Source organism: Lineus longissimus, chromosome 10, assembly GCF_910592395.1.
Source record: "Lineus longissimus chromosome 10, tnLinLong1.2, whole genome shotgun sequence".
NCBI lineage: Eukaryota > Metazoa > Nemertea > Pilidiophora > Heteronemertea > Lineidae > Lineus > Lineus longissimus.
Window position 1 is genome coordinate 2,536,778 of NC_088317.1, and position 538,986 is coordinate 3,075,763.

The 538,986-nt window shown below is 41.2% G+C and overlaps 40 protein-coding genes and 2 long non-coding RNA genes across 96 annotated transcripts; 16 read left to right on the plus strand and 26 right to left on the minus strand.

Moving 5' to 3' along the window:
* Nucleotides 1-23,356: 23,356 nt before the first annotated feature.
* On the minus strand, nt 23,357-50,703 carry LOC135494772 (peroxisomal ATPase PEX1-like). 2 transcript variants are annotated; one of them, XM_064783035.1, is made up of 17 exons: nt 50,610-50,703; nt 49,857-50,051; nt 49,349-49,570; nt 49,141-49,255; nt 47,671-48,843; nt 47,218-47,425; nt 46,605-46,837; nt 46,254-46,424; nt 45,835-45,989; nt 44,281-44,637; nt 43,839-44,038; nt 43,387-43,529; nt 42,404-42,675; nt 42,084-42,236; nt 41,780-41,961; nt 41,497-41,583; nt 23,357-25,000 (listed from the first exon to the last, which is right to left on the minus strand). In XM_064783035.1, exons 2-16 carry the CDS (start codon nt 49,965-49,967, stop codon nt 41,502-41,504), a joined length of 3,777 nt encoding a protein of 1,258 aa, XP_064639105.1. In that variant the 5' UTR covers nt 49,968-50,051; nt 50,610-50,703; the 3' UTR covers nt 23,357-25,000; nt 41,497-41,501. The 2 variants fall into 2 exon arrangements, with proteins under 2 accessions (XP_064639105.1, XP_064639106.1); XM_064783036.1 differs by lacking the exon at nt 23,357-25,000 and adding an exon at nt 35,159-35,227.
* Nucleotides 50,704-55,244: 4,541 nt separating this feature from the next.
* Nucleotides 55,245-91,567, minus strand: LOC135494857 (filamin-A-like). Of its 5 annotated transcripts, none has more exons than XM_064783158.1 (22): nt 91,061-91,567; nt 80,142-80,331; nt 75,095-75,374; nt 74,880-74,991; nt 74,442-74,629; nt 73,685-73,840; nt 73,080-73,208; nt 72,365-72,494; nt 71,175-71,318; nt 68,437-68,613; nt 68,064-68,294; nt 67,671-67,805; nt 67,073-67,246; nt 66,587-66,733; nt 62,244-62,387; nt 60,744-60,887; nt 60,119-60,397; nt 59,768-59,872; nt 59,256-59,432; nt 58,762-58,911; nt 58,429-58,596; nt 55,245-58,211 (listed from the first exon to the last, which is right to left on the minus strand). In XM_064783158.1, the coding sequence occupies exons 1-22, from the start codon at nt 91,386-91,388 to the stop codon at nt 57,973-57,975; spliced, it is 3,927 nt and encodes a 1,308-aa protein (XP_064639228.1). In that variant the 5' UTR covers nt 91,389-91,567; the 3' UTR covers nt 55,245-57,972. The 5 variants fall into 5 exon arrangements, with proteins under 5 accessions (XP_064639228.1, XP_064639227.1, XP_064639229.1 ...); XM_064783157.1 differs by lacking the exon at nt 80,142-80,331 and adding an exon at nt 84,339-84,528; XM_064783159.1 differs by lacking the exons at nt 62,244-62,387; nt 80,142-80,331 and adding exons at nt 63,424-63,549; nt 84,339-84,528.
* A 3,376-nt stretch (nt 91,568-94,943) lies between these two features.
* On the plus strand, nt 94,944-112,309 carry LOC135494856 (uncharacterized). 7 transcript variants are annotated; one of them, XM_064783153.1, is made up of 18 exons: nt 94,944-95,031; nt 101,487-102,990; nt 103,156-103,267; nt 104,247-104,373; nt 104,513-104,774; nt 104,961-105,077; nt 105,391-105,489; nt 106,270-106,518; nt 106,674-106,883; nt 107,051-107,247; nt 107,383-107,448; nt 107,647-107,691; nt 108,474-108,576; nt 108,842-109,010; nt 109,497-110,288; nt 110,615-110,793; nt 110,919-111,098; nt 111,310-112,309. In XM_064783153.1, the coding sequence occupies exons 2-18, from the start codon at nt 101,488-101,490 to the stop codon at nt 111,388-111,390; spliced, it is 4,491 nt and encodes a 1,496-aa protein (XP_064639223.1). In that variant the 5' UTR covers nt 94,944-95,031; nt 101,487; the 3' UTR covers nt 111,391-112,309. The 7 variants fall into 7 exon arrangements, with proteins under 7 accessions (XP_064639223.1, XP_064639224.1, XP_064639222.1 ...); XM_064783154.1 differs by lacking the exon at nt 94,944-95,031 and adding an exon at nt 97,820-97,918; XM_064783152.1 differs by lacking the exon at nt 94,944-95,031 and adding an exon at nt 97,967-98,172.
* A 486-nt stretch (nt 112,310-112,795) lies between these two features.
* Nucleotides 112,796-116,827, minus strand: LOC135494642 (trimethyllysine dioxygenase, mitochondrial-like). 3 transcript variants are annotated; one of them, XM_064782794.1, is made up of 8 exons: nt 116,716-116,827; nt 116,204-116,268; nt 115,561-115,757; nt 115,224-115,427; nt 114,672-114,892; nt 114,339-114,514; nt 113,870-114,100; nt 112,796-113,588 (listed from the first exon to the last, which is right to left on the minus strand). In XM_064782794.1, the coding sequence occupies exons 3-8, from the start codon at nt 115,727-115,729 to the stop codon at nt 113,321-113,323; spliced, it is 1,269 nt and encodes a 422-aa protein (XP_064638864.1). In that variant the 5' UTR covers nt 115,730-115,757; nt 116,204-116,268; nt 116,716-116,827; the 3' UTR covers nt 112,796-113,320. The 3 variants fall into 3 exon arrangements, with proteins under 3 accessions (XP_064638864.1, XP_064638866.1, XP_064638865.1); XM_064782796.1 differs by lacking the exon at nt 116,204-116,268; XM_064782795.1 differs by lacking the exons at nt 116,204-116,268; nt 116,716-116,827 and adding an exon at nt 115,908-116,036.
* Nucleotides 116,828-116,964: 137 nt separating this feature from the next.
* Nucleotides 116,965-129,769, plus strand: LOC135494617 (zinc finger CCCH domain-containing protein 13-like). Of its 5 annotated transcripts, XM_064782752.1 has the most exons (14): nt 116,965-117,023; nt 117,597-117,753; nt 118,034-118,152; nt 121,352-121,428; nt 121,910-122,032; nt 122,283-122,367; nt 122,633-122,762; nt 123,098-123,241; nt 123,549-123,620; nt 123,816-123,935; nt 124,215-124,470; nt 124,667-124,806; nt 125,011-126,585; nt 126,658-129,769. In XM_064782752.1, coding segments are annotated over exons 1-14 (5,127 nt in total). In that variant the 5' UTR covers nt 116,965-117,022; the 3' UTR covers nt 128,786-129,769. The 5 variants fall into 5 exon arrangements, with proteins under 5 accessions (XP_064638822.1, XP_064638820.1, XP_064638821.1 ...); XM_064782750.1 differs by having other exon boundaries at nt 125,011-129,769; XM_064782751.1 differs by having other exon boundaries at nt 117,001-117,138; nt 125,011-129,769.
* A 3,282-nt stretch (nt 129,770-133,051) lies between these two features.
* Nucleotides 133,052-137,112, minus strand: LOC135494619 (uncharacterized). Of its 2 annotated transcripts, XM_064782756.1 has the most exons (7): nt 136,162-137,110; nt 135,532-135,702; nt 134,978-135,012; nt 134,679-134,724; nt 134,412-134,462; nt 133,931-134,058; nt 133,052-133,760 (listed from the first exon to the last, which is right to left on the minus strand). In XM_064782756.1, the coding sequence occupies exons 1-7, from the start codon at nt 136,634-136,636 to the stop codon at nt 133,470-133,472; spliced, it is 1,197 nt and encodes a 398-aa protein (XP_064638826.1). In that variant the 5' UTR covers nt 136,637-137,110; the 3' UTR covers nt 133,052-133,469. The 2 variants fall into 2 exon arrangements, with proteins under 2 accessions (XP_064638826.1, XP_064638827.1); XM_064782757.1 differs by lacking the exon at nt 134,412-134,462 and having other exon boundaries at nt 136,162-137,112.
* A 4,838-nt stretch (nt 137,113-141,950) lies between these two features.
* LOC135495033 (uncharacterized) lies at nt 141,951-142,280 on the plus strand. The gene has a single exon (XM_064783431.1). It carries the CDS (start codon nt 141,951-141,953, stop codon nt 142,278-142,280), a length of 330 nt encoding a protein of 109 aa, XP_064639501.1.
* Nucleotides 142,281-144,060: 1,780 nt separating this feature from the next.
* On the minus strand, nt 144,061-148,559 carry LOC135494620 (holothin acyltransferase-like). Its single transcript, XM_064782758.1, has 4 exons — nt 148,347-148,559; nt 146,841-147,013; nt 145,771-145,857; nt 144,061-145,567 (listed from the first exon to the last, which is right to left on the minus strand). The coding sequence occupies exons 1-4, from the start codon at nt 148,364-148,366 to the stop codon at nt 144,948-144,950; spliced, it is 900 nt and encodes a 299-aa protein (XP_064638828.1). The 5' UTR covers nt 148,367-148,559; the 3' UTR covers nt 144,061-144,947.
* An 810-nt stretch (nt 148,560-149,369) lies between these two features.
* On the minus strand, nt 149,370-156,754 carry LOC135494716 (uncharacterized). Of its 2 annotated transcripts, XM_064782957.1 has the most exons (14): nt 156,509-156,754; nt 155,657-156,141; nt 154,916-155,027; nt 154,342-154,516; nt 154,067-154,130; nt 153,541-153,676; nt 153,089-153,277; nt 152,777-152,887; nt 152,480-152,553; nt 151,815-152,097; nt 151,307-151,440; nt 150,805-150,975; nt 150,309-150,437; nt 149,370-149,967 (listed from the first exon to the last, which is right to left on the minus strand). In XM_064782957.1, the coding sequence occupies exons 1-14, from the start codon at nt 156,654-156,656 to the stop codon at nt 149,854-149,856; spliced, it is 2,325 nt and encodes a 774-aa protein (XP_064639027.1). In that variant the 5' UTR covers nt 156,657-156,754; the 3' UTR covers nt 149,370-149,853. The 2 variants fall into 2 exon arrangements, with proteins under 2 accessions (XP_064639027.1, XP_064639028.1); XM_064782958.1 differs by lacking the exon at nt 152,777-152,887.
* A 548-nt stretch (nt 156,755-157,302) lies between these two features.
* LOC135494621 (LHFPL tetraspan subfamily member 6 protein-like) lies at nt 157,303-169,675 on the minus strand. The gene is made up of 3 exons (XM_064782759.1): nt 168,561-169,675; nt 158,797-158,895; nt 157,303-158,024 (listed from the first exon to the last, which is right to left on the minus strand). The coding sequence occupies exons 1-3, from the start codon at nt 168,958-168,960 to the stop codon at nt 157,882-157,884; spliced, it is 642 nt and encodes a 213-aa protein (XP_064638829.1). The 5' UTR covers nt 168,961-169,675; the 3' UTR covers nt 157,303-157,881.
* Nucleotides 169,676-172,851: 3,176 nt separating this feature from the next.
* On the minus strand, nt 172,852-223,319 carry LOC135495063 (fibronectin type-III domain-containing protein 3a-like). 3 transcript variants are annotated; one of them, XM_064783476.1, is made up of 25 exons: nt 223,302-223,319; nt 220,857-221,267; nt 215,937-215,969; nt 199,738-199,922; nt 196,269-196,485; nt 191,347-191,496; nt 190,290-190,408; nt 189,925-190,073; nt 189,728-189,787; nt 189,202-189,340; nt 188,814-189,001; nt 188,267-188,426; nt 187,952-188,038; nt 187,503-187,641; nt 187,232-187,297; nt 186,358-186,470; nt 186,031-186,136; nt 185,533-185,705; nt 185,181-185,372; nt 184,956-185,030; nt 184,522-184,772; nt 184,077-184,277; nt 183,613-183,779; nt 182,913-183,040; nt 172,852-182,595 (listed from the first exon to the last, which is right to left on the minus strand). In XM_064783476.1, the coding sequence occupies exons 2-25, from the start codon at nt 221,251-221,253 to the stop codon at nt 182,266-182,268; spliced, it is 3,825 nt and encodes a 1,274-aa protein (XP_064639546.1). In that variant the 5' UTR covers nt 221,254-221,267; nt 223,302-223,319; the 3' UTR covers nt 172,852-182,265. The 3 variants fall into 3 exon arrangements, with proteins under 3 accessions (XP_064639546.1, XP_064639547.1, XP_064639548.1); XM_064783477.1 differs by lacking the exon at nt 215,937-215,969; XM_064783478.1 differs by lacking the exons at nt 215,937-215,969; nt 220,857-221,267; nt 223,302-223,319 and adding an exon at nt 211,316-211,483.
* Nucleotides 223,320-224,762: 1,443 nt separating this feature from the next.
* LOC135494400 (histone deacetylase complex subunit SAP130-like) lies at nt 224,763-232,752 on the minus strand. Its single transcript, XM_064782331.1, has 15 exons — nt 232,663-232,752; nt 231,494-231,809; nt 231,154-231,265; nt 230,607-231,015; nt 230,173-230,420; nt 229,737-229,992; nt 229,331-229,503; nt 228,951-229,115; nt 228,516-228,696; nt 228,222-228,329; nt 227,751-227,984; nt 227,291-227,529; nt 226,446-226,549; nt 225,957-226,076; nt 224,763-225,747 (listed from the first exon to the last, which is right to left on the minus strand). The coding sequence occupies exons 2-15, from the start codon at nt 231,797-231,799 to the stop codon at nt 225,598-225,600; spliced, it is 2,805 nt and encodes a 934-aa protein (XP_064638401.1). The 5' UTR covers nt 231,800-231,809; nt 232,663-232,752; the 3' UTR covers nt 224,763-225,597.
* A 3,281-nt stretch (nt 232,753-236,033) lies between these two features.
* On the minus strand, nt 236,034-282,948 carry LOC135494412 (beta-arrestin-1-like). Of its 13 annotated transcripts, none has more exons than XM_064782348.1 (17): nt 282,799-282,948; nt 281,114-281,348; nt 278,407-278,460; nt 269,017-269,047; nt 264,235-264,295; nt 254,103-254,344; nt 251,686-251,745; nt 251,073-251,140; nt 250,608-250,743; nt 249,799-249,883; nt 248,288-248,360; nt 245,539-245,553; nt 242,730-242,876; nt 241,128-241,214; nt 240,858-240,998; nt 240,421-240,468; nt 236,034-239,831 (listed from the first exon to the last, which is right to left on the minus strand). In XM_064782348.1, the coding sequence occupies exons 2-17, from the start codon at nt 281,191-281,193 to the stop codon at nt 239,735-239,737; spliced, it is 1,425 nt and encodes a 474-aa protein (XP_064638418.1). In that variant the 5' UTR covers nt 281,194-281,348; nt 282,799-282,948; the 3' UTR covers nt 236,034-239,734. The 13 variants fall into 13 exon arrangements, with proteins under 13 accessions (XP_064638418.1, XP_064638420.1, XP_064638422.1 ...); XM_064782350.1 differs by having other exon boundaries at nt 281,114-281,395; XM_064782352.1 differs by having other exon boundaries at nt 281,114-281,436.
* A 2,593-nt stretch (nt 282,949-285,541) lies between these two features.
* Nucleotides 285,542-295,793, plus strand: LOC135494409 (H/ACA ribonucleoprotein complex subunit DKC1-like). 2 transcript variants are annotated; one of them, XM_064782344.1, is made up of 15 exons: nt 285,542-285,633; nt 287,509-287,552; nt 287,806-287,892; nt 288,076-288,167; nt 288,413-288,662; nt 289,087-289,213; nt 289,883-290,013; nt 290,280-290,423; nt 290,814-290,934; nt 291,148-291,266; nt 292,682-292,785; nt 293,084-293,150; nt 293,398-293,529; nt 293,829-293,978; nt 294,115-295,793. In XM_064782344.1, exons 1-15 carry the CDS (start codon nt 285,588-285,590, stop codon nt 294,193-294,195), a joined length of 1,695 nt encoding a protein of 564 aa, XP_064638414.1. In that variant the 5' UTR covers nt 285,542-285,587; the 3' UTR covers nt 294,196-295,793. The 2 variants fall into 2 exon arrangements, with proteins under 2 accessions (XP_064638414.1, XP_064638415.1); XM_064782345.1 differs by lacking the exon at nt 285,542-285,633 and adding an exon at nt 286,855-286,879.
* A 2,970-nt stretch (nt 295,794-298,763) lies between these two features.
* Nucleotides 298,764-304,661, minus strand: LOC135494416 (ankyrin-1-like). Of its 2 annotated transcripts, none has more exons than XM_064782365.1 (5): nt 304,585-304,661; nt 300,808-301,695; nt 300,375-300,535; nt 299,920-300,062; nt 298,764-299,653 (listed from the first exon to the last, which is right to left on the minus strand). In XM_064782365.1, exons 2-5 carry the CDS (start codon nt 301,360-301,362, stop codon nt 299,208-299,210), a joined length of 1,305 nt encoding a protein of 434 aa, XP_064638435.1. In that variant the 5' UTR covers nt 301,363-301,695; nt 304,585-304,661; the 3' UTR covers nt 298,764-299,207. The 2 variants fall into 2 exon arrangements, with proteins under 2 accessions (XP_064638435.1, XP_064638434.1); XM_064782364.1 differs by having other exon boundaries at nt 304,505-304,639.
* LOC135494415 (ankyrin repeat, PH and SEC7 domain containing protein secG-like) lies at nt 301,956-304,511 on the minus strand. Its single transcript, XM_064782363.1, has 3 exons — nt 303,439-304,511; nt 302,716-303,019; nt 301,956-302,388 (listed from the first exon to the last, which is right to left on the minus strand). Exons 1-3 carry the CDS (start codon nt 304,027-304,029, stop codon nt 301,958-301,960), a joined length of 1,326 nt encoding a protein of 441 aa, XP_064638433.1. The 5' UTR covers nt 304,030-304,511; the 3' UTR covers nt 301,956-301,957.
* A 40-nt stretch (nt 304,662-304,701) lies between the features above and the next one.
* On the plus strand, nt 304,702-306,071 carry LOC135494426 (peptidyl-prolyl cis-trans isomerase NIMA-interacting 4-like). The gene is made up of 3 exons (XM_064782378.1): nt 304,702-304,924; nt 305,209-305,328; nt 305,654-306,071. The coding sequence occupies exons 1-3, from the start codon at nt 304,787-304,789 to the stop codon at nt 305,810-305,812; spliced, it is 417 nt and encodes a 138-aa protein (XP_064638448.1). The 5' UTR covers nt 304,702-304,786; the 3' UTR covers nt 305,813-306,071.
* Nucleotides 306,072-306,232: 161 nt separating this feature from the next.
* On the minus strand, nt 306,233-324,950 carry LOC135494411 (transcription factor Dp-1-like). Its single transcript, XM_064782347.1, has 12 exons — nt 324,571-324,950; nt 323,683-323,804; nt 320,156-320,225; nt 316,469-316,575; nt 316,026-316,195; nt 314,228-314,390; nt 312,788-312,931; nt 312,426-312,494; nt 312,123-312,271; nt 311,765-311,931; nt 311,308-311,395; nt 306,233-311,159 (listed from the first exon to the last, which is right to left on the minus strand). Exons 1-12 carry the CDS (start codon nt 324,614-324,616, stop codon nt 310,946-310,948), a joined length of 1,509 nt encoding a protein of 502 aa, XP_064638417.1. The 5' UTR covers nt 324,617-324,950; the 3' UTR covers nt 306,233-310,945.
* Nucleotides 324,951-325,595: 645 nt separating this feature from the next.
* LOC135494399 (centrosomal protein of 63 kDa-like) lies at nt 325,596-334,477 on the minus strand. The gene is made up of 15 exons (XM_064782330.1): nt 334,401-334,477; nt 333,602-333,794; nt 332,934-333,173; nt 332,208-332,321; nt 331,915-332,049; nt 331,495-331,614; nt 331,207-331,352; nt 330,886-330,972; nt 330,546-330,720; nt 330,208-330,405; nt 329,776-329,931; nt 329,021-329,163; nt 328,570-328,730; nt 327,569-328,335; nt 325,596-327,302 (listed from the first exon to the last, which is right to left on the minus strand). The coding sequence occupies exons 1-15, from the start codon at nt 334,448-334,450 to the stop codon at nt 327,159-327,161; spliced, it is 2,829 nt and encodes a 942-aa protein (XP_064638400.1). The 5' UTR covers nt 334,451-334,477; the 3' UTR covers nt 325,596-327,158.
* A 4,420-nt stretch (nt 334,478-338,897) lies between these two features.
* LOC135494420 (COMM domain-containing protein 2-like) lies at nt 338,898-341,126 on the plus strand. Its single transcript, XM_064782370.1, has 5 exons — nt 338,898-339,043; nt 339,434-339,511; nt 339,754-339,836; nt 340,062-340,235; nt 340,501-341,126. The coding sequence occupies exons 1-5, from the start codon at nt 338,977-338,979 to the stop codon at nt 340,696-340,698; spliced, it is 600 nt and encodes a 199-aa protein (XP_064638440.1). The 5' UTR covers nt 338,898-338,976; the 3' UTR covers nt 340,699-341,126.
* Nucleotides 341,127-341,979: 853 nt separating this feature from the next.
* Nucleotides 341,980-345,513, minus strand: LOC135494428 (uncharacterized). The gene is made up of 2 exons (XR_010448384.1): nt 345,120-345,513; nt 341,980-343,193 (listed from the first exon to the last, which is right to left on the minus strand). It is a non-coding gene; the product is annotated as an uncharacterized LOC135494428 (long non-coding RNA).
* LOC135494427 (uncharacterized) lies at nt 345,325-355,498 on the plus strand. Of its 9 annotated transcripts, XR_010448376.1 has the most exons (9): nt 346,844-346,987; nt 348,227-348,301; nt 348,540-348,594; nt 348,820-348,879; nt 349,621-350,307; nt 350,875-350,960; nt 351,375-351,499; nt 351,785-352,157; nt 353,593-355,498. It is a non-coding gene; the product is annotated as an uncharacterized LOC135494427 (long non-coding RNA). The 9 variants fall into 9 exon arrangements; XR_010448379.1 differs by lacking the exons at nt 346,844-346,987; nt 348,227-348,301 and adding an exon at nt 345,325-345,342; XR_010448380.1 differs by lacking the exons at nt 346,844-346,987; nt 348,227-348,301 and adding an exon at nt 345,338-345,355.
* Nucleotides 355,499-359,404: 3,906 nt separating this feature from the next.
* Nucleotides 359,405-367,495, plus strand: LOC135494396 (alanine--tRNA ligase, cytoplasmic-like). Of its 2 annotated transcripts, XM_064782326.1 has the most exons (21): nt 359,405-359,522; nt 359,883-359,993; nt 360,266-360,463; nt 360,725-360,913; nt 361,233-361,378; nt 361,548-361,739; nt 361,925-362,069; nt 362,337-362,482; nt 362,779-362,887; nt 363,130-363,168; nt 363,254-363,365; nt 363,509-363,642; nt 364,069-364,210; nt 364,410-364,570; nt 364,843-364,959; nt 365,040-365,177; nt 365,456-365,703; nt 365,891-365,999; nt 366,287-366,517; nt 366,725-366,796; nt 367,027-367,495. In XM_064782326.1, the coding sequence occupies exons 2-21, from the start codon at nt 359,907-359,909 to the stop codon at nt 367,312-367,314; spliced, it is 3,003 nt and encodes a 1,000-aa protein (XP_064638396.1). In that variant the 5' UTR covers nt 359,405-359,522; nt 359,883-359,906; the 3' UTR covers nt 367,315-367,495. The 2 variants fall into 2 exon arrangements, with proteins under 2 accessions (XP_064638396.1, XP_064638394.1); XM_064782324.1 differs by lacking the exon at nt 359,405-359,522 and having other exon boundaries at nt 359,612-359,993.
* A 1,140-nt stretch (nt 367,496-368,635) lies between these two features.
* LOC135495034 (plasminogen-like) lies at nt 368,636-372,244 on the plus strand. The gene is made up of 5 exons (XM_064783432.1): nt 368,636-368,702; nt 369,024-369,632; nt 370,095-370,319; nt 371,171-371,440; nt 371,952-372,244. The coding sequence occupies exons 1-5, from the start codon at nt 368,636-368,638 to the stop codon at nt 372,242-372,244; spliced, it is 1,464 nt and encodes a 487-aa protein (XP_064639502.1).
* Nucleotides 372,245-373,358: 1,114 nt separating this feature from the next.
* Nucleotides 373,359-376,372, minus strand: LOC135494421 (uncharacterized). Its single transcript, XM_064782371.1, has 2 exons — nt 376,212-376,372; nt 373,359-375,718 (listed from the first exon to the last, which is right to left on the minus strand). The coding sequence occupies exon 2, from the start codon at nt 375,693-375,695 to the stop codon at nt 374,742-374,744; it is 954 nt and encodes a 317-aa protein (XP_064638441.1). The 5' UTR covers nt 375,696-375,718; nt 376,212-376,372; the 3' UTR covers nt 373,359-374,741.
* A 50-nt stretch (nt 376,373-376,422) lies between these two features.
* LOC135494408 (zinc finger protein 658B-like) lies at nt 376,423-382,363 on the plus strand. 2 transcript variants are annotated; one of them, XM_064782342.1, is made up of 2 exons: nt 376,423-376,559; nt 376,743-382,363. In XM_064782342.1, the coding sequence occupies exon 2, from the start codon at nt 376,779-376,781 to the stop codon at nt 378,555-378,557; it is 1,779 nt and encodes a 592-aa protein (XP_064638412.1). In that variant the 5' UTR covers nt 376,423-376,559; nt 376,743-376,778; the 3' UTR covers nt 378,558-382,363. The 2 variants fall into 2 exon arrangements, with proteins under 2 accessions (XP_064638412.1, XP_064638413.1); XM_064782343.1 differs by having other exon boundaries at nt 376,429-376,522.
* Nucleotides 382,364-383,505: 1,142 nt separating this feature from the next.
* Nucleotides 383,506-385,393, minus strand: LOC135494425 (replication protein A 14 kDa subunit-like). 3 transcript variants are annotated; one of them, XM_064782376.1, is made up of 4 exons: nt 385,317-385,393; nt 384,652-384,726; nt 384,196-384,304; nt 383,506-383,857 (listed from the first exon to the last, which is right to left on the minus strand). In XM_064782376.1, exons 2-4 carry the CDS (start codon nt 384,709-384,711, stop codon nt 383,790-383,792), a joined length of 237 nt encoding a protein of 78 aa, XP_064638446.1. In that variant the 5' UTR covers nt 384,712-384,726; nt 385,317-385,393; the 3' UTR covers nt 383,506-383,789. The 3 variants fall into 3 exon arrangements, with proteins under 3 accessions (XP_064638446.1, XP_064638445.1, XP_064638444.1); XM_064782375.1 differs by lacking the exon at nt 385,317-385,393 and adding an exon at nt 385,033-385,261 and having other exon boundaries at nt 384,652-384,722; XM_064782374.1 differs by lacking the exon at nt 385,317-385,393 and adding an exon at nt 385,033-385,256.
* On the plus strand, nt 385,333-386,982 carry LOC135494418 (uncharacterized). Its single transcript, XM_064782368.1, has 3 exons — nt 385,333-385,499; nt 385,903-386,082; nt 386,277-386,982. The coding sequence occupies exons 1-3, from the start codon at nt 385,350-385,352 to the stop codon at nt 386,784-386,786; spliced, it is 840 nt and encodes a 279-aa protein (XP_064638438.1). The 5' UTR covers nt 385,333-385,349; the 3' UTR covers nt 386,787-386,982.
* Nucleotides 386,983-388,794: 1,812 nt separating this feature from the next.
* Nucleotides 388,795-400,277, minus strand: LOC135494395 (fibroin heavy chain-like). 5 transcript variants are annotated; one of them, XM_064782323.1, is made up of 19 exons: nt 400,237-400,277; nt 398,624-398,869; nt 398,026-398,250; nt 397,647-397,667; nt 397,026-397,253; nt 396,523-396,747; nt 396,202-396,216; nt 395,797-396,024; nt 395,355-395,579; nt 394,987-395,001; nt 394,507-394,731; nt 393,957-394,181; nt 391,389-393,527; nt 391,146-391,232; nt 390,878-390,970; nt 390,370-390,489; nt 389,790-389,816; nt 389,479-389,565; nt 388,795-389,277 (listed from the first exon to the last, which is right to left on the minus strand). In XM_064782323.1, exons 2-19 carry the CDS (start codon nt 398,658-398,660, stop codon nt 389,072-389,074), a joined length of 4,428 nt encoding a protein of 1,475 aa, XP_064638393.1. In that variant the 5' UTR covers nt 398,661-398,869; nt 400,237-400,277; the 3' UTR covers nt 388,795-389,071. The 5 variants fall into 5 exon arrangements, with proteins under 5 accessions (XP_064638393.1, XP_064638392.1, XP_064638391.1 ...); XM_064782322.1 differs by lacking the exon at nt 400,237-400,277 and having other exon boundaries at nt 391,389-392,420; nt 392,526-393,527; nt 398,624-399,459; XM_064782321.1 differs by lacking the exon at nt 400,237-400,277 and having other exon boundaries at nt 391,389-392,483; nt 392,526-393,527; nt 398,624-399,459.
* A 2,521-nt stretch (nt 400,278-402,798) lies between these two features.
* On the minus strand, nt 402,799-409,299 carry LOC135494405 (uncharacterized). The gene is made up of 14 exons (XM_064782338.1): nt 408,919-409,299; nt 408,569-408,722; nt 408,354-408,415; nt 408,037-408,051; nt 407,560-407,583; nt 406,903-406,953; nt 405,967-406,599; nt 404,962-405,549; nt 404,618-404,707; nt 404,406-404,498; nt 404,111-404,230; nt 403,825-403,851; nt 403,403-403,489; nt 402,799-403,107 (listed from the first exon to the last, which is right to left on the minus strand). The coding sequence occupies exons 1-14, from the start codon at nt 409,001-409,003 to the stop codon at nt 402,947-402,949; spliced, it is 2,190 nt and encodes a 729-aa protein (XP_064638408.1). The 5' UTR covers nt 409,004-409,299; the 3' UTR covers nt 402,799-402,946.
* A 37-nt stretch (nt 409,300-409,336) lies between these two features.
* On the minus strand, nt 409,337-412,869 carry LOC135495035 (uncharacterized). The gene is made up of 9 exons (XM_064783433.1): nt 412,748-412,869; nt 412,398-412,551; nt 412,183-412,244; nt 411,867-411,881; nt 411,390-411,413; nt 410,733-410,783; nt 410,017-410,167; nt 409,678-409,739; nt 409,337-409,371 (listed from the first exon to the last, which is right to left on the minus strand). Exons 1-9 carry the CDS (start codon nt 412,830-412,832, stop codon nt 409,337-409,339), a joined length of 639 nt encoding a protein of 212 aa, XP_064639503.1. The 5' UTR covers nt 412,833-412,869.
* A 213-nt stretch (nt 412,870-413,082) lies between these two features.
* LOC135495036 (fucolectin-1-like) lies at nt 413,083-416,377 on the minus strand. The gene is made up of 7 exons (XM_064783434.1): nt 416,374-416,377; nt 415,979-416,209; nt 415,458-415,682; nt 414,953-414,970; nt 413,771-413,921; nt 413,431-413,492; nt 413,083-413,117 (listed from the first exon to the last, which is right to left on the minus strand). The coding sequence occupies exons 1-7, from the start codon at nt 416,375-416,377 to the stop codon at nt 413,083-413,085; spliced, it is 726 nt and encodes a 241-aa protein (XP_064639504.1).
* An 18,056-nt stretch (nt 416,378-434,433) lies between these two features.
* Nucleotides 434,434-435,961, plus strand: LOC135494419 (uncharacterized). The gene is made up of 4 exons (XM_064782369.1): nt 434,434-434,572; nt 434,761-435,030; nt 435,332-435,576; nt 435,715-435,961. Exons 2-4 carry the CDS (start codon nt 434,762-434,764, stop codon nt 435,906-435,908), a joined length of 708 nt encoding a protein of 235 aa, XP_064638439.1. The 5' UTR covers nt 434,434-434,572; nt 434,761; the 3' UTR covers nt 435,909-435,961.
* A 2,488-nt stretch (nt 435,962-438,449) lies between these two features.
* LOC135494423 (uncharacterized) lies at nt 438,450-442,435 on the plus strand. Its single transcript, XM_064782373.1, has 7 exons — nt 438,450-438,487; nt 440,209-440,298; nt 440,710-440,799; nt 441,092-441,121; nt 441,270-441,359; nt 441,678-441,788; nt 442,226-442,435. Exons 2-7 carry the CDS (start codon nt 440,211-440,213, stop codon nt 442,267-442,269), a joined length of 453 nt encoding a protein of 150 aa, XP_064638443.1. The 5' UTR covers nt 438,450-438,487; nt 440,209-440,210; the 3' UTR covers nt 442,270-442,435.
* LOC135494422 (uncharacterized) lies at nt 442,369-444,887 on the minus strand. Its single transcript, XM_064782372.1, has 3 exons — nt 444,717-444,887; nt 443,946-444,130; nt 442,369-443,459 (listed from the first exon to the last, which is right to left on the minus strand). Exons 1-3 carry the CDS (start codon nt 444,769-444,771, stop codon nt 443,244-443,246), a joined length of 456 nt encoding a protein of 151 aa, XP_064638442.1. The 5' UTR covers nt 444,772-444,887; the 3' UTR covers nt 442,369-443,243.
* Nucleotides 444,888-447,709: 2,822 nt separating this feature from the next.
* LOC135494401 (transmembrane and coiled-coil domain-containing protein 3-like) lies at nt 447,710-458,811 on the minus strand. 3 transcript variants are annotated; one of them, XM_064782332.1, is made up of 14 exons: nt 458,772-458,811; nt 455,645-456,957; nt 454,683-454,823; nt 454,229-454,540; nt 453,926-454,018; nt 453,363-453,549; nt 452,927-453,142; nt 452,531-452,667; nt 452,096-452,246; nt 451,797-451,876; nt 451,491-451,640; nt 451,229-451,335; nt 450,631-450,684; nt 447,710-449,576 (listed from the first exon to the last, which is right to left on the minus strand). In XM_064782332.1, the coding sequence occupies exons 2-14, from the start codon at nt 456,299-456,301 to the stop codon at nt 449,411-449,413; spliced, it is 2,451 nt and encodes an 816-aa protein (XP_064638402.1). In that variant the 5' UTR covers nt 456,302-456,957; nt 458,772-458,811; the 3' UTR covers nt 447,710-449,410. The 3 variants fall into 3 exon arrangements, with proteins under 3 accessions (XP_064638402.1, XP_064638403.1, XP_064638404.1); XM_064782333.1 differs by lacking the exon at nt 458,772-458,811 and adding an exon at nt 457,308-457,385; XM_064782334.1 differs by lacking the exon at nt 450,631-450,684.
* Nucleotides 458,812-459,137: 326 nt separating this feature from the next.
* On the plus strand, nt 459,138-465,415 carry LOC135494397 (uncharacterized). Its single transcript, XM_064782327.1, has 4 exons — nt 459,138-459,486; nt 459,775-459,854; nt 460,040-460,213; nt 460,373-465,415. The coding sequence occupies exons 1-4, from the start codon at nt 459,219-459,221 to the stop codon at nt 462,947-462,949; spliced, it is 3,099 nt and encodes a 1,032-aa protein (XP_064638397.1). The 5' UTR covers nt 459,138-459,218; the 3' UTR covers nt 462,950-465,415.
* A 4,347-nt stretch (nt 465,416-469,762) lies between these two features.
* LOC135494403 (serine/arginine repetitive matrix protein 1-like) lies at nt 469,763-496,124 on the minus strand. The gene is made up of 19 exons (XM_064782335.1): nt 495,950-496,124; nt 492,528-492,672; nt 488,487-488,616; nt 487,717-487,822; nt 486,606-486,742; nt 485,736-485,869; nt 485,246-485,357; nt 482,894-483,583; nt 480,843-481,129; nt 480,163-480,210; nt 479,257-479,337; nt 478,858-479,016; nt 478,151-478,220; nt 477,699-477,839; nt 477,418-477,514; nt 477,071-477,183; nt 476,492-476,629; nt 476,321-476,398; nt 469,763-473,254 (listed from the first exon to the last, which is right to left on the minus strand). The coding sequence occupies exons 1-19, from the start codon at nt 496,122-496,124 to the stop codon at nt 473,072-473,074; spliced, it is 3,024 nt and encodes a 1,007-aa protein (XP_064638405.1). The 3' UTR covers nt 469,763-473,071.
* A 53-nt stretch (nt 496,125-496,177) lies between these two features.
* LOC135494404 (proline-, glutamic acid- and leucine-rich protein 1-like) lies at nt 496,178-504,455 on the plus strand. Its single transcript, XM_064782336.1, has 14 exons — nt 496,178-496,319; nt 496,504-496,568; nt 496,823-497,078; nt 497,368-497,439; nt 497,572-497,785; nt 498,087-498,216; nt 498,518-498,605; nt 498,902-498,996; nt 499,086-499,320; nt 502,365-502,518; nt 502,805-503,061; nt 503,427-503,954; nt 504,082-504,195; nt 504,392-504,455. Exons 1-14 carry the CDS (start codon nt 496,200-496,202, stop codon nt 504,440-504,442), a joined length of 2,379 nt encoding a protein of 792 aa, XP_064638406.1. The 5' UTR covers nt 496,178-496,199; the 3' UTR covers nt 504,443-504,455.
* An 871-nt stretch (nt 504,456-505,326) lies between these two features.
* Nucleotides 505,327-507,041, minus strand: LOC135494417 (histone-lysine N-methyltransferase PRDM16-like). Its single transcript, XM_064782367.1, has 2 exons — nt 506,921-507,041; nt 505,327-506,637 (listed from the first exon to the last, which is right to left on the minus strand). The coding sequence occupies exon 2, from the start codon at nt 506,628-506,630 to the stop codon at nt 505,635-505,637; it is 996 nt and encodes a 331-aa protein (XP_064638437.1). The 5' UTR covers nt 506,631-506,637; nt 506,921-507,041; the 3' UTR covers nt 505,327-505,634.
* A 4,739-nt stretch (nt 507,042-511,780) lies between these two features.
* Nucleotides 511,781-521,195, minus strand: LOC135494398 (uncharacterized). Of its 2 annotated transcripts, XM_064782329.1 has the most exons (16): nt 521,029-521,195; nt 520,591-520,755; nt 520,199-520,432; nt 519,806-519,898; nt 518,254-519,454; nt 517,956-517,985; nt 517,722-517,745; nt 517,001-517,138; nt 516,467-516,585; nt 516,087-516,294; nt 515,371-515,517; nt 514,973-515,093; nt 514,713-514,825; nt 514,279-514,373; nt 513,862-513,880; nt 513,305-513,391 (listed from the first exon to the last, which is right to left on the minus strand). In XM_064782329.1, the coding sequence occupies exons 1-15, from the start codon at nt 521,082-521,084 to the stop codon at nt 513,868-513,870; spliced, it is 2,757 nt and encodes a 918-aa protein (XP_064638399.1). In that variant the 5' UTR covers nt 521,085-521,195; the 3' UTR covers nt 513,305-513,391; nt 513,862-513,867. The 2 variants fall into 2 exon arrangements, with proteins under 2 accessions (XP_064638398.1, XP_064638399.1); XM_064782328.1 differs by lacking the exon at nt 513,862-513,880 and having other exon boundaries at nt 511,781-513,391.
* A 50-nt stretch (nt 521,196-521,245) lies between these two features.
* Nucleotides 521,246-529,022, plus strand: LOC135494407 (uncharacterized). The gene is made up of 15 exons (XM_064782341.1): nt 521,246-521,375; nt 522,285-522,326; nt 522,678-522,751; nt 523,153-523,218; nt 523,556-523,640; nt 523,807-523,939; nt 524,250-524,315; nt 524,546-524,669; nt 525,169-525,392; nt 525,774-525,917; nt 526,174-526,331; nt 526,564-526,669; nt 526,852-526,921; nt 527,507-527,610; nt 527,878-529,022. Exons 1-15 carry the CDS (start codon nt 521,252-521,254, stop codon nt 528,254-528,256), a joined length of 1,899 nt encoding a protein of 632 aa, XP_064638411.1. The 5' UTR covers nt 521,246-521,251; the 3' UTR covers nt 528,257-529,022.
* The last annotated feature ends 9,964 nt before the right edge of the window (nt 529,023-538,986 follow it).

The window sequence follows — 538,986 nt, forward strand, 5'->3', positions numbered from 1 at the left end:
TTTGTCCGACATTGCCTGTAATTCAGCGATGGGGAAATAGAGGGCAGCAGCTGCAGTGACGTCATCTTCGCGGAATGCTATTGGCCTATTTGTACAGGCGTTGTTCCTTGGCCCGCGTCAACTCATCGTCAGAGAAGTGGAAGTTGAAGTTACATGTAGATCAGATATCAAACTTTCATTATTTCCATCACGGATGATGGAGAAATAGAAATATTTCGAAACTAATGCAGGTATACTTTTATAAATTTCTTGTGGAAGCGTGTATTGACATGGCCTGGTTTAAGTGTCACGATATTATTGACCAATACATTTCAAGATCATTTTATAACAGTTTAAAGTTTAGGTTAAATGTTTGCAGACATTTCGTATTCATTTTGTCACAAACTCTGAAAGAAATACCAATGTTATGGTTGTTGGAATTTGAAGTTTGTGTCTCTTGGCGAGTGTTGACATTATATTTCGATGTCAATGGGAAACATCCGGTGTAAACACTTTCTAAAATTTGTCAAGCCTCAGAACGATCATACGCATGATGCAAGATTACTATCAGTCATAAGGTCCAAAAAATACTGTTTTGACAGTTTCGCATCCAGAACCTCATTGTCTATAATCCCCGTAGGTGATTGATAAGATACAACAACCTTGCTGGTCAAGATGACTCTTTTGCGGCCACCGGAATTACCGCGCTGATCTAGTAGGCATGCAGGTTTCAACGGTTCGACAGAGCAGAGGAAAGGCCGCAGTAACATTTCGGGTAGCTTGAGCACTACGGCAGTACGCCGTGACCCATCCCGCCACTCCACCATTTACAAGCAGTGTACCCAATGTCATGCCGTCCTCAAGGCCCAGTTTAATTGTAACGTCATTCTGTATCAATGCATGCACCTACAATGTACATTGCACTGTGTTTTAGGGTCAGACAGCTGTGGTTTTTGTTTCTTTGGCCTTGACAAACCAATTTGATTGCAGCCGATATTCTAAATCTAGCAATGATATGGCCGACAAATGGGAAGGCTGTAATATAAATAATCCTGCGGAAAAAGCGATTTTCCCCTGAAAGGCCCAAAAGCAAGAACTTCAACATTTGGCGTTTGTAACCATGAAAACGTATTCAAATCTCAGCATATTAGCGTGTGAACTTATCCCCGTATTCTGCTTGTGACTTTTTCCCTAAAACACGACCAATTCATAATGGAAATTTCAATTTTTACACCAAGTACATAATCTCTTTCCATGCAACTCATTAATGATAAGGATGACTTGTTATGTTTTTCCATAAAAACGGTGATTTTTGTGTTCAGCTAGGAACGGAAAGCAGCTTAGTACATTTTACAGTCAACAAAACGCACTTTTACGGAATATTGGGGAACAAAAAAGCAGTCCACATATCGATCAGATTTCACGCAGATGTAATTGCTGTGCCTTTTTGTCCAATGTGTTACATGGTCTCTAATTTCCTAACGTTTTGAAATATGAAAAGTTATCATGCAATTATCTCTTTAACAAAAGGCATGCCCTTTTTCTATTGTTGGAGGTATCGTATTGACAAAATGTTATAAACAACCATACTACTGATAAAAGTTGTTTTTGTGTCTTGATTACCGCCGTGTTCGTCCAATTGCCTCAAGGGAAACATCCACATTGCCAATTTGTAACACGATACCTGATTTGCTGGACTGTTATGCTTTCTGGCGATCGGCAACCGAAACATTCAGGCACACCAGGGGGGACTTGACAGTTCCTATTGAACTAACCGAACTTCTCGAAAGAGAGACACTTTGTAAGAGGAAGGTTATACTTAATATTCTGCGCAGAATTTCTAAACAGGGTTAAATATTACCGGACCTGACCTCATCAAAATGAAGCGCCGCTCTGCAGCAAAACCCACACTCAAGTCTACACCAAGCCTCTTCTCTAAGTTTGCTCATCTTACAAATCACTCTAAAATTATCGTTTCTCACACTTATCTTTTTTGAATAACAAATCTTTCAAAGGGAACGGCGGTGTAAAACCAATTTTTAAAAACCGGGCACCCCCCTCAACCGTAATTTGACCTGAATCTCAGCGAAATGTATCTTGTCATGGGCACATTTTGGTACTCATGGTACTCCCTTGGCCCCAAAAATCATAAAGAGGCACTTTGTTCGAGTTGGGAAGGTTACTTAATATTCTACGCATGATTTCTACACAGAGTTTGACACTTTCGACCTATTGCTTGTCACCCCTCAGTGCAAGGCGACACGAAGCGCAAGCAACCAGCTCAAAAAAAATGATTCAAATAATTATTCGTCCACCCATCATTTTACAAATCACTTAAACTCTTTCGAAAATAAACATGATCAACAAGTCTTTGAAAGAGAACGACGGTAATCATCTTTAAAAAACACATCAGACACTCCTCAACCGTACTTTGACCCGCATTGCGGCGGAAATTATTCATATCCATTACGTTTTTTTTTGACAAAAAACTCGCGCCAAAAATGTAAGTTAAGAGGTACTCTGGGGCCACGGTTACACAAACTTTTGAAAAAAGAACAATCTCGTGACTATGACCTGCTGCTGACGTTTTTGTCATCAAGAAGTATATATATATTACGTTTTTAAAGTTTCTTGACTGGGCCAATGAGATTACTTTTTCATATACAGTGTACACTGTCCATGGCTAGGATTTTTTCCAACAAACTCTTTTTTCTAAATTTCTTCATCGAGCAAGCAGATTATCAATTTTAACATGATTCATAATCGTCGTCATCATTATCATCGATTTGGCGCTATAACTGTCACCAATTAATTCAAAACACACGGGCCCTGATCAACGCATGATATCAAAATTAGCAACATGCGTACAAAAAAGATGCTTCTTACTCACAAAAATCCCAACCCTAAATCTACCAGAGCCCAACCGAAAATTATTTTCAAAATCTTGAGAAACATCTCGAGATTAATTTTTGCGCTCGAAACCGAAATTCGCACATCAGTTTTTGCACCCGTTTCATCCATCGAACAAAGTAAGTCGAGTGAAAATATACATCTTCAAAAAGTATCACTGCTTATTTTAAATACTATCCAGTCCTAATTTCTTCGGTAGGATTTTTGCACCCGTTTTCTTCTTGGGAATCGTGGGAAAACGACTCCCGTCGAAATGGAGTGATTTCTCCGTATCTCGTTCATATTCAAGTACACTAATTCCTCTTCACTTCTATTTAATAATCATTCATCGCCGGTTTCACATCTGCGCTTTTGTCCAAGGGGGAGAAAATTCGCGTGTGTGCCGCGAAAAGGCGAAGTACTTGGAGCTAAATTGATGTCTAATTCGGTTTTAAATAGGTGTTGAACATGTTTTGATTATTCACCCCATGGCGTTTTCAAGTGGGCTCTCTAACCACCTATGCAGGTATCCCGTTCCCGCAAGGACGTTTTACTTCAATACATTCGTGAAAATTTCAAATTTCAATTAATTGGCGTGATTTTTCGTGAGAAATTGTACTTTTCAGACAGGTTGGTTGTACTTTATAGTGAGCCAGCATTTCTACGGCTGGGGAATTCAATTTCGCTTCCCTTTAAAATAAGACACAGCCATTTTTAAAGTATATAATTTTTATTGATACACTCTGACTGGGCATGAATAAGTCCCCAGTTCTCTCTGACGGGATTGCCATATTGCCTTTGTATTTGGAATTTCAGATCTACATGCAAACGAGGTATCATTTCGTTCATCCTATTAATAACATCAGACTCAGTTGAATTTGAATTCTGTGGGGCATCTAGAGTGCATGCACGAAAATCTGATGATCTTTTGCGTCCACTTGAACCAAAAGTAACAGCGAGTCCTGTCTGAATGATTTGGTCAGAAAGAGCAACGTTGTCCAAATCGAGTACGAAGGTTAAGGGTCGTACGAGAGGAGCGAACATCCGTTATGGATGACCATAGACTGTCATCTTGAGACCACCAGCCATCGCCCCAATCGCGGTTTCAAGGATGCCCGGCATGCCGCGGTGTAAATCAACCTAACGAACAGCTCATCGCCTGGCCATGGCCATTGTCTGCAAGTCTGTCAAGGACACTGCGACTTGGCAGTTTGAAGTCGAGATAAATTTGAGGAATCATGTCGGTCACTCGTCTCTGAAGAATTTTAAAATCTGCTATAAAGCGTAAATCGGAAGGTCCATGATTTCGAAACCAACAAAATGAGAGAAAAAATACCCAATGGCGATAGGTCCATCACAATTTCAACGGTTCAAGGCCCAGCGTCTATCCGGGCCGGGATGGACCACTTTCCTGGAGGGCATGACGGTTCGATTCATGTTCACGCTGGTGATTTGTTGACAGATTAAACCAGTTATAGTTTGACTTATTCCCCAATACACAAGATGGCTATCGACCGTTAACACTGATAAACTGAGTCGTAATTAGGGGGGGGGGGAGAGGGCAACTGGGGCTATATACCTGTCCACCAAACATATCCCCAAAAATTTGTTTTTCATGCAGTTTGGGGATGAAAAGTGGCCTACTGCAAAGTGCCCCCCTCCGCCCCATGCTCAAGTAGTTACGGCCCTGATTCTAACTGCAGATACCACCCACTCCCTCCATTTAGAACAACTTTCTAAAGACCCTGGTAACTGAAAAGCGCGAAATATCAAACCCATATCGGAATCTGGCGGAAACTTGATCAAACTTATCATAAAATGAATAAATACAGCGAGCACTTGTCCGAGTTTAACCTCATTTCAACACAAAATCGGTCACAACAAGTAAACGGTAGAAGAAAGGCTGCAACCTTAAGATGTTCATTTCATGTTTGCGATAGGTAAACATTGAATTGTTCCGCGCGAAAGTTGTTGACCTTTTTACGGCAGCATAGGCCTCAAGTAGGACCAACTGTGATTCACATTGTTGGAAAATTGTTCTAGAATGTATTCAGGAGAGAAAAGATAGATTTCAAAGCACAATTGAACATTTTTCGCACCACTCTAACGTTTATTTTGAATTGGCAGCGGAACACTACCTATTTTGTTGACGACAAAGGCCTAAAACTTTGTAAATACTTAAACTTTGAGTTGAGAACTCGACTATTTTCAAAGTCTACATGACTCAACTTTGACGGAATGTTTCTCGCTAGGTCGCTTTACACAGACTTCCCGCCAATCGCTATTAAAAACTAGACGTGGACTTATAAGCTCTTTTTAAATAGAAGGAGCCTGCAATCCAGATAATTACCAGTACTCCGCGCCAGTACCTTACTGTAGTAATATTGTATGCTTTCAGTCATCCAGGCGGTTTTCAATAATATATTACAAAGTAAAATGTGTTTACTCGATTCGAATATGCTGGAGATTGTCTACACTTTACCAATTCCAAAATGGCTTTTTCAGGACTGACGTTGTTCTCGTCCGATTTCCCAACTCCCATCAACAGATCAGACACTGTGGCTTGTCCGATTTCCCATCTCCCATCAACAGATCAGACACTGTGGCGTGTCCGATTTCCCGACTCCCATCAACAGATCAGACACTGTGGCTTGTCCGATTTCCCAACTCCCATCAACATATCAGACACTGTGGCCTGTCCGATTTCCCAACTCCATCAACAGATCAGAAACTGTGGCGTGTCCGATTTCCCAACTCCCATCAACAGATCAGACACTGTGGCTTGTCCGATTTCCCAACTCCCATCAACAGATCAGACACTGTGGCTTGTCCGATTTCCCAACTCCCATCAACAGATCAGACACTGTGGCTTGTCCGATTTCCCAACTCCCATCAACAGATCAGACACTGTGGCGTGTCCGATTTCCCAACTCCCATCAACAGATCAGACACTGTGGCTTGTCCGATTTCCCAACTCCCATCGAACAGATCAGACACTGTGGCGTGTCCGATTTCCCAACTCCCATCAACAGATCAGACACTGTGGCGTGTCCGATTTCCCAACTTCCATCAACAGATCAGACACTGTGGCTTGTCCGATTTCCCAACTCCCATCAACAGATCAGAAACTGTGGCTTGTCCGATTTCCCAACTCCCATCAACAGATCAGACACTGTGGCCTGTCCGATTTCCCAACTCCCATCAACAGATCAGAAACTGTGGCTTGTCCGATTTCTCAACTCCTATCAACAGATCAGACACTGTGGCCTGTCCGATTTCCCAACTCCCATCAACAGATCAGACACTGTGGCCTGTCCGATTTCCCAACTCCCATCAACAGATCAGAAACTGTGGCTTGTCCGATTTCTCAACTCCTATCAACAGATCAGACACTGTGGCCTGTCCGATTTCCCAACTCTCATCAACAGATCAGAAACTGTGGCTTGTCCGATTTCCCAACTTCCATCAACAGATCAGACACTGTGGCGTGTCCGATTTCCCAACTCCCATCAACAGATCAGACACTGTGGCTTGTCCGATTTCCCAACTCCCATCAACTGATCAGACACTGTGGCTTGTCCGATTTCCCCACTCCCGTCAACAGATCAGACACAGTGGCTTGTCCGAATTCCCAACTCCCATCAACTGATCAGACACTGTGGCTTGCAATTACTTGTGGTGCACGTGGTACACCGGGCCGTGAAAGCAATGCCATCCGTATCCTCAAGGGAAGTTGCGAGATCGGACGAGAAAAACGTCAGTCCTGATGAAGCCATTGTCGAAAACGGTGAAACTGCAGGCAAAAATGGTAGTCATAGAACCTTTTAAACATGACTGTACAGGGATTAAAACACTGGGCTTATTCGCAATTGCATATGTCACTCCAGCTTTACAACGGTCCACCATCAGGTTTCAGCCCCAGTTGTCTTTAGTTTCCTGAAGACAAAGGCCTCAAATCCGGCCCGATAAACCTATTGAGATCCTATTGTGATTGGTAATGATATCGCTGATGCAGCTGCAAGTTGACCATAACTCTATCAAAAGGCTTTATTTAGCTATTGAATTAAAATATTGGGAAAAAACACGGTCGTTTTGTCGATTATTATTCTTGAACTGGTGTAAATCTGTCAGGTTAGGCGACAGCTTTCCAGGATTGTCACTTTCAAAGTTTGAACGGAGTGCATCAGGCCTGCTTGTAGAATGTGTTTTGCGGGGGATCCAGTACAATTCTAAGTCTTGTTATCACAAAGGGCGGAAATGACACGCTCTTTTGGCAGCACTTAGCATCCAAAGTGCTTTTCAGTATAGAGGCCATACTCCCACAGGATTCTTCACATAATACACTCAAGCTCTGTGTGAGTGTACAAATTATCATTGGCCTGAAATGGGAGGATATACATTTGTATAAGGTACACCTCCGTGGATTGATTTCAAGCATAACTGCATTGCTATGGCTTTTTTTACTTAAACAACACTTGCAACACTATGGCTTTGCCATATGAACACCTAATGGTTATTCTATTTTGATAATTCATTATATTCCATAGTTGCACTAATTCGATGTAATTAACCGGGCGTTAGTATCGATGTGATGAATATGAAATATTGGTGACATCAATGGGTCGCCGCCAGTTGGCTATTTAGCAATTACAAAATTTATAGAACATGTGATGATATTTGCTTGAATGTGAAATAGATGCCTCACTTATTCATCATGTCATAAGCTCCGATCGCCATCCTCATATTCAGAGTTAAGTTGAGTTGGGGTAGCTGTTAAAAAGCCATTCATGTGTGTGTACACATTTTAGCTAATGACAAGCACAAAGAGTGTTTGATATCATCAAAACAGCTTCATGATAGGATGCAGCATTTGTCATGTCAGAACCTTTATTTTCCATGGCACACTCTTCATTCTTCTGTCCCAGTTATTACATTTAAATTCCCGATTGAAAGTCCTAAATTCCGGCTTGAGGAAAGAGACGACTGGTATGCCTTTCGTATTCAAAAACGAAAACCACACGAGTTTTGAAAAACTTTTCGAGGTAACACTGTCATTGCAGGGTATCCTCTGTGACGTCACACCGACGAACAGATCCAAGGATCGCAAGACCGATTTCAATTTTCACCAGACAATGGGCTATGAATAGCAAATATTTTTTTCCAGCGCAGTCCTATCAATTTTAATGTGCGCTGTTGGAGACACCAGCTAGTGATGACTGTTTTACATTTTGTATTACTCGAGCAATGCACTTCATTAAACAACAATTCGATAGAGTACTATATGCTGTTGTGATAAGTTTTTCCCTCGTACTGCTGAAAAAACTGCCCAAGAGACAAATCCCGAGCTTGCTCTGCCAAAAAATGAAAACGACTCCATGTGATCCTTTTGATGACGTCATCGATTTTGTGGACCACGTGTGCAGGTTTCGTAATGGCGGATCAGAGGGGTTTCTGGTTTCAAAATGGGCTGCTGGGTCATACAAATGTGTGAAGAAGTGGTGAATTATTGAAGTCGGATGTAATTTCCACCCAATGAGCCATGAAGCATCTGAATACCCGGCCGTGAAATTGATTTATCTGGCGAGGTCTGCCCCCTTGCCGCAAGAGAGGTCTTCCTAACGCCCCTCATTCTGGTAGTTTTAATATTCCTTTATGAAATATTAAAATGCGGAAAATTCGGTTTTGTCATCTCGCATTGGGTCTCGTCTCTCGTTTTAGTAGGCGATAGGTTAATTCACGGTGCTGTAGCCGCATTCACGCCTGACATGCTTAGGTTATCCACCATGAGATATTGCTATCTAGAAGTCTATGTTTTGTCTTAAGAGTTGGTCGCACGCATTAAATGTTTGAATAGGGTGCGAGGGGTGATCACATGGTGGAGTAGCTTCAGCGAATATGCCGTAAGTTTCCCGCCTGTTTCTCATTTATCGCTTCTTGTCCCGTTTATTACAGGTCTTTCAGCAGAATCAGCGGACACACAATGGCACTGGTTAACTGGATGTCTGGAGTCAATGCGGGTCCTATTTACTGCTATTCACCGCAGAATAGCGTATTTCAAACGCAATAGCTTCGACTATACAAACCTATTCACGGTTGTGTTGGCTCTCAATAGCGTCGAATGATTTTCAATTTTCTTGCGAACAATGGCCAAATCGCGGTGAATGCGGCCTGTGTTGATTTCATTACGGAGTTAAATAGAAAACATCGATATCTGGTGAATAGCCACTATTTGTAGTCCGGCGGTCATTATAGTGGTTACAATGAAGCAGCTTTCATAGGCTATTCTTTGCAATACACAAGACTCCTCGAGCGGCTTTTGTGCCATCACTATTTGTGCTTCCCCCTCACATACGCAGCCATTGTGAGCGCATTATGAGCCTCTTGTCGTCACAAATTATCAAAACAGCTGCCAAATCAGTCATATTCAAACCGAAGATTTCATTTCCTCGCAGAAGTTCCGACAGTTTCTAACAATTTCTTCACTTTGTCCCGCATTGACAGAGCCAAGGAGGGCACCGGAAGAGCGTCGCATCTGCGTGCCTGTTCTATGCTTGTTATGCACTTGTTATGGACTTCGCTAATGTCAATGTCTCTTTATCTGAGTCTTCAATTACAAAAGCAGCACAATGTTTACTATTGCTGCAATTGCGGGTTAAATTACAAGGTCCTGGAAATGACCTCGAGAAGGACTATGAGTCGAGGGACTATCTTTCCGTTTACACCACCACCCATGTGCAGCTGATGTACGCTGGGGTGTTTGTAGTGCGGCTTGGAGATATAAGCTTAGTACTACAACGCTGAACCCTGTGAGAAAACACCAAATAAATCATGCTTTTACGTCACATCTTTTCAAACCCGTTAAGTCGTTTCTTTCTGAAACTCTACCTGGGCTCCCAGAGCGATAACAGATAAAGAAACCTATATCTCATGAATAGTCCTCCGCTCCATCAAGGGGTCCCATAGCTCAGGGCTGACATGTGCATATCGTAGATAGAGAAATTTTCTACCCTACCCCGCCTTTCCTTTGTGGCCTATTCAAGTAATCTTGAATTTAAAACTTATAGAACAACATCTGAATGCCCGCATTCAAAACAGGCAATGGTGTTCCCTCAATAGGTCCATCAGTTAACTACAGGCTGTATTATGTTACTAACCCATGTCGCATCCTCCCCGTTGTGCGGGACCATATGGTATACGCACGACAATGGTAAGATAAACTCCTCTTTCAGCGATTAAAGCTGTTACAATTGACCGGGTACATGAGGTATCTATATGTTTGCGAGGAGAATGCAACTTTTGTTCCTATTTTAATACCGTCTTTGAGCTGCCTTGAATAAAGCTCCAACACATTGTCAACCGGCTATTGTACGCTCTCTAATACGCCAACTATAGTATGATTTATTTCATACGTCTGTAAGCCGTAACATAAGTTCTGATATTACCTTTGTTAAATTCAAATTGACAAGAGTTACCAACACAATTAACGACGACCGGATAGAAATAAATGCAGATAGCATATGCTATGCTATTCGACGCATGATGCTAAAGGGGCTGTAGCAACAACAACCATACTTTAAGCTATGTAAAGTGTTGTTACCATAGAATATTCTATGCCATACGACACATGATGCTAAAGGGGCTGTAGCAACAACCATACCCTACTTTAAGCTATTGCAAGAAATGTCACCAGAATCATCACTTCATTCACATCCGTGCTTCAATGGAACATGAGTTATTTTCAAATCGACACTGGGAGTCACGGTTTTGTTACTTCCATTTCCCCAATGGAAACAAACGACGCTCGCTGCAGTAAGGTGTAAACAATCATTCGCGTGCCAATCACTGTTTTAATTAAAGGGACAGCACCGGCCAGGCCCGAGGTTGTCCTTAATAGTGAAATTCTACTGTACAGTATGTTCCGACATCGTTTGAGAGAGGTCGGTGCAGACAGTCATTGGGTGATATGAATAAAGACTACCGAATGCTTTCAATTTCAATTTTGTACAGAAAGGCCTAGTATAAATGTACATGGAGTTTTAGACAATAGCATTTGCTACGGTTTATTCATGTCACCCATTGACGATACTGTCACTGCCCGGGAGTGGGATGATCTGTTCTTTTGAAATAATAATCGGGCAGATGCAGAAGGCTTACAATGGTCGCCATTGTGATCAAACAAAAATGTGTTAATGTCTTTGTTGGTGAATTGCCACATATGGTGATCACCATTGTTCATGATATTTATTTCTGCGTGTGACAGTGATATTGCGATTCTGAGGTCAATAGAGTCATGACATAAAATGATGAGGAAAATGGAAAGATAGCAGCACAAAGTTGGAATTTGATAACAATTTTTAGTCATCGGTCGAGTCATCTTACTTGCACCGGTATAACTCTAGTAAGCATTGTCATTGTGATGCGAAATGAGCTAGCATTTCTCAGGTAAAGCAGTCACAAAACCTCACTCGGGGCATTTCACCCGATCACGAACTGACAACGATTCATGTTCGGACCGATGAGGTCGGTATTTTGCTTGGAAGCCCTTCCACGTAACGCAATAGCGACTACGATTTGATGAAGTGGTGAAAGCTCCATCCACGACCAGTCCATGCACTCCAGACGCAGTGGACCGGCCTCGTCATGTTGCCATAGAGGGATGACGATCAGGATGACGAAAATGACTGCAGTCCTCCACTCCATCTCGAACTATGTCGGCGCGATCACTTTTAAGTACGATTAGGCGCGCAACCTGACCACCTAATGTGTGAAAATACACCTCAAGGGTCTCTTAATTAGTTATAATCAACACAAGAGCACAAACACATGAATAGTACGCACTTGCTATTTTCATAACCCTTCATTGAATCTATAAAACATATTTATTCTGTACATAATGAATCAACTACACATGCATTGATCTTCTGGTAACGGTGTTACGATCACATGTAGTAAGACCAATGGAATCGCGTTGGAGAATCTGAACCAGAACAACGTCCAAGAATTCGCCAATGGTACAATCTTCCCCAAAATTAAATAAGTGTCCAGCAGTTACTATCATTCCGGGGGAAACGACAGGTACTTCTCGGACCAATTCATTTAATGTACATTTCAAGGAAACTGCACAAAGTGCCGAGTTGTTTGAATATTGATGTTGCTCCCGCGTAAACATTTGGTGCTTAGCACACAATGACGAGGGTTGGCTATTTAACAATAGGTTCAGTCACCCGGAAGGTATTTAGCTTATGATATCATAACTTATCGATGGATAAAGTGCGTATCGAGAGAGTATGACTGTTTGACGAGAATCCTTGAGGACTCAATCAAGACGTCTGAGCTAAGAATTGCGCCCTTTGGATGTGTTCATTAGGATCGTCTGGCCCCAGTCTAAAGGTGTTGAAGTATTGACCTAGAATTTTCTCTTTGTGTGAAAGTAAAGTGTAGCCTATAAGAAGCAGTAATTCTGAAACATTACTGAAACCATGGTTGAATACCACACTTGTGGTGTATGGTACTATAATACTGGAAGATGCTTCACAAATTTTATAAATCGTCATCTACATATGTATATGAGAGATTCAACTGCGGGTAAACTGAGGGATAATAACCGTGGGCATAATATTCCGATTAAGATAGCCTGATTTGAATGAAATAGAAATTCATTTCAATTAAAATGATAAATTATCTCTGTTGGTGAATTATACTATTTTCGAAACCACCTGTTTGAAGGAATATCTATTTGCATCTTGCTGAACGTGTTATTGTCGTCAATAATGTTGGCAGCTTTGTAATGAAGCTGGCGAAAAAGTTTGAAATGTCCCAAGAAAGAATGTCCGGAGAGCGAATGCTTCTACGCTTTTATTTCTGAGCTATTAACAGCCATGGCCTCTATAGAACCTGAGCATATTACATCAGAACACGATAGGGCCGGACGTATTTTTCAGGGGGGAATGTTCTCCTTCTTCATTGGCTTCTGGGCGATGATACGTTGTTTGGATAACAGAGAATATGTCCATTAGGGGATATGGACAATTTTATAGTTGGTCTTCAGAATTTATGCATTGCATTCATTTTCGTTGTTCACCAAGTTTTAGACTCTGGTTTATCAGTATCTCTTCAACGTTCAATGGTCAGATATTGATCTGCCAACCCAGCTACCTATCTTCGATACCAGACCGAGGGGCATTGTCCCAGACGATACCAGCTTCAGGTGCCTACGTCAATAACCCCTAAGAGTCAATCACTAGCATCAAAGAGCAGCCTCTCCTACAAAAGCAGTCATTCTATTGCATGAAAAAAGACATAATAAGGGTCTGCAAGAAACTGTGCCATTGTTTATCAACAAAGAAATGACTAAAGCATCGTTTTTTCAACATTATACGATTTGTATTAGTTTCTCAAATAGCAATCATAGCTTACTGAGTCTTTTCTTTGACAATCCCACTCAAAGTTGAACCAAATCCGCAGTGCAGAATCCCAATGCATTGCACGTGTACATTTGGTATGCTTACATTGAATTAAATCCTACCGTCTGCTCAGCTTTCGACACGGTATAACGTATCTGTACTATTTAAATAATAACCTTTATTCTTTCCTTTGACTCAGTAAACAATGGAGATTTTGTTGTTCATTATGTCATCGCCTGTTTTATATTTGATGTTCGTGAAGTGCCTAAAGGTCATACAAGACATGAATGAGACGAGACGCGTGACTCTTCCTTCTTTTTTCTCCACAAAAGCCATAGTTTTTCTCGACAAAAGGTCTTGGATTCTTCTTGTATTTGTCAGAGTTATCTTACACTTTGTGTTGGTTTTTCTTAGATGCGCTATGGATAGATTCTCTCTCTTGATACTGAGTCAACCTACCACGTTCTATTACTGACTTGTGAGAAATACTGGCACCAAATACGGCAAGAAGTAGAGTTTTGTTTGATGTAATAATTGTGTCTGCGTAATATCTTTCATTGAGTTCCCACCAATTTCAATTCCCTTTACCAGCAAAAGTTTGAGACTTCCTGTCATGTGACGGTTTTGACCAGTCAGAAACGCTGTATACTCCCCATAGCCAAGCATGGCTGGGCCGAAGACGTATGATAGGTGTCTTCTGACTGGCCAATACCTTCCCGGAAGTTCTAAATGAAGTCCAACTCGTTCATCGCGCTTTGATCTGCGCACACACTCAACTTCACGCTTCCCCAGAATAAACAGATGGATATCTGGTTTGTCACTGACCGGGTCGAAGCAAATTATATCATTTACCCAGTATTAATTGAAGAGAAACTCGAGTCTCACGAGTTTATCAACCCAATAAAACAGAATAGTAAATTTTCCAACAGAGTGCCCGACTTTGCATAATCAAATCACAACATAATTGCTATCACTTTTCCATCAATTAGCAACGAACCATTTCTTAAATAAACAGCCAATCAGCGCGCAGCATCGCCTGCCTCTGCGGGATTAATCTACGTCTGCCACACTTCATTTTCTTCTTTAGATTTGTTAGAAAATAAGATAAACAGTTTACCAAGACAAAGAGTCCTCGATTTGACGCGATTAGCTGGTTCTAGTTTGACATATCGCCCAATTATCATCTATCGTCTGCTTGCGTCAATATTTTCCCGCCAAATTTCGGCGAGTTATAGCGCCATGTGCTCGGCCTGTGGGTGAATTACCGAGGTGTTCAAGCGTAAAACGCGGCAGACGAGATATCAATTGGTTCATCACGCTGCGGCGAATTCGCGAAAATACGAAAGTCTTCATGCTGTGTTTTCTTTCAAAGTTTGAACAAATGAGAGGCTGTGCATTTGCTGTTGGGCAGCAAAACGTAAAAAGGCCATTTACTTAAAGCGCATGCAGTAAGACAATTAGCCTAATTTCATTTTGAAGAGGGTGTTATGTTTGAACCGATTCCCACGAAGACGACTGGCACTGCTTCCAACGTGCTTCATCTTGTTCATGGTCACCATGTTTGTAATACATCCGTGTAGACATCCATACAGACGCTGAATGCTAGGCAGTTTTCGCACCCCCGTTGTACCCCCCGACTTGGGGTACGACGGGGGTGAGATTGGTCAAAACCTGTCATCTGACTGAGAATGGCCGGGAGACCGACTCCTTAGCTCTGTGTTTAGTCAGCATACGTACCGATGAGTGCTTTATATGATCGATTTGCTCCGACAGAGAGCAACTGCAAACTGTCATAAACCTGCAATTACACTTCATAACGGGCCAGCCTCCGATGAGGCCAAGATGCTCCAGGTCCACGACCCATTATCTTAAAGTCCCAGTGGGCTCTTTCGCAGGACACGTGCAACTGACAAAAGGTGCATTGACAAAATAAACCAATTTGTAGTCGGTCTTTGTTTCGTGGCCAATGTCATTAGCCATCATGGCGGGGTCCTTTTCGGGCGGACGTTGCCACGGAGCGCGAGACGAGTCCCGCAGCAAAGCCCAGCAGGGGCAGCAAAAGGCTGATAAAGATTCAAACAGGGCAAACAATGGCAGGAACAATGTCCTTTCCTTTGTTAATTACAGATACTGTTGTAGGGATCAAATAGGTGGCAAGATTGTAGTGGTGATGACAATGATTTGCTTCCCTCTATTATTGTCTAAATGGTCTTGTCAGATCAAGGCGTTGAATGTGTTGGTTTTGTTGAAAAAAGTGCAGCAAAATACCCCGTTAATGGCGTTCAGGGCTGCGATATTTCCATAGGACACAATATCTTGCCATAATTGGGCTGTAGTCTTTGAGAACAAAGTAACAGACGGTACTGTACTGTACCATAGAATCATGACCAGTTTAAGTTGCCTTGTATGCCGATACTTTGCGTAATGTCAGGTTCCATTTTCAGCAGTGACCATAAACAGATAAACAAAAAGGGATCACTTAAGAACGAACTGATACTCAAATGATAAGTTACCTCATTCGCTTCCAGGTGGCACTTTTCACCTGAAGTCATTTACGCATGTACTTACATTACACAGGAACTACTGGATGGACTGGCGCAAAATTCGCATCATCAATGAAGGAGGCCATCAGCTATCATATGACACGGGCTTGGAGGCAATCTTCGGAGGATTTCCAAGAGAAATGCTTCCAAGGCAAAGACTATTAAATGATGCCAGATGAAAAGACCACCATCATTCTGTAACACCAAAACATGGAACTTAGTCATGTTTGTGAAGGCAAAACAAACAGATCTTTCTACTGAAGTAACCAGTTCTCTTGCGTTTGTTGTGACTTTTTCTCTGAATCATTCCATCCAGATTGCCCTTTATCCAAGTGAATAGCGCATCCAAAGCAGCGACCACCGAGGTCGCGCCAAGACAATATTCAAACCCCGGATGGCGGTATCACGTTTCGCGACGCATAATGAAAATTGATAAAAAGAAATTCACAAATCTATAAAGCCACTTGACACTTTATTGATTTAAGTAGATTTTGTAGAATAGCGAGTCAGGAATCCAAAACGAGTCTCTCGCGAATTCTCGTTCCCACGAGAGTTGGCGCGGCCGCCATTGCGCGCGGATTGAATTTCATAAACCCCATCTGTGTTGGTTAATTCGATTCGATAATTTAGTTTGCCAGAGTCTATGAATTTCATGTCTTGCGATTTGATTAGGCATTTACGGGCCGGCCGGTATTGTGGGCTAATTCATAATACACCATTGTTGTAATGAGAATAACAAACAGTTATCGCCCATAATGAATTGCTCAGAAGTGTGCGTGTCAGTTTTGCTTCGCGTTGAGTCCCGTATCTGATGAGCATTTTATTATATCAGCTTCGATCGGTTTGACTTCAAGTGGCTTTTCGATTCAGCGAGGCAGTGCGGATATTCTCGCGGTGCCAGGCCACCAATGGTGATTTGCTGTTAGATGACAAGAATGCGCTGTCTTGGCTTTCGAATATCGTAGGCAGAAAGGTTGCAGGAAACACTGTTATACGCCGGGTTTGACAACGTCTCGCTTCTGCACAGATCACGGAAACAAAATGTACAGTACATCTTGGAAAAGAGCCAATCATACAGTGGTATTTTGTGATGACTTCCGGTCAATGAAGATGACTTCACTGGAAGAGGTTAAGCCTCGTTCCCGTCATAGCACCAGCACATCTCAGCATATACGAATTTCAGCTCCGTCTGCGATCGACCACCCAAACGTCACGAGATCTAGATCTCGCAGTGAATCGGTACATTCCGGTGCGTCGATATACACCTTCCGCGGTGGCCCAAATCGACGGCTACTCGGGAAGCAGACGACAAACAGAGAAATTACCCGGATCTAATAAACCGTAAACTGTATGAGATTGCGATTATCAACCCATTTATTAGCCGAGATCGTTTGTGCGTTAGCATCATAAAAACAATTGCGCGCAAACCTAACCTCATTTATCCTAGCCCGGCTTGTTAGGCTAGCTGGCTAAGCCAATAGGCAACCAATTTATTCGCGATTAAGAGGTTTAATGGGGAGAAGACTAGCCTTATTGGGTTGGATGGGACCTTTCTGCGGAGGATGACACCAGTGCTGTATCTCATTAGGGCGACTTTCCGGCGAGGATGCCCCTTTGTGTAGCATCGAATTATTCTGTTAGGTGTTGTCTTGTGCAGAAAGGTTTTATTCTAGGGAGGTAAGATCAACAAAGACACCACGATACCATGTTGTTCACACAAGGCTCCTGCAATGTTCACGATTTCAAACTCATTCGTCTTTTTCATAGCTTTCAACTTTTGCATCACAAACTTGAACAGGATACACTTTGTTATTTGTTTCTCTTTTATCAGAGCGAAAATGATATTTGCCAAAGAACCTTTGAAGTTATTCTTTTTCATGAACAAATAGCGCGAGTGTTCATCCAAGATGGCGGCTGTGGACGCCATTTTGGAATTCGCAAGATACACGTGAGCATTTCAGACGTTTACTTACCTTTAGTATGAATGTTCGCAGTGGGCAAGATGGTTTAAGCAATGAGATCAACAGACCCCTAAAACACAACTAACTGCATACTGTTCAGACTCTTCAGAACAGCTTTCTACACAATGTGCCTCCACCAATGTTGCTCCATGCTACTTCGAAAGGGAAACACAAATTCCATGATTGCCACTTAGATGCAACCTTGATACAATTGAGGCTGATGCAGTAAACGCCGGTGACTCAAAACCAGCCGCAAAGGGAGGAAATTGAAGAAACCAGTTACGCTGTGTTGGTTTATCAGCATAGAGGTTAAATAACGAGGGGAAGAAAGAACGTAACCAGAAGAATTGATCGGTGGAACTCAATTCTGCTCGGCACGAGCAGAGCCGTGCTGGCGTGGAAGCTTGTAGAGGTCGCGGTGGTGTATGATGGCGAAACAGTCCCTCTTGGTATCCTGATGAGGAGTAAAGGGGAGACGCGAGCGTTACAGGGTCAGTGAAACACGCGGTGCATGGCGTTCTGAACTATCAGGGGTGTATATACTCAGTCCGTACCCTCGGATTGGCGAAGTGGAGTCTAAAGCTTTAGGGTCAAGATGGCGTAGTGGCGTTGCTGGCAACCTAAGGAATCCTTATGAAGCCGAAAGCGGCAACACAAAGCGTCAGGGGATGTCAACTGAAACGAAAGGGCTGAAACATCAATTTAATCAAGAGGCCTTCCTGAAGGCCATTCCTACCAGGAGCCAAGCCATTTAACAGAACGAATCATTCTCGCAAAGCTTGATGCTGAAATATTCGCAGTGGAACATCGTAGTAACCGAATGAGCGACGAGCACAAACTGTACCGGTACCTGGATGCGAGGCCGACAATGTCACGCATGACTCCCCCGATTCGTATTTATACGAATTGTCCGCATTAGCTGCTCATCAGCAGATGATACTCCTATTTCGCGCCAAATTTCCCCCATCATAAGTACACAAATTGAACAAATTGAATCAGAACTAACCAAGACATAAGGGACAGGACAAGAATTCATTGGGGTCTAAAATTCAATTCTGTGAATGCGGGAAGAGTCCCCCGGCTCACCAGGCACTATATAGACCCTATCACGAAATCGCTGACTGGGCTTTTTGATTGAAACATTGGTGTTTATGGAGAGTGCTGTCGGTGGGAAGGTTTGGTGACAAAATGGACGCTGTGAGGGGAAGAGGTTGAAAACACGAGAGGATGAGTTTGCATGTTAACGAGTTCAGACCAGGACTTTAGATTGGACGATAAACCGTAAATCTGACAAATTTCGGTTTCCTGAATGAGGGTTTCCATGACCACATGGCAGTGGAACATCCACCTGCAAATTTCTTATGAAAGGGGAGCAAAACTAACCAATTTCTCAGGATGTTCAGCGAGATGTAGCTCACTGATGGTGAACTTTGAACCACGGCAGACGAAGGAACGCCAATCCCCTTTTGCCCCTGCAGGAGATGCAGAAAATGCATGCATCATTGGTTGACTCAATAGCCGGGCTCTTCCCTGCACGCTACCACAAATGCGATTGATGATTTGATGCATCAGATCACCAAGCCAATGTCCATGGGTCTGCTGGTTCATAATCTAATTCTCCCCGCCATAGAAACATCCGATTAACCAGGAGTATAGCAGATATGAATTCGCAAATCAAACGGCCAATGTTGTGGCTTTTGCCTTGGATGGTCTTTTAACGAAGCAGAGTGTTCCTTTCTTTCATACACCATACCAAAACTTACTTTTTCAAAAGCTAAAAAACTTCCTTTTGAAAAGTGTAGAAGGCCTCGGACTCCAAATCCTTCAGATGTATGCTTCTAATCGCCATCTATAAAGGATACTAATAGTTTCTCCAGCTAATACTATTAAATTAGCTGACTATCAGAAACTGCTAGCACCAAAATACGCTGAACGAACATCTTTAACATTTACCATAAATTATTTCTTTGTCGAATACCTTTCACTATTCGTTTCATCTAAAGTCTGTTTGATCTCAAAAACCTGCTTTCCGGAAATGAAAAGCTTGTCCATATTGCTCTCCCCGCCTTAATAATATAATTTTGCTATCATTTCATCTCGAAGTCATGATCCTACCCTTGTCCACCAAATCAAAACGTCAAACCTTAATAGAAAACTTTCACTTCCCAATGTTACTTTCAACCAAAGTTCAGACACATTCATTGAACTTGGTTTGTCAAATAAGATTGATCACATCCAATTGAAGTATTCAAGTAATAATTCCCTTCGTTTCATCAAAGTGTGCGCCGAGACAGCTTTTAGATCCCACCGCATAATACCTATTCTTGTGATTCTCCCTCTCGCCTGTCACTTGCTCGCCACTCGGCGGAATTTTATTTGCCGCCAATTTTGTACTTTCAATTTGTACAAAACCACGGAAATTTGCCATGAATAGCGGCAATTACACGGCAGCTAGGAGGAAGAGTTGCTGGTTCGCGCTGATTCAGGGAAGGATCAGGGGACAATGAGGCAATAAGAAGGGATATGAGGAAAACACGGAACCCTCACCACGTCTGTTAGCCGCTGACAATGGCCATATTAGTGCCATTCCTGCTAACAACTATCCATTTCACGCTATCGGTTTGTTAAAGATGTGCTGCACTCTCCTCTTCAAGCCGTTCTGAGATGAAAACAGAAAATGGTTTGATGACAACTCTTGTCTAGCTGCAATGAAGGGAAAGTGGTAGAACCAAAACCAAGGGAGTGGGATCAATATTTATATCGAACTAAATGAGTACACAATCAATATCAAGAACCAAAGAAGAAGAACCATACGCCCAAAAAGAGGTATAAGCATATTCGAGTTTCAAAGAGAGCAACGCCAACAACTCAAGAGGATTGTTCACACCATTTTGCTAGCATGGTCAAATTGTGCCCAATCATCAAGAAACAAATATGTTGCAACTGTTCCATCAGCCTTCGAATGAACGGCTCACAGAGACACCAACACAAACCCTACAACCAGAAAGCAAAAGAATAAACTTTGAGAGAGATTGTGATAGTTTCAGCTCTCCAACTGAGTTGCCAACACCAATTCGTTACATGGTCAAGATGTGCCCTAATGAGCTGGACGCCCGGTGTCTCTCAGATGGGACCACTTGAGTGTTTCCCCAGCAAAATGACGAATCTCATCCCAAGAAAGGTTGGAGTGTCTGTGGAGATAATTTGGTTACCGGGTGTATACAATCTGTTCAGAGGGTAACAATGCTCAACAACCCTCCTCAGCAAGACTAACTGACAGATATTGTGTTAGATCCGGAGCTAACACAAGTGAGAGGTTGATACTGCTATTGCTTGCACCCCCTGCTGTCCTGTCTTCTGTAGGACGAACATCAAGATTCTATGGACTCTAGAATAGTTCCACAGATGAAAGCCCAGAATTAGCACTTTTCCATGAAATATTTACAGTATAGTTCTGATGGAATTTGCCAGGGCTCCTCACATTAGAACTAAATCTTCCTTCAAAAAGGCAGAAAAGTTCCTTTAAAAGGAGTGCGCCCACAACCAGTAAGAGCCGCGCTTCTATCCCTGCCACTTACTCCGGTATTCTTGCCTCATTCGCTGTGTACTTGTCACCAATGAGCGGGAGATGCTGACAAATTAGCCTACTCCTCTTGGGTTGGTTGTCTAAAGCAAGAGGATGAATAATCCAGATGGAACCGAAGATGTACGGAATGAACCATAAAATACAAAAGAGTAGATGATCACCCGCGTATTGGTCACATTCGTCAGCGGGGAAGAAACTTTAGGTGACCGATGATCAGAGCCAGGAATTCGCCATGGTAGCTGGCTGGAGGTTCAAGCAACTAAGAATAATTTGGAGCTCACTTCTGTCGGCAGTTGTGAGTGATGAATACGGGACAGAAAACCGTTGCGTGAAACTATGAAATCCAAAGAGAAGTAAAGAAATAACAAAGATGGTGCCAAGGCAGAAGCTGTTGTAATTGACAAAGGCCATAGCAGCGAAACCTGCAGAGCTAAGCAAAAGCAACAAAAGCAACAAAGAAAGGAAAAAGGAAAACTGAAGCGAGAGACGAAGAGAAGCAAATGGGCTAACATCAAGGTTTGAAATCATTTTGACTTGTGCAAAATCCCAACGACAGCAAATGTGCTGAAAAGGCTTGAACGACACCCCCAACTTCAGCACTTCTTAGGGAAACTTCACGACCTAATCATATTTGCATTCTTCTCCTTGGCTTGTGCATTTGTCCGGCTCATTACCTTTCATCCCCGGTTTGGTGTCGCCTGTTTTCTGCTTGTTACCTCATTAACCAGATGAGGGCGCTAACAATTACATTAGAGACACGGGGAAACAGGAGCCCAGGGCATCACAATTTGTCATGGAGATAAAAGCAGAATTACATCAAATCTACCTGGTGATGTTGTGTAACTAACCATTGTTTTAGGACAATTTGATTCCAAAGGTAGTGCTCCATGTGGCACGTCTCTCCAAACGTTGACCGAGAAAGATGAAATGTATAAGCTTATATTGTGTCTTTGCACATATTGATTAAGTTTGAAGAGATAAGTTATTCATATTGAAGGGGGTACTAGATTGTTTTTCCAGGCCACTGGCAATGGATTAGGATATGATCTGGACACTGCTTCGGAAATAAAAGCAAGATTACCATCAAGTTCTGTCATGTTACATCTCTTAGGTAATGTTGTGCAACTAACGTTTGTCTTTGCACCAGTCTGTGCATTTGGAAAAGGTAAGAAATATGTCTCCAAGCCAATGTTATAACAGAAGATGTATTGCTTAGGGGATAAACGGGATTGCCCCTCTTCATCATCTTAGCTCATGCCATTTAATTCACTTTTGTCTTTCACATAATGCCATTTATTTGGAAAGGATACGTCTATTCATTTTGAACAAGCACGTCTCTCAAAGCCGATGCTAGAACAAAACGATTAGATAGAACATTGTATTGAACAGAAAAGCTACATTATAGTCAATTTCCATTGGCTTAGCAAACTTTGCGATGTCTTTGCACAGAGTTCTTTTGTGTCGAAAAGGTAGCTTTCGGATATAGCACTACAAGAAGTGTTGGTACACCTACTCATCATTTGTTTTTGTGATATCTTTTTTTAATGAAAAAGGAAGTTAGAAAACAATAAGGCGATGGCGAAGTGTGTTTGTCATGAGATTTTGTGCCATTTGCACAAGTGGCACCCGGAGGATACTCCCAGCACCAGATACAACCGAGCCTAAGTCGTGTGTGCAGGTAAACACTCTGAGCACTGAATCTTGAGATGTGAATCATTTCATCTCGGGGAAAAAAACACAGATGAGGGAGAGAATTGGGGGGTCCGTTTGTTTATTTGCCTGCATGTTGCAGCATTTTTTGCATATTGTGGAGAAGGTGGGGGGGGGGGGGCTTGAAAATCATTAAAAGAGTAAAAGTATGGCCCAATACACAAAAGTATAAACCAACTACATGTACTTCAAAGTAATTGAACTAACTGGTTTATGACTATAGGAAGACGGAATTTATAATGAACCTGATACGTTTCACTGACAAAATCAAGGAAGACATTGGTATATTTCAACAAATCATTTATTCATATTTTTTCTTCAAAATCAACAAGCTAATCATGTCTTACAAAGTACATGAAGGATATAAATCAACAATATGATAAATCTACAAGTGATTGGACAGGGTGTAGCAGAAGGAATGCAGGTTCAAGATCATTGTAGCTAACACAAACATGTCAGCGATGCAATGCACAACCTCCAAGCATGGGTAGTGGAGATTGTCACTTTATACACAGAAGATGCATAACTGCAGCAGCCTAGGTGAACTAATAATCAGTATGCTTGAAGTTTTAAAAACGACTTAAAATTTTACATGAAACCTTCACCAAAGTCTTAACATTGTATTTTTCCATAAGAACAAATTTGTATTTTCAATGGGGTTCAACAACAAAATGACCTTTCAACCAATAGTGAAAAGCCAAGGAAGGCTCGTCTTTCTCTACATGGGAAGGCAGGTGAAAGGGAAAATGTGCCTTAAGGAAATACAGCCCAGACTAATTGAAAAAGAAGATATTACAAAAGTTCCAAAACTCTTACGAATATTACAACATTAGTCCCAAAAGTTCTCCAAAGCCCCACAGAATTATGAATTATCCCAACAGACAATTTACTAGAACACCCTCATTCATCACAGGATGACCTGCACAATGATTGCGGTTGCACAGTTCGCCAATTGGCCTCTAACCGGTTTGACAATCAGTTGGTCCTCCTAACCAGATCTCTGATTGATACCAATTCTCCCACGAGTGACACATCTGACACTTTTGTCCTTTACATTCATCACCTTAACAGGTGGAGAAAACGCGCTGCCAAAAAACTCACAATTGTGGTTCTCGACCCAAAGTGCTTCTTTGCATGTCGAGTTGATTAGATTTCCACAAATTACATTTTATACGTTTGTGGGCCATGCTGCTAATCTTCTTTACCCATCTTTCCATTTTGGGCAAAACTATCATAACTAATAGAATATGGGTTCTGTCAACTGGCTGATGTTCTTTTTGATGATGCCTATGGGCTTCTTTTAGCATATTACGACATCCTTAATAAACCTACTCTAAGTCATTGTTATGTTTTGATATATCACATTAATCATAGTTTTGGACACTTTTTCATTTGTTTGATCAGATTATACCTTATGGGTGCATTTTGGGACACTATTATCATTTAAGAACACTAAGGGAAGATAGATTAGTGGGCTCTTGTAGATGCCTTGGGATACTAGTTTTTTCAAAGAAATATTATCCCATTCCTTGCAAAAGTAAGGAAAAGCCATTACGGTATAATTTAGCACGCAAATCATTTATGTTTACGATTTAATCAATGATACCATAATTGGCTAATCATACAAAACATTTTGTCTCTTTTTATACCTAAAACAGTTAGCAAGATTTCATTTCTACTTACTATCTAGGAGAATCACTAGAGACATCCCTGGACTTTGAACAATTGCAGCTTTACTATCAATAACAGTATCATATGGCAGTATTTTCAGTCTGATTAGTACATGTAATTAGATTATTTGATTAGAAAACCAGGAATAATTAACGCTCCATCACCATTAGTTATTTGGTTATTTGGCGGTTAGAAACCCTTGAATAATTTACCCTCCATTACCAAGTGCCAAAGGATCTTGATATACCTTCATTCATTCTGAAAAGATTAAAACAGGCAAAGATTGTAGACCTTAATGTAAAATGAGTTACAAATCTGAGTCTGGAAAAAAAAGTAAGTAAGGCTGCTTGACTGATTGATAACAACATTGTGGTGTTTGACCTGTTTGGAGAGCATACACTGAAAAAACTTGAGTGTCTCTGCGAGGGCGGGTAAAAGATCCCACACAGGTGGACAGTAGCCTTGCGAGGGCTCCATCCATTCCTCTGGCAAAAATCCAATAAAGTTACGATGACTGTAATGATGATGTTGCACCACTGCAATATCAGACAGAAACTCCGTGAAACTCCCCAATCCAGCTCCTTGCATACCCAGCAGTCGATTCAGAAGGTTTTGCGGGGTTGTCACCCGAAATTGGTGACAACTCGTCGTTCAGGAATCCTAGGCAAGGTTATGCAAATATCATTGGAAACTTTAAGGGATTCACGGAAATGTCGAGCATACACTTTACATCAGACTCTGCTGAGGGTGTAGGCCTACTCGCAGAGTCTTTCTAAATAATCTGTTTCATACAAAAACAGGAAGTGAGCAGTTGGGACAACCATATTCCTTTCATATACTGGCATCACCGTCCTGAGGTCCAACTACAAACAATGGGTGAAATTTCTAGTTTTCCCTTGTCAAGTGCTCCATTTCCTTCAAAATTATACAACACAATGACAAGATGTAGATGTAGGATTATTGAAGCAATCAGCAAATGGGCTCAAAATGAAGCTTGAAAGGCAATTTCATTGTTTGTATAACAATGCACAACAATATATGTTTCACTTGTAATTGTATATTATCAACATGCTTTAAGGCTCTTTATATCTAGTGCATTCAGTACATAAGCAATGAGGGGGCAGGCATTTGAGAAGTTTTGGCCAATTTGTTGTAAGACCGTAATCATCAGAAACTTTTTATCGTTGTACATCTACAAACATGTCACTTTTAAGACTTTTAAAACTACCACATTAACAAAAATGAGGCCAAAAGGATAACATGTATTGATTTCAAATGATTACACCATTCACTTGCAAAAGAGGGATTATAGTCACATGCAATTCAAACCATAGGTCTCAGTAATCAAAATCACTCGTTTACAGGGTGCTTTTCCAATATTTTGATGCACAACTGACATCTCTGCTACAATCATACAGCGCTACCTTTCAATAAAACCCCTTTGAATGTATTAAATCACCAAACAACCTAAAGTCACATGAGAAGCGACACTGAAGACCCTTCTGCATGAGAGGGATAAGGGTTCCTGCTACTTGAGAACCTACCCTCAAACTAGTGTTGATATTGTAGCCGATGATATTTCCAACAGAGAAGACAAGAAAGGAGTAAATGATCCTTCACAAGGAAGCACAATGCGGATCTCTAAAGCATTGTCACGGAAACAGTTCCTGGCCACAGGCGAATACGACCAAATGCCTAAACATAAAGGAAATGGAAACCAAAATGGCCTCTGCAGGGTAAGATATCGAAGATGATCCCGGCACAAATGTGAAAAGTGTCACCCCCTGTTTGAATCTTTTGTGTAATATTTGATTCTATTCTCATCACTTCTTGACTATAAAGCTCATTGTCACCTTTGAAATGCGTTGGTTGGCGAACTATAGCTGGAGAGGGTCTGGCTGCATCAGTCTTACATGTTACACACTGGGAAAACCCTGTGAGTCACTGGGTCACAATAATCCCTGAATGGAGTGGAGGAGTTGTGATGTTCCTGACAATGGTTTGGATGACTATGAAGCAGGAGCTTTTATATGCAGAGAATGAGCTTTTGAGATTCTGAGTGTTGGAAGTCGGATAGTCTTGAAAGGCTATTATTCTTTCATGAATGAGGCATCTTTAGATGGACAACCTGCAGAGATATTGTTATAGAAAGCATTGATGAACAGAAAGTAACCTACCATACATTTACAGGTGAACTGAGAGTAACCTGCAATGGAGAATGTAAACCTGCCGTTGGTGTATACAATACTGCCATGGGTAACATAAGGGCCTGCCATGGGACACATAATAGCCTGCCAAATGTAACGTAATAGCCTGCCAAAGGTAACGTAATAGCCTGCCAAAGGTAATGTAATAGCTTGCCAAAGGTAACGTAATAGCCTGCCAAAGGTAACGAAATAGCCTGCCAAAGGTAACGTAATAGCCTGCCAAAATTAACGTAATAGCCTGCCAAAATTAACATGATAGCCTGCCATGGGTAAATAATAGCCTGCAATGAGATTAATAATAGCATGCCAAGTGTAACATCATATCCTGCAAGGGTTTAGGTAACCTACAATGGGCAAACATTGACCTGCAATGAAGCAATGGATTAACCTGCTATGGCGAATATCAACCTGCACAAGAGTCTGCCATGGGTAGCAGAATTGTTACCAATGTGAATAACTTGCCATGATGAGAAAGATACACGCCTGATTATTCCCTGGTTGTATGACATATCTTTCGAAGGACACCATGCAACTGTTATTGACACATCGGTTAAAAACCTACCATCCAAAATTAAATTGTTGAACGACAGCTCCAGATCAAATCCAAGTTTTCTCTTTCAATCTGTTAATAACAATATCTCTACTATGCCAACAATAGCCAGCTGCCTCTGGTGGGAGTCTGCTTCAAAAGCAGGACACTGAGGCTACCCAGGAGGCTGTCTACCCATTTAATGAAGTCGTCATAACTTCATAACTTTTACAAAAGCACCCACTGGACCCTAACGGTAACATCATTCCTCCCTATCCATTATCTGAAGCCAATGGCGATATAACTCTTCTGAATAAGCAGCCTGGAATCACTTGAATAAAGTACGAGAATCAAGCATTAAAGACCGGGATAATTGCGAAGGAAACAAACCCACATTTCAGTGCCGATTTCCCCTTTTTGTCTATCAACACTGGTTCCTTTTGTGGCTATTGACAATGGCTACGGCTGCTTCCGAAATGTTTGAATTCAAATTTCACCTGCGGCTCATAACGAACCTCAATTACAAGTAGAATTACGCCAGATAGGAATGCACGCAACTAAAAAGGATGTCATGTTTGTATTAATTCAACAACTTTCTTCCCAAGGCGTTCTGCTTTACGATCAAAATGAATGTCAAATTAATGATATAGATGGATATCAAATATAATTACATTGTGTTTGTGGTGGGATGCTTTGCCATAGGAATAGCCTACAGACGAATATCTCATCACGATTGTCGAGGAAATTTATCAGTTTAGCGGCCTTTTGTACATAACAACGCATTTCAACTCATGAATACTTCTCACCATGAAGATAAGACTCTTGAACTTATGGACAAGTTATGTGGAATAGGAGAGCTTTGTGCATTTCATTTAAAGATTCCACAAAACAATTTCGAGAACAATTCATCATCTTCCAGCAGAAGTTTGCAAGTGGAGGTTTTCTTCTGGCCGTTTCTTAATTTACAAAGGTTCAGTAGAGTTGTTGAAGTAAAAGTTTGTATCTGTGATGTATCGAGAAACCAAAGCCATGTGATTTTTATTGCAGCGACCTCCAATACTTTTCAAGTTTCAAAATTCACACAATGCAGGATTTGACAAATGCCTGATGGAAACCTTTTGATACTAATCAAAGGAATCAACATACCAAACTTATTCCAAATTCTATAGGAACTTGAATAAAAACAAAAACAAATGTCAGAACTAACATATACTCTCTAATTGAACTCAAGAAAAGCGGGCTTATGCCAGAATATATTTAGTCATGGTATTGATGAATTTTGTTGGATCTGTTTTGATGTCACCTACCCCGTCTTAAAAATCAGAGTACCCTATTCAAATCGAATTCCTTAGAAATGTATAGAAACTTGAATAAAAGGAAGAAACAAATGTCGAAACAACCTTTGCATTACCCCAGACGTTGAGAATCTTTTGTGTAACCTCTCGTGTTAAGAAAAGCAAATAATATTGAAAGGATTTTTATCACCAGTGCCAAACGGACAAATGGATGGGATGAAAGCGTCACAGATTACGACAAGAAAACTTTGTTCCCCCAGATAATAATTTCTTACAGCGAAGATTCCGTGTGACTTTTGAGTGAAGCGTTTGATATGAGAGAAACCTGCAATATTTGCAACTTCGAATGTTGCATTGCCAGTTCAATTGTTGCTTTCTGTGCAAGTGTCTTCCTTTGGCATCAACATCAGGATCACCGACCTTCTGCTGAATTCCACTTCATTGTAAAAAGAATAAAAGCCATATTATATGTTCTGTACATACAATTCAGAGGTACAGAAATAAAGTAACGGGCTTTTCTGCCTCTTTCTGAATCATACTTTGTGTGAATTGAAAGTTCAAACCAGAAAATATCTTCAGGGGCAGCACAAGTTGCGAATTCTCGAACAATTACGCTAAAGTTTGAGATGTTTTAGAATAGAAATTGTCTCCTCCCGCTTGGTATTGGTTGTTCTTTCACCAAACCCCTCTCAGGTGAGCTGTCATTTCAACACATCTCTACCTGCCCTGTGTTTGGTAATACAACCAATACCGACAGTGAGGTATCAATTCCTCAAACACAATTCCAACAAAAGCACCAGATATTGTATTCAAAAGTCCGACTCTGAAAGCGCGATTTTCACTATCGCTGGAAGACACCTTGTTCGATTGATCCGAGACAGATGGACACAAAACCCGGCTCTCATCGCTTTGTCACACGCCAGATAAAAGCGGTACGGATTCTCATAATATGGGTTGTGACCCTTCAATTCTATTGCTTATTGCAATTGAGAAATGATATCGGATGAATGATGTTGTCATTGGGACGTCAGGCCATGGACCAATATTACACCAATACCAGGATAAAGATCAAATCCTTTTACTCAGGAGATGACAGATATAAAGATGACATCCTTTCATGTTTTAGCCTTTGCTGTGGCTGACATTGGTATTTATTCGACTCGAAATTCAATTTGATAAAGTTCTCATGAAAAAATTGAAAATAGCAGGACAAAACAACATAAACTTGCATAATTTGAAAATGACGTGACCATGATGATAACTCTATTTCATTTTTCTCTTTTTACGACCATCCCAATCAACCAATATGATGAATTTTCCGAGACAGCAAAAGTTTAATTGTCTTCATCAAACTTATATTGAAATGGCAACACTTTCCTTTAAAATCAACGACAGAGAAAATTATTTTTTTCTATTTTTGGGCCATTATTCATTCATTATTACATTTGGTCAAAGAAGGATAATTCAATATTGGATTTCACAATTACCTAATTTTGATTCAAAATGGAAATAGTTAACTCCAGGAAATATGACATTACAGTCAATGTCACCATGATCAATCTTGTAGTGCTGAGCACAACAGAACATCCCCACACTTCTGTTGCAATAAATTATTTCAATTTGAAATTTATGGCACTTTTTGGTATCACTTGGCTTTCTTGTGTATAACTTCTATTACGTTTTTTTCTGACCCACAATTAAATTCAAACGGGTACCCCTAAAAAGCACCCACAACAACCAGAAAGAGTGCACCCTCACAATCACAAAGAGATACCAAACACATTAATAAAACCACGAAAGCCGAAGAAAATCTCAGCAATAAATAACACCAAACATTGAAAGAGCCAAATGAGGCATTTTTCAAAAGACGTCAGCACAATGGTGGGAGTTCCATGACTTTACATCTTTTACACACTCGATTAATGACGAGATTTGTTCAAATAAAACCCTACGCCACCACTCTCTATTTCTAATTTCCTGAATCCTACGAACATTAACTCCACGCCATTCTGTTCCATTCTGCACCATTCTCTCCGACATGGAATACGATTGTCCTAACGATATTTTAATAGCGGCATTATACATAAGTGAATGGGCTTGTTGTCTCCCCCAATAACCGCATAATAATCAGCTAATAAATACCGCAAGGAAAACGCGGACAGAGAAGCTAGCAAATGAACCAAAGTATAATCAATGGGAGAAATTTCCGTTCTATTATCAGGAGGCTCTTGAGTTGAGTGTATGGGTCATTGAAGCGATATGTAATCAAGAATGAACAGACAGCATGTCCTAAACCGGTCTGCCTCAATCGCACTCTGTCAGTGTAATACCCATTCAGACTGTCTATATAATCGCGAGAGTGGATTTCGTAAATATGAAAAAACGCAATATAAAATCTCCCTCAGTGACATTTTACGGACACAAACACCGGTATTGTTTTGAACGTCTAAATCGAGGAGTTCTGCGGATATTAACGATGCTGTTAATTAAACGTTGACCGCAGTTAGCCAATATGGTTTTCCTGCCCGATTGTCCGCGCCTGGTAAAGCAAACCACAACCTGCCCATGCACCATGTCCCTAACAGTGGCTATTTTATAGCACTTGTGTTGAAAATGCCCAACACAAAGTAGGCACACAAACCAAACCTGTTTGCGCCAATTTACTTCTATGATATTACCAGCACATTCTAAAGCTTGATTATTGAAGAGATTGAGAGGAAACAGGCAGGGAGACAAAACTCTATAGAGCTACTAAAATGAGCGTTACAAAGTCCGCAATAGCTTTTCAGTGATCTTCAATAGGCCTTTAGATATCATAAAACCACATGACCAAATCAAGGGACAGGGGAAAAAACGTCACGAAGGGATATTTGACCAAAGTCCGCAATAGCTTTTCAGTGATCTTCAATGGGCCTTTAGATATCATAAAACCGCATCACCAAATCAAGGGACAGGGGAAAAAACGTCACGAAGGGATATTTGAAAATTCAAATTCTAACAACAAAACCTGCTAATGAATGAACTAGAACTTTAAGAAATATCACTGTTTCAAAGACAAGGTATTAACGAGTGAGTTTAAAAGATCAGAGAATGGAGGTCGAACTTCTACTGATTCATTCACTTTTGAGATAATAGTCACACAAAAGGTGATTATCGTATAGGCAGCTTCAAAGAAAGGGATCACCTACTATAAGGGCCAGCTTTACAATAAACTCAATGGAGTTTTGTTAACCTGAGGGATGGAGGAGTAGAAGAGTTCAGATGAATCAAAGTTTTTTCCCCAGGATTCATCGCGAGGTACGTGACACTTCAAGGGTAATATTATACGCTATTCGACACCAGGCCCGTCAGTTTTTACCTTTTTAATTATCGTGGGTTCTAATGGACTTTTTAGAAAAACAGCTGTTTCAAGTTTGTAATAACGATTGGCTGGATTTGGGGCTGAATTGGAGGAGTATGGGTGGATTGCACTGAGAGAAGGGACAGCCTAGTCCACTATACTCCAGTCGTTGATTAACAAGCTATTTCAGTCTTCAGCAAGTTTTTGAAGGAAAACTGCCTTGATGATGGAACACAAATTGAGCACAGGGAAAAAGCTCGAGATTCCCTTAGACCAATATATCAAAAACCTAATTCTGAAATGGAATAACTATACTGCAATTGACACTGCCACCGGTGCCAGAAAAATTGAGCATTCATCCCATAAAATTACATCACAATGTCAAACAATATAAAATATTACATGTAACACACACCTTAGTCGCAAACAGAAAAAAGCCTGGAGCTGATCCAAAACTTTCAGGGGCAAACAATGGTGTTTCACCCCTCATGCTCTCTTGGAGAAAACTTTGAAAACAAATCCACATTGCGATTTTCAAATCGGTAAATTCAATGACCAGAATGCATCATGACACCACCACCACAGACAACGTTTTTATCCCGCTTTGAAAACGTTTCGGATTTTTCAGTATCCATTTCCCACTTTTGTACTTTTGTACTGCTAACTTTTGGAACAGTGGGATCTGTATGCATTTCGTTTGCTTTTTATCTGTTGGATTACAAACCCTTTGTTGAACTGTATCTATTTCATTAGGCTTTGTGTTAAAGAGTCAGGCTTTTGAAACATTATACACAGACTATGGTAGGTTGGCAATGGTATTGAAATTCTAAAGAAACGAAGTCTGAAGATCATTTGGTGAAATTTCAAGGTACTTTCCTCCTGAAAGGCATGCTGCTTTTGATTCGATCATATGGGTGGTGAAGTGTCAAGACATTTTCAACGTTTAGCCTGTCTGCCACTGTGAACAAGTGGTGTTCTTCTTAAAACAGGTAGGAAGGAGTGGTGACTGATATTGATTACAGCAAACTTCTTCCTCATCTGTGTTCAGAAGTTTCGAGATGGACACAGTAAGCCTGTCATCAATAATGAAGTTAAGATGGTTCTCCCCGCCGGTCTCTTCAATGTTTCCTGATTAGTCCGCTCGTTAGTCTCAAGCAATGTTCTAATTAGTCTCAAGCACTGTGCTAATCAGTTTAAAGTGAGTCTCCGTTTGACACGAACGCCCTGTCACCGTTTGTGACAACAATGATCGAGTGCAGGTGCCTTTATTAAATTGCTGCCCTCCATAACTGAAGATTCTGAACGTCATGTCATCTTCATGACATTTTGAATTAAAATGACAAATCTTCCTATCTCTCTGCCTATTTAGCACCATTATTTAACTTTAATGCCCTTTTCAAGTTTGCGATAAAAGTAATTTTGATTTAATTCTTCTTCATCATCTTGCCGTCTCTCTCGATCTAATCGCAACTCTTTCTCGGCATTAGCTGTATTTCTCACCTAGCATTGATCTCAAGAATTTTAAATAATTTTGAAGGGATTTTGTCAAGAGTTCCCTTTAATTGTCTTCCTCATAATATTTTAGCACCTGGGTTTGGCCTACCCTGCCACGTTTGGGGAGACAACTAATACACTGTTCAAACCTCTCTATAAGGACACCCTGGGGGACTGGAAAATGTTGTCCTTAAAAGAAAGGTGTCCTGATTACAGAGATCAAATTGAGTAGAAATGACCTACATGGGACCAAAATGACCATCCCTAATAGAAAGGGTTTCCTGCTAACAGAGGTATCCTCCAAGGGAGACTCCACTGTATTTCTATTTCTATTAACTTGCTTATATCAGTTTTTCACTGAATTCAAAGAAACCTGGTTTCAAACCTGAAGAAATCGTCATTGAAATGCAAATTTCGCCTGAAGATTCTTGGGAGAATCTGATAGCGTTATTAAATCAGATACGGCACACCAGGGGGACATTGTGAAGGGCTAGGCATTTCAGATATTGAACAATTCCCAGTTCAGCTTATTCAATGAAGGTAACCGAATATAATATTGAAACATGTTCTGAATTAAACTTAATATAATGTGACAACAAAGTGGAGAGGAGAAAGAATTTGAATTTCTAATTCCTAATTCAGTTACATGACTGAAAAGTTTTTGGAAAGACTTTCAAATTTATTTTGTTGTGTTTCTTGTGTATTGGAACTTTTCGCAGCTTTGTGGTGAAGAGTAGGAGTATCATTGAAAATGATACTCAAGGGATTGGAACTGTAGTCTTCCTAACCTTGACCTCAAGGTTGTTTTTTTGGCGCATGCTTTGACTTGATGGTTTCGAATGCGGCCTGTTCCATACTGAATGAGAGAAACTCACAGGATATTGAACTAGACAATGACGAAATCAAATGATAACACTTCCGATAAATGTAATCAATAAGTTTTGTTTATCGCGAGCTCGAACAAGAACCTCTTGGAGATATCAAGAACGTCTCTGCGCTCTTCAGAAATAATGACACGCAACGAAATTGAATTACTCGCAAATAAGACTTGGCGGATCATGGGCAACACGCTATCAGGAGGACAACTAAACAGATTACGATGCGACAATTATCATGTTTATACGCGCAGTCATTTAATTAGGAAACGGGATGAGAAATTTGTACTGTTTTCTTGGTTCAAAGGCTCAGCCAATCACGAGTGAAAATGCGACGTTGTACCGGTATTGCCGCGGCCGATTGATTGCCCCGAAACCTGATGGTGTCATAACTAGGTACGATAATGGAGGTTTTCCGCTAAGCTTTGTGCCGGATTCAAATGAAATTTACCAAATTTGACTCATCTCTCGGCGATAATAGCACAATTTCTAAGGTATCTTTGATAGAGTGAGAGCGCTTTATGCATACTGATGTAGGCTATGTGGACGATGAATACCTCCACACAATTGATATTCTACGCTAGCTCAAAGTGCGGTAATTACCGACTGTCGTCGCAAAAGGCAGATAAAAATAGCAATCGCCCGAACTGACACTGACATGGACGAGTGAATTGTTGGCCATCTGATGTAACAATTGGTGTTCTCATCGCCACGAAGGATGGTGAATACACAAAGTCAAAGTTGGCTGCGGGAAGAAAAGATGGGGAGAATAAAGATGCAAGAAGAATAAACAAAATCAATGGTGTGAGAATCAAATTCCCTGGTAGGAATGCTAAGGGTTAGAGGAACTTTTATTGTGGTGGAACATCTTGAAGTTGATTACAGAATAAAATGAACAGAGCACTTTATTTTGTCTTGATGCTCAGCGCCACACATCATAAACACCATATTTTGGCAATTTTATTGAGTATTGAGAGTTTTGAGATCTTGTTTAACTCGAGCCTCTTGTTGCTATAAAGTTAATAATCTAAGTCAAACACCAATAGAAATCCATAAAAAAGTGATTTTCTTCGAATAAAGACAATCAATTTCGGCTTGGAATTTTAGCCAACAAGAGGTTTGCAGCTTTTTTTCTCTCTTGGCCTCTTGTGGTTAATTTATCACAAAAACGGTTAGCGATCTACAGAAATGTGATTCTCTCATGATAAAAGGTACTATCAGACATCATGACAGGTTTTGTAGTTTTAAAATGGAAAATTGGTAAAAACATAAAGCAATTGGAATCCTTTTAAAGCATAAAGCACTTGCTATAAATCTTTCTCTGGGGTCTCATTCTTTCCAAACAGTTTTCATAACGAGTCAAGGAATAACAGACATATATTACACATTCACTATTACATATCCTGCCACTTTCTCTAGGGTGGGTCATTCATTCTGCTTCACTGAATTGCGATCTAATTCGATATTAATATTCGCATTCTCACAATGTCCATATAAAACTGGGCGTCTTTGTCGAGAATAATTCCCCATTATACAAAAGTATCATGAGACCCAACTGAAGAATGCCATCATGAAAGAGAACAACAGTATATCTCTCTCTTGACAAAGCGGCCTGACAATCCATTCATCTTAACCACAAAACCTATGGTCCTGATAACATAAGCCTTACAAATATCCACAAATGTCCATAAACAAGAAACTAGAGTATTATGATATCTTTCACAAAGCGTGACATTCACAGCATTATTACGGTTGATTTCTTTTATGTTGCTGCTGTTAAGCGGCAAAGAAAAATGGCGTGAGTACAATATCATTATTTCATATGACATGTTTGAATGGTGAAAGAGAATTCTTCGATCGAATGGGGTGGGAGCCTCTCATAAGTTAAGCGCCGACAAGAGTGGTTCGAACTTCTGCCTGCTGCGGTTTAAATTGCATGCTAGAAACATTGCTTGTTTGCAGTTGTAAATGCAGATACCTGCAACAAGAACCGGTGATCACCGTGACCTACAATCAATATAGCCCGGGAATTGCCGGTTTTACCTACAGGTGAGATATCGTTTTGTTGCACATAGCAGCGACTGTCACTATTTCAAAATCCGAATTTTCCAAATCCAATACAAAATCATCTCTTTGATATCCAACAAATGCAAATACAGACAGATAATGAAGGCCTTAACTACAAGCATCAAGTTAACACTGCAAATGTTAGCATATCTTTAAGACGTACACCGTCACAACAAAAAGGATTATTAATCAGACGAGTTACGACTTTGAAGTTCAGAAGGGAAAAAACATTGCAAACTTTGCATGCGCATCTGAGTGAAGATCCTTTAGTATTCCATAACACAAGCTGAATAGAACCGGGCCTGTATTATTCCTTCTTGACATTTACTGACAATTGAGCCACCTTTAGCACGGAGACTTTTAGCTATCAAAGACATATATGGTCTTTGTTTGTCCTGTTAGTCTTCACGAAATGAAAAGGGGACAAAAGTGAATGGCATTAGCCTTTCTAGTGCTATTATCTCCAGATATCATACCAGCGACGCAATGTTCAGTGAGAGGTCAGAAAGGAAAACGTGTTACATTTCGAGAGCGGCATTTAAAAATAGAATCACATTGTAAACCATCACAACACAGAATGAGGTGTGCAGCGAAATTATGATTCCGGGACAAAAGAATTTTTGAATCGTGAATACTCATAAATGACTATTAGTCACAAAAAGACTTTTGAGCCGTCAAAGTATAGGAGCTTGTCATTTTGGCGAGGTGAGTGGGATCATCGGTTTTCTTTTTCACGCTCAAATAATACCCACCTTTCTCGAAATTCTAACGTCATGAGTTGCCTTTCACGACTTTACAATTGACATGTTATGCCTTTGATGCGTGCATGCAAAATGGTATTATCTCCAACAGATTACCAATGTCGTAAACGAATATCTCAACATGGAAACACAAAAGATCTTTAGGTTCACACTCTATAAGTCATTTCATGTCAGTTAGGATTTCGTACGGTGACAACAATATTGCGCACAATAACGATTCAAAACTATCATTTTCATCATTGTGATCGGGCCGTATGCTTCAAAGTCGGGTCATGCAGAACCTAGATTATGCAGCGAGAGAACATGAGAATTGCTGCAAGTTGGCGAAGCGATCAGAGCTTGAATATCACAGGGGGCATCTCGGAGATGACGAAAAGTAACATTTGATGAAACGCCCAAAGCAACGATAGGTCTGTGGGTTCATAGTGTGTCCGATTACTGGCCCATCAAAAGATTTCTATTGAAAACACCAGAACACGGATCAGCCATCGCTGACTTGCGATAAGAATCAAACCATCAACTACCTTTTTTTCCCACAGAAAGTGATATTTTATTTAGTCATGGCAAAAATGATAATTTTTGCAGGTCCCAGTTATTTTTATTGCTTGTTTGGGGAGGGGGGGGGGCACTTTCAAAAAAAAAGTTCAAACCCATAGACTAATAAACAGCAGCGTGCAGTGACCTTTTTTCTAAAAGGTGCATCAGAAAAATCACGTGAAGCACTCAAATTCCAAAAGTTTGAAAAAATATCAAAACTTTTCTCAACAAAAAATACCAAAAATAATCCAATAAATGGCCAGAAGGTAATAGATTTCTAAATGTCTTGTTCAATTACTGCCAAAGTTGGCCACACTTGCGACATGTATGAGAGTAAATGGCACTCATTCCTAGACAATACCTGTTTTTACCACAACAAGCCATCGCATGCAAGACCAAAAAAATCCAAACGGAGACAATTTCACCAAAAGCTGACAACTTCTGTGTCGATTTCTGAATAGAGTTGTGTTTGAAATGTACGCGGATTCGAGGTAAACTTGAGTTGAAGTGATCTGTAGTAGCTAATGATGGTTTGAATACGCAGAGGAAGGAGTTAGCCCCGACATGCAATAGCATAATAAGAACACAATAGTGCCAAGATGGAGCGCTCTGTCAGGCTAAACACAACGTAATGAATTTTCTGTCTCCGACTGTTACTGGATAATGAACATTTCGTGCCGCGGCAGCCACCCTCGTTGCCAGATTCAAGCCACGACAAAGCCCCGCTTGACGGCAAAGAAGAAATCTCCGTCAGCTGAGCATGATGAAAGAATAAGACAAGTCATGTCTTCGTGGCGTAATTGCTATCAGGGGTTCCTCGCGAAGAATGACGAGGTTTCCGTGGACAATGAAAGTGACACCGTTTCAATAAAGGGCTGCACGATACTGCTTATTATTGCTGTAATAAAATCACCTTCAGCGCACGGAACATTGCCACAATGGCCTCTGTTTCATATTAAAACTGATTATCGCGCGTCACCTGTAACCCCGAGAAAAATGACGCAATGGGCTCGTGTCACTTTAACTTAAAAGGTGAGAGGTGTATTGTTGTGCCAATACTTTTAATGCAAGCAATTATAAGATGAGGATGAAATGATGAGCTTTTTCAACTGAAAGTGCATGCTGAGGATTTGAGGAAAGTCCCCCTCTTTGACCCCTGAGGAGGTTATGGGTTTGAAAGAGCTAAAATGTCACGTAACAGCAACAATGAACCTGGACAAGTTTTTCATGACGAATCCCAAAATGTCTGATGTTTTAGCGCGGCTGCTACCATTATCAATGCTAAGGTGTTTGAAAACAGTAAGAGCCACTGGTGGTGAATGTCTGAATGTGTTATCAGCAGAGGACAAAAATCTCAACAATTGAATGGCCCTAGTCGCTGGGCCATGTCCTGAGGCTGGAAACTGTAGTACCAGTATCACAATATTGCCTGAGAGTATTCATTTCAGAAAAAGCGATCACACCATCAAACCAAAAACCAATAATCCTACAAAATAGCAATGAGAATAGCTCATAACGAAGACAAGATTTAATCAGTAGTTTGAATCGAACATATAATTTCAATGCAGAATCCCTTTCTCAACATGCAATGGGAAATAAGGAAGGAAATTTGTGAGATAAAACTCTTTTCTGATCGACTCCTCATTCAATGGAAATCAGAAAAATACATTTTCTCACAAATTTGCAAACCAAAGTTCAAAGATTTGTAATCAATGAAATCATTTTGCAGAATGGTTTCAATAAGTGAGCATGGCGTGCTCCGAACCTGACAAATTTAAGTGATATCTCGCATTCTTCTTGCAGAATGGTAATGTGTGTGTGGATTTAAACTAATCTGAATCTACTCGCAGATTTAGAAAACATACTGGCAGATTTTGAAAATTCTACTCGAAATTCATTTGTCGAACACTCAGTCAGATGAAATGAAATGAAATTTGATACTGTATGAGTAAAAATCTGAACTACAATACAGCAGAACAGATAAGAATTAGAAGTCTATTGAATTGAAATTCATTTCACATCTTGTCACGAATCAGTTAAACTTCTTACAAGCTCATTTTACTGCTAATTTCACCCCAATAACTTATCTCATCCATCGTGAATTATTTCAAGCGAGTTTTCAAAAGTCATTTCGAACACGCCCAGGATTGTCACACAACAACATTTGGAATGGATTACTCACGTTAATTTGATCACGATGCGACAAACACAAACAAAACACAATCAGATTGATCCGGGTTCACGACACAACCAAATTAGTCAATTCACATCAAAGGCGATTAACGAGGCACGCCACTCCAAACGGCGCTGATTTAATAACGATATCTCATAAACAAACGCAAATACGTTTACGAGCAATCGTATTTATTTATCACAGCGACATCGCACCAGCATACCACAAGTGACAAATTTTAACGAGGGTGATCAAAATTCTCAGCAGCACTTTAATTAGTGACACAGCCTCTTTTGTGGTTTGAACAGTGCTCGTGGAATTTCAGAAGAAAAATCCCAAATTTCTGTCAGTAATTAAGTCACCCCAGGGAGTTTAACAATTAGCCCACGTATGTGGCATATTATTGCTATTATCTGTGAATCTGTCCCAACGCTGCAGAAACGTTCCGAAATCTGCATGACTTTGTAATTAGTTAACGGGGTACACATCTCCTGGTGGTATAAATGAATTAGACTGCTTGAAATGACATACAAGTGATGAATTTCAATGGCGACCCGTGGGTAAAGGCGCGTATTCATACCATTGTGACCACCTAGAGTCATGTCTCCAAAACAATTTTGACAAAAGGCGATTCATTTGTAAACATTCTACGCAATACTTCGTAGATTCGCCTCAAACGAAATCTAGCTTCACGTATAACAAATTTAGATTTTTAAATGCGAGATATGAATTTGAAAACTAGATTTCTTTGAATTCAATTATAAGCCATATTGAATTGAAAAATCTCAAATTTTAATCGAAACCAAAACTGAAGAGACCACCATTTGTTTTGGTCTTTCGTCCCAGATTTATAAGACAGAACACAGTTTCCAAATGCTTCTAGACTTGTAAGACAGAACACAGTTTCCAAATGCTTCTAGACTTGACAATGCTAGTGCAGGGAGGCCAAGTGACAATTTTCCATTTCGAGAAAATGGGCAATCCCACAATGCGGCCAATGGGAAATATTTCTGGATAGCCAAATTCAAGATATAGTGAACTGCAGTTTCACTAGGTGGCAGCATAAGACTTTGTGCAGCCAAAGCTACTTCGATCATATTGCAAAGCTACGGAAATTGAACCGTGCAATGAACAGCCCTAGTGCTGCTACCTGGTAAAAGAAGGACAAATCACACATAGGTGACAGCAATAAGACCACGTGGAAGTTCCTTTCATGTTATTTTTCGATTTTCAATTGCTCTTTCCCGATCCTCGCATGGCACTGGTTTGGGTTGACATTGCTCATCTCTCCAATTAACAACAATCTATAGTCCTTACCTTGGATTACTGACCTGGCACTCACATTGAGAAGATGGAAGAAATACCTTGAGTTGAGAATCTTAGATAAGGGACCGGGTCAGGGAATAAGAGGCCAACTTCCAGCTTGTCAAAATGAGAGGAAATGAGGTGAGATACTCACCCTGCTGAGATACTCACCATGCTTAGGATAGAGTGGCTCTTTGACCCCCAGGGGGCGCCTGCGAGCCAAATATTCCGCCCCGAGATGACACAAAACTTTCATATCTGAAAGTAAGAATAAACTGGGTACCAATAGACTGTATTCCTTTTTACAGGTACCAGAAGAAAATTCACAATCCACCAAAATGAAAATAATAAAAGGATTATTTTTTCAGAAATTTTTGTGATTTGCAAAAGTAAAGACACACAAAATTGTTGCAGATTCCAGAATCTCGGAGGACTTATTTTTGCTTATACTCACATTTTCTCAAACCTCCACCTCTCAGTTGCCGACACCGAGGGCTGCAGCTCTAGGGCCACCTTCATGAGGTGATCCTGGGTGACTGTGATGGCCCTCGACGCAGACAGCGTCCTGGAGAGCTTCTTTTTTCGATGACGTGCAGATGTTGTCGGCTCTTGGAATGGCTCAAGGAGGTTTGCAATCTACAGAGAATAAATCGATCTTTTAGAGAAGAACATTATGTGTAAGATAGAAATAGAAGAGATAGAGGCAACTTCTGAACCACAAACAGCTTAGAGAATTAATCACAGAATTTTCCATTTACCTGTTCCTCCAGCCTGTTCTCCAGATCAGGGGCAAGCTCAACTACCCCTTCCTCGAGGCTCGGCATATAGGTAATCCGATCCCTAGGCTTCTCAATGACTTTCTGGACCTGTGGTTCAACTCTCTTAGCCAAGACAGATGATTTCTCTAAAATCTGCAAATCGAGATCATAATATTACACATGAGAAAGCTTCATCTTTGAATCTTTTACATAAAGACAGGATCGGACCCTAAACTAACGTTGTGACAGTCAGGCCTCTCCCGACCCTGGCATGATCAACATCATATCACCCAGTCACAACCATCCCACTTGTCTCTCACCTTGCTATCAAACTGTCCATGGATGGCCTCTAACTGAGCACTGTAGAGCAGACCCTTAAAGTCAGCCCCAGTGAAGTGCTCACAGACCTTGGCCACAGCAGCGAGATCAACATCATCAGCGAGAATCATCTTCCTCGTCAATGCTTCCAGGATTTCTAACCTCTCGTTCTCGTTTGGCATTGGACACAGAACAGACTTGTCCAATCTGCCCGGACGGAGGAGGGCCGGGTCTATCAGGTCTGGACGGCTCGAGGCAGCAAGGACATAGACGCCTTGAAATGATAAATTCCAGTGATAAGATGAATACCAGGATCTTTCCAGCTAGTATAGCTGATATTTTTCGGTCTTCTTCTTCTGCTCACAGAAACTTAAGCATTTTTTTCACTCCACAAGTTTGCCCTCTCTTCATACACATCAATGCACTACAAAATGTACAGGGGGAACTTAATTGTGAAGTGGAACGCACTTTCTCCTCATACACATCAATGCACTATACAATGTACAGGGGGAACTTGTGAAGTGGAACGACCTCTCTTCATACACATCAATGCACTACACCATGTACAGGGGGAACTTGTGAAGTGGAACGCACTCTCTTTATACACATCAATGCACTAAACAATGTACAGGGGGAACTTGTGAAGTGGAACGCACTCTCTTCATACACATCAATGCACTACACAATGTACAGGGGGAACTTGTGAAGTGGAACGCCCTCTCTTCATACACATCAATGCACTACACAATGTACAGGGGGGACTTTGAAGTGGAACGCCCTCTCTTCATACACATCAATGCACTACGCAATGTACAGGGGGAACTTGTGAAGTGGAACGCCCTCTCTTCATACACATCAATGCACTACACAATGTACAGGGGGAACTTGTGAAGTGGAACGCACTCTCTTCATACACATCAATGCAATACATAATGTACAGGGGAACTTTGAAGTGGAAGTTTCCTTAAAGTATAGCCAGACGTACCCTCCAAAGCTTCCACTCCATCAAGTTGAGTGAGCAGTTGATTGACGACCCTGTCAGTCACACCAGTGCTGTCGTGGCCTCGCCTTGGAGCAATCGATTCAAACTCATCAAAAAATAGGATACAAGGCTTGGCACTCTGGGCTCTGGAAGAGAGATTATTGTGAGAAATATTCTATCAACTAACACCACAATCCCTGGCTAAAGCTCACACAAATGCAGCACATACTTATTTCTATTCCAGCATCGATCCAGGCAATGTGTTTGCAAGCCTACAACAATGGAATTCACCGAAAATGAGGCCAAGTTGAAAAAAACATGACAAATCAAGATGGCACCTAGGATTTTTGCAAAGTCAAAACAAAGAATTTAATGCCTTTACATCTTGAAGAACCACCTAGAGGACTTCCCAGTCCATACAGAAACAGAAAATATCGCAAAAGATACCTACTCACCTCGTAAATGTGTCCCTCACAGCTTGTTCACTAGCACCAATATACTTGCTGAGGAGTTCGGGGCCCTTGATACTAATGAAGTTCAGTCCACACTCTTTGGAAACTACCCCAGCGAGGAGAGTCTTACCTGTACCGGGGGGCCCATAGAGGAGGATCCCTGATCGAAGTCGCAGGGGGCACTGGGAAAATAGCTTCGGATACTGAAAAGGATGTGTAGAAATCTACCAGTGAAAAATGAAGATGTTCAGTCCACACTCCTTGGAAACTACCCCAGCAAGGATGGTATTTCCTAGACCAGAGAGGGGGTCCTCCCAGGAGAATGCCCGATCAGAGTTTCACTGAGAGGGTAATGGTAGGTACATTCTAATACACTAGCAAGCCAGCTTTAATCAGAAGATAAAAAAATGCATTTGATCAACAGACCCCTCTTCATATAACATACCTTGGCTGGTAGAAGAAAGGTCTCCTCCAAAATCCCTTTGATGTTTTTCAACCCTCCGACATCCTCCCAACCAAGATTCCCCGCAACTTGCAGAGAGACATGATGTAGAGCAGACGGAGTGAAATCTTCCAAACTTGCTTCAAAATCGTCCATCTCCAGAGTGCATTCCTTTTTACTGGAATGAGGATTTTGCGACAAGCTTGCATGGAAGGCGCGATCAACGACCTTCGAAAGGTCGCGCGCAATGAAACCTTCTGTTCTTCCAGAGATCGTGATGAAGTCCAGTTGGTCAGTTGTTTCAGGGCTGATCACAGGATGGGACTTGATCAGGTTGACGAGAATATCATGTCTTTGGACCTGAAATTGAAACTACAAATTCAAGCATATTTCTTTTGAAGTTGAGATTTTACCGTGATGGAGGTAACAGTATAGACAATGTCAACATAACTCTAACACTTGTAGAACAAGAGGCAATATGGGGTATGGTTGATGGTTTGGGTTGCAACACAAGCGCCAAAGCCTACTACGTTGACCAACCAATAAGCCTAAAACACACCATGTCACATACAGCATAGTAGGCCTACACTGGCCTGATGAAACATGTTCATCAGAAGCAACTGCCAGGCTATACAATGTACAACAATGTACATGCACAAATGCACTGAGTTTGAATGGTTCAGATGTTTCAGCGATATGAGTGCATATCTGGTTGCGCAATCCTCATTTGGATTTTTCATACTGCACATTCCACATTAGGATTTCCTATACTTCACATGCCACATTCTGAACTATTAACATAGACCTATATTAACATAGGCCTACTTAGGTCCAGCAAGTTCATTGACCTGAGATGGGGACAGCAAAGACAAGGCAAAGTCTTTGAAGTGCTGTCACGATAATCTGCAGTAATTGTACAAAAGAGAGAAAGCATGTTATGATAGAGAAAAACATGTGATACAGTTAACTGAAAGAGAGAGAGCATGTTATGATAGAGAAAAACATGTGATACAGTTAACTGAAAGAGAGAGAGCATGTTATGATAAACAAGACATATGATACAATAAACTGAAAGAGAGAGCTTATTATGATAGACAAGACATATGATACAATAAACTGAAATAGAGAGCTTGTTTTGATAGAGAAGACATATGATACAATAAACTGAAATAGAGAGCTTGTTTTGATAGAGAAGACATATGATACAATAAACTGAAATAGAGAGCTTGTTTTGATAGAGAAGACATATGATACAATAAACTGAAATAGAGAGCTTGTTATGATAGAGAAGACATATGATACAATAAACTGAAATAGAGAGCTTGTTTTGATAGAGAAGACATATGATACAATAAACTGAAATAGAGAGCATGTTATGATAGAGAAATACTACTATGATGCCATAAACTGAAGAAGTGCAGACTTAGAATCCAAAGAATGGATAGTGGACAGAATTTTGCCAAATAATACTTACAATTAAACCAAATTCTGGCCACATTTACGTTTTTTTTGTCAGACAAATGACAATCACACATTCAAGAAGCTAGTGAAACATACCTGGTTTGGAGGCTTTATTTCAATGACCTCTTGGAAGTAATGTATCCCACGCGACATGATCAGGCTCTGGTGGATGGACGACATCGAACGGACAGTTGCAATGACAGCAACCCTCGACCTCTTTTCAACATGCTCTTGTAGCAAAGCTTTTATCACTGAAAAGAAGAAGAACATTGGAAAAGCTTATGGAATGAGCATCGCTTTAAACAGTTCAGCTAATCCAACACCCTCTGAACCAATATCTGTTTGGCCATAAGGTCCTTTCTTCGAGTAATGCACACAGAAACTTGATCTGCCAGAAACTACATGTTTGTTTAAATCTCATTTGAGTGTTGGGGCCATGGCCATAGTTATCACAGTTGTTATAAGTTTAGACAAAATCAGCATACAGGTAGGTGGCTGAAACTATGAAACCTTACCCTCTGCAATGTACATGTAATACAATGCTTCTGTACCAATCATGGTCTCAGGGCCAGAGGGTTGGCTACAGACGTGATCGAGGTCATCCAGGACGACCAAGGATGGCTGGCGCCATTCCGCCTCACACAAAGCCTGCGAGAGAATCTTCTGAATTGTATCGGGTCTTTTACCTTGAGAAGAAAAAAAAATGAATGAGAGAGTTGGTGAGACTATCAGGTCCTTACTGGAAGAAGAGTAATTTGGACAAAATGGTCACCAAGTCTGACCGGAACAGTTGAGGCCCCAAGCTTGAAAGAGAATCAGCCTTCCTCAGGCTGCGAGAGAATTTTCTAGATTACAAAATTACCCACCTCTCAGTGTCATGCACTTTACTACATTTACATATGCCAGATGAGGAGGCTTGGAGAACCTCTCACAGATCTCGCTGCAGAAGAGACTCTTGCCAGCTCCCTTTGGCCCACAGATGAGTAAACATCCACTCTGGACTCCAGGCTGGTCGCTGAATAACTCCCGAGCTAATGGTTTCACTGCGAGCAAAGTGTCGAGGAAGATTGTTGCACTTTTTAATAGTTGGTCAACGCCTCTGCAAAAAGGTTGGTTCATGAGATAAGATTGAAAACAGGCCAGACGGATTAAGGAAATAAAACACTAAATGAAAAAGGAAATTTAAACATGGTATCCTTAAATGCCGACATGACTTGCTTTTAATCCTGCATAACAAAGGCTGAAGTTTGTGAGGGCGTCCCACCCTTCCTTGGCAGCATATCACCCTAGCTTGGAGCAGCCCGCCGACGTTGCTAAATGTTTCTATAGGTAGACCACCAGGCCACCCTACCTCGTGTTGCACACTGGCAAAACTTCTTGAATAACAAGGTTACCACCCTACCTTGGGAAAACCTGTGGAGAATTTGACTTCAGAGTTCAGGGTTCAAATTGCTAGAGATAGAAAATGAACTTAATTACCCAAGCGAGATCACCGATTTGGGTACCTCTGGGTCGATATCCCTGAGACCTCGAGTTGGCAGCATCAAATCTTGAGCTTCAAACGCCACTGACCCACACATGACTAAGATGTCGAGTTTATCAACAACGTGGGGGTAGATCAGGATGTAACATTGACATGGCGTCGTTTCCTCTGACGCCAAGGAGACAAGATACTTCACTTGGAATTCTGAAAATGAGAATCGTGTTTGTAATCATTTTTATAAATTCTGATCAAATTAATATTACCATTCCACAGTGGTCTTGATTGGGTGGCAAGGACCGCCAGCTTGGTATAAATTCCTTAACCATAGCCCCTAAATCACAAAACCAATGCACTTCTGCAATACCACAAAGGAAATTATAACACAAATTTTTTGTGACAATGATCAGAATAAGTCCAGAGATCAAACTTGGGCTGGATTTCATACTTACTAGAATCAAGTCTGAATGACACTGTCGTATTGTTATTCAGCACCATCGGACATGAGTACGACGTTGTCTGCCGAAGCCAGGTCATGAACGCTATTTTTATCATCTCTTTTGTGTAAAAAGAGGACACCTTGGAAACTGGGTACAACGTCAACTTAGTAATGTCCTTTGGTTCAGTTTTCAGTGCTTCGATGATAACCCGACCGGTTGCTTCAAAACTGTACAACTGCCGCAGATGATCTGGCACAGTCACGTGATCAAGACAACTACCGTATCCTTGCTTCTCAGGTGAATCCGTCACGACCACACGGACAAATCCACACATTTCATCCCGCAATTCAGGACCCCCACGTTGCTGTGATTTTGTCTTCCCTAGATTGTACTTCCTATGTTCCTCTTTCTCATCCGGGGACAAAACTTTTATAATTTTTGCCAGGAAGTGTCTTGGGATAACTTTTCCCGGTGTCCACCACTTCTGCACTGTGTGCAAATCGACAAAAACAGACATGGGTTGTTCGTACTCTAAACTTCTAATTCTGCTCTCATTTTTGGACTGTTCAGGATCAAGAGGGTTCCCCCTTACATTAGGGGAAACATCTTGCCATTGCAAGGAATCCTCACATGATGATGCATCAGCTTGACTAAAGTCACCACCACAAGAGTCACTAACTTTGTCACACATTTTTTCCTTATCACCCTTGGATTTTGCTTTCGACCTGTGCTTGACCCTCAAAAAGGGCTGAACACGCAACAACATCTCAAATTCAAAATCTAACATGTCAGGTTGGCATGATCTGTCCTCCACCACCTCTTCCTTCACTTCAACCTTTGGTATGTTAGGTGCAGCCGGACCAGGAACAGCCCACAAATTTCTAAACATACTCATGATGCCCCTTGTTGAGTCTGCACCTCCTTCCATTGCAACACGGCCATCGGACGACACCTTTTGATCAGACTTGACACCAGAAGTCGTCTGGTCCGTCTGAGTCATTCTACTCAACGTGTCGTCTGCCTTTTTTATGTTCTGTTTACCACCAGGAGCAACGGGATGAGATTTTGATGGAGATTTGCCTTGGCCTAGGTCTGTTTTCCTTGCATCTCGTCTGTCCTTTGGAGCAACTATGACTTCAGTGTTGGTTTGGAGGACGGCAAACTCACATGCTGGTTTCAATTTTCCTGAAAATATGGAAGGAAACCGACATATATGACTTGTGACACCAATATGCCAACACAGCACGCTGAAGTACTACATCTGTGTAATGGTTAGATCTGAAAGCTTAAGCCCTGACAGCATGAGGCTACTAGTTCTTAACTACCCCAGCAACATCTATTTGTCAAACACTGAGAGTGCCAATAACAGGCAAACACCTCCAATAGCAAGACCTAGTGGCCCCGAGTTGTAGTTTTGGCCGACAACTTGGTACCGGGGGGACCAAAAATGAGTATATCCCTCCCTGTTTGCTGGCGACTTACCAATGTCCACAAATATACAGATGTTGCCGCTGACCCATATTGGCAGGATCTGACCTTCCCATACCACTCGCACTTGATTCAGCAGGTTACCCTCAACAAAGTTAGCATGCAGCTCCTGAAAATAATTGAAGGCATGATTATTCAGCTACCAGCTTTTCCCACTTGAAAATAATAACCAATACTCAAGAAATTTACCCATCAAACTTACCAAGATCTCCCAGTCATTCACTGAAAGAGGTTCCACAAAGACCTGATCACACAGACAGCCTGTCACACAGTTCACAATAACCTGGTCACCGTGTTTGATTCCAAGTTTGGTTGCATATAAACCATTGATTTCAAGTGTGTTTGGTTCCGATGCCCTGTCTCGGCCAACACCCAAGAAAACGGTCTTATCCTCCGTTTCTGTTTGAACCTTCAAGACTGTGCACTGAAAAATTACCAGTTTGGTTATTAAGACACAGAGAAACACTTAAGGGACAGAAATATGTTTACAATAGAAAGTCAAATATTGAATCAAATCTGCAATCATTTCAAATCAAAATGTTCTCCGAAGATCTTGATTTTGGCCCTCCATGCAGGCCTTATCCTAATCCAAAGAAGCATTCAGGTCATATTTTCTCATCAATTTTAACTTGAAGATTAACAACCTGGAGCACCAGTGATGCCTAATGGTGTGCTCAACTGGACATAAGCGAGTCTTCTGACCAACATACCTGCATAGTTTCATTCGAGACATTCAACAATTTGGCATCCAACTGCCTGGGGATGGCTACAAAACAGTCCTTCCTCGGACTGTAATGGACTTTCAGGACTGTCTTCTCCATGATGTCAGAAGGTTTTGATTAAGAATATTGCAGAGACTTGCTTTAAATCGTGAACCAGAACATTTCCACATTAGATCGTCTTAGCTAAAAAGAAATAAGGTCAATAAAAGAAGGCACCATTACATTATGTAATCAAACTGTCATCCTGTCAAAACAACACCACCTCAATGTAACTTTTGCCAGTGTAAAGAAGATTCTTGCTGCCATCCTCAAAGCCACTGTTCAAGTGGGTTTTGGCGCCAAGTTATCATATCTTGACCCTCGGCCAAGGGGCGGATTAGGACACATTGCATCTTCTTTATGTTCACACTGGCCCTTCTCCAGACATACGGTAGAGAGCACAAATGAAAAGAGATTTTCATTCTGCGGGACAAGTGGTCCCCGGCCAGCACATGCCACACATTGCCACTGGCACTGGCGGCCACTAAGGGCTTTTGAAGTTTTGGCTTGCATGCTTTGCTTTACTCAACTCAAGTAAGTAGAGACTTTTTTAGTTATCAATTGTTCGTCATCTCATCTCATCATGCTCATACTCATAGTCACCACTCCCAGCCTCGCTTGATATGGTATTTTTCTTATTGGCTATTTATGTATTGCAACAAGCTTTGAATAAGTCTTATATACTGTTAATTCCTTTCCTACCTCACACTTCAGTAAAAGGTTCAAAAACACCTTTTTTGTTACATGGAACGAAATCAGCGCCTCTAGTGTCAAGATTGACATGAACTGTGGGCTCGTTAGGTCTCGTTAGGGAGTTTTTCCCAAATGTACGCGATGATGACGTGCCCCATTAACAGGACGTAACATCTATTTTAAAATGCGTTTCCAAAGTGAATGCATGAGGACAACCCATTTGTGTCGTATATCACTGGAAACGCCCGATTCCCCTGATTCTGCAGGATGTTAAATCAGGCATTTTATTTCTTTAAATAAAGCATAAGCGTCGCATTTGCTCCTAGCTCTGTTCACCATCCCAGGCAAATGGCAATATTGCCAATTGGGCCGGACAATCACGAAAAACCCCAAATATTATACATTTCTTCCTGAATAATTCTTACAGTGACCATTCTCCCATGAAAGACAGTTGCTTACGCTACACAAAAATAAAAAAAAAATCGAGGGTCATCCATTGAACTTTTGAGATATGTTAAATTTTGCACAAATCAGCGAAAAACGCACCAACTGCAGGCAATGGACGGCATTTCAACACGGGGCCGACGCACATCCCAAGTTCAGTGTACACATACGTCGGCAACAACAGTAAAATGCGTAGTTTCTTGTTAAGCCCCCCTCTTAGGAGGGGCTCTTAAGATACACGTGTGTGCGGGAGTATATAGTGAATGATTAGAAATAAAGAGAGTAACAATTGTAAATCCTACAAACAATTTTTTTTGGTATTTTTCTGAATTAACTCCGTTGAGTTTACCGATTTCTCCGCGATCTTCCGGTGGTGGTTGCTATCCCATTGGTTGAAATTAAGTTAAATTAAATTTAAATCTTCATGGGAATTCGCTACATCATATGCCTAAGAAATTGGCCAATTATATTAATATTTTTATTAGAGAAATATCCGTCCTAAATAATGACAGAAAAGGGTGGTTTATTTCAATTTTGTGTCGACATGGTCGAGGTCACGTGACATAAAAACAAAACAATCGCACACACCCGTCCAAAAAAGGCACTTTAAGAAAAATAAATACGTTTTTCCAGCTTAAAACCACACTGACGACTAAGTTATATTGGTCTACTGCCCAAATCTGAAGTATCAAAATGAATCACAAACTAGAACTAGCTCTATTTAGCTATAGTTGCGTGAAAATTTCGGGTGAGCGACATACATTCTGTACCCTAGCGGCCAATAAATAAACTACTTTCAGCCGTCTGCTCCGGTCTCGTTAGGGAGTTTTTCCCAAATGTACGCGATGATGACGTGCCCCATTAACAGGACGTGACATCTATTTTAAAATGCGTTTCCAAAGTGAATGCATGAGGACAATCCATTTAAGTGTCGTATATCACTGGAAACGCCCGATTCCCGTGAATAAGGACAATCACAATGTATTACATTACCAAAACAAAAATGTGTCGGAAGGAACTATATGGATGGTCCCATCGCACCCCCCCCCTCCAGCAGTATGACACAGAAGGGCTAGTTGACTGTCCACCGGGGGGGGGGGGGTTTGGGGGGAGCTTCCCCCCAACGCACTGGTAAAAACCTATGTCGACGGAGGGGGGTTTGGGGGTGTCCCCCCATTGTAACAGCTGTAGTTGTTAGAGCTTGCACTTAACATATGCTCGTAGGGGGGTTCGGGGGAGCTCCCCCGACCTAAAGGGGGGCTCACTAAGTCCTTGACTTTACATATTAGCCGCCTATTGAGTAGCGCTCTAGGTTTCAGAAACTCCAGAAAAACATGTCTTTGCCAAAACAAGTGCTGAATCAACACTGACATACTGTGAGGACCGAGAGATCAATGATTTTATAAGCCCCCCTCTTAGGAGGGGCTCTTAAGATACACGTGTGTGCGGGAGTATATAATGTAAATGAAGTGAAATAAAGAGAGTAACTATATTGTATATCCAACAAACAATTTTTTTTGGTATTTTTCTGAATTAACTCCGTTGAGTTTACCGATTTCTCCGCGATCTTCCGGTGGTGGTTGCTATCCCATTGCTTGAAATTAATTTAAATTAATTTAAATCTTCATGGGAATTCGCTACATCATATGCCTAAGAAATTGGCCAATTATATTAATATTTTTATCAGAGAAATATCCGTCCTAAATAATGACAGAAAAGGGTGGTTTATTTCAATTTTGTGTCGACATGATCGAGGTCACGTGACATAAAAACAAAACAATCGCACACACCCGTCCAAAAAAGGCACTTTAAGAAAAACAAATACGTTTTTCCAGCTTAAAACCACACAGACGACTAAGTTATATTGGTCTACTGCCCAAATCTGAAGTATCAAATTGAATCACAAACTAGAACTAGCTCTATTTAGCTATAGTTGCGTGAAAAATTCGGGTGAGCGACGTACATTCTGTACCCTAGCGGCCAATAAATAAACTACTTTCAGCCGTCTGCTCCGGTCTCGTTAGGGAGTTTTTCCCAAATGTACGCGATGATGACGTGCCCCATTAACAGGACGTAACATCTATTTTAAAATGCGTTTCGAAAGTGAATGCATGAGGACAACCCATTTGTGTCGTATATCACTGGAACGCCCGATTCCCGTGAATAAGGTCAATCACAATGTATTACATTACCGAAACAAAAATGTGTCGGAAGGAACTATATGGATGGTCCCATCGCACCCCCCCTCCAGCAGTATGACACAGAAGGGCTAGTTGACTGTCCACCGGGGGGGTTGGGGGGAGCTTCCCCCCAACGCACTGGTAAAAACCTATGTCGACGGAGGGGGGTTTGGGGGGTGTCCCCCCATTGTAACAGCTGTAGTTGTTAGAGCTTGCACTTAACATATGCTCGTAGGGGGGTTCGGGGGAGCTCCCCCGACCTAAAGGGGGGCTCACTAAGTTCTTGACTTTACATATTAAGACCCCCTTTAGGAGGGGCTCTTAAGATACACGTGTGTGCGGGAGTATATAATGTAAATGAAGTGAAATAAAGAGAGTAAATATTGTATATCCAACAAACAATTTTTTTTGGTATTTTTCTGAATTAACTCCGTTGAGTTTACCGATTTCTCCGCGATCTTCCGGTGGTGGTTGCTATCCCATTGGTTGAAATTAATTTAAATCTTCATGGGAATTCGCTACATCATATGCCTAAGAAATTGGCCAATTATATTAATATTTTTATCAGAGAAATATCCGTCCTAAATAATGACAGAAAAGGGTGGTTTATTTCAATTTTGTGTCGACATGATCGAGGTCACGTGACATAAAAACAAAACAATCGCACACACCCGTCCAAAAAAGGCACTTTAAGAAAAACAAATACGTTTTTCCAGCTTAAAACCACACTGACGACTAAGTTATATTGGTCTACTGCCCAAATCTGAAGTATCAAATTGAATCACAAACTAGAACTAGCTCTATTTAGCTATAGTTGCGTGAAAAATTCGGGTGAGCGACGTACATTCTGTACCCTAGCGGCCAATAAATAAACTACTTTCAGCCGTCTGCTCCGGTCTCGTTAGGGAGTTTTTCCCAAATGTACGCGATGATGACGTGCCCCATTAACAGGACGTAACATCTATTTTAAAATGCGTTTCGAAAGTGAATGCATGAGGACAACCCATTTGTGTCGTATATCACTGGAAACGCCCGATTCCCGTGAATAAGGTCAATCACAATGTATTACATTACCAAAACAAAAATGTGTCGGAAGGAACTATATGGATGGTCCCATCGCACCCCCCCCCTCCAGCAGTATGACACAGAAGGGCTAGTTGACTGTCCACCGGGGGGGTTTGGGGGGAGCTTCCCCCCCAACGCACTGGTAAAAACCTATGTCGACGGAGGGGGTTTGGGGGGTGTCCCCCCATTGTAACAGCTGTAGTTGTTAGAGCTTGCACTTAACATATGCTCGTAGGGGGGTTCGGGGGAGCTCCCCCGACCTAAAGGGGGGCTCACTAAGTTCTTGACTTTACATATTAGGAACGTACATTTGGGAAATACTCCCTAACGAGACCTGTGCAAGCACGTGTGAAATGTACTACGTCGTTGTTGTCGCTGGGTTGAATTCGACGAGTTCCTCTTTAACCGTTGAATCAATCAATAATGAGAGAGACAGTTTTGGAGGGTGTGGTGTCGTCGTGTCCGCATTAGGGACGTATGCGTAGACATTCAACAGCCAGGGATGGTATACACAATGCCATTAAAAGCAATTTCTCTTGAGAGGTGCCACAGGCCACTTTGACAAACACTCAAACAGTGTTACCAATTGATATTAAGCCTTGAATGGGATGTCCATTTTTGCAAGATCTGACAAGTGTGTCCACAAAGTACCTAAAATCCTGTCATCAGATGTTTCATAGGTCACCTTCTGTCACAGTCAGAATCTGAATTCCAATCCATCATCTCCAGCCCACAACCGTCAACATGATATCGGCCTCAACAACACTCACTGTCTCCGATTGTCTTAGCAGAAGAGGACAACTGGGGGGTCTTGTGGAGGTTGTGGAGATGGCAGACTTGTGGAGGATTTCAAGATGGCAGACTGTCCTTCACTGCCTTCTGTCGTCTAGCAATAGCACCTAATGCTAGTAGATGTGGAGAGCAAAGAAGGATGCGGATGATTTGAGAGATAACGAATAACTATTACAAGACATTGACTTCATTCAGCCACCTGAACTTTATTCCGATTGTGAATTTTAGATACAATTCCGATAAAATGTCAATTATGTCTAGAAATATAATTCAATGATATGTGTAAAACAGTATGCAAAATTATTCATACTGGAACCAGGCACAACAAAGTTCCTCTGGGGAAAACTCATGGTGATTCTGATGTCCTACATGGACGAGTTTAATCTTGTTACACTTGCTGTGACACTGATGTTGCTTAAACTGGTTGTCTCAGTACCATATCAATGGCAGTCTTGGGACTGCTGGAATGATTTGGACACTGAGACAACCCAAACCATTCTTGCCTTCATTCAGTTTCCTGAGGAAAAGATGCAAATTGACAATTTTCAGAATTTCCATCAGTCTTCCCGGAGTTTTAAGTACAAAAATAGTCCTTATAACCTGCTAAACTAAGGATACCCCTCCTAAGCATTAAACAGAGATTAACAATGAAAACTATTTGCATGTTTGTACATGTTCGTATACGAGATGGGGTCTGAGGTTTTCAATCTATTTGATGATATAGATAAAATAGGTTTTCGTCTAGAATTCGCTTCACAATACAAACTAGTTCATTCAGAAATAACATTCTTTGCTACATGCAACATCTGCACTAACCTTTGCTCTAGAAATATTATGTCAAAATACCTGTCATATTGCATTTGTGTATATATTCTTGATGCACACCACTGGTACAATATAAACACTTACTACCTTGCCAAATGAGGAATGTTAAATTCTATTTTCCTGTCGTCTGCCGACATCTAGATGCAAACGTCACATTTTTTACTCGTCTCAGCAGTTTAGTCATACAGGGTGACCCAAAATCTAAAGTTTGGGTCGCATAATGTTTTTGACTGAGTTAGGATGGATACGACAATGCATAGATGGGAATTACATCGACTTTTTACAGAAAGCTAGGTTCATTCATTTCCTTTACTCAGATGGAACTAGTTCGATTTCTGACTCAGTTATGAATTTCATTAGAAACAACAAGCTCACTATTAGTTCCCGATTTTATTAACCAGTAACTTTTCTACACGCAGACTCCCCCTGAAGTTCATATAAGATTTGCTCTGCGCACACTGATCAGTTCACTGAATTTTTTGTCAGGAATGTTTCACCGGCAAAAATAAACTTTGGAATTGCCAATCTGGAATGGCTAAGTACTCAACCTTTGTTGATTCTACAACCAGGCAGGTTATAAATTTTCGAATTTATTCTAAATAATTCGCTTCTAGACCAAACTATTTCCATGGCAACCAATAAACTAATTAGCTAGTTTTTCTATAAACAACCTATTTACATTTGCATCAACCTGTATACAATACGAAGAATAAAATTTGAAAATTCAAAATCCAAAAAGCTGCTATTTACAATGACAACAAAATATGAATAAACAAACAACTTTTCAAAAAGTTGCCCCAAAAACACCTTTGAATGTTATTAACTTATCATCTATCTATCACTACATTTTTTGTATATACAAAGCATCTTTTTCCTTTAATTGTTCTCAAAAAAAGGTCTTACATAAAATTTTAAAATTAGCATAGAACTTTTCATACTTGTACCATCCCCTACCCATAAACTGAGATGAAAATTGAGAAAACACACTCACCCATTAGTATTATGCTCGAAGTAAAAGAGAGAAGAATAAATAAAGAGTAAAGAATATATTTTTATTGCCCAGACAGTACACATAGGAACACACGAAATGTAGTTAAGTTGCAACTTGGAACGCACCTGTGTTTCCATAGTAAAGCTGTGTAAGGTTTTTTTTGTAAATAATTTTGGAGTGACTGGAATGCAAAGCGAAATATGCGAAATGAAAACATATTTGAACATCAGATGTTAACTCCTAAACATAACAGACAACACCAAAAAGAAACAACAACGTTTTTTCTACAAATATTGGAATGTATACAGAAAACTATATCACATTGTTCTAGTAAATAAGATACGTAGGCCTAATATAACTTAATATACTTGAGACTTTATAACAACAGACCAACAAGACAGGGATACGATTGCTACATTCACGCGATGTAGTACATGTACCCATTGGTACATGTATCAAACATACTTGAAAAGCTTGGAATGAAATTCATGGACATCCTCAACTGTTTACATAACACTACTCCAAAACTCTTTTTGAAAAAATAAACCAACTTGCATGAACATTGATTGCACTTGTCCATCACCCGAACATGAGATTCCTGTCTATCTGCAAAAAATATGAGATTTTTTCCTCAATGGAACCCAACTCATGGGACCAAACCAAGATTTAGGTACCCAGATTCACTCCCCCAACTGGGCTGACCCAATCTGTGTGCTATAGCGCAGACTTCAAGCCTTACAAGCCTCCAATACCTGCTGCAGCATATTTAAGTACATATACTTTACGAACAAAAGTTAGCCTGAGAAATTCAGCAAGATTCTAAAAAGATTCCACCAGCTGAGGGTCCAATTTACATTCGAAATTAACCTGAAAATGTCTACAATGAAATTGCGAACAAAACAACACCGTGTTCCTATACCAAAAGATAACTATTTACAAAAGTTCGACTTATCGTCATTTTCACATCCTATATCTTGTGCTGGGACTCCTTGGTAAAAATTCAAATATCTTGGACCACAGTTTTTGTAACATTTGTACTTAAAAAATCACGTTTACAGTCCTGAATTTTTATTGTTTATATCTCTGCATTCCAAGCCCTTGAATTATAACTTTGCTGAACGTCACCGTGTTCTGCCAAGTATCGTTCTAGTTCTTCTTGCGTGTCGAAAATGTGAATGTGGAATGGACTGCCTGGGACGTGGTCACCTGACCATTTGACGTGGATGATGTAATCGCCGCATTCTGTTGGGTCGTACCGGCACAAGATCGTGCGATCTTTCTGGCTCTCTCGTTGCATTTCGACTCTAAAAGCACCTAAAAATGAGACAATAACATTTTAAGATGTTTATCATCAAGACGAGGCACTGCTTTACATGTCCAATACTTTTAAAACAAGGGGGATTGTTCTTCCGCATTTATCATTATCAAATCAATGCTGCTGTAAAGGGCTTGGTATATGGAACATAACAGCAGTGTCTCCTCAGAGCGCACTGAGCAAAATTGTGCAAAACACAATAGACCCGGGACTAACCTTTTGGTCCTCGGATTCTGACCGTAAGTTGTCCAGCACCAGCTCCCCGCGTCTCACAAATGAAGCGACTCCTGAAGTTGGCCAATATGCCAGACTCGACACCAGGGCCAGTCACGCGCACCTTGCTGGCATCAGGGGCACCAGAGACTTTAAGTACGAATGGACTCCCTAGAAGTAAAAATGAAAACTTCCTGATGATTTTACAACATTTTCTTCATTAATTTTCATCTGAGCATCACCTCCTTTCTTAAAACTTGATGTGACCTTATGAAACTAACAGTGAGGCCTGCACTGCAACAAATGTTTTTCTAATTTTTGAAAATTTCTTTATACCTGGGACGTGTTCTCCGCCATATTTGACCTGCAGCACGTGGCGTCCTAGCTCCTGCGGTTTCACGTTCAGCGTAAACGTTCCATCGCGATGGTCAAATAACTCACAGTAGCCAACTTTATGCGGCCCCATGCAATGAGCAGTTAGTTCACCTGAAAAGGAAGGGAAATTTGAATTTCCATCAAGAAACTGATATCAAACTGGGGGTACTGGCTGTCTTACCAACATCATGTTGATGGAGATAAGCGCAGGCCAAAACCAAGGCACCTTGCTGTGGTTTTGGGCATAGTGACAGCTCCAAACAACTTGATTTCCTTCCCAACGATGCCCATCTTGAGGTCTCATCCAGAACAAATCGCCTCGGCATCATCATCCCATCTTGAGGCCATCTCTGGAACAAATCACCTTGGCTACATCAGGCCCCCTCCCAAACCACCCTCCACCGTCATGACTGATCTCTCGAAACAGGGCAGTATGAGGGTTTCAATTCACTTACCAGGCCCAGCTCGCCTCGTGTCAATCACAGATTTGATCTCCTTGCTGATGATGCCCATCTTGAGGCCTTCCCCGGTACAGATCACCTTGGCCGCGTCGCTCATTGTACCGACAGTGACCTTGAAAGGTGACCCTCGAACTTGCCGTTCTGACCAATGTATGTTCAACAAATAAGCACCTGAAATGTTGATTGGGATATTGAGGGACAAAGAAGGGACAAAAATGACTTCATGTCAGAATATCATAAACATCAACACATCTGCAGACACCAGTGCACATCCCTCATGCACGAGACTGTCCCCTGCACTAGGATATCTTAAACAATTCTGGCCTGCAGAAAATGATGTTGAGGAAAACCTCTGGGGGAAACAGGAAGACCTCGACGGGCAAGCCATTCATCTCTACCACAAGACTGAAGATATAGTACAGGCAGGCTGAATGCAGAAGAAGGAGAAGGTTCGCTAGCTTGAAATTTAGGACTCCAGAGGAAGATCACCTCTTTGAATGACTTACCAGGTATTAATGGAACGTAAGTGCATTTATATTGATCGTTGCCTAGAGATGTCATTTTGACCTCCACGTCTGCCTTCACACCGGTCATGTGCACATGGGGTTTACCTAGAGGAGAAAGGAATGTAGAATGGTTGACCCAATGTCTGTTCTGAATTTCGAAAATTGGGATTGAGGTTATCAGAAAGTTGATGCAACATAATTTTGACCGAAATGCATTGTTACGCAACATCGAGCAGACGAATCCTCTAATGAGAGTGCTTCTGGCGCAAATATTTTTCATTACCACAAATAGTGTCCAATTCTATAACATCCTTGGGATGGCCTTTCATATGAAGTCTTACAGCATCTTACCTGGACCTGCCTGTGACCCATCGATAGTGAATTGACTCTCCTCGCGCACTCGTGCCTCCTTCAATCCCTGTCCAATCAGAATCACCTTGCTATGATCGACGGGCAAACTCTGATGCACGGCGAGCCCGATGATCGGCATACGGGGCAGGCGGTGATTATCATAGTAGATGTCTATCTCGTGTTGACCCTCGGTGCGGGGCGTGAAGACGAGATAGTTGTTTTCTACCCGACTTTGGATGACCACACCGTTTGGATCAACAACCTTACTTGACAGGGTACCTGAAATATTCAAAAGTATGAGGTGTCTGTCTGTTTTCATTCCAACCTTGGTCATCATTAGTAAAGCGCCCCACCAACGAGTGACTTTACTCACTGTGACCTGTGATCATGATCAAAAATCTCTTGCTTGCAGTGCTCAGAAGGAGAGCAGCAACATCTTCCACCTCAGAATCGGACATCTCCTACGCAGCCGGCTCTATCACATCAGGATACCCCACACTGCCCATGTGGGCTCCAGCAACAGACTCTTGGGGAATAAGTGTAAACCTGTATCAACCTTTGACTTTCTAAACCAGCCAGGACTACGTATTTCTTTGACCTGCAGTCGAACGTTAAGAAGTTTTACCTGGTCCAGCATTCTTCGTGTCGAAATGTATCCTCTTCTCCTCATCGACAATCAGGGGGAGTCGATTCTGACCATCAATCATAGTTGCCCAGCCAGTGATGGACACCTTGTGGATGTCGATCACATTCGACTGATACGGGCTTCCTGAAATATCAAAATAGATTTTATTCATCGTTCAATGCCCCTTGATTTTCGCGAGTCTGATATTTCCACGATTTTCCCCAGGGAGTACCCATTTGAATAACATCATCATATTTACATTCCGTATACATCATTTATCTCTTGCTGATAACAAACCAATACATATTTGGATGGAGTCACCTCCAGAGCAATTTAAGGGCCAAAATGACTTCAAGCAAGGACGCTCCAACAAGATTCAACTTTGGCCAACCTCAAGCTGATTCAAAATGCCGACACTATACAAGCTGTTTTAACGGTATTTTGGATCAACTTGATGTTGGTTGGAAGATAGCTAACAACAGTAACTAAGCAGAAGAACATTCACATAAGTAAACATGCTGTTATCAAAGCGGTCGGCATGCTATTATCAAATTCATTTGTGTCCAGTTGGTACTAAGGATGTCTTCTTCTTATAAATATCTAATGGGATGGTACAAACCAGTGCAGGTCAGTGCATGTTACCCCAACCACCTCAAATTCATCAGACGCACTCCTATAGAATAGTCATATCTAAAATTCATTGAAACAACACCTTTTGACAACATAGGCTTGAAATTTGCCAGGTACAAGCTCTGCAGCTCTTTTGGTCAAGTCATATGAGGCATCAATAGGTGAAAGCTAAGGCTTACATAGAGTTCCCATTTTCACTCTTAATGTGTCCCTTCACATGCCACACGTGACATGATGAATGAACAAGACATTTGTGACAAGAAGAATGAACAAGAGGTGAAAGCTAAGGCTTACATAGAGTTCCCATTTTCACTCTTAATGTGTCCCTTCACATGCCACACGTGACATGATGAATGAACAAGACATTTGTGACAAGAAGAATGAACAAGAGGTGAAAGCTAAGGCTTACATAGAGTTCCCATTTTCACTCTTAATGTGTCCCTTCACATGCCACACGTGACATGATGAATGAACAAGACATTTGCGACAAGAAGAATGAACAAGATATTTCCAAGTGCAACAGAGGCATTCACATCTATCTTCCATCCACATGTCACTTCAAGTCTGTGCTAATGAATGAACATCATCAAGACAAGTGACAGGTGACATTGTGAATCATATGTAAACACAGCCATTGCATATCCTATGTAAGCTTCTATCTACAGTAAAGTCACAAGCAAAACAACTAAAGGTTCTCCACAGCTTCAAAATTTAACACTTAGAAAAACACTCTTAGTCCTACATTGCTAGAAGGTGTCACAAATTGTTAGCCATGTACAATGCAAAAGTTCTATTCTATAGCCATGCGATTATGTTAGACAGTCGAAGTACTGCATTAGCATCGCAATATTGAAAACGTTCGAACCCTACTTTGTTTGTTAACGACACTGTAGATGTCGTGGTCATTTGACTGACTCGACTCGGACTGTAAATACTCGGTTGTGGTAACGGTCTTAGTCACCGTGTTACGACTTTCATAATCAACCTCGTCATACAGACCAGAACTGCGCGATTCTGAAATTTTAAAGTTTATTAGGACATTTCATCTAATGGGTGTAAACTCGCAGATTGAAATATGGAGAAAATACCAAACTTTAGAAGGTACATTAAAATGAAATGATCAAGTAAGACAGGGTGTGTGGTGCCCTGTTGGTGGAGTAGAAATTTTGATTAGAGGTGGAACCTAATGTCCGGCCAGGTCATACCATTTTTAAAGTTATCCATATACGTAAACATTCAAGTTTTCTGCTTGTCGCCATAATGGTTCAAAAGTGATAAAAGAAACACACAAGGTGGCTTCAATTCGAATTAAATGACCTCTTTATTCAAGGAAAATATAAGCCTTGCATTACGCACCGATGTTTCAACATGAAGTTCCACACAATCAAAATGGTGCTGAAATCTAAAGAGGAAATACAACGCCAATCAAAACTACAACATGGAAAATACATGCATAAATGAATTGATAAATATCAAAATATTGAAGTGAACACCAAAACAGACATGCGACAAGTAACAGTAAGACAGAGTTGCGGCAATCGGAATGTGAAGCAACGTCAAACATGAGTTCATTCGACCCCAAGTTGAACAAAGGCAACTGTAGTTTAAAATGTCTAACCCATTGTGATTATGCAGGTGCCTCCTTTTAACTTAGGGTGGAATGAACTGGCGAACACGTGCCCATGTGTATGGCACAACAGCCAGAGATGGAAAGCTCACTTGGTGCTCTCTAGTGCTGGCTTTTAGGATGCGCATGGGACCATACCACATGTTGGCATTGGAAGAGGAGGGAGGTCAAGAATTTGTGGGCTATTGAATTTGCCTGAACATTCGTACCACTTTTTGCCTATGGGGTTGCCCACTTCTGTGTGCCACAAGGTTCACTTTTGGTACTTGCTTTTGGTCCATGCAAAATGGCTTATCTTGTTTCTACATTTTCAATGATTCCTTCAAAGAATCTCTTTTTCAAGAGAATTTTCAGCAGGGTACACCACTTCACTGAGTCGCCAGCACGAGAGAGAAACCGCCTGCTGTTCATTTCCAAGGTTACCTGGGATATTTTTGCCATTCCATTTGATATGAATACAATAGACCCCCACCTCCACTGGGATATAGGCAACGCGAAACTTGCCCTCTCCCAGTGGCCTGACGGTGTGTTTGGCTATTGAGTTGGGTCCTGTCAATGAGGGAATAAGGCATGCAAAGGTTAGTAAGGCAAATACAGGGATATGAAATACACAACATCACCTCATCATTTCAACTAGTGTTCCCAACAGAGGAAAAGACTGAAAGATTTCTCATGCAAACCATAAAGAATCACTTTCCACCCAGCACCAGAACTCCTCGAAATATTAAGCCTCGGTATCAAGACAGACACGCACGAACCAAAATGTGACAGAAAGGAGGGAAAGAAGATTTAAAAAGAAGATTCAAGGGATGAAGGACTCACCACCATCTTCATGACAATAACGGGTCATCGTGACTTCACGCACGCCATCAATATAGCAAGGAGATGGTGGGCGGTCGAAGCATAGTGGGGAGGGTTGGCGTGTGTGGTGTTCTACGATTGTATCGTGGTGTTCGACAACAATGCGGGGCGACGGTTGTCGTTCATGGTGTTCTACTACGATGCGTGGAGACCCCAGTGGCTCACATGGAGTGACATGACGAACGGGACTTATTGAACGCTGTTGGTGGGAGATAGACTCGCTCGAAATATGGTGTCCACTGTCGCGGTACTCGACGTAGTGTACGACGTCTTCGTGGCGTTCTGGGGTCCTCCTCTCGGGGTAAAGTGTGCAAGGCCTCGGTGGAGCGGATGCGTACCACGGAGACCTTGGGCGCTCTTCGTTTTTTGGAGGTGATGGGCTCCTTCTGGTGACCACTGCGTATTCAACATCATCATGATGTTCAGTTACATCAATATGCTCAATGATGTCACGATGTTCAACAACATCTTCATGTATAACTTCATCGATGTGTTCTGTGACATTGACATGTTCCACAACTTCAGGTTTTACAACTTCATGATGCTCTACGACTTCATGGTGTTCAATAACATCAATATGGGGAGGGGGTGGAGGAAGCTCGTGATGGGTGACCACTTCATGATGTAACTCCTCAATATGCCTCCAACTTGGAGAAACCGGACGCCCGTGATATTCCACTGGCTCAACTTTAATCCACTCATGCGTTGCAGCATGAGGATCAGGGATTCCTACACCAGCAAGATGGTGTGCCTCCTCACGCTTTGGCTCGTAATCCCGGATTGGTGCATTGCGGAAGGGAACAGGGTGCTGAACGGCAGCAGGGTGCTTATGATCAGGGAAGGTTGGCCCATCCACTTGTACCCACGTCTCCGGGTGGTGAGGATCATGATGCACCTTGACCCAGTTATGAGATGACTCGTGCGATTCATTGTTATCTGTCGGAACATACTCCTTGACTGGAGGGTTACGGAACGGCGATACAGGTCTCTCCTGACTAGGAGAAGAGGGGCGTCCAACATCCAAGTACGTCGCAGACACCGACTGGCTCACCTGAACCCACGCTTCGTTACATTTCACCCAGCGGGACTGGGATGGCAAAGGATCAGGACAAATGATCGCTGTTTCTGGTTTTTGTTCGGGGACATATTCATGTACAGTTTGGTTACGGAACGGAGACACTGGGCGATGGTGGGGATCCTCAACACACAGAGCTCCAGCCAAATCAGCACTCACGATAGGGTATTCTGGTTTACATTCTGGGACATACGGGTGCACAGCCTGGCTACGGAAAGGCGATGCAGGACGAATGTAGGTTTCCTCTGTGACATTCAGATTCAGATGCCCCGTCCCAGAACCCGGGGGCTGGGGCTGGATATGAACAATACGGTGCTCCTCTGCATCGACATGGTCTTCGATCGCATGGTGATCTAGAACTTCATGTTCGACCAGATGAAGACTTGCGGAGGAAGCCTTCCTCGGCTCAGGACGGTGGATCGCGTGCGGTGCCACATGGTGCACTGGTGGAGGGGAGTGGTGGGCTACCCTCTCAACATGGGCTACCCTCGGCGAGGGAGACCTAGAATGGGTCTTGACTACAATATTTTTTTCCGGTGACCTAGAGCGCCTTGGCGATGGGGACCTAGATTGAGGCTTTGCCACTAGGTGGTGCGCTGGTGGAGGAGAATGGTGGCTCACAGCGGGACTTTTTGATCTGGACCGGTGGTGTTCAGTTGTCACCTCATGGTGTACGACATGACCATGGTGCGGTGGCATCTCATGCACGAGATACCGTGTCAGTTCAGGAGGAGATCTTTTCTCCACTTGAGGCTTTTTGTTACGCCTGAAGCTGAGACTTCCAAGGGGGTGGAATTTGGGTTTGGGTTCTGCTTTGAGATGGTGAGGTTCCTGATGGTGTAGTTTAGAGTGGTGGGGAAGGGACTGATATCCTGTAGGGCACAGAAGGGAGAAGATGAAGAATAGAGTTAGGCAGAGAGATTAGGCTGAGAGGAGAAATAGATATGAGAAATGATGATAGAGTTCAAAGGTTCGTATTGATGTTTTGGAATAGCAAAGCATATGCAGTTCGTTCAAGAGCTCAAGATCAGATGCAGCTCAATCAATCAGGAAGACAGATATTCTGGAAAGGAACTCTTTCACAACAGCAAAGAGTCAATGACCATCCAACGACTCTTGTATGAAGAAGAGAGAACTGACCATGGCTTGAAGTACCAGTCAACTCGGAAAATTTTCCTCACACAACAGGATAATAATCATATTACTCAACCTTTAATCTAAACTACTACTTTTCATCTCAAGTCAAGGTCTGAGTAGGTCTCTATATACTTCTTACACATTTGCTCTCTAAAGAGAACCATGTCTACCAAGGCATAGATGACCTGCTCAAATCTTGACTGAGATGAGCTATACACAAGACCATACCCAGACTAATTCATGCAGACCAAGACAAGACAAGGGTTCCTAGACACACCTCACAACACAGGGGTATCTAAACCATCGCACCATCTCAATTCTGGCAACTACTCTATTTATCAAATGTGTTGAACCTAGCTAACCTTCGTTTGATTTTAAAGTACAGAACTCACACAAGCCAAGTTTAACCGAATTTTACAGAAAGGTCCATTCTTTGGTGGACCAATGCTAGTTTTCCCCAAAACCTGGAACTACTGGACCTTCTGCATGGACACTACTAGACTACATACGTACCATCAACTTGCACAAGCATGTCTCCCCGTGCCTGATGTGTGTCTACAACAAAGGTGGATTCCGTCTTCTCGACAGCATGATGCAGCCCGACACCTTCAGCATGGATCTTCTCCTCTCCACCCTGGACAATGTGGACGATCGGCATACCTGGAGACGAAAATTCGTAGTGTAGAACTAAACTTTACAAATTCAACCAGGTTTTAAACACTTTACTATGAGATGTTTGGCAACGTTATTTGGGTGACAATGGCTTTCTACAGCATTCGCTACAATGACATAGGACGGGCACTGTTCAATGGTCATAGCTCACTATGTCATCAGACTGGCTTTGCGGTCTTCTGAAGCATGCGTCATTTGATCAGAACACCAATATTTTACCAGTTTGAGAACTGCTAAACCCAACTGACATTGGAAAGCTCTTGATGAACTGTTTGATGCCTATTGATTTCAATTACTCGTCAATCTAAATGCTGTCTCAAAACTAACCATCGAGGGCAACTCCACCATACGTGATGAAGATCTGGTATTTGCCTGGTTCCTGCGGAACGTAAGAGACATGGAACTTGTCTCCTACACGCTCTACGTGGGGTTGGACGGGATGGCCAGTTGGACCAGCAATCTTCACGTCCATGTCAGCAAAGCCAGCCTTGGAGCAGTCAACTGAAATAACGATCACCAGAGTTGGGTATGAGTGAGGCATTCGAAGCATTTATTATCAAGAGTCAAATCCTTTGATGGTACTCTCACTGAAGAGGGACAAGATGTCCAGATGGTAGGAAGTCACTAGTGCTGTTCAGGCTCGTGTACCAAGATCTTTCAGTTTCAATGGCATGAACAGGGATGAATTTCGGGCCTATACTCGTCCGTCGGTAAAGACTCCAGTTGAATACACATTGAATGATTGAGGAGGTCAAGTCATCAATGCAGGGAAACACCTGTCATCACATGCAACACCCCCTCAGTTTGACCATAACACATGAATGTTTAATCCCACCAGATGCCAGTTCAGAACTCTAACAAAATTTCACCTTCAAGATAACAGTATCCACTAAAAGAAGACAGTGGCTCCAACCTCAGAACTTACCCTCAATTCTGGCCGTCTCCTTGATGATCGTCGACTCTGACCTCACAACAGCAGAGTACTTGGGGTCGCACACATCAACATAATAGGTATCGCCAATCCTTATCGACCCAACCAACACATCGATCTTATAGCGACCTAGGAACAAAACAAACATCTTTGAGAGACTAAAATACTTGTATGAAGATCTTGTTCAGGACTTCATGCACATCCATAGATTATTTAAAGCCTCTTATGGCAGGCAGGCACCGTCAGATTCAAATTGTGGAATATTGGCTGAGAATCTCACATAATACAGGAACTGAGGAAAAGTAACTTTCGACTGGACAACACTCGCCAACACACAATTCCGACCTCGCCCACTATAGCATGCCGAAAACCTGCCGAAGGACTCACCTGCTACTGTTGGTTTGTACTCCACTTTATACAGTCCATTTGACTCATGGTGGATATGAGAGGTGACTTGGCCTCCTGTGGGCGATGTGACGATGACCTTCAGGGCGTGGGGGTCGGCGCCGCTTGCATGGATGTTGAAGAAGCTATTCTGCAGACATATGGCACGATGGAGGCCGCGGCCTTCGACACGCATGGACGAGGGATCAGCTATTTCCATGCTGAACGGAGATCCTGAAAACATAATGGTGGTAAATATGTGGTCCCAAGTGTAAGGTAGTCTGCAGCTACTCTCGTCACAGTTTCGTCTTCAAAGTGCCAAGAAATTGCAAGATTAACGCCGAAACATTTCAAGAAACTTCGGAGGAAAACTCACCTTTAACCTCGATACCATTGAAATAAACTTTGACAAGGTATCTTCCCGGTCCGTCAGGGGTAAAGTGGATCTTGTAGATACCAGACGCGACCTCTCGTTCGACATTTGCTTGGATTTGTTGACGGTTGTGCTGAATTTCGACCCTGAGTTCGCCATAACCAGCACTGCTGCAGTCGGCTGTAAGATAGAAGGGACAAACCTGAGAATGGAACTTCACCAACTCTAACTCTTCACCACTTGAACCTCATGTTCCTTCATTATGTTTTTTTCATATATCATTTTGCACGATGTCTGACTAGCAAGACCTGGACACCTTGGGGAAGCTGCAGGAGGGGAAGACCTAATCAAACCTGGAGACGATCCAATGAACAGACACTCAAAGAGAAGGACCATACATAGGAATCAACCAACCACTGAACGGACAACTGGGCAGGGCCAAGGAGGAAGAAACCACATCTGCTTGGTAAGGCGCTATAAGTCAGAGAAGTAGTAAAATATCAACATGATCCACAGACCGACTCACCAAAGAGGACATATTTTTCATCAGGTGCCTCCGTTGGATCACGATCCGCAAAATACATGACAGCCGGATGAGATTGAAGAATGATCGGCATATTCTGCATAGCCATATTATCCACCCTCTTATCCTCGACAAGGTAAACATGCCGTGTTCTCATGTTGATAATCCTATCCTCCTGTTCCGCCTTTCCCAACGGTATTACCGCGTCAGATTCCGGTATCGGACCATTTTGATAAGCAATCAGATTTTTATCCTTTTTTGGATTTTTTTCCCAGATCGTCGATTCAGATATATGCATAGTGTGCCCGTGATTTGGACGTTTGGTGTTACTGGGGTCATAAGGTGCGTCGGTAAAGTCGTTGCCGCTGACTGCGTACTTCGCCCCTTCCTCCTCGTCATCCTTCGGCCGCGGCGGAAGCAAAAGGGTCAAATCTTCATCCGGGTACTTCTCATTATCAACGATAATCACCTTGATGTCGATTTGTTCTTCCTCAGGTTCCGTCTGCTTCACAATGCTGTTGTAATCGCCCGTCTTGCCCCCCTTCCCATCTTGCCCCACTTTTCCTTCACTGCTTCCTTTAGGTTCATAGCTATTCCTCAAAATGCTAGATTCCTTTACAGTCTTCAAACTCTCATCCTGGGATTCCTCGGCAAGCTTCTGTGTGAATTTAGTTATAGTATCCGGATATATAGAGGGGGTCACAGGTAAACTAGGCCAGTACATTTTCGAATTTGAGAGTCTCCAATGTCCAAAGTTAGTTAGAGCAAAACATTTACTCAGAGACCTAGAACTTATCCAATTGGGACCGGCGATTTCCTCACCAGTTACGACAACAGGTGGGAACAGCACTCGAAACAGACAACCTACTCGAGCATCTATCAACATCAGATGTTATTCTAATTAAAGAATATCAATCAATACAGTCAAACCTCTCTATCAAGGACTGACAATTGGGACTGATAAATGCTGTCCTTAATAGGGAGGTGTCCTGATTAGAGAGGTGTCCATATGTGCTCTGCTTGAACCACAGAGTAGAAAGACTTTGCTGGAGGATCAAGATGACACCACCCAAACTAAGCATTTGATGCAGCTGAAGATAGCTAAGAAGAAGAATGCGTCTATAATTTGTTTTTGAACTGTGGTTAATATGTGATACCTTTCCCATCTCTTGTCGAAAGACAAACAATTCGAAGCCTCTCATTGTGAAAATCGTATTTTAGTATCTTTTACTTCTTATAGTGGCAGGCAAAAGAACCTGCCATTCGTGTGGGCAATCACTTACAGAACTTGTGTTGAAAACTACAACAGACACACCTTTGAAAGTGATAGCATATTCAGGACGGCGTACATGTAAAGCTCCAACCAATGTACAGAATCACACTATCGATCAATGTTTGAAATATCGATCAGTCATTGCCAAGCCGAATACTGATTAAGGGCTGGTGGAAATTCCTCACTCAAACCTGAAGTACTTTTCAAGTGATTCACCCTTCGAACCTGTTCCAAGCTCAATAAAAGAGGGTAGATCTGGAATTCATCAGGAGACGTACACAAACATTTTACCAACTGATCGTGGACACTTTCAGACCCGTAGCTATTCATTTGTGACGACCATCAAAAAAGAGGGGTCAGATTGTGATCCAAGATGGAGAAATGTTGGATAATGTGGGATAATGCAGGCTCAAGGCATATCACAGTGGGCTCTCACTGACTTGAAAGAGAAAAAGCTGTCTCTGCTCCGAAGTGCATAGGCCTAATCTTTGATTCTGATTTGCCTCCTTTATTCTCATGTCTGCTTTCAGCAAAATATTCCCAATTTGATGAGCACAGCAAATGACAACAACACCTGACAATCCAGATCAATAAATAGTACCACTAGTTCAATGACTGAACTACAGATGGCAGCACTAGATACAAACTGAAGAATGAAGAGAAGGGCATGCAGTCTCCACTAAAATGCCCAGCTTTCTGTCATCACCAGTGAGTTGGTGCTTTGGGCAAGGTGCTTCCACGGAGAAGGGCTCAGTACATGTGACATTGGTTGATTGATCAACTGATGACCAGGCAAGAAATGGCCTTGAGAGGCACAATGGCTGATACCCTTTAAGCCTCTCAAGCTCCAAACGACTGCACAGATAATTCAATCCCCATTTTTTAGTATTCTACACCTTTCCCTTTGAATTTTTTGAACGGCTTAGACTACATCTCGATACTTACCTCGGAATGCGAAAGATTTGCCCACAAAGCTATTGGCCTGTTCCAATCCAAACACCTCTACTCTCATCGGATCAAACACACGCACAACCATCGGGCTGCCGGGGATGTGCTGCCCTTCGTATTTCATGCCCAGCTCCCAGTCGCCTGAAGGAGAAGATGAGAGTAGTTATAGCTTGAGAGAATACATCATAGTTGAATATTAGGTGCAGTTGCTATCTCAGCCTGTAGCCTGATGTTACTCTGAGCTGTGTTCCTGAAGGACCTGTCTTGTCGACTTTATTCATTTACCCAGTACAGGAGGCCTGGTGGAAATATACATCTATAGTATAGTTACTGAAATACCCAATCCGATAAAAGTCGATATTTGGTTACATCTCTCTAGATAATACTTCAACAGCATCAACTGGGCTGCTTTTTTAATAGTTTTCCAAAATGTACCATCTGCAAACGCACTACCGCTCAGTTGGCAGTTGATAAACTAAAAAGAAGCAAATACAGAGCCATTGTGAAAGTGGCACATGATTTTTGAGATGAAAATCATGCAGTGAGCACACCTTGTAATGAAAGATTTCAAAATGCAGCACGCGTAAATCTTAAACATGGAAAATGAAATGAAACATGACAGAATGTCCATTCCCCCCTTAAAAAAAGCACATTTTTCAGATGGTAGATGCATATTCAGGCAAAGAAATCGCATATAAGCTAGTTATGAAATGGAACCCCAATTGTCTGGTCAAGAGCTATAGCTTAATGAAGAAGTTCATGCAATGATTATCAACTGACTATAAAATATTTTTCTAAAATGCAAGGCATAAAGGTTTGGTTCCATGTTTGCATGAAGCACAGTCATTCAAGCCAAAAAGAACTGGTATTTCCAAAGTTGAGGATGCGTAAATGCAAAAATGAAAATAGTTATCACTTTCCTCCGATAACAAAATTCAAACTTACCTCTTTTTGCTAGATGACAGACAAACGTGATTTATCATTAGGGTGCAAGATAAAAATCGGGAGAATTAAATTGTTGTTTCAAACAGGGTCTTCACTAGTCCAAGTCTATACTGGGTAGCCAAGAGGCAAACAAAGCCCTCGGAAAATGTCACTAAAAAGCTGCAACGTTGGTCACGTTTCACAATGATTTTCACAAAACATTACACCATTTCTAGTACCTGGTTGCCCGACTTCATACTGACCTATTTCCGTTGGCGTAAATCGTATCACATAGACGCCATTCTCGTAAGACACAGGAAGGTCGATGATGCGTCCACTAGGTGCTTTGGCTTCAAAACATACATCGGACTGACTTGTTCCCTGGGCATCAATCTGAAAGAAGGGGTATTTTCATAATCTCATTTTTCTCATCAGGACATATCAGCAGTGTACGATCGGTCATACACTGCTGGACATATCAATAGATAATTTGTTGTTTCATTTTCAATGTAAATGGCTTCTATCAGCCAAGTTCCTTAGTTACCCTTTAAAATGCATCACAAGGCCCTAATAGCATCACATTAAAATCTTGTCAGGCATTGGAGATGTTCTCTAACTATAGTATTATGGGCAACAATTATTCTACATGTGTGTTGTCAATATTTTTGTTGAAATCATTTCATGGAGAGGCACTGTATTTGGAGAAAGGGGCTTGAATTCCTACGTTATGACTAAGTTTCAACCAACACCAAACAGCCACATATCATGCATATTCCAGTCACACTTGACTTGGGAAGGCATATTTATCCCCTCAAGAGTCTGCAGTTATGAAACACCTGCCACTTAAGTCGGGGTGTACATCTATACCTAAGAATATGAACTGAAATCCAGGCATAGTCATCTCTCCTTACATATCAACCTGAGCGCCATTTTATGGGTGTGTAATGGAATCCTAGGTGGGATTGGGAGAAGACTTACCCTGATTTCATTAACGTGTCCAATGACACAGGGCCCAAGTCCTGGCATTGAGAATTTGCTCCGGTCAGCAGCTACTTTGAAGGTGATAGGACTTCCGTTGACATTCTCGCCATGAAGACTGGCATGGATCTACAAATCATGCCAAAGATTAAGAAAATGAATACAATATATATATGTTTATTCGTACTACTTTCCGTTGTACAGATAACAAAAAAACAAAAAAAAACAAAAAAAAAACAATACATCACCACCACAAACCAACCATACATGAATTATTTTGGGAAACTCTAATTGACTTCTAACACAGGAATTTTCAGACTATGGGCACCCTTGATGCCAAAAAATCATTAACCCAGTCATGAAAATCAAAATGCCATCGGTTCACAAAATTGAATTCAGGGTTGAGTAAAGAATGTAGAAATTCTCATAAGCTGCAATCAACAGAGATAGATGACTCTTTCTAGATAGCTTTTAGCACCTGTAGAAGTGTAATTTTTTCTGTCCACCTTTATGATACCAAAGTGAAACAGCTATTAAGCAATAAAAATGATTAACCTTTTGCTAAATCATGTTACTCAAACATTTAAAACACAAAATGGTCTTACGTGATGGACGCCCGTTTCTGTCGGTTGGAATTGAATTTCAGCATAATTGCCGTGCCAGTGTGGAGAGAGGCCTTTGGACTGAGTGGGGGTCACAACCATGAACTTTATTTGGCCCTTATTAACGTCATTCTCGAGGATGTCCAGTTTGCACAGTTTCTAGAGGAGATGGAAGTGGTTAAAGCAGTGTACCGCAGTACCGCCAATGAAGACCTGAATATTTTCATTCCCCATAAAATTTCATGAGGTTTTTTCATATAATCTATTTCGCAGATGGCTGCCTTTAAAATCAAAAATATTCAGGTCTACAGAATGTCTTTCAATAAAGAAGTAGGCAGCATATAACAAGCGAGATATGGATACAATACTTGAAGAAGCAAAGAATGATCAGCGTTTTTTTAGCCAAACAATTGTCAACTTCTATCAAGTCTTTCTTGCACAGCACTCTCAGCTAATACATTCAAGATGCTAGACCGAAGCACAGAGCACCATACTACATGTATTTAAGCAAAACATCCTGGATAAGCTTTGACCAAAGATTTGCAGAGCAACAGCATTTCATATCATAGCTTCATAACAATGGTCTATGCACAGAAAACAATGGTTAATGCACAGCAGCGCCCTCTTTACTTTCCATCTGAAGCTAAGCAGATATTTAGCTATATTTTCTTCTTCTTCTGCGCTCGGAATATTCGAGATGCACACTAGACAAGCTATAGCTATAGACAACCAAAAACGTATATTGTAAGAGTTTACTTACTCCCTGGCCCACATGTATCGTTTCTGGGTCGCCCACCAGGTGGCACTTGTCAACCACCGCCGTGGGTTTGTGGAAATTCTTGAAGTATGCACAGTACGCCATCGGACCTATGTGGTCCACTTCGGGGTCGGCGAGTTCTTTAGCGGACAGGACAGGTTCCACTCCGAGGCTGCGACCAGCGTCCAGAGCTATAGTAGTAAATACGAATTGGAAATCAAATCATGAATCTACATGTGCATCTAAACTGTATGATTAAGCAATGGGATATCACAGATACCAAGAATGAGTTACCACCAAGACTGAGCGATTGCAACCTGAAGATTGTCAAATTCCTAAGCAATGTTTTGCTATTTGGTGTGTACAGTGCCGTCTCGCATGAAATCAACTATAAGCAGGAGAAACTATCGCTGCTAGCACCCTGCATTCAAGGCCACTTACCTTTTTTTAAATTCTCCAAAGCATCATGGGGGTCAAGATGGGGGTATCCGGGGATGGTTGCCCCGAGGTTATGACACAAATGGCACAGGAGAGTACCATCATTCCAATCAGTCTGAAATCACAAAGCGAATGGTTTAACACTTTTGCTGAGGATGACGTACGTGGCATGTGCTCAGTTTGGTTGGTTATGGACAAAAAGGCCTGCGTAGTCTTACCTGGAAGTTGTTAATCTTGTGGTGTGGCAGCATGGACTGGGTCAACCGCATCGTGGCATTGTAACCAGGAGAATCATGTTTCATGAAGTATGACAAATACGTCATACCGGACAACTCGTCAAGATCGGGACTGGACATATCCTCTGGACGACATACGAGGGGGATGGCAAATTCTTCTTTGGCGCACATCATGGCATTGCGACAGTTCTGCAGGCGCTGGCTGCGGTCCAGTTTCCTCCAGTCGGGCGCCAGACCAGGACGACAGTATTCAAGCAGGGCACTAAAAGATAACAAACAAGAAAAAAGGTAAAATAAGGACAATTTTTATCAGTTTGGGATGGGTAGGAGCTGGTTGCAAATACAAATGTACATGGAATGTATATGGAGTGAATTTAATGTTTGAAATTATTTTGATATTTTCAATAAATCAACAAGAGATTGTAAAGCACCTGAACTTTCGGCACTCTGGAAAAGGCAGCGATATTTATATACATGAACAGCAAAAATATCCATCTACATGCGAATTTAAGAAATATTGAAGCAACTACCCTACAGCAACTAACAAAAGAGTTAAAAGTCATTTGCCATTTGTAAACAAACATCAACTGACTGTAAATATAGAGACTGATAGCTGCTCCGCTGAAAACTTATTACTGTCAGGGAATTTCAAAATCCCTCACATCCTTGGCACTGTTTCACAAAAGGTGGCAGCACGGAGAAGGTAATGGACCACACTGTTGAAGGTCATCGCACGTATCTCACAATGGGCGTATTAAGGCAATAAACCTCTTCAGGAATGCATCTCACATTTCAAGTCATTACGGAAATCAATGAACCGAGCTGATAGGTGCACGGCGTTAATGCCGTACATAAAGCATTCCCCGTGGCCTCGGCTAGTGCAATACAGGACACTGCGATACAGATGTATCGAAATAATGGTTGTTTATCGTGAAAATAATCAACGGAGGACATTTGAGGACATGCATTCTCATAGAAAGCAAATGGGCGTAGATTCTTTATTGATCAGAAATCTTCATCACAGAAACTACCATGACATTTACAAAATCCAGATATCACAGTTTGATATATCATAGGAGGGCCATTTCATTTTTGTTGGATAGATTGAGTCATATTTCCAATGATTGATCATCATTCGGCATGGTCAGTGTTATTGAAGATGACATACAAAGGGTGTGCTAAACTTATTCTAAAATAACTTCCCAAATGTCAGCAGAATTAACACTTGGAATTTCCAAATGCTGTTAGCACACAATGTATAAAACAATAAGTACAGCTATTGAAGAAGTCACATCATGCATTGTGTCATGCATGGCACTTGGCAGATGTATTGTGTAATGACATCATAGACAGTACACACCATGGCGTCAATTTCTAGGGATCATGTCATCAATCCTATAAAATCATTGTTAAAATGGTTTTGCCCAAATGTGACTCGCTCTACCAAAACTAGGCGCTTGTCGCATCTGAACTCGACAGGTTGATACGGACTTGTTGTTCATTTCCCTATTGTAGACCTTTTGTGAAATCTATTACAAACTGATTTGGTCACATTTCACAAAAGGTCTACAATAGGGAAATGAACAACAAGTCCGTATGAACCTGTCGAGTTTAGATGCGACAAGCGCCTAGTTTTGGTAGAGCGAGTCACAAATGGCTAAATGGCTAAACAAGTAAAGTTTGTGGCATAGCATTGATACTATTAAGCCACAGAGAGTTAAGAAGTGGATTAGTCCAAGGATCGAATCCACAATTTTCAAATCATAAAACCAAGATCAAATTCTATCAAACTTTCAAGAAAGTACTTTGCTCTCTGACAAATTGAACAAAGCTATGATCTCATGGCCCCAAATTTCAGTAACCGAATCAGGTCTTCATTACCGTCTTCCAATAATTTCATCGAGATTACAATTCTCCAGTGTGAGTGTAAATATCTCGAGAGTTTTTAGATGATTACTTCGAAATATAATCCTCCCAAATAATTCCTTTTGTGGCCCTGAATAGCAACTTGTGCCATGGAGCGAAGATATTTGATATACATAAGGGTTATATTCTACAGGTCTCCATCTAGCTCTTGCTGTGAAAGCCGGATGTCAAATGCACAGGCAGAGCACAGCATCCAAGCACTTGATACGAAGTGCTTGCAGACAACTTGGGATCTCCTCCGTACGTTGAAAGTAACAGTCAGTCCCACAAGACGAGGAGACGATAAGTGGAATGCAGGAGATACTCCTACCACCCTGAACAGACAGGAGCTAAACTGACATAGACGCTGACACGACACGCTTGCAAAGACCATCTTGCATGGCATCACTGGAGGGAGGATGCGAGGAATACTGAGGAAAACACTGATTGACAACAACAAAGCTTGGACCGGCCTCACAACACCTCAACTCATCTGGAAGGCTAAAAACCGGTCGCCTGGGGCGTGCATCACTGCTGATATCCATCTATTCTCCAGGGAAAATCACTCTCTCTTTCTTGTCTTTGACACTCTCCATGCTCATCGTTCATTCAGTCCATATCACACGATCAGACCTGCTCCCTACTCCCTGTTCGACTGATATATTTGATTAGATTCATTGTATGATTGACACGGCTGGAACAAAACCGATGAGGCTAATGATCGATGGATAAGAGGGTAGAGAATGTCAACACAAGCTATTGGTCAACATTTGAGGGCCTTTGAGAACAACAGAATAAGACACTGCGGATCAACATGTCGAATATCTCAATTGATCTCAGCCTCATCAGTGCCTTGATATTGTAATTTGATCAACCTGATCTAATCAACTAAGTAAGCAAACTAACCATGGAGGATTTTATCATCTTGATGGTGCCACTGCAGATGTGTCCTGTCGTCCAAATAGGCTATTGAGACACTTGAAATTGACTTCATATCACAAGACCCTAGGCAACCTTTACTCTCCTAATCAATAGCAGTGAATGATTTATGAGCAATATCATAAGAATATTGCCTATTGATAATTACTTAGGTTGATCGATGTCTTAATGTCCAGTTCCATACGGAAGAAATTACGACACACGTCCACAAATGGAAGATTAGGGACCAAGAAGGTCAAATGCTTCGACTACCAGGACATGGATAATCTCAAGGAACGAAGCTACAGGTCTAAATCTACAGCTTAGCTCCTTCCCTTCTACTTATGTACCAGCTTAATTCTCAGCCTTCTATCCTACCCTGCCTACTTTGAGGAAGCCGACAACTGACATCGTCACAATCCCTTACGCAAGTAATGACATAGTAGCTGGCTTTGTCCAATCCGTGTCCTCAAGATAGGATTGTTGTAAGTCAGCATCAGGCAGGCTTTAGCTCAGGCCATCCCACCAGCTTGGATTGCCCACTCATGTAAATCAACTACACATCTGGTTGTTTCTCAGCTCATAGATTGCTGTCTTCGAAAAGAATTCACTGCCGTCTTTTCTCAAGACTGGAATTCCGAAACTACTTCCATGACTCTACTTCTTGCCATCTTTCAAGTTGTTTTCTCTCAAATAATCATTCCATAAACCATAACTAATGGTCCTCTAACAGTTTTTCGGATGTCTTTGCCTGTCATCTGTCACAGATAATGACAGTTAAAGAACACACGGTACATTTCCTGTAATTCTTGAACCAATTATCGCTCCACTATCCAACAAGATAATCCAGGTGAAATTTTTTTCTATTCGCTCTGCAAGAGCTTATATCAGACTGGAAGGTTCCTCTTTCCAGTAAGACAAAAATCGGGCAATCTTCAAAAAAGACTCACTGAAGATGCTGCAGACAGATTGGCATTATCTATGCCAGCAAACCAGCTAGCAGATGCAGACTGATTGGCAATCCATTGCCATCAACCCAGCAGATGCAGATTAACTGGCATTTCCATTGCCAGCACTCATCAAACACCACCCTCAGCTGCAGACCCTGGAGCATCCATAGCATTGTCACTTATTTACTTTATCAATAAGTGATGCAAATTGAAAGTGGAAACAGAAGAATGCATTAGGTTGAAGGAGCTCACATTGTATGTATGAATGTTGTCGGGCTTTCAGAGCAAGGCAGTGGACTGTCATAGTGGTATATCGATATCCGCACTGGGCCTGTAATTCATTTCCCAATGGAGTTACTGTCCAAATGTCCAGGCTTTCACAGCCGAGGTTGAGTAAGCAGTGCAGCAATAGACCATTTCACAAGAAAACAACATTCTCAGTTTTGGTGATCACACAGAAAACTCAAAACTTACTTCTTTGCAAAGCTCACTGCAGTAACTTGGTTTATACACAATAAAGGAAAGAATGTTTTCACCAAGCAGCATGACTGTATTAAAAGACTAGAGAAGAAACAAACAGCTCATTCTGCAGAATGGCGAGCAACTGGTTCTTTAAGTGAAACACAGCTACAAAGGTAAACACATTAATTTGAAGCAAAACAATTGTTTCTTTCCTCAAGGCATACAAACACAAATAGCATGTCAACAATGGGTGTTTATTGCTCCCAACACGGATACAACAAAGACCTGTACATATGCCACAGCGATAAAGGATTTTTCGCACAGCAAGCAGCCTTAAAGATGCTCCTCTGAGGAAGCGATAAATTGTCTATTTAGTACCCTGGGTCGCAACAGCAGGCCATGGAAGCTATGGAGATGCAGCCATAAAGATCACTTTATCACGTGGAAGGAAATTCAACCATTTGTATTTATCATCAGAGCAATATGGGATGCGGTTGGCGAAATTTGTCTCTTAAATAGTACCCTGGGTCGATTGGCTGATATCAGTAGGCCAGAGCTTCACACAGCAATGGGGCAGGAGAGATGCAGCTAAATAGCACCAGATGAAGAAAGTTTCACAGAGAGTTCTGTAATCAACCAAGTGGTGTAACCACAAACATTTTCGCCAATGGTGATCAAGGAACTTCATCTGTTCAAAGTTTGCCAACAAAAGACTGAGAACAATAACAACTTAGATAAATGAAACGAAAGTGACAACAAGAACCAGAAACGTGGAACACTGCTCCAATACTCACTGTAGCGCCACACCATCATTCCAATCCGTCGTAAAATTCCTTATCTTACAATCCGGAATGGCCGCCCTGAGGAACGCGAGCATCAATTTCTTGGGCGGCGCTTTCGATTTGCCAATCTGGTACCTCAGGATCATGTGCCACATGAGCCCGAGGATGAGTTTGGAATTCCCGCCCAGGACATCTTCACTACCTGAAGTTAGAGAAGCGGTGAGCGCGGGTTAGAAAGCAAAACCTAGACTACACTAATAAAGCAAGGATAAAAGGTTAAAATCATTAATCAAGCAAGGCATAATAGCTAGGTTAAACCTATAATCAGCAAATGCAAGATGGTATTGAATCTGGAGATATCCCGCAGGGCAGCTCCACTACCTGAAGATAAAAAACTATACTAATTATTAAAGCAATCTAATGAAAGCACTTTTTACAAATAAGAATATGCTCATTTATGTGCAATTAGTGTCCAGAACGGAATACTGTGAGTGCCTATGTGACTTCTTAAAGTAAAGGTTTCTTGTGCAATTGCCCTTAGTTAAGCTGTGTCTGTTCGCAGGTGTGGAAATTCAAAGGGCAGGGACTTCACTCCAGCGTCAGATGGGCTTCACCGCTTTGCAAATCTACTTGAAGTTCACAGGAAATCTCCATCAATTTGAGAAAATGAACAACTTTCCATCAAAATCAATATCAGAAAAGAACATCCAGAGCTGTCAAGTACCGCTGACATTGCCTGACGCGTAATCAATTGTGGAGATTTACACGGTGGTTTTAACAGCAATTATACCAGAACATCAAAGCCCAAAATGAAGGAACTCTTCAAACTTTGAGTGAAAAATCTAAAAGCTGAAATCGCTTGCTGTGCATGTCAGCAGCCTCTTGAAAGAAATGAAATGAATTTCAGGTGTCACACTTTGAGACCCGACACTGTTATTGAAAATTTGCTCGCAGCTATTTCCTTCTTCAAACATTTGACTCATTGAAGGTAAGTCTTAAAGCATGAAATATAGCTTGTTGTTTTGACTGACAGACTTTATCTACCAAATGGACCTGCAAGGAACTACTCCATGCACATGTGAACCTATCAATCATCTCATTTAGTCATGCAGGGTTTGGTCCACCTCATACTTCTTTAGCACAATGCCACAAGGTCAAAGCAGCCAAGTCTAAAGATAAGGGGGTGACCAGGCCAAATCCTTGGCAGTCAAATCTTGGCTGTTCTGCCCTCTACTCAAACATACACCCCTTGTACTAGCTTTCCATGGCTTCTCAACAAGGGCCTCCACACATGGCTTCAATAGGCTAAACTGACAATCAAAAGGAAGTCAAACCAAACCAAACAAGCTAATTTGTTTGTTTACTCGCTATTGCACAAAATTCCTAGAGGCCAAAACCAGCTTAAGTGCAAACAATAATCTACTAACACAGGAACAGTCCACACACTGCCAATGCCCTTGGCCAACCAATAGGCCTCTAGTTGGTGGAACTGGAAAGTGTCAAAACATGTTGGACAGATGGACCAGCTGCAAAAAAGACTGCATGGTCACTACCACATGTTCTGTAGTTTGTTGTCCTTATATGTAGGTTCGTTTTGGCCAGGAACGACCAACTGGACTAATAATGTCTATCATATGGTCAAAATATCATCTTCAGGCTGCTTGAATACTAACGAAATACATGACCAGCAGATTTTAAATACGATGAGAACCCAACTCTGTTGCTTCGCTGAACTGCAAGCAAAAATCACGACAGTGGATTCCCTGTTTAACATGCACTCGAACACATGCTAATCCGACCCGTCCGTTGGAACTCAACATGACATCAGCCGATGGAGCCATGACAATACACTTATGCAGGTATTGCACAGTCATGAATCATTGACAAGCAGACGCATTAACCGGGCTGTAGCACGATACCAGATCAATTCGTACTAAACCTCAGCTGCATGTTAAACACTCGCTTCATCAATATCATCAGAGAAATTCATCCCCCTCGTACCGTGTCGCGCTGAATTAGGTTCAGAATTAATGTTAAGAATGTTTCATTTATCGTTGAAGATATTGAGCCCTGAATGAGACAAACAGCGGTATATCCAAGTCAGTTTTATCGCTAGAGTATCCGCGTATCGATTTTTGATCAGCTGCGGCAGGAAACATGTTCTCAGTTGATTCGTTTCAAGGTTCGATGAAGGGTGAACCGCGAACCAGGATCTGGGATACGTCGAACAAGATCAACTCACATGTCACGCGGTTTCTATCAACTTTTAGTGGAAATCGATCAGGACAGTAATCAATTCTTTCTGATTTCTGCAACTTATCGTTATTTATGACCTTTGTGTATGTTGAGTTGATTGAAGATTCATTTGGGCGTAAACCATAACCTTTTCAGGAAATGAAGCCACACTTTGCTTCAATTCCAATTCTCGTCGCCTGCAGCCAGGGTGCAGCACCCTCTTTTTAGATGGGAATGCTTTTTGAAACAATTGTGAAAATGGCAGGTCTAGAAGAGAAAATTCCAGTGATCAAGCCGAATCCAACACATTTTTCAAGCTAATGATTTCAAATCTTACATAATACGTCTAACGTCAAATAAAATCTTTTCACCGTTGGCAACGTGATCAATCAGATTCAAACAGTTCTTATCAATCATCCTTTGACCGCACCAAGATATCAATCTCCACCATTCACCATTTCCTCCCGAGCTGAACGGAGCTGTTGTTGCAAACCTCATTAGCTCACTTGATACTGATCAATCTCTTAACGAGGCAGAATTCCCCACGTTCATATTCTTGCGAGGTCATTATTTCATCATGAGAAGAGGCAAGCAAGTGTCAAGAGGGTTCTTGTGCCACTGATGCTGCTAACAGTATTTTTCAAGTTGTTTGGCATTCTGGACAGGAATATGGAGCCATGGGAATGGTTCTTTTACCATTGTTGGGATGAATGCACCACAAATGTGACCCGCTCTACCAAAACTAGGCGCTTGTCGCATATGAACTTGACAGGTTGATACGGACTTGTTGTTCATTTCCCTAGATTTCCCAAATGTCTACAATAGGGAAATGAACAACAAGTCCGTATCAACCTGTCAAGTTGAGATGCGACAAGCGCCTAGTTTTGGTAGAGCGAGTCACAAATATGGAGTGCTCAAGTATTAGCAATGAAACATTTCAATGCTCCTTTTTCACTAACCATGATAATCATCAATCTCTATTGCGTCGCACAACATGATAAAGCTACATGGAAAACAAGATGAAAAACATCGTCAAAGGGTTGGTAGCCTTTGTGATATAAGATGGCATAAAAAAATGGACAGAGGTTTATTCAGATTATCTGAGGAAGGCCCATTGTGACAAGCAACATTTTTCCAAAAAACATCACTAATGATGCGCAGTATACCAAAATACATTTGAGGATGTACAAATGTGTTCCGCATTGTTGCAGATAAGGTTCAAAAGCATAGAACTGGGGACAAAGTAGCCCAAGTTCGTGACATCACTGCCTGTCCACGCCCCAAACATGATGAAATTCCCAAACCAAAACTAATGCATTGTGACGTACATGGTACATATACAGACGAAGCGAAGTCATCCCTACACTTATCATAACATACACTCTCCAAAGCTATCGAGAACCAATGAAGGGCCAGCTGAAGGGAAGAGATGTAAATTTGAAGGAAAATACCTCACCCAAATCAATGCTCAACGAATATTCATCATCATGAACTGAATAGAAAACTCTACAGTTCCCCACATGTATATACCAGCTTCTGTAGATGCAATATTGATCTATACTGTAAGCAATGCACAAATGCCCCCCACCTCCCCCATCATGTGCTCCCATGTGAGACACATTCTCTCCTATCAAAACCCTTGACATCAAGAGGCGACCCCTTATGACCGTTTTGGATCCACTCCGCCCACCCTGACTCCGCTAGAGGGGAGGTAACAAAGGCATCGGCAGCTGCAGTTTACACATCACTCACAAGAAGGAGACACCATCATCAATCTACTTTGAAAGCATTCATTTTGGAGCAAAAGCAGCCTGTTATATCATAATGTAACTGTATCATCATGCAGTCCAGCCTAAAGTTGAATTCACTCATCACTCGCTTATCTCTACAAAGCTAAATTTGTACACAAGCAACTGGTTGTTTTAAAGTTCTACAGCTCCGCTACTTAAAAACTTTAGTTTACACTTCACTCACTGGAGGGCGACACCGTCATTCCAATCTTTGGTGAAATTCTTCACCTTACATTCGGGACAGACGGCCTGAAGCCATGCGAGCATGACTCGTCGATTCTGCCGACCGCTGCGTCCAACTTGATAACGCAGGATGAGCATCCATATCAGGCCCAAAATAAGACGCTGGTTAGCGCTGTGGATGTCTTCAGCTCCTGCAATTAAGCACAAGTATTAACATATGAATCATTCAAGAACTGTCCATTAAAGTTCCTAATCATTCCCTTAAAGGAAGACATAAAGTTTATCATCCTTTCCGACATCAACAAAATATCTGTAAAAGACCAAAACTAGACCGATTCAACATGTCTGACATCTCAGTCAAGTCCGAATTCATGATCTTTCCCATCCTTGAACAAGACCCTATGGCAAAATGGGTTGTAATTTATTGATAAGACCATGTAAGGCAACATTTCAATCTACTATGCTACGAACCAACTTGAGCAGTTCTCAAGAAGCCTCCAGACAGGTCAAACACACTTCAAACCTCTCAATGACGTGAAAATGAACAGAACTTCCAAACATATTTCGTTGACATGAATGAGATCAATGACGAGATTGGGAAAGGCTCATCACACCGAATTCCGTACAAGTATTTTCAGAGTGAAGTGCCTATCCAACATATAAACAAGGCGTAGAACAAATTAACAAGTCAAAGACAACAATCAATGCTGCAAAAGGATTTTTATGACTATTCTTTAGTAGTCAACAAAGACTGGATTAACATTAGAATCACCAGATAGAGTGACTGCTTTGATATTCGGAGAGTTGATCTCAGCCGGATCAAGTCTCAAGTGATCATGAAAGGTTAACGAGTCAAGACATTTGATAATCCGTTTTTCAATAATAAGAGTATCAGACTGGGCTGAATCGGATCAACTTGGAAAGAGTTATTTGGTTCCAACTATGATGAAATGAACAAGTTTTGATTTGAGATGACTGACTGACATTGACTGATTGAGTCACTCCTGATTACATGATATAGCAACGATTCAGTTCTCTGGCCTATCTTCAATTCAATATACTCTAGTTTCACCATATAACGGTAAAATTGACACAAAGGCCGAGCCGGAATCTGAGGTCATGACAAAAGAATCGAGAAAGGAAACCCACTGTTTTCTGATGCCATACAATATCTCGCTTGAGCAAAGGTTGACCTTTCCAGAAATATCGAAATTGACATTAAGCCAAACCAGCGATTAGCAATTAGTTTCCACAGGAATAAACAAAGTCAGAAAGCTCTTTCTAAATAATAGACCACCCAGCGTCTCGGTGAGACAACATTTGTCAACGTTGCTAAAGGCCCAAGTGCACAAGGCCATGATGGTTCTTCAGACTCATGAATTCTTCATTCCACTGATTGTCGTATAATGGACTCCTACAATTGTTCTGCAATCGTTCGCCTGTAGGCCCCAAAGGCAAAGCAACCCACCACCTCCAATTCTTATAGCGCAGAGCTGGAAAGAAATATCGACCATGCCTTTTACTGACTACATAAGCAAACATAGAAGAAATTGTTTCTTCCTGCTCACCAAAGGAAGACACATGGAAAGAAGATGACGGAGTCTTCAGATTTGCGGTGACAAACTTTATTTATCTCTTATCTTTAGGAAACCGATTGCCTTGATTCTCATATAAGGTTGTCAGAATGGTAAGACATCAAAAATATGTTTTGCAGACTATACCGCATCCAAACTCCACAGCCAGGAAACGCTTCTGTCATTATCACTTCCTCTTCTTGGTATTGTGGTTTCTGATGCTGCAATGTTGATTAGCTCTTTCATATTCTTATACTGTTGAAACAGAATGGTGTCGAGATAACGACAAAGTCTACCAGAGACACGCCACATGTTTGTCATTGTCAGTTCCTTTCATGTCATCGTGGATTCCGATGCCAAGATGATCAGTACTTTTCTATTTCCGATACTGTCGAGTTGCAATGGTGGGATATCGACATTGCCAGCTCTGCTGACAGAATACATAGAGATCATGGTGTCTTCCCAATAACCACCACAAGGAAACAATTTGGTTATTGTCACCATAATTTCTTCTCATCGTTTTTTCTTATCATCATTATTACTGTTGACTAGGAATTGGATGCAAAGACAATTTATTCTTTCAGGTTTGCATTGTGTCGCATTCAGACAATGGGTGATATGAATAAAGACTAGCAAATGCTTTTACTCCGGTTTTGTACAGGAAGGCCTAGTGTAAATGTACATGGAGATTTAGATAAAAGCATTTGCTAGTCTTTATTCATATCACCCATTGTTTCAAGACACCAGCACCTTTTTACAGGCACAGTGGGTGCTACACCGTGACCAATCCTCATTTTAGCTCTAGAGGGCAGATTAACTCACTCACATAGATTAACAGCATTTCGAGACATACATCGGTGATGAAGATGGAGTGAAATGTCAATGACACATTGAGGTTCAACGTCTGCTGCCCACTCACTCACTGCCTACAATAATCATTATTGTTTGGAAAGTGCAAAAGTCACGGAATTCTCCCCCCTCCCAATTTGATCCACACCGTGTTGAAATGTCAATGATATTGAACCGTACGACATTTTCAGTAATGCGCACAAATTTCTTTTCTTTTGCGGCCATATATTTTAGTGATAATCTGTAAACACGAAAATAAAAGGCACTGAATATCTCGGCAGTATTATGAAGAACTTCTGGAACCTCATTGCAAATGAACGATGACAGCAGTTAATTCATGCTGTCATTGGATTGGATGCAAAGAATTTTGCTGCAATCCAAAGGTTTTGTCAGAGACACCAATTTTATCAGTTCCAAAACAGATCAGTTGTAATTCCAATTCCTCGATAATACAAATATATTATGGATTCAATAGGACCCCACTGATCTGACATAATGATGAAGAATTCAATGGACCAAAATCACAATGCCATGAACTACACGAGTGGGTCTAAAGTTTCCAATCAATTCTAGTGCTTGTCAATTGAAGTCGTGAACCTCTTGGACTGTTTATAAAATACAAACTAAACAGCCAATTAATTGATTAACGAACCTTAATCTACCATCTGGTTTTCAATGCCGTGATTGATGGACGTGGGTGACCTAAGTCCAGTCATGGACTGCGGCCTGGATAAAGCTTTCCAATCATGTCCTGGGCCAATACAGGATTGAGACAGAGCCAGGTCCAGATCATTGCAATCGATTTCTGATGGAACAACCACGTTTAGTTCAAAACTGCTGCAGACAAGTGATTATGGGTAGCCGGTCAAAATCAAGATCTAACTGCTTAACTAATATGAACATGGGCACCAAATATTTATTTCATCATTTGGGCACATCCAGCGTTAGATGCAAAGCATACCATAGACTTCGCTAACATGTAATTCAAACCCCTGAAACTGGGCCTTTTTTAATATAAATCTGTTCACGTTAACAACATGTACCACTAGCAGTTGACTTCACAACTGCTTGAACATGCAGTTCAATAACATTCACATTGTGATACTAAATAAACATAGAATGATTGATATTGATATCACGCCCACTCACTTCATAGACACCAACACCTTTAGCAACTTCTACATGCACTAAGCTAAAAAAACCTTGAAAAGATATAATTGGAAGGAACGACCTTGAACTTTGAAGCTGAGCTCGTTTTTATCAAGGGTAATCAATTTATGTTCATATACTTTTCCCAGGAATCATGCATGTATACCGATCTGCCCGAAATCACAGCAGCTATCAATTTAAAATTAATTTCCACCATTTCATCAACATCAATCATGAAAAGCAATACCTCATCAGGTTTTCAATCCACCGTGACGAAAGCGCTCCCATGTTGGACGCAATAAACACGAATACTTGATGACATTTCAAATTAGTTCTGCACACATGATATGATATGACATGCTTTTTATGCAGGCTTTCATCCAACTTTCATTTCAGTTTTATGACACCAAGGACTGATGAGGATATCAAATCATCGGCAATGATCTACAAACTGCATTTAGGATTCAGGATACATGTACAACACCCTTCATGCCCTTATTTTTAGGAGATTTAGGATCAGCAGTGGATTGGGGTGGGATTCTGCTAAAATTGCTTTATTCATACAGAGCCATTTTTATAACCCGTAACCAGACGTTTTTGAACTATGGGGTAATTATGCTGTCATGTCAGGAATACAATACTCCACACTGCAGTGAACACCACATCAGAGTGGCTAAATTGATTATCGTAGTACACTAATATTCTCTTAATGCGTAATAGCAAATTAGGTAATCTATCCTTCCTTGGATGGCAAAGCCAATATTATGTTCCGGATTGATTTTAATAGCCAGCTTTCTCATAATAAGATATTGTAGGAAAGCTTTCCAATGCAGTGTGAAGCATTGGTTTTGCAAGACATTTTGTCACTAGAATGAACATAATCAGCTCAACACAGGGAACCAGTGACCCACTGGATTGGGTGGGATTTTTCTTGGCCTTGCTTTCAGGACAAAATGTTTTTATGCACAATTTACAATCACCGATCAATAATCCATGATGCATTATTTCCATAAATACCTTTCTAATTTAGTATAATTTATTATCACAGACTAATATTATTGTCACGCAAGGTCAATAATGCCAAGCTGTGCCTGGAGCTCCAGTGGCAGAAAACGATCCAAATAAAAACATTTGTCATAGTATTTGCAATAGAAAATAGTACATGAACCTGTCGCCTCCCGTGCCTTATTCACTGAGGAACTGCTGTGGAATAGTGGCACCGACTTCCAGCTAGCAGTCAAGAGGTGTCTGCAATCAAACCTCAGAGTCCACACATGAGATTCTTTTCACTTTACTCTAAACCAATGTAATGCTGCGTACATCAGATGAATGTCTACCCGACTAGAGGCGATTAAACTAACAACACCCTAATGAATTAGGCTCATAAACATGATCCTGGATCAGCACGTCAGCGTCAATTTGCAAGAGGGGAACTTATTTATTGCTTGTAGCTTTACTCCCTTCAACTTCAGTTAAATGTGTTTAAAACTTTGTTGTAAACCTTTGACCTTCCTAAACCACAAAAAAATGTGTTGGCTATAAACAACCAATTTCAGAGGAAAGCATCGACTGTTTTTTTATAACTTTCTACTACTGTCTTCATGTCTATGAATGAATTTCAAACCAAAGTAGTCTTCATTAAAATTCTTGATAGTAATAGCGAACAGACTTAAAAGAAAAGAATAGATCCCAAAATCTATAGAAAATAAACTTTCCAAGCGTGACAGGCATGACATCATATACTGAACAGGATGAATTATGACTGAAGAATCATTATGAATGGCGTGAATACCATTCCGATTCATTGTGTATTACTACTAAATACTACTTGCATGACCTGCTTTTATACAATTGTGTCCATGAAGTTCTTGACAAATAAGACACCACGGCATGAAGGAATGGGACTCATGCTTGGAATTTACACTCATCCATTGGCATAACATTTATGAATGGTCTACAAGTCAACACCCAACACCACACCCTCATAGTACCCATCCTGACGAAACCAGTGATTTTCAATATACTCCCCTCTCGATATTTGTATACGAGGTAGGAGTATAGCAAACACCTGAATTCAACATGCTAACCACCCCACCCAACCCTACACCAGCCCCACCTAATTTCACATACTGGTGTATGGGTGGTGCATACCATAGGCTATATTGCTCTTCAGGAGTTTGTCTTACGTGAAAGTGACTGATAGTGATCAGGAAAGATGAAACTAGGTCTAATATTTGGCAATTCAGAAGCACTGAGAAACAAACCCAACAAGTCAATGAATGTAGAAGGACTTGTTGGGTTTTGTTCTCATGCTTCAAATATGATTATCAATGGTAACAAAATGTCCGTCCCTCACATATCAAAACCAAAAAATTGGAGGTTTTCAAAATTGCTGTCAAACAAGTGTTTTGAATTCTGTGAAATATTTGCAATAGTTATAGTACAACTACAAATTGACTGGCAACAGATGTACTATACTATTGTTTCATACATGTAGAAATGTTTGAAGCAAAATCAATCAGAATGCTTGCAGAACACAACGAACAACGCATAACAGGGCAAACTGAACAGAGCCCTCTGTTTTGTGAATTAAAATGTCACCAAATGAAACTCAGATTCAGAACAGATCAATGGGTCATCCTAAACAGCGGAGGACAACAAGGTTTAAAGTCAAGTGCGAGGTCATCGAAATAACTTTTTGATTTGCAATTAAAAACTATAAAATAAGCAGGCCAATGCATAAGATGAGAGAGCTGCTGTTTGAAATGTCCACCACCCCAGCTGGTAGCCATAGACAACAGATTGCAGAGGCCTGACTTTGGTCATTGTTCAGATTCAGAATTCTGTGTCGGAAATCTTGCAATTTTCATTAATTTCAATCATCATCAGTATCACCTGAAAAAACTAGAGAAATGTAATTGCTAGAATATCAATTAGGCCATAACGATTATGGTGCCTAGAGGAATTGAAGACCATGCAATACATGTAACGTGGCACGATATTGTATCGCCCCATCATGAGAAGATTCTGTGTTAAGAAGTGAATTTCGTCAAACACTTAGTAGTAAAACTTCACGGTCATGCATTGGCCCTTACCATGCCTACCCTCAGGGTCCATCAGCATCTGATTGAGAGTCTGTCACAATACTTACCAATATTAATGAGTTTAATCTTATCATCCTCAAGAGCCTTGAGAGCTACTGAAACATTCCCAAGTTGCTGATGCGGGTTTTTTGGCTCCTTCACGATTCGGCCCAGCGACTTCTGCTGGAGACATTCCACAAGTGCCACTAACTTCACTCCGTCACAAAGATCCAACAGAATATCCTTCACACAAAGATCTCGTGATGCTAGCTGTTCATTTACCCAATTTGTAAAAGTGTTTTTCTGAATTTCTATCCATCTATCAGCACTCCCTACACCCATGGACATGGCAGCATGACCCTGCCTGGAGAGGACCTTATCACCAACATCAACCATGTTTACAACACTCCTCGGTCTCTGATTTTACTATAAATGGTATGAAACGAACCCTTAGGTTCAAAGGATTCAACTGAACTGATCCTAGATGAGTAAGTGGTGGCTGAGCAGAGTATTTTGCACAAATCTCTACTGTTTATATCGGGTGTTGTCAAACTGGAGCGTCCACCATAATTCGCTCTCCACGAATGCAAATGCATGAAGGTAGGAAAATTATTTGACCTAGAAAATCAAACCGGTTTTGAATAGACCAATACTTGGATTACTTCGTCCCCAAAAGGGGACGAAGGGGTAGGGGGATGTCTACTGTCAGGCAGGCCAGGTGTCAACATTGTCTCTGTGGCAGCAAGGCTGTGAAATGTCTTCTCTGTGGTCACGTCGAGGTGTCTCACCCTCAGGTAGACCAGGTTGTCACCTAATTGTCACAATGATAGTCAGGCTACAGCACAATAATATCGGGAAGGTGGGAGACAGTTGCCAATAAACACAAGAATCTTTAAAACACTCCACAACACAAGACTCAATCTGCATGAAGATCGAAGACATACATCAATTATAACTGTCTTAGCAGGGTCGAGCTGTTGTGTCTGATCTACATTGCACGATTCTAGGATGAGATGGAGAATTCGATCGACCATGTTCTTATATTGAGTGTTGACTGGTTCAATAGGCCTATATCATATCCTACTTGCTGACTTTGAGCTGGTGATCTGTGAGTTAGTCTCCGGTCATGTATGATGAAACAAAATACAATTTGTAGTGTCTCCTCCTGGGTTGTGACTGTCTTCGGAGAGTATGTGACTTACAGACATAAGTTGGTCAATTTGACAAATATACAAATCTCTCCGATTTTCATGTTCAAGACCCCAGCAGCGTTTCCCCCCCCCCCCCCCGCCTGATGAGATGCAAAAGTACTTAAGTTATGACCCAATTCAGTATTAGTGTCTCATTGACAGAAGTTATTTCTGAAGAATACGCCGGTACGTCCTCCAGGCTGATATATCCGCCAAGGGACGATGTCACAACCTACTCAACACAAGCCTGAGCATAGGCTAACCACCGGTTGTGACATTGTCCCTATCAACCAGTTTGCAGCATGGTGAACAGAGAGGGCTACTTATTTAGTATGTGCATTCCGGGGGTGGGGAGCAAGATTGAATTTCATCTTGGACATCGTCAGACGGCCGGGCCATAATCACCGGTTGCGAAGTTGTCCCACTTTACGCGACAGTAGCGCTGTCTCGCGGCAAAAAATTGAACTGAAATCTTCGTCCAAAACTCTCACTTCCAATTTTTACCGCTAGGTAACATCACTGTCGCCTAAGTCACTTTCCTATATTTGAGGCCTTTTGCATGCATGCATGCATTGCCAGTGACATAAGACACAGGGTGGGGCCTTTAGCTTTATTTGCATGTACTAGTCTTGCAAAAAACCTAGACAGATCTACCATTTTTATTCATTTTCAACACTTGTCAGTCCCAAGAGTGTCCTTGATTCCATTGCTGTACTTTGCCACTCCAGAGCCAAACAAGGCTAGGGACTCGAATACAGTCCCGTTCGTCATCCTGATTGTCCTTCCTCATTGTACCAGGCGATAAGAAAAGGTCTGTCCATTGCATCTGGCGTGTAAATGGGGCATCTGAAGCTTATAATTAGAAATAAGCACTCCAAACAAATGGATTTACTAGCTCTTCTACTGTATTATAGGGGGTTGAGGGCTTCACTTCCCTCAAAGGGACGATGTCACAACCTACTCAACACCAGCTTGAGCATGGGCTAGCCACAGGTTGTGACATTGTCCCTATCAACCAGTTTGCATCATGGTGAACAGAGAGGGCTACTTATTTAGTATGTGGATTCCGGGGGTTGGGGGGAGGGGGATCAAGATTGAATTTCACCTTGGACATCGTCAGACGGCCAGGCCATAATCACCGGTTGCGAACAAGGGTTGCGAATTTGTCCCACAGTATGAAATAGTGGCGCTGTTACGCGGCAAAAAATGAAACTGAAATCTTCGTCCAAAACTCTCAGTTCCACTTTCTACCGCTAGGTTACATCACTGTCGCCTAAGTCACTTTCCTATGAATTTTAGGCCTTTTGCATGTTTGCATGCATTGCCAGTGACATAAGTCACAGGGTCGGGCCTTTAGCTGTATTTGCATGTACTAGTCTTGCAAAAAACCTAGACAGATCTACCATTTTTATTCATTTTCAACACTTGTCAGTCCCAAGAGTGTCCTTGATTCCATTGCTGTACTTGCCACACTCCAGAGCCAAACAAGGCTGGGGACTCGAATACAGTCCCGTTCGTCATTCTGATTGTCCTTCCTCTATGTACCAGGCGATAAGAAAAGGCCTGTCCATTGCGTCTGGAGTGTAAATGAGTGAGTTTACCACTGGTGAGAATTGGGGAACCGAGGAAGAGGGAAATTCGATAAACATAATCGGGATGTCTACTTTCAGTCAGACCAGGTGTCAACATTGTCTCTGTGACAGCATTGCTGTGAACTGTCTTCTCTGTGGTCACGTCGAGGTGTCTCACCCTCAGGTAGACCAGGTTGTCACCTAATTGTCACTCATTATGATTGTCAGCAGGCTACAGCACAATAATATATCGGGAAGGTTGGAGACAGTTTCCAATAAACACAAGAATCTTTCAAACACACAAGACTCAATCTGACATCAATTATAACTGTCTTCTCTGTAGCAGGATCGAGCTGTTGTGTCAGATCTACATTGCACGATTCTAAGAAGAGATGGAGAATTCGATCGACCATGTTCTTATATTGAGTGTTGACTGGTTCAATATATCATACCCTACTTGCTGACTTTGAGCTGGTGATCTGTGAGTCAGTCTCCGGTCATGTAATGATGAAACAAAATACAATTTGTAGTGTGTCTCCTCCAGGGTTGTGACTGTCTTCAGAGAGTGTGTGACTTACAGACATAAGTTGGTCAATTTGACACATACAAATCTCTCCGATTTTCATGATCAAGACCCCAGCAGCGTTGCCCCCCCCCCCCCGCCTGATGAGTTGCAAAAGTACTTAAGTTATGACCCAATTCAGTATCAGTGTCTCATTGACAGAAGTCATTTCTGAAGGACACGCCGGTACGTCCTCCAAGCTGATATATCCGTACGACACTCATCTTCTCTACTGCTGCCATCTGAGCTAAGAAATAAAACTAGGCAATAACCAAAAACTAAAAATCTCGCCCGTTTTTAGGGCGGGGGACGATTTACAGCTGGAACCCCCGAACCAACTCCCTCAGATCCGTCATTCATCAAGTCAAAGCAAGCATGAACCTGGTTTAATCTGTGGTTTATCTTATCAATAGACTATCTAGCAAGACCCTTAAATACTGTGCAAATTCTCTCGGCATTACATCCATTGTGTAAACTCCACTTACGTAGCAGTTGCGTTGCGGGTCAATTGTCTATGCTGCCACCTCTTAGTGAGGAGAATAACTAGTAGTCCCGGCAAATGTGGAAAATATTGACGCTGTTTACTTCTTCGTACATTTTGTACGCGTTGTAGTGAGTTTGCCACTGATGAGAATTTGGCAACCGAGGAAGAGGGAAATTCGATAAAAATAATCAACTAAAAACGCTTTTCTGGACAGCTTCTACCAAGCAATTAGGTAATTGTCATTTTTTTCCCACATTCATCAATCTTGCTTTTCATGTGTATTGTGTTTTTATTTACATCTACTGTATAGAAATGAATGTTTGCACTATCTCCACTTCGTTGATCGTTTTGTAAAATTTTGTTGATGACTTCATACACATCCGTTACATTATCATCTATTGCCGGATGATCAATTGTGATCGATTATCGGACACGTGATATTTTATTTTTCTCCAGTTACTGATACTCTATTACTGATGGCACGCATTCATGTTCTTATTGATAATCCACTTCTTTGAAATTGTGTAAGTTTGCTTGCTGTAACATTCCCCCTTGCCATGGATCCCTTCACACCAAGTTTGTTTTGGCTTTCTACAGCTACGTCACCTGGTCTTTTGTTCGAACTGTGTGTGCAGTTGTCTATGCTTACCCTGTCCCTTGTGCCTTTATTTGGTTTGGGGGCTGGCTGGCGCAGCTTGGCCTGCCTGCCCTTTCAATTCAGATCGCCACACAGAGTCACAGTAATGTCAGTATGATGACTGATGTCGATGACCCAACGATATATCATGTACCAGCACTTGCTAAATAAAAAAATTCTGATTGTTGGACATGATGATAATTTACTATAATTGCCATACAGCTGTCAGCTGTTCATTGTCCATGTAACTCGAGGAGAACCCTTGTCGGCACAAGTCTTTACATTAGCTGGTTAGAACATCAATAACTTACAAGTAGGCTAGGCCTACAGCACTGGGTCCTCTACCATAAGTCAAATCTTTACACAATAAAAGTGGGCTAGTAAAAACTTCTCAATCAATTAGAATTCTGGAAAATTTATTCATATCGGGAAGGGGATATCATTTTGCGAATATGACTATTTCAAATTGCCAGAAATGATTTCAAAGTCCAGTGTAGATCAAGTCTGCTCAAGTTTGCTATTACTTCTCATGCAGTATTTCAACAAATCCATGCCCCATGTACAGTGTCAACCCATACAGCTGCCTGTATTTAGTTTATCCATCTCAAGTGTTCAGATATTTATTCACATCATGCACTACAGAAAGTACAGTAAGCTTAATCAAAGTTGTCTTGAAACAGACGTCTCACTAAACTGATAACAATAGACAGAAATAATCTTTCTACTGCACATTACAATAACTTAGAGTAAATTCAATCAGTGGACAGTTAAAGCCTCTTATTCTCTAATCATTCATGATGAGGTTAAATAGGATTAACCGGATTGACAGATTTATGAACCAGCCAGCTAATGGAGGCCAAACAAGAGATCCGTACTTCGAGCTCTCCATGGCATAGCATAAAAGCGTCCTTCGCTAGCTGATCAGGATGGCAGCACAGTTTGTTCACAGGCATGTGAAAGAATAGCTCAATAGTCCCCCCTTCGTCTGACAACCCCCCCCCCCCCCCCCCCCCCCCCCAATGTCAACATACATAAAAGAATTTTTTGCTTTTTTATGAGAATAAAATGCAACCCAATGGCCATGACCAACTGTCATTAAAAGGTTATTTTTAAAATGATATATGATTTAAAATTATGCATCAATTTGCCCATAATATTCGTTTCCACACATGTAACAGCAGAAAAAATATGTATTTATCATCATTCGTGCAAACAACTGATTTTGCTATGGAAACAAAAAGCATGGGCTGTTGGTGTTAGTCAATATGGACTGGATGGCTTCATATCATTTGTTTTGCCAGTGAATATACTGGTCTACCTAGTTCTCGGTTGCTGTGGTTTCCAGCCTTCAAGGTAGCAGACTTTCATGACTCTCTGTAGATGGAGTGGCAAGACGTGTATCTGTTCAAGGCACATGCGAACACCCCAACGACAATGATTAAAAAAATTTCTTTTCAATATCCACAAGTGTTCACCCATTGAATTTATTGCAAATTTCATGATATCCATTCCATATTGAGATGTAAATTATCGTTTATGGCGCCTCTGGAACAGACAGTTTTCCCACTTGGTTGGTTCGGAAGTCCATAACTTTCTAACTTCTCTTTTGATGTCATACAGCTTACTATCCTATTTGCTCACAAGTGGAACATCAATAATGGTTTCTTATAAGGTGTCTCACATTAAATTGGTTGGGATTATGGCTGTCGTATACAAGTATGATAAATTACTCTGCAAGGAACCTTTGGTTCATAGCTGTCACAGTCCTTTGATGTCATGTGATAAACTTCAGTGAGCGGTATACATATGTAGTTAAACCTCTCTACATGGTGGCCCAGAAAACTTTTCCATCACACAATGGATACACAATAGAATTCTACTGTACTTTAGCAAGATTTCCTGTTTTCACTATTGAATTAAATGAAAATGACCAATTTTAAACCAAAACAAGTGTCCCAAATAGAGAGGGGACCTGCCAGAGGTGTCCTCTATGGGGGTTCCACTGCATCATACAATCAGTCGACTTCGTCAAAATGTATCTGTCCAGGCACCTTCTACACAACATTGTGGCTCTTTATCGGACATCACATTCTGTTCTTCCTGCCTTATTTCATGCCTGATCTGCCTGAGTGGTTCAGCCCAGCGTGAGATCTCCTATCAGAATAGATACTGAGATCTAATAGAAAATGGGTTATGGATTGTCCCTATTGGTTTGAGCTGTTCTGGTTGAATTCTTCCCTCCTGTCGCCTGGTCGGTTCTGCTTTAGCCAGTGCTGGTGACTCATCTAATAGGTCCACCTGCATACAAAACAACATTCGACTTTCTTTTTGACAGTACAGGTCCACTGGACTCCTCAGTCAACTCAGTAAGGGGACTGTTTCAGCATGTTTCATGTCAAGTCTGATCCGATATCATTATCGGGGTGTAAGCCAATGTTGCAACAGCCCTAATTGACTCAATAGTATCGTGTAAATAATTAGAGTATGTATACTTATGTGGTCTTATTCTTTGGCTTTAGATAGCAGACTTAAAGGCTTTATGACATTCTAAGCCAACTCGGCTGATTATGCCCACAAGGCCTGCGGGATCTCGCTTGACTTAAACACTTGCTTCATGGGAAGGAAGAAAGTCATGCTTGCTCCTGGGATGTTTTATTATTCATTTGTATCCTTGCAGTTGGAATTTTATTTCAAATTTTTGGATATTAGTGCTCTTCATTTGGTTTGATGCTTCTGGTAAGTTATTTCTTTAGGATTAGTAATTGTAACTATTATTTGTTGTCATCAAGACAATTTTTTTTTCAGCTCTGCTGAATCCGATGCCCGTTACCATCGAACCTGTATACTTGGTCAAAGCTACTTGTATGTTACAGCTTTGGCCAGAGTTGAGGGTTTCACTAGATAGGTCATACAGCGAGCACATTTGCCGTCGTCTTTGAGGCTGTGAATGTGAGGACAGAACTCGTTCCAACAAACATTCTGTCATGGATGACATCCTGATATCATTGCATAATGGGTCACTTTGATGAAAACTGCAACAGTTTGGGCAAGTTTTTTATCACATGATGATGTCGATGGTCCATAGGCCTTAGCTAGACCTATACAATTTCACTTTTGAATCCTCCCCCCCGCACACCCAGGCAGGTGATTGCCTCATGCAGTGTCAGTGTTTTGATTTGGGGGAGGGGGGAACAAATACTTTTGAATTCTTTCGTTTATGTTGGGTTCATCGTGAGTGTCAGCATGTTGATTCGGGGACAAGAGGCTTTTGAATGATGTTTCTGAGTGATATTATTGAGTTGACTGGGAGCAGTGCACTTGGCAAATATTAGTTCGTAACAATTCTAATAAAAATTGAAACTGAACAAAAATCGAGCTGTTAAAAGTATTTAAAAACTTTTTTTGTAAAGCATGTGTACCTAGCTTTCATATCAATGACTACGGATATTTCCTACGCAAAAGAAAATGTGCCTACATATAATAATGCTATGTCAATATATTTACAGAGGAGTCACTTATCTAGGGATCAGTGTCTATGATATATTGGAAGTTTGTATCTAGGCCTACTGTGATGATTGAAAGAAAACCTGAATCGTCAAAAGATTTCAATAGACGCGGAGAAAGTAACTGTTGGTTAGGTTTCATTCATTTCGTCATGCATAGGTAGCGGGTCTAATTGTCATTTTGTATAAATATTGTGTCAATATTAGGTATAATTTACCGATAGGTATTAATAGGAGATTTATTCTCTCCTTGGAGCGAATGTTCTGTTTGGGCAGATCATTCAGGCCAGGTAATTTTATTGCCACAGCTATAAACATGACATGACTGTAAAATACGTCAAAGTACATTGTAACTGATATCTGAAAGTGAATCATAAAATTTTCAGTAATACCAAGTTTAGATTAGAGATAGGCCTGCGTGTGCATGTGCTAATGTATTCAATCAGTACATTTATCACCAAGTTGGAGCGTGCATTAAAATCACGTTCAAATTATGAAACTGCCTGAAGCACTCACTATAGGAAGGATTTCATTAATTTTGATAAGGTGCATCTCTATAAAAGCTGACAAATAACACTATTCATGCACGCAGGTCAAGAGCTATGCGCAATATTGAACAAATTACCCCCCATAGATCAGAGTGAAAGGTACCCCTCGAGACCTGTGCTTCTTTTCAAAACATGTCCTTTTCTCAAACTGCATCGTCGCCCTGGACAGCTACGAAAGGCAACCATATAATTAGCTTAGATAGAATTTGGAGGCGTGGAGATATCTGTCCGTGATTTCAATACCGAAATCATTCCAGAACGGCGGTATACTTTGTCGGACTTTATTTACTCAAATTTACAACACCTCTTGACGAATCTATGCCAATGTTCGGAATTTCGATCTGGCTATTAAAATTTTTGTTTTGTGAATGGATAATTGGTCTGATCACTGAAATATGTTAGATTTCAATTTGTATCGGTTCAGCTAGGCCCGCCTGGGCTAGGGCACAGGTGATGAGATTTCAAAATTTCTGCCTGGGCAGGAATCATGAAAGCGTATTGTTAAAACAGATTCTTGGACTTAAAGGAGGTGTATCTCGCCGATGTTCCATAAGTTTTTCATGAATTGATTTTGATAATTCGTTTCTAATCAATCATCTGATGACGGTGCTGTCAGTCATAAAGGTTCTTGAGAATGAAGTAGGTATAGTTTAGAAAGTCAAGGTTCAGCTCTTGCTTTCTGAATGATTATGAGGGTAGTTTACTTGTCATAAAAGCGAGATTAGAAATGATCGACTGACGGCTCCACGTTAAGGTACTTTGATATGCCACCAAGCCATCTGTCATATGATTTTGTCATAGAATCTCATCTATCACTTCATCCTGTCATGTCAAGAATGGAGTTCAAAACTGTTTTCTTCAGGTATCAGTCTTCCTGGTCAGTTGGGAACATGTCTAAATTTCTGTCGGATTATCGGACTTTAGGTGGGTGGTTGTGCTTCACATCGCTCTTCTTCTTTCCGTTTGCCTGGTACATTCTAGCTTTCAAAGCTTTCAAATGTTACAAAGCTTTCTCTGTATTCTGGTGATCTATTTTCCGGCTTTTAATTGTTGTGTTTCCATTGTAGCATGAATAATGCAAAAAAATTCAAATTGTTGCTAAATCTTCACCACTTTCTCTTCATATGTTTGTTTTGCATGATGGACAGCCTGGGGTTTGTTTCTCATTCTCGGCTAAGAAAACATAAACTCATCACAGCCCTGTTGTTACAGTTCTGTTGGATGTCTCATATTGTCTGGATGGTTGAAACATTCTTTTTTTTGTGTGAATGAGCATCTTATTGGAAGGTGAAGGTGGTTTTGAATATAACATATCAAAGCATGAAAGAGCCCCACTGCCGATGAGCTGGCTTTTCAGAATTGTCTTCTACTTGCTCGGACATTTTTTGCTCAAATTGTGTCAATTCTGTCTGTAAATGGGTCAGGGTGTATTGGACTTGCGTGAACTATGGCAAGTGGCCAATAACTGCTCCAGTACCAACTACTTGTAAATCACTCGTCCCTACTGACATTTGATACAGCATACTAAAAAGCTTGCATAAAATACGGCATCAAAATGGCTGTTGCTTTGACAGTGCTTGTTCATCCAGTAACAAGTGACAACATTTTTTGTCAAAATGCACCCTCTCTTATTTATGTTCCTCATATTTCTTGCATGAATACATTCAGGTAATGAAAAATTGATAATCTTCATGATTTAGTATTTGTTCATGGCAGTAACTTATTGCCTTTGTGAAATTGATTGTCAACGTTAATTTGGGTAATAGAGCCAGACATGCCAGATGTGGTAGGACGCATTTGCTTTAGCGCTTGGTTGATGTGATGTAGCACTACACTGATGATGTGACCGAGATGATCAGTTGTCCAGAGTCACACTCACTCTACTCTGCCTCTTGAGCTATTGCCTTCGTCTGCCTCAAAACAGCCTCTAACCTTCCCCCCTCTCAGCCTCTGGTCTTACCCCAATATTTTCTAACCAAAGCATTTCCTATATTTTCAGAATGGAAGAAGGGAACCTCTCAGACGCCGACACAGATGAGCTCCTTGGATTAAGCGGAATCGAACCTTTTGCAAGTGGTGCGAGTGTCTACCTGACCCCATCCAAGTCCCCTCCAGGGTCACCTAGCGACCTCCTGGCAAGTAGCCCGAAGCGGCGACCAGCTGTAAACACTGCATCAAGCCGGTCTCCTGCTAATGTGAAAGTCTCCCCCGGTCGTGGGGCATCTGGACACTCTTCCCCATCAAGATCAGCGAATAGTTCCAAGTCCCCGAAACGTGCCGTGAAAAAATTTGTGGACTCGCCAGGGAAACTTAAGATTGGTGATTTGAAAGGGAATGATGAGGGGATAAGACTAATTTCGAGCCAGGAGCGATTGGTGCAGGTGCGTCGTTACCTTGCGAATCAGGATATAGTTCAGGAGGGTCTGAAAGTAGACTCGCAAAATAAGGAAAATCTATCAAATTCTGTTGGTGTGGTCAATAACGCTTTTACAAAAATAAACAGTGCTCCGGCGTCAGGTGTGAAATCGTCACAAGAAATTGGTGGCATTGGTGGCAAGTCTTTGCCAAGTTCTCCGTATAAAGTTCAAAACGTGGTTGTGACCCGCCATCATAAGCTGCAGGCGCCGCCTAGTGGGATAAGCTGGTCTGATCCTGACGCACCTGTGAGTCGACCGCCGGCAAAACCAGTGGACCCTATATTTACCTACAAGAGGAAGTTGTTTCAAGAGGATGCTAACGGCGAAGCAAATGAGAAGTTGAAAAATAAAGCTGTTTCAGAAAAGAACAAAAAAGGTCAGGCTGTGAAGGATAAGTCCAATAAAAGAAAAACACCAAATAAATCATCCCCGAAGGAATGTGTTGTGCATTCAGGGTCTCCAACGCAGCAGACACATTCGGCTAGTAAATATAGAGTGTCTCCTCGTTCAGGGGAAGGTGACGCTACTGCTAAGTCACCAGGAAAGCAACAGCGGGCTTCGAGATCGTTGGATAATTCGCCAGATAAGAGGCCTTCTTCGATCATGAAAGGAGGTGGGTCAGTTTCTCCAGGCCGGCGCCCCGGGCCTGTGACTTTCCGCCAAAGTCCTAACGGTAGTAACTCTTCTCCAAAGTCTGTGTCGCCACCGAAATATGTGAAATCGTCACCGGACAGAGTTTCAAATTTGCCGAGGCATAAATATACGGAACAATCTAGTGCTTATTCAAAAACAGGACACGTTTCAGCAGAACCCAAGTCGCAATCAGGGATGCAGCATTCACCAGAAAAGTATGAGCAAAGTTTTGAGAACACTCCGGCCACCTCTGGTTACTACTCGGGGAAGTCTGCATTCACCCAAGAAGGATATTCAAATCCTCTGGATGATTTCTTGCAGCAGTATCCCCTGTCCCCTCTGCGGGGAGATACGGACATGTCGCTACCGGGCTCGTTACCAGATTCGCCTGGGATGAAAGCTGCTGCTGAGACGGTACCAACTGCTGAGGACTATGACGATATGCCAAGGGAGGTAGGTAGTCAAAAGTTCTGAATATCAAGAGATAGTGAGAAAAGCTATGGGGAACAGAGGCAGATTTGCGTTACACTGCCACGCTTTTCGGGACCAACAATGCAAAAGTTTGACCAGTCGAAGGCAAAGTTTCAAACTTCCTAAAAACTGTCCTCGTGTTTTCAGGTATACGCTGATGTGACAAGTTTTGATATCGAGGAGATGGAGGGGGCTAGGGACAGTCTGCGCACCATGCTGAAATTATCAACAAAGAAATCAGAAACACACTTAAATTTAGGTAAGATATTGCTGTTGTCTTAATATGTCCATGATATCTGGGAATATCTGGCATTACAAGTCTAGGCAGCACAAGACTGGCATAAACACACAAAGGCCTAGTCTTAATATTTTTCGTATATGTTTCAATCAATCTTGAAATATGGGCCCCTAAGCAAATTTCAATATTGTCGCTGTTAACAAAATGGTTGATAAAATGTTTGCCGAGTACACAGTGCCTTTGCTATGAATGTGTACCATACACTCCAGTTTGAAAATATGTGTATTTGGTTTTCCAATTTATTCTGTTAATAGTCACTCCGTGGTGAACTAATGTGTTCTTGCTGTTTGGGGCATGCTGCCGGTTTGATACATCTCGTCTTCAGTGTGAAAAATTGGCTGAAGACGAAATTCTAAACCATATCAGTCTGTGTCAGAGATGTTGAGTGGTACAACCTCCACGGATTTTAGCCACGAGGCTTTGCTGCAATATTTACACCAGACCAGTGGTCATAAATAAACGGCAAACCAACTGCTATGAAATGATTTTAAGGCCGGGATTTATTTATTTTCCGTGTTTTAATTCGCTGATTAATGGTAATCCGTTATTAGGCCAGTTATTTAAACAGTTTTATGCTCCCATATACCACTTCATGTTTGGGTTTTACAGTAAAGAAATAAATGTTTTAAATAAAATCACCTCGCATGGCGCAATTCTTCTTCTATTATAATCTGTTACTTTTATATTCTTGATTTATTAATGTAAGTAAGATTTACGGATTATTTCTGTCAGAATGTCTCGAGTGCTTTTCATGTTCAGCCCATACTTGCCAAAGACAGACATAACTGCTTGATGTCCATAATGTTCTTTGCTGACTTGGCTTGTATTGGGGACAAAGGTAGTGAAAGTATATGCTGGGCTCCCGTGGAGTAGGCCTACCCATCCTGACTTGTAAAGCAGAGACATAAAACCTGATGCATTATCTTCTGGACAATTTCAGGAGGCAATAACGTACACGACGAAAGTATTTCGTCGTTCAGAAGTTACCCTGAGGAGGGGTACCATGATGAGATCGTAACGCAGCAAAATGATTCATTTGAAGAGGTTGCAACTAAAGCACTTATGGGGTAGGTATATCCATGATTATGAAAGCTTTGTGATACAGGGTATCAGTTTACACAACAGCAGTGTTGAAATTAATATTCAGTAAGTATTTATGCAATTGGAACTTTTCAAATTCAACTACAAATCTCTTTTCCTATGCAGAAGCCAGAATGAAATAGACTACAACCAGGCACTCCAACTCACATCACAACTTCTGGGTCGAGAGAAAGACGTGCCAGCCTCAGCGCTGGAGATGGAGAACCAAGTCCTCCTCGATAATATGGAGCGCGAAAAGTTCCGACGGCAACACTGCGAGAAGCAGATTGGGAATCTTCAGTCACGGCTGTTGGAAACTCAAGAACAGCTAGCAGTTGCCACCTCCACTGAGAAGAAGAAGGATATCATGATTGAACAACTTGACAAGGTTGGCATTCTGTAAACTGTATTTTGACTTTAACTTTTTTATCATGATCTAAGAGCCTCTATACTTGATTGTCAATGTCTGGCACGCTAGAAATCCCACAAAGCCATTTATCATTATTATCATAATGCAGAAGAAGACATTTGGCCACGAAGATCCTTTTTGAAACTTGTACCGTCTTTCTTTTAGACTCTCTCGCGTGTTGTGGAAGGATGGAAGAAGCGAGAGGCTGAGAAGAAGGAATACATTGAAGTGCTGAAGGGAGAGAAGGAAGAGTTGGAATCAAGATATCACAGCCAGAAAGATGTGAGTGACGTCAAGGTTCCCCCGTCACAAATGGATGCTACCCCCAATGCTGGATGCCCTCTTTGCTTTCATCCTTGAAAACCGACAGAGATTGTCTTTATCATGTTGCTACTGAAACACTTGCTTGACTGGCGAGTAAGATCACTGGATGTTTATTGGGCTTATTGCTGCGTGGCACAATATTGAAGATTGTCTGAGATCTGGGTAACCCGTGATTGTGACATCACGAGTGTGAGCCGCTATTACACAATGAGACAGAATGAAATTTTGTTGGTGGGGCCGACTTATTTTGTCTTTTTCTGTTTCACTTCAGATGCTTGAGAAATTTGATGAACGGTTACAAAAGGCTTCTAAGGATTTAGAATCTGAACAGAGGAGGGTTGCTGAACTCGAGGAGAGCAAGCTGGTTAAGGTATAGCAGACCCTCGTGTGGTTCCAACCTGTTGTGTGTCCTTTATCCTCTTGTGTGTTCTCTCTGTAATGCAGATGTCAGTTTAAACCCGGTCTAGAAAACATATTGGTTGAACTTTAAGACATTTCCCTTTTCAAACTGTGCTGCTCTCTACCAATGTATTTGTCATTTTCTAACATTTCTTCTTATTCAAATCCAATATCTGTTGACCTCCCACTCTGTGGTGAGCATGTTAAAATCATCAGGATAGTGTGAAGACAACTTGCAAACCTTCATGCATGCACTTCATTCCTTCATTTAGGATCCTGGTATAAGGGACTGCACTGTTCAACCACCCCACTTGGCATCATTCAAATTCACTTCCCTGCAGTTGTTGATCTATGTAACTAACACCTTTCACCCTTTCACTGCCTTTTCATCACATATTCACTCCCATTTCCCTGTATAGACTTATCCAGGTAATGCATTAGAGGAGGTCATGATGTAAAGAATATCACGTCTAATTAGTGGTAGTTGTCACAACAAGTTGGTGACGAAACCTTTTACATTACAGTATCAACAAAACGATTTAGGCCAGCTCAAGTCCAAGTTTTTCTGTGTAAATTCGTATGTTCTTTGACGAGAGAACTTGGTCAGCACGAGACTTTACTTATGACCATATATTTATATATACATACACATGTACCATTTGCTAGCTTTTACCTCACTGCTTCATAATCTTGTCACCATTGCTGCTGCGTCACCTTTCCCAAAGTCTTCATACTATAATGGTGTTTTTAGCTTGAACAGCATGAGGAGGAGCGCCAGCAGTGGGCCGAGGCCATCGACAAGGAACGGTCGCAGAGGGAACAGGTGGAGGACGACCACGATCGAACGAAGGAGGGGTTAGAACATGTCCAAGGGCAGTTGGATAATCTTCAAGAGACGTTGAATCAGGAGCGTAGTGACTGGTCAGAAACCGAGAGAAACTTGAGAAAAAAGTTGGCCGACTTGGAGGTGACATACAAGAGGGACATGGAAAATGAAAAGGTAATTGATCTTGTAAAATGTAATTGGTGTCAGTGTACATGATATAATCATCATCATCATCATCATCATTATTTGGTAACTATGGTGACTATGGTGGACAGTGATTGGACACCCTATCAATTGGCCAATGCTAACAGTCCCTTCCTTTTCTTCAGAGACAGGTTGAAGACCAGACGCAACTTGCCCAGGAGACACGAGAGCAACTGAACACGACCAACATCGACCTCCACAAGACGAGGCTCGACCTTGAGACAGCGCTGCGGGAGAGAGACAGCCTGAAGATGGAGATGAGTCTGCTTGAAGCCAGGATGGAGAGCAGCAAGAGGCAGTTGGAGGCTGATCTCACCTCTGAGTTTGAAAAAGCTGTAAGTTTTAGACTTCAACTTTGAATGAGACGTAAAACTGAGGTTCCTTGTGTCTAGTGCCGTGCCAAGGAAAGCAGATCTGTTTAAGATGCATCAGCATAGACAGTGGTATCTAAAATATACAATGGTTGCATTTAAACTGATGACACCTGGTTTTTGCTTTGCAGCTGTCTGAGAAAATGAATGAAGCACATGACAGGCTCGTGAGCACCGAGACGGACCTCCGTGAAAGTCATCGCAAACAGATTCAGGAGTTGAATCAGAGCCATAGGGAGGACATGGAGGAGCAGATGGACACCATGACGGAGGACTTCAAGAAGAAAGAGACGTATCTCAAGGAGCAGTCAAAGACTTACGAAGAAAGGTACCATAAGCATCGAATTTGTAGTCGCCAGGCTCTCAAAAGTAACAAGCTACAGACAGAATGTTGTGTTCATGAATGAAAGAGAAGGATCAAGTGAATATTCAAGAAAGTGACGTATGAATTTCTGTTTTTCAGGCTCGAGGAGGCCCAGGAAGAGATCAGAGAGCTGAAGGCTAATAAGCACAAAATGGAGCTACAGAGGTGAGACTGTGATTGAATTGAATTGTGATTTCTTCAGAAAGAATTTGTTTTTGTTGGGTTTTGAATTGGAATTTGGAGACCTACTGTAAGTATGAGTGCTTCTTGAATTAGTAGCCTGTTTCAAAATGGTTCAATAGCAACCATTTTGAATCCATACCTCTTCATTGCAGTAATTTGTGACCTACATCTTTGTTTTAGGGAGAGGGAGGACTATCATGACCGTTACGCCTCAGGGGAGAGAAAGTGGGCTTGAGTTTTCTTTCTAGATCTTTTAGTAACCCTAGCGAACCATTCTAGTACTATCGAAAATGGCTTCAAAGTTGAGAATTTAACTGAAATTGCATTGGACATTGTTGATAATTGCAGAGTGAACGATATCCTTGTACGTACAGTACTGGAATGGTCAGCCATTTATAACTTGTAGAAAAACTTCTACCACATTTCCCCTAATCTGGTTGAAAATATCTTCAGCAGTTCCTATTCTTACTGTCCCAGAGTTTTTTTCCAGTTGTAGGTTACTGTACATGCAGTAGTGTATTATTGTATATGCAGTAGTGTATTACTGTACATGCAGTAGTGTAATTCCCATTTAAACTATAATAACTGCAGACTGCTTCTTCATCATGTTGAGAAATATATCACCGTAGTTAGCAACACTTGAGTAACTAAATGCCTGTAGATGATAGACCAGTGATTTCCTAGTAATAACATGAAAGAAATTAACTTGCTATTGCGATTAAACTTATTCTGTACTGAAAAAAACCACCATACCTTTAGCATTTCACTTCCATCCAAGGAATGTAAGCACATTCCTCTTCTGGCATGGTTATATGAAGTTTTGAATGGATTAAAACTAGGTGACTTTATATCAATATTCATTTGAAGTAGGTGTCATGAATATAAAGAGGCAATTGAAGAAATAAGAAGAATATGACCTAACCATATGGTCAAAATATTTGCGGAGTATGTCATCTTGTTCCTGGATTTCAAGCGATGTGTTTAATGACCTTGATTTGACCTTTCAGGATCGAGATGGCCAATCGTATGCAGAGTATGATGCAGACTCATTGTACCGAAGCGTTGACGTTGTTAAACGATCCAAGTCACTCGCCGAAAAAATCGTACCAGGTAAGTGGTCAGTCATGTACGATTGTTGTACCTATATTTGGTTGTTGGTATTGTTCAGAGTGTAAGAGTACAGTGACTAAGTTCCCCTTGTGAAAGCAGAATGTAGTCAGTTGTCATTGTCACTGTTTGTTGTCCTTTAGTTTAAATGTTAGTCTGGATCTTGCATGTGTAACAGAGCAGTTGGTGATCAGATGCAGTGTGCCTCATTTCATTTTGTTCCTGGTGTATTGAACTTTATTTGCCTCATGTCTGTGCTCTGTTTTAGCATGATTCCGTGTTGTCCCATATTCCTTCCTTGGCCAACGAGACCAAATCGTCACCTGGTGCTGGGGCTGACCAACACCCAAATGGTATCTCGGATGAAGGTGGGAAAGTCTCAACCAAGCTCCCATTAGATGGCGCTGTAGTAGTTACAAGACCTAATCGTGTGCACCGTAAGCTTAGCTTTCCGTAGAACTTTTCCTTTAGAAACCTGACCTACTTTTTTATAGTTGAAATGTACATGGTAATTTTCTTTTGAAACCTTTACTGATGGACCTTCCTTAGAGTGTGAATGTATAGAAAATAGAGTAGAAAAATTTAGATCTTTATAATTTTTATCCAATTTTGTGTCTTTAACAGTAGATCCTAGACATTTTATCATTTTGTAAGAAGCATTTTCTGTAGCTTAGACTCACACTAATGCTTTAGTTATGCTATTGAGTTTATACATCAAGTTTATTCTGGTTTATTTGTTAGTAAATCAGAAGTCGACTGAAAAGCAAATAGCTCAGTTTTGACTTTCATGTCAAGAGATTTGTTATACTTAATGTGGTTGACCTATAAATTTGAATGACCTATTCTAATCCTTTGCCAAAAAATAAGTCTAACTTGGTTATTTGTTATGTGACACTTAAGGATTTGTTCCGTCTGAATTCCAGATGACGACGGTGCTATATCAGATGTCTTGAGTACAGAAGGGGACAGTGCCATGCCGACGTACACAACTTCACAGCTAATAGGTGGCGTTCAAAGCACATACATCCCACCAATAAGTTTGGCCCATCTACCTCAGCAACCTATCAGCGATGTAACATGTTTGGATTCAAATCGCTCGTCCAATTTTGGCTCTGCCAGCCAAGTGACATCACATTATCCATATGGTTCTGCATCTTACCAAGCTCATCTGCCCGTCTCCTCGTACCAGCCATCATATACGTATTCATCCAATTATGAGCCAAACGGTCAACCTCATGCTGTGCCTTATGGGAATGGACCAATCAGAAGTGCCTTTACAATGACACAGCCTCCACATCAGCCAATTAGGAACAACTATACACATCCAGCAGCAAACATTTACTCAAACGCACCAATAGGAAGCAGCTATACCAGCCAACCAATCAACAGCTATCATAATCCACAAATGAATACGAGCTACACAAATCCACCAATCGGCAGCCAAATAAACCACCCAATGAAAACTCATTACCTACCTGGGCAACCTTACAGCACCCAATCAAATTACAACACGTCATCGCAGCGCCCTCCAGTGTTGATGGAAGATGTTACGAAAGCAGATTACAGCCATCTTTATAATGGCAACGGAATTGCCTCAGAGCCGTCTGCTCCAAGCTTGTCCTCAGGATATTCCAGTATGGCCAATCACTCCAGTCGCTTTGGCGATCCGATGAGGAATGGTGAATCTCAGCTGGATTCTGGCAAGGATGAATCCAGTGAGTGCTTGTTTCTTGGTTTTGTCATGAGATAGTGGCTTATTGAATCAGCTAGGGGCGCAGTCATTTGTGTCTCTTTCAGGGCTCATGAGGAGGTAGTTTTAAACCAGAATAACAACAAATTAGATGAAATGACCACAACGAAACTGATCACATTTGATAACTGATAACTAGTCATAGAGTGACTTTGAAGAGTGGGGTAACTCTGACCACGGAATATTTCTCATCACAACAATGTTTTGTGGGGTGTGTTCAAAGTTACCCCACTGTCCGAAGTCACCCCATTCGACGGTAATTGAAATATCATAACGTCTGTTCCTCTTCAGCTGACATGGTTAGCCTGCTAAATGGTTCCACAGCGACCCACAACGATACATGCGTTAGCGACATCTCGACGCGTATGGAACAACACAACCAGCGGCAGCAAGAACTTGAACACTATGTGCGTATGTTGTTAGGGAAAGAGCCGGGAATCCCTGCTAATAATGGAGACACGAAAAATATGGTGAGTGTTAGATTACCGAAGGAAGGTAAATCTTCATCATTCATCAAGAAACTGGGTATCAGTGTCTCTGGCGGGCTAGAAACCTCAATGCATTCACGACTATTCCATCTCTCTCTCATCTCCAGGTGGCGCACAGCCCTCCACAAAAGCTTGAACCAGACTCAAAGCAGACAAGTAACCCTCGACCTGGCAGTGGGCAAGAGGACAGTAGATTGGTGTCGACCGCTCATGCCCCCAAGTATGGCTCCGTGATGGGTCTCGCTAGGGAGAAACTACACATGAAGAAGAAGGGCCAAGAGGACCAAGTATGTTTGTTTGAAAATGTTTTAGTAAATGATTAGATATCAAAAGGCCTACTCCATTCATTCAGATATTTGAAAATTGAAGTTGAATTTTAAAATTACCGATACTTTAAATTCATGTTCCAAGTTTTGGTGACTTTGTATGCATAACTGCAGTTAGAATTCATTAAAAAAACATTTTTTTGTCTCACACTATCATAATTTGCTTTTTCAGCCTGCTGAGCGTAAATCTTCTGTGAGGAAATCAAGAGATGGACCGATTGGAAAATCAACGACAGCCAAACCTTGGCGGTAGTTTGGATTACGTATAATCAAAGAATACTGTGCTGAATTTGGCCAGCAATGGACTTTTATGGCAGCAAATTTTATATAAATACATACATGAAACAACTTTGGATGCTGTGCATTTTAAGGCCTACAGACTTGTTGAAATGGTTGCGTCCTTTACGAGTCTTTTTGCAAAAGCTTTCGTTTTTCGAATTTTCGTGTTTTATTGCAAGAAGAGGAGGCAGCCTAGGCGATTTGATAGGCATGGCATTTCAGCAAGATTGTGGTGCAGCACGAAGAGATTTTTGATACCTTCTCTAATCAAATGAATATTATTGGGCAAAGATATAGAATGATTTAAAATAGTTTGCCGTGTACCGTCCACATCATCATGAGGATCATTAGAAGTATTCTAATTAATGGACCTTTCATTGGTTCAGGAAACAAGCTGTAAATATTTGAATTACATTTCAACATTCCGTTCTTTCATTGTATATTTTTCCTTGTATAAATCCACAGGGCAAAGTAGGCACTGGCCTGTTTCAGATTCATCTCTGGAGGTTGGTTTTGAAGGGACAATAGACTTGTATAAGCTTTCAGTAGTACATTGTGTTAATGCTAAAGATGTAGTGTAGTATAATATAAAAATGAGATTTAGTTGGAACCCTGGAAATCTTCATAGAAGTTCTCAGCAGCAGGCTTCAAGTATTCATGGCCTTCCCCTATAGGTTTCTTTCCGTTTGCTCTGAGATGGGTCAGAATTCTCTACAACGTCGCATCCAGTGCTGGCTACTGGACTCCGAGAATGTAGACTTCTTTTATTTGAGATTTATTTGTTTTATTGAATGTCAGTTGATTGTGATTAGATAATTTGTGTAAGATATGACATCTTAGTTGTTACAGACTCCCTATTCTACTGAATATACATTCATCTATTATTGTGGTAAGCCAGACTTCGTTATTTATTGGTTCCTTCATGTCCTTCTGCATTCACCCTTCCCGGGAGGAACCGTTCTAAAAAGACTTGCACCATCAGGAGTTGAGAATATGTGTGCCACAGATCGGTATGAACTAGCCTAGTCTACTATTAAGGACTTGGACCAGACTTGGTTATGCATCTGTTCCTTGATGTCCTGCATTCACTCTTCCCGGGACCAACAACTTGCATCATCAGGACAGGAGTATATTTATATGTGCCAGGAAGGAAGTCTCTTCGGAAGAACTACTATCGCCAGTGCATCGTCGCATAATTCATAAGTAGTTGGCAATTGAGGGATTATGAAGTGCACATGTACCTCCCTGTCAAAAACTTTACAGGCCTCTCCACTGATGTCTCATTTGAAGGACTAAAATCACAGGAATATGGTCTTCAAAGATTTTGACCAGGCAGAAATCGCCACAAAAAGCCAATAAACATATCAAGTTGGTAAACATTCATCATAATTTGACTTTATTTTCAAACCAAACCACTGTTGAACAGTGTGTACAGTTTAATCGCCACCAGTGTAATACATTACAAAGCAAAAGCTTTAAATTTCTGCAGTGTACACCCTTTAAAGGAGGACTACATACAGGAGCTTTGGGCCAAACTACTGATCACAAGGGTATTATTTTATCCCACTAATACATGTATGTACATCTGCAGTTTTGGTTTGGAGATCAAATCTTTCCATGCACAGAAGCATGAATAGCACCGATGTACTCATGGACATGTTTAGACTTCCTTTCACCAAAAACGGCACTGCATGCAAAAACACCTAAAATGCCTGGAGAAAGTTGTCAGTATTTAAGTTCAAATGGCTTGGTCATGGTCATGCTTGGTCCAATCCTGGCAAAGCAAGTTTTTTTAGATACTTTGGACTTCAAAGTTTCTGATAGAATATCACATTTTCTTAAGATTAGCACTTTCTGCGTAAAAATCACCAGAAATCAAAGTGCCAGTTTTTCTTGAAACAGACTTATATAACACCAAGAGCTCGTGCTCGACTGGTCCAAGTATCCCTTCCCAAGTAATTTCCACCAACGATCCGTTTACCAGTGAACGCCTTCCTTCCATGCATCACACGCCAGTTGTCCAGAAAAATCACTGAACCCGGCCACAATTTCTCATAATGCACGTTTGTGTCATCCTCAACAATATCGGATAGCGCCTTGACGGAATGATAGAATTTCATTATCTGGTCGTGAGGGATTGTGTTGACGGTCAATCGATCATAGTTATTGTATCTGAAAAGAAGAACAATTTGCGCATGTCAAGCCAAAGAAAATCAGTCAAGACGGCACCTGCGTGACAAAATACTTCCAATCCTAACTTCATTCCTCAGTTCATCAAAGTGCAAACCTTCATGAATGCACTTCATCAGCACCAAGACTAGTCCCCCCATCCAAGGACGCTTCTTTGATGATGTCACTGATCTAATAATTTAATTTTTTGGGGGCTGAGTTCAAGTTGGCCGAGCCATGACAAAGCCCCAACAAACTTTAATAAAACTCCAACTTCAACCAACCTGCACTGCTCAATCTCTTTTGTTAGTGGATGGTGTTGAATGATGGTCGCTAAACTTTGCGAGTGCTGCCCGTGGCTTGGTTCAATGTAGTCATGACGGACGTACGTGTTGGCTAACACATCATAGGCCTCTGGGTTGGACTCCTTGAGTTTTGTTGCACAGTAGAAGGCGTCTTCCATCAATGTTTCACCTCCTTTACCATCATGGTAAAGACAATGGAAAACTTGGATGCTGAAAACAATGTAGTTCTTCTTGTGATTTCTGTGATAAATGCAGCTTCAGGAACGACAACATGAAACCTATTCTGTGATGGCATGACTGGGGCAGTGTAGAAGTGTGCACTGAAGTTCATGGACACAAATGAATGAAAAGCGCTTTGAGACAGTACAATTGCACAGTGGTATAAAGAGTCCTACAAGAACTTACAATTAATGATGATGATGTTCAATGGTGATGCTACATAACCTACCCCGCAGTGTGTTGATAGTAAGTCATGTCTGTGTGAGCCCCTAAGGCGATGTTCGTGTATGCCGTATCAGCTCTTGAACCATCGGCCTCAAAACTCCACGTTTTGCCAAACAATGTGTCCTGAATGGGACCGACTCGCTCAGAAACTTTCTGGGTGTGTTCAAGGTCGGCTGGCACCTACAAAGAGGCATTGGGGGACTATTTCATGCATTCATGTCATTACATGCAGTGTGTCTGTCATTAAAAACACATACTGGCATCCCTTTTCGCGGCCCAAGACAATTTTAGGTCATGATGTTACAATTTAAAACAACAATCATCATCTGCCACTCACCTCATCCACAAAAGCAAATCCATACATTGCTAAATTTTTCAAGAAAATCTTCATACTTTCTTCTTCATTCATAAAGTCATTGTATTTGACTCTCTCGATCTTCAAGCTACTGTAGCTTTCCCCGTTCCAAAGGATCTTCTTGACTTTCGAGACGAGGGAGCGCTTGGGATCATTCTCAAAGAGCCACGGAAGTGAATAGGAAGAGTTATGACCATCAGGCCCTAGAAATAAACACAGTATGGTTATGTGTGAAGTTTCAAAACTGTCATCAAGAACAGAACTAAGGTAGAGACAAGTTGTACATGTATTGGCATTGGAAAAATCCTTATTTTGCAGTGGTCAATGTAAAGCCAAAAGAGTCATGTCATGGTCGTCTGAGTACCACTGATCGCCAAAGACTCCAACATTCTGGAAATGACTGTAACACTTGAGTACTCCTCCCCAAGTGTGAATGAATGGTATCTGCATGTGAAAACATGTGAGCATTACACCTGGCGAGTATAAAGAATAAGTAACACAATTATAAAACTTTGAATGGGATGAACATCTTACAAACGACATTTAGACTCTCTCCTTCAATAAGGAACTTGGCTGGTGAAATATTTGGATTGATGTCTTGAAACCGAACATTCTTCTGCAATGTCTTGGCATTCCAGCAGGATGGGCATCGGCAATGGTCGCGAAGCCAGAAGAAATTGAGCATGGTTGACTCTCCTTCATGGGCCAACTCAAGGTGATTGGAATGTCGAGAAATCACTGGAAATTAAAAAAGAGTCCTGTGATGACAATAAACAAGTATGTATCAATATATGCTTTGACATTTCAGGATTACCGTCATTTTAAAACAGCTAAATTAGGTATGACAAAGCATTCTAGTATAAATACATACCATCACTACTTCTGCTATTCCCTTGATGTGAATGGGTGAACCTCGAGCATGCAGGAGCTGACAGGCCAATAGAGTGGCCATGGGAATTCCTGAATCCCTGGCAAAGGATCTGTCCACATGGTCTGTTCAAATAGACCGAAGTACATCCTAGTATTGCTTTTCGCATCATTCAGGATTGATATTGTGTCTTGTTATTCCTGAAATTACAACACATGAAATACAGAGTACCATGCCTGCAGTTGCACACCCTGATTACTAACTGGTATAATTCATAACAGCGAGAAAGTTGCTTTGGAATACAATAATATATGAATAATCAGGAATAAATAATCATGCACTGCACACACCTTTGACACACAGGACAATTAGCAATTTTTCATCATATCACAGGTGAATAACATAATTATGTTATCATATCACAGCTGAATAATCAATTGCATAAAAATCATGTAGGCCTAATTCAAGTGTATTTGATGACGGTATACTAGGCCTATAAAGCATTACATATGTTGTTCTGTACATGCAAGATCCAAGCTAAGAACTTCTTGGCATTATGACTAAAGACTAGTAAATTCTTTTACTTTCATTTTGTACAGAAAGGCCTAGTGTAAATGTACATGAAATTTTCAGTAAAAGCATTTACTGTATATAGTCTTTTATTCATATCACCCATTGACTTGACTTCTTGGTAATCTTGAGCACTGTTGTCTGTTGAGGAAGAAAGAAAAATGGAAATAAAAACATTGGTGAAATCAACACTTAGTGTGTCTCATTTTCACCATGGTAAACTGACAGCACTTCACCATGGTGAATTGGTACGTGAGCATGAAACTCTGATTTGAATGCTGAATTTACCATGGCAACTCCGATTTTACCATGGTGAATCCGAGATCTTTTTTTGTCTCTTAATAAGTTAAGGGACGTACAGTCCACTGAATCAAGTCGTCAGTAACAAGTAAGGGGTTAAATCATTGTAAAAAGGGTTCAGCCTATAGTTTAAAGGGACAATATAGCCCTATAGGCAGCCGCTGGCTGACAGGGAATATTTAGTGCTGAATCTGACATGACCCAGTCTACAGTTCCCCTTTAATAAGGTGAAATTAAAAACTACTCCATAAATGGCATAATTGTCAACAAATCAAAACAACAGCTAACCTTAAAAGGTAGATGCTTTATTACTTCAGTGAAATAAAGGAAATAATCCAGTTGACATTACTTATTTTACTGAGAAACAGTAATTTGATTAGTGTAAAAACAACCGGATGACCACGCCCACCAACAATCTCCCGGTCTTCGGCCCGTGATGTCGAATTCTACATCTACCCGTTGAAATTCTTACATAGTCAGTTGGTCGAGTGATACTTCGCGACGATGTACACCGTTGACGACGCTTGGAGAATGGCCCACCGATTGGAACTCTCCTTTTCTGCGAGCGTTGGGAGACGCGAAAGAACATTGAAAAAGTTAAAATTTACGATTTTCCTCCTTAAAAACATGATAATCTCGACAAAAGCATGAAGAGTTGGTGAAAGTTATCAACTCAATCGTTTAGGAAAACTTATACATACATCTGTTGATGTAAATGCCATGAGTATAATCCAAATGAAAATCAAAGAAAATCTTGAAAATATGGGACAAATCAGACTGTGTCTGGACTCTGCACTGCAATCGATGCACACGATTATATAACCATGCATGCATATGTACCGTGTATGCATACCATTTGCTCCAGACGTTGTTGTGCATGACGACTGGTGTGTGCAGGCACTGTGCTGCCTCGTTGCGGTTGTGTTGTGAACACACCGGTACGGGTAGTGGACGAGGGGCCGGCCAGCCTCAACCCAAGTTTAACTTGGTAGGCCTGCCACTTTTACGTAGGGATAGATTCAGTTGCCTATTTTACACAAAAAAAGCTAGGTCTTTGTTGGGAAAAACAGGGAAAGGCTTTCAGTCCGACTCTAGTAACATACTTGGCCGAGTGGGCGAGTTAATGAAATTTTTTTATTTCATTCAATCTGTCTCCATTTCCACTCCAGTGAATTATCTGAATACAATGGAAGAATATCATTATGATCTATTGGAGAATGCTGTCTCCCACCACGGCTTAGAGTTGTTGGAGATTATCCATCGGGAACAGAAGAGTCAGTCTTTACCGAGTAGGATTGGAACTCAAGGAGTCTTGACAGGGAACAAGTGAGTTAGATTATTATCCGAGTTAGAGAATGCCGTCTCCTACCATGGGCACAGCTTAGAATTGTTATAGAGGTAATCAGTGGAGAACAGAACAGTAAGTGTTTTCAAAGTAGGATTGAAACAAGTTAGTCAAGTGTGTTTAGCCTTTTGCACTTGCAGAGGGTTCAATTATAAATATACTTGGAGGCCTGCAAGAGACTGTTTATGGAAGGCTCCTCCTTCGATACTATTCAAATAGTTTGAAGTCTAAAAGCTACTGAATTGTAATTGTTAATTGCAGGGAAGATGACTACCGTAAGAAACTTCACCAGTTTATTGGGCGTAACGCTGATGTGCTATTCAAGCTTGGAGATGGAGAGGCAAGATCCAAAGCAGAAAAGTGTGATCGATACGAAGCAGGTGAGACAGTCTATTTTATCCCTGAGATTGTGTTGTTTGAGGCAGAATAGGTGCCCAATCTGAAATCATGTCTTTGTCTTGTTTTGTTCAGCTACAGGATGACAGGTATTGCAACAGATGGTGATCCTGTTGATTCTAAAGTGTGCTTGAAGACTATCTAATTCTAGAATAGGCGGAGTGTAAACACGATGTAGAAGAATGACTGTCATTGACCATCAGTGGTTGTGTTCATTATAAAGGGTGATGCCAGGGCTCCCCTTGAGTAGCAGTAGCTGCTAATAGTGATAACTTTGAGTTGACTCGATTGGTTTTGTGGCGTCACAAAGTTTGATGGTTGACCGGTGAAGTTTTGTTTCTCAACTCTGTGCATGGCTGCCGAGTTGCAGAATAATTTTCAAAAAGCTGTTCTTGCCAGGTAAGTAATATCATGTTATTTTCAAAGGTAAGAGTATGATGTTGATACTATTCATTTTCCGCAATTTCTGCTGAAGTGTGTTATTTATAAAGGCCTACTATTTCCTTTTCATCAAGTTGGCAGTTTTGACCTTGGAATCCTTTCCAATCCTGGTAATGTTATGTACCGTAATGTTAGAAAGAGTAGAATCCACACTAGTTAATTTGGTTAAAACCAGTACTGTATGCAGAGCAATTAGTGGCGTCAGTACCACTGCCAAACAACTTTTAATTGGAATAGGCATTATCTACTTGCCAGCGGTACAGCATCTGAGGATGTACGAAAGGTGTCAAATTTAGGTTAAGAAAAACATCAGTTACAAAAGTAGGGATATCACTATCAGTCAGTTAGTTTAGTTTGAGAAAGTCAATCTCTAACCAGTCGATTTCTCATGGTGCCTTAGTCACACCATAAACGTTGAATGCATCAATTCAAAATCGGATATTTTACTAGTAGCCTCGCAGTGACCTGTATCCTTCCACGGAACATCTATACATGTAGTTCCAATTGATCTGAACATTCAGCTTTCCTTTTCGATTGGCCATGGAAGCTTGATTGTACATAGCAGGTCGTCACTTTTTCCCTAGATGAGTAGAAATGTGTATTCTTGATGTACAGGTTTTTCGAACAGATACAGGTGAGTGAAAGTATGGCTTTATCAAAGCTGACTTACAGGTATAAAGGGTAAGTGACTTGTTTTGATCATTATTGTGGTGTATGTTAATTGCTGGTTGTATAGTGCTACATGTAAATTAGAATTTCCCTACGTGTAGGATGTACTCTATATGAGATGTTATTTTGAAAATCAGGATTCAGAATAAAAGCAGCATTGGCTGTTTCTGAATAAAAATGGTAGGATCGCCCCCAAACTTGCCAAAGATGAGTTGTGCATGATTTTTTCTCTTGTTTGGGTGATGCCGTAGGCCCGTTGACTGTCCTAGTTTCATCTAATTTCGATGGGACGATGCATAAATTGCACTGTACTCGGGTTAAAAACCCACTGCTGCCAGTTTCAGGCTTGTTGCTCCCCTTGACTAATCAGTTGTACAATATCATATGCAGTATAATTATTGGCTATTGAAGGGACAACTTGGGCATGAGATAGTTTAGTTTTTCATGCGAAAATAGTTTCCAGCAGGCCTGTGACTTCTCCATGCAAGAACATTGAAAAAACACTAAACTGTTAGAAACAGAGGAGGTCTTAGTATGTCTTATGTGCAATTTTGGGTCAATTTCTTAATATTTCCTTTCAGGTTCAAAGAAGAACCCCGAGTGTTTGAAAACACCCAAGCTGTTGCCAGCATTGAAGAATTCATGAGTCATCATTGAACAGTCGGAATTTAGTTTTGTCGCTGGGTGTTTTTACAGAGCTCCTGAGATGCAAGCCTATTGGTCAACGAGATGATTGCAAGAAGATTTAGGCTTGAATGGCAGTTGATGACCACCTCTGCTGACTGAAAAAACACACTTGCTGAAGTAATGATCAAGTTGTCACCTCAAGATAACTATGGAAGGATATACGCTAGCCAAAACCAATAACATCACAGAAAGAAATTCAGAAGTTATTGGCTAACGTGTTGATGTCTATGGAAACATTCCGAACTATCAACAGAATTACACATGAAGATGGTAAACTCATAGATGCACAGATAATACACAGCAGATGATGATTATGTGGAGCTCAAGGCGTCAGTGCTGGTAGAAGAAAATAAGACATGTTGGTCGCTGCTTTACATGCTAAAGAAGAAGAGATTCAGACTGCAAATAAATGGTCGATCAGCAGACGCTGGATGGATGTGATAAAGTGTGAGCCCTGTCCCACTTGAGCTGCCTTATTTCGAAGGAGTGTGCATTTGCGTCATTGGTGATGAAGCAGTTGTCAGGACAACTCCTTAGTGTTTGTTTACAGGTTTAAGAGGTGCAGCGGAAATTGATACAGGTGATAATCTGCTGCCATTAGTGGAACATCGAGGAAGTAACATGACCTGTGACAAAGTGCTGTCCATTGCAAGGCTGCGTATAAATAATGTTCAGTTTTAGAATGTGAGTACAGTTGGCAATATTGATGCTGATATGAGCTGTAATGTTGCTGTAATGGTCCCATTTCGAAGTGAAACTTTTTGTGATCAATGATTTTATAAAGAATTGATGTTATCTGTTTGTCCATGATCATTTCTCACTATTTGATGCTGCATCTTTAAATTGTTTTGTGATGATTGACCGAGGTTTTGTTTTTTTTAACCATCTGGAGAACGGCAGCACGACCACGTTTATTTTACGGAAATTTTCAAGTTAGAATAAGATGATTAGTGCCCTGCCCTCTACACCAAAACATGAATTATAGTCACAGCATTCAGTATTTCGTCTGCCTTTAAGCTCTTGAATGACCGATATTGAAATGACATGTTGATTTGATTCATTCAATATCCATGCAATTAATGATAATGGAGAGATAAGCAAAAACTAAGAGAAGAGGTGATGTCACAAAGGATGCCGTCTGTGACATCACTAACCGCAGACCTCTTTCCATTTCTGGCCTGTATCTAATACTATTTGTTGCATAAGCATAAAACTTAACATTTTTGTCATCAAAACTTATCTGAACAGTTTCTTGAATTTATCTGACAGAAAATTGTCCTGTACTGTCCCCTTTTATTTTGGTCATTCGCAATAACAACTCAAACCTCAGGATTTGTTCTTCTGTGTCGCTCGTCATTCATTTTCCAATATTCTAACTCTTTCCAGATTTGTATGCAGTCATGCCGCCGCTTGAAGCATTCATGGACGTTCAAGGTGCAGCGCGCCGTCGTCATTTCTACAAGGTATGTTCATCCTATTTCATAGTTCTCAATTATTATTTTTTATATTGCTTCTGTGCAGATTGATACATTTTTCCTCTCTCTCTTCAGAATCGAGCTAACTCATTGGTTACTTGTCCTTGGCAACTCTCTCTTAACTTGAGAGTGTCTCGCTAGGTAACATGATGTCTATTGCATCAATTTTGATAGTGCAAGGGGCAGGTAGTCCTTCGCAAGGTTGGTAAGATAGCATGAAGATGCGGACTGACTTGTTTGAAGTTTTTCATGATGAAATCCCTCGGTGAAACTGATTTGCTCTTACCTCTTGTGGTACTGCTTGTTATCACATGCTTTGTGCTCCAATATGAATTACAGATGGGCAATAAAGGATTGTTTTGCTCCAACTGTAAAGTGAAAATAAGTGGAGGGGATAAGGGAGACTGTTTCTAAGCACCATTAGTAATCGATATGATGAGTTTGTTTATTCATTGATGTTTCATTGCAGAGTGTTGCCAAAGGTGACACGGTCATCGCGACAGTCGCGTCGGTGCAGGAGAGCGGTGTGATGCTGATGCTAATGTGTCTTGACTACGGAAATGCAAGACATCTATCAAGCCTGAGGATAACTGTAAGCTGCAGACCAATGAATGTTTTCCTGATTTCCATATTTGCCGTTATCTTTGAGGATTAAGTAACTGTATCGAGCTCAGAGTATTTGTTGTCTCACGAGGTGCCACGGGTGTGTAGAGCTGAAATGTTGCCAAAATGTTGGCTTGGATGAAGGGACAGGTTCACTTGCGCAGTGTTTGGTGAGACAACCATGACATACACTTGTTTGCACAAACAAAATGTCAGCACATTTCATACCACTTTTTCAGGCATTCTGTCCGTTGAAAGAGTTGCCACGTAAGCGTGCACATGAAGACCCATTGGATAATCTGAAAATTAAAGACAAAGTGAGAGGTAAGGTTCATGAAAATGTGTAAAATGCGTGCTTGCTTTTCAATTTTGTATTCACCGTCTATTGACTGGCGTCTGGTTCTGACATTATCCTCAAATACTTGGCCAGCAGATGCACAGGACTTTAGTGCATTAGATTCCTGGCATCAGAACTCATGCCTTGGAAAACATGCCCAGTACAGCTTTACAATACAATTTCACTTTCAGTTTCACGCTTTCCTACATTCACCTTCTGTTCATTTCATTAACTTTTGCCTCTTTATTGTAGCCGTGATCACTTCAGTAAATGTCGAGGGTGAGAAATTGACAGCCTCAATGCTACCTTGGGCCGTGCCAGAAGATATTGAGGACATCAGGCTTGGTCCCATTACTGATGAAGAGATGCCTATCAATTATGTGTAAGGACGGCAGTCATGTTTCAAACAAATGAAGGAAGAATCCTACAGAATAATTAGGATGTCATGCTTGTCAACTGTGTGCCTGCGTGAAATGTGTAGATGACCACAGTCTCAGAATTCTACTTTGTACATGCTTGTTTATATGTTTTCACTTTTAATGGTCCCTGGTTTGGGGTTCCGCCCAGTAATCCAAGGTCTAGTTTTTGCTTTCTGACCTCAACTGTAATGCTATATGAGGATATTTGAGACAGGTCCCGTCAGTGAAAGAACAGCTCTGTAAAAAGCCACAAATATTATCATCTGTTATCAAGAGAAACATTGTGATGTATTTATAGGAAGGCGAAAGAAATTGATGGCCAGACTTACGCGATGATGATGGAGACTAACGCAGCCTTTCAAAATAGCAACATGGAGAGTTTGATGAGCAAGTTCCTCATTGAAGACGAGTGTCCACCGTCATTTATGATTAGCCTCAAGAAGTAGGTGGTGTTGTCTGCAGTTTGATTTTGAAAACGATGACTAAAACGATTCTATTGCTTCATAGTCTGTTATGATTGACAATGTATTGGAGGTTCTTGTGGTTGAATATATGAAATGTTGAATGTCATGAATGTTTCATAGGTGATAGGTTGCGTGTCATATCAATCCAGTAGATTCTAGCTTGGAAAGAACTTGTAAAAAAACCTTTCAAGCAGCACCAACTTGGGTCTCTTATTAAGGTCAATTACACTACAGAGAAGGACTTAGCCCAAGTTGGGCTTCATGTTAAACCTTTGTGTATTTCAGCCTCCATATTCCAAAGCATGAATATGCTGAAGAATTGAGAAAGATGCAGTCATACAAATGGTCTCTGAGAAGGTAATCCATTAAATCCAGTTTTTGAGTTTTGAGTTGAAATAGCCTGGCATTGGTCTTTGGAATTTGGTTGATTAAAAAGAATTCTTTCTAGAAATGACACAGATTTGATGCCCCTTAGCTCCCCCTTTTTGTCCCCTTTAAGATCGATACAATTTTGACTCGATGTTTTTTTATCACGTGCGTCTGTTTCTTCAGTGTTGCAGAAGGTGTATCGCATTTCAAAGCTGGCCGTTTCACAGAGGCAATGCAACATTTGAACAAGGCTCTACAGATCGATCCTGAGAATGTTGAGGCTCTGGTTGCAAGGGGTGCACTGTAAGTAGTGAATACAATCGCTTTACACCCTCTGAACTGAGCTGGAATATTGGATTTCAAGTACCCATAGCCAACTGTGATTTCACAGAGATAACATAAGAATCATGGCTGGTATCGAAAGTTTTTGAACTCCAGTCTTTTCAGCAGGGAGCCGTAGATGACCTCACTTATGGCCATTAAGTGCGTAGTGCATGTATTGTTTTTACTGATTCACTTGCAATTAAGGGTAAACTTGTCACGCTCTCCTTTTAAAATCCTCTCTGCGAATGTTTACTTCAGGTATGCAAATAACGAGAGCTATCTCCGTGCCATAGAGGACTTTGAACGATCGCTGGAACTCAATCCAATGCATGCCAATGCCAGAAAGTACATCTGCCAGACATTGGTGGCCTATGGGCGCAGTTTACAGGAACAGAAGAAGTACCGTGATGCCATGGCTTTCTACAAGCGGGCGCTCTCAATCAACACTGAGTTTCTGGAAGCAAAGGAGTGTATTGCTGAACTTGACATACAGTCAACAGATGAACCTGAAGATGTAAATATAAAAGTAGTTTAGAGCCTGGAAATACTCCAATATATACTGCCATTCTGTCACTGAAGGGTATGTGGATGTAGGTACTTTGACTCTCTTTCAAATTGATCTGGTTGCCAATATATAGGCTTCTTACCATTTCTAAATACAGGGCATGTGGTGTTTAAAGACCATCTTGTATTATTTTTCATTGTTTCAGGATGTGAATTACATGGATCTGGGTTATATTCACAAGAGTTCTGAGAGTCCTGAGAGAGAGGAAGAAGCGAAGGGTTCGGGTCTTGAGAAAACAACTGAGACGCTGAAGCGATTGATTGAGGAAGATGAAAAGGGCACCAGGTAATTTGTCTAGAATTAATCTTACAGCTTGTATCGGTCTTGTCAGGGCGGTTTTTGGCAATTCGGATTATAATATAAGGGTTGTTTTTAGGAATGTGTTTTCAGTTCATTCATAGAGTATTTTATGAACTTGTCAATCTGCCCGTTGAATTAATTCCGTTTATTAGAATTATCACAATGATTGAAACTCGTGTTCTTTTGCAGGAAGAAAAGGCGTTCCAAGAGGGCCGATTCACCTCACAGTGGAGGTTCACCTGTGAAGTCCCGTCGTAAAGAAGACCATAAAACGAATCCAGAAAATAGTGGTCAGCTGTATGGTAGAAATTCATATGAAGCTGAAAGCGACATGCCTCCCTGGAAAGATGGGACATCCTCCTTGCAAGATGATCCATATTTCCCAGATAAACCTGCAACTTCATTCATGAATGTTCCACTGCATGAAGTTCCACTCCCTGATCGAAATAATAAAAATTCAGACTCTCACCATCGTTCAAGTGAGAGAGAAAAATCTAGGGAAAGATATGGTTCCAGGTCACCTCATAGATATGATTACAGGTCTCCTCAAAGGAGCCGACGATCTACTGAAAGGTCCACACAAATGTCACATCGTAGGTCATCCCCAAAGTCTAAACACCTGTCCCCTCCTATGTCAAATCGCCAGTCGCCCCCAAGAAGGTCAAGTTACGAACCTTCGCAGAGCTTGTATGACCATTCACCTCGGAGGTCAAACCATAGATCTTCACAAGGATCGCTTGGCCAGTCTCCAAGGTCAAGACAGTTTTCACCTCAAAGTCGGCAAACTGGTTATGGATCACCATCACCTCCACGAGGGAGATACGACCCAGGGTCTCCGGCTCATAATTCATCACAAAGAATACCAGGGCTGGATTCTCCCGAGTTGGAAATACCACGTTCACCACACTTTGCAAGGGAAAAGGACCGTCCAGATCAATATTTGGGATATCCGCAAGAAGACAGGAGATTGCCTCCATCTGATAACAGGAGTTCTGAATATGCAAGATATGAATCTGTCGAGGAAAAGCAATATCATTCGGAAGATAATAGTAATGCATTTCAAGAAGGATACAAGAAATCTGCTTCTGACAATGAGAGACGACAACGTAATTATTTTGATGCTGAGAAAACAGATAGATTGGACCGAGAGGAAAGGGATGACAGAGAATCGAAACAACTTGACTTCCAGAGGGCGCTGTCAAAAGATAATCGCCAGACCCTCCCAGCAAGGGATGAACCTGAAAAGGAATTGACCGAAGATCATGATGAGAAGGATGTTCCAACTAATTCTGAGGCAAGCGGTCTGGTTGCTTATTCACGGTCACCAACACCAGAGAGAGGAGGCAGTCCCAAATTGCGTTCCCGGAGTTACTCTCGCAGAGACAGTGATCGATACTCTCGGGATCAGCGGTCCAAGCATGAGCAGTTCAGGAACCGTGATGACGGCAGGTCAAGATATGAATCACGCCCAGGTAGTCATCGGGATGAGGACCACAGATACAAAAGCAAAGATGATTATAGGACGAGAGATAGTCACAGGTCACAAGAATGGGATCATCGGGGATCACACGAGAGAGGTGTTGATAGTTCAAGGGAGCAGAGCGGACACAGGTCAGGAGATCGTGGTGATTGGAGGGAAAAAAGGGAAGAAGATAGACGCCGCGTGCGTAAGCCAGAATTTGAGAGCCACAAACCATTTGACAAAGAATATTTTCAGTCGCAGAAAAGAGATGATCGCAGGTCACGTGAAAGAGATGGTCGCAGGTCGCGTGAAAGGGATGATCGCAGATCAGATGGAAGAGATGGTCGCGGGCCACTTGAAAGAGATGATCGCAGGTCAGATGGAAGAGATGAAAACAGGCTGCTTGAAAGAAGTGATCACAAGTCACGCGAAAGATATGATCGCAGGTCACATGAAAGAGATGGTCGCAGGTCACGTGAAAGAGATGGTCGCAGGTCGCGTGAAAGAGATAGTCGCAGGTTTACTGCAGACCATGATCGCAGGTCACATGAAAGAGATGATCACAGGTCATTTGAAAAGGACCAGCACAGGCCTAATGAGCAAGATGGCAGAAGTTCCAGAGAAAGAGAGTCCAGGTACCACGGATATAAAAATGATAGGTCATATGAAGGTGATTCTGGCTATCGCTCAAGGGGGGATAATCGTCCTGATGGTGACAGAGGACATGAAGAAAAAGATATGCCTGACAAAGAAGTTTTATATGGCAAGTGGGAGAAGCCTCGCGTTAGCCGTTTTGATTCGGAATCCATGCTTCCACCAATGAAAAATATTTGCCAGGAGAAAAGAGATGATGATGATAGTAAAAAGAAGATTCTGATGCATGATACAAGCAAAAGTAGCATTGCTCATGTTGCTGGCAGTAAGGAGAGTTTTATAAATGATATGTACAAGTATGTAAAGGAAGAGGTGAAAACATCGTGTCAATTGGTCAGAAATAAAGATGAGTTTTCTGTTCAGCATGCAGAATTTGTGAAAACAGGCTGGCAAGAAGCCGACACAGTCTCCACCCAAAAGAAATTCTCTGATGATTTGAAGGTTAAAATTGCATTCGATGGCAGTCTGGGTTCTCGTAGGGTGGTTAAGGATGAGGTACCACCAATTGTTAAGACAGAGAACGTTGAAGTTGAGCCAACTCCAGATGACCAGGATGAGGAAGCGGAGTCAGTTGCACCTATTCTGGACTTTGATGAATTACAGAAGAAACTTCAGCAGTATTGGAAGACCGACGTTGGTGAAGTAAAGCCACTGGAAGACGTGAAGATCCCCAGCAGAAAAACCCCAGTTCAAGAATCTGAGCCTTCACTAAGAAACCGTGGGCCACCTGAAGAATTTGTAGAGGACTTGATTAAACCTGAAACAACATATCGTAAACGTAAGCTTAGCAGTGGGAGTTCCTCTAGCAGTAGCAGTTTAACCTCTGTCAGTAATAGCAGCGGGTCAAGGTCACGTAGTAGATCAAAGTCATGCAGCAGATCTCGGTCACACAGGCGGTCGACATCACGCAGTCAGTTGAGGAGAGAAACATACAGGCCATCTAGCAATAGAAGGTCGCACAGTGGATCCAGGCAGGGAGGGAGTTCAAGGCATAAATCTCATTCAAGGAGCCACTCGCGCAATTACAGCCGGTCAAGATCTCGTGGTGGCAGGTCTCGTTCCAGAAGTGGTTCACGGAGGAGGCACTCTTCTTATCACAAATATTCTAGAAGTCGTTCCAAGCATCAGGGATACTCTTCCAGGCATAGTAGGTCACGATCCCGGGGACATTCTAGGCAAAGAAGGTACAGCAGGTCAGGAAGTCGCTCAAGGAGAACTCATGACAGGGGTGATCATGCTAAATTCTATAGTCATCCAAGAGATTTTCAACACAATTATGGTCCTAGTAACCATCCTAAGGCAGTTAGAGGACGCAATACATTTAGGCCCCCTCGTTCAGCATCAAGAAGATCTCACGATAGAGATGAGAGCCAGTCAAAATACCGATGGTGGTCTCCTTCCAAGTCCAAAATTGCCAGAGATGAAGCATATGTAAAACCCAGAGAAGAGATGAAAAATGAAAGTGACAAGCCACTCACTGACACTAAGGATAAGCAGAATATCTCAAGCTCCACTATAAAGCCACCTGCATATGAGGTAAAACCTGTAATTGATGTTCCACTGAAGGAAAAAGAAAAGACTACTCCAGTGAAGAGTTCTGCTGTATTCTCTAAAGATAATATTTTTGAATCCGAGTCGGCCGATGTCAAAGGACATGACAAAATTACTTTTTCTATCAAAGCCACACCAGCACCAGTACCAAAGTCAGTTGTGAAACCTGCTGAGACACGCAACTCCCTTCTCGAAATGGAGAAGTTTCTTCAGAACCTTAAAGAAAAGAAAAAGGAGGAATTGACAGAGAAGTTTAAATTTCAGTTGAAGAAGAAGCCAGATAATACTGTTTGGTAATTAGTAGGATGACCTATGTGTGAAAGTAAATGTAGGGTGCCTGTGTGGGAAAGCAGGCCTTCACACAGGGGGTGGTCCGAGGAAGGCGTTGTAGTTAAAGGGTGATACGCTCTTTTTTGTGATGGATCGTAACATTCTGTTTTTAAATGCTTTGTAGATTGGTGTTCCATTAATCATGTTTATATATGCTTTAAGTATTGAAGTTCAGCTGAGGGTTTGCCATTTTGCATTTTAGAATGAGCTCTCACTGTGGCTAAACATGGTAGAGAAGATGGTGTTGTCATGAGTATGATTTAGATTTGGAATTGGATTGAAGTTTGATGTGCATGGGATGTTTATGTCAACATGACGCACCCTGGAGATGCTTAGAATCATGAGCAGGTGTTGTCGGTTAATTGACAAAAGTCATAAATCAATACGGCAGCTGAATCAAGCTGGAGTCAAAAAGGATCTCTGCTTCAAATTGGACATAAAGCTTTGGTGTACTGTATAATATAGAACTCGATGTGCTTCTGTATAAAGCTGTTGACCATTACATCATTGTTGGTTCAATTGTCAGACAATTGTATGGTGGACCAATAAGTGAGCAATTATTCACCAGTATTTTTAATCAATAATTGTAAACCCCTTTATTTGTGTGAGTCCCACATAGCGTGCATATAGGGGTAAAATTGGGAATGCCACAAGGGGCACTTATCAAATAGACATTGAAAAATCCAGTTGACTGTTTTACAGAAATTAGTGGATGTTAAATCAGGAAAGCCTATTCTGTTGCTTGGAATATATTTCGGTAATCGATAATTCTGCAGTCCTTTTCCCGCAAAACTCCTAAGTGGCCCAAAGAATTACATTGCAAATTTTTCCTAACAGCATAGGTTTTTAATCTAGCCGATGCAGGTAGAATCATGTTCGTCACATGCTTCTGTAGATATCATCTCCGCAATGTTACCCTCAGATCAAGGATTTTTTAATAAAAACCAATGTTTTGAAACATGTCTTTATTAGTTACTGTATGTACACCAAGTGCAATTCGGACCTTCTGTGTTTGGTAAACAGCCAGGCAGGAGCTGGGGGGTCAAATTGATGGTCGTTTTGAAAGACCAGGGACTATTCCTCCTGAAACACCAGCTGATCGTTGTCAAGGATGGGGAAAAATACTGCCACACAAGCTTTAAAAGACAGGACAATTCCTCCTGCTACATCGGCCACAAGCTGTGAAAGGCGGAGGACTATTTCTCCTGCTACACCAGCCACAGGCGCTATTTCTTTGCTCCACCACGCACATGTTGTGAAATATAGTGGACAATCCAGCCGCAAGGCGTGAAAGACGGGGTATTCCCCTGCTTCACCAGCAACAGGTTGTAAAAGACAGGGGACTATTCTTCCTGCTACACCAGCCGCAGGTTGTGAAAAACAAGGGACCATTCTTCCTGCTACACCAGCCGCAGGATGTGAAAAACAAGGGACTATTCCTCCTGCTACACCAGCCACAAGCTGTGAAAGACCGGGGACTATTTCTCCTGCTACACCAGTCACAAGCTGTGAAAGACAGGGGACTATTTCTCCTGCTACACCAGCCACAAGCTGTGAAAGACGGGGGACTATTTCTCCTGCTACACCAGCCACAAGCTGTGAAAGACGGGGGACTATTTCTCCTGCTACACCAGCCACAAGCTGTGAAAGACGGGGGACTATTTCTCCTGCTACACCAGTCACAGGTTGTGAAAGACGGGGGACTATTTCTCCTGCTTCTCCAGCCACAAGCTGTGTAAGACAAGGGACTATTTCTCCTGCTACACCAGCCACAAGCTGTGAAAGACTGGGACTATTTCTCCTGCTTCACCAGTCACAGGTTGTGAAAGACGGGGGACTACTCCTGTTACACTCGCAACGGGGGTGGTTAGAGACAGGCGACAATTCCTCATGCCACATCCGCAACAAGTTGTGAGAGACAGGGGACTATTCCTCCTGCTGCACTACCCTCTGATTGTGAAAGACACTGAACAGGGGACATCGGACAGCAAGAACAACATGAAAAATAAGAAGCTTAATCGGTGGAATATTCCTCCTGCTACACTAGCCACAAGCTGTGAAAGACGGGGGACTATTTCTCCTGCTACACCAGCCACAAGCTGTGAAAGACGGGGGACTATTTCTCCTGCTACACCAGTCACAAGCTGTGAAAGACGGGGGACTATTTCTCCTGCTACACCAGTCACAGATTGTGAAAGACGGGGGACTACTCCTCCTGTTACACTCGCAACGGGGGTGGTGAGAGACAGGCGACAATTCCTCATGCCACATCCGCAACAAGTTGTGAGAGACAGGGGACTATTCCTCCTGCTGCACCAGCCACTGATTGTGAAAGACAGTGAACAGGGGACATCGGACAGCAAGAACAACATGGCAAATAAGAAGCTTGATCGGTTGACAACCTGTGACACCCAGTAGTATTATTTGTGATAATAGAGACAATTACCACAATCTGTCTTCAGACGTTTTAGTTCTTCTTCATAAGTACAGATGTCTCTACTGTACAAGGCGTAAACCCGTGGATTAGTCCCACCAAGAAGAGTACTTTTTGTTACCCGCCTGTGCTATCAAAACGTCATCGTCCTACGGCCGGTGTGCAAGGGATAGTAGTCCTAGGGCTGATAGTCCGTGTAACAATGGCCCGCATTGCTAAATGTTTTGGTTAGGGTTAGCGGTACAATAGATCATGCTGCTTAATTGGTCAAATACAATGCTACCGGACTATGACTCCAGGGGGACTATATCCGCTGTCACACCGGGCTGCCGCTGCCCTCGTATTTGCCACTCACTGTCTAAGAAGAGTACAGCAGCCAGCTCAGCATTGGTTTAATTGAGGAGGTGAAAAAACTCATCGCCATCTGGCATGAGACATTTCAAGTACGTCGCACAGGGGGATAAAGTACCGTGACCACTGAACATTGTCAATAGGACAGATGAAGTGTCTCGTCGGACATCTGGTTGCGTCAACTAATGGCCGAGTACATACGAATATCTCTTCGACGTCAGAGGCAAGTTACATGTACATAATGTACTTCATAACGCAGACACCGCTCTCAATACCAATCCAACCAGCATTCACGAACTAAGAAAACAAGTACATGTACATTCCTTATTTTCTCCTTTTTATTATTGTAGTCACTCAATGCATTGGCATGCAGTTCGTCAGTTAGCCTATTATATACTAACTAGCATTGTACCCGTGGCGCAGGCAGGTTCAAATGGGCTATACCTTGAATAGATTGAATTGCAATGAAAATCTAATGCAATATCAAAGGAGCAATATTGAAGAGACAAATTAAACCAACCATTTGTCCACAGACTCGGACCCTGTGGCGTGCTGTATGCGTGCATATAAAAGTAAATCAATTGGTCCGAATGAGATGATGAGGCAATGTGAATATACCTCGTTCCTTAGTCAGCAATATGCCCCTTTTTATACGGAGAAGAAGGAGAACCCAGATAGGCCTTCACATGTCGGCCTCCAAATGGCTCGGACCAATTGCACTATCACTACTAAAACTTTAAAATGCGTTGTTGATGTTCAGCACCGTGAGCAGCTCCTTGATAAGGCCATGCCAAGTTCAGAGTGCCTCTTCAGATACATCAAGTTTTGAAAGCTGTGGTGAGCACATAAACATACCATTGTAACCTTAATTTGAAAATCCCTTCATAATCAAGGGCTAGCTCTGGCTAATACAGTACCAATATACGATAGACCATCAATTTGACCCCAGCTCCTTACTGCGGGAAAACCCAAGTCCAGCAACCAAAAGTATCAAAATACATTTTTGTTTACATTTGAACTGCACACATGCGTTTGTTTACAATTTCTTTCCCGCGAAATCTCGAAGATCAGGTGACCTACAATCGTGGATTGAAAATAACATTAACCTTGGTTCAGCAGGTCAACACGTGTACAGGCTGTTCCAATCATCCCCCTACAGCCAGCCGTTCAACAGGTAGTGTTAGTATCCCCACAGGGAGTGCAGGTGATTCATTAATCCCCTGCATAACTAAACAGCAATGGCTTGGCTTCCGTGAGTGATAAGGAGAATTGACTGTGTCCGATTAAAATTCCCTCATTACTGCTCCGCTGAAGTAAATTTCCGAAAATAAACATGACGTTGCATCAGGATAACATATCACCTGCAAACGTGCAAAATTTCGAGGCGAAACACTACCCCCAAATGGCACTTTAGCGAGCCGCCTTATAGTATTATGATATAGATGTACATTATTTACATAGTATGTGCCTGAATGAAAACGTTTGCGCAAGAACATCCTGAGTGCACGACAAAGACAGGTTGCGCTCGCCCTTCTAAATACTGGTGGCCTCCAGAGGTGGTCTCGGGGTGGTCCATGTCCCAAATATAGTCTTCTCATGGATGGGAGAGGGTCGAAGCCAATCCACTGCATCCAGGGTGTACATTTAAACAGAGGTAGACTGTTACAGGAGACTTTTTGGCAACTATTGTCCTTATCGAGTACGCACGTTGATTTCAACGACATTTCTTCAACTCAATTTGCTTTGATTTGAAAGGAACAAAATTTATGTACACTGTCTTTCCATCTCACTGAACACATTGGAAGTTTCAAAACATATGCACATGGTCCTGCCTCTCGCTGAAAACTATTATGCATATTTACCCAATCAAGAGAATTTGATAAGTCCGAGGTAGGCAGTTTCGGCGACATGCCAGGTCTTCCGCGGCGTTCTTGTGTTCAGCTTAATGTACACCTGCGCCCCGGCCTCAAGTCTTGCCAAGACTCCCATATAGCAAGTACGGATAGATTCCACTAATGTATCCTTTTGTGTTGAGCTGTCCCTTGCAGTCTTGTAGCCGGCCGTCTCTGAACATTGTGCTGTTGGCCTTGGTTTATTCGTCCCTGAGCTGACCACTATGCTAGCGGATGCGTAATCATCAAAGTCTTCTTGGATCAGCTGAAAAGGAAGTTAGAAAGTTAGAAAATCACAAATTGTAATATGAAATAAAACATTTCTACAATCTGGTTGTGACTTTGTCCTCGTAGTACAAATTTAGGCAGAAAAGGGGACTTTTGAGGTCTATTTCAATTGCGGGGAAAGAAAACTTTGAGCCCCACGGGACCTACCTGGCCATATATAAAATACACGCCACTCATGGTGACCTTGACCCTGCCCTGAAGGTCATCCAACTGGTAGAGTTTCTTGGCGTCGTTAGACATCCACTCCGCGTACTGCCACAAGCACACCCTCCCATCTGGAACATAAACGAAATTAATGTAAACTCGCCCAGGAGCCGCCCTGAGAGTCTAGGAGGCAGCACATTTCTTGCGGACAATCACAGGAAGCCTACACTCCGGATGCAGTGGACCGGCCTCGTCCCTCACCATAGAGGAAGGACGAAATGGACTGCAGATGAGTTTAAGTTTAAGGAAGCCAGACGTGCTTGGTTTGAAACATAATCGATGTCCTCCTGGCAATATATATCCTTGGACCATTTTGTGTTTTTTGGATGACCCCGAGTTACAAACGTATGGTGATCGTGGACTGCTGAATGGTACTGTGAATAGTTCCCTCCTTGTTTTAATCATGAAAAAGGGATAGGCCTACCTTTTGATGTTAAGATGCGGTCGTTGTTCTTAATCTTATTGTCGCACTCAGCTAGAAATACAAATGTAGATGGAGCCTTATTAGAGCTTTCAAGTTTTTCAAATCAGTGGTGACCCCGGATGTGGATGGGGGGGGGGGGGTGACCATTGCGCCATGGTTGTCTAGGGCCGTTTGTTGAGAAATAAAAATACCAGTAGATGGAACTTCTTGTCGATGCAAGCCTCGGGAGAATCTACTCTACTACCATAGACGATTTGTCCCACTTACGTTTTGGAGTGTTGCTTCCTACAAATTGTCCCAGGCGGGATTTATACTGAAAACAAAATGATTGACAACATTGGTCAGGAATTCGAAAAACAACAATTCCCGATGAACTTTTCATGACAATCCAGCCAACCTTTCTGGTGTGTTTTATAACGTTCGCCCCGAACCTTGGCCGACTCCGTGGCCTTTTTGTCTTTTGTGACAACTTCTGTTCTTAAGACGCAACTACTATAATTTATCGTCCTGATTGTTGGACATTAAACAAAGGGCATATATTCATCATGGGAAAGCCATTTACTCACCAGTTTATCATGGGCTTCAACAAAGAAATTTTCTTCTGGAAATCAAATAAACAGACAGAAGTCAGTGTCCGAGGATGTGCTGGAAAAGGTTCTACAAGAAAACAACGATAACAACGACAAAGCCTTCTGCTTCATCGACATGCATGACCGATTTGAAAACAATTATCGGTTACAAAAGCGAGCATTTACTGCAACAAGTCTCCGCTAGCAGCTTGAAGTAAATGCTAAAACTCTACTAGGACCTCATAGATCATAGTAGTATGATATAATTGCACATTTGCACTGCACACTTCAATAAGCGCCGCGCCTTGCGGGAGCAAATGATGGACAGTGCATGCGTGCTAGCCGTGTAGCAGTTGAAAATGTTCCCCAGGAAAACGTGTCTAGCTCTCTTCGATCTTGTCTTCTGACGGATTATGGCTTGTGTGCATGGCCCTTTTTCGCACTGTACTTGTTATGGTTGGGGGAGGGGGTCTGGCGAGTAAGAAGTATAAGAGTAAGACCAAAGCGTCTCGGATGGCATAATCGAGACGTGATCCTGATGGGACTCTCACCTCTCGAACTTTTCGCCAGTATCTTCTGAATCATATCATTCAAAGCCGTAAGGTTACTTTGCATATTCTGCAGCTGTTCGGATTGTTCCCTCGCTTGACTTCGGGCTTTTCGATTGCAGCATTTTTTGCATGGCTGCCTTTCCTTGTGCTTTTGTGTAGAACATTTGCATTCTGAAAAAAGGCATGGAGGTTAGCTTATTGAAATAGGCTCCAATCTGCTACGCTCCGCCGCTCGGCGCTGTACACGTAGTTGGAAGGACCCCAAATTGTCCTCATCAGTGCTAATAAAGTTGTATAAAGAGAGAGATTCTGCGAGGACAAAGTCACAACCAGACGACCAGTGTGGTCAGGCCATCTGTTCGACAATCTGAGGATAGCATTTTCTGGGTTTCCATGTTTCCATGTCTCCATATGTTTCAAGTTATTATGTGTCAAATCGCAAAGGTGCAGTCCAACATTGCATCCATGTTGTGATCAATGCACGGCAACAAACTAGGCCTATGACAACTTTTTTAGGGAGACCATGCAATTTGCATTAAAGATACCTAGGCAGTGGCGATGAAAACCACTTCCTGGTTCATGATACCGATGCCTGGGTTCAATGATCAATCGTGGCATCCAAAAACCTACCCTTGCATTTCGTTTTCTCGCGGCTCTTTTTCCCGCTCTCTTTTATACCACTCTTTTTCTCGGCGCTCTTTTTCCCGCTCTCCTTTTTTCCACGTCTTTTCCCACTCTTTTTCCAGCGCTTAGACCGACGTACTCTGATGACTGTTCTCTGTGGATCCATTGAGGAATGTTCATCAAATGACCTTTCAACTTCTTCACCGGAATCGTCCTCAACAGGGAAACCATATCTGTCATCAAACTCTAAAACTCCTGAAACGCCATCTTTGAATCCGAGAAGGCCAGTTTTGACCCCAATTACGCCATCTTGAACCTCGTGTTTTTGCAGCGTCTTTACCTCCTCTCGCAAAGGAATCAGCAGAGTCCACAGAACGACAGTCAGAATCGAGTTCACAATGCACACAATGAGGACAGTCAAAAACTTCCATGAAACCTTTGGTCGGGGTCTTTGTTTCCCCCCTCTTTCTGCATAATCCATTGCAAACCAATGTATACTGATGACTTGATGTTTCCAAATTGCCAGTGCACATAGACCAGAATCCCTTGTCTATTCGGTAGCTTTCCAAAGTGAAATGCAAATATTTCAGATCGTCGTAGATCCCTCAACATGGGTCGGACATATTATTAGGCGCCCCGATTTCCCCCTTACCAGAATACCTCGTATTTGTATACATGGTAACCGTGCACCTCTGTGGTTCGTCGAATCGAAGCAATCTAAACCCTGGCAAGCCGTTGTCTGTTGACCCGTCAAAACAACTTCTTTTTCCAGACTTCTGCAATAGAAATGTTCTTGGCCTATTGAAAAAGGCTTATTATGATATCAAATCTACATCTATATATATTCGTCCTCGTTCCTGATGAGTAAACTACTGCTCATGTATAAGTTCACGTCGTAGGTACAGATTTCCAGGTATAACGAGTGTGGGGTAAACCATCCCAGGGCTGAGGTGTTCTGCTTGACTTAACAGTCTGGAAAGGTCAAAGCTTCAATAACTCTAACGTCTTGAATATAAATATCACATTTTTTTATCTGCTTCATGCCTCGTTTTTAGCTCACCTCTTAGCAGAGGTGAGCTTATCCCATACCGTGGCGTCCGTCGTCCGTCGTCGTCGTCGTCGTCGTCGTCGTCGTCGTCCGTCGTCGTCCGTCGTCCGTTAGCAGGGCACGTTTCGTAACTGTTAGAGCTATTGAGTTGAAACTTGGTGCACATGTACCCTTATGTAATGACACCTTGGAGACCAAGTTTCGGTCCGATTCGTTTCATGGTTTGGCCACCAGGGGGCCAAATGTTAAAAGTGAAAATATGCAATATCTCCCTTAATAGTAGTCGGGAAATTTTGAAAAAAATATGGTAGGTACTTCTAGCAAAGGTGCATCATATATCCTCCGGGTTTTTGATTTGACCTCCTTTTCAAGGTCACAGAGGTCAAATGGTGTAAATTGGCCGTTAGGATGTAACGATGGCACGTTTCTAAACTGCAATGACTATTGATACCAAATTTGGTACACATTTACCCCTTAGTCAGGTGATCTCAGGGACCGAAGTTTGGTCCAATATGATTCACCACTTGACCACCAGGGGGCAAAATCCAAAAACCTTAAAAATGTGATTATTCCTTAACTTCTTGCTCGATTGCCACCAATTTGATATCATGGGTACATCTAACCACCATACAGTATATGTCACACAGGTTTTTAATTTGACCTTCTTGTCAAGGTCACAGAGGTCAAATGGCGTAAATTCGCCGTCAGGCCGTAACTATGGCACGTTTCTTAACTGCAATGACTATTGATCACAAATTAAGTACACATGTACCCCTTGGTCAGGTGATCTCAGGTACCGAAGTTTGGTGCGATCTGATTTGCCGTTTGGCCTCCAGGGAGGGGGCCAAATCCTAAATTCTTCAAAATGCCATTATTCCTAGTAATGACTTGCCCGATTGGCACCAATTTTATATCATAGGTACATTTAATTCTAACAACCATTCAATGTGTCACCCGGGTCTTCTTTGATTTGACCTACTTTTCAAGGTCACAGAGGTCGAATGTACTGTAAATTGGCCAATTTGGGGAAATTATAATTGCTTGGACCTACATCAAACCTAACACTACATGACACAATACCATGCTCTTTATCCATCTTTCCTCCACATGAGGTGAGCACAATGGCCCTGGCCATTTCATTTTAATATCGGCCGGTATCCGGGATCGCATGGCGCTTAGCCAAAACTAATTTTGGCACCAACGACGTACATGTTGTGCTTCGCGACAGCTATACTCTAACCTCTCATGCCATCTTGATATACAATTCAAATTCAAATTCAAAATTGTTTATTGTGACCTTATAAAAATGTTTTACATAGGTTGAAAAGACAAGACACTTAGATGGCTAAGCACCGTCATAAGAAAGGGTTCTTATCCCAGATAAGACAATCCGGGATAGAGATCACTTCAAGATGGGGCTATACCTGCATCCATCCGAAAGGATCTGCATTATATTTTCTGACTATGTTCAGTATTTTTCGGACCATTGATTATCTGATTCATGCAATTCATGGCGTTTTGCCAGAGGCTAAAGTATCTAGAACGGCACTCTCCGAAACATCATCCCTGACATTTAAACTGTAAAAGGGGTCATTGATAAACACCTCTCACAGCACGGATTTCAGATTTCTTTTTTTGGTCTTTTATGCGGGAGGAACCATCCGGCCTTTCAATGACAAGCCAAAATGGGAGAAAAGGCGTGCTGCATGCTGCACCTGTCGGAATTAGCCGGCCTGTAGCCGTCAGTGAAATCGCACTCCAGGGCATCATTCTAGATTTCAAAATTTATATGGGCCATCTACTATCTACTCGGATTTCCCGGCGTCCAATTTTTACCAGGAAGAATCGCACTAGGTTATGCCATGGAGGTATAAATAATCTTATTTATACCTCCATGGTCAGTCGTATCCTCCTCCCCTCGCACACGTTACTGAGCTCGGCAATCTTGACACTAGAGACGCTGATTTCGTTCCCAACAACTTTTTTATATCGCGGGTCGATGGTGCCGAGTGTTGGCCTAGTCTGACTCTGAGATTGTGGGTATAGAATGGGCCGAACATGATATGAGAAAGCGAAACCACTCCAAGATATAGATTAGAATATAAGTAATCTATTACCAAAGGCCCATAGGACAATAGTACACAGATATACAATACCGGTGTAAAAAGAATGGACGTCCTAGGAATGCAGGACCCCATACAATAGCTGTGTATTGTCAACAAATGTGGTTAATGGTTTGGTTTAGCTACATAATCTTCAACAAAGGAGCTCGGCGACTCTATTCGGACTTAGGACTCCGGGGGGGGGGGGGGACTTGCATTTCTTTCACACAGTATACAATAAAGGCTCTCTAATGAACTTGATCGAATCTGTGGTCGTGGCCAATTTCAGTCCGGTTACACTACACTCATCCTGAGGAAATCATGGGTTAATGTTCGCTTTCCCAACCCTGCACACAGTCGGCCTCAGGATGCACTACACTATGCGATTGGTCATACACTGCTGCAAGTGGCTGATACCATTGCAACAGTACTTTGAAGCTAATATACTGGCAGAGAGAATATCTTTAAATAATATGTCTGCTTATTGGAGAATGCCTGGCTAGGATCCTATTCCCCCATGCTCCCATAATGGGATTCCCGCGCACTATTGTTGCTAACCGCCAACACTTGCGCTGAATAAATTACAGATAAAGCCCCCTTCACTCCAATGCATACGAATTGCGTAACATTGGAAGATACTATTTTACATGTGGATCGGGGATCAATCAGGCTTTTTGGCTGGATTCAAGTTGAATTAATGACCCACTAGCTTGCCATCTGGACATGGCATTCGCCGAGGACATTCATTTAAGATTTTCATAAATGACCTAGAAAGTCTACTTGATGACTCTAGTGATCCTGTCTCCTTAAAAGATCTCAAGCTGCACTGCCTTATGTATGCTGACGATATTGTTATACTCTCAGAAACTGCCAGCGGTCTCCAAAAAGCTTTGAATGGCTTGAATAATTTCTGCTCCTCTTGGGGTATGACTATAAATGTTAAGAAGACAAAAGTTCTCATATTTAATAAGGCAGGAAGAATTGATAAATCTGTCTTCATGATTGGTCAACACCAGCTGGAAAATGTTGGTAAATACAAATATCTTGGTATTACTTTTCAAGCCTCCGGCGTTTTTGCTGAGGCAAAGCGTGATCTTCATAACAAAGCCCTTAAAGCTTTTTTTAAATTAAGGCGTATCTTTAGCTCTCAGCTTCCAAATGTCTCAACCTTACTCCATATATTTGACCACACTATACAGCCAATACTTTTATATGGCAGTGATATTTGGGGATGTTTTAACCCTATGTCCTCAAAAGTTAAAAGAGAGAGAGAATTTAAGATTGATAAGGGATTCGAAAATCTCCCCTGTGAGAACCTTCACATGAAGTTCTGTAAATATGTACTGGGTGTTAACACAAATGCCACAAATCTGGCCGTGTATGGCGAGTTGGGCAGACATCCACTGTATTTAATGATAGCCAAATCTATGTTCTCTTTCTGGCTAAGGCTTGAATCCTTGTCTCTCAACACAGTGGATGGGGAAATTAGTTCGAAGTCTATTTTAACCAGTGCCTTACAAGTTAGTAAGGATCTAGACAACAAAGGAAAACAGTCTTGGTTTTCTTGTATAAAATTTATTTGTGGTTGTCTGAATCTGGATGCAAACAATGCTGAAAGTGTTTCAACCTCCAGTCTTGTTCATAAATTAGGTGAAGAATTTTACAGAAAGTGGAAGCTAGAAATTTGGGATGATTCTCGGAATCCAAATGCTAAAAACAAATTACGCACTTATAGGTCCTTCAAAACGCAACACTGCTGTGAGAAATATCTGACTTCAATTTCAAGTTTTTCTTTAAGAAGATCCCTTTGTTGTTTCCGCATTAGCTGTCACGATCTAGCCATTGAAAGAGGTAGATACAAAAAACTTAAAGTTGAAGAGAGGGTGTGTTCTTGTGATGGGACTTCAATAGAAGACGAGGTTCACTTTCTAACTGCCTGCCCAAAATATGATGCTTCAAGGAACGATTTTTTCTCAGTTATCAATGAGAACAACATCAACTTTTCAGGTCTCTCACCAGGAAATAAGTTTATCTGGCTTCTTTCAAATGAGGACCCTGGAATTTGTCAGAAGCTATCATCATTTTTACAGAAATGCTTTTCTGATCGCATAAAATAAGGACCTCCTCTCTCCCACCTACTAGTATCTACTCCAGGTTTGACCCCGGTAGTAGACTTTATATTGTTACTTTTGTCATGTATCCTTTGTATGTCTTATGTACTTTCAATCAAAATCATTGTATTTCTATTGTACCATGTGTACCTTTGCCCTCCGGGCCTTTTGATTAATAAACTAATTTGAATTTGAATTTGATCCCGACAGGTAGGCACAATCTGGACTCCTATGCAGTCCATTACGTCATCCTGATCATCCTTCAATTTGACAGGACGAGGCCGGTCCACTGCGTCCGGAGTGTTGCACACTCAACCTTCGGACACTTCCTGGTACAACCCGTAAATAATGGACTTGACCCCGGACGTCACAACTTAAAGCCGCTTTCTTACATAAGACTTTATCTGCGATAACGATATCCGGGTATGTGATATCTATCTCTGCTGTACATGTACACCATTACGTTGCGAGGGGCGTGAACGCGTGGAATACAGATTTGAAAAGGAGCGGTCGAGCCGAATATTCAAAAACAAAATGTCTGGAGAATGGAGTAACGGTCTCTGCGGATGTTTCAGCAACATCACGCTTTGTCTTGTAAGCTACGTCGCACCGTGTTACACCGCTGGTAAGAATGCCGAATCTGTAGGAGATGACTGCCTGCTGTGTGGTTTGGTGGTGATGGTGCCCATCGCCAATATCTACTTCCCCGCGACCATCCGAGGGAAGATCAGGGAGCAGAAGGGGATCGCAGGAAGCCTCGTAAACGACTTGCTAATGCACTGCTGTTGCGCTCTTTGCGCCATCGTCCAGGAAGCCAACGAGATGAAGAGTACCCAGTTCAACCAAGCCATTGATCGGCAGTAAACTGTAAGCTAGCAATATTTCTACCCTAGATCTATCACCATCATTATTTCATCGTGACTATGCATGGATAACTTCAATTCCTTGGACTATGGCACCAGCATCGTTGATCATTATTATAGGGCTATTTTCACATCTATACTGGTATTAATCGATGGTTGCACGAAACTCGAAACGAACAATGAATTCATCTTTCGGATATGAACGTTGTTGCCGGAATGAGGCTCCAATCTAAGCAACTTGCGGAACCATTCTGTGGAGAAACAAACGTGGAGAAAGGGAGTGAGATGGATCGAGATTCGAACATGCAAAGAGTACAAGTTAAACGTGTATTTCGGATGTTGGTTCAATGTGAATATGGTCACATCGGCGGTGTATTTTCGCGGAGGAACATCCAGTGAGGACCTGGCCATAAACGAGTTTATTAGACGCCTCGGGTTTTTTCTGACCATGAGCTCTTTTCTAGGTGAAAACTGCGCGTTTTTCGCAGGCAGATTTGCATTGTGCGAGTTCCTGGCCCTGTTGTGTTGCATGCGTTCCGTGTTGGCCCTGGGCTGAAGAAGAAATAATGGGGTCGCCTGACTGCACACATTCTTCCACGTCTGTTAGCTCGAGGTCGATGGCGAAGATCTATTGTGTCCAGTTGTGCGGTCTTCGAGATTTTCTGCCCATGACCCAGTTGACGTAACATTATCAAACAAAAGAAAACCATTATATCATTATCATTATCCCAAGCATGAGAAATGCCGAGAAGGAATACAAGACTTTGGTCGTACATTCTCAGTGCGATTAATACTTGATTTCGATAAGGTCGCCCGCTGTTATGTATTTTTGGTCTGGTTATCTCCTTAGTTCGGTTTGGTTCGATAAGTTGGTCTAAAGTCTTTAACAATTCTTGGTTATCTCAAGTAATGTGTAGTCTAGACTAGATATATTTAGCTTACAGGCGTACAAACATGCCTGCGACCTCCACATGTACATGTACATGTACAGTGTAGATAGTAACAAACGATCTGGGTGTGTCGAGATGTTTACACATACTTGAGATAACCAAGAAATACTGTAAACTCGGTCAAGAGCCGGCTTTCGAAAACATCACAGTGCCAATCATTCTGTATTGATGAGGCTATCATTTCATGGAGTAGCAGAGCAGTTGCTTACTCCTTGATAGACGACTCCTTGGCGGGTTTACAGTACAAGCAACACTACCGCGTCTTCCATTAAATTTGCCAGGGAACTTCCAGTGGTATAGCGTGGCCCTACATACAGCAGCACCAGGCTGCAACATGGTATTCGTTATATATGCCTCATAAGCATTCTAACTATCCTGGTTGATTAACTTCGTTAGTCTCAGCTATCCCCATCTTTAATATAATTTGCATAGCACTCATGTAACCTACAGTTCGGTATACCGACGTAATACACTAACCAGTTGTAGATGATAATGATTATGGATTGTTGTTGCAGTGTATTCTGCAACCTGATTACTCGTACTTTTTATCCTCTGTATTGCTTGTTATGTAACATCACAGTAGATTAACACAATGTTAAAATCTCTCGGGTACAACTGTCAACTCGTCAGGGGCCGTCACTAGGTCCTTTCGCCAACATCCGACCTTAGAGTAACTGCTATGACTCTCTGATCTGCGCGAAGAGTCATGGATACCCGGTAAAAATTGTTATATTTTTGGTGCTTACCATCTTTTTCTACACAGTCTGGCTTTTCCACGAGAAATACGATTCTGTATAATAATGTACAGAGTATAAAATTAAAAATAAAATGTTTCATGAAATGTGTAAAACACTATTTTTGATTTGGAATACCATAGTGTATTCATCTTGTACATGACTCAATAAAGTGTCAGAGAACTATCTGCGTGTATTCTTGATTTCTGTTCATCCTGACGTCAGAAGAGGCCAGACCCTATTTGGCAGAATGGAAGAATGAAACCTCGTTCGCTATTGTTGAAGGTTGTTTTCCATTCTGCGAAATATCATTAGCTATCAGTACAGTTAAAGCGAACTGGAACCGCCGAGCGATTTATTCAACTTTTCGACTTTGACCGCCCGAGAAAGTCGAGTTCAGATTTGTAGCTCCGCCCCCAGTGCCCGAGCATGCGCAGTTCAATTTGTTATTATTGAGAATCATGTGAGAATCACGTGAGTCATGCGATCTTTCATTCATGAATTTTTGTAGTAAATTCCATAGTAGTGACGTCACTGAATGATTGACAGCTAGGCGCCATGTTTCATTCATGCCTCGCTCTGATCACCCGATACGCGGGAATGAAAACGAGGTCATACGAACTGGCTTGGCGGTTCCAGTTCGCTTTAAGTTTCGTTTAGCCTGGCGTCAGTCTCGCTTTTGTTGGGATCTTTATGCCAGAATCACCTCTTTCCTATATAGGGTAAAGTGAGGCATTCTAGACGTTAGAGTGACGACTTGGGAACAAGATTGATGGGCGCAGTCCCCTGAATTTATTTCACAGTAATTATTGCAAAATACATTGGGTATAAAAGTACCACGATACTACTCTACAACATATTATACATGGTATATGCATATTGCAGGCCGCGACAGGGTGTAGTGGAATCCGTTGCTGATGACTCAAAACTTGGTAATGTCCTTCGATTGCCGCACACAAAACATGGGACGCGGGGACTATGGATCTACAACATGGTCGTGTCCAGGTTGGATACCCCGTAAACCTTTTGCAACGGCAACTCGACATCCCATTTCGTATACTGACGAACGATGGGGTCAAGGGCTAGCACCATGTTTTCCGATTGCACAATCTCCATAGCGTCTCTGTTATCTTCCGGTACGTAGAGTGCCACATCACTTCCGGTCGGAAGCAACTTCACCAAACTTTCAATCAAGATCAGCGCAGCATCCTGCGTGTCGGCATAGAGTGGGGCAAGACGGTAGCCCTTGGTGGCAGAACTAAGTAATCCATACCCCACAACTTTCCCATCAACGAATGCAACATGAGTTGTCACATTCCTCCTCCCAAGCCACGCCCGTAGGAATTTCTCCCGCGGGAACACATGCACCCCTTTATCATATTCAAGAACCTGGTCAAATATCTTGTCGGACAGTCCACATATCTGAATTATTCCCGGATTGTTCGGCTTCAGGGCGAATGAGAATGTCCCGTGGTAGTATTTGATTTTCCAAGTGGTGTGTTTATACCCCATCTTGATATTTGGCTGGACCCTCTCTGCTACAGCGTTGATGCCGAAGTTTCTTTCGCCGATCCGGCGGGAACGTTCCTTGAAAAGTTTCAGACCTAGAAAAAGGAGTCTAAAGGTAACGCATACTTCTAAGACGGACACCAGAAGAAAGAGAACGGAGATGTCCAGTGTCTCAACAATCCTTGTATATATGAGGTTGGTAATTTAAATTACTTAGGAAATGGGGCTGGGGGTTGGATTACTCGGATTAAAATTAACTAGACTTCGTCCTCGCTATGATAATTGCAGTGGTACACACCTGTCCCTTTCCCTCTGAGGGCTTCATCTACAAGTGCAAACCCGCCAAACGTCTGCTCGCCACCAATATGCACGTAAAAGATGCATCCTGCATGTGTGGAAGAAGGAGAATGATAATAAGCATGTTTCACGAGCTTTCGAAGAGCTACGAACGACGTAGTACTATTTTGTTAAGTACAACTGTAGGTAAATGCATCGATGCTTCTGAACACTTGCATTATTACTCCTACCAGGGATAAAAAAACGATTTACGAGTGTCCTCACGTATTCACAGAACTACATATCGGTTTGTGTCACCACCTAGATCCAGTGTATACTCCGGTGATAGAAAAGGCAATTCCTTCCGACGAAATGGATTTCCGCTGCAAGGTCTTCGGTTTCTTTCTACATTACACATCGCCCATAGATGACGCTCAGCTCCTAACTCCATTTTTCAAAGCAAAAAAAAACTAATCTAAATATCGGTTTTTTGGAGCGCTTATAAACTTCGAGTAATGAAAGCAGTAATGAAGTTAATCAGAGGTTTCACCAAACTGACCACTTTCTCATGAACTCTCACATTATGTTACACACAACTCAATAATTAATTTAACGACCACCTATGCAATTATTCTTTGCACCTGCTATTTTCAATATAATAGTACTCTGCCTCTCGATATTTTGTATACGACATACATTAGGAGTAAAAAACAACCGCCTGATCACACGATAGTTGTGAACTAGTCTGCAGTGTTTACTTTCTGAAGCACATGCCTACATTTAACCCTTTCAAATACAATCTTGTCGTTAACTGACTGCCACGGGCTTATGTCCCCCATCCCTTTCCTCACACCAAATCAGATCACGAGTCAGGAACGAGTTGAAATATCAGGAACCAACAGCGATGTACTCGCGAACGCCCGCAGTCGATTTCAGGCCTTCGCACTTCGCACTTCGCAGGACACCTCCTCGCGTGCCTGGTCATCAACAGGCGAAATCGCTCGGACAGTGTCTCTCCTCGCCAACGCCTCGAAGGCCACTGTCTCCCTTCGACTGACTGACAGGCCCGCTCATTTAAAAAGAAATACCTACCTATCATTTTCCCGTCGAACTCTGCAACGAGAAACCCGTCTGATAGTACATCGCAGTACAACTGTATATCTTGAAGGGCTTCATTCCATTGAACAGACTCCGTCCATTCCCATATCTGCCGCGCATCCACCGATCGGGCGTTACGGATTGTGACCTTCGAGAGGTCAAACGACCTGAAGAAAAATAACAGAAAGATGAACTGCGTGAACAAAAACAGAAGCGTCCATGTTTAAAAAAAGACCACCGCGCCCATGCTGACGAAATACGGATGTACATCCATGTTCGTGTGTGTGCACTGATAAGAACGAACCAGAAAGAAAAAAGATACAAGTTAGAATTATGGAAAATAAATGAGAAAAAAATCCCTTCCCCATCAACAACCTACACCGCTATTTGCGGGGAGGACAGCTCTATGACAGACTAATGGCTCTTGGCTCTTGGCTCTTAGTTTAGGGTGTCCCTGCCACGAGGCACATGCTTTGGTCTGCTGGATATCTTTCAGACAATGAGCGTTCCTTACCGCAGATAACTGATTGATCTTGTGTTCCTTCATAGTTGTTTTGTCAGTAATTACTCAATGCCTATTGATGACCTTGTAAATTTTACTGTAGAACTTAAGCGCATTTGCAGTCCTTTTCAACCGTGTTGTAAATACCGGTACTTGGAATGTTTTAGCTATTTATATAAGAGCTTTAGATAACAATGATTTATTCAAGAAATGTTTACAAGAGTTTTGTTGCTGTACGATCGAGGAGTTTAATGTTGTATCCACCTGCAACTGGGTCACCTGTTGTAGATGTCCCCTCTGCAGGCCTTGTTAGCAATATTGCTTTTTTATGTGACATGTCAAAGGTTCTTCCTGCTCAGCATGTTCACCCTGTGTTTTAACAATAAAATTCGAATAAATAAATAAATAAATGCATTTAACTTTATTATACTTCGTACGACATTAATGAATAAATTACCTGTTGAACAGCTGGGTGTATAAACCTTCCTGTGGAAACTTCAGGGATAAATGAATGCCGCATACAGTCATTCTTTAAACCAGGCATTTCGCCTAATCACACGACCACTATCACTGCGCCAGAGTATGGCATGCATCCAAACACTAATGACCATAATACGTTGCGCCCGGTACCCATTATAGGCGAATTGATTTGACCGAGATCGAATGAAATTTATCCTAACATGAAGAGATCACTGTCCGCCAAAAGCTTTTGATGAGCACGAAACAGGAACAAATCAGTTCCTCACTACAACAGACTGACCCGAGGAGATGAAAATTTCGTGGCAAAAGTCGTCGTCGGATGTCGTTTATCGTTGTTGTCATCGTCACAGAGGGCAGGCATATGATCAATCTAAGCGGATCGTCTGGGACCATCGTTTACTCAGTCCGCTAAACCAACAATCAGGTTATATTGCCATTGCCATTGCCATGCGTCGACTATACAGTAACAGTAATCTTATCTGGATCGAAATCATGAAAGACGAAACAAGCAGTCTTACCTAGGTAACTCCTGTGCCATGATAGCTCAATCAGCGGTTGAGCCGACCAATTGAACCTCTGCCTTTCGAGCAGTTTCTTAACATCCAAGCACTGCGCTCGATAGTCACGTCTCTGCAACAGTTTGAGAAGAACAGGCCGACGTTCACTGCAGCGATGTAAATGGCCCTCGTCAGCTATGATAAGTTCCAAAGGTCTATGGATCTATGCAATGGAACTATTACTCTGAGTGACCTAATTTACTACATGGGTCGATATTAGAGAGGTTAAGAGATCGTTCCGCTAATACTGGCGACATCGATGCCACAATTTTTAACGTTTAATCGTATCAAATAACATATTTTAGGTAGAGAAAACGAACGCTATTTCATGATTTCACCGCTTACGTTCTTCTTTGGCTCACCGCAGGGGAGTCTACACTTGGTCTAGGCCTAGACAATACAATACCGCAGTGTCCGTCGTCGTCGTCGTCCGTCGTTGTCAGTATCCCGTTTCAAAAACAGTGGGACGTTTCTTAACCGATAGAACTTTGTACATCGGACCCCCCAGGTCAGGCGACACTGAATTTCTGTCCGATCTGGTTCTCCACTTGGCCACTAGGGGGCCAAAACTGAAATGGTAAAAAGTGCAATATCTTGTTTATTAGAGACTTATTTTCGATACTATTTTTATGGTAGGTACTCCAAGCAAGGATACATCACATGTCATATGAGTTTTTGATTTGACCTTCTTTTCAAGGTCAAAGAGGTCAATGGCTAAAATTGGCCGTTTGAGTGTAACAATATCACGTTTCTTAACCACTGAAGCTGATTTGACCTATATACCATATATGAAGTATGTTTCTTAACATGGGGCAGCGGTAGCGCAGTGGAAGAGAGTCGGCCTCGTGATCAGGAGGTCGGGGGTTCGACTCACGGCCGAGTCACTGCTTAGTTCCCCTACTGGTCGAGTTCAACTGAGCACCTTCTGGTTGTATAAAAGACTCATATAAAAAACTCATTTTTTATTTATTTATTTATAACCAGCACTACACGGCATTCATAATTCCATTATATCAGAGGTGTACACGACCAGTGTACAGCATTTGTAATGAGGTCACAAATCTAATCATCCTGACACCTGTACATATACTCCACCGCTTGATATTTGTATTTGACGAAAGAGTAAAAAAGCCTGACCTGGATGAAATATTTATTGTCTGATAATCATTTCCATCGCACTCTTATCATTGCCCATGCCATACTAAACTTCCAGCGGTATTGCCTCCATAGCCTCCGGCGCGACGCGCGTTGTCTGGAAGCTGAGCAATGTCAAACCATTGAGGGTCAAGACGATATAGGGGTGTATACCAATACGCCCAGAAGAATGAATATTTCAAAAGGCTCCTTTCTGACATCCCTGAGTTGATACTCCATCATCGTCCATCGCTTCTCCGGCCCTACACACCAAGACGGAGCAGCGAACTTTAACCCCTGGCAGTTCTTCAGGAATCGTCAAGTCGAACATATATCACCTTTCTGATAAACTATCAGAACATGCTAGTGTTTGTCGAGCCGATTCTTTCTGTCGTCCGATCTCTTCACCGTCCAGTTCTCTCGTTTTCCCACCGTTAACCAGTATCACCTGCAAAGGAATTAGTTTGGGATATCAGTCTTACAAATCGTTTGATAGATAAAGTTGAGAAAGTGATGACATTACTGCTTGAATAAACCTGCTCCTCCTCAATTACCCTCTTAAACACCCAACAAAGACCCAACGGGCCAAATTCATAAAGGGCGTTAAAGGGTTAGACGTGTGTAACTTCTCCCTGATCAGTTTCAGGGCCTATTCATATTTAGTGAAGATTTACATGAAGGACCTGAATATGTCTATTCAGTAGTTAAACGCTGTTTTAAGCTAAACACCCTTTATAAATTTGGCTCGTTGTCCAGAGTGCGGAGCGGACACCGGGGGTAATCACGTACCCGGTTTGCAGTGTTGACCACGGCTGATTTACTTGACATGAAGATGACGATGCCACCTCTGGCAGTTACTGCTTGACCAACCGCAATCAGAATACTGTCTTCCATCGCCACGTCTAAATAACTCGTCGCCTGAAAGATTAATAACTGAAAACAGTTCGTGTCGGCTGGTGATAGATTCCATCTTGAAGCTTCAATGATTGCGGTGATTTCCTTTGAATTCCAAGTTCTATTCCAGTTTCAATACAAGAAGAGGAGACAGATATATAGAAGGTTTAGGCACAACCTACAAGCCGTCGTATATTTAAAGACAATTTACAATTCTTTCACCTGGCTAAGGCCAAAAGACTAGTATAAAAGGTGCAAAAACCGCACCTCTTACGCCATAGAAGTTTAAGGACCCACTCCCCCAGCGCTGGTGCCAGAATGTCAAACACAAAATAAAAACGTATGCTTAATCGGTGTACATGTATTTAGATTCCTAACACTAAACGCTTACTTCGTCCAGGATGAGAACTTTCGGCCTTGTCAGCAGGGCCCTGGCTATGGCAATTCTCTGTTTCTCCCCGCCAGAGAGAAGCATCCCTCTTTCACCAACAAACGTATCGTAGCCATCTTGGAAGGAATTGATGAAATCATGCGCCTGCGCGCAATGAGAGGCCTGCTCGATCTGGAAAAATGGCAAAATGGAAGTAAATTTTAAAATTTTGAGAATGCTATCAATTGGGACTGAGAGTGTTCTCAGGTCAAACCGTCTCAAACATTCATATGAATGACGTCATTGTAGAACTTAGCCGCGAATCGGGGGCACTTTTTATACCGGGATAAACCTCGTGTGGCAGCAGGCTTTTCCTTACACGTCCCCTCTCTTATAGGCCGCGCCTATTTGTACACGATGTAGAAGTGAAAAAGCTATGAATCTCAGGATGATAGCTGTGCATGTATACAGCTTCTTCTTGGAACTAGTAAATAAATATAAGCTGTTGTCACGGGTGCTGTACCTCTGCCATCGAGACATTCTCCATCCGGGTCATGTTCTCCCTGATCGTTCCACCGGACAACATGGACGATTGGTCAACAAGCGTCACGTGACGCCTTAGGTATCCTGAGTCGATGGTGTTGATGTCGATGTTATCTAAAATATAATTCATTCGGAGAACAAAGATGCCATCAACAGCTTGTCGCTGCGGAACTAAAAACCTTCAAATTACAAAAGTTGTAAATCAACCTCCCTACACATGACCGGAACTGTAATATATTATCGCTGCTTGGGAGAATGGTCGCTTGGAAATATGACACATTAGTTGAGAGCGATAACTGCGTGTAAAGGACATTATCAGAGCTACACAGATCACAGTGGTTTGTAGAATAGGAGGAAGCCAATACGCCGGCAGATAACTCTTTATCACACGAAGTCGTGCAAAGACTACGAAACCATGACTGCATGCATCACTGCGCCACTCGACTACAGACTAACGAATACATGTACATCAGCATTCAAATTATTACCTATCGTTATTTTACCAATGTCCGAGGAACACAGCCTCGGCATCAAACTCGCAATGGTTGATTTCCCGCCGCCAGAGGGACCGACCATAGCTACCACCTCCCCCTTTCGAAGAGTAAAGGAGACTCCATTTAAGACACCTCTCCCCGGTCTCGCGCAGTATGAATAGCGGACAGCCTGGAATGATATTTCCTCGAACGACATTTCTGATTGGATACTGCTTTCGTCGCTGTCCTCGACCTTCAAATCGATTATTTCTATCAATCGCAGCGATGCACCGTACGCCTAGAAAGAGAGAGATGGGGACGGGAAGATTTAAGTTGCATTTCAGGCTAACGTTAATTTGGCCTGATGTGATTTATTCCAACAATGGGACTCATTTTTTAACACTGCTATAAACGAGTGAGCAGCTTAAACCGCTGCTATGCGACAAAAGTTGCTCGATTGTGGTAATCATCGCAGGTGCCCGCGACCAGATTTGGTGATCTCATCAACCTGGGATCAATATCAAAAGACCAAGCGATTGCCAATTTTTCAGAGTTTTGCCTGCAGACGAGAGATCAAGTGCCGAAGGCATTGTTCGTGGACAGTGCTGCGTAAAATAATAACATTATAGGCGTCAGACGCCCCCTAAATTGCGAATGTAGGTCCAGGTCTCCATACCTACCTCCATAACTGATCCATAACTAACTTGTTGGTTGTTCATCACGGAAGAGATGTTGTGCACATACATTATCATCGCTGAAAACATGAAAATGGTCATACAAATAGTCATCAAATAGTCGTGCAAAATGGTCATGCGTGTTGGACCACCGACATTCTTTCAACCAGACTCTTACAAGTCTGTGGTTTGCCAAGCATAGATAAGGCTATGAAAAGCATGTAAATTGTGTAATAGTCAAGGCAAGCGTTTTTTCAGTGTGGCTATTATGCACTGACAGTGTTGGGCTTAGAAATTACTTACAAGTGAAGTCCCCGGGGGATATGTTCCCTGCATTGAGTAGAAGACCGCCGTAAAGCAACACAACCATCTCCGTCAAGTATCCGACACCATAATTCAGGCTGACACACAGACCTTCGAAGTAAAAGGAAGGAATGCTTCAGGAAATGACCAATATTACGGATTCCGGTCATTTTCACTCACCGGGCTTACGCTATAATCATTTTGGCGAGAGAGGTTGAATAACGGATTTTACGGAATCTTATTTTTATCGACAATGGCCTGATGGGGAAATTGCCAATCTGCAACCGCGACCTCGCCTGCCGCCGCCCTTACCTTTAACCACTGCCAACTTCCTCCCCACCAGATAACTCTGGCGTATATCCTCGCTGTACTCGTCTATCGACTGGCGCTCCTCTCCCAAGCATTTCACTGTCCAGACTGCATTGATATACACCTCCGCTGTCGCTACTGCTCTGGCCAATTTCGCCTGAAAACTGTGCCAAAGTTTCTTTTGCCATTTTCCTACAAAAAAAGACAACTTTGGATGGAGGTCGTCCAAAATCAAACCTGACACAGTTGCACTATTCTTAGTTCAAAGAATGCAAAGACTGCGCCATCGGTTGGTTACACTGGCTACCACGCACTGACCAATCACCAGCGTTCTTCGAGCATGGGATTTTAGACTTCCGTCTACAACAGAAGTCTTCGCTATCTCTTGCAGTGGTTGAAAATGGCAGACAAACTAGCAGACATCAGCAGCTGCGTAGGAGTGCACAAGGTCGTACCGTAGAGAGCGATATTGGTGATCCATAACGGGCTAGATGCGAGGAATAATCCAGTCATCTTTGGGTTGATGGCAAACATGTTATATAGAACTAATCCAATTTGAACTAAGCCAACGAAAAATTGGATGACATCACCCTGAAACCAAAAATGTTGGAACAGTTTAAAGTTTGATAGAATTACACGTTTTCTACTTTATTTTTACTTTTAAACTAAACTATCTAATTGTACATGTATATAATAAGCGCTCTTATACGTACCTTTGTCCCCAAAATAATTAAGAAACCGTTCTGTACAAACTAATGAGCGCACGTACCGCGCCTCAATTGGCCATTTCAGGCAAATTGAAAGTTACATGTACACAGAGTGACACTGGCCGGGCGTTGAAATCATGACCTTCCTATTATCACAAGTCGGTCGCTTCAAATGTGAGATGTGATGAGGTTGTCACAAAAATAATACTTAGTAAGATCAACACGGCCAAATAAGGAGTTTACGCCGCTCATGATTGGACGATTGAAAACTTACGTCATTGATGACTTTGTATATTCTGGCGATATCTCCAGACAATCTGCTGGCGAACTCCCCCGACCTGAGAGAAAAAAAGCACGGTGAAAGATTAATTGGTAAACTTTGGTGATACGGCTAAACACATTCTCCAAAGTAGCATATTCTCTCTTTCAGTATTGGCGGCGTCCAAATCACTGTGTGTCCTGCTAACGGAGGACTCAACTAAAGGCGATTTCACTGTAGAATTAATATCTACCAAGAACGTGACCATTAAAACTTTGATGAACTCTCACAGATTTTCATAGTAGAACTCCATTCCCTGCTTCATGAGTTTCTGGAAGGCCACCGTCCGCCATCTTGCCATGAGTTTCTGGGAAGCGAGATGGAAACAGAGGGATTTGATACCACTGCTCACAAAATGAGCGAGGCAGATTCCACCGAGGGTCAGCATCGTTGTCTTGAATTTGTCTGCGAAATGTCAAGAGTGAAAATGATTGTAACTTCACTCAGGATTTTAAGGTTTTGAAAAAGCTTGAAGATTTTTAAGTGGGCAAAATTTATAGGCAACCCCTACATGTTGTTCAAGTTTTGAGCTGCTGAAAAACCGCTTACCCCTTCGTCTTATTTCACTGAAAGACATGTTTAAACATGTTGAAAAGTCCCCCGAAAAAAACCCAGAGCAATGCAATTGTAATCTGCATGTACACTTATAAAGGTTTTTGAGCTTTTGAAAAACATTTTAGTCTTTTTCAGCCAAGATAAATATGCACCCCGGAGAGGTTTTTCCGAGAAATGAAAAACATCAGAAGGTCCTTGAGCCTGTTTTTCATTACCCTGAACAACCTCTAGGGAATGTTTGTAGCCTACCTAATGATTCTAAGGCATCATCCACCGCCCTGCCTGTATACTTAGGTTGCTGCGGACCGAGAATATTTGCAAATGTGTCGAAGATCGTGGCGACCACCAACAGCAGCCATTCCTGCAAAACAAATGTACATGTATAGCCATATACTCGACTTGGGTCTTTTCAAGGCAGACTTTAGGCCCGAGCCGAGTAGGTCAGATTAGGTTGCCGCCAATAAGGGGTCTCTGCTATCCAACAATACATATCGACTTGGAATTACATTTGTATTTGTAAAGATTGCCGGAATACGATATTAATATCAATACGAACGTTCGACCCGGGCATTCGACCTGATTTCATTCGATAGATTGTGCATGAATTTTAGTTGAATACTGCAATGTTAATGACGATTCATTGGCGGTGTGCGAAAGTATCAAATTCTCCGTCTGCTGTCTTTTTCCCAGATGTCGGCTGTAGCCAACGAAAATTTCGAGAGAATCAAATGGGGGCGGACCTTTTGACCAAACTTCGAGCACACTGAGTGTCACCAGTGGCCCATACGCAGCTTGGTTGTTGTACATATTGGGTTCACCAAAGCATTAGAATATAGGAAGTTCGGTCTATACAATATTGGGATCTTTGAGAAAATATCTCTCGCGCCCGGCAGATGAGAATAGTTCCACATCCGTCGGATAAAAAATTAACCTGTTCCTTTAAAAAACCGAATACTAATATTGTGACAGAAGAGGTTAGCATATACTTACATCCTTGAGCAGAAGAACAAATCGTATAAAGTTTGCCGTCTTTTTTTGTCGACTTTGAGGCCCTTCGTAACTAACAACATGTCGGATTCTCAGCAGTTGTAGTCTCTTCATAAAGTGGTGACTCCCCATTGCAAGTAGTAATTCCAAAGCAGCAAAGGTTACCGCAGAGACTAAAGATATATTGTACTGCAAATGCATTGTCACTGCACTGTTCAGATAATTGTGTAACACAAATGCCCCTTTTATGACGAAAAACATGAATGGTACCAAACAAAGCAGTAAGAGAAATATATGGTAGGCAAACTTTTTATTGGCTTTTTCAAAACAAAATGGTTGCTCTAATAAGACCATTGAAATCGTTTCGAGCTTCTCAAGAATTATAAAAATGGCGATGGTTTTGATGGTTGATATGGCAGCGACATCGAAAACGGAAGTGAGAAAGTTGTAACGGAGGATGCTTTCCTTCAGGTAGCTGCTTTCTCCACCTGGAATCACCAAAAGAACTAGAATTGTAGATGTGGAAGCATTTTGGCGCTTACTAACATCGCAACTCTAACGTCGGGAAAGAACGTGCCTCGGAAGGGATGCGAAACCACTAGCCCTCAGTAGGGAGTCCGCCGGACACTCTTAGACCGCTTCGCCACCGTGCTCCCGCCAGATTGTCCCTTGTGAGGGTACGGTAGCCGAATTTGCGTCCTTAGACTGACAAAAACGATGCAGCTCACTTAGGCTAAACCTGCAGCAAGCTAGGGCCCTGTGCAGGAAAACTGTTTGGTAGTGTCGTTGGAGCTGGTAATGGGTACTTTGACACGCCGCGATGCTTCTCAAGTATACATAACCCAGGGGACCTACCTGCTAGCCAAAGAACAACCACGGTGACCAAGTCCAGCAGCGCTAAACATCTCAAACCGGTCGTATATCGGACTAGCGGCAGTGTGTGGTATGTTTTCACCTCGGCATTTCTCAGTCCTCCGTTTATAAGAACGTTCTGGTCTTCCATATTTCCCTATTCTGCACGACAGCACTAGAACATAACTTTATAGCTACTAAGACATCCCATACCGATCGTGTGTCGGAATAGCGGCGATGCGTGAACAACATGTACATGTATATCCATTCATTCATATCATAGCTACTAGCATTCGTGTCGAGGACAATCTGAAATCCTTTTAAAGAAACTCGAGGCCAGGTATTTATAAACAAATCAAGGCATGATCGCATACATTTCGGTACACACATTTATAAATGATAAATGATACTAAATAGAACTACATGTATATCAATACTGTGTCCCTATTTAGCCATGCAGTTTAACGTCGCCTTTTCAAATGGCCTCGATATCTATAGTGTAATACGCCATTAAAACCAACGCACAAAACCCGGCTAAATAGCGTCATACACAGTTTATATGTCCAGACGAGCCCTAGTACAAGCTTTTGCATGATTCGGCCCAGACACGAAATGTCAAAACAAAGTTTAGTCAGCGTTGAGTTATTCCGAGGGCAGCATGGGGGTAAAATACATGCATCAAGGCTGTCATAAACCATCTTGGAAGAAAAAATTAAGCTAAATTAAAACGAAATGGGGCAAGGGCTGTTCTTTATTAAAACGGGTCCCTCTTTCAATTGAAAACGAAAACGTTTTTCTCTAAAGAATAAATATATACTTTATTAGCATTATTGTTACAAAGTTTGAAGCGCATGTAAAAGACTTGAAAAAGCTACGTGAAAATACAAAACGCACAGACGGTCGATTTATTATGAATCAAACCCAACTGAAAGGAATTTGAAATAGGCCTAATGTAAACGACTCCCGTGAGATGACGCTGCGCTCGAAATGTTTGCAGCTCGAAATGCACAGGTTGAAGCCGTGCATCACGTAATCTGAGTGACTTGGCCAGTGCTGGCCAAGAAGAATGGCGCCGGTTTTTCCCCTGCACATCTGGCATGCCTTGAACCCATCTCCTTCGTGAAGTCTACCGGATGTGCTCAAAAAGTGATGGCCCCGCGGAGACCGTTACGACGAAAACGATGGCGGGACGAAACCGACGATCACCAACTGCCTCTGACAACTGTCTCAGAAAACCATACGATCTACATGCTCATTCGTTGCATCTCTCAGCAAGTTATCGTGTAGCAACCGATATGTACAATTCCTCATTCTTTGTGCAAATGCAAAATAGGCCACTTCTGAAATTGGTTTCCACAAAGTCAAATATGAAATCCTCATAGTCCGTATCCTGCGTTGTACCGTTTTCTCTTCTTGACCCTGGCGTACTTGATGCTGCAGCAAGAAAGGAGCGAGCAGAACAGTGTGAGGCCGGCACCACTCACGGTGAGGTAGAACGCCCACCACAGCTGACAGTCGCCTGAAATTACAAGGGAAACAGTTATATGAAGAAGGTTTCGAAGTCCCTTCGAACAACGAAAGTAAGAAGGTCATCGAGTCCTGCGCTTATGTGTGTTGGGCGGGGAGAGAGGTCAACGCCACTTTGCTTTTATGAGGAAAACTGAAGTTTGCCAATATCATCCCATCCTGTTTGTTTGATCTGCTAGCAACTACATGTATATAGCTTTGACTGGTACCCTTTGACCAACCCGAACGAAAATTAGCCGTTACGGCCATTTGCATGTTTGCCATGGCATCATGACGAACATGATTGAAAAACAATCTGTGCATGCTGATAAGGTTCCTTAATGAACCTGGTCACTGGAGCTGAGAGATAGTCAAGTCATAACCGTGATTTAAGAGACTGCATTTCTCAATATCGTGACCGTGACGATCTATCCATCATGCTAGTCATGCTATCTTTATTCAGGCAGAACGTGGTCAGTTGTGTTGTTGTATTGAATGCTCCCACAGCGTGTTTTGAGGCTCAAAAGCTTTTATGTTGGAAGACTAATCCCTCTAAAGATCATAGGGTTCGATATACCCTTGTTCTTCCTCTTATGCATATCATCTTTATGTTCCTGACTAAGTTTAAGGTTACAAAAAACGATTCCCTCAATGATGGTGTTTTGGATGGCACACCATCATTGAGGGAATCACAATCATTGTCGTCACCTGTCATCCACCTTGACCAGATATACCCCGGCTAAATTTGAAAGGGGTATAGAGATGCATATCATGTTATGACTCACCTAAATTATATGGCGCAGCCCCTGGCCCGCAGATCTGAAACACTTCTGGATTGGTCCAACCATATGGATATAAAGCAGAGCCTCCGCCGATAAGCACAGCTGCAAAATACAAAATAGAAAACGAAATAGTAACATTTGTTAAAAGGATTTGAATTCTTTTAGAGAAACCTGTCCGATAAAAGGTCTTCTCAAATTTAGAAATGGAAACAGAAAATTATTACTATTGTTTTTAAAACGATATTTAACGTCTGAACTTTAATTTTCATGAAGCATTAGCTTGCGCGAAACCTAATAGTTCACGATCGATGGACACCTGGCTTGCTACGTTATAGTTTCTTTGGCATATCAAAAATGTTCTTTTAAAACACTCTCAGATACCTTCAAGATTACTGTTATTGACTAAGGATGAAGGAAAAACCACACAACCGCAGAGTAGCCCGTAAAAACCAACATGACTCATGATATTCGAATTAGATACCAACAGTAAGTAACTACATTGTATTTCTTCTTTGCAGCAAGTGCGAGAAGCCACATCAGCTGAAAGCACCAAAGATGCAGGTAAATAGGTTATGTGGCGTTCAGCCGTAAACAATCATTACTTGTAACATTCTTAAGTGGTGCAAGTGTACGTGTGTTGAGTTTGTACATCACTGCCAATTCAACTGCTTGTTTCATCTCATCCCTTGAAGTCCCGAACTTCTGGCCTTCTGGCCTTTTTTCCAACTAACCAGGCCGCGTGTGATAAAGATAATGGCGACTGGTGAAGAACATTCGATAAGAAAGAAGAACTCAGTCTCTTAAAACAAAACACAACGAGCCCCTATTGCCTCTCTCCGAATAGCTTTTTATAGCTATGGGAGGAAGACTATTGGTAAAATTGGCAAAGGCAGATGTACGAAATCAACCTAATGATAGTTAACCAATATTGAGGTAAACCCGAAGGTTCCCGATGTCACGTCTGACAGCGTAGGTTAACCGATCGATGTTCGTACATCTGTTCAGAGTGTCTGGCTCCCATCACGCAGCGAATCAGCAAAGATTATTTAGAAACACGCAAAAAATTAAACAATTTCCATTCATCAATTTGACATCAATGCTTTCCATTACACTGACAATTTTGTTTTCAACATGTAATTTCGTTTTTAGAATCAACTTTTTCTTTCGCTTGAGTATGCTTTCCGCTCGAAAGTTCTGGTAGCAGCCAGATTGGAAGTTTGGAAACAACAACTGGCAGAAGATGGCAGCGCTGAGTTCCTGACTCCAGTATCGAAAAAAGCTTTTTTGCGGTCATTTGGTTAAAGAGTCCGCACAGCGGCAAATAAACATTAACTCTTGTCAGGCACTGCACTATAAAAAGGTAAGAAGTTTATGAGGCTGTGCTACATGATTAGTTTCGCTGCAAAAACCTCAAAAAGTGAAATTGGCAGGTTAGAGTTGCTTGCTGATGTGCAGGACAGCAACGGCAACGCTGCGCCGCCAGGTGGTGGGACGACATGCAGCAACTGCTCTGTTCTTGCACTTACCCGGGTTTTTGCGAACTGGTTTTTGTGCAGAAATGATTAATAGCGGGGTAAAGAATCTCGATGTGAGATCAAATATGTTGTTGCTTCTGGCATCAATCAGTGTTTTGAACAGCTGGCTAGAATCAGCCGTAAAGTCAACCTAAACTTTTAGGCAGAACATATTTTTGACCTTAGACTAGCGAGAAATACGCCCAGGGGTTTGCCTGCAGGATCGTTGACCTACAATGTCAAAAAGCTTATTAGATTCTTACGGCTTTTTAAGTCGCTTGTCATCTTTTTCGGTCTTAGTTATGATCTACTCATAAGAACCGTGTAACACTAACCAAGGTAATCCGACGTTGCCAAAGATTCAGCCTTTGGTATGACTGATTCATTCAAAATCCGTTCATTTCTCGATGGCAGGGTATTCGATCCATTGAGGGCGTCATTAGGGAAATGAGTCAATAACGACCCTTTGGTAATCAGAAACAGCAAAGAAATAACAGAATCTGCCTGCGGATTCAATCAATGAATCATCACTTCGAGGTCACAGGGTGACTGCATTGAGGGGGATTGATTGAATTCTGTGAGTGTGGGGTTGATCTTGTCACCAACATGAGTCTTCACGCCCAATTCCGAAGTATCTCAGGCGACCTCCCTCTAGAGGCCACCTCAATTTGCAAAGCAAAGTTATGTATCTATATAAATGAAACTCTGAATTTTGGTGATCACGCAAAGGAAATTCTCTTCCACTTCCATCGGGACATCTTAACGACATATCAACATGCACTAACACTAATACCACATTCGTTCTCTATACCTTTCCTTCAGCATTAGCAATAACCCCTTCCCACATGGCCTTGGCGCTGGTAAGTATCATGATGAAGATGTGACCAAAGACAATACGTAGATGTGGTGATTGTCACAACAAACAAGTTCACTGGTTTAGTTTCACCTTATCTTTTATAAGGTACGAAAGTACTATTATGTGTATGGTATTTTGAGTAACTTGTATTTGAAGTTATAAAGTATTGGATTTCTAGTTCGATATCAACAACAGAAGAGGTTGTCGTCTGACATTACTTCTGTCAGAATATTTTCGAGAACACATCATCATCATTTTTGGAGTAATGGTCGCACTCGTTCGGCATCGGGAGTGTGTTGAACGCGAGCAGACAGTTTCAAACACGACACAAGTTATGATTACAAGAGTCAATTAGTATATAATTCGCTGATTAGTTCGGAATGAGGTCGGAGAAAAATTATTCAAATCACCCTATGATAAGCATGTGGCAGGAAATGATAAATTGCTTACTGGTCATATGCTTGTATCAAGGGCATATACCCGCAAGTACCAAGTGAATTTAAAATGATGTAAACTATTGTCATTTTCAGGTGAATACGACATTTCTCGCATGGACTATGCATACGGACATAAAGATGCTTTCTGCAGATACAGAGAGGGTCAGTCAGTTAACGAAAGGTTATCTTGATCAACACAGCGTGGCCTGCAACACCCTACATCACTTTACGCCGCATGTCAACTAAAGCTTCCCACCTTCAAAGTATCGTTTGTGTGTTCATCAAAGACACATTTCTATTCAGCGCAATGAGTAAAACTTCGCAATGAGAAGGATTACTAGCCCAAAGGGAAAATGTACACTAGATCACCTGTCCCACACGTCACATAACAGCAACTCTATCCCAAAAGGGAAATACATTTCAGCTCAAATGAAACTTAACGCTAACAAAAGGATTACTGAGTCCCATGATGTCACACCAATGAGAAAATGTACACCACCGACACTCTAAATCACTTGTACCAGACATCAGATAACAGCTTCTCTGTCCCAAAAGGCATACATTTCAGCGCAAATGGAACTTGATGTACATGTATCAAAAGAAGTTCAAGGGGATTACCATGTCGCTCGAGGTCACACGATGAGAAAATGCACACATGATACTAAGTAATGCATTAACACAAAGCATGCATTAACCACACAACAACACTTAGTTTGCCACACATCAAATGAAAGCTTCACAATCCCCAAAGCCTTGTCTAGGTATTGATCAAAGTATTTTTTAAGAGCTGAACATTTCAACTTCACATCGTGCACGTTGTCCAACCGTTGCCACTTTGTGTGAGACACGATTATCGAATTGCGTACTCAAACCCTCAAAGAACGCGATAAAGTGTTGGTAACTGCCAGAAATAAGGATTGGATGAAATCCTTGAATTGCATGAAATCCTTGATTTGCTTGTTTGTCAACAGTTTTACATACCATTCAATACTTCAAAGGCTCTTGGTAGAAAAAGCATGCAAGTTTATTTCACAACAGAATACATTGTATTTGCGACTGATGGTCACCATGGATATCCGGACGTTCTACATTTCAACTCTCGCCGTCACATCAGCATTCAGAGGGGTTCTCATGAGCAAATCTGAGCTGCGCTAAATGCCAGCTTTATGCCGGCGATTGTTTTAAATTAGACATTTACCCTGTGGCAACAGTAATGTCACTTTCATGACTTTACGCAGCCAATAGCCAGATAAAGATACCTCGTCTTCAACCCCTGGATCAAAAAATGGAGTCAGAAGAGATCCTTGTTCATCCGGATAATCTATGGGCTTTATACGTGACATATGGTAATGAGTAACGCCAAATTGCCTGGAGGTTGCACACTAAAATTTCTTCTCATGATAGTTCCCGATATTAGTTCCAACATCCAGGGAGTTGTCACTAAAGAATACCAACATTTATATCAGTAAGCATAGATTAAGCTATGTGCTTGATACCAGCTCTGATTGCATTTGAAGCAGTGAATAGTTCATATTCATGATAGATAACGCATAAGGCTTTAGGCTTCGATACTACTTGGCTGCAAAAATGGTTTCTCTTGCCAGTTTTATAATGGGGTTTACCACCTTGTATGGTTTAGCTCAGGGATTGGCTTGAAAGGCACCTAATACTGACCATGAAAATATGGGGATGTTGCCCACAAACCTCAGTACTAAGAAGGTATTGTAGATCACCCGACACAGCAGCAATTGAAAGTGGACATTGTAAAAGAAGTGGTTCGGGTTTAATGTCTTTATTACCGAAGTTCGATATGAATACATTTGATGTTATTCATCCTTTATTACTTTTGACACGAGGTGGCTTTATCTGTTTCTACTTTGGGCCTTTATCATTTGGTGATATATTAGGCATATCAATTCAAATAAATCTTGTCCATGAATTAGAATGCTAAGCATGGTCGGAAGGTCAGAAGAATGAGGCCGGAACGATTCAAGTAAAAGACGACCAAAGGCGACTATTGATGTTAAACAAATATGACGAGACTGATAGTGTTATAATGTTGGGTAAACATCTTCAAAGTTTGTTCCTGTGTCTGGAATTATATTTGGGTAAATATAATGTCTATCTTCACGTTGTCGGCTGTAGGGCCAGCCAGAGGCAACACGATGACTCTCTGATGGGATCACGCACTCAGGTTGGGTAGCCTGGTTGAAATTCGGGAGACGACCACGAGGCAGGAACCAGAGTCCACCGATCCTGGCTTTCGTCCACGCGGTTGGTCGGTGGAAGGGCCAACTTATCTTGCCAACACCCAGGAGTCAAGTTCACGTACGGTCCATCGAAGGATGCTAATCGTCATTCGCCTTCTTTCACTGTCACCTCGTGCTGATGAGGAATGTAAACAACACAAGATCCTTGCTGATACCAGGATCATAACACGTTCCTGACACTTGTAAACGTATGTGACAATAAAACGAATTAGGCGATTTAGGATATATTGGTATGTTGACCAGAGAGTCAGAATGGCCAAAATGAGTCCATAAACATTTGCACAAAGAGTGAGCGGCAATTTATGGAGATCAAGTTGATACAATCAATACGATTTCCTTGACATTAATTATATCATAGCACAACAATTATCCCGCCATTTATAACCAGAGGGTCAACTCCACGAGTTTACTTTGGAAATTGGCCAAACAGGCAAAAACAAATAAAGCAATTGGAGATTCTAAATGACATATTGACTTCAAATGCCCAACGTGTTTGGAATTGGCTTTCAACCCTCTAACGCTAAATGCTCCACTATTATTCTATTTATGTTTTTCAACTTTGATTTTATTACAGAAATCCTACAAACGTGGGAATGTGCTTTTTGACAAAACTTCACAAAAAGTAATCTTGTTTTGTCTTTCAATATTTTCCTTCTCGGGAAAATATTTGTTCAGTGAAATTTGTCAAAGCAGTAAAACCTGTTCCGTTACGGAGATATTAGTCATTAATGATTGTAAAAAAATTTGTGCTTATGGGCCCTGTTTGGTGATACGGTATGCATAAAAACCTGTAAATGCTTTTACTGAAAACTTCGTGCACATTTACACTATAACACCATAGGGCAGAAAAGTAAAAAATCCAATATTTTTGGTCTGCTGTTTGCATTAATGCGACTTCGATTTGGGTTCAACGTTTTCCTCGTCGGTGCCAAAGTGACAAAGCGCCGGAAAGTGGAATCGGGTCTAAAGCTGTGCCCGGCTGCATGTGCGCGCAACTTTGTATCGTTTTTCCAAAGTGCAGTTTTGCAAAATGATATATCTTTCGTCCATCTTCATGCATTCCTCGACGATAGGTAAAAGCAGTTTATTATTGATTGAGAAGCGGGAATAACAACGTTGGTGCAATATGAACCAAATGAAAACATAAATCATGCATTTCTAGTTCCCAATTGACTTGCCACGGGCATTCTTATCAATTTTATCATGTCTTGCTGCAACATGGTGGTGATTCATAGGGGAAATACGGATGATTATCAAATACCTTTGGAAAAGTAACTCTGATGAGCGTCTGCGGAGATCAGTGTCACGATTTAAGTTGCACTCTATACCTAGTTTATCATGCGACATATTGGAGGGCTCGGTTCTACGCCAATTATTTCGCCATTGTACCAGTCGTGTTCTTGTTGACGTTTTTGAAAAACTAACTTTTGAAATGTATCATTCATGACCTCGATCAAGATATAGAAAGGTTTATCATATACACCGTGGAGCCAGTTTCTCTACTCGTGAGTGTTGTTGTTGCGGAGATGAGGGAAGGTTTGCAAGTACAGAAGTTCCTTGGTTGAATTCGCGTTCATCAGCGTTTGTGATTGGAACGCATCGCAATAGACTGAGAGCACTCATTTGGCTTCATATGATGTGTAAAATCATATTTTCCTTCAAACCAGACTCTGTGAGGACGTTTTAAATACTTTACAGTTGGAATCTTGGCCACTAAGCATTCTGCCAATAATGCTACTATCAGTCATTTTTTGCCTCTTCAGTCCACTTCATCACCTAGAAGTGCTTTTAATTTAAACAGTCGTGAAATATACTAGGCCATTTCACTACAGTTGAGCAAAAACATGCCCGTTACCATCATTATTATTGCTTAAAATGCTTGGTCTTCGCATTTTCTGATGAATTTCATGGTTTCTCAAATTTGTTAAGAGATGATGCGAGCCAGAGAAGGCTTAAAGATAACAAACCATTAGAACTGGTTAGTCCGGCATATACGATGATGAAGGCCAAGGTTTAACTAGCTTCATGGGAAAGCCTGCAGCTTTAACCCGATAGGTCTTGTTGAAATCAACAGCGAGTTCACCAACTAGCCAGCGCGTCTGGGTACCTTTATCGGTTTTGCTACCTTCGTTAAAATTATGGTTCCTCGGCATTTGCACAATGGCATGTTTCCACACAGGCTGGCTTTCCTGGTATTTGCTTTAATATATTTGTATCTGAACCTGGGAATTGACAATCAACATATAGATTTCTTTTTTCTTAACTTGTATAGCATCGTTACTGAATACAATACAAGGAAGAAACTGTTGTTAAACAATGCCTGAGACAATTTGTCGGGAGCGCGGTCGGGCGGCAGAATGTTAGCAAGTGAACAAATGTATTCTAAATATCAGTCTATCCTTTATCTATGTTAATGTTTTCCTTGTCTATACTTGTAACATTCATTTGCTTTTTTGCTCTTTCTTAGGGGAACAGGCATACCTGACGTATTGTGGACAAGGAGACCATCACCCCCTTCGGACAAATGAAACGACCTTGCGACAGGAGGAACGGGGCATGCAATTGTTGGTTTTTCTTCGAAAACGGCTTCCAGGAGGACCGTGACTACTCAGAAGGGGATGATTGAAAAACAGTGCACGAGAACGGAATGTAACCGTGCATGAACTCTTCACGAGACGATCAGTACTAGTGTTCAAACCTCTTGCACACATCGAAAATCATAAGGCTCAGCATTCGCGCTGACGCTACATGTGACGACGTACATGTATGGTGGTGAGAAGGCCCAATATCCTCCTGGCCATCTATCCCACGCTCAGGTTGTCCCTTTAACCAACGTAGTGTAAGAAGCCGGTCAGACCAACTGCTTTGAAAGATAAGATCCCCTACAACCCAAGATATATACCAACGACTGCTTTAACAACGTTTAACTAATCACCCTTATATCTCGCACTCAGAGAAGATGGACGAGAATAGTTGCCACATTTCATGATTCTTTACCTGGACGCAAATACCTTCATAACCAAAGAATTGATATTTTCCATGTGCTTCATAAAAATAGACGCTGTAAAAAACCTAAGACGGTGTAGAAACACTCTCAGATTTATCAAGATGCTTCTTTTTAGGAGGCATTGAGATGGGCAGTGTATAGTCGCATTACCATACACATGTAACGGGATGTTTCCCATGTGCCATATAAAACACAAAACTAACATCATAAACCTGATCGTTGGGTAGACTTCTGATGGAACTAGGCTTTTCTTTTTGGTGATCATTTGTATCAATCTGAACCAATTTATCCAAGACGTCACACCACACGACTCACAGTCTCTGATACATGGCACTTATGACCATCATCTGGCTGATGGATTCCAAAGCATTTCATTAAAAATAAATGATACCATCGTTCTCAATCATACCAATTACAGCATGATATCATCAGACTGCGATAAATGATCAGCGGTAATTGATGACACGTGAATCGTATGTTTGTCATGCCAATCCTTCATGCCAATTAGAAGCTAACGACTTGCCATGAGGCCAGACAATGGAGGTGGGGATGCTTCAAGGCCCCCATCGGCAGAAAAGCAGGAATTTTTGTAATAATAGGCAGAGAGGTAAAATAAATTATATCACCAAGGACAGTAGAATATATGATGTAGGCCCTACCATGTTCTAGTGTCAGTGTATCAACCAACTTAATTGAATGCATCGAATGAAACGTTGTGGCACACCGATCTACCGGCGTTGTGCGTCTTTCAAAGGAGACTTTAGGATTGACGTTCTCCGCAAGTAAGTCGACATGGCGATGTAGCTTCGAAAATGAATGATTGGACCTTTCCTTTCTTCGCTGTTTGGCTGTCACCAACGCGAATTGAAAATAAACACTAAGATATCAGCCATGCAGACACTGAGCAGAATCTACTGTTGAAATAATAATGATGTTCAATATTTCATCGGTTATGCCAAGCTCTATTTTGAATCGGCTTACCATTTATAATATGGATTGATGGGTCTGAAGAAGTTCAAGAGGCGCAACATGTGCATTTTACACAGTTACACGCTATTACAGAACAGAATGATGAAAACTGTAATGATGGTTGTACAATGTATGTGACGAAAAACTGAGGATACTGTGACGATTATTTCCAAATTACCGCATGATTGCTGACAATCATTGGTAACACTAACAATATATTCAGCTGCAGTAATTCAAATTGTAACGCTGGTTATTACTCTTGCAGAGTTACATGCACTGACATGGATACATGTATAACCGTATAGGTATATAATAAGGATAATTGATAAGTCGCTGTTTTCAACCTCTCTCTTCTCTTCTGTCATCATAAGGAACGAAGTGGGACACTTCAGACTATTTAAACTGAAAAGTAGGTCTTGAATGTTAATCAGTAGGATAAAATTAACAGCATTGTTGATATTGGCTGACCTGGATGTGTTGAAATATAAACGGAAAGAATATCGCTCAAGGTCGAGTTGGTAGATTGACAGCCAAGAGCCACAAGTACAGTTATCAGAGAAAGTGATGGGTGACATCAATTTGATAGGCCCATGTCAATGATGTCAGCCTATTCGATTACCCATCTATCAAATATAAGGTCTATTATCAAGTCTAACTACCAATTAACATTTCCAGCAGTGTATCACATCTTTAAATATCAGAAAGAATGCTTACCTGCCAGGAGCTGCACTATCCCGCTAACTTTCGCCGAAGCTTTCCCAAAAACGTCAGCAAGACAACATCCAAATAGAATAACAAATGCAATAAGGACAGACAATCCACATCCTACCCCCAAAACTATTGTCGTCAGTTGCCACCAAAGGCTGGGAATATCATCAAAAGTCGTATAGCGGCCACATTCCATGATAATCCGGACGTCCCCGGTCTTGGTCAGGATGGGGTAGTTGCACCTTCTGAATGTCCCCAGATAGGACACGGTTTCGTTCCGTAATGTCCCCTTCAGCCAGTAGGGCAGGTAGAACCCCACGGAGGATGCGGCGCAGCCTAGCAGGGAGAGGACACCCCACAGGATCCCCACCCCATTCAACTGGGTTGGCATCAGTCCTGGCTTCATAATGAAGTTGTTATTGTGTATCTTGAACGAGCTAATTTATCTGCCCTTGAAAGGTTCGGCAATATTGAAGTAATCCTCTTGAATCCCTCGAAACATACCGTCGCTTCCCGAGTCTACGTCCTCAATACCGTCAATGTTAAAGCCTTTACGGCAGCTAAACCGTCTTTCAAGGCTCTGGATCAGCACCAAAACGGTAATCACTTGAATCTAATTGCCACCAATGAGTCCTGCACACAGGATGCAGCTACTCCGCTCCCCTAACCTCTCCTCACACTCGTACGAAGACACTGGCAGTCGGTATTCGAATCACGGTTTCATTCGCTACTGACGCGGATCACAAAATTGGAGTCAGGAATGACAGCGCTGCAGAAGTAAGCTATCGTATCAGCATCAGCCCAAGTGCTAACACTTGATCAGTAATCCCCAAATGTGGTGTATTCCATTTGGCGAAAGATCTGTCGAATTTTGCCCGTTTACAAACTGAACTTTGGTCTTCGTTAGATGAACTACAGCTATTCGTCAGCAGTCCTATCCTTATGTTTCTCTGAAAGTGTCCCGATACTAAACCATTCAACAACTTTGCTATACAATGTGCTATGGTTCTGTCCTTGTTGTATTAACAGCAATGCCAGCCACGCGCCAAAGGAATATCAACTTCACTTCGTTTTTTCATTCAACTATTGAGTGGCCTCTTTTCTTACACTTCTCAATGTAAAACGACCACCACGATTAGAAATATAGGCTACTGTGTCACACACTGAATGAGGTGAAACAGGGCAGTGACACCTTTCGCAAGTGTTGTTAATCAAATGATAGCTTCATTCTTTATATCGATAAAGCAACGCATCTTCTTGTCTAATTGTGTGATGGTAAGATTGGTTATTTCAAAAAGCAATACATCTTATGTTCAAATAAGAAACATGAAATGGTTCTAAGAAAAAGCAATGCATCCATCAAACTTGCCTTGGCATGTTCTCATTGTGGGGCAAGATGGGATTGCATATGAGTTGCGAAACAAATCTCACTTTCAGACAACGTACGTATGAGAGGACTTGCCGACTCGTCGGCGATGAACACCAATCCTAATGTCTTCTCATAGGCACAACGACGGTAGATCGGCTTAAGGGGGCTTCGGAGGGAGTACTCAGGAAGTTCAAAATCATGCAATCCTTACTCGCAGTTTCATGCCAAGGGCCAGGACTTTGCCTTTTGAGTCATTTGTGCTAAGACCAGGATATGTAGTTGATAAGCTGGTGGCTAATGTCTATCATGATAGCGGTCAAAGGGTCAAAATCACTAACATTCATGATCAAAGATTTTTATTGATCGGATCTCCTCATAATCCCTTGGGTGAGTAACATAAAACTGGCTCGCTCGTGTGAACTCCTGAACCTGGGTCTATAATAGGCATGGTGTGCGTCGACATTCTGAGAATCGATATTGACAGGTTTTGCAACCCTCACGAAGAGCTACGAACGACTGACGTTGCACGGAGTAAAGTTCCCTGGTTCCTCGTACTACTGAGTATAGACGAGTATAGTGAAGATGACTTGCGAGCGTCGCGAAAAATGAATTGATAGGGAGTTTTCGCAAATCCCCCGAACCAGCAAGGAAAACGCCTATCCAATGTTTGACCTCCTGAGAACGAAGACAAACAATGGGATAGGGCGGCGTTCCGTGGAAGTTGAGGGGCTTTGCGAAAAGTCCCTATTGCAGGACAGGAAATACTCAAGTTCCATCTCCTGTAACAATCGTGGGTGGGCCACTCAAAGAATCCCCCAAATCATGTTTAATGAGCATAATCGATCGGGTATATCAATGAAACCACTATAAAACTCGGCCAGGGGCCACTGAGTCCCTTGAGAACCTGTCCATGGGTCCGATCCGTGAGACAAAATAGTATTGTAAATACAACGATTATTGGGCTTTTAGCCATACACCCCCGGCACCCCCCCCCCCCCCCTTGTGCCCCCCGTATACGCCTGCACAATCAAATAACTACAACTTCCCAGAGGACACCGATTTCTGTCCCTCCGGCTGTCTTCAAATATGCACGGTTGTAGCTGATTTGGTCCAGGCTAAGGTCGACGACAACAACCTTTTTTTAAAAAGTGAGACAATGGATGGCTTGTGCGTCTGGCGTTGTGGTCGTCGTTGACCAATTCTGTCTTCGCCGGACGTTTTGGTTTATAGCTGTCTTTGAATGCGACATAGACTAGCCTCGTTCCTCATAAGGAGAACCAATTAGGATGACGCAATGAGCTGCCCGGGGAGTCTAGAAGTACGGGATCGTATCCCTAGCTCACGAGGTTACGTCTCCGATCCTCTACGCTGTATACTCTTGTAGTGGGTCTAACACTGAGCTCATAATGACCCCCCCCCCCAGCAAGGGCGGTGCTGGCTCTTCTTCATGACTAGGCCTATTTGTATTTGCTGCCACCAAGTCCGAGTCTGTAACCAACACAGATGCCTTTGATGGCAACATGTGGGAAAATGAAGTGGTGCCTAGACTCTTTCACCAGTCACCTCCATTCACTCATTACAGAGACTGGTACTTGACGGCAATTCACTCGTCATGAACTCGATTTTGGGGTGTAAGCTTCTTGTGTCCGGTCACATGTTGTTCTGGAGGATGGGTAACAGGTCCAAGTGAATAACCTGCAATACCAGAGCGCTCGACATGACAGTGCATCCATTGTATGGGCAGAAAAAGTATGGCTCGCCTCGGGTAAATCAACAAGGCCTCCTCGACCCTCTGCTGCGCAGCAGATAGGGTGGAGGTGGTGCCCAGCCCCTGGGATGTCAGCCAAGCTCTTCTTGCAATGATGACAGTTGGCCTCGCCAATCATGGTTGGGCGATAACGGGTTGCTTTGCAATTCCATGAACCAGGCAGGGATCATCCAGTGGTTTTCAATATACTCGGCCTGTCGATATTTCAAACATTTTGTTAAGTTGTGGAAACAAATGAAATCAACCAATTTTTCCCCTTTCTTGTATAGTTTTATTGATAGAATATATACTTTAACATGATATGACTGACCATCACAGGATAATAAATAGCAGGTTAATGTCTCTCTACATGAAAACATACATGAAGAAGTCGACAAGTCCATAGTCTCACACAACCAGAAAAACGGGAAACTGTACTCACTGAAAGATAGCTGTGCGAGATTACAGAGGTGTCAACCAAAAGAAATGATTTTTTAATGAGAAATTTCAAAGAGATGTGAAACTGCGATAGTTGACTCCACAGAAGATGAAAATAAGAGATTCGAGAGGCAAAGACTCATATAACTTGAAATTTTCTAATGGGGTTATTTTTACTCCACAATTTTTGGTCTGTTCATTTAGTTTTTAGCGGAAAATTGATAGACACCAGTTTTGTACATCACAGCATGTGCTACACTTGTGATCATCTGTTGTTCTGGAGGATGGGTAACAGGTCCAAGTGAATAACCTGCAATACCAGAGCGCTCGACATGACAGTGCATCCATTGTATGGGCAGAAAAAGTATGGCTCGCCTCGGGTAAATCAACAAGGCCTCCTCGACCCTCTGCTGCGCAGCAGATAGGGTGGAGGTGGTGCCCAGCCCCTGGGATGTCAGCCAAGCTCTTCTTGCAATGATGACAGTTGGCCTCGCCAATCATGGTTGGGCGATAACGGGTTGCTTTGCAATTCCATGAACCAGGCAGGGATCATCCAGTGGTTTTCAATATACTCGGCCTGTCGATATTTCAAACATTTTGTTAAGTTGTGGAAACAAATGAAATCAACCAATTTTTCCCCTTTCTTGTATAGTTTTATTGATAGAATATATACTTTAACATGATATGACTGACCATCACAGGATAATAAATAGCAGGTTAATGTCTCTCTACATGAAAACATACATGAAGAAGTCGACAAGTCCATAGTCTCACACAACCAGAAAAACGGGAAACTGTACTCACTGAAAGATAGCTGTGCGAGATTACAGAGGTGTCAACCAAAAGAAATGATTTTTTAATGAGAAATTTCAAAGAGATGTGAAACTGCGATAGTTGACTCCACAGAAGATGAAAATAAGAGATTCGAGAGGCAAAGACTCATATAACTTGAAATTTTCTAATGGGGTTATTTTTACTCCACAATTTTTGGTCTGTTCATTTAGTTTTTAGCGGAAAATTGATAGACACCAGTTTTGTACATCACAGCATGTGCTACACTTGTGATCATCTGTAGAGATGGCAGAGACTTGCAACACTTATTACTGCTACATGCAACAAAATATCTCTTCTCTGCGGGTAAAGTGGTAACTGCTTGATTGAACATTCATCAAAGGTTGCAACGATGGTCGATTCTTGTCGTTGGCACCCAGGATGAACCCCACAAAAGTGATAATTGTCGCAGGTCTCTGATCAGATGCAAGAAGAATGTGACCTCATAACCAAGGTCACATTGGATACTTTAAAGTCGTCTAGGATTGCAAGTCCTAATTCAAGGTTGCAGCACCATTTCAATAAGAAGGGCGGTTAACATTGAATTTGAAGATTGACTGAGTAAGTGTTAAGTACCAAAACTTGCATCTGGTTGGGCAGTTCAAAAATATGTAGGTCAGTTCAAAAGCTGTTGTTCAATTAGGCGTTGTTGACCTTGGGTGTTTTTAACCAATCAACAAAGCCAGTTTTAAGTACATTTGCCCCCCTGAAGCAGACATATCGAGATGACCTTGCAATGATGGTGACCTTGGTATCTGTGACCTTATTCCCTCACCTTGAATAATGACAAGAGTAGCACAAGCTTCTACTTTTTTATATCAATGAGATATATATATATCTATATATATCTTATATTTAAAGTATTTGAACAGATACAATACATTTTGAGTCTAGCATGCATACATTGAAGCTTACATCTTCTTTACAAGGGCTTGTCATAGTCTGCACACACCCTCACACCAGAATGAACTGAACTCAGATCAACACTGTACCAAGACAATGGAACTGTCAATTTTTGATATGAAGGGGTGTATCATATTTTTTCTCTTCATCTAAACTTGTTTGGAAATGCGACTACACAATGTACAGGTTCTACATAAAATGTATATTAATTCTTACCGAATTCAGATGAAGAGAACTTCAGCTGCGTAATAATTTGAAATTGTTCAGAAATATCTCACCCGAGGCGGCAGTCAGGTCATTTTGAATCCATACCAGGCAACTAGTTCCAACAGGCTGAGAGTAATGTGGTCAGACATGTGACCCAACTGATGTGGTCACCTGTGACCGAATAATGTCAAAACAATAAAGCCTTGACATATTATCTTAAACATAAACTGTACAATAAGGCAAAAACAAATCTAAATTTGTAACAATTGACAGCAAATTTCGAATTCTGATAATTTGAAGAAGACATCAAGAGCCAACTTTTCAAGTGTTAGGATTTTATAAGCAACTTCTGAGATTAGAGTGAATTTTTTCAAAGATTTCCGGTCAAGACGTTGATAAAACCGAGCGCAATATCAGTGAAGCAATCTCCTGGCCACATTATGAGGCAGAGACCGTCATAGAACAACATTCCACGGTTAAGACCAATTTTGAAAATTGTGTTAGCCTGTTTTACCCAATAAGATTTTCCTTCTCACACAAGTCTTACAAACCTAGCTGTGCACACCAGGGACATTTCAAGTACTGTTTAAGATTTTCCTTACACACAATTCTATCATACGTGATTGTACACATAACGGAGGTTTCAATACAGTACTGCTTTAGCACATTCTCTGGCACATAATTCTAACATATGTGACTGTATGCAAGGGAGGTTTAAGTACAGTACTGCTCAAACATATCCACCAGTCAAGGTCTATGACAACGCCAGTTTGATATTTTCTTCAAATCATCTCAGAATTCGTCTCGAAACATGAAAATTGCCATCAACCCGAAATCAAGAGAAGTATTCATTAACAAACATTATAAATAAGTGAAATATTGGCAGCACTTTCAGTTTCATGAAAGCCTACCACAGTCAACTGTACATTTATTTACAGTGTCCTTATAGAATGTACAGCCAACTCTGGCAAATTTGGCATGAAACTTTTCGTCAAAGTGTTGCTCTATCATAAAATTGCACAATACAGAAATATTGCGCAGAAAGATTCTGAAGATTTGAAAATACTCCACTGGGATTTATCGGCCTCCATTTTATCGAGGTGACATTTGCTTTGCGTCTTCAGCAAAATTATAGGAATAATATAAACAAAGCAGACGTCATCTCGACAGAAATGTCGCACAAATTTGCAGAAATACTCGGAGTGTGGAGATATAATATAAGTCATGCTGTACAAAAGTGCCGAGTTCTTCCCCAAACCTGTGGTGTTCGGCCTGAATTAAGACAGACTTGAGCCTTTAACAACTTCAGGTGGTCCGCGGCGGAGCTCGGGCATTGATGAAAATCAACACAAATAGTTACATCCATCTTGACCAGATGGAATTTCTCGATCTTTAGAACAGTATGACTGACAGCAGCCCACCCTCCGTTCTCAAGGCCGAGTCGGTTTCACCACGCTAGCTGGAGATGCAGTGCAGAGTCCCATGTGAAATGTATATGCGTTCAAAGTCAATTAGGGTTGAGATGAGCACACAGGTACTATTCATCTCGATCCAAGTTGACCAGATGTCACGTGTGATATTACTGCATTACTCTGTACTTATATACAGTGATTATTTGTCAATGTGGGACGAATCAGGACTAAATTCTGTTCGTGTAGTACAATGCTATGATACATAGTCTAACTGTACATTTGATTATGATAAACGTGAGTGCCAAAACTTCATACAACTTGATCAAGTCAACAGAGAATATTTTGGAGAAATCCAAGTGTATGGAATTTCCCACTCAAAGTATTTTCGGCTCACTCAAGGTTAATAAAGATATAACTCTATAAAGCCACTCGAAATGTAATTAGAATGACTAATCTAATGTATGTATGTTAAATAAGTATCCAGTATGGCTCCCCCTGCTACCCCAGAGTTTCAACTCCACAGATAAACTTATCAAACTGAAGCGATAGAGTCAGAACCACTGCACAAGTCACAGCGACCACCAAATAAGACTGCTTTCTTCACCCCACTGTGATTTTGATAACAGATTCTCACCTTAACTTTGCACAAGGTACAGAACTAATGAAAACATAACAAGCAAAATGAAAGAAAAAACAGAGGATAAACAACAAAGGTGTTTTAGTTAACAAACAGTCCACTCAGGGAGACGTTTCAAAATACTTTAGTAAATTGTTCGAGAATCATGCAGTCATTTCATTTCATTGAATGACAATGAATCATAGCCAGAGAAGTTCTCTACGCCACGAAATATCAGGAGAATGGATTCGACTTCCAAATTGAATCTTAACTGCTCTGTGGTCTATTGTGGCGAAACCTTAAAGTGCTCTATCGGGGCCTTCTGGCTGCAGCCGGCACTTTGGAAATGATCTGTTCATTTTTAAGTTGACCAACGTGACGTATAACTCGGCCGGGAGGGAACGACACGAGGCAAGCTAAGACAGCTCAGAAATAATTAAGCAGACGTCATAGTTATCTGCAGGACTTAGCCTCACCGTTTCCCAATGGTATTGGATATTGGCAAATGAAGATTTATTTCATGAATTCATTTTGAGAGGGGAAAGTGAAACTGATGAAATTAATTAATCAAATTTTGAAAACAACGAAAGAAAACTTAACTATTCTTTCTACAAAACTTAAAGTGTTGGTGTAATATTTCAGAAAAACAATTCATGCAAAACTCAAAACAAACGGAATGTTTGCAATCACTATTCAAATTCATTATCAACAAATTATTACTACATTCATGTTAAAGAAAAAATACGCGTACCCGTTGCTAAATCTTACCAGGTAGAATTTCACTTCATAAAACATTGCCATTTTTACGAAAATTCTAAATGCACTGTAATTTTGTTCCTGAATATTTCAAGTATTTTTCATTTTGCAGTGACTATTTGACATTGTCAAAATCATTCATAACATTTTTCGGGCCATGCTGCATTTCAGTTTATACAAGTTTTGAAACAAGGCACGACTCATCAAAGCAAACAACTAACAGCAGAGAGTCCATGCCAGACCCATTCTCTGGAAACTCAGTAACAACACGCTGGAGTTTTCAACACGCCACCCTTTTACCCAAGTCAAAATGGTACAAGTTACATTTTGCTAGCCTGAAACCCAAAATTATGCATCAAAGTTTCAGCAGGCTATGGCATGAGACTCACATGGAAGGAGAGCATTTTGACTTGAGATCTGGAACAGTTGAAAACTCGGGCATGCAGTTATAATATGGACTCACCAGGTGTATCTATTCAAACAAATGCACCACCAGAAAACACCCAAAAACAGTGTAGTGAAGAAAGACACAGTGTCTGCATCTCGCTTCGAATTCATAAGGTTTTGCCCACAAGCATAGAACAAGAGAAAAGAGAGGCTTTACGAATTACTGTCAGATAGCCAGGGTGATGCTGAGACGTTGCGGCCATCAAAAACTCACTATTCACTGGCTGGGTAGAGGGGCAAATGCTATTTTCAAGTAAGTAAATAATCTTCAATTCAGTCTTATCGTTACACGGAAGGAAAGTTATGAATTAGTTGCCAAGTCTGAGAGAATGGCAGATTTTTGTTCAAGTTCAAATCAAATCCCTGTGATATCAAGGAGTTGCTCATAGAGTGCTGTTTTGGGACATTCCAATGATCACTTAAATATAATCCCAGTCGATTGGTTATAGAGAGCACTTATTAATCTCAACAGTCAGGAAGGAGGTAGTTTTCCATACTTCCCTACTTTTGATTGATGTATGGAAAACCATCCCATTCCCGACTGCTGACCAGCCAGTCAAAATGAGCCTGTCACCACCCCCCGGCTACCAACTTAATAATTCGACAAGCTCTGGGAGAACGTGTATCAGGTCATGTGTCACTCTGAGTTACAACATCAACAAGGCCTACAACCACAGAACATACGTCGCCCTAAAAAGCCCTCAAACATCGCCGCCATGAAATGAAACCATCTATCCTAAAGTTACATACATATACAGGCCAAGGAGGAATTCAAACAGAATTTTTGTATCGAAGAAAATGTCCCGATAAACATGCAAAGCATATTAAGCTCATTTTAAGTATAAGGCCATCATTCTAAATTAACCCTTCACCTTCTAAAGACAGGATGGGACTTATAAAATCCAAAATTTGTACCGATTTCTCTAATATGATCAGCGGTGCACCTGGTTGAAGAAACAAATAATGCGATGTAATATCACAACCCTTCGGCATTGTCCCACCTTAATATGGTTGTTCAACGTGTTTAACAAGATATACAGCCAAACATGCTCTGGCATTCTGTGATTTCAAAACACCTAGCATCCTTGCCAACTATACCATTTACTCTCAACTCTGAAATGTCTGTGAAGCTAAAAGTTGGCGAAATAGCTAGTTTTCAATTTAACGGCACACTTATTACCAAGGTTGACTCCCACCCTTGAAATTGGCATTCACTTCGATTTGAAAGAGTACTGCTTGCTTTAGGTCTTCAAGCTCTAGCCAAAACGGTGGTGTCGAGCAAGGGTTAATCCTTATTACATTTTCATTCAGAGTCCACACCAAATCTACAGCATTTTCAGTCAAATAGGACTTGAAATATGTCAACACAAGAATACACAAACATGGAATATGTCTAGGCCTGTTTTTATCATTCTATTATATCCATTATAATACGGAGTTCTGTACGTGTGTAGCTATCATAAGGACACCCATCAGCACCATTTTCTGTTTAATTAGTTATTCAAATAACTATACTAGTTATGATATATTAAGATGAAGATTGGCAGATGACATTTTTCTAATCAGTCTAAGAAGTAATTAAGTAAATGGTAACAGTTTATAAGCGACTTTACATTTACATGGATGATTATACACTTATTAATGGTGAACATAAAACGCCACTGAAAAAAATTATCCATGGAACACGGAAAAATGCTACAGCTATGACGAGTTTGGTGACAACAGTTTTATATCAGAAGGCCAGATACGCACAACAACGTCAGGTACCCACAATGCACTGGATAGATTTGATTGGACAGCGTTTATGTATTACAATTACGGATGAAACACACAACGTGCCAAATTGACAGTACAATGAAACTTCTCTCTCCTAAGTTGATCAATTTTTAACGAGGTTTTTGTTTGTTATGTATGAAAGTTTCCACTGGTAGCGGCTGACGCTATGGCTGGCCATGGTGGACACTGAAAACATTATTACTTCACCCTAATGCAACTATCAATTTGTAGCTTGTACCTCCCCCCAGGGGTCAACAAGATACAACATTGCCTCTTAACGTTTCATCAGGATAGTTTCCCACGTGATGATCTGATATCTATGCTTGACCCTCAAGAATTTGTATAGGTGATAAGGTTTCCAACCCTTGGGGGGGGGGGGGGTACAAGTAGAATCCGACATGGAGCCTGCATTTACAAGTAAACCGCTTCGCGAAACTTGCCAAAACATTCTGTTATCATGACAGAAATAAATGCTCTAGAACCAACAAAAAGCGATTCTGTTAGGTGTAAAACAAGTCTTGCTACTTTTCGAGAAATCGAGAAATTTTTTGAAAGGCATGAAACTGTTTTTGAAAAAAAATTATTTTCTCAAAAGCGTTACTCAACTCTAAAAGTAGCAAGACTATTTTTTTACACCCTGTACCTCCTCAACATCTCAACCTGTATTCAATAAGGTTGTAGTGTACTTTGAATAGTTACACAAACAAACAATACCCAACAAACCAAAAAGGCATTTCCAAATGTTCTTACTTCAAAAACCAACGCTGAACACACAACATACATATTTCTACTACATCTTAATGTATTATAAGTTCAATCAATAAATGATGTTGTTTAAAAAAATGGTCATCAGCCATATATCAACATTTCATGCTGGGCCAAAATCGACAAATTTGGTGAAATTTCACATATTTTCAAAGTGACACAAAAGAATGTGGGTTTATAGTCTGATATCTCATGCTTACTGTGCCGATCCGACTGTTAAGATCTCTTGAATAACAAAAAGAAATTAAGAAATTCATCCAAAATATTGATTTTTTTCATATTGGCAATACGCCCGTCATGACCAGCCATATTTTTTTTTGAATATAACATGTAGTGATATATGACAATATTGATTTCAGAGACACTTATTCTTCGTGACATCTAATTAAAGACAATACCACATTCATTAAGTTTTAGGTAATTTTCTCCAAAAATATCTTAATTAGAACTAAAATTCTCATTTCATATATATATTTTTGTATTTATATTCAATATAATGGGTACAAGTTTTATATTAGTTTTACATCCTACACACAAATGGTCTCACAAAAAGAAACTCTATCTTTAAATAGTTACAATAGTTAAATAATGTTTAGCAGTTTAATATCACCTTTGTAGTAAAATCACCCGAACCACCCCTAAAATTTGATAATGGACCAAACCAAATTAGACTGATGCATTGAGAGGAAGGTCCTTTTCAAAATCTTAGGGGAGGTTAGGTTGGATAGTAAGTCCAAGTCATATCATACAAACAATTGTTGAGAAAAATTTATGGAATTTAAACAAGTGAATGGAGATTACGAAAAACACATTGTCAATATTTTTCCGGTAGGGAACTTTTTTGAACAAGTTTGTTGTGAAGAAAGAGGCGATAAATTTACCAGATCGGTGACAGAATTCTTTGTACTGTGTGACTGAGCCTGAATATGTACAAATGAATTGCTTAAGAGAGTAAAATAAGCTGGATCTAAATGACACAACAAACCAAAGTACTGACCCACTTCAGAGGAAATGCAGAGAATTAATAGAATAAATGAATATAAACTGAAACTGGCCTAGAGTCATGGAAATTTCAGAGCAGAGTCACGGAAACTTGAAATCAAATGGGCAGGTTTCAAACTCTTGAAGAGATCCTTCTGGTAAAACTGCTGATTCCTGGCATCTTTGATTAGTCATTTTATGCCTTCGTCATTCCATTTTCACTAAAAGATAACAAAGAAAGTGACGACACATCGATGAGGCCGTACGTTAGCTAGTATTTTGATGAATTTTCAGACTTTCCAAACTTCAGTTCAGGATAGCAAACTAGTTCCATCAATGCCTCTCACCAAAATTCGTCTTAAAACAGACAAGAGGAAAACAAACTTGTTCGAAGAACTTGAACTCAAGGAGTTTACAAGATGATGAATATAAAACTCATATCAGAATTTAAAAGTTAAACCTAAATATTGATTAATGAATAAGAGATTTACAGAGGTACTTTTGCATTGATTGAAGCAAACACATCTGTACCAGGTAGAATACACAAGGGGATATCCGTGTATTTAACGACACTGAGAGTTCAAATGGGTCACCTGAATGTAGTACATAGGATGTATTAAGCCTCTCAACGGCCCAGTAATAAATTAAGCTAAACATTGTGGTGGTGTGTTCGATTTTCTGTTACCCTCATGCAGTCTTATGAAACTGGACAGGTACTTTTTCACAGACTGAATCCTGTTGAACCGTTTGCCGGTTATCCCTATTGTAGAAGGCCGGATCCAAACTTAAGTGATATTTTTATGATAATGATGATCATCTGATGTCATCAATATTTTAGCATCAAACTCAAGAATCCTTGCTTTGCTTTTACACTTATTTTTTGGCTAATACACATGGGTAACAAACTCAATACACATAGTATCATATCATACACAATATTCCCAACATGTGTCAAAAAAACTTTTGAAAGGGATATAACTTGGGTTTTTTTAGGCTGCTGTCACAAAAATATACATACATGTACATGTATATGAAGCCAAAGACCATATTCGTACTGAGAATCAAACCACGTCAAAACTGGTAGGCAAGATATCATTCAATTTGCTTTAGATTATGGAGGCGACTGAGTAAATCAAGACCTAAGATAACAATAACCCTTCGGTCATGTCTTATCTAGATAACACATTGTTAGTGTTTCTGTTCAAACCCAAGAACCACCGAGAATGTTTTTAGGAAATTTCCAACATTTCCCACAAAGAAACCCGATTCAAAATATCACCTCCATAATCTAAATGTTTACTGGAAGATAAGACTTAAAAGGCAGTGAAAGTAAGACAACTGTCTAACTCATGCTAACTTGATATAAACTTGTGTAGACATTGTACAATATGTTCTAAATGCAAATGTCCACATGTTTCTGTCATGTTGACATGAGACAGACCTGACCAGCAAACCAGTTACAACTAGTCCTGCATTGTATACTGAACCAGCTGCTGAGCCAGCATCGCCATGACGATCGCAAATACTGTGAACGCAGCCAGAATGATCATCGCTTGCTGTTTGTCCGTCCACTGCCGTGGTTCACAAATCGTCTGTTTGACTTCTGCGGCCTTCGATGTCGAGGATTTGATTGGCTGGATGCTCTGCGTGATGAATGAAACACCCGGACTGAAAGCACCAATCAGGTCCCCCGTATCATCACAACACTGGCGTATGGCACACACTCTCACGAGATATTCCGTCTTGGCTTGTAACTGGTTCTGCGAAAAACTGGTCTCGGAACCCTTGTAGATCTGGAAGCGCAAGAGTAACAGTTGGAAAACACAAGATTTCATAGCAAGATTCAAAGAATAAACACAAAACTAATATTTCATACTATCATGTCAACTCCAAAAACAGTCAAAACACGCTTTCATTTCGGATTGAAGTCTGGCAAAACCTAACATGTCCATCTCGACCAGCAGACTTGTTTCAAGAGTAAATTCACCTGCAAGATGAGAACTTCAACTCAGATCCATGCTAGCATTGTCAACAAGTCAAACTTTCCTCAGAGCTAGTTGATATGCAATAAGCTACAGACTTTTTTTACAGGGCTTAGAAAGCAACTGACCTGTTTGTATTCTGACTCTCGACTATTCTGCATCTGTACGATGTACAATATCGAGTCGTGACCCATCGGTCGACACGGACTCCATTCGATCACACATGACTCGGTCGTTATGTCACTGATTTTTGGGGCTGTAATACAAGGCACGAATATATGTAATACAAGTTTGTATCGAGGTGATAGAGCTAGAGTACTTGAGGAAGGTACACCGTCTCTGTTTCAAAGGCATGCACCATTCACTGGAGAGCCCTTAAAGAAGTACTTCCCGATGCTACCATCTACTTAGTCACACAATGCTCTTTCAAGAAGAGCCCAAGTCCTCAAATGAGCAGGGCCATCAGGTGCTTCTAGTTTTTCTGCATACACTATTGCCAGATGAATCATACTCAAGAGTATCACACTGCCAGAACCTGACTGGTCACCAATTAGGTTAACTGCCTGTCGACTCCGTCTTTGGCCAAAGAAAAGTGTCCATTTCACTTAGATACCTCAGTTTTTATGTCTTATTCGAGAGACAAAGCAATGTGTTACTGTATTATGGTTAGGTTCTCTGGCTCAGTGATATTGGAGCAAAACAGCTTTGATCCTTCAAAGAGTTGAACCAACGACCTCCTATTTATCAGCCCAGTGATCTAAACCAACTTTGCCACAGACCTCCGTGCTATCAGGGAGGTTGGGAAAATGTCTAAGAAATGTGACTCACGTCTGATGGCAGGTGGTGGCGCTTTGGTCGTCCTGAATGCGTATTCCTCTGACCGGTCACCCTGTCCCGCTTCGTTACTTGCACAGATCCGGAAACTGTATTCTGTCAGTTCGTTCAGTTTACTCACTTTGTGATTATGACTAGTGCCTTGGTACACATTGTAAAAGCTGGAAGGGAAACAAAGAGAGATGTTTTCCTGATTATGACTAGTGCCTTGGTACACATTGTAAAAGCTGGAAGGGAAACAAAGAGAGATGTTTTCCTGATTATGACTAGTGCCTTCGTACACATTGTAAAAGCTGGAAGGGAAACAAAGAGAGATGTTTTCCTGTGAAAATGCTTCTTTTGATTAGCACTAACTTGAACAAAAATGCTTCTAAAATGCTTATTTCTTATCAAATTTTGAGAATTTGAAAATCAACAGAGATGTGTGACGAAGATCTTTCCAAAAAAAAATGACCAACCTTCCATTGTCTCTCATCATCTCGAGGCAGTACTGTATAAGATCTGGATTCTTCCCGTCTCCCCACTTCAACTTGAGGGTGTTTGGCCCGCAACTGAGACACTCCAGCCGGGGTGGTGGTGGAGGTAATGCTCGCGTTGTGATCTTCATGGGAGCACTGAATGAGCCGACACCAATGCCATTCACGGCTTGGATGCGGATTCTGGAGGAACAAATTGAATCACAATCACATCATATTTTTCTTAAAATAGGAATCCATTTCAAATGAAATCTGTTGATTTAGAGTTTGAATTGAAAATATCAAGTATGGATTACTGCTTAAATGTGTTGAATATAACACCCTCTTTATCAGAAACCCGAGGGGTTGCAATAGACCTTTCTTACTAGTACAATTGATATCAAAATAACGTCAGCCAAAATAATCAAAGAAGATATTTCTAACTTACTTATATGTTGTTTCAGGGACTAGATCTAAGATTGTGTACTCCAGCTCATTGCCGACGGACAAGTGTCGATCGCCGAGGTCAATGTTGTACGAGATGATCTCACTACCGTTGTCGTGGGGCTCCTTCCATGTCAGCTTGATAGAGGTCGCTGTCGGTATGCCACGAAATGAGACCACTGGCCCCGGGCTGGAAGGTGGTGTGATGCAGCTGGATATAGCACTGAATGGTCCCGGACCCGCACTGTTGATGGCCTGCAATGAAATAAGCAATACGTTAACAATGGTGGACAAATATCTTAAGGTTTTTAGTTCTGATCTTACAATGCCGATTCCTAAAAGTTCTCTCAAACTCAAGTCAGTGAAGACCACACTTTAAAGAAATCCCACCAGAAGTATATGCTTCAGAGCCCGAAATATTGAGGACAAGAATCTTACCTGCACCCTGAAGTTATAAGTAGTAGCTGGTTGAAGTCCTCGAACTTCATGATTCAATGCCGCACCAAAGTAAAGCTGAAATGGAATGACACGGAAAGTTAGCTACCATTCGTGGAAACTGACAGGGCCAAAACCTGTCAAAGGTCTCCTGAGGTCTAATCATGATTGGGGGAAACTGCCCCTGAAAGCTAGGACGAGAACAAACAGATTGCGAAGTAGACTTACCTGCATATAGTCAGCCTCAGCCTTCTGTTGCCATTCTAACTTGTAATCCGTAATAGTAGCACCATTGTTGACGGGCTCTTCCCAGTTGATTATTGCACAGTGTGAGGAGCGACAGTGGGCCACAGGGGCCTTGGGTGGGTCGGGCACACCAGCACCACTTACAACTTCTAAAGCATCAGACCAGGTACCAGCCTGAAGTAAAACACACCGATGTTAACTTTGAATGAAATAACGCATCTTTTTATGCTAATCTCAAGGTTAATACTAGTACCATCAAGAAGTACTGATCAAGAGCTTTCCAAAGAATGGTCACATCATTAGAATATATCTGGTCTGATAATGAAAATCTTACCCCAGCTTTGTTGAAAGCTCTAACGTGGAATAAATATGGTCGACCAGGTGAAAGGCCTGCTACAACACAGTCCAGGTCCCGGCCTTTATAGACTTCTCGTGACGTGTTGTCGGGTAGTGTCATGCGCACCTCGTACTCACAGATGCCCGCACCCCCATCTGTATCAGGATACACTGAAAACAGCAGAGAATGCACATGTAGAAATGATCAGACTTGAAACCATTCTGAACGGTAAACTTATCTGTAAAATCACTGCGTTGTTCCACACCAACACTCTCAACCAAGGCTGCTGAATTCTCTCGAGATCAAGAGCACACAAAGAGAAATCACCCAGGATCATTTTCTTGGGGCATAGGCCTGGTTTTGTAGTCCTTGACTTCGACCCTTTGCTCCATCTGGAGGATAGGTCGTCCACGGTCTTGTGCTAATGTCTCCATTTGCATTCGCTTGTAGTTCAGCCTACAGACTTGAAACATTACGCAGAAGACCGATACTTACACCACCTCAAATGTAACGAAGTTGCCTTGGGTTTCCCCTGCAGCTTTGGAGACTGACAAGGACCGGGCGCCATGGCAAGTGTGGTTACGCTACAGGAGTCAGAATTCTGAAAAAGAAGAGTAAGATATCGTTTAAAAGATCGATACCACAAAATTTCAGATTTAATCAATACAGGTGGTCTTTTTTTATTGTAATACACCGACTTGACCCAAAATGCTTGGCACTTTTGATTGGACTTTGTACTATCCATACTAGTAGAGCCCTTCAGTCAAGTAATGGCCAGTTTGGACAAGATTTAACAAGGTTTTAGTGATTAACTTTACTTACATCACTGTGGCCCCCTGCACTAACACAAGATACACGTAGCCGGTACGTGTGTCCTGGTTTTAAGCGATCACATATAAATTCCCTCTCAGCACCTTCATACACAATATCAAACCCTGGAAAGACAGACAAAACCATTCGTTAATCAATGAAGAAACACTCTTAAACTTCGCAATATTTCAAAGTCAATTCCAAACAAAGATGGTCAAAAATAGGTAGCCTTAGGCTTTTTATACCCTCGAAGGGTATTACACTTAACAAACTGAGCTTTTTCAGCCTTCTCTGCAGCTGAATTAACTGTCAAACTTTGTTCAAAATGCAAGCATTGGGACTAGTAAGGGGAACACTGTTACTGAAGCAGTTCAGATGTAGCATAGATTAGGGCTGTTATACAACGTAAGACACGGTTCAGAAAAAGTATCAGTTTTAAATTCTTCAGGAGGTCACGATACAAATTTTGACCACATTTCTTGAGGGAGATAGGGAAGTTTACAAAAACTGGCCACAGTACAGAGGTAAGATCTAGAAATTGGGCATGGGGACACAGAGGGAAGGGCTGTGAGGGAACATCGAGTTATACCTTCTCCTTTGGTGGTCACAAAAGATAAAGTGTGAATCATTAGACTTAGAGATCATCTCAGGTGACTTTGTCACCGAAAATCGACTGACTGTCTTGTCTGCATCTCAATGCAAAAGAAGTAGAAAAGGAGATCGTCTCTTCTGTGAATTGTAAAAGTATCTGACTATTATTTCATTTTGAAGAAGGAAAGACCTTGGAAGAAAAACAATCTTGGAATCACTCTGGATTATACTCAACAGGCTCACAAGCATGATTTGCCTGGACCACTAATATCACAGTCTCTGTTGGTAAACTCACCCCTTCCTTCGTCCAACTCCAGCACATATTTTGTGATTTCTGTCCCACCAGAATCCTTGGGGGCATCTGTAATGATAGACAATGATAATGAGTCAATGGCAATATTATCCACAACAATCATATGCATGTTGCAAAATAACATCATCCATACTTTGTGACCCAATCTAAATCTTCCTCAACAACGAGCAACATCAGACATCAGAGATTGGAATATTGTGCAGATGAGGACACAACAACTTTGGGAGAATAGAAAGGGACAAAAGCAACTCACCCCAGATCACCTTGAAGCTTGCTGAATGCACTTTCCCTTTGACCTGTAGTTTCCCCGGCGCGCCAGGACGGTCTGGTTTTGTCCGGTAACACACTGTGTCGCTCCATCGGCTGTTGCCCTCTTCATTGTTAGCACATAACTGCAAAACACAAATCATAAAGTCACAACTTTTGCTGAACCCGCCGCCTGGCTCTAACAAGCCAGTTGCTAGCCTGATTAGGTAATCAAGTTGTCAAACACATAATTGGCTATATCTTCAAAATGGATGGAGCTAATTGCATTTGGTTTTCTGTATTGTATAAAGTGTTAGGTACACTTTTGAAATCGTCTTACAGCAGAAAATGGCAAAAAACCTTGATATATGGCCTTTAAGTTGCACTTGAGACAGCTGTTTTCACCTCATTTCTTGAACAATCACAATGAAAATCTATTCATATTAGGCTACTTACCCTGTATTTATATTCAGTGTTTCTGCGAAGGTTTTTGATTGTGTGAGAGAGGTCTGGGCCGTTGTATACAGACATGAAACCGTGACCCTGTAACGGAGAATGCGAGAATCAGTGAATGAACTCATCAACAATTCCATTATGACAAGAAAATTGGAGCTTCAGACAGATCTAACGAATTTCTTTCTGGTCAACCCTGGTCAAACGAATCAGTTCATCCAGAGAAGAGCCTGTACCTGTCATGACGATCAGACAGACTTGATAGCAGGAATGACTTCAGATTCTAGCAAACGCAAAGAAGATGAACTAAGTACTCACAGTGGCCTCGTCTTCCATTTGTAATGTGAATGTTTCGTCATTTGGTCGTCGGATCCATGAGATGGTCAATGCCTTGACGTATCGGTCAGACAGCATTGGCGGATCAGGTTGTGAGGGGGCGCTACCGCTTGTGAAGTAACACATCTGCTCACAGAACGGGCTGGAAAACAAATGCAATACATAAACAAGTGTGAAGTTGTGTTCCACTTTTTCTGTGAGGGTCGACTGTCTTCTTCTGCGTGCAGAATTCTTGTGCAAGCTAGTGATTTTTTCAACTTTTTTAAAAATCAAAGGCCTTCAAAATTGTCCATCTTTGGTGAGGAGAAGTCAACACAGCCTGCTCATCATTCTCACTTGGACAGGCTCTTTTGCTTGCCAAGACAACAGGTACAAGGAATATCTGTTTTTATCATCTCATTCAAAGGACACAGCAAACAAAGCAAAAGGCCTTGCCAAAGGTCACAAGCGATCGTCTGCATTGGTTTTCATACTCTCTCCTTAATCAATAGACCACAACTCCCTTGAAAGAAGACGCAGATCCTCTTACCTTTTCCCGATAGAATTGACTGATGCCAGTCTGAACACATAACCAGTCGAGGCATTTAGCTTGGTCATTTTGTATTGTTTTTGTGAACCACTGTACACCTCCGTGAAACTCGACTCCCTCCCGTCGCCCCGTCCTTGGTCATACTCCAGAACATAACTGACGATTTTTGAACCGTTGTCTGATGTCGCCTGGAAAAGTGAATGGAAATTTTGAAATACGATCAGTCGCAAGAACAAGGGGTACCTGTGTCGCAAGGAAAGTGATCTTGAAAATACTGTGCAGAGTTCCAGGGTACTGTAAGCTCCACTCTATCATAGTTATCTCAGTTGTTTTCCGAATGGCATTTAGCAGCCTTTCCATCTGAACAATTCAAGCATTCTAGACTTACACTCCATTTTAACTGTAACATTGTCTTGGTACGACTGGCGAGCTTCGGTTGCGAGGGAGCATCTGGTTCACAAGCCTTTGTTTTAAAACTGACTGACTCTGTGGTGTCCCCCTTGATATCATCCAGCAGAGCACTCACCCTGAAATCATAAGAGGAGGGTCAAAATATACAAATATGAAAAGTTTTTGACACTCAGCTTTCAAAACATTAGGTTCCTCAGAAGGGGGGAAGGTTCTGGTTGGATATCAGCATTAGATTTGGTGATGCTCTTCCTAAAGAGTCTTCAACTAACAATAACATTGATCAGCACCATCTCTTTACGAAGGTCACACCATCTCTGAGTATGAGATTGGCTGGTTAGATTTCTACAAATAACTTTGATCAGCATCTTCACTGAGGTCACCCCATCTAAGAGGACCGTACTGCATCGCAAGAAGCCCTTTGCCTTTAAAACCTTGATACGGATTTGACGAGAGATGATATGGCAAGTCACCAACCCCACTCAGAGTTGATACAGAAGACTCACCTCAGGTGGTACTCGGTTGCTGGTTTCAGGTCTTGCAGCGTGATTTCTGTTGCATCACCACTGGAAAAAGATTAAAAAGAAAGTTGACGTCATGTAGTGTAGAGCAGCCAAATATGACTGGTAACATCAAAATCCTGCACACTGACCAGAATTAAGAGTGTCAGGATGGTGGAAATGCCAAGACCTAGTTGACCTACCTGTAGACTAGTTTATATTTCCCATCCTTTCCCTTGTCAGACAGGAGTAGTTCATACTTGAAGTCGGCCTGATCTATGTTAAAGTCCTGATTATTACACTCGGGTGGTATCAGCACGATCAAGGCACTTCTCGATTCCACGTTGGAGATCTGAAATGACAAAGATTCTTCGTTTCAACGCTAGATTTTCACATATATCGATCCTACTTGTTGACCACAGACATCAACCTAATTCATCTTTTGACTCAATACAAGCTGGATTTTTCATGAAATGGGGGTGGGGTGGGTGTGTTTGGTAACCTCCCTTGGATTCGCACCTCAAGTTTATTCCACACCTTGGTGCAAATACGAAAAAGATTTTCATACCTTTGGAAGCTGCATTTTTGATAAAATTTCTTGTATTAGCCTCTGTTCCTCCTCTATTTCCTGGCCATCTCCACTCGATGAACTACTGTGTACTTCATTTTTCCTTATATCACCATTCACTGAAGAAAGAACAGGAAAAATTTAGCATATCTTAAATGAAGTCACCGATAGGGGTCTCTTTAATACAGTACACAGAAACTATCCACGCTTGTATGAGAAATATCATCATCAGCGCCAAATAACAATCAAGGCCCTAACTCTGCATACCAGTCACCTGAAGACTACTAATCTGACCCCCAAGCTCCTATCTATATTACCCCTTTAAGAAGACATTGTCATATTTTGACACGAGCTATCCATATTACCCCTTTAAGAAGACATTGTCATATTTTGACACGAGCTATCCATATTACCCCTTTAAGAAGACATTGTCATATTTTGACACGAGCTATCCATATTACCCCTTTAAGAAGTCATTATCATATTTTGACACGAGTTATCCATATTACCCCTTTAAGAAGACATTGTCATATTTTGACACGAGCTATCCATATTACCCCTTTAAGAAGACAGTGTCATATTTTGACACGAGCTATCCATATTACCCCTTTAAGAAGACATTGTCATATTTTCACACAAGTACCATAACCAAACCACTTTAAAGCACTAACTTTGTTTTTGCTTATTCACTCAAAACAAAAATCGTCAGTAACAATCAGTAGATCATACATAATGAATAATAATTGTTTTGAAGCACACTCAAGAGATCGATTACCAGTTGAAACAAAGGTTTATATGGCAACAGTGAGAGCAGAACAATCAACAACGCTGCCGATAATGTTTCAGCGCTCAAACGATATACGACAGATACTTCGTTTTCCCTGGACTTCATGTCCAGAAGGGTGAAGCCAGACTAATGGTCTGAAGATGTTTACGACCGAGCTTTAGTTCACAGAAAATCACATTTTACCAAACAAACATTTGACTTGACCTTTGGAGAACAACTTTTATACAACACCGAGATGTTCTTAACCGGTACTTTGCTTACTACGCTTACTTTTGCCTTTATTTTTTCTCGGCGAGACATTTTGAGCATTGTAGTAACCCTCTTTATGTCGTTTCCGTAGCTTGTCCTGGAGTTTGGCTTTCTGCTGGATTGCTCGATCATCCATGTGAGATGAATGATTGTGGTGTGATGGGGGAGGACCTGCAAAGAGAACAAAGTAATGTTACAATATAATACCCATCACAATACAAAACGAGACCAGCAGCACTCCCCATTCAGTCGGAAAGCACATATAGATGTAGAAAATCATTGTGCTTTATAATACTCCAGCACTGAGAGGGTTAAAATGCCTAATGAATTTTTAATGAATCTTTTAAATTGCCTGCAAATCCAATGTAACCGTTTTATACAAACGAAAATTATGAAATGGTTGCATATTTAATGCAATAACGAGACAAAGATCTCTTTACACACTTCAAACTCTTAATGAATAATCAATTGTTAATTAGCATGATTTATTAATTTGTTTATACGCATAACTGCAGGCGAGAGTTTAATGAAATATTTGGTTTCCTAAGTCAATATGCTGCTGGTATGATAGGGGAGAAAGTTAGAGGGGCTGTTGTTCTACAAGGGGTCGGGGCGTGAGAATAATCATGGCTTCTCATATAAGAACAGTGATGATATCTGACAATGCTGGTACCAATGGAATGCCAAAGCCATCAAATCAGTTACACCACCCCCCCCCCCAGACTGTTTGACGTACGTCACAACATGAAACAAACAAATCTCAATTCTCACCGATTGTGACAGTCATACATGCCACATCACCAATCTGATCCCACTCGACCTCCATTTTGAATCAAATATTATATATTCCAAATCTCGAACCCCTGCTGTGAGTTTCGCAATCGAAGTCTACCTTATTGGTAAGCAAGCGACTCCCTTCGCCAAAAAATTTCGAAAACTTGATGACAGTGCAAGGAAGTTGATCAATAGCAGTATGTTATTCTTGATCAAGAAATCACCACAACAATAATCCCGATCTGCAAGTCCTGTGACTCAGAACTCGTAATCGATTTACAGAATTCAGAAAAACATCCTAAACTGTGTGACAGAATCGCACCAGATAAGTAATCTGCATATCAACTGCACACTTTTCGTCAATTCCTCTCAAAGCTCCTCACTAACAATAGGGTTTGGGAAATATTAGAAAATTCAGAAATATATCCTAAATCAAAGTGATTCGGCTACCAGCGTCAAACATATCTGAGCACAGTGAGCTAAGGATGACAATAACATAATCTGTTGCTGATAGAAGCCTATCTCCATGATCTATGCACAGACAATGGACTTCGTTTGAGGCCTCGGGCAAAAATCATAACAGATATATTTACACTTCGCTAAAACTACGCCCACTTAACCAGAGACACCAAGCCGAGATCATATTTATTTTATGTTAAGCTCGCTGCATTTGCTTGCGCGAGTTAAGGGAAAGCGCTGGCGAGCTTGATTAACCTGGGGCTATACCCAGTGGAGATCGAATTGATCTGTTTCATGACAAGCTGCACGTGCAATTGAGTGTATATTTGATGTTTACCAATGTATTGATAACTCTGGTTTAGATGAAATTTCACAAAAGTAACTGAATAAGCTTACATCATTGCCAAGCAAGTGTCCAGTCAAATAATACAATAATTTGGTGTTTTTCACTAATGGGGAGGAGGCACTATTGAAAAGCCCGCACTCAGCAAATATTTTCAGGTCTTCAGGGAAAATATCAGATTATAGTTCAGATGCTGAGTATAGTTGAAATGTAATCCACATTGACCATCCCTAGCCAGAGGCGAGATACTTTTAACAGGCGTGTCAGTTTCATTTTACTCCAAACATCGTCAAATTCAATTAGGTTTCACGCTGCAGACATATGTGACCCGTCACAGCAAAACCAGGCGCATGTCGCTCTGAGCTTGGCAGGTTGAGACGGACTGTTTGTTTATTTCTCTATTGTCTGCCTTTTGTGAAATATGAGCACATCAATTTCTTCCATTATCTCCTGGTGTCACTTTGGCTCATCTTCTGTGCGACATGCGCCTGGTTTTGCTGCGACGGGTCACATATACCAAACACTGAACCACATTCAATGGATTGAGATCCAATTCAGCAGGCTAGCCAATGAAATCAATGAAATTTAACTACAGCTTAGATATCAGGTTTCGCAACAAGGAAGAATAGTATCTGACGAATATCAAAGTTAAAATGCTCAAGGCTTTTCCCACTTTCGACCAAGACGATTGAATCAGGGCCCCAACAAGACTAAAGCGCACACTCAGAACACATCAGAAAGTCTAGAAAGTAAACTTTAGACATTGCATAAGACACTGTGACCCTTTGTTCCAGGTGAACACGACTGGTCAGCGCCCAAACAAACTTCTTCGAAACAGGATGCTTTTTTCCTGATTCATACGCCGACAGTTCTTTCCAACCTTGGTCGATGATTACTTCAATCATTCCCATGTCTCAAGCATGCCATATCAAGTCAACTTCTCAAAGGCATAGAAGGACAATACCAGAAATCCATTAACTGATAAAGGTCAATAAAGTATGTAGGCCTACACTGTATATCAACATGGCCGGGAAAACAGGTAGGCCTCGGCCTGCTTGAGGTGGTAAAATGAAAGGGCAAAATAACACAATATGACTCACTTCAATGGTCACAATGTACGTTATATGTATACTTACTAGCCATTACGAATATAGAATCTAGTTGTCAACAAATGATATTGGTCAGATATGCAGGTAGACGATCACATATGCCAGACTCAGGACTCGCACTACCAGGCCTAAGCAAAGTCAAGCCGGAAACTTTGACACATCATGACCTGCCCATAAACTGATGACATCATGACTTTCAGTGGTGAAAACATCAATAATTTAACCACAGCTGTTACACGTAATTCAATGATATCAGTAGGTCATGTGTACCAATAGGCCCATATCAACCATGCAAAACATGTTTGATCTTCTTAACTGATTGCCATGTATTGAAACCCCCATATCACAACCAGCAGGCTTCGAATCAGCAGAACATATCAGGGTTGATATCGGCCTTAAAACTTGTAAGTTACGCTGTGATTTCGAAGCTACTTTTCATGATAATTACCTCATGCTGTCATAAAGAGCATATTACCAAACTGCCCCTGGAAAAACCATGCATTCAAGCCAACCACCTGTATCATGTTCATCAAAATTAGAACTGACACAACATCGCCCTTAAAAAATTGAATTCTTCTTGTTTCCTTTATGCACCTGCAGCGACAGTTACGGTACTTAAGTGATAAATTGATGAAAACGTCGTCATTGTACATGTGCAATGATGCTGACATGACAAATAAATTAAAAAATTTCAGTCACTGTATCATTTCGTGGTGGAATTGTGTTGAATTTTCAAAGGAAATTGAAGTCTGCCCATCCTTTGTGATGAAGCATGCTCCTATACTGAAGTGATGTGGAGTATTGATTATCCAAATAACGCAATGTTGACAGGAACACAGGTGGTTAGTTAACTCATTGGGGCAAGGATACTTCCTTTGACTGGGTTATTCACAAAGTGACCCATCAGCAATGACAGCGTAGAGATTCACATGTCAACACTACATACTCCAACATTTAAATCAAAATCGCGAAACATTTTTCTGATTTTGAAATATTCTGTGTTCAGTCATGTATCCCTTGAAATCTGTAACAAATTTTTTCTTGAAATAAGAATTCTTCGAACAAGAGGCGATAAAAACCTCTTATGACATCCAATCATATCAACCATATCCGTTTCTCGTACCTGAAATCCTCGATATCACAACTTGTTGGTCTCAAGTTACCACATATCGAATCATAAAATCCATAATGACCACATCCACAAGTTGTCACTTGTGTTATTGGACTAACCTATTGTGCTTCGAACGATAATGAATCTGTCCGAGCTATTTATATAAGAACGGCAGCTAACGACCCGACCCACACACCTAATTAGCCAATTAACCCTCCGCAGACCGAGAGAGTTTCAGTCCTATTAATCAGAAATGGTTAATAGGAAGGAAGACCTTTTGCTATATCAGTCAGGACACCACCTGGTGACAAATTCCGTAACTTTGTAACGCTCGTGACAAAACTTTGCCACATTTGTTATCAAGATTGCATCAAAAACAACTTTTTCCAACAGAATAGTGTCTCATTTCCAGTAATGCATGAAACCACCATCCACACAAAATCTGAATTCAAATCCCATTTTTCCAAATTTCAAATTAACAGAAAAAGTTCCTTTTGATTCGACGTCAGCAGAGACGCCAAACCCAATACAACACAGACCGAGTGTCTGGCCGCCACTTCACATTCAAATTGTCCGTAAATTGAGTAAATCAGAGAAAATCTGGTTTACCAGTAAACTGATTGATTCAATCACGGGAATTCTGGGTGAGGGACATGAGTCTCCCAATCACCACACACATTGAATGGTGTTAGCATGTCAGATATCATCACTTTGGGAAAGGGGGGGAGTTGTACTCTTAACCTTAACTCTTTGAAAGAAAACAATCAGCTATTTACATGATAATCTGGTGGAAAGTCCTCAATCAGCACTTTCAAGAAGTATCACGGATTGCATTCTGATTCTGGTAAATTTTGGTTATTTGTGACTCGCTCTACCAAAACTAGGCGCTTGTCGCATCTGAACTTGACAGGTTGATACGGACTTGTTGTTCATTTCCCTATTGTAGACCTTTTGTGAAATCTATTACAAACTGATTTGGTCACATTTCACAAAAGGTCTACAATAGGGAAATGAACAACAAGTCCGTATCAACCTGTCAAGTTCAGATGCGACAAGCGCCTAGTTTTGGTAGAGGGGGTCACATTTTCACATTTCTGAAGCTTTTCAAATACCCCCAAACGTAAACGGGTTAGTCCCTGGCACTTACCTTGTGTTGGGTGTATATGTGGGTGCGCATGACTGTGGTTATTACACTGATGAGGCGGTGGCGTGCTATGCATGTGTGGCGGTGCCACATGGTGCATGTGGGGCGGCGCACCATGGTGTGGTTGGTGGGGCTGAGGTGGGTACTGGTTTGGGTAATGCGCAGAGTACTGTGGTCCGTATGTTGGGTACACTTGCTGTGGAGGGCTGTTTGGTCCACCCTGGAAAAGAGACAAGGAAAACATGATAAGTTTAACAGTTTACAGGAGAATCGGCAGTCAAATCATCAGTGAACTCTCTCATTTATAGATCAATGTCTTATTGGATCCATGCATCTGATGAAATGGAAAATATGGTACTTAACCACCTTTTCCATACAGCTATACCGAGTATGCCAGCTCATCCCCACTAACACCTGTTGACACCCACTTGGGAGGTTGATGAAACAGGTTCAGACCAGTTTCATTCATATCAACGGTTGTGGAATGGGCGCAGAATCGCAGGTGAAGTGTCGTACTCGAGGATGCATATTACAGCACTCATATCATTGATTTTTTATCCTGCTGTCAAACCACAACAACAACAAACATAAAGCAACTCATCTTCTTCTTGGAAATACACATCAACAAGCTGGTGCTGCCATCTGGAGTTTATCTGTTACACTATTCCCATTGATGTACCATTCTGAATGAATGTAGTGACGTGTCAAATGAACACTGGATAACGGCACAACCAAGATTAGCTCCAAAAATACCAATCAACCAAATGAACGAGTTCCACTGACTGAGTTATAGCGAGGGAGGGCACAATGGTTTGCCTTCTAATGCTAAACACAGCCAAGCAGCACCTTCCTTCCTGATCAAAAAACACAGTCTACATAGTGTAGGAGGAGCTGCTTCTTGAATTATCAAGCTCTCTGATCACTTCAACACTTCGACTTGGGGGGGGGGGGGGGGCTTTTTACTTTTCGGACCAAAGGAAATCTGTACAGATTTACTTGTCAGACCCATCTGAACCGATCCAATTCGGTTTGCCCCAAGATTGTCACTGACAAATAGTCTTACCTAGCTGATACTTGCATTGTTTCCAGGCCTAAAAGCACCTTAGGCAAATCAGGAACACAGCTACAGTCTTTTCTGAACATATTTGGCCTACAGAGTGCCCGTTTTATTTAGGGATCAATTCGGTCACTGACCTACATGTATTTCTAAATTAGGTTAGGTATGGCAAATTAAGCAGGCGTCAACATGAACCACCACGTGGAATCGCTTTATAATTTGATAACAGCTTTTGAAGGGGAATGTGCGGGGAAGCAGCTTGGCAAGTGAGATGATGTTGAACGAAACACCTTCTTCTGGAAGGAGCTATAACAATATGGAGTACCTGACACAGCTGAGCTCATGAAAACATAGAGATGATAAACACTCTCGGATATTCTGAAACTAGGCCACTGAACAGAGTTCATTCATGACAACAACATCGCAGAAGAATCTTTTTTATTCATATTTGATTTTTTGTCGGAAATGGACTGAATTCTTTTGTCAGTAAGTCACTGGCATCCTGCCAAGTTTACTTTCTCCGATTCTTTGGAGAAGAGAATGCAGCACATGCAGCCAAGGATGCAGCAGACTCTTATTTGACAGTAGCATTGTCGCCACTCAGTCTTCAAATACCATGTCAATATCAACATGGTGACTCACTGGGTGAGCTCCGATAGTGTGAGGTTGTTCAGGAGATGAAACGTACATCTGGCAAAAAAATGTTTCTCTGATTCTTCCAGATGCAAATGTTTGCACTGTCACCAAATATTATGTCAATATCAGAAGTGATGATGGCAGGCTTGGCTACTGATTGTCTACCAGATGAAATATGCGCCAATTGTCCGAATAGATTTGTTTGGATTGCATTTCCGATTAAATTAGAACTCAAGGGGATGAGTGCCTCAGACAATTAACTTCGATGACTCCAGTCACTTCCACTTTTCCACATTTTTTCTCTCCATTTTCACTAAATGTAAAATGAGATCAGCTTCCGTGTGGCAGTCAGTCAACATTTTAAGCCAGGGAATTAAGCCGGCTTTGTAGCAGGCTACCAACACATGGGGACTGGGGCCCAATTAACTGTCTTTGCCAGGGCGCCTCTGGGTTTTTTCAGAAGCTTCTTACAGCAATTCCATCACTACAGCACTCGTAAAAATACATGTAGAGCCTAGTTCACACAAACAAAACCCGTCTTCTGCTTTCTCAAGACTGACAACAATAGCACTCCGGATATTACTCTCATGTTGGACAGGAAAATGTCTCAAAACTTTTTTCAAAACCAGTCAGAGTTGAAAAAATGACATGGTCTGAATCACGTACGAGATTAAAAATTACGATTCAGCGCAACCAAAATGCATCTGGATATTCTAACAAAGAACTTTGAAAAAGTTCGAACGGAGCTGGAGCCAGAATATGGTAGATGCTGCGTATTTAAAATGATTATGGAATCTGTGGCTGCATTTGAATGGAAAAGCCCTGTTTTCAGATGGATATGTCTGGCACCTGGGGTATTCACTCCTAACATGTTTAGGGAAATGGTTGGACAAACATCTTTCTCCATTAGAAAATTTTATATTTGGTAGAATCCGGACTTCAGCTACCAGTTATTCCTCATTATGCCTATTCCTCAGTGACTCCTATACATTGCCCTGCTTGCAGAAGCTGAACCCTGGTCTTCTATCACTAGGACCAGAGTCATGCTTACATGTAATTGAGCCCCAGATTGGTCAAGTTGAAAATCATAAGTCTGAGACAAATTACACTCTCCAATTAAACACATTCCTTTGAAATTTGTCTTTTAGGCTGATGGAAAAATACAGCTTATTTGGGTCAGAACTTTTTGAATGAACCATTACCGACTTTATAATGGCTCGAGAAAGGCGATGCAGCAAACAGCAGGAAAAAAACGCCTAACCGGAATAAGATGTTATCGTTCAGTCTGGGGCTGAGTTCACCAGACAAGTCCATTGTGAGCAAGTGTATGACAATGCCACTGCTAGAAGATTCTGTGTACGCTTTCCTAGACTTTACATTAGACTGAAATCCATACCAAAAGTTATTTTCCTACATCACAAATATGTAGATTATCCACGAGATGGGGGCCTGAAGGCATCCAAAGTGATTTCGATTCTTGAAAGGATCACCAATGCTTCGCTTGCGATGGACTATCTCCCTGGGCAAGATGCAGCCAAGAAGTCACCGAATTCCTTGTACCTGGTGTCTATTCCAGGGAAAACCAAATACCCCATTCAAGCAGATGAAACGAAGGCCTCCACAGACTCCTCAACCAAACTGAAGATAAGGGGCCACAATAGACCCAACTGGTGCCAAGCCATGTAGCACCACTCCTTCACCATTCAAGAACAGACTACAATATTCTGCAGACTACTGCTGAAAACTGCCTCACAACATTTCAATCGCCCAAATACTTACATAGTAACCTACAGTCATAGGCTGGCTGGGCCCCATGCCCGGCCCCGGAGGCTGTTGTGATAATATTACATGCGTCAAGATGCCATTTTCGTCCACAATTTGTTGTACCATGTGACCCGGAGGAACCTGCATTGGCATCGGCATCGGTGGCCCATTGTTTGACACCATTCTGACTGTAGCTGGACCTGCAAAGACAAAAGACCAAACAAACATAAATATGATGATAAATAATGAAAAACATCACAGATCAAGTTCCCTTTTCAGGTCAATTGAATGTAGTCTTCCTCAACAGCTAGAGTTCCTCAGGAATGCATCCAAGAATGCATTCTTTTCCAACAATTTCTAAGAAAACCTAGTTCTTTCCTTGGTAACCCAGGGCAGGCATGTTTGGTACAATGTAAGTTGAAAGGCCTGCCTGCGAGAATCTGATCATCCAGAGTACTTCAGTTTGGCTGACATCTTCTAGCCAAATAAAACAGGCTCCTCTTCGAAGCAAAGCAAAGGCAATCTCTAGCCAATCACACCAAAGGTTTCTATGGTCTTTTTTGGTGATTATTAGACCGTTATCTTTGATTAGTAGATCACCTTACAACAACTTCTCTTCCTTGTCGGTTGAGGTCTGAAGAAAGAAAGTCAATTGTTGGTGTGTTTTTCTTGTCTGTCCCAATGCTGCAGGGATATTTGCTGGGATGCAAAGTCCTCAAAGTAGTTCTATATTTTATTGCTAAAGAGTTAAAATTAAGGTGCAGCAATCGATTATTTCTAGCAGTTAATATCAACAGTTGGAATTAGGAATCCATCATTTAACAGTTGTATGACACAGCAACCCTTGACAGGCACCGGGCTTTGATCAATCTCTCACCACAATCATGGAGAATTAATGAAAGAAGGCCACTTTTTAAAGTTGAGTACAATACAGTTCTCCAGAAAAAGATTCTGATCACAGGAAGAAATCCATAGGCATAGCACGCACACAGGCAATCCCGTGGATGGACAATGGTGGAGAATTAGTGTCTGGAGTCAGACCTCTTTGGGGTTGGAACCAGACATGATTTGACCGGTGGACTGAGAGCACGAGCCCTTAGACCGCAGTCAGGACACACAAACCCATGATGCTCTGTCACTGCACTGCGCCACCTCTGCCCGATATATCAGCAAGCAATTACAAGATGCAGCATGAAACCTCAAGCACCAGATATCAACAGGTGGCTTTGATACATCGAGCATCTCCGGTGATGTCACCACCACCCACAACAAGACCTACTAGATCAATCAAATGAGATCACACTCTCGTATCCGCCATCCACAAAGTAGCCATTAATATAATTCTTGATTATTATTGTGTTTCTAAGGCAACGGCTTTTATTTGTCTGTTGCCAAGGACGTTTGATAAGAAATACAATGTTTGTACCCTTGGGGAGGCTGGTTTTACTACATGTACCATTGTGTGTTTGCACTGAATGAAGCATTGAGAGGGTGGGCCTACCGGGATTCAATATTCCAACAACCTACTCAATGCTGATGATATTTAATAGAGAAAATAACATGAATGACTAATTCTACGCATTAGTAGGCCTACTAAAAGAACTGCCCATGTTGAAGCTGTGGGAACTGAAAATGCTGTTAACCCTCTCCACACTTGACCGTTATGTTGACCATTGTGACGTCACGCAAGACTTGATTTGTCATGAGCTGAAATCCATTGGTCGTAACTGCGTAGCACAGTGGTTGAGCTGTAAATGATATATGGATAATAAAAGGTCCCATTCCTGTATTGAGAACCAAGAATTGTCTTGAACCCCCCAGCTAAGCCTGGCCACATTCCCCTCCATTTGTTCAATACCTGTACTGCACAATCGATTATTAAAATCTGTTTTTCTCAGAAACCCACTCACCCACCCTACCACACTGATCGCTTTCTTGCCCTTATGAATGTGAGGAAACATCCTATAAATAACCCTCACTCGTCAATTACATCGCTGCATGAAAAATGCACTCCTCATCTAATGTCACCGCCTACGATCGATGACGAAGACCACGGATAAAGTTGGTTTCTCATCAGTAATTTATAGAAGCATGCATTTCCAATAATGTGTGGGTCAACGTCAATGTGCAGGAAATACATTGGTATCGTGATAATTTCACGACAAACCAATTCTGCAATTGCCATGGCGACGTCAAAATATGCAACTCCTGAAATTTCAGAGTGATTTTTAGGACTTGTCCTGGCAGTGGGATACACTTCACTTAGGTTTGTATGTTGCTGCTATTTCATTCATAAACTCTGGGCCCCCAAGGCCAACCTCAACACCGGCTCAAGTGAACTATCAGAAATGATAACGGAGGCATTTAGGAATCACCAAAGGCCCACTGATATGTTACTGATACATTTTGTCTACTATGAAACTATCGAAACTGCCAGCCAAAAAGAATATAAATCTCTTATACAGGTCTATCTCTCACATATCTCCGCCGGCATGTAAAACCGTCAGTTCCTGGATGCCATGGCGATAAAAAAGAATGTATCTATCTCTGGTTGTCATGGTGAGGGGGAAATATTTGCCGGGAAATAAGAGATAGGAGGCTGATAGCGACGAGCCGGCACCTGTACACTTGAAGCAAGCGGCTAGGAGTCAAGAGACTTTGAGTGAGGTCTTGAGCAAGGCTCTTAACTCCAGTGCCGGGCAGCGTGGGGCTATTTGACATCTTGTGTGGAGTGTGGCACAGAAGTGTCCAACTCTGAATCCAAGGGCCAAAGGGTTCGAACCCCAGTCTTGTCCAAGCTTCGGCCTTCAAAGTTCGGTGCTGTGTTGAGCTGAATGATCAGCTCCTTGCCTTGATACCCCGAGTGCTCATGTGGATACCTAAAATAGTGTGCCTCAGTTTTTCACAGTTGCCCCCATCCCCTGGGATAACAGTCTCAGTAAGATAGATGAAACCCTAGCTATAATTGGCACCAAAAGGAAACTGCAGCATGCAAATGAATTGGAAAGGAAGTAAACAGCACTATTAAAATAGTTGTGAAAAAACTCTGCAACATTTTGCTTGTTAATTTTCTGTTTACCTGGTTTGTATGCCATAAATAATGCATAGAAAATATCTGTTTACTGATACGGGAGTAATATTTAAGAACCATCAGACAGAAACTTCATGCAAGATTACACTTGCGGCAACCCGCCTGTCTGGCGGCTTGACTGAGACCCTTTTAACTGAGCTTGCACTGTAACTTCCCAAATCGCACGTTATTTGCCAATTCAAGAAAAATGACAAATATTACAACCTGTTGACTCTACAATCAAGGCAATTCACTGGCCACTTGACCTTCATTGGGGGACAAGCAGGAAATGTCAAATATGATGACCTCTTAACAACAACTTGACCTTGAAATCGATTCTATACAATCTTTGAAAGGAGTGGTACTTGCTGTGTAGCACGGCCGCCAGGAATAAATCCACCACTCACGTCACAGGAACTGCTTTTGATTTTTCACTGATATGAAGGATGTATTAAATCCCATCAATAGATCTGCATACCAGTATCGTCAATTGGTACGGAATGAAAGCTCCATCAAGCAAGTACCATTATAGATTAATCTCTACTTGATACTACTTATAGTACAGGATGAATTGTCTGCCTCCAATGTTTTTTCCCCATCATCAAAAATACAATTTTGATGAGACGAAATTGTGTTAAGTGACTGAAGACCTAAATATCGTAGACTACACAGCCAAACTAACACATGTTAACTCTTAAACCATTTTATGTGTGTGGTTTTTGATGATAGTCTGTCTAGGATTTGAAAGTAAACACAATAAAGCAATGTGTAAAATGTTTGCTGGCCACACCAGGGGCTACAGACAGAGGGCTGGACCAACGAGAATGAGAAAGACAGGGTGTTTCAGAAAACAGGGCCCCAGTGGTCTTACATTAATTTCCTCAAATTCACAATCATTTCAATTTTTAAAATATGAACATTTGCAAAATGAGGGGGAGGGGTGCCAAGCTAGATCCACGCTGGAGACGAGAATCTTCAATATATTATGAATAGGCCTACTTGAATGTTGTTTTTCCTCGAGGGATAGTTGGACTGATGAAGATAGATCCTGAGAGTATTCATAGATGTGGAGAACTGATAAAACAGACAATATGAAGGCCAACTATCATGAAAGTGATGACAGACTTGTCAGCACCCTTCCATTGTGATACTTTGTACATAACTTAGAGAACAAAAGAGCCCCTGCTCATTTATCAACCAAAATAATTTACAATTTGATTATAATAATAAATTGATTCCAATGAGTACTCAATGGAACTGATCCATCATACCGATATTTGGAACCAGAATTACAATGCAAAAGCTCTGACTGTACCAGGCCAAAAAATCCTTGGCCTACATAAAACAAGTAAATTATAGATCTCATCAATAAATTCAGTCATCAAGCAAAATCAAGTTTGTTTTTTCTAATCAAACACATGATTTAACAATGAAATCAAAAATGGAATTGCGTTTTTACTGCAACCTATTTCTGAATGTCAGAATGAAATAAAACCACACATTTTCCCAACAACTTGATTTCTAATCAAAAATTAATTGAATGAAAATGTCAAACGGAATTGAATGGCACAGATAAGCAATCTGGTCCACAAATGGAGTCAATCAGAACCTTTCCAACTGATAGATACTGTTGTACAGTTAGATATGTCCTGTTGTACAGTTAGATATGTCCTGTTGTACAGTTAGATATGTCCTGTTGTACAGTTAGATATGTCCTGTTGTACAGTTAGATATGTCCTGTTGTACAGTTAGATATGTCCTGTTGTACAGTTAGATATGTCCTGTTGTACAGTTAGATATGTCCTGTTGTACAGTTAGATATGTCCTGTTGTACAGTTAGATATGTCCTGTTGTACAGTTAGATATGTACTGTTGTACAGTTAGATATGTACTGTTGTACAGTCAGATATGTACTGTTGTACAGTTAGATATGTACTGTTGTACAGTCAGATATGTACTGTTGTACATTTAGATATGTACTGTTGTACAGTTAGATATGTACTGTTGTACAGTCAGATATGTACTGTTGTACATTTAGATATGTACTGTAGTACAGTTAGTGGGAAAGACTGCATCTCAAACCAGCCTCAATTTTATCGATAAATCTAATGCTGCCGCCAGTGTTCACGAAAAGTGCTTTCTGATTCCTTCGATGTTCAAACTTCTTCTACTTTGCCTCTGACATAGCTCGAACTTTATTAATCCCTAAGACTATACTGACCTTTGAAGATGGTGTGAAATATTTCATTGGACACCACCATAATTTTTCATCTCAAGCCGAACAAACAACGCTACAAGGCCACGTCAAAGCTCTAATTGTCAATTACGAAACATCAGAGAAACGCTGTATGCTGCCATGACTGACAGGAGTCATTGACGAGAACGTCGGTTTGCTCCACGCTAAACTAATGATGATTTTAAATAGCGTTGTGGACCAGAGACGGCAGACACCAATCACCATGGCAACGGGAAGCATCTCGGCATCGCCGTTCTGGTTAAGATTATCGTATGTAAAACGAAGCACGAGGAAACAAACTACCCGGGTCGTATCACAAACTCTGTAGCTCTGTAACGTCTGCTGCCGCCATGCAACAACAGGAAATAAACTGGCTTTGAAGGGATTCAATTCAACCCTTACCTCTTATCAAACGTCACGAAGGGCTTCAATGACATTTTCGACCGATTAAAGACGTCTTGCCTCGACTCTTAGACTCTCGTATCATCATTGGTTGAGCCACCTATTCACAAACTTAGCGGAAATGAAATCTCTAGAATTTCACACAGAATATCGCGCTGCTGTAGATGGAACAGACTTTGGCTGCTGCGATGTCTGTAAATGGCCATACACCAACCTGACCTGAGCAGCTAGGGCTGTGAAAATAAGATTCAGACCACCCTTAAGCATATTCCAAATTAATTTTTTCGCCTCAAGCTGTTTGGATTCTCGGTATTGATAAGCTTGGCCATTAATGATCATGAAATATGAATAAAGACATCTTTAGCTCATCAAATCGAGTAATGATTGCTGGAAAATTAGCCGTTTTATACCCAGGGCCAGCAGTTGGGATCTCTGGTAATCATTTAGTGTGCTGATGGGATGATGTACACAGTCTAGACTGGCAAAGGTGCAGCAGCCCTATCAGAGTGGTGAGGTAGTGTGATCTGAGGTGGGCAAGTACCGTAGATCAAAGTCATGGGTTCGAGAATACCACGGCAGAAGGATTGAAATCCACCTCAAGTACCGTAGATCAAAGTCATGGGTTGAAGAATACCAGGGCAGAAGGATTGAAATCCAACTCATCGACCTTCCGGGTGTCAGGACGTTTGTTTGATGTGTCCCTGGTAAGATCATCCTGGATCTCACCACTGCAGAACTCCCCTCATCCTCGAGAGATGAGCAACTATTGAGCAACCATGACAGGAAACATAGAGAGAGTGATTCCTGGCAGGATATTGATAAAGTCCATCCTACTTCAGGTGGAAGGATGCACTCATTTTAAAGATCATCAAGAGCCATACACAGTCAGTTGGCCGCGCCCCCGTTCGCAGCGCCAAAAGAGCGTTTCTCTCTGCGTTGCGCTGCTACTGTCACCTATCGGTAAAAATTTGATACTAATTCGCGCCATATTTGTGGCAGAGACTAAAACCTCTGTAGCATGCACGACTGTTCGGGGAGAGCGATTGATCAAAGATGGCGAAATTGTTAGTTATTGAAAGAAAAAATTGGTGTTTATTTCATCAAATTCCAAGCAAAATCAACCGAGTTTGATCAATTTTTCGAAATATGATATTTTCGCAATCTTCGCTGAACATACCTCACTCAAAGATATTTTCCAGCTTTGCGGCGATATTTGGTAAATTGATTTTTTGCGAAGTGGTTGACCAATCCTAAATGAATTCATATCTTTTAAAACATTTGAGCACCCGGTTTCCTAAATATTTCTTTTTTGGCACTTAATTTGGTGATTTTTCGAAGAAATCTCATTAATATTTATGACGTTTTGGATCACGTGATGTTAATCAAGCCGTTTTTCGCGGCAATTGCGTGCACGACGCGATATTGTAAAAATATTTTAATGCACAGCGTGTCTCAAAAAAATTGTGGTTAAAAGTGAGAATGGCATGATGGTAGCCTGTTTGAGTTCTGTTGATGAATATGCTTGGTCTGACTATAATTTCTACAACTTGTGGCCAAATGACCAGATGATTTTGAGCCTTTTGATAAAGCTACTGGTAGAATAGTCGTCAGAAATGTCAGAGCGACAGTGACTGAGTGAGTGTTATGTTATTGTTATGTTATGAGACTGGAGGTATGTCATGTGTTCCACCATATCGTCATTGATATTGACCAGGAATACTATCGATTTGTGTGGATGTGCTCAAACAGTAAAGCATGAGCCATGATGCTTCACTTCCGAAAAGATCCAGGTGACTGAGATGTCTACTACTACTGTTGGGCAATCCGGCTGATTCTTCAGAAATTTCTCTGTATATCCTCTGTGAAAATAAACTTTCTCATAATGATATATCTTTTGTTTGTTTGGTAATTTTAGTTGCCTATGTTTAGGCACTTTTTTTGCCAGATTTGCCTGTAAAAGGCTGCCATAGTTCAGGAAAAGAAATCATATACACATTACAATGTGGATCTTCACGGTCCAAAACACCAGGGCCTACTAGGTGACATGGCTCAATAATAGGCATTGTCTGGTAATTTTGGACGACCTTTGGATGGATAGTTTATTTTCCCTGACCCTGGCCTGGGTCTGAACAGGCTTCCAAGCCATCAATGATGCTTATAAAGCCGGGAATAGCCTCATCAGTACCCCCACAAGAGTTATTTTGTGCCAGACATCGCGCACAGAACTTGCCATCATCTCATTTTTAGAGTTGCTGTATCAGTAAAAGATAATACCAAAAAGCTGATAAAGTATGTAATTTGAGCAGCATGACCAATGCCAGTGTTAAAGGTGTAAACTTAACCTATTACAGGACATCTTCCTGCAAGATTGTGATTGGTTTAACTTGAAGTTTGTCATCAATTTGACTGTTGTAATTGTACATCCAGGCTGTTGTCATTCAGGAAAAATCTGCTTTATCTTTCAGCTAATACTTTCACTTCTCCAGTCAATCGGGTTTGATGAACATGTCAAGCTGTTGAATGGTGTAAACAATCATTAGCAAATAACGTCACGAATGAAAATAAGTTTGATTCCTTCCACTTGAAAAGTTCAACAGCACCACTTGCAAGAATTTGAATTTGGCATTGTGTTTTACACCCTTCAACAATTGACTGTCTGTTGTTATTGGTGTTCTTGTTTCAATGTTAGCGTTTCACTGTTAAAGAGTTTCAAGATGCAGAAGAGAGGATTAGTTATCTTTAATGTTAAGTTTCTTCTTTGCATCATTTTGTCATTAAATTTGGGCAATGGTGGTCTCATGAAAGGAGGGATGGGACGGCAGGATGGGCTATTGGACAAGTTTTCATAATCAGTATTCTAGAACACGTTTTGTAGCGATGGTGGCGATCCTAGTGTTCGGGCCTCTTCGGCTCAACTTCGGGTGTGGTCGGAACCTAAATCCGGCTGCAACATTTTCTGACAAAAATCAGAGGCAACTTAAACGTATTTTCTAGCCGTGCGGCAGAAATAATCATTTTTACTATCGTGTTATTCAGTCAAAGATACATATAACAATAAATATCAGTCATTACTTCTGAGCACGCGCGATGTTTTTGATGAGTTAGGTGCATTTATTCAACAAAATTACGTGAAAAAATTGCAAATTTTCGGGCGACGACCGCTGTTCAAAGTCACGTAAACAGCAAACCTCAGGACTTTTTACACTTTTTTCTTAATGAAACTACTAATTAATGTTTCATCTAGAATAATATGTTCCGTTTACATGTCATTCAGAAAGATTTTGGCAAGTTTAGGATCGATTTCCGACTTCATATTTTTCACGCCTAAATGTACGCGATAATGAGCTCGTAATGATATGCAGTGACGTCATAGCGCAGAGAGAATTACGCGGAAATGGGGCCGCGGCCAACTGACTGTACACACGAATCTATTATTTCAGTGTGGATTAACTGCAGTCAAGTTTATATGTCATGTCAACTATCACCCCCCAAGTCTTCCACTGAACCCGTCCCCGACTGCTTCATTGATGAGACCAGCCACCTGTCGATGCAGAGTTCACAACCCTGCCTGTTATCACGATTGATATGACACGATGTATTACTCCTGGCCATTAATAAATAATAGCTTAGCTATCACAGGAATGTATGTAATATTGACCTCTTTGATTCATTCAGCTATTGATTCTTTGATAACTTCTGACATTCCCGCCAATTATCGATATTCCCGCCAATACTTGATGATACTGGGCTATTACTGAGCCAGGTATCCCAATGCATAATTTACATCCACAAAAGCGGTGTAAATTGACATCTTCGGTAGGTGTCGTGATCAAGCAGGGATGATGGACCTGTGAAGATAAGCTCTGTTGTATTGACTTACTATGTTCAGATGAGGAGTCGAACACCTATAATATTGAGTTCCTATATAGTGCTTTTCCAGGTTTCCCTGCTCAAAGCGCTTTTGGGATATCATATTATTACAACGGTCTCCACAGAAATCAATCTGGGGTTTCAAGGACCAGAAAGGCGCTCACTCCGAAAATTCAGTTTTAAAGCAATTCCAATGATTCGTTCTCACCAAAAGGACAGGACACATAATTCAAACTGCTTTGAACTTTGTGGCAAAATGATCAAACCAATCCAATCAACAATGGAACCTTTATCAGGAACTAATAAACGACACTGTTGTGGAAATTGCCATCACATGCTACGAAATTAGCTCCAATGACCAAGCGGGTCGGAACTTGAAATGCCTCTGTCAAACGCAGGGTACAATGTCCACCACAATGAGGAGACATAGGATTGTTTTCACAGATAGTTGAGGGCCTATCCTAGGGCCATTTTCAAAAGGCGACCACCCGCTAACTGGACAATTTGAGATATCACTGGTCATGGAATTTTCTTACAGTGAGGAGATATTTGGAGGTTATGGATGAGAGACTTCGTTGTTGCTGAGAGACTGTAAAATCTTGACTCGTTAAAACTCACAAATTCCTCAATCATTCCACGTCATGAGCATTGCTGATTTGATTTTAAAATAGAGTTTGTTGTTTATTTTTGGCTTGGCTGAGTTATTTTGGTAATATGAATGTTTGCATTCAACTTGAACAGCAATCAGCGGAATCCTGGCTGGGAGATGCAATGAGTGACAAAAATTGCTTTATAGCAGGTAAAACCAGTCATTGATGGGTTCATCGATAGCAGGATGCAGCAACGACCAATTCTTATCACACAAACCTGCAACGACCACAACAAATGACACCCTTTTGTCGGACGCAATAATCGTCACAGGACGCTGTGACACAAATATCTCGTTTGTGGGGTGTTAAATCTCTCCTGTCCACAGCTGCCTTCTGTCCCATGGCCAACCACAATCGAGGGCCACGCAATTATGCCCAGACAATAAGGGATGGCGCAGATTCCGGATCAGTACCTGGATCAACAACAAAATCTCTCAAGTGAAGCTGCAATATTCAGCGGTGCCACATCTAATGGATAATGGTAATAACTCTGACAGCATCCCAGCAAAGCCTGTATACAACGAACGACCAGCGATCGATGAATGGCCAAGTGCCAGCAATTTCCAAGAAAATTCAATCCTGCTAGAGTTAGCACACCGATAAATGCATTCTTTGATTGCGGTGAGATGCTAAGTCCGTCGGTTAGGTCTGTACTGTACGAACAGGATTGAAGACCCTCAGTCCCTTCCCCTCTGACTTGACCCAACATACCTTTCCCCATACTTTAAACCAGTTTATCCAATGGTTGAGAGGTCATGTCCCCAGCATGGACTTTTTTAGGTCAATTTTCCAGTTATATGAGAGTTGTCCGGGGCAAAAGATTCTTTGCAACCCAATACCAATTTAAACCCACGAAGACTATAGCCTTCCTCCAATGTAATTACAGCATGCATTGTGCCGAATGACACAGAAAGACTTGGCCTAATTTATAAAGGAGACAAGAATTCCAACAAGAACAGGTCACCACCTTTCGACTTGCATATAATTACTGTTCCAATTGGCACTGAGAACAAGACCATAGTTCCGAGGTCCGGGTATGGATGTGTAGGCGACTAAAAAACCGGCAACAAAGATAGGACAGTGTTCTTCGGGGCACGTTTCTGTAGGTTGCACAACTTGCGGGAAAATATCATCAGGAAAAGAGCTCAAACTATCTTCATCTGACAGCTTTTGCGCAATAGCCATGCTTGCCACTGTTACTTGCCACTCTATAGAGCCATGCGAACAACACACAATAGCAGGCAGTGGTAGACTGGTACCACCAGCCCACATACACCTACTACTTCAACTCTTATACACGTAAGCACTAAGAAGAATAAGAATGCACATGTGGCACTTCTCATCGGATTTAAAATGCCAACCTACCACACTGCATTTCCTCCCCGGCATAACCATTGTACCCTTCAATCAGTATACTACACATAATCTCGTGGGGAAGGGGTCATACATGTGGTTATCCAATTATATCATCGATCAATCTCTCCGACGCCAAGTCTGTGCATAGAAGGAAACAAGCACAATAGTGGAAATTTCCAATTCTAAATCTCTCAATCTGTATCCTGTGAAACGAATGTCTTTACATCCTAAAAATATATATCCGGAACGTTGAACATATCCCGAGAACTTAATATACGTATTTACAGATATATATCTGTACTGCTCGTAGCGGTGTTCCAGTCTAATGTCTGGATCATGTGATGTACGTGGAACTGTATGCACAAGAGAGTCAATTGTATGGCCATGGCCTGGTATAGTGCGTTCCAGATTGAGGGGTCGATCAGCTGTTTTACAAGACCCAGCTGCTGTCTTCCACGTGTATGGAAAACTTTGGTCGTGATTTAGCTCTTCGGCCACGTGTAGATTATTCATTGTATTGTTTCTGAATGGTCATCATGATTAAAAACCAATAGGTGAGATGGTCGGGCTCTGACACGTCACAGACTCTCTGATTATAGCGGGAATCAGGAAGAGCAGAGAATTGTGTCAGGCCGTTTTTGTCGATGTATGGTTCTGTTCACCCTCTATGAAATCAAAAATCTACACATTAAGTTGTTTAATTTATTGTTCAACCCCTTATGGGGAAGGTGGACATCCATCCGAGCACCTTAGCCAGATTCAATGGGAAGAACAAGACCTAAACTTCACGGTTACTTCACTGCACCCAATGATAGACAGTGGTTGTCCTTTTTCATGACTTAATTCGGTTTCTTCCATGAATTCTGACCTAAACAGCCTAAACATTTTTACAATCGAATTTCAACAATCGAGGTCATCAATTATGGACCCAAGTTGAGAATGATTGTTTGATAAATAATTTTATGGCAGCTTTTTGACCATGTGACCTCAAATTTATAGCCGGCTGCCGGTAGTTCTTTTCAAAGGGAATTTCCTCGGATGAAATACCATGTCCGGGTATGGAGTGGATTCCTACAGAATGAAAGAGAACTTTGAAGAACATTTTTATTGACTATGATTGGAAAGAGTGTCCAGATGACATCCACTGGTGGATGAATGCTTTGAGCAGTTCCTGACCCCAAGAAGCCAAACATTTCATCACATGACGAGTTCAAAGAACATTTCACAGACTGCTTGATCGACATTGGCTGGGGCAGCTAGACATCTGCTTTATCTAGGACTATTGTTGCTACTAAGCTAACATAGCTATCTTTGGGAATCTTAGGAATGTAAATGTACAATACAAAGTACCACATTTATCACACGAGTGTACTTTAAGATACCCATTTCCGTCTGTTCCAAGACAGCCTATACATGTCGGTCTGAATCCCGCCAGGCATTTGTAGGATAGGCAACAACCTGTTTGTTCAATGACCAAGCGAAGATGTGAGATGTTAAAGCGAGTTTTTCTACTTAAAGGTTACGTTCAATCGTGTACACTGTTTCAAGTTGCCCATCAGCGTGATAAAACTAGGCATGAATAGTAGTGTTGCTGTGTCCGTGTACACATTGTACAATTGATCTATTCACTATTCGTTTTCAAATTTCAAATTTTGAGCCAACAAACCTGGCCCATAAACCAAAATTAGGGCAGGCAATCATTGGGTAAACAATACTCAGCAAAGGTTATCGGATAATTGGTAGATTGGTTCATCATGGTGTAGTGCGTATCGTTGCAACTTTTGGTTGATGTCAATGATGGATTAGGAGAAGGAAGAAAGCTTTCTTGTCGGTCAGAAAATGATGAGGTCCTGTAACAGTAGAATGTATCAGACACTCAACCGATGAAAAGTTGTCCACAACTAAATGGTGTTGTTTTGAACAGAGTATAACCATAGAATGAAAAGACACCATCAGTTTTTTCCCCAAGCTGGCAGTGTGACACAATTGTCGGGGAACATTTTTTCCAGAACGCCTCTCATTCGAATGTCGGAACTGATAAATTTTCCATCGAAATTAAAAATGCAACAGAACAAATACGGAGAACTTTTCTTTCATTGGCTACAAAGTCGAAGGCGGAAGATCGAGTTGTCTGTGTGTCTTTTATGTGTCTTGGCAGCGATATCTTCCGCAATCACTAGAAATATAAACTGATTTTGAGAGAGAAATTGAGAATTGCACCAGAATTCATGTTAGACAGGAATTGGAATACCACAAGTCGAAAATTTCCATTTTTCTGGAAATGTGCCACCAAAGCTGACAGAGATCAAAGCCAGCTCTTGGTACCAGATTTAACTCAGGTCTGAAGGGGTTCAAACTATGAAGGCTCAAGATAGTCACGTAAATGTCTCTGGAATGTGCAATTCCAAAACTGCTTGTTTCTCGTGGAAATCAAGAATTTTTTGACACGTGCAAAGAGTTAAAGCTCAGCCATTATTTTTTGAGGCGCCAGGTAAAAGTTACATGAATACTTCCTTCTTCTATTCCTGGAAACAACCAGGTGATTCAAACTCAGTGTATTACAGCACAAACCTGTGCAAACTTGATTCAAAAACAAAAATATGACAAATTTGCACAAGAACTGATCAAAACTGGGCGATACCTGCAAATCTGACGAGCTTTTGTGATGGAACACCCATCACGATTTCATTACGACTTTGACTGCATGTGAGTGTCAATGATGTATTGAACGGGGGCGGTGACCTATGACAGTCACTCCAGAATTTCTAAGAATCCTGCTTAATCTTGATCTTGATCAATTTCATTGGTTGTTTTCAGAATATTTTTTTCAGACATCATGCGACAAATACGTCTTATACGATGGTCATCGCAATTTTTATGTGCCCCTCTTTCTGTAAGGTGCGGATATCTTAAAATCATTGCCAAAGAAAAATCAAACGCGATTAATTCGAGACAGACACAAGCATGCTAAAGTGTTAAAACCATCCATAGTTCACGACTGATGAGAAGTCGATCGGAAATCACCAGAAATCAGGCAACAAATAAGAACCAGGTGTGGGTCTGGAGATAGCATCATATTCAGATAGATTCCTGTCTAACCAGATACAAGATTCCGAATAGAAAAGCAAGTGGGTTGTGTGTTTCACCATTGGCGGGCAAGATTCATTGATTTGATGATAGAGAGCAAAGATTTTATATCCAAGTATTCAGTAGAGAGGAGTACCTGGGACTGACTTTTTTCCAACAAAGGAGCATTGGAGGTCTCCAATGGAAGTTACTGACACTGGGAGTTGTACTAAGAATACTGAACTCTGAATTTCATAACCTGAATTTCACAAACACTGCTATCAAGTTTTGTTCTTGAGGTCACCTGTAATGAATATTTTGGCATATTTTGATAGAATTATTAAAGCTGAAATTGTGAAGTGCACCAAAGGAAGTTAAAATGTACAGAAAGGTTATGAATAACATGTAATGTGCATGATATAAAGATTTACCTGGAATTAAAGTCACCATCGAGCCATGAAGTTACTTTTATTCCATTATCTCTTGAAGAGTTTTTCCCCAAGTTTTTTTTATTCATGACATGCAGTACCGTCGTGCATCCGATTCCAATCTTAACGGCAAGATGGCGAACTCTAAATCCCAGGCAGAATGGTTAGTAAGTTATCAGAGAGGACGTCACACTATGAAAGGCCCTTTACCAAGACAAGGTGGTGATGGCTTGGAGAAGGCTGGCTCGACAAGTTTTACGAAGCATCCAGACCATCAAGTAGTGAAATTCACCCAAAGTTTTTGAAAAAACATATAATTATACTATTTTAGGTTACATTTAATGAGCACCATGATGATAGGCAGAAACATTTGTTGGAATTCTGCTACTCGCGGCTCACAGAATGTGTCCGTGGAGCAACCTAGTGGTAGTACATCCATAAGACCATACATTTTGACGATTTCCCACATCAAAAACAAGGATTTGGCTGAAAAAAACTTATGGATGCTACGTAAACCTTGACCTTTTTTCATATTACCATGAGTTGACAAAAGTACTGTAAGTCTGGACAAATCGCATGAGGTCATGGCCTTCACGTACCAATCTCTCACAACACTGTAAAGTGGTGCTAATGACGTGGTTAGGTGAGAATGACGTCATGTTATGACTGTCACCCTTGATATGATGTTCAATAACGCTCCTAAAAATGTAAACATAAAGTATGAAAACATTTCCTCAGCCCTCCCACAGCGGTTTTGGGCTGTTTCATGTCATTGGGTTCAGGCTCATGCAGAAGTGGCTACCGCACTGCCAATCAACAAGTAGTCGGTGGTGTTGCCTGGTTTGCCTGGACACATTCTTTCACCAATGCTGCTCAACTTGGTTGATTGGTGCAAGTTCTGTCTGTCCAAGAGGCATACACCGCGAAGGACGAACTGCACGCGGAGTTCCCCTCTTGTACGGAGGCATGCTCCATGTTCATTCGTTAGACTGTCTCAACTGACAAAGAAGTTCAACAAGCAATTTTGAAAACCTCACTTGGGATTTGTCTCTGTATAAATCCTAGTAAATTGTCAACTCATGGAAATATATTTATGATGATTTTGCAGTGGGGTGACAACCCAAAACAACACCTACCTATGATATCAGTGGTTGGGGGCCAGGGTCTTCCTACAAAGGCAAAATCACCAGTCAGTAAAAAGGCATGTCTCTACCAAGGAGTTTTTAAAACCACTTCGCAATGGCACGTTCTGCATTTTCATATATGTTATTCAGTCGCTTCAACCTTATTCTACTGCATCATTCGCGGCACTAACAAAACACCGCACATTTAAAACTGCATCATGGGGTGCCAGCATCATGGGGTGCCAGCATCACGGGGTGCCGACATCATGGGGTGCCAAAGTGTATGACGTTCTGTCATGCTAAGGGTAATATCACACGCCAGTCTGAAATATCAAGTGACTCAAGTAGGTGCACTCTACCACGTCAGTGTACTCTACCGTGTCAGTGCAAAAATCCATCTTCAGAAATCTCTCACCTAACACAATAGCACCAAGGTGAAGGTATCCGCTACCCAAATTCTAAGCCTGTACCAGTTTATAGGTACATCAACACACAAAAAAACATGCACATGATAAACATAGCTTCCTCCAGTGCAACCAACTCGGAAAAGTTTATAGCTAATTCATGCAGCACAGCCAAAGTCTGTTTCCCATGGTGCCAAAGAGGATCAGAGTACAAAAGACCAAGAAATAGCAAGTTTCCTCTCCAACTGTCGCTATAAAACAAAGTTGGGAACCCTAGATTTGATGGATGACTACAAGCTGAACAAAATGAGGTGAACTGCAGCACAGGTCAGTGAACTTCCTAGCCCAACCTTCATGTTCATGTCCGACAACAGATAAGTAGAACCAAATTCCAGCAAAGCGGAATTCCTCTTCATCAAGGGAATCGATTTAAGGAGAAAACTGTACACGACTCCCAAGCTACCAAGACATGGCAGTACCTAGAACCCTAAGACTAACCAGCCAGAACAGGCAGTGCAGGCTCCAAGTCCGTTGGCACATCTCTATAAGCTTTCCTAGGGAGCTCAAGCCAAGAAAGGGGTCAAAATGTTTTAACACATTTTACCTGGCCAGACTCAACAACCATAGAATTTTTGGAATAATCCATAACGCCAGTTATCTATTTTTAGACAAACCGGTTAAATTTAGCATGATGTGCAACGGTGGTTGCTTGCCGGACTGTAAAAACTAAAAGGTATGCCAAAAACCACAAAGAGGTATGCGGACATGTTTTGCCTTCAGCAAATGGGAGAGAGTACCTGTAACCTAGTGTCAATGGCGCAAAGTGGCATTATCTCCAAGTTCAAGCACTATTCTGCAACATGGGGGAGTGGGGCTCGTTCTAACTGCACCCCTGGACCTGCCTCAATCAAGCTGTCTCTATTTGGGGGTGTTGACAATTCCTTCTTTAATTTTCTTTCAAACCTTCGTACGCTGTCTGAATTTTGCAGAAGACTTCTGCTACTGCATACTTCTCTGAGACTATTTCGCACTTTACAAATGCATTCATCCAGGAAGCACAGTGCAAGGGCATTGCCTTCCTGGAAATATGGCCAACATTCGCTTTCTTCTTCAGCGTTTTAAACCCTGCACTAGAATGCGTTATTCTCCAGAGAGAGTATTACTTCTCCTGTCTTTGGCTCGAAAAAACATTCACATCAACTTTAATAGACCGCACTGTGGTTGGAACCTCTTCCCAGTGTTGTACATCACATCCAGACATAGATGCTAACCCAATTAGCGTGTACACCAATATTTTTCAATCAAGGATTGAATACCGCACACTTCTTTCCTCGAGGCCTGGCCTGTACCTCATTGAAGAAGAGGAAACGAGACCAGGAGTTCAGGGCAAACCTTTCCTGTCTAGACAATACAGGTGGTTGGGGAAGTTTTACAAGGAATCGCCAAGGATGTTATATGTACGCTGCAACTCGATTCTGCAACCTCGGTTCTACTGCCGCCACTGACTGACATAAAATGCCACATGTTTTTAGAAAGGAGAAAAGGAAACTTGCTTCTTTAAACTGTGTCAGTTCATACCCAACCTAGTCATCAGCTACAGTCACAACCACTGTACCAACCAAGGTGTTTTAGATTTTAGAATCTACAACATCTGAAAATGTGACCGTACCAAAAGAACGGAAACTCCTATTGTAATCATTCCCAAACGGAGCCTCCAGGTGGTAGACATCATGAACAGCTTTTTCTTTCCTCGGCCATTAAATTTTGTTACCGGATATATCGCCATGTCAATTTTCTGAACTCGTGAGGAAGAGAGCAAAATATCAAAATATCTCTCACAGGAATCTAGACTAAGTGGGCACACTAGCTAGAAACAGCAGCATAGCAGGGATTCCTCAAATTTGTAGTCGGTCAGATTTTTGTCATTCTGAAACCGAGAAACCAGGAAGTTGGATACCGATTCAAAAACACCAACTAGGAACCAACCCTTTGACCAAAAATTCCCTACCTGGCACCCTCTTTGAGCGATTTTCCTGATGTATCATCTTATTTTTAATCCAAATGTAAGAACAGTTTCCAAAGTTGTGTTATCTTGGGTACAAATCCAGGGGTCTGGCCATAGCTGGACGTTTTGCAATAAGGACTTGGTATTTTATAGTGAATGTGCAGTGACCAGTTTACACAAGACATTCATTCCAGGGAGGCCCTTGTCCGATATTAAGTGTCCTCGAGCACCAGATAGGCCGATATATAAACAAAGCTAGGCCCTATATGTAGCATTGTATGATAAGCACACTGGTACCATGCGGCGCTAGGCCTATCCAGTGGAGACAATAGAGACAATAAATGGGGCAAGGGCGTACAGGCAAACTCTGTCTTGTTGTCTTGAGTGTGGGATATTATGAGACAAGCTTAGACAATGTTCTCCAACTTTTCAGCGATTACTAAATTCCTTAGCGTAATAACATGCATATGACCAGGTTTAGGGAAGGGCCAGCGCCAACACAGTAATCAGAAATCAAAAAGAGCATTGTTCTGACATGTCTGACTCTAGAGTCAAAGCTTACAGTGCCCAGTACCACATTTATCAAGCAAGCAGACTACAGATTTTATTTCATCCATACATTGGTCTGAACTTGTAGTAAAAGAAATCTCTCCACCTGGCATTCATTATGCAACCTGTTCAATAATGATCTGATCTGATCGCACCAGCTTTGTAATTTGCCGCAGAGGCTATGAAAATTGGTCGGAAAACTTATTCTTGATAAATCTTGGAAAATATCCAGCCCACGCATCCTAGATGATGGACATAGCAATGGTTATGACTTCTGGTGCAGGTTGAGTTAGCAAGAATCATTTGTTTGATAAGCTAAACCTACATGTACCGCCCAATCGGCCAAAAAACAGGAGCAAGCCTATACTCGTGTGCGCAGCTACGCCGATCGACGACTGCAAACACAGGCCGCCATTTTGACCCACCACGCCATGATTTGTGGAGTAGATTACAGATTAGAAAGATTTTATAGGTGATTGATTGATCGCTAACTAATCTGTTGATTCTGATATCGTCACAAGTCTGGAACTCATCCAGAACTTCCTGGTGTAATGGAAATCTGTGCTGGCAGATTGAGAGAGAATATCCTTCAATATGCTTGGAGAATGGAGTAAGCCAAAAGGAGTTTTCACATTGGTTTATAGGGGGCACCACAAAATAAGCAAATTTTCCAATCAGATTCTGACCTGCCAATGGTGGATGGATTTCCCACCAAGGAAAGATTGAGAAGTTGATGGAGAGATGCCGCAAAGATGTTTAGAACAGACAGGAGTATTTGAATGAACAGCCCTATTGGAACAATTATAGTCACTGTCCAAATGTGGGTGTTACTGTTCAAAATTAAGATGGGCTGGAGTTTGATGTTAAGGAAGAACTGCTTACTACTTGTGCCACTTATGGATTAAAAAACAATAGGCCTACAGGCCCCCATTCCATTTCATCTTGACCTCAAACAGTCAAGGCACAACGATTACTTTTAATCACCAAAATTATGGTCACCCCACCCCCACCCCAAATCATCTACTTGGCATTTAAATATCACCAGATTGTCAGTAATTTGTTGTCACTGCCGCCACAAGTATAACGATGTAATAAGGGCTTATTAGTTTCAATAGCGTCGGGCATGTACGTTCACAAAAGCATAATTCACAGGATGTGCAGCGAAACTGTTATATATCGTGTCTGTAATTAGTTTGTCGCTGGTATGTTCATGTATTCTGACACGAGGCCGAGGGGAGACAACAAAGTCTAGATCATTCGCAATGCTTGGCGAGATATGTGGTACAGCAAGGGCAGCTTCATGCAGCGCTGTGTACATATACCATAAAGATTAGTCTTCCTAAGTTTAAAACCCATGGCCAGCAAGTGTAAATTGACTCATGCAAAGTGTAAAACTTTTTAAAAGGCCTGGCAATGAGTAAGATGGGTTAGGCAACTCTGTACCGGTATGATGGGTTGTCCGCAGAAGTTTGAAATGGACAACTTTAACCACATGCAGATGTTCATCAACCATATCAAACCCCTCAGCTTGACAAACAGTAAATACCTGAAAAATTAGAAAGAAGAGAGATCTCTTATTGTCTGTCTGGAAACTACAAGTGAAGAGACATCATCATCGATGATAGATCATGCACAACAATATCCAACTGATGCAGCCAACCCATTTTAGAAGACTGAAGATGTCCTCCATCCAAGGACTTTGTCTTGATGTTTTTGGGGCACTACATAACGCTTTATGATATAAAACCATAAGGATTGGTGTGCATTTTTTAACCATCGGTACTCGAAATCGTAGAATTTTTGGATACGTGCATCTTGATAGACACAGCTTTTTCTAACCAAGTCTAAATTTGTCTTGTCCATTGTAATTTTGTATTCGATAACACAATTCAAAGACATCCACAGTCTTCAAAAGAGGTTTGAAATAGACCCAGTCAAAACATCGATTTTAAAAATGATATGAAAGGACCTTACCTTGTATGAACTGAATCTGGTCTCCTACTCGCACAGAGAATGTCTCGCCAGGATTCACGTGCACGTGAACAACATGTTCATGATTTGCATGGTTCGTTTGGGGACTAGTGTCACGTGACTGCGCCTGATTTGGTGAATAACGATTCGGGGAGTTTCCCCGATGCCCGGGCGCCGGCCGGGATAAGCTATTTGGCGAATGTCCCCTGGCATTTTGTGCCGGGATTGTGTATGTCATTTGTCCTGTCTGAGCGTCCACTTCCCTCGACATGCCATTCTCTGTCGGGGATGTGTGTCCATTTTGTGTCACCTCCGACGACGTCGTCTTGGTAGTCTTCTTCTCAGCTTGGTCGGACATGTTGGACTCTTTGTCTTTCATCACTTTACCTTTCTTCTTCATCGAACTTTTGGAACCTGAAATTGAGAATATTGTCGAATCAATATTTGTGATGAAAAAGATGGTATCCTTGAATGCCAGAAAAATTTTTTCACACTTCATGAACGTTCTCCCGAGCTTTCTTCTTAACTTACCCGTATGTAGCACCTAAAATAACTAGTGTTCCTCAGTGATTCAATTAGTATATAGTTCATACATGACCTCATCTGTTCACCATTTGGCAACAACGTGAAATTACTGAGTATGCGTTGTGGACAAAAAAAAAACAGCCCCCACTATAGAAAAGATGAGATCGAGAGAAATAGCACAGCCTCAATAGCCAGTTGTGTTTCCCCCACAAACCATAATCGACATAACAAACTTCCTGAACGACATGCAGGAATAACATACAGTGTTATACTAAAACAGACCTTATGTCTGCTCCGAAGTTCATTCTGTCGAGAACTGTCTTAAAATGAAGAAAAACACAAGTCTACAGTTTATAAAAGAAGGCAGGGAAAAAAATCTTGAATTTCACAACGAATCAAAGATTTAGATTCGATGTTTTTTTAACAGAATTCAAAGTCAACATACTTTTTTTGTTAAGTGCATTGTAGCCTAGTTTCAGTTGTGGTCCGAAGATCCTAATATCGAAACTTGGAAAGTTCCTTCTCTTCTAGGCTTACATGAATTCATTGAATCTCTCTTATCTTCCTGGTGTTATTACGCATCTCAGTGGAAGGAGGCCTCTCTGAGACTTTTTTCTATTCACAACCAGGAAAAATCACATGGCAATTTAACTAGGTCAGTGATACAATTGAAAATAATAAATTCCAGGTACAGCATCCTGTGAAAAGGTGACTTAATAAAGCATTTTTTATTTCAGTCCTTTACTTCCGTTTTTTGACCCACAATAGATTGAGCAAAGCTGACCAAACACAGCCATCGACTGTGTTTTGATCATTTCTTTGCAAAATATCCTTTAGTTTTTTATGGACTGTCTAGTTTTCATCTGCCCTGTCTGGTGCTGGACCAACCACATGACATATGGGACGAGTACAGTTACAATTGTCTATACTCGTACAAACAAACTGGACAATTCCCTCTCGGCCTACATGTACACGACAGTGACAGGTGCACGTATTGTGTTACTGTTACAATACGAACACAACACCCATGACATTGCCACACACTAATTTTTTTCGTCCTACGCCTTTGATATGAATGGGTGGGACCTTCCCGTGTTTTATTATGGTTCACATTCGGATTTGGGGATTTCCAAGCAATAAATCAAGTGGGATTAGTTCTGGTGGACTGACCAATCATTCACTGATTAAAAAGAAAGTGCCAAATTCTGTACCCCCTCCCCCCGCATGCTTTGTCATAATAAGGCTATCAGAATACTCTAAAATGAGGTTATTTTGGTCAGAATCTGCTTCGATAAATGTCAAAATGACAAAAAAACAAACGTCAACAAAAAGGGGGCGTTGCCAGAGGAAGAGTACAGAAAGTCGATTTACTCATTCACATTATCACTCCGCATAGAAGGTCTATAAAACAGAAAGCTAAGACTTTAGTCACTTAATCAGAATGGGCATAACCCCAGCAAGTACACAACACTGGACTTGGTCTTCACCTGGCTTTGTCATCAGACTTGTCAAACTGAAATGTCAAACTCAGTCTCAGAAAACTTCCAATGTTTACATCAGAAATAAATCCACCAAACTTCATCAGAACGTTTGCCTATGGCTATGATCATATCAATTCTATCAGAAGATCGATCTAAAACCATGTCCAGTCAAATACACAGTGAACAGACAGTCAAAATATTGGAACAGCTGTTTTCTTTTGGGCTTCTCCGAAATGAATGCATGGTGGAAAATGCACACGGCTTGCAAGTGGTGCAAGAGGTGGGCATATTTTGGCTTCGTTTCAGTAAACTCACGCCAGATCTATCCAAAAGCCAACGGATTCTGATACTCATATATATTACATTTACGTACGTTCTATTTTATTGACCAAATTTTACATCTGTAAGCAGTTTTTTGGAGAAAATTCAGACAATTTCTTACCTCAATGATTTAAACCGCCATATTGAATAATTATTACAATGGCGCATGGAACCCTGGGAAATTTCTGGGATTTTCCCTAATTATGTAATGAGGCTCCAAGTTGCCACCAGTATAAAAAGGTGACATAAATGAGGACTGGGTTGTGACTTCGTCTCTATAACGATTGCCTGTCATCATAATGATGTCTATGTCACGTCACAGACATTAGGACTCCCCAACTTTATGATAGAATACCATCTAAGATCAGAACCGTGGTTGTGACAGTGACACGGTCTCTCGAAGAATGGTGGTGATGATCGGTCAAAAGAGAGTTTCGAGACGCCAGCTGTGCAACACCAGGATGAAACTGGTGTAACGTTGTCTCCCAAATAGTAATGCAGCATGTCCCTATATACCAATCAGACTAAAACTGGTTGTGACTTTGTCTCTGAGACAATAATGCAGCATGTAGCTGTACACCAATCAGACAAGAACTGGTTGTGACGCTGTCTCCAAGACAATATTAAGTTTAGCAGTTTGCATGCCACAGTCTGAAACCTAGTTGTCTCAAAGAGGAAAACAGGGCACATCCTGGCGACAAGGATTTCAAAGACAGTGGACGATTATCGGATAGGCTGTATAAGAGTGAGGCACATCCTGGCCATTGAAAGGATACAGACGTTTTACAATGTTAAGGGCCGATGTTTATTTGAGAAAGTGCTTTGAAAGTGACCAAGAGTGTTGAGAAATTAATGCAAAGAACACTTCTTTTCCTGGATCCACACTTGATATGCTCACAAAGGGTAAGGCTTGGTTCATAGAACAACTCCAAATATCCCTTCGTCTGCCAAGTACTGACTTTCCTAAGGCCTCACACATCACAGAGACAGAGCCAAACAAAACAAAGTCAACTATAACATGAAGGTTTTATCTTTAAATACATTTTTGTATTCTCATGAAAACATTAATATACATTACAGAAGCATCTTTACAAAAATGTATCTTGCATGAGGTCGTGTGGCCATGGGTACAATAGAATCAAAGACATTGTGTGAAATAACATTGAGAATATTCTAGGCAGTATTGTCTATTCACAGAAAGAGAAACTTATCTAATTATTAACCAGTGAACGGGAGTGGTTTTTGTCAACAAGACGAGAGACAAAAGTTGCCCTAACTTTTTAGTTACAACCAAGACAAGCAAAGATTCACAAAGATTTCGGTTCAAAACACTTTAGAGGGTTTATATGGACGAAGGCCGTTCTCGAGGGAAACCTGGGTCACTCAACAGAGAGGTTCAACTATAGAATAAAACAAGATCTCAGGCTAAACCCAGGAATTAAACTCTGTGTAGGATTTGACAGTTCAATGTCCTATAAAATGGAGATGTAACAAAATGCAGTTCTGGTGGATTTCAAATGGTGTTTTATAACAATTACATGTTAAGCTTAACTCGACCAGGGATGCTGTACCAACTCCCTCCCCCCCCCCCCCCAATTCTTTGGGAAAACCAGTTGAAGATAGTAACCTGATACCATAACAGCTGCCTTGAAAATTATCATAATTATCAACTGGGGGTTTGACACTTCCGGTTTCGAAATAAATTGATATTTGCGTAAATTCAGGATTCATTCAAAACACAAGGAGTTTGTTTCTAATATTCCAAATACATGTAGTTACATACATGAACTGATAAAAAACAAAAGAATAACTTATATAATCTGAAGTGGCATTATCACACCGACCTTGAGACATTGCTCGACTGATCTGGTAAAATCTGGGAGAAATACTTTGGAAAGGTAAACACAGGTTTAAACCCTGCATACCCAGTAGAAAGCAACATTTGATTTAGTTTCGGGCACAACTCGAACATTTTCATGACCCTTCGGGCAAAATAAGCTATACAGATAAATCATATTTAGAAACTTTGTACCAAAATCATTTCAATTTGAGGAGCACAAGAGGCAGAGCCACCTATACATAATTTGATCAAACAGACCCTCATATCTGCGACTTGATCTCATTATCATTGGACAGCACCATGAAATATGGTGTAATATAGGACCAGCCTTAAACAACTGTTGGCTTGCAGTAACATCTTTATCAATAATAATAAACTGGGGGACAGATACTGCGTATTCTGAACTGCGAAAATGCACAATTCCAGGACAAACCAAAAAATATTTGTCGATTAAAAAAGATTCATTACATGAAGGTATGCAAATGTCACTCCAAGCAAACATATTTTTTGGGCTGGCCTTTATAGCATAGATATACATTGTACACTATAAACACTGTACATATAAAATCCCTCGGGACTAACTCCGCTCCTTTTTCTTGACGGGCCGTTTACTGTGGTGTTTGTTTACAATCTCCATGATTTTCTGTTTGTGATCGAGGATTTTGATCATTGATGACCTCGCTTCTTCCAATTGGTCAACTATTAGCTGTGACCGCTGAATATTGCCCTGAAAGAAGAAGAGATCGTGGTCAAATATTGTCTAAACATGGCAAGTCCTCACAGGTAGAACTTCTAGACTTATAATTAGGTTGTTCACTTCTTATACCAATGATTTCCTCCAGGCGATCTTCCATAGTTGAACCAACCATAAAAGACCGCAGTCCAGCAAACTCTATACAAGAAAAGTGAATCTTTGGATCAGCCTCTTATCTTTACCTGTGTTAGATCATGTACCCGTGACATCTCCTCATCAATCAAAGGCGAGTGCTTGCCCTTCGGTATCAATGAATCCTGGATTCCTCCCATTTTGGACTTCACATCTTTCTCACAATCGTTCTGAAACCAAGCAAAATGAATTTCTCAACATTCATTCATATCAATGTCCAGATCTGTTTCCACATGTGCTGGCGACTGCCCCAATGGAGGGTCACCAAGACAGCCAAGTATGCTGAAAGTCCTGGGTTGTTATAGAATACGAAGAATGGACTTATTAGTCTGGTCTGGTCTAATGCGGTCCAAATTGTTGACCCTCTACTTCTGGTCCACTTTTCTGTGTCGTGTAAATGAAGCAAACATTTCTAAGATTACGTCGTTCATGATATCTTGAGTAATGAGATCTGGTCTGGTGAGATGAAACAGCCCAAAAAGGATCTGTGATAAGTCCCCGATCTCAACCTCCCTATTCACATTCATCAAGAATCTTACCATATCTTCTAACTGTGCTGCTAAGTGATACAGTTTCCAGCCACTTGTTTTTTGCATAATACCCTTTTGGTTTGACAGTTCATTCACTGTTGGACGCCTTTCATCTGAAACATATAGATCATATAGATGCTGTGTATAATAATAATGATAATAATAATAATAATGATAATAATAATAATATTTATTAAATTAGAGTCCTACAATAACGAATAAAATCATTTCCTAAGCACTTTACAAAAGATAATATACATATAAAGACGTAAAATAAGTGTGACAGAAATAAAAGAAGTAGATTATAGTACATTGTAAAAGACAATTTTTGACATTTTTGTATCCAGATTTTGATACTGTGTATAATAATAATGATAATAATAATAATAATAATAATAATATTTATTAAATTAGAGTCCTACAATAACGAATAAAATCATTTCCTAAGCACTTTACAAAAGATAATATATATATAAAGACGTAAAATAAGTATGACAGAAATAAAAGAAGTAGATTTTATCTAGTACATTATAAAAGACAATTTTTGACATTTTTGTATCCAGATTTTAAAATATTGTATACTAGAGAATCAAGACAAGAAACTGATGATAATAATAATAATATTTATTAAATTAGAGTGCTACAATAACGAATAAAATCATTTCCTAAGCACTCTACAAGAGATAATATACATATAAAGAAGTAAAATAAGTGTGACAGAAATAAAAGAAGTAGATTATAGTACATTATAAAAGACAATTTTTGACATTTTGTATCCAGATTTTAAAATATTGTATACTAGAGAATCAAGACAAGAAACCACTTCATTGTAAATCTGATGAACCTTTTTTTACCTTTGATTTTGACATCTGCTTGCCGATAAAAATGGTTGTTCTTTGCCTTCCACGTACAACTGTAAAAGTTTAAAAGCGCCACCTGGTTCCTTCGCCGCATATTAACCCACCGCGTTCCCTCGTCATCGATGAAAGAGTCCTTGTCTCCGTCATTCTCAAATGATGTGTCCAGGAGGTCGTCGATATTGTCGCCGGATGAGTACGATACTGGCTCATCTTTTAGTTCTTCATTGGCATTTCTGTAATGACATCAAATCAGTCGTAAAATAATAATCACGTTAACTGCCAAATTTTCACAACAGGTGTTACATTCTAGCGAATTTTGCCAAAGAATTTTTGAAACGATTCAGTGACATTATGGTTTAAACGCTAAATAGCATAGCACCTCTTCACTCATGTAACTATGTTGTCCTCACGCCACAAAATTAAGACAAATTTTCGATCCATTATACCAACTTACAATAATTGCTTCCGAGGCTTTTTCCGAGGTGAAGCTTCCATGCTATTAGATTGCGAAATAGCCGGCGTTGTCGCGCCACTCGATAATATTAAACCATTTTCCGTTGTTTCCATCGGTTCCTGCTTGACCTTGACCTCTGTCGTCTGCATGGCAACCGGTGGACTCTGGTTACTGTTCTCGGCCGATGAGGCCGTGTCCGTAGATGACTGGCTGTTCTCCCGAGAACATGCATCGCTGAAAACAAGGAATATACGTTACTTGAATGTTATGGTCCAGGACAGGAGGTGGAAAAATCTTGCCGGCAACCTATGCTCCACTTGGTTTAAGTGTACGTAACACATGCAATGCACATGGACGCCAATACTGGCAGAGAGAATATGCTTAAATGGTATGTCTACTTTGGAGAATGGTAAAAGTTAAAGATATCCTAAGAATAGCAAAACCCTACAAGATATCATACTGAAGACTCACATGAGGGGTTTGGGCGAACTGGCAGCAGACATCGGGCCCGAGTCAAGCTTTGGACTGCTCGCAGCACTGTCACTGAGATTTAAAGACTTCTTCACAACACTGGACTGACTGGAATTAGAAAGAGAAAAATTGGTAAAGAAGTTGTTGTCGAGTGTGGGGTTATTAGCGTGTACTGTTAACAGCCAAATATCCATCACAAATAAACAGTGTCCACCAGTACAGACAACTGTCCTTTTCAAGTTGGGAAAGAATTCAGGAGATGTGCAGGTTGAAGGTTAAAGCTATACAACATACCCATCATTTGGTCTTTTCCGCAGTATGCTTGGTCGCGGCGATGCATTGAGGTTTGTGGTAGTGTTATTCTGCGAGTTTGATGGCATTAAGGTGCTGGCCTGTTGGGCTGCAAAGCCAAGCAGCTGACCTGGCGTTGATGTGGTGATGAGGTTAGAGTCTCCTCCAGAAATGCCATGCGTCACTGAAAATCATGAAAGAATGAAAGATTCTGTGATTGTAGCTCCCCAACTAAGAATATGAGAAACCAATTTTACTGTCACAACCCCCAATATGGCAGAATTTCATACACCAGAAAAAAATTATTGTCACATCAAAAACCACTGAAGTCTTTGACAGAAATTTAAATTCTTTGAACCAAGACATTATGAATACTAACATAGAACTAGCATGAGTGCAGAAGAAAGTAGCAAAATATGACGGGAGTTGATAATATACCTTCAGTGGCCGCCGTGTATTGAGGAGAGCGTATGGAGAGTTGTCGAGGAGGTTTGGGTTCCATAGATACCATCACCGGGGTCATTTTCACTGCTGTGGCGGTGGTTGCAGCATTATTATGGGCCTGAAGCGTAGCAGCCAGGTTTGGGGTCTGGGAGGGAGTAACTGCAAATAATAAATTTGCCTCATTATGTGCATTTGCGAGCAAGACAAGATTTTGAAGCGGGTGAGACTTTTCATAGAATGAACATAGTTTTACTGAAAAGACAAGAAACTGATACAGGCCGAGGAGATAAGAGAGAAGGATAGGCCGGCATTCACGAAATATAGATTGAAAGACTACCACCAGAGTCATCTGCAAAGGGAACTTGTCTACTTACCTTGCCTCGTACTTGAACCGGTACTAGCCGCCACAAAAGAAGGCTGCGAGCCAGCAATGTGACTATACTGCATTGCCGGCATTCCTTGATGGTAGCTGGTCATGTATTCAAAACCGCTGAAAGATCCAGCAGGCAACCTATGGTAGGTGTTCAGAACTTGTGGAAGGGTCGAACTGGAAAGAAATGAAGTGATATAAAGTCAAAGTTCACCATCTTTATGGCGCTTTTTCACGTCAACCCTGCTCCGAAAACGCCGTTCATCTTTACAGGTGGTCGACGAAAATATCCAAATGCAATTACACGCAATGCCGTATTATATTATCATGCAAGGAACTTTGGTGAAACTTGGTATCTGTTGTTTTCGTACATCTATCTACACAACAGCAACTCAGTGTTTTTTGCTTACCGTGTGTCCGTATGAGTGGTCGTAAGAGGCACACTAGCCATTGTCGTTGCAGCACCCCTATGGGCTTGTGAAAGGAACAATCCTTGTGTCGTAGAAGCTACATTCGCTTCTGTCCTCGTGAAGTCTGCTGACGTCTGTGCAGGGTGCATTAGCTGTCTCTGAGGGTGAACTTTAGCGATGGGTATTGACACAGGAGCTGCAGCAGTTGTGGTTGCAAGTACCACGCCTGATGATGATGTGGAAACAAGGGATGCCACTGGAAAAACAAGAGAAAACATTAGAATTCACAAACAGTTAACAATAGATTTTGCAGCTAACCTTGAAACTGCACAGATGCATTGACTGACACCATAAACAGTTCATACTGTCGCAAGCTTCAAAATATCTAATTCAATATGGCAAATCCAGGCAACAGAAAGTCATCTACCACACAAACCTGATTTTGGTATCGCCACTGTTGTTATAGTTTGATGTGGTCCAACCGCACCATGAGGCGATGTGGAAATAATCAACTTCTGCTGAGGCTGGGGGAGATGGACCGTCTTTGCAGTGGTTGGGGCGGCATGTGACCCTGTGTACTGTGGTAGAACAGGCCGGTGCTGGAGATCCATTGTGCGCGCAGATTGCTGGATTGTGATCTGAACTGATGGTGCGCAGGTGGTCGGATGACTTGACACTATTGTCCTGTGGAGAAAAAAGAGGAAAATTATATGAAAACACCCAAAACCATTTTTTTTAATTCAATTTCCTCAAGTTTAGGCTTTTGCATCAGAATTCTTCAATTACAAACGTCGTCATCTTCTGTGACAAAACTTCTTTTAAAAGAACCCGATTTAGCATTTCCAGGCTCTTACTGTTCATTAATCTTACCTGTGTTGATCACTGGTTGGGGTAATCGAAGGTCTGACGGCAGTTGCTACCGATCCTTTTGGTACATTGAGGGCAGATGCTGCTGCAGCACCCCGTGGAACATGAGACGGGAATTGATTACCAACAAGGTGAGACTGTGGAGGTGTCGCAACGCGCTGGGGCATCGCGGCCTTCTGTGACGCAGTAATTATTGACGGTATCATCCCCGCATGTTGTGCTCCATGATGCAACTGAGAGGCCAAATTGTGTGTTAGACTTGTTGGTATTTGTGGCGAGACCAAGGGTTGAGGATGTCCTGTTGTGACCTGCTGTATAGAGGAGACAACAGCTGGCTGAGTATGTGATGGCATGGTTGCTATGGTGACATGTCCAGGGTGATGAGATCGCACATCTTGCATATTCAAGATTCCTAAAATGGAGAAAAAAGTGTAAGGGTTTTGGTATGAATATTATTTGATACTACCTTAAAGGGTGACGGACACTGCAACCTTAAAACTTCAGATCTACTGAAATAATCACGTTCTTTAACTTCAAAATTCCAACCCACCTTTTTGCTTTGGTTTCATCTGGCTTTTCGCTGCAATGGCTGTCACCTGGGTCTGGAGTGGCATCACTGGGTTCAGCATTGGTTTGCTTCCAACACTAACCTTGGGGACACCCTGAAAATGAATCATAATCATCATGATACATGCAGATGTTCTGGCAAAAACGGTGCTTGTTGCATAAGCCTAACCACATTTTAAGAAAACTTCAATCTCAAGAAAATCTATGTGATACCAACTCGCGAAAAATAAATTTGAGGAAAGAACACCGGATGTACACGAAGAGATAATTTCATCCAGAAAGTGAACAGTATCTTCTGTTCTAGTTCTCTCAGGACAACTTACAATGTGCAGTGTATGAGTAACAGACTGTGGCACGGGAATGAGAGGTTTAGTCACCACGGCTTTTGCCCCTGTCAAACCTGCGATGGTGCTGGCTTTCACTATGTCTGGTGTGCTTAACGTTTGGGGCATCCTTGCAATGTTCAAGCTCTTCTCATCCCGGCCAGGGACGCTGATGATCTGCGGTGTCATCCCTCGGACCACCATCGTTTTGTCATCACGGATGCTGGTAGTAATAGGCGTTGGCAGCCTATTCCCTTTTTCATCCCGGTGAGGGGGGTCAGCGGGTTTGAAGTTGGAACTACTCATTGGGATTTAACTGCAAAACAAAACATGTACAATGTCAATCGGGCTATTTATTAACCAGTTACTGTCTGGAATACAAAAGTCAAGATTGAAGATGTCCTCCCCAGCAGCCACGACCTATATAAAACAAAATATCACACTAAACGTTCCAATAATTCAGAAGTCCGAAACCCACTCACTGTCATCAATACCAATCCATATTTGTCAACTAACAGGGTTCCCTCGGCCAATCGGGAAGGGGGAGGGGGAGATATGGACTACACTCGATGATCTGAGTCCATGTCCCTTCAAATCACGACAAATGTCTCAAGGCAACGTAAGTGTCAACTGAGGGTGAGAACCTAAAATCAAATTTCATGAAATCATTCACAACTCAATCAAGAAACGAGCATTTTTTCACAGGGCCTCAACCTGGCTTGGCCTCATAAAATTTCACCAAACTGGTCAACCCTTCTAACGATGAATGGAATCGCCCTCCAATGCGATTCAATGTCACTGCCGTGGGGGAATCCAAACGGGAAAGGGGTGGCAGACAGTGATGACTGGTGTCGACACAGCCTGCCAGTCGAATCTATTGATATTCAAGAACAAATATCACATAGAAATAAAGCTCCGATTTACAATCGGAAACTTAATTTATATTCCCTGAGACATATTCAATTAATTTCACAAGCTCTGACAAAATCAGACGAAAAAGAACAGCAATACGAGGCAAAAATAAGATGCTGTTTAACAACATTTCGTCAGAGGAAACCTCCGATGAAAACTTACCCGACTTCAAAACGATTTTCCTCAACAATTGTACCATAAATTTTGATCAGACTTCGCAGAAATGTGCTAGAGGATATAAGAAATAATGTACATACCGGGTAGAATATTTCGTTCATGGAATCGGCCACAGTAGGCTGCTAAATTTGTGGTTTATTTGTCACAATACGATGGTTTGAAAAACACCACAAATTCATTCCCATTCGCGTTTTGTGTCGTATTTTCTGATTGGCCAAGAAATTATTTCCGGGGTCACGATTTCCGGCGAAGCTGCGACTATCTGCCCGCATGGCAGGGTCTATTCTACAGACCAAAGACTTTACAGACCTCGTTTTTTGGCTCTCACTTTTTTATTAGTGGAGATTTTTATAAAATCTAAAGTGATATTGGACCTTCAACGGTTTCCGCATATGCTCAGAAAATATTTTGGAAAAAAAATTAAATTTTAGTACCTTGATTTTGAAGAAATAAAAGTCTGTAATTCTCAGAATTCTAAATAAGAAAAAACAGACCAACTTCAAAGGCAAATTAAGATATTTTAAAAATATTTTTCAAATAAAAGATTAAGTTTATTATGTGAAGGGTGATACAAAGATTATGAATATGTCAACAAACAATTGATAATTTCCACAATTAAAGAAATATCACGAATTTTCTGAACACCTCTCAAAAGTCAACAACAAAAAACATGGCCGCTGCCAAAATTTCCTTTCAGCGGCCATGTTATTTGTTGTCCGCATCGGTCGATTATGATTTTATCCAATTCATTCGTTTATTCCTATATTATACAATATCTTGGAAGTGCGATGTGCCTCTTGCGAAACTGATTAGCCTGATTGGTAGGGGTGGGGTGGGGGGAAGGATGTCCACTTTGAGTCAGGCCAGGTGTCAACATTGTCTCTGTGGCAGCAAGGCTGTGGAATGTCTTCTCTGTGGTCATGTCGAGGTGTCTGGAAGGTGGGAGACAGTTGCCAATAATACAAGCTTTCAAACACACAAGATTCAATCTGAAGGTCGAAGACATACATCAATTATAACTGTCTTCTCTGTAGCAGGGTCGAGCAGTTGTGTCAGCTACATTGTACGATTCTAGGATGAGATGGAGAATTCGATGGACCATGTTCTTATATTGAGTGTTGACTGGTTCAATATATCAGATCCTACTTGCTGACTTTGAGCTGGTAATCTGTGGGTCAGTCTCCGGTCATGTAACGATGAAACAAAATACAATTAGTGTCTCCCCCAGGGATGCGACTGTCTTCGGAGAGTATGAGACTTACAGACATAAGTTGGTCAATTTGACACATACAAATCTCTCCGATTTTCATGATCAAGACCCCAGCAGCGTTGCCCCCCCCCCCCCCGCCTGATCAGATGCAAAAGTACTTAAGTTATGACCCAATTCAGTATTAGTGTCTCATTGACAGAAGTCATTTCTGAAGGACACGCCGGTACGTCTTCCAAGCTGATATATCCGTACGACACTCATCTTCTCTGGTGCTGCCATCTGAGCTAAGAAAATGGAACTAGGCAATTACCAAAAATTAAAAATCTCGCCCGTTTTTTGGGCGGGGGACGATTTACAGCTGGAACCCCTGAACCAGCTCCCTCAGATCCGTCATTCATCAAGTCAAAGCAAGCATGAACCTGGTTTAATCTGTGGTTTATCTTATTCATACACTACCTAGCAAGACCCTTATATACTGTGCAAATTCTCTCGGCATTACATCCACGGTGTTAAAACCCCACTTACGTAGCAGGTACGTTGCGGGTCAATTGTCTATGCTGCCACCGCTTAGTGAGGACAATAACTAGAAGTCCCGGTGTAACATCTGTGGTTGTTCTCCATGTTTCAATGTTTCCAAACAATAGGCAGCTAGAGAGACCATGACTTTTCAATAGGGGGGATACACAGAAAAACTCGTCAATCTATTTTTGAGCGTTCCCAAACAATGAGGGGAAACACTCAAAAACAGAAACACTCAAAAACATTACACCGGCATGAAATGTGGAAAATATTGACGCTGTTTACTTCTTCGCACATTTTGTTCGCGTTGTACATATTGCCAATGACAAGACGCAGGGTGGGGCCTTATGCTGTATTTGCATGTACTAATCTTGAAGAAAAAAAACCTAGACAGATCTACCATTTTTATTCATTTTCAGCACTTGTCAGTCCCAAGAGTGTCCTTGATAGAGCGGTTCTACTGTACTCCTTTATTTTTGTTCCCCAATCCATTGCTGTACTTGCCACTCCAGAGCCAAACAAGGCCAGGGACTCGAATACAGTCCCGTTCGTCATCCTGATTGTCCTTCCTCGTTGTACTAGGAGATAAGACAAGGCCTGTCCATTGCGACTGGAGTGTAAATGGGGCATCTGAAGCTTAAAATTAGAATTAAGCACTCCTAGCGAATCAATTTACTAGCTCTTCTACTGTATTAGAGGGTACTGAAGGCTTTACTTCCCTCCAAGGGACGATGTCACTACTTACTCAACACCAGCTTGAGCATGGGCTAACCACAGGTTGTGACATTGTCCCTATCAACCTGTTTGCAGCATGGTGAACAGAGAGAGCTACCTATTTAGTCCGTGCATTCCGGGGGAGGTCAAGATTGAATTTCACCTTGGACATCGTCAGACGGCCTGACCATAATCACCGGTTCTGACATAGTCCCGCAGTGTGAAATTGGCTTTTATGCGACAGCGACGCTGCCTCGCGGCAGAAAATAGAACTGAAATCTTCGTCCAAAACTCTCACTTCCACTTTCTGCCGCTAGGTAACACCACTGTCGCCTAAGTAGCTTTTCTATGAATTTTAGGCTTTTGCATGTATTGCCAGTGACATAAGTCACAGGGTGGAGCCTTTAGCTGTATTTGAATGTACTAGTCTTGCAAAAAACCTAGACAGATCTACCATTCTTATTCATTTTCAGCACTTGTCAGTCCCAAGAGTGTCCTTGTAGCTCTGAATTTCAAATCATCTTTGGTAGTGTCGACTGATAAGCGAGGTAAAATTGATTGAAACAACCGCAGTTGGATCAAAATGGAGAGGGCGCCTTTAATCGAGAGGTGTTTGCTGATTGGAGGTTCCACTGTATATCTGGTGTATTTCATGTCTCTTATGACAGATTGCCTCTTAGGTCTGCTGTTGTCGACAGTGGGTAGATATCACTGAAGATACCGGGCAACTGCAAACCTGGAATTTAGTGGAAATGTTCGTGTTTTCCTACACTTTTTACTGTAACTGGGTTGTCAAAACACCAAAGTTGCCATTTCACAAAACGGTGATATAACATGACCATGAATATCGCCTGGTTTGCTGTATCAGGCTATTGTGGTGGAATTCAAGTGATCTTGCTCTCCTCTAGTAGAATCCGGTTAGGACTGCTCAGTCTCTACCATTTGTAGACTTTTCACAGTTATGAACACACAAAATAAATCAAGATAAATTGTACATTAAAACTACGGTAACTTTATTTGTTGAAGTTTTCATGACTACTAACAGCAAGTATTGCCAACTCCATAGAACAACACAGTCAATAGTTTACAAGGGAATCTTTACAATGGTCAGGATGCCACGTACAGTTTAGATATCAACAATCGGGAACTATCCGAATATCTTGGAACTCTGAAAATGTCATACCCAGGCTCCTGCATTTAGTTCCCCTTTAAAGGAGTGTTGTGAGATAATGCCAGAATTTTCAGCTTCATTCTTTTTCGTGTTCCTCCAGTGCCAGTGGCGGACGCACTCCTTTTTGAGAAACAATATTTCAGAGCCCTTCTGCCCAGAAGCTAATAACTACTTTGAATCTAAACCCTCAGATGCCCAGAAAATGCATATTTGGCGCTTGTATCTTGAATCTTTTAGCTTCAGTGCTGTCTGGTTGGGACTGCTGTGCCCCTTTCCCATATTTCCGGTTCTACCACTGTCCTCAACTTCCTATCTTTATGAAAGCCTGTTTTTTGAGAAAGTTTCTACATTTCTCAAAATTGCAACATAATTTACCAAACTAACATCGACAAAAAAACCAACAAGTTTTAACAACAAAATATTCAAATATATCCCCGAGCAAATTCATGAAAGAAGCAGCTAATTACAAGAAGATGTTTCCTTGGCATAACGAAGAATAGTTCATAGACTTTCGGCTTTGAACTACAGAAAATAATACATACTTTACAAACATGCTAATGACGCCACCAGGAGGTACACCACTCCTTAAGTTATCTGCCAAAAGCCAGATTAAAGGTTCTATTGAAAAGAATTTCCATTGTGATAAAATATCTTTCATCAAAATGAATGATTTTCGATAACACCCCTGACCTGTTATTTGGGTTGGCAAAGCTATCTGGTTTTACCGTACCTAGTCTGAGACTTTCTCGGAATAAACAAACATTAGAACATAGATGCCAATATTGCATACACATATTGATATTCGGATAAAAGAACAAACTAAAAGTGCTTCAGATTTCCTACCATCAAAATATTATAATCCATATATTATGTAAAATTCCTACATGCAACTTACTACAGGGCCTACTGTCAGCACGATGTAGTTCCTGACTACAACAGAACAACAACTTCAAAACCAAGGGAAGATTTCAAAAGTGATAAGGAAGCTTTCTAATCTCAGCAAAAAGCTTAGGTAAGGTAAGCAGGTACCATTACAGCCTCTGCGTGCGTTAATGCATACTGCCAGCTGTTTTCGTGTACTGGACTATAATTGTACTGTTTACCTTATATCATGGAATCAATCCCAATATATTCTAACCACCAACGCCAAACACAATGGCGTTCACAGGTTTTTCAACAAAATTGTGGCCCATAATGTCCATGACAGACAACAACTATGAGATTTGATGGATTTGGAAGGGAAAGATCACAGTGGTTAAGAGGGAAACGACGCCCTTCAGCTTGAAATTTGAACAGTTTATAGCCCAGAGCATAACACTCCACACTCAATGAAGCCCGTACTATAGTTTGAGACACATAGGCTGGAAAACACCTCGCACAAAATGACAGTAGGCTGAATGGAGAATTGTTGTTGAAAGTCAAATTACGCCAATTCGTAGATTGGAATTCCCACAGAAACTGAGAGCAGCTAAAAAGTAGCAAGTGTTTGGACAATGGGCTCATGCGCTGTTGAAACAAACTAAAAACAAATTACAGTAGACCGAAATAACATCGACAGCAATGATTAAGTCGTCGGATAGCAAAACATTCATTGTAATTTGTAGCACAAAATTATCCTTGCTTGGCCTATGTTAGTTGGATCACATTAGTACATGATTAGAACACATGTTCACCTAAACCTACGATGTACATGTACAACTCTTGCGAGCGATTTTCACAACGGTTCCATTTAGAAGCTTACAGGTCAAAAGATATCGTGGAAAAATAACCAACTGGGAAAACTTTTTAAGAAAACTGTTGTAATCATAACTTCTTCATTCCAAGTGTCTGTAGAATTTCGTGATGGGGACATATTTCAGAGAATCAATTCGCAAACAGATATATTTTGCATTTTCCCAGGATACCTTCGAGCCCTTAAGTGCTAAACAGAACATCAATTTAAGCACAATATCCACAATATATTATTAAAATACAATTTGTTTATATGTCACACTGTATCCTGGGGCAACACACAACCCGACCAGATCGCAATATAGAAAAGCAAACTTTTACAAATCTTAAGATATGGTGAAACTATGCTGCAGATATAAATATACAAAGGTGATACAATAACATCAATATCACTAACTTTATGGTCCGTTCCATATCAAGTTTGCGAAAAAATCTGTACATTTACCTAGAGTTCTATACATCATGGACAGTGTTTCCCAGCAAACTTCACATGAACCAACATTTAGACTCTAACATGTTTAGACGACCCTACACCCATCAACATGGTCGACACAAGCCTACCTCATCTAGTTTTCCCATAACAATATTCTGAATCAGGAATTGAAACAAAGTGGCTAGGCATATGAAGTTATTTTTATCAGTTTCAATGAGAGAAAAGGATGAACACTTGGACTTGAACACCATCAGAGAAGTCCTCACAGACTGCCGCTGAATTTGTGGTATTTGATACGCAGCCAAAATCTATCAACTTACATAGGTAACCATGACAACACATTGTCGAAATAGCTCACAGATACATGTATCTAGGGAACTGCTTTGTTTATATAAGAGTAGTTATAAATACCAGTGTCAATGCCACTAAATTCAAGCCGTCTAGTATGACCATGATTTGTGAAAAAGATATTTTCAGCAAAGATAGCTTTTACAAAACAGTACATTGCAGGACGTCTACATGTACTATGCAAACTAAAATGAACAGCTGGAGGCAATTCTTGATTGGTTTCTTTAAGTCAACACAGAATTGACCCACCTCTTAATGATCGAGGCAACAAACTGCCGACGCTTAATTCAAACATTGTTCATCCACCAGAACATAATTCAGGGGACCCATATTTCATAAGTCACTAGACCAGCTTTCACTTCATAACATCTTAAATTAATTCATGTCCTTTTATAGTGGATTCAAATCTGTGATTAGTTTCAATATTCCGTCCAGTGTCAACTGTTCAAACATAAAATGTGTTCAAATAATCACACAATCCATATCCACTGTGGATATCTCTTAAGTACTATAAAACATTAACAAATGTCAGCACAACACAAATTTGAATGCAAATAGATGCAGATCCATTTTTTGAAGCAATCCTAAGACTACTGAATGGTCTGACTTTGTACATAAAGTATATATAGAATAATACATGGCAGTATACATAGGAGATGTATAGGAAGACCTTTAAGGTCAAGGACACACCTAGAAGGTCAAGGTCACACTCTGAGGTCAAGGTCATTATCATTGAACATTTTAAGTGCATGTTGTCTTCAGTTATTGTGGATTTGATCATCAGTTGATTTATCAATCGGAATAGACCCAATAATCGTCACCGGACTTAGTTCACACCACCACCAACAGAGGGTGCACCCAGCACAATAGATAAATGCATAATATGAGACTAGATTAGTTCGGCGCTATGTCGCGTCGAAATAGCCGCATCTTTATCACATGATTTTTCGTTTGAGATCACATGACCCCAGAGTGAATTCCTGTGACATCTTGGATAGCTATAAATACATCTGGTTGCCATAGTGACTAGGCCTCGGTGTCATCGCCTTCGTGCCCCTTGATGCGAAGTCGCGCAAACTCTTCAAAGATGAGGTCATCGTCCCGTTCATGGTAGTAAGCATCACTGGAAAAGAGAGTGGAAAGTGTCAGGTTATTCCTGTTGAATGTTTGGGACCCTTCTCCGGTCATTGTGAACTTAGAACTCAGTTAGACGGAACAGAAATTTCTCCTCAATAACAAAAAATCTCATTTGTTTAATAGTCATAGTCAGTATCACATTTAACATTGGGTGTTAACATCAATTCAGTTTGCTTTGACCTAATCTTCAATTTCATAACAAAAACATGACTTGCTGAGGTGCTAACATTTTGCCTTGCATTTTACACACCACCCTGGCCAGAGCGACAAGTGAAACACCGCGCTATATTCCCATAGGAACCTTTGCGGTGGTAACTGTCAAGACCAGATTCAGATGCAGATCCAGTTAGCTTAACTGATAGGGCTGTGCAAAACACTCCATGAGAAGGATTAAAACAACTGCCATGAAGTGTAACAGATACATGTATGTTTCCCAAATCGTGCAGCAACAGCTAAATTCAGCATTCAGTGCTTCCAAATACTATGAAATGGCCCTTCAACATAATGAACAAAGTTTCATATTAGTAACAACTGAAGCCCAATAAACAGGTAGGCAATGATGACCAATTATATACCTCAGCAGTGTTCTCTTGCCAGCCTTTTGGGCCGCTAGCCTTTTGGCCCTGAAACATTGGCATTGAGCATGGTTATATTTCGTTGAATGTCAAGTGTTTTTAAGCTTGATCTCGCCAAAGGTACTTGGCTGACCTCTTGACACTAAACGGTAATGGTGTGATCACGAATAGTAATGTTACACAGCCCTGGGCAGCCGGTGTTCTGGTTGACCGGCTTTAGTTGATGCCATGAAAGAACATAGGTAAGGCAGAAAACAAGAGAATTCAGGTGCTAGTGAATGACACCAGACAAAATGAAGGTCAGAAAGAGATTTGAGAGACAAATGAAAGAATCTTTAAATTGACGAAATGAAACATTCTTCAGTTCAAAAGGACGACACATCTCTTTTCAGCTTTTGAAAAGGTACTGAGACAACCTTATCTTACGGAATACATACTTAGTATCCAACTGTATGAGATTAGCATCTAGTGGTGGCTGGTCCTCTCCCGCTGCAACAGCACTTGTAGGTCGGCTGGGCGGGGGACTCTCCAGTGGCTTCGGGTGTGTTAATGTGAACGGAAGTTCAACGGATAATTCCCTGAATTATTAAACAAAATCGTTTATAAAACTGGCTGACACATAGTGATGAGAACGTGGTAATATTGTAGCTCAGGGAGCATCTCAAAATAGATTGAAGGCTATAATTATCAGAAAAAAAGAGACTTACCCAGGAATTAATCCAAGAATTAGCCTGACCTTGACCTTATATTGTACCACAATACCTAGATTTTCCTTCTGGTTCTGATCTGACATTCTGGAAAATAATAAACGTGACGATTAATTAGGGCAGAAAGAAGCAGGCGAGCGGTTTTTGTCACTACGACCTGCAAATATAATCGCTGCAATATCTGACAAAACGATCTATCATCTGCAGGTGAAATTGAATTGAAGTGAAATTGCTGGCTTATCACCGACGCTTTCTACCACTACCAGGACCCCAGGGCAAGAGACTGCCAAAGTCTTCTGATTCCAACTCGTCTTGATGAACGATACGTCACAGTGCCAACACTCAAAACCCGAAACTCTGAAGACACACTTGTCTTCGTTGGATTCTAAACATGTACATGGTTGCAACCAAATTGGTGTGATTATGAGAATCAGTCGAACTACTGCAGCACTCTGTGAGAGTTTGTGATGAGACAATAAGACTGAAGCATAGAATGTTTTAACTAAGCATATCGGTGCAGTCCTACACATCTGACTTCTACAAGATACACTGAATTTCGGGAAGGAGTCACGAATCTACATCATGCCAAGACAAGATGTAACAAGACTCCTGATTGGTCGATATAGATTGGGAAACTCTTGATTGCAATGAGTTTTCTCACAATTCCTTCCCTTTCATGACTAAATAGGTTGAAGATTCGTTATAAGATGGAGAGTGCTGAGGATTGCTGTGATGACAAGATTTTTGTTCAGACCATGGACACTGCCCCCAAGGGCTACATAAGTGAGGTGGCAGCTACCTCGGCTGCAAATTGATTTCATAATGAATCAAATGAAGTGACGCACCCAGTTTTTGTACAGGGGACAGCAGAAGAGTAGGGGATGTCAAGTACTAACTGAATGAATTCTCAGTTTAGTTTTAGGACTAAAAGCTCAAACTATAAAGTAGCTCAGTGATTGTACGATAGATAAAAGTCTAGCAATCGAACCAGTGCATTCCTAAGCCACACACCATTCACCCATTTCCAAGATCAAAATTGACTGGGACTAACCCAACAATAGGGCCTTCAGATTGGCTTCTTCGAGCATGACAAGGATGCTTAATTCGGCACCCAAATCTTTTGCTCTTGGAAACCACTGAATGGTTAAAGTGCAATTGAAAAGGGGAATTCTATCCTCTTGCAACTTGGTGGCTCAGTCATAAACTGGTCCTTCATTGTCTATTACTAAATTCTAGAGTGAATTTAATAAACAACAGACAAATGACACAATGAAACCGTTACATACCCTGTCGGACTGGAAAATTGGCAAAAGAAGGTATGAAGGATGGTTTGATAGGTTATGTGGGGATAAAGAGACAAATACAAAAACACAAGTCGATGGACAATAAATAGTCCACCATGGTGACAAATGGCTTCGTCACAGATGACACCATTTGGAATGAATGGAGAACATTTTGTCTCGGTAAAAATGTTTTGGAACTAGCTCAAATGAACCTAATCACAACCTAATATAATAGTATTTTTCATCATTACACTAAGTTGGGAGATCTCTTTGATATCAAGTCTTTTCAAATTCAAATCCGTACTGACGTCATACTCACATTGTCGAACACGCCAAGTTCGTGTCCTCGTGTTTGAGTTTGCCATCGAGGGCTAGTCCACGTTTGTCGCGATTGTTGGCCAGCAGAGGCGTTAGGGAATACACTTTACAGAAACCCTGCGTACTTGGCGCGATCGGAAAACCTTCTCTGCAAAATAGAGTACAACATTTTGAATCATGAGTTTTGAGGACTTGATGATTTAAGTCGTTCAAAGAACAGTAAGGCATATCAATTATATAACTCTGCAAAGGGCCTGACCTGGTATTCAACGATGTTTTATCTTGACATATTTTCTGTTCTGATTTTGATATTTGATTTTAGTGCCGACAAACGCAAAGGGCAAAGGCAAACCCAATTTGGCAATTAAAGATGTAAATTAGTTAATCAAAACACTTAGAAGTTGATTGAAATTGATGAATTTTAGACAATTTTATATAATACTACTATATTAACCAATTAAAATCACAATCATAGGTCAATACAGATAAACAAGAATCCTGAAATGAAATCATATCAATGATCAATAAAGAATAATCGGCATTTAAACCCCCCCCCCCCCCCCCCCAAACTATATCCGACAAAATATCATCTGATATGGCAGATACACATGTACATATACATCATGGGTAGCTCTCCCTTCAAACACCAGGGGTCACTACCATCCCTTCACTATCATATTACACATCAACCAGGGGCCTGATTAAATTAATATGCAAGCAACGTCGAGTAATCCCAATGCTACAATTTTTGCATCCATTTGTGCATAAGATGTGGAGCTTCATTGATCTTTATTGAATGCTGACAAATTAATGCTCATTACGTGTGTTGAGAAAACGAGCATTTTGATAGTTTATCGTGGCGAGGCTGATTCAGCAGAGCAGAGATGTCAAGCAGTTTGAGGCAATGCATTGGATAGACGTTAACAGTTTGCAGAATGTCAGTATACCATTTCCGTCCATGAACCCCCCTCCCATGAGGAACTCAGGAAACTTCATTAGTGCCAGACAGGAATGATCTTGAGACATTCTGGCTTTGAATACGGGACAGAAATTCCAGTGAGGGAAGAGGTCTATATATACCAATGTTAGCAAGTGATGTTGGAGGAATTTGATCCACAGGAAAACTGACCTAGACCACTTCTTTTGTAGTACGATGAGTTCTCATATGAAATTCAAAGTTAGTGATGGATGAACCCATTGCTTGCAAATGGTAAGGCCAGTATCATTCATGGTGCACGAAATACAGAAATTAATCAAAAATGCGTTAATGTGTTTAAAATTATTAGAAGGAAAGAAAAAGTTTTTCATTATTACCGTAAACCCAGAAGTATTTGAGTGCTTTTTATTTGCATTCTTACAAACAATTGCAAATATAGACGCTGTGAAAAGGCAACTCTAATTGAAATCATCGTTACAGAGTTGTCAAAACACGAGTGTGTAAAATATGTAAAAGTCGCAATTTGGCAAGGTTCCTATTTCGCAAAACCGCAACGTAGAACGGCCACGAATATTCCTAGGTTTACAGTTTTTGAAATCAGTGCTGCAAGATTATGAATACGGAGAGAACCAAGCAGAGAAAGACAAGGCAACAGATTTGAAGCAGGCCAATACAAAACCGTTTTTCTACGATTTGACAAGAAACCTTCACGTCAATGAAGACAGCACACCTGAATATGAGCTTTTACTACATTTGTGCATTCAAGTCTCTTGCAGCACTGATTTTAATGCAATACGAACAGCATAATGCTTTCAAGATGCTGGCTACTGAATGGAGCAAGACTATTGTCTTTAGTTATTTGGGCCGCCACCAGGTGTTAGTAAACACTAATTAGCAACGCAACACAACATGTTTTGTTTTGCAACGTCTTTCATATTGTTATTGTTGATTCAGATATCAAACAGGCAGTCTGATTTCGTTACATCAGCAGGAGAGAGATCGCTATCCATACACTGATATGATGGCACAAAAGGCCCAGCCAGATTTCCAGACTTCTTATATAGCAAATACCTGAGTTTTTCATAAATGACCTATCAATCGTTGCAAAATAAAACACATTGTGCTAAAATAGTTGAAATGCTTAATAAGCTATTAAACTTACTTTATGTCAGTTGAAAACACAACATTCTTGTGGCTACCCGGGGCATACAACATTATACTCACATATTGGATAACTAGAACAAAGTCAACAGTAGTTATAAGTAACCTGGCTTAGCTTCGGGGGTCAGTGACCTTGAGAGGTCACAGGGATAATGATGATGATCATTGACCTTGAAGTTGAGTTCTCACTGTCATGTGATGTTGATGACGATTAGAGGTCAAGCTCAAGCTCAGTGACCTTCAGCAGCTGACATCTGGTGTCAATTTCAGAGGTCAACGAATCAAGGTCATTGACCTTCAACAACTGACCTTAATGGCTATGTCTGTCAGAGGTTACCACAAGGACTCTTGTCCTGGCCTCGTTGTCAATGAGCATTAAAGGTCAAGCACAAGGTCAGTTTCCTTTAGCCATTGACCTTAATGTTCATGACCTTCAAAGGTCAGCCATAAGGTCACTGAGCAGGAGATATCAATCTCAGTTTACGTTTAAGGTGACCTGGAACCTAAAATAAAGCAAGTTCACAGTTCAAGGTCAGGAACTGTAACCTTGAAATGCAAACGATAACACCCCTGAAAGTGATGACCTTGAAATGTTGACCCAACTGATGACATCAAAATTGCTACAGGTAACATCCTTGAAATTAGAAAGGTAAACTTTGGGGTCAAGGTTACTATTTCAACTTAAAAGGTCATGAAATGTCAAGGTCATTACCTTTCACTCTGCCTACTGGAAGGATAACAAAAGAGTTGTCAAATTTCACTAGGATTATGGGATGAATACCAACCAGAAAAGCATAATCAGCATCGATATGAAGTCCCAGTTTCTTATATTCCTACTTCTTCTAGTAAACAGATAAGAAGTAATTAGCTCTCTCTCTAATTTTAATCCGGATCAGTAAATGGTAACCATGGCAACCAAGAAATTGCCGTCTTAGGTAAAAACCCAAATATGATGGTCACACGTAGGGACAAAGCAGGACAGTTGTAACTCTTCATCATCTCTTCAAGAACCAAAGCATTCTTAGTTGCTGTTGCTGTTGCCGTGGTGACCAATACAGAATTAGAAATGACAAGTGTATTATCTTTAAGAGTTTACATGAAGTGTTTACAAATCCTCAGAGGGGACAAGAAGGCTTCAAGCAACAAAAACGGAAGACAGTTGTCACGCCATTTAGAAATCAACAAGTCATGCAAGCAGGAATAGAGGTGAAAACACCAATGTGGCCAGGCTGGATTCTCAAAAAAGTCAAACACTTTTTCCAAAAACATGCTTTACCAATTTATTTTCCCTTTTCAATTATAAATGGATGAAGAACTTCATTTGTTTGTCGACATTTACAATCATGAAACTTCACGTTAAAAAAATAAGAAATACTTTAGACGTTTGTAAAAAAATACAAAAGTGAAAAATGTCTGTAAAAAAAAATTTGAAGAAACAAAAAATTATACACAGCACTTGGAGAGAAAACAAAGAAAATTTAAAACATGAAAAAATAAGTGTGTATTTCTTTGGAGAAAAATATGAAAATGGCAGCCAAACCACACCCATATGCAGAGAAAGGTCACTAGGGTACAAGGCCATGCAAAACATGCACACTGATCGCTATGACAACAACAAACTTGCAGAGGTCACATGACTTACTCATTTTCCATCTCCGCTACGGTACACTTGTATTGAGCAGTTGAAAACAAACATATATCTGCAAACTGGCGCACTGTGCCGTGGAAAAGAAAACAAACCTCCATGACAGGAAGCTCACAATGATACACAGACACAGAGGACACCTAGTGCCGAAATGTTGTACTATGTAAACAGAGCCAGGGAAACCTGGTGAAAAACATGGTGCTGTTGCTTCTTTCTTCATCATCCATTTTTGGTACAATTTTGGAAAAATAAATTACTTCATTTTTCTGTTCCACATGTTTGGCCCCGCTTTTAAACTGGCACAACTTGAGTGAGTTCGTAGAGTTAAGTTTCAGCCAGAGCATTGAGGGGATTCAGATTGAAGCATGGTGTCGAGAGCATAGTCTGGAAATGTTAAAATGTGCCTTCATTTTGGATAAAGACAAGCTTGCCAGTGATAAGAGTTAGCTATTTTGTCTTTGTACACCAATTTTTAAAATTGTAATCAATAGAGGAAGAGATATTTCAGTCCATGCTAAAGTTAAGTGTCATTAGATCTCTATTTGATATCTTTTTCACCCTTATTTAGCGTAGACAAGTTAAAGTCTAACTCCCTTCACCCTATTCTGAGTAAGCCCTCTTAAGCATGTGAGGCTAAATCCTATACACACGCAGCACAATGATTGCCAGTTTTGAAAATCATACAGCCCAAAATGCCTCATAATCTCTCTACTCATACCAACAACTGATACTTTTGATATGACTTTTTATATGAAAAGTTAATGAAATGAGAGGATTCTCGCCAGTATGATCAAAACTTGGGAAACGACAACAACAAAATCAAATAGAAATTTTCAAATTGGCAATCTGATCTGAGAAGTAGACAGCACTGAAAGACAAGATGATTCAAACAGGTTGCAAAGATTTCAAAATTTTATTCAAATGCTTTTTAATGAATTGGCCAGGCTTCTCGGCTTGGCTATTGCTATTCAAACTGGCCCCAAGACATCAAGACACCATTACAAATTTGTAGATTCGGAAATTAGTGACCTTAGCATCCTTAAAAATTAGGTCAAGGTGAATCTTCAATGTTGAAATTGTAAACACCCTGTTATACACGACCTTCTTTCCACCATTAAAGAAGGTCACAACAACCCTTTTTACTATCGGACATGGATGACTTCAAACTCGTAATGCTTGTTTGAATTCCGATGGAAATCTTTGCAACATTTTGAACCAGAGCTATCGATCTATTTAAGAGAGTACGAAGGTTCAAAACACCCGAGATTGAAAATCAGAATCACATAAAGCAATATCAGTGGTTCCATTTGACTATACAGAATCAATGAGATCAAATGGAAGTTCTCCCTAGACTGTCTAAAAGCACGTTCACTGATTGTTCTACCAACTGAAATATTGAATGGTCTCAGCCAGAAAGATTTCACTGAAAAAAATAAGCACCATAAGGGCCATTCACACCAAGTAAAGAAAGAGTTCCCCAAGGTGCCATACCAGGTCCTGTTTTATTCACATTATAGACTAATCCCAAAACGTGAGCTTGCTACGTAGATTTTTCAAAGATCTGTGATTTTTGCTGTAAAATGGTACTTGTGAGATCAGAAAGGGTATGAAATTAATTTTTTAGAGTTCTAGGACTCAAATATTACATTTAGGAGTGAATTAATGCAAATTTTGATTCTGATTTTCTTTCTCATTGTGCGTCACGTATCTGTACAAAAATACAAAAACATGGAGAAGCAATTGATCTACAGCTATACACGTCTAGCGCCAAGTGATAATATGTAAATGAGATCATGTGACCAACTGAGAGTCTTACTCAGTCTCGAGTTCCGCCACGGTGCATTTGTAGTTAGCTTTGCTGAAGAGCATGATGTCGGCTATTTGCAAAACTGGTATGGCGCAGCGGGAAAGAAAAGAAAACAACCAATCAGAAAATTATCGCTGGAATTAACCCATCAGAGTCGTTGGGGGTGTTGAAAACATGGACTTTGAAATAAGGACCTGGTCATAAATCCGTTTTGACTTTTTAATTTTGACTTGCTATAAGTGGCTGAGAGTCTTTGGACAGGAAAGCCAACCACCACTACATACAGTAATCATGCTTCTTCTAAAGGATGAAACTCTCCTAATACGTGTGGAAAGAGATTTCAGCATGGGTAATTCTTTCTCCAAAGTTATTAAATACAAGATATGGCATAAGTTATTGCACAGTTTTTTTCTGTTGAGTGTCACAAAATAAGATTTATTGAATAAGCCGACTCAAATTTATACTTCTAACGAAAATAATCAAAGTTATCTTGAAGGAAATCTCATTAATGCCAAGAATAAATTCTCAAATAACCCAAAGTGTGTGAAATGTAATTACTTCTCAGGCATGTAGATCCCAAATTATGTGAAGTGATATGCTTGAAATCATGAGATTTGATTCAAGACCTGGTAAGAAATTTTGAGGTATTTTAGAAAAGAAATTGATACTCACTGTCAGTATTGGGTAACTGACCAAACGGTGCAGTCATTTTGAAAACAACATTGGCTGCCTACTGGCGGTGTTTGGTGAGAAAACCAATACCTCCTGTTTGGTATCAATTCCTTTAATCCAAGCACCATCAATTTACACTTGGATGCCGAAATTGAACTCGGCTACCAGACATCTGTGTAAATCGTCAAAATCTTCTCTGGTTTTCTCGCACTATGTCTCCTGATTTTTAAGCCGTCACATAATCATAACATGCCTGGTTTTGTAAAAAGATCATTACAAAATCAACGAAATATCAGATGTGTTGCAACTGCAAGTGAAGCATCAAAATAGTCTCCAAGGGAAAATTTTCTTAACGGTCAGAGGTCATTTTCAGTTTTCAACTTGCAACTTGCAATTTAAATATTCAATATTCAACTTGCAATATTCAACATTTGAACTGTTAGACCTTGAGACCTTTCTTATCAAAGCCATTCCTTCGAAACCTAAACTTATCAAGTTCAAAGCTAAAGCGGTTAGTGATTTTCCAGCAAGACAAATTGAGTTGCCTTTGAAAATCTGAGATGGTTAGACTTCATACCGAGACCTGAATTTGTGATTCAAAGAAAATTTCTTTTGTCAACTTTATGAGAAAATAAGTATCGAAGAAGTCTCAGGTGATATGTATCTTTTGGTAAATGTGATCATGTCACATTCCACAGTTCAACTCAGCACCTTTGGCCAGAATGATATGAAAAACGCTCTACCTCAAATGAGGCCTCCACTTGCAGTTTCAACAACCAAATCTTTTTCAAATGAAAAAATATTCAAGTTCAAGGTCACTTCTGAATGACCTTGACCTTGATACTCACCGGATATCTTGATTTTCTTCACACTCCTACCGGTGTTATTATCAACTAGAACATTGACTGATATTGATTCCCCATGGTAATATTTCTGAAAACAGAAAATTGTTTATATATCTGAAAAGCATTCACTGAGACAAAGACGAGGCATTTACCTGTGATGACTGAACATAACATTCACTCCTCGAACCACCACAGGTGGAGGTTCTCATAGTGCATCAGCCTTATGCATTATGGTACTATGCGCCAGTAGACCATGGATGAATCATGTGTTGCCACCAGCAGCAATTCTGTGCCTTTTAAGTTCCACTATACTATGTCTTAGTCTCATACAGGTGACATTCTCCCCAGACTTGCGCTGGCCAACTCTTCTGTACATTACAATCAATCCAAGCTTTCATGCACCTGATCACAAGGCAGAGATTCAATGATGTGCATACAACTTTGAGGTTCTACCATAATTACAGAACCATTTTGTTGACAAAATAGACCCAAGGCAGACGTCAATGATTAATTATTAAAGAGATGGAAAGTTTTGATGAAGAAAATAACGATGAAGTGGAACAGTATTTCATTGGTTGAAAAATAATTATAAGTTAGCGCATTCACATTAGAAGATAATGAGTTTATATGACACATTACGTCGTGATTAATTCATCAAAGATTGATGCGCGCCTGAAAAGATTTTTTGCGTTCTGAACAAAATGTCAGACAAATGCTGGAAACATAATCTTTCTATGAAGCAACCCTTTTTTGACCTAAGACATACTACTACATTTGATGAGCCTCAAAGCACAGTTTGGGATTGAACATACTTCCTTATCGAGACTAGCTTCCAATTTCAAATGTCCTGAACTACCAAGGAAAGACTTAGTATTTTCCGCATTCGGCTGAGGGGCTGGTTCAACAGGGGCATACGTCAATTTCCTTATGGCCAGGCGGACGGAATTCCTGAAACACATATGAAGAAATAGTGAGCACATGTCCTCTACTCATCCGAGTTTGGCTAGAATATTGCTGAGAAGTTTCATCAACAAGTTAGACCAATTTTACTGTTGACCCTAATGCTCTGACCTTTGGAGCACAGATCAGTCATGGGCAATGCCATGGTAAGTTACCTCCAATACGTTTGATATGGCGCATATCGGGTTTTGCGATGAATTTCTTTAAATATCTTGGAATACTTTCATCTGCTAACATCAACATTACTGCTGACAAATGACTGAGTGAATCTGCTATGATTTTGAATGGGTGCCTTCTGCACCGGCCAATACACTGACCTCTTGTGGGGTTTCTCATCTATGCTGTCACCTACAAACGTCTTCAGCTCATAGTCCACACCACATGGCTGAAGAAAAGAAATAATCTCATAACCTTTTTTACTTGGTCCATATTCATTGTCACTAAAGTGCTCATCAAATAAGCGATTTGAAGTGTGCATTCTCCAATACTTTGACGACTTATTAATTCAACTAAAAGGTAATTAAAGAACATTATCAACACATTTTCTCAAATTTATGAGACGTCATTAACTAGTTAATTTCTCAAAATACTACAACAATTTGTCCCGAACGTCTGCGGTATAGAAAATTAGGTAAGATTAAGGACCTAAATCATTTGAATGGGAGGCAGCCAGCTCTATCTCTTTTCAATCAGGAATATTACACAGTTTACGTAAAGCTGTCATTAGCAGATAAGGCTGCACATTCTAAACATGTTGGTTGCCTAATATATGTTAAATTTGAGGCTTAAATATGAAGCTTTTTAGCTTTTTTACCTGTAGACTTTTTTACCTTTTCCCACTGGCCTACAACTGATAGAGATTAGGCAACTTGACTAAGATCGACTCAGATTCAGAACCAACGCAAGCTAGCCTATACGTTTGAGCCTCACCTTTCCTGTGTCTCCTGGTGCTGGTTGTAACGTCACAGATGCTGGGGCATTTGGTGGCAGCTGAAAAGTTACACCGAATTTTGAATGTTTGGAAGGATGAGAGGTGTGCTAGAATACCAATGATTTTGACAACAACGACTGGACTGGACCTTATAACAACGGCTGAAAAACTCCACTGATATGTCACAATGACGTCATTGTAGAGAGGGGGTGTAAAATGCTGGCGCTGGAAGTGTTAAAACATTCCACTAAGACTGGCCGTTTACAGATCCATAATCGAATGCAACTTGAACTGAGTCATTTGATTAGATCTAAAAGCCAACATTCCTGTGTGTGCACTTCAATTTCACGGAATTAAGGCGACCAGTGATCTGTGAAATCAAACTGACTCAAATGAACTGTGTGAATTTATTGTGCTTTTACAATGTCACACGGAGGATTTGAATTGTATAAATCACGTCTTCTACAAGAATACCTAATCGCTAGAGTTAGAGTTATCGGGAGAAGTAATTTCACTTTACTCTTTCCAAAAATGAACATATATGCAGCAAAGCAAAATGGGCTGATATTTATAAAAGACTAGTAAATGCTTTTACTTTAAACTTCATGTACATTTACACTAGCCATCTCTGTAGAAAACTGTAGTAAAAGCATTTACTAGTCTTTATAAATATTAGCCATGGAAACAGGCCTGAATTTTATCATGACATATCACCAACATCTGTTTCAAATGTCTGATCATGCTGTAGATTATAATTGTGCATCTTTTGCACAATGCCACTCAGCAAGCTTATTTTGAAAAACATTTTCTCAATTTACATGCCATTCAAGGTTTGACTATCCACGAGCAAAATTCATTTAAGGCATCCCTGAATTTAGCTTCAAATCTCTTTCAAGTAAAGTGCTAGCTTTTTAAGAAGAAGAAAATTATCTTCAATTAAACTTTCTGGAAAATTGTTCAACTTTCAAGGCGAATATAAATCCTTGGGCGATATCATTACTTACGACACATTCAACAGGATGTTTGGCAAGCAACCCGAGATCAAATTCGTATATTAACAGCATACTTCATATAGCCACAGGGTGTACTCATTAAGGTGCTTCAATCACGGAAAAATGCAGTTCATTTCGGGGGGCATGCGAATGTGAAAAGTATCACCATGATAAGACACGAAACAACACCTCATTAGCGTGAGCTGTTATGAGTATGATAACATCTGAATCACATTTCTCGAACGACATGATAATTATCTGCTACATGTATCGTTTTGGAGACTTTTTTGTTGGATTTATTCACCATTAGCCTCTGGACAAAATCGGCATCATAACTGCCACGTATGAAATGAAAATGATACATAAAGTGAAGGTTTTGAACAAAAGCCGAACGTTATATCAAATGGACCCTAGATATATCAATGCCACCGTGGTCATGGTGCAAAAATCCTATAAAATCGGCAAATTGTGATCTCATGACTGGAAGTATATTGCAAGATAACATTGTTATTACTAGCACTAGCCTGCTATTAGCAGCCCATTTAGCTCTATACGCGGATATCACCTAATTGTGTTCGGTCTGCAATTTCCAAAATGTCATTATGTTTCACCATAATAGTAATGAAACCATGGTAATCCATGACAGCATTTATGAAAAATCATTCGATGAAATCAGTAATTTTGGAATGATATCAATTACGGATGTTTGTTTAACCATTGATTACCAAAATGTCACCGCGTTCAAATTTCACGATTGCCATCGTAGCTTTCGGAATCTGGTGATGACAATAGCTTTATTTAGCATGAAAGTCAACAAAGTCTGTTTGAAAGCATTGTTCTGAAATGACAGTTTATATAATGTGTGGGCTGAGGGACACTGTCATCAAACTACGCAAATAGTAACTTAAGAAACACGCTCGGGGCAGAATGGCACACCCATTCGCACATGTGACCAAGTCATCACAAATATTTATAGGCGCCTTTGTATTCTCAAGAAGACACTGTGGTCTAGTGGCTCAGGCTCCAAGCTATTGGTCAAGAAGCATATCTCTATCTTTAAGACTGGCCTTACTCCACCATGGTATATGTTACTGCAGTGCTGACAGAGCAACAAGTCTAAGGTCTACTGGAAGTCACAGTGAAGAAGGTCGAAGCACAAGCCGAGGTAACATTTGGCCAAATTCAATCTATCACCCCCACTGGAAATCTAATTCAGAACCTTCAACATTTCTGCTTAGACCACTGATTGCCGAGTACAATAATGTGATTTCTACCCTCATTACTGGTCAGCAATTGACTGGTAATGAATGGTAGGCCACGGAAAACTCATAGGGGGTCCATTTATTCTTCTTTCTGGACCACATCAGATACACAAGACATCTATTTTGACACATACTGTACATTCCACTCTGATCATTGCTTACCTCAAAGAAAAACGGGAACGCATTTTCTCCGAGTTTCTTAATAAGTCGTTCCTGTAATCTTGTAAGAGGGCGCTGGTGTTCAGGTTTCGTTGGATAGACCTGCATCGATGCCAAAAATAGATCCTTTCGGAATGTGAGCCCGAGTACGTCCAGATCTTCCCTGCCATATCGGAACGCTGCGAGAATGTGAGCATAGACTTTGCGATCTTTGAGATACTCTGGGTCCAATAGCACCACACCATCTGAAAGACATGAAATGAAACAGAAATTACAATGAGATGGCATGAATTCATATCTACTAGCATATACCCATGGAGCGGGCAAAGTTGAAATGTAATATACATTAGTTAAATGGGCACGATGATTGAGCTACATTAAATTTCTAACGTTACTGAAGTTTTATTAAAGGTTAAACACGAAATTAACTGCATTTAGGGACTTATTGCTGCTATCTACATGCAACCCCCAATAGATTGATTGGAGTACGCTATTTTGCACAATGCGTTGAGACCAGTGACAGCAGGTCCTGTTCCAAATAAGGCCCTCACATATTAGGCATATCACTGTGACCTATGCCACTGTCGGACCAAAGCCAGGCGCATGGAGAGATGCAGAACGCATTTCAAACTGACAACATCAGTCAGTAAAGAATAAAACAAAGAGCAAGCGCTGGCCACTGTACATATTTTGTCCATCCTGGCATAACTGTTTATTGATACCCTGACTACATGTTCCGGTAGGCCACTCTGCAGAATTTGCCTTATCACTCAGGTCAGTGTTTCTCGAATAGAACTAAAATAGAACAGGCTAATCATTAATCTCCCTGCTAATACCCTGCACCATGGACCAGGTTGTATAGCACTACATACGTGCTGGAAGCTAATACTGATGTGGCAGGGAGAATATGCGTGAAGTTTGTGCATGCTTTTGAGAATGAGCGGAGCTCTCCAGTCGACGTGCTCTCTGAAAAGTTGTTATTTGTTATTTCTAAAACCATGAAGATGTTCGACGTATGACACCCTCAGTGACACTCTTACTTATGATCCACACCTACGAAACCAAAAGTTGCAAGAATTCGACGCATTTTCGAGGCCCAATTTTGAAACAAAAATCGCCTCCTATTTAGCGGCCACAACGCGCATTATAGTATAGATACTATTAAAGCAACAGACTGGCACTCACAGCTGGTGACTGCCGGAATCTATGATCCTCAAACCTGTGCCCATATGTAGCTCATGGTCCAGTGTGCTGTACCTCCCTCTGTTGATCGAAAAAAATTCTGATAAAGATGCTTTTGATGGAGAAATGACCTTTGGCTTTCACTTTTGGTTCATTCCGAGTACTTCCGATGTTTGCCGATCGATCAGCAGCGTACAGGGCAGAGACATGTATTCATCCACGACCGGAAGTGTGGCACAGTCACATAGAGCTTATCAAAATGTCAAGTTGTGGTAAATACATGGCTGGGATGGACCAAAGTGGAATTAATTCTCAATCTGTGGTTGATTCTTAATCTACAGAGTCAGGCCATCACAGAAATATGCTTTTTGATAATATATTTAAGAAAATGTGGTCTCACTGGTCAGTTTAGAACTTGTTGTAGTTGATACTACCTTTGCACAAGTCCCCCAGCAAAGGCCTGCTTTCTCTCATCCATGTCTTTCAGAGATATAACGGGATACATCTCCTATAGCCTAATAATGTCACCTATAAATTAACTACTGGTGCTATCAAACGAGGAGTTTCACAGACTAGTGGTTCACACTGATAGCTACCACGCACTTTGGCCGGCGGTTCCTGCTGTTAGTCGAAACCAAGCTGAAGACAATCACCTGATTAAAGCGAGGAAGAACATCCTAATGGGGATATTCATCATTCACATGACCCCAATTATTGCTAGTCTGGCTGGTCACCTGTGGTACCCAGACTAACCCCGCTAACCCTGGCAATAAAACCCCGCTCCTCTAATGACATAAGACTGCTCAGTCTACACACGAATGCCTTGTCAACAGCTCATTGGTCAAAACCACTAATCTGCTGGGATATGATCATGCCAATTATCGAACAAAGTGAGGAAGTGGTCAGGTGAACAGAAGGTGACACACCAGATGAGGCAAGTTGATAGCATCACTTCGAAGGAGGCCAAGCAGAGAAGCATCTTTGGTGAAAGAAATCACCATCATCGCATTATTGATGCAAGTCAATACCAAAAGCCTTCCCAATATCAATAGAGCCTCTCCTGTCAAAGAAACCAGCCTCATTTCAGCAAACTGGCTGATTTACTGGGTCCGATCTCCAGCCACAATGCTTGTCTAGCGACCTCCACTAACAGATCAATCAACTGTTGTGGTACCTACCGCGGTCAATGGGGCGATTTCAGCTGAAGCGTTAGCCAGGCTACTATAATGAACTTAGCTGAGTTGCCACTTTATATACCTTTCACTGCAAAGAAGCTTCCAAATGTGCAGTTGCCATTGACTGATGTTTTCTATGGAAATGATATTTTTCAGTTTATTCATGTCATCCCATTTGGGTAATGTGACAGATATGAATGCACTTACTGGTAAATTCTGTCACGGACGCCCAACCCATTTGAGTAATGACAACACTTCTATTCAGTCAGGAACTTTTGCCGCTTTGGGAGGTTTGCAATCCTTCCAAATGGAAGACCACACTGAGTTTCTTGCCATGCCAAGTAACTGGCGAAAGAAGCACATGGTGATATAGTCTGAATAATCTGCACCTTTAGCACTGTGCCATACCCTTTTGGCTGCAAAGATCTACCTCAATGTACAGTCTAAATAACACCTGGGACTCTCCAGATCCTCAACCCTGTGGAGTTAATAAATCATGTTTGATACCCAAATTTGATATTCCAGCCAAACAAAATCAGATTAACAGCGTGGAACCAGAATCGTTCGCCTTCATATCCTGGTTCACTTTCAACCAATCGATATACCAATAGTCTTGCCTTTATGGACACAGCTCAAAGCTGTAATCGATAGTCTAGTGACGCAACCAACAGGCAGGGACTGAGAAGGTTTATGTTTTTGATGTTTCTCTGCTTAAGATACCACTGGAATGGAAAGAACAAACCTTCAGCAGCGAAATGGGATATTTCGTCTGTAGCCAAGTGAAAATTATCAAATTCGCAAAACTTTAGCAACTTGAAAATGTCAAGGGATTCCTTACTGTAATGTTAATGCTCAGGATGTAGGCTACTTGATGTCAAGGGATTCCTCACTGTAATGTTAATGCTCAGGATGTAGGCTACTTGATGTCAAGGGATTCAAGGGATTCCTTACTGTAATGTTAATGCTCAGGATGTAGGCTAATTGAGGGTTTGATCAACATAGAACTCAGCAGCAACCTCGGAGACATAACGGGCTCATTTCACTCATCATGCTTATTCTATTACACAGCAGTAAATCTCCTTAGCATGCAATTCTACCTTACCATGGCGACAACGCCACACTTCCCATTATCCAAATATTGCATGTTTCTGTCAATTACCAGCTACCCAATACCAGCTATGGATCCACCACCTGAATCCAGGCTCCATAGGGAATAGCGTGACAATCAGAATAGGTTTTAGGCAACATCTTCTTTCTACCATTCAGTACTGGCAGGCTTTTAAGAAGAGTTCATCTGATTTGAATATCAATTACTGCAGTGAAGTCATTCCCTGGCTGATTGATCCGTTGATATCCAGCATCCATTCCTCGTGGTATCAGTTTACACACAGACCGTTCAGAACCACCATAGTCGCAATCAATCATACTCGAGTCTAATTCAAAGTTTTCCAAGGGCAATGCAAACTCTGCAAACAACAAATATTGAGCAAACAAAAACTAATACAAATCTAATACGCAGCAGGCAGCAGTCTATGGCCAGGCATACACTGTGGCTAATAGAGAGGTGTCTGCTAACTGAGGTTCCCCTGTATCATGTTTCTGTCTGAATGATACAAAGCTATCTCTTTAGAAAAATGTCATCTTTTCGCCCATCTCTGTTTGAACTGACACATCAATCCCCGAGGGGTCGTGATTTAGCAGTGTTTATTCTTCCTGTCCTCCACTTCTGTTTGCTGACTGCTATTCTCGGCTAGCCGGGAGGCAGTTCGGAGCTTGCATCATGGAGAAAAACATTTCTGTTGAAAAGGTTCAACTCAAGTTTTTAGAATCTGCTTGCTGCCATAGTGATCTCCTCTTCATGTATTTACCCCTCTACTTCACACTTATTGATAACCTGTCATTTCTGCCTCTCGTAACTCACAAGATCAGCAGCTGTGGCCAAGGGCGACTACGCCCAAGACTTCAAATCATAGATGGGATCGGTGCCTTGGGCAAAAAGGAATAGTTATGTGAACACACATTCTTCTACAGGTACCTGGTTGCAGTTACATCTTAATAGAAAGTTGAAGTCTTCTGATATATCAGCACATGCCTTGACCACTTACAGCTCTGGCACTACCCCGTTCCTTGTATAACTAGCCTGTTACCTCATGCACGGGCTCAGTCAATCTGATAGAAAACCAATGATTAGTGCAACCATATTAGGCTGAGATCAGTATCGTAGCGACTGATACCAAGATATTCCCGAGGCCAATCTTACAACGCCAGCTCTTAAAGCCATTGTGAAGACATTAGGCATTCAACAGAAGCAATCATATACCGGAATATTCTGCCATGGTGAAACATTTGAGCAGACGTTTTTGGAAGAACAGAACTGACAAGTTACCATGCTTCGCATGACAATGACATATTTAGAAGTCAGCATTATCAGTGTTCTTTTGTTGTTTTCAGGCATAATCCTTTTGGTCAATCACTTAGTTTGTCTCAATCTTGGTGACACAATGAGGACCTGAAATGACTTGTTATACATTCGTTCACACAAAGTATACCAGGTACACATTTAGCAAATGTTTTATCACACACAGCCGCACAAAGACTGTGAGGACATCACTGATATTAGAAATGGTTCTGTTTTGAAGAAGCCTGGTGAATACAATCAGAAGCAGGAGTATCCACGTAAATAGTGATAGCATGATTAAAGAACTTTCAGGATACCTCAAAGGGTTTCCGCCAGGATTAAATTTGAGGGGGAGCAAAAACATTTTTTTTTTCTAAAATTTTTTTTTTCTTTAAAAGGGTACATGACCAATCCTGAGACGTTTTTTTTGCCCTGAAACTGCTACAATTGGCTCCCAAATGCTCTTATTTTACATATCGAATCATGAAAATTACTCATTTGACAGTAAAACAAACTTTAGTGCTCAAAATTAAGGGGGGATATCCCCCCTTGAAATATTTTAGGGGGGATGAATCCCCCCATCCCCCCCTCTGGCGGAAACCCTGCCCCACCCTAAGAGAGAACAACTTTATCAGTTGAGCTGCCAAAGACTGATAAGGGCAATTCTGCTTCCACAAACCCTGTCTGTACCCAAGAAACATATACAGTCACTCAAATGGTTCAGTCACAACAACTTCAGATTGGCTTCATCAGATACGAGCACCACATTACGCACTGAAAGGAAGTTTTTCAGAAGGGCTGGTGTTTAAGCAGACATCATCATCAGAGATGGAGAAGAAAGAAATAACAGATCTCCATCCTACCACGGTTTGACATGAGTTAGTCTTGCTGCTGTTTTGTTATAGTTTGTCCCAAAAAAACATGATTTCGCCATCAGATGTAAACACATCACCTTTGCAATGTAGACACTAGCCACCATAACAAAAACTGTCTGAAACCTTCCCTAGGTAATCGTGCCCAGGGCAATATTTGCGGTACACGACTAGGAGCTATGACAAACCTGTAACATACCAGTCCCTGGAGACTTAACAAGAAGTACCAACAAAGACGACAGTCCCAGGGGAGCCAATCCTACAGACAACCCTTGGGTTACCAAAGTTACAGACCTGGATCACTGAATAAATAAGGATGACATTATGAAAAGCTGACAGGAACTATTAAAGCAGTATCTTCTCCCAGGGGAGGCACAGCCATGACAACTTATCCCCCCCAATTGGCTTCATTGTGTTCCCTAGTATACCTGTTTTTTTCTCCGGATACCATCATTTCCCAAGGAATGGACTGATCAGAGACTGACCAACTCACTCACTCATCACCCCTTCAATAGGGATGCAATTAGGTTGCGTTTGTTACTTTTAGTAGGTAATGGGATGTGTTTTGTCAGCAGTAGCCCAGCAGGCAATGAAATAACAATTCAACTTGAAGCGCATCCTCCGGTTGGCTGGTGGTGACCAGAAATAGGACTGAACGAGCCCCCATTGCAAGAAACACACACAGCAGCGTTCCCAACTCAGTAGTTATACCCAGGTATGAGCCAAGTTTTCCTTCCGCTGAATATTCAGTTAAGCGATCAGCTTTGTACAAAATGCAGCTGAAGCCACCGCTGTTAACCTAACCACCATTTTTAATTTGGACACAATAATGGGTCTACAGACCACTTTATTTCGTTACGGCCTCAGATTTATGGTTTGTTAACGGTTCTCTGCCACAACACGGAAGCTATAGTATTGCTTAACGCAGAAGAAGAGGAAGTAGAATTTGGACACAAAGCCACTCCAAACTGGTCACATCTGTCCGGTCTACCAACTGCCCAACCGATTAATCAATCGGCTAATGAGGCAAACCTAGACCGCTAGTGTCATTAGGGATTGCTCCCAGGGTTTGGCCGTTGAAAGGATTCGGTTGTACGCTTGGAACGAAAGCGGATCAATCAATGCCCGCCACGGCAGACAAGCTGTGGTGGTTCTGTCAGGGTTTAAAATCGCTCAGAGGAAATTAACAAGAAATCATAGTCCTTCTCAAGGAATTATAGCATTCAGGATGAAGAAGGTCACTGGTCCATGGCGGCCGCCATTATCTTTCATAAAAGCTTACCAACCAGATAAGACCACTGCAATCACAGCTGAACAAGATTACCTTCTGGCATTTCGATATGTCAAACGACCACAAATCAGACTGAAAACGCCCAACTTACTGTTCAATGAAGAGGTTTATTCTTACACCAGATTTGTCCTTGGTGTGTTTTCTTGTAAGCAGTCTTTGCTATCCGACATGATCTCATGCTGAATATAGATTGACCTTGGATCTGATGGATATGTTATACGGAAAACTTACAGGAATACTAAATGACATTTCCGCCAAATCAATAATTTGAGTAAATATCAACGACACTTGGTTAACGTGCAGTGAGTGTGTGAAATGAAATGCTGAATCCGATTGAGCAATGTGCAACAAGACTGAGCTCAAGGATACTGGACTAAGGACAAGTGCCTGGATTTAGCGATAAATTTGTCATAAACAGGTGACAAAAAATCTATCACAGCCTTAACTGTCAAAGCAACACATCCAACTTGTGAACATGATGTGCTGACAAAAATTCTGTAGTCGTTAGCTGTCAAGGGAAGACATTAGTATGAAAATAATGTTCAGCATTGAAGTAAATGGATGAAGGGTAGGAATCTGCTGAAGCTAGATTATGAAACCAAGGTCACCAGTGCTATGGAAGTGATTAGTAAATGTCATTTTTTGTGTCAATCAGTAGAGAGAGGTTCCTCATTACCCACGAAGACAAATTCACTCCTTTCGTGTTCGATTATAAAGAATTCCAAATTTGTGACTCGCTCTACCAAAACTAGGCGCTTGTCGCATCTGAACTTGACAGGTTGATACGGACTTGTTGTTCATTTCCCTATTGTAGACCTTTTGTGAAATGTGACCAAATCAGTTTGTAATAGATTTCACAAAAGGTCTACAATAGGGAAATGAACAACAAGTCCGTATCAACCTGTCGAGTTCAGATGCGACAAGCGCCTAGTTTTGGTAGAGCGAGTCACATTTGTAATCGTAGTTCTTGAGTGATTCTGAACTGCACTACTATCGCTCGAGTGAACATGAACAGAAACAACACAACAACCTTTCAGAACTCATTTTCAAGGAGCTTATGTCAAAATATTCTTAATTGCTCAAAATCCTTCAAATGCCAAAAACACCACAAATCTGGAACGTCTTCGAGCTGCTAATGTAGCGATGAAACCCTACCATCGCAATTCACATCGCCACATTAACGGATGGCTGTCTCGCAGTGAATAATTCAGCTATCCTGCTTTGTTCAATTTCCGTCAAGCTGAAAGATTCTAATATGATAATGGTCAGAGGGGATAACGTGCAATTAAGAACGCCAGAAATTGCGCAACTCAATTTGCCAAATAGCTTTCTTACTCTTAAAGAGGATTGGGAGTGATCGGTGAAGCTTGGGGCGGACTTTTTACGACTCTGTAGGAATTTCTTTCTTTGAGTTAAGGTACAGGCGCACCTCGATCTCAACCACTTGTGGAACTTGAAAATCATTTCATAAATAAGAGTGTCTTTAGGAACTGATACCAAAGTAGAGGTATTGGCTGTCCAACCGATTACCATTGGGTTGGAAGTCAACCTGTGACGATTTCAGGACATGTCACCAGGGTACAATACGGAGTCTCTCTACTCATCCAAGTGATGGAGAAGGCCACTCTAAGGCCACTCTAAGGTCTTCCAGTTTCTTCCAACATTATATCACAAATCACCTCATATTGTTTATAGAGCTAATAATGTCCACATTGACCTAAGCTCTCAACTCAAAATTACGATTGCCCAAGACGCCAGTCATGTCCATGGCACCTAATTGCTTCACTCATAAATATGTATCCTTCCAGACATCCGGGACACTCAATCAGGCTCGCAGCACAATCTGGGATGAAAGGAATACCAAAACAAATCCACCACAGAAACTGGAATAATCAGGAAATATGATGGCTACAAATATGTTAAAATCCCACACGATTTGAATTAAAGTATAGCTGTTATTTTCTCCTAAACTAATTAGGATTCGTTTTTTTCCAATTAAGTACTGGTATATGATAGCAACTCTTCTCTGTAATAGCAAGGGAACAAATATATCTCAGAAACATTATCGTAAATTATTAAATGATCAAATGTCATCCTCTCAGCTGTTGCCAGATGATCATTTCCCATTTAAACTTTGATATATTATATTCTGAATGATTGATTGCAAAACCTAATTGGCTAATTGGTTTTAACGATTCACAGAGCGCAACAACAACAGTCTCAGCACATAGTGCTTTTATATGAAATGTGTAGAATCTGCACACAAGTAGATTGGTATAAAACATGTGAAACATACATGTACATGTAGTACAACACAAAAGCATTGAGGCATTAATTTAGCAGATTTCATGCATGCATGGAAGCTGAATACACAAGGGTTCAAATCGGGTCTTTTTGTGTTCCAGGTCATCACACAAGGGGGCACTAGAAGTGCAACTAGCTACCACTGAAAGAAACTACCTAAATCATTTATTTTCAAACATGCCCTATACAATTATACTAAAGTGCCCCTGAAATGTGCCTCTGAAATTTTGTTTGGTTTGACCTGCCATTATGATCACATGCGACAAAATCTCTCGTTTGTGCATGGTGGTTATCGCTCCTCCATACAACAAGAATCAGTGATCGCTGTGATCCATTGTTTATAGCCACAGACAAGCAATCTCCAGCGATCATTATCACAGGTCATAGCAGCAAAAATCCCTCCTTAGGGCACTCGATGGGTTGAAAGTGTAAGGAGGAACCTACATTTTGTAATCCTAATTTGCACACAATCATACTCATAGCTTCATTACTGAGGCATAAACATCTAAATAAAGTTTTCATCAATATCCGCAACCGTCACTAAGCTAAAATTCATAGTGAGAGAACCGAATGGTAGCAGGTACAAGCTTTCCCCGCTCTAAGACAAATACTACCATTCTTCCTGATATTAACTACCTAACAATCAAATTCTTCTAACTTTTCTTGTTTTACTGACCATAAGCTGGATTTCATTAAGGAAGAAAGAACAAACATTTTTACATTTTCAACATCGACTTCACAACCATATGATTTGTCACTGTCGTGAAGCAAGACACAACTTGTCTAATGCTGGAAGTTTATTGGTCCCCAAAACATGATTTTTCTGCAGTGAGTGCTGTTGTTGGGCCTTTAACAAATCTGGCAAGTCCGTATCCCATCCAAAATGTAGTTAGTGGAACCGAACAACACTTACCGACTGGATCTGTATGACTTATGTGATCTATAAAATCTCTTTTGCCGAGGTAAGCAGTGATCTGCAACAGAAAAGGGAAACAGAAATGATTCATAAGAAACCCAGGCTTACCACAGCACATCAAGTTTCAACATGTTTACTTCTCAATCCCTGAGGGGGTGCACTCTTTTCCACAAGACATCTTGCGTTCTATTACTTGACAAGGGAGTATAGGGGAATGATACTACCGTCAGTTTCACCAATGAACACTGCGAGGTGAGTTAAACACACGGGCATGCCTTCAGTGATCCAGGAGACAATCTCCAATATGTGACCTGCTCTACCAAAACTAGGCGCTTGTCGCATCTGAACTTGACAGGTTGATACGGACTTGTTGTTCATTTCCTTATTGTAGACCTTTTGTGAAATCTATTACAAACTGATTTGGTTACATTTCACCAACGGTCTACAATAGGGAAATGAACAACAAGTCCGTATCAACCTGTCAAGTTCAGATGCGACAAGCGCCTAGTTTTGGTAGAGCGAGTCACATATAAACAACTCCTCAGCTTTTGGAGCTACTGATGGTCGAGCTAGAAGCCGCCAGCTGGGAATTGGGAGACATGAAATCACCGATGTAATGCTTGCAATGTTCTTCAAAACCATTATTCTCATATCGCGACTGCTCTATCAATACTACTACAGGTTATTTGCCGATAGTACAAACATCACTCAGCTAATTCTGCAAACATCGCAACATCAAATATGCAGCTATCGTAAATGCAACCATTGATAGCCAATACTACACGTCCTACACGCTACTTGTATATAATGGCAAACATATGTCAATATTTTCGGTATGATAATATGCAAGGATGATTGTAGCAGCTAGTTTTGCATTCTAAAACAGGACATCACTGAGTAGGGAAGCCATTGGATTTGGGATGGCTGTGAGTTTTGAAAATCTCCCTTCCTAGCACTGTGAAGTACCATCATGAAGAGCCATAATATGCCTAAAACTGTGTTCAGGAGTGCAGAAAACCTGGATGTGAATCACATGAATGACCTACTTGGTAAGTGGGTCACAGTAACCTACATGAACTTTTCTCATGGTTAGTGGGTCACAGTGACCTATATGTACTTTGCACATCAAAGTGTGTCATCTCCTGAAAGGTGACCTACTTATGGATCAGTGTGACCCAATAAGGCTTAGCATAGTCTCTCCACGTGTAATCTGTCAAGGTTGAGTGAATCCCACCCATACATCAGCTCAATGCTTGTCCCTGTTGTTATGGATGGGCTTGGCTGGTCTACTATTTGTGGAATTGATAACAGTTACCATCTGATCACAAAAGACCGCCATTCACTGGGTTAACGAGGTGACCAGGTCAATTATGAAATTATGCATTACATACTGCATCAAAATTGCTCAAGAGCCATCAAAACGTTGTTTGATATCTGGCAAATGGCAGTCTTTAAGTGGAGCAATATCGATAAACATGTCTGTTACAATCCCTGCTATACAACTCCACAATTATTTATACTCCGAAACCACAGCACCATTATCCCGCGATCGCGCAATCAACCATCTAAAAATACTCCCTCATGAATAATGCATAACTCGTGAGACTAATTTGCATAGACAGCACAACATTAGACGCCATATTTGCGCCGTGGTATAGAATTTATAGCAAAGTAATGTTTCATCATGTCTTCAGGTACAGCATCAGGTGGCTCTGGTGTGACATGAATCATGGTTTTAAGTCAAATGGAATCGATAAAGACTAAAGTAATTCTTGATATCGACACATTTGGGTTCAATTGGTGGTCATTGCATTTGCAGTTGCCTAGAACCATCACCGAATGTGAGATCGAAGGAAAAATAACATTTGATTAAAGGTAATATAAGAATCAATAAAAGCAAGGGCCGTATAACACCATCAAATTTCTCTATCACCCCACTCCCATTATCCAATTTATGATTTCATCTCAAAGTTCACCACGGGATCAGCAAATTCAATATAATACCCTTGAACTGCAGCGCTGAAGGTTAATTGATCAGTTTCACGTTTCAAAGTAACTCCATTAGGATGGTGCTTTCGGCATTGATTTTAGAATTTTGAAATTTCGAAAAGCTGGACAGCCCGTCTGGCCCAGTGGAGTATTTTTAGAAAAGCCTGTGGTCCCTAAATTCAGCTCAACTAATATAAAGTGTTGAGGGAGATGAGAATTTCAAGATGAATGCTGGATGCATGTATCTGAGCACTGGCTCAACCAAGTGATTAAATAAACGCTTTTTCAACTGCACTAGTAGAATCAACCTTCTGGGTGTCAACTTCTTGGCACCAATTCATAAATATTATAAATATCACTCATTGTCACATCCCTAATCCTGGGTGTGGCTCACACAGCATCTTGTGACGGACATCTTATCGCCACCGCTTCGATCACGCATTCGCTTGTGCTAATTAATCATTATGGATGGATCCCTCATTACGTTTCATCATGAAATCGGGCGACGTTCACCGTGTGATTGAAATCAATCAAGCCTTAGAGGAGAAAGGTCTATCTATTCAGTGAGGCTGTAAAACATCAAAGTTATCTGATCACTCATGGTGACAACATCATGTACAGTCGGATAATTTAGCTGGATTCTTCAGCAGTTACGGATATGATCACAGACATCAGGGATGGACACAACATCGAGGCAGTATACCCTTATCCCTTCAATCACAAAAGATTTTCACAATGCCTTCTCTGACGGTCTCATGGAGTCAAAGGTATTCACTATGTTCAAATATACAGGGCTGTACCTGCCGAAAGAAGAGTGCAGGGTATTTTTAATACCACTTGGGCATATTTTTGTACTGGCTACATTGTCTTCTGGGGATAAAATCACAGCCAGAATGGTCAGTTTAACGATAATATGTTGCTCACAGGCCAACATTTTCATAAAGACTTGATCACACATGAAACTCGTCACTGTTTTCACGTAATCCCCTGACATCCGTCGTCTTACAAGATCTCAAACCTTTTCAATGTTTAAGACGATAAACTGTTTTCTGATTGGAAATATCATCACGACAGTGCAACAAAGGTAATCTCCGGGTGGTCAGCGCGGAGAATGGCTTGAATCAACATATCCAAAAAATGGCCATCATGGTGACCTTTCATGAAAAACTCCCAGCAAATGCATGAGAATCAGCTTGTTGATTGCATTTTTGAAGCAATGGGAAATGAACTTGGACGTGATGAGAATACAATTGAATGACTCGGATACCAGCAGGCAGCAAGATTAGCATAAAGCACGATCAGAGCAATCTGGACGCAGAATAATTGTTGATTGCCATTCAGTTGCATGCATTAACAGTCAATCGGTCATTCAAGATACACCCTTCTTACAACATTGGGCTCCTACCAGTTTTTCAAAGGGAAAACCTCAAAGTATTCTCTACATTATCACAGCCATTGAAGAAAAACAACTGACCTTAGATGTTATTTACGGTGCTCTAAATCATTTATTTTCACGTTAAGATACTCCCTTGGCATTTCGGTCTATGTTTCACGAACCACTTTATCATGCAGACAGCCGTGTTTACGTTACCTCAAGAGAATACCATCTTCCTTGATTCTACAGAACCACCGAGCAGCTTGCAAGCTTTTGCAGAGGAATGCTCAGTGTATGTAAGGTAACCTTACATATTTACAATTGCTTCAGTCGGAACCATGCATGCCAAGACTGAGAAAGGTCTGGATGTGTTTGAGCTCAATTGTAAAGTGTTACAGAGACTATTCAACCTCCACTAAACACCATCAGTGCTAATACAAGAACAACGAATAGTCTTGACATCCTCCCCAACTGCCACCAAGTTGAGACAAGAAAGCAAGGTTGTTCCAGCCACGTCAAAGAGCCAAGGGAATGCTGGCCAAGACCATCTTGCAGGGCATGTCAGTAGGTCAGGACATGGCCACCAAAGAGAATCTGGGTGGATGATGAAAAGGACTGGACTTTCGAAATCTGACTTTTTCGTGAAGGTATGCCCTTTTCGACCCCTGGCCTTTTTCATCAAGAAAGGAGAAACAGCCTGTCCTTTTCAAAATCTAACAGAAGCACAAGAGGAACATACGAAACCATCTGAAGCTTTTCCTCCCAAGGCTGTTGTGGCAATAGCAGGATTTCAGCCTTGGTAATTCATCAAACCTTGCAACCTAATCAGCTGAACCGTTGTAAGTGTTCTCAGCCAAGATCAATGAACGGGGAACGGCATAGTGAAGAAATTGGAAAATTGATGGTAAGGGGATGGTTATATAGGTTGAGGAAAAACGTGGAATCAATCTGGGAACATGTAAACACAATCGTTTATCTTACTACAGGAGAGTGATGGACTTCAGAGGCTCTTTTGAACGCACTTCCTACATGTCGCGGGGCATTCTGCTCAAATGAGTTAATGTTGAAAATTTTGCTCCTTTTACGTTGCATTCACGAAATTGGCCATATTGAACGGCTCACGAAGATTTCAGTTTGCAGCAGTCCAACAACACCGACTTCCACAACGTCGTAACTGACGTACGAGTTGAAACTATTTTGCCTTTATAGATAGAAATCGCTCTACCCTATGCATTACACGATATGACGCTATGCTGCTGCTGATGATGATGGTGATGGTGATGATGATGATGATGATGGTGATGATGATGATGATGATGATGATGCTGCGCTGCTGCTGCTGATGATGATGATGATGAAGAGGACGGCGACGACGATGATGACTTGCACAGATTTCCCTGGAAAGCAGTACTTACCTTGCTATTTGGACTACTTTTCTTGAAAACTCTGAAAAATATAAAGAACACAAATATGTAGTTTCATTCTAATAAAATTATGCATCAATTAAAATGGTCGATTGGATCCTCTGACCAGGCTTGGCAGCAGCGAAAACTTCTGCTCTACTGACTGTAACCTGGGTTGTGAAAAAGGCGCAGTTCCAATTTAAAACTGACGCCAATCTGAGAAATGATTCCATTTTGCTTTGGCATCTCAATGTCTTCCGGTAGTTGTCACGGAGAAGGTCCTCATTACATTTCAAACTCAAATGTGAACAGAACATAAGTAGCTAGAGACGGATCTGGACTTGCACCACTGGGTCAGAGGTCAGGTATTTGACCATGACCTCACCGCGCCACTTGCAACGATACAGTGCAATACTACAGATTAATAAATATAGTAGATCAATCATTTCGGATAATTCAAATTGATATCTTATAATAGGTCTCTGAACCCATTATATCAGAATATCATTTGCACTGCTGTCAACATTGTGCAAACATTGCTGGTAATGTCTAAAATATTGAAATTGGCCTAAGTTTACTCTGTCATTACCATGAAGGTCAATACCGACCACTAGTTGGCATGGTTACGACAATAAAACATTGGTTCATTTCAATAACACCGGGGTAATCAAGATATATACTTTGCACATTTGAACTATGATGGACTATTGTGGACACACAAATAACACATTTATCATGGCATCCAAAATCAATGCAGGTGTTTCCCTCCCAAAAATGATTTTGCACTATTTATGCCAAACATTATGCCAGATTCACGCATGTAAAACATGGTTTGTGATAGTCATCGTAGAATTTACCATGGGCCATCATAGATTCTAGGACAGAAAATTCTCCCTGTGAAACACATGGATATCATGGGTGATCTATTGAACACTTGGTCTCATGTCTCGCTATTGGGGCAGCCAATAAATAGCCTCTTTGAGTTAATACTAACCAGCACAACCACTGAATCAGCACTCTTTTCCCAAGCATACATATGGATGAGCTCTCCCTTGGCGCCACGAAGGTTGTAACGCACAGTGACAAACACACAGCGAGATCATGATCACCCAGCCCGAGGCAGGGTGTTTGATCTTGTGGGTCACCTTGGGGATATTAGTATTTATCCAGGGTCCTGTTTGTCCATCTGTAATTGTATTCTCTATATGTTGTCCGCTCCTAATGTAAACCATTTGATGTGAGACAGGAAACAGTTAAGATTGTTGAGACCAGGGATCTTCTGACACTGAGAGCTGCAGACGGGGTCTGAGTAGGTTGCGGTCACTAATGTATGGCCTCTAACCCCTCGCCCTCCAGATCTACAACTGTCATCATGGTCGTAATCATATTCCCTTTTATGACCTCAGTTTCCAGGAGAACCTTTTAACGTGACCAGGAATGGTTGAGACGTGAGACCTTCTGATGGGTGACCTTATTGGCAGATGGTCACTAAGTGTGTCCTCTAATCCCAAACTCTCCAGATCATTTTACATGACATTGTCTTAACTATAATTATGTTGGCACGGTCGCAATCATATCCTCTTTAAAATGTCCTTAGCTCCCACTGGAAACCTACCAGGATACAGGGATCATGATGCGCAGACTTGATGACTTCTAGGAGGATGGGCACCATTGTGTGGCATCTCACCCCTCAACATCAAGATTTTATTTCTACATAATCGGCCACTTGTCAACACACAATGATCCCGAAAATTGTGGCATTTGAAGAGCAACCGTCTCAATAGATATCTATTGCCAGCAAAAACGGATGCTTTCAATCTCAGTGAAACCACACAAAGCAAACATTTGAACCAGATCCAAATTCGAGTCATGTGTGAACTAATGGAAACCTTGCAAAGACGAAGCCTTACAACGTAGTTCATTTCCACTTCAATGGAAGAAATGCAAAATAAGCGGAAAGAAACACATAAACTAAGACCTACTGCCGGTTCCATGATTTATGACAACCAGCTAATTAACGAGGCATTTGGGAGTAAGCAGTTTTCTTGGGCTGATATCACGGTGGATGGTTTGGAATGGCTCTCGGTGGAACTCTCAGTGGAGGTTACAGTGATATCACATGAGAGTACATGTACTTTTTGCGGATTTCTATCATCCCAAATGGCATATGCCTGCTTCTCAACGATTATCAGCCAATATAACCAGAAAGTGATATAGATCATGATTATACTGGAATGATTGATTAATGGCGACGAACAGGAAAGAATACAGCAAACCAGTTAATATGTTGATAACATATTTGCGGACTGGATTCACGAACATACTCAGTTGTGCTAACGTCAAAAGATTTTACAGTATTTTTTAAAGATGTCCTGGGGTAGATGAGACAGGGCTATGGCGACTTGTATTACCATCACATACATACCCACCGGCCAAATGTCCCGATACTGCATGTCAATTTGGATCTCCGAGCTATCAGTGGCATTATGTGTTCTAAGTAACTCACGAGGAAATGTTGCCAAGGGATCTTGGGAATAATTATAGAAACATGGTAATGTGAACAGCCAGGGGATGGCGTCGCATGTTAAAAGTAATTTTCTGCTGTGATCCTCCCAAGCTTGAAGGTAGGGACAGGCTGGTGAAGAGCCATTGCAAACAAGTTCTACCCCAAGCGTCAAATTTGAAGTTCAAGTTTGACGAGTCTCGGCACTTTTCCATTGATATATCAGACTTTGCTCAAAGCACTTTGTCATTCCAGCTGAGTCTTCCAGCGTGGTTAAAGAGCAGCTCAGTTAGCCTTCAAACCCTAATTGAAAAAACTTGTGAAAGTGCCTAGGAAGGGTGTTGAACACACAACCTCCAGGACATGAGTCGGCTCATCTTGCCTCCCTCATTCCCTCAATCAGATTGCACAGCTTACGCAAGAAAATCTTTGACAAACAACTCTTGGCTGATTCCGAATGTGATAATCACGCAAAGGATTAATTTGAAACGTACATTATCATTAGCTTGGTGAGAATCGATTAGCACTCGAGGCTTTGAAAAAAACACTGTGTTTCTTTTTAGGAATCAGTTACATTATTTTTTAACTTAATTTGATTTTTCGGTTTTGTTGGCAGTCGTGAGGGCAAAAACGTTCCTCCTATTACATGCCCCGAATGCATTTTGATTGGAAGTCGTTTTCAACAATGGGCAGGAGATATGGGAAATAGAAGCCTATCACATTTGTTGAAGGTATGTGTCACTCTAACTTTTCATTTGTGACACTAAGAACCATGGCATGTCGGAATCCAGATTATGATTGCATGTCAGACGTTGATACGAGCCTAGTTCTTCACATCGGCGTCAGAACTTTCATTGCGTGTCAGATGCTGATAGTCTTGCGGAACAGTATAGTATGAGTTCAGCTGGAGTCAGTCAACTATTGTAGCTAGCTGGTGGTTGCAACATCCAGCATTATAAACCTAACATAACATAATCCTGCCTGCTTGGCGATTCCCCGCCAACATACTTTTGGCAGAAAGCCATTTCCATGACCATAGACTATTTTAAGGTTGATCCTTTTGAGCTCTAGGATGAAATCAATCAGGTTGATGAACTGGACCCTAAAGCCTGATAAACCACCCTTCTCATGTGACAAAATACCGCCGAGACCAATAACAAACTGCGTTAAGGGCAATTGAGACCTTCTTCAAACCAGCTAAAATCATTTACCCTCAGCGAACACGCAGTAGCCAATCAAAATTTGACAACGTTATTCAAAGTCACGATTTACTGAATCCACCTCGGGACATATCGATTGATTTTGCCATCCATTGGACAAAATAGGCAGATACTGGGTTGAAGAACTGAAGAGTTCATTCTTTCAGGTAACCAAATTGGTCAAATTGCATACTCCAAATAATGAGCAAGGGCTCAGGGCTAGCACTCAGTGGCTTAGCCTCAACCCTGACTGGAGTCAGTCAACCATGTCCTATGTGATTTAGTTGTAGCCTCAGGACCAGCACTGCAGTGGCTTGGCCTCCTAAACCCAGGTTTACTACGTCTTCAGAAGTCTTAGAACATCGCTGCCCAGGCCTTGGTAGACCAACTGGAGTCAGTCAATCATACAGTGTTCTTCCACAATCTCAGTCGGCCATAAATGACTTATGCGATCAGTTAGCCTAAGGGCTAGCACGAATTTACACTCCCCAAATAGTCAGATATATCCTGTTTCAACCCACCTCACCCCATATTACTTCTACAGCAGAAGTTAAGAGCAGAGAAGATATAGCTCTTCGATTCTGACAGGAATTTTTAGGTTCTCTTCTCTGTCATGTGGTGGATTATGGCCCGGTCTTCCATCACTTCTAAGTGATTGATGGCTCCGGGGTTAGCATCCTCCATCGATTTTATCCTGAATTATTAACCAATCGTCATTTCTCAAGATTAGCTTTCGGCGATATGAGCGACGTTGTGTGGTCTTGGGTTTGGTAGCATTGTAATCAAGACACTACTATTGTGATCATTTTGTCACAGAGGCTTTGAGTAGACAGCCATGTTGTAAGTGTACTGGACACCAAACCAACTGTATCCCTTCTTATAATTGCTGCTATGGGTGACAAAAAGATCACTCCATCTGCAGTTATGTTAAACTGGTAATGGCTGGGTTTGACTAAGGCTACCGCTTCAAATGGTACAGTTTGATACAGACATTCCTTCCTTTGATTTCAAATCCAAACATATCGATAACACCCAAACCATGCTTTTTTCAGGCAATGCCGATATGACACTGCTGCGTACATGTTGTCAAATAAGAGGTTCAGATCGCATTCCCATCTCAGCAGCGGTTGTCATAGAAACCGGCAACTAAGCCAGGTAATGGAATCTATTCTCTGTGGGCCAACTTCAAACGGATGTGATTGGGACTATGCACATCAAGTGTTCGCCTAATTCTCCGGCCTTTGAGAGTAGGATATTTGCAATGAATGCACCCTGGGAATATACAGCCTCAACGGAGAATGAAAGAAAATTTATATTTCTGTGGGCAATCCTGTCTCATTCTTGGGGTGATTGATTGATTATTGAGCTAAAATGGTGGTGGTTATGGTCCACCCCTGGGAACAATATTACATGGTCTTCATAGAAAAAGGTTCAGAGATTTCAAAGAGTAGCTACTAAAGCGGGCATTTGAACTTGACCCAAACAACTGCATTTATTCTCCAGATCCCAACCACACCCCACTGCACGAAGTTAAGAAAATCACGATTTTTGATGAATTCTTATTCCACCTGTGGCTCTGCCTACATCAATCATGGCACCAGCAACACCCGTCGTCCAACTTATCTTTTATTCAACACATAAATAAGAGACGATTCGGTTTACGAGCTGTATCGCAGATTTATCGGCCAGGATCATGTCCATTGGGGTGCGAGTTGGCCAATCACAAATAACAGCCGAGGATTTGGGTGGCAGGACAGCAATGAATAAATCCAACGAACCACATTGGTGGGAAAATTTACATTGTATGGTCAATTTATATGTGGAATGCATCAGTCGAACACCTATAAATGCAGCGCATGATACCATAGCAGGAATGGATGCCATTAACATACGGTAATGGAACCTAATGGCACACTTTGTCATCGGAACCAAATGGTACACTTTGTCATCGGCGCAACATGGGAAGTAGTGGGTAGTGTGGCAACAACAACCATGACATCACTCGTTTATGGCCCAATCAGCAGGGTCAAGAACGTGCACATACATCCAAATGACGTCACAGCACGATTAATATAGTTATGAGCGCTAACACGTCCAGTGTGATTATCATTTTACTGGTGACAACTGACGATAATCACTATAATAAATGAATAAAATATTTTTATGGTTCCTTTCTGATATCTATTAACCTTGTTAACATAGAGATTTCCTTTTGGTTTAATGTGAAAATTCCACACACAATTCACCTACATAGGACACCGGACTGCCATATCTCCTATATCATGAGGACATCTCTGCTACTCATTCATAACTCCAGACTTTATCCTGCAAGCTATTTACACTGTGGACGTCAACGTGGCCCTCGTGTTGCCAATGGACGAGCACAGCCACTGAAAGTGAAAACACACACAATCTATATCATGCACTCGGCAACAGCTGCGATTGATTTTTATGTACTGATTTCTTGTCACGTTTTCGATTTCAGTGATTACGTCTCGGCGAGGTAATAGCGGATTGGGTAATTACAATAGAGACGTGTTTAAACACGGCTTGAATCCATTCCAAATCACAGCTAATGAAAAGGCAGAATTGAAATGGGATGAGAGCACCCTGAGCTACACCACATGGAAATATCTTCTGCTGCGTGGTCCGCGGTCATACGATAACACAGCTCTTATTTGGCACTGATGATATACAAGTAAAAGGTGCTCTGCATACGAAACAGAATTCACTGGAGATTTAGCCAGAGGAGCTGATCTTGGTCTCATTGTTCTACTCCTCCCCCTTCCTCGTGTCACCAATGTAAACGAGGGCCTAGATACGTTTCTCACAGAGGCAATGGTGAAGTTCGAGGTAAACCTTAGGAGTGAGGAGAGGTCCATAGAGGTAACCATTATATTGACCAGCCGTCCTGCCATCAAGAACCGGGTCATTTCTGCTGATCCTATACATGCTTCCCGAAATTGGTGGCTTGCATTGGAACTAATTTTTTCCCCCTTGTCCGTCATCAAAGGCATTCAAGTGAGTTGGTCAACCATGGCTATCTCCTTTGTCCCTCCACTATGAGGCCTAGTTTCCCCTTATGACATCATTATTTCGGATACTCAGCGCCCCATTTCGGAAAGGTGTATAAAGATTGCAATATTGTAATAATCATCGCAATAATCACTACAAATGAGAGATTTTTGCAAGTCAATAGTTATCTTTTTTAAAGTTACAGTAAACAAAAGTATTTGTCTGAGGACAATTTTCGCCTTTATTGCTGGTGTCACACACCTTTCAGAACTATTTTTTCAACATCTGGTTCCACCCTTCAACATCGTTCAGACGACACCCACATATCACTCTGACCTTTCCAGACGTGATAATCCTCTATGAAAGGTATCATATTTCAAAATCTAATCAGAACATGACACCAACTAATTAACAATTAATAAGAATAAGAGGTGATTATAAGAGATGACCAGCAACATGCCTGAACTTCTTATTTCATATTTTGAACTTACGAAATTCTAATTCTCGACATCAGGGGCTGTGGTGATCTTGCAGCCTTGTTTGTCAAGATGACTCCCTGAGGTATGCTTCTAAGGGAATAGCCACAATCACATGCCGAAATAGAGACTGGTTGGCACATATACCTTGTAACTCCAGGGGATATGACCAGATGCAGGTCTACCATGGCGATTGACCTAGCCATACTCCTGGAGCCTGTGACAACAGCAATGAAATAGATCGGGTGACACAACATAATTAAGGCTGGTAATTAAGAGCTAATTAGAGTCAGGTGTTCTAACGTAATGAATTCGATAACTCAGTATTGATGAGGGATAACCAATTATTAATAACGCTGTCATTAAACAGCCACGCCCATGACACAGAAAGGTCGACCAGGAGGGCAGGGCAGCGCAGGGGTTGCTCAGACTGTAACGTGATGCCTTCGCATGAAGGGGAGTGGGGAGCGTTGGACATCCGATTTCCACTCCTTCAAGGCCAGCAGAATTGGAAAGCTAAATTTATGGGCATTATGCATGCGAGATGTTTCCTTGGGAATTTAATGCTGCCATGGTGCATGTTAATTCGTCATTTCATCCACAATTACAGAGGTTCTTGGTCGAAGGACAAGGTGGATGAAATACGTGGTTAGGAAGTGTCCCAGCCAGAGACTTGAGAACATTATAGACCCAGAAATGTGTCATGCAGGAAGGCACAATAATTAGGGACAGAAAAAGCATTGTTTTTCAGCTCGGGTGGAGCTGTTATTTGCCCAAAACCTCTGGCGAGGTATGTCAGTTTTAACCCACAATTTAGCTCCACCCTCGCAGTGTTGAGTGAGACTATCAATACCGTCAGTTCGGTATCAATTACTTCAACCAATGCTCTCACTGTCACCAACAACGCATCAGTTCATATTGACCAAATGTCAACTCTTTCAAAGAACTTTGACACCTGAATGCCTGAAGCATTATCAGAGCTCTAATTATAACAACCCTGCATGAAAACATGTTGACATTTTTACTCATCCCATGTTCATCATTCCGATGAAAAAAATCACAGCTCCTGACAATCGGGTTATGATTGTTCGAAAAGTGCGCTCCGCATGACGCTCAAACTACTATGTACCGGCAATAACAACTGTGAGTATGAACAGCCAAGTGTATGCACCGACCACCCCACAGATGTACGTTGCTATGGCAACGTGGTGACGATGAGAGCGGAGCTAGTGGAGCCAGTCAAGTGAGGAGTTTGGATGAGAGGGTACAGGAACCTGGATATGGCCATACTCCGTCAGATAACAGGGGCCAGCGGGCATATTGTGAAAACCAATAATTGCCAAATGGAGCGAAAATGAGCGACTTTTGTTACAGGGACCTGTGATCATTATTGCATGCAACAAGAATTGCTTGTCTGCTGTAGTCGTTGCAGAAGAATCAATGATCATGAACGAGCATGCAGACAAGATATCTTCTTGTCACTCATAGCAGTAAATATAGTCGCAGGTCGAAGCAACAAAAATGTTTGTTTGCGCATTCCTATGTATGGTCCTATGTCATGTCAGTACCTATATAAGAAGACCTAATAGTCTCCTGTTAATTTGTTTACCAATAGTAACGTCTGTAGAACCTGTCATTGTCATAGAATCTAGCGAAAGGAAACAATTACGTTGCCTAGGTGACCAAAGGAAATAGGTAGTATGATCAAATTCATGATTTATCGGCCATTTTCATCCAATGGTTTCGCATTTATTGGCAAGTTTCGTGACAGGATACCATTCTGAACCTCAATTCCCCACTCGAAGTGGGGTAATTGGCTGAACCATTATTGCCTACGACCTATTTTGCATTTCTGGCAACTGTAGTAGGTGAAGACTAAAGAAACGAAAAATACATTAAAACAGTACATCACAACACGCCAAAGGAGAACATCAAAAGCAGTACAACATCAATTAGTCGATCTGGCCCTCACCAAGAATGTTCTCAACCCCTCACGAACATTTTGTGAGACCCTTTTGGGCATAAGAACAGCAAAGCCCAACATACGCAACGTCATCATTTAAACGAAACAAATCAAGCAAACAGGAACGCATTAATTCTTTCACGTTTGTGCAGAAACTACTCTTTTTAAACATCATTTAACATACTTGCAGTGCATTAGTGCACCACTCAGCATGAATCACTTGGTAATAACGCGAGATATCCTTACTTGTGGTATTTTTCACTCTTTTTCCTCTCGTTGATCTTCTCTTCTTCGGCGTCACTTGGAAGATAAAGGGAAGTTTTCACATTTTTAAAGTTAGAAGCCAATTTTGAAATTGGGGTACGAACCAGGGACCTCTTGATCGAAAGCCGAGAGTCTGAGCCACAAGTCCCCCATAAAGCACAGGGTTCTTGGAAGACCCATCCCAGTCAAAGGTGAAAAACAGAAACTCCTGTGATATAAATCACATACTCTTACATTGAGACATCAGGGTTTTGGAGAAAAAAATTGCCCCCCCCAAAATGAAACCTGGTGGAATCCCTGAAAAAAGATTCGTTCACAGAAATAGCACAATGCACAACTTTGGATTGAGTTCATACGTACACCATATGATTTTTCTCCCCTGGCATTTTCAAGCCTCCAGCACCGTCGTTATTCAAAGAAATTACAAATTAATTACAAATTACGGAATAATCCATGGTATACAATGTATCACTTGAGAGAATGAGACAGCAGAACTGGACCTGTTCTGTGTCAATAGAGTGAAAGATGTTGAATAAACTAAGTGTATGCTCACAATGGCAGGTATTTAAATCCAATTTATATATATACATGACATACATTGTCAACATGGACATGTATGTATGTAAAGACAAGAATAATTGTTGCCATGGTTTTTCATTAACACCCTATACATCATGACGTAGCCCAATTCCAAATGATGCGAGCTTAGACTAGATGTGTGAAGAAACTGTTCCATACTGTGAGGGGGGTCCAAGAGGTGTCTATATACTCACCAGAGGGCCAAGAGATTCTCTGGAGTGAACTTGTTTTAGTTTGATGTAATTCTTAAGCATAGCCGACTAGCCTAGCTAGACTACCCCAAGTAACAAAGTGCTATAGCTGTGACCTTTTCAATGGTCCACTAAATCACACACGTCCATGTAAACTATAGTTTAGGAGAGATCGTTGTGATGGCTCGCAACCATGACAACAATCTCCCAAAGGTTTTCATGGTAACCAAAATGAAAGATGGGTGTCACTGGATGCTAACTTAGAGCCTCATGCATTGACCTACATCATGTACATTGAACATGTACATTATTACATTTAAGTACTGCAACTTTCACTGACATGTATGAGTATAACTTCGTCCCAATAGTAAAATGCCTTAATTGTCGGACATTACGAACATTCAGTCACACAACACTACATATTGAAGTCATGATGGCTGCTGGTCCAGCTCCTACATGTACAGACCTTTATACGCAGCCCAAAGCCCTTTTAAAGGGGTGTTCCGGCGCTAACACCTTATGCAATTGCAAACTACCGAAAATACCCAAGGACGCCTCCCGCATCAAACCAGGCTGCAACCCACCTTTCGGCAATCCTGACAAGAGACCTACTACATTGTATTATAGTACTGATTCAATGCATTGAGGGAATGAGATCAATCAATTTGTGCTGATTACCAACAATTACACAGCATCATACTTTTGGGTAAGCAGATAGCTGCGGGTTTTTAGGTCCCCTTTAAACAAATGGGTTCTGCTATGCGCATATCGTATTCAGAGTGTACTAGGTTAATATTCATGTAAATTGCTGGTGTTTATAGTAAGATGTACCTTAGCACAGGTTGTGCTCTGAAAGAGCTTGTTTAGAAACAACAAGACTATAGGGTTATTCAACTCAGGAATTTACAGAGCAGAAAATGTTTTTTCAGAACTTGCTTGCAGTGATGAGCAACATTTGAATTGAGAAAAGGTAGGCCAGCAGACAACCTTGCTTTGCAAAACAACATTGACAGACAAATATGTCAAAGTTGTCAGTCCTCACATGAGATGAGTGGTTCCCCAGACAACGTCATGTACCCAGTGCCAGTGGTTGGACAATATTCAAAGACCCAACCTGAGTAGCACTAAAGTCAACACCGTACGGTTCGTGACTCTTCAAATTTTGATTCGATTGATACCATAGAAAGTTTTTAAAGGTTCAAATCCGGCCACATAAAACAAACATGCAGGGAAGGGCCATACACACAAAGACAAAATGCAAAGAAACATTGCCCAACACTCAAACACGACGTACATGTATGTATAATTAACAATATTTCAAAACTGAACTCTGAACGCTGACCACATCTGTCAGTCAGGACCATGAGTGACAACCTAGGAGAATGAGACAAATCAGTCCTATGATGTCTTGCCCTCCTGAGGAAATCAGGGGTATGTAACTATGTTCACTCCTCCAGCCCTGGTCCTGCACAGAAACCCCAATACATTTCCTCTGAATGGCAGAAATACAAGACGCAGAACAAAATGCGCATGCAAATGTACTTCAGCCAATGAGGGGAAATGTCCCAGGGGTTTGTGTGCAGGGCTACAGAAGCAAACATTAACCCCTCATTTCCTCAGGATGCTGTCTTACTACATGCATCACCCAAAAAAAGGTGATGCTGGAAAATATCATCATAGCCGACTCATCCATTACAACGAAAGACCACAGAGCATTCAATTGGTTCATCCTTGAAACCGAGTTCCGGTGATCAATTTCAATTCTATTCTGAAAAAGAAAACATTTATGGGTAGAAATGCATGATATGCATTGAAAGCCAAAATAGAATGAATATCATTCGATATAGGTTATGTACCAAATGACGATATGACCGATTCTTGCGTCAAAATGTTGAGAGAAGATTTTACAAAATACTAACCTTGTGCCTTGCTTCTTTGATGAGCCACCAATGTCTTCTTTCTCCCCACTCGGGGATGAATTATTCTGCGAACTAGCCATCGAGAGTCTCTCGTATATCCTCACTAGTGAATATGTAGCTGTCCGTCTATATAAGCTGTTCAATGAGACACAGGGCTGGCTCTGTATAAGTCCTGTATGGTAGTCTCAGTGCTAGAGCTTCGTCCTACCCCGGCCGTGTGGAATGCGATACTATGCTACAATCAAATTGACATCCGTGTTATCTACCAAGCAGGTATTGATTCTGAATGCATAAGGAACAAAACGATTGGCCGCTATTCCTCGCTGAAACGCACACAAATGCACACGTCGCTCACGAATACTAAATGACACGAGACTAACCAGTGTCAGACATGTCAGGTTGAACTCCCCGTGTTTGTGATGCATGGATAGTTAATACTACTGTGTAACGGCTTTGCTAAGTGAAGTGATTGGTATCGTTTTAGGGTCGACCGTAGGTACAAACATTTTGACTAGAACTTGACACCCTTAAGCAATTACTTGTAAACTCCTTGAAAATGAAGCGAATGTCGATTTAAAACATGATATGTGTACACTGCTCTTCGGAAAACATAGAACAGATTCCTACCCTTGAAATAATCATTAGTCTCATTTTGAAACGAGTTCTAATTGCTATTAGGATTTTCAGCCAAGGTGGTACCCAGGGTCAACCCTTAAATCGCATGTGTGAATTGTGCAACCAACCACACTGATAAGATCTCCACTTGAGTTTCCATTTACCATTTAACATTTACTTGATTTTTTGCCTAAATAGAACATGTAAGTAGCCAAGCTTTCAAGTTGTAACTATCTGATAATGAAACCAATCCTTTCACCTGAAGACTCAAAATAGCAATCAGTGTTTGGGCTTCCACCGAGATGTATTGACCAGCATCCTTGTACCAAAAAAGAGTGACAGGTTTGTTTTTTTCTGTTTTTTGTCAGCAAAGCAAGACCCGTACATGGCAAATAGGGATTTGAGTCTGTTGTACCCGCTGGATGAAGGGGGCCCTTAACAATCCAGGGTACAAAGGTAAAAGATGCTCCACATGTCCCCGAAATTGAGTGATCTTCTTGCAGAGTCTTGGCGTTTTCATGCTTGGCCATGCACTGGCGGCCTGGCCGCCTGCTGTTAGTTAGTGCCTGGCAAACGCCTTCCTTCACAATTTAATTATCAAGGAAGCATTTTCCTTGTTCAAGGCCTACTTGGAATTTTATAACAACCTAGTTTACTAAAATGAAAGGAATGATATTCAGTACATCACAACATATCATGAGATGGTTAAAGTGACAATATAGGCAGCAGCTGGGCAAGGTAAAGTTAGACGAAGTCACCAATAGGGGTCTCTCATTTCTCACAGTAGACCAAGGCCTACAATACATCAAAATGATTCACGCTTGTACGAGGACTACATTTAGTGCCAAATCTGACATGACCCCGGACCCTTACTGTGTATATCAGTCACTTGAATATGGCTTAATTGGCCCTCGGCTCCTGCCTATAGTCCCCCTTTCAGAATAACTTTTATACAATTTTAATATGCTCTGCTGAAATGCACTGCATGCAGACAGCAACATGAACATGAATACAGCATCACCAACACGGGAAGATATTTCTTAAAATAATGCAATAAGTTTACCACTAACTAATTCTAAGCATTCCGTGATCAATCAAGTTTATCCATGCGATGCGGTATGTGCGTCCTTGAATTGAGGATTAATTCCTGGACCTTTGTAATCGGCTTATTATATCAAATTTGACACCAACAAACTCAACTCGCCTCGCCTTTGCCTGAGCTTCCGTGTCACGTGACTTTTCTTAGCTTCTTGACGTCATTATAAAGGAATTCCCTATTCTAATTGTTCCCTATTCTAATTGGGAATTACCGAATTGCTGTCGTTTCGCTCCCTGACCTTTTCGCCCTCAGTCGTTTCGTTCCTAATCGAAGTCATTTCGCTCCCCACTATGGTGAAAACTTTTTCTTTAGGGTGCGGTATAGAAGAGACGGCCAGATTGTACCCGTCTTCACAAGCGTGTTGAGGTGTTAGGTCAGTCCAAAGCAGTAGGCCCAGAGATGACAGTTGTGGAAGAGACAAGGCCGTGATTGTCTTCCAGAAAATTGTGAGATGCAAAAAGCGCAGCTTGGACCGGCGGGCAGGAAATGCATGCGGATTAATCATTCCATGGTCTAAAGGCAGCCAGACCTGGGCCTCTATCCTTCCTATTGACCTGGTCACATTATAGGTTCAGTATGTTTCAAAACATGAACGGTTGATGATTGCTCCTACTAATCTTTACTCTCGAGCTCGTTCATTGGTCTGCTTTGAGATGGATTATCAGGTGTGGATCTGCTCGTGTTGCCCTTGGCTCTGGGTATAACAGCATTTGTTATTTCGTCAGGTCTGGTTGTGACAGTATCTGCAATCTCATCACGTCTGGTTGTGTCAGCATCTGCAATCTCATCAGGTCTGGTTATGCCAGCATCTCCTGTCTATCAGGTCTGGTTGTGGCAGCATGTTATGGTATGGGTGTTGCAGTATCTGCTATCACTTCAGGTCTGGTGTTCTGATTTCATGCAATCCCTTTATGAAAATGATCAGGTGTTCAGGTAAAGTTGGAGACAAGGTCCTCCCTGTAGAAACAGAGTGCACTACGTTGGGAGAGTACTCATCTAGATCAGACAGAGTACGCATAGTGAAGGGGTATGGCACATCGAGCAAAGGCTTGGTACACTCTCTGGCAACTTTGAGCTGGTAATCTGTGGGACAGTCTCCGGTCATGTAATGACGAAGCAAAATACAATTTGTAGTGTCTCCTCCAGGGTTGTAACTGTATTCGGAGAGTGTGTGACTTACATACATTAGTATTCAATTTGACACATAAAAATCTCTCCGATTTTCATGATCAAGACCCCAGCAGCGTTGCCCCCCCCCCCGCCTGATGAGTTGCAAAAGTACTTAAGTTATGACCCAATTCAGTATCAGTGTCTCAATGACAGAAATCATTTCTGAAGGACACGCCGGTACGTCCTCCAAGCTGATATATCCGTACGACACTCATCTTCTCTACTGCTGCCATCTGAGCTAAGAAAATGGAACTAGGCAATTACCAAAAATTAAAAATCTCGCCCGTTTTTAGGGCGGGGGACGATTTACAGCTGGAACCCCTGAACCAGCTCCCTCAGATCCGTCATTCATCAAGTCAAAGCAAGCATGAACCTGGTTTAATCTGTGGTTTATCTTATTAATACACTACCTAGCAAGATCCTTATATACTGTGCAAATTCTCTCGGCATTACATCCATGGTGTTAACTCCACTTACGTAGCAGGTGCGTTGCAGGTCAATTGTCTATGCTGCCACCTCTTAGTGAGGAGAATAACTAGTAGTCCCGGCAAATGTGGAAAATATTGACGCTGTTTACTTCGTCGCACATTTTGTACACGTTGTAGTGAGTTTATTGAGGAGAGTTTCAGTCGACGCTAACACCACAGTGACAGCTAACAAAATTAATTCGACAAGTTTACTTGCCAAAGTTTTCAATGTTGATGGGGGTCCAAGATCGACAGATTTTCCTGACCTATAAGTTCAAAATATCGCTTTGATTCACCCTTAACAGTGACATCCGGTGGCGCCCTCTAAGATTGAAATATAGACAGATTTCCCTTTTACACTAGAAAGTGACCGCTGCGCCCTCTAGGATTCAAATATCACCATATCCCCTTTATATCGACAGATATTCCTATTCGGCAAAGCACTACATCCGGTGGAAATATCGAAAAATTTCCCCTTTAACAAGACAAAACTTCCCTTTAACATAAGTTACTAGCGCCCTCTAAGGTCGAAAGATCGACAGATTTTCCTTTAGCAATACACATAGTTGTGAAGAAAAAGCTTCAACCGTCATTGGATTGCCCCACCCGGAAGAAATTGGCATGTTGGTATGTGGGTATGTGGGTATGCGGGTATGTGGTATGTGGTATGTGGTTTTAGATACTGTCGCATCTGCCTACGAATGTCTGTCGAGTCATCAAGTCCTCTATCTGCTAATTGATTTACACGACACTGAACCATCTTTTATACTTGGTTGTAGCAGGAATTGGGGAAATGATTTTTTAAAAATCGTCGATAAAATGCTTTTACATCGTCTTTGGGCTCACGGAACCTGCCTAATGCATTTTCACTGCTCGGCAATGTACATGTACAAGTATGTATGCTAAAGCCAATCCCACATTTTGACAATGCCTGTCATATTGATCATTGACAGAACAAAGGTCTCCCTTGAGCCGGCCTGGTTCAAGGCAGTGCCCGGATGCTGTGACGTAAAATGTATTGTCTTTGGTCATGATCGGTCGCGGTTGATTTGAACGCCAGTCAGTTGGTGTGTGAAATGCGGATAACATCGCGGGAACACTTTCTCCGATTTCTAACGTAAAAATGCCTTCAAATTTTCCGAAACAAATCAAAACGGCTGCAGCAGAAGGTAAGGCACAGTATCTATTCCTGATAAAGGTATGGGTTTGTTTCAAAGGGTTTTTATTGTAGAAATAGTCATACAATCAAGACGAGAATGAACTGCGCAGTTTGAAATTTCAAGCCAGACATGTTTGAATTATGTACATAACTGTACTTCATGTACATGTTCAACGGCAATTTTAATTGCCATCCCTAATGAAATGCCATTTGCTCAAAGAAGCTAACGTCCAAGTCATGATGGTGAAGGAAGTGATCATGTTAAATACGCGCGATGCCATCACTGCTGTTCTATCCTGTGATGTGGAAATCTCCACTGATTTCATGAAGGTTTGTCTAAATTGACGTAAACAGTTAACAGTTTTAAATTCAACAACCATTCATTTGGCGGCCACTATCCCGACTGTGGTGTAGCACCCGACTGTAACTGGCATGAAAAGGGGATACGCTGGTTATGGATGTCAGATCGTGGTTCCCTGACCTTTGCAAACAATTTCACTGGACGTAACCCACGCGGCGACACCGAGGACCGCTGGCTGATCTATTGATATGTTCGTAGTAGGGTGTCAAAGTCGGAGAGAAGAAGAGCCACTCGTCTCTCGTAGGGGGTTCACTTGGAAGTGTTTGCATTTGTTAGCCTATAAACACAAGATTTTAATCCTTCAGCCTTGGGTTTGGCGGAGAGAACTAATCTTACATAAGTCCCAGAACAATATCATATGTCTTTATGGCAATATTTATTACTGGGACCCAGTACAGTGCCGTTCTATCCAATATTCTTTGAGGCTGTTGGAAAGACTTCTTGTCTAAACAGTGCCATTCTGCCCCCTCTAAGGCATACATTGGTAAATGATGAACTGACTGCGAAATGAACGCAGTTGAACACAATGTGAATAATTCAGTCTCGGTTTCGCCAAAAAGAAGGCGATGTGTATTATTTGATAATGTATATGATCATAATAATCAGGAGACCTTGTGTGGGTGATTTATCCAACATACTTTGATGTGATTGGAGATGTCACTTTGGCAAAAGTCATTTCTGAAGAACACAGCATCTCCGAAGTTGCGAGTGCGAAACGACTTCGATATTTTGGAGCGAAACGATTGGGGGCGAAAGAGTCGGGGAGCGAAACAACCGGATACCTCCCACCATAGCAACTCTCCAGTGACAATGTTTTTCAGAAAACGTGTTACTGGAGAGTGGTTCAGGGTGCGCGCGATTCCACACGTGGGCTTGAAAATGGCGGAAACAATTGGTATGTTTTGACCATGTGGAGGGTAGAAAAGCACCATAAACATGATGCAAATCTCTAAATTATTGTGTTTCTTTAAGCTACAAGTCGAGGAGAAGAAGAATACAAGACGTATAACCCTAAATTCGGTGGTGGCAAGCCGAGTAAATGCAGTAGACACCCTAAAAGTTTGCGCGTTTGTGCCGGTTTCGTACGAATCCGAATGCACACGCACGTGCACGTACGTGGCTGGCTGCGTACATGTATTTTCGGCCTATCTATTGCGAAATGCACCCACTCTAGTCAGTAGAGAAGGCCGAGGTCTAAAGGGGTTTAATCATTGAAAAAGGGACTACTCACTATTTGCAAGAAGAGTAGTAGGGCCTAGAGTATACTGTGGAGCCGGCCGTCCGGTCTCCGAGGGGTCAGGTGATAAGACAGAAAGACTTGTCTTGTGCGTCCTTGTCGAATGCAATGATTGAATGAACCTTATTGACTAAGATGACCTGGGGCCCAAACAAACACACTGAACATGTCGGAAGGCCTAAGCGAACTTCACACAGTGGGGTGAAACGTACGACTCTAGTGGTCAGTGCCCATTCAAAGTTCTTCGAAAAGATTCATGAAATATGAAGGTGTGTTCTTTTCTTCAGAAAAATCCAAGAAAAAGAGGAAGTCAAGTGCTGGAGGTCTCGGGGTAAGTTTGTATACGACAAGAAGTTGATCCGGAAGTGGTGACGGTACGTTTTAGACAATAGGCCCTTTGCCGGATACGCCGGTACCACCTAGGGTCGGACCAAACCAAACCATCTTTACAATAGATTTTCACGGTAAAAACGCCAGACAATGGCTATTGTAAACCTCGACACACCGATAGAAGGTCAAGAGATGTATGGCTTTATGTTTAGTTCGATCTTTTCTATGAATATGATATAAATTTTTTCTTTCAGGAGATCCAGCATTCTGAAAGCTTCATCATCCAACCTTCCGAGAAAGTCGAGAAATTAGATGCTTCACAATGGCCATTATTACTCAAGGTAACACCCAAATCTAATTCATTTCTGTTGATTTTCAATGAAAGTCTCTTTAAACGTATCAGGCCCAGAAAAACAAGCTTATAGAAACTCGGTTATTCAGTTGAATGAAAGGTACTCTGCTGTACTTGAAGAAGAGATGTTCATAGCCTGAGTGATTATGATGTGATATGTCTATCTTTTCAGAATTTTGATAAGTTAAACATTCGTACGAATCACTACACGCCCATTGCAGCGGGATGTTCACCGTTGAAACGGCCAATTGGAGAGTATGTGAAGTAAGTGTTGGGCTTCATGCATTTAACCTCATCTGATTTGGTGTTATGTTATGAAGAAGGAAACTGTAGACCCTGCAAGAAACCTACATTGTGAGAGAGTTGCCTTCTCTATCACATAGAGACGTGAACCAACTCGGAGTCCTGAGTCGACTTCACATACTCAAAATCTGGAAATCGATGCTCTTCCTCGTAGACTTGAGAAGCTAACCAACTATCACTTGACTGAAACTTCTTGTCTGTTTCAGAACTGGTTTTATCAACCTGGACAAACCAGCCAACCCCTCATCACACGAGGTTGTTGCCTGGATCAAAAAAATTCTGCGATGTGAAAAAACTGGCCACAGCGGTACGCTAGATCCTAAAGTCACGGGCTGCCTGATTGTCTGTATTGAGAGAGCAACGCGTCTGGTCAAGTCGCAGCAAAGCGCTGGAAAGGAGTATGTGTGTATCTTTAGGTTGCATAATGCTGTCAACGAGGAGAAGAAAGTCTTGCAGGTTTGTTTTGTTTTGTTGGGACAATAATTTTGCATCATCATTGCATTTATTGTTGGTTTGGTTCTGGGATTTGGCATATAATATCGTTTTGCCTTTGGGACAGTTTGATATGTTTCACTGAAGTCATGTTAAAATTGAGACTATGGTGGATAATGAGTTTGAATATTCATTGTGCACTATTGGTTCAAAATTTATTCTCAATGTTTTTATAATATCATTCATTTTGTCATTGCTGTTAATTCTTTGTGAACAATTGAATGTCTGCACAATTCCATACTTCATTCATCAATTGCCCACTTGCCGCATGCTTTTCATCAGTTCAAGCAAGTGCAGATATTATAAATGATCACCCACCAAGCCTGTTGTACTTAGCTTAGGGAGCCGACATAAATGTGACCATATTTATGTTTCCCGTGCATTGCAGGCTATAGAATCACTTACCGGTGCACTCTTCCAACGACCTCCACTCATATCAGCCGTCAAACGCCAGCTTCGAATTAGAACCATTTATGAAAGTAAAATGCTTGAATATGACAAGGAAAAGAACATGGGTAGGTAGAAATTAACAAGTAAAGTTGGAAAGCAGTTCGTACCGGTCAGCAAATTTCAGGATTCAGAAAAGTTTGAATCTGCAATTTACCTGATGCTTCTGCTTTTCCGTTTGTCAGAACCAGAGAAAAGCTTGCATTTTGGTTGCATCACCTCTGTGACCAAAGTGATGAAGGCCAAGGGAGATTCATAATCATTGTGGAAACTCCTTGCAAAGTTGGCCGAGTTACCGGTAGAGGTGAGAGTGAATCTCTGGTTTGTGACAATATAGGGCAAGTCCTAACACCTCTGAGACCACAGGTATAAGGGCCTAGGAAGGCTTCACAATCATTGTGGAAACTCTAGAATTGGTCTAGTTTCTGGTAGAAGTGTTGCATAGTTCCTTGGCTGATAGCGAGTGAGTAGCTGTCATTTTTCCCTCTGTTGCATTGGCATTACTTTTTACGTTCATTTCTATTGCTCACTATAAAGTAATCTGTAGTAACATCAAACCCCTTAAAATTTGACCCATCCTGTGCCGTCTTGTAATAGAATATCGAGAGACTACCCAAAGCTCAAAAAGGCTTCCGAGTAAATCATTTTCTTAATTTTGATGAGTTGAGACAATGATAGTGTACGGGTATTTTCTGGGTGTTTGGCATCAATGATTTACGTTTCTCTCTAACTTTCAGGTATCTTGTGGGTGAGCTGTGAGGCCGGTACGTACATCCGTACGTTATGTGTCCATCTCGGTCTCCTGTTGGGCGTCGGCGGACAGATGCAGGAACTCCGACGTGTCCGGTCAGGAATACAGTCAGAAAAGGTAACGAATAGTTAGCAAGCATGATCGCTCTTCTGATTGGTCAGTACCTATCAACGGGAAAGTCCCAAATTACTGCTTGAGAAAGTGACAAAGAGATATTCGAAAATGGGAGATTCAGGTAGTGATACCCCCACATTTCAGTAGTTAAATTCAGGTTATGATCTGATGCACTCGACTTTCAGGATGAAAATGGGTGATTCAGGTAGTGATACCCCCACATTTCAGTAGTTAAATTCAGGTTCTGAACTGATGCACTCAACTTTCAGGATGAAATGGTGACCATGCATGATGTCCTTGATGCCCAGTGGTTGTTCGATCACAACAAAGACGAGTCATATCTGCGGAGAGTCATCAAACCCCTTGAGGCACTCCTCGTCTCGCACAAGAGGGTCATCATCAAAGACAGCGCAGTAAGTCTGAACGCTTATCAACCCTAGAATGTAAACGCAGAGAAGAAGATCAACCTTAGAATAGGTGCTGCATCTTATTTGAGAATGCTGGTCTTCATTGAAGGTGCAGGAGTGCGACAGGATCAATGTGCACTGAGCTGCATACCTACAGCCCTTTAGTTGCCTTCATATTTTTACTATTGATTGACGAATTCAACCTGTTGTGTGCCACACTGAAAAAGTAAACTCAATGGAGGGTATTTTGCAACACATTCCCATTTCAATGTGCTCCTCCTGAATGAGTCTCGACTCCTCCTTGTTGTCTGGAGTCTAAAATAAAGTGCCCATCTCAATGCCTATTTCTGAACTTTGATGTGAAATGAGCTAAAATAAATGCGTTTCTCTTAACAGGTGAATGCGGTCTGTTATGGTGCAAAGATTATGTTGCCGGGTGTTCTCCGTTACGATGATGGCATCGAAGTTAACGAACAAATCGTCATAGTAACCACAAAAGGAGAAGCAGTGGCGTTAGGTAAGTCTTTTGAAGAATCGCGCTCTCAGAAATCATCTTAGTGGGTTCGGCGGATCTTATCACCATTGAACCAAAAGTAGTCATCCTTATGTGGTGGTTGAACCTTGTCTTTGAAATTCCCAGCCCAAATTTTGAACTAGTGAAACCAAAGTTGAGTTTTTAGCTTGGTCCGTGAAAGAAATTCGTCTTTGACAAGTTTGTTTCTTTTTGCAGCTATTGCTCAGATGACGACGGCGGTAATCGCCACCTGCGACCATGGTATTGTTGCCAAGATCAAGCGGGTGATCATGGAGAGAGATACTTACCCTAGGAAGTGGGGACTGGGACCAATGGTAAGGGTTTCAAATGATGAAATTGAGAGGCCTGTAACTTAGGCCATTCAAAATAAATTACTTGTTTATCATCACTCCACCTCACGATATTTGGAGGGGAGGCCCTTTGATATTGATATTTGATATTTTGTTTGGCGCCAATGTTTGATGGGGAGGGCCTTTGATATTTGGTATTTGATATTTTTCGGTCATGAACTTGGCAATGTATTCCATTGGGAGGGGCTTTGATATTCGATATTTGATAATTTTTGGACTGACATATTACAAATGTATGTATAAGCCATGTCAAGTTATAATCAGTACAGATGTGTCAGGGAGGCCTAAAAATGTATACAGTGATCAAATTCCGAAATGGATAGATAAAATAAGGACAGGAGAATACAAATTAAAGTTTAATTACAAAACTTGTATGGACATCAACAGCTGTTTCTTTTTTATATCCTGGTCTACTTCAAACTTGAGTCTTTCTACAAATGTATCCATGACTACATGAAAACAATACACAAAGAACTTTAAAAAATTAAACATCAATTGAAAAGAGTCTGAGTATATTATGTAGGTCCTCTCAACCAGCCTAGGCACAGAGTATCATCCCTGCTATCAAAAATAAATCAACAGTTTGAGGAGCACCATGATCTGCTGATGATTTATTCCCCTGACATTTTACATGTACCGTACAAATCCATGTATATCTGACACAAGCATGCAAAGTGACAGCAAGCAGCATGGCCCCAAGTCTCGCCCATTGAAAACATTCTCCTCATACACCACATAGTGTGTAAGCTTTGGTCAAACATTCATGCGTTGAGCAAGAAATAAAAACACATGCGTTTATTCATCTCGATTCCAGGCTCATCGGCAATATAAAAATAACTGGTAGGCCTATACGCATTTGCCCACGCAGGTATGAGGTTGAGAAAGTATTGGTTCCAAAATCTCCCCGAATGTAGTCTTACTGAGTCAATAATTCTTTTGTGTGCTGACAATTCACTTTGAATGAAATAATTCATTGCCATTGAGCGAGACTGGTGTCACCTGTACTGAGGTATTGAGACATTTTTTCAGCATCGGCTGGCTGCATTTTGTTTAGTCGTAACTAATACCACATGTGTGATGGCCAGAACGGGGAAATGGATATCAATTATCAACAGGCCACCGGGTCAGGTAAAATTAGGGCGGTAGGTTGTCTGAATCTGAGTTGGAAGTTGAGGGCACAACTTGGAGCGGACGGTACCTTGATATTTGATATATCGAATATCAAAATAATCGGCACGGGACCTAAATGTCGGGGCGGGCGGTGATGATAAACAAGTAATTTATGTTGAATGGCCTTAGTTACTAAAATCATTGTTGGCAGCTGATAATCTTAGTCTTAACCTGTTACCAGTGATTTACTGTTTCTCTTGTTATTCTAGGCAATGAAGAAGAAGGGTATGGTATCCGATGGTCTGCTTGACAAGTATGGAAAGCCTAACGAGAACACTCCGAAGAAGTGGATGGATTCCTATAAAGACTTTGGGTATGCATACTTTGTTTTCTTATTACATTCACTGTAGATGCTGGCGTTTGTTATCACTCGCAAGTTTTCAACAAGAAAAGAATGACAGTGCACTACAAGCTCTAGGGGAAAGAGAGGAAAGTAACGAACCTGGTTGTGGCCTGTTTCTCACTGTACTTCTGGGCCTGGTTTCTCTAAACAAGTGCTGTCACTAAAACTAATGAACCAGAATGATTGTTTTTTGGTCCGAAGTGATTTGGTTCCTGAATATTATGAAATGATTTCTAGCATGAGAATTCAAGTTGCTATTTACTTTCAGGGCTAAGCCTGCAGGCACTGGTGATGCCCCGTCGACCCCTACTGCCAGCAAACCACCCAAGAAAGAAGTAAGTCCTCTTAACTTAGTGTGGGGGAATATTCTTGACACCACCTCGGAACTAGGATTTCTTAGATCCTTGGCAAATTGACATTTACAGAACAACAGTCTGAGGACGAGGTCTAGTTACACCTTCAAATTATTGTGTAGGAAACTTAAGAACTCGTTGGCATCTTTTGTCAGTTGGACTAAACTCTAGTCGTTTGAACTGATCATCATTTCGTCAAGTTATTTGATAATCTTCTTGTTTCTTGCAGTCGTCAGACAGTAGCTCATCAGAAGAGGAGGCAGTTGAGACCGCTAGTGCTAAGAAGAAGAAGAAGGCAAAGTCTGAACCAGTCACACCTGCCAAGTCTCCCAAGAAGAAGGATGACAAGTCATCAAAGAAGGTGAGCTTTTCATCGATTTTGTTCGTCATAACTCTCTTGCAAAGCTTGGGAGCATGACTGAATATTGGTTCTTTTTCTTCTGTGTGCGGAACAGAATAATGATTAAAATGTTGGAATGGCTGTTGAGCAGGAAGACTTTGTTACTTACAATTCCAACTGAACCAGTTTGTTGAATTGATTAGACACGAGTAGTTTAGAGATATGAACCTCTGTGGTAGAGGACATACGTTGAGATTCTTTCTAACGCTTTGAGCATACATTTATCTGATCTGAGTTCCTAAATTATGTGTTGTTTGCAGAGGAAGCGAGATAAGGATAGTAGCAGCAGCAGTTCCGATTCTGACGAGGCGGATACATCCATCTTGCCAACGCCTAAATCAACACCGGAGAGCGAGGGTGAGAAGGAAAAGAAAAAGAAAAAGAAGAAAAAGAAAGACAAAGATACTGAGGTATGTGATATGAAAGAACTGATGACAAAACGGCAGCAGTATAGAATAAGAAAATGTATGAGCAAACCAAAAAAAGGGTCTTATGTGACAGGTTCCTCTTCGAGTCCAATCTAACTTAGCCGTGTTTCAATTTCAGAAGTCTCCTGAGAAGAAACAGAAGAAGAAGAAGAAGAAATCAAAGGAGGACAGCGAATCCAGGATTTCGATGAACGAATAAGACATCTACGTGTTCTTGACAACGATCTGACTGCCAGCCTTGTTTGTGAGACTTGATGGGATGCACTAGTGAAAGTTACATTTCATGCCTTTGTGTATCAAGGCAAATGAGGTGCAAAAAGAATCTGTCTCGGCTCCTTGACTGGGTGGTCTGCATGTGCGAGTTGAATTTGCTCAGAATTTTGGGGGTGCTTAAGTAGTGTTGGATGATTGGAATTGTCCAGAAGTATGTATATAGAGTGATGGTGTCGTAGAGAGTAGACAAAAGAGGATAAGGTTTTTATGTGCTGTCGACTCCAGCTATCTTCTTGGGGTTTGCAGTGAACGCAAGTTGGTGAAGTTGGCCAAAATATTTTCCTCGTCGATGTGTCCTGTAGGTGAATTCTGTGTTGGTTGTAGGACCAGATCATGATTTTGCTTCTGATGTGAACAATGGATTTGTTTGGGGATATAAATTAAGTTTCTCACTCTCTGTATAATTGTCTGATCATACAAAAGCCTAGTTTCTTAACCTATTAGACTCTAGTTATTAGATTTAGCTCATTAATGGCTGTGGGTCAGTGTAAAGTGTCTTTAAGATTGTCCTTTGAGATAGTTACTATGACAGCCGATGCCTGCATTTGTTGGGATGCTAGAAGTTCACTATCAAAGTAGATATTAGAAAGCTATATTATTGGCTACTGAAAGTTACTGCGTTCTGTTTGCTTTGGGAAATGATACTGCCGATTAATTGTACAGTTATGTGATTTAATACGATTTTATCATTCGCCATCACGGCACTGTAAATATTATTAGCAGAAATTGCATTTATATTTTCTAGTACTGGTAGTCATTGAGAAACTTACAAAAACAACTACATGTATTGTCCTGATAATTGAATTGTTTGTATTTTGTGATATTAGATGTACACTCTGATGAAGGTTGTTTCTTTGGCGCATTTGATACCACTGTCTCGGGTCTCTTTGTTAGCAACGAGGCCAGCCATCCCTTTACCCGACCTTGTGAAGAGGGGTTATTCCTGGGCAAAGATGCTTCATGTTGGGTTCAAAAAGGAAGTTGTTGGTACCAGAAAATGTTATGGTGATGCGTTGAATGTGCACAAAACAGTAAATTCTGAAGATTGCAAATTCCAAGGTTTTGAGAGAAATGGCGTCTCCACGTGAGCTGTGTATGGTTAGACAACCAATACCAACAGTGCTGTATTGATTTCAATTCTAAAACACCTCAACATAAACAGTGAAAATAAGATTATTTACTGATTTTGACCACGTTCATATTTTGTACCAGTCAAGGCGGTTATGGTTGCAAACTAAACTGCTGCAGCTTGTAATACACAGAAAACAAGGCCAGATGGCAAACATGGTGTTCTCATGTGTGGCCATAGACACTGTTAGCTTCGGATGACTTGCATTTTTCTGATGGTTGCAAGGTTTATCTGATGTGATTTTTTTCTTTCAGTGCTCATGTAGAAAAGGCTTTCTAGAAAAATTGTATTTTTAAACAAGTACAATCATGTACAAGTTGTGATTTACGACTTGTGCCTTTTATAATTGTCAAGAGAATTGTACATAGTCAAAATAAAAAATATAATTGAAAACACTTCTAGATTTATTTGTTTTGTTTCTGGTTTGTGTGCCTGGCTCGCAAATAAATGGCAGCGATCATCATGAGCCAGTGTGAACCATCCCCTAGACTGCTCAATAATAATAAAAGAATAAGGTTTTTAGCTCGGCTGATAAAGTCAGCGGAGCTAGTCCAATAAGATCAGTGACTTCACCTCTATTTAATCCGAGGGTACGAGGAAGGCCTTCCATATTAACCAACTGACGAGGTCAATAGGGGGGTACACCCAACAAGCCCCTGAGCCTGCCACTGGTGAAACTCGTCCACTGTTGATCCTTGGAGGAATTATACTTGATGGCGTGACAGATCCGAGGCCGAGTCGGTACCAGAGATGGATTACAAAGGAGCGGGCCTAATTGCTAAGTAAACACAATGGCCTTTGTTCGTCCATTGTGTGCGGGGTGTAATTGCAGGATTAAAAATAGGGTATTAGCTCGTTGTTTCTCCTGTCAAGTATAATTAATTCCTCCAAGGTTGATCCAATTAGAGAATCGTAACTACTGTCGTCTGTGTGGGAATACTGATTACCTTCCAAACGATTAAAGGACCCATGGTATAAAATAATTGGCTATACGCGACAGTTGCGCTGTCTCGCGGCAGAAAATGGAACTGAAATCTTCGTCCAAAACGCTCACTTTCACTTTCTACCGCTAGGTAACACTACTATCGCCTTAGTCACTTTCCTATGAATATTATTAGGCCTTTTGCATGTCTTGCCAATGACATAAGACACAGGGTGGAGCCTTTAGCTGTATTTACATGCTGTAGTTACTTGCAAATAACCTCGACAGATCTACCATTTTTATTCATTTTCAGCACTTGTCAGTCCCAAGAGTGTCCTTAATAGAGCGGTTCTACTGTAGTCCTACTGTACTATTTTTGTTCCTCAATCCTTTGCTGTACTTACCACTCCAGAGCCAAACAAGGCTAGGGACTCGAATACAGTCCCGCTCGTAATCCTGATTGTCCTTCCTCTATGTACCAGGTGATAAGACAAGGCCTGTCGATGGCGTCTGGGGTGTAAATGGGACATCAGAAGCCTATAATAAGAATTAAGCACTCCAAGCAAATGAATTTACTAGCTCTTCTACTGTATAAGAGGGGACTGAGGACTTCACTTCCATCCAAGGGACGATGTCACAACCTACTCAACACCAGCCTGAGCATGGGCTCACCACAGGTTGTGACATTGTCCCTATCAACCTGTTTGCATCATGGTGAACAGAGACGGCTTCTTATTCAGTATGTGCATTCCGGGGGTGGGGGTGGGTCAAGATTGTATTTCACGTTGGACATCGTCAGACGGCCGGTTGTGACATTGACACAGTATGAAATTGGCTTTACGCGACAGTGGCGCTCTCTCGCGGCAGAAAATGGAACTGAAATCTTCGTCCAAAACTCTCACTTCCACTTTCTATCGCTAGGTAACACCACTGTCGCCTAAGTCACTTGCCTATGAATTTTAGGCCTTCTGCATGTATTGCCAGTGACATAAGTCACAGGGTGGGGCCTTTGGCTGTATTTGCATGTACTAGTCTTGCAAAAAGCCTAGACAGATCTACCATTTTATTCATTTTCAGCACTTGTCAGTCCCAAGAGTGTCCTTGATAGAGCGGTTCTACTGTGCATCGCTGATCTTGTTTACTGACTAAGAACACGTGCGTTTCTTACTTGATGACGTCAGGCGAAGTTACTGAGCTCTGATTGGCTGTCAATGTACACAATGGTACGAACCTACCTGTAAAAAAAACCTCGCGCCTGGGACCACGTTTGGCCCCTTCTAATTTTGCCTTTGTTAAAGCCTCTATCTCACTGTCCTCGAAGACAGGCCCAAGTTGTCAACCGAAGACACCATTGGTATCTTTGGGAGAGCATTAACTTGCAAGACAGGTACAATGTGATCCAGAGGAAGCCTTCTAATTCTGCTTAAGCTTCTGTCTACTGGCCTTGAAGACAGGTTCAACTAGCCAAACCTGGACACCATTTGGATCTTTGATAGAGCTTTCAACTTGAAGACGGGCACAACCCTTATAATTCTACCTAAGCTTCTATCATACTGGTCTTGCAGACATGTTCAATTAGCCCACCCTGGACACCATTGGGATCATTGATAGCGCTCTCAACTTGAAGACAGGCACAACCTGGTACATGGGTTCCCTTCTAATTCTGCCTGTGCTGAAGATTCTTTCTCACTGGCCTTGAAGACAGGCTCACGTAGCCTACCAGGGACACCATTGGGATCTCTGGAAGATCTTACAACTTAAGACAAGGGAACTTTGTTCAAGGGTACATGTAGCCTTCTAATTCTGCTATATCACTGTCCTCGAAGACAAGCTCAAGTAGCCTACCAAAGACACCATTGGGATCTTTGGTCAAGTACACAATCTGGTACATTGGTTCTCTTCCAATTCTGCCTTTGCTGAAGACACCATTGGGATCGTTGGTCAAGTACACAATCTGATACATTGGTTCTCTTCTAATTCTGTCTTTGTTAAAGCTTCTATCTCACTGTTCTTGAAGACAGGCAGACTGGCCAAAGTGGACTACCCAGGACGACATTGGGATCTTTGGAAGAGAATACAGACGGTGGGCACAACCTGGGTGCCCTTCTAATTCTGCCTTTGTGAAGATTCTATCCCACTATTCTTGAAGACAGGCCCAAGAAGCCCACCTATGACAATATTGGGATCTTTTGTGGAGCATACAAAACTTGAGGACAGGCACAACATGGTGCATGGTTGTGACTTTGTCCCTCCTTAGATTCTCTCAGTTCAGCAGAGCCGTGACACATGGAGCTGCTGTGAACTAGTGAACTAGCGGCTAGATCTCTTGGCTAGTGGTCAAGATGTCCCAGGTCCAATGACCACAATCGGCCTCAAGACTTCAAGCAGGTCTACAGAAAATTAAAAGAGGATTTTACATAAGATACTAGTTGTATTTATTGTATCATAAACAAAGAGAATTGAAACAAATTACGGATTGATACCCAGAAAGATATCGGCCTCCTTTTCATGGCATTATCAACAGATTCAAAAGAGCACCATCACGACTCTGACTACCATTCAGAATTCAGAGTTGTTTCTAAAAACATAACACAACCCAGACTTGGACAAGTAGAACACGAAATATAACCTCAGTTCTTCATAATCGAGTCCACAAAGGAAGACAATAGGGAGGTTGAAAACAGCAACTTATCACAAATCCTTATACATATACGGAAAAGACTCGGTAGAAAGAGGATGAATTCTTTGTACATTTCACTTGATAAATCACTGCCCTCAACCTCCCTTTTGAAACTATACATACACTGATCACATACTACACAGAAAGGGAATCACTTAAGTGTTGAAACATTATCCTCTCACATGACTAGATAAAACTAACAGATAATCACTCTTCCAGTAATTCATTTTCCAACAGCACATACCGCATCAGATATTTCGGCAAACCCAACTTGCCGATCCAATCCTCTGGTTGAACCCCACATGAACTTCGAATACTAGTCCGACACAATGTCTTCAAAGGTGACACATTCGTTAAATGAAATTTCAAAGTATCGAGCAGGGGAGGCAAATCAGTCAAATATGTCAGATCTCCGAATAATTTTTCAAAATATTTTGTACAGTCCAATTTTGCTCCTGCTTCGAACAGTAGTTCCAACATATCAAGGAGTTGGTGTGTTATACAAATGTCCAAAGCGTTCACATGTGTCACGTTGTTCAAGACTTGAACTGTCCCGACGGGTGACGTGTCACAGTTATGACGGAGGAGAAGGCGTACCGCTTGCTTGTTCCCGGCAAGGAGAGCTAGAATAAGGGGAGTGCAGCCATTCACGTCTGTAAAAGAAGTGCTCAACAATAAGATAAGAATATTCATAGAGGAGTTAACAAACTTTTTGTGGATGAAATTGATATTGACTTGAAATCTATTGTGAGCACGTTGCCAAATAGGGCGCATTGTTTTCCAATGTTTTAAAAACATTTTAGCCAATTGAAAATAAATCAAGCCCAGGATGATATATCAATACAGGCCACCACACGAAGTTTGGTCATTCGCTATAGATCAAACTATAAATAGTTTGATATAGTGTCATTTTTATCACCTTTTTGATTGATATCAGCTCCAAATGTGATCAGAAGTTGACCGAGACGTACACAGTTCTGTCTCGTTCCGACCAGAACATGAAGTGGAGTCCGTCCGGTTGTAGGATTCGCCTTATTGACGTCTGCACCAAATTTGATCAAACTGTAGAAGAATAGACGTCAGAAGTTAATCCATGTGTGTTTACATACACTGTACAGTGAGCTGTCCTACACGTGTAAGTATAGCATCCAATTTCAGTTGAGATGGAGTACATGTATATAGATTGGCATCAGAACATACTTAAAGGCAAGTTTATAGATTTTACTGGTCAAAAACTTGCCAATCTTGGCTAGAAATTGCAGGTGCAGTTACAGCTGTGATGGGCACGATTTCACAGCAACAATCAAACAACAATTTTCCAAGCTGAAAATGAATGCAGCAGCAGGTCTTCACCAGAACATGACAAAACCTTACCATTCAGTTTTTTCCAAATAAATCTCTTCAACTGCCGATCGATTGAAACCGATGATGGCATTCAGCAATGGTGTCATGTAATCGGTGTCAAAGACATCAGGGTCTGCTTTTGCCATCAGGAGGGCCTTCACACCATTCACGCTACCAGTGAGCACTGCATGCTGAAATCAAGAAAGAATCACGATGGGTCTCGAACTACAAAAGTATCACCTGTAACTGCTGAAGCACTATCACAGACTCGGTAAGTCAACCCCCAACACTGGATATGGACCCAACTTTCCATGCTGCCGAAGTAAAAAACCCCTGGGAAATTTCTGGGAGCAGCCCGCTTTTGAATCAATGGTTTTAGAGTTGAAAATGCTGTCATTCAAATTATTTTCTGAACCACTTAACAGATACAAAGGTTTAGACTCTGAACGTGAAGGATCCTCACCTGCAGTGCTGTTTTCTTGTTCCGGTCCCACAGATCAACAATGACATCCCCTTGCTCCAGCATTCGCGTCAATGACCAATCGTATATGTTACGACTTGCAGCAACGTGCACTGGAGTCTGGCCATTTTGTTCCTGAATGTTTACTCGTGCTCCGTTTTCGAGTAACATCTCCAGCATGACCCGGTCCCCCAACTCAACAGCGTAATGCAGTGGAGACCGCACATGTTTGTTCACAGCATTCACCTCAACACCTTTCTCCAAAAGTAATTTCAATATCTTATGTTGACGTTTCATAACGCTGTAATGAAGCGGCCTTTGACCCCATTGGTCAGGGCACTCCAAATCAGCCTTCCAATGAATCAGAACCTTTAGCGTTTCAATGTTACCTTTCTCGCAGCAAATATGCACAGGACATTTGTAGAAGAAGGATGATCTAAAACCGTGGTCGACATCAGCACCATCCGCCAGCAATGCATATACTCTTTTATAATCGTCTGTCGTCAGAGCTTTGTGGAACAATATATTTGGTTCAGTTTCACTCACTGGCTCCGCCATTATTAGTATCACCAGCTTTAGGAAGTGAATTGAAAGTGTCCACGACGTAATAGCTCAGATCTTACATGTTAAATGTGCTTGTAGCGAAGTATTTTCCGTTGAGCTTTGTTTTTAAGAACTCGCACAAAGAAACATTGGTAAGAGAGGAAGTTACACAGATGGTTTGCAAATTCTGGAATCGATCACAGAAATAGCCACTTGTCTTTAATTCTGCCTGTGGAAGCAATCAGTCTCAGGTGGGGATGAGTTTTCAGTGGAGGCATGCTGTCAGTACGTGATAGAGATGAACAGCCTTTCAACTTTCGTAGCTTCAGAAGTTAGGCATCTAGAAAGCTAGAAAAGAAATTAGTATTTTATGAGTTGGATCTTAGTTGTATGAATAAATGTACCCTTCTCAAAACACCAGGGGAGCCACATACCCAACCAAAAGCGAACTAGATATGTTAGGACATACTACACAGATAAGTCTATTGTCATTGGACAGGAGCAGTGAGTGGAAATGCAAGTGCCATCAGTGCCAACAACAAGAAGCCAAGAGGTGCAAACACTTGGCAGTCTACTGTAAATGTAAGCATCACCAGCTGCATGGACCGATTTAGGCCACAGGTGAGTAAAGATCAGCATCGTCATCAAATTCCTCCTTCATCAACGCATAATTAATCAAAGACTTCGGCAATCCAACTTCTAGAATCTTCAACGGTAATCCCTGACCCACTGCCTGTCGGATTGCACGTCGACAGTGGTCAATCAAGGAAAAACAAGTCGTCAGATTGTACTGAAGCAAAGAATACATTTCCGGTCGATCGTGCATGAATCTCGGATTCGTCTCGAACTTTTTATGATATTTCTCCCGGTCGAATTCACTTCCTGCGGTGAACAACAAACTCGCCATATCAGTCATGCCTTTCAGGACGGCAATATCCAAAGAACGTGTGTCCATTTTACAGTTTTCGTAAATGAGTTGACGAGTTGCTGCCTTGTTGTTTGACATCAGTGATAGCATAAGAGGAGTGCTGCCCTCTTTATCTGGAACGGGAGATGAATCCGAGTAAAATGATATGATGTTAATAATGGGTGATTTACAGTAGTAGTAATAGTAAGAAAATCACTCGTCAAGTTTCCTCAAATGACTGTTTCATTAAAATTCTTGTGAATTCTGACAATTTTGTTGGTTTTTTAAGAATGACTTTGAACAAACTGTAGTTATATTTATCAGATATCTTGGCTCCTGCCTTCCACGTCTCCCCAGGCTCAAAGGCTCGAGGCTCAATTTTTGATGCAGGCTCGAATTATCGCAAGTCACTGCAATAAAGATCACTTTTCTATGGTCCTCTTAAAGGCATCCTTTCTTACCCTTTACGTTAACATCACCTCCGACCCTCATCAGCAACTGCATCATCTGTGTACATGTTTGATATTTTCCAACAACCATGTGAACTGCCGTCCGACCACTTGTCTTACTCTGCAGATTCACGTCACAACCAAACTGGAGAAGAAGCTGGATCTTCTCATAGAAACCGTTACAGTCTGGATACTGTATGTGCATGGAGATGCAGTTCATGAGAGGTGTGTATTCGTGGTGATCGAAGACATTGGGGGAAGCTCCAGCCTCAAGGAGAATGGCCATACACTCGAGAGAACCACTTATCACGGCATGCTGAATATATAATTGATTTAAGAACTGATAAGAACACAACGTGTACAAGTGAAAAGCATCATAGAGACAGAATTTGTTGCAATCTTTTGCACCGATCAACGGTAAAAGGTAAAGTCGGAGAAAGGTAGCCCCCATCAATGTTTTCTGCTCACTTTTCAAGAGTCAATCTAAAGCAAAAACAAGGGGAGGGGCTACCACATCTACTTTCTTCTCACTTGACCTCAGCTAGAGGTCAAGTTTGATTAAGCATTTTTCATTGATTTTCTGTGCTTTCAATTCCATCCTAACAGGGGTCATGTTTGTCTCAACTAGGCAAATCGTTGAAGGAAGGGTATCATTTTCACAGCTGTCAAAATTTACCTCAGACATGTCAGAGGAAAATTTGAATGGTGAGAGTAGAACGTCTTGTGGTGTCTTACCTGTAATGGTGTCTTCCTCCCATTGTCCATCGCATCCACTTTATCTCGGTTATTCTCCAGCATCATCTGAAGACATCCTTCAGAGCCGTAAACAGTCGCAGCAACATGAAGCGGCAACAAACCGTGCATGTCTCGGTTCTCAATGTAGGCGCCAGCGTCGAGTAACATCTTCACCGATACCTCATCCGAGTTATCCGCAGCATAGCTTAACACACATTTACCCTTCTCATCCTTAACATTCACCCTTGCCCCCCTCTCAATCAAGAGCGCAATTATATCATGCCACTGTGTCATCACAGCAGTCATCAAAGCGGTCTTTCCCCATTTTGCTCCAATCTCTGGATCAGCTCCAGCATCCAGAAGGATCTTCACACAATCTAAATAACCCTTCTGGCAACAAAAGATCAATACTGTCGTCTGAAAAAATCCACTTTCATCTGGCTCCGACATGAAAATATAATTAATGTTTGCCCCTTGGGATACAGCATTTTGGAGTGCTTCCACGTCATTGTGCATCACAGCAGTGAACAGCTCTGTCAACAGTTGCCTCTGGCTCTGGTCGCCTGAAGATGCAATCCCAGATGCAGCCATCTTCTTCAGTTTCTTGTACAGTTTGAAGAGACTTGCCCACCAAACACACAATTGCTTCACCTTACTTCAGGTTTCAACACAACTACAAGACAGGGCATAAGAATACCAGCTAGAATAAAAATCCATACTGAGGGGAGACCTACCAACTAATTTCATTTCACACTTTATTATACCAGTAGGCCCTATCATGTCAAAACTATTAAAGCCTTAAGCTAGGTACAAAACAAGTGTCATTCCTATTTCCTATATAGGGGAAGCACAGTTTTTAGGTGCAATCAAAAGGATTACCTGAACAATGAAAGAAACACTTGAACAATTGGCTAATGAAATGAGATATTCTCTCCGAAAAAACGACCAGTTTGTGAGGGACTGAGTTTCGTCCGAAAATAGATAACTGTTTACACACAATACATGTAGGCCTATAATGTCGGACGTAAGTTCAGAATTGAAGGATTCATTTAACTCATCAACACACCATCAGTTTTCAGTGAAGTCCAACTGTATTCCTAGATAAATCACTTTGGCATGTAGTGAGTAAGATTACAATTAACTCACGTGAAAGTTTACGGAGAAGTCAAGGATACTTTTTCAATGCCCAACAAAAAGTTCAAGGGAGCGAAACGCTTTCGATTTGGAGCGAAACGACTGGGGGCGAAAACTTCAGGAACCGAACAACCGCAATTTATTCTGGTTCCGCTTCCTGTTATGGTGGACGTGTTTCAATTTTTTCACATTTTCTACCAAAAAATTCATCAAAATGCCGCCTAAGAATAAAGGGGGTGGCAAAGGTGGAGGCAAGGGTGGTGCAAAAGGTGGAGCAAAAGGTGGAGCAAAAGGTGGTGGTGGTGATGATGACTCCAAAGGAAAGCAAATCAAGGGTGGAACCTCTGTAAAGGTGCGCCGATGAATGTTGTGACCATATTTCGCCAGTACCCCAACCTCAACTTTTTACCGGACCGTTTTTGTATTGGTTACCTGGACAATATGCCGGAGTACACATCAAAGAAGTATTAGTTTTGGAAAACGAAACGATCGGTTTAGACCATAATTATCAAGAAGATGTACAGGTATATCGAATAAAAATGTCTGAAAAACCGATATGGTGCAGACTGGTTGTGTTGCATCATTGTGTCAAGAGTGACAAAAACCTGCATCTATTCTAAGTTATCATATTTTCAGGTTCGTCACATATTGTGTGAGAAACAATCTAAGTGCTTGGAGGCACTTGCCAAGCTGAAAGAAGGTCAGAAGTTTAATGAGGTTGCAACACAATACAGTGAAGACAAGGCGAGATCAGGGGTAAGCATGAGACAGCTAATATGTCCTAGGCGATACTCCATCAAAAACGCAAAGGAATGTGTCAGTGCGATGTGGAGCTCTGTTTCAGTTCCCCATAGTTTTTCTTTGGATGATGGGTGTTCTGGTGTGAGATCAGAGAAGCCACATTCACATTCGACATGCATATGGCTTAATGATTAGGCAAAGTGCAGTGTGTAGCAAATTGTTTTTGTAAAGAGGCGGTTAGTAAATACGTTGAGCCTAGGCATCCCACTGCTCAATGATATACCTCTAGGCTTGATTCACAGATGAGGCTGTCTTTATCTCGTTTCTTTTCTCTCTACAGGGTGATCTGGGTTGGATGACCAGAGGTAGCATGGTTGGCCCATTTCAAGAAGCAGCATTCGCTCTTCCCAATAGTACTATTGGTAATCCTGTTTACACAGACCCGCCTGTGAAAACGAAACACGGATATCATATAATCATGGTGGAAGGAAAAAAATGATGACATTGATTGATATCTTAGACAATACAAATCATGTGTTCATTTGCTTTTGCAAGGAATTCGAGCGTCAGTGGACATTTTGCATAAATTGCATCTGAATTTGTTTCATTGCATCTGTTTAATGCTGAAATTAGTTATATTCAGTATTCTGTAGAACGACCGTGGAACTTATGTGTGGGACACCAACCTTTACTCCAAGTAAAGTTTGTCTGAAGTTTGTAATTTCTAATTCAGGAATAAATTTATGTTTTATACAATATCACAAATTTTATTTTGTTTAATGTTAAGTATGCTGTTATGATTGTGGACATGAGCAGTGTTGTGAAATCCATTGCTGGCCAACTTGGTCATATCATGACTTTTATCATTGGCCAACCACTGTACCCTTTATACATCCAAATCAAGGAACAAAGACAAATATTTCAAAATTGAAGATTTTATTGTAGTTTGTTGAATGGGACAAACTATAAATACTGGTTGTATTAAAAAGCCTTTCTCTAATTGTTACAATTTTGAAAACTAGAGCAAACTTTTCCTTACAACACTACGTTCTAACCTTTATTTCAAATTGGTCAGGGTGGTCACAGAGTTCCCTTTTGTAATTCATAATAATAATATACATGTACACATGGAACCATATCATAATGGTTCTAATAATCAATCAATCAATCAATCAATTAAATTACTGGAAAAAAGTAACCGAGAAATAATATAATGGTGTGCCTTAATCTTACCATTTGAGGAAAACAATTATCTTACCATTTGAGGAAAACAATTCATTTGTCTATCTCCTGATATCTCGAACAGTGACAGTACATCTGTACATTGAAGTTAATATGAAATGTTTTTTCCCATCTTGCCTCAAGTCCTTTCCACTTCCCTTGTCCCAAATATACCAAAAATTCAATTCTGCCATTGAATTCAATCACAAAGGCCTGGTTGTTCGAAACAAATTCCGTCACTCGCGTCAGTTGAGCCCTTGGACTTAACACCACTTGTTTTGAACAACCATGCCCAGGGCGGCAAGATTCAGGGCAGGATCAGCAGGAACTTGGGAACGACATGTAAGTCCGCTGTCGGGGGCAGATCCAGAATGAGAAAGCGGACCTTGACAATGAGGGGGTGCCCTGGAGGGAATTCCTAATATCAAAGGCAGATAAGGAGAAAGGTGCCACTCCCCAGATCCACCCTACCCCTGAGATCATTTACCCTAATCCAGCTTTCAATATACAAGTCAAGACCTTCCTTAGAAGAAACTATGTCTTTACTCAAACTCGGACCATGTCGGGCCATAAATTAGCTTGTAAAGGATACAGAGAGAAGCACATGTAGTTAGAGAATGGGTCAGTACTTTAAAGATGACCCCAAAACACTGTTTCCTTGAACTATGCAACCACCCTAACTAAAGCCCTTTTTGCAAACAAGTGATTTTTATCACTGCGTCATGCAACAATTATTACCAAATCGGTGCTGGTGATTACAGGTTGCTGCGATCACTGAGTCTTGGGTCCCTGTGATGACAACTGTGAACAAGATTTCTCTCACATGAAATTATGACTGCAGGTCACGGTGATAAAAATCGCCCATCTCATGGGTGCTTTAGATGCCATGTCCTCAATGTGCCAACAAAAATACATCTCTTCTGAAGGACAACATTACAGCGCACCACAAAATTATTCTTTCTTCACTCTGTAACAAGAGCTCTCTCGCACTTCAGTTATTTGCAATTTATAGGGATTTTATAATTTTTTTCATGGTTTTCTTCTCGCTAGTCTATATACAATTGGCGTGTAATAATCATGCATTATTTTCCGGATTATAAAAACAATACAGATTCATGGAATGACTGTAATGTATTTACAACAAATCATCTCATTATCATATAATATGCTAATATACATGGTGCAGGGGACTGGCACAAGCAATAGAGGGTGCAAGAGCAAACACTTAAATATGGAGTTGTTATTAATGCTACAAATTCTGTACTGAGGCTGCAACTGCAGGAAACCAGGAATACAAAATACAAATGAAGCAGATGAGACCTCAATCCAAATGCCTTTCTGAATCAGTAGGTCATGGGCATGGTGGGGATTCAAATCAATATACCAGTTACGGGCCACTAGAGCTTTGCTGGAATTGTTTGTCAGGGGCCAAAGGCAATCCTTTCAGTTTCTTTCACCCTCAACAAAACATTCCGTCAAGTCTATGGAGCCTGTTTAAACTGCTATACTAATTTGAATCACTTACGTAAAAGGACTCTTCATTGATTTGGCCTACACAACAACAATAAACGAAAAGACTTGTCAATGAAAATATGCTGGGTTGACGCGAGATATTGACACTATTGTTGGAAGGGTATAATTGATGATCTTATTCATTCTATTATCACCGACCAATACTTCATGGTATGAAGCGATGACATCACTCTTAGTTCACATAATATGTCACAATGTATAAAACAATCATGAACATTTTAATAATCCTACTGCACATCCAATTTTAAGTAGAAGTACATTAATGGTCAACCCTGGAATCACAATGACACCCTTCGGGACAGCTACACGCTGCCCTAATAGCGGAGTCCCGATGACAGAGTTTTAATTGAAAATATCCATTGGTGTCCTGAGTACAGAGACTTAGTCCTGTTCTTACTAAAGCATAAATGTAGCATTGCAGGCGGTAAAGGAATAACTTTAGGTTTGCCCTTCATCATAATCTGGTGCAAAATAAGTAATAATTTGTCCCTGTAACCCCTTGAAAACTTTCACACAACCTTTTACAAGCACTTGAGAAAACTTGTCACAGAGGGTGTATGAAAAATAATACAATTGCTATCTATTCCATATCCTGCTCGTGGCCATTTGCAAAGCATTATTAAGCAGCAACGAAAATTTGATGAGCAAAGCTAATGTGAAATGTTATTTTGAGTAAAAATCTTTCATACACCCTGCAGTAAAACGTCTATTTCATTTAAACTTTCCCTGAGAATCAAACTGCATCGAACAGAAAAACCTTCAATCATATTATATCAGCCAATTCAAGGTCACAATTCAAACAAATGTCACTGTGGACAACGTTTATATACAGGGTAAACCCACTTATATAGAGGTCATGCAGAACCTTCTGTGCCCTTGACCCCACTCACCTCGACACACTTTCACTACTGCCACTGTTGGCAAACGCGGATCAGTGGTGTAAATTTGACGTCCCAACTGGAATCATCTGCTGTGATGACGTCATCAGCATGCCCTCTATTGGTGAAACAGGGCCAGTCCACTTAAGGTTTTTGGCGGGGTATGTCAACCTGAGGAGATCTGACACATCTTACAGATTTGTTTTGGTTCACCCTGCTGGACAAAAGAACCTAAAGTGGAATCCTCTCAATCTGAAGTTTAGCCTGTGTATTTGTCCAAAGTGAATCCATAGAATGTGACCTCCCCACCCCGACGCGAGTTTGGGGGAACTTAAACACAGGGCAAACTACAACATTTACCGACCATATTGCTAAGGCTGGTGCCTCGATTAAAAATGCATTGTAGCCTATGGTGACCAAAGCAACAGTTTCCATAGCAACCAACCCACCACCATAGCAACTACACATACCACTCCTAGTATAACCTAGGAGACACTGTGAACTATCAAATAGTGGCCCGAAATATTTGAAAATCTCATTAAAATTCCAACCGAAAATCATGCAATGATTCTATATGGCAAATGTGGTTCTGAAAAAATTGGATTTTCAGAGCTATTTTTGAGGATTTATACGAGGCAATTATATGATAGTTCACCCATTGGTACAAATCAAGTACAGAATGCAACTGTTGAGTTAAAATTACAACAATAAAGATAGGTATTTGTTCAATGTGTTGAGTTTTCTTCATACCATCTACACTTTATACAAAAATATGTAAATGTAGCAATAATGAAGGTGGAAAAGGGTGATATTTGTGCACAAACAATTTACTCTGAATATTATGGATGGACAAAATGAGAAAAGTACGACTGGTATCACCGAGGAAATGCTCAAAATCAAACTGATGCAAATTGTGAAATATTCGAGACTGTCTTATTACTGCAAATGCACTATCAAACGGAAGTTCAAAAAGCGAGAAAATTTCAGCCTTAATTAATCAACCATTGAATTTGGCAGCAACGCCATGATCTAATCTGTTGCCATTTGAGACTGTGCAAATTTGAACAAAATCTGATGGTCATCACCCAACCACGAGCATCTCTATAAAGCAGACAGTTTCAAATCACCAAGCCGTAACAATTTATTTCATTTTTTTTCCCAATATGAAATGGCTGAACACACTACTGTACTCACTATCTAAGCTAAGAGATCATAATTAATGGAACTAATAATAGACTGGAAGAATCCATATCATCATAGGGGTGAAGGCAAGGTGAACTAACATGATGTGATAAACCATTTTGTCTCCATTCATTATGTCTTCGTGGCCGAGTTGCAAGGAAGAGAAAAATTAATCAGTTAGAGAGACCGCACTTGTGCATATTGAACATTTCCAACGAGGGCTGACCCAAATACTAGCTTGGCCAATTATGATCAACATCTCTAACCAAGACTTCACATTCTCCAACGGGGCAAAAATTCAAATATGGAAAACTGAGTGAAAACTATGGCTTGATGCGAGGTATTTACACAATGATTTGATTATTACGTAGGAAGTCTCCCCACAACACTGATCCATCATTACAAGAAATGTATTGCTGCAAGGTTTATCTTATCTCCGTGGTAACCTGCAGTAGCTGCCTACATTAAGATCAGTGCTGCCACCCTTTGCTGCTTCAATAAAACACAACCCGTCGTCATAACAACTCCTTAACTCTGGTGGACCCCGGACAACAGGAAACTATCAAAAATCTCAAATTACACGTACTCATAACTTCAGCCCCACAAGTACATAATCAACCCTTTTAAACTCAGGGTATCCGAGATCATATCCAAAGATGAAATTCCCAAAATGACCACAGCTCGTCTCCTTTACTTTGAAATGAATGCAACTGTTCTTAAACAATGCAATTACTATACTTGATGATCTCTAAAAAGGTTCAAAATTGGTCAAAAGTCCTGCAGTTTCCGTTTTAACGTCCCTAACTGTGTTTTACGACCTACTCCACTGGACTGGACCGCTCTGATTCATCATCGTCGGAAAATCCCAATTCCGATGGCGTATCGGTCGCACCTCTAGATGGCGCTATATCCGAGAACGATCCGATGCTTGACTGCCGTGAGAGAGCATTCTGCGTTGCCATGGCAACCTCAGCGTCTGTGCTATCCGAGGCTAGGCTGAGAGGGAGGGCGAGAGGTTCCAATCTTAGGTTCCTGAAGAAAAGTGAAAAATCTAAATGAAACAGATATTTCACAGGTTCTCCTACATGTCTAAAATCTTCTCACTTACTCATCCAGCGATAACAAGAAATCTTATATCACTTTTAAATTTTCGTTCATCATGCCCAGGATGGAGTCTTACCTGGCCGATGACGCAGCTGCCTCCACCCGACGCAAACCACTGGGACCCGGCATCACTGACGACGCGGAAGAAGTCCCTTTACCAAGATCTGAAGAAGAACATCATTACAATGAATGGCCAAAGATTGTTCAAGATTATATTGTTATTCAAAGCACAATAAGAAATAAGAAATTTGAACCTATATCTATTTTTGGCCGACTGATGCAAGACCAGTCAACTATCCAGGTGAGTTCTGCCTGAAGTTACAGACGCTTTTATCAAACAAACATGGGGAAACTAGCCTGGTAGGTAACCAGCCTAGGACTTGGAAAGAAAATGCTAAAATAAAACCTGACCAGAGATGGGAGTGCACCACCCACACTTCATGCGAGCAACCGATTCTATTTTCTTCATCCAGTTGGCAGCACAATGCAAAGTTTGGATCAAGGAATCAAGGCATCAAAGATGTTCTCCTTACCTAAAACATATGGTTCCAAAGCCTTGGGCACAAGTTTGGTGGCCTTCTTAAGTTGCTCCATACTGGCTTGCCCCTTCTCCAAGCCATATGCCATACCCATCCTCTTCAACACCTCAATGTCATCGTGAATTTCAAACGTGTTGTCAAAATTAAACAGATATTCATATCTGGAAGGAAATAGAACATAGTTGTCAAGATAGAAAAGGGGGTCCAGAATATCTTTATGCAAAATAATGCTACAAATACAACAAATTTTACATAAAAACAAGTGAGAGGGCTTTTCGAAGTCATAATGATGATAATGCTCAGAAGACTTTAAAAGGGTTCAAGTACCGTACACTGAACTTTGAATACTTACTTATCATTGGAGATGCTACAGTCTATAACCGTCTTTTTACTAGTGTTCACGATGATATACGGGAGATGAATGGCAGAGTTGGCAGCCGGCGCACCCTGGCTGCGCTGCAGATCACGGTTACGCTGAACCAAATTCTTGAACGCAATTTGCTGGAAAGCAGAAGAGTTCAATACAGCTAACTATGTGCAGGTCAGTTTTCATAAACTAGCAAATGCATTTCGCTTTGTTTTGGCTGCCTAAAACAAAATTGAAAGGAAGCTGAGAGCAACCAGATCAGGGGTCAACACCAGGGCCACTACTCACCTGTAATATTAACTCCTGCAGTTGTTGCGTCTTGTAGTTTATTCTGTCTAAAAGCCTCTGTTTATCTACCTGCAAACACAACACAACAATCAGTTGATTAGCAAATAAATTGAATTTGCAAAGTAATCATCGTGAAACTCTTTTATTACCTAGTGAGATTGGAAAACCAAACTACACACTCTGCCTCAAAGGAACTGCTCATCATGTTTTCCATCAATTTTCAAAATAGGGAAATCACGATCTGTTCTTGGGCATGGGTAGCTTCCGTGCACACACACTATAACGCATTCTGACTGGTGAGCTCTCTTTTTCATAAGACACCGATTCTGCATTGAGCATACAAAACCTGGTGAATAACTTACCTCTAGGTTTTGACATTCCTGAGCTGAATTAGTTGGCAGTCCAATCCACTTGATCTCCTTTTTCTCCTTCGATATAATGTTCATCGCCATCAACACATTCAGAGCATCATAGACACGTCGCCGAATATTCTTCTGGTCGTAAGCCTGCAAAATTTGATTAGGACAATTTGGTAAAGAAAATGTGATACACTATTTCCGCTCACGTTCAGGAGCATTTCCAAATCAACAAGCTGCACAACGTAAACCAAATTTGTTACCAATATATTTTTCAAAATTCACGCTATATATGGCGACAGTTATCTGGAATCCCTACAAGTGGGGGGGGGGGGGGGGTATATTATTTACAAGGCAAGAACAGATTCCACCCAGTTCCTTGCAATGGACTCCCTTTTTCAGCCCTAGATGTGGCCAGGTCATAATCATGACCACATCACAATGTATTTTACACTGACTACAGATTAGAATTGCAAATACTAGCTGAACCCATATCTTGTCAAGCCGACAGTTTGAACACTGTCTGTTGCAGGAAACAATAGAATGCATAAAAGGGGGTGGTTATAATAGCAATACCCTGGTAAGCTCCAGGGCAAAATAATAGAATAAATTGCTCAGAGAAAGGGTAGAGGTTGCCAGTGTGTATAAAACAATATTGATACTGGAATTTGATGAAAATGAACACGGGATTGTTTTTCAGATTAAGAAATTATTGAAATATTGCATTACCAGGTACATGCTTGTTAAGTGTTGGAGTCATTTGTATGATTTCTTGATACAAAGTATATTTCAAAGAGTTTTGGAGTCCACTTACAGCCACAGACAATTTCAGACTGACAAAGCTATGTAGAAGTTCATCAGAAACCTGATAACGATTTTCAGAAGAATGACAAATTCAGGAATTCGTCATGACTTTTGACCGAAAACTTCCCTGTTGGTGGTAAACTTCTTTCAGTAAGGAGAAAATGATATTCTGACACTCAAGACATTTGTTATTTTGCCATACACGACAGATCTGATCTAATTGATAATCCATGTTCTCACTCAACGCACGCAGAGGCTGCAAGAGGGATTACAAATGTCACATGTTAAAATAGCACTCACAAATAGGTTCAGAATGGGGAAGTTTTCAATGAAGTTTTTTCAATTCTTGGTGCAGAAGAATTTAACCCTTTATAACTTGCCAGGTAAGAGCGGGTGCCTCTATGCTGGTCCATAGAGGTACCCAGTTTTCGAAACCACCATTCAAAGTAGCCAGTTTTTTTGTTTGTAAGCCTTTAGCGAATATACTTCATGTACTTGTAGTTGGACGAGCCAAATTTCAGGGAAAGTGAGCTCCCTACCAACCCCTGAGGTCATGAATTGTAGCAGTAAGCTTCTCTTCACAAGCACTCTTCTACAACCTTCCGTTATTGAATCAGAATCGTGATAGAAACCAAAACCCACCTGATCAGTTGGCGACATATTCCGTGGATCGCTAAACTCAGCTACCAATTCATCAGCCACCTCATTGTAGGATGTCACTCCTTTCCGCTGGACTTTCTCGCACACTTTCATTGAGAAGTGCCGTAGGCCCTTACCACCCTTCTCCCCTTTTTTACTGCGTTTACTGGAATGAGGAAAGGTTTAAAAATAGAATTAAGCAATGAGGCGAGGGGGGGGTTAACGAAAACCATGCAGAAATATTTGATGTGCCTTCTCAGTGTTTGTAAAGAAGAACCTCCACTACAACAGCAATCTTTTGTTGAGAGGTTGTTTTGACTGTAAAAGAAGTTTTGGCATTTTTTCAACACCTCTGCAAACAGAAACTAACTTGTTTACTCTTTGGGAGTTTGTCTGGAAGCACACACTGCACTCGACAAAGTGTGTCGATCAAATTTAGGTCACTAACAGGATAGTGTGTCCTACCGCAGGCTACCGTATTTTCAGAGCCCCCAAGCAAAGCACAGTTACACATTGTGAAACTCACTGGACCCATCATTGACCACCAAGATTTATAAATCTCATCAAATCTAAAGAGTAATGATCACAATTCTTCTACAAGGTTCGCAACTTAAAAATCAGTCGTTTAATATTCAAAGAGCAATCTTTCAAAGTGAAAGCCCCGAGATTAAACAAGTCAAGAAGAGATATAAAGTATGTAGCCCACTCGAGATCAAAGTCATCCATTTGAAGAATTTAGCGATGGTCTTATCTGATCAAAATCGAATCAATTCATGAGTTCACATGCAAAACCCTCACTGACTGGGCTGTGTTCAAGGGAAGGAAAAGAAAGTGTGACTGGTTTGGGTCAGTCTGCCGCCCCTGTCAGTTTCATCTTTGTGCTCGATAAACTATATCAGACTGACCCAGGTGGCACTGTAACAGATCTGATCATAATACACTTGTGGAAGAAAAGTATTTCGGTAGCCATTAACTAGGTAGCTCAAACATAATGTGACACAAAACCAGGCCACTCTATTGATCTGATTAGAAGAGCTGGTGAATTCACATGGGCCAATTGACACTGGCTTTGTTGCTTTCAGCTCAATTCAAAAGGCCATGCAGGTAGAATAGGGTGGATTTCATTGCACACAAAGAGATGACACTGGCAAAGGATGTCAATTTCACACAATGTTACCATGAATTGCTTTCTAATTTTAATGCTTCAGGTTGATTTTCGAAAAAATGCATTTCCTTAGCTTGGACTCTTTGAGCGCAGAAGATTTTTAGTGAAAGGTTAAAAAATAACACGCCTTATTTATTTCCCTCTAGTTCCTGTGACACCGTGAACCCTGTATAACACCGGCCTAAAGGTATAATTCCGGCCTAAAAGGTACAACTCCGGCCTAAAAGGTACATGTAATGGGAAGGGTGAGAGCAGTTCACAAGCCCATTTTAAACACATTTAGCCAATTCTCACAACCAGAGGACTATTTGCATACAAATCTCGCTGAATTCCAAAATCAATTGAATGCACAGCACCGGTAGTGCACAAACAGGTTAATACAGCCATTCAATTATTCCCGCTATCTCCGCACATAGTCGCATGAAAAATCTATCAGGTTCTATTATTCCCAGGGTTGACATTAACCCATTCTCGTCATCGCATAATGTGCAGTGAACATAAATTATCTTGTAAAAATATCGCATATTTTTTTGTAAGTTGACCAAATTCAATAAATTGTCTTTTTTTGTGACATAATTCATGTGGAGTACAGGATGAGTTTAACTCTTAATGTTTAAAATGTTGGTGCCAACTTACCTATCTAGGAAGTCCGCTTCTAAAAAGTCTCCTGGTCGTTTTTTCATCCCGGCAACCTGCCACTGTTGTGGAGATTCTACCTTGATCGTATTGATGACCTGACGCGGTGTCTGTGGACTGGCAGTGACGAATGTGGGCGCATGACCACCACGACCAGGAGTACCAAGGATCTGGAAGAAAAAACGATGAGAAAATTTATCTTATAGCCAATTTACTCGTAGCAGTAAGGATGATTTTTCACGGTACGAAAGGCCACATTTGCTGGCTCACATGTCTAATGACGTTGAAGGAGCTGTACTGTCGACTCAAAAGTATCAGCCGAGAAATTTTCGAGAATTGTAAAACTGAAGAGGAACGAAAATTCGGCTGTTGACAGTGCTTTCGAATTGGTGTTATGGGACATTTTTTTGCCTGAAACAACACTTTTCAAGTTAAAAACTTACCACGGGTGATGAATTTACTGATTTTGGTAGAATGTGAGGCCCATCCACTTTGTATGGAGACATCTTCGCAGGGGACTGCATCGGTACCGCAATGATAGGGATTTTTGCTAAAATTATCAAAAGAGAGAAGGTTTAAACTTCTGCTGTACACAGTATTGTTGGCGAGACAGGTTATGCCAGCCTAACAGTCAATAGTATCCTACCTAAGTGTTATCATTCTACAGGATATCGGCAGAAATCTGGCAGTCATTTGAAAAAAAGCGTCAAGGCCACAACTGGAAAGAGTTCAATGTAAAGAGGCCTGCCAGCTCTGATTGATTCTTTTACTCGAATGTGAAACCAAAACCTTGCATTTGCACAAGACTGGTGAAGTGCACCCAGGACATAATATCTTGTAATTGTTTGTTGTAGTGCTGTCTTGCCAATAACCCCATCTTCCGAATGAGGCTACTGCCAATTGGGTTTTGTTTCAGGAAGTTCAACATCCAACATGTCCTATGCACATATGTATGTACATGTTTCTGTATGTTTCAGTACATGGCAATTAACCAACAGCTGAGGAACGCATTATCTTGACCAATCAAGGGTTAACATTCATGATTTGATCAGTTCATTTCATCTTGGTAATCAGCACATCAGACACTACAGTAGAACAACTATAAAGGACACAATTGAGACTGACAAGTTTAGTCCTGAATAGATAGAGATGTGTCCTGATTAGAGAGGTCAAATTGAATGGAAACAATCAATTTGGGACCAAAACTAGTGTCCTTAATACTAATAGAGAGGTTGTTCTTAATGGAGAGTCCCCGCTAAGGGAGTTTCCACTGTACAACTACAAGAATTTTAAACCTTCGTAAGCATTAAGATGGAGCGCATGAATGCGTCCTCCCTGTTCTGGTGAACAACATCACAATATCAACATCCTCGAAGACACAATCCAGTTTCTCACGGCATCCAGCGGTGACGTCAAACCATGATATGCAGCAGTGTCAGTGACTGTGTGTGGGTACATGAATGTATCAAATGTCATAAAACAGCATTACCAAGTTTATTTTCATCTCCAGTCATAAAGTGTATCAGCCCACACAAACACCTACATACTGACATAGCAGTTCTATTCTATCATGCCCACACCACGACTTAACAGGGACCATCCATATTGAATAAAACCTTTCTCATTCCCCATGGTGCACTGAAGATGACCACAGACTGTGGTCAGTTTCTTCATCTAATACGACTGCCATCGTAAAGCATGTCCAAAGTAATGTCCGCTGGACCATGCTTGTTCTTGCAGGAAGGGCCATTAACTGATTGGAGAAGCTGGGCAAAGGAACCCAAAGCAACCATCTATCTCCCTGTGTCTGCATCTGAGGGAAATGCAACCACAGGCATGACAGGTCAAGGAAATCATACTAGCATGACCGGTAGACCGGTAGACCTGAGTCTGACAATAAGAACAGAATGTACTTCAACAGCTGCTGTTGACCTTGCGTTGGACTTGCATGAATGTTTAGAGATCTGAGGAGGACTTGTGCCAAGCTAGCACAAGTAAACTTTTGCAGTCCATGTCCGGAGAGAGGAGAACTTTTTTGGTTACTTTTGCCAGAGATGTTGTTGCCAGACTTCTCACATGAACTTCATCGCGTTGTAATTACCACCATTTGCCTCTGAAGAACTAATCCAACATTCTGAAGAACTAATCCAACATTCTCAAATGGAATTGTCTTTTCAATAAACTAGACTACCTCAGTATGATGGTATAGACCAATCATTGGAAACTGACAACTCTGACAACACCACTTCATGGAAGTCGAGACGGAGCATGCCAAATAATGACACAAGGGTTAAGCTCATTTTCGTTGAGTTACAAGATCCACTCTCATGATGAGAGAATAAAGTCATTGGGGTCCAATTACCCTTAAACCAGTATGCAAATCATCCATTTACCATCATCTTGAATCAATAGAAGAAGATAATTGGACATATTTCTTGTTAAGCTTTATTGATCAAGGACGTTCACAGCAGGGCGACACATTATGCCTCAAACATGCCAACCAGTCGGCTAGAGGACCAATCTCATATCCCAACTTCAACATGATTATATCCAATCGTATTCCGTGCCAGGAGGTAATTTAACTATTGCAACTTGAGTTATTGACTCTCTTGTCTTCAACTCGATTACCTCGGATATTACAGGATCTTTTTTCAGTTGTGTACGCATCCTAGCAGATGACGTCTTATTTCTAATTCAGATTTTTTCTCTTATGCTTACACTGCAATAGCAAGTTTGGCTGACATGCTTAAGTCTGCTCATGATTCTCCTCGACAACATATCATTATACATACCACAACTATCAACGGCACCGAACATGATGGGAAGTCACCCAAGGCGAGACAATGGAGACAAGTTAGCTGGTTTAATTAGTTCTCAAGTAGGATCTAGATCAATTTTGCAACGGGACTTGACTAAACCACATCAATTTCAAGCACATTTCTAATTGCGGCCAGAGTTTCAAACCAGCAGGTCTGGCACCATACATCTTCATACCCAGGTGAATACAGTTCTTTCCCAACAGATAACGCTATAAAGCTATGGCAAAGTTGCAATTTCACAAAAACACCACAAACAATTCCAGGCCGACACCATATTCTTTTACCAGTGCCACTTTGATGCAGCTATCGAATTCGGCGATGAACCTAAGCTTTCATGCCCACACTTCATCTCATAGTTCTCCTAACACCAAATTACAAGTACCAAACATCACATCGAAATCCAGGGACCAGCATGGCCCAAAGTAACTGTTTCTCCCAATAAGTCTACTTATCTCTGCAAAAAATCCGATGGGAAACATCCTCGCAAGTTATCCGACATACCCAGGCGAAACATTGATTCCTTCTGTTAGTAATTGTTATACATTGTTATGCCTCAGATATTACACTGAAGAGTTTATTTTTCCGAGCTATTTTTCCACATTTTCTGTGGTTCATTATGACTTACAGCACTTAACAGAAGACTTGAAGATAACAACGCTGGGAAGCTGAGAGTGAAAATGCGTTCTGAAATTGCTCTCGAGGCTAGACCACTCGTTGGAGATAGTGTCTGCAGAATCTTTTATATAAAACCCTTTTCATGATGTTTTTGAAGCAGAGTTCTCCACAGGGTTTTCTCAGGGTAGGTTTGTACCCTTGATATTCAAAAAGTTTTGCCAGTGTGCAATACAAGGTAGGATCGCCCTTTGGCTTTAGAAACCCTTTACAAAATCTGGAGCAAGGTAGGATGGCTGCATCCAAGGTTGGTGGTAAGCTGCCAAGTTAGGTGGGACGCCCTGACAAATGGCCTTGTGGAGAACACTCTGAATTATATGTGTGCATTCCCTATACAAACATAGTGTGGAATATGACTATGGAATACAGCAATCCAGGTCCATTCAAATTATTCAACATATTCAAGTTTGATTCAACCACTGACAATCTGCTAATGAATGTATAGGCAAATAAATGACAGCCCTTACATATCTGATTATTCCAAGGCTGGTTCAGTATGAACCGACTGCTGAAAACACTAATAAAATTGTTCCTATAGTTTCAAGATGATGAATTTATCATGATTTATTTCTTGAAAATATTGATTTACAGCCCTCTGATCCAAAGTATTGTCTTGGACTGAATTATTTTCACTCTTACCTCCTTTTGTCTGAATTATCCGTTGGTTCCGTAAATTAGTTAAATCGCCGTTCGAGTTCAAAATTCCCGCCTGCAATGACACAAAGTGAGAAAATATGCAATTACTGATAATGTGAATCAATTTGTATTCTGTAAATGTTGTGAATTTCTCATCTGATCTTGAACACTTCAACTGTATGAAATTTTACACGATGTTAGAGGGGGAGTCCGGGCAGTAGCAAAACATGCAAAATCAGGAGCGCCATTTTAATTAAGGTAGCTGATTGCTCCAAATTACTCGCATCCTCAGCTTAAACGGCCTTGCCCATCTTGCACCATGGTACCTGTAGCACGTGTGTTATCAGTTTGATGGTGTTGATGAAACAACAGTGGCATATTGATGGGCGATGCAGGATCTTGTAAGACGTTATCTGTTCTTTTCTAAGATAATTGACGATCTGTTACAAGCTTGATCCAAACTGATTGGGTTAGCAAAGAGAATCACTCATTATCTATCATGCCACCTATGGCTTCAAAAAGAAAGAAGCCTTGATCTTCATCTAGCTAGATCTCTGCCTTTTGGGTGAAGTCATACGAGTGCAAATGCCCTGAATGAAACAGCAAAGCGGTCATATCGAAAACCTTACTACTTTATTTCCTAGTGTGGCTGAAGATCGACAAGCGAATCTAGGCATGGAAAGACTAGAGGTACATGTAGGAAGATGAGTCAGAAAGTATAGGATTGATCTTGTTTCAAGCACAGGATCCATCCAGGGTCCGTAACTCAGGTGATGCAGCTCAGCAACCAGACCAGAGAATGGAAAAGATAGATTGTGGCTATTTCAATGGGGGGGGGGGGGTACATCTGGGCTGCTGCAGCCAGGAGCATGGCTCAGCCCACACGCACAACCACACAACAACCCCTGGACAATGGCTTATCGTACATGTAAATATTTGATGACGCAGACAGAGTCGGGGAAACATTTGACTGAACGTGACCCTAGGGGTGTAGACATGACCTATCATGTATCCTAATCTTCAGAGACAATGTAGATTATGGGATAAAATTCCACCAAATTTCAGGGCAGCATCAAATACTGATGCTGAATTGGTGTGCTTCAGCTGCACACCTTGGCTTCAGTGTAACTTCAACAAATAGTCACCTGAGTTAAGGAATTTCACAGGGTCTACAGAACATTCTCTGGATGATTTGGTCACTCTTTTGTTGGGACTGGGATAAAACAAGCTGTGGAAAACACTCATTTTCTCACAGTCATAATAAAGCAGGTGTGGAAACTGAACAATTATTAATCAGGACTCTTTGCCGAACAAGGGTTCAATTTTTCAGGAGGACAGAGGAAGCACTCTCGAGCAGCTACGTGTATTAAGCGTACAATCCCACAATAGAGTGACCAGGATTGCATGAACGATTTTTGTAGACTGAAACTGATGTTTTGGAGCTTTGAAACGATAACGTCATTCAAGTTTGAGCCGGCAAGTGCTGAGCACACACATTCGTTTCCAGACTAGTTCACCTTGAGATGGCTAACTAAATCCGAGCAATTATGAATGATCAACACTAGGGAGATTGGGTCTGGGTCTAGGTGTGCACATGGAACCCGAGATGGCAGTGGGGGGGAAACCAAGACCCCGGATATCGAGAGCAAACTGAGCCGTGGAACTGGAGCCTATCTCACTGATGTTAAGTGTGCCCTCTCAATGTGAAAGTCTATACAGCCAAATGATAGGGCTTACCGGCTGTATAGAAGTCAGAAAGAGTCTGTGTATCATGCAACAGAGAACCACTTGCAATCACAGCACAGGTATTTTTTCAAAACTACACAACTGAAGATGCATAATGAGGACATTCACCCGAACCTGGTTTGGGTACCAAAGTTCCACTCCCCCACTCGAAGACCACATGGTTGGCAAAGGCAGCTGCCACCTCATGTTTGAAGGTCAAACATTCACATGCCGCTGCATTGTGTGAAGAATTTTGAAATCCTTCACAGTGATGCTATTTATAGAATCTTTTGTCAAATTTGGATGGTGAACTTTGGAGGTGGCGAGAGGACAACATCTCGTTAATAGACATCAGGGTTTTCCAATGTGACACTGTTCAGGTACAGCAACCATTTCCATTTCTGCAGCTGGACAACACAGCAACATGTGACGATCTACCGTCCATACACACGACACCGCTGACTCAGAAAACACCTTCACAGAGTTGGCTTATGAGAATCTGCTCGATGTATATGGAGCTGGAGACCAGACTTTACCCCACCTGCTTTGAACTCCCACAGGGAACCCCTGCTGTGAACATGATGGCTTGTAATGTAAATAACGTAAATTGCATACTTTGGTGGGGGGGAATACACACTTACCGGAATAGGAACTTCTGCCTGGCCCTCTCTTCCAATCAAATACATAGAAGGCATGTTGCCTTGCTAAAAAATACTACCAGCAGTCTTGCAACCCACAATTTCGAAGCCTTAGTATGTGTAATTTACTCGAGTTTAGTAGTATGCAATTATAATCAATGGCTCCAACGAAATCCACTGAATCGCTGAAAATGTGCACCAATCAAAAACGTCTACACGATCCAATAATCTGGTCTCCACCTAACAGCCTCTCAATATAATGATTGAATTTAAAATACAACAGTCTAGGGCTTGACCTGGATAGCAACTCATCATGTGTCACTCTGCATCAGAGTTATTCAACTCAATCCAAGCTGACAATGCAAACTGTCAGATCAATTGAGAAAATGAACAAAACAATGACACAAGTCAACAACATTCAATTAGGTCTAATTGTCCATCGAAGTTGTAGCCTAATTAAAAGGGATGCTGTGATAATTGGTTACATGTTGTTACCGAGAATATGCAACTTGCAAGGGTTTCTGCTCTGTTTGCGAACTATGAGAAGCACAAGTTACAAAACCCGATATAGTCTTGTGCGTATAGCCACAATACTGCAACCCACAATACTGCAACCGACCTAATCTTAAAATCCTCACACTCTTCAGATAAGTCTTTGGCTAAGGTCACCCAAGGGTCGGTTTCTTTTTATAAGCTGGTAAGAACTAAATCAATAGTTACCCAGTATTACAACTGAAATGTTTCATTTCTTATGGCAGGACCCTGTAACACCAATTCATTTGAACTTCTGGCACTAGCTAACTCAAACTGTATCAATAATAAGCTGTAGGCCGACTAACAGTGTTTATTGACTGCAGGCTAAAAGGCTACTGAAAATGTACGGATGATGCTGGAAGCCAAAATCAATCTGTATACATTCATACAATGGACTAGCTTTTCTCCTGGAGTACAGATTGGTGAGGCTGCATGGAGCTGACTGATTCCCAAGAATCACACAGGCATTGAATCAACACCGAAGGACAGTTGCTCCTTAACATGGGTCTGAAAGAAAAGGTACTTCTCACAGAGGATCAGTTCAGAATTCCGGCTTGTTTGTTGCAGTTCCTACAAGAACAAGTACAGGTACGACAATTGGTGAACTGAAACATGAAATGGACTAGTTCTCACCTCTTTTGCAATAGGTTCCAGACCAGATTCTTGGTAATACTTCAGTATTCCATCGGCCGTTAGTGTGGCATTTACCAGAGTTTTGGTCGGTGCCAGTGTCGCTTTAACAGGGCTACCATTCCCTGAAATTAACAATGGAACAATCTGTTATAATCTTCAGCACCAATCACCCTCCTATTTAACAGACAGTGATTTTGGTCAGCAGCACAGTAGTCACATCCATTCAATTTGACCCGTCTGTTAAGTGTTGATGTTATCAGCACTCTTTTTCCAATTCACTTTACCCATAGTGTTTCAGCTTGCCAGATAGAAATCTGAAGAAAAGGCAGAGCGGAAGAGAGTACAGCCTAAAAAAGGCACAGTGCAGCAGAGCCATGGTTTTATTTTTTTACTTGGCAGGTATGCGAGAGCCGACATAACATGGAATGGATGAAACTCCATCCACCAGACCACAAGAGTCGTTTCGTTTATCTGGAAAGAGTACTGTGCATTAATTTTTGGTAACACTAACAGCTCTCAGACTTCCTTTGTCTGGACTTTGAGATAGAAAATGATATGATAAGTCTGTGCTGCTGTGAAGCACAGGATATCAATACAGGTGGCAGCACAGAGTACTCGAAGAAGGTGATCACCCCTAATCAATAAAATGGACTGGTCAAACCCCAACAATAATAATGATGCAAAAATAATTTCACATGGAATGCAGTCACAGAATTGTTTCAGCATGAAGATGGAGATATATATTTTCAGTTTACAAAATAAGAATCATGAAGACGGTACTATTTTCATGAAAATGCACTAAGCAGCAATTAAAATGGACCGACCTAAAAGGGGTGACAGGTAGAAAAGGGATACACATAAAATAAAGAACAATGAAAACAATCGTACCATCCTCTACCCATAAACTGGACAGTGTTGTGTGTGAAGTAGCCATGATCAGTCTTTTCCTTCAAAGTGCGCCCTATCTCATGAACACAAGATTCAACAGACAAGCGTGGCAAACACAAAAATTCAATCCTGCGATTTCTCAAGTTTAAAATCCACTACAAAATGGCGTCTTTTCGTTCACCATTCTCGAGTTTTGGTCCAGAAAATGTCGTATAATTATCGCCTGGTGCGGTCAACAGTAGTAAAATTCCGTCTACATGTTCCTCAGATATTCTGTTATATCCCTAGTCTCGCAGAAATATCAAAGATGCCACCGATTTCGATAATTATTCGTTTCTTTTAGCATAAACTAGGGAAAACGAGGTTGGCGGTGACATTAAAATTCCATCCCCTGATTGGCTATTTGCGATCCACGTGGTCTGAGCAACGCATGTGCACTATAGTCTTTCGTGGTTTCATAATTGATTTGTAGGTGTCACCCCAATCGTTTTAGCAGACAGCTTTTTAAGAAAGGCGATAAAAAGTAATCATGTATTGCTTAAATCGCATTCTCTTTTGTAGAAATTATTGAGATACCAGCAGAAAGACCGCTTTGTTATTTTGAAAGTGTAAAATTGTGAATAAAAACTCAAATTTGATTATTTTTTGCAACTTTGGTCAAGAAAAGACTGACCGACTGCTGCTGCCATCTGCCACCAATGAAGGAACTGAATGTACCGGACCCCTGACAGTTTCGCCCCAATCGTTTTGGGGACGAAGCATAAGTCTATTGTACCACTAGCGGCAAACCAGTCTGTGGAACCTTCCAATATGGCTGTAGACATAAGTCGGGTGGTTTCTATCAGCTTAGCAGGGCCAGATACGGCCAGGGGGTCCCAAATTATGATTTCAGACTGACCTTTTGTCCGGCTCTTTTGGGATGAATAATGAGGCTATGCTCCCAAAACCTGAATATCATCAGTTACATATCCTTTATTACTCAAACAATTTTCATTTCAAAAACGGATAAAACAACAACATGTAACTTGAAGTTGATATAAATTTGTTTATTTCATTATTTACAATACATCGAAATAATCGCATGCAATGTCAATGAATTATATACTCTGAATAATCAGATCTTTCAATAAGTTTCAAAGGTTTTTGCAGACTATATCAACCCATGGATTAAAATTGAACTGTCTTAAAACGTTTTCTTCCTCGATATTGTTTCCCCATGCCTTCTACTCCTTTGAGGCCTTTGAATCAGCACAAGTCTGAGAAAAATCCCTAGATTTTGGATCCAGTTATACATGCGTATGAATAAGTGTCCTTTGGGTACTAATCAATGCTCATCAAGTATAGATTAATAGATTAATCCATACTTGATGCTCATGCATAACCGGATGCAAAATTTGTACATTTTGTTCTGACTTCTCTGATGACTGTTTTGCTTATTTGATTCAAGGGATAAAAGGAATATTCAGTGCGATCAACAATGTTAAACTCTGGCAGTTCAATATAAACAAAGCAGCTTTCTTTTAAAACTGAACATAAATGATGAACTACATACATCTGGCAATGAGAAGCTGGTATTGGCAGGCAGGTTTAAAAGAAATGCAGTACTGGTATTCACTGTTAGCTCCACTCTTATTTAAGCAGGTACACATATCTCATGAATCTTATCCTTAAAAGGGTACGCTGCTCCTGTTAATTGTAATTACTAGTGGCTCAGGAAAATAAAAATACATGATGCCGAAGTGCAGTTATTATGTATGGAAATTTCCCTATGCCTGTTGAAATTGCAAATCCTCTTTAGTAAAAACTGGCCATAAAGGGGGACTATGGGCAGGAGGCTGGGGTCCAATGGGGAGGTCTCAAGGTGACCAATATACAGTCCAGTATCTTAGTAGGCACCCTGTCACATGATACCTCAAAATAAGTACCGGTAAACTACAACTACAGGACAACTAAATGTATAACAAATAAATATTAATTAAATGCAAAAATAATCAATTAGTACATACTCTCTTCTGCTATATACAAAAAAATACTTATGAGATTCTTAACAAACTAGCATTCTAATACACAATGTACACTTCGGTCCCATTTCACCCAACAAACTAAACCCCATTCATAGATGATCTGTTCGCATTGTTTGGGGCCGTGGAGCATAAACTTCTGGAGAACCAAACTTCAAAGAAATCTGACCAGTTGTTTGCACTTGTAGATGCACAGTTGACATAGAAATGTCAAGTTGTAGGAGTGAGTGAGTGAGCACACTCCTGAGCCCTAAAAGACCCAATAAAACCTTTTATGAATGGACTCTACTTTTCTCAACTTTTACTGTGTTTTTGTTAGTACATCCCTTACAAAATCTTATTTTATTCAAACCACTGGATACCAGCGTATCACCATTTCACTGTCATGGGTACTGCATAATTTATCAACAAGATTAGGATTTGGCAAATTGTCTCTGTGCGACTACTTTTCTGCTGGCTCATATCCAGTCCCAAATCAAGGACCCCGAGAAATTTCATTCATCTGCGACGGAGAGACGGAATCAACAGCACAGCCCTGGTAGTCAACGAAACATTTCCCCACCATTATCACCGTGTGTACTTCTTGATAGTCTTTTCAGTTTCCTGTTTTAGTTCCTCAATGTGAGAGTCTATCAGCTTTTCTAATTCTTTCGCTCGTTCTTGCTCCTCCTGGAGAAATCGTGTTGAAACCGATGCACGAGAACTAGGCCGCTGAAAAAAGATAGAGATATCCGTCAAATATCATGAGCAACAAATATCAACGAGAGACAAGAAGGACTTTGTCATATTCGTAATAAAAGTAGTCCTCAATTTCCTCACTATTTAACCATAAGTTGTGCATCTCATTGGAGTGGGGTAGTGGCAACACCAGCACCTCTGAGGTCCTGGGTTCAATTCCTACTAAACTCATTGAAAAAGAGAGAACCAATTATTGAACTTTACGCTCTCTTAACACTTCTTGGGAAGAAACTGCTTACCTCCGTATCTGAGTGATCACTCAGGGAGAACCTGTGTTCTAGTCCGCCGGCATCCAGCCCGAGCATCGACAGACTCCGACTATCTGGCTCATTGTGACTTGCTGCTAATCTCGACTGTTCCAACATCGGACTCCTTCTCGATATACCCGCATCTGGCGGCGGACGCGGACTAGCATTCCTACTCCCATTCCGACTCCCGCCTTGTTTTATTTTTCCGTCATTTTGTCCATGCACTAGATTAGATTCCTGAGGTAGCCAGTCTTTAGGCGAGACCCGTTTCAATGGGGACTCGTCAAAGTGTACAGAAGGACCCTCCACTTTCGTGGATGGCGACTTTCCTATCACAATTGGGGAACTAGACCGCCCGCCATAGGCACGTTCCGTGTTCTCAACATTCTCAAATGGACTATACAATGAACGCTCCTCACTATGGTTCCCATTTAGATTGATAGTTGGATTTAGATTTGAATCCGAGGAATAAACTTTCGGCCTTGTCCCGTCAACAGCAAGAGTGTTCTGATCACTAGCACCATCCTGGGCATTCAAACTGTAAAGGTTTTCATCCGGACTGAAGCGCACATGGCCACTTTTACTCTGTCGTTGCTCCAGTTGGTCGGCACTTTTTGAGTTCTGGGCGTCGATGGCAGCGCCCGACTGACGCAATCTTGGTGTCACCATGTGGCTACGATTGGAGCGATTCGGAGAGTTGACAATACTGTCTATGTCACCGACAAAGCTCGACATGACACTGTTCTGACCAACCATACCTACAAGTAAATGAATAAAATTTATAATTCATATTATGTTGGTACACATCACTTGTGGGTTTACAATGAAATCCCAAGACTTATGACACTTATAGTAATGTGTTTTTTCGCTCAGTTTTTAGTGCATTGCCATGGACATCTCTGTGATACCTGCATAACATTTCTACCAGGCTGTGCTGAAAACCAAGGGCACCAAGTCATATGAAAATAAATTCTAACAATTCAACCACATACGTTTAAATGAGTCCTCTTTGTGAGTGATATCTTGCTGGAGCTTTTGCTTCTCTCGCTGTAATCCCTGAATCTCCGATTCATAGCGTCTTGCCGTCTCCTCAAGTTGTTCACGCATTGCCTCCAACTTCTGGTTGTGCTCACGTTGCAGTTCTTTGTACCGCCTGAAATAGGAATAGCATGGATTATCACATTCAGCAGACGGACAGCTCTCTTGCATAGAAACTTGCCTCATACATTCTCCACGGGCCATTTTAGCTACACTGTTCCTCCACAACACAAATTCTGCCTAATTTTTGTGGGTTTACAGCTTACACCTCCTCATGCTAAGGATAGAGAGTGGATACATGCACCACTTGAACTTGGAGGTCACAGCACTGACTAGCTTTACTTATGCGAGTCAAGGCACCCAAACCAGCACTACACCATCCTCCAGAAGATTAGTAAAACATACCTTTCATCATTCTCCCTGAGGTCGTGTACAGATCTATCTGTCTCCTCTCTGGCAATCTGCTGCTTCTGGCGATGGCTCTGCTCCATTAGGTGAAGCTCGTCCTGCAGGCTGTCCATCTGCTGGTAGAGGTCCCGTTTCTCTTGCTGAAAGTCAAATCAAGAAAGTCAGAAATCATCAAAAATGACTCCACACGTGACTCATGTGGCTTGTTCAGTAAAGGCCTGAGAGATATTTCTGTTTCCAATCAATGTTTAACCAACCTTCATTATCAAGAGTCAAACAAGAAGTGGGTCTAGCTTTGCAAGGACCTCTGGTAAAAAGATCAAATTCAATATGAATGCCAGACAGAAGCTCGGTGAAGACCACTGCCTGGAAACAACCAATGGCATGGTCACTCGCTAATTAACTTGTATTTCACAGTGCAAGACTCGCTAATTAACTTGTATTTCACAGTGCAAGACTCGCTAATTAACTTGTATTTCACAGTGCAAGACTCGCTAATTAACTTGTATTTCACAGTGCAAGACTCGCTAATTAACTTGTATTTCACAGTGCAAGACTCGCTAATTAACTTGTATTTCACAGTGCTGACACTTTTAATTGTTGCTAATTGCCTTTGTCTTAATCAAACACTTTCTCATTCATCAGCTTCAGGCAATTCTAACACTTCCACGTTTCATGACAAGCATGGGAAACTGTAATTGCAATTGCCCATCTGACTTTTCTCAAACAATACACTTAGTACTGAACCCTACCTCTAGTTTTGAGACAGATAAAGAATAAGCATTCTGTAACTCCTTGAGGTGAGCTTCAGCCTCCATCACGTCGGCATTGCTCTGAATCTGTTTGAGGGCCGTCTGTCGTAGGTGGCGATTCTCTAACCGCAGGGCCTCCAGCTGAGCATTTGCGACCTGAAATAACATTCATCGTCGGTGAGGTAAGGTCCAGGTTCATCTGGCATTGTCCTGTGGTTACAATTGTTGGTCTGCTTCATACAATCCATTGCCTCAAATCTGGGATGGACCCCAAATTTGCATCTCTGGATTTGCTGAAACACTTTAGAGAAGTGACGTTCCAGACTTCAAACAGGATTTTCCGTACCTTATTGCTTACACAAGTGTAGGTATCTCACATACATGTACTAGATAAATGTGTCAACTTCTACGACCTCAAGTAACAGTCCATACCTGCAATTCAGCTGCCCTCCGCTCAAACTTTTCATTCTCCTCCCGCATCTGTCGTTCACCAAGCGTGACTTTCTCACCCAGCCCAGCCATCGCAATGGTCCGCTTGTGCAACTCTGCTGCCTGATTGGACATCTCCAGTCTCAACCCGGCCACCTCCGAGGCTCGAGCAGCCTCCGACATTGAAAGCTGCTCCTTCAGCTGCAGAGTAGAGAAAACGATGTGTCACAAGTTTGACATGACATTTTTTTTATCATAGCATTTTTATAACAGCCCAATTTAGTGTAACAGCCCAAGCATCCAAAAGCCTCCCACTCTGTGAGTCCCATCTCAGTCCTTACCTTGGTCACCTCAGAGTTTAGTTTCTTTATCTCCACCCCATCAATCAAACTCATCTCCTCAGCCTTCGATTTAAACTTCTCTTGTAAGTCAGCGTAATCCTCTTGACTTTGTCTTATCTTATTCTGTAACCGGGAGATTTCTTCGTTAAGCCGCCTCTCGTTTTTCTTGTAAGCTCTGGAATGTGAGAAATCCAAGGTGAGCAAATTTCATTCTGTGGGGCTCTGTGGCGGAACTCTAACGGACAGCCAACTTCAATACCGAAAAACAGGCTGACTGTCCAGTATGCATCTCAAATGTTTCAAACGCAGAAGAAGAAGAAGGCTAACTTTGAAATCTTACTTGATATCTGACTTGACCTGTTTCACTTCATCCTGTAGCTGGCCAATGTACTCGGAATGTTCTTTTCTATCGTGCATCTCAAATGACCTGAAAATGAACAATTCAGTACAAAATTTAACTGACGAGTTGAAACAGAAAAGACAGATTGCATTTAAATTTCTGTTTTGTGTAAAGGTTGCGATTTCTGGGTGCCTTTCATACTCTGACAACAGAACAGGGCCCAGCAATCCAGCACAGGCCGGACAGGGGTGGATATAGGACGGGCGTGGATGAGGGCAGGGGGTAAAGTAAGGTAAGTGTAGAGAACTGTTATCAACTTACTGTATAATCTCCTCCTTCTCCATGAGCACCTGTTCCATGTTATTAAACTCTTGTGCCCGGTGATGCTGGTCATCTTCAACCATCTTTAAAATGTCATCCTTTTTCTGAATTTCCACTTTCTGTCTTGCAACGTCATCCTCCAGATTCTGAAAAATAGTATTGCCACCATCATAATAAGTAATATCTCAGCCTTTTGACGCTACCAGATCGTGACGTTTTTGCAATGCCATAAGATGGGGGTGACAATGGCCTACAGTCGAGTGAAAATGTCTATCATAATTTACTTACAATAATAATTTTCTTTGATTCTCTGAGTTCCTTTTCCACAAAATCTTTCTCGTCTAAAACGCGTCTTTGAACCATCACTGTATCATCAAGTGACGACTTCAATTTTTCTATTTGAGATTCCTGAAAAGACAAAAGTGCAACTTAGGACAAGTTTGCATCATCAATATATTCAGACTGGGCAGGCGACCAAGATCAAGCAATCAAAGTGTGTGGGGGGAGGGCATCTTAAATTGATCATTTTAGTTGAACAGGGCTTTAGAAACAGGACATTGCAAAGAATGTTATCACTGAGTTATATGTTGTCAGGGCATCAACTTGCCCAGACTGGCAAGTCTGTGCCACAGATCTGAGAGTTTGAGAGGGCCAACATTGAACACAGTAAAGCAGAAAGAAAGCCTGAGTACAACATGGAGGGCCTACCTGTGCCTGTAACGTATCCTTTGCTCTCTCTAACTGCCCCTCGAGTTGAGCTATTTGTGTTTTTAAGTTGTATTCCGTGTTGTCTAGTATTTGTCTTCGTTTGTCCAACTGTGACTGGAAACCTACCGCTTGTTGCTGAAAGAGAAAAAAGAAGAATGGTAAAATTCAGGGAAGGAAGACATTAAGATGCAATCGACAATCACTGATGTGTCTGAAAACTGCTGTAAACTGCGTAACGTTCACGAACCGAAAAGTTTGCCAACTTGCTCATTTTTCATTTCTTTCAGACTTACCTGTATAAGATCACATTTTTCTGCATATGTCCGTTTTTGCGAATCTAAACTTTCTATTTGTTTTTCATAATTTCTCCTCTGAAGATCCCAGTCCTTTGCTTTATGTCGGTATTCCTGGAAATTCAAATGTAGAAACATTAGTTAGTAAGAACACATGAAATGTTGCTACTGATCAGCTGGTAGATGTGAGGGTCATATCACCCAAGAGGGCACATTTCTCTAATCAGTTTTGTAAAATATCACAGTCTAAAAAATGGTTTTAGGCCAAAAATTAGGCGTACAGGTACGCCCATTCAAAGTCACTTGGTAGTTTTCAGCAATGACATCATTTATTGTCTTCTGCTTGATTGTAATCTGTGAGAGGATGACTGGAAATTCAAATGTAGAAACATTAGTAAGAACACATGAAATGTTACTAATGATCAGCTGGTAGATGTGAGGGTCATATCACCCAAGAGGGCACATTTCTCTAATCAGTTTTGTAACATATCACAGTCTAAAAAACGGTTTTGGGCCAAAAATGAGGCGTACAGGTACGCCAATTCAAAGTCACTTGGTAGTTTTCAGCAATGACATCATTTATTGTCCTCTGCTTGATTGTAATCTGTGAGATGATGACATCACAATGTCGACATTGAATCAAGCCTACGACTGCCTAGTTAAGAATTCGACCATCTCAGAACTGACTCGTCACAACCAATCTTGCCCAATGGTAAAACTACTCACTTCTACTTTTGATTGCAGTCGCTGAATCTCAGTAAAACTATCCTGCAGTTCCGTGGACGTCTTATTCTTCTCTTTCTGTGCTTCCTTCGAATTCTTGGAATGCTTCTTCTGTAACTTCTCATAGTCTTTCTTTATGTTGACCAACTCGTTCTTACACTGTGTCAACTGGTGTTCATATTCTGAAACCATTTCGCGCTGTGCTCGCTCCATACCGTCCACCTGTTGTCTCAGCTGACCGATCTGAAAGTGAAGACAATGATGAGACTGTTGCCAAAGTATGGTGGGACTGAGGCGTTCTGAACTTGTACTACCGTTAACACCAAAATGCATGAGGGGTGGAGTTCTTATTTTTTGTTCTTTCGATATTGGGGACTATCCTGCCATGGCTTGAAGGTTACTAGTCCAGCTCAGGGTGTGACCATATTTTCAATTGAGAGTAATTCTCTCTCAACCTCACATCAGATCATACCACAAAGATATTTCAAGGATCTACCTTTTCAATATATGCCCCAAAGTAGAATATGGAAGACAATGTCAGTTTCTGAAACAACTTAAACTTGAACAAATCTGAAACAGGGACATGAGGAAGACATTTGAACATCGTACCCATGGTACAAAATTAGCACAACAATAAAAGTCTATCACACAATCAGTGGTTCTGACCATACCTCTCTGTGTTTCTGTTCAATGGTCGCTCTCTGCATCATAGTCTCCTTCTCCCTCATCTCCAGCTTTGCCTCGAGGCCCTGCAGATCTCTCTCCCACTCCAGCTTCTTATTCTGCACCATGATATCGATCTGCTTCATCAGCTCCTGCAACTCTGCCTCACACGTTGACATCAGTTGGCCGTTCCAGGGAAACCTGAAGACAGAAATTTCGCATTCGAACTCTGTAAATCTGAAACTTGCATACGTAAAGCTGGTTGAATAGAACTACTATAATCATTCCAGAAGACAAACGTATCATCATCATGCTGTCCCTGTTCCTAATAATAGTAATGATATTTGATGATGCCAAGACAATTTGTAAACGCGTTGCATGCGCATCCTCCCAGCCAGTCAACATGTTGTTGGTTGAGAAAAGCTGTATTAAACCGGTCTTCTGTTGGAAATGACAGTACTCTCGATAACATCATGATTCATAACCCAGGATGTACAGCTACTCTTGAACCGAAATCATCAAGAACATGTTCCCCTAGGAGTTTTTGATAAAAAGAAAACGTCTTCCTTACCTCTGACACAATGCAAGAATACCCTCAACATTCTGCTGGAACAGTTTACTGACGTTAGTCCCATCATCCATTGCCGCGATCACGGGCGCCCAGATACCCAGATCACGTTCACCGGTAAACTGACCAGCAGCCAATTCTCCATAGACCTCTAAACAAATAGCCCAACTGCGGCAGAAACTGTCTTGACTTTTGGCGGCATTTCTTAGAACACTATTGACTTTACACAAACACACTACCTGTTAGACGTTTGTAGGTCTCCCCAAATACTGTTGAATCCGCGATCCATTTTCACGACTTTAGAGCGTCATTGGCTCTGCAAGTAGAAAGGGTGAGGCTGGGTTAATAATGATGGGGTAGACAAACATCGAGATGATCAACATGAAATCAGATATGTTGGGTCAGGAGAGGTGAAAAACTAAATTCTTGCATTTGTGCTGAAATATTTGACACAGAGATCTTCTCAAATTAGCCTTTAATTATCTTCCTCTTATCATTTTCATATCTTGTAATGACAAGGTCCCTGTGAACACCCAGTCCTTTACCTGGCTCTTGAACGTGTTAGATTATCTAGAATATATCTTTTTGAACATTGTGCAACAAAACTGAACAAGTAACCAGCCTCGCTGAAGCCATATTAGTATTCAAGATCTTATTTTTCAAAGATAGTGAACTAGATACAATACAACAGTCACTGTTATATTATCATGTCAACATGGCCATGAATTTTTTTAATTGCTTTGATAGCATGTACATGAACAACATGAAAATTGAATTTTTTACAGAGGCATGAATGAAAAGGTCAAATTTGAATGCTGGATATTTGCTCCTTGTTCCATTGACACTAATGTACAGAGCGCCATTTTTCTGCATTCATTTTTCTTGCATTCTCCATGACCTCTTTAAAGATAATAATGCCTCAAAACGTGACTTATAATTCAACTGATTTCTTTTAAATTTCTATCAAACACCAGGCATGGCTGACATGAAAAGGAAAACTCTCATTGTCCTTGGCATAGTCAAATTTTCAATTTGATAAAATTTATGCTTTGGTGCACTGACTGAACAAGTGAAAGTTCAGGACCAATTTGCAAGGACATTGAACTAGAGAAGATTTTGAATTGCGGGAGATAAAAAGATTCAAATTGAGACAGTATTTAGATCATCTTCTGTGGTAGCTTTGTCTAGTTACCAGCAGCTCGGGGCAGGTTTTATAGAAGCATAAAAGAAACTCCTTAAAATTTTATATTGAATTTTAGACAACATTGTATTAATACTTTCTTGGTGGATTTTTGTCTTATCCAATTGGGAGTGTACTGCTTAGTATAATGGTAAACTTGGTAGATTGACAGGTATCAAATTCTTGGGCTAATTCACCAAGGTGGGAAGCAATAGTCATACTTCCTGACGACAACTCCACATTAATTGCCGTAGGCTTTGGCTATAATAGACAGATCATCCACTGTTTACCCTTCCCGCAGCAGAAACGAAAATGTTTGCGTAAGCTCATTGTCATGTTTGAAGAAGCGGGGATAGGTGAGGCCAACAATGGGACTGACCCCTGCATGATGTCTCCAAATATTTGAGAAATTGATCTCGTGATGTCATATTGTGATGGAGTGTGTGTAAACGAGACGATTTTTCCATCATCCTTTTGACGAATTGCAGAAAAAGTGTCACGACAGATGTCTACAGGAAATAAAGAAGTGGGATGAAGTGAGCAACGTGCATGCACTACCGTAGATGAACATCTCAAGGGAAACCTCCAGCCCAATGAGGTTCATTGGATCACCTCTGACAAATTGATGGTCTAATATCAGATAAGGAGATATCCTTTTCAACGCCATTGACCCCTGGCCATCTTCTGCAACTCCTGGCAGGTGTGTGGTCCTATTTTTGGCCTCACAACAACCAATTCCAACCTAACATGGAAGAATCGTCTGTACATTTCCATACACAACACCTTCTCAATGTACAGGTGTTGACAATAATAAACTTGTGAAATGGAAAACAAAGGCGGGTTGTGTCCCTTTGTCAAGAGGTCAGGGTTTGGTGATAAAAGCGGCCATGAAAGGCACATCATGATTTAGGTCACAACTCTCAAGATTTATGTTTAACCACAGTTTGGACAGTTGGTTTAGGGATGCATCTTGAGAAACTGAGCTCCGTCATGTCCGTAGCAGTCACGCTTGGTTGATAACCATCAACGGTACAGAGAATGAGCAGCAGCCTTAGTCAAAATATCTACATAAACTCCTTCAGAAAGTCATCTTACTTCAACCATTCTGGTGCACTCTTCTGGAATTTTGAGGTTCTTGTGATCTCAGAGCCTAGTGTGAGATGATGACCAACTGTACAAGATCCTCAGACTGTCGGAAACTGCACGTGATCACAGATGAGGCCAACTGCTCAGCTGTAATCCACCAGTTCAGTAAGGTCTCATCACTGACAACGTTGGAGTAAAGTGACGTGTCTTACATAGTCGACAAGAATCAGAGCATGAACCAGCGCTGGTCAAACAATGCAACAACAAGTCTCAACTTTCAAAAGAAGAGAAAGAAATCAAGCACTTTTGCGATAAGAAAGCTGTCTCAAACATATTAGAGTGGCCGGGGTTGAAGGAGAGGCAAAACATGGTATTTTCTCATCAAAGGTTACTGGGCATGTCATTGTCAGGGTATCACCGGGATGTGGACATCAGCACGGCAAGGGGTCTGATATAAACGTCATTTCCTTTGAATAGGCAAGGCAACAGTTTACTTGAGACTGCCTTATCAACTCTTCATCTGACTTTGAACAAAATTACAGAAAATTGTGTGTGAAGGACTGTGCGTGAGTGAGTGAACATTTTATGTATCCTCAACTTTGAGGGTTTATAGGAAGGATAGCCAATGTCAAGGCATAAGAGAGAGAAAGGGGATCTGTACAATGCCCTGTGACTTCGACTCTCAGTAAGCAATTTTGCAATAATTCTGACGCCTTCAACATCCCAAATCCTGCTAGAATACCTTTTTAATTCATAAAAAACAATGAAGACCACAATACCTGTAGAAGTCAAACAATAACTTACTGAGTTAAAGTGCATGTAGGTGCATCTGGCAATCCTGGGGAAACCTACAGAATCCAAATTCGCCTGATAACAGAACCAAGAGCAGCAGCCAATCTCAAGTCAATGGTCATTGTTGCATCTCAACAGAGAAAGGACTCATGTCACCATGGATCGCTGGTTCACAATGTCAAAGCAATGATGAAATATTGTTACTGTGGCTATAAAAAGGAGCCAGGGCATTGTGTCAATGGACGGTAACTTATTAAGATGATGACAGGCTTTCATTTCAACGCCTGTGTGAGAGAATATGGCCATCGCTTATTAACATCACAGTAACCTGTTAAGAAATTTGAATTCCCGCTGTCACCGCAGAGTTGGCTTTGAGTGCCATGCATATTTTAATGTTTTTAGATACTGTAATCCACAGAGTTTTAGCAATTTGCAGATATTTCCTTTAAAAAATTGGGATCCCAAACCCTTGTGCGTCAAGAAGCAATTTTTGAGCTGTGGCCTGATCGTTACCTAATTTCAATCTCACAAGTGCAGGTCTGGCTTTGTGGATGCATGATTACCTGGCCTAAATGGTATAATACAAGGGCAGTTAATTCTATTAGAACACAATTAGCTGAGGATTAGACCTTGAATTGTTCAAATTCAACAAATTGGACCTGGTCCCAGGAGGTACACACCTCATGCTCCTGGCCTTAGGAGCTCTAAGTCAATACAGATGTATGAGGAAGCTAGGAAATTGGATAAGACGACAACACAGGGTTCAAGACAACATGGTCAAAATAATGGTTTGCCTTTTGTGCAGAATAAAAATGATACTGATTTCTGGAAAGGTAATGACACGTCGAGTCGAAATCTAGTCTAGTCCTACTATCATCATGAAAGTCTCAATAGTTAGCAAACTACCCTCTAGGTTTTTTCAGGCCGAAGTCACATATGTATCGATTTCGATAAGAGGCCTATGACAATTGACATTGTATGATGAAGCCTATGATTGACTATTTTTGTTGATTTGATGTCAGTCATCTCCACTATGCTGTTTTATTGTTGTCATCGGCTGAGTGAACGATGGTGATGGCTGCAACTGGCAGCGATGGCTGCAGCTGGTCTGGTTGACGTTGTTTTTATTGCGATGATGCAAAAAAAAACAACGCCAACAACACAACACCAACACTGCAACAGTATCAACTAATCCTGAATCATGTACGGTATTGAAATTATTCCAGGAGTGCCAAACATTGACAAGAAGCTATGGTGAAAATTTTAACTCGACAGGTGCACTATCTCACTATGTACTGTAGAAGAACTTCCATGAAAATGCACTCACAACAATAATGCATGTAAAAATGTTGCACATGCACATGATGCATGCAAAATGTACACAATGGATAGGATAACAATAATAAACAATAGAAAATCAGCCCTGAATCGATATGAAATCGGCTATAACCGGTGTTGGCAACAACATTAAAGTAATCTACTTACTTGGCAGTTGTATTATCGCACAATCGGAATTCTTTTTGCATACAAATTGAGGTAAAACAACACAAAAGTTACAAAAACTTTTGAAACCCCACGCTAACGTAAAGCGATTCTCAATGTCGTAAAACGAATTGCGGTTTGTTGGAGCGAAACCACTGGGTCGAAAAGGTCAGGGAGCGAAACGACCGGCGCTGGGAGGAAACCCTATACAATTTTCCAGGAAGTCACCTTCTGCTGTCACTTTTTCACTGTTTTAGAGAAAATAAAGCATCAGAATGTTGCTTGTGTTAGATGATGTCCACAAGCAACATCTGCAGTACATAACAGAAGTCAGCGTTGATGGTAAAATCATTTGATCGATTGAAACTTCATAAAAAACCGAAGAAGAAAACTAAGATTAAGAAATTCCCTCCCCTCAGCCTCAAAGCCCCTGCATGGCCCCTGGCCTCCCCTAGGCTAGGCCCTGCCCTCACTGGGGGGCCTGTCCTGGAAGAGGTCACATCAATGACGGTGATCAATATTGTGTCGCTCAACTCGGTCTTGCTTTCCATCTACCACGTAGGAGTACAAAAGCCGTAAAGTACTAGGCCCCTAAATCACACTTACTCGTGTAATGTGGAGAGGTAAAGCCTGTATCCACCTTAGCTATGGTTTCCAGTTCATGCTAACAATTTGTGATCCACTGCCGCCCTGATATTGTTAATCTTTGCTTAATGTTCTTGTTCTTTTCAGTGTTGGCAGAGTTCTGTCGGATGTCTGTTGAGTTTATCAAGAAAGGTGCTAACCCCAAAGTTTACCAAGGTGCTGCGCGTAAGTATAACAACCATGGCAAGGCCTTGGTCAAAGGCTATCAATGATTGTAAAGCTTTGTTTTGAACACAGCGGTCCTTAGTTGCAAATGTTGACTTTGAGTTCTTCTTGAAATAGAAATTTACCTTGCTTTACTCCTTAAGTTTTAGCTGTGAAATGTGGAGGTTATAATTGATAAAAGCGATATCAGTACTGGGCTATTCTATTTGAATTTATGTTCATTCACACCCATTTCCTTTCAGAGAAACTAGGAGTAGAAGTGCACATTGTTCAACATGGTATCCAGGGTCTAATGCATTTGTTGGAAGAGAGTTCTAGACTGTTGGTAAGAAACATTTGACCATTTGTATATACCCCTGTGATAAAGAAATCCTCTCCCATTCCCACTGGTGATGGACATATCTTAGTAATTGCTGGCTAAGAAAGACTTGTCGGCATAGGGAGACTTGTCATTACCTTAAAAAATCCAGCACTTGTATTACATAAGTTGTAGGTGTCAATATTAATATGAGCTAGACTGTATGGACAAAAATATCCTTCCATGTTACAGTTGAATGACATTGATTTCCAAGATTCCATCATGACGATAGGATTCAGTGAAGAGTTGAAGGAGGTGTTGTTCCAGTCTTATCTCGAGTCCAGACATGACATCCGCAAGATTCTGTGCGAGATGTCCATGGACTTACCTCACTATAAGAACCTGGAGTGGAGGTTAGATATCCAGGTGAGTACTATTTTGATCATCGTTGAATGGCACTTTAAAGTAGGGGTTTTGAGTATCGATGAGAATTTTGGTTCTCTTTCTATAGCATGTTTGACATGATGTTTCAACCAGTCGTTCCGAGGCCATTTTCACGCAATGCAGTGGTTAAGGATTTATGTTGGTCTTCAAAAATAATGAGACGTCAGTAAATACAAGAAGTCGTCCTCATACTTTTCATGAGAATGTGTCAAATTTTGTGTCTCAAGGTTTTTTTCGATAATTTCAGGTCGCAAGCCGTTCCCTCAGACACCAGACAAATCCAATCATATTGTTGAAGCTTCTGACTCAAGATGGTGACACCGAGGAATCTACAGTTCTCCAAACGGATCCAGTTAACCTCATTCATATGACTAATGTGTTGGAGAATGCTTTGCAGGAACTGAAATCGGCACATTGTCGCAGGATCGTACGAAATATAAAGTAATCATTAAATTCCAGGTGCCACCAGTTCCCATTCCAGGAAGATTTCTACAGTCAGAGTTAAAAATCGGATGGTACTCTTGGTCTTAGCCATTGATATTGCAGTATTCAGTCCTACAGTTAGTCAAACTTCATGAATACCGTAGAAGCTCAATTTTTGGAGGCCTCTGTTAGGAGACAACCTCTGTGCCAGGGACACTACTTTTGGTCAGAAATTGGTTGTTTCTATTCAATTTTACCTCTGTAAACTGGAAACCTCTCAAAGTTATAGTATTGTTGTCATCAGCACTGTCAGCCTCACACAGAACCCAAGTGATTTGAGGTATCATGCTTCTTCTACGATGATGTATACTTCGTAAAATAATCGAGTAGAATCAAAGATTGTATATATAGCTATGTAAATAGAAAACAATAAGCACAATTTATACTGGATTTTGTGTTGATTTTGTTGATTTACATGTTGTTCAGTACTCTTGGGAATGAAGGGTTCTTTGCCAGGACCCACACTTATATCCCCCTCCATTGCTCCGTAAAGGGGTTTACAGTAACGTGCACCAACATGTCCAACCACAACTGTTAACAGCAGGACTCGTTGACAATGTCGCATCCCCCATCCATCTAAGAGACGAGAGTATGGCTATCCTGTTTCTGAGACCGGGATCAGGATAGGTGTCGGGTCACGGATAGGATCCAACCTGAAAGCTGCTATTTCATTCAAATGGCCAGCTTGAGGAAGAGAGACAAAACACAATTGTCTCCTCTTCTCGTGGGACTTTAACAAGCAAGCAACAATACTTTATAACGCTGGTTCATAGCAGGTGAATACCAATGATGTGGAGCCTAGGCCTATGTCGTGTTGCACTACCCCGATACAACACTTCTTACTCAAGCAGACAGGATTGGGATCGGGAAATTGACGCAGGGAATGATGACGTCACATCATTGACATTGGCTAGTGAAATTGCTGTACCTATTAATGTCAGTTACGTGTTCTGGTCATGACCAACTGTTTATGTGAAACCTAAAACGGTCAACAGCTTGGTCACAATGGCCATTTATGAGGTGATTACAATGCATGTCACATTTCAAAGATTTATCACAACCTGAATTCATATCCCAATCTCGATCTTGGAACATCGCAGCTGCACCTCTCTGATGTCACAACCAGGTCTTTAGGGGTGCTGAATCAGTGAATTGGACTATCCTTCTGTGTCACCAGATGGGTAGACATCAGCCAAAAGATTCAGTACATATAGGCATCATAAAGAGACGAGGACAACAAGTATAAAATAGCAATAAACTTCTTTATTGTGTTGGTCATATCATTCAGATCACAAATCCTTAGCTTTGGTAATGCATCGATAAGGTAACATAGAGTCGATAAATGTAAACTTTCATAAAATATGCAACACATACAGCGACACATTTTGTGTAAACTGTACAATAAAAATAAGAGTTTCTCATAATGAAAACTTTATGACATTAGTAATATTCTTTAGAGGCATAAGTAATGACTGTGGCACATGAAGATGAAAGTTCATTGGCATGCGTGACCTTTCAGTCACCTTGACTCCACTCAGAGACTAGTGAACATGGTTTAAAAATGATATTGAACTGGTAGTACTGTTGGTCTCACTGAGCACTATGAGGATGGAGCTATTGGTTTGCGTTTACGCCAGGGAAATATAGACCGCATTCGGATTGGAACGGATCTCATTGGGTCTATTGTATGTCAAACCAAAGATTCTTCGCAGAGGGTTTTGGGAAAATGACAGCTCCACCCAAGCTGTGAATGGTGAGACAACCTGTACTGATATATGAGATGTCAATCTCCATGACTAGAAATTCACAGAGTCGTTCTCTCCCAATTGCCAAGTGCCCTTTTACAGAAAATGCTCTACCATTTTGAAACTTACCACAAGCCCTGAATTTCTATTCTAGAACACCTCAAGCTCCTTTTGTCAGGAATGTAATGTTAAGATGATGCTGCATAGTCTGTTGAATACACTCAGAAGCGTAGATATACATAATTATATACAATATAGTTTGTTGAACTCTTGAATATCATATCACCGCTCTGACTAAAACGAGTTATTTCAAGATGATGATGATGCTGCAAATTCCCAAATTCGTTAACAAAATATGAGATTCTCCACTCTATACACCCGTTTCTGGTCGTCGACAGTGTCCGCTTTCAAAAATGCTTGAAAATCTTATGTACATATGTACATCATTAATTCAAGTCCTAGTCATGGCTGTTACATCTGTACTGGGGTCCTGGGACGCGTCTTTATATAAACAAGTCCAACAACGACAGCCGCTACCAACAGAAGCACTGGAAGAACAACTGTCAATAAGTGTTGTCTATTTTTGGCATTGTCTTGTCTCCTTTCTCGTTTATCTTTGGCCGTTTCTTTTTTCGGTTTACCCTTTAGCTGCCTCATGGTTGCGGTATGGCTTGGAGAGACGAGGTACCTAAACTACCACAGCGTCTGGGATCTGAAAATACAACAAAAAACATTAAATTAGTCACAAATGCAATATACCGGTAGTTACCAGGGTACAAGTGAAGACAATCGGTAGTATTTATGTCAATTGGTTTCTAATGCAAAAACTTGAGCGTTAACGGAAGTAGTGAGGACAATGCTTTATAGCTAAGCACCACCAAAGATAACAAAAATGAAATTTTGCCACTTCGTAATAGTTCGCCTAAAACGAAAAGGACCCTGATTCAATGGCAATCATCTGTGCTACAGAACAGACGCAAGGGACGAAGAATAAAAGATTTCCACAAGACTAAGTCTGAGAGACATATTAGATTCAAATATAGATACTTGACAGATTGCCTGGAGGAGAGAACCTAGCCTGCAAACTATGGAATGACAATGAGGCTTTAGTGAAGACAGTCAACGAACTGAAGACATGCTCCTAAACCCTATCAACTAGAAATCAAACACTGAAGAAGACACATAAAACACTCGACCAAACAAGGAAATTGAAATCAGACAAATCTAACCTGAGAGAACAATGAAATTATCCTGTAATTATGAAAATATGATTCCCAAAACTGTGTCTGACTCTTGACACAAAAAACCAGCCAGGGACTTGACGGACGATCCAAGCTGTGTGCAGAGTAGCTCCAGCTGGATGTGACATGTGCAACACAATGCCAGCAAAGCAAATTCCTACACGTCAACCACTAGATGTTCCTTTGATATTCATTAACGATCACTGGCATACAGTCACAGGCCTACACATCGACAGGGCCTCCGTAGCAAGGTCAAAACAAGTAGAGAGTCACCATAGGGGCAGTATAAGGATGCTGGTATAGGGGTATCTTTCCTCAGTGGTCGGGGTCTCGGATTAAGGTGACGCTTTTCAAATATTTTAAGTTTGAAACGAGAACCATGAACTTTTTTAGTTTTTAGCAATTCAGATTTTTCAAACCTAACTCCTGAGTCAGTAGTCCACTGTTCAGGCTCAGGTTTTGTCAATGCTTTTAAGAATTTTAGTCTTCCAATTCCTTTTCAAATTCAATATCGACCAAACAAGTGTCCAATTAGAGGAGTACCAATGACCATGTGGAAATGAACACACAATTGATATATTATATTTCAAAAGCATCAAAGTGAACTATTGTGGAAGGCAGAGCCAAGCACCTGGTACAATAGTGCAACTGGTGGTAGCTGACACTTATTGATTTTAAGAGAACAGTTAGAAATTTTACATACAATCGTGATATCTCGCCATAGGCTTTCTACGCAGCTGTGACAACATGTAAACTCATTCAATCAAATAATTGTCAAGTTTAAGGGATCATCTCAAAATATACAGACATTTTAATGTGCATTGATGGTGAAAAAGACAAGCCCTAAATAATTTTTAATTAGAGGAGAGACATCACATATCATCTATTCTTCATTCATTCATGTCTGCAAGTAGAGTTTCTATAGGTCTTGCAGCTTTAAATTGAAGACAAAAGGCCACTTCTGCTAGTCCTTAAGGAAGGGAGATGATCAAGGGAGTGGCTTCATCTTCTTCAGAATCACACTCACAGCTGACACACTGGACCGAGTGGTGGCTGGTGCACAGGACAGTCGTCACCGTCAATCTAAATGACACTTGCCAGTGACCAAGTGAGCCCACAATGATCAAATTACAAGTCTGACACCTCAACCACGAGACTACATGCTCCCTCACAGAAAGACAGCATTGAAAGTGCATGCAAATGGTCGAGGAGCATGCTTTTTTCTATGTTGTGAGTGCACATTTTCTGCACCACCCTGTAGAAAATATAAGAACCATGTTGACCTGACCAGATGCAAGGTGCAAACATGGCTATAACAAGGTAATCTGCTTAGCATTAAGTATGTAAAGTGTAAGAAAGAATTTGTGAATACATTTCAAGTCAACAAAATTACTTACATCTCTTTCAAAATTCAGTATTTTACCAAAGTTTGAAGTTTGTTCCTCTTTTCCACGCTTATTTGTGGTACGGACTCGTTTTGGGATTTGTCGTAAATACGTCACTGGGGCTGAAGTCTATCTATACTATAATGCGCGTTGTGGCCGCTAAATAGGAGGCGATTTTTGTTTCAAAATTGGGCCTCGGAAATGCGTCGAATTCTTGCAACTTTTGGCTTCGTAGGTGTGGATCATAAGTAAGAGTGTCACTGAGGGTGTCATACGTCGAATATCTTGGTGGTTTTGGAATAAATAACAACTTTTCAGAGAGCACGTCGACTGGAGAGCTCCGCTCATTCTCAAAAGCATACTCAAACTTCACGCATATTCTCCCTGCCACATCAATATTAGCTTCCAGCACGTATGTAGTGCTATACAACCTGGTCCATGGTGCAGGGTATTAGCAGGGAGATTAATGATTAGACTATTCTATTTTAGTTCTATTCGAGAAACACTGACCGGAGTGATAAGGCAAATTCTGCAGGGTGGCCTACCGGAACATGCAGTCAGGGTATCAATAAACAGTTATGCCAGGATGGACAAAATATGTGCAGTGGCCAGCGCTTGCTCTTTGATTTATTCTTTACTGATTGATGTTGTCAGTTTGAATTGCGTTCTGCATCTCTCCATGCGCCTGGCTTTGGTCCGACAGTGGCATTGGGTACGGGAGTGGGTAGGTGATATGCCTAATATGCGAGGCCCTTATTTGGAACAGGACCTGCTGTCACTGGTCTCAATGCATTGTGCAAAATAGCGTACTCCAATCAATCTATTGGGGGTTGCATGTTGATAGCAGCAATAAGTCCCTAAATGCAGTTCATTTCGTGTTTAACCTTTAATAAAACTTCAGTAACGTTAGAAATTTAATGTAGTTCAATCATCGTGCCCATTTAACTAATGTATATTACATTTCAACTTTGCCCGCTCCATGGGTATATGCTTAATAGGAATTACTGTCGTTTCGCTACATTGCCAGTTCGCTACAAGTCGTTTCGCTACATGTGGTGGTCGTTTCGCTACATGGTAGTGGTAGGTCGTTTCGCTACATGGGTGGAGTCGTTTCGCTACATGATGATGGGTATGGATGGTCGTTTCGCTACATGGAGGACGTTTCGCTACATGGGTGAGACGAGCGAGCCAACGCGAAGGCCTTGCAAAGGCCTCCAAATCTGCGTTGGAGTGCGTTTGAATGACCCCTGTCAATCAATAATAAGTACGTATACACGGATACAGACGGTTGAGCGAGCCAACGCGAAGGCCTTGCAAAGGCCTCCAAATCTGCGTTGAAGTGCGGTTGAATGACCCCTGTCAATCAATAATAAGTACGTAATTGAGCGAGCCAACGCGAATGGATTGGATGTCTATGAGGTTACTGGTCCATTCAAGTGCGAACAAACGACAAGAACCCCTTGCGCGCCATCAAACCGTATAAGTTTTTTTACCGGCAAACTGTGCTATAATAAATTTGTAGTCACCACCAGGAATTATAGTAGGGTAAAATAGAGTAAAAATAATGACTACATCCATGTAGCGAAACGACTCCACCCATGTAGCGAAACGTCCTCCATGTAGCGAAACGACCATACCCATCATGTAGCGAAACGACTCCACCAATGTAGCGAAACGACCTACCATGTAGCGAAACGACCGCCACATGTCGTGAAAAGACTTGTAGCGAACTGGCAATGTAGCGAAACAGCCTGATACCGTGACGTGTAGGCCTATGTACTGTTGTACACTCACTTCAGTAGTGTCACTCACTCAGTGCTCACACTGTCACCTGTGTCGGTGTGTGTGTTATGTGTGAATTAACAATCTCCCGATCTTCGGTCCGTACAATGTCGAAAATTACATACACTGATACAGTAGGCCTACACCCGTTGAATTTCTCACATATAGTAATGAGTCCCTCCAGGCCTACTACAATCCATGAGTTTGATCGTCCACACACTGATCCAGTGTAGCCTATATTAATAGGCCTAGGCCCTAGGCCTAGTCATAGTGCGCTGCTTGTAACATGGATGTAAAGCCTCCTTGTTAATGTTATGTTTCGATAGATAAAAGACAGTTTAAGGATGTCGTGCATGTGTGATATAGTTTTCACAACAGCAACAATGTTTTTGTGTCAAACAGATGCGTAAAGATATAGATTTTAATGATGAATGGCGCAGTCACGAGCGTCCAGTGTTGCCGTGATCAGGTGACAGCACGACTGATCACAGTGCCAATTCGCCTCGGGTCTCGTTAGGGAGTCTTCCCTGAATGTACGCGTATGTGCTAAAAGTCTGACTGGATTCGCTATAAATAGGACACCTCTGAGGCTCCGTTGTCATGAGCTACCAAATTTGATGAAAAGGGGCCGAGTTTCACTGTTGTTTCGAACGGCGCTCTGTTCACCAACATTGCGTATTTCATAATCATATAGATATTTGTTGGAAATTATTCCTAGCTAAGTCATGTTTAAGTTGAAATTAATTGTTTCTGAGCTCATGAAAATGTTGTCATTCCATCTTAAGGGTTCTTTCCTGAATTTACGCAATGATGACGTGCCCTCTTAATACTTTGGTCTGAGTGCTTGGTACTACGACTGGTCTATAATAGCATTCTCTACGGTATGAACTCTAAGGGTGTATTCAACTTCTCGTTCTCAAATCTGTATGTGATGAAATTCCTCGTCCATGAAACTACAGGACTTTTATGGGTTTTTTATTGTAAATTCACCAGAATTCGAAAAGTTGGTATCCACCAAGTTCACCATTATGACTTTTTTCTACCAGTTTTCATTGCAAGATCTGTTTTAGGAAAAACTAGCAACTCTACTATGTGATTAATACCCCATACGATTTCTATTAGACCCAATCCACAATAATCAAAAAGGTTATTTATTCATGGCTAGGCTTATGGCCAATCTCATTACCAATCTGGCTTCACGGCCTAAGGCAACAACAGACTCGGTCAACCTTGAAGGAAAGTTTGCGTGTGTTACATAAAACCACTACCTGTCACATTTTATACCTTCCAATGCTTGGTTCAAGCATGCAGTGCAAGCAGAATATTCTTTCTGGCAGGGTGTGCACACTTTGACTCATTTCAACATTATGAAATAGCCAAATTACATGTGTTCAGCATCAATGTTCCAAAAGGTGGGTGTCACCTACTAAATCTTGACATTATATCGTTTTACAGGCAAAAGGGATTTTGGAGAAGAGCCCAACTTTCCTTTGATTATTTTTTTGTGGAAAATATGTATTTTTAGGAGTCATTGCATGAGAGAATCAGGCAAAATCTGGTACTTTCATTGGATCTGGCTGAAAGTTGCTTTTTTCATGACTTCTTGAAGAATTGATGATATTATGTATCTGTTTCAATTTCTCATTCCAGATGCTAAAAACCCTCTCCGCGATTGCAACTGAAGAATCTTGTATGATTTGCAAGGGTATGTATATCAGCACGACGATGGATCGGCATGATATGCCATGACCTAGCTCACATTTATCTCCATAATAAGGTCAACCTCTGCCAAAGGAAAGCAAATCATGTGAAAAATTGAGATTCAACCATAATTTTTCGGCATTTAGTATAATGACTGCTGAGTACTAATACAAATACAAGCAGAAATGCTGTAATTTTATTACACATTTGTGCCAATTTATTATTTCAGATGACACAACCTTGTCTGCAATTGCATTCGAAGATTCTTGTTTGATTTCCAAGAAGAAGGGTAGGTATAGTATCTGGTTATGACTCGTCTGCCTTGTCAATAGAGGTGCCACTGTCAAATCTGTGTTATTGTTGGTAAAATAAACTTGTAACTTGACTCCCACATATCCTCAAGGCAGTAAAAATATTCCAGACTTATAATTGGCGAGTTATATGGAAAAAGGATGAAACAATTTATTTTGGCATGAAGAATACAAATTACGAAACACATTCTAACTGTTATCGCCATTGCAACTTTATTATGTGCACTCTCCTAACTAATCAAAGATATTAAAACTTTCAACATATCCATAATTTGAATTTCAAAATGAAAGATTTTTATACCAAGAAATGTTTATAAAATGCCGTAATAAATTGGGTACAAATTTTTCCATATCATGTTTTGGTCATGTAATTAAAAATGAATTGACAGTGACACTTCTCTCTCCAAATCAGGCGGGTTATTCAAAAGTTGTAACCATAGTAAGATGTTTTGTGTGTGTGTGTGTGTGTGTGTGTGTGTGTGTGTTTGAGACGGGATAGGAAAAGGGTGCGGGAGGTCATGTGGGGCGGGGGGGAGAGACTATGGTGACTGTTGTGAGAGTTGGAAGTGTGTCTGATGACCGACTTGCTCATTTTGTAGCTATTGTTGTTATTTTAGTTGTTAGAGTAGTTATCGTAGTTATCTAGCTATCGTAGTTATCTAGCTATTATAGTTGTTATTCTTTTGTTTCCTGCTTATCATCTATTTGAACCTATTCAGCTTTCAGTTGTCCAGGCCAGGCCAGGTGACCAATGACGATGATAGATTGGGTTCGATTCAAGCAATACGCTTGGTGTATTTGGTTATCGTGACTGGCGACTTGAGTCTATCTCATCTCATGTCCAAAGCGCGGTGGCTGGGTCCCAGGCATGCTTGCCACTTTGTTCTGCGGTCCTCATCTAAGTTTCGACGGTGATGACATGGACTTAGGTTCAAAGTACGTGTTCCCTTTGAGTCATTGTGGTTGATTGATGGGGGGAATAGACAGTTGCGTGTCGCTAGTCATTCAATTGGTCCCCTTGTTTTAGAGTGTTGGCGGGATAAGTCTTACGACTGTTAACAATAGTAAGCAATAGCTGGCCAGCGATCCCCTACCTGATCTCGAGGGGGATGGAATGACTGGGGTTAAGACCTGTTGTTAACCTGCGGAATTTCGTCGGATGAAATGTCAGGCGTGTCCGTGTGGGACTTGTGCTGAACCTGTTTAGTACAAATAACGAAGACATTGGGCTCTTTGGATAACAACAGTGTTCTTCACCTCCTTGTGCCTCACAAAGCTAATAATATACACCCCCTGAAATCGACAAGACGGCGATGAAGAAGGAGAGCCGGCCTCCAACTCGTCAGCCGAGAAGACACTGGATGGACCCCAAGAAGATGTTGCTGCCAATGTTGGAGCCATACAGGGTAAGCATCACTTAGTCGTCAGTTATGTCTGGATTAAAAGAAGATGTCAAAATAACTCTGAAAAAAGTATCAATCTGTCGTACAATTTCAACTTTATACGTATTGGGGTGCTACACTCAATTCTGTTCAATCTGTTTTGAAACCTCTTCAACCAATTTGGTTCAAGAATGCAATTGAATGTGCTTTGTTGAATTCGTATTGACTGATTCTCATTAAAACTTGTGGTGTGCGCGTTAATACATATCAAAACAGTCCGTTGACAGGGGTCATGCACACAAGCTTGTGTTCTGTCTTGATTATCTACTAATTACAACAAAGGGCAGGGACACTCATCCGCGAAATGGCACGTTACTACAATACGTGGCAAGAGTTGCACTTTTCAAATCGAATTGCATGCGCATTAGGCCAAGTGTGGTGCAGCCGTTTCGAAACTGGTGTAGCCAATTCGTATTTCGGAGAGTGCTCTCTGGAAAACAGTTTTAAATCGGATTCAGTGTGAACGCAGCATGCAGTAGAAACACACAGAAATTAGATAAACCCCTCAACAAAATATATGATTCTTTTTAGGCAGCCCGAGCCAACATTGTACAAGGGCCACAAGGACAAGGGACACAGGGACAAGGAACACAAAAGACGATGTTGCAGTCTGCAGGGTGAAATTTTGATCTGAATCTTGACGACCAAATAATTAGGAGTCGATCAGAGAAAAATAATAAAAAAAGAAGTAGAACTTAAAGGGTGTCATTGAAATTAATGTCAACTTATACATAGGAATCATCCCAAATAGACTGAAGCCAAAAGAAATTATTTCTTTTCTGTGAACCCTCTACCCCCTTATTAATATTATGACTAAAAACTGAAGACTCTGTCTTCATGTCTTCAACAAATGAAATTGGCCAGGATTCATGAAGATTACGCCTGCCAAAGAGTTTGCCGATCAACATTTTATTCCCAAGAAAACGCTGTCAACTGACAACCATCTCGCCCATATGAAAAGAAGAAAATCTTTTGGTTTCAATCTATTCATTTTGAGATAGGTCCTTGAATGTATTTTTCCTGTTATCTAGCCCTCTGCAGATTGAGATGATGGCTGTCGAGAAGATCCAACCACTCAACCACAGTCTACAATTCGTGCTATGGTAGATGTGACTCTCAACGATTTTGGATGACAAAGGAATCCAATGCGTATATGGTAAATATAAACAGATGACAAGACGGTAAATGGGTGAACACGCCATGGGCTGAGTTCGTTTCATTAAGTCGCAAAATGGTTGATTTTATCTTCAAACTGCACGAGCAACCTCAGTTTGGAATTGAATTGCTAATCAAGTGTCAAGTACTCTAGCGTTGTGGTCGTCAGTATTCTAAGCCTTTTAGAAAATTAACTGGTAAATTTGATAAAACTGAATGAAAGGCCCTACGGCACATGCATCAATCATGGTAGAATAATGGAGTAACCTTAAATTTTGTTTTCCAGTCGCTCACAGATACGGGCAGACGACGGAGATTCGAGTGGATTCAGTGGATCGAATGGTTGTGCTGAGGGATATCCATGTGCAGGAGTGATGAACCACAGTTCAGCAAACGATGCCTTGACAGACCAATTCAAGGAGAACCTTCGCTAAGATGAAGAAGGGAACGTGTTTACTGTGTGGATGGGAAGGACACTTAAATGTCCGTCATTCTAATAGACTATTATGACAATATTCTAATTGACTAGAATGACAATCTTAACTCGAAAGGGACTCTCTGGACTTACAGAAAGCTACGGACATAGAGCCCTGACATGATACCCTGCAGCCACCATGAGGACAGCCTATCTCATACCTACGGAAGGATGCCATCACACGGTAATATAAACAAATCAATTTCAGTTTTTCAAATGCCCTTAGGGGAACGAGTTTACAATCCCCGATCACACCCCAAAAAAAGGTCATCGGTTGACTAACCAAGCACCACTGTTCAATGGATTTATAGTTGAATGCGATCAAACTACGTCATTTCCGATCGGGGATTCTAAAGTTTAGCCCCCTTAGGTATAGCCATTGGCCTGATTTAGAGATCGTGAGCTCTCTGTTGAGGAACAATTTTCAAATGTTATTTTTGCGACACCAATTACAGTGCAATTTTCATCAAACTCGCGGTGATGATAGTTTGGACCAAACAATAAAATGTTGCAAAAAGAACTGGACGATAAAGAATGTTCTTGGTTGTAAACAGGATAATTTAGTTATGTACATGCAAAGTCAAAGGCTTTAATCACGTTGAAGGGGGACTATAAGCAGGAGGGGGGGGTTAAATTGGCCATCTTCAGGTGACTAATATGCAAAGTAAGAGCACTGGGTCAGGTTATATTCAGCACTAAATGTATCCCTCATACAGCGTGAATAGTTTCGACATACTCTGAGAGGTGAGAGACCCCTATTGGTGACTTTGTGTTAAACTTATCTTGCCTACCTTGCGGCTGCCTTTTGATTCCTCTTTGGAAAGCTGCCCAGGCACTTATTTGTAATGAGCATGAATATCAACTGTTGCTGATAAACAATAGCTGAAGACTCGGTAGAAACCCTTTGGTAGTGATGGTCAGGGTCTGGTTGCAAGTATTAAATAAAAGTAAAAGTGTGTTGTTTTATTACATAAGCAGTATTATGGCAACACCTTTTTGCACTCAATATAAAGAATGGTTAAAACTATCATCTGTGCAATTCTGATGAAAATTGCGTTGTTAGTATTCTAAAATACCTGGATTTAGAATGAACCGCACTTGTGTAAATGCACCATGTGCCAACAAAGCCTCGTTTTGAGTTCAGCGGTTATGGTTAGGCCGCTTGGGTTGGTGCAATGTCGGTATTGATTGACTAACCAAAACCACAAGGGTGGAGCTAAACCTCGGCTCAAAATAATGACTTGGAAAATGCTCCTTAACCAAACCGCCCTTTTGACAAAACTTCCCAAATTCTAGTCCTTTACCTCCCTCTGAAACTGCTGATTAAGGATAGAATTAGTCATTGTAATGAAATCAGGCATGTCGGGGAGGAACACAGATTTGTGTCTCTTGCTCATCCAAAGCAGCGCTCAGCGTGAGAGTCCTAAATGAAGGTTTAATAGAGAAGATGTTTTCGAAAAGTTCTTCGTCTGAAACCTATAGCACTTTTCTTAACCAGCATGAATTGTCTACTACCACAAGATTATACGGTCAGCACAATGGCCCGGCCCCTTGACATTGAATTATCAACTTGAGCATGAATGAACAACCTTAATTTTATGTTGTCTTTTTCTTTTCAGCATGATGAGCCGTCCCACAGAAGGGAGAAGGATGTTGTTGACCCAGCACATCCCAACCATGCTCCCATCGCCGTCAAGTAACAGTACGACGGTTAGATTGTATTTTGTCACCGTAGGCTTTATCGTTTTATCAAAATATCTGATTGAAAGGTGATTTAATGAAAATTCAAATTTTTCTGATGGTGAGAAGGCAAATATTTACTCTGCTTATGACAAGCATAGATTGTTTTAATCTATGTTTGGTTATGATCATGACTTGTGCCATGGTTCAAAATCTTACACTTTTCAAAGAAGGGATTGAAATTATCATTATGGCTTGTTTATGGCTAACAAGGGAGCCAATGATAAGTCGCTCCAGAACCCAAACAAAATAATTTTCAAGCTAAGTTTTGTTCTTAAGATAAGAAGGAATAACAATTTGGGGGATGGGTTGTTTGTGGCTACCAGAGAAGCCAACAGCTCCCAGATGAGGACCCTGAAATTCTTTTCAGGCAAAAGTTATTTGTATGCTTAAAAATCACCGAATTCATCAGATATTTACTGGTATATCCATCACTTTTGACATGGGGTCCATGTGTTCTTGTTTCGCTGACCCCACGAAACAAGAACACATGTGTCTGATGGAACTGTAGGCCTTTCATACTGTTTCTCAATCTCATCAGTACCACAGAATCAACTGACATGGCCTGGGCTCTGATGCCCATGACCTTACATCACACTGGCTGGTTCAGTTGCTCAATACATGTACTATCATGCTCGAGACAAATGACCAACAGTGAATTGTTGAATTTGAATTTCCTCCTTGAAGAAATACCAAAACATCTTTCCAGTTGAACTAAAACAGTCAGATTTAAAACTCTCACTGTTTTATTCGAAATTTAAAGACTGATCCTTCCCTAGTGGTCACACTGTGAGCCATTGTCAAAGCATGTCATTCGACAATGGTGGCATGCATGCATGTTTTGTTATGGCTTACCAGGGACCCCAAATTGTTGATGATGATGTTGTCCATGGGTACATCACCTTGGGCAATGAGTGATCACAATGGTTCCTTGATGACAATTTTTTACATGATACTGAATTGATTGAGAAAAGTGTAGCTTAAAAACGTCAACTTTTAGACGTTTTAAAACTTTTGTCCTGTATGAATGTATTTGTAAATCTTGCATGTAAATATTTTGTAAAATGTCTAATGAGATCTAGACTCCATGACTTGGCAAAAAGTATGGCAAAGCCAACTTTTAATCTTTGCCCTGTCGAGGTCACCTCTTTTGTCATGCAAACGACATGTCATAACTGCTCCCTTTGTTATGCTAAGTGGCAGCCAGCTCTGTCCAGTGGCCATGACAAATGTGGTTCCTTTGTTATTCAAATCATCAGCAGTGACCAAATCTATTGTAAGCTCACATGGCTCACCTGAAGGCATGAACAATAGGTTTTAATACAATAGCTATTCATGTATCATAAACATGATGAATGCATGGAGAGGTTTAGTGCTAACTCAAACCATTGTGGTGGAGTACATGTAGTTGAGTCTATTGTTTTTGATCTCAATTTAGCATTGTGTTGCAAGGACACTTATCAGTGTTTCTTTGTGACATCTTGTAAAGAAGTTGACCACGTCTTGAAGGGATAGAAAAACTATCATATCTCCCGCTCCTCTTCTTGTATTGGGCTTTCGGAGTGGTGCCAAAAAATAATGTACTACGATCATTGTATGAACTATAATATACAATGTATTAAGTCATTTCAAACATAAGCACCTGTCACCTGTGTGATGGAGATGGCGACGCCCTCCGACTGCGTAGGTTTTCTCCCGGTATGCGGGTTTCCTCCTACACTACATTCCAAATCGTCATCTGTTTTCTTTGTAATGTACAGCAATAAAGTTTTTTTGAAAGAGAAACATTTTTTTTCTTATTGACTCGCCTGTTGACACACCATCACTAATCGAAACTTTCCATCGGAGCCACTGTTGTGCTTACCAGATATTGACCTTAAAAACTGGTCAAATAAAAAATCCCCCCCCCCCCCGAGGTCATCTTACCAAGTGGATTATGCATAAGGTTGCAACGACCAGAACCACTGTCTTGGACTACAAGCGCATACTGACCTTTGCACCCAAGGGGAAGAGTCCATTGATCATAATATTTGTTTGCATGGTAGTTCACTACCACTCGAGCTGTTTTCATGCTGGGTAAAAAACCAGTGGCATTCATTATAAGATAAGCCCCGAACCACAATCCTAGTCATGCTAAAAAAAGTCCCTTTGTTTTGATACAGATTATCGTGTTCCCCGAAATCTCATTCTGAGGAAATCGGGGGTTAATGTTCGCTTCTCAGCTTCAAACCCCCCAGGGACAATGTCAGATTGTCACAATCTGTTCAACACCAGCATGGGCTGTCCACAGGTGGCAACATTGTCCTTGCAGCATCGCTTGAACAGTTTGGGTCCACAAAGGACTACTCATTTTGTAGGGGGGTCGAGATTTCATGCATCCACATCAATTTTACCCTGGAGCATCATCAGACGTTGTGATATTGTCCCTCCCTGCGGCATCTACCACTAAGTCTTTGTGCAAATGCTCACATCATAAAAAAGGATCACAGAACTACCCCGAGTGATTATGATCTCCAGTCAAAGACCAACAACAGGATGCATCAGGACTCCACCCTACCGTTCTTTCTTCCCATGAGATGTAATTCTTTCAACTGGCAATGTAGCGAAACAGCCTGATACCCCTCACAAACCTTGGTCGATTTCGGAGAGAACATCTCATCTCATTTAGCCAATTGTTCAAGTGTTTCTTTCATCATGCCTACGACTCAGTTCGGGGGAGGGAGGCGAGGCAAGGCGAGTGCCACACTTGTTTACGGTACGTTCCTCTTGATTGATGATGGCTACATATTTTAAGGAAGTACTGTCGTTTCGCTACATTGCCAGTTCGCTACAAGTCGTTTCGCTACATGTGGCGGTCGTTTCGCTACATGGTAGGTCGTTTCGCTACATGGGTGGAGTCGTTTCGCTACATGATGGGTATGGTCGTTTCGCTACATGGAGGACGTTTCGCTACATGGGTGGAGACGAGCGAGCCAACGCGAAGGCCTTTCAAAGGCCTCCAAATCTGCGTTGGAGTGCGTTTGAATGACCCCTGTCAATCAATAATAAGTACGTATACACGGATACAGACGGTTGAGCGAGCCAACGCGAAGGCCTTGCAAAGGCCTCCAAATCTGCGTTGAAGTGCGTTTGAATGACCCCTGTCAATCAATAATAAGTACGTATACACGGATACAGACGATTGAGCGAGCCAACGCGAAGGCCTCGCAAAGGCCTCCAAATCTGCGTTGAAGTGCGGTTGAATGACCCCTGTCAATCAATAATAAGTACGTAATTGAGCGAGCCAACGCGAATGGATGTCTATGAGGTTACTGGTCCATTCAAGTGCGAACAAACTCTCAACAACTGTTCTGTCGTTATCTCCCCGTCGCTGTAATCGTCCCATGCCTTAAAGATACGTCTTTGAAGCGCAACGTACTTCTTTCGCTGTATCGCTCAAATCAAGTAAATATCTCTGGGTACAATAAACCTAAACAGACATGTTTGGTGTCATTTGAAAGGAAATTTCATAGAGATTCCAACCATGCAATTCTGACCCTATAGCAGAGAACATTATACCAACTTTTTTAGGATTTTAACAAAAAATGGGGCCGGGCGTTTTTCGTAGGGGCGGGCGGGGACGATCACCAACTCTTTTTTTTATGTGGCCTAACCCAGGCCAGGACGACAAGAACCCCTTGCGCGCCATCAAACCGTATAAGTTTTTTTACCGGCAAACTGTGCTATAATAAATTTGTAGTCACCACCGGGAATTATAGTAGGGTAAAATAGAGTAAAAATAATGACTACATCCATGTAGCGAAACGACTCCACCCATGTAGCGAAACGTCCTCCATGTAGCGAAACGACCATACCCATTATGTAGCGAAACGACTCCACCCATGTAGCGAAACGACCTACCATGTTGCGAAACGACCGCCACATGTAGCGAAACGACTTGTAGCGAACTGGCAATGTAGCGAAACAGCCTGATACCCTATAATAGTTGGGGATGACCACGGCGTACATTAGCTGCACATTGCGTACATAGTGCATGGGTGGTGTAAAGTGAAAGATAGTCCCTCAAATAATAGAGTCCTTCACACATATCTTTGATTGTTCATTGCTTCTCAGGCCATGTAACATCTTGACCACCAAGGTTTTTACACCTTATATCAAGATTTAAACCCCGGGCTGGGTTTAAAGGGAGTATAAGGCCATTAGGTTCCGGATGGTTGCACTTAACCGTTAACAATAAAGATGGACTATGGGAGGAAGGAGCAGGGGAGGATTGAATTGGCCATCTCCAGGTGACTAAATGCACTGTAAGGGTATTGGGTGTCAGATTCAGCACTAAATATATTCCTATTGCAAGTATGGTTATGCCAACTGCATCATGATCAGAACCACCGTTGTGCGTATATCCCTCCGAGGAGACTTTAGGACTGATATTCAACGCCGATAAGTCGGCATGCATCCTGACGTAATCAGTGGTTTTGAATATACTCCGCCTCTCGATATACGAGGTATAGGAGTGTAGCAAAAACCTGATCTCAGGATGGGTGTAACCGCATTTGTTATCTCGCCAGGTCTGGTTGTGACAGTATCTGCAATCTCATTAGGTCTGGTTGTTGCAGCATCTGCAATCTCATCATGTCTGGTTGTGCCAGCATCTCCTGTCTAGGTCTGGTTGTGACAGCATATGCTGTATTATCAGGTCTGGTTGTGGAATGACAGCGTGTTATGGTATGATTGTTGCAGTATCTGCTGTCTCTTCAGGTCTGGTGTTCTGATTTCATGCAATCCCTTTATGAAAATGATCAGGTATTCACCATGTAAAAATGAGACACATTTTTCCTAAGGGTGGAGACAAGGTCCACCCTATAGAAACATGGTGCACTACGCTGGGAGAGTACACATCTAGATCAGACAGAGTACGCATATTGAAGGGGCATGGCACATCCAGGAATTAGACTTGGTACACTCTCTGGCAACTTTGAGCTGGTAATCTGTGGGTCAGTCTCCGCGGGTCATATAATGATGAAGCAAAATACAATTTGTAGTGTCTCCTCCAGGGTTGTGATTGTCTGCGGCGAGTGTGTGACTTACAGACATGAGGTGGTCAATCTGACACATAAAAATCTCTCCGATTTTTATGATCAAGACCCCAGCAGCGTTGACCCCCCCCCTCGCTTGATGAGATGCAAATGTACATAAATTAAGTGTCTCATTGACAGAAGTCATTTCTGAAGGACACGCCGGTACGTCCTCCCAGCTGATATGTCCGTACGACACTCATCTTCTCTGGTGCTGCCATCTGATCGAGCTAAGAAAATGGAACTAGGCAATTACGAAAAATTAAAAACATCGCCCGTTTTTAGGGCGGGGGACGATTTACAGCTGGTACCCCTGAACCAGCTCCCTCAGATCCGTCATTCATCAAGTCAAAGCAAGCATGAACCTGGTTTAATCTGTGGTTTATCTTATTAATATAATATACTACCAAATAAGACCTTTATATACAGTACAAATTCTCTCGGCATTACATCCATGGTGTTAACCCCACTTACGTAGCAGGTGCGTTGCAGGTCAATGGTCTATGCTGCCACCTCTTAGTGAGGAGAATAACTAGTAGTCCCGGCAAATGTGGAAAATATTGACGCTGTTTACTTCGTCGCACATTTTGTACACGTTGTAGTGAGTTTATTGAGGAGAGTTTCATTCGGCATGTTCGACGCTGACTAACACCGCTGATAGCTCTAGCTCTGACAAAATTAAATCAATGTTGGTCCCAAGTTAGACCCGAAAAAGCTATCATCGATGTGATTATGTATGTTTTTGGTCTGTTTCAGTTTACTTGGGCAGTTGTAGAAATTGAGAATATTGGAATTGATTTGATAGACCTTGGAGGAAGTATAATTCCTCCAAGGATAGACATATCAACAACTTGAACAAGTTGCAAGAATAAAAATTTTGAACTGTCAGTCACCCTGCCAGATTGTAGAAATCAGTAAAAATAAAGATATTTTGTATGACCCTACCTACTACTAAGTCTAAAGGCCTAGCAGTATAGGCCCTAGCCTAAATTAAATTTATATTCAGCAAGATGTATTTACGCAATGGAAATAATGGTCCATGGTGTCTCAACTGGATTCTTCTGCGACTTGTAGTTATCTTTCTTCTTTCACAGGTTGCTGACATAGATAAGATAGAAATGTTGCAATCGTTAAAATATCTTGGGAGGAGAGTCCACCAAGAGTCATTGACTTGGTCACTGCTTCAAAATATACAGCAGAAAGAGGTAAAAAAACAGCATGTATCATAGCCTCCTATCGTCACAATGGCGATAGACGTCTTCACTGGTCCTGAGAGTTATCCATCAGCAACCTTCTTGCAATTACTGCTGCCCTTGGCTTGCATAAAATCGGTAAAAATAAACTTGTCATCATGAAATTTTGATTTCACGATGGTTGCATGTTTCCAGCTGTCCTTAAGGGAAGCTTATGCAATACTGTTTGCCTCCATCAACTAAGACAGGGCCACATGTGGAGATTTTCTGCTATTTATTCTTAGGTTCCTGGCTGTTTGCTTCAAGGAAGACGTCTGTATACTGTATCTCCAAGTGATGGACGTCATCTCACCTCAAAGAAGATTCGGCAGATGTTTATAGATTTCTTCAAGGATGAGTATGACCATGTGTTTGTTCCTTCATCTTCTGTGATACCGAAGAAAGGAGAGGGAACATATTTTGTAAATGCGGGAATGAATCAGGTGAGAAAGGATTTCTGTTGATTCTTGGTGTTCTTCTGCGTGCAAATGCAGAGGTGTGACAACTCGTAGTGTTTGCTTGGAGTCGGTGAGGTTACTGCCTGTTCCCTGTTCTGTCTTGTAATATTGATTCAGTTCTGATACCTTCACTAAGTCTTGGAAAAAGGATAATCTCTCTTGTCTGAACACCGCGACATGGCTTGGCGCTTACAGCCAGTGCTGTGAGAAAAAAATGCCCATGCATTTCACAATATTCCTCTTCAGTTCAAGCCGATCTTTCTTGGCACCGTAGACCCCAGCAGTGAGATGGCCAAGTACAAGAGAGTTGTCAACAGTCAGAAGTGCGTGCGACTGGGTGGGAAACACAATGACCTGTGCGATGTTGGCATGGATGGATATCATCATACTTTCTTCGAAATGCTTGGCAGCTGGTCTTTTTCAGACTATTTCAAGGTAAACTTACGTTGGCTGACCTTTGCTGATGATGCTACAGAATTAGCATGAAAGCTTTGAAATTTGACGGGTTAGTAAGCAGTGTTGACACTGGTTTTAAAATTGTAGATCCTCTAACATACTGTGGTCCGGAATGTTAAAGGAACTCTGACTCATAATAGTGCTTGGTGTCTGACATAATACTGAGGGAGAAAGATAGCCTTCTCACTTTTTTTTGACAATTGCAGATATTCATAATATAGACTTATCAGCTATGGGTTTAGTACATATTCAGAAATGTGAGATGTGACCTCTGTTTAAAGTGATGCTTCTCTTCAAGGATGAAGCATGTGAAATGGCTTGGAAACTACTGACAGAAGTCTACAACTTGCCAAACGAAAGGCTGTATATAACGTATTTTGGAGGTGATAAGAAATTGGGTCTCCAACCCGACATGGAATGTAAAGAAGCCTGGTTGAAATTAGGGTAAGTAGAATCAGTGCAGAGGTTGCGCACCATCCTGACTCCCACTCTGAGGAGATTCCCATAATTTCTAGTTGGTTCTTGTGAATGGGAAATCATGTCTCTAACCTCGTCAAGTGCAGCACTCTAATGGAAGAATACAGTCTATCAATCTGTCATATCTTACTTACAGAATTCCGGCCAGTCGTGTCATTCCCTCCGGCATGAAGGATAACTTCTGGATGATGGGCCACACTGGACCATGTGGGCCATGTTCTGAGATTCACTATGATCACATTGGAGACAGAGATGCCACCAGCCTGGTTAACGCTGGATCACCCGATGTCATTGAGCTATGGAACTTGGTCTTTATGCAGTTTGATCGGTATGTGTTGCTAGCGTTTTAAACAAAATGGAAGACAGGATTTGGAATAAGCTGCCATTCTTCCAAATAAGTTGGTTGGGCACATTTTTGTTTGTGACAAATGATTTTAGCATAAGATCATGACAGTAATACGCAAAATTGACATTCAAATGTGTCCTAAGATGTACATGTATTATGTTTTGCAGACAATCTGACCAGTCGTTATTGTGTCTGCCTTGTAAACATGTAGACACAGGAATGGGCTTGGAGAGGATAACAGCTGTGCTTCAGGGAAAGACCTCGAACTATGATACAGATCTATTTCAACCAATATTCCATCAGATACAAAAAGTAAGTACGACTACAGATGGGCAACAGATGACATAACGTCATCAGTACCATTTTGGATGGCAGACACATGGTCAGTACTCTGCTTACTTCAATGACATCATAAACCAATTGGTATGCTGTGAAAGTCTCATGTCAGCTTTTCTTGTGTTTGAGTGGTGCAAGGGGCCTTGTCAGAACCAAGTTCTAATCAAGAGTTGTCATTTTCTAATGATGTGCTGCTGTGCAGTTAGAAGTGCATGTTGTATGAAGACTAATTCTCTTCTTCAGATGTGCAAAACACCACCATACGAGGGCCAGTACGGTGCCAGCGATACTAAAGGCCTGGACACTGCCTACAGGATAATTGCTGATCATAGTCGGATGGCTGCTGTGGCTATTGCTGATGGGCTTATGCCAGGTCGAGCCAAGTTAGAGTAAGTTATCTCCTGTTTTGGGAAGACTTGGGCTGATCGGTGGGCCTCTTTCCTGGCCATTAGATCACGGATAAAGTTTACTTTAAGATCTTAGAAGTGTTTAGCCTTTGAAAAGTTTGTAGAGAAGATCTCTCGTCTGGCGATAAAACCGGTAGCTCTTGTCACAGGTGTGTGCGATGACCACTGCAGATGAGCCATTATTGTTGCATGTGATTTAAATCGCTTGTTCCAGGGTGCTTGACGTGTGTTTAATTTCATCCCTAACTTAAATTTACTTGATTTGTTTCCTTCCCCAGGAACAAACTTCATCAGATATTGCATCGTAATCTGAAACAGGCTCACACTCTTCTGAGAGCACCGAGGGGTATGCTGGCTGAATTAGTGCCAGTCATTGTTGATATTTTGGTGAGTTGTGTTATGATAAATTTTTAAAGGATTCTTCTTTTGGATATGTGCTGTTTCATACTAAATTGTTATCATTCTGAAAAAAACACTTGTGCTCATTTACAGTCGAGCATTCAACAACAAAAGGCATGGTAGATATTATTCAGACATGAATTGACGATTTGTTGATATAGAAATGTTATTTAGTTTAATTAACCTAAGCAAGGTGAAAAATTCTATAATTTTTAATTTTTGATTTTCAGGGGGAGGCATTCCCAGAGCTAAAGGAGAAACAAAGAATGGTATGTTGACTATTTGCTGGGCAGAATCATCAGAATTTATCCATGAAATTTTCGAATGAGATGTTTTATGGTTGTGCTTTTTCAGATTATCGAAGTTATGAACACCACAGAAGAAAAGTATTTGTCGCAGATGGAGTCTGGAAGGAAGGTCATGGAAAAAGCTCTCGTCAAGATGAATATAGTCAAAAATATGACAGGTAAAGTTTTGCACTCTTTAAAGGCCTACGAAATTCGTAAATGTATTTGAAAATTTGGATGGATGTAACTTTGCATATGCAAAAAAGCCATATGTTTGGTCAATCTTCATTCAAAACTATTCACATATTAGTTTTTCTTGCAGCTGACCAGATCTGGCAGTTGCATGATGGTTCATATGGCCACAGTTTGTCCCTTGATCTCATCCGGGAGTTGGCAGTTGAGAAAGGTATTAACTTGGATATGAAAGGCTTGGAGAAAAAGTTGGACAGTCTAAAGGTGAGACAAATATATTAGTAGGCTAGAGTTGGTACATGTACATGCTAGGATTTATGGATTTTATCTCTCTACTACAGTCTTTTTTGATACCTTTGTATAAAGTTCTCCATGTCTGTAAACTTAGTTGATATTTGGCTCCAGTCTGCCAGATCTTCATATTGTCAATGTGGACAAAGAAAACAGACTGCACATGACATTCTCAAAACCTGAGGTCTCTGTAAAACCCAGTGAAACAGGGAACCAAGAGGTCATGCCCAAAATTGAGGAGAGGGCTACTGCCTGGTTTGTGATGACGCTGACCTGAGAATGTGTGGCTGTCGTCCTTGCATCCTTGCTGCTGTCTTTGTCCCTTGAGCAGTTGGCTGTTTGTGCAATTGATAATATCTTCCTATTTTGTTATTCTAATGATAGTCGTCTATTCTTCAGGAACAATCAAAACTACAAGTTGACCAAAGAAACCTTGGCCTGAGACTTGACCAGCACTTGCTAAAGTCTCTGATTGAAAAAGGTGCCCCACCAACTAATGACTTCTCAAAATATGAATACAGCTGTGAGAATGGAACATACAGTAGGTATACAAATCATTTGAGTTGACTTACCTGAGTTCTTCTGTCGTGACTATCAATAGTGACAGTTATGGTCAAAGCTTCCAGACATACAATGTTCAGCATAATGTTGCATATAAAAAGCTGCCGTCAGTAAAAAACACACGTTCCACAAAATTGAAAAAAGTTGCTGCTTTTAAAAACGTTGTGCTCATATTCCAGACTTTCCAGTTATCGAATCCTCAGTGCTTGCCTTGTTGTCCGATGGGAAGTTAGTGGACTCTGTAGACGATGGCATGGAATGTGGCGTTATATTAGACAGAACAAACTTCTATGCCGAGGCTGGAGGACAGGTTGCAGACAAGGGGAATTTGAAAAGTCAGGTATGGAAAATGTCTTCGCGGAGTAGGCCTACATGTACCTGTGTCATTGTGGTTTTCTTTTAGCCCATTCTTTTGGGCACTGATAGATTATTTTCATGCGATCTATCATTTTTTTGCTTGTAACTAAAATAATATTTGTCACCAACCAATAAACCCTACATATTTGTGATCAGAATTTGACGGCAAGTCATTTTAATCTACGTCGGAGACAATGGGAAAATTCTGTTTTATGTACCGGTAAGCTTTAAAATGTGTTTATTAATCTTTTCCAGGACTTTACCTTCATAGTTCGAGATGTCCAGCAATATCAAAAATATATCCTCCACACTGGTGTTTCAGATGGAGGTGGCATTTCTGTTGGGGATCGTGTTCAACTTCACATTGATGAGGTCAGTATTCTGTCAGTTTTGAGAAAGTCCTCCAAAATTACCATTACATTTCAATGCCAGGTAGTGATTTTGTCCTTCAGGATCATCGCGTTGGCTGTATGTGCAACCACACTGCTACACACATGGTGAACCATGCGCTGCGTCAGGTCTTCAAGAACGTGCATCAGAAAGGCTCAGTAGTTACATCTGATAGGCTGTCCTTTGACTTCAACTGTCTGGTGAGTATGGTGGGCAGTCTTGCCTAAAATTCTTCTTCATCATCTTTTGCATTCACTGCTCACAAGCTATTGTAAATCTCTTAATATTCTTTCACATAGCTAATAATGTCCTTGTAGGTGCTCAGCTCGCAACTTATTTGTTTTAAACCCCTCAAAAACAAGCTATGTTAGAATCCCACTAAGGCAAAGTGTTGTTTTTTAAAATGTGGCCGTCCATTTCTGTGAAATGAGATGTCATGTAGGCCTATATCAATGAAGTTAGTTCTTTTGCACTTCAGGAGACAGTGGACAGAGCTAAAATAGCACAGATTCAAGAGACAGTTGACGAGCTAATAAGGGGCGAATATTCAACACATCGGGAAACCTTGCCGCTTGATGTTGCCATGGGCCTGCCGGGTCTCTGCACGCTACAAGATGAAGTGTATCCTCAGGATGTTAATGTCATATCCATTGGTGCTGATGTTTCAAAGTTATTGGAGCCAGGCTCTGAGGCGATTGATTGTTCTGTTGAACTATGTGGAGGAACGTACGTAGTCATTTGAGTCTTGTTCATACACGGTTATACACAGCAGTATGGAGTTTAGGGAAATTCATTATTAACTTCCTCTGGCAAACAAGAATTATACTGCTTTGAATCAAGTAAGTTGGCATACACAGGTCTGGAACTCTTCTCTGTGCCTTGTCACTGAAATAGTTGTTTCTGACTCTTTCAGTCATGTGCACAACACCGGAGATATTGTGTCCCTCGTGATCACCAAGTTGCTTAGCATAGCTCAGGGTACCAAGAGGGTCGTTGCAGTCACAGGAAAGACTGCTATTGAGGTGGGTGATTTTTTCATTTGAAATGGGTTGCAGACCCTTAAAAGGGTATGAGTCACAGACAAGAATTGGCATCCATGAAATGCTGCAGTGAAGTAAATACTGAAGATGAAAGCATGCTTCGTCAACAGATTTTGGATTGAATCCACTTTCACTCTGTATATTGAGTGTACATGTAATTGGTAGAGCAACTGCCTCGCAAGTAAGTCTATACCCTCGATTGCAGATTTTCATAGCAAACTAGGAAAGTTGTTATGAAATAATCATAAAAAATTGACCTCTTCTTCTAGGCTTTAGAGAGTGCTGATGACCTGCAACGATTGTTTGAAGATCTCCAACATGATATTCAGAGTGGCTCAAATCCCGATTCCTGGGCCGATCAACTCAAAGGAATAGACACCATCTTCTCTACCTGTGTTTTACCCAAGCTGGAGAAAGACCATCTCTGGACTGAGGTGGACCTAGTCAGGCAGAGGGTTCGAACACATACCAATCAGCAGGTCAAGGAACATATCAGAAAGGTTAGTTGGTTGTGTGACTTGGCGACTTTGCTTGACAATTTTTTTGGTCAGTTAGGATATTTTTGTACTTTGGAGTTATTGGGTTTACTTGGTGAGTAGCTCTCTGAACAGCCCTCATTAGACACTTCATATTAACAACAGATGTCATTGGGAGGGCCTTCTATTGTCATCATCTCGAAGTAGTAATAATTCATTACCTTCTTACAGACAATTCAGAGCTTCGTAGAAACCACTAATGATGTGATCGTCCGAGAGTTTCCCCTGGATGACATTCCAATGGTAAGTTGAATCATTGGCAAACTGCCAACTCATTTGAAAGTTCCTGGCACAAACTCACCAACCCATGCGTGATAAAGAGAAAGGTTGAATTAAAAGTTGGCAGCGAGTTCAAGAGAGTTGGATATTGAAACTACAATGCCCTCATCTATTATTCACTTACCTCTATTCCAATTGAACAGGACTACCAGCTTAGATTTTACTTTTTTCATTGGTTTTGTATTTCTTTGCAGGTCTCGCAAGTCTTGTCGAAGATGAAAGTGGAAAAACCGATCCTGTTGACATCATGTGTTCGGACACAGCTAAAAGTGATAGCGTATATCCCCAATGACAATAACAACGAATCCAGAACTTGGTTGGAACATTCATGTTCAGAGCTCAAAGACTTCAGGATTACGAAAGTGAAAGGCAAAAAAACAGGCCAACTGTTTAATGCTGTTTCTAGTGACGTTGGGGGCCTTCAGTCTGTGCTAGATAAAGGGATAGGACACTTCTCTTTATTGGAAAGGAAGACTAGATGACCGCCTATGAGGAACTACAGTGGAACCTCCCTTAATGGACGCATCTCTATTTAAGGACTACCAAATGAGTCATGTAACAAAATAAAACAGCGAAAATTACCAGTACAGCATTAACTTGATGTTGCTCACCATGATATGCGGAACGCACAAAGAGTTTGTTGATGTAAATAAATATGTTTGAAATTAAATCTGTGTGATCTTTTTACTCATATATTCTTGAAATTTGTGGTCCTGACCTGTATGTGTCAATACCTCTCTTGCTGCTCCAGCGCTCTCTGCAGTGCGGGCTGCAACATCCGTCCAGCTTGTTCGACATCATTGCCTTCATCAGTGTTTACAAGTGGTTTTTCTCCTGTGTGAATACATCTTGTGCCTGGCAATGACATCATCTTTCTCCTGTCTGAATATGTCCTTAAAACAGGTATATGGTCTTTCTTCTGTCCGACTACATTATGTCTTACAAGGACACTGCTTGTCGTAAGTAAATGGTCTTTCTCCTGTATGAATACATCTACTCGACACAAAGTCATTACTGGTCAGAATATGGTATTTCTCCAATATGAATCATTTGTCTTGCAGGGCCATTGCTGTTAACAACTATGGTCTTTCCCCAGTATGAATACATTCATTAATACCCCAAACGTCACCCCAGGTTGTGACTATGTCTTTCTCCTGTATGAATACATTTATATGTTGTAAGGACAGTAGGCCTACTGGTCATAAGTATGATGGTCTTTCTCTGTGTGGATATATTTTTCTCTTACATAGTCAGACAAGAGTTTATGGTCTTTCTTCGATATGAATATTTGTCCTACAACGCAGGCTATGGTCTTTCTTCCAATATGAATACATGGACACAAGGTGTACATAAGCCTCTCTGTAGATTTTGACGTCACGACTGACGTGATGTATGAAACATCTTATCCCCCCCCCCCCCCCCACCCCACCCCACACGCCGGCAACAATGCACCACTAATACCACTAATACAAGGGCGCTGATCAGGAAAGAGGCGAATTGTGGTCTTGATCTACAGTACCGGTATATCTACGTTCACCGCTAACAAGGTCTCCCCTGAAAACATGTAACATTTAGGCCCCCGAACTCCCGCGCGATGTGGGTGGAGCTCATTGAATGACGTAACGTCGCAGTTCACCGTCACAGCACTGTTCTACACTGCCGCGGGCCGTTCATGTGACGTCACTGACGGAACCCTGACGCAGGTCTTTAAAAAAACGTTACGAGGCGGCGACGAACGACGAGTGAGGGGCTCCAAACACTTGACATGCCTGATAATTTCATACTCATCATTTAATACTCATCATGAGGACGTTCGTTCTGACCATCCTCGTTGCGCTGACGTGTGTGATGGCTCGGCGAGGGGATTCAGGTAGGCTAACCAAAGGTTTTTGTGAACAAAGTTGGATCTGAATGATGCAATTGCAAGCAAGGAAAAAACGTTTTAATACTGTAGGCTACCTCCGTGGTTGTACCCAAAAAATCAGTCAGTCAATCAGTCACTTCATACGGAATACATGTATTATATATAGACCAACGGTAATCAACAGAGCTCTCCCAGAAACCCGCAGAACACCGCGCTGGCAGTGCAGGCTACAGCGTCACAGACTCCGTCCCAATCACTGTCACAATCAGCATGGCAAACGACTGCCAACTCCGTGACGCATAATGTAAAATGCTTTCTTAGTTTCAGCCGTTTCAGAGACTCGTGTGAATAAAGAATGCAAAGACTCGCCCAGTGGCATAGAATACAGAGGCACTTTGAGTAAAACCCGAGGAGGGTTTACATGCCAGGCATGGGCATCCAACTCCCCGCACACGCATGAGCTCATTCCAGACTCCGAGGACGATAGCGCGGCTTTAAATCACTGCAGGAATCCTGATGGTGGCAAAGAACCGTGGTGTTTCACTGCAGATCCAAAGAAAACATATGATTACTGTGATGTTCCTTTTTGTGACCCTGAAGAAAAAGTGTCACTTACTGCATCTCTTACGGGTGATATGATAAAGATTCCCAGTATTGATGACAAAAAGGTGCCATTTGATATAGATGAACAAAAGTTTCCAGATTTGGCCGATGTTGATGAAAATATACGGACTGAGAAGAACGACGTTCCGTCTGTTAGTGCTGATGAAAAAAAGGTTCCATTTGAAGGTGAAGACAAAACGGTTCCCAATTGGCCAAATGTTGATGAAAAAATGGTTCCAACGCGTACTGAGGACAAAGAAGTTCCGTCTGGTACTGGTGACAAAAAGGTTCCGTCTCATACTGGTGCTCCTGAAGACAAAAATGCTCCATCTGGTAAGTTGGGGGTTCATTCTCCTTGGCTCCTTGGAGAACGAAAGGACCGACCCCAGTGTTCATTCTATCGAATGAAAACAAGAAGAAGCTGTTAAATATACGGCAGCCTCCGTTATAGGCATTCTGAACTTTAGTGGGAGGCCTATTCGATGGAGTTCTCACTTTTGAAACGCGCGGTCACATTGAGGGTTCGAGATGCCGATGAGGGGCCTACACTCCAGGCGTAGTGGGTCGGCCTCGTTCATCACCCATGATATTGATAAGAATACTGTGGGGTGACGAATGGACTGCAGTCTGAGTGTTTTGGGAGATGCCGCGCTAGACGGACCTACAGGATGCGTACCTCTTTTATGAGAAGGACCTTTCGTTCGTTCACTCATTTGAACGTAGTTCCGTTGTCGCAGCTATGATTTTTTATGTTGATCTGACTACCTTTACTTCACTGTCTTCTTCTGCATTCAGGTATAAAGGGAACTACCATCATTCCAGATAAAATCTCAACGAAAGCCAGCGTAAAAAAGAAAGTTTCAACGGCAGTTAAGGGTTTTAAGATAGGTTCAAATCGAGGAAGACTTTCTTATAAAGGCACAGGACACGAAGGCAGCTATAAACCTTCCAAAATCTCGAAGGAGAAAGTCCACACGAAGAAGAAAGATGGCGTTAAAAAACCAAGTGTCGATGTTGGGGGTATGTATAGGCCATGCCGACTTACCGGCAGTGAATGTCAATGACGGTAGATCGGCATGGTATGTGGCAGTGGCATGAATACCTTGCACATCATTGACGTAGCTGGTAGCGGGCATTCGTCATGTTGCCATGGCTTCGTCGTTGGTCACAGCGACTAAAATCGCTCGTTTGAGGGGCGTTGATGGCAATGACGCTCATGGGTCATTTAAAACCTATCTCATGTCCTACTTGACCCTCAGATAAAAAATGTATCGATTTGGCTAATTGTTCCAATATGGCTTTATCCACTGGCGGTTCGACGGAAACATTGTTGGTTTCTGGCGGCATGTATGTACTTGAATTAAGTTCAATATATACTGGACCATCTTTTAAGGCGAAAAACCACCCTTGATGGAAAGTGATGTCACAAAGGACGACAAAGGCGATGATTACAAGGATACCACAGAAAATTTTAGGGGTATGCATGATTTCCCAATTAAAGAGATCAACAATCGTTATTTTTATATTTTGTTGTCAGGCTACAACGACTTTTTAATGGTGATTCTTCGAAGCTGAGAAAAAGTAAAAATACACAATATCTTTAGTGAGACCATCATGTTTATTCCTTTATGATGGCACAGACTTGCCAACGACAAATGAACGAGTACACTTTCGAATACCGAGTACTTTTTTTGACCCACATTTATGAAGATAATACTCCTTGACTGCTGGCGGATTTTTCAAAAGAAGAAAATGCATTAGGGTATGGCTTTGCATGATTCTGGATCTCTAGAATACTCAAAAACATAATGACATGTAAAGATGTGACGTGATAAAAACTGTAACTGTAAAATAAAAATTTCCCACACCAGTGATTCCGGAATCAAAGCAAGGTGATTGCAAGTCAACACGAAAAGGTACAGAATACAGTGGAACATTGAACAAGACAAGAAGAAACTACACATGCCAGATGTGGGCGTCCAATTCCCCACACGAGGTGAAATCCAGTCCGAAAAACAAAACAGCTGCTTCCAACTACTGTCGGAATCCGTCCTCAAGGAAAGGGCCATGGTGCTACACCACAGATCCAAAGAAAAAAAAAGATTTGTGTGATATCCCTCTGTGTGTCGGCGCGAGGTCGGGTAAGTTACGCTCAATCTCCATGCAACACCAGGCACTCTCCAGACAGATATTTTTCGGCCAGGAGCCAGCCAACTTGTCGCTAGACGCCGTTTCGTACACGATTCTTTCGGCCGGTTTTCCTGTCCTTTTGAGTACGTTAGCGACGTGCAGCTCTTACAGTTGCGCCTCGACAAAGTAATGTTGACGAAATTATTGACCAGTGTGAAATTTATATGTAACATATAGTCCAGGGCTCGGTTGTTCAAAACAAGTTTTGTCACTAACGCTGGCGTTAACTTAACTTGACGTTAACTCTAAGGGCTAAAGTGGAGATAACGCTATGTTAAGTTAACACCAACGTTTATAGTGACAAAATTTGCTTTGAACAACCAGGCCCTGCTCTGTTGATTTCTCAGGGAACGGTAGAGGGAGGATCGACAAGCCTAATCCCCCGGACTATTCCCTCTACCATGTACAGCCGAGCGGAGTCCGAGCGTATTTATGGTTCTCGTTCATTTATTTTGTTCACAGGTAGAACGAGAGGTTACAAACTCAAGAATCAAATATGCGGCAAAAGAAGCTACGCACGAGGCACAAATGTGTCATTCAGAGACTGCAAAAAGGAATGCGACAATGATAATAATTGCAAGTCCTTCTGCTATACCACTCCCTTCGCGTCGAAACCTCCGAAATCTGAGTGTCAACTCTTCGAGACGTCTTGCGAAGGTTTTCTGGCGGCACCACGCTGGCCAAAGTCAATGGGAATGGAAGATATGCTCATTCCTCATCACTACATCAAGAAAACCAAGAAAACCAAGAACTAAACTACTATCTTGTAAATCACAAAATAAGTCAGTGAATAACATTATATATATATATAGTCGCACGACCTTGTGGTACTTTGTGTGTGTGTGGGGGGGGGGGGGGGGGGGTGGCACATGGTTCTCCACATTCATCATTATGCCATGTCATTATATTGAAGCATGTCACAATGACCTCAAAGCGAAAGACGGATACTTGGTCGCCGCGCACTGAAAATTTTGAAAGGGAGCTGCGGAAGTTTTAAATTGTAGATATCTCGACCATCAATTTGTCTTCTTTGTTTATGCATTCCAGCTGAATAAAAATGTATATCGTCGGCTCTTCTTTGTCATACCTTCCCTACTTACTAATTACTCACAAAGTCACATCGTTCCACAGGGCATGTAGTCAAATAAACTATAGGGTAGGACCAAGTGAAAATCATGCCAGACAGGGACTGGGAGTCACAAACACAATACGGCGAAGACAAAGTCACAATCATATCACAGGAAAGGTAGTCAATTAAACTTTTGCGGTAGGATAAGGTCACAACCACTCCACAGGGACAGGCAGTCACAAACACAATTGGGCGAGGACAAAGTCACAGTCATTCCACAGAGACATGTCGCCAAATAAACTATAGGGCTAGGACCAAGTGAAAATCATGCCAGACAGGGACTGGCAGTCATAAACACAATAGGGCGACGACAATCACATCACAGGAAAGGTAGTCAATTAATCTTTTGCGGTAGGATAAGGTCACAACCACTCCACAGGGACAGGCATTGGGCGAGGACAAAGTCACAATCATTCCACAGAGACACGTCGCCAAATAAACTATAGGGCTAGGACCAAGTGAAAATCATGCCAGACAGGGACTGGCAGTCATAAACACAATCGGGCGACGACAATCACATCACAGGAAAGGTAGTCAATTAATCTTTTGCGGTAGGATAAGGTCACATGCCACTCCACAGGGACAGGCAGTCCCTCAAATAGGCTATAGGGCCAGGACAAAGTCACAATCATTCCACAGGTAATCAAAACTATAGGGCATGGACAACAACTCAACCACATGAATATTAGGATCATTGGTTTACCATTCCAATCAATATGTATAAAACGGCAATAACACACTTTTATTTATTAACATGATGTTTATTATTAACTAATCTTGTTCCAACTTCTGGCAATCCGGAGAACCACACTCATTCTAGTACAGATTCTCTAATCTAGACTTGTTGCTAGTTACAGTAATCAACTACACAATGCAAGAGACAAAATATTCAAGAGCAGTCCACATCAAGTAACAGGTTTCTTACACATGGGAAGACATCTTCAATACACTTAGAAAAAGTTATCAACCATACATTGCTACATCCTGAGAAAATCAGGGCTAAAGTTTTCTTGCTAGGGACATTAATACTGAAAAAATGTCAGGAGCCGTCAACTCCAAATTAATTGCCTGAACAGTTCCAATATGCCCTATGGTTGATACCGGTTCTATGGCTCTGCTCATATGATAACATCTAAATATAAATGTACATAGAACAGGAATATAGTAGCTTCAGTGAGCGCTTAAACATCAAGATATAATCATGTAGTATAAGATAAAAGTTGATACAGGGACAAGTCCATCTGCAGACAATTCTGTTGGCAGGATGTTCACCCCAGTTGATCCATTTTGGTTGAGAATTGACTGTGAACCCCTCAGGCCTATACATGTGTAAATATATTCTAGAAATCTCAGCACCTACATATGAATTATTTACACCAACATTATTTGTTTGTGGTGAAAGACGAGTGAAAATTACATCAAACTGCCTTCCACATCACACAGCTCTAAATATCACAACCACACTAGAACAGAACCAGGAGGTCAGGAAAAAGATTTAAGCCATAAACAGCATAAGTATTGAATACAAGCACATTGTTTGGGTTGACAGCAATAAACTGCATGAAAAGTAAAACCTCTTTAGTTTACATGTGTATTTGATATTGCCAAGCTCAAAGCAGATGATGACTTGCATAGAGATTGCACTTTAATGTACATGAAAACAGACATTAATATAAAAAAGACATTTATATTATACAGTACCGGGTAAATCGAAAATGTTATAGTGTGTATTGAAGCTTTTAATGTCATGGACTTTTTTGAGATTCAATGAACTCCCTGTTTCAAATAACTAAAATGAATCCAATTTTCCCCTGAAACGTTTCAGAAATTTTGACTACTGTATTATAGTACACTGAACTGCATCATGGTGATACCTCTATTAAGGCCTCGTATTATCAATTTTCTTGAAATTCACATCAATAATTAAACAGAAATATACATCATTAAAACTGTAGCAGAGTTAACATGCAAGCAAAGTTGCTGAAACTTGGCAGTATATCAGTCTATACAATGACATTAATTTCAGTTCATACATGTATTTACACAATTGAAAACACTTTGAAATTCAAGGTTCAATTTTCTAATTTTCAAACCAACAGCGTAGGCCTTTAATGCTCCACATTTTATTGTTTAGGTGGAACCCTAGCTACTTCATCATAAGATGGCGGCGCTGAAGGCTGTGCTTGCTGAACAGCAAACTCAGGGTTTACAGCGGGAGGGGCAGGTTGCATGCCATACTGCTGCCCCTGCATACCTTGACCATATGGTTGCTGTTGGCCCTGTGGACCTACACCATACGGTTGCTGTTGCGGAGGGTACGCTATAGGCTGCTGTGGAAGATAGGGTACCTGGCCATGGGGAACAACCACTTGCGGTGTTTGCTGATAGACAACAACCTGCTGCTGCTGTTTTCTTCCACCACAACAAGTTCCCTTGCAGCAAAATACACTTTGTATAAGTGCCACAAAGAACCCAGCGACTCCGACAAAGATGTTAATCGCATTCATGGCGATTCTTGCATTCAACTGTGCCTGACTATCTGGGCGATCAAAGTAAAGACACATTGACCATGGATCATACCTCCAATCTGAGGGGTCCTTGTGGCATTCGTCGTTGAACATATTGTCCTGGCCCAGGCCACCAGCTCCACAAGAGAACACAACTATTGAAGCAATGATAGCAAAGATTGACATAACCATGCACCCAACGATTGGGCACGTGTTCTTCGTCTTAGCAGAATGAACTCCCAAACCTCCGGCAATCAGGAAAAATGGAGCAGTCCACAGTCCAAAACCCAGCTTATATGGGGCAGCACGAATCAATATCATGACTATTGCAACAACTACTAAGATGCATCCAATGAGAATCTGCAGGATACCACAACGTCGTTGCGAGTCATGATCAAACCCAGGCCTATTGGCTCCAACAACTTGACCTTGAGGTGGTTGTGCTACTGGGGCTGGTTGCTGCTGGACTGGTACCTGTGGGTACCCATAAGGCTGCTGTGTCTGTTGGTAGCCAGGCTGGGGTTGAGCTACCCACTGCTGATGTGGATAGGGTGAACTTTGCTGATGCATATTGTGGTCTATAAAACAGAAATCTGAAATTTGAAATGAAATGGTAAATGTGCCATTGTGTTCATCTGGGGCAGTTTTGAGAAAGAGTGGCTGAATATATTACTGAAGACAGGCAGGTCAACGCTCATACATATTTTCTCCTGGGCAATTGCTGGAACATTTTTACTACGCTACTAGCACTGCCCCCTGTCTCTGAGCTCTCTCGACTCTCCTCATCTCATGCCCTGGGAATGTCTGGCCGTCAAACAGTCTTCCTGCCATCCTGGTTAGGGGTAATTGAATAACCAAAATTTGGTGCTTGGGAAAATGGGTACCCGATAACCCAGTTAACACAATTTTTGGTGCACCACACCCTCACCCTGTACAAAAAAATGTAATAATAGAAACAGGCAAGTCACAACAGGTTTCAACGAGCAAGATCAGGGTAATCTAATGGCATTTGGTGACATAAAATAATTTAGAGTTAGGCATACTATATTGATGTATAAAGGACGATATGGTTTTAAGGACAATTACCTGTTATTACCAGAAAATAAGGTGTGGAATTTGGAGTTTTTACAGCTTTCACATTTCCTGATCTTGTGATACACACTAGTACACAAGTACCAAAATAAATTCGATCGACTCTACTCGAGTTACGAACGACTAGATTTTCTGTGAATTCATTGGCTGTTTGGAGATCGTGTCACATGGAACGAGTAAACTTGTTATCCAGGTCACTGTACTGTGACTCGCTTGTTGCGGAAATCCCAAAATTTTGGTGGCCTATAAAATTATAAAATATATCCGATTTCCTCAATTTAGTGCTGCTCTAATGACTCGATAAGGTTTCCATGTTTCATATTTAGTTGTCTGTGCAAAAAGGTTGGTATTGTTGGGTTATAATACGGTGAAAACGACTGATAAAATTGGGGGCCGCTCACTGGGCGACGCGACCAAGTCCAGACAGGCAGGAAGTGTATGCACAGCAGCTGGTGTACACGTTTACACACTGAACACTCGGTCCATAAAATCAAATCCGTAGTATTTCTTTTTGTTTTTTTGCAGATTCCATTTCTCAAAAGAGGTCTCAAAGATTTCAACATGACGAATGATGCACTTCATGCATGTGCATTTTGCCCAAAGGCATTTCCAGCTAGTCGTGATCTAAGACGCCACATCTTGGTACACACTGGAGAAAGACCGTATAAATGTGACCAATGTGATCGACGGTTTGCTAGGAGAGACAATATGAGATTACACATCAGGAATGTCCATTACGGCGAAAGGACATGGTTGAAAACGCACCGCAAGAAAAAAGTTGTTAACCTGATGCATGAAGCGAATTTACAATCTCCCAATGATTACAATCCAAACATGCCGAAATATCAGTGCTCGCAATGTGAGAAAATGTTCTACAGTCAACGATCATTGAATATGCATATGACAATACATAATCGGAGCACTCCGTTGATATGTGGACAGTGTAACAAGCACTTTGCTCATATTGGTACCCTGAACTTACACCTGGCGGCGCATGTACGTGAAAAAGCGCAACATTACAACTGTAAACTGTGTCCTCAACGATTCCATAAGCAAGAACACTTACAAACTCATATGTTGATTCATTCAGGGGAAGTGGTTACTTACCCAGATGGGGAAATGGTTACTTACCCCGATAGGGAAGTGGTTGCTCACCCAGATGGGGAAATGGTTGCCCAACCAGATGAGGAAGTAGCTTCTAAGCCAGAGGGTGTAGTATATACTACACCAGTCACCCTGAAGAGACGTAGACAATCACACACTGGTGGTAAAGTATTTGAATGTGACACGTGCGAAAAGAAGTTCTCAGATCAGCGGAAACTAGCCATCCATGTTCTAATCAAGACTCACTCAGGCAAGGTACCTTATGAATGTAAGCAATGTGGTAAAAGCTTCAATAGTGTAGCTGGCCTGAAACGACATAAGACGGTTATGCACAAGAAGGAGAATAAATCTGTTTACAGCGAAAGACTGAATAGTAAGGGGAACTTAAGAGCTCATGCAAGGACACACTCTGGGTCCTTGATGACACATATCAGTAGAATCTTGAACGCACATTCTGGTGGAGTCCTGGAAGCGCATACTGGTAGAAATACAAAGGTACGCAGTGAACGCAAGTCTAAGTCACAACGGAATGTGAAAGCTCTGACACCTGTTCAGGCTAGTTCTGGTGAGGAAATGAAAGAACTTATCAGCGGGATTCTGAAGGCAAATACGGGGAGGACATTGAAATCACATATTGTTGGAAATGCGAGGAGTAATGTTCGCAACGTAAGCGGACGTATTCCTGGGAACTTCAAGAGGGTCACAGATACGAATGGCAACTTTAAGGCACAGGCAAATAGGAATTTAAAGTCACACTTTGCGGGGAACCTGAAAGCAAAGATTGGTCGCAGTTTGCCAAAACCGGCTCGTGGAAACTTGAAGTCACATTTTGCGGGTAGCATGAGTGCTCCGACTCTCCCGGTACAAGTCGAGAAGCTGCAGATAAGCACCAACAGTAAAACTCCCATCAACGGAAGCATCAAAATACAGAACAAGAAAGCGTCGGGCATGGCTGCTGAAGATAACAAATTTAAATGTAAAAAATGTACTAAATCCTTCTCTTTTGCTGGGCTGTTAAAAAGGCATGCAAAGATTCATAACCAAGAACCACTCACATTGAATGCAAGTGTGAAGAGTGAGGCTGAGTTGACTCCTGTCAAAACTGAGGTGGTTGACGTGGTTAACAAGGGTGAGATCCAGATTGAATGTGAGCATTGTGGCAAGCATTTCTCTCTCCAGAGTTACTATGACTTACATTGTAAAATAATGCACCGTAATCTTGTTAAAACTGCATAGATCACTTAATCTCATATTTTACATATAAATTGGTATTTGTATCATTTACAATTTCCTTGGAATTTATTCAACAAGTTCTTGTGTTATCAGTCATATATACTATTTGTACCTTTCATGTCTTTGCCTTAGAAATATAGGCATCCATATCAAAACCAATTGGTCCTAGGTTTTCATAAAGTGCCTACAACTATTTTTTTCTAAGTTTGGGGAAAATGGCTGCATTTGAAATATTATAGGATTGAATTTCTCAATTTTTTTGACTGGAGTTAAATAATCATCTTCCAATGATGAGGAAATTTATTACTCTATTGTGGCTGTAGGGCCTATGTCAGAAAAATATATTCATCTAGTCCCTACCAGGAGAGGCATACATGTATGTGTTGAAATTTGCCTAATGTACAGTGTACTAATGGTGTGCATGTACATGTCAGTGGTTGAGCTCAGGTAGCTTGGAATTGGATTGTTCAGTAATGAACAAGTGCACAGACAAGCATGATTGGAACACATTTGAAAGTACATTGTACAGTTATATGTCCCACTACTTGGTCAGTATCATTGCGTAAATAGACTTTTACACCATATGAAATTTAGTGGGAGGAACTAAATTGTGACAGCGTGGAGTGGTGTTCAAGCATTCTTGTCTCTGTGTATGCTGATTATTTTTTGTAAATTTTATATCTAACCAGATTAACTTAGTATAGATTCATCGCATGTTCATTTTTATATTCCTGTTACTGTAAATTTATCTGAATTTTATTACTGATTACCCTGTTGAGTGTGATTTGAAACCTTGTGCTTCAATAATCAAGTTCTAAGTTATCAATACCATGTTGCGTCAACATTGTCCTAAATTATATTGGTCTCTCCAGAAAATCTTCTTTTTTTGGTGATCAGCCCATGAGCTGAAGAAGTTTTTGTGGACTGATCATGGCGATCTTTTGAAGGTCAGATCTATCATTTTTGTGTTAACTAGGTTGAGCATCATACTACAGATTAGTGAAGGTTTTTTCTTTTTCTTTTAGCTGTTTTATGTCACAGAGTTTTAAAAGTGATCTCCAGGTTGCAGTATGCATGGTTTGAATCATTTCAAAGTTGTGGTTTGTTCTGGTGATGAATAATATGGTGAGGTTCATAAGTCGGGCAAGGATACCTGAAGGGCGAGTTTTAGCCTTATTAGGGAGCTTCATCCATGCCAGTCACGACTTGTCATGGTGCAGCTTGATATTTGGGTGAGACAGCGAAAATATATACAGTATTAGTAGTTGAACCAAAAAATGTACAATCTCTCTTTACATCAATTGACAAGGTGGATTTGTATATCATCTTTGAAATAAACAACGATATTCCCAGATGTGGGACTATAACTCACCCTTCATTGCCTGACTGTTCATGTCTATGCATGAACATGTACAACGTGTAAATAATGTTCAAATGTATAAATCATATTATAATATAAAACTGGAGATAAAGTGACTACATGTGTAGAATGAAGAAAAAGGGTAGACTACTATGATGTATTGGTTCTGTGGTGCCTTGGGTTGCCCATTTGGAGAGATTTTCAAATATTTCTGAACAATTTTGCAATATTATCCGCTGCTGAATAGAGTTTTATAACAGTTATACAGTACCAAAGAATAGATAAAATATTGTTAATAGTGCCTTGATGGCTTGGTTATATTATAATCTTGTTTCCAAATTGTCAGTCCCGAGATGTTGAGTTTAAAAGATATATTATATAATTGCAGTTGGCTCAAGTGTACATGTTTCAGAGTCTTCCAAAGTCCGAATGAAAGTTATATTTTTTATATTTTAATACTGAGCAGGAAACTTGGCTCAAATAATGTTTTCTGTGTCTTCCAGTTCCAGTCTAAAGGTCGGGAATAATATGTGTGTCATTGCTTCCATAAAACCAGTATTTTTTGGTAAAAACTTTTTAATAGCAATACTGCTGTATTGAATAATTGATTCCTTCTTACATGTTTTATGAAAGCTTGCCATAGACATAGCCCCAGGGGGGTTATATGTCAAAAATACATTGCAAGCGGGCTTTTCATGGTCAGTTTAGTCGAAGGACTTTCGCAGTCAAATTCAAAGATTTCTTCACCTACAAATATGGTTACATGAGGTAGCCCAATGCAAGTCATTCCAGGAAATTTAAGCATAAGGTGACCGATTTTACGTAACCTGACAGTTGTCATAGGCCTATTATAAGTAGTTTTGTAGATTAAAACAGAGTATTTATAGTTTACTATAGATTATTATGTTTTGTCAAATACTATTATATTGTAATATAAATGTGTAAAGTAGATGGACTGGCATTATAGACAGGTCTCATGTTGGGAGATATTTGTTTTGTTGCTTGGTGAAATAATATCAGTGACAACTTATGGATGTTTTCCTGGTATCAGCTGCAAAAGTGCTATTCTAAGTCTCTGGATGAACTACTCCTTTGCCTAACCTGAAATTTGTCTAATGCCAGAATAGATTTATTTAGTTATATAATAATTTGTCCAAAACTAAAGCATAAGTTGGTGAGAACTAGTGTTCGTAAATGTAGAATGTAAGTGTGAAACTACCAAATTTATTGAATTGCCTCGGTTAGGATGCCTGGCAACAGGTTTGTCCTGCAGCTAGATCTGTCCTCCCATGTTGAGCTTGAATGCTGTAAAGTGTAAAATCAGCTCCTTGATAATGATTTCAAATAGGGTAGTTATTATAAAACCATTTTTCATAATCAACTAATATAATATGGTATCATATTTTTATACAGTAAGTGATATCTGTTAATAATGTTTGCTGCTGCAGATTGGAATTGTCATATTTTTTAATGGTTTTCATATTTTGTGGAATCGTGCTTTATGCACTCTTTAGTCAAGTGCCTTCAAACTTGCAAACCAGAGGGTTAAATTCAGGAAAGACCGTCCTAAATGTCTAATGAATTCAGCTTTGAATATTCATGAATGTCCTGTATAAGAGTAATAACTCAATAAAATGTTCCAGTTATACAGATGTATGGTAGAACCTCTCTGGTGATAAAGGACACCCTTGGACTGACAAATGCTGTCCTTATTTATGACCCATTACATTTCAATGGAAACAACCAATTTTGGACCAAATACGGTGTCCCTCATAAGGAGGGCGTCTCTTTAAACAGAGAGGTGTTCGCAAAAGGGAGGTTCCACGGTGTATTGCATGCCAGAAGTGCTAATAATATGGTTTGTATGTAGATGGACCCAAGTACATCCACCATCTGTTAATGTCATCTCCACCCCAACAACACGAGAGGACCTGTCATCATTACATCGTGACAAACTAAAGTGCCCCGCAAACCAGAGATTTTAACCCAGCAACCTGCAACAATTATCATTGCGATGAGAGACAAAAAGTGCTTGTCACCGGTCATCGCTGGGTTACATGTTATGGCTGGTAGCAGAGACGAATATGTCTTATCTTGTCGAATGTGATAGTTGTTGGAGTTTGCTTGAGTTACCAAAAGGTTTTTGTTTGCAGGGCACTTAAATTTCTTCATTACTCTTTTAGAACTGGAAATGGTGATTTGATATCAACATTTGTGGATGTACTTGAAGTGTATCCTTTCGTTTTCTTTCTAAATCTAATATATTTCATAACTTCACAGATCTTTTTTTTAGTATTTTGGTGTATGGGTATCTATCATGAATAGAGATATCAATCATGAAACCTAGAATTTAAATGAATAGCAAATGGGTAGGGCTTTTGAAATTGAAATTTTAAATTGCCACAGTTTTCCTGTGTGTTTGTATAATAAAACCAAAAACTAATGTAAAGTTTGTGTTTTTTCATATTTTGCTGCACAAGGTTGTTCCTTTGCATGGAAAGAATTCAGGGATTCCCAGATTCTGTGGCATTGCGGCAACCCACCTGCCAAAATCATTAACCGAAATTGTCTCTTAACTGCCATTGACCTGGTGAAAACCACTTCCCCTTGGTCTCAAGGCCTGAATACTGGTCACCAAAGTGATTCACTCGTCCTCCTGTTGTGACCCTGTCACAACCAATCTGATGACAGTAGCTGCTACAATGTCCCAGATCTGACTAGTAGTTACCAGCCGGCTTCACTTGTCCCATCCCGAGATCAGGTTTTTGCTATACTACCTCGTATACAAAAATACGTTTGAAATATCGAGAGGGGGAGGTGGTCTGACTTACTGCAGAGTTGCATAGGAGAAGACAAACCTCACGCGCACCAGATGTGCACCTAGCTGCTACATTGTGAACAAGTTCATACATGTATACACTTTATACAGATTATATGCCGGAACACCTGTCAGTGCATGATTGAACGGATATATAATTGTTCTGGATACAAGGTTGCGATGGAGTGAGTGGTTGTGGTGGAGACCAATGTGCATTGTGCTCCATTCTGTGAGACACAGACGTAATTGGGGATCGGTAACCAGCTGGAAGAGTCAAGAGGCTGACCTCTGCCTGCCACCATGCGCCGCCACCTGTACATGACTGTAGTGTCAACAGTAGATAGATAACCAGCTGGAAGAGTAAAAGATCTTGGTCAAGTCGAATCTCCTGTTCCACAGACTTGTACTGCCAATCAGAAGATTGTTACCGTCAAATAGACGGTATCATACCAGTCAGTGGACCGGATGGGAGGCCACTGAAAGCCACAACTAGCCTTACACACCCAACAGCTGCAGAATACCACAGGATATGCAGCCACAATCTTTTGTGTGAAGCAGATAGGTTTTGGCTCTTGAGGGCACTCACCAACTACTGATACGTCTTCAGACCCTATGTTCATCACAAAACAAAGATCAGAACTCTGAGGTGTAAAACTCGGGTACTCTGCCCAGCAGATGCTGTCGGAGACTTCCAAAAACCAATATGATGAAAACAATTTACCAACAAAAACAGGAAAAAAGAAAACCAAAAATTATTTTCTTTGTATGTTTGTTTATTTTACAAAAATGTACAATACACACATCAGCACCTACTGATACAAGTTTACTATTCAATTTCACAAGAAATGGGTATGAAATATTGAGGAGCTGAGAGTTGAATTGAATTGAATCCAGGAATTGAAGACACTATACAACACTCAACAGATCTATAAATTGGACAACTCGTTAATTGTAACCCGATATTTCAGGGAAAACTAGTACATGTACTCCATTTGAAACTTTCATCCACAGTCACACCAAATTATGTAACAGATGTCCATATTCTTTTTAACCAATGCTACACCATTTTATAACAGGCAGGAAATCTTTGTGCTAATTCGATCGCTTTGTTGTACTGTGTCATATCTGAAATGAATGAATATCAGAAATTTAAGATGAGTAGTAGAGAAGTTTGTGCAATCAAAATGAAAACTACCGGTAGTGAAATAACAGGGGCCTAATAAAGCAAAAATAAGACGATTACAATATATTATCAGTGTAGATGGTGCCACAGACCTGCATTGGAAAATTTTTGGAAATAAGAAATGTGTACATTTTCTGAGATATCCCAGTTCACCCCTTTATTCTGAGATATCCCAGTTCACCCCTTTATGCAGGAAAACAGGAAACACCCATTAGTGCAGGCCTGGTATCATTTTCAGAGACTCATCCTTAAATGGTAACTGCTTTGTCATATCACTTACCAAAACCATTTGTCTGGTCTGAATCAAAGCTGATATAATTTGATGCTAATATAGCATTTCCCTCAACACGGCCATGCACCTCAACAATGCCCTGCATGTAATCTTGTAGCTAAAACAGAAAGAGAGAGCAGCTAAAAACGTTTTTCGGACACCATCTACATGCACATGGTACTCTTTATCTCTGCACCGTCTGATACAGTAGTAGTTGGGTCTACAAGACAATCGGTGTGAACTAAATCAGATCGGAATTGTTTTTTGATACAAGTTTCCATTGGCACTTCCCTCACATCTTAGTATCAGATCTCTGCTTTCTTCAACACTCAGTTTAGTGAAAAACAAAGAAAACGTGAATGATAATGTTGCGGGTCAAAGGAAAGGCCCAACAGTGGGAACAAGTTCTTTAACTTTTACTAACTAATGTCTTCTTCCAATAAAGATGATGATGATTGTACTCACAGGCTCTTGAAGCTTTACGATAACTTCTTGTCCGTCACATGACTTCAGTTTGAAAGACATCCCATCGTTGTCTGGCTGAATAAAAAATAGATTAATTTTAACACTCGGGCTACAATCATCTTGCAGAATTAGACTAGTTAAGCCAAAACTAGTCGAATGAACCATTACCATCGACGTATATTTGCTAAGACAATCAGATTAGCGCCATATATACAAGCTTTAAGCTTTACTGCTTGCTTCATTACATTTCATTTTGATGACTTTAAACCTAGTGGACGCTGTTTTGGATGACCTGGGCAATCAACCGTCCGACAATAGAACTATCCAGCGTTCGACTTTAGAAATGTTTAGATAATTTCATCATATCGATGGCAAACATACATCATGAGCAGATCCCAACAAAGTGACATTTTGTCCTTGGTAATCAGGCAACATAGCTCCATTCACACGGGGCATTCCTGATGAAGTTTCCATCATGGTTTCGGAAAAAATAGGTTTTTTTGTTGGCAAAAAATTAAAATCTAAAAACGGCGGGTACAGGCAGAGAAATGAAGGAGAAAATTGCGTGGACATGGCCGAAAGAATATAAACGTACTGCGGGTTCAAGCCAATACACAGTTTAAAAGTGATAAAAATTGGCTAATTGGAATCTATAGTTAAGTTACAGTGAGTTCATCTGGTTTATAAACAGAGTTAAAATGAATTCCAGAAAATTAAAATTTGTAGCATATTCCATGTATTCTCTAGTTTCTCTCGTCACTGACGTCAGTTTCGGTCGTGGTTGCGAAATTTCCCAAAATCTTTTCAGAGAGTCACTAACATGTGATGGTTTAGACATCAAGACAGTTGTAAGTATCACAATTTGTGGATAGTATGTAGGTTGGGCTGTACACCAGACAGTACCACTACCAAAGGCAAAGCAAAAAATGTGACATGGTAAACGTCACTGACGAGTGACACCACACTCACTGACCACACTACTGTTACTACTGCTGTCAGTGTCGCTGTCGCTCGCTGACACTGACACCAATACTCACACTCACACTGACTCGGTCACTTACATCACCTCTGACACTCAACTGTTAGTCTTACACTGTCACTGATGACAGCCACTCAAAATCTAAAAAAGGGTAGAGGCCAAATTTCTGATTTCACTTTCATTCAGTTGCAGATGTCCCGGAGACGGGCAGAGAACAGTGTGGCAGAGAGCTAGATATTCAGTTTGTTCATTTTCTACTCTCCGTTTTGCAGAGGTCAAGATCACCTTGGAACATGTGGCGCCATCTGTCGTGTCCAGCATACCAGCAGCTGCCTGCACCAGCAGAACGTGAAGAAGATGGTTTTGTGCTGGTCGGTGAGACAATTAGTGAAAGGAATGCAACTGGGCTAAGAAGTTGTCCCAACCAGGAAGATCTTCCACCTTCATATGAGGTACAGTATTACATGAAGGCTACTCATAAAGAGTACAAGAAACTTAGCATTGTACTGAAAAGCCATTTTATGGTTAGAATATATCTTTGGTCGATATTTATTTTAGTGACAGGCCTTTATACACTACACTGTCTTGCAATGTCTTGCTGTATTGCCCTTTAATAATTCCATGTCTTGTTCCTTTTCACTTGCAGATGACAATGTCGATGAGCCAGTCTGATCGACCTCCAGTTTATTCTGAGCTGCCACCAAGTCTTCCATATTTCCATAGCCTCTCACTCCAGGATCAATTCCCATCACTCGCATCTTCGTATTCTAGAGCAAATTCTTCGTGCAATAACAACGAAGTGAATGAAAATGTCCAAACTGCATCGAAGGACTGGTCAACATTCAATGTAGAACCATCTACTAGAACTCCCTTGGAATCACCTTCCAGTTCAAACCAGGGTTTTAGACTCTCAAACAGCCTACTTTTACTGACAAGTGCCAAAGACTTGCATATCCCTGTGATGCCTGCGCTAGATTTGGACAAATTTAACTATGACTTTTCATTAGAAAGGAGCTTTTTGAGAGACTCTGAAGCGGATGAAAGAGTTGGGACGTTAGTGGAAATAGACAGTCGTTTTGATGCAGGGTGGAATGTCCATGGCCCTCTATTGTCAGATATTCAAACAGATGTGCTGGAATTCTCTGGATTTGGTTAGTGTAAAAACCAAGATGGAATAAAGGCTGGTCTTTAGTTATTCTTGTAAAAACCCTAAAATCTAGTCATTTTGATTGTTGTAAATTGTGCCATATGATATTATTTCGCCTGTCTATATAAATGAAAATTTCATATAAAAGTTATGTTTGTACTCTGCCAGCATTTCAATGAACGAATTGTGAGTTGTGAATTGTGAATTATGGCTTTATTGCTCATTTCCTTATCATTATAGTCCTGGACTATTGGACGGGTAGGCCTATACACTGCATCTTTGCCAGTGTCTGACTTCCCACGCTTGATTTCCTGGGAATGAAGTGTTGAACCAAGTTCTCCGTCTGGCATCGTGAGAAGGCAAGGTCCAAGCTTTCACTTAGTGCTGTCACTGCTTAATGAATGCATCCATAATTGTGAAGAACCATTCTAATGCAGTCCCAGTACCAAGCATTCCAGAAAGGCCCAGAGTACCCTGCTGTGTATGTGTTAGGATAAATCTTGGATGCTAATTTTTCCAACCTGTATCCAGACTGGTGAAGAACCATGGTAATGTGATCCCAGCATCCAGCATTTCATGACAGTTCGGATAAATGACCCTGTAGTGGAAGCATTATTACTCTTGGACACTTGAAACTCGGTGTGTATCCATACTAGAGATGACCACTTCATTGACAATGTAATCCTGATGTCAAGTTTTCAAGGAAAGTACAGACTCCTGCTCTGTCCATACTGGAGAAATACCATTTCAATTCAATCCCAATGTCATGTGCCAAACTGAATCCATGCCCAGGGAAGAGACATTCTAACCTGTATCCATACCGGGGAAGGACCACATCCAATCCCCGTGTCAACTGTTGACGTTCAGTCTGGGGAAAGACCATTTCAATGCGATCCCAATGTCAATTAATGTAAGGACAGTCTGGACTCCAACCTGTATCCTAACTAGGGGAGGGTCATTTCAATTTAATCCCATTGTCAAATGTTTGAGGACAGTTCCCCAGCCAGTGTATCTATACTGGGAAAGACCACTGAAGACAACCCAAATGTCCAGTGTTAAAGGACAACCTGGGCCCCCAATTTGTATCCAGGCTTTGGAAGGAAGGCCGGGAAGGGCGGGGGACTTAAAAAACGGGACCTTTTCCTCGTCTATTTTTTCTGAAAAGCGAGACCAACGTCAGTCTTCGCGGCAGGTGGGTGCGTACACGGAGGTGACATCTGAAAAGGTTCTACAGGGAAAAACAACCACGACAGCAACGTTCCGTTTCACCGATTAGTAAAATGTATCCAGCCTCGCCTTGCCAGTTGGTAATCATTCCCGATTCCACATTTTTAAGTAGCTCGCCGGCTGACTTTGCGTGGAAATTGAAAAGTATCGTGCAGTAAAAGCGAGATGTAGGCATATACCTACAGCAGCAAGTTTTTGTCCAGCTGCTCGAAGTAGGCCTAAGTATCAAACCGATTCTCTACGCTTTAAAGATCATGATCATGATTTGAATGACACATTTGCGCTGCGAAATGTTATTTTTCGCTATTCGTATGTATCGGCTTCGAAGCCGCGCCCGCCCCAAGCACGTGGTGCACCTCGCGGTCCGCCTCTGACAAGCAGTGATGGCGTCCATACGTAAGTCTTCGCTCATCACTAAGTAGGGGCTTAGGTGACTAATCTTTTTTGTGCCGTATATTCAGTTTTTTAGTCAATAATTTATAAACGAATTGACACGTATATATATAGGCCTACTCGGCGGAAACTGCATGAGATACGCCTCGACACCGGAGTACTAACTGAATGGACCACCACGGGCGGCCTGGAGCCCAGGATTGGCCCAACACATTCGGACGCAGTGGACCAGCCTCGTATGAATAGGATGACGAAACGGACTACCCCGAGGAGTCTGGGTTAGTTGATACTATAGGTGAAACAAAAAAGACTGGCTGCTTTTTATCCATGAATTCATTGTTACCAACTACCTGCATTCCTTTGTGTCAAAGAAGAAAATCAAAATCAAAATTTTAAAACGAGATTACCCTATTTATTCTTTTATAAGAACGGATGTTTCAGCAGTTCAGTGATAGCAGACTAGAAAACACAGAGAAACGGAAAGATCTGGGAAAGTTCACTTTGGGACATCAAAGTAGGCAATGTAATTTCAATAGATTAATATTGACTGTTGTCCCTGATTCAGCATCAAAAAAACTTAAAATCATTTTGTTGCCATCTTTCTCAACTTTCTTTCCTTCACCAGATTTTTCCACTCGCTGAAATAGCCGCTTTTCCTCTAAGTCCATGCTTTTTTAGGCGCCAGGCTTTCCTTTTTTTCCATGTTCTCCAGATTTTTTTGCGTCACCTTTTTTTCCATGTCCTCCAGATCTTTTTGCGTCACCTTTTTTTCCATGTCCTCCAGTTTTTTTTGCATCACCTTTCCCTGCACTACCTCCCTTACTACTTTTACCTTTCGCAGCAGAACCTTCTACCAGTTTTGCTCTCATGGCGTCGCCAACTGAAAAAAGGTTTTTTAAGTGGATGTGACAAATTATACTATAGTGATTATCGCCCAGGTTCCCTCACCTGCCCTTTCGCACGAAACAATTATTTTGCCATGTTTTAAAAACAAAGGCTTTTTCTGTAAAGTTTGTTATCCGGAAAATCAATTTCGTCGGAAAATTAGGATGATGTCCAAAAATATTGTCGCTCATCTCACCTATACATGTTCCGGGTTCTTGTGGATAGAGGTTGCTACCAGCTGGACATTTTCCGTTTTGGTCGGTGGCAATAAGTGGCACGGCACCTGAGGTAAAGATAATTGATCAATTAGTATAAATTACTATTCACTGTTGTACTAGGATTTGCTTTTGAAAGTCTGCTGCTTATCACCTGGAGATATGGGCATAGGCAGCATTTCTCCAAAATTAGCATTTGACATAAAATGTATAAAACTGCTAAAGTTACTCCGAAATTGGAATTAGAACCACAGATCTCCCTTAAGAAGATGACTGATGATGAATAACGTACCCGCTTTAAACTTGGCCCAGTCCTTGACTGAAAAGGTAATGCAATGAAGTTAGTGCCGACTGAACAGCATCTTGACACAGAACAGAAGTTATCGTCAAGTCTTCCGAATACTACGGGACAAAAAGACTAGCGAACGAGGACATGTTAGTGTGGGCTGTTTCTGCACGAGCAATCACAACCAAATAGTGGTAGTGCCTCCAGAACTGGGGAGCCATTGTCTCCTTCTGAGAACACTACGAATAACGGATTTCGTTGGTTTATGTGGATGCCTTCCGAACTCAAAGGGCAAGAAGACTGATAAAGATTGAGGCCATAATATTAGTGCGGGCTGTTTCTGCTAAAACTATCACCACCAGTTAGTGGTGGTGCCTCCAGATGAGCTATTGTCCCTTGAATTATATGATATCCAAACACTGTGAACGATAAATCTCCATATGCCTTCCGAACACAACGGGGACCAGGTAATTCGCGATGACTAAACTGGCGAGGTCATGATATTAGTGCGGGATGAGGTGCAGATCACCACGATAAACTCCACACTTGAGCAACAATTATCAAATGAATTACAAAAGTTACTTACTGATGCAGGTGTTTGGTCTCTTGTCATACTTCTCGGTCCCAGATGGACACTTCCCGTGCTTCATATTGATGGTTCGTAAGTGGACAAAAACTTTAGCCTGGAAGGCCTTCAAGTTCCTGACTGAAACAGTTTTAGAGAAGGCAGTATAAGGAAACCAAAAACCCCTCACTTTGAAGTGATGAACCAACGGAGTGGACGAGGACGGATCACGCGCCCACAATGACATCACACGTTTCGGTCCCGCTTCAAAATTGTTTTCTGCTGTCACTGTCACAATTAAAGCTTAATCAACTTTTGCCACCTATCAACTCCGTGTGTAGTACGGGTAAATGAGGGTCAAAGATAAATTTCCATGCAAAAAGCGAGACCTGATGTCTTAATGGTCCTTAATGCGTTGATAGCAAATACTCGAGCATACTAGTATACTGAAAGACAAACAGGACAAGGTTGTGACATTGTCTCCCGACAGCAACTTGCCGTTAAAGTAGGCTACATTACGGAAACATACTCGTGCATAATCGTGGGTCCTTCTTATACGTCTTGGTCCCTGTTGGGCATTTCCCACTGTCGTTCTTGTGTGTCAGATGGACCAGGATGAGCTCTGTAACAGAATAATTAAACATTAGATTCGTACACAAAGTATACTCTGTTCTAATCAGCTCAGTTCGCATACATCACTCTTTTCACTCGGGGTGGTTGGTGAAATTGCTCTCGGGGGGGAGGGGGGGGACGGGTACAATGTTGTACAAATATGTTCTATGTTTTACTGTACTTACTTCTGCAGAGGTTCTTCCAGAGTGGGTGAACCTTTGTTCCCGGTGGACACTTGCCATTCACCTTCTTTACCAGTTTGATTGACATGCCTAGAAATGGGATAAAGCAATTAGGACTAGGAGAGAGATAAAGAAAATGTCTGGGTGCTACAAACTTTGGTGGCATAATATTAAAACTTTTCATCATGTTGATGTCTAATAAAATGTACTAAACTGCCAGATAATATTTTCGGAAAATTTTCTTGCCTTTTGTTACACCGTCCGGCGTTCTTGCACCAGCTCCAGTTCCCTTTCCACCAGCACCAGTTCCCTTTCCACCAGTGCCAGTCCCCTTTCCACCTGCACCAGTCCCCTTTCCTCCTGCGCCAGTCCCCTTACCACCAGCACCAGTTCCCTTTCCACCTGCACCAGTCCCCTTTCCTCCTGCGCCAGTCCCCTTTCCACCAGCACCAGTTCCCTTTCCACCTGCGCCAGTCCCCTTTCCACCTGCACCAGTTCCCTTTCCTCCTGCACCAGTTCCCTTTCCACCTGCGGCAGTTCCCTTTCCTCCTGCACCAGTTCCCTTTCCTCCTGCACCAGTTCCCTTACCACTTGCACCAGTCCCCTTACCACTTGCACCAGTTCCCTTTCCGACTGCAGTTCCCTTACCACCAGCACCAGTTCCCTTTCCACCTGCATCAGTTCCCTTTCCTCCTGCCCCAGTTCCCTTTCCACCTGCACCAGTTCCCTTTCCTCCTGCACCAGTTCCCTTTCCACCTGCAGCAGTTCCCTTTCCACCTGCAGCAGTTCCCTTTCCACCTGAACCAGTTCCCTTTCCACCTGAACCAGTTCCCTTTCCGACTGCAGTTCCCTTTCCACCAGCACCAGTTCCCTTTCCACCTGCGGCAGTTCCCTTTCCACCTGCATCGGTTCCCTTTCCTCCTGCACCAGTTCCCTTTCCACCTGCACCAGTCCCCTTACCACCTGCACCAGTTCCCTTTCCTCCTGCACCAGTTCCCTTTCCACCTGCGGCAGTTCCCTTTCCACCTGCATCGGTTCCCTTTCCTCCTGCAGCAGTTCCCTTTCCACCTGCAGCAGTTCCCTTTCCACCTGCATCGGTTCCCTTTCCTCCTGCGCCAGTTCCCTTTCCTCCTGCACCAGTTCCCTTTCCACCTGCGGCAGTTCCCTTTCCATCTGCATCGGTTCCCTTTCCTCCTGCGCCAGTTCCCTTTCCTCCTGCACCAGTTCCCTTTCCACCTGCGGCAGTTCCCTTTCCACCTGCATCGGTTCCCTTTCCTCCTGCAGCAGTTCCCTTTCCACCTACGGCAGTTCCCTTTCCACCTGCATCGGTTCCCTTTCCTCCTGCACCAGTTCCCTTTCCTCCTGCACCAGTCCCCTTACCACTTGCACCAGTTCCCTTTCCTCCTGCACCAGTCCCCTTACCACTTGCACCAGTCCCCTTACCGCTTGCACCAGTTCCCTTTCCGACTGCAGTTCCCTTTCCACCAGCACTAGTTCCCTTTCCACCTGCACCAGTTCCCTTTCCACCTGCACCAGTCCCCTTTCCACCTGCACCAGTTCCCTTTCCTCCTGCACCAGTTCCTTTTCCACCTGCATCAGTTCCCTTTCCACCTGCAGCAGTTCCCTTTCCACCTGAACCAGCACCCTTTCCTCCTGCACCATTTCCCTTTCCACCTGCAGCAGTTCCCTTTCCACCCGCACCAGTTCTCTTTCCACCTGCAGCAGTTCCCTTTCCACCTGCAGCAGTTCCCTTTCCACCTGCAGTAGTTCCCTTTCTTCCTGCACCAGTCCCCTTTCCACCAGCACCAGTTCCCTTTCCTCCTGCAGCAGTTCCCTTTCCTCCTGCACCAGTTCCCTTTCCACCTGCACCAGTTCCCTTTCCACCTGCACCAGTTCCCTTTCCTCCTGCACCTGTCCCCTTACCGCTTGCACCAGTTCCCTTACCACTTGCACTGGTACCCTTTCCGCCTTCAACCGTAACCTTTCCTCCTGCAGCAGTTCCCTTACCACTTGCACCGGTACCCTTTCCGCCTGCACCCGTACCCTTTCCTCCTGCAGCAGTTCCCTTACCACTTGCACCGGTACCCTTACCGCCTGCACCCGTACCCTTTCCACCTGCAGCAGTTCCCTTACCACTTACACCGGTACCCTTTCCGCCTGCACCCGTACCCTTTCCACCTGCAGCAGTTCCCTTTCCACCTGCAGCAGTTCCCTTACCACTTGTGCCGGTACCCTTTCCGCCTGCACCTTTACCCTTTCCACCTGTACCCTTTCCTCCTGCAGCAGTTCCCTTACCACTTGCACCGGAACCCTTTCCGCCTGCACCCGTACCCTTTCCACCTTCAGCAGTGGTTCCCTTACCACCTGCAGCAGTTCCCTTACCACCTGAAAAACAAAAATTACTTTAGGATTGCAACTGCTGGGTGTTTTTTAAATTGACATCACGTGATGTTCTTATATTTGGCAAAAGTGACTTACTTGGTTGCTTAGTTCCACCTGAAAGTTGTAATGTAGATCTGAGTTGGCAAATAATCTATTCAAAATAGTTAAAATTCAAACACTAATCTTTTTTTTACGTTTTATAACTTTTTAGATGGCGATACTGATGGGATTGACGGCCCAAGCCGTTCTAGAAAGATTTTAAATTTGTGTTTGAATTTTTTGCGGAAAGTTCAGAGTGCGTACTGAATATAAATGTCAGCATTGCCGTTGTGCAGGCAGATGTACTAATACTTCAAATACCATGTTCCATCAAATTTGTGTTGAATTGGGACAAAAAAATCCTGCTGCCATTTATTGCGGGACATGCCTTACCTTTTTTGACGTACACCCTGACCTCACAGAGGGTCAAGTACTGACCCCTTGCCTGCTGCACAGCCACATAACGGCCAGTCACGTCACCTCCACATCTCAGAACCTTTGTTGCTCCTCTTCCAACATGACCAGTGTGATGGGCGCAAAGTTTCACACCCTTAAGGTTCTGCCCCGTCAATGGCCTTTTGTCTGTCACTAGGATTTTGAAGTTATACAGGCGGTTCCCTGAAAAATAAAGTACATGCTTAGAATAGGATTCATGGATGATCCAATCAAAAGTATCTTTCATCCGCAACATGAATTGAAATCCTTATATAGCTATGTTCAGCTGGGCTCTTACTTATCAATTAGCTGGCAAAAAATAATGTTCACACAGGTATCCCGAATCCAACAAATGTGCAAAATATCTTCGAATTGCGTGGTACCTTAAGTTTGCGCAAGTACCCACTCTCCCGAAAATTCCCGAAGTATTCGGCTCCTAAAAATAAAGTAGTTTACAGTGTTTGACACAGGTCAAGATGACTTCTAGATTGGGCTATTACTGACTTACAACAACAGTCTCCTCTGTTGACGACCTCCACCCTCTTGATAGTGTAACGGGCTTGAAGGTCAACTGCCCACCAGTTCCATCTCGTCCGACCTCGGTTATGGGTATGTGTACATGAATTCCCTCTGTAATAAGTATTTGCGTTGCCATCAACAGCTCTCTGTGGCACGCCACCCCAGCCAACATCGAATTGCCAAGCCGGTTTTTTCAGAGCCATGTTTTTATCCACTGAAATACAATGTGTAAGTACATTTAATTCTGATTAACAATCTTGATGATATCATGTAGGAAATAGCAACGTTTGTTGCCCTGCTTCGTCCCTTTCTTCGTTTTGTCTTTCCAATACCATCGGATTTACATCTTCAGTACCAAATAGGTAGGCCAGGAAAAGCATTTGTTGATGAACATGTATCTCTTTGCCAAAAAATTGTTATAAAATGAAAAAATAAACTTTCGATCCGAAAATCAACAAGAAGGATTTACCTGATTGGCTCCCACCTGAATAACAATACAGTTTTCTATAAGTTATTCAATAGAAGCGTGTAAGTCTAATTTAATTATTCAGTATAAAGTGTCTAATCATTTATTCAACATAAAGTGTTATTCTAATTAGTTATTCAACGTTAAGTGTAGTCTAATTGGGTATTCAACACAAAGTGTCATTCTAATCATTTATTCAACATTAAGTGTTTAATGGTCTAGCAGTTATTCAAGAGTAAAACAAATAACGAAGTGGTGTACAATCTTTGAGTGAATGAATAAGTGAATTTGTAATCTTGTACTTTTGATCTTGTACTATTTTTTAATCTTGTACTGTTTTTAATTGCAAAGTATATTACTACGTATTCTACCTTTTTTGCCGAATACCCTGACCTCACAGAGAGTCAGGTATTGATTCCTTGGCTGTTCTACAGCCACATAACGGCCACTAACACCGTCTCTGCATGTCACGGTCTCCGTCGCTCCTCTGTCAACACCACCTGTGTGATGTGCACAAACCCTGGTAGCCCTCAGATTCTGCCCAGTATGTGGTTTGATGTCCGTCACAAGGATGACAAAGTTTTTCAGGCGGCCCCCTGAAAAGAGAATTCATTTGCTCATCTATTAACTCGCAATGCAACTCTAACTGTAACTGAATGGACTTATCCCTCTCAATTACTATAATTTGAAATTAAACTAGCAAGTTTTAATGACATCTAGGAAAGGTTCCGTAAAGTTGCTATAATTGTCGACTGCTTTTGTAAAATTTTGATTTAGATTGAAATAAGAAACTGAGAGATATTTACAACTTACAGCAACAGTCTCCCCTGTTGACCACCTCCACCCTGCTGATGGTGTATCGAGTTTTGAGGTCAACTGCCCACCAGTTCTGGCTAGTTCGACCTCTGTTGTGGGTATGGGTACAAGAGCGACCATTGTAGTGAGTGTTGGCATTACCATCAGTGGCTCGACTTGCCACACCGCCCCAGCCAACATCGAATTGCCACGCTGGTTTTTGCAAAGCAAGATTGATCTCTTTCACTGAAATACAAAAAGTGTTAACTTTTCTTCATGAACTGTTTGATATCAAAAGTGGTATTTATGAACAATTTTCATGTCAGAAAATAAAAATATTGCCTGGTCAAAGCAATCAAAGTCCTCATAATTAATTAATCAATTAAGTTGTAAAAGTTAAAAAAACAACTAAAATGTACTTACCTGGTTTGGTTCCACCTGAAGTTTATCCAAAAGTTCTGAGTTAACGTCAAGTTAGTTTTTCAACATCAACAGCAGAAGACATAAAGGAGATGCACATGTGTACGCCGTGCAATTAGTCTTTAGTTCGTAGGTTTGTCTTGCAGTGATGGCTTTTACGTATACTGTTTGTCATAATATGTCAGGGATAACGACGAGACCTTGTGCAATTGTATAGCATTGTAATAATGGAACATTAAGTGTTCAATATTTCGTTTTCTCTTCGGCATCGTGGTTGAGGGATGCGGTAAGAAAATTATGAAAACTTGGCAAATCGAGATTTACCTTTTTTGCCGTATACCCTGACCTCACAGAGGGTCAAGAACTGGCCCCTTTGTTGCTGTATTGCCACATAACGGCCACTAACCCCGCTTTTACACGTTACAACCTGTGTCGCCCCTCTACCAACACCACCACCATGGTGGGCACAAAGTCTGACATATTCCAGGTCACGTCCTGTCCTTGGCTTCACATCTGTCACCACGACCTTGAAATTTCGCAAACGGGTCCCTGGAAAATCATGCAGTAGTTTATATTTGGGAATCAATACATTATTGAACTATAATGTAAAGAGTTTATATCAGTCATTATAATGGTTAGGAGGGTTAGAATGCCATAACTTCCAAAAGCGACTTGGAAGGTGAGGCTGTAATAGTTATAGAGTATTGCCAACATGATGAAAAGAACATATCTTGTATGATTTTCAATTAAGAGTTATTCAGTTTTGATGTAAATACTGGTATGTATTTAACTGACATGCACATTTTTTTAACCCACACTCAACTTACAACAGCAGTCAGCCCTGTTGACTACCTCTACTTTCTCGATGGTGTAGCGAGCTTTAAGGTCAACCGCCCACCAGTTCTGACTGGTCTTCCCAGAGTTAAGGGTATGGCTGCAAGAGGCACCGTTCCAGTAAGGATTGGAATTGCCATCAGTGGCCCTCCATGGTACACCACCCCAGCCTACATCGAATTGATATGCTGGTTTTCTAAAAGCAAGGTTAATAGGTGTTCCTGAAATGAAATTCGAGTTCTTTGAGTAAGTGATATTGGCAAACAAGCTTTAGAAAGTTTTATGTTGTAGAGCTATGAGGAAGTTGGAGTGGGCGTATATCTCACTGAAGAATTTACTATCTACATGTATATATTATTTCTATCATATTCAGTTATTGCAGTAGAAGAAGAAAACACATTGATTTTAAAAGGGAACTGTTTATCATCAGCATCCGAAATCGCAGAAGAAAAGAAATAGATAATTTCATTTGAAAAGAATATGTGTAAAACTGGGAAAAATCATTTGTTGGTTTAAATCTGTGACATCATCAATGACGTATGAAGGTAAACTGATTGATATTTTGATTTTAAAAGTATATTTAGGGCAGGGATGTGATTCCCTGCTAAGCTTACCCGGTCCCTTGGCCCCAGGAGCTGGAAAAAGATGTATTGGTAAATGTATGAGTATGAAAACTTTAGGCAAACTATGACTATGAGTTGTATGGACAGGACGGATGTTTTATACGCAGTCTTACAGGTATCGTGGCTTAATTGTCTTCGTCTTGTAGAGCCTGATTTCATTGGATAAACGAGAAATCCTGTAATCCTTACCACTTTAAAGTTTTCAATTTATAAATGGTGTAGTTTGAATGAAGAAATACGAAAACATCAGTGTCTTAATTGTGGCTAACGATGATTCCCTACTAGGTTCTGGACATATTAGAATAAAAATAGTTTTTGACATATGTGAGATGTTAGTTAAGACAGACTATCATTGAAACATATGCCTCACCTTTTTTGCCAAACACCCTGACCTCACAGAGTGTCAGGTGCTGGTTCCTCGGCTGCTGTACAGCCACATAACGGCCGCTAATACCACCTTTGCACTTCAGTGTCAGTAAGGCTCCTCTACCAACACCACCCCTGTGATGGGCACAGACCTTAACACCTTTAAGGTTATTGCCTGCTCTTGGCCTGACGTCTGTTACAAGGATCTTGAAGTTTTTGAGGCGGCCCCCTGGAAAATATGTTGTGTAGTGTACAATATCATAATATATTTTAGAATGAATAAGAATGATAGCAAGGGTTGAGTATGGGAGGTTCTTCTTTTATTCTATCAATGCCCTTTTAACTGCTTATCTCCTATGTTACTTCCTTCAGCACAGCCGGAACTTCATCAGAGAATACAATGTACACACACATTATATTCTAGGACATTTTAAGAACTAAATCCAGTATTGCACTACATGATCTCAAAAATCTATTTTCATAAGAGCAAAATATTTGTTCATCAACGTACCCTCATCATTATTTACTAACTTCACTCCAGAATGAATCAAGCAAAAAAACAATGAATTTACGTTTTTATCCGTGAACCTGTATCAACTTACAGCAACAGTCTCCCCTGTTGACCACCTCCACCCTCATGATTATGTAGCGAGTTTCAAGATCAACAGCCCACCAATTCTGACTGGTTCGACCTCGGTTGTGGGTATGTGTACACGAGCGACCATTGTAGAAAGTGTTGGCATTGCCATCAGTGGCCCTTCTAGCGACACCTCCCCAACCGACATCGAATTGAAATGCTGGTTTTCGCAGAGCAATGTTCCCATTCGCATATGCTGGATCTGATGAATCTGAAATACAATACACTTCCGAATTTAGTATTCTATCGTTTAAAAAGTTCATGCCAGATGTTGCTGTTGTCCTATGAATTAGTTGTGTGGTGCTGTTGAGGTTGTGAATTAGAGTTTTCTGTGTGGTCAAATAGGTATCACATCTTGTCATATTGACACAATGTCTCTTGATGTCGTTCTGTGTCTGGTAGCCGGGGAGTTCCTTCTATTAGAAATCTTTATGAATGCTGTTCTTGGTTAACAGGACAACTGCTCATTGATCTTCTGAAATCTGTTTTCTAAACACAGTAACTAAACTTTTAAATGAAAAAGCATGAAACAAATGACATGGTCCTAAAAAACTTATGTTTACGTACGCATGACACGTTTGAAATACTGATTCACCCAAAACACTGAGTAGAGAGTTGAACACGTACGAAGTTCAAAAGCGACGAATTTTTAGCGAAGTGAAGTATAGTGGATAAGTTCAGCATAAATTACGATCGAGACAGTGTAGTCCTTGTGATCATTTCTATATTGTTCTTAAAGATTGCATTGCATTCAATATTAAAAGGCCTAGGTATACATTGTGTAATCGTTCTCCCTACATGTATTGAATATCTCATTTTCAAGGCAATGCGGCAAAGTGGCAAGATTTGTAATAAGCTGGAGTTAAAAAGTAAGTTGTAAATTATTTTTTTCATTCAGTCAGGTGCGTGAACAAATAATTTTAAGTAATACAGTTAATGTTGAATCATTCATGAATTATAACCGTCGTAAGAGGTTTATTGTCAAAATATGCTTATTTTCAATGTAACTAGAGATGTCATTTGAACATGTGAGAAAAAGCTGTGGATCAAAAGTTTCAGAATCGTTAATCAGGAAAGGAAAGTTTGCCGTTAATATGTAAACAATGCATGCGTATGAAATGTATCGTGGAAAATATACATTACAGACTGAAGATTTTTCTTCATCTTTATAATGTTGCGATTACAGCTAGAATTCCTTACTACATTATATTAAGAAAATCAAAGCTTAACTGAAAAGTAAACGACATATAATTATAGATGAAAATGAAAATGTGATTTATAGATGATGCATTAACAGTTACTGTAATTGATAAAACCGAAAAGGTCATTGTTAGAGAGCTAAGCATGGATTGTCAGTCAGATTGCAATGTCAAGCTACATGTATGAAAAACAGCTTCCAGAACTTGATCATTGTTTCAACAGCGAATCATGAATCCAGTAAAGCTTGATAACACTCGAGAACAATCCGACCTCAACGTGAGGTACCACATTGTAACTCAGATTTTAAAGTGATGGTAATAACATGAATGCTGATTCAACCTTAAATAATTGGAGAGGAAGGTTCGTTTGAAGACTTACCTACTTAGCGAGAGGTCTTTTTTCTGTTTTCAACGGTCACATACCTGCAGTGTCAGCGCTCTCGGCGTACGATAGATCTCACAGCTATTATACACTATCTCTCCCCAGTTGCTTGAACTATATAGAAAGTGAGGGTGTTCGATTCGATTCCTCCATCTTCTCTTTGCGCTTCTTTTCTTTCCGTATTCGATACCAATGCTTCGTGGTGCTTGGAAGAAAATTCCACTTAATCGCGAAATCTCTGAGCTTGTCCAGTAGAAGCTCTATTGAATAATAGAACTACAGAAATTTTAATAATGACTGGCTGTATCTACATTCCACTAATGCAAGGAATAATAAAATGATATCGTGCTTATTTCTCCTTGCTTACGTCTGCTGCAGTTTAATAAAGCATACATTTTGAGTATACTCTACCTCATGAGAAGAGATACTTCTCCAGAATAATGTGAATTTTCAAGTGAAGATTGGAACTGACTAGAAAAACGCAATACTGGTCATAAGACAGTGTTTGGTTGTGATAGACAGATCACTTCTTTCGAAACATATCACCATCGATCAAAACCAAATACTTTAAGGTGACACGAGTGGCCAGACACAAGGTCAAATGCGTAAATCAAGGAAGAAACAATTTGATTTCCAAAATAGAAAACTTACACCATCCAGTTAAAAGGACAATTCACGCCTAGAATTGCTACGAACAGGTAACGGAAATGACTTCGGAAAAAGACACTCTGTCTTCATTGTAGGCCAATTTTTTTCTGAAAATGAATCAATGATCAAAGGGCGTATTCTTGCATGCTCTTCCTTCAGTCAGTATCATAGCTTCGATGGCCTGTTGATTTTGACAGTATCGGAAGTTTTGCTGACCAATTACCGCCAAGCACACCTGCCAGAAATAACAAGGACCCTTAAATTGTGTTGATTGGCCATTAGATATGCACATCAACCGGAATTCAAACCTTCATAACAAAAAAAGCCATACACGCAAAGTTGTCGTGAAAACATGTTTAAAGTACATGTATCTTCAATTAGGGCCTTTTTAAATACGTAGTGTGGGTCAATACCGTCAATAATATCAATACTTTACCTATCGGATCGATTTCCTCGTGTCCAGTTACTGTACTGCCATTGTTATTAACGGCCTACGCCGTTCGTGTGATATTTGAAATTTGTAATTGAATTTGAAAATTTCAAATCCTGTAAAATACTTAATGGAATATATGAAAAGTCAAGGACTTAGTGCGCCCCCCCCCCTTTATGTCGGGGGAGCACCCCGAACTCCCCTACGATAGTGTAACGTTTTTACCCAGTACCATGGAGGGGAACCCACCCCCCACCCCCCAGCCCCATGTTGGGACCATCCATAGTTCCTTCCGACACATTTTTGTTTTGGTAATACATTGTCCTTATTCATTAGTGAGTGTAAATCAGTGTTATATATAATTCGGGGGGACACCCCAGCACCCCCCCCCCATTTTGGCCTTGCGGCCAGGCAGATTGTTCACCATTCATTCCCTCCAGTTTTTAAAAGTAGTTCATATTTGTTTGTTCCAATCATGGAAAATTGGTTCAATGATGCTCAAGAGAGACAGGATAGTATTATTACTCCCTTCACAGACTGTAGTTTGTTCGTTGTCCGCTAGGTTGCAGAAATTCGGTCATTCATTGAACTCTAGCCAATTTGCTCGCGCAATCGGTGTTTGGATTATGATTATGAGTTTGCTTGTAAAACGCTGCTAAATACAAATGATTTTTCTAGTTATGTTGGCATTTTATATCGAGGGCGGTTCAAAAATTTAAATTAATTTAATAATTGAATAATTAGAGCCTACAGCCAACCAACGGCAATGAAATATGCGACTCCGAGGAGCTGCCTGGTGACGAGTGTGCGAGATGGTTGGTGACGAGATTAGTAACTACCCCGCAAATTCAGCGCCATTTTGAAATCAGAAGTGCGACCAAAAAATCTTTCTTGGCAGGCCGATATGGATTGGATTGACCAAATAATATTTCCCCACCTGTATAATATCTTACGTGCCTCGTCCTAACGGGGGGTGCACAATCAATCGCACTGTAAATGGCCGAGCAATGATATGAAAAGTCAAGGACTTAGTGCGCCCCCCTTTAGAATTTCATATTTGTTCGTTCCAATCTTGGCAAATTGGTTCAATGATCATATGTATGTCGATAGGACTTAATTGCTATCTGGGAAGTGCCACGCTTCTGTAAAATTGTAAAATGTTTGGAAAAGCTTTGAATAAGCGCCGATGTGTACTATCTTTCGCTGATGCTGGATGGTGATCTAGCATATTTATGATCCATTCAAGAGTTGGAGTTGGGTGCTGAGAACATCCTGTCGTGGCCGATCGTAATGGAGCTGCGTTAAGTGCAGACAATTGATCACCACGGGGCTAGCGTCTCATCGGTGGGGGGGGGGGGGAGACGGGGGGGGGGGGGCAGAACACTCGGTCCTGTACTGGGCTGAATCTGCCAATTTATAAAAACATTAAAAATGTGCACCAACAAAACATCTTGATTCATATAAAATGATATTTTATTGTGTTCAATCATTCAAAGACTTTCTGACCATGGATTGGTTCATTTCTGGTCTTTTTAAAAGGAAGATCTTATGGACATCGTAATCGCGGACCATTTCATCTATGGTTTATGCACATTCCCATGCCTCTTTCCTCCTTCTCCTTTCCCGGAATTACGCTTTCCCTTTATGGCCTTTTCCGGAACCACCCTTTTTTCTTTTCCCTTTCGCTGGACCACCTTTCCCGGAACTACCCTTTCTCTTTCTTGCTTTCTTGCTACTTGCACCAGCTCCTCCAGAACCTTTCTTCAGTTGCATTCCCAATGCATCACCGACTGAAAAAAGACAGGATTCTGTCACAATCAAGTTTTCTACCTCGGGTTACCTTCTCCTATAGTTTTAAAAGGGCATGCTTTGAACATGACAGTAAAGCTTTGTTTCCAAAACAGCAGAAAACTGCAGCGAACCCGCGGTTTTCACCGCCGTTGGATTAATTTCAAATTACATTTGAAACTGACCACAAAGCTAGGCGTGTCAGAGCAGCAAAAGTCAGACGGTTTTCCACTGTAGTGGAATCAGGCCTTTGATTTATCCCACCACATATCTGAGTTAGTGAACTGCTAAACTTACCCAAACACGTTCCAGGCTCCTTTGGATATGGAGCGCTACCTTTTGGACATTTGCCATTTGAATCCAACGCAATCAAAGGAGCAGATCCTGGAATTGAATAAAAGCTTTTACACATGAAAGATGTAATTCTACATAACAGCGCATGTTTATGTACAAACTTCTATTGGTTTTGTGCTTGCGTATTTTTCGGCAAAATAAGTCTTGAAGAAGGGCGTGGCAGGTTGTGGGTGTTTCAATATCTAATTTAACAGACCCTACAAGAGAAATATTTCCATTATAGATGGCTTTCTTTTATTTACACACCTGACTCTTCGCACATACAGTATGTGTTTATGTATCTTTAGATTATTGCCCCTACAGCATGTTGCATTTTTAACTTAGATCATCTAGGTCCTTGTTAACATTGAATAGTTGATTCCTACCTTTTTTGAACTTCAGCCATTGGTTAACTAGAAAAGAAAGTATCATGAAATAATCATACCATTGAAGCAGAGCATCCCAAATGGATTTCAACACTCTGAGCATTGTTCCCTTTTGGATTTGTAATTTGGGTTTTACACCCCTGGTTAAACCGTGGGAGTCAGAATTTGCTGGTAGACAGCCAATTTATGACTCTACACGTCATTCACACGGTCAAACCTGCCGCAGCTGGGACGTTTTGTCCGCTAGCCTCTTACCAGACAAAATGTACTAAATGAGGCGACTTACTTATGCAGGTATTTTTTCTCTTGGTGTAAGGCACACTACCAGATGGACATTTGCCGCCAGTCATGGCAATTGTCCTAAGGTGGACGAAAACTATCGCCTGGAAAGCCTTCATGTCAGTGACTGAAATGAATCATTATGGATTATTTAGAACAGTTACTGTAATGTAATATCAACAATAGTTTACATTAAGGTTCGAGAGTAGAAACTACGATCTAGTTTGTGACCATTAACAGAAAATATGCTGAAGGACCGAGTTGCTGTGATGATTATAATGACGATGGGAATAAAAACATACTTTTGCATAGTTTTGGGTCTTTTTTGTACTGCTTGGTACCTGCCGGACATTTCCCTAACTCGTCCTTGTGCGTCAGATGGATGAGGATAATCTCTGAAATTAAAGAATACACTGGAGTCAGGAGAAAACGGACGTTTGACACCATCAGATTTTTCTACCAGTACAATTAAGTGTCCTAAATGAGGAGATGGCGTGGAAGGCCCCGTACTTACTTCGGCATAGGTTAGGCCAAAGTGGATGAACTTTTGTTCCCGGTGGACACTTTCCATTCACCTTCTTCACCAGTTTGATTGACACCGTATCTGGAAAAGAAATACAATCATCTAACAGCAATAAGGGTATTTGACTTCAAGTTTGATAACAAAACTCCCCTTTGCGTATGTCAAGTTGCAATGATTCAGTGGAAAACTTTTTTGAGATTGCATGACGCTAATTCAAGTCCAGGTGATATTGCATATCGTGCATGCCTTCGTATATGCTTTAGTTTTCAGGTAGAGTTCTGTGGAACAAGCTGCAAATAGTCAGTTCGGTCTAGATTCTGCGCAAAATATCACACCTTCACTGCCTCCTGGTGATGTGGCAGCTGTTTTTGTACTGGTCTTGCCTCCTGCTTTCTTCTTCGCTGGGGCTGCCCCACCAGTTTTCTTGCCAGGCGCGCTCCCGGATTTCTTCTTCGTTGGGGCTGCCCCACCAGTTTTCTTGCCAGGCGCGCTCCCGGATTTCTTCTTCGTTGGGGCTGCCCCACCAGTTTTCTTGCCAGGCGCGCTCCCGGATTTCTTCTTCGCTGGGGCTGCCCCACCAGTTTTCTTGCCAGGCGCGCTCCCGGATTTCTTCTTGGTTGGGGCTGCCCCACCAGTTTTCTTGTCTGGCTTGCCTCCTGCTTTCTTCTTGGTTGGGGCTGCCCCACCAGTTTTCTTGTCTGGCTTGCCTTCCGGTTTCTTCTTGGTTGGGGCTGCCCCGCCAGATTTCTTGCCAGATTTCTTGCCAGGTTTCTTGCCAGGTTTCTTGCCAGATTTCTTGCCAGATTTCTTGCCAGATTTCTTGCCAGATTTCTTGCCAGATTTCTTGCCAGATTTCTTGCCAGATTTCTTGCCAGATTTCTTGCCAGATTTCTTGCCAGATTTTTTGCCAGATTTCTTCCCACCTTTAGAAATAAAATGAATAAAGTAGACATGTCTTCAATATCGACCTTTGCCTATCATTCATTCGTCAATCGGCATGCTATTCGGGTCTATTGGAGATGCTGAAGGCGTTATACTCAATATCAAGATAATTCTTCGTTGATCAGCGAAGGAGAGAGTTGTGGCTTGCTTCATAAAGTACTAAAAGATATTTGGAAAACAAGAATGGTTTGATGGGAGGACTTGGCTGAAACTGATTTAATTGATGCGAAATACTGACTTTACCTGCCGCCTTGTTAATGTATCCCTTTAGTTTATGAACTTGAACCTTTAGTAGATATAGCGCCCTTAATTATGGTTTGGCCTTTAGAGGAATTTGTGGGTCTTTTCCAGTGGGTCTGATCCCAGAAACGTTAATTGAAAAGAACTATCAAGTTTACCTGCAGCCTTGCCAATATCTCCTTTCAGTTTATCGATCTGGTCTTTGGTTTTGATTGAGCCCTTCAGTATGGTAAGGCCAGCAAGTTTAGCCTTCAAGGGATAGCTCTTGTTAGCTGGTCTGATCCCGGTATACACATCGCCAGAGGTGTCAGGTATTGCCTTCGTCCTCTTTTTGAGTAGTAGGTCACTGTCAATCCACATGAGCAACTCTCCGGTGTCCGCGTTGTAACTGACTCCGATGAAATGCCATTTCTTAGGTGTGACCTGTTTGAAGTGCTGCATGAGGGTGGGGCCTGTTTTCGGGTCGACATTGACAAAGAGTTTTCCTTGCCAGATCCAAAAGTGTGTTCCAAAGGGGCCGTTACCACGCCATTCTGCGATTGCTCCGTTCTTGACCTGATCCTGGTAGAACCATACCGCAATTGTGAAACTGCCTTTGAAGTCCAGCTTGCCGCCGTTGGATACCTTTGTGTAGGCAGTCTTGAGTCCAGGGTAATTCCAGGCTTTTAGCTTTCCGGGACCAGAGGTTTGTGTTACACCCTTGACGGTAAGTGTTAAGCCTTTGAGGTGCTTTGGCTTTGGTTCGGTGGTGGGGCCAAGAACAAGCCACGATGGATATCCAAAGAAAGAACCTGTAAGAAAATTGGGAAATCTGTTTTTTGTTTTCGCATCAGAAGCTTTGCAGATGATTATTATCGTGTTATATAATGTAAACTGCTGAGATAGACTAATCCATTATTGTTGGGTTGTGGTTTCTAATTCAGAGTCGTTCGCCACTTTCTTCATGCAGCCCATTAAGTTCATTTTCTGGCCCGCCCTCTTACTTCCCATGCCTAGGTAATATCTGAATAGTTCGGAAATAATGCCAACTATCAATTAGAACGTTGCAATGTAACACTGCAGTGCGAACCAAATCGGCAAGTTTCTTGCTTTACCTGATGTAGACTTTTTTGGCGAGGGCTTTGACTTTCCACCAGTCGGTTTACCTGAGAAGAAAACGTCAAGATCTTCGTGAAAAGTCTATTTTAGGTATGTGGTTATTGAGTATTATATTCTGATTACATTTTTTCTGTGTGGTCAAATAGGCATCACATCTTATCATACTGACACAAGGTCTCTTGATGTCGTTCTGTGTCTGGTAGCCGGGGAATTCCTTCTGTTAGAAATCTTTATGAATGCTGTACTTGGTTAACAGGACAACTGCTCATTGATCTTCTGAAATCTGTTTTCTAAACACAGTAACTAAACTTTTAAATGAAAAAACATGAAACAAATGACATGGTCCTAAAAAACTTATGTTTACCTTTTTTTATAGTTTGAATATTCAGTATGTTGTCTTTGAAATACAAAGTGACGTATTCAATTGATCATGGCCAATCTAGTGACACGCTCCTCTCAACTGACAAGGGAAAACCTTTTCAACTCCTCATTAATCATCTGAAATCCCTTTCAAATGTTGTCTTATCTTATCACAGTTACTCATATTTTGAAACAGTATGAACAAATTATGTAGCCCTATTACCGATTCCTCACGGATGTTGCTACTATCAATTTTGATAATTATTCAATACTGATAATAAAACAGAACTTACCTGTTTTTTTTGGTGACCCAGAAGCTGAAAATGATGGATATTAATCTGTACCAATTTTCTAAGAGAGAGCAAAATAGCTCAGAAATGAAAAAGGAACACAGTTATAAGGCTGATGGCCAGGTGCTACAGTATTAGTTTTCTTCCTTCTTCATTTCGTTGTTATGACAATTATGTCTTGAAGATCATTTTTTAAATCATTTGATTCATGTATAGTGCTAGTATTCAAAGTCGTAATCCCAGCATGAGTTGTACGTGTAGTGTTGGATGGTTGCTGCTGAAGATATTAGCAGCTTTGATTATTGCCAATTCGTGTATCAACCTCATTTTCACAGTTAAATGGCTGCGACTTGCAGCGGTACAGCATATCTAGTGTCTCCGTGGAATAGAGTTGATTAATTTTAGAATTACTCTTTTTGTGTTATTAGGTAAAAAGTGTTCTCTTTTCAGCGTATAAACTCAATTCTTTTCATAACTTACCTCCGCATGATAGTTCTGTACCAAAGAGAACAATAACACAACATCATAATAATGTTAGAATAGAATGTCATTGCACTGTTTTCTAGTTGTGATGACGCTGGGAGGTTATAAAAAGAGACAATCTCTCTCTCAAGCAGCCATTGCCAGCTGTGTTCAGTTCAGAATCATTGAATTATATCATTCAGAATAAGACTAATACGTTCACCTGATAGGTTTAATCACTTGATCTTCTAAATGAAATTTGTGACAGCCAGCCAGCTTAGCGTATAGGAGAAATATTTGTGGCTGACAATGAAAGGCAATGTCATTCAACTTACTTGTCCACTGGTGGTAGGTCTTGTTTCCTCTGTTCCTTAGTTGTCCTGACTTACACGCGTACCTATAATCAAACCAATTAGTTGGTTATTATCATATTTAATATTTTGGTAAGCGCCTACCCATTCCAGGATTTGGTGAGATAAAAGGCGTTTTTAGGATCAAGATATAATAGAAGACCGTTTAGGAAAAAAGAACAGCATTGATAAATGCTCACCGCTTTAGCCAGCAGCTCCGTCCTCGATGCTGGATAGACTTGCACTCATTTTTATATGTACACAACCTCTTGCACTGATGAAGGGTCTTCCCACCATAGTGTTTGATGTCATGACCCCAGCAATCGCCGTTCTCGTGCTTATATTTACAATTCTCTGAAAAGGATAAAAGAACGTCTTGAAGTCATTATTCAAAACAGAAACTGATCCTAAGTTTCTTCGGAACCTGACGAATTTACTCGCAGAAGGGATGCAGGCACTAATTTTAGAACCTCAGACTCGTAACAAAACAGATAAGTCAGTGTCATATATTGATTTGTCGGAAAATACAAAACTGTTGAATCTTACTTACTTGAAACCTTCGCTGAAAAATGTAAAAACGGATTTGTGATAGTTTTTAGTTGGTTTCTTTTGACCAATTGGTTGTCTATACACATGTAGGCTAAAATGGTGTTTAATATTTGGATGCTTAGGTTTTCCTTCGTTTTGCATTTAGTCCTTCACTTCAATCCCCTTTGCATGAAATAGATATTTTTGGCAATGACAGTGCTCCCGCACACTTTCTGTTTCTTCAATAATACGCTAGGGAACTTAGAGGTGTTGTCTTTTTTTCATCTTGATAGTAACTCTTACATTTGGTCGTACTGGGCAAGAATTCGTATTCAATAATTGGGAAGTATGAGGTGTGTCAGTACTGCATTGACCGCAGAAGTCTTGGATAACATGTCGTTCTGCTTTTATTCTATATGCAAATATCAAATATAATGTAATTAAAGATATGCAGTTTCTAACTTACCACACGTGTCTGTAACAAATGAGATAAAAGACATAAAACATTGATGTCAGAATATACAATGGATTTCAAGGCGATTTGTTATCATAATGTGGTTCTAACTAAAATTGGTTGTAATTTTCTCTCAACCTGGAGTAAGAATGCATACATAGCCTTGGAATGAATTTGGGAAAGGCGTAGTATGTGATTTCAGTGGTACTTAATGTAATATTTTCAATTCACATTCTCAAAGATTTCTTCAAGTTTACCCCCTGACAACTTTGTAATGCAGAAGAAGGTTGAAATTTGAGACTGATGAAGCACATTAGTTCAACTTACTTGTCCACTGGTGGAATGTCTTGTTTCCTTTACTTCGTAGTTCATTCGATTCGCATGCATACCTTAAGAGGTAGAAAAGCTTTAAGATGTTGTATCACTTCTCTATTAAAATCACTTCTTAAGCTTTGAGTATGTATTTTGCTGAAGTCACTTAGGACGGGCAGTCGTAACTGCATGGATGACATGCCAGGCATGTGAGACTTGGAGTGGCATTTGCCCTTCCTTCTTAGCTAAAGCGTGTGTTTAGAATTATATCAATATTTTATTTCGATTGCAATAGCGGAAGGAAAGAAAAAAAGTGACTGGAATTTAGATGAAGAAGACAGTTGGGATGCTTACCATTTTAGCCAGCAGCTTTTGCCACGGTGTTGGATAGACCTGCAATCTGCTCGAGCTTTACATAAGCTCTTACACTGGTCAAGGGTCTTTCCACCGTAATGCTTAATGTCGTTACCCCAGCAGTCACCATGCCTATGCGTAAAACACTTATCTGAAACATGAATCATTAACATAAACAGTAAGTTTTTACTGGAGATTAGGGCACGATATTCTCCCAGATATAGTTTGCAGCCTTCAACATTATTCCTATTGCTCTTCAATACTGCATGGCCACATATAAACATGCGGAATGATAGGCCTACATTATACAAGTTGTAATATTTCTCCGTACGTGTTTGGATGTCTACACTGTTCATCATGCTGCTACACGGCGTAAGATTTGGTAGGAACCATTCTGAAATTTCAGAGGTATTTTCTCCGCAGACTCCGTAGCCACATACCTCTGAAGAAATCAATAGGCTTTGCAGATGATTATTATCGTGTTATATAATGTAAACTGCTGAGATAGACTAATCCATTATTGTTGGGTTGTGGTTTCTAATTCAGAGTCGTTCGCCACTTTCTTCATGCAGCCCATTAAGTTCATTTTCTGGCCCGCCCTCTTTCTTCCCATGCCTAGGTAATATCTGAATAGTTCGGAAATAATGCCAACTATCAATTAGAACGTTGCAATGTAACACTGCAGTGCGAACCAAATTGGCAAGTTTCTTGCTTACCTGATGTAGACTTTTTTGGCGAGGGCTTTGACTTTCCACCAGTCGGTTTACCTGAGAAGAAAACGTCAAGATCTTCGTGAAAAGGCTATTTCAGGTTTGTGGTTATTGAGTATTATATTCTGATTACATTTTTTCTGTGTGGTCAAATAGGCATCACATCTTATCATATTGACACAAGGTCTCTTGATGTCGTTCTGTGTCTGGTAGCCGGGGAGTTCCTTCTATTAGAAATCTTTATGAATGCTGTACTTGGTTAACAGGACAACTGCTCATTGATCTTCTGAAATCTGTTTTCTAAACACAGTAACTAAACTTTTAAATGAAAACACATGAAACAAATGACATGGTCCTAAAAAACTTATGTTTACCTTTTTTTATAGTTTGAATATTCAGTATGTTGTCTTTGAAATACAAAGTGACGTATTCAATTGATCATGGCCAATCTAGTGACACGCTCTTCTCAACTGACAAAGGAAAACCTTTTCAACTCCTCATTGATCATCTGAAATCCCTTTCAAATGTTGTCTTATCTTATCACAGTTACTCATATTTTGAAACAGTATGAACGAATTATGTAGCCCTATTACCGATTCCTCACGGATGTTGCTACTATCAATTTTGATAATTATTCAATACTGATAATAAAACAGAACTTACCTGTTTTTTTTGGTGACCCAGAAGCTGAAAATGATGGATATTAATCTGTACCAATTTTCTAAGAGAGAGCAAAATAACTCAGAAATGAAAAAGGAACACAGTTATAAAGCTGATGGCCAGGTGCTACAGTATTAGTTTTCTTCCTTCTTCATTTCGTTGTTATGACAATTTTGTCTTGAAGATCATTTTTTAAATCATTTGATTCATGTATAGTGCTAGTATTCAAAGTCGTAATCCCAGCATGAGTTGTACGTGTAGTGTTGGATGGTTGCTGCTGAAGATATTAGCAGCTTTGATTATTGCCAATTCGTGTATGATCCTCATTTTCACAGTTAAATGGCTGCGACTTGCAGCGGTACAGCATATCTAGTGTCTCCGTGGAATAGAGTTGATTAATTTTAGAATTACTCTTTTTGTGTTATTAGGTAAAAAGTGTTCTCTTTTCAGCGTATAAACTCAATTCTTTTCATAACTTACCTCCGCATGATAGTTCTGTACCAAAGAGAACAATACACAACATCATAATAATGTTAGAATAGAATGTCATTGCACTGTTTTCTAGTTGTGATGACGCTGGGAGGTTATAAAAAGAGACAATCTCTCTCTCAAGCAGCCATTGCCAGCTGTGTTCAGTTCAGAATCATTGAATTATATCATTCAGAATAAGACTAATACGTTCACCTGATAGGTTTAATCACTTGATCTTCTAAATGAAATTTGTGACAGCCAGCCAGCTTAGCGTATAGGAGAAATATTTGTGGCTGACAATGAAAGGCAATGTCATTCAACTTACTTGTCCACTGGTGGAAGGCCTTGTTTCCTCTGTTCCTTAGTTGTCCTGAATTACACGCGTACCTATAATCAAACCAATTAGTTGGTTATTATCATATTTAATATTTTGGTAAGCGCCTACCCATTCCAGGATTTGGTGAGATAAAAGGCGTTTTTAGGATCAAGATATAATAGAAGACCGTTTAGGAAAAAAGAACAGCATTGATAAATGCTCACCGCTTTAGCCAGCAGCTCCGTCCTCGATGCTGGATAGACTTGCACTCATTTTTATATGTACACAACCTCTTGCACTGATGAAGGGTCTTCCCACCATAGTGTTTGATGTCATGACCCCAGCAATCGCCGTTCTCGTGCTTATATTTACAATTCTCTGAAAAGGATAAAAGAACGTCTTGAAGTCATTATTCAAAACAGAAACTGATCCTAAGTTTCTTCGGAACCTGACGAATTTACTCGCAGAAAGGATGCAGGCACTAATTTTAGAACCTCAGACTCGTAACAAAACAGATAAGTCAGTGTCATATATTGATTTGTCGGAAAATACAAAACTGTTGAATCTTACTTACTTGAAACCTTCGCTGAAAAATGTAAAAACGGATTTGTGATAGTTTTTAGTTGGTTTCTTTTGACCAATTGGTTGTCTATACACATGTAGGCTAAAATGGTGTTTAATATTTGGATGCTTAGGTTTTCCTTCGTTTTGCATTTAGTCCTTCACTTTAATCCCCTTTGCATGAAATATATATTTTTGGCAATGACAGTGCATTTGGTCGTACTGGGCAAGAATTCGTATTCAATAATTGGGAAGTATGAGGTGTGTCAGTACTGCATTGACCGCAGAAGTCTTGGATAACATGTCGTTCTGCTTTTGTTCTATATGCAAATATCAAATATAATGTAATTAAAGATATGCAGTTTCTAACTTACCACACGTGTCTGTAACAAATGAGATAAAAGACATAAAACATTGATGTCAGAATATACAATGGATTTCAAGGCGAATAGTTATCATAATGTGGTTCTAACTAAAATTGGTTGTAATTTTCTCTCAACCTAGAGTAAGAATGCATACATAGCCTTGGAATAAATTTGGGAAAGGCGTAGTATGTGATTTCAGTGGTACTTAAAGTAATATTTTCAATTCACATTCTCAAAGATTTCTTCAAGTTTACCCCCTGACAACTTTGTAATGCAGAAGAAGGTTGAAATTTGAGACTGATGAAGCACATTATCCTTTAGTTCAACTTACTTGTCCACTGGTGGAATGTCTTGTTTCCTTTACTTCGTAGTTCATTCGATTCGCATGCATACCTTAAGAGGTAGAAAAGCTTTAAGATGTTGTATCACTACTCTATTAAAATCACTTCTTAAGCTTTGAGTATGTATTTTGCTGAAGTCACTTAGGACGGGCAGTCGTAACTGCATGGATGACATGCCAGGCATGTGAGACTTGGAGTGGCATTTGCCCTTCCTTCTTAGCTAAAGCGTGTGTATAGAATTATATCAATATTTTATTTCGATTGCAATAGCGGAAGGAAAGAACAAAAAGTGACTGGAATTTAGATGAAGAAGACAGTTGGGATGCTTACCATTTTAGCCAGCAGCTTTTGCCACGGTGTTGGATAGACCTGCAATCTGCTCGAGCTTTACATAAGCTCTTACACTGGTCAAGGGTCTTTCCACCGTAATGCTTAATGTCGTTACCCCAGCAGTCACCATGCCTATGCGTAAAACACTTATCTGAAACATGAATCATTAACATAAACAGTAAGTTTTTACTGGAGATTAGGGCACGATATTCTCCCAGATATAGTTTACAGCCTTCAACATTTATTATTCCTATTGCTCTTCAATACTGCATGGCCACATATAAACATGCGGAATGATAGGCCTACATTATACAAGTTGTAATATTTCTCCGTACGTGTTTGGATGTCTATACTGTTCATCATGCTGCTACACAGCGTAAGATTTGGTAGGAACCATTCTGAACTTTCAGAGATATTTTCTCTGCAGACTCCGTAGCCACATACCTCTGAAGAAATCAATACCTCTCTACACTGCGCGCCGGTGTTTGCGCGGCACCTTACTCAAGTTGGTTTAATTCTGCTGTTCGTAGTGTACACTGTGTATATATACGTGTTTATAAACCAACATATCTTGAAAACATATTTCGATAACATAGACCTTACCCCTAAGTTTCAATGCAAAATTTATGGGGTTTTGAGTGAGACCATTGTTGAGATCGTCAGACTCTGCGTCCGATCGTGATGATCAGTCGAAACTATAAAAGAACAATAGCCAATCTACCGCGTTTGAAAATGGTTTGTATGTAAATGCATGCTGTACTCTCTATCAAGGTCGCGACGCGCGTTGTCTGAAAACTGAACAAGGTGAAAACATTGAAGGTCAAGATGGTATAAGCAGGAGTTTTAAAGATTGCAAACATTTTTGCAGTCACGATTTGTAATGCTATGTTTTTATGCAGCAAATGTTAAACTTGCATTTTTTCGGACGAGCATAAAAGCTTTAGTATCAGAATATGCTTATTCTTAATGTAAATGTGGATGTCATTTGAACGTGTGACCGAAAAGCTGTAGATCAAAAGGTTTCAGAATTATCAACCAACAACAAAAAGATGCTTGTTTGCACGTTTGCAATCTCATAGAGAATAATATGTAATACTGTATGGTTGCTAGTTAGAAGTATATGTATTTCAATCGGTGGTTTACTATTACTTAAACTTAAAGTTAGAAATGAAAATAACTTACTCGGTGAGGTCCGAGAGGCTGTAAGGTATGAATATGGATATGCGGTAATTTGAGTTTTTTAATTCATTTACAATTTTCCTTCTAACAAACTAGTATCTTCAGGTTAAGGCAATTCCCTCCTTTTCCATGCACTTTCCTCTCTTTTCCCCTTGACCTGACGAAAAGGATGAATTCATTTTGAATTTTTCTTCTAACAGACTGGTATCTTCAGGTTAAGCCTTTACATATTCCCCTTTTTCCATACACATTCTCCCCTTTTCCTCGGACCTGACAAAAAGGACAAGTATCCCCGTGAACCATGAAGAATACACAAGACGAAATAAAAATAGAAATAACCAAAACTCCTTTTGTGACTTTATTCTATGCACGACTTACACAACATGTTCGAAAGGTTTTTAATTTCATTAAGCCATTATGAAATAATCAAATCTTCTTATGGTAACCGTTTTTAATTGAACAAGCTGTAATAACGCTGCAGTGTTGCTTAATATCACTCTTGTCATACCTTTTGTGCCAAACACCCTGACCTCACAGAGGGTCAACGGCTGGCTCCTCGCCTGCTGTACAGCCACATAACGTCCGCTCACACCACCTTTACATGTCAACCTCTGTGTAGCCCCTTTACCGACACCACCTTTATGGTGGACACACACCCTGACGCCTTTTAAGTCTTTCCCTGTCTGTGGTTTGACGTCTGTTACAAGGACCTGAAAGTTTTTCAGGCGCTGCCCTAAACGATAAATTATTGGAGTCGTGTAACAAAAGAATGCCATTTACATATCCACTTATTTTTATATATGAGACTTGCTTATCATTTCTAACATTCATATTGGTTAATAGGCAGATGAATAGATCATGCATGTTACCATCAGTCCGCTGCGTACCCATTACCATGTTTGCAACGGTAAACCATTATTCACACCAAACTACTGGTCATATGGAATAAGGTCTGCACATTTGATTAAGGCGTCGAAAGAACCTCATTCGTGTTTGCATATACAGGTAAACCTACATTGTTAAACTTACAACAACAGTCTCCTCTGTTGACTACCTCTACCCTCTTGACCGTGTAACGGGCTTGAAGGTCGACTGCCCACCAGTTCCTACTCGTCCGACCTCGGTTATGGGTATGTGTACATGAACGCCGTCCGTAATTAGTATCAGCGTTGCCATCAACAGCTCTCTGTGGCACACCGCCCGAAGAGACATCGAATTGAAATGCTGGTTTTCTCAAAGCAACATTTGTTTCTTTTTTTCCTGAAATGGAGTAAATAGGCGGCACTGTTGAATGGAGTTATAAATAAATATAAAGACGTGACATTCGATCTGAAAATATAACCGAGAGACTTGAAGGATTAACGTCAGTACAACATGTTACTAATAACTGATAACTCGATAGCTACTAAAGCTTTATGATATACCCATGCAGTTTTAATGTTTTTCTGATTATAAAATACTATACATGTAGAAAGTTCTTTCTATCAATACATTAAGCTTAAAATGTGTTGGACACGACCACTTTGAGATAAGGTACTAACACGATCTGCCGAGTATATGATAAACAAGGTAACTGCAATATAGAAACGGGTAAAATTTGAATTTGAAATTGAAAGTGTGCAACAAATAAGAGAAACAGAGAAACTAATGATGTCTTCTGAAAAAGTAAGTGAAAAACGGCAAAAACCTGAAAAAGACAAAAAAATAGTTTAATATGTGGAATACAGATCACAATACAGATCCCAATGGGTAGCCTGCTAACTCAATAAAATCGTCCTCGACGATCTAATCGACGGTACGAATTTTAGGCGTCGAGGAAAAGGATCGCGCCAAGCACAGCTGGGCCGTGGAATTCGAGTTATCCTGAGTTATTATTGTATCAACACGCCATGCTGTTCTCTGCTTTGTCGGAGTTAGTGCTACAGTTTGTTATCCGTAAAGAAATTTGAAAGTCTGAAGCCGTATCTTACTGAAAAGTTTGAAATGGAATCGCCATTTGTCCCTCAGTCTTCCTCCTACATAGATGTGGGATGGTGAATGCACATTTCTTAAAAAACCCTATGGTATAAGCCATGCAAACGTGTAGGGACTCTGACCGGAGCCTATACGCCAATTAATGGAAAGAACAAGGGACAGCTGTACCAAAGGGCCATCGAACCATTTATCACCTGACTTGAAGGTACTTGTAGCTGTGATAAAACGTATACCATCAGACGAAAGACGAATATATCGATTGGTGCAAAACTCAAGGGTATTCCATTTAGATATGCCATACCAAAACAAAGTATAAGGTCTTATATATGCATTTTGATGATGACACACATTGTTATATCAACCAACCACGTTTACAATGTTGGGACTGATCATGCGGTGCCAAGGCCGGCCGCCGCGTGACTGGTATGAGCTAAGTACTGTTCGTCGCGCGTACATTGCCCGTACATTTTAGACAAACTTGCTCTTAAAACATAACGGTTATTACATTCAGATCTGTTCCTTTAATGATACCAAACAAAAGGCTGTCAAACGACTGACATATTTCAATCAGAAATTGCTAAATCTCGCAGCTCCCACTGAGACATCCCTCATAGTAATGATCAATGATAAATATGCTCACCATAATCATATTTAATATATGGAGTATAATTTTTCATATACTCCATGCACCAGCGTGAAAAAAAGGCAGTTCTTGTTACAATATCAATCAAGAGGGATCGATTATTGCATGGATTAACTTCGCAACGAACAAAAACAGTTGCTGTTCGCCATGTTTTACACAATAAAAAACAATAATAGTATTGCACAGATTCACAAAGAATTTATCGAAAGCTTCATTATACCAAAATTTGGATGGTTTTAAAAGCAATTACAACAATGACCAACTTTACTGCATGATATTGTCCCTCGTTTAATTTTGCACACTCGTATATACATCGGCTTTTTAAATCATTGACATTTACCGTGTGCAGTCCGGGATTTTGTTCGAGCATTCTTGCTGCGTTCATTCGTGTGAATCACACATTCAATACACGTGCAATGGACGCCAATACGTGCAGAGATGCTGTGCTGGTATATAATGGCAGCTTTGGAGAATGCATCATCACTAGAGGTGCCACCTTAACCAATAAGTCACATCCCACCTTAACCAAGCAATTCTATGAGACTGCTTAGGGACGTTGCGATCTCAAAGTCTTGGGTGTCGTAATGCAGAGCTGCGGAATAGTTCGTGGTGAGGCGCAGGCGTAGGATTATCCAATCTCATGATATTTTAGTGTAGTGGCGATTCGCTGGTGGCTGTTCCCGGGCGATAGAGTTTGCGACGCTCTCTCTTTAGCAACTCCTTCGCGGGAAGCAGACAGACAGAGAAAAAAACTCAAAAAATCTTTTTAGTGTCACATGTAAGCTTACATTTGAAATTAATGATGATTATACGATGTGTTTACTATATTCTGTTTTCAAGGCTATGCATCTGTCCAGAACTCAGAATTGTGGTACTACATATACAATCATGTACACATGTAAGTGTAAATTGCGTGTTGTAAAATAATGTCGTATTAACTTCTTTTAGTGCTGATGCTGGCACTACTTTTGGTGAGGTACCAAAAAGAAGGTATGAATAAGCTTGTTCATTGCACTGTCAACGAATTTACATAGATATTTGAAATAGCCAATACGATTGTCTACAGTCGTCAGCGATAACATACGGTAGTGCACAAACCCGGGTGCACAAACCACTGGCCGGTCTCGTTGGCATCAACAAAAAAATGATGAATTGTCAGAATCCGAATGCCATTGGCATAAAGAGGCTACCATGTGAGTTTACCAACCAGGAGGATCAGGTGACGCAAATCTATGTTTCACTGAACGTGAGTTCTTACGGCGAGAACTTATATCGCCGCAAATCTGTCGTAGTTGTCTCCAAGATAGAATGTGTGCTTCTCTGTGTTACGGCAAATGTTCTTGCATTGATATACAGATCCAGTCCTGACAAACGATGCCTTCTTCAGGCTACCGAAGGTTCGATATGCGGGAAGCGCATTCCCCTTGAAATTGGAAGTAGGTTGATGGTCAATAAGGTGAGGCAGTTTCTCCAAGGTGACAACAGTTTTTTATGATTACATACATATAACATTTGAAAGACATAACGGAAAGGTGCTGCAGTTATGTAATTTTCAATTGTGTTGCGGATATTCCGTAGTGTCCGACCAGCCCTTTTCCATAACCTGCCCAATTCTCTCTCAAACTTCAAAAACGTGGTTATAGAGTTCTCGGTCACTTCTCGGTCAATGTTGGTAAATCATGAAAAATTCTTTAACTTCACAGTAAAGTCTCAGTGTTGAATGAAGCCACGAACTCGCGAAATATTGAATTTCTATTGGCAAAACCCCATTTTGTGGTAGTGGGTCAGGTTAAGTCTTGGGGTTGAGAAAGTATAGAGTGTTGGTGTAACACCGTAACCAAGGTAAAACCATCACAACGGCAACACTACACCAATACCTTACACTTCCCCAACCCCGAGACTTGACCTGACACAGTGTGGTTGGCATGCTTGGTTCGTGACAGACACCAGCTTCAGTGCATACCAAAAACCGAAGTCCGAATATTGCAGTAACTCAACTAATGCACTAGGTGGCGCTTATTCAGATTTCTTATTTTTTTAAAAAATTTACAAAACGGCCTGACTACGCTTATGCTAAACACTCAAGCCATTCTCATCCTCCAGTATACTTCTACTAGTATATACTCCAGTTCATAACGACGGATTTCTTTTTTTCTCTCTCTTGAATGTCCGTAGGCAGTCAAAGGTAAAAACTCGGTGGTAAATAATGGTCTCGGTGGCATAGGCTTAATATTTTGGTCGCCAAGAGTGAAATAAAATGATGAGAAATGACAGTACAGTCGTATAATAATTTTACAAAACCTCTGAATTGAATGATTGGTACATTATCTCAAGCTACACATATAAATAAACATTTTACTCTTGACCCTCCTAGTTTCTTCCATTTAATACATCAGTTCAGCACATTTCATAAAACTCCTTTGTAGACATATTACTGTGAATTTCAAAATGGAATGAATTAGATATCGTTTTGTGGACTTCTTAAGTGTAAATTTTCCAAATGACATGAAGGAGATACATGTGCGACATATGAATCAAATATTATCAAAAACATCATATACAGCTTAGGTGTACAGCACATGCACGACGGTATCATCGAAAACATATAAGGCCGGATCGCGTGTACAGTACATGAATATTTTTTATATCGCGTGATCGAGTTTTCAGGTGTATTTCCACTGAGCCATCTCGGTGGCCGTGTAAGTCGTTTATCGTATCTCGAATTCTGGCGCAAGTTGTAGCATTCTCACTAATCTCCCAATGAGAGGACTCCGCTTCATTTGCCACGGCCCAACCGGAAGAGGCAAAATGTACGCATGAAAACGGCGCTTGAATCACAAAGCAACCGTGTCCAATGGTGAGGCAAGGAGATTGCATTCTTGCCGTACTCTCTGATCTCGTCTTACTTTTTTTAGTCAAGAAACCAGGATCCCTCTTACCAACGAAGCCAGCCCCAAATATATTTAGCATCATAGGAAAATAATTCACTATCGGTAAAATACACCTCAATGAAATAGAGAATGAGTATATAATGAACTTCATGAGCAATGGTGATCATGTTACGAGTGTAATTGGTTTGAAGCTGACTATGCGGGGAGTAGAGAAGTGGTATGTCAGACATCTCCTCTCTGTGAATGATTATTTCTACAAAAAAGTACTACACGGGCACACCTTAACTGGACGAATGAGGGGCCATTGGATGATGTTCAGCACAAAAGGTAAACGCAAGGTTACTTTGAAAGCAATTTGCCTCAAACCGCCATGTTCGAAAGACCGTGTTATGTTTTTAACGGCTTTTGAGGACGCGCACAATTTAGATATTGGGCACCTCGTCGCGTTTATCAAAGATAAAAAACATGCAAAAAAAAAATGGATGTTATATGTAATAATACTACGATACAGTGGTCTTATGGAAGGAAAGTTTAAAATTGAACGACAAGAAGAGGTTATTGAAATGCACAGAGACAAACGGTTATCATCGAGGTGGCGTTTTATTTCTACGATAGACAACAGGTCCCGGGACATCTCCATATTGCTGTTACGATCATGGTCACTTAAACTTTACCGCTTGTCATTAAAAGGCGACCTCTATCGAAAGGTTGGTGAGCCTTTAAAAGTAAATGAAAGGTTTGAAGAGCTAAAAACAATGTACGTAGAAAGATTCACAAACTCACTGTTCTTTCAAGGGAAGAAAAGGAAGAAAGTACATGTACATTTATACACAGTGATGACGGTCAGGTTGCCATGCAATGGTGAAAATACCAAAAACATCAAGTCAAGCTTAATTCAAATTCATGCATATTTTATCTCCTTCTTACTTGACCCAAAAGGATATTATATTTATAAAAAATATCCGGCCAACAAACCGATGCAATTAATGCGTGTTGTCCCCCATGTATACTGAGAGACAAAGTACATGAACAGATACATGTACGCCGCATGTTATCAACATGTCAGTATTTGTACAAAATTCATTGTCCATCGTCTACACACAAAATCGTTCCAATGTACAGGGTAGACCGTAAAAAGACCATACTTTTACCGCCCAGGAGTAGTTTAGCAGTTGTTCGAATTCAGTTGTTTCGGCTGCCTGACTTCTCATGACAAAATTGGCTTAGGAGCTATAGCCTCTGGACCGAATCTAGATACATTTTTCTTCGTGTCATTTTTTCTCTTGAGAGATTCTCCTTCCACTGCTGGTACAGGTGCTTTGCGTTTGAGAGTGGTGAAAAAATGCTATCTATTTTTTTGGTCACCCGGTACAGATGGTTGGAGTGACACAACAGTATACATAGTAGTTTGTACAAAAGCCGTCAATGTGATAGCACACTCAGTTATCCCTTTCTGCAGAAACGTGCACGCAATCCTCATGACTTCAATTATTTGATGGTTGATGCAAAGTTTCACTGGACGAGGAACTGCTATGAAATGCCTGCAACCACGACAGAGACTGCCAGCCTAGAAACGGTGGATCAAGGGATTTTGAAATCTAGTTTCAAGTAAAGCTTCAGCTTTTTTTTAAAGATCCCTCATTGGAAACGGCAATGTATATTGTCGGCTGCTGAGTGCAAGTGTTTGCCATGAAGCATCAAACAGTTAACACGGCCAACGTATGAGACTGACATATTTCAATCAGAATTGCAAAATCTCCCAGCTCCAACTGAGATACCCCTCACAATAATTATCAATGATAAATATGTTCATCATAACCATACTATGTGGATTACAATTTTTCATACTCCATGCACAGTACCAAAAAAAGATAGTTCTTGTTACGATATCAATCAAGAGGGATCGATTATCGCATGGATAAACTGCACAATGAAACAAAAACAGTTGATACTGGCCACGTTTTGCACAATAAAAAGGAAAATTAGAATTCTACAGATGCACAGAGAATATATTGAAAGGTTCATTATACTAGAAAAAACTAAAAAATATACTAGATTATAAAGAACTTGATGGTTTTGAAAGCAATGACAACATTGACCAACTTTACTGCATTGTCTCCAGTTTGATTTTGCTCACTGTCGTGTAGACATCGGCTGTTTTGGAACATCCTTAATACTTACCGGGCGGCTGTAGTAGGCAATGCAGGTTCGTTTTAAGATTTTTTTGAAATCGAGACATCTATGGCAATTCTATGAGACCGCAGAGGGAAGTTGTGCCGGATCTCAAAGTCTTGTGTGTCATCATGATGCAGAGCTGGATACATCGAGGCGAAGCGTACGTACATTGATCCAGCCTCGTGTAGTGGCGATTCGACTGTTCCCGGGCTATAGAGTTTGACGTTTCGCTCTCTGGCAACTCCTTTGCGGGTAGCAGACAGATAGAGAAAAAAACTTAAACGGACATGTATGAGCTTATATTTGGAATTAAAGATGTTTACATGACGTGTTTAGTATATGTTGTTTATTTAAGGTTATGCATCTTGCCAGTACTCATAATTGTAGTACTTCATGTACATGTACGTGTATATTGCGTATTGTAACATAACGTCTTATTAACTGCTTTGAGATTGTTGCTGGTACTTCTTTTGTAGGCCGGATATCTATAAGAAGGTATGAATAAGCTTGTTCATAGCACTGTCTACGAATTTGATGTTTGATATAGCCCATCATTAGACAGAAAGTTTGATATTTTTAAATACGACGATCTAACAGTCGTCAAGTTGTATCATACGGTAAAGCACAAACTCGGGTGCACAAACCACTGGCCGGTCCCGTTGGCTTCAACAAAAATGATGAATTGTCAGAATCCGAATGCAGATGGCATAAAGAGGCTACCATGTGAGTTTACCAACCAGGAAAATCAGGTGACGCAAATCTATGTTTCACTGAACGTGAGCTCTTACGGCGAGAAATTATATCGCCGCAAATCCGTCGGAGTTGTCTCCAAGATAGAATGTGTGCTTCTCTGTGTTACGGCAAATGTTTTTGCAACAATATACAGACCCAGTCCTGACAGACGGTGCATTCTTCAGGCTACCGAAGGTTCGATATGTGGGAGACGCATTCCCCTTGAAATCGGAAGTACGTGTAGTTTGATGGTCAATAAGGTGAGGCAGTTTTATCATTTTCTCAAAAGTGACAGCAATTTTTAAAACTATGGGGCTGCCACCTGTGTAAGTGTTGATTATTTGACGGATATTCCGTGAGTGTCTGATCAACCCTCTCCACTCAGCTGCCAAACCCGCTCTAAGTCAATCATTTAGGACTTCTCGGTCAATTCTCGGTAAATAATGGTAAATTCTCTAACTTCACGGCAACGTATTGTCGGAAAGAACCTTGTCATGATTTTACAAATAATGTTAAAATGAACCCATGGACTTGCGATCGAATCTCATGTTTGAGGTATATCTTCACGCAGGAGTCGGCACAAGTCGTGAAGACATCATGTATATCTTTCAGAATTCTTCACTGCTCATAACGACAGATTTCTTTATATTCTCTCTATCACTGTAGGCAGTTGAAGGTAAACACACGGCAGTTAATGGTAATTACTGCAATAAGGTATACATGTAATTATATTGGTTATCAAGAATTAAGCTGCATCACTCTTTTCGCTCTTGACATCCTCGATTCCTTCCATTTATGCCAAAAATGATAGGATACATTTCATATCAATCTGTTTTTAAATTATCTCCTTTCTGAAGAAAATAATCACTCTGAATATGAGATGAAATAGATTGCTTTTGCATGTATGCTTTTGATATTATATCAACAGGTCGTCTTCAGGTATAATATAGGCAACAACGCAAAAGTCCTCTTTCACGTATAGAATGCTGGCTCAAACGTTATCACGTCTAGACTTCCTCTTCCTAGCAAGCACTCTTGACTTCTGTAGTCTTTTCTTGGTTTTGAAGAAAAGAAGCCGGGGTTCCTCTTACAAATGAAACCAGCCCCAAATATTGTTGACATCATTGGAAAACAATACACGGAACATGTATGTAAAATACACCTCAATGAAATAGAGAATGAGTATGTTATGAACTTCGAACGCGGTGGTGCTCATGCTATGACTCTTGTAATTGGTAGTAAGCTGACTAGGCAAGGGGGAGAGATCAAATGGTTTATCAGACATCTCCTCTCAGTAAATGGTTATTACTACTTAAAAAAGATACACGGACACACCTTAACTGGACGATTGAGGCACCATTGGATATTGTTCAGCACAAAAGGTAAACACAATGTTACTTTGAAAGCGATTTGCCTCAAACCGCCATGTTCGAAAGACCGTGCTAAATGTTTATCGGCTTTTGAGGACGTTGACAATTTAGATAGTGGCCACATCGTCGCGATTATCAGAGATATAAAGAAATCAAGAAGTTGGCTGGATGCAGAAAAATACATGTTATATGTTATAGTATTGCGATACAGTGGTCTTGTGAAGGGAAGGTTTAAAATTGAACGACAGGAAGTTATCACTGAAGTCCACCTAGACAAACGGTTGGTATCGAAGTTACGTTTGATTTCTATGATAGACAACAGGTCTCGGGATATCTATATATTGGTGTTACGATCACGGTCATTGAAACTTTACCGCTTGTCCCGTATAGGCGACTTCTACCGAAAGGTAGGTGAGCCTTTGACAGTAAATGAAAGGTTTGAAACACTTGATAAGATGTACTTGGACAGTTTCACCAGCACACTATTCATTCATGGGAGGAAAAGGAAGAAATTGTACACGACGATGACGGTCAGGTTACCTTGCGATGGTGAGAGTGTAAAACTCAAATCAACCTTTATTCAAAGACACACCTATTACATTTCCTTCTTACTTGATCCAAAAGGATATTATATTTATAAACATTTTTTTGCCAGCAAACCGATGAATGTGATGCGCGTTGTCCCTAATACATGCTGAGAGACAGAGTACATGAACATGTACAGCATATGCCGAATGTTATCAACATGTCAGTATTCGTACAAATTTTATTCTCCATCGTCTACACATAAAATAGTTCCAATGTACAGGGTAGCCCGTAAAAATGTCGACCATACTTTTACTACCCACAAACGCAGGAGTAGTTTTAGCAGTTGTTCAAATTCTGTTTATTTCGGCAGCCTTGCTTCTCGTCACAAAATTGGCTCTGGATACCTTCGTGTCATTTTTCTCGAGAGAGATTCTCCTTCCACTGTTTGTGCAGGTGCTTTGAGTTTGAGAGATGTTGAAAAATGCTATCCAGTTTTTTCCCACCCTGGACAGGTGGTGGAAGTGACACAACATTACGGTGTAGGTTGGTCAAAAGCCTTCCATGTACTAGCACACCAAGTTATCCCTTCGTGCAGAAACGTGCACGCATCCTCATGACTTTAGTTATCTGCTCGATGATGGCAAGAATCACTGGACGGGTAACTGCTATGAAATGCCATCAATCCCGACAGAGATGGCCAGCCTAGAAAGGTGCATCCAGGGATTTTGAAAACTTCGGTATTATTTTGACTTCAGATTTTTTGTAAACGATCCCTCATGGGAATCAGCAATACATTTTGTTGGTTGGTGTGTACAGGTGTTTATCATGAAGCATCGAACAGTAAGCACGGCGAAGGTTTGGCCCTTACAGATTTCAATCAGAAATTGCTAAATCTGAAATTGCTAAATCTCCCAGCTCCCACTGAGACACCCCTCACAATAATGATCAATGGCGAATGTGCTCACCATAACCATACTATGTGGGGTACAATTTTTCACACTCCGTGCACAGTACCAAAAAAAGATAGTTCTTGTTACGATATCAATCAAGAGGGATCGATTATTGCATAGATAAACTGCACAATGAAACAAAAACAGTTCATATGGCCACGTTTTGCAAAATAGAGAGGAATTCTACAGATGCACAGAGAATATATTGAAAGGTTCATAGATTAAGAACTTGATGGTTTTGAAAGCAATGACAACATTGACCAACTTTACTGCATTGTCTCCAGTTTGATTTTGCTCACTGTCGTGTAGACATCGGCTGTTTTGGAACATCCTTAATACTTACCGTGCGGCTGTATAGTAGGCAATGCAGTTTCTTTTTAAGATTTTTGGAAATTGAGACATCTATGGCAATTCCATGAGACCGCAGAGGGAAGTTGTGCCGGATCTCAAAGTCTTGTGTGTCATCATGATGCAGAGCTGGATACATCGAGGTGAAGCGTACGTACATTGATCCAGCCTCGTGTAGTGGCGATTCGACTGTTCACGGGCTATAGAGTTTACCGTTTTGCTCTCTGGAAACTCCTTCGCGGGTAGCAGACAGATAGAGAAAAAAACTTAAACGGACATGTATGAGCTTGTATTTGGAATTAAAGATGTTTACATGACGTGTTTAGTATATGTTGTTTTTTTAAAGTTATGCATCTTGCCAGTACTCATAATTGTAGTACTTCATGTACATGTACGTGTATATTGCGTATTGTAACATAACGTCTTATTAACTGCTTCGAGATTGTTGCTGGTACTTCTTTGGTAGGCCGGGTACCTACCAAAAAGAAGGTATGAATAAGCTTGTTCATAGCACTGTCTACGAATTTACTTAAATGTTTGAAATAGTGAGCCAATACGATTATCTACAGTCGTCAGCGATAACATACGGTAGAGCACAAACCTGGGTGCACAAACCACTGGCCAGTCCCGTTGGCATCAACAAAAAATGATGAATTGTCAGAATCCGAATGCCGATGGCATAAAGAGGCTACCATGTGAGTTTACCAACCTGGATGATCAGGTGACGCAAAGCTATGTTTCACTGAACGTGAGCTCTTACGGCGAGAACTTATATCGCCGCAAATCTGTCGTAGTTGTCTCCAAGATAGAATGTGTGCTTCTCTGTGTTACGGCAAATGTTCTTGCATTAATATACAGACCCAGTTCTTACAGACAGTGCCTTCTTCAGGCTACCGAAGGTTCGATATGTGGGAGACGCATTCCCCTTGAAATCGGAAGTACGTGTAGTTTGATGGTCAATAAGGTGAGGCAGTTTTATCATTTTCTCAAAAGTGACAGCAATTTTTAAAACTATGTGGCTGCCACCTGTGTAAGTGTTGATTATTTGACGGATATTCCGTGAGTGTCTGATCAACCCTCTCCACTCAACTGCCAAACCCGCTCTAAGTCAATCATTTAAGACTTCTCGGTCAATTCTCGGTAAATAATGGTAAATTCTCTAACTTCACGGCAACGTATTGTCGGAAAGAACCGTGTCATGATTTTACAAATAATGTTAAAATGAACCCATGGACTCGCGATCGAATCTCATCTTTGAGGTATATCTTCACGCAGGAGTCGGCACAAGTCGTGAAGACGTCATGTATATCTTCCAGAATTCTTAACTGCTCATAACGACAGATTTCTTTATATTCTCTCTATCACTGTAGGCAGTTGAAGGTAAACACACGGCAGTTAATGGTAATTACTGCAATAAGGTATACATGTAATTATATTGGTTATCAAGAATTAAGCTGCGTCACTCTTTTCGCTCTTGACATCCCCGTTTCCTTCCATTTATGCAAAAAATGATAAGACACATTTCATATCAATCTGTTTTATCTCCTTTCTGAAGAAAATAATCACTCTGAATATGAGATGAAATAGATTGCTTTTGCATGTATGCTTTTGATATAATATCAACGGATCGTCTTCAGGTATAATATAGGCAACCACGCTAACGTCCTCTTTCACGTATAGAATGCTGGCTCAAACGTTATCACGTCTAGACTTCCTCTTCCTAGCAAGCACTCTTGACTTCTGTAGTCTTTTCTTGGTTTTGAAGAAAAGAAGCCGGGGTTCCTCTTACAAATGAAGCCAGCCCCAAATATTGTTGACATCATTGGAAAACAATACACTGAACATGTATGTGAAATACACCTCAATGAAATAGAGAATGAGTATGTTATGAACTTCGAACGCGGTGGTGCTCATGCTATGACTCTTGTAATTGGTAGTAAGCTGACTAGGCAAGGGGGAGAGACCAAATGGTTTATCAGGCATCTCCTCTCAGTAAATGGCGATTACCACTTAAAAATGCTACACGGACACACCTTAACTGGACGATTGAGGCACCATTGGATGATGTTCAGCACAAAAGGTAAACACAATGTTACTTTGAAAGCGATTTGCCTCAAACCGCCATGTTCGAAAGACCGTGCTAAATGTTTATCGGCTTTTGAGGACGTTGACAATTTAGATAGCGGACACATCGTCGCAAATATCAAAGATAAAAAGAAATCAAGAAGTTGGCCGGATGCAGAAAAATACATGTTATATGTTATAGTACTGCGATACAGTGGTCTTGTGAAAGGAAGGTTTAAAATTGAACGACAAGAAGATATCATTGAAGTGCACCTAGACAAACGGTTATCATCGTTGTGGCGTTTTCTTTCTATGGTAGACAACAGGTCTCGGGATATCTATATATTGGTGTTACTATCACGGTCATTGAAACTTTACCGCTTGTCCCGTATAGGCGACTTCTACCGAAAGGTAGGCGAGCCTTTGACAGTAAATGAAAGGTTTGAAACACTGGATAAGATGTGCTTGGACAGTTTCACCAACACACTATTCATTCATGGGAGGAAAAGAAAGAAAGTGTACCCGATGATGACGGTCAGGTTATCTTGCTATGGTGAGAGTGTAAAAATCAAATCAACCTTTATTCAAAGACACACCTATTACATTTCCTTCTTACTTGATCCAAAAGGATATTATATTTATAAACAATTTTTGGCCAGCAAACCGATGAATGTGATGCGCGTTGTTCCTAATACATACTGATAGACATACTGAGAGACAGAGTACATGAACATGTACAGCATATGTCGAATGTTATCAACATGTCGGTATTCGTACAAATTTCATTCTCCATCGTCTACACATAAAATAGTTCCAATGTACAGGGTAGCCCGTAAAAATGTCGATCATACTTTTACTACCCACAAACGCAGGAGTAGTTTGAGCAGTTGTTCAAATTCTGTTTATTTCGGTAGCCTTGCTTCTCGTAAAAAAATTGGCTCTGGATATCTTCGTGTCATTTTTTCTCGAGAGAGATTTTCCTGCCACTGCTTGTGCAGGTGCTTTGAGTTTGAGAGATGTGGAAAAATGCTATCCAGTTTTTTGCCCACCCTGGACAGATGGTGGGAGTGACACAACGTTACGGTGTAGATTAGTCAAAAGCCGTCCATGTGATAGCACACCCAGTTATCCTCAGTTACTGCAGAAACGTGCATGCATCCTCATGACTTTAGTTATCTCGTCGATGATGGCACGTTTCACTGAACGGGGAACTGCTATGAAATGACATTAACCGCGACAGAGATGGCCAGCCTAGAAAGCAAACTCGCACAGTGCCGAAATTAAAATTCAATTTCAGACACTGGAATTGGTAAGATTCCGCCATCTTGGATATCGGCATCCTGAGATTCAGGTGTTTTCAACACTGCGTCACCACCACTTCAAACTCCAAAGTCTTATCCAGGCCTAGTAAGTGCCACCTTCTTTCATAAAATGGCTTGTGTTATAAATAAATGACAAAATATGATCTTTGTAAATAAAACCCGAGATGTTCTGGTGTGTTTTTACGTGAATTTATTGCAAACTATCAATGCAGCGTAGTGCAGCCATCGTGTTCTCGGGCGTAGTGGTGATGCGATAGCCTCTTTGCAATTGTAAAGATTCTTTACATTTCCACATGCGCGGTACTGCTTTTCAAGATGGTGGCAATTTAGCAGTGCTAGAGCCGTTGTTTAGGAACGACATCAGCGCCTCTAGTGTCAAGATTGTCTAGAAAGGTGCATCCAGAGATTTTAGTGAAATCTGGTTTTGTAAAACTTCGGTATTATTTTGACTTCAACTTTTTTAAAAAGGTCCCTCATGGGAATCGGCAATACATTTTGTCGGTTGGTGTGTACAGGTGTTTGTCATGAAGCATCAAACAGTTAACACGGCCAGCGTATGAGACTTACATATTTCAATCAGAAATTGCTAAATCTCCCAGCTCCCACTGAGACACCCCTCACAATAATGATCAATGATAAATATGCTCACCATAACCATACTATGTGGATTACAATTTTTCACACTCCGTGCACAGTACCAAAAAAAGATAGTTCTTGTTACGATATCAATCAAGAGGGATCGATTAATGCATGGATTAACATTACAACGAAACAAAAGCATTTGATACTAGCCTGGTTTTGCACAATAAAAAGGAAAATTAGAATTCTACAGATGCACAGAGAATACATTGAAAGGTTCATTATACTAGATTAAGAACTTGATGGTTTTGAAAGCAATGACAACATTGACCAACTTTACTGCATTGTCTCCAGTTTGATTTTGCTCACTGTCGTGCAGACATCGGCTGTTTTCGAACATCCTTAATACTTACCGTGCAGCTGTATAGTAGACAATGCAGTTTCTTTTTAAGGTTTTCGGAAATCGAGAAATCTATGGCAATTCTATGAGACCGCAGAGGGACGTTGCGCCGGATCTCAAAGTCTTGTGTGTCATCATGATGCAGAGCTGGATACATCGAGGTGAAGCGTAGGTACATTGATCTAGCCACGTGTAGAGGCGATTCAACTGTTCCCGGGCGATAGAGTTTGCCGTGTCGCTCTCTGGCAACTCCTTGGCGGGTAGCAGACGGATGGAGAAAAAAACTTAAACGGACATGTATGAGCTTATATTTGAAATTAAAGGCGATTACATGACGTGTTTAGTATATGTTGTTTATTTAAGGTTATGCATCTTGATAGTACTCATAATTGTAGTACTTCATGTACATGTACGTGTATATTGCGTGTTGTAACATAACGTCTTATTAACTGCTTTGAGATTGTTGCTGGTACTTCTTTTGTAGGCCGGATATCTATAGAAGGTGTGAGTAAGCTTGTTCATAGCACTGTCTACGAATTTGATGTTTGATATAACCAATCATTAGACAGAAAGTTTGATATTTTTAAATACGTCGATCTAACAGTCGTCAAGTTGTATCATACGGTAAAGCGCACACCCGGGTGCACAAACCAACAAAAAATGATGAATTGTCAGAATCCGAATGCCAATGGCATAAAGAGGCTACCATGTGAGTTTACCAACCAGGAAAATCAGGTGACGCAAATCTATGTTTCACTGAACGTGAGCTCTTACGACGAGAAATTATATCGCCGCAAATCCGTCGGAGTTGTCTCCAAGATAGAATGTGTGCTTCTCTGTGTTACGGCAAATGTTCTTGCAACAATATACAGACCCAGTCCTGACAGACGGTGCCTTCTTCAGGCTACCGAAGGTTCGATATGTGGGAGACGCATTCCCCTTGAAATCGGAAGTACGTGTAGTTTGATGGTCAATAAGGTGAGGCAGTTTTATCATTTTCTCAAAAGTGACAGCAATTTTTAAAACTATGTGGCTGCCACCTGTGTAAGTGTTGATTATTTGACGGATATTCCGTGAGTGTCTGATCAACCCTCTCCACTCAACTGCCAAACCCGCTCTAAGTCAATCATTTAAGACTTCTCGGTCAATTCTCGGTAAATAATGGTAAATTCTCTAACTTCACGGCAACGTATTGTCGGAAAGAACCGTGTCATGATTTTACAAATAATGTTAAAATGAACCCATGGACTCGCGATCGAATCTCATCTTTGAGGTATATCTTCACGCAGGAGTCGGCACAAGTCGTGAAGACGTCATGTATATCTTCCAGAATTCTTAACTGCTCATAACGACAGATTTCTTTATATTCTCTCTATCACTGTAGGCAGTTGAAGGTAAACACACGGCAGTTAATGGTAATTACTGCAATAAGGTATACATGTAATTATATTGGTTATCAATAATTAAGCTGCGTCACTCTTTTCGCTCTTGACATCCCCGTTTCCTTCCATTTATGCAAAAAATGATAAGATACATTTCATATCAATCTGTTTTATCTCCTTTCTGAAGAAAATAATCACTCTGAATATGAGATGAAATAGATTGCTTTTGCATGTATGCTTTTGATATAATATCAACGGATCGTCTTCAGGTATAATATAGGCAACAACGCTAAAGTCCTCTTTCACGTATAGAATGCTGGCTCAAACGTTATCACGTCTAGACTTCCTCTTCCTAGCAAGCACTCTTGACTTCTGTAGTCTTTTCTTGGTTTTGAAGAAAAGAAGCCGGGGTTCCTCTTACAAATGAAACCAGCCCCAAATATCGTTGACATCATTGGAAAACAATACACTGAACATGCATGTAAAATACACCTCAATGAAATAGAGAATGAGTTTGTTATGAACTTCGGACGCAGTGGTGCTCATGCTATGACTCTTGTAATTGGTAGTAAGCTGACTAGGCAAGGGGGAGAGACCAAATGGTTTATCAGGCATCTCCTCTCAGTAAATGGCGATTACCACTCAAAAATGCTACACGGACACACCTTAACTGGACGATTGAGGCATCATTGGATGATGTTCAGCACAAAAGGTAAACACAATGTTACTTTGAAAGCGATTTGCCTCAAACCGCCATGTTCGAAAGACCGTGCTAAATGTTTATCGGCTTTTGAGGACGTTGACAATTTAGATAGTGGCCACATCGTCGCGATTATCAGAGATATAAAGAAATCAAGAAGTTGGCTGGATGCAGAAAAATACATGTTATATGTTATAGTATTACGATACAGTGGTCTTGTGAAAGGAAGGTTTAAAATTGAACGACAAGAAGATATCATTGAAGTGCACCTAGACAAACGGTTATCATCGTTGTGGCGTTTTCTTTCTATGATAGACAACAGCTCTCGGGATATCTATATATTGGTGTTACGATCACGGTCATTGAAACTTTACCGCTTGTCCCGTATAGGCGACTTCTACCGAAAGGTAGGTGAGCCTTTGACGGTAAATGAAAGGTTTGAAACACTTGAAAAGATGTACTTGGACAGTTTCACCAACACACTATTCATTCATGGGAAGAAAAGGTCGAAAGTGTACCCAATGATGACGGTCAGGTTACCTTGCGATGGTGAGAGTGTAAAACTCAAATCAACCTTTATTCAAAGACACATCTTTTACATTTCTTTCATACTTGATCCAAATGGATATTATGTCTATAAATATTATCCGGGCAAAAAACCGATGCATGTAATGCGCGTTGTCCCTAATTACTGAGAGACATAGTACATGAACATGCACATGTATGCCGAATGCTATCAACATGTCAGTATTCGTACAAATTTCATTCTCCATCGTCTACACACAAAATCGTTCCAATGTACAGGGTAGCCCGCAAAAAGGTCGACCATACTTTTACCACCAACAAACCCAGGAGAAGTTTTGCAGTTGTTCGAATTCAGCTCTATTTTTGTGTACGGGTACCCTACACGCGGGAGGACTGCCAATTTCAAGTTAATTCAGTAAGGAAACGCGCCGCATAGCTGAGACGTGGTCAATACCGAACCCCTCAAACGAGTGATTTGGATTGCTCCGACATGCGATTAAAATTGCATGCTATATAAAACGCTCGTTTGCGGTTGTCGGCGGCCTGCGAGTCGTTAGAGAGTATTCGCACCCGCACGGTTAGCCAAACGACTACATTTAGGTCATCAAATATTGCGGTCTTATGACGTTTACACATACGGTTTGGAGAGATTATTATCCGTAGCTAGTTACAATACGTGAGTGAAAAACGGTTTGACAAAACAGCCTGATTATCCAAAAAAAATCTTCCCACAATGATAGTTTTTCTTTTAAAATCATAAATGAACAAATATCTTTGCAATTTTTGTGAAACATTTCGTTTCTGGCATTTGTATCCATGTTTATTTCACTTTTAAATATCTTGTTTATAGCCGTCTATAAGTGCCTTTTTCATTGATGTCCAAGGCAGTCAAAAGAGGCATTTCGCAATTTAACTGATTACAAAATCAGCACTGTTAAGTCATCGACTTCTGTGCGGTCGTTACGTGTACACAGGCCCTTATAAGAGGCCTTTTGGCTAGCCGTCTGCATTTCACGCATAACAAGCTGGATATCCGCAAGGTGAATGGCGTTTAGCATGTTTGGTAAAATACACTACGGGTAGCTTGATTTTCTCTGGTGGTAGATCTCAGTGCCAGAAGTAGCTATTTGTTATTAATCCTTTGTTTCGGAAATAATTTCGTATTCTTTAAATGGAATTTTATGATTTTAAAAGAGGCCTGCATAAAACTTTCATGATTCTCTTTTAGCATGGCGACCGAAGGTGCAAGTACCAGCAAGTCAACAAACAAAAAAAACGCGCCTACTCGATTTTTCCCAGCACTTGACATTCTTCTTCTCAGAGCACTGGTTGCGGTACAACCAACAACTAAGCCACCGTGGGATGAAGTCCACCAACATGTGAACACAGCTTTGACGGAGGTGAAGCGCGACAGCTTTGTCACTCTCCGGGCATGCAAGGATAGGGTGAAAACTCTCCAAGAGGCTCATACGAAGGACGAGTTGAAATCTCTTAGAGCGTAAGTATATCTTAAACACTGAATCATTGCAGTGTAACACAAATGTGGCTAAGAGCGGCCCCATACACTCTGTGTCATTAGGCCCTTGGTGATTTTAAGTTACCAGGGAGATATCATTTTCTTGATGGAAAAATTGGTCCAAGTATATACATGTACTATGTGTTTTTCCATTGCTTTAGCACCAATTAAAACACTATTTTATAATTTATACTCCCAGTTTCTTTCTCGGCTGAAAATGCGTCACGCTGACCTTTGATCAGGACCTGCAATGTTACTCATCAACTTTTGTGTCACTTTTTAGGTCTGGGACAGATGAGGAATACGACGAGCGAGCCCAGCTGCTTACTGAGTTGGCCAGCCTTAGCGAGGAAAGGGCGGCCAAAAAGCAGGAAGAAAAACCCGATCTCAAGGAAGCCCAGGGACGACCAATACGCCAGGCTGCTATGGAGACGCTGAAAGTAAGAGACGATCCGGAAGAACACGCGGATGGTTTTGATCGTGAGTTGGACGGAGCTGATGAAAATCTCGAACATCATGGAAAGAAAGGTAAGAATAACTTTTTCTTCTTCACGAAAGTATGAAACTCGCTTTAATGGCAGCTACTGATTGACAATACGTACATTGTATTACATGTAACATAACCCGACTCTGCATTAAACGGCGGGTACACTATTCTTTTTGCAGCTGCGAATTGCACCACCAAGCCGGCAACGAAGAAGCGTCGAACTGATTCTGCAGAGTACGTGACGTATCTAAAAGATAAACTTTCCTTTGAAAAAGAGCGTTTCGAGGTAGAAAAGAAGGAAAGAGAGGCGAGGATCCAGAGGGATCAGCAAATGATGGAAATGATGATGGCGTTGGACAAAAACAAAAATTAGATGCTGCTCGTAACGATGTAAGATTTGACAAATAAATAATTACTCGCAGAATAAATTTGGACTTTTCGTCTGTAATTTGCACAATTCAAATATTTTCTCTACATTTACAACGCAAAGTTCAGGCTAAATAGTTCTCTAAAGTTGGAGGGTCCAGTTGAAAGTACTGACTCGTCTGATTGCCATAGACACATGTACGACAGTTGACCAGAATAGCACCTACCAAGTAATACTTGGCTACTGGAGACAACAGTACTTTTAAATTTTTCCTAAAGTCCAAAAACGCGTAGTTTTGCACCAAATTTCCGAACTCCCATTCCACGCATTGACAGACAGAGGACATTCTCCTGTTGAATTCTTCTTCTGCGGCACACAGGTTTGCTCCTCTGAATGGACTCGACAGATACCTTCGAATGGGATAAGCCGGATCGCCGTATATTGCAAATGGCAGGCCATTCCTATCAGTGAGATCTCTAGCCTCCATTTGCTCCATCAGTCCACTCATACGAAGCAAAGCGCAATCATGTCGACGCCCTTCCAGTGGACCATACAGATGCGTAATCAACCCGTTTGGTATGACTACTGACTGAAATTTAATCGCATGTATACGCTTATGCCCATTATAACACACGCGTTGATGGCGTGTTGGCCTGGTAACCGGAAAAACGCCGACCGACCGACCTGCCAACCTACTGTCATAGTGCAGTATCCCTTTCGCTTCTCTATAGCACATGTATCTGTGTAGTGCCCAGCGCAATGGACGTGATGGAGTCCGACGTGTCTGACAGCAGCATCTCCAGTCAATTATACCGGGAAAACGAGTTCACGCGGTAAGGAACTGATAACGATACTCTAAAGATATGCTTTGTCTACATGGTCGGTGGATATCAAAACATGATTTGGGCCTAATTATGCACTGTAGTTTTTCTACTCGAGTGTCTCGACCGATGCAATGCATGAACTGCAACGCGCAACATGCATTTGTTGTCATTTGACCAGCGCACGTGCGCTTGTTTACAATTTCATTTCACGTGACCTGCTATCGTGGATTGGAAATATCACATTGACTTATGAGACCTGTGACTCAACTACGAAACTCCTTGGGTTGGTAGGTCGGAAGGTCGGTCGGTCAGTCGGTCGGTCGGTCGGTCGGCGTTTTTCCGGTTACCTGTTGGCCTGCATATAGGACGAACCGTGCCATCTACGAAACCTATGCAGTTCAGCAGCGGGGCACCCTTCGCGTGTATCTGGTCTGCATAGATTTGAAGTTGTGCGGGACCCAGCCATGGGTTGTCGAGAGTCCTCAAACGATGAGCATGAGTGTTGTACAGAAGGCTTATAGTCTCATTAATCACCATTGACATGGTAGATGCAGGTCGTCCAAAAAACCTTTCCAAATCGCTCAGTCTGTTCGGATACGAAAATCGCCTTAAAACCATACACAATGCATCGAGTCCGCTGCACGTGCACCTGTTTGTTACAGTAATCACATCAGGAAGTCCCAACAAGCGATACAGACGATACAGTTCTTCCTTCCTAAACCGAAAGTTGAACCATGACTGGTCATCAGTAAGCTCATCCAAATTAAACCTCGGCCATTGAGGGTCGTATGTAATCGCGCGTTCCTGTGGTCTATCGTGAAAAAGAATGTATAGAAGATCTTCATCCTCTTCCTCGACTGCCATTTGTAAAAGGTCCATGTTGAAAGTCTAGTGAGCGTCGACTGTTCACTTTACCACTTGTAGGTCTCCTCGGACATGACCCGTTCAAAGTTCAGAAAATAATTACCTAACCTGTCGAATGCCATTGACAAATTGAAGGTACCTGCCTTCTACAAGGGAAACTTACATAAACCTTGTCTATTAACTATCCGTAAAGGCTAACCGAATCTATCAGCGAAATCACGATAAATTAAACGTTGACCGTTTCACGGTTACGGATGACTAAATGTAGTCGTTAGGCCTAAATGTACTGGTGCGAATACTCTCTATTATCAAACCATGCAGCGATTACAAGTTTTACCCGCAGACGAGAGGTCTTGTTGTCGCACATAGCAGCTATTATCATGCAGGTTAGCTGTGATTAAATGTCTTGTTTGCACGGCGCTTTTATAACTACAGAAGACACGGGCTCTTGTTTGAGATTTTGCGACGGTTGCTGCGACTTGTAGTTTGATAAAAAAAAAGTGGTGGGTATCACTTTCAGTCCTTCGCAAAGGCTTGGGTTTATAATTTGGGTTTATAATTTGCGCTGTCATTCCAGAGTGTCGGCCTAATGAGAAAAACGAGGGGGCTCCAAACGCCCATTTTCCTTGTGCTCTTCACTCAAAAAGCCTAATTGGCAATGGTCGTGGTGGTGTACAAAGGCCTATGGCTGGGTAAAAGCCTCGAGAACCTCTCTCGAGTCCGATAAGTGGTCTCGTAAATGTTTTAGTGGCCAGCTGGACATGTAGAAATGCATGGCACCTGTATACTCAGTGCTAGTGGCAGACTTTTCAAGGATGGATAGACCGCCATTTATTGTTTTCTATTTTTCAATGTAACAGATTTGCCGTGATTGACAATGGGTCCGTTCAAAATTAGGTAGGTCGTACACTCTCCGATTCACATTTTGAAAATGCTATATGGTGATACAGACGCCGATCCGGGGGAAGCCCCCTCAAGTTTTTCCGATTGGTGTTTATCATCTGGATTAGCATGAAATCGTTTCTTGGAACGCGTATATTTTAGGTGTCTTTGGGACGAACACGGAAGGGAGTGCTTGCCTACGGCGACGGAATTGGCCAGAATGATATCTCAGTAAATCTAGATCTCAAATGTCGACCTTTGAATCTTTCCTGAGAACATTCCTGGAGCGGCCACTATCAAAATAGGCATATTGTATCGATTCGCCTCCGGCGCCAGGATCCGCCATTATCAGCACGTATAAAAAAGCATGAAGCAAGAATAGAACAGAGACATGTGTTCGACCGGAGGTGCATGGGATGGATCAAAATGGAACTAATTCTCAATCTGTGGTTGATTCTAAATATACAGAGTCAGGCCATCACAGAAATATGCTTTTTGATAATACATGTATATTCAATAAAATGTGGTCTCGCTGGTCACTTTAGAACACGTATTTTGATAGGGTCCAATGCGCGAGTGTCGATTTGACGGATATGCTGTACAGAAGTCACTTTTTCTCAGGCAATTGGTAGTGGAATGTCGTAGAATTTTATTATGATATTCGTTAAGGGTTCTTCTTAACACACTATAAAATTTGGTGAGGATTGATTGGCACATGGGTGGGTTTTTTCAAAACCAAGAGGAAATATCTTCCCCAGTGTGACCTTCTTTTATTGATCGTCATCCCCTCGTTGATAAATTGGAGCTGACCTTTTCCTGCGACAGAGTCCTGCTTGTCATTATTTAATAATTTCATTTCCAGTTAACAGATAATCAATTTACCTGGTGTCATTATACGTGTTCATGCTATTGATGTTTGAACCTCGGGATTGATCGGTATTTTAACTGGGCTCTTTGTGAGTACATACATGCAGCTGCTTTATGATGTAGACATCACATTTTGTGTACACTGATATCAACATTTTAATGCAATAATGATTTTTAAATGTTTCTTTTTTCAGCATTTCTGATCCAAAGGTTTCCTTATGCATGTTTCCTTTAGGGTTTTTTCAAACAATCTTTCCAGTGGTTCAGAAAAAAGAATAGTGTGTTTTGTCTAGAAAGTCTGGCTTTAAACCGATAGTGAATAATTAAAAAAATCTTAGTCATTACTTTTCAAAATCTCTTGGACGGTTACCGGTTCACACGAGAAACTTTATGCTCATCGCGTGGTTGCATTCTACATGTATATTCTCCCACCTCGTAATTAGTGTCGTTGTGAATGCGAGACCGTAATAAACCGTTCGTTGCACTAAGCCAAAACCGTTTTTGCAAGTATTTCGAACTACGCGCAGAATTTTCGATACCATTCGCAATAGCATTCTTCTTTTCCTTTCACCAGTTTCTTTGCAGAATGTTTTGTTTTGCGTTAACAAGTTTGGTCTGTGTGAATCGTGACCTATCTTTTTGTTATATATCATTTTGTTGGGGATTTTGTCCGAAACACTTCTTTCGATAGATGCAATTCCAAGCGTATTATAGGCTATTTCATGTCTGCATTTTACCTTAAATGAATGAAAGTAAAGTTTTAATCATTACTGCATCTAAGATGCTGATGCCTTTTTTGTTATTTGTTATTTCCTTTATGATAGATGACTGATAACTAATTACCAATTATCTTCCCTTCCCCTTTCCAGCAATGGGCCAGTTTAGCCTGGTTCCGATGGTCAACGGGGTCTGTCCAGCAGGAACGAGGGTCCATCCACTCTGGAAAAATCTTTGTCAGAGTAGGTCTTAGGAGCATATTGTTTGGGCGTTTTCAGTGGCATAGGGCGTTATCAGTGGCGTAGTGGTTTATAAAGCGCCGGGTGTAACCAAGAGATCGTAGGTTTGACCCTCGACGTATCCGATCACTACTATCACTTCTAAAGGAACGCGCTTAACTCCATTTTCTTCTCTTCACCAAGTAGTAAATTGATACCTAGCTGGCAGAGATGGCAAAGGTATATAAGACAGCCCTGAGCACCCAGTGGCAGCCTATTACTCGATATTCTCAGTCACGGCCGCTATGCACCATAATCCGTAAGAATACAATGGGGCCGACACTTTTTCCAGGGGTGCATGCATTTTTACTTCTACACCCGACACATCTGGAGGAAGCACATTTTATCACCAATTGATTCTATTTTGACTTCTAGGAGAACTTTTGATCCATCTAACGCACAGAATCCAAGGCAAGTGCCCACCAGGGACGGTATCATACGCGAAACGTAAAGGAACATGTCTAAGTAAGTCCGTTATTCATGTAGAAGAATCGGTTAAAAAATTAATTGACAAAGATGCATCAAATTGTATTGATGTTAACTGTATCTGAGTGCATTCATTGAAGACTTTCGGTATTCGGAAGACCAGGGGGTGCGTTTACTATAGATGCACCGTTTCCACTGAACCGAGTACATGTGTCCACTTATTCGTACACCAGATCGCCAAAAGGGGGTCTCTCCTATCCAACAGCCTCGAAACCTGAATTGATTTGGTCATCTGCTCATCTCCTATTCATTTCTTTGAATTTAATTTCAGTCAAAAGCATGGAGATGTTCGAAAAATCAGGTAAGATGTATTTGATTGCTGTAGTCCCAAGCGCTCTGATTGTGTTAAAGGAATGGGCGGATGTTTCTGAAGATTGTTTGGCCAACCCGAATATATTGGCGACGTGGCTGCTCAATGGATATGATATCCATTTCGATTTTCATTGCAGCTGTTATTACCATGAGAACCACCGACATGATTAGAGGAAGGTGTCCTACCGGCACGACCAAGTTCAAACACAGGAAAAGAACTTGCATTAGTAAGTTTCCATCCTCGGTTTCAATCTCGTTTCATTGAACCGCTCAAGTCTCCGTTGAAGTACGCTTGTATTTATATGTTTAGAGTAGAACTCCACTCCAGGACTGACAAACGCTGTCTTTAATAGAGAGGTGCCCTGATTACAGAGGTTAAATTAAATACAAATGACCAGTTTGGGACCAAAGTTAGTGTATAGAGATAGTTTCCTGCTAACAGAGGTGTCCGCAAGGCAAGGTTTACACTTGTTTGATCTTAATACATGGATGCTGAATGCCTCGCTGAGGAACCCTCTCTCATGGTGTAATCGTCCATTTTTCAGTAAAAAACTATGCGGCAATGTTGAGAAATGCTGAAAAATTGGTTTATAAAGTCAACAATAAGTGTCCTAAGGGCTATCTAGAATACAAGTTTATGAGAAGTCTTTGTATGCGTAAGTATTAAGTAAATCATTTTACTACTTATACCACGACAGGCTCACACTATTCAAAGGGATGCCAGCTCGATATACACTGTACGCCATATCTTTATCACATAATCTTTATCAAACGCGACCCATGTTCCAAACTGGCGACCTCCAATTGTACCCCATAGCTTCTGCATACTGTTTCCATTTAATAGTAATAGTCAGATGATTACATCTGTGTTCGGCTACATTGGTCTTGAAGGAATAAGATCATAAAGTCCGCGGTACATTTTCGAAGCCCCCTCCCCAAAAAGGGGCTTTTGTCGAACGTGGATTGATGTATGGGTGAGCGGTTGCTTAAAGTGCGACCAAAACGCGGCACGCAGGTACACTGCATGCATGTTACAAAGGAACAACTGTATTCTTGATTACTTCTTATTGACACATATCTCTCTCTTTTTCAGTAAAACACAGATTTAGCATGATACACGCCAAAGCCAGGCGATAGGTAACAGACAGAAAATGATGTCCGTCTTGGTACCAAAAGAAAAAAATCGGGGAAAATCTCCGTTGCTAGAGCAAGGCACAGAGACAAAATGGAACCCACTTGAAGAGTGTCATTGTATATTTTTTATTTTAACGATAAATGAAAATAAAAGGTATTGTGAAACAATTATGTAGGTTGGTGCTGCCTGATTTTGCCGTTTGACCAGCAGTCTTCATAAACGGAGACAGACAAGGACAAGTAAGAATTCGAGATCACAGATGTACGGTGGCCCATAGAGGACATGCGTTTATTTTCAATATATTAGAATATTTTTCTTTTTACAATGCGTTTTTTTTCTCTCGAATTACAACCGCCGTCGGATTTATTTCTCACCGCCGAAAAAATAATTCCCGCCGCCGGGTTAAAAATAATAATTCCCACCACCGCCAAGGAAAATAATTTCCACCGCGGTGGAAATTAATATCATGAATAATATCATAAATAATATGTTTACAACCACGATTGTGGCTGGACTATAGTATCAGGTCAAGGAGAGTAACAACATGAGAAAGATCGGAGCGGGAGCTAATTCGTTATTGACACCGGGTGGATATTATTTCCACCGCGGTGGATATTAATTTCCACCGCGGTGGATATTATTTTCCTTGGCGGTGTTGGGAATTATTATTTTTAACCCGGCGGTGGGAATTATTTTTTCGGCGGTGAGAAATAAATCCGACGGCGGTTGTAATTCGAGAGAAAAAAAACGCATTGTAAAAAGAAAAATATTCTTATATATTGAAAATAAACGCATGTCCTCTATGGGCCACCGTACAGATGGGCAGCTTTAAACGGCTCACAGGCATTTCTTTACAGTTTATTTACATTGTCAGGTGCACGGTGATGTTCAGTCGCCAGTCTGAGGAAGGAGAGCAATCGCCATCATTCTTAGAGTAAACTTAGGTTCCTCTTGTCTTGCCTGATGTGATGTCCATTCAGTAATTCATACACTTCCTCTTCGGCTGATACACTACATCCTTATTACACTTGTCCGTACTGCAACATTTGTGAGCGATTGTGATCGTAAACCCGTGGATCGTCACGTCCTTCTCTATCGGTTTGGTGTCGGAGCCTGGGATACATCTAGGATCCGTTGATGCGACGCAACCGCGGCTGTGGTAGGGACCGCTCTGGCCGGTGAAGCTCATTAACTGCAGCGGAGAGATTGGAAGAATTTGTATATATAAGATTGATAAGGGGGTCCGAAGTTCTCAACCAAAGAGACAATTCGTAGCTCTGTATTAAGGTCTTTGGGGCGCGATGGGGGATATAACCAGCTCCGGAAGGTCTTCGAGACTGCCACATTTAAATTTTTTATCTAAATCTGACGGAGTATCAATAACCAGCTCTGGGAGGTCTTCGAGACTCACGGCATTCAGGTCCCTGAATGTGGTGGGAAATGAATAACCAGCTGTGGAAGGTCTTTGAGACTGTCACATTCAAGTTTCTATCTGGATGTGACGGGATCAATATAACCAGCAGTGGGAGGAGTACGAGACCGACATGCATGATCGTCGCCTTGATATTTTCGCACAATTCTTCATCCCCGCCCCGAGACATCTAGTGATTCATTAAGCCCAGTCTTTAATCGGACTATGCAGATACGAATTAAGTCATCATTGAGTGCTGAAACCTACCAAACAGCGGTCCATCTTCCCAGTACATTTCGCAGTCGGAGCCAGGTCGGAATCAAATTCTTCGTCGCCGCATTCTGGCCGGTTTTGGACCTCCTTCCCGGTCACCAAGGACTCGACGACATTCGCCTTGCCGTCACCGACACCTGTCTTGTGAGAACAGTAGTAACATTCCAAGGACAGGGAGCCTGCAAAGAAGAAAATACTGAGAGGGAATGTCAACGAAAAGGGTGAATATTACCAACGTCAATGGTCGCTGTCCCCCCCCCCCCCCCCCCCCAACCCCCGGCAAAGCGCCCGTCCCTACATGCCGGTTTATCAGCGACAATCCTAAAGTCTCTGGGATACCGACGTACAACGCCGATAGACCGGCATGCTGTCCCCATTGCATGTCGACAGATAGATACGGTTTTATAGAAACTGATCATTTTCAATACCTCAGATGTTATCTTTGTCCCCAGTAAACTATCCTAGGACATAAAAATTGTTAAACCGGTCCCCTTTTTCTGCAGCCCGTCTTGGAGGTTGCCTCGGTGACTAAACGCGCATTACAGAAACCTTTTCCCAAGGACAACATATAGGACATATAAAACCTACACCGGGAAAGAGGAGAGAGTGTTGTCTTGAGGGAGGGAGGCCATCATGCCTAATAGAGCCAGTTGGACCAGTTTAAAAGTCCGCAAAGTGACGGACGATGATAACTAACAACTAGAGACGGATGAAGGGTCGGAGGAGGGGGCAGGGGGTTAATGGGGATACGATTAGTCGACCTACCTGTGATACACAACACGAAGACTAGGGACCAGCTAAGAAGGGTAACCGAAGACATGTTAATTGTTCAGTCTATCTCAAACGTTTGAATTCGTAATTTCATTTAAATTTATTGATCAGCCACACAGGGGTCAATGCAAGACGTGCTATACACGGAAGAACTGGCTGCGTATAATACATGTATATTCAAGCGTCTTGCAAGCACGCATTCAGTCCCAACACAAACCAAAACTGAAAGTTAAAGGAAGACTATAGGAGGTAACCAGGTGGGTCCGAGTAGAGTTCGAAAAGTGACCGATGGGTGCCTCTGTTTACCTCTGTTTATACCTCACTTGAACTCGTATTCGAGGGCTCGCTCTTTTTTCGCATTGGATCCCATCCGAACGATAGTGCGTAACCTACGTTACTTAGCAGTTCCGGTTCAGATCTATTGAATCGTTGCTTTAGGAACGATTCATTAAAACTAAACCTAATTATGCTAGGACGTAGGCTATGCACAACTGTTCGGATTTGTGACATCATACAGTATGTTTTATCAACGATTCAATCAAGACCCACTTCCTGTGCTGCGTAGATTGGGCACCTGAATGCAGCTATGTATAGTCGATCGGATCCCAAAGTCCATGCCTATAGTCCCCCTTTAAACGGTAGTCGTGGTTCTTCAACTAAGAAGCTGAGGTGAAAACTAATTTGATATTCAATTCCGTCTATGCCAAACTGTAAGTCATTAAATTGAAGTTGATTACTTTTTCTCCGGCCTAAAGATGTGAAACTCCCATGAAATAATCATTCTACCTTTCGTATTGTTTACTCGTAACCATGGTAATTCAACTAATGGATGGATTAACCTTGGACACCTAAGTTCATTTTGACATGTAGTGTGATAGATTTAATTGCGTGGTACTTTCAATGGATTAGAATGTCAACAATAGTGGTTTATAACTAGCCTGGTTCCGCAGCCTCGAGATTTAATTTTCAACGAGAGGGCGTTCAGGATCCCAGACTATCGTAGTTTGTTCAGTCCCATACTGCGTAAATTCACCCTGTGGGACAGAGATCGAAGACCCAGCTGTAGTAATAGTCCGGACTAGTCATCGCATTGATCGCAATCTATGGGAAGGTTGAATCGAGATCTCATTCCCATCAACCAGGACTGGCTGTGACAGTATTCCACCGTCTACGACTGCCTGAGAAAGTGTTCCAACATATAGGACTGGCGGTGACGTTCCATCAACCAGGGTTGGCTGTGACAGTGCTCCATCATCTTCGTACCTCCTCCGTCTTGGCACCATACGAGCGTCTTCGCAGTCCTGCCAGGATAGTGAGTGAGATGCAACATAACCAGACCGAATTGGGCCTGGCACACCCAACGTCTTGATCCCATACTACCATATGGGTGGAATGCGATTAAACACAGAAGAACGCCATGGTCTTTCTCTCAAGATGTACGTGCCTCAGACCGTTTCATCAACACTGTCATAGCCAGACAAGATGTTCAAGTCGGACTGGTTGCGACTGTCCAATCTCTCTCATCGTATTCAAGACGGCAGAGGTGCCATTCATGTCCAATTCGGTTTGAGTGTGGCTGTCTCATCCTCTCACCGCATTGACAAGACGGCAGAGGTGCCAGGCCCAATGCTGTCTCATCTCTCTCACCGTATTTCAAGACGGTGGAGGTGCCAGGTCCAATTCGGTCTAGTTCTGGCTGTCTCATCTCTCTCAGCGTTTTGACAAGACGACAGAGGTGCCAGGCCCAGTTCTGTCTGATCTCTCTCACCGGATTGGCAAGACGGTGAAGGTCCCAGGTCCAGTTCCGTCTGACTGTGGCTGTCTCATCTCTCTCACCGTATTGGCAAGACGGCGGAGTTGCCAGGTCCAGTTCCGTCTGACTGTGGCTGTCTCATCCCCCTCACTGTATTGCCAAGACGGCAGAGGTGCCAGGCCCAATGCTGTCTCATCTCTCTCACCGTATTTTAAGACGGTGGAGGTGCCAGGCCCAATTCTGTCTCATCTCTCTCACCGGATTGGCAAGACGGTGAAGGTGCCAGGCCCAATTCGATCTGGCTGTGGCTGTCTCATCTCTCTCGTCCAGTTGGCAAGACGGTGGAGGTGCCATGTCGAATTCGGTCTGGCTGTGGCTGTCTCATCTCCCTCACCGTATTGGCAAGACGGTGGAGGTGCCATGTCGAATTCGGTCTGGCTGTGGCTGTCTCATCTCCCTCACCGTATTGGCAAGACGGTGGAGGTGCCATGTCGAATTCGGTCTGGCTGTGGCTGTCTCGTCTCTCTCACCGTATTGGCAAGACGGTGGAGATGACATGTCCAATTCGGTCTGGCTGTGGCTGTCTCATCTCTCTCACCGTATTGGCAAGACGATGGAGGTGCCATGTCCAATTCGGTCTGGCTGTGGCTGTCTCATCTCTCTCACCGTATTGGCAAGACGGTGGAGATGACATGTCCAATTCGGTCTGGCTGTGGCTGTCTCATCTCTCTCACCGTATTGCAAGACAGTGGAGGTGCCCAGCCCGGTTTGTGTAGGGCAGGGTCCTTTGGCCTGTCTTCAAGAGCAGAAGCTGCACCAGGCCGGGGCAGAGGGTCTTGATGTTGTCCCAGGGAGCCGACATGCGGTACTTCAAGTGCATATTTTCTCCTTCTTAGTGTTCATTAGGAAGATATAATCAAATTGACCAGAAAGTTGTGACTGTCTCTCCCTAAGACACAATCTGTCTGTCCAGCTTGAGACAGTTGTGACTCGTCTTAACATAATCCATTCTTTGAGCAGGGGAGTAAAGGTTTTCTCCTTTCCTGTGTTTAGGGAGACACGAAAACCACAAAGGGAGGGGGGTCAGGGTGTGCCGAAATGGTCCTATCGCTAATCCTAGACCTGTCGGAATAAGTGGAAATGTGTAGGAACTCGGGGGATAATACTGTAGTTCTCTCGCCCAGATTTCTTGAAGTGATATTTTAAAAAGCAATAATGAAATCAAAGAGTGACATAGTGTTCATAATAAATTATGTTTTATTCAACCAACAGAAAATATATACCTCAGGCGCGCAGTGTGCTTAAACAAGGTGTGCTCCTAACTGTGTATTGGCTCATGTGGAATCCACAAGGTGATGGCAATACCAGGTATATCAGTGTACATTTTATGTGCAATAAACAGCATAGCTATTGCTATGAAGTTCCTTTTGCATTGAATATTCCAATATAAATCAGAATATTTTTCTAAATTTTTACTGGTTTTATTTCCTTGAAGTTGGCCCAAATGCACTTCCAGATGTGATATGCTGACATCAAAGCTATCAGCGCACGCACCAATCTTCAGGACTAATACACAGGACAAATTGCCTCTAAAACAAGTGATTTTCCTTTATAAGCCATGCCCTTCTATACGGTAATTCAGCAGCTTGTCATGATAAATAGACTGGACAGATATATACAAACCAACAAATATATATAGTGTAGATATTATTGCATTTCAACTCTGGTTGATCCGATTTGTTTGAACTTTACAGCAGATTGGGATAATATAGACAACATATGAGACAACAGAACTCGTCAATCGATTGCCATCATTTCACTGCTCACGAGAGCTCTACCTGTAACAGATAAACTGGCAACGAGACAGGGTTCGAACCCACAACCTCCTGATTGAGAGTCTGGCACCATGCTCCACACTCATGACCTATTCAAACTAATACTAATAGTCAACACAAGCCTAAAATCTCATAATACATGTTATAACATATTCATACACAGTATGAACCGTAAAGAATATCAAACAATTTTTGAATATTTCATTTCCACAACCATCATCATAAGGCATCCTAGCTAAGATTAAGAATTGGCCATTGCTACAATGCAGACATGGAGTATCTCACATAAAGGACATAGAGTTTTATAAATTAAAGCGTTTGTGTACAATCAAAAACATCGTAAAACTTGAGGAACTTCTAAATCATCGGACCCCTCCCCCGAAATTAAGAACATACAATTGCATATTATCTGAGGATAGGATAAGTTATAAGGTCATTGTGTATACAGTGTATGACCTCAAGGAGGGAGACACATTTGTGTCCGTTGCGGATCTAAACAGTGATGATAGGGCAGGTCAAAGGTTTTAAAGATGTTACTTCAAAAGAGGTATCAGAAATTTGAGAACTTGAAGAATTTCCCCTCCTAATCCAAATCTGATAAAATTTCTCAAACTATACTTCTCTACGTTTTATATTTTACACAATTACTCAGCAACACAAGCATGCATAGTGTCTGATCAAAAATGGCAGCATCGCGCAAATGAGATTCATAGAATATAATGTTTCTAATAAGATTACATAATGAACATTGGTAGATTTTATAAAGTCGGATACATCTAGGAATGTAACAAGATTGAGTGTTAACATCTAAAGAAAGCCATTACCTACAATATCACAGTTAAATAGAGGGGCAACAGGCCACCTGATCAGCTGCTGAATAAAAAACACCCTGGACACAAGAGATATCTGTCGCAAAGAAATGCGATAATTATCGCATCACTCACTCATCGCAGGGTCTCTTACAAATGAACAACAGTACCAGCGAGTGGTATTTATCACATGTCTCACACATTTCTTTTCATTTCAGTCAAGTTTCGACTCAATTTTCTGGTCGTATTTTGAGCAGAGGATGCTATTGAGGCCCCGAGAGTCTGATCTAGTCAAGAATCTGGCTCACTGCGGAGGTGCCCAAGGCCATTCATCATATCGACGTTGTGTACGTGGTGAGGCGACGACATTCCTATCCCATCGTACGAATTGCTCGTGATTTCTTCTCTTGTCGTATCCGATTCTAACGTCTCTAATGAAGTGTGACGACTGCGAGTCCTGAAAAAGATCGCAATGTTTGTATTACTGCAGTTTCTGATTATGTTGGATACTGCGGACATGTGTACAGGCTAAACTCAGAACGGGACTTCTGCTGTCCTGCAGTGGCCACTAAATGCAGCTTTGACAGTATGTACTGTGACATGCTATTTAGCCGTTTGAAAGGCACCTGTACAAGAGGTCTATCTTACATATATCATGCGAAACAGACAAGCCTCAAGTGGCTAATTAGCATTTCGCACAGTATTTGTAAAGTATACAACAAAGTGTATACAAAAGGTGTGAAGTCTCATTGTTATGGATCAAGGTGCCTTCGCCATAACCCATTGGTAATATAGTCCAAAGTCCTGAATTAGCTCCGATTAAAAGACAATTAAAAACTCTGCTCTTCGAACGAGCCTATGGGGAGGTGGCGCCTTGAGCGTGGTGCGACCACGGAAAGGCGCCTTGATAAAAATGTAACTTGATTGATTGATTGATTGATTGATGTCTTCAGATAGAACCAAAATTCTTAAGCAATGCTTGTAACACCTTTCCATAACACCATTTAAGGAATAATCTGTGTGCACTGTCATGCCCCATGTGCAAGAAACCAAGACCAATCAATATTTGGCATTCCACATTCTCAACCAATGAAAGGACATACAAGTTCAAAATTTAGAAGAACCATTGACCTTCGAATGCCCTCAAAACTATCCCAGTACATTTCACACAGGGTCAACATATAACCTAAATATTCCCAACACCGCCTCAATTGCACCGCACACAAACAATGGCTCAACAAAGAAAGAGAGACAGGTACACTTATGCCATCATCTCAGCACTTATTTGGTGAAATTCAGTTTTAAGGTAAAGGACTTATAGCCATTTTGGCCAAGGCTACACCTTGTGAAATAACGAGTAACTCATTTTGAATTTCATTTTCTAATGGAATGATACTTTGAATGGTGTAATTAGTTCCAGAAGTCCTTCATGTTGAGCCATACATCATGTGACAAGAATATAAAGAATCATCAAAAAAGAAAATTTTGCCATGCTCATTTGCAAAACCTACTCAAGATCACGGTAATGCACGGAAAATAGTCTTATTTTCTCCAAAATGCTTATGCTGAAATTTCAAGGCGTTTTGTTAATTTCTTAATGACAATCGATGAATAGACAAAACTGTTCAATGCTGAACATGTTACTCAATATGTGACCCGCTCTACCAAAACTAGGCGCTTGTCGCATCTGAACTTGACAGGTTGATACGGACTTGTTGTTCATTTCCCTATTGTAGACCTTTTGTGATATGTGACCAAATCAGTTTGTAATAGATTTCACAAAAGGTCTACAATAGGGAAATGAACAACAAGTCCGTATCAACCTGTCAAGTTCAGATGCGACAAGCGCCTAGTTTTGGTAGAGCGAGTCACATATATACTACATTGAGACCAGCAGTTTAACTTTTTTATACAACGACTGCCTTACAGACAGACAATGGTAGTCACTTTTCACCAGAACTATGGTGTCAGTGCTGATGTAAAAGCAAAGATAGTTCTGTTTGATATACGTCAGTGACAGCGACAGAACAAAATAGTAGGGAATGCAACCAAATATGGTCACGGATGATACGAGATAATTCCAAATCGCTCTGAACCTGGCGTGCTTACCGTGCAGGGGCAAGAGACTTGAGACGTAGATGCCATAGCGTTGCATACCACAGGACCGGGGCGAAGAGAAGACTCAGTGTTGTCACGCTCAGAATTACGAGGTAAACCTGGAAAGGTGAAAAAAGAATTCAAGGGACGATCATCTTTCCTGGTATTGTTAGTAAATTTGCAGTCCTTCACATAACTGTTCAGCATTACCAAAGGGTTTCTGCAACAAAAATCCCCCTTCTTGGACCATTCGAGCGTTTCAAAATGTTCTCACCTCTCTCGATATTAAGCCTAATCTCCGTGCCCTACTTCCCAGCACGAACGAGAACTCGCTGACTTGGGCCAAACCGGCCGATACGATCCACTTCACAGGCCTGGAATGTTTTGGCAAGAGGAAATGGAGGACTGCCACATTGGAGAAGAACTGAAAAACAAAGTTCATGACGATACAGAAACCGTGGGAAAGAACTCCGTTTAGATTTTTGTATAACTGATAATCATTTACTATTTTCTACTTCTGAGTTTAATCCATACAGTGAGAGTTTTTGCATTTTACTAACAAAATAATGAAGATACCAACCTTGAATCCGACTATAGCTAAGGTGAATGTTGTCAAGATGGTAATTTCAAATGCGAGGAAAGTTGGAAATACATGCAGACCTGAAAGAGACGTTATGAATATGATAAAACACACATTACTCGAATTGCAATAGTTGACAATGTTTCTTGCTATGTGCAGAGTTAAGTGTCAAATTCTGTTTTATTTGAGCTTCAATGGGACCTCCTCTCCCCAATCGGCACTGACTCAACAGCAGTCCAACACTACCTGCCAGCTTACAGTTTTTTGCAAGAAAGAAGCAATGTTTGCCAAAGACGTACCAATTGATGCAAAAAATAAACATCCCAGGAAGTCCTTTACGGAGGAGATGAGTCTGCCGACCTGCTCTGCCACGTGGTGACCTTGAGAACTGACGATGGCCCCAGCCAGGAAGCATCCCAGCTCCATCGAGATATTGAGGAAGTTTGTCACCTATGAAATGATATAAAGTGATTAATTTTCCAGATTCCACAGACTCTGGGCCAAAGCATGGATCATTTTGATATTTTTGAAATTGCAACCATACTTTTTTACATTGATGACATTATGATGGTCTTCTTTGTGATCAAGAGCAATGATAGCCAAAGCCTCTGCAGAGCTGCGTGCACGACCTGCTCTGTGGGTCAGAGGTGCTGTTGGGGTTTCACTTCATGTACTGCACCGTGGGTCAGGGATAGTGAAAGGGTTAGAGTAAGGAAGAGTCATGAAATACATACCATGAGCATAGTGAAGGCAATGACAATAGTAGCCAGCATAGACATTTCACGATTTCCGCGACTGAACAGAAATTTATAAACTGGCCCGATCAAAAACTTGGCAAGTACAAAGGTAAGTAGGATGATGGCAATGAAGGCTGAAATAAGAAAGAAAACTTGTGAGAATATATTATAAGTAGAACCTCTTTATTAAGGACACTTCTTGGACTGGGAACCACCCGTCGGCCACCACTCAGTGACCACTCAGTGACCACCCATTGTACTTCCCAGGCACTCCAATACGCCTCTTCCCAAATACTACCTGGAGAGAAAGGGCCCCATATGCTTTCCTGGCTTCATCACTTTGGAAAAGTCATCCATCCAAAATTGTATCTAACTTATTTAGAGTGTACTTACAGGCGACTAGTTTAACCCCTAAATGGAAATATTCCAGCACCAAATCATTCGCACTGATCTCATCACTACTTGCATGGCCTGCTATGGCCGGCAGAAGAGCTATCAGCACCCCAAGCAGAATGTCCTGCATCACCAAAATGCCTAGCAGAACGGAGCTGTAATCTAGATCAGTACGTCGACGGCCTCGGTGATGTTCGACGGCTGATTCGTGATTTGCTAGAAAGAAAAATTGCAATAAAATAACTGGGTGAAACACTGGTATTTGACTTTAATCCATTTGGTGGAGAATGTAAAATAGTCTAGGATAAATGCCTCAGCTGGGGCTTCAGTCCAGTAAGAATGGTCGTAGCTGGCTATCTGGACCCAGACTTTTGCAGAAGCTCTACATGTAGAAAAATGAAAAAGGCTACTTCAGCTGTTTGCAGATTACACTTACTATTTTCTTCCTCATCCTTCCCATTGCCAATAAACTTGACAACCAAAGGCGTACTGGACAGCGAGAGACACGCCGATATGAAAGCACTCTCATTGGGCGTGCTCTTTATGCAATGGCCAATCAGGACGCCGAATAGGATGGTCAGCGCCATCATCAAGAAGCTGCCAACGGTCGCAATGCGGAAAACCTGGAAAATGAAACTAGAGCTAATGAGAGTGAAGTTCAAAAGAGGCAAGTCTTGTACATTACTGCCAGTTATATGGCATGGCCTAACCCGCCGGCCAGGGAGGATTTCCTGGTCCAGTGGTTGGTTCGACAGCGTAGGTTTCTTCTGGGGTCTCCGGTCTCCTCCTACTTAAAATACAATCGCCCAATACTGTTCATGGAGCAGACCATGTCCTGGTTTATGGTCAGCTCTCAAGTCAATATGTCTACTTCACAACCACTAGAATCTTATATCTGTACAGCACACAACAAAAACCATTCCGTGCGTGTATCAGAATTCACGCCTTTTACTAGCCATAAACCTATTGACTAACAAACCTCAGAAAGAAACTACTCACTCTTTTTAACTTATCTGGAGAAAACTCAAGTCCCACAGAGAACAAGATGAAGAAAACTCCAAATTCTCCCAATGTCTCAACCTGAACTACCGACTGAAAGAGAGATGATGAGAATAGGAAACTTCAGATTACATGATTGGTGCCAGTACTTCCACTTTCATTGCCATGTGTCTACGATTTTCCCCTACTTTACATTTTACAAATTGCCAAATACTGTTTATAGACTGTCCTTGTTGATGCTCAGTTCTCAACACAATATTTTTTTACTGGTACACACGTATAACCAAAAATATAGACCCCTACCTTGATGCAACTCAACCCAGAAGGTCCAAGCACGACTCCACTCAAAATGTACCCAAACATGTTCGGAAGCTGAACCAGTGTGCAGAGCCAACCAAAGATGAAAGCCAGCAGTGTCAGAAATATGACGTCCTCGATGAAATGATGGTCTTCAACGGGAACGGTGGAATCCTTCCCCTTGGAGAGGACGTACTGGTTGTCATGTGCGTCCACGAGTTTCATGGCGCCACCCTCGTCGCCTTGTGAAGCAGTTTTGTTTTTATTGTTGTCGGTGTCGTGCAGTCTGATCACTGCTTCGATATTAGCACCTTTATCCTGGAGAAACGAGATTTGTCAATCAATCAATCAATCAAGACCTGTAAAGCAGCTGGATTTAAAAAATAATAATTTCATTCTTTTTGGCATCTAGTAGCATGTATAATTCTATAAATGTGGACAGTTCAAATTCATTACAAACCTGAGCATTTTCTTTAACAGCGTTGTCAAATACGTGATCATTCAAATCTCTTTCTAAGCGATCGGCAGCTTTGGCGACCTCCAACAGGATGCCACTGAGGATACTCTCCACATGTGTGCCATTGCCATTGGTCTGCTGCTCCTGAAAGGAAAAGCATCAATGGTGAGTTTACCGGAAAAAGAATGGAAGAACACAAAGATGATATTGTTAAAAGTCATAAACTGTAGAACATCTCTATTTTAAGGACACCCTTGAGACTCACAAATGCTGTCCTCAATCGGGAGGTGTCCTGATGACAGAGGTTGAATTAAAAATATAGTATTTTTTGCCCGAGAATGGGATGTTTTCAAAAAATCTCAATTTTTAAAATGTATTTTTACTGTCAAATTGAAAGATTTTTCCCAAAAAGGGGTTTGTTTGCACCCTCAACCCCCTTGACTACAAAATGGTCACATTCATTTGGGGGGGGGGCGGATGTCTTATCAAGCCGATTTAGGGTTTTGAAAACCCAGGTTTAGTTTTCAATCCAATTTCTCAGGTCATTTTAACTGTGACCCAGTTAATATGAAGGGCATCATTTGCCACAAACGCCATTCATGGATATTTTAATACCGCACCACCAGCATTTATTAGATGGGAACGATTTACCAAAATTACCATAAATTGAATACCTTCTGCATAAAATTACATAATTTCAACCGGGCCTATGAATGAATTACCATACAGTGTATGGTATGGTACTCTGTAACAATCGTAATACGCAGTTACCTGCACCCAGGTAATAAATCAGCCTTTTTTCCATAAACTTGTTCACCTGTCAACGTGTGCATGTGGGCAGGGCATGAGGAAAGTCATTAACATTGGCATTGGCATTGATTCACATTTGTACTTTTACCAAAAGACAAGAACTTTAATGACCGTTTAATGACCGTTCAAACCAAAGACAACAAACATACACGTACCTTTTCGATCTTTTCTTCCTGACTTTTCTCCGCCTCGATGAGAATGTTGAACATCTGCTCTTCGCTGAGTGTCACATCGCGTAGCAACGCTAATCGCATCTGGCTACTCTTCTTGATATTTTCAAAATCTTTATAATTTCCCTGCAGTGCCTGCTGCAACCAGTCCAAAACCTCAAACGTCAATCTCGCACTATCCTCCAACTCTGCTTGAAACACCTTCAAAGTTTTTACTCGAAATTCAATATCCGATTGTGCTAATTTCGTATTATTTACCAGGCGGTGTATCGCCTCGTCAATCTTTTTAACAGCGAACTGTTTCCTTTTCATCAAATGTTGTAAATTTTTACACTGGCTGTTTTGCCATTCCGCACCTTTTGCAGGAATATTTTTCGAATCCACAAATTTCGATTTTTCTACATCCTCAGATCTTTTTAGTTCGACAGCATTTAGTTTTCTCTGAGGCTTGACTGTGGCCCTTGCCTGTGCCCCAGGAACCCGCTTAGGCTCTGGATCTCGCTTTTGATCATTTCTTTCAAATAATCGAATTGCCCGCTTCTCTTTCTCATCATGCTTAGCAGACGTGAAATCCGAATAGAACGTCAACAACAGCAACAATACCAATCCATACTGCAAAACTTTCATTTTCTGGACCGCCATATTTGAATTATTTATCGGCAGTGACACTTCGCAACTCTCAACTGGCCTGAAAATGACCTGACCTCAGTCCACTCTCTACTACTACTAAAAACTGTAGAATTTAACCAACTTAATCATCGAATGTTACGAACTCAACAATGAAAAGTTACCAACTCAACAATGGAATGTTAACAACTTACGGTAACAGTGGAACGTTAGAATCTTAACAGGAACATCACAGAGTTCGCTTTGAGACTGAGCCTCCAAATTCCTGAACGAAAATCCAAAGAGTATCATCACACTAAGCCGTTGCTGCGTTATCACAAGTTATAATTGTAGAATATATCACAAAAGTTCTGCGGCCGGTGATAGATGCTGCACACTGTTTTCAATTAATCTCAAACTCGATACTCACCCTGCTCCACTGACATGATAGGGTCACATGAAACTGTTATAATTTAAATTTTGATCAAATTTTATTCATGGCGGCACTGTTCACAGCTGGAAGTAATGTGCTGAATTGAAGAGATTGCTATCAAATATTCTGAAGGTTTATAAGCTGCGAAATTTGTTCCGTTATCATCAGCAAGATTGAATGATTTGTTCGACACACGGCACCAAGTTAGAGTCTGCGATTCCTTTGAATGTGTGGTCACATGTTTGAGTCCAAACTGGCACTGAAAAGAAAAGAAGAGAAAGATTTAGCAGTTTTTGTTTTCACAGGTAGACTGACAGAGGGGCTTGATGAAAACTGTCAAAGTTTGAAATATCAAAGATAGTGACAAAAGTGGGGAAAATCTGGAAGTTGGTCAACTCAAAACACAATAGATTGCTTAATTTGGAACTGACTCCAAACTGAAAAGGCATAAAAACTCAATTGTGATGCATTTTGACAATGAATTGTATCTCTTTCTTCTCCACTTGAAACACCTTTAAAGTTTAACTGTATCTCTCCCCCCCCCCCTTGCTAAACACATGTACAATCTTGAACCATTTAACCCTTTAATGAGAATTTCTCCAAACAAACCGTTGCCTTTGTCCCTTTTTAAGGCAGGACCAGGACCTGAACACTGAGAATTCACTGAAGCCGTGTGAGCTGTCCGGCACAGAGTGGAAAATGCAGAGTATTGATTATGCAGTTGCGCAGGTGGTTCAGAAAACAATTGGAACATAGGGGTGAGAATAGAATACAAGTAGGCCTACCATGTATGTAGGCCCACAAAAAAATATGATAACACACAGAATAACGATTTTAGCACTTTCTACAAAAATGTTCTTCCATCTGAAGTTGTGATCCTAGATTATGGTAGGCCTCAAACCAACTAAGTCTTCTTTTCTTCGTGAGCTAAATTCAGCCCGAAGCAGAATGATCACAAGAGAAGTCTACATGTACCTGTATGGTCTGCACACCCACTCAAACAAGCGCTAATAACAACAGTTTTTATTTTCACAACCAGCATGAACAAACAATCACATAATGAAGACCACCACATGCCTTAACAATACATCATCTCTGGGCACCAGACTAAAGGCGTTCGCCAACACGTTATAATTGATATATTTTGTGTCTATGTTATCAACCAAAAGTTTCGGAGTCTCAAAAGGGGCTACAAACAAATAAATAAACCTTTGACCCCTGCTGAGACCGGGGCAGTCTCTCATTCAGCTGCAAATTACTTTCGCCCCGGAACACTCACACTGAACTGGATGGAGGTTCTCCTTTGTAATTGCTAGGCCTAACCCCATATAAGAGTGTAATCATAAGTGGACTCCTTAAATTGTGTGATTAGATTTTGATATAAAGCTTGTTACATGTACGACACTTTTTAAAGTGATGCCTTTTCATTCTCGGAGGACATGGAGGGAGAGGTTACAGTAAAATTCTGTGGTTTTTCCGGCATATGATGAGAATACTGCCGTTACGCTTTTCCGGCTTCTTCCTGACCTTGGGCATGTTGGGGTCATGATCATGACAATTGATATCCCAACATCTGAAAAAGGGGGCATCTCATAAATCCACAAAAAAATTATTGTCATCAATTTTCAATGAAGAAAATGAAATCAGTAGAAACTCCATCATATAAAACTTTTCAAACTTAACATATGATAGGGCCTAAGGTAGGTATGGTCACGGACTCACTCACCGCCACTCAGTCCACAGTAGGCAGAGATTGAAATTTTTTTCGGAAATACTTTAAAAAAGAAGATAAGAGGCACAGGGCTTTTGACCATACAACAGGAAGGCCCAAAACCCCTCCTTTGGGAAGAGGTGAATATTGGCATAACATTTGTTTCACTTTCAACTTTTGAGATGCCCACTCTAAATTTGTGATGAACATTTTTTTTAGGGTATTTCCCAACGACACAACAAAAACCACGTCATTCATGCAGTATCAGGTACAATGAATATTTAGATATATACATTCATACGTCAAAGGACATATTTGGTGTCATCAAATCTATCTTGGATAAGTGTTATTTTGTGACATACTTCGGCAAAATCGACATGTTTGCTTCGCTGGCAGTCATTCTCCAAACTGTGATTTCCTATTGACGTCATTCAATGGAATTCCTAAATCAACCTCGTATCTCAGCTTCAGTAGTGAAATGAAAACCATCTACAAAACACAGAAATACCATCAATAGTCTGATGACAAAGTTAGTTTGCACATATTTAAAGCATTCTACATACTAATGATAAATGTAATGCAGAATTTTATGTCATAACTAGAAGAAAACAGCAAAGATTTAAGTGTTAAGTGTTCGGTTCAAGGTTGAAAAGCTTTGCGGAGAATGATTAATTGCGGAAATTGCGCAAAACACTGCGCAGATTACGATTTTAGCGATTACCAAAATGGCGTCCTGTTTAAACGAAAACAGGACGGATCCCGCCACAACTTCTACCGATCAAAATGCCAATATTACCCTTGAAGATTGTATGTGCCCTATATGCCTAAGCATTCTTATTGAACCAGTCTCCCTACCCTGCAAACATGTACTTTGTATGCCCTGTTTCCGTTCAAATATCGAGGAATCGAGTATGTGTTGTCCGATGTGTCGAGTTCGGATCGCAACTTGGAGTAGACAAGCTTCACGCAAAAAATGCCTTGTCGACGAAAAGCGGTGGCAGCAAATCAAAACTCTGTTTCCAGACCATGTACAGAAGCGTTTAGATGGAACTGATGATACTGATGAAGATCTAAGAGGTAGTTATTGGTTGTTTGGCAGGCAAGAACAGTAGAAATCCTTGATTTATATTTTGTAAACATTAAACTTTTAAAAGTTTTAGTTCAAAAATATTTCTATTTCTATGGGCCCTAAAGTCGTAAAGATTCTCTTTAAACAAAAACTAGTGTAATGTTACCTGTGCATTTTTGCGGGCACAATATAACGGGATAGTGGGTATAACTTATTAACTAGTAGCCTTGAACTATTGATTATCCCATGAGAAGTCACTCGGTATCAATGATTCAATCACAACTATGTATTTTCAGCATCCAGTAGAGCCAGTAGTTGCCTTAGGTTAGCCGAGCCGGGAGAGATCAGGAAAGAATATGAAAAGGAACTGAAAAAGGTAAAGTGACTTGAACCACATTGTGATTACTTGTGCTCCTACCAATGTCTGTTGCTTAAATGTTCGAGCTTGGGTATTGAATCAGTTTTTGTCAGTGAATGATGAGTGGACTCTTGTAATGATAGAAATATTGCCTCATCTGTAGATCAGTATGTGGTTTAATCAAGCATTGCTTGTTATTTTAGGTTGCCGAAGAAGAAGAAGCGAGAAAACAAGCCGAGCTTGAGGCTAGTGAAACACTGGTACGTAAACTGCAGGAAGAAGAACTACGGAAGGTGAACAAGTGGCAGAATGAAAAAGCAAATGCTGAGCAGACGGATGAAGAGTTGGCTAGGCAGCTGGAGGAGGCACTCAGAAAGGTAACAGTTGTTCAGACTTCGAGTTGTTATGTTGAAATGATTCTGGTCAATAGCCTCTCCCTCTCTGGCTGGAGGGCTTTAAGCATAACACATTACATGCAGATGCCAAGGTGTTTTTTATTGGTATAATAGTAAAACTGAGCAAATTTTCTTTTTTAGGAAGTTGTTTCACCTCCTGGAGTCCGTACAACTCGCCATCGACCGCCTACACTTCTAGATAAATTCGTCAGTCGAAGCAGGAGACCATCCAGCTGTGATACGAGCCCTCAAGTACAAAGTGCCAAACCTGCCCTAAGGCCTAGTAGTGCCAGCCTCTTCTTTCCTTGCTCAAAATCTCGAACTAAACCTAAGAGTCAGATTCGCCAGGAGAAATGTGCCACTGCTGGCACCAGTGATGCAGGACATTTTTTAGAGACTTCTTCCAGTAATGTTGTTGTAGACTCTCAGCAGCCAAGTACTAGTGCAGCCTATAGCGATATGCAAAAACCACCCGGTTCTGGCGGACTTGGGGAAACCTGCCTGCCAGGTAGGAATGTTGTTAAATCGAGTGCCAAAATGTCCAGTGAAAATTTTGTGACCGCTCCAAATGTGTTTGAATACCTGCAAGGTGTCGTGCCCATTGAAAAAAGTATGGAGTCTGACACTGGTTTAATCAATGTTGAAGGCAAACTATGCATTGCTGGCGACAAAGAAAAACTCTTGGGAAGGCAACCAGCCAAGTCGTTTGGTTCTGGTGCATCTCGGTTAGATCTCCAAAAGACCTGTGCTAATCTAGCTGAACACATTTTCAAGTCAAGTGCTGTCTTTCCTGGCGAAGACTTCCAGAACCTCTATCCACATCTGACCAGCCCGCCTTCAAATCGGTCATCCTCGCTGTACAGTCCGCTGTTGATTGATGAGAGTAAAGTCAAGGAGCTGGACTCGCCAGTTCCCGATGTGATGTTGTCATCATGTGCTAACATGTCTGAAGTATCCGCTACAAAATCGCCGAGCGTTCGTGAAGTGATAGTTCTGAGTTCTGATTCAGAGATGAGTCGAGAGAGTTCCGTTGTTCCCATCATGTCGATACCTGTCATTAACATCACTGACAGTAGTGAAAATAATACTCCAGTTCCGTCAAGTTCTGGGGCTGGTGCCTCTGGGGATGCAAGCACGAAACATTCCCTGCGTTCTTTGAGTGTAACAGTAGAAAGACTTCCCACCCCTTCTTTTGCCCTCCTGCACCAGTCATCCGAAGATGAACCTTGTACGAGTTCCCAGGAAAAACGAAAACGTAGCATGAGCGTCGAAAGTAGCGACAGTATTTCACACGAGTTGGTTCATTTTAAACCGATTCAAATTTGCCCACGGACTCCTCCAAAACGGCTTCCAAACGGTAAAGCAATCAAACCTCCATTTGTTGTTTGTACGCCGCTGAACTTGAAGAAACGATTGTGCCAGTCTCCACCTTTACACTCAATACCTCAGGCGTCGATGGAATTGAGTCCTGTCATCAAGCGCCAGTTGCAAACTTTAGCTGCTGAACGTCTCCAACAAGTTCAGGTCCATTCTAAAGGTATTGAGACTGACGGTGATCTAGTCCCACATCCCTTGAGCCCGTCCCAACCCAGGACGAGTCTGTCGAATTGTAAACCACCAGAGCCTGCGCTCACGCAAGCTTCTAAGAAACTGAACTTTGATGGCAGCGGTGACAGTAGTGTTGGTGTCAATAGACGACATTTTGCACAAATAGCTGATTTTATTGAGCAAAATCGCATGGAAAGCTTTACACTACCTGAGGACTTTAATGTTGTGAATACCACATGTATAACCAAAAATCATCAAGCGGACAGTGTTAAAAATGAACCTCTAGTTGTGCAGGCAGAAAAGATGGCGACGAATAACTTTGAGGTGCCGAAATGTGTTGAAAATTCTGTAGAGAGTGTGAAGAAAAGTCCCGCTCGAGTTTATAGTATGCGTCGAAATAAAAAACGGGTGAGGAATTCTCAGGAGTGTTCTGCGGAGAGTGTGAAAAAGAAGAGTCTCGGCCAAGATTCTCCAGGAACGCCCTCTGGCATTCGCACGATTGAGGACTGGATTCGAAGTTCGCAAGAGAGACAGAAGAGTGATCTGAAGAATATGATCGATACGGAACTGAGTACGACTTGTACGCCACCTAAGAAGCGTTTGCGTACTCGAGGTGCCAATTATTATAATGCAGACACAAATGATCGTTTGTGTACGGAAAATAATAGAAAAACTGACTTGAAAATTAGGGGGTCACATGGCGATACCGTCCAATATGGAAATGGGGAGAAAGTCACAACTGGTAAATTAAAGAAAGTAAAACAGTCTAAAAGTCAGACAAATTTAGAGTTTGCTCGCGAGCAACGACTCAAATCTGATTGCGATTCTGATTGCAGTTCTATCGGAGAGCGGGTGGCTAAAAATAGGAAATGTAGAAAGACTCGTAGTAATGTTGCAAAGGAGAAGAAAAAGCGGAAGTTCTCCGAGTTTGAACAAGCGTCTGATGAGATGTTTGGCAAGAAGTCGGGTGATTCTGGCGCGGCTGATTTAGCGGATGAAGACGTCGATTTGGAAACAATGGACCGACGCTTGGCGTTAAAACTTCAGGAGCAGTTCAACTTCGAGGCCAAGAGCCAGGTTTCGATGTACCGGTTGCGAGGGAGTAGCGAGGAGTATTCATTCCGTCGTAGAGCAAGGAGTTCGGCAACGATAAATAGCCAGGCTTCGTAGTTTAGTGCCTTCTGCAGTAGCATTACAAAATTGAAGTTGAAGGTCTGACTTTCTTCTAAGAATAATGTATCAATATTATATATGTATGTGTTAAACATTTTTACCCATTTGACCTCTGTGACGTCATCTCGAAATCACTTGGATGTTTCTGGGAGGTCGTCAGAAGTATTCAGGTTTTAATCACTTGATGCCGAGGATGACAGGATGATATTGGAGGCCTCATTATAAATCGCATCACTCACATAGCCTTGTCGGTCGATTTGGCCAGTTTAAATACTCTCCGCAGTGCATTGTGGGTATATTTTGCACAAAATATGATAAAAAATTGAAAGTATAAGGAAAATTTCTCTAGTTTTAGGGTTGGTATAAAGTAATGGATGTAAATGATATTGGTATCAAGTATCAGGCAAGCATTTTAAACAAAGTTTTATTTTTGATGAAACACGAGTCGAAAACGTTATTCTAATCTTCTAAAAAGAAGTATCGGGGGCATCAAATAGGTTTCCAAGTATGGCGGATCCTACAAGCTGTTTCAATCAAACCTGACAAAACTCGTAACCTCTTCTTTGGAGAGTGGTTTGTTGCCAACTATTTAAAGAGGAGCAGCTATTTCAACACATTTTTGTTTTCTGGAGATGCATACTCGGTTTAATTGAAGCAATATATGGCAGTATTTTTTGAGAGAAATAGTTGTCATTTCATGTGTCAAATTGAATGGTGCTATTCAGTCTTAGATTCATAATAGAACAACAGCACATGAACACTACAACTGGCATCCGACAAGTGCTAGCTTCATGCCGCTGTCAATGCATTTCTTGTACGACCCCTCCTCAGTGGTAAAATGTACTTGCGACATGACTTGTAAATCTTGTGGTAAAGACATGCCATAGTGTGGTCAAGAAGGTCATCACCCATTGCCTAAGTTTAATACTGGATTCAAGTAAACACATTGATATGTTGCATCAAACAAGCAACAAAGAAAGGCATTGATGTCAGAATGGCTACTCATTTTATGTTAAATTTTCCAAGATCTTCGCCAGTTGCCAGAGTTCTTATAATCTGCTGTTGAAAAAAAACCAAAGTGTACATAGGATTTTAATTTGTTTCACTAATAATTGTTAATAATATTAACTCATCAACTACATCAATATGTGTACAAGTATGTATTATATTGGTTACAGTCGCACTGTTACGCTTGGGGAGATTTATTATTGGTTAAATTTGTTGGGAGGTTTAACAGAGTTATGCAGGACTTTTAAACTAAGCAGCTTGTTAAAGGAATTGAACCAGCAACGGAGGGTGTGTGTTCAAAGAAATTCATACCCACTGTCAGTATTGATTGTCTCACCAAGTGCCACAAGAGTGGAGCTAAATGGTAAGCCAAAGCTCGGGCAGCAGTTGAGGCTTTGGGCAAAAGAGCAGCTCCACCAGTAAAAGAGCAGCGTTTGGTAAAACTACCAGTACCAACACAGGTATCAATTTCTATTCTGAAACCCCTCAGACTAAACAATGAAGTGTGATTTTGACTTCTGCCATATTTGACCCGACGAATAATCCAATTAGTATTGTAGGTTGTTGCAGCAAGATTCCCTTGTTTGCGGGAGGCTTTGGTTTCTTCCATCCATGAAGGAAATTTTAAGTTTCTGTGTATGTCGTGTAATAATATTGTTCTTACGTGTAAATATCAAGAATAATTATTGTTTTATTTATCTAAATCAGGTATTTAGATTCTTTACAATACTGGTAGTTAATTCTAAAACTAAAACTAGGTTTAAGTTATAAATATGAGTATTACATGTACTAATTTGATGTCTTCAAAGGCTTGTTGACCTGACCATGAGTTGATACCCAAATGAGATAAGGTGGATGTTGTGTACATGTAAATGTAATTTCTAGTTTCAATAACTGATATAGTTTCAAATTTTACTTCAATGATTTGATCCATTCCTTAAACTGTCTTCACAGTGGAAATTTAGTTTAAAATATTCAAAGTTCTTTAAGTTGTTGGAATAAGACTTTACTCTTGATCCAGCTGCTATGGAATTTGTAGGATAAACATAGGTTCAGTGCTGTGCTATAGTTAACTCCTAAACAAACGTGATTGAGCACACCCAAACCTCGTCATTTACGTCTTCAGATCAGACGGCTGTACCATGTACACTGAACGTGTACCAAGCATGCCTGAATATAATGTAACTAAGAGTTCAGAGATCGATGATACATGTATAGGCTAAGTTTGAATGTTAACTGCCCGAAGTAGGTTTTACTTGTACAATTTTGTAAATAGTTCAAATTAATATAAAAGTCTCAAATATGTATAACTTGTTCAAATACTAAGGAAAGTTTATTATCTGATTATGAAGGGTTTTAGTTTCTTGTTTAAGGATGAGCTGCTTATATTCAACGATGTACGGTACTTCATTGTATTTTACAGTTTATTTCAAAAAATAAAGTATTTGCAGCAAACACCTTGTTTTCAGTTTATTTGACGGAGAGGGCAACTCTTGCCAATATGGAGCGGGTCACTCTGTCAGAGTCCCCCTCTATCACCTGATGTAGTGGACTAATGACCTTGGAGGTGACAGGCCCTGGTGTTCGTCTTGCCACTAAGTCATAGTCTCCCACAAACTCAAATGTCCTGCGGATTCATATACCGTGGCCCTATCTTGTACATCTGCTAGGGATGACTGTGTGTTCTTTAGAAATGACTTTTGCCAAAGGCCCTGACCCTATTCCTTGGATTGAGCTGACTTCTCTCTGACATGCATGCATAAGCTGGACGTTATTCCAATCTGACTTGGTCTAAGCTAGCATCTCGCAATTTTCTGGAAGACATTCACAGCCCTGTCTCTCCCACAGCAATCATCTGGGACGTGCTGTCTTGGACTGACTGACCTAACATCTGTGCTCCAGATGACATGCACACCAGGGCCTACTGCCTTAGGCTGAGCTATCATCTCACCATGCTTGTGAAGACAGGTACAACGTACTTGGCTGTCTCTTCTATACCGCAGGTACAAGGTCCTGACGATACTTTTTTTTCTGGGGGACTGAAAAGGGGGTGTTGGGGGTGAAACACAGGCACTGAAGGTGTTAAGACTCTTTAAAATGGATAAAGTAATAGTCTCAATGTGCTCATGAATACGGTCACAACAAGCACAGTATACTTGGGTCCAAGTATGGTACATGGTACAAGGTGATAGCATCAGGGCCTTTAGCAATCAATGGAGTTGCAGTCTTAATGTGCTCTTGAAGAAAGTCGCATGAAACATGGTCTACTTGAGCCCAGACACGGTACTTTGTACAAGACGGCATCAGGTGTCATCTGAGCTTCCACTTGAAAGTCCCCGACAAGACTGGCCATGCAAACTCACATATGACCAATCACAAGACTTGTAAAATCTTCCAAGTGTTCTTGAACCTGGTACCTCCCATGCACCACCTGAGGTAATACGGGAAGGACCGGATGTAATAACTGGTCTTGCAAACACTGACCACAATTGTCACATGGGATGTGATATCTCAATATCCACCTGACAACTCCTAGGTTTGCACAGATAATCCGCAGCACTCGAACCACTATTTATAAGAGGTAAGGCAAAGTTTTGACTTGAAGCAAGTTTATTCAATTCATAAAATGTAAATTACAAATGGATAAATACATGTACAATGACATTTTGTACACTACATTTACAGCCTATACCTATTTACATTATATGTATAGTTTTAAACTGCAAGTTCAGAGTACAGAACAACAGCTGATGACTTGACAGAGTCATTTAGTCCAATCAGGTCACAATGCGGAAATATGGACAACGGTCTCTAGGTGAAAAGTCGTAACAATTTCATTACCGAATGAACGTTGATTCCCAATTCACATAGGGCACCTTATGTTGCATACATCTCGCACCTAAAAAAGCATCTATGCACATTTTTGAGCTACCCTGTGCATCAGAGTCTTGGCATAGGCATAGCACAGAGAAGCTTCCTGACTAAAAGCAAATTTATTATAGACTTTTCTCCAAGTAGACACTACTGTAATGAGATTCCAAAACTACATAGCATCACTATTTTACCCTTATTTTTTCTAATCAGAACACCTCTCTATTAAGGACAGCACTTGTCAGTCCCAAGGTTGTCCCTAATAGAGAGGCTCTCCTGCATTTCCGTTCTGTAGATTTGTGTGAGACATATTTCAATGAGATAGTTAACATTAAATGATTAAATTCTGACCACAAACGATTCCCTCAATGCTACAGAGGTCCACATAAAAATGTATAACTTATGTATGTTACAAGAAGTACGGCGTCGAAATCTAGAGACTAATTCTACGTGTACTTTATGGATATTCTTTGGCGAGATCCTAGTATTTTGGCAGGCGTGGTTTCTATAAAAGATGAGAATGATTTTGGCAGTAAAGATGATGATTTGAACAATAAAGCACACCCTTATGGTTAGAATGTAACTGTCATGACACTTTCGCATTGCAGAAGACTTCAATACTTCTTGTCACTAAAGTGTTGATGAAATAAGCCGAGATTCCTCCCTCCACCTGGCAAGTCATGAAGCACCATCAAAGAAAACACCTTCCAAACATTTATAACTTAATTGTAATAACTTAACATTGGTATACATGTATGTATGGAGGCAGACCAATTGACTAAATATGGTTAAAATATGGTGTGTATGTCACATGACACAACGTACAACCAATCAGAATGCATGCATTTGCTCCATTCAGATAAGTGACCAATCAGAATACATGTTTCTGTCATAAGATACATCAAGAACCAATCAAACTGACACATTCTTGTCACATGATCATCACCAGCCAATGATTATCAAAGATACAGCAGCCTGCCCACTCTGGACTGACATGGTTTTAAAAACTTCTACAAAAGTACAACATCTAATATTCGTACAGCATATAAACTCAAAAATCCAACCCACTTTCCTTTCAAAACACTTGCATAAATTCACCAGCCTCAAAGGGGAACCGCCTTCGTGTAATTTACATCCAAATAAAGTCAGAGCTACCGGAACTGTGCTGTGTCATGCAATTATCATCACAGGTCCCCGCAACAAAAATCACTTGTTTTGGACCTCACTGTTGGGGAATCATTTAGTTATGCACTTGTTTATGCAATGTTTTAAGGCCCGGTTTTAAAAGGCCTTCACTAGTTTACATGCATTATGTGATGACTTATGTAATTGTTTGGCTATATATTTGACTTGTTGGAAATAAAAGTCGGAGTTGACTAAGTTTATACGAAAGAGGCGTTTTGTATTCTTCCGTGCCGTTTCGAGCAGAAGCCCAGCCAGCCAACGAGCAAGTTCCCAAAAACTCACTTACATGAAATCAGTGCACCTTTCACATAAACATTACAGAGCCAAACAAATTCATTACCTACTACAAATATCATAACTTTGGAAAAAAAACATCCAACTTCGGTTCCTTAATTCAAACTCCAGTTTCAATGATCTGCAAGTAAGACCACTTCTCATTGATAACTTCAAAAGCGACTCAATGACGAGGCCATGACATGACTATTGGACAACTTGGTGACACTTGTCCACTGTCAATCTCAGTTGCACATGTTGAATGGCATCTCAATACCATGTGCATAATATCTTGTCGTGGGACTTGGCTCGAGTATTCAGAATTGATCTTAGATCTGTGAAACTGGAGTATCTTGAATCAATTGCATATCAGTCCAAAGGTTTTGGGCTAGTTGTCAACGAGTACAAAGGAATTAAACATCGACACCACAGAGTTTTTACGGGACACACTGTAAATCTATCTGTTGTTATTCACTGATTTTGGTTTTTCATGATTCAGCACTTAAGCAGGAATTTGGGACTTTTGCACAAGCATTAGCCAATCAGAAGTCATGTAAGCTCCATGGCACATGCTTTCTATGCTGAACAAGCATGAAAGGTGTGTTCTAATTGGCCAATTCCCGACTGAAAGTCCAAAATTATTAAAATTGCATGTTTGCAAGAAGGCCATATTCCATTATACCGGGTACCCTTTGAACAATGGTAAAAAGACAGAGTATTTATACAGAGATCACAGACTGAGTCGATTTCATCAAGTTTGCTAGAATGAGAGCCATTTATTGGCTACAGTTTGAAGTTTGCTTGGCACGTGTCAAAGTTCACCATGGTAACCATCAAAGTTCCCAGTAAAGTTTTGACTAAACTGGTGAGAGAGCTTGCCAAATTCTTTGCAAACCAGGCTGACTCACGCTACAGACAGGGCTCAATTCTAGCAAACCTGAGCAAAATGTCCTTTCAAAGTTTTAAACAGTGGAGAGATTCGGATTACAGATATTGAGTAGAGCATGGACGGTGATCGCCACCCGGAGGGTCCCCTTCTCTTCGAGTATGTCCATTGCAGAACAGGTCTGGTGCTGGAAAGAGTAAGAAAACAACACATCAGTCGTCGTGAAAGAATTGAATGAAAGGTCTTCCATCGCCCTCGAGGAATCGGATATGAAGACATAATTAATCCTCTTGTAACTCTGAATTGTGTAACATAGATTTTTCAGTCAAATTCTATTACTTCCAAGCCATTTTCTACCAAAATGGAGCTTGTTTTGCGATGAAACTCTTCACATACATAACTTACCTTCCTTCGCTATTTCTGTGTATGGTTTATAAAGTATCAGAAACCACTGATTCAGAAAGTCTAGAATTTAATACACGTGGTCACCTCCTATGTGCTATAGAAACTGTAGCAACTGATTGGCTCTACTATACTCTATCAGGAAAACAGCTTCTGTTTTTGACAAATAAACGAACAGACGTGGATCGCAAATCACAAATTTTAATTCGATTTTTACCACCTTCAAACATGGCGTCATGATCAATACAGATTTTATCAACACCCAGCAAAGAAAAGAATCACACAAGCACTTTATATCAATACGATATTCCTCGTCAAGTGGCGCAGATGACATTCTGTCCCGCCAAATTGAACAGCCAACATGATCATGGATGGTAAAAGGATTTTAGTTATGCTACAGTGTAACGCTGCTGACATTCAGGTGTTAAACTGAACTAACATTATCGCCTTTACTCCATTTTACAAAACATGGCACTGCAAAAAACGTCTAAATTGGCTGGGAAAAGTTGTAAGCATTCGCTCCAAATCGCTTGTTCTTGATCATACTTTTTCAGATTCGCGCTAAGTAAGTATTCTTAGATATTTCAGACTTGGAAGGTTCATATAAGATATAACATTTTGTTCAAATATTTCATTTTTACTGTACTGAAGACCTAAAATCTCAGTGCCATTTTTTGTGAAATGGACTTCTGCTGACCATGGTCATGTTTGCTAACCAATGCGGCAAAGATGACATCATATCGTGCCTCAAACTTGTGGGATACTAGTATCAAAAGTCTTTCTAGATACGTGTTTTACATCAACAAAAGCAGAGCAACTGTGTCACACACTCAGCATTTTGATATGGAAGCTTACGACCTAATCTCAATTTAATTGTACAATAAACATGACAAAACTGCTTTATAATCAAATGAAGCTGTTCAACAGGACACAGCAAGCCACACACAAAGCAATTATATTTTTTGCCAAATTTGAAAAAATCTTCACAGAATGATTCATTCTCTCATATTTGAAAAGTATCTTCTACCTCCCCCCAAATTACTCTCACTGAAATTGCATCGAGGCACAGATCTCATCAAATCTACTCTACATGTAGTTGAATAGCACCTATTTTAAAATCGTGTTTTGAACAATTCACCAATTAAATAATCACGCATAAAATAAAACATGGATATTTATCATATCTGGGAATAGGAATTATCCATTTTAAGGTACATTTATTTCAGAATATTGCTACACTGTAGCAGGCAATTACTCTAGTAAAATCTAACCCTGTATGAATCACCTTTTTTAAATTAATGTTTACATTCTTATACTTGAACATGAGTAAATCACAAACACTTGTACCATGTTCACAATTTTTTTTGACAAATCAATTTTTTCTTTAATAGACTCACAAAACTCTGACCACAAATCCAGGGTGACCAAATATCCGCTATAACACGCTGAAGGTATGATACTTGCATATCAGCTGCGAATAGATTATCATCTAATACTATGAATGTTACATTTGACCCATCCTCCTGTGGTATTGGCACAATATCGACCTCCAAAAAAAACACCAAATTTTCTCAAAAAAATGTCAGACTTCAAACTGCTGACACATCAATATTATTCCATTCACAGTCTCAAGTCATTTAGCAAAATTTCACTATTTCAGAAAAACAGCTCTCAATCGTTCACAAATGCAAGTAAAAATTTCATCAACAAAACTTCAACTCCTATAAAACATCCATAATACTTGCACCAACTTTCAAAATTCGTTCAAATAAAAAAAATCACCCTCAAAAACGTCATCCTTAGGATGTGCCCTTCAGATCCAGAGCTATTTATACATCTGTGAACACAAATTAACATAATTTTGCATAATTACTTGAATATTTACATAATTATCAATTACAAACATTGATACTTTTATCATAATTAACAGTTTATACATTTGAATTCACATTTAGTCAAATGCTTTTTTTTTCTGTGTGGCTGAATGAATGGGTCCAACAGATGACTGTGGCTGTGCTGATGACGACATCACAGCAGAAGACACCATTTTGGATGTCGTTGACCTACCTTACTCACTTTGCCATCGACGCAACAATGGGAGTAGCAAAGTGTGATGACGTCAACCATGACGTTATCCACATGTGGATAACGTTTAAAAAAATCGTATCAGTTATAACAATAACATGAAAGAGAAAATTGCACACGTATACAAAAATAGGCCTTTAAAATCATTACAAAAACATGGATACAAGCGTGTATGCACCAACTGGAATATTTCTTGTGAACTGACTGCGAGATCATTCAAAATCACCAAAACTTTCATAGCAAAATCTTAAGATTCATACAAGGTGTTGAATGAAACATGGCACAGTTTCAAGGTTTTTGATTTAGGTTTAGTTCAATGAGGTGGGATTTTTAAGTCTACGTAATTTTGAACGTCGAACAAACGTCACTTTAATAACTTTGATAATAGCCTTGAAGCTGTGCCACTTTTTGTTGAACACCCTGTAGCAGATTGGTCAGAGAGAAAAATTTGGTCCTCATTGAGTTCTCTTTTATTCCAATTCAAAATGATGGTTTTATTACAAAATGAGGGGTGTTTTGAAGAAGTCACATGATGAGCATGACCTTCTAAACTCAGTATCAGCATGCTTAACAAGACATATTACATGTTTACAAACAATCAATGCCTTATTGGTAGCTGTTTGTTGACAACTTGTCATAATGAAGTTGTCAAGTACTCCATCAGTCACATCGAAAAGCTTCTTAGAATGGCGTGTGCTGCCATTCTACTCGAAAGCAACCATATGAAGAACATGCAGATGATGTCATTATGTACATGTTATTTCATAACCTTTAAACGTTATTAAAAGTTTAGTCAAACAGAAATGGTTGATTAGATCTACGGATTCTGTACAAATATTAGCGTTAGAAACACAGAGGTATTAGCAGGTTAGCTGATAGGACTGAGACTACATACATCGACATTTAAACAACACATATTCTTCGAAGACATCATCCAAAACTGAAACACACATGACATATATTAAAGTACCGGTACTGAAATTTATGGCCTCTACATGTGATGCCCTTGCCATGTGTTGTTTTGATGTCTCCTGCATCCTCAGTCCTAACTGGCCAACTGACATAAAGTGTTTAACAAAATGCTGCTTGGTCCTCTTGGTTGCGGTGATCAAAGGTGTACAAGCTTAACTACAGCAAATCTGGTTCGACTTTGACAAGAAGAGTGTTTTGATTAGATTTTTTTCTTCTCTGATGACATTGATTGGCCAAACTTTGCAAAAGGAGTATCATGGTCATGATAATAGAATCACATGCTGTAGTTAAACTTGTCTTTTGATAACAGCGTTGGAGTGAGACAAATCTTGGTCTGTTGTGAGTCCATCGTGATTCCGCTCTGACTTACTCTACTCCCTATAGGTGGTGTAATGGTGCTCCTGTAAGCGTTAGGTGAGAGTTCGGGCATGGTGCGGCTAGCCAGGAAGAGGGAAGATTAGTAAGGTCGTCACCGTGGTTACGAATATAAACACACACAGTAACGAGACTAGTTTATCTTGTGTTGTTATTCGCGGGAACGAGAGCAATTGTTGCACAGTTTTAGCGACCAGGGCTGGGCGGAGCTCCTCCAATACATCGTCACATGCACAGAGGTAAGCCTGGAAAGAGCCACAAGTGAGAGATATTGTAGTTGATGCAGTTCAGCTTTAAGAGTTGGTTGCTGAGCAGTTCAGCTTTAAACAATCAGGCCAGACCAGTCTATGTTGGATTAGCGGGCCTGGTGTGTCGAATCACGCATTTCATGAAATATGTGATGAAAACTGTCTGTTTTTGTGTCAGATTATATAGTGTACATGTATGAGACTCAAAGTTGCATTTGACGATGAATTTTTGTTTTCATATTGGCATTACGGCCCATCAAATTGTATTGAAACCACCCCCTCTATTTCGGTCTTGGAATCAGTTTTACAGACCATCTAATCCAACTTTAGGGGTCTGGCCACTGGATCAAATTTGACGAGAAAAAAATTCATGCTCTTCCTTGCACTGTTGCAGCTTGGACCAGAATTTCTGAGAAAAAGACAGGTGGTTTAATTCTTCATTTCAGAATTGGTCTCCGCAAAAATACTTGTTGGTTATTATAATTGGATACAAAGACATGAAAGAGGAAAGAAGGAATGTTCTTGGTGTGGACTTTTCTAAGACATATCTTGTTTCAAATGGGTTTTAGTGGGGTTCTTGGCCTGTACTTTTCTAAGAAAGACATGCCCTGGTTTTAAATGGGGTATGGGTAAGATTGGATAGCTCGGGTGATTGCTTAGACATCACAAGAGAAACAGAGGGACTAAAGATGACATTGCTACCTCACAGCATTTGCTCAGTGGGATTGAACATAACGCTGTTGCTTCAGACTTCTTTCTGCCAAATACTGCCAAGTCAGCCTACATGATTTTTTCTCATGAATAAAGAGCGAAGGGCAGACTAAAAGCAAGAGGTGTTGCAACTCTGCTGTGCCTTGATTACTTTCAATTTCTTCAATCAGCTACATTTTGAGATAAGCCACATTGCATGGCTGGTATATCAACAGCATTTGTTGTGGCAAGTAAAATATACAATGATCATTCCAGAATTTCAGATTTTAAGCTCCGAAGAAAAAAGAGAGAAAAAAACTGAGTCAAAATTTTCTAGTTATGTGGGTGAACACTGCTATTTTAAAGCATTCAGAAGATAATAAAAATGGAAACTAGGAAATGTAGATTTTTAGGTCAATTCATGCACTTGTAAGATGTAACATCAAGCTAACGGAAGGTTTGTCAAAATGATATTTTCTAAGTTCGACACCGAGTACAAGAAGCTACACATAGGGGGCGCTGGTCTTGATCCGTTCACTGTGCATGTGACTCCCGGCTAAAAATGTGCAACAATACGAAAGGAATCACTATGCTAGCAAGACTAGGAAGGAAAAGAAATTGTTATATATACAAAGATTAGTAACGAATTTCATCATCAGAAGCTTGCTGAAGTCACCGGTTAAAAAGTTGTCTGGTTTAGATATTAAACCACTGCACCAGCACTGCGCAGAGCGAATGCATTGAAACGACAGCTGACAGCAGGTTCTTCACATAATTGTATTTGTAGAAGGCTGTCGGCATTATTTCAATTGAACACATGCGTGTGATTTCAATAAGCTTTGTCTGGATAAAATTAATACATTGTCATTAACCCAAATCACTAAACCATGGAGATTTATTGGAGTGTGTGAGGGGGCAATTGTGAACTTTGCATATTAACTGCAGGGACTTATTGAATGAGCAGGGGATTTACAAATCTTGCATAATGCATTGTAGCATATCTCAAGTTTTATGAATTGAGTTCGACTGACAATGCAAAACTGTACATTTGTACAGTAAGTAATAGGGGTAACTGGTATAGACAGGGCGACATGGACTGTGTATAACATTTGTACAAGGTTAGCGAGTTAAAAAAGGTTAAGTTAGGAAAAGACAGGGAATGAACACATTCAAAAGTGATATTCATAATCTTTGAGTGGGATTCCCTTTTGAATATCATACACAAGGACATCGGGGGGGGGGGGGGGGGGGGGCCAGTTCTATCACCAGGGATACAATATAATGACTCTAAATCAGAAACACATCACACCTCAATATGTTTAAAATGTATCAGAGAATGATTGGCACCACCACAAGGTGAGAGAGTTTCTCATGCAAATGCCAATCAACGTACATGGGACTTTCACCATTCTAGTACATAGTCCCATAATCCGAAAACTTGGGTCGCAAAGGTGACAAGAAAACTTTGGAAGTGCCAAACGGCGGCCAAGCGAGGCCAGCACAGCAGGTTGCCAAGCACAGGGGATAGAGAGCAACTAAATACACTAACATCTAGCACAGCGAGTCCAGACAGCTTGGCGCTTGTTTTTCGAGAATTCACACAGCAACTTGGCACTCAAAGCTTGGTGGCTTCTGCTCCTTGTAGATTCGGCCACAGTTTAAAGGCAGGCTTATGGTCTTCATCGCATTCATGGTCATCATGCCTTTTCCCTTTTGGTTAACGATTTCATAAAAATAATGCATACCAGCAAGAATTCATCAAATCTTTATGAATTCTTTATACCAGTACCTCCATGTCATTGTAATACAATATCAGATGAATACATCCGCTGGGCAGTGGAAAAAATAACCCAGTGAGACAAGTTTCATGCTTCTCCAATTGAAATCACTGATAAAAGATCATTTTAAATTCTAGAATTTCTGAATCAGCAACATGCAAGTAGAGTGCATGTGTTCAGGCTAGCATTGCATTCCAATGCATTGCACGAGTGTACGACCATACAAAGAGATAGCAACTGAAATGAGATTATCGTTATCAACATGTGATTACAAGGATTACACAGTCATCACTACAAGGTTATCTACTGATGATGTTCAAGGCTGTATTCGAAGCCATGGGTTGGGATAGAGATCGAAAGCTGCGATTTTATAACCAAAACACCCAATTTTCATAATGCCCCCAAAATACAATCCTGACCCCGGTGAAAGGAGTGTGGATTGAGGCTGCTTCCTGCAGAGCCTGCCTGAAGAGGTGGCTTAAAAAGCCTCCTTGGACAGGGCATACCCCATCTTGGGAGTGACACCCCCCCCCCCCTCCGGTTATACCAAGTAGCGACGGGAAAGATACCCAAGACCAAAACACTATATGCTCACCTCGTCCAATCCTATTCGTCGACAAGCGTCCAAGAAGTTTTCAACGTTTCTTCGACACTTGGCCATGCTTAATGTAGGCTGGAAAGATAAAGATACAGGAAGTGAGATAAGGCCGCATTGGAAAATTAGCTGATCAATTTTCAGTCTGAATATTTCTTAGGATAAACTTACAACTGCTGGTGACGGGACATGAATACTAGACACCGAACGTGGTCGAATATGATTGGCTAAATGGCACAAAACGACGCCATCTTTTATCGCACAGGGTAGATCCTCTGGCAGTTTCACCTTTAATCTTGACTCAATATCCTGAAAAGGAAAACAGCACATTTAAAGGGGAGACATGAAAGAAACATCTATGTGAAGTGAGAAGATGTCAAGTTTTTTAATGTGTTGTCCTATTATTTCTTCCAAAATCGCACCTAAAGGTCATAGCACGTGTCACTAGTACAGTACCAATTCTGATCAGGCAGTTCTGAATTGAGAATTTAAGTTAACAGCAGGTTGAAGAATGTCCTGTTTGCAATCTTCAAGCTGCCTCACTACTTAAAACTGCAAGTCTGAGGAATAAGTCCATGTCAAAACTGGGGCCAGAGTTGAACAGCAAGATGCACCAGTGTATTTAGAAGTAACAGTATTCCTCGCTCATCCTTAAGAAATCAAACCTTGACTGAACTAGTATGGCGGCAAAAAAGGGTGCTCTCGCATCAGTCATCGTATTTACACTTGCCAAATAAAACTTGGCCTTACCCTTCTGAGATTTTCAATCTGTGACATCTCTTCACGAGCCTGCTCTAGATGTCTCCGTACGGTGAAGTTAGGATTCGCGTAGCGCAACTCCTCGGGTAACTTGATATTAAATGCTGCAAGAGAGAATGACGTGAAGTTATCAACACAATCATCACGGCCTTTGCTCAGTGAATTATCAAGCTCTTCTTAGCACATGTCATCAGATACAAATCACAAACTACTGGAACTTAGACTTCAGTTTCTCTTTCAACCATAATGAGCTTCTATGCGTCATGTTTGGAAGCCTTCGGTCATCTTCTGTGTTCAGTTTAACTGAAACCTTCCAACAGACGGAAAGGGGAATCTACCTGTTCTGGGTTTATTTGAAAGACTTGAATTAGTTGACGAATTGGAAGTTGACATGGGGTCTCTACTCGGTGTTGTCTCCTCTTCGGAACCGGTTTTCTGAAAGAGGAAAAACGAAGCTTAGCATATATCATAAACGGATAACTTCATCAGCTTCATAATCAAGGGACTCTGGGTCAAGTTCTGGCCAGAGAGACCAAGAATCCTTTCAAAAGGAGAAACTTTGGGGCTTATTATAATATGGACATGAAAGAACAACGCTTTGTCATACTATGAAGCTCACCTTGTTTAGATAACTATAGAGAGGTTCTTTATGAAGCCGGAAGAGTCGATCTTTTTCCTCTTCCAGCCGTTTACGAACATTCTGCCCCTCCTGTTGGTGAATGTTACGCATTGTCTCGTGGCGGTGGCGGAACTCTTCTTCCTGCGGAGGTAGAGACAAGCAATATTATGACTTTCGTCACTCGTCGATACAGGGTTCGTGAAAGAGTCTGTGCCAATGGACCACATTACAAACTGCACATCACAGAAGTCTTCAGCAGTCGAGATCTAAGTCACATGCACTTTTGCCTCATACTTTTAAGTTCTGGACAACACAAATAGTTCATGGGGCTCAGGCTGTCCTACATTCTATAAATAGGACACAAGAGATGCAGACTTCAACAAAGATCTGTTGGTAACCCTAGAACTGCTAACTAAGAGGGGCGAATCTTGGAAAATCGTCATCCTACTTACAGGCTGTACATTGTGATTGGTCGTCCGGTTAACGCCTGGACTTGGGCTGTGACTAGATGAACTATCTTGACTGGAAACGAGACACAAGGAAATAGTTATTCACAAATCTGGTAAAGACAGAGCAATAATCGATTTTCTCTGTCAACTTTTCCTCAAGTTGTGATACTGATATTAATTCATGCTCAACTTGATCCAAACTATTAGGTATTTGTTATCAAATTGCTTGCAAATGATAAGGTAAGATATTTTTTCAATCTCCGCTATTGATCTCTTAACCATTAGAAGCAATTTTAGACCACTGTATGGACCACGTATGGAGAGATAATTCTCCAATACAGAGTGACATCATACCCAAGAATCGAAAATGAAAGATATCAATTCAAAATTAAAGCACGCAATGAATGCATAGAAACACCATGCATTATGCTACTAAGGAACAGAAGGCAAATAAAACACTTAGAGGTGATTCTTAAGCGGCCAACAGTCGTCTGTTTCAAAAGTGAATAGTGCTCACACAACAGATAAAGAAAGGTATTTAAATGCTTCTTTTGAAGACTTAGTCGGGACAAAAATGCACAATGATCTATATATTCATATAGTCTTCAGAGTACCAGTACTGTACGCAAAAATATCGATTGCCAAGGAGCCAGAGGGTAGGAATAGATACCACCAGGCACTATACATGGACGGCTTGAGCGCAAACTTACATATTTCTATTCCAACTTCTACTATCGTCTGTTGACCGATCTATACTGGCCGAGTTTTCAAATTTAGTATCTGACGTGGCTCGTCTGTAGCTAATTTTGTTGGGCGCGATCAGCGGCGAGGTCCTGTCTCGGAAACTGGACGACTGGGTAACAGGACGCCTGCAGCGCAAAGCCAAGCAACGTTAGATAAAGTCAGGTCACCCTCAGCGTGAAATTACCCCTCTGAATGCTTCAAATTAGTTATGATGACAAATGAAATTTACATGCAATTTACCCACGACTGGTTGTACTGTAGGCGTGAAGAATAAAGTGAAAATCTTAAGCAAAAAACACACCAAACCATGCAAAACACCATATCTAAAAGATGACCTTCGAATAATTTGAAAGCGGATTTGATACCTTTTGTGTTCTTGAGATTCGCTGTATCCGTCGACAACACCATAGTTGTTATTTGGATTGCCATTAGGTGGCGGTGTGTAGCTGAAAAGAAGAAAGCAAATCGTCAGGACAGAATAGAACATGACTGTGTTTTGCACATGGTCACATTACAGGACCTTGAATAATGAAATTTGGAATTTTTAGATTTTTATTCTGTGATTCACTCTCTTTTTTAGCGACTTGAAGGCACTTTTACACATCTGGTTGCAACACCAACAACCGCTGACACCAAATTGAGGCCCAACTTTCCACCAAAATCACCGATTTTCAGAACACTCAATCAAGCATGTGATGTGTTCAGCTTTACAACAGTCAGTGCTAAGGTGAAATTCAAACACTTTTGTCAAAAGTTGTATGAAAATGAAAACAAAATCATGATAAATTTGTTGGGAGGAAATTCCATTAGAGAGGATCATCAGAGAGGAAGATAGGGAAGTTGACGGCATTTGCCCCTTCCAGATCAGTGTCCCAAGTGGTGAAGTTGAGCGGAGAATTAAAAATGGCCGACTCATGGGGTCAGCGACATCAAAGACTGACTCGATAAGCCAGCCATTTTCTTTCTCCATGACCTGGAGCCACGAGGGGCAATGATCAGTAAAGAGGTGATGTGAAACGAACAAATACATCAAATGGTGGGGTGAACATTTGAAGAGGGTGGACAGGTTTGGATTTGAAAAATGCCTCAGAAGGAAAAATAAAATAAAAGTCAAAACCTCAAAATATCCTTGAAACATTCATCAGAAAAACGCATTTTGGTTTCAGGTAGGCATAATTATGGACAAAATTGTCAAAGTCAAAAAGGGGAAAAACAACATCAAAATTCAGCAGACAACATTTAAACACCCTAGCAACTGTATCCATGGTTACCTGTAACAATTGTTGACAGTAAGTCGGCGAGGTCGCGGCAGAGGTTTCCTGAGCGGCGATAAAAGCGGCAAATTATTGAGCAAAAAAAATATTGCTGTCTTTGTTTTTTAATTTAAACATAAGAGGAATGTAAAACAACTTTTTGTTCAAATATGTTTGCATGTTGATGCCATGGAAACCAATGAAAAATTGACTGAAAAAATTGCCCTGGAATTTCATAAAAGTGTCAAGTGTTAGTAAAAATTAGATGTCCTGGTGGTACCAGTATTGAAAATGGGACAAAAACTGGAATTTCATAATCAGCTAGTTAGAAAAAATCTGATCATGTAGCAGTGTCGTGTCACTGAGAATCAAATGATTGCTAAAAATGGAAGCTAGAAGCAGCCAATCTGAAAACAAGCTTGATATACATGCAAGTATAACATACAGATGTTCTGGTAGGCTATCAGCTTCCCACGAGGCCATGCTAGCATCACACTAAGGTATGATGGTTTTGTCAAGTGATGCCAGCGACTCGTCGTCAATGAGTAAGTGCAGCCAGGATGACTACCAAAGCTGCCCGTGACAGCTATGGCTGTGTAGAGTCAGCCACAGTTGCATTGGTCACCCGTTCATGCTATCACCAACTGCTTGTTCCGACATCGTCACAGATCACACTAAAGGGAGTGAAAGTGACCCACCTGTTATCCTCCAGCTGCTTCCTGGGACTCTCCCGTTGTCTCTCCATAAGTTTCTGCTGCTCTTCCTGCAGGCGTACAGCCGCCCGTCTCCGCTGATCCCTCTCTTCATCCTCCTCCTGCAGGCGCACAGCCGCCCGCCTCCGCTGTTCCCTCTCTTCTTCCTCCTCCTGCGAGCGAATGGCCGCCCGTCGCCTTTGTTCCCGCTCCTCGTCGTCCTCCTGTTGCCGCCGTAACGCCTCTGCACGTTTTTTCTTCGCTTCGTAGTCGGCTTTTTGCCGCTGGAGCTCCTGGAATGTTAGCAGATGTATCAGTAAAGAGAAAGAAAACACAGTTTGGGGTTCCGCCAGGAATTTTTTGGAATGACCTGGAGACAACATAAGACGATACTCACCAGAAGTTTTGTGATATATACTGTTGTTATGTGTGCTTGGCTGGACTAGCTTTCAGAATCTTTCAATACGAACAAGGTAATCCAGTTTTAAGTGCTGATGAAATATTGGACTTGACTTTCACTCCAATACAGAAATAATGCACTGAATGGCAAGTTGCATCAAATCTTAGTATTCACATACGCTATTTTCTTGTTTACAGAAGATGTTCTGAAACTGAACACATCATCTTTTCTTGCAGTTATTTGCAGCTCAGTGGAGGTGGCTATATACACAAGCCAGACATGATCAAAGCTCCAGGCAACCAGGCTCCAAGCAGCTCTGAGCCAAGTTTGAGCACCATGCGTAGTATACTCACTACTGATATAAAGAAGTTTTTTCATGTAGCTTCAGAGTTTATAGCAAGATACCAAGGGGGTTGATATGCTATCGTCAAAACTGAAATCAACATCATATCTTTCCAATTTCCAGACTCAGGTACCAAGACAATATCTCGGCTTCAGAAGCTGGTAGTATAATTTCGAAATGATTTCAAGAATCAACTCCCTTGAGACTCACCAAAACTTAAGCCAGAGGTACAAACATCTGTCCCTTCTTTAAGATTGAAATATTGGCCGAAATGTATGCCATGCTCCGTTCTAAGGACTCTGCGCTTGGCAGATTATCATAGAACAGTGAGCGTAGCCATGTTTTTTGATGAAACGCCTACGACAGGAAGGGTGAAATTCTGCAATAAGGTTCCGATTCTACCCTAAAGCACCATGCAAACAAGCAATTTTCATCGCTACGACCTGCGACGTAGCTGTGACAACCTGATGAGTGTGATTGGAATTGGGCCACCAAATGGTTAGATATCACCTCTGTCTTGTTGTCAATTCTCCATCGTCCACCCCAGTGACTAAAGTGCTTGTTTGTATGGGCCATTGTGGACATGTATAGACTATCACAGAAAAACTATCAGAAGAGATGCCTCGAGTTTTCATAACCGTTTATCAAGATTAGATACTAACAGACCAAGGCATAACTTCTATTCACTGACACAGGATGCTGCAGACCTATCTGAGAATGAGACCTGCAGACCACTGGAGGCAATATGTTTCCCCTAAAAAATAGATTACATTCCTCCAAGAAATACAACATCGTTCTTAAACTCTAAGTCTCTGTCTGAAAAATATTTTTAAATATTATGAAAAAATTTGATACAATGATCGTACATCTTTGACGCACCTTCCGAACCACAATTAAAAGCATCAGCCCCATTTCCAATTGTCAACCATAAAAAATACACTTAACAAACAAGACAAAAAGCTCCAATCCAAAAAAAGGTTCTGTATTGACAACAAAACTACAAGCAACCAATACCAAAGCACCAAATAACTTCAAAAGCATACAAAACGTTCAAAGATGGTATAATCATTAAAGATATTAGAATGCGCAACAACTTTATCAAATGTAGGCCCAAGACTGGCAAGAGATTGTCATGTTTTCAAGAACAGTCGCCAAGTATTAAGTCAGAAAGTTTCTGAAACCGTCAAATAACACAAAAGTGTATCAAAGAAAGCATTCACCTAAATTGCTCACAACATAAAACATACGCATCACCAAGCAAAAACAACCATAACCATATTGCAGAATTCCACGCTTAAAGTCGCACCGACCTACCTGCGAGAATTGATCAGATCTTTCACCAGCGCCACCTACAGGGCTGTCTTGCTCGTTGCAGGGAACGGCATGCAGGTGAGGGGAAGAATGGAAGGATGTCGTGTCATGCCATGCACCACTTACCCGCGTAAAATCGTCGGCTCCCGGTTTTGCCGGAGGCTTTTGGGCCGGTTGAACTGTCGGTTTCTGGGCAGGAACAGGCCGAGACATTTGCCTTTGTCCACCGCCAGGTCCAGGTCCTGGGCCAGGTCCGCCCGGACTTATACCAGCTACGCCATTATAATCCGCATGTCGCCCGGACGTAGGTCCTGCCATGGAATTTATATTCGACGCCGACTGATTAAGTCCCATCTGTTGGCACAGTGCTCCTTGTTGGTACCAGTCTTGTTTCCATGCAGAACTTACCCGGGAAAATTCGTCCATCACTTCAGTCTGCCACGCATTCTGCGGCGATGGACCAGGTTGCGACGATTGTCCGTTTTGGTAGTGATTGTCTCTATGAGGTGTCGACGGTGTACGCGGTGTTGGTGGTGTGAACGTCGGCTGATACCGCCCTTTTGAAGGCGGCATCAATTCAGGCGGTGGAGGTGGTAGGTCCTCTGATCTTGTTTCGTCCACCTCCGTCAGCCGCTCATAGACAGTTTCTGGTTTTGGTACATATGCCGTGTACTCGTCCAGCGTATTATTAACCTTAGTAAGAGGGAAGGAACGTGGAAGTCAGTGGGAGAACAAAATGATTACAAACGAGTGCTGGGTTAAAAAGTTTCGAAGATGCTCCTTAGGTTTGAAAGGTAACAAGTACTTCATCGAATTCACTGAGCGGGCAAGGGATATTTTACTGTACAGATCGCTTCTTCACCAGTGTCAGAGAGCTGGAAAGTCAGCCCAAGATCTGTCCTTCTGTTAATAAAAGAAAGCCCCTCACTCACTCTGCTTTGGTGTGAGACACAGCCCCTGCACTCAGCAATCACATGCAATGTCAGTGGTGTAGCATGACTGATTACCATACCCAAGAAGCAGTCTTCCATGTAACATTTTCAAAAAAATTTTTAGTTAACGCTTTTCAAAATTGATCATTCTCAGGCCAAAAACAGGCTCAGGCAACAGAAGCACAAACAGCAACTGTTTCCATGGTAACCATTCTTTCGATGTGATGTTTTGTGGAATATGAGAGACAGGATATGTTTGCGTGATTGATGGATGTTTTACCCCAATCTTATCTTAGCTTCATGATGTTCTGGTTATTAATCATCACAGTATGCACTTGATGTTAAATCCAAGTATGAGAAGCCACAGTGGTGTAGTGACACGGGTCTCCCACTTAAGGTCATGAGGTCCCTGGCCTAATCCTTACTGTTGGCATGAGACTCTAGGCAGGTCTCCTTGCCTTCTTCAACCAAGGTGTATAAATGGAAACCGTTCAGATACATCATTTTTAACCCACGAGGGATTTGGCCCCAGCACTCAGAAAATTAATAAAACAAATAAAAGAACTGGCCAATTTTGCGAATAATAATACAACATTGCAGCTACGTCATAGCAATAAGATCAATTACATGTACAATACTTCAAAACTGCATTACACAACTTCCTAAAAATAACGTCAACAAATAAAAATTGGAAAAAAATACAAAAAGACGTTGCATTGCAATGAATAATTACAAAATAGACAATTCGCATAGCAACATGCAAAGTTTCTTAGGCCCCAAGGTGCAGGAAAAAACTTTAATGGGACTGCGTATGTCAATGGAGTAACATGTACAGCGACAGAGTAGTTCTTGAGATGGAGGAGGAGTCTCATAGATTGGGATAAAAATTCAAACATGGTTTCTAACAGTTAACTGTTTAACAGGTTGAAAATGGGCAGATTTAGCTTAACAGTGAGTGAGCGTAACCATGCCAGTTACCTTTAACCTCTATTCCCATCAAAAATAGAAGAAGGAGTTGATGAGCTTTTCAACAAATTAAATATTTTTTTGGAAAATGGCGATTTAGCTCGGACAGTTTTGACTTTGAGCAAGATCTAAGTTTAAACAAATGACTACATTTTTCGAGACTTGAGATTCTCTTTTCAAGTTAACCAAAAAACTCGCAGAGGTTTTGTTTAAAATTTTAAAATTTGTGACATTTCTATGGACTTATTCACTGAATTGACTCTTCTCTGGTACTGTGACATCTGATCTCCATTCTGAGAATGAGACCAGTTGATATGCGCATCTGAAATGAATTAAACACCCCAGGCATTGACGGAATGAATGATGGTTCACCACATGCCATTACAAAGTTAAGATGAAAAATAACAGATGTTGGGACCTGAATTTTGAAAAATTTTCCCCTATACACCCGACTCACCTCCGACGGAGACCACCGTACTTTTTCCGTACTATCAGTCGTGTTATAACCAGAGTCGGCATTCCGTAACCGCATCGGAGATTCAGCAGTAAACCTAGAAAAGTCATCACTTCTGCAAGAGAGAGAACAATTTGGTTTTCTTGGTGTAAAAGGTGAGCATGAAGGATGCAGGCACTTTTCTCACAGTCGACGTAGTCTTAAAGAGACACACAGGCCTTTTCAAACAAATTCAGCACTACAGGGAGAAAGTAATTGCTGGTACAATAGTGCATGCCCAGGCATGTCTTCGGAATGAAGTCAGACAGCATCCCAGGACTGCCCTGTGGTGGTCTTGGCGCTGGCTGCCCAAGGATCAGAAGCTGAGCGAGATAGGGTTTACTTGGGATAAGGCAGTCAAGGCAGTGGAAGACAGAAAGTAGTGAAGAGATTATGGCTTTGTCTCACAAGGGATGAAGAGCCGTAAGTAAGGAAAATACCGCCTGATACATACGTGACATGTATCGATGAGGACTTCCTGAAGTTCCTCCGCATGTCATTATCACTGAGGATGCCCCTCTTTCTATCCTCCTTCATGGCCTCCAGTTGCAGGTACTTCATGATATGGACTCGCCCTTTTAAACATACCTGAAAACAAAACAGGACAATTCAAGTTATTCAACACAAGTCTTTTTCTAAAAGTGATTGTCAAAGAGTTCCCACAGGAAATTGTAAAGAGGTATATGGATCAAATAAACTACAATGCCTTCTTACAACACAGTTAACTGAGAGGAGACAAGACCACTAATGAATATTCATAGGTTGGAGGGTCGAGGCCTATCAATTAGACGAGTGCATGTTTTTAACTCTCAAGTACATATTTGGAGAGGTATTGAAAAAATATTTGTTGTGGCAAGTCTACAGATATATATAAAGAAATTATTTGATGAAAAAATTAATTTCAAATTTTGCTAATTGGGTTTTAGGGGGTGTGTTTTGAGTTTTTTCTGCCAGTTGGCTGAAAAGAGTGGAAATATCAAAGTCTGTCTAATTTGTCGATTATCAAAAAATTTCCGTGGTCAATCACCAGTTTATTTTTCACCATTTACTTGCCCGACTGTCCGGAATAACATACTCTAAATTTCAGATTCACAACCGCACGCATTATTTGATGCGTCGCGGTCAAACATTGACAATTTAACTGCTAAAAGGCTTAAAAAATCAATTGTGGTCTTGCCTCAGAGGGTCATGAACATTATAACAAAGATGAAATACAACGGCTGACATCCCGAGGAATAGAAAGGACACCAATGTGGCTCTCCTTCCCTCTTACACTGCCATTGTTTTTCTCATCTGTTATTGATATGAAATCGACAATACTTACATAGGAAGGGGGGGACGTTAGAGGGTTATGATCCAAACTTAAAGAATCTAACGTGTCTATTTTTCTAAAATCTGGAGGTATCACGGCTATCCTGTTGCTAGAGAAGTCTAACTTCCGCAATTTTAATTTACCAATTTCTGAAACGTAAAAAGAGAATTTGTGAATATCACCCTCGGACATCCAGTTTGATTATGTATTAAGCAATGCTTGGTGCATTGAGTGAATCGAGTGGGGTTTGATACAAGTAGAATGTCTGATCAGAAAGACAGTGTTGCGCATAGCAGATCTGCAGGTAGAGTGAGATGAATACTGCCTCTAAACTGTTGCAAACACTTAAAATCTGTGTTCTACATTCCTGTGTCATTAAGATTTAGGTCATTCACTTGGTTTCCTGTCTGATTCATTTTGCATTTAGATCACCCGGTGATTTCAAAGGCCCATTCCACCTCAATTTGGCATGGAAATCAACACTGTTTACAGTGCAGTGATGCACGAGAGATTATGTCAAAACAAGAAATCCCATATAGTATGTACTATGTATACATACTGCACAGAGTTTGGCCTTTACAAGGTCAGTAAACATCCGAATTCGAGATAAATATTTCTCAGGCAGATTCAGACACAGCATCTAAACACTGCAGTGATTCATGAATAGTTTTCTGATTGTAACATTTTTTCCAAAGTTCTCGCACAGCAGGATGCAAATGGGCAGATAGGATGTCAACTGTATTGGTTATTATGGGAGACAATACATGCCAGCAGGAGCCTTTGGGGGTTGATTAGGTTGCACAAAGTGGCCAATAGATGCCTCTATCATCTCACAGTACATGCTCTCTTTTAGCACAGGGGCCAGTAGCTTGATTGGCGTAGGAGACGGGTGCCAGGGAGCATGACCTTAAATAAGTCTTATCTCCTTCAGTAACTTTCATAGTAGCATTACGACTTAGAGCCAACATTGCTGCTAACAACTACTCAGCAACTAGCCCAGATGGATCTTATTCGAATCAGCTGTCATCCAGCAAGGCAGCACATAAATAAAATACATCCGCAAGTGCCACTTCAATTTGAAATATGATTACTACAACTTGTCATCAATGTATCAGCCACTTACCTGGAGGAAGTTCAACTAATAAATTTTTCCTAACATTAAAAACACGTAATGATTCTAAGTTGCCTATTTGCATCGGTAAGTGTGTGATTTCATTACATGACACATCCTGGAAGAAAGGAAACGAGATATTGGCGATTTTGAAGGCAATTAGGGGCTTCGAAGGAGACGGGTGTCATCATCTTTGGCATTAGTTTTCCATGATTCCATATGTATGTTTGTATTGAATCATACCCAAGGGTTAACCAGCAAACACATAGCATACAAAACCATCTCATAATCATAATTCAGTTGCATAACAATAAACATTCTCAGCACTAATTACTCTGCGTGAACCCAATTATTAGAGAGCTAATTACTCCGAATCATAGCCAAGTCGGTAGAGAGCATCTCGAGGGCGCAGAATGACTGGCGGGATAATCTTGGATGAGTAATGCATGTTAATCTTCAGCGGGGTTGAGTGGCGATGAATCTGTATAGGATGGGGTGATTCTGTATAGGATGGGGTGATGCTGACGTAGTCTTCCCTGGTGCAGAAAGTGCACGGTTGCATCTTGGCCTTGGTTATAGAGTGCTTTCGGTATAGAGTTCAACATTTCAATCTATTCTAGTCTTAAAATATCAAAGGCGAAGTTTGAAATCTGTCAAGTGAAAAAATTGTCGCTGAAATTTCCACAGGGAAGTTGTTTTATCTCAATGTATCAAGCGAGACTCTCTTTTAAAGTAGGGCTTGAGACTTGTTATTACTTAGGGCTCCATAAGTGCATACTTACCAATTCCGTTAGTTTTTGTAATTGTCCTATTTCTTCTGGTAATGACACCAATTTATTATTAGACACTATGAGGATTTCTAAGGACTGGATGTGACAAATGAAGGGTGGGATTGTGGACAGTTGATTGCGGCTGAAACGATACAAATATGAAAAGAGATTATTTCGAAATCAAGCATACTCTTTGTACGGAACGATTGTTTCCATGCAAATGGACCAAAAAGGTTGCTTTCTACGTGGCTTGCAGCTAAAGGATTTTGAAATTCATTGACCCCACATGAAAATGCCATAGTAAAGTGGTACTGGTACACCTTCCAGACAAGAGCCACTCATACATCATACGACTGACATAACGAACTTCCCAAATTAACTGACAATTGTCATGATTGTGCCATGAGATTGCCAAGTCAACAATGTCTGTTCCATTCTCAAACAATATTTTTCGAGGAAGCCCTCTTGTGTGCATGATACAAATATTTATTCGTGACGATTATTTGTATCTATAATGGCAATGGCATGAATATGTCAGGGATGTCTGATGAACATAAACATATTTGTAAAACACTGGTTATTTATTCATGGTTCTATGTATGAACATAAACATCAATCATAAAAACACAGTTTTTTTCATCTGAGCTGACATTCCTTGATGAACGGAATTCGTACTCTACAATACCATGTTCCATACCACAAAATGGAGGACCAAAAAACTAAAGAGGCCATCAATGATGCCTCCATTTGACCAATGTGTTTGCCACTTTCGTATTCTGTTGTAGTTGATTGTGTTTATCCATCGGTCTTCATCAAGTCATCCACTCTCTTGCATATCGCTGGCGCAAGTATACATGAAACAGTGGCCGGCAGTGTATAAAACCCTAGGGGACAGACATTACGTTCCACTGTCTCCCAAAGGGCCAAATCTTCCTTGAAAATCTATCTATTCATGTCCAATGATTCTCTTAGAGTCTATCAGATTGGACATCCAATTTCACCAACTTGGCTACATGTCTATGTGGCCAGGAGCTGAAGGTGGATTATAGAACTCAACAAATGATAAATATTGTGAAGCCAAACCACCATTCCATTCATGGTAAGCCATACCAAGGCCAACTCTGACTGTGCTAACATTCTGCATGCGCGCTAAAGACATCCCATTTAGAAACGCATCAATATTGCAGCATCCCTTCCGATAATAGCCAAGCATTGTTTATCATCTGTGAACCAATCATGACCCTGTCATTAAAGCAGAAGATCAATACCTCAACTGAGGAGATCTATTCACGAATCTTACCGATGCGCATATTACGCTCATGCATGATTCAACTGCTTCCTTGGTCCAGCATCATCCATCATGGTTCTTTTCTGAATCGTTTTTTTCGACACAGTGCGTTGATGGAATACACCTAACTACATGATACCCAGTCTTTGATGCTCAATCTGGTCGGCAGACAAAATGACATATGCAGCGTGATTCAACGGATTTCTTATTTCTTGGTCCAGATCATTAATCAAAGTTTTTTGTCCCATCTTTTTTACAGGGTGAATGACATGATGATATGGCAGGGAAATACCACTCCCAACATGATTCATCTTTGCTTTCTGACCTAGTTCCACACACAGAAGGTTGGGAAAGTTTGATCAGGGTTGGGTAACTGATCAGAGGCAGGATGGTCCATCGGGTATAAATGATCTTACCCAAAAGACTCCTCTCTCACTCTCACTACAGCAATAATTATCGCAGGTTGCTCCAAAAAATCTCTCGTTTGCTGGGAACTTGATCCCCTACATGCAGCCATACACAGAAGATAACATTCAGGCAGCAACCAGATCTTTTCTCCAAGAAATCCAGACGAATGTGGATCTCATCAAAGCATCAAATATCAAACGCAAATCTGTACTACAACATAGACGGACATGGTTGATGCCAACTTGCAATGCAACAGCGTTGCTGTTCTTCAAACTCATTTCGTGCAAAAGTATGCTTCAATAAGACACAAAATGGTGTACATGTACTTTATTCGTTCTACCATGAAAGCTGTAGTGTTTCCATAACACTTCACACACAATAAGTACTGTGGAACCTCCCTTAGCGGACACCTCTCAATTAAGGCCAGCCTCTCTATCAAGGACACTAATTTTGGTCCCAAATTGGTTGTTTCCTTTGAATTTGATCTCTCTAATCACGACACCTCTCTATTAAGGACAGCACTTGTCAGTCCCGAAGGTGTCCTTAATGGAGAGGTTTCTACTGTATACCTAGCCTTTCTCAACGATGCATGGATCACTTGAAGGCACATGACAGGTAACAATTTCCTGTATGAGGAATACCTCCAGGAAAAACGTTGGTATGCGGTAATGTAACAGTTACAGACAGGTTATGCATTCTTGTCAGGCAGTGGGATGGAATCTTCATACATCAGCTAGGTCGTGGCAAAAAATACAGCTATGTTTGGATTAGGCAGACAGAGAGCAAATTATCAACATTCAAGGAAAGAGAGCTGCTCATTGATTACAAACCAGTGGGTCCTGCAGGCAATGTGACCAACAGGATATTGGAAATGGACAGGTGGAGGCCTTTGTCCAGGCACTTTGCATAGGATCTTCACCAACAATTGACACCTGATGGTATGCCTTGCTGGGATGTGGTTTATTTCTGTCAAATAAGGTGGCTCACATGCAGAGCAGATGAGGAAATTATGTGACAACACAATCCAAGGACCTGGTCCTCCAGGGAAGGAGGATGATCACAATATTGCCAACTACAAACAGAGTCTGGCGTTAGGTGTATTGTACGCGCCGGTCACCGATCCAAAGGTTGACCGCGCTCAACGTTGCTTAACTTCCACTCTGGGGCCAACGCGCCAACCACTGGGCCATAAAGGAATTCCCTCATGGCCGGCGGGTTAAGCCGTGCCATATACCTGGGGGTACTATACATTAGGGTGTGAGCAGTCAAGGGATGTTGCCTCTTTTAAAAGCTGTAAAGCCTTCATGCATTCACCCCCACTACGGAGTTTCACTTTCATTAGGTCATACTAGATCTTCAGTTCCTTTAGGCTTTATGGTTAACTAACCACTGAACTTGCGATAGCTAATTTCTCATTGATTATTAGTATTACATGTAGCATTACTGTAATGATTCACAGAGTAAGGATCTGATAACACCAGCAGGCAGGTGTGGGCGGATTTCAAGGTGTTTCAAACAAACATTACGAAGTATGGAATGTACCTTTCAGTGAACTGATCTTATTGGCATGTAGACCTAACAGTTATAGCCAAGGGATTGGGTCTTCTCGACCTGTCTACTTCAAAACTTTGAAAACCATTCTCATGTTTTTCGTTTAGTCTCAAATTCCTAAATTTCCAGATATGTACTAGCCAGGTATTCACAACATACCCGATTGCAGACGATATCATGAATGCCTTTGTTTCGCCAATATACAGATAACAGAGGTTTCGTTGTAGCATTTTTCAAATTGTTGATGGTAATTTTGGGACCGAACCCAAACGATCTCTCACACCATAAACCATCCACAATTCCAGGCACTAGTGACATGTCTGCATGCTAAAGAGGGCCCAGAGCAGAGACTATTATGGGGTGCTTTGGCATACTAAGCGACCAAGTGGATCCGTGACATTCATACTCATCCAAGTTAAAGATATGCTGTGAAACCGCATGGCCCCATGAAGTTATGGGAGATAGCAAAATCGCACTCAGCATGCATCATTTCTTGCAGTCTCGTAGCCTATCAAGACGTGAACTACTACTTGTCCCATTGAGTTTCGTGTTTGTACGCAGCAGGATTTCATGAAAAAAACTTGCCAACAGACTTAAAGAATGTTAATATAGCCTGCCATGCTAGCCTTTGTCTCCTAACTTCTTGCCGGGTCTGTTTGGTGTTGGCATTTCCCCAAGGATAGGACAGCCTGGCACTCATGGTGCACAGATCGTGAGGGACCTTGTAATGAAGATGGACGCCTAGCATCGCCTGGCGGAATGGTCATATCAGCTCAGCAAGATGAGGAGCACAACACCTTACTCACCTTAAATTCATATACGTGAGGCATTGTAACTGTACCAAGGCCTCGGGTAAGCACCGTATCACATTGTGGTAACAAACTAATCTCTCTATAGACGGACATTCACAGATTTCTATCGGGACTTCGTTCAAACGATTCTTTGACAGATCTGCAACGAAAAAGAGTGGAGAGAATTTGAAAACATGTTTTAGGGAACAGCAATGAACATAACAGTCTGACAGGCAATTATATTATCAGACACAACAACCATGACAACCTACCCAATCTGGATGCTGTCGATGAAACTTGCTCCCTATTGTTATGTTTTCATTACCTTACCTTCCCCTGAACATACATGATTATAAGCTGAAGACTTCAGAATATGCATTGTAACTGTGTACCAAGGAAACACAAGCATATTGATTTTGTTTATGAAGACTCGACAGAAATCGACAGCCCACACGCATGACTTGTTCTGTGGCAAGGATTGCTATAATGTATTGTAATGTTCGAGGGCAAATTTGATATGTTAGGCTAATGAATGCTGACAGAAGTTGCTGATCTGCTGCTTGCTTGAACTCCACTATACCAGGGGTATCGATCAAGGCAGCTAAAACTAACACTGTGGTGAAAGCAACAAGGCTTGCCACATAACACTCTTTACTTCCCATCAATTCAAAGGGCATAGCGCTGAAGCTTCTCACGTCTTCCATTCAATCAACAGGTTCCATGACAGCATATGGCACCGGCGTGTATTGCACCAGTTTTTAATATCATAGGAGCCAGTAGAAGTTTGTTTTCCACCATTCAGCACTGGTGGCCTCCCTATCTTGCTTTAAAAATGTTGTACTGCACTTCAAATTCAAAGAGCTGTTGAAATATTTCTAAAATCCATTCCCACTCCCTGCATAGCTTGTAAACGATACCTGACAATCTATCTCTGACAATCGTGAAATATACAGTTTTAAAACCAGGTGTTAAATATTGAATTCCCACACACGAATATAACACAGAGCAATGCAATACAATGGAAAGTGGTACTTCAGTGCGTTTTCATCCAGAGTTGAGTAGGCCCACCAAATGTGGGCCCTACGGCACCTCAAAGATTCCCGGAGAAAGATCTTCTTTTGAGAATATCGGCAGCTAGACGGACTGCTATTTGGTTCCATCTTCGAATGCATAGGACCACACCCATTCTATCACCATCATATACATCATCCTCTCATGTAACAGCAGGCCCTTTGATCGTTTCTATATTTCTCAATTAAAATGCAGTACACTCACGTTGATGGAGTGTATTTTAGAAAAGCTACAAAGGCCTGGGAGGATGACATGCATTGGTTTACCTAAATAGTACCCTAACTAGATCAGGCGTTCATATCTGTGGATAATTGTGCAAAGCCCCTATTGACCAATCCTATGGACCAAGACGCGCAGTCTGATTCAACTGAATGGGCAGTGTCACATTGTTTTTGATGGGTCATGTACATTTATGGCAGCTGAGTCACTCTCATTACAGTTTCTGACATCTGGTGCCATGCATGGGACTAATGAGACAAACCTGATTTGAATAGAAACATTCTGTAATAGACCACTGTTATACTCTGTACAAAATGCATATCATGTTTAAAACTTGGGCTATTGAGACTATTCCGGTCTCCATGAAAAATTCGATGCAATTAGCCTAAAACCCAGCATCCTCTTGTAATGTTCAATCTAATTAGCCAACACTGTCATAATACAACAAACACTAGTACTAATTACCCAATTAACCACTGGAGTTTTCCCTGTTATGGGACAAATTCAAGCATTTATCAAATTGGTCCATCAATTCAACTCTAATTGATTGCAATTATTCGCATCTTTGGGACATAAATCATTTCAAGTCAATGTGGATGGCGTCATTAATATATTTTTATTCCAAATCTCCATGATATGAAATCTGAGATTGGTCATCTGGTTGCTGTGTCAATGAACCTTTAATAAACCTTGTCTTTTGTCTTTCTCTTCTCAAGACAATCTGCTTTCAGCCTGCTTTCAGGTCCAGCTTTACTGTGACCAGGATGAATTACAGCAGACGACAATATTCTTCCCCAGAACAGGTCTGTGACTGCACATCTATGATTGAGAACACAGAATAATCCTGAACCAAACCTGTGGACTGCAACCCAATCAATTACAACACCTCTTTCACTGAAACTGCAAGCAAGGTAGGTTACACCAAGCAACATACTAGCCATGCCCTCTGACTCACAATGTGTTAAAACATCTGCTGAGAAGTTACACCTGATGTTTTTGTGTCAACATTCGAGTTTTCATGGAAAATATTATCAGGTTGATAACATAGAATCAAAATGTAAGATCAAGACATCAGTGCTGAGCATAATAGAGTATATCAGTGGTTGATCTAGAGAGCTCCGATGGTGTGATCTTGGAAATGAAAGGAACTAAGGGATCCTCCCCCAGAAAAAATTGGAAATTTCAGTGCTGCATAGGCATTTTCCGGGCACCTGGGGGCTGAAAGTAGAAGCACTCTTTAGCTCCAAGTTTTTAAAATCTCATCTGTCCTATCTTTCTTCACCTGTCAGACGTAATTCAATACCTTTAATTTTCACAGACGACAAAGAACCCAGGAAAAACCAGGTTAGAAAACCTGTAGTCAGGTGAACAAAACAGGTCTTTTTCAAACTCGATTCTAACCAAAGTTTTCCGGTCTTTGTCTTGTTAAACATTCTACAGAGACATAACATATTCATTGACAAATTTATGAATGAACTGCATGTTGTAACTGCTAGGCAGAACAATACCCCATTATCAAAACATGCATAAATTGTATTACTGGCAGGAGTGGTAGTTAAGTAACAAAGAAGATGAAATTCTTGTCTATTGACGCTATCATCAGACACTATCATATGAGATAATTATACTTAAGTGCACATTCAACTTACGATGACATTGTACACATACAAATCAAGGCCTTAGCCTAAATCTGTAATCTCACTTCACTTCGGTCCGAGACCTTATGCAGTTTTAATGAAAGAGCGGGAGATCTCGAATCGTAGGACTTCATAAGTTGCATGAAGTGAACAAAATCCAGTTATGGACCATCTCATGGACCAGTTGTTAGGTCAATGAGATGATGTCAATGACGTGAGCTGAATGATTGAAAGATAGAAAATCAAATTTTAAGATGATAACGACAAAATCTGAAACAAAATAGGCATAATCCATCTACACGTACCATTCCTAGATATTGAATAAGGGACACTACACTAAAATTTAGCCCAATCATTTAGTGACATCACCCAAGCATAATAGGAAACTGGAAAGAGTCGAACGACTTCTTATATGTATGTCATGTACATAATGTACAGGCACTGTACATTTAGCATAGGACAGATAAACAAGACGGATTTTCTGAGAACCAGACAGAAAGTTTGACCCACCTGCCACCGCAGTATCCGACAGATCGTACTTATTTGCGACTTTAGGGAAGTCCTTTAGTTTCCTTCCAATGAGATTTATCTCTCCTGTGCTTTGTGCATCCTCGAAAACTCTCTCTAGTGGCCTGCCAAAATTTGTTGGGCTGATTTGGCCACTTCGATGAAGAACAGCCGCCATCTTGCATTTTGAGAAAATTGACTCATTCGGGTGTTTCCGTGACGAACCGAAGTTTGACGAAGGTGTGTCAACAACATGGCAGCCCCCATGGCAGCTTCTGCCTCCACGTGGAATTCTATAAAACCGTCGAATTTGACGCTTTCCCCTGATTTATTTTCGTCGATTTTGGTAGAGCGGCAAGCACTAGCATGTCAGGTACATAGTAAAACCGTTGCCAGTCTTTTTCTGTGCTGTCTTTAGAAACTGTACCCTCCTAAAGTTGGCTCTAGATTTCGTCATATCCCCACTGTACATTGCTGTACATAATGTACAGTAGTGTCTTTTCACCACTTTAAAGGCAAAATCCTTCATGTATTCAATTTCATGATTCTTATTTCAGGGCACTGGATTTGCACCAAGTGTTGTTAGTCATATAAATACGTCATTGTCTACCTCTGCCACACGGTAAGTTGACAAACACTTGCAGTTTCATCAGCTTTTTTTACTAATTACTGCATGACTTACACATGTCCTAATCATAGGCATTTTCAAAATATCGGTGAGTATGAACATAAAATCTAGCCTTGTTTTCATGTGCATGTTATAATTCTGACAGATCTCTTTTCTCTCTTGAGGTTAACGAGATATTATTGAAGAATAAGTTTGTTTCCTTGCATGTAATGTATGCTATCTAAAAATGTTCGTTTTTTACCCTTAAGGTTGGAAGGCTTATTTCTTCTACAACATTTCATCAAGCAATGCACCGGTGACTCCTTCAATGATGCAGCACTCTCCTGGATTGGCCAGCTGACCATCATCTTACAGTCCTACGAGACCACTGTTGTCCACCAAGCTTCCTGTGACGTTCTAGCTGCCCTGTTGGCTGAGATTCGCCCACTGACTGAACTGAGTCATGAGGTGTCCACATCTCATTTGCCACAAGTTGTCCTGGCTTTGCTCAGGTCCAAACAGCCGGTAAATATTCTCATGACAGTACATTTTATTAATCGATTTTCATTCCTGACCTTGGGCTGAAAATCAGAAGTCAGAAAACTGAGTCGATTTGTAACGTCAAAAATCAAGTCTGTTCTAAAAGTGGTAATACTAAATTATTTCAGAAATCTTTGGATACCAACCTCTGAAAGCATATCTTAACCTGATTAATCTGAAAGATTATAATCTCTGTTATTTAAGAATTTTTCTGTAATGACTGTGCTTTGTATCAACAATGTTTATCTTGTCAAAATCTAACTTTTCATTCCAGTGGTACTTATCTGCAGTCCGATGCCTCATCTCATGCATGGATAACTTTCCAGGGCCATGTGGTCCATTTAAGGTGAGCATCCATATGAGGCTAAAGTCCTTCAAATACTTGCTCTCCTGAGACCACAACTTTTCTCCAAAAATGCACCAATTCGATGTGCTCAGAGTTGGAAGTCTTATATTACCTCCTTCTTTACCATTTCAGGACAAAATAGAGAAGTTTATCTTGCCTTCAATTCTAGTCGGCGCTGATCCAGAAGCTTTGAAGGCCTGTTCCAGCTGTTATGCCCTGTTACCAACCTGTGGTGGAGGAGGTCACCAGTCTATCAAGCATTCAGATGCCTGGGGGTCACACTGCAGCATTCTCCTGGGGTCACTGCAGGTCACACTCACTCATCTTTATCAAGGACTAGAAGATGGTAAGCTTTGGTTTGCATGTGAAACGAAATTGTAATTACCAAAAAGCCCCCAAAAGTGCTAAAATTAAGATGCCCCTCGGAGATGTCTATATATAGAGAGAGCAGAAAATGTAATGATTAAGGCAAGTGAAAGATGATTATATGGGAGAAGTCCAGTGTGGGCATTTCCCATTGACTTTCTGTCATGCTCTGGCTAAAAGTTGTAATCGAATCATGTACAGCCAACCCTGAAAACCTCAATTTTAACAGTATGATACCAACTTGATGACGTTTGACTCAATATATAACTTTCCCTTTTCAGAGGATGATCTTCCGTCTCCAAAACAAACCCTGAATGGTCTGGAACCAGTTGATGAGACAGATAATAACAGATTCTATAAGCTGACCAAGCGCTTCTTGGCTATAGGAACATGTCTAACAGAGATGTTTAGGTGTGTACCTCACTGTTTGGTTCTTGCGTTCTAAGAAATTTTTGATTTCGTCCATGTATCAGTTTGTATCACCAAGATTTCTGACCACCGGTAGTGGAATATCTGGGCAGCAGAGCAACTGGTTTCTACCAGCGCTTCATGCTGCAGCAAGTGTTGTCTTAATTTTTCCTATCTTGAAATGAAATCCTCAGTCATGGTACCACTCTATTTATGCTCTTTCAAAGACAGGGCTGAGTGCAAAGTCCTCTGGCTCACCTTTAGAATACGTTCATGTGCAGCTTGCATTTTGTTTTCTTTGCAGAAAAGATTATGGATTTAGCCTCAGGAATCCTGCGGGGGAAGTCCTCAACTTCGTCTGCCGCTGTCTGGCTGTGAATTCTAAGTTTCTTGTGAGTACATTGTAACAGTTTAGCTGCAAGAGATTACCATTCTGTTTAAAAGTAGAAAGATATAGCTTGCTACACAACTGTGTACCTGTCGTTATGCTATTGGGTTGTGAAAGCCAGGAATTTTAGTTCCTAGAATCCCTATGGTAAACCCGAAAAAACAATTCCAGGTTCTCCGTAGTAGCCAGCACTCACAGCAGTTTCACTTGACCATCTTCAACTGTTGGACATTGTACCTTTGTGGTATTGAAGCAGACGGTAAACCTGGTCTGATGAAATATACAACGACTCTTTTGCAGGAAAGTCGACCATCTACAGAGAGGTTACTCCTCGCTACCGTTGTCAGTCAGATCCACCAGGGGGCTCTTGGCATACTTGAAAGTCTCATTCACAGGTAAGATGAAGACATGCTCAAATTAGCTCTTCTGTTCTTTCTAATGATAGGATTTATTGAATTGCAAATCCCACACTCTTTCATTTCAGCTGCCGGACTATCCTCCTGCCCCAGTCCAACATCGTAAACAAGCTTCTACTCCAGACCTTGTCTTGGTCTCAAACAGATGATAATGCAGGAAGAGGCAAGGCCTACAGCAGCCTTAGACAGAGTGCCTACTCTACGCTTATCATGTGGTTAAAGGCCTGTGGTACTCTACAGTCCATGGATAGTTTGGTGCAGTCGGTAATGATCGACATTAAACCTGGTAGTGAGACTTTAAAGGTGAGGTTTGCAGTATGATATTCGTATTCTTCTTGCATTTGACAGTAAACTTCCATATTGCCTTAGTCTACTGTCAAGCGCCCTGTAGGTTGGGGTTATCCGCCTTCAGTCTGCATATAATAATAATAATAAATTTACATTTATACCCGCAAAATCCAATTTAGAATTGCTCTAATGTGGTCCAAAACAAGTTAGAAAAAGGTGCGTTTTAAGACCCCGTCTGAAGATTTGCTCACTAACTGCATTCTGCAGATCAGGACTGAGGCTATTCCACAGCCTGCATGCTTGGACTGTGAAGCTCCTGCCACCATATGTCCGAAGGCGAAACCTGGTGATCCTGAGAAGACATTTGTCTTCAGACCTCAACGATCGTCCAGGTACATACAATGGCAGGAGTTCTGAGATGTAAGTGGGTGAAAGTCCCTTCGGAGATATACCTTGAAATACCACTGTCGACCAGGAAAATTTCATGTGAAGTATATTCATGCGACTTTCGCGTATGAGCCGTGATTGCAAAAATATGCTGTCACAAAAATCTCCTGCTGTTTAACTCCCGTATTCGATTAAGGCTTCATGAAACAATCATCCTTTAGAAGTTCTGAGTTTGACCACAAGGTGTCGCCACAACCCAAAATAACTTGCTGTAAAGGGGCCTCGTAGCCTAGTGGTTAACACTGCTGGCTACCACGCAATAGGGCCCGGGGAGAACCTAGGATTGTATTTCTGGATGAACCGGCGTGGCTTTCAGGGAACTAAAATTCCTGGCTCTTCACAACACGTACATTAACGTATGAAATAGTCGAGGGTCTGTCGGATGAGACTAAAAGCCGTGGTCCCTTGTACCTGAGTGTCTATGCCAGGGCAAGTAAAAGATCCCACATGGGTGGACAGTAGCCTATAGTGGACTCCATACCTCCGGCAAAACATCCTATAGGGTTACAACGCCGGTAATGATGATAATGATGATAAAAAGGTGTTGGTTCTTCGACATTTGCGAAAAGTTATTGCCAGAAATTACCCTGTGCTGTGCAGCATCTACTCTCAGCTTCTATTTCTATTTAGTGATGACCTTAGTACAACCTTTGCAAAGCTTGGCCAATTCCTCACTATAGAATTTAAGTGAAACGCAATATATCACGAAGTTAGTACAATAGTTTAAGAGCCAGACCAACTGACAAAATTTAGCAGTCAGAAAGAGCATTGCTAAGTATGATTCATCGTACCCTTGAATTTTAGAATTTTCGAATAATGTCCAAACGACAGTTCTGGGTATGTTAAACATGATATAGAAAAGTGAAATAAGTATCAGATTGACTAATACAGCCAATTGCTTTGTCTCCAAACCTGACATTGATGAACTTGACACAAGTTTTCTCTCCTTCTGTGCCCGTATCAGACCGACGATTATAGCAATGTTGAAGATAAAGATAAGAATACACGGTATTGTTACGTAGCGGAGATTGTCAATGGAGAAATTCACTTTTGCGTTGTGGTAATAGCAGTTTGACCCAGTGACCTCTTGGAAATTTTCCATGAAAATTGCGACGTGGATGTTTGATAGAATGCTCACTAACCCGACGATTATTATTGCAATTTTTCGGTTGTGACCCGTTATTAGGGTTCGTTTTAGCGGGAACCATACGAAAACGGCCCTCTCAAGAGTAAACATAACCAAACAGAGGGAAGATAGAGTTGCACAGGTGTAGTAGCAGAATCGAATTGACTTGCACATGAAGTCTGATGGACCGTAGAGATTGAAAGATTTGCCAGTTATGATGTAGGGCATTCCGTAGCGGAGCCAGTCGGGGAGGGCAAAAAAGATTAGGACGCCGGCGTCCCCGAGTGTCACCCATGTGAAGTACTGCACCGTAGGGTCATCGTGTCTCTTGGCTCGGGTGAAGATAACAAGGGACAGAATATTTCCCATCAACCCGACTAAAATAACGACAGCCACAAATCCTCCTTGTATGTAACCAAAAATATCGTAGATGGATGAAGTCTCTTCTCCGGGAGGACTTAAAGATGTCTGATTCAACATGCTTAATGTCATTTCTTGTGAGGTGCCAACGTTATGTGGTCCAGCTCAAAGATGGGAGCTCAACAGGGGTGGGACCATTGAGCTCCGACCTTTCATCTTCGAGATGATTTGCAAGAATAAGAGAACTAAGAGCCATACAAATAAAAGATATCTGTCGCAGCGTTCTGAAGTAATTATCACAAGCGGCAAATATCTTTTATCTGTTGAGGTCGTCACAGTTGCCTCTAAACTGTAGAATCGGTTATCGTAAACTCATAAGTTACTGGTTTTTACCTGTAGACTAGATCCTTTCATCGTTCATTTGTAAGAGGCACAAAATTCTTCTTGGGTAGTTTTCGAACTTTTGGAGTCTGTCGAGTTTCTAGTTCTTTTCGGTTTACAGCCATCTGATGTAATTTGCGAGCCTTCGTTCGTGAGATTTGAAATAATCTAGCTATTATAAAGCTCGGGTCCTTATTTCTGTGTCCATAACAATTCAATAATTCAAATAACACACAGATTGTCTAAAGTTCTTGAATAATTTGGTTTGACATGGGCTGTGTGGCTTCTGGGTTTGTGGTGTAAGCACAATGGCTGTACATTTCTTTTATTGGCTAATTAAAGCTACAGGTAATTATGGAACAAGTTATATTGAGCTTCTCTTCTCATGAAGCAGATCATCTAACGTTCTAAACTTAGAAAGTTCATTTTTAGCCAAATATTGATATTGAACAGAGTTATTTTAATAACTCATTGTTCTTCGAAGAACAGTGGGTTATGAAAATAACTCTGTCATGGACTTTGGGCAAAAACACTGTCACATTTTTTACCCTGACTCTTGGCTTCAAACTTTGTACTCATGAACTCCTGGTTTAGATGACTTCTCGACACAGAATTTTGGTATGACTTGAATCTTGACTTGGCCACCAGGTGGCCAGAAATGAAAACAAAGAAAGTGCCAACATAAAAAACTAAAAACTAAAAAAATTGGTGTCCTATAAACTATGTCTTAATTCTATCGTCTCAGCTCGATTCCAAGCAATCAAAATTGAAAGATGCCCAGGAACTGATGTCCAGTAAGAAGAAGAAAAAGAAACAGAAGGGTCAGATGTCTACTGTTGGTGCTGTGTCCAAGATACCTCAGAAGGGCAACCCAGAGCTCTGTTCAAAGGCACTTCAAGGTAAATGGGCAGTTTGTGACTTTGTAACTTATGGGCTGTCATGTGATAGAGAGAATCACTTTGTTCTCAAGTGAAAGTTTCTCAGAGTCTGGGCCAGAGTCAAGTAGGTTTAGAAAAATGTCATTCTTGCTGGTGCATCCTGTATATCTATCATTGGCTGATATGAATAAAGTCTAGCAAATGCCTTTACTTCAATTTTGTACAGAAAGGCTTGGTGTAAATGTACATGGAGTTTTAGCTAAAAGCATTTGCTAGTCTTTATTCATATCACCCATTGTCTTTGCAGCTTTGAGGCAAATATTATTGTCAGCTGGCCACTGCCTTAAGACCCATACTCTTCAAAACGTGGAGGAATTCATCATGCCACTCTCATTGAAGATACAAAATGGAGATGGCTTGCCACCCTACTTGAGTGCATCATGCCGGATGGATCTGTATCGTGTCCTACAAGCCATGGTTCTGGTTTCACACTCGTCGTGGCAGCCGTCTGTCCACTGTATCATCAGGTTGTTCAGTACTGGCCAGAGAGATGCAAATATTGAGGTATGTTGAAGTTTTAGAAGGATTTTGAGGTGCTGGCGAAAGTTGACTGTAGCTTTGACTTCCGTAGATTGGTCGTAGAAAAGCTACATCAGATTTAAAAGGAAAATCTAGCTGGCTTTTTTAGATCCGTTTACTTAATTTTGCCTACAATTGTGCCGAGCATCTGCATGACCACGAGCCACTAGCATCTCATGATATGGTGCTAAGCCGTGTATTTGAGTAGTTCTGATATTTCATCATCTGTAGGTTCTTTTGCTGAGTTGGAATCAAAATAACCTCTGAATAGGACGGTGCTATAGTTCTTCTGAAAAGAGCAAGATGAGGTAGAGATCAAAATTTCACCGACTCTCACAATTTTCTTCCAGATTTCAACCTTTGCCATGGAATCGTTAGCGCTATGTACGGCCCTCATTCACCCAATAGTGCCAACGTTGTACAGACCGCCACCTGTAGTCAAGAAAGATAATGACAACGTTGCTATTACTGTGTCCTCAATGGATTCAACGGTCTATTCGCAATTGAATACAAGTTTATTCAGGACGAATGGGGCAACTATGGGATTACAATCGGGAGGTGGGGATACTAAGACATTTGCGATGTCTGCTGGAGACTTTGATGACAGTCGAACGGGTTTGAGTCCTGGTGTACAGCAGGTTGGGACTAAATCCACCCAAGGTGGACAGGGGGATGCTGAGGCTGGGGTTGTAACTTTCACTGTGGTGGACAATGATAGTGCTGATAATGAGGAGGAAGATGCCACGGTTGATGAAATGTCTGGTGTTCAAGTAGTCCAGGTTACTGAGAAGCTAGTGGGTGTGGAAAATACATCTCGTAACAAAACTTGTGAGGTCGAAATGGAAGGACAAGTGGCAGTGGAACAGACCATTTCAAAGGTAAGTTGAGAATTGAAAAAACTGGTTTGGGTATTGAGATGATCAGAATATTTTGCAGCATGATATATGAAGATTATCATAAGCACCCTCGCAGAATGAATTCTAACCAATTAAACTTTATTTTCAGAAAAGGAAGTTTGAATCTGACGCAGCGGAGAGCCAACCATCTGAAAAAGTCAGTTGCCCATCACCAAAGCCATGTTCTAGCAGAACTGAGGAAGGTGGCAGCCCTGCAGGAATAGTAAGCATGATCAAAGTGCATTGCACAATAACTTTGATAACCTCTATTTAAAGTGGTCTTATACCAGCATTGTGGTTGTGACTTTGTCCTAAAAGTGATCACTTAGACTCGAATAGAAATTATAATAGAGCCTATCCATCAAGGACATGGGGAAAAGACCACAAGGAATATTTCATGGTTCTTGTTTATTTTCCAGGTGGACTCTATGCTGATGTCCTTCGTGGATGCTGGGCCAGATTCTGAGTGAGCAGCTTCAAAAAGCTAATAAGACAAATCAAGATCAATTCAGGCGGAAATCGGACTCCAGTCATTTCTCTGTTACAAGGTCTTATTACTGTAATAAATTCCTTTTATCAGTATGAAATCATGTTTATACCTTCTGATTGACAATGGAGACCATACTGGTTGTGACTAACGAACAATCCTCCTCAACTTGGTGGTGTGGTATCTGATGGCTCATTTGATTGTGATGGTTGAATCACATCTGATTGCGAGTCAGATTCTGGTTATTCAGACGACCAGGTTGAGCTGTCTGGTTGTGACAATCTGATGGACCCATCTGATTGTGACAGTCAGATCATCCCATCTGCTTGAGACTGATTGTGACATTCTCGTAGACCCAATGGGTGATATGAATAAAGACTAGCAAATGCTTTTACTTCAATTTTGTACAGAAAGGCCTCGTGTAAATGTTCATGGAGTTTTAGATAAAAGCATTTGCTAGTCTTTATTCATATCACCCATTGGCTTGTAACAGTCTGATACACCCAACTGGTTGTGATAGTCTTTATTTACTTGTCTGATTGTGACAGTAGACCCATGAGATTGTGACAATCTGATATACCCAACTCGCTGTGACGGTCCGAAAGACCCAGAAAAGTCTAGTCTGCTGGTTGTGACATTCCTAACTTGACTCTAGTTGTGCCAGCCCAATCGGTTGTGATCGCTTGATAGACTAGTTTTGAAAGGCTAGTTTGTTTCCCTGTGATAGCCCAATAAATCAAGTTATTAGATTGTGATACTCTAACTAGCAGACGCTTTCTGCTGGTGTCGTCCGCATCCCTGATTGAACAAATAAAACAGGAACAAAGATATTTGTACAAATACAACTTGGATGATTGGTAATACATGAAATTGTTCTATCCTGAATAATCATGAATTCTATTTACTTAGAAGAAGAGTTTACATCACCCTGTCCATTTATTTGATGAATAGACTAGTCTTGTGTATGCTTTTGACTGAAAGGGGACTGATAACGGTTCAGAAGAATAGCAACTAACATTCACTATTTATACAACATGTGTCTCACTAAAAGATATCTTTCAAGACGGTTTGTAACAGCAATGACCATCTCTGTCTCAATAAAAACTGTTTCTTGCCCTGGGACTTTCATTCCAGTTGGACTCGCATTTCTGTCACACTGGTTGATAACGTCTGTCTCAACATATGATGTCCCGTTTCTTTAGTGGGAGTCTGGCATTCGCTATGGTGGTGATATCTTTCCCTTCGGCGCCCAGAACCATGGGCGGGGTCTCGGTTCTGAAGTGTCTTCCTACAGGGAAAGGAAGTGTCCTCCTTTGCCTGAGAAAATTTGGCACAAAATATGGGGTGCGGTGAATCCGACAAGCGTCCAACGAAAAGGCACAGAGAGGACAGTCATACCAGGACGTCGCGATGTTCCCTGCGCAATGAGGCCTCCGAGACTCGTGTACTGGATCAAACATCGCTACCAGAGACTGCTGGGAAGGACGTATTGGTGGAGGTACCAAAATGGACGGGTAATGCCAAGGGTTTGATTTCAAGCCGAAATATTTGTCCGAGAAGTTTGAAAAGGGAATAACAGGTTTTGTCCTCTGGGAAAAACCTTCGGGCAATCGCGGGATAGGTCGCACAACCTGCATCCTGTTATCGGAGACATGTTGCGTCAAAGACGAATCGTTGTCACTTTTTGGAATGGCGAAAGTTGTTTCCCTATTCGTTTTAGCTTCAATAAGAAGATTGTTTTCCCTATGATCAGTTTCAGATGAATCTCGATCGTGAACTTTTTTGTGTCTTTCTAAATTGCTTTTGTGGCTTGTGGCATAGTCGCACATGTCACAAACGTGCTCCCTGACGCCGCTGTGCACGCTATGATGTCGCCGGAGCAGTGCCTTTCGACAGAAGACACGGCCGCACTCTTGGCAAGTGTAGCCATCCCGGTGGCAGGCCCGAGTGTGCTGCCGCAGCGCTGCCTTGTTTTGAAAATCTGTCCCGCAGCACCGGAGTGGTATCGCAGTCTGGCTGTGCATCGCCTGTATGTGTCGCTGGAGGTTGTTCCGACGGTTGGTGGAATACCGGCAGTGGTGGCATCGGTGTCGTTTTTTTGGCGGGGTAATCATGGCGATCGTCGTCTGCTTATCAGGGGAAATTACCCAAGGCTCCTCTTGATTGAACATGGTACCGCTGAATAAAGATAAGGTTCAGGCTAAAACAATGAACGAGTCTCATCATGACAGTGTAAACAACATGTATAAAAACCCGTGCTCAAAAAGACGCATTACGAACATCATGAATTCGGTGTCTTTATCTCATCATCTGATTGTGACACGGACATAGCTAGAACACAGGTCTCCTGGTGTCCGTGTCTTTCCCCAATCTACAAACAAAAACCAATAATCTCGTCTGCTCTTTGGCTACGCTTATGTGATAAGGATTGTGATATAACAATAAAAAGAAATAAACTTACTGTCACGAATGTCATCCAGCCCCCGCCGCCGTATTGATATCCGGATGTTACAGCTGTTTTGAAGGGATACTGTCACAATATTGTTCTTTTGGGCAGTTGTCGACCGGTCTCTTCCTGTCACCCGAAGAGGTGATCACAATGACGAAATGGATTGCCCCGGTAGTCTATCCCCGGGGCCTGCGAGTGTCCCTTGATTTCAGATTGTCTTTCTTAATGTCCGTAATGTCCAGGTTCGTGAGTGTCTTCTCATGTGCTGTCCCTCTCGGCTTCTCCCTCAAACTGGCTTCGTGGGACCACAAAAGTGCCTTTTTACGGCCCGGCTCGCCAGCGTATGGCACCCGCAACCTAAAAATCATGAGAAACTTATCATGTATTTCTCCCATTGCGAAAATCACCTAACCGTGACATTCTAATGACTAAATTACAACGATTATCTCCGAACTTTGATATACCTTTTGTGAGATACGTGTAAAAGGGACAGTTTTGGGTCACGTGATATGTCGTCTGGTCATGACGGGGCCGCTGGTTGTGTTTTTCCTTCTTTATGTCACAACTCACGAAACTATAATTTGATTTTAATTTTTGGCTGTCACTCTTGGTTCTGCTGTACATAATTATGATATGTGCTGTGAACTGTGCGAAATATCGCTAGAGTTCTTTCTGTCCAAGTCTTTTATTTAGCGGGTTGTCAGTGTGTCTTTTTGAATGGTTATCGCATGTATCAGGATTTATTGGCTTTTCTCGTGACTGTGTTGTAACTCGATTTAAATAGCTGAAGTAAGCACGAAACCGCCGCCACCTAATTGCGGAAGTTTTGTCAACAGATGTGAACAGAGAAGCGAAGAGGGAAGGTCTTCGTTGGTAACAGAAATGTTGTGAAATAATCAAATTGATCAGGAACCGGGTCCAGATGTTGCCTAAAACTGGCCTTTGTTTTGACGGCTGAAACAGAAAATACTGAGGCACAATGAGCAGAACCCGCCCTGGAAAGACTCGAAGACATATTTCGTATCCGCTTTCTATCTGAACAGGACCCAAGGACTGATTTAAGGCCTGATATTTAGAGATATAGAATATAACTTTCGAAATTTGCCTCTTAGCTTGCGGACTACATTGGTGAGTGCTTTCCGGGAGTGCAACTACCCCTTTTCGCTCTCAGCCGAGGCATATTTTACCCGCCACCTTGCCGTTAACTTGGTTGTGCGACATGTTCAAAGACATAGGAACAACCTTCTTTTGCAAGACAGAATGTCATCGACATATGGTAAACACAAAATAATTGTTATTCGAAGTTCATCACAACCTTTGCTTTGGTTCGTGTCTCATGCAAAAAATATCCCATGAGCTCAGAGCCGTATAATGAGGACTGGACAAGAGCTACGCAACATGGTTAGAATTTGTCATGGGTTCGTGGAATTGATTGAACTCGCCACCACGAGCTTGCACGCAACACACTGCGCCGCACGCAATTTGACAAAGAGAGAACAGGGTTGGTGTGGGACTGGGTGTGGAGTTGCTCTAGCCCTCTTGTCAACCAACCGTATAGGCCCTACGTGAGAACGCCAGGCTTTAGCTCGTCCCTCATAGCGAAGGAAATGTCAAGAGTTGAAGACAAAATATCAATTTGATAAAACGTCTATGGACTTGCGCTAAAAGTTCTTTGCGATTTTTCGCTCTTTTCCGTTTCGGGTGCATCGTGTCACTTCCAATATTTCCAAGTTTAAGCAAATACTTCAACTTAAAGCTTTCTCAACATAAAATCCAGCGTCATTTTCATTACACTTTGAAACGACAAGACGAAAAAGATAATTGAAGGACACGACGGTACTGACTGAAAACGGGCCCGGGTTTTCTTTAGACCAATGCAGTTTCAATATCTAACTGTTTAAAACTTGCTCCACGACTACGCCCTAAAGTAGATATTATCAAAACGAGATGGAATCTGGGTGTTATAACAATTATCAGTCCAACTAGGGCTCAATAGTGCAACATTTAGGGAGTAACAATCGCGCATTCGGGTTTCAGGACGAGTTCATGACATTCAATGCAAGAGACTGAAATGATTGAGTTGTGAGGAGCTATTGAGACCGACCCCCAAGTAGAGTTAGTGTCCCTGAAACCGGTAATTTTAGACGAAAAGTAGGGCAATTTGGCCACAATCCCACAGCAAGGACGCCTCCTCTCTGCTGGAGACGTGAGCTAATGACCATATCATTTCGCGTCACATTCGATCCTCGGTTCATGTTGTGAGAAATTTGATAAATTTTGATAAATTCGCCTAGGATATTTTTAATGATAAAAGATTTGTGCGGCCAATTAGGTTGAAACTCGTAGAAATGTCTCCAATGTTCCTTCGAGATTCTATGTTGGTGCATTATTAAACTGGCGGAGAATAATTGTGCGAGTTTGTGGTAGTTTTGGGGGTGTTTGTCCCTAGGTCGGGCCCAGCCCACACACTGCGTGAGTGAGGAACATCGTGAGGGAGACCATGCCAATTACTGTAAAAGAAATCATGTGATAAACTCAGTACCGGTGTTACAATTCTAAATGTCATAGGATATAGAGTGTCCCATAGAGTTTTTCATAGGTCGATGATTAATATTTTCCCGCTGACTTTCGTATCTATACTATCTTAAGTATTTCCCATAAACATTTCTGAGAATATCAGGCAAGCTATTGCAGGTTCACCAAAATCCAATGATTGATTTGGATGATAAACCTTTAGCATAACTAGATATCCCGAAATGATTTCGGAGGATTGGACGATTGGACGAGGAAGAATCACTGAGTTGGAGCGAAAGTCTCATCTCCCACGCAATGCTGTCATAATCGATCTAACATTTGATACAAATGATGATCAAAAGATAATCATATAATGAGAGGGATTGAAAGTCAACGATCTCAAGGGATGTCTGGAATATATCAAAGTCAAAGCATTGGGAAAGGAAATTCCAAACATGATACGAAGAAGGAAGTTTTAGCATTGTTGAAAGTAAACACTTAAAAATGATTGCAATAACATGAAACGTATGAGGACAAAGTCACAACCAGAAACCAGGATAATCAATGTCTCAGAGTTCCTCCTTTTCCGACGATGCGACGGAAAGGAATGAAGGAAGTGGAGGAAGATAGTTGGAATTACAATCAATGGGGAGTATTGTCTTCTTCTTCTTCTCTTTCTTCTGAAGAATCCCTGACCAATACTTCACTGAGTGGTTTCGGTCTGAGTTGGCCAAAGAACCCTTTGGCAGTTGTTTTTTTTTGGGGGGGGGGGTGGGTGTCAGGGATTCTGCAATTGCCCAGTCATGAAGATGTTACCTTTCATCGCTAATCGAACTCATGAGGACAAAGTCACAACCTGAAGCTGGGACAATATCAATGTCTTCAGTACGAGAGTGTCACATGAAAGATTCCCATAGCAAATTAACCTATTAGCGAAACTATTTCAAGCCTACTTACAAGACGCAAATTGACCTCAAAATATTTTGTTGACTATGCAGACAATCAGACTTTTTCTTTGGATTTGACAATGCGCTCTCCCGACAAAAGTAACCAAGACACATTGAAAAATTTAATTCTTGTAATATATCATTCCGCACAATGCCCATTATTGGCATTATGCCTCTTCAGATATTATCAAGAAATGTTTATATTTTTGGACAAAACTTAGGGGATTCCAAAACCCACCGCTCGGATTCGTACAACATCAAAGTAGCCTGCCATTGTAATTTTAAAATGTTTATGCTTTTTTAAATGTAAGTCAAATATCTTGAATTGTCGGTATATCCTGATCCCTTTGATGCTTTCTTCATAAAGGAAGTCAGAAGTAGGTCTTTCTATCCTTTTGGAATTGTTTCTTCGGTATATCAAAGGAAGTGAAGACATGATTAGGAGCTGATAGGCCTACGCAAGAGAAACACAACGAAACCTGGAAGATATCAAACTTTAACTCTTCCCCCCGAACCGAAGCCAAACAAAATGCGGTCGAGGGATGGGAGGTTAGGAATGGTAGGGCCGAAGACACCCGGGGGAGGAAGGGGGCGATTGAGGGATGAGACTGCTTTGCCAGTGACGAATACAATTACGTTTTGGAGTTGTCAATTCCCTCCCTACTCACCATGGAGACGTCCAACTCATCCCCTCAATTACGCCAGGACAAAGCAAGTCACCAGGCAGTTGTGGAAACCACAGCCAATCAATTTCGATGTCGTTAAAGTTGCGTGATGTTACTGCGCAACGCCGACCCTCAGGCGAGATAGAGGCTGTTATCACAATCAGTTGTCACACAGGACAGTTCGTCAAATTGAAGGCTACACAATTGTATTTGCCTCGTCTTTGCTGTCTGCTTGTTGGGACATGGACATGATTTGTCTGTCCCTTCAAGTCACATACACGACATAGTTAAAAGATTGCCAAAGTAGTGGGCCATGGGACATTGCCTCGATACTTCATAGCCAAGGGACAGTGTCTGAATTCACCGAGAAACTCTTGCCTGTTCCTTGAAGAACCAAGGACAAACGTTTGGATAGGCCTACGTTCACTTGGACAAGGTCTCAACATATACAGGACGAAGGGACAATTTCTCAATACATGTACGTCCAGGACGAAGGGATAATGTCTCAAAGTGTCCTGGAAGAAGGGACAATGTTTCAAAGCGTCCAGGACAAAGGGACAATGGGTGATATGAATAAAGAGTAGTAAATGCTTTTATCTAAAACTCCATGTACATTTACACTTGGCCTTTCTGTACAAAATTGAAGTAAAAGCATTTGCTAGCCTTTATTCATATCACCCAATGTCTCAAAGTGTCCAGGACGAAGGAACAATGTCTCAAAGCTTCCAAAATGTATAAATTCGGAATTTTGCAAAATACGGTTCTATTTTATTTGCATCATATTTACATAAATTAAGCAATTTTCCATCTACATTGGTTTATATTGTGTACAAGATATGATACGAATACATAATATTTCTTTAATCCTACAATAATATTAGGAATAGCCAATTGTACTAAGGCAGCAAGTTCTGTAATTGGAAGCCTTAATCTTTGACTGTTCATAAAAAAATATAGGAATATTTGTCTATAGAGAAAAAGGATTCTGGAAGTTTTTCGAACATGGAAGCATCTTCTGTCAACCAAGTCAGTATAAAGGTAAAAACTTCATGAAAAGTGCAGATCATAAGATTTCAGTGGATGGACTTATAAATGGAGGAGGGGGGTGATCAATATTCCATTGATTACGACCTAAACTACAGAATCAGTAGACCTTTACAACTAACTTAGTGATAGTTTTAAGTTTTTAAAGTCCAACAAAGAGAGTATTCACCTTACCACACGCTATCGAAGACTGTTGTAGACACAACAGCAGATAGTTCATATCCATGCATCGAAATTAAAAAAAAAAAAACAGTAGTGATACACGGACCAAATTTACGAGAAACATATCACGCAGACAAAAGTTACTGTAAAACTGGTCAGGAGCTGTCCAACTTTCATAAGCAGAGCATCATTGAGCTGTCATTTCAAAAGCTGTAAAGCCACACCAATTTCACAGTAATACAGACAATCAAATGCTATTCATCAACATAATTATAAATGGCACTTAGGAAATGATAATAGACGAAAATATGAGAACTAAATGTGTTCACATTCACACATACATAATACATTAGATACAGTAATCTCAACCAATACATATTCTTTTTCATTATAGTAAACTAAAAATAGATATACAATGTACAAGGGATCTTTATCAGTGTGGCTGATAGTGAACTATAACCATGTCTTGAATCTTTTGAGTCAGTCTCAAGTTTTGTAGCACATCAATCCAAACAAAAAACGTATTATACCATGACAAAATTCTGGAACTGGAATCATGCCACAAGAGAATTTTGCCTCTAAAAATCACACTGCCTTGTCATACATTAAAGTCTTTTAATACAAGTAGGTCAAATACTATCACAGACAATAAATATTGGAAGGACTGCCACTGTGCCAAGCCATGACTGGTCAAAATATGCATGGAGAATCTTTAAACAGGACACCTCAGCAAGTTCAGAATTTGTTCAGATATATAGTGCCGACACCAGTCCCATGTGCAGTGGAACCTCCCTGAGAAGGCACCTCTCTATAAAGGACACTGGTTTTGGTCCCAAAGTGGTTGTTTCCATACAATTTGACCTCTCAAATCAGGACACCTCTCTATTAAGGACAGCACTTGTCAGTCAACTGGATGTCCTTCAAATGAGCTACGTCTTTCATTGCAGGATCCATATCTCATTCTAAGGTATGAGACCAGGTATAATTATGTCCTACACTATTGTAAATCATCTGCATCTCCAGTGTCAGGGGGAGGTCCGTCATAATGGGCCGGTGCAAAATCACCTGGAAGGTTGATCGATATATCTGGCGATGACTGCAACAGTGGCTCCACCTGGCCGTAAAGCCACGTATGAATATTTCCCGGTGCTCTGAAAGAGGAGAAGAAAGTTAGATACTAACAGGTCTGGTTGGGAATATCATACGATGTTTGCTAGGATTGTAACGTGACTAGTCATGGGACTGACTTCAAATGGTTGTATTAGTAGGTTGGTCGCATTACTGAGGTGTTTGCCAACCAGGTTTGTACAGCATTGATACAAAATGCAAGTATCACAAGTAGATGCTATGACTTCTGTGACAAAGCCTCTAAACACCACCACCATCTCAAGCAAGAGAATTTGAGTGCAGATAAAAAGAAAAGTGCTGTACCAGTGAAGAAGTACTTTCATCTATCACATAGTTCTCCTTAACAAAAGTGCAAATCAATCCCGTACCATCAGAGAAAAACCACTGAGTGGAATGATCACACTAACATTTTGTGCTAAAAAGTATTTTTTTCGACCAAGTATAATGGAATCTGTATCAAAACAACAACAACATTCTACACCAAATACCTTACCACTGACTAGGCTGAGGAGCTAAACGAATTGAGTAGATTGGAATTAGGATACTACATGACTGTACATCACAACAACTTCTGGAAGCTAGTCTATAATGTCTCTATAAGATTACATGGATATCAACTAGGGTTTACTATTGGATAATATTGCAAATTAAACTACGATTACTTTTCAGGAGAAGGGATGTACTTCTCAGGGCCTATACATCAAGGGTTGTGTGTCATATTGTTCAGCACACTACCTGTGTTGAAGGTAGGTCATCATATAATACTCGAACGTAAACTTCAGTCCTATGAACTACACGGTGTCTGATTAAAGTCAAAATCATTTCATTCACTTTGTCTTTGATTGGAGACCATGGAATAGGTAGCACATGTCTAAACAAGACAATTTCAGAATATAAGGTCTTGACTTACGCCTCGTCTGGTAATCCTCCGACCTCATGCGTGTCCAACTCTCCCAGATCCTCATCCAGACCCTGACAGAGCTCATCAAGCAAGACGTCCAAAGCCTAGAATACAAGAGAATATATCTTTTAATCGAGACTGAAAATGTCCAAACTAAGTTCTGCCTCACACATGAGAGAGGATTCCATTACAGGAAACCTTATCACAAAGCATTACCAGTACATCTGGAGCTCGAGTTTGGCCAGACAGACATGACCTAATCGCTGAATTTTCAAGGTGGCTACAGTATGGCCAACTCTATCGACATTCAAGTTGATGTCAAGGTTGGACCAACCTGAGGTATGTAAGTTTTTGTAAGCTTTTTGTTACATGCCCAGACAGCCTGACAACTGTTCCAGAGACTGCATCAAGAATCTCTTTGATAGCCAATTAATCAAACCTACCACATCAGTGACCATCTTCTCATGGACCTTCCTAAGCGGGCGATTATCAATGGTCTTTTGCTTATTGCCCAAAACATCAAGATACTCATGCAGCAGGACATCAGCGACCAAACCTACAAACAAATTCACAATTAAACCAAGAGAATACAGATTGATTACTCTCCTTATTAAAGTGTTTAGTTTCATGATTAAGGCAATACACTCCTATAGTTAGCCCTGGTAGAGTTTGCTTCAAAATGCCTGAATCCTAGTTCACTTACTGTTGAAGACCTTGTCCATATACTCCGACTCAGTCCAGATCTTGGCTTGGTGAGCAATCCGTCGGAGGATGTCGTTCAGTATGAGAGATTCAAGCAGCTTGTCACGACCGAGGCGGTCAATCTTTGAATGAAAGTGAAAATTGAAAAGGGGAAATCTAGCAAGTGATGGAACTGTAGACATTTTTGAAATGAGAGGAAGAGTGATTTCTGTGCTACTCTCAGGAAGTAGTAGTGGTTGACATTCACAAAATCGGTGAAAACAACAACATCAAAGTGTTTGAGGGCAATGCTTTTTTACTGTCAGCACTACATGTAAATAAGATCTTCTTATAATGCTGTATTGAACAATTTCTTTAAAATGAGGTCCCATATCGAGTAAGATTGAAAGGCCAGCTTACATCTTTGACTGTTTTCCTCCTGAGCTTCGTGTCGTACTCTGTGAGGACTTCATGCGCCACCTCGAAGGCTTCCTCTTCTATAAGTTCTTCCACAAGCTCATCATTGACAAAGTCCTCCAGGATCATCTCCTCCAGGGCCTCGTCCAGCTGAAGTAAAAAGGTTTGGAAATTAAAGTTAGACCTGATCCCTCATGAAGAATAGAGAGGAATACTGGCCAAAGGATACTACCCTGACCACAAAACTCATGGGCTCTGTGTTGGTTTGATTCATTTATAGCAACTTCAGCAGTTTGGTGTCATTTTTGCAGAAACATACCCATTAATAACATTAACTGAACCAGTTGTGTAATATCTGTTACATAATAATCCCGTCATCACCAGGGACAAACATTCCCTGATGAAGTAGGAGTGTTTTCGTTGACATCCAGATCCAAATCAAATATTTTGACAGCAGAATCAAAATAAAAGTTTGGTTTCCACTGCAGCGGGGAATCGCATAGGTGCTACATTAATTTTTATGTAACTAATTGGGTTGGCATTGCGAAGTGACTATTAAAACCTGTGAAAGCAGCAAAACCGCAGCAGTAAACTACTGTAGTGGAATCAGACCTTTACAGTTAAGCAAGTATTGCCAAGTGTGGATATAGAAATTTTCACAAAAAATAAAGACTCAGACCACTTTGAGATGGCCATTCAACGGAAACTAAAAAACTTACCACTGAGGCTGCTTCCTCCCGAATGATCTCATCAGTAATCAGGAGGAGGTAGTCAAAGATCGATGAGTTCATGACGTAGATGTCGGCAAGTTCCAACACCGCCTCCCGCGCCGCTTCAGTCGCGCCGTCAAACACCACCTCGTTGAAGAGGTCATCCAGAAACTCCTCTAGGGGGTCCTTCTTCTGATTGAATTGTTCCTCTAAGTAACTGGAAGGAGATTTCATCATTTCATTTCATCTTACTGGTGACAGTTACTAACAATTCCCAAAAGTCAAGTAACCCGTTAATTTTAATGTCATCATTTGTGTCAAAACGCTGGGAAGAACAGACCTTTTGCATCATGTAAATATGATCAACAGGGAGAGATTCTCAAACTTACCCATCAACAAATTCTCTAGCGACTTCTCCAACGATGCCCTTTGCCATCCAGATAACTTCAGTATCGACAATGTCATTGGCAACTTGTTTGGATGGGTGGAACATCGGGTGGGTAGCAGGCTGTAGGGGAGGAGTGATGTTAGTTTTGTTTAGTCTTTCTAGCCTCTAGTATTTTTTAGGCATTTGACAGTACAGCTGAGTTTCAGACCACTCAAGTCTCCAACAGCCACGAGGGAAGTGAGAATGTCACTCCCTCAGATTTGGTACACTAGCTTAAGAATCTTCTCACACAATCAATGTTAAAAATTCACCTTCCTGTTTCAAAATCAAATGGTCCCTTCAATAGTTGTGTATTTCTTAATCTCTCTTTGACCAAACACTTTTTACAATGCTTTAACTCCTTACAGACCCCTGACTCAGCGGCCTGTGATGTTGCAGTTGCGAAAGGTTTCAAACGCTTTTTAAGTCCGGATGATCATTTGGCAATCTTAAAGTTAGGGATATATCTACGGGTATGGTTAGACTAGATACACACCAAAGTGTTCATGTGAGAGATGGTCTCAATTAGAACATCAGGAATGATATCCTCGTCGAGAAAGTCAGCAATGAGAGCCTCAGTGAATGTGTTAGCAAAGTCCGGGTAGTCAAGGAAATGCTTGATCATCTGAAGGTCCTGAAAATGCACACAGGTTACATGTATGTTATGAAAAACAAACCTGGAAGACATTCACACAGGACATGGTTAGAAGATAGGCATATAAATATTCAAGGTTCAATCCAATATTTTTGGCCCTGTGATTGTTAGAGAAGAGACAGAGTAATCGATACAGCCTAGTTAGAAAGTATTATTAGGACAAGATGTGAAAACAAGAAAGGTTATTTGATATAGAGTTGGAAAAGGTCAACGAATTTTCACTTGACAGTGGGGTCAGTGGATAGAAATATACAACAACCTCTTTCTTTTTTATGACAACTTTGGCTGATGCATTTCTCACTTTAGCTGCTACACCCTTTTTGTTCTGTTGAAATAAATATTGAACTTATGACGATTGCTAATATGACTTTAAGATGACAGGAAAATGCAATCAAACTTTCATCCATTTTGCTAGTATGTGGATTCCACTTCTTTTGTGTGAGATCCAATTGGACCATATCAATAGAAGATTCCCAACACAGAACAAGGAAATGAACAAATAAAGGCATACTAATGCCTATACTCTATTATTAGATCATGGTCTGATGCCTTAAATCCTTACCCTGGGTAGGTTGATGTCAGGTGTCTGAAAAAAAGAGAAGAAATCACATTGTTGCATTCATGAAATAATGATTCTCAGTCGAGTGGAAACTAATGAAAGTGTATCGAGTAATGGGCTCTCATTCAAATTAGTCTTTTTCAATCTGATGAAGTCATTGTGACAGGTTCTTGTGATGTGAAGCGATGCTAAATGCACTTCTAATAAAAACTATCAGGGCATGTTACACTGACTTACCACTCGATCAGCGATGAGGTCAGTGCCGTACTGAAATATACAAATAAAGAGTTTACAAGTCACAAACCACAAACTATTTCAAGAATATGACGAAAATGTAGAAATTTCTCTCAAATATGAGCTTTTTAGTCTGGAGACTGCTCTTATTGTTTGACAGCAATCCTCTTTAGCCATAGCAGACCGTGCGTTGTCTCTCGATTGTGACTTTGTCTCCTGATTGTGAATTCATCTCTGGTGTGTCTCGCACAACAAGCAATGACCCAATTCCATCTGTCAGCATTTCCCACTCAGACTTTACCTTGTATCGCCTCAGCACAGAGTTTGTCCTCTCATCAAAGAGAGCATTCCTATCCTGAAGATAGCGAGGTCTCGACTGCGTGTAATGATAATAGAACTTGGGTCTTCGTGACGGACCAAGAGTCTGTGTGCTACTCATCACATCAGAACCGTGAATATTTGGCACAGGAAAAGAAATCTCTTCATAACTGGTTGGACGGTATTCATCTTCGCTCAGAGGTGGCGGATCCTGGGGGTCATTTTTATAACTAGCCGCAGGAGAATAGACTGACCCTGAAAAAGATTTCACAGACCCAACGGGGTGGCGACTATTCAATGATTTGGCACTGTTCGACTCATTGGAATCATAAGGAGATGAGTTTTCCCTCAGACGCCGAGCGACATCAGCAGGGACAGGATCATCAGCGACATAATCTATCTTCTTCTGTCGTGCTTTAAGTTTATTGTACAAGTCAGAATGGCCTTCAGAGCTGCTGTCGTTGACAGACTCATTTCCAACAAAGTCTATTTCACCCTGTCTTTTCTTACGCGCTAGAATGCGTTCACGTTCTCGGGCCATCTTTTCCTTATAAGCTTGATCACGATCTAGTGCTCCCTTTCTTTCCTTATAAGACCGATCCTCATTTTCGCCCCCTCTTTCGCCCTTTTTCTCCACAAAGGACCGATCACGTTCAGCTAATTCCCTATTCCGCCGATCCTGCTCCAAGCGACGCTGCATTTCAAAATCGTGATATTCCGCGCGCTCGCGCTCCCACCTCTCGCGATCTTGCCGTCGCCGCTCGCGCTCACTAGCAGTAGTCTTATAAGACTTATTTGACATATTTGACATTTTCGTATCCCCACGCCTTACGTCAAAAGTTCCCACAGAACGGTCGGTCATTTCAACATACGGGTGCATGGGGTCAATCCCGACATCCATCAACTGGCCAGCCTCAGGATCATCCCACTGTGTTGCTCGATGATCAATCGTATAAGTTGCTTGATCCATCGTGTACGGTTTCGGCGGTTCCCGGATGACAACGACTTTCTTTTTGCGCTTGCGATGTCGCCTGGGTTGGTGGTAGTACATAGGTTGTGGGGCGAACATTGGCTGTGGCTGGACGTAGATAGGGTACGGGTAGGCTCCCATGAAGCCGTCATCGTCGTAGGAGTCGTCACTTTCTGTTTCGCCCCAGCTGTCTTCGTTACTCTCATCAGTTGGTCTGGAAGCAGAAGATTTGCATGATATACAGTGGAACCTCCCTTAACGGGCACCTCTCTATCAAGGACAACCTCTCTATCAAGGACACTAGTTTTGGTACCAAATTACTCATTTCCATTCAATTTGACCTCTCTAACCAGGACAACTCTCTATAAAGAACGACACTTGTCAGTACCGGGGGTGTCTCTAATAGAGAGGTTCTGCTGTACTCTTGTTCGCCAATGAATAGCAGACGATTTGACAAATATCTTTCAACTTAACTATTCTAAACGCTTGGTTATGTGGCAACAGCAAATGAGAATAGAGATGGATGTTGGTTTACAAAATCTTATCAACAACATGATCAACTTACTGATAGAAAGCTCTCCTCGGGGGAACGGGTGGCACAACATTGTACCTTGATCTTGGAAGCCTCTCCTTTTCATGTCTTGGCTTTGATTTCATCCTTGAACAAACAAAAATATGCTGGACTGTAGGTTTTAAAGATGAAGAAGGGGTGGGGTGGATGTACATTAGACTGCTTTTAGTCAGAGCTCAGCTTTTTAAACTCACGATGTTAGGCCACTGATTGCCTTACCAGGCTCTAGAACAAACATTTTCGGGAAAACATCGCAAGACTTCCTCAATCAGAGGTGAAAATAAGCCCCCGACTCCATTGGTTAAAAAACAACTATCAACTATTCAGTCGCCCTTATGGAACAACTGTGACTAAACGTCGAAGACTTTCAAAAGAAAAGTTTCACACCTTGGCAGCTGAGAAGGAGGAGTACCATTTCTCGGCCCTGGAGACCCATTATTCACCCTCCGGCCCGGAGGCGTGTTGACCTTTGGCTCCGGCACTGGCGGCGTCTCTTTCCCCTTGAAGGCATCTGGTCTTCCAATCAGGACTTTGTGGGGGACATTGTCCTTTGTGATGCTGGGGCTGCGGGATGGAACTCCTGCATAGCTTATTTGACTCCCAGACCTTTCTGAAGGGGACCTATTGGAAAGGTAATGTACAAACAATTAGATAGCGTTTAATGAAGATGCACGGTGGTATAGCAGAATACCTATCTGCAACTTCGTGTAACCTAATCTGGCCCACCCAGCTCCTGCCTATATCATCTCCCTTTATTTTAACACAGAATCTTAACGTACCTAGTTGGGAGAGACGCCCTTCTCACAACTTTTTGCGCCTCTTTTTCCCGATCAGCTTTCGATAAGGAATTTGCTCTGCCACCAGTTCCATTGATAGAGTTTGCTCGGCTGTTTGCCTTATTCAGCGAGTTCTTCTTCAGGAGATCTTTCCTAATTCTTGTGAGGCTGGAAAGATGAAGTAAGAGTTAGATACAGGCAGTAATCTGAAGTAAAATGTTATTATTCATTTCTCTGCAACGATGCCACTCATCGTAATTCCACCATCAGCAACAGGTCAGAACCGTAAGTAGTACCGGTCAACAAAATAGATAGACGATAACTGATAAAAGAAATGTGTCAAATATAGGTTGTGTACTAAAATACAAATAGTAGTGTAAATGTACATGAAATGTACACAAATTCCTGTATATTGCTTTGACAATGTCAACAACCGCATACCCATCTCTCTGGTGGTCCCAGAACCTTTCTTGTGGTGTCGCTGGATTCGCCATCATCTGCTCTCAGCAAGCCACTATCCCCCATTCTATATTATTCATAATTTAGGTAGATATTTAACAAAATATTGAGGTTGTCATTCCGTTTCCAAAGTCAACAACTCCATTTTGGATTTCCCGGAAGTATTTTTGCAGAGCCCTCTTGCGGGGTAGAGTGGAACTGAAAGATGGCAGCCCCAATAAAAATAAATGGGGCAGAGCCTCTTCTTTCTCTTGAAAAACACCCACAAATTATCGCTTCTAAAAAGAAAACAAGTAAAGGGAGCTTGAAATTGATATATATACAATGTTGTGAGTATGTAGGAATTGCCATTTTAGTTAGCTTACTTGTGTGAAAGCTGATAACAGTACAGATATTTTTCTTGACTTTCATTTTCAGATACACAGTTAAACACACTCAAATGTTGGGCACAGCATGGAGGTATTTATACCTCCATGGGCACAGCCACAAGCACAGGCACAGTGATGTTAATTTATTTTCAATACAGGTGCACTCATCTTGCATGTAATATATTGCTTAAAATTTTCAGAATGTGTCTGATTATATTCATGTCGAGCCATTGAATGAATCGGGTAAAGTCAGCTTCAAAGTTCAATGCGACAGTTCAGGACTTGGTCCCGGATATGACGATGAAACGGTTTTCACATAGCTATTGCTAACTGGTCCAGTCAGCATGGCTGGGCTTGATTGGCTGACTCAAGAATGGACCCGGCCAAAAAAGCAGCACTAGCATTATTTAATGGACTGAAAATTTATATAAATCATGATCTGGTATAACAGAAATTATTGTTTTTATCCAGTGTTCTAAAAGTAAAACGAAAGAGATCATTGAATATTTCAATCACTTTGTTTATTGACAAAGAAACCCAACAGTTTTATTGGTCATCATAAACTACATTGAACTTTCTGTGCAGTCCTTACAAACAGTTGTGGTGATTTATGCGTACATATGTTGTAGGCCTACATGTATGGACACCTGGCACCATAAAGTTAGACAACCGAAAACATGGAGATAAAATCTTTCATTTAAATATCATTTGTCCTCTACTTGAATTGCAGCTGTATTTCTAATAATTTTTTTTTCCTTCTTTTGTAAATGAGTGAGTGAAATGAAATCAGATTGGCTTTGGAAACATATACTTGACTGTGAACATCGCTGGAAAAACTGTGAATTTACATGATTATTTTTGTATTTGCAGATTTTGTGACCATAGCAACTATTCTTGGGACTGGTATTTTAGGTAAGATTTACATTTTTACAGAGACCTACATTAGTAGGAAGCTATGACTGACTGAGACAAGCTAGATAATCCACACATACATTAGAAAGGGAGTGTGGGTCCTTTAAAAATCCCACACTTTGAACGCCCAACCTTGAGTGATACTTTCTTTCCACTTTATAGTTAGTAAAGTGGCCAAAGTTGAAGCTAGGAGAGGCCATCATACATGTATGACAACTGTCTGTCATGTCCGATAAAGAATAAGCAACATATATTATCTAAAATACCTAAGAAATGCATTTTCAAATATACGTCTTCCTGAACAATCTCCCCCTTCATTAAAATTCAGTTGTTGATACTTTTCCTTTGCAGGTCTTCCAGTGACGCTCTCCCGTGCCGGCCTCTACCCTTTCCTAGTCTCATTTATCATTGGATTCTTCATGCAGGTGAGATCAGAGTTCACGCTCCACAGCTTTAGGTTCTAATTGACAGCAATCATTGGCCTCTAACTATCAACCTTTACACCCCCACTTTTCCTTATGGACCTGTCTAGTGCACCAACAGGAAGAGTCTATACAGGGAAGTGGGGTGAAGAAAAGGTTGAGTTGAGACGACTTTTAGAAAAATTGAGTCTAATGCAACACCAATTAGGGGGGCCTCGTAGACTACTGGCTACCACAAGATAGGGCCAGGGTTAGATACCAGGGATTGGTAACACCAATAGCTTTGGGACTTAACTTTAGATCTCATAGGTCAGCAGTTAAAAAGCTTTTGTAAAATCCACCCTTTTACTACATCATCTTTAGTCTTGCACTTGCCTCATGTATGTGCTTCAATATCCTTCTAGGGCCTCCTGATATGCATATTCACAGACCTACTCCAACGGACCTATGCAGTCCAGCTCATCAGAAGGGTAGGTACTTGGATAAGTTTAGAATGGGGTATTCACTAAAGCATCAGAATGTTTGAGTATTTCTGCTTGAATAAAATTGCATTTGGCTTGCAAAATGAAAAGGAAGTCATTTGCAATGACTTGAAATAAGATATATAAACCTCTAGATCCCTGCTGGTCATGTAAGTTGGTTCAAGCACCACCTGTGCATGTACGCAGTTGTGACTCTGTAACAATCACTAGTGCCGCCCTGGCACTAGCTACATTGTAGAAACACTTCTCCTTTAAACTCCGAAACTGGTGTAGAACTAGGAACTCTCCGATTCTTTCTCCTCATCAATTGACCTTGACCTTTCAGGAGCATGATGAGATGATACCGCTGACGGAGATCGACCTCGATGACGACTCATTCAGCGATGCGGAGGAGGAAAATGAAAATAGTGGTAAGCATCAGAAAAATATTCCTTGTATGCCATGGAGAATGTTTCGAATTCATCAGAATGGTTTCCTGTACGCTGTAACGTCAGTGGACCAAGTAGTGACTTGGCCACCGGTCGACCCTCAATCATGAGGCTGGCGTTTTTCTCTGATGACCTTTTCCATTTTCAGGTCCTGTGTTGGCGGGTCATGTGATCATCCCGAAGGATATTGGCGTAAAGGAACCAAACTTACACCTGATGGGCCAGCTGTTTCTTGGCTGCGGTGTTAGGCAGCTTTTTGATCTAGTCTTAATTGTCCAGTTGTAAGTATAGGAATATATCTGAGGAGCCAGAGTGGTCTGGTGACTCAGGACCATTGGCTTGTCGCTGAGAGGTCTCCAGTTCAATCTCCCTGTCGGTGGGAGACTGGGTAGATTTCTACATACTGGAAGGTTTGAACTTTTTGCCTGATAAGTTGAAATCCAAAATGGCGTTAAACAAAAATACTGTATTCATAAGACTGGGATTGAAGAACAATTTTTCGGTATTGTTCTATTTGATGAGAAAAACTTCCCAATATCCTATCTACTGGTATCCATCCTGTTGCTTTACAAGATGTTCTCTTCATTTCAGTATTTCCCTGTTGATCAGTTATACCCTGGCTGGCAGTGAAGCTTATGCCCAAGTGATAGGAGTTCCGTAAGTTGACCTTCTACCATAGCCTTTAACAAGGTATTGATCTAGGTACAGAGGGGACATCCAACAGCTGTATGAAAGAGTTTTCCTTTGAGTAAAAAAGTTTGAGTCAATGCATCTCCCTTCTCTCTGCGAAATTTGCACATGAGCAATTTATCAAAACGAATTCACTTCCAATATTTTTGTTTTGTCATTGTTTGCCTGAATTGCATTCCCCTTTCTTTCCTTTTCAGTTATTTGTATGTGATTCCAGTGTTCTGCGGCCTGTTGACAATGGCCATAGTGTTTGCTCTCAATCTCATTCAACCAGTCGTCTCCATCCTCACGCTCGCCAAAGGGACACTTTTACTTGGAACAGTAAGTCTTGTTATCTAGCAGACCTCGCAAAAGTTCAGGTTATATCAAACAAAACTCACAAAGGTTAAAGTTAAAGTTAAAGTTTAGGGTTTATAGTCTGATATCAACTACGATACAGGTTATCATCCGACTTTACACTTTAACCCCAGTCTGTCCTGAAACCTTTCAGTAGACCTCAGATGAGCTGCTCAACCAGCGCTACAATCTGAGCATTTCTGACCGGTACCCATTTATACACCTGGGTGCAGAGCGGCAAGTAAGACAGAGAGACCAGCCTACAGTCTCACGCCGACAGTGGGGATCGAACCCGGGACCTCTTGACCGCTGGTCGAGAGTCCAAGCCACTACACCACAGCGGCTCCTAAGGTTCATGTGATATGAAGCTGCACTCATATCTAACAACTTGTCATCAATTTCAAGACCAAAACCCACTTGTAGTCTTACAGCTAGCTATTTCTAGATGACAACTCGTCTTATAAAATCCTGTCATAATTTGCAGGTGATAGTGACCTTTTATGTCGGTGCTGAAATACACCATGAGATCACCAATGACTTCATGTACACTGGCGCCCCCTTTCTCATGGGAACGGTGGCCTTGGGCGGCATCATCAACGTGATGCCGTTCCTCTACAGCAAGATAGGCCAGAATCCACAACAGGTCCAGAGCTTCCGGTTCGCCATCATCATGGGACTCCTGACGTGTACTGTCCTCAACGTATTATGGTGAGTTGGTTGTTTCATTGACTTTCAAAGTCAATTTCAGTCTGTCTCACCCAGCTAGGAGGCAACAGGTGACGATCTACCGTCCAGGCACAGGGCGCTGCAGTCAGAAAACACCTTCGGCTTCACAGAATAGGGTTGAGAGAATCTGCTGAATGTGTATGTGGAGCTGCGTGGAGCTGGAAACCAGACTCCTGCTCATGGGAACTGAGACTTGATGTTAAGATGTACATGCATCCAGATTTCGGAGCTCAAATTCAGTGGAAATGACTTGATTAGGACCAAATGCGGTGTCCTTCATACATGTATAAGAGAGGTGTCTGCTGATGGAGGTCCCACTGCCTGTTAGGTAATCATTAAAACTTGTCTCATTTTATTTTTCAGGTGCTGGGCTGTGCTAGATATCGTACCTCAGTTAGATGCAGTAACGTGTGTGAAGGGTTCCTTGCCAGGGAACCATAGCAAGATTCTATTTACAAACCCAAGTAAACCTGATATGGTCTGCTTGCAAAATATCTCCTTAGGAAGGTTAGTTTATCTATAGTGGATACAGTAATCTTCTTGGGTGACGGGCGTTATCATGGATTGTTGCCCCGGGATCGGTGTTCTTGACCAAACACTACTGAGAAAACAAGGTACTAGTATCAAGTTAGTAGTCTCAATGTTCAGTGTTATCCTATAGTTTAAAGTCACCCCATGTGACAGTACTTCAATCATTGAATTTAACATTTCGTTTTGCAACAAATCCTTTCAGTCGCTGGGACTCTGGTGAATCTTTTTTCAGGTCTGCTGCTAATGGAGAGATCTCCACTATTCCCTTGACACAGATGATACAAAATCTCTACCCAGCCTATACATGGGTCGCATTCCTAGTCGAACTCTTCATCATGGTCAGCATCACCGTATCCTACCTCACAATAGGAGCAGCGATGCATCATACATGTAAGTCTTCAGATTTGTCTTCTCAAAGTCACAATCTGCCATTTTCGTCCTCGGGTAAGCAAGTTCTAATTCATGATACTTGCTCTGATGATGACCAGTTTTGCAAAATGCCCTCGAGCGGCATCTGGGAAAGTGGTCTCTCAAAATGCAGATGTTCTTTTCGTAATTTGAAGCCCACAGAGAAAAGTGGCCAAGGCATCTTTCTCATTCAGATTTTGTTGTTTTTTCCCAGTAAAAGGCTTAGTCGAGTCCATGTGGTCTTCCCAGGATCGATTCACAAGTTACATGTCCAAAATAAAAGTGGCTGCCTCGAGATGTCGGAAGTGTACCACTCAATTGTAAGTCCGGTTAAATCTTTCATTCGTGTTCGGCCTTTTACATTCTGCTGTAAAGTTTTAACTAACTATTGTTAAAATTGTCACCAAGTCAAACTTCGTTGCATTTTATAAGATCAGTTGATCAAACAAACAGTGCAATACGTGTTTTATTTTCTTACAGTGCTTTTTTGTTCATTTTTCAGTCTTTGCAGCACATTCCTGTCTCTAGTTGCATTTAGTGTTGTGTTTGCAATAGCTATGTTAAACCCGAAGGTAATTTACTCAATTCGTTTTACTTAGCATGAATTATAGCTGTCCTTAGTAGCAGGTAATGACCTAACGGGTTGACATGCTTTTGAGTCTTGTGTTTTAGTCGTTGTAATGAACATTTGATTTTTATGCGAACTTGTTTGGACAGTTAGGTCAGCCCCATGAAGCTTGTCATTAATCTTGAGCAGTATTGAAACTAGTGTCATTTCTAAGATATCTAATGTCAATCAGTTTGGTCTCTTGGCTGGTTTAGTAACTAGTGTCATTTCTAAGATATCTAATGTCAATCAGTCTGGTCTCTTGGCTGGTTTAGTGACTAGTGTCATTTCTAAGATATCTAATGTCAATCAGTTTGGTCTCTTGGCTGGTTTAGTAACTAGTGTCATTTCTAAGATATCTTATGTCAATCAGTTTGGTCTCTTGGCTGGTTTAGTAACTAGTGTCATTTCTAAGATATCTAATGTCAATCAGTTTGGTCTCTTGGCTGGTTTAGTAAGTGTGCAGTACAGTGCTTGATTTGGACTCGATGTCTAACATGTCTTAGCATTCTTATCATTATGAATATCAAAATTGTTGTTTTCGTTTCAGGGGTTTGTTGACATGTTAGAGAAAGTAGCATCATCTGTGATAAACATTGAAGCTGGCTTATTCGTCTTCCTTATGCTGCTCAAGGCAAGGAACTCACAAAACAGGTAATAAAAGGTTGTAATAAAAGATCTTGCCGCCAGCCAGCACAAACCTTAACTTGGGTTAGCTTGGGAGTGGCCACTGTCCCACTAGAAAATTTTGTCAGAAACTTTACTTTGGGACAGATCTGCTGTAGAATATCAAGAAATAATAATAACTGCTGATGCTTTTCCACGTTTTGCCATGTACATGTATCAGTCCAATATCCTTTTCCAAGCAAAGTTTTTGTGTAAAAGAGTTTTCCATGGCATGATAGTTTTCTTCCTTTTCAGGAGAGCGCTTATTCCCCTGCCTCTCCCAAACTGGGTCTACTACCTCCAAGTTCTTCTGCCAATCTACTTCTGTTTTGCTGTCGTCTACGATGTCTTCAACGCAATCGTGGACATCCTCGCTCGTTACGGGATATCAATATGGCCGCCAGGGGCAGGACATTCAGAAATCATAAACGGGACAGTGTTTCAGAATTATAGCGGAATTACGGACCCAGCGGTCACTCTCCCAACAAACATTCTAAAAAATACGACGGGGAGAAATCTTGGGGATTTAGTTTCGACCACAATGACTATGGTAGTTCAAAATACTACAGGAGTTATACAGAATGTTTCCGCAGTTATCAGAGACGTAAAAATTGAACAAGACGGTAATGGATGATGTTTGAATGCCGTAGGGATTGATGTCGGGACACAATATCTTTTGTAAACCACGCTTGTTATAGAGTGTCGTTTGACAAATGGTATTTGGCCTGAGGTCAAGTCGGAATGAAAATGTGTGTTGAGTATTTGGCGTCATTCGTGGAGAGCAGTATTTGTTCAAGTCGAGAGTAATAATGCAGTAGAACCTCTCTATTAGGACACCCTTGGACTGGCAATGATGTCCTTAATTGAAAGGTGTCCTAATTGCAGTTGTTCTGATGTTCTGTCAGCTTTGGCCCTCATTCCATAGGTGAGAGGTGTCCAAAGTAGTATAATTTTTCAGTGTATTGTGCAATGTTGCCTGCAATACGGTTTTCAAATTGCTGGTGGAGGTATTTTTTGGACTTAACTAACCGTCTTTCCTAAATCTAAATTGACTTATTTATAATTTGAGAGGTTATATATATGATTTGATTTATATATTTTGAAAGTTGATAAAGATGAAGCTTCATATTTTGATTATGATGTAATTTAGATCAATTCAGGTTTTTGCGATATGAGTTCAGGACTAGTAAATGCTTTTACTTCAGTTATGCACAGAAATACATATGTATAAGTGTACATGAAGTTCTCAGTAAAAGCTTTTGCTAGTTTTTATTCATATCGCCCAAATGCATGAATAGCTGTGGCGCTGATAATGCTCTCCTCTGTGGAATACCAATAATGCATGGCTTTTTCTATGCCAAAACAGTTGCTAAGTCATCGTATGAAAGGAATCAAGACCAAATCATGAATTTAAATTATTTAAGATAATAAATATATTTGTTAAAGAATACACATTGTTCTAATGTTTGTGGACCCATAAGTGGCCCATTGACTTTAACTAGAATGCATCGCTTAACAACTATGAGCTGGATAGTTGGTGGGTACCTGGCCCTAGTTGTCACATCCTGTCATTTACTCCAGTATTGCTAGGATGTGACTATGTCCATGGAATCCCAAGGATGCCAAACTGTCCCCATTTGAAATGCTCAGATCTTGTCACTGTCACATCCTGACATTTACTCCAGTATTGCTAGGATGTGACTATGTCCATGGAATCCCAAGGATGCCAAACTGTCCCCATTTGAAATGCTCAGATCTTGTCTCCGTCTCTGTCCTGACATTGACTCCACTTTGTCCATGGAATCCTGGCCACAAAACTTTCTCTGTAATATATCATCTCATAATTCACGATTTTTCCACCAATGTGGTCCCTGTCTGGTCGAGACAATGTTACGAGATGGCTTGTGAGGCATTGAAGGCAGGTCTCTTTAATATCTGCCCTCGTTTTCCAATGTGTACTATAGCCAAGGATAGATTACTGAAAATGTCACATCAACACATTCACTCCATGACCAGGATGTGGTTTTGTCCATGGAACACGTAGGACACCAACCTCCCCTCTGTCACATCCACACATTCACTCCATAGTCGGGATGTGGCTTTGCCCATGGAACACGAGGACACAAAACTCTCCTCTTAAACTTCATCTCAAAAATGACCATATTCAATGCTTGTCAGGTTGTGACACTGTTTATAGAACGTCCTCTATGGTAGTGATGGTGGATCCCTGGCCCGAGTGTTCTCCAGTTGCAATAGTTCTCTGACTGAAAGGAGAATGACTACATTCAGAGACAGATTGTTCCAGGGGTCTCGCTGCGCTTTCGTTTCAAAAGCCTGCCCTATCGGTGTAAGCAGTGTCGTTGGCATTACGTCCTTACGCAACTAGTAAATCAAATTCTGAAGGAGATAGCGCTTGGTTGGGCCAAGGCTGGCGTTTGTCTCCAACGCCGGCTGAACAACTGGAATTTGGTCTCAAAAGTCCTGCCAGGAGCAGAAAAATCTCAAGGTAACATACTAGGATGTGACTGTTACGGCTGAATGTCTGAAGACCTCTGTTTGCAGCACCATGAGGATCTAGCCAAAGCTTTATTGACTTCCGACGCCCCGATGCGAAGTATGGCGGGCGTCCATATTGCACGTACGCACCAAACCACCGATTTTCACTGACGACACTCACTGGAAAGACAAGGCGCTCGGCGCGAAAAGAATGTCTCTGCGGCTGACGCTTTGGGATAGACCTCCTCCCCCTGTACTCACATCGTATGCTCTGGCACCAACGCCCTTCCTGCTCGGTGCGTACGTACTTTATGGACGCCCCTCGTCCCGTTACACCCGGACTCGATTGTCCTTCACTACCAAGACGTTGTGCTACCGAAGTCGTATCAGACAATGTCCATAGATACACTCTGGTGGCTAGTCTTATACTTACTCCCGTCTTCCAGTTTGTGTGCTTCTATCACTAAAAAAGAAAAGAGATAGGGTGAAAAATGTATGGTGTATGAGGCCAACCATGATACAAGACAATCATATTTGAATAAGTATTACTCCATGAGGAGCGTTTCGGAGACAGGACAACCAAACGGTCATATATAACCATCTCGCAGAGACCTTTGCTGGCCAACTAGCTTGCTGAGAAATATTGGGAACAAACACTCACTGATGACAATATTGTCATCTTCGAGACGGGCTTGGGAGCACCGCGAGACCGGTTGTGAAACTGCCCCGGGGAACAACGCCAGCCAATGACAGTCGCAAAGACAAGTTCTCCAACGGATCCACGACCGTGCCGCCGAGAGGACAAACCGTTCCGTGAGGACAATGTCACATCATGACTGTACAGACAGCAAACTGAAGACAGTTTGGGAGCCAAGACACGTACAATGCCACACTAAATTTGCGAGCGGACATTTCTTAGGTAATACTGCATAGCCAGGATAACGTCACATTCTATCCCAAGACAGAAATGTGGTGACTAGTGTTTTAGATATGCGAGATACGTACCTTGACACAATTCCCCGTTCACTATCGAACCTTTAGGACATTTTCCCTCAATCATCGTCAGATGCCCGTTGATAACCTCAAATCTCCGCACCTCTGGAAATACACCCATAGAAGTAGGAATAAATGTAGTTGTGACATGACAGTAAGTACGAGACGGTGCTCATGAGGTTGGTTTCTCTCAACAATTTGATGCCGAGTGTCTGGAAGTCAAGATGTGTCTCCTCTCACCTGACGTCTCTAACAAGAGGCACATCTTATCCGAATTCGAGGACAGACACTACCATGATGGAGACACCAAATGGGTACATTTTCCGTCCCGAAATTGCAATTATCTGCGTCACCAGCTGGGTCGATAGAGTGATTGCTAACTATTGGTCGTGAGGAGTTAGACCACGACCGCTTTGCCGTACCGGCTCTGGTACCTCTCTACCGTCTTCGCTGCATTTCTTTACAAGACTTTACAAACCTTTAGCCTGAACTTTGATCTCTTTGTGGACTGTCTTCTTATTGATCAGTACTAAAAGAAGGAAATAGAGAGAATGAAATTCTCTACAAGGTGTGTGTGTTTGGGCATTCTTTTAGTCCGGGAATCTGTGTGAGGCAAACCCGCTATCAGCCAATATGATATGTCGTCTTCAGCGCATCTCGCCTTGCACTTGTTTCGAGAACTCCTCAAGCTCTCAATAAGGAAGGTCTTATCGTGATACTATACAAATTTCGAAGATTGTCAAGAATGACACTGCTGTTGTGTAGCACACTGACCTTCTAAGTTATACTCTTTAAAGACTGAAACGAAATAAACTGATTTGGTGACACTGGCCCTTGCAATTTGTAAAAACTCAGCACAACAGAGACTCACGGAGACAGTGTTAGTCGATTTAAAGTCCTCGATAAAATGCAGATAGAAATTTCTGCTGATTTTATCGTAACTCTGACTCTACTTAGATCAAGCGTCCCCTTGTCTCGGGTTGTGATGTCTTTAGATTAAGACGTCTATTGTCTCAGGTTGTGTCTTCTCTAGATTGAGACGTCTCTTTGTCTCAGGTGGTGACTTCTCCGTGCTAGACTTTTGATCTGTCTTCGCCTGATAATTTTGATACAGATAGCGACAGTCATGGCTATCGGATTACACAACTAACAAGTTTCGAAACCAGGGTATCTGATTGCTATGCATCAAGTGGCCTCACTATTCAAGAGGACAACGGCTTACCAACTCAATTAACAAATGATTTCGCCGGATAACTTACAGAAATCCCTCAACATCTCCACGTCCTCAACTGTTGCCGAAAAGGAAACAAAATGGGGTTCACTCATGATGTCTTTGAACGAAACATGCTAATTGGATCAATCGGAGACCTTGATCGAAAAGCCCACCCCTCAAATGTGAGCTCATTTCGTTAGCTTCGGCGGACTATCGGAGACCCGACCATGAATGCAGGTGAATAAAGTCAAGAACAATCTGGTGTCCCAGACAGTTGGTTACACTACTTTTAGTGTCAGTGTCGCCTACCTACAACTGTTTCATTAAGGTCGTATCATTTTTGTTCTGTCCCTGTCTTTCACTGTCTGACACATCCACGTACAAACATGTCCTAAGACACGTACATCAACATGTGGTCGGCGACCTGACGACACTTTATCCTCAGAGACAGAAAATCTAGTGACGTGCCATGCCGAAACCAGACTTGGACTGTCTGGTTCTGGCCCCAGCCGTGGACGTGAAAGTGTCAAAACCCGAGGACCTGCCACTATAAAAAGGCACGTGCGATAATTTCAATGTCCCGAAAGTTGTATCTAATTCGTTTCATTCGGACACACCAAAGATGGCGTCTAGGGCATCCAAAGTTGAAGACAAGTCGCAAAAGCAGACGACACTTACGGCGACACCAATCATTCTTCAAGTCAATTGTCCCATCCGGGCATTTCTTGTCAAACTTCTTGATGGCGTTGTCCTTGATCTGAATATTGGCTAAGGAAGAAAACCAATCATTAGAACGATTCTATGAAAGCTAAAAAAGGAACCGCGCTTGCCGTACAATTGTGTCATTTTCGCATTCGAACTGAGACAGATCATTGTCCGTTACGCAGTCAGAGTACACTGTAAATCTTATAGATAGGGATTGTTTCCCCGGGACTGGGTGATCGACGACCAATCTAAAGGACAACCCCTTAATTTTGAAACTGTCTAGGCTACTATATATGTTAAATCCTAACTCGATACTAGGAATTTGACGTGTACCGAACCTTGCTATCGGCACAATCGGGCTCTGCGCAGTGTGCACCGTAGAATGGGTGTCGTTCTATCGTGAAAGAATACCGAAACCGCTGGAGGACAAGTGATAAATAGATAGGTATACATACGCGTTCCTCTTTTCCCAGTAATTCGCTGAACTGAAATGTTGATGAAGTAAAATACATCGTATATGCTGTACTACCCGCCATGACATCTCATTGCTCCCTCCAGGTGAAATCATCAAGACCCTCACGTTGTGGACTCCACTACGCCGTATCGAACTTCGTTTTAACAGCTTACAAGTATGTGAGGGAGGCCATACCATTGAAATGCTAAAGATTGGCTCTTCTTTGGACAACTCGTCGTAGGTTGTGCCCAAGGACTTTTTGTCACGACAAAGGCACAACGGGGAAGAGGATGTTTTCCAGGGGGTCATGTTAGACTACGACACTACCGTCTTGTACCTACGCGCTTTTTCAAGTTTTCCCCGACTTGTGACTGAAATAGAATGTCTTGCTGAATTATCAGTGGGTACACGTACGTTATTTTCAGGATGCATTTATGAGGGTTTGTATTACAAAACCTTATTCTATAGCCGTCGACAATGCTTTTATTTTTGTGCATTGGTTATCAAATACAGGGAAGAACTGAGAAATAAAACCAGATGCAACAGGCCTTAGCGGTTATGTCTCTAATGGATTACGATGCGCGTCATGACACCTTCGGGATGATCACTGGCGTATGGAGGAGTAACTTCACACTACGTACTGGTACACCATGTGTCGTAAATGTGTCTCTTTTCGCTGCCTTCCAGACATCGTCCATTCACTTCACTCACTCTGGTACCATCAATCTTGATACGACCTTAATCAAGAAAACTAAAGTAAAGCTGGGGAGGGGTCGCTTGGGGCAAAACTAGGGAAGCATCGATTCGAGGACTGCGCTGCCACACGATTTCCTAACTTGCAATGTTGCCAAAAAATAGTTGGACAAAGAATTACAAAAGTCCGTAACCTAAGTAAACTTCCTGGACTCCCGGTATTAAAAATCTCGATCAGACTGCATCCAGCTTCATAGTTCATCGCAATACCCTTTAAAATGTTCTTACCTTTTGTGATACCTGCAAAGAAAGTACTTGGTTAAAAGAGGTGATGCAGATTAGCACACGATCGCTTCGACTTTTTTGGTTCGTGTGTCTTCATGACAAATTGTTGTCAAAAGTTACGGGGAGATGTCACGTCCTACAAAACCAACTTCATATGTCCGACTTGTGTTTTCCAACGACTCATCATCATTCCAGCCACCACGGTTTCTGGTGTCTGACACAATTTCTTCTCTTCATCATTTTAATATCCAGTTGGTTGTTTTGTCTGATGTCCACTAAAGCACAATCGTCCGTCTGCCTGCGGACAACGCTTTTTTAGTTCCTTCATTTGCCATTGGAAGGCGACACTGAATATAAAGCGGTGGCTTGGCGATGCATCATCCCACACAGTGTGCCACGAGACAGACTCAGATAAATCAATGATGAAGTGGTGTACAGTAGCGGTGATAATAATATACGTTATTGAAGATCGCTTCGGTAACTAAGCAACGGTTTAAATATTTATCTCGTTGGCCATATTGATATGGCTAAGCGTGTTAAATTAGCAGCTGGTCATTAGCGAATGTTATTCAATGTTATTCTAAGATAACAATCCAGGGTCCCTTTAATTGTTGTATTCATATCATCGAATAAGCATACGGGATCGTATTGCGGAAAGAAATGTTTGGTCTGACATTCCCTTTTCCTAAGGCCGCTTCATACTTTCCCCGTTCCCGCATCGCCAACAGGGCGGGGTATTTTTTTATCAAGATGACAGAACTCCCAATACAGGCAGATAATTGCAGAATCACAGCGACGTTCCGTTCATTCGCCATTTTGTCGACGCATGCGTTTGACAAACGCTTCTAAATATGCAACAGTGCAGCATAAACGTGGTTTTGCCGCGTGCGTTGACAAAACGGATTTTTAACCGTGCAAACGTGCCGGACCTTAGCTGCGACGTTCAGTTTGGTTGCTTGGTGAAATCAATTCCATTTTTGTTGTAACAACGTTTTGGTATGATCAATTGTCCTTACACACACACGCACATTTACTTAGTATTATTGAACGATACTTACTCATTTCAACTGAAAGTAGAGGAGAAAAAAGGATTAGGAATCGCGCTGCTATCAAGAGCCGAGTGCTTGTGACCCGGCATAGACTAGTCCAGTAAATATAAGGAGGAACCTTGAATAAATTGAGAACTGAAACGTTAAGAATCGTATTTGTTATTGTTCAAAGAAATTTGAAGTTTTTCTCATTACTTTGAAACGCAATCAGTATTATTTTCAACTATATTGTCGTTCTTTGGTATAAACAATAAAACATGCCAAATTTCATCACGTCTTTATAGTAAAACAATAACACATCAACAATATGCACGAACAAACGAGACCTTGAATCATATAAGGCATGCGACTACATCATGTAGGCCTAATTCGGTCAATAACCTACTTTGTATTGTAAATGGGATGAGAAATCGGAATTTATAGCATGTGATGTATGTAATTGATCATGAGGGCACAGCTCTATCTGATTCTGGATATCTACGATCGATCTTTGCTCTCATATACAGCTTTCGATGCCCGGGAACGGTCTAGAAACATCATCAGCTGGCGCATTTCCGATTCAGTCTGGCCACGTGAAAAATATGCTTATACAACAGGGACGTTTATCAGTCGAAAGGTCGAAAAATGTCAGCCGAGTTTGGAGGGGTTGTCCTTCACCAAGAGAGGCAATGAATCATCCTCCCAGCACTGGCTTGTATGATAAAAGTGATGATACCGAAGACAGTGGGGCAAGAATTCCTATCAGTGTGCCCGCATGAACAGTGTTCAAGTCCGAGCAGTGTTCCCCACGTGACCAGTGTTCTCACGTGATCAGTGTTCCTCAAGGAAGAAATTCGCGTTCTCACCTTTCTTTTCGTATTTGTGTTTCACTGGAAGAAGACAGAAATTGAACTTTAATAGAAAAATGAATAGAAGAAACTGTTGTGTTGTTATATAACAAGAATACACTTCCGAGAGATCATGAGAGACTACGTCGGTGTGCATATTGAATGCACTGCATCAACAGTATAAAGCAGTTGGGCTGTGCATGTAATCGACCTCATTTCAACTGAATAAGACTGTTATGTCGAGGACTATATATATCTACATGTACGAGCAAAAAAACCAATACTTCAAAAGTAATGGGTTTTTGCCGACAGATCACCGACATGTTGTTGGTAATACATGCAGTGGAACCTCCCTTAATGAGACACTTCTCTATCACCGATAGCACCTGTCAGTCTAGGGGTTTCCTTAAAGGGGGGCTATAGGCAGGAGCGGTGGGGTTAAATTGGCCATCTTCGGGTGACTCATATGCGCAGTAAGGGCAATGGGTCATGTTAGATTCAGCTCTTCATGTATACGTTGTACAAGCATGAATAGTCTTGACGTGATGTGAGATGGGAGAGACCCCTATTGCCGACATTGTGTAACTTTATCTTGCCTACCCAGCAGCTGCCTATAGTGTCCCTTTAAGTGAGATTTTACTGCAATGTAATATTTGCGCTGCTTTCTTACTTTCCTTGTCCAGTTCAGGCACGTTGACAACTGCAATTAAAGGATGAGTTGGACATCATATCGACATATGGTACTTTAATGTACCATGTACATGTGTGTTTAAAACAACAGCAAAGACAATAGCTCTTCGAAATCAGCATGAGGGAAGTATAAACAGAATGACAAATGAACTGCCTCAGTCGGGAGTTTACCATGATCATTTTTATCAACAACGCGACAATGTTCTAAAATGAATGCTCTTCTGGTCGGAAAGGTTGAAGGAAAAACTATAAGGTTCAATATCTGTTGGTTTTCCATTGAGAAATGGCCTCCAGCAGGACTGTACGTTACTTCTCGACAAAAAAGCTTTTTCTGCAATGTCCTTGAGTGCCATCGTATGTTGAAACCTTCCTTTTACCTAGGGATCGCCTCAAAAGTGATTGATGCCTTGAGAGATGAAAAAGTTAACGAAAAGAATGGCATCAGGATGTCAGAAGTTTGAACACCCCGAAACGTTGGCAGAGAAATGGCTATAACCCCTCCCCCAGATGAACATATCATTCATCATCTCTCATCGGGCATCAAGCTATAATTTCGAAATGATCCCTTACCACTGCACCAATCATTCTCCCTCTCCACCGTTCCTGCGGGACAGCTTTCGCCAACTTTCTTAACTTTGTTGTCTTCTGTGCGAAACGTCATCGGACTAGCTGCAAGGTCAAGGAGAAAGGACATTAGAGAGGTTGCGCAACGTCCCCCCCCCTCTCCCCCAACTTGGATGAACAGCATGAACGCAAATATAACGTCATAACTGCAACAACATCTTACCTTTGTGTTTAAAGCAAAACTGCAAGTAACAGACTGACTTTTCCTCCCACTTGTCTGTCCAACACATACTATTAGAAACTATCTTACAATGTGCATGCATGACATCACCGTACGAATACAAGGCAACTTCCGCCGCATCCAAAATGGAGGCCGATGACCCAGTGACCTTGATCCCAACCATGTCCGACTCCACATTTGTTTTCTTCAACCAAACATATGTGACGCATGACGACATGTGATTCTCTGACGTCATACATTTCCCGCTGTATAGTTTCAACTTTTCACCAGCCTCATCACCCCATTTGTACAACTCCTTCAGGGCCTTTTCACCTACTAAAGTCTCGGCCAGCTGTATCCCCCCGATGATATTATAGTGCTTTCCCCTCGTCTCAATCATTTCAAATCTGAGGTAGACGTAAAGGTTTTCTATTGTGTGCCCTAGTCCGACTTCAAACTCATCTTTTTCCTCGGCACTGTAATATTGTTTTGTTTTCTTGAGGACGGTAGTCTTCAGCAGGTGATTGGAGTTGCCCGTGTATAAATAGCGACTGATCCCAGTGATGTTGAGTCCACCTACTACGGAGGACTTCTTCTTCGCCGAAACGTCCTTTTCCTGTTTATGCCGATCCTCCTTCCTCTTGACATACATCTCAAACTGTCTCGTGTTTTCTCCTCTGCACTCATCAGTTTTCATGATGCAAGCGGAAGTCACGTGACCCGCGGAACCCACATGACCAATAGTCCGGGAAAACAAGACGCCATAACACTCGTTTGTCTTGTCGCATGCTTGTTGACATTCGATGATGGAGAGGTCGTTGAGTGTCTCCAGGTTGTGTCCAAGACATATTCCGTCAACGTGAAAGTACCGTCGAGTGTTTTTCTCTGCCACCACATGTACGCCTGGAATGAGGTGAAGATTTGACAAGCGTGTCACAAGCATACGGTGACGTACCCCGGGTGACATACAGGAAGAACAGTCCAATGGCCACATCCTTTGTTATTAAATTCGGACAAGTACTGACATAACTGCATGAAAAAATACTAAGATCAATGGACTCGGTCTTCTTCCACAGTATACCACTGCACGCGTGTACACATACTGCTGCAGTGCATATTAGGGGCGAATAACCAATAAGAATCTACTGAATTACAGAAAAACGGTATGAACCTTA

Bases quoted from the DNA above. Each gene is read 5' to 3' on its own strand.
- LOC135495034 (XM_064783432.1), top strand. From the start codon at position 368,636: ATGAGGACGTTCGTTCTGACCATCCTCGTTGCGCTGACGTGTGTGATG. The intron at 368,703-369,023 runs GTAGGCTAACCA...TCTTAGTTTCAG, and splicing joins GGCTCGGCGAGGGGATTCAG to CCGTTTCAGAGACTCGTGTG. The intron at 371,441-371,951 runs GTAAGTTACGCT...TTTTGTTCACAG, and splicing joins GTGTGTCGGCGCGAGGTCGG to GTAGAACGAGAGGTTACAAA.
- LOC135494399 (XM_064782330.1), bottom strand. From the start codon at position 334,450: ATGGATCGCGGATTCAACAGTATTTGGGGAGACCTACAAACGTCTAAC. The intron at 329,932-330,207 runs GTATGGACTGTT...ATGTTATTTCAG, and splicing joins GGAGGGCAGCTGAATTGCAG to GTCGCAAATGCTCAGCTGGA. The intron at 328,336-328,569 runs GTATGTGGTTGA...ATTTACTTGTAG, and splicing joins CAAAGAGGACTCATTTAAAC to GTATGGTTGGTCAGAACAGT.
- LOC135494772 (XM_064783035.1), bottom strand. From the start codon at position 49,967: ATGGAGAAGACAGTCCTGAAAGTCCATTACAGTCCGAGGAAGGACTGT. The intron at 44,039-44,280 runs GTATGTTATATG...CATCCTTTTCAG, and splicing joins CCTTTCTTCTACCAGCCAAG to TATCCGAAGCTATTTTCCCA. The intron at 42,676-43,386 runs GTACGTCTGGCT...TATCATTTCAAG, and splicing joins TGGAGTGGAAGCTTTGGAGG to GCGTCTATGTCCTTGCTGCC.
- LOC135494400 (XM_064782331.1), bottom strand. From the start codon at position 231,799: ATGAGTAGTTCCAACTTCAAACCCGCTGACCCCCCTCACCGGGATGAA. The intron at 228,330-228,515 runs GTATGTTGTATA...TTCTAATTCCAG, and splicing joins CGGAAAAGACCAAATGATGG to TCAGTCCAGTGTTGTGAAGA. The intron at 227,985-228,221 runs GTGAGTCTTCAG...CCTTGTTTTCAG, and splicing joins AGTTCGCCCAAACCCCTCAT to CGATGCATGTTCTCGGGAGA.
- LOC135495033 (XM_064783431.1), top strand. From the start codon at position 141,951: ATGTCTGGAGAATGGAGTAACGGTCTCTGCGGATGTTTCAGCAACATC.
- LOC135494405 (XM_064782338.1), bottom strand. From the start codon at position 409,003: ATGTGTATAGACAACCAATTGGTCAAAAGAAACCAACTAAAAACTATC. The intron at 408,723-408,918 runs GTAAGTAAGATT...TATCCTTTTCAG, and splicing joins TTTTTCAGCGAAGGTTTCAA to AGAATTGTAAATATAAGCAC. The intron at 403,108-403,402 runs GTAAGTTTAGCA...GTCTTTTTTCAG, and splicing joins GGAGCCTGGAACGTGTTTGG to TCGGTGATGCATTGGGAATG.
- LOC135494621 (XM_064782759.1), bottom strand. From the start codon at position 168,960: ATGAAGCCAGGACTGATGCCAACCCAGTTGAATGGGGTGGGGATCCTG. The intron at 158,896-168,560 runs GTAAGCATTCTT...TGTATTTTGCAG, and splicing joins GATAGTGCAGCTCCTGGCAG to CTGTGCTTATCGGCGGAGGC. The intron at 158,025-158,796 runs GTGAGTCATAAC...TTGTAATTTCAG, and splicing joins GGCTGCGCCATATAATTTAG to GCGACTGTCAGCTGTGGTGG.
- LOC135494421 (XM_064782371.1), bottom strand. From the start codon at position 375,695: ATGCATCAGCAAAGTTCACCCTATCCACATCAGCAGTGGGTAGCTCAA.
- LOC135494403 (XM_064782335.1), bottom strand. From the start codon at position 496,124: ATGGCGGCTGTTCTTCATCGAAGTGGCCAAATCAGCCCAACAAATTTT. The intron at 481,130-482,893 runs GTAGGTCGGTGC...CTAACATTCCAG, and splicing joins GATCTGATCAATTCTCGCAG to GAGCTCCAGCGGCAAAAAGC. The intron at 476,399-476,491 runs GTAAGTTTATCC...TTATCTTTCCAG, and splicing joins ATGTCCCGTCACCAGCAGTT to CCTACATTAAGCATGGCCAA.
- LOC135494397 (XM_064782327.1), top strand. From the start codon at position 459,219: ATGTGCCCTATATGCCTAAGCATTCTTATTGAACCAGTCTCCCTACCC. The intron at 459,487-459,774 runs GTAGTTATTGGT...ATGTATTTTCAG, and splicing joins TACTGATGAAGATCTAAGAG to CATCCAGTAGAGCCAGTAGT. The intron at 460,214-460,372 runs GTAACAGTTGTT...TTTCTTTTTTAG, and splicing joins TGGAGGAGGCACTCAGAAAG to GAAGTTGTTTCACCTCCTGG.
- LOC135494426 (XM_064782378.1), top strand. From the start codon at position 304,787: ATGCCGCCTAAGAATAAAGGGGGTGGCAAAGGTGGAGGCAAGGGTGGT. The intron at 304,925-305,208 runs GTGCGCCGATGA...TCATATTTTCAG, and splicing joins AGGGTGGAACCTCTGTAAAG to GTTCGTCACATATTGTGTGA. The intron at 305,329-305,653 runs GTAAGCATGAGA...TTCTCTCTACAG, and splicing joins AAGACAAGGCGAGATCAGGG to GGTGATCTGGGTTGGATGAC.
- LOC135494856 (XM_064783149.1), top strand. The intron at 104,775-104,960 runs GTTGGCATTCTG...TCTTTCTTTTAG, and splicing joins TGATTGAACAACTTGACAAG to ACTCTCTCGCGTGTTGTGGA. The intron at 107,248-107,382 runs GTACCATAAGCA...TCTGTTTTTCAG, and splicing joins TCAAAGACTTACGAAGAAAG to GCTCGAGGAGGCCCAGGAAG.
- LOC135494619 (XM_064782756.1), bottom strand. From the start codon at position 136,636: ATGGATTATGCAGAAAGAGGGGGGAAACAAAGACCCCGACCAAAGGTT. The intron at 134,725-134,977 runs GTGAGTAAATGG...TTTTGTTTTCAG, and splicing joins TTGAAGCCCATGATAAACTG to TATAAATCCCGCCTGGGACA. The intron at 134,463-134,678 runs GTAAGTGGGACA...TTGTATTTCTAG, and splicing joins AGGAAGCAACACTCCAAAAC to CTGAGTGCGACAATAAGATT.
- LOC135495036 (XM_064783434.1), bottom strand. The intron at 415,683-415,978 runs GTAAGTTTAACA...TTTATCGTTTAG, and splicing joins CAACAGAGGAGACTGTTGTT to GGCAGCGCCTGAAAAACTTT. The intron at 413,118-413,430 runs GTAAGTTGAACT...CATTTGTTACAG, and splicing joins GACATTCCACCAGTGGACAA to ACACGTGTGGTAAGTTAGAA.
- LOC135494425 (XM_064782374.1), bottom strand. From the start codon at position 385,224: ATGTCCACGCAATTTTCTCCTTCATTTCTCTGCCTGTACCCGCCGTTT. The intron at 384,727-385,032 runs GTATGTTTGCCA...TTTTTTATTCAG, and splicing joins TGTTGGGATCTGCTCATGAT to CCAGACAACGATGGGATGTC. The intron at 383,858-384,195 runs GTAAGTGATATG...CATTCATTTCAG, and splicing joins AGACCAGACAAATGGTTTTG to ATATGACACAGTACAACAAA.
- LOC135494419 (XM_064782369.1), top strand. From the start codon at position 434,762: ATGGCGACCGAAGGTGCAAGTACCAGCAAGTCAACAAACAAAAAAAAC. The intron at 435,031-435,331 runs GTAAGTATATCT...GTCACTTTTTAG, and splicing joins GAGTTGAAATCTCTTAGAGC to GTCTGGGACAGATGAGGAAT. The intron at 435,577-435,714 runs GTAAGAATAACT...TTCTTTTTGCAG, and splicing joins CGAACATCATGGAAAGAAAG to CTGCGAATTGCACCACCAAG.
- LOC135494420 (XM_064782370.1), top strand. From the start codon at position 338,977: ATGTTGCTTGTGTTAGATGATGTCCACAAGCAACATCTGCAGTACATA. The intron at 339,044-339,433 runs GTAAAATCATTT...TGTTCTTTTCAG, and splicing joins AACAGAAGTCAGCGTTGATG to TGTTGGCAGAGTTCTGTCGG. The intron at 339,837-340,061 runs GTAAGAAACATT...TCCATGTTACAG, and splicing joins AAGAGAGTTCTAGACTGTTG to TTGAATGACATTGATTTCCA.
- LOC135494417 (XM_064782367.1), bottom strand. From the start codon at position 506,630: ATGTTCAATCAAGAGGAGCCTTGGGTAATTTCCCCTGATAAGCAGACG.
- LOC135494401 (XM_064782332.1), bottom strand. From the start codon at position 456,301: ATGGCGGTCCAGAAAATGAAAGTTTTGCAGTATGGATTGGTATTGTTG. The intron at 451,877-452,095 runs GTACGTCTTTGG...CGTCTCTTTCAG, and splicing joins TTTATTTTTTGCATCAATTG to GTCTGCATGTATTTCCAACT. The intron at 451,641-451,796 runs GTTGGTATCTTC...TTTGTTTTTCAG, and splicing joins TAGCTATAGTCGGATTCAAG to TTCTTCTCCAATGTGGCAGT.
- LOC135495063 (XM_064783476.1), bottom strand. From the start codon at position 221,253: ATGAAGAAGAAAGGTAAAGTGATGAAAGACAAAGAGTCCAACATGTCC. The intron at 186,137-186,357 runs GTAAGTAAAGTT...CTTCTTTTTCAG, and splicing joins GTGCAGGGGGCCACAGTGAT to AATTCTGACTCCTGTAGCGT. The intron at 185,706-186,030 runs GTAAGTATCGGT...TGCTGTTTTCAG, and splicing joins TTCGTTACATTTGAGGTGGT to TGTATCCTGATACAGATGGG.
- LOC135494407 (XM_064782341.1), top strand. From the start codon at position 521,252: ATGGCAGCCCCAATAAAAATAAATGGGGCAGAGCCTCTTCTTTCTCTT. The intron at 523,641-523,806 runs GTAAGCATCAGA...TTCCATTTTCAG, and splicing joins GGAGGAAAATGAAAATAGTG to GTCCTGTGTTGGCGGGTCAT. The intron at 527,611-527,877 runs GTAATAAAAGGT...CTTCCTTTTCAG, and splicing joins GCAAGGAACTCACAAAACAG to GAGAGCGCTTATTCCCCTGC.
- LOC135494716 (XM_064782957.1), bottom strand. From the start codon at position 156,656: ATGGAAGACCAGAACGTTCTTATAAACGGAGGACTGAGAAATGCCGAG. The intron at 156,142-156,508 runs GTAGGTCCCCTG...TGGTGATTCCAG, and splicing joins GGTTGTTCTTTGGCTAGCAG to GTGGAGAAAGCAGCTACCTG. The intron at 152,554-152,776 runs GTAAGTAATTTC...TCATGTTTTCAG, and splicing joins ATCCCCCGGGGACTTCACTT to CGATGATAATGTATGTGCAC.
- LOC135494409 (XM_064782344.1), top strand. From the start codon at position 285,588: ATGCCTTCAAATTTTCCGAAACAAATCAAAACGGCTGCAGCAGAAG. The intron at 287,553-287,805 runs GTAAGTTTGTAT...TTTTTCTTTCAG, and splicing joins CAAGTGCTGGAGGTCTCGGG to GAGATCCAGCATTCTGAAAG. The intron at 290,424-290,813 runs GTAAGTCTGAAC...TTCTCTTAACAG, and splicing joins TCATCATCAAAGACAGCGCA to GTGAATGCGGTCTGTTATGG.
- LOC135494642 (XM_064782796.1), bottom strand. From the start codon at position 115,729: ATGATGCGAAAAGCAATACTAGGATGTACTTCGGTCTATTTGAACAGA. The intron at 114,515-114,671 runs GTGAGTGGCAGA...GCCTCTTTGTAG, and splicing joins GATTTGCTTTTGTGGATGAG to GTGCCAGCCGACCTTGAACA. The intron at 114,101-114,338 runs GTAGGTTATGTA...CATTGTTTTCAG, and splicing joins TACTATCAACACACTGCGGG to CATCCAAGTTTTCCATTGTC.
- LOC135494620 (XM_064782758.1), bottom strand. From the start codon at position 148,366: ATGGCACAGGAGTTACCTAG. The intron at 147,014-148,346 runs GTAAGACTGCTT...ATTTTTCTTCAG, and splicing joins ATGGCACAGGAGTTACCTAG to GTCGTTTGACCTCTCGAAGG. The intron at 145,568-145,770 runs GTGTGTACCACT...TCCTTTTTCTAG, and splicing joins CCTCAGAGGGAAAGGGACAG to GTCTGAAACTTTTCAAGGAA.
- LOC135494398 (XM_064782328.1), bottom strand. From the start codon at position 521,084: ATGATGGCGAATCCAGCGACACCACAAGAAAGGTTCTGGGACCACCAG. The intron at 517,139-517,721 runs GTAAGGATTTAA...GTGCATTTTCAG, and splicing joins CTGACATCAACCTACCCAGG to GACCTTCAGATGATCAAGCA. The intron at 514,826-514,972 runs GTAAGTGAACTA...ATTTGTTTGTAG, and splicing joins TATGGACAAGGTCTTCAACA to GTTTGGTCGCTGATGTCCTG.
- LOC135494408 (XM_064782342.1), top strand. From the start codon at position 376,779: ATGACGAATGATGCACTTCATGCATGTGCATTTTGCCCAAAGGCATTT.
- LOC135494422 (XM_064782372.1), bottom strand. From the start codon at position 444,771: ATGTCTTCGGTTACCCTTCTTAGCTGGTCCCTAGTCTTCGTGTTGTGT. The intron at 444,131-444,716 runs GTAGGTCGACTA...TCTTCTTTGCAG, and splicing joins CTTCGTGTTGTGTATCACAG to GCTCCCTGTCCTTGGAATGT. The intron at 443,460-443,945 runs GTAGGTTTCAGC...TCTCCGCTGCAG, and splicing joins GGAAGATGGACCGCTGTTTG to TTAATGAGCTTCACCGGCCA.
- LOC135494423 (XM_064782373.1), top strand. From the start codon at position 440,211: ATGGGCCAGTTTAGCCTGGTTCCGATGGTCAACGGGGTCTGTCCAGCA. The intron at 440,299-440,709 runs GTAGGTCTTAGG...TTTGACTTCTAG, and splicing joins CTGGAAAAATCTTTGTCAGA to GAGAACTTTTGATCCATCTA. The intron at 441,122-441,269 runs GTAAGATGTATT...TTTTCATTGCAG, and splicing joins GGAGATGTTCGAAAAATCAG to CTGTTATTACCATGAGAACC.
- LOC135494418 (XM_064782368.1), top strand. From the start codon at position 385,350: ATGAATTCCAGAAAATTAAAATTTGTAGCATATTCCATGTATTCTCTA. The intron at 385,500-385,902 runs GTAAGTATCACA...TCCGTTTTGCAG, and splicing joins GTTTAGACATCAAGACAGTT to AGGTCAAGATCACCTTGGAA. The intron at 386,083-386,276 runs GTACAGTATTAC...TTTCACTTGCAG, and splicing joins ATCTTCCACCTTCATATGAG to ATGACAATGTCGATGAGCCA.
- LOC135494396 (XM_064782324.1), top strand. From the start codon at position 359,799: ATGTATTTACGCAATGGAAATAATGGTCCATGGTGTCTCAACTGGATT. The intron at 359,994-360,265 runs GTAAAAAAACAG...ATTTATTCTTAG, and splicing joins AAAATATACAGCAGAAAGAG to GTTCCTGGCTGTTTGCTTCA. The intron at 362,483-362,778 runs GTAAGTTATCTC...TTCCTTCCCCAG, and splicing joins CCAGGTCGAGCCAAGTTAGA to GAACAAACTTCATCAGATAT.
- LOC135494617 (XM_064782750.1), top strand. The intron at 121,429-121,909 runs GTATGTTCATCC...GTTTCATTGCAG, and splicing joins GCCGTCGTCATTTCTACAAG to AGTGTTGCCAAAGGTGACAC. The intron at 124,471-124,666 runs GTAAATATAAAA...TCATTGTTTCAG, and splicing joins CAACAGATGAACCTGAAGAT to GATGTGAATTACATGGATCT.
- LOC135494415 (XM_064782363.1), bottom strand. From the start codon at position 304,029: ATGGCTGCATCTGGGATTGCATCTTCAGGCGACCAGAGCCAGAGGCAA. The intron at 303,020-303,438 runs GTAAGACACCAC...TTATATATTCAG, and splicing joins GGAGGAAGACACCATTACAG to CATGCCGTGATAAGTGGTTC. The intron at 302,389-302,715 runs GTAAGAAAGGAT...CTCCCGTTCCAG, and splicing joins AGGTGATGTTAACGTAAAGG to ATAAAGAGGGCAGCACTCCT.
- LOC135494416 (XM_064782365.1), bottom strand. From the start codon at position 301,362: ATGGCGGAGCCAGTGAGTGAAACTGAACCAAATATATTGTTCCACAAA. The intron at 300,536-300,807 runs GTGAGGATCCTT...TCTTGATTTCAG, and splicing joins ACAAGAAAACAGCACTGCAG to CATGCAGTGCTCACTGGTAG. The intron at 299,654-299,919 runs GTGATAAAAATG...CTTCTTTTACAG, and splicing joins AGCTGATATCAATCAAAAAG to ACGTGAATGGCTGCACTCCC.
- LOC135494412 (XM_064782348.1), bottom strand. From the start codon at position 281,193: ATGGCTAGTTCGCAGAATAATTCATCCCCGAGTGGGGAGAAAGAAGAC. The intron at 241,215-242,729 runs GTGAGTATGACG...ATTATTTTCCAG, and splicing joins AACTTGGCGTGTTCGACAAT to AATGTCAGATCAGAACCAGA. The intron at 240,469-240,857 runs GTATGTATTCCG...CCAATGTTTCAG, and splicing joins CTCATACAGTTGGATACTAA to GGCCAAAAGGCTAGCGGCCC.
- LOC135495035 (XM_064783433.1), bottom strand. From the start codon at position 412,832: ATGTGTATAGACAACCAATTGGTCAAAAGAAACCAACTAAAAACTATC. The intron at 412,552-412,747 runs GTAAGTAAGATT...TATCCTTTTCAG, and splicing joins TTTTTCAGCGAAGGTTTCAA to AGAATTGTAAATATAAGCAC. The intron at 412,245-412,397 runs GTGAGCATTTAT...GTTTGATTATAG, and splicing joins CGGAGCTGCTGGCTAAAGCG to GTACGCGTGTAATTCAGGAC.
- LOC135494404 (XM_064782336.1), top strand. From the start codon at position 496,200: ATGGCAGCCCCCATGGCAGCTTCTGCCTCCACGTGGAATTCTATAAAA. The intron at 497,440-497,571 runs GTGAGCATCCAT...TTACCATTTCAG, and splicing joins GGCCATGTGGTCCATTTAAG to GACAAAATAGAGAAGTTTAT. The intron at 497,786-498,086 runs GTAAGCTTTGGT...TTCCCTTTTCAG, and splicing joins TTATCAAGGACTAGAAGATG to AGGATGATCTTCCGTCTCCA.
- LOC135494857 (XM_064783158.1), bottom strand. From the start codon at position 91,388: ATGGTTGATGTTGGTGATAAGGTCCTCTCCAGGCAGGGTCATGCTGCC. The intron at 80,332-91,060 runs GTAAGTATTGTG...CTCTAACTTCAG, and splicing joins GATTAAACTCATTAATATTG to GTAGTGAAGATGTCCTGGGC. The intron at 67,806-68,063 runs GTGAGTCCTTCG...TTTTGTTCCTAG, and splicing joins GTACAAACCAACAGTAGCAG to GTCGCTATAAGATCGATGTG.
- LOC135494411 (XM_064782347.1), bottom strand. From the start codon at position 324,616: ATGGCTACTTCACACACAACACTGTCCAGTTTATGGGTAGAGGATG. The intron at 312,932-314,227 runs GTGGGTTTTGGT...CAAATTTTGCAG, and splicing joins ATATGTCGCCAACTGATCAG to GCTTACGACCAGAAGAATAT. The intron at 311,932-312,122 runs GTAAGTATTCAA...ATTTCCTTCCAG, and splicing joins TGTAGCATCTCCAATGATAA to ATATGAATATCTGTTTAATT.
- LOC135494395 (XM_064782319.1), bottom strand. From the start codon at position 399,020: ATGACAAGATGTGATACCTATTTGACCACACAGAAAACTCTAATTCAC. The intron at 393,528-393,956 runs GTAAGGCATGTC...TTTGTTTTTCAG, and splicing joins CAGGGTGTACGTCAAAAAAG to GTGGTAAGGGAACTGCTGCA. The intron at 391,233-391,388 runs GCAAGAAAATTT...TCCCATTTCTAG, and splicing joins GCCGGACGGTGTAACAAAAG to GCATGTCAATCAAACTGGTA.